The 523,227-nt window shown below is 42.6% G+C and overlaps 4 protein-coding genes, 1 long non-coding RNA gene, 3 other non-coding genes and 2 pseudogenes across 21 annotated transcripts; 5 read left to right on the top strand and 5 right to left on the bottom strand.

The window, feature by feature from the left end:
• The first annotated feature begins 101,960 nt into the window (after positions 1-101,960).
• Positions 101,961-102,067, top strand: LOC118143911 (U6 spliceosomal RNA). Its single transcript, XR_004728396.2, has one exon. It is a non-coding gene; the product is annotated as a U6 spliceosomal RNA (small nuclear RNA).
• Positions 102,068-139,743: 37,676 nt separating this feature from the next.
• On the top strand, positions 139,744-262,927 carry TRIM24 (tripartite motif containing 24). Of its 6 annotated transcripts, none has more exons than XM_035254649.3 (19): positions 139,744-140,402; positions 193,736-193,854; positions 206,185-206,332; positions 209,883-210,015; positions 217,021-217,137; positions 220,386-220,500; positions 223,609-223,755; positions 234,550-234,667; positions 237,941-238,107; positions 244,052-244,225; positions 247,789-247,962; positions 250,735-250,870; positions 253,915-253,987; positions 254,943-255,111; positions 256,640-256,968; positions 257,990-258,122; positions 259,199-259,273; positions 260,881-261,030; positions 262,121-262,927. In XM_035254649.3, the coding sequence occupies exons 1-19, from the start codon at positions 140,039-140,041 to the stop codon at positions 262,328-262,330; spliced, it is 3,051 nt and encodes a 1,016-aa protein (XP_035110540.3). In that variant the 5' UTR covers positions 139,744-140,038; the 3' UTR covers positions 262,331-262,927. The 6 variants fall into 6 exon arrangements, 4 of the variants coding, with proteins under 4 accessions (XP_035110540.3, XP_002807106.4, XP_078198241.1 ...); XM_002807060.7 differs by having other exon boundaries at positions 237,941-238,209; XM_078342115.1 differs by having other exon boundaries at positions 140,024-140,792.
• Positions 168,950-169,053, bottom strand: LOC118144015 (small nucleolar RNA U13). The gene has a single exon (XR_004728484.2). It is a non-coding gene; the product is annotated as a small nucleolar RNA U13 (small nucleolar RNA).
• Positions 199,039-200,849, bottom strand: LOC108592940 (cyclin-dependent kinases regulatory subunit 1 pseudogene; annotated as a pseudogene). The gene has a single exon (XR_013523769.1). The product of XR_013523769.1 is annotated as a cyclin-dependent kinases regulatory subunit 1 pseudogene (transcript).
• An 8,333-nt stretch (positions 262,928-271,260) lies between the features above and the next one.
• SVOPL (SVOP like) lies at positions 271,261-399,101 on the bottom strand. Of its 4 annotated transcripts, XM_035254645.3 has the most exons (16): positions 398,918-399,101; positions 381,957-382,072; positions 381,380-381,471; positions 375,913-376,011; positions 364,520-364,591; positions 360,761-360,885; positions 356,297-356,360; positions 342,710-342,835; positions 339,514-339,642; positions 315,204-315,277; positions 313,025-313,230; positions 312,240-312,351; positions 310,857-310,938; positions 305,122-305,211; positions 275,045-275,158; positions 271,261-271,601 (listed from the first exon to the last, which is right to left on the bottom strand). In XM_035254645.3, exons 2-16 carry the CDS (start codon positions 382,036-382,038, stop codon positions 271,590-271,592), a joined length of 1,479 nt encoding a protein of 492 aa, XP_035110536.2. In that variant the 5' UTR covers positions 382,039-382,072; positions 398,918-399,101; the 3' UTR covers positions 271,261-271,589. The 4 variants fall into 4 exon arrangements, with proteins under 4 accessions (XP_035110536.2, XP_035110538.2, XP_078198242.1 ...); XM_035254647.3 differs by lacking the exon at positions 275,045-275,158; XM_078342116.1 differs by lacking the exon at positions 339,514-339,642.
• Positions 309,952-310,077, bottom strand: LOC118143999 (small nucleolar RNA SNORA40). Its single transcript, XR_004728472.2, has one exon. It is a non-coding gene; the product is annotated as a small nucleolar RNA SNORA40 (small nucleolar RNA).
• LOC128928456 (uncharacterized) lies at positions 375,003-381,418 on the top strand. Its single transcript, XR_013523770.1, has 3 exons — positions 375,003-375,077; positions 379,279-379,548; positions 381,340-381,418. It is a non-coding gene; the product is annotated as an uncharacterized LOC128928456 (long non-coding RNA).
• Positions 391,633-392,369, top strand: LOC144578287 (large ribosomal subunit protein uL22 pseudogene; annotated as a pseudogene).
• Positions 399,102-403,288: 4,187 nt separating the features above from the next.
• On the bottom strand, positions 403,289-498,998 carry ATP6V0A4 (ATPase H+ transporting V0 subunit a4). 5 transcript variants are annotated; one of them, XM_035254642.3, is made up of 22 exons: positions 498,851-498,998; positions 486,617-486,698; positions 470,435-470,568; positions 468,467-468,545; positions 468,085-468,179; positions 460,794-460,919; positions 460,235-460,329; positions 457,954-458,080; positions 453,833-453,915; positions 452,772-452,865; positions 450,103-450,315; positions 446,917-447,067; positions 444,597-444,736; positions 441,632-441,789; positions 435,632-435,725; positions 429,974-430,092; positions 426,472-426,688; positions 421,772-421,873; positions 414,720-414,851; positions 410,873-410,990; positions 405,939-406,110; positions 403,366-403,710 (listed from the first exon to the last, which is right to left on the bottom strand). In XM_035254642.3, exons 3-22 carry the CDS (start codon positions 470,549-470,551, stop codon positions 403,617-403,619), a joined length of 2,526 nt encoding a protein of 841 aa, XP_035110533.2. In that variant the 5' UTR covers positions 470,552-470,568; positions 486,617-486,698; positions 498,851-498,998; the 3' UTR covers positions 403,366-403,616. The 5 variants fall into 5 exon arrangements, with proteins under 5 accessions (XP_035110534.2, XP_035110533.2, XP_035110532.2 ...); XM_035254641.3 differs by having other exon boundaries at positions 498,892-498,998; XM_035254644.3 differs by having other exon boundaries at positions 444,597-444,685; positions 498,892-498,998.
• TMEM213 (transmembrane protein 213) lies at positions 498,811-504,221 on the top strand. The gene is made up of 3 exons (XM_054236965.2): positions 498,811-499,003; positions 502,129-502,200; positions 503,943-504,221. The coding sequence occupies exons 1-3, from the start codon at positions 498,922-498,924 to the stop codon at positions 504,110-504,112; spliced, it is 324 nt and encodes a 107-aa protein (XP_054092940.2). The 5' UTR covers positions 498,811-498,921; the 3' UTR covers positions 504,113-504,221.
• The last annotated feature ends 19,006 nt before the right edge of the window (positions 504,222-523,227 follow it).

Below are 523,227 nucleotides of genomic sequence, written 5' to 3'. Positions count from 1 at the left end.
CAAGTCCTCCGTGGCCTTCAGCAATAAAGACCCTGTAATTTGGTCTAGTCTTTGTCTCAGTGATGATTTCGTGCTTGCTAGGTTACATTACTATATGTAAGAAATGCAAAAACTATTAACTAATCACATTCACATTCTGATTTTGCCACAAAATACAATGAGACAGACACTTTCTTGACTTATATTTAAAGATTGCCTTAGGCAAATACTGAGTTTCAGACAGAACTTTTTTTGTATGATGCAACTTGTTAATTTCATTCAGGGAATAAATTATTATTATTATTTTAGACAGCCTCTTGCTTTTTCACCCAGGCTGGAGTGCAGTGGTGTGATCACGGCTCACTGCAGCTTCAACCTCCTGGGCTCGAACAATCTTCTCCCTCACGCTTCTAAGCAGCTGAGACTACAGGTGTATGTCACAATGTCCAGCTAATTTCTTTTTTATTTTTTTATACAGACAAGATCTCATTATGTTGCCTAGGCGGGTCTCAAAGTCCTGGGCTCAAGCAATCCACCCAACTCTGCCTCCCAAAGGGCTGAGATTGCAGAGATGAGCCACTACACCTGGCAGAAATTACTTTGATTAATAAATTGCTAAGACTATTTTCAGGTAAATTTTAATGAACTGAAACGAACTGTTCTCAAAATTAGCTATCTGCCTTACAACTTATTCTTAGTCAAGGGTCTAATAATATATAATCAGACACTCTTTTCTATTTCTTCCTTTTTTTTTTTTTTTTCATTTTTAGACAGGGTTTTGCTGTGTCACCCAGGCTAGAGTGCAGTGGCATGATCATACTTCACTGCAGCCTCAAACTCCTGGGCTGAAACCATCCTCCCACCTCAGCCTCCCAAGTAGCTAGGATGGCTATTCTCTAAACATTTTTTGTAGAGATGGGTCTCACTATGTTGCCCAGGCTGGTCTGAAACTCCTGGTGTCAAGCAATCCTCTCATGTCAGCCTCCCAAATTGTTGGGATTACACTGCACCCAGCTGACATTCTTTTCTTAAATATATAACCACCTATTCCCCTTCTCTGATTTCCTCTATCAAGAGAAAGGCTTCTTCATTTGCACAAGTTTAAAATACAGTTTTGACACATGCTTAGAACAAATTATCTGAAAAGACGTTTCCTGTTTAAGCAACCTGAAAATTTTATTCACATGTTAATAGTTTATAAGTTAAATTTCAAATTGGAACTGTTTGACCTTTTCTTTATCTTTTGAAGTTTACAACTAATCAAATTCATCTTTTGCCTGAATTAAAGCTATCCCCATTCATTTTGACCTCATACTATCCTTGATAACAATCAATATTATAGAAAGAAATTCTGTTCACATATATTGGTGCAATTACTTATATACAAAAGGCCAAGTGGACAAACTTCTTCCCATACTTCCAAAGTCTGATTATGTCTAATTCCAGTTTTTTCACACCAGTATATTTATGTAGTTTTGCTAATATACTGTGTATTTTCCAACAAGACTTTGTACATGATGAATGTACCTCAAAAATAATTCCTACCTAAGTAGGTCAGCATGTAGAATAATTTCTTTTTATTTTTTTTTAAACTGCTAACTGAAATAACTAGAATTATTACAAATTTGGTCCTTCAAAGAAGTCTTTATGTGAACAAGTAATACATTTAAATCTGTGATTGTAAAAGTAAACAAAATGAGACTCAACCACCCTGATAGTGCAGATACAACCTCAGTAAACAGGAGTAAATCATATCTGTCATTTAGATTCTTTGTGATGTAAATGAGGAAATGATCTATTTTAGTCAGTCCATTAGCAGTCAAATCCATTAAATTTGAAGAATTGCAAATCCCTTTACTATCGTAGTTATTCTCCATGCTTGCCTAGATATCTCTGCAAATGCTGCACAGAGAATTAAGTATGGTATTTCTGTGGTACCTACCCAGTACAGAGCAGAACAAAACTTTCCACTCAACAGAGATCTTGTGCCTTAATTGCTGCAGATTGTCTCAGGGGAGCAGTAAATATCTGGGTCAGTGGCATGGGGGTAAAAGAATTTACCAAGACAGTTGTAAATAAAGAAAGGCAGATTTATTAAAGAAAGCATGAAAATACATTGCTGGCCGGGCGCGGTGACTCACGCCTGTAATCCCAGCACTTTGGGAGGCCGAGGCGGGTGGATCACGAGGTCAAGAGATTGAGACCATCCTGGTCAACATGGTGAAACCCCGTCTCTACTAAAAATACAAAAAATTAGCGGGGCATGGTGGCGCGTGCCTGTAGTCCCAGCTACTCAGGAGACTTGAGGCAGGAGAATTGCCTGAACCCAGGAGGCGGAGGTTGTGGTGAGCCAAGATCATGCCATTGCACTCCAGCCTGGGTAACAAGAGCGAAACTCCGTCTCAGAAAAAAAAGAAAATACATTGCAAGGTTGCAATGGGCAGACCAGCCAGAAAGGAGCTGACTATAAGGAAATCAAGGCTTGCTGAGGATTTTATAAAATAGTGCTTATGCTGAAGAGTGCTGCCTGCAGTACTGGTAATGGCAAGGTTGCAGTGAGCTAACTTGCAGGTGTCAGGTGATAGCTGGGCACAGGAAGGTTGTGAATGGTCAGTGCAGGAGGGGTATGTGTCCTGGACTATGAAGAAAGGCAGACTTGTAACTTACATGCTTTCTCTTTTTGCTTTCCCTTGGTTCTGCCAGCCTGACTCCTTTTCCCTAATTAGGAGGACCCCAGACAGACTAAGAACACTTCATAAATGGTTAATGTTCACATCACACTCCTGGGGCATTCTAAACTCAAATCCTTTTCTGTTCTATTCTTTTTGCTTGTTTGTTTTTTGAGACCAAGTCTCTGAGTCTCACTTTGTCACCCAGGCTGAAGTGCAGTGACACAATCAGCTCACTGCAACCTCTGCCTCCCAGGATCAAGCTATCCTCATGCCTTGGCCTCCCAAGTAGCTGGGGTTACAGGTGCACACTACCATGTCTGGCTAATTTTTGTGTTTTTAGTACAGAGAGATTTCTCCATGTTGCCCAGGCTGGTCTCAAACTCCTGGGCTCAAGCAGTCCACCCACCTTGGCCTCCCAAAGTGTTGGGATTACAGACGTGAGCCCCGCACCTGGCCCTATTCTATTCTACTGCTGCTAAACCATATCTCTCAAAATCCATAATTGTGCAGTTAATGTTTTTATATCTAAAAGAGGCTTCTGTATGTTTATCAGTTTTAAATATTATCTTTTTATATTCAGCCGAATTATTTTAATATGAGAATATTTTTTTCTTTTTAACATCTCTTTCTTGAATTAATGAGAATATATTTTTAAGCCACTTTATTGAGGTAAGACTGACATACCAAAAGCTATACATATTTGACATATACAACTTGATAAGTGTGGAGATACGTGTGAATCCATTAATCCATCACAACAGTCTATGCCATGAACCTATTCATCACCTCCAGGAGTTTTCTTCTGCCGTCTTTACAACGCTAAGGTTTAAAGTATTCCTTGGAGATATTATTAGCTTAGTTCCAGATCACTACAAAAAAGCAAATAGCTCAATCAAATAAGTCACATGAATTTTTTAGCTTCTTAATGTGTATAAAAGTTATATTTACACTATACTGAAGTCTATTAAGTGTGTAACAGCATTATGTCTTAAAAATGTGCATACTTTAATTTTACTTTTTTTTTTTTGAGACAGGGTTTCAGTCTATGGCTTAGGCTGGAGTGCAGTGGCACAATCTCAGTTCACTGAAACCGCTACTTCTCGGGCTCATGTGAACAGACAGGCTCATAACCATGCCTGGCTAATTTTTTGTATTTTTTGTAGAGATAGGGTTTTGCCATGTTGCCCAAACTGGTCTAGAACTCCTGGGCTCAATGCTTGATTTTGACTCACTGCAGCTGAGCGATCCTCCTCCCTCAGCCTCCTGAACAGCTGGGATTACAAGTGCACATCACCACGCCTGGCTAATTTTTATATTTTTTGTAGACACAGGGTTTTATCATGTTACCCAGGCTGGCTTTAAACTTTTGAGCTCAAGCAATCCATCCTCCTTAGCCTCCCAAAGTACCGGGATTATAGGCATGAGCCACCATGCCCAACCTAAAAATGCTTCATTACTAGAGAATACTATCATCTAAACCTTCAGCCAGTCTCACCCTTTTTGTTGGTGGAGGGTCTTGCCTTGATGTTGATGGCTGCTGACTGATCGGGCTGGTGGTTGTCAAAGGTTGCGGCGGCTGTGGCGATTCCTTAAAATAAGATGACAATGAAGTTTGCAGCATCAGCTGACTCCCTTTCACCAAAGACTTCCATGTAGCAGGCAGTGACATTGTATCCACAGTAGAACTTCCTTCAAACTTGGAGGCCTTCCTCTCAGATCCTGCCGCTGCTTTATCAACCAGGTTGATGTAACATTCTAAATCCTTTGTTGTCATTTCAGCAATGTCCACAGCATCTTCACCAAGAGGAGATTCCATCTCAAGACACTATTTTTTTCCTTATCCATAAGAAGCAGTTCCTCATCCTTTCCAGTTTCATCATCAGACTGCAGCAATTCAGTCACATCCTCAGGCTCCACTTCGAATTTAGTTCTCTTGCTATTTCCACCTCATCTACACTGACTTACTCCACTGAAGTCTTGAACCTCCCAGAGTCGTCTGTGAGGACTGACATCAACTTGTTCCTATTACTATTGATATTCGGAATCTCCTCCCATGACTCACAAGTGTTATTAATGCCATCTAGAATGGTGAATTCTTTCCAGAAGGTTTTCAATTGACTTTGCCCAGATCCATCAGAGGAATCACTATCTGTGACATCTACAGCCTGATATAACTATTTCTTAAATAGTAAGACTTAAAAGCCTCATAATAGCCCAAGCACATGGTTCACACTTGTAATACCAGCACCTTGGGAGTCTGAGATGGGCAGATTACTTAAGGTCAGGAGTTTGAGACCAACCTGGCCAACATTGTAAAATCCTGTCTCTACTAAAAGTACAAAAATTAGCCAGCCGTGGTGGTGCATGCCTCTAATCCTAGCTACTCAGGAGGCTGAGGCAGGAAAATTGCTTGAACCCAGGAGGCAAAGGTTGCAGTGAGTCAAGATCACACCACTGAACTCCAGCCTGGGCAACAGAGTGAGATTCTATCTCAAAAAAAAAAAAGCCTCAAAATAACTCCTCGATCTTTGGGTTACAGGATGAATGTTGTGTTGTAGATATAAAAACATAAATGTTGTACATCTCCGTCAGAACTCTTGGGTGACCAGGTACATTGTCAATGAGCAGTAAGATTTTTAAAGCCAGCTTTTTTTCTGAGCGGTAGAGGTCTCAACTGTGGGTTTAAAATAGTCAGTAAACCATGATGTAAACACATGTGCAGTCATCCAGGCTTTGTTGTTCCATGTATAGAGCACAGGCAGAGTAGATTTAGCATAATTCTTAAGGGCCATAGCATTTTCAGAATGATCAATAAGCACTGACTTCAACTTAAAGTCACCAGCTGTATTAGCTCCTAGCAAGAGAGCAAGCTCTCCTTTGAAGCTTTGAAGCCAAGCATTGCCTCTCTAGCTATGAAAAAAGTCCTAGCTGGCCTCTTCTTCCAAGAGAAGGCTGTGCTATCTGCCTTGAAAGTCTGTTTAGTGTAGCCACCTTCATCAGTTATCTTAGCTAGATCTTTTGGAAAACCTGCTGCACATCCACATCCGCACCTGCTGCTTCGCCTTGCACTTTTATTTTGTGGAGATTGGCTTCTTTCCTTAAACTTCAAAAACCAACCTTGCTAGCTTCAAACTCTTCCCCAGCAGCTTCTTCATCTCTTTCAGCCTTCATAGGCTTGAAGAGGGTTTCAGCCTTCTTCTGGATTAGATTTTGGCTTAAGGGAACGTTGTGGCTGGTTTGATCTTTCCAGACCAGTCAGACTTTCTCCACATCAGCAATAAGGCTGCTTTGCTTCTGGTCTCACTATATTGCTTAGGCTGGTCTTGAACTCCTGAGCTCAAGTGATCCTCCTGGCCCAGCCTCCCAAAGTGATGGGATTATAGGAATGAGCCACCAAGCCCACCTAGCAATATTTGTCCTTCTGTGTCTGGCTTATTTTATTTAGCATAGTGCCCTACAGGTTCATACTTGTCCCAGATGCAGGATTTTTTTCTTGAGGCTGAATAACAATCCATTGTCTTTATATACCACATTTTCTTTATCTATTCATTTGTCCATAGATATTTTAAGTTGTTTAAATGTTTTTGCTACTATAAATAATGTTGCAACAAACATGGGACTGCTGATATCTCTTCAAGATACTGATTTTGTTTATTTTGGATACATTCCCAGAAGTGGGATTGCTGAACCATCTCTTAGTTCTATTTTTAATTTTTTGAGACTTCCTGTTTTCTATATTGGCTGCATGAATCTACATTCCCACCAGCATTGTAAAAAGTTCCCTTTTCTCCACCTCCTTGGCTATACGCGTGGTATGATTTGGCTGTGTCCCCACCCAAATCTCATCTTGAACTGTAGTTCCCATAATCCTTGTGTGTCACAGGAGGGACCAGGTGGAGATCATTGAATCATGGGAGCAGTTCCCCCATACTGTTCTCTTGATAGTGGGTGAGTTCTCATGAGATCTGATGGTTTTATAAGGGGCTTCTCCCTTTTCTTGGGTCTCATTCTCTCTCCTGCCAGCCTGTAAAGAGGTGCCTTCCAGTGTGATTATAAGTTTCCAGGGGCCTCGCCAGCCATGCTTAACTGTGAGTCAATTACACCTCTTTCCTTTTTAAATTACCCAGTCTGGGGTATTGCTTCATAGCAGCATGAGAACAAACTAATACAACTTGTTATCTCGGTTTTTGTTTTTGTTTTGTTTTGTTCTTTATAATAACCATTCAAACAGTGTGAGATAATATATCATTGTGATTTTGATTTGCATATTACTGATAAATAGTGATGCTGAGTACATTTTCTTACACCTGCTGCCCACTTTATATATATTCTTTGGAGAAATGTCTCTTTAGATCCTTTGCCCATTTAAATCAGTTTATGGATCGGGCGTGGTGGCTCATGTATGTAATCCCAGCACATTGAGAGGCTGAGGTGGGCAGATCACTTGAGGTCAGGAGTTCGAGACCAGCCTGGCTAATATGGTGAAACTGCTAAAAATACAAAACCTAGCCAGGCATGGTGGTATGCACCTGTAATCCCAGCTACTCAGCAGGCTGAGGCAGGAGAATCACTTGAACCTGGGAGGCAGTGATTGCAGTAAGCCGAGATCACACCACTGCACTCCAGTCTGGGCAACAGAGTGAGACTCCATCTAAAAAACTAATAATAATTTAAAAATCAGGTTATGGCTGGATGTGGTAGTTTACATCTGTAATCCCAGCACTTTGGGAAGTCAAGGCTGGAGGATCACTTAAGCCCAGGAGTTCAAGACCAGCCCGGGCAACATGGCAAAACTCTGTCTCTAACAAAAAAATACAAAAATTAGCTGGACAAGGTAGCATGTGCCTATAGTCCCAGCTACTCAGGGGGCTGAGGTTGGAGGATAGCTTGAGACCAGAAGACAGAGGTTGCAGTGAGTTATGATGGCTGGCAGCACTGCACTTTAGCCTGGGTGACAGAGCAAGACCCTGTCTCAATAACTACCTACCTACCTACCTACATATATACATACATACACAAAATCAGTTTGTTTCCTTACCATTAAGTTCTAGGAGTTCTTTCTATATTGTGATCAATAACCTGTTTATGAGGCTGGGCATGTGGCTCACACCTGTAATCCTAGGACTTTGGGAGGCCGAGGCAGGTAGATCACCTAAGGTCAGGAAATCAAGACCAGCCAGGCCAACACGGTGAAGCCCCCATCTCTACTAAAAATAACAAAAATTAGATGGGTGTGGTGGTGGGAGCCTGTAATCACAGCTACTCAGGAGTCTAACCAGGAGAATTACTTGAACCTGGGAGGCAGAGGTTGCAGTGAGCTGAGTTCACGCCATTGCACTCCAGCCTGGGCAAAGAGAGCAAAACTGTCTCAAAAAATATAAACAAATAATGCTTTATCAGATAAGTGGTTGGTTTTCTTTTCATTATCTTGTTTCTTTTGTTGTGGAGAAATTTTTTTGATTTGCTGTAATCCCATTTGTCTAATTTTTCTTTTGTTACCTGTGTTTTGGTTGTTACAACTAATTTATGATTGCCAAGGTCAATGTCAAGAAGATTTTTTCCTACGTTTCTTCTAGGAATTTTATGGTGTCAAGTCTTACATTTAAGTCTTTTTTTTTTTTTAATAAGCAAGGTTTCACTCTGTGGTCCAGGCTGCAGTTCAGTGGCTGGATCATGGCTCACTGCAACCTCAACCTGCCAAGTTCAAGCGATCCTCCCACCTCAGTCTCACAAGTAGCTAGGTCTATAGTCACATGCCACCTTGTCCAGCTAATTTTTATATTTTGTGCAGAAAAAGGGTTTCGCCATGTTGCCAAGACCGGTCTCAAACTCCTAGGCTCAAGCAATCTACCTGCCTTGGCCTCCCAAAGTGCTGAGATTACAGGCATGAGCCACCTGGCCTGTTTAAGTCTTTAATCCTAATTTGTGTATATGGTATAAAATAAGGATCCATTTTCATTCTTTTGCATGTGGATATACAGTTTTCCAGCACCATTTATAGGGAGACTATCCTTTCCCCATTTTGTATTCTTGGCACCTTTATCAAAGATCGATTGACCATATTTGTATGAGTTTACTTTTGGACCATCTATGCTATTCTGTTGGTCTATATGTTTGTTTTTATGCCAGTATCATACTTTTGATTACTGTAACTTTGTAGAGTGTGTGTGTGTGTGTGTGTGTGTGAGAGAGAGAGTGTGTAAAGAGAGGAGCAAGCTCAAAAATGCTTTGGCTATTTGAGGTCCTTTGTGGTTCTATATGAATTTTAGTATTTTGTCTAGTTCTGTGAAAAATGCCATTGAGACTTTGATAGAAATTAAATTGGTAAATCACTTTAGGTAGCATGGCTATTTTAACAATATTATTCTTCCAATCCAAATATACATATGCACACACGTGTGTGTGTGTGTGTGTGTGTGTGTGTGTGTGTGTGTGTGTTTGGCTGTTGTCCTAGATTAGTTAATTTGAGAGAGCAGGTCTTTCTCTGCTGGCTAGAGTGCAGTTGTGTAATCATAGCTCACTATATCGTCACCTTCCTTGGCCCAAGTGATCCTCCTGCCTCAGACTCCTGAGTAGCTGGGATTAAAGGCATAAGCCACTATACCCAGCCTCCAGATTTAGGAAAAATATTAAGTTAGGTTGGTGCGAAAGTAATCACAATTTTTGCCATTAAAAAATGGCATCGCTTCTCGGCCATTTGGCTAAGACCAAGTGTAAAAGTAATGGCAACAATTTAATAACTCACATAATTAAAAGTAATGTCAAAAACCATGATTACTTTTGCACCAAGGAAATAGCACAACAGAAAGATTCACACAGCTCCACATGGTGTTTTAGAATTCATCCCAATTACAGGCTGAGTGACCTAGAGTTAGGCACACCACAAAACCCAAAAGCTTCAGCATTTCCTTAGTGTCGGCATCTACTTCAATGACTTCCTGATCCAGGACTGAGACCTCAGGAGCATAAATACTTCTCTCTCCCCTCCTCCTCCTCCTCCTGCAGCTTGATGGAGATACCTGTGAATCTGGGCCTCTGAATCTGCTTCATCAGATGTGTGATATAGCCTGCTATCTTGCTGCAGAGCTCCTTGCTGGGAGTAATGGTGATCTTCTTGCACACATACTTGTTCATGTAGAAGTCATTGTCCAGGTAGTACTTCTCAATGATGACCCAGGCCACCTTCTTCAGGATTTTAGTGCAAATGTGGCCCCTATTGGCAGGTACTTGATAAAAGAGTGTAATATATTTTGAAATCACAAAGTATCAGCTGGAGTGGCTCACATCTGTGATCCCAGCACTTGGGGAGGCTGAAGCGGGAGGATAGCTTGAGCTTAGGAGTTTGAGACCAGCCTGGGCAACATGGCAAAACCCTGTCTCTACAAAAAAATACAAAAATTAGCACAGCATAGTGGCATGTGCCTAAAGTCCCACCTACTCAGGAGGCTGAGGTAGGAGGATCACTTGAGGCCAGGAGACTGAGGCTGCATTGAGTCATCAATGAGCCACTGCTTTCCAGCCTGGGTGATAGAGTGAGACCCTGTCCTAAAAAAAGGAAAAAAAAAAAGTTTATTCTTAAAGTAATTTGCTTTTTGATGTTATTATAAATGGGATTCTCTTAATTTTCTTTTTGCATAATTCATTGTAATGGGTAGCAGCACAACTGATTTCAACATAAGGAACTTGTATCCTGTAACTTTGTTGCATTTTTTTCTTAGTTCTAATAGTTTTTGTTGAAGTCTATAGGGTTTTCTACATAAAAGATTATGTTATCTGCAAACAGATAATTTAACTTATTTCTTTCTGATTTGAATGATTTATTTATGTATTTATTTGCCTAACTGTTCTATCCAGGACTTCGAGTATCATGTTAAATAGAAGTTGTGATAATGGGCATCTGTGCCTTATTCCAAATCTTAGAGGAAATGCTTTTTCACCATTGAGTGCAATGTTAGCTATGGACTTATCTATTGTGGTTTGTATTACACTAAGTTCCTTCTGTGTCTAATTTGTTGAGAGGTTTTTTTGGTCATGAGAGTTACTGAATTTTTTCTGCATTTGCTCAGATGATTATGTGCTGTTTCTTCTTTGTTCTGTGAATGTGGCATATCACATTGATTGATTTGTATATATTGAACCATCCTTGCTTCCCAGCAATAAATCCTATTTGATCGTGGTGTATAATCTTACTGTCAATCTTCTGCTTACTGACAATCTTATTTATTATTGGTCTGTTTAGGCTATTTCTTCTTCTTCTTCTTCTTTTTTTTTTGAGACGGAGTTTCGCTCTTGTTACGCAGGCTGGAGTGCAATGGCGCAATCTCGGCTCACCGCAACCTCCGCCTCCTAGGTTCAGGCAATTCTCCTGCCTCAGTCTCCTGAGTGGCTGGGATTACAGGCATGCACCACCAAGCCCAGCTAATTTTTTTGTATTTTTAGTAGAGATGGGGTTTCACCATGTTGACCAGGATGGTTACTATCTCTTGACCTGGTGATCCACCTGCCTCGGCCTCCCAAAGTCCTGGGGATTACAGGCTTGAGCCACCACTCCTGGTCACGGCTATTTCTTCTTAATCCATTTTGGTAGTATGTATCCATTTCTTCTAATTCATCCAATTTGTTGCCATATAATTGGTCTTTGTGGTTCCTTATGATTCTTTTTATTTAGAAAAATCTATATTCTGAAAAATTGGGTGGAATAGTCTACATGTCTCTTAGGTCCATTTGGTCTTTATGCTATGTAAGTCTCCTGTTCCTGTATTGATTTTCTTTCTTCTTTTCTTTTTTTTTTTTCTTTTTTGAGATGGAGCTTTGGTCTTGTTGCCCAGGCTGGAGTGCAATGGTGTAATCTTGGCTCACTGCAACCTCTGCCTCCAGGGTTCAAGCAATTCTCCTGCCTCAGCCTCCTGAGTAGCTTGGATTATAGGCATGTGCCACCATGTCCGGCCAATTTTATACTTTTAGTAGAGACAGGATTTCTCCGTGTTGGTTAGTCTGGTCTCAAACTCCCGACCTCAGGTGATCCATCCACCTTGGCCTCTCAGAGTGCTGGGATTACAGGTGTGAGCCACTGTCCTGGCCTCTGTATTGATTTTCTGCCTGGATGATCTGTCTATTGTTGTAAGTAGGATATTTGTGTCTCCTACAATTACTGTATTGCTATTTTCCCTTAAGATCTATCAATTTTTGCTTTATATATTTAGATGGTTTGCTGTTGGGTGCATGTGTATTTATAATTATTTCTTTCTACTGAATTAACCGTTTTATAATTAAATAATTACTTTCTTTATCACTTGTGACAGTCATTTTACTTAGAGTCTATTTTGTATGATGGAAGTACAGCCACCTCTGCTCTCTTTCAGTTACAGTTGTCATGGAATACCTTCTCTCATCCCTCTCTTTTATCCTTGGGTATCCTTAAATCTAAAGTGAAGATCACATTTTCTGTTTTGTAGCTTTCCTGTCTTTATCCTTGTATGTCCTTAAATCTAAAGTGAGGCTCTTGTAGACAGCATATGGTTGGATCATACTTTCTATTCTACTGAGCCACTCTATCTCTTTTCATTGGTTAATTTTTTTTTTTTTTTTTTTTGAGATGGTGTTTTGCTCTTGTTTTCCAGGTTGGAGTGCAATAGTGCAATCTCAGCTCACTGCAACCTCCACCTCCCAGGATTAAGCGATTGTCCTGCCTCAGTCTCCCAAGTAACTGGGATTACAGGTGTATGCCACCATACTCAGCTAATTTTTTTTGTATTTAGTAGAGATGTAGTTTCACCCTGTTGGTCGGGCTGGTCTGGAACTCCTGACCTCAGGTGATCCACTCACCTCAACCTCCCATAGCGCTGGGATTACAGGCATGAGCCACTCCACCCAACTCTCACTGGTTAATCTGTCTACATTTTACTAATTATTGATAGTTGAGGACTTGCTGTTGCTATTTTGTTGTTTTCTATCTTGTAGTTCTCTTGTAGTAATATACTTTGATTCTTTTTATCTTTTTTGTATTTACTGCATGGGTTTGGGGGGGGGTTGGGGTTTATCATAAGGCTTACCTAAAACTTCTTATGATTATACCAGTCTGGCATATTCTATATTTGTCCATTCTTTACCCTTATCAGTGAAATTTATTTTGTATATGTTCATGTTACTTTTGTGAAGGTATCCTCATCTATCGATGGTTGTTAAATTACTGTTTCAATATGAGCGTGAGGGCCAGAAACTCTTATTCTGTCATCTTGCTGATGTCATTCTGAAAATAATATTTAAAATATTTTTAAAATGTATTTATTTATGAGACAGGGGCTGACTCTATCAACCAGGCTGAAGTTCAGTGGCGTAATCACAGCTCACTGCAGCCTTGACCTCCTGAGCTCAAGAGAACCTCCTTCCTCAGACTACCAAGTAGCTAGGACTACAGGCATATACCACCACACCTAGCTAATTTTTTTTTTTAATACAGACAAGATCTTGCTATGTTGTCCATACTGGTCTAGAACTCCTGGGCTCAAGAAACCCTTTCCCCTTGGCCTCCCAAAGTGTTAAGATTACATGTGTGAGCCACTAAGTACATATTTTAAATTCTAACTTTGGGAATCAACATATTCATCTTCTGTTTCAGTTTGATGTCATTCAAATAGTTGATAATCTCATCATTGTTTTTTGTACGCAACAATCTGCTTTAAAAAGGAAATCCCAATTACAAGGCATGGGAAGGATCTCATTTCATCCTAATAAAACTTCTTGGCCAGGTGCGGTGGCTCACACCTGTAATCCCAGCACTTTGGGAAGTCAAGGTGGGTGGATCATGAGGTCAGGAGTTCAAGACCAGCCTGGCCAACACAGTGAAACCCCGTCTCTATTAAAACTACAAAAATTAGCTGGGTGTGGTGGTGCATGCCTTTAGTCCCAACTACTCGGGAGGCTGAGGCAGAAGAATCACTTGAACCAAGGAAGTAGAGGTTGCAGTGAGCTGAGATTGCACCACTGCACTCTAGCTTAGGTAACAGTGTGAGACTTTGTCCCAAAAAAAAAAAACCCTAGGTTGATATCCACTAATCAATAAGTTCTTGGTATTGTTGATCAACCAATTTCTATTCTGCCTAAGTCTATCAGCATTCAAACAGTACTACTCTGGGCCAGGCGCGGTGGCTCAAGCCTGTAATCCCAGCACTTTGGGAGGCTGAGGCGGGTGGATCACGATGTCAAGAGATTGAGACCATCTTGGTCAACATGGTGAAACCCCGTCTCTACTAAAAATACAAAAAATTAGCTGGGCTTGGTGGCGCATGCCTGTAATCCCAGCTACTCAGGAGGCTGAGGCAGGAGAATTGCCTGAACCCAGGAGGCGGAGATTGCAGTGAGCCGAGATCGCGCCATTGCACTCCAGCCTGGGTAACAAGAGTGAAACTCCGTCTCAAAAAAAAAAAAAAAAAAAAAAAAAACAATACTACTCTAAGCATCCACAGGGAAAAGTGGAATGCCTTGTTGTAATCAAGGTAAAGTCCATAAATAAATTCTTCTTCATTTCTCTACAACCATATCAGTAACCTGGTCAATGTAAAGTATTTGATTAGGATGATATATTTTTAAGCATTTTATGTTTGGTCCAAATGAACAACTTTTTTTTGTTTGATAACTTCTTTAATAAGTAGTTGGAAAATCTTATCGGGGTGACTGAAATATGCGGCTTAGTAATATACGATGCACAGAATACATCCTCTTGCTTACGACATTTAAACATTCTCTCGTCTTAGATGTTCTTTCCCATTTCATTTACAACTTTTCTAAGAGGTCAAAATATAATTTATCTGAGTCACATCTTAAAACTCATTTTAGACTATTAAGTTTTTCTCATACAATCTCTTTACAGAGCTTCATTTTCACATTTCTCTTACAAGTTATTCTGCCTTTTAAAATCAATAAATATTCTTTGCAGAAAACAGAAATTGAATTCACATTTCTTTCTATCTACCAACTTTGTCATTAATCTCTTGTGTCATCAACCAATAAAACTAAAAGATAGATTGACTTCTACCTTCATAGTGAAATTTTTTTTTTATCTTAGCATTTATCAAAGCTTCAGAAATCTTTAGGCTTTAAACTTTCTAAGGAGACATGATTTTATTTCTCAGGCAACATACAGTAGCCATGTACTGCTGGTCTTCATGGTAGAATCAGTAACAGATCTGAAACAAATCGTAATAGACTGAAAGTGAGAAGAGATGTGAAGGCTGAAAACAGGTTCTGCCAGTAGGAGATACTGACAGGAGACTGGAGGGCAGAAACTGGGAGGGAGGGAGAAGCTAGAGTCTTTCCCCTGTGTTCCCTCTTCATCCTACAGTGACTCTGGCAGTGAATTTACTTCCTCTGTCTCCAAAATGGCTGCTATGGCTTCAGTTTCTGCAGGATGACCCCAGTCCCTAGTGTAAAAGAAAAATTATACACTGGACACTTGTAAACATGGTAATACATCCAAGGCACAATGGCTCTTGCCTGTAATTCCAGCACTTTGGGAGGCTGAGGCAGGAGGATCCCTTGAACCCAAGAGTTCAACAGCAGCCCTGGTAGCATAGCAAGACTTTGTCTCTACAAAAATTAAAAAATAAAAATAAAAATACTGGGAGCTGTGGCTCATACCTGTAATCCCAGCACTTTGGGAGGTCAAGATGGGTGGATCACAAGGTCAGGAGTTCAAGACCAGCCTGACCAACATGGTGAAACCCCATATCTACTGAAAATATAAAAATTAGCCAGGCATGGTGGTATGTGCCTGTAATCCCACCTACTCAGGAGGCTGAGGCAGGAGAACCACTTGAACCCAGGAGGCAGAGGTTGCAGTGAGCCAAGATTGTACTACTGCACTCCAGCCTGGGCAACAGAGTGAAATGCAGTCTCAAATATTAATTAATTAATTAATTAAAATTAAAATTAGAAAAATTAGCCAGGCATGGTGGCAGGTAACTGTTCTCTCAGCTGCTCAGGAGGCTGAGATAAGGGGATCACTTGAGCCTGGGAGGTTGAGGCTGCAGTGAGCTGACACCACTCCACTGCATTCCAGTCTGGGCGACAGAGTAAGACCCTGTCTCAATAAATAAATATTTGTAAATGATAAGATAGATTTTATTCAAGCTACTGCAGTGGGGGAACAGAGAGCTCAGTAAAGAGCAGAACTCAGTTCTGAATACAGCAAAGCCAGCTGGGAATTTCTAGCCAACCAGATGAGTAAAGAGGCCACTAAATGGAAAATTACTAAGAAGAACTCAATTAGCCATCAAGAGTAGGGAATTCTGTTGAACCCGTTTAACAGGATTTTTACTTAAAGCAGACCAAATATGTAGATCCTGAAAGTGAGGGATGAGGAATTTCATCAGATATCAAAGGGGAAAGGATTCTTGCAAAACTGCCTTAACAAGATGCTTGAAAAACTGGGCTCTGTAGGCCAAGTACATGGAATGCCAAGCTTGAGGCCTAGTTAAGAGGAGAGTTTCCGTAATACTGCCCTTGTTCCTCCAGCACCGGAGTTGTTTATGCTGTTGGTAATTGCTTCACGCTGTTGATAATCTCTGAGTTGCATCAGCAGCCTTTGTTTGGTTTCTCAACTCTTCCGTCATTTGTGTAGTCAATTGCCTGCACTGAATTCATTCTATTGTTTTGCCATTGTTATACTTGTTCATGAAGTATAAAATACATATAGAAGAATACAACATCTTAAGTCTACTGGCCTGGTGCAGTGGCTCACACCTGTAATCCCAGCGCTTGGGAGGCCGAAGAAGAGGATCACCTGAGGACAGGCATTCACGACCAGCGTGGCCAACAGGATGAAACCCGTCTCTACTAAAAATACAAAAATTAGCCAGGCATAGTGGTGGGCACCTGTAATCCCAGCTCCTCGGGAGGCTGAGGCTGGAGAATCACTTGAACCCAGGAGGCAAAAGTTGTAGTGAGCCAAGACTGTGCCACTGCATTCCAGCCTCGGTGACAGAGCAAAACTCTGTCTCAAAAACAAAAACAACAAACAAAAATCTTAAGTCTACAGCTTAATAGGTTTTCACAAAGTGAAAACATGCCCATGCCCATGTAATTACCACATAGATCAAGAACCACAACATTCAGTCAGAAGTTCGGAAGCCAGCTGGGTACAATGGCACATGCCTATAATCCCAGCTACTTCAGAGGCTGAGGTGAAAGAATCACTGAAGCCCAGGAATTCAAGGTCACTGTAACTTGATCATGCCTATGAATAGCCACAGCACTACAGCCTGGGCAACATACTGAGATTAATATACCAGAAACTCCTGGCTTAACTCTTCTACTCCCAACTCTGCTAAGGCTATCCTTCTAAGGTTTTAAATTACTTCACCTAGGTTTATATTTTAGAAAAATACATGTACTTTTTAATGTCTGACTTAAAATTTATTATTGTATGTTTTTGTAGTTTCCTCATTCTAATTGCTGTATATAGTGCACCATTATATGAACCCACCATTTATGCATTCTATGAATCATGACTATTTGAATAGTTTCCAGGTTGAAGTTTGAACAGTGCTGCTTTACACATTCTGTACATTCCATTTGATGAACATAGTATACCTTTCTCTGGGTGTACATATCTAGAAGTGTAACTGCATAGATCTGCATATATGCAAGTTAGTATATACAGCCAGTTTTAACAAAAGGCTTTACCAAATCACACTCCCATCAGCAGTGATAAGAATTACAATTGCGGCCAGGTGCAGTGACTCATGCTTATCATCCTAGCACTTTGGGAGGCCTAGGTGGGCAGATCACTTGAGCCTGGCACATTATTAGAATTTCATTCAGTCATGAATAGGTGCAGTGGCTCATGCCTGTAATCCCAGCACTTTGGGACACCAAGGTGGGAGGATCACTTGAGCCCAGGAGTTCAAGACCAGCCTGGGCAACACAGCAAGATCCTGTCACTATGAAAAATAAAAAATAGCCAGGTTTGGTGGCACACACCTGTGATCCCAGCCACTCAAGAGGCTGAGGTGAGAAGATTGCTTAAGCCTGAGAGATTGAAGCTGCAGTGAGCCGTGATCCGGCACACTCCAGCCTGGGCAACAGAACAAGACCCCGTTTCAAAAATATATATATATATACAGCTGGGCACAGTGGCTCACGCCTGTAATCCCCACACTTTGGGAGGCAGAAACAGGTACATCACCTGAGGACAGTTGACCAGCCTGGCCAACATGGCAAAACCCCATCTCTATTAAAAATACAAAAATTAGCCAGGTGTGATGGCATGTACCTGTAGTCCCAGCTACTTAGAAGCTGAGGCAGGAGAACTGGAACTTTGGGGGCGGAAGTTGCAGTGAGCTGAGATTACGCCACTGCACTCCAGCCTGGGTGACGGAGTGAGACTCCATCTCAAAAATATATACATATTACAAAAGATACAAATGAAGAGACGCATAGGGCAAGGTACAGGGGAAGGGTTCAGAGTTCACTTGCCCTACCCAGGAGTGCCATCCACCAGGAACCACCATGTGTTCAGTTATTCAGAAGCTCCCTGAACCCTGCCCTTTTGGGTTTTTATGAAAGCTTTATTATGTAGACATGATTGATTAAACCATTGGCCATTAGTAATCAACTTAATTTTCTGCCCCCTTCCCTCCCCAGAGTAGGGGGATGGGGTGAAAGTTCCAATGCTCTAATCCTGCCTTAGTGTTTTTGGTAACCAGCCCTCATCCTGAAGCTACCTAGGAATTGCCAGAATTACTCGACTCATTAGCATACAAAAGACATTTATCACAGATTCCAAGGATTTTAGGAGTTGCAGGATAGGAAATGGGTATGTAGACCAAATGTATATTTCACAATGTCACAGTCTACCCCCAGTAATCAAACACAGATCCCTTGCAGCACAAGGATATACAACCCAAAAGACACTGGAACATTATCAGAATCTCATTCAGCCATGAATAGTTAGTGCAGGCCAGATGCAGTGGTTCATGCCTGTAATTCCAGCACTTTGGGATGCCAAGGTGGGAGGATCACTTGAGCCCAAGAGTTCAAGACCAGCCTGGGCAACATAGCAAGACCTCATCTTTACTAAAAATTTAAAAATTAGCCAGGTGTGGTGGTGTACACCTATAGTCCTAGCTACTTCGGAGGCTGAAGTGGGAGGACTGCTTGAGACTGAGAGTTTGATGTTGCCATGAGCCATGATCTCACCACTGCACTCCAGCCCGAGTGACAAAGTAAGACTCTGTCTTGAAAAAAGAAAAGTCCAGTTTGCCATCATATTGTATGAATACATCTCCTAAGCAAGGCCTGGTGTGAGGTCACCGAGGTTTGCAGGTATCCACTGATTTTGTCAAGTTCCAAAAGCAGGAGTGGTCGCAGCAAACATATAGCTTCCCCCTTTCAAGCATCTAGTATAACTGAGCTAAGAGACAATGTCACCTCTCACTCTGAGCCTCTTTCAAGGTATAAACCTGATACTGGATCTCCCTCAATTCTTAAACCATTTATTCATTTATTTACCCTCAGTTCCTATTGTTTCTTCTTTCCATTAATACCTAAACGTTTTCACCTTTGGAAGCTGATGTTACAATTGTTACAATCGATACCAGCTGCTGTGCTGAAAAGACCTCCCACGCAGTTGATTTCCATTCATATAGGGTAAGATGCAGAACTAGCGGGCTGCTGTTAGCACAGTTCGATATAGCTGCATTAACTATATGAAAATTTTTTCTCATTCTTGTCGCCCAGGCAGGAGTGCAATGGCATAATCTCAACTCCCTGCAATCTCTGCCTCCCAGGTACAAGTGATTCTCCTGCCTCAGCCTCTCAAGTAGCTGAGATTACAGGTGTGTGCCACCACACCTGGCTAATTTTTGTATTTTTTGTGCAGACAGGGTTTCACCATGTAGGCCAGGCTGGTCTCGAACTCCTGACCTCAGGTGATCCCCCCCCCCCCACCTGCCTCAGCCTCCCAAATGTGCTGGGATTACAGGTGTGAGCCACCACGTAGGGCCCTAGACAACAAATGTTTTCTTTTTTTATTAACCACTAGACCCTCTGGAAGACAACCAATGTTTGTTATTGTTGTTTTAATAAAGAAAAGGAATTTATTTCCTACAGTTTGGGGGACTGAGAAGTCTAAGTTCTAGGGGCTACATCTGGTGAGAGCCTTCATGCTGGTGGAGATTCTCTGCAGAGTTCTAAGGTGATGCAGGGCATCACGTGGCAGGGGTGCTGAGTATGCTAATGTGTTCGCATCTCTCTTCCTCTTTTTTTTTTTTTTTTTTGACGGAGTCTCACTCTGTCATCCACGTTGGAGTGCAGTGGCGCAATCTCACTGCAACCTCTGCCTCTCGGATTCACGCTATCCTCCTATCTCAGCCTCCTAAGTAGCTGGGACTACAGGTATATACCACCACACCCAGCTAATTTATTTTTTGTATTTGTTTGTAGAGACGAGGTTTTGCCACGTTGTCCAGGCTGGTTTTGAACTCCTGGGCTCAAGCAATCTGCCCACCTCAGCCTCCTAAAATGCTGAGACTACAGGGGTGAACCACGGTGCTCAGACTCTTTTTTATTTAACTTTTAAGTTCAGGGGTACATGTGCAGCTTTGTTATGCAGGTAAACTTGTGTCATAGGGGTTTGTTGGACAGATTATTTCAAAACCCAGGTATTAAGCCTGGTACCCATTAGTTATTTTTCTTGATTCTCTTTCTCTTTCCACCGTCCACCCTCTGATAGGCTTCGGTGCATGTTGACAACCAATGCGTTAATTGCCAACTTGACTTCTCTATCAAACCACTACTCTGAGGAGGATATCCCTGCCCTTTCCTGGGCATTATGTACAATATGTTTTTTGGTATGAAGAAATGATTTTTGGTCATTCAAATCCAGGCAATCTCTTTGGTTCTGTGTTTTTATTATGAATATTATAAAACATATCTACTCACTTCATGTACTCAAGTGTCCACCTCAAGGAAGCCCACAGAGATATGTGCTGTCAGTTCTAGTCACCTTCTAAACCTGGAACCATTAGCTCTTCTAATGGTCATCGATGGGTCCTGCTTAAATGCACTCCTCAAATTTTCATAGGACCATGACCCACATGGGCATTCTTTTAGTAGACCAGGGTTCCATTGCTCTCCTGCCTGACTGTGTGGCCCAGCCACTGGCCAATGCCCATGAGCCAACAAGCCCAAACACAGGAGATTTACCACTGTTCTGTGTTTCAGCCCATCAAGCTGGTCTGTTTTCACCTTCTTTAATCAGAGTGGCATCCTTCCAAATAGGATGTTGCTTATTCACCTTGAAACTGCTGCTGGGCATGGTGGCTCATGCCTGTAATCACAGCATTTTGGGAAGCTGAGGCAGGCAGATCACCTGAGTTTGGGAGATCAAGACCAGCCTGACCAACAGGGAGAAACCCTGTCTCTACTAAAATTATAAAATTAGCTGTGCGTGGTGGCACATGTCTGTAATCCCAGCTACTCTGGAGACTGAGGCAGGAGAGTTGCTTGAACCTTGATATTGGAGGTTATGGTGAGCTGAGATTGTGCCATTACATTCCAACCCGGACAACAAGAGTGAAACTCTGTCGAAAGAAAAGAAAGAGAAAGAAAGAAAGAAAGAAAGAAAGAGAGAAAGAAAGAGAGAGAGAGAGAGAGAGAGAGAGAGAGAGAGAGAGAGAGAGAGAGAGAAAGAGAAAGAAAGAAGAAAGAAAGAAAGAAAGAAAGAAAGAAAGAAAGAAAGAAAGAAAGAAAGAAAGAAAGAAAGAAACTGCCATCCATAAGCCAAGCAGCTCTGTCTCAGTTGGTTAAGAGCTGCTTATAGGGCACTGTAGAATCCAGCAGCTCCTCACCCAGTCCCACAGTTCCAGAGTTAGTCCTAGGGGAAAGAATCTCCCTAATCAGGAGTGTTTCTTACTTGCACTCACCAGATAACATGATCTTATATAAAACACTTATTTTTATTATGGAGGCCTTCTGGACACTGTCATCCCATTAGAGGGTTTCTCAGACATCCTAGACATTATAGCTATTTCAGGTTTCAAGGTCAAATGATGTTCTTCAGTGGCAGGGGTAGCTCCAATTAATGTCCCATAACAAGGTAATAAGGGCACACCAGTAGAAATTCTCTAGTCCAAAGTCCCAGTAATTATTATTGGAAGGCACTCACAGATTTTTCTGTAAGACCCAGTAAATGTTCCACAAAGGATACCAAATGAAGAATTTGCCCAATCAGCACTATAGCTTCTGTTCTGCATTGTGCAGGCCTGAGCATTCTTACTGGTTCCCATTAGTGTTACAGTCTCACCAGTGCACCACAATGTAGCAGTCTCTCATTGTTTGAGGTATCACCTGAAGTTCTTTGTCTCACAACCATGAAAATTAAGGAGCATGGACACCAAGGGTGAAGTTGGAGCAAAAGTTTAAAAGCAAAAGAAGAAACCTCTCCACTGAGGAAAAAGGGCCGAAAAGAGGTCTGCCATTTTTACAGTTGAATGCAAATGCTTTTATTTAAAAAATGAGGGCTGGGTGTCTTATTTGCATAAGCTGCGAATTTCTGGTAGCTCCACCCCATCTCGTAATGCGCACATGAGCCCTTAGCTTGAGTTACTCCATATTGCTTTGTTCCCCTTTACTGCGCATGTGTATGGGGACAGAATTTTCCATTGAGGGCATGTCTGGGCAAGTCAACTGTGTAGCCTTTCTTATCTGGGCAGCTGTGGGCATGTCTTAGGCAAGGCCCTTGTGCAAGTTCCCTTATCTGTGCCTGCAGCTTGGTTTTTCAGGCTGTTCTTTTGTTTGAAAGAATTCAACCTAGGACTCACCCTAACTGGCTGCCTGACCAGTTTCTTCCTTTCTCCTCTCTCATTACTGTATCTATTAATATTGCCTGAAGGGCAGATTTACATGCTTTCTGTCTTACAGTACTAAGTACAAGAAACACTTCCCAGTTAGATACAAAGTCCATCCCCATAATAGAATCAGGTAAAAGAAGTGCATCCACTTCATATGAAGCAATTTCAAATATAACAACTCCCCTATGAACTTTTATGTTAAATCCATTAACCCTTACTTTTCTCACTGTAGCCCCCACTGGATGTTATCAATAGGTTTTGGCTTTAAGATACTAGGTAAGGGAACGTTCCCCAAGGACATAATTTAAAAACAAAATCCTATCAACACTTTCATTCTTACATTCTAATCTCTGTCCCTGGACCATTTTATCCTCTCTCATGCAAAAGACTTTGTGTCTCCTTGAGCCCTTTTATCAAGCTTTATCTTAATTCATTTCCCTAACTATTGCCCTAAGCAATATCAGATCAGAGTTCTCATTGTAATCTCTGCCTTCAGACTCCAAATTTTTCCAAATTGAGGTAAATACAACAAACCTATTTGGAACCCATTAATATTAATATTGTGGTTATTTAAAAAGACAGACAAGGGGAATCCTGTATTGGGAACTCTCAGATGCCCACCTGGCCACTCCCCTTACAGGGACGCAGGTGCCTCTTGACACAGACAGGTCAGTACAAACCCCCAAAACTAGCCCGAAGCAGTGGAACTAGCCTGAAGCTGTTGTTAGGCCATATGAGGTCACCATGGAACCGCAGGTTGGGGCCCACTCAGGCTTCGTAGCTTTCACTGTGGAGCCACAAACTGGATCCTTAGATGCAAGCCTCTAAGGTCCCCACTCACTCACACATGCACACACACATGCACTCAGAGGTTATTACAGTCTTTTTGCATTTTGTAAACAGTTTGAAACCTGAAGAACTTTTTGGCTTCTTTGTAAATGTTTTATATTAGACAGAACCCAGGGACCCTGTCCTCCAGCATGATGGAGTGGTGAAAGAGTCCAGAGGGGTGTCCTCGTCAGGGCTGAACCCCTCTAGATCAGACAGAAGGACAGAACCAGGGACCCTGGATACCCGGAGTCCAGAAACAGAACCAGAACTCTAGACCCCCAGAGTTCAAAGACAGAACCAGGACCAGGGACTCTGGGGCACCCAGAGCCCAAGGTCACAGGAATCACCGTAGTTAATTCCAGCGTCCCGGCAATTGGATGATCCCTGTAACTTCCGGGAATAACCAGGTCAGGCCCGGCTTACCTTCTCCGCAGAGCAGGACTGAGGACTCAGAAGAAAAATTGTGATGGAGCTTGTCGGGAGTTGATCCGCTCTCCTTCAGAAAGGGGTGGCCTACAGGGCCCTGGAACGTCTCAGGTGGCACCTCCCCTATAATCCGCCTCCCAATCTGGTGGGGGCCAGATTGAGTCTGGTCCGCGCACAGTGGCAAATATCTCGCTGGGGCCTACAAATGTAATAACCAAGCGAGTTAGAAGGAATGCGCCACACACCGAGTTCCAAATTAAGAGTCCTTTTATTAGCCAGTGACTGAGAGACGGCTAGTGCTCAAAGTTACCTCGGCCCCAAGGAAGAGGCTTATCTTTTATACCTTGATTTTGGTAGGGGAGGGGCTACCTAGCTGAAGCTGAATTTTACAGAAGCAGGAAAGCAGGTTAGAGGAAGGGGCTTCAGGCACAGGTGGTTGCCATACAATTACCAAGAAGGGGAATGATCAGGCTCCTTCTACACAATGATCAAAGGGAAACTTTTTCTTACAATAGCCGGGGGTGGGGGGTTGGGGGGTATGCCAAGCAGGATGCAGTTACAATGGTTCCAAGTGTTAAGAACAGTAGGCTTCATTGCTTCTGTGTGTGGCATGACCCAGTTATGCATGCAAAGGGGCTGTGGTAGGGAGGGGAAAGCCAGGTTGGAGTTTACAGCTAAGATGGAGTCAGTGATGCTAGCCCAGGGTAGGTTATTACAGTATTAAGACCTCTGTTCTGACCCAGTCTTGTGAGTACCCAGGGAGTTCACCTTGTCTGCTGCCTAAACAGAGCTAATTTGTCAAGACAGGGGAATTACAATAGAGAAAGAGTAATTCACACAGAACTGGCTGTATGAGATCCCAACATTTTATTATTACTCAGGACCCACCCTAACTGACTGCCTGCCTGCTTTTTTTTCCTTTCTCCTCTCTCATTAGTATGTCCTATTAATATTGCTTGAAGGGCAGATTTACACGCCTTCTGTCTTACAATACTAAGTACAAGAAACACTTCCCAGTTAGATACAATGTCCCAATAATACAATCAGGTAAAAGAGGTGCATCAAGTTTTCAAATATAACAACTCCCCTATGAACTTTTTCTCCATTCTTGTACCCCAAAAACCAACACAGAAGACTTCTATAGCCAAATATATGGGTTTTTTTCCCACACTAGCAAGCAATCAGTTCTGCAGTAGATATCAGTTGGGTGTTCTTCAATTCAATTCAATTATGACACTATCTACCTGGAAATAGAGTGAGTGCTCAGTCCCAAAGACCACCCTCCTACTTCCAATGCCAATTGTAAGCACAGGTAGTAACCTGAGCTTCTCATTCACTGGCTATAAATGGGGCTTCACATGCTAGTCTCCTGGGGCTCCATCAATTTTCTAGAGTGGCTCACAGAACTCAAGGAAATATTTATTTACAATACAAAGGATATTGACAAGGATACAGATGAAGAAGTGCATAGGGCAGAGTAGAGGTGAAGAGGCTTTGAGCTTCCATGTCATCCTGGGTTATACCATGCTCCAGGAACCTCCAGATGTGCAGCTATCTGGAAGCTCCCAGAAATTTAGATTTTTTTTTTTTCTTTGAGACATAGTCTCATTCTGTAACCCAGGATGGAGTACAGTGGCACAATCTAAGCTCACTACAATCTCTGCTTCCCATGTTCAAACAATTCTCCACTCTCAGCCTCCCCAGTAGCTGGGACTACAAGCTTGCTCCACCACACCTAGCTAATGTTTGTATTTTTTAGTAGAAATGGAGTTTCACCACGTTGGCCAGGCTGGTCTCAAACTCCTGATCTCAAATGATCCACCCACCTCAGCCTCCTAAAGTTCTTCAATTACAGGCATGAACCACTGCGCCCAGCCAGAAATTGAGATTTTTGATGGAAACTAAAGGTCAAGTTTCAAGATAAAGGAATAAAATAAAAGGATCTTAATCTCCATCTTTTTTACAACATGTTAGAAAAACTGACAATAAGTTCTATAAAATAAGATAATGTCTTAAATAAAAAATCAGTGTGAGATTTTGGTGCCCCTGAAGGTAACTTGTATGTAAAAAAAGATTATTTTAGGGGTCACTTTTGTTTTATAATTCAGTATTAATTTTTATAAAGTTAAAAATTCAAAAACTTTGTTCTTTCTTAGATATAAATTAAATTTGTAAATCCTGTGCTATTTATAAATTCAAAAATTTAACAATTAAGGATTTTTATGCAATTAATATTGTAATAATCTTAACTATCTTCATAGAGTCAATATACTACAATTTGTTAAGTATTTCAATTTTTTAACTAATAAAAACAAGTTTTCCCAAGCACTTCTATAATTTATAAATGTAATGTGTTGGACAGGCCAGTGGCTCATGCCCAAAATCCCAGTATTTTGAGAGGCTGAAGTGGGGGGATCATGAGGTCAGGAGTTCCAGACCAGCCTGGCCAACATGGAGAAAGCCCATCTCTACTAAAAACACAAAAATTAGCCAGGCATGTTGGTGGGAGCCTGTAATCCCAACTACTCAGGAGACTGAGGTAGGAGAATCACTTGAACCTGAAAGATACAGGTTGCAGTGGGCTGAAATCGTGCCATTGCACTCTAGCCTGGGCAACAAGAATAAAACTCCATCTCAAAAAAAAAAAAAAAAATCTAATGTGTTACATTGTTACATGTGTAGAATGTGAATCTTAAATTACATTAAATATAATAAGCAGAAGTTACTCAATTACATTCTTTTTTTTTTTTTTTTGAGACGGAGTTTCCCTCTTTTTACCCAGGCTGAAGTGCAATAGCGCAATCTCAGCTCACCGCAACCTCCGCCTCCTGGGTTCAAGCAATTCTCCTGCCTCAGCCTCCCAAGTAGCTGGGACTACAGGTGTGCACCACCATGCCCAGCTAATTTTTGTATTTTTAGTAGAGACGGGGTTTTACCTTGTTGACCAGGGTGGTCTTGATCTCTTGACCTCATGATCCACCCGGCTCGGCCTCCCAAAGTGCTGGATTATAGGCATGAGCCACCGCGCCCGGCCTACTCAATTACATTCTAAAAAAAAAAAAAATAGAGACAGGCTGGTCTTGAAACTCCTGCATTTACTATGTATCTCAAGCTGATCTTGAACCCCTGGATCAAGGATTCCTCCCACCTCAGCCTCCCAAAGTGCTGGGATTACAGGCATGAGCCACTGCGCCTGGCCTCAATTACACATTTTTAATTGTAATTCCAAGGCTGTGTCAAAATAAATAAAACTTAAAAGTTGTTGGAACTCAAAATGCTTTAAGTCTTTAAAGATATGGAATGTGATGAGTTGAGTAGCATATAGTTGCAACTTCTGTTTCTCGGATTATATATTAACTCTCTCATTGTTCTTGTTCTGTAAATGAGTGGGAGAGACAAGAGACCAGACCTATTCTCCTAATCACTGACCTTTTTTTTATAGATTAACTTCCTCCTTTTTTGTTCTGAGTTTTCTTAACTCAGACCAGATGGCACAAAAGACCCCATGACTATTACATCTTCAGTGTGGAACTTAAATATACTTTTCCTGAAAGAAAAATACCACCTCAACCAATGAGATCATTGTAACTATGCATTAAACCTTATATAGAAAGATGTTGAAATTCTGTTAAACTTCCTTTGTCTATATAAACAACCCCAGACACCTACGCTTCCAAACACATACTTCCATTCTTTGGAATCTGTACTTCCCGGGTGGCTATCCCTCAAGCTTTTTGCTTGAATAAATTCTACATTTAATCACATTTTCTGAATGTTATTTAATGTGGACAGATAATATGACCAATTACCTTCTAAAATGCCAGACAAACATGCATAGGTTATTTCTAAACTTGAAGCCAAAATATTAATTGTATTGGTTTGACTTACTTGCTCTTCTCTGTATTTAATTCTAAGTGGTCGTGGGATTAAGTCAGCACACACTAATAAAATACATTCCGTGTTACCTTCTTGGTTGGCTAAGAATGTATATCAATCATAGATTTAATTGAACATGAGATGCAGAGTTGCAAAGACCAGGGCAAATTTTTGCACAATCTAGAATGCAGTATTGAGTCCTTTGCTATGGTCTCTGAGTCAATAGTCTTAAACGCATGTCATTTAAATGGGGTAGTGTCACAGCTCAGTGTTGTGAAACTTTTTTCTTAGCTAACAGCCAGGTCTTTATCACACGGCCATGAAAAATTAGGCTTGCAGATGATTCTAAGGGTGAGAATAATGGGATTTATCGGAAAAACCCTCTCTTACCATTCCTGTTCAACGTAGTATTGGAAGTTCTAGCCAGAGCAATCAGAGAAGAGAAAGAAATAAAGCACATTCAAGTAGGAAGAGAGGAAGTCGAATTGTCCGTGTTTGCAGATGACATAATTCTATATTTAGAAAACCCCATTGTCTCAGCCCCAAAACTCCTTAAGCTGATAAGCAAATTCAGCAAAGTCTCAGGATACAAAATCAATGTGCAAAATTCACAAGCATGTGTATAACACCAACGGTAGACAAGCAGAAAACCAAATCATGAATAAACTTCCATTCACAATTGCTACAAAGAGAATAAAATACCTAGGAATACAGATATCAGGGGATGTGAAGGACTTCTCCAAGGAGAAATACAAACCACTGCTCAAGAAAATAAGAGAGGACACAAACAAATGGAAAATCTTTCCAGCCCCGTGGATAGAAAGAATCAATATCTTGAAAATGGCCATACTGCCCAAAGTAATTTATAGATTCAATGCCATTCTCATTAAACTACCATTGACATTCTTCACAGAACTAGAAAAAAACTACTTTAAATTTCATATGAAAGCAAAAAAAGAGCGCATATTGCCAAGACAATCCTAAGCAAAAAGAACAAAGCTGGAGACATCATCTACCTGACTTCAAACTATACTACAAATCTACAGTAACCAAAACAGCATGGTACAGGTCCAAAACAGCATGGTACAGGTACCAAAACAGACATATAGACCAATGAACCAAACAGAGACCTCAGAAATAAGACCACACATCTACAAACATCTGATCTTCAACACACCTGACAAAAACAAGTAGTGGGGGAAATATCCCCTATTTAATAAATGGTGCTGGGAAAACTGGCTAGCCATATGCAGAAAACTGAAACTGGACCTCTTCCTTATACCTTATATGAAGATTAACTCAAGATGGATTAAAACTTAAAAGTAAAACCTAATACCATAAAAACCCTAAAAGAAAACCTAGGCAATACCATTCAGGACATAGGCATGGACAAAGACTTCATGCCTATGTCCTTCCTGAAAATGCCAAAAGCAAATGTAATAAAAGCCAAAACTTGACAAATGGGATCTAATTAAGCTAAAGAGCTTCTGCGCAGCAAAGGAGACTATCAACAGAGTGAATAGACAACCCACAGAATGGCAGAAAATGTTTGCAATCTGCCCATCCGGCAAAGATCTAATATCTAGTATCTACAAGGAACTTAAACAAATTTACAAGAAAAAAACAAACAACCCCATCAAAAAGCAGGCAAAGGATATGAACAGACATTTCTCAAAAGAAGACATTTATGCGGCCAACAAACATGAAAAAAAGCTCAGCATCACTGGCCATTAGAGAAATACAAATCAAAACTGCAATGAGATTCCATCTCATGCCAATCAGAATGGCAAAAGTCAAGAAACAATAGATGCTGGTGAGGCTGTGGAGAAATAGAAACACTTTTACACTGTCGGTGGGAATATAAATTAGTTCAACTGTTGTGAAAAACAGTGTGGTGATTCCTCAAGGATCTAGAACCAGAAATACTGTTTGACCCAGCAATCCCATTACTGAGTGTATATCCGAAGGAATATAAATCATTCTACTATAAAGACACATGCACATGTATGTTTATTGCAGCACTATTTACAATAGCAAAGATGTGGAACCAACCCACATGCCCATCAATGATAGACTGGATAAAGAAAATGTGGCACATATACACCATGGGATACTGTGGAGCTGTAAAAGGGAATGAGATCAAGTCCTTTCCAGGGACATGGATGAAGCTAGAAGCCATCATCCTCAGCAAATTAACACAGGAACAGAAAACATAACACTGGCCTGGCGTGGTGGCTCACGCCTATAATCCCAGCACTTTGGGAGCTGAGGCGGGTGGATCACAAGGTCAAGAGATCGAGACCATCCTGGTCAACAAGGTGAAACCCCATCTCTACTAAAAATATAAAAATTAGCTGGGCATGGAGGTGCGCGCCTGTAGCCCCAGCTACTCAGGAGGCTGAGGCAGGAGAATTGCCTGAACCCAGGAGGCAGAGTTGCGGTGAGCCGAGATCGTGCCATTGCACTCCAGTCTGGGTAACAACAGCGAAACTCCGTCTCAAAAAAAAAAGGAAAAAAAAATACTGCCTGTTCTCACTCATAAGTGGGAGTTGAACAACAAGAACATATGGATGCAGGGAGGGAAACATCACACACCAGGACCTGTCAGGGGGTAGAGGGCGAGGGGAGGGAGAGCATTAGGACAAATACCTAATGCATGCAGGCTTAAAACCTAGATGACGGGTTGATAGTGCAGCAAACCACCATGGTACACGTATACCTATGTAACAAACCTGCACGTTCTGCACTTGTATCTCAGAACTTAAAGTCAAAAAATAAAAAAACGCGGAGAGCAGGGGCAACAGGGACTTTCCACAATGCCAGAGTTCCTGCTAGTGTAGGCTTCTCACCTCAAAGATTGAATTCCAGCTTCCACCCAGGAGGCGCCAGGCTCCTCCCTGCTGCAAACATGGTGCAGACTCCTGTGGCTCCAGCCCAGTGCGTATTTCTCTCAGCGCATGCTCCTCCCAGTGCGCAGGTCAGTTGGAGGCTCTGCCAGGGAGCCCTTCCTATCCGGCTGTCTCACCAGGAACCAGCTTCACCTACTTACATTACCTAAAGACCAGCTCAGGCTGGGTGCGATGGCTCACACCTGTAATCCCAGCACTTTGGGAGGCCAAGGCAGGCACATCACTTGAGATCAGGGGTTCAAGACCAGCCTGGCCAAAATAGTGAAACACCGTCTCTACTGAAAATACAAAAATTAGCCAGCTGTGGTGGCACTTGCCTGTAATCCCAGCTACTCAGGAGGCTCGGGCACAAGAATCACTTGAACCCAGGAGGCGGAGTTTGGAGTGAGCCGAGATTGTGCCACTATACTCCAGGCTGGGTGACAGAGCAGGAATCTGTATCAAAAAAGAAAGAAAAAAAAAGATCTCCCACTTTTAAATTTATGTATGTTTCTACTTTGCTTGGTAATATCTATTAACAACTTAATTCTTCAATCCACAAACATATTTTAAGTGATTATCATCTACCAATTAGAAAAAACCAGAACTAAAATGCAATGGCAGTTTAAAATACACCAAGCTCTATGCCAAGAAACGTCTACTTAATCCCAGTTTTATAGATACACACTTTAAAAGATTAATAGTGACAGAGAGAGAACTTATAAGCAGGGGAACTTATAAGTGACAGAGAACTAGTAAGCAGGTGGATCCAGTGCTAACTAATTCCTGAGAATTAGCCGTGGTTACTCTGCCAGGCCCTGCAGAAACTCTGCCATCTTCCTGAGTGGAGGAGTGACCACACTCAACCTGACAGAGGCAACTGCTGGAGAGAAGAAAAGCAGAGGCTCGTTCCTGCTGCAAACTCTTCACTGCCTCTTTCTGGCCCGCACAGTCATCGGCCTGGACACGAAGCTCCTCCCCTGGGCATGAGTGAGCTCTTGGCAAGAGGTGTATGTAGGCCAGACTGCATCATCTGTTGCAGAAAACCCAGAAGTCATTTGTTCCATTGCTCATTCTGTAGTGGAGATTTTAACTCATGTCTGAGTAAACTCGGGTGTCATGTGTCAGCAGCGCAGCCATGGACAGCCTTGGCACATGCACGGGATAGCTTTATATAAATAAAGTCATGCACTGTAACGACTGCATATACAACAGTGGTTCCATGAGATTATACTATCTATATTATATTATATATATATAGCATTATATATATATAGTATATATATATATGTATATATTTGGCAACTCTGTAATACATATTTACTTCTCTATGTTTTACCTTCTCTATGTTTAGATACGTTTAGATACACCAATATTTAACCACTGTATTATAATTGCCACAGTATTCAGTAGAGTAACCTGCTGTACAGGTTTGTAGCCTAGGACCAACAGCCCATACCACACAGCCAAGGTGAATAGTAGGCACTACCATCTAGGTTTGTATACGGGAACTCTATGATGTTTGCACAGCCACAGCCACAAAATCACCTGAGGACACGTATCCCCGACATTAGGCCACCCTTGACTGTACTTTCCTCACATAGTCTTTTCTTTTTTTTTCAAGGAGTTTCGCTCTAGTTGCCCAGGCTGGAATACAACGGCATGATCTTGGCTCACTGCAATCTCTGTCTCCCAGGTTCAAGCGATTCTCCTGCCTCAGCCTCCCAAGTAGCTGGGGTTACAGGCACCTGTCACCAGGCCTGGCTACTTTTTTGTATTTTTAGCAGAGATGGGGTTTCGCCATAGTGGCCAGGCTGATCTCGAACTTCTGACCTCGGGTGATCCACCCACCTTGGCTTCCCAAAGTGCTGGGATTACAGGCATGAGCCACACCACACCTGGGCCTGACATATTCTTAATAGGTAACAGGCAGTGTCAGATGAGCTACAAGGGTGGTTTCCTTCTATGGCCTCTAGAAATACTGTCAACCCTTCACAACTTGCATTGTTTCCTACTGGGCTACACTTGAAAACAATTTTCAGGAGAAGAGGAAGAAACATGAATAAGACATTGTTCCTGCCCTCAAGAAGCTCCTGTTCTAATGCAGCGGGTGAGAGCTGAGATGGACAGCCCATACGAGGTGGTATGTTATGATGGAGGTATAATCAGAGGACAGTGAGAAAACAGAAGAGGTTCTATTAATTGCAAATAGATAGGAGGAGATGACCATTATGAAGGAATGATTATGCAAGAGGTTATAATTGAATAAGATTTGAAAAGCTGTCAGGATTTCCCCAGGAGAGTAGGGGAGGTAGTTTTCCTGGAATTTAATACTGTATGAGCAAATACACAGGCTCCATGAGAAGGCAAAGACTTCCATTCAAGATCATGAGCCCCAAATTTGTAAACTTTAAAATTCTGATCTACTCACAAACAGCAAACCTGCAAGCTGCACTCATCTGCCCCATACACTTCCATCACTTCCTTTCTTATTGGATAGAGACATAATAAAAGATTAACTGCAAGAAAACTAAGCATCTCCAGATTTAGTAAGAGGTGCAATATTACGGCTCTAATACTCGAAATCCACTTAGGAACAGTAAAGATGCAGATGGTCAGAATCTAGTTCTATGTGACTTTTATCAAGAAAAGTGGACCACCAGGCAGCCTGATTAATGCTTAAGTATGGCTATATTTCTGTCTAGAACATAGCACGGAATTCCTGTGGAGGCAGGTTCAATAAGTTGTCTCATTTATTGTAAGTCATGAACTTAACAACCTTTCTAAGATTCACTACCTATTAATGGTCCAATATCTTCTCTTCTTTTTGCTATTAATACCCGCAGTGAAGAGAGTGGGTGGAGACGATAGCAGCGGTGGAGTAGCCGGTTGCCAGAACTTACTGTTATCCTTGTACACATAGGCTGCTCTTCCCAGCAAGAGATGGGGTCAATTTCCCTACCTATAAACTTGGACTGGCTTATTGACTTGCTTTGGCTAACAGAATGTGACGGAAGTGACACCGTTCCAGTTCCAGGCCTGGCCCTTACAAGGCCTAGCAGATTCGGATTTTGCTTTTTTGGAATTCAGTGGCCGTGCTATAAAGAAGCCCAGGCTATCCTTCTGAAGAGAAAGAGCCATTTGGAAATACTTACAGAATGAGAAATCATCACAAGTCAGAGGCCACTTGGAGAAACATTTGAGGGGCTGAAACCCACATTTATTTCCAAGGTCCTAGACATGTAAGACAGGCCTTCCTGAATGTTCTGACCCAGCCCAGATGCTAGCTGAATGCAGCCATAAGAGTAACCCCAACCAAAACCATGTAACCCAGAACTATCCAATGGACTTAAAAAATTGCAAAACATAATCAATTATTGTTGTCTTACGCTTTAGGTGATTTGTTACACAGCAAATAATAATGATAGAGATAACTATTCCAGCCGGGCATGGTGGCTCACGCCCGTAATCCAAGCACTTTGGAGGCCAAGGCAGGCAGATCACCTGAGGTCGGGAGTTCAAGACCAGCCTGACCAACATGGTGAAACCCTGTCTTTAAAAAATAAAATTAAATAAATAAAAAAAAAATAACTATTCCAGAGGGAAAGAAAACTTCTTTGAATAAACCTTTTTTATATATGTGTTAGGTTGTTCAGTGTTGCTATAAAGGAATGCCTGAGGCTGGGTGATTTATAAAGAAAAGAGATTTATTGGGTTCACGGTTCTGCAGGCTATAGAAGAAGCATGGCACTGATGTCTGCATCTGGCGAGGGCCTCCGACTCCTTCCCCTCATGACAAAAGGCAAAGGGGAACAGAGATCACCCAGTGAGAGAGGAAGCAGGGAGGGGAGGTGCCAGGCTCTTTTTTAACAACCAGCTCTCATGGGAATTAACAGAGGGAGCACTCACTCACTACCTGGAGAAAAGCACCAAGCTGCTCATGAGGAATCCACCCTCATGACCCAGACACTTCCCATTAGGCCCCACCTCCAACATCGGGATCAAATTTCAACACAAGGCTTGGAGGGGTCAAATATTTAAACCATAACAATACGGTTTTGACATCTGGAATGCCTAAACATTTTAAGAATCCCAAATCAAATTAAACCGAGAAGACAAAAAAAAAGTCCCTAAAACTGAAAACAAACTAAAGTAAATAATCCTGACAGTGAAATTGCTAAAAAAGAAAAAGAATTTTAAGAAATCTTAAAACTCAGTTCTTAGGCCACATATCCATAGTGCGATTTAAGATCAAAAGGATTGCACAGAGGCAGGAATGGTGGCTCATGCCTATAATCCCAGTAATTTTGGAGGCCAGGGCAGGAGGATTGCTCAAGCCCAGGAGTTCAAGATCAGCCTGGGTTGGCCGGGCACGATGGCTCACGCCTGTAGTCCTAGCACTTTGGGAGGCTGAGGTGGGTGGATCGCCTGAGGTTAGGAGTTCAAGACCAGTCTTGCCATCATGGTGAAACCCCATCTTTAAAAAAAAAAAAAGAAAAAAAAAAAAAGACCAGCTTGGGCAACATAGTGAGATTTGGTCTCCACAAAAAAATTTTAAAATTAGCCAAGCATGGTGGCATGCACCTGTAGTCCCAGCTACTTGGGAGGCTGTGGAGGGAAGATCACCTGAGCCCAGGAGGTCGAGGCTGCAGAGAGCTATGATTATTATGCTACTACACTCCAGCCTGGGTGACAGAGCAAGCAAGATACTGTCTCAAAAAGAAGAGGAATTGCAAAGAAACTTTATTCAGTAGTTTTATTGCTAATATTTGTATTGTTAATCTGAAACAACTTTACATATATTGTAGGATAAGCCAAATGCTAACTTTATTTGGTAATAGGATTTTTAATGTAAGAGGGAAGAAATCTATATATAAGTCAAAACCAAAGAAAAATAAAAGTACTAAAATGTACATTTTAGTTACCACTATTATAAATTTATGTTTTAAAAAAAAGTCCTGATTTGGTACTGATTCCATCTGATGTCAGAGACATATTGTTGATCGAAAAAGCAAGGAAGCCTTCAAAGACAAATGAGATATCAAAAGGTCATAAAAAAACAAATGAAGAGAGCTGTCTCTGCTCAAAGTTGAAACAATTTTTGCATGATTCTTGTTAACCTAAAGAAGGAAACTGAGGCAAAATTAAGTAGAGTTAATTTGGGTCAAGGTTAAGAGCTACTAGAACCATTGCCTTGAATATATGCTCCAAGTGGGTTTCCACCTCCTGGGTTTAAGCAATTCTCCTGCCTCAGCCTCCCGAGTAGCTGGGATTACAGGCATACCCCAACACACCCAGCTAATGCATTTTTAGTAGAAACGGGGTTTCTCCATGTTAGTCAGGCTGGTCTCGAACTCCTGACCGCAGGTGATCCTCCTGCCTTGTGCTCCCAAAGTGCCAAGATTACAGGCATGAGTCACTGCACCTGGCCCCAAGTGAGTTTTTAAAGAATACAAAGAAGTTAGGAGGAAATTTCTAAGTTTACCAAGAATTTTCATTGGTTTATTGCAATAACATAAGCTATTGACTGGCTGTGCATTTTCCTTGTGTTATAAATTCCAGAATAATGGGTGAAGGTCATATTGTGCAACTTGTAATAACGTTTTGGGTAGTTTAGCAGCTATCCAGAAACTACAGGGAAAGAAAGAAGAAATAAAATACCTGTAAACAATTGCCCCGGGCATGGGTGCTGGTAACGTGGCTGCAGTCTCATGTCTGTCTGGGCCCGATAAGTGCTGCATACCTCACATTCCTCACTGCTCTGAGCCACTTTGCTTTCTCACTCTAATTGATGGAAATATATAGAGCATGTGAAAAATCTGTAGGTCGATCAACATACTCAAAAAAGAGAGAGCCAAAGTGCAGATTAAACCAAAACAGATCAAATCAAAACAAAACAAACACATAAAAACCTTATTTGGCATCACTGGAGATGGCCATGACATCCACTCTTTATTATAAAAACTAAATAAGCTTAGTAATGAAGGGAAACTTAGTAAGCATTTTGCATTTTTCTTACCTTTTTTTTTTGAGATGGAGTCTCGTGCTCTGTCACCAGCCTGGAGTACAGTGGCGCAACCTCGGTTCACTGCAACCTCCACCTCCCGGGCTCAAGTGATCCTCCTGAGTAGCTGGGACTACAGGCACATGCCACCTGGACTACACCCAAATAATTTTTGTATTTTTAGTAGAGACAGGGTTTCACCATGTTGGCCAGGATGGTTTTGATCCCTTTGACCTCATGATTCACCCACCTCCATCTCCCAAAGTGCTGGGATTACAGGTGTGAGCCACCACACCCAGCCTTTTCTTCTTTTCTTTTTTTTTTTTTTTTTTTTGTGGGGTAGGGAGTGCTGGGGTGGGGTGGTATTTTTTTTTTTTTTTTTTGAGGGAAAAAGAGAAAAAGAAGGGGAAAAAAAGAAAAAGAGGGAAAAAGGAATATTACTTCATTCCTAAAATGGGTTTCAATAATGGCCGATCAATATTTTGAGTGTTTAAAGTGGTTAATGCATATTTTATATGTTTAAAATGGAGACCTCTATTGTGTTTATTTGTTCTGGCTCTGAGTTCAAGTCCTGGATATCGTTATCAATTTGTTGTCTCGTTGAATCTAAATCTCATTATGTGTCTTATGTATCTGGGTGTTAAGATCTCTTATTGTTGCATTAATCCTTTTGCCCTTGTATCCTTGTAGCTTTGAAATCTATTTTATTAAGTGTGAGAATTGCAACTCCTGCTTTTTATTTATTTATTTTTGCTCTTCATTTGGTTGGTGAGTTTTTTTCCATTCCCTTGTTTTAAGTCTTTGTATATCTTTAGATATATCGTTAGATTTTGTGGATAATGTATATTTTGTGTGTTTAAAATGGAGAGCTCTATTGAGTTTATTTGTTCTGGATCTTAGTTCCAGTCCCAGATATCATTATCAATTTTCTGTCTCGTTGAATCTAAATCTCATTATGCGTCTTATGTATCTGGGTGTTAAGATCTCTTATTATTACATTAATCCTTTTACCCTTGTATCCTTGTAGCTTTGAAATCTATTTTGTCAAATGTGAAAATTGCAACTCCTGCTTTTTATTTATTTATTTTTGCTCTCCATTTGGTTGGTACATTTTTTTTTTCCAACCCTTTATTTTGAGTCTATGTATATCTTTGGATATACCGTTAGATTTTTGTCTGTATCTTTTGATTGGGAGATTTGGTCGATTTAAATTTAGGGTTGCTGCCGTTTGATATTAACTGGCTATTTTGTCCTTTCGTTGATAAAAATTCTTCTTTATGTTAATGCTCTTTACTTTTTGGTGTATTTTTAGAAAGGGTCATACTGGTTGTTCCTTTCTGTGTATAATGCTTCTTTTAGAAGTTCTTGTAAAGCAGGCCTGGTGGTAATAAAATCTTTGAGTACTTGCTTGTTCCTAAAAGATTTTATTTTTCCTTCAAATGTAAAGCTTAAATTGGCAGGATATGAAATTCTGGGCTGAAAGTTCTGTTGATTAAGTATATTGAATATTGGCCCCCACTCTCTTCTAGCTTGTAGGGTTTCCGTTGAGAGATCTGCTGTAAGCCTAATAGGCATACCTTTATGGGTAACTTCATCTTTCTCTCTGGCTGCCCTTAATATTTTCTCCTTCGATTCGATCTTGGTGAATCTAATGATTATGTGCCTTGGGGTTGGTCTTCTTGAGGAATATCTTTGTGGTATTCTCTGTATTGCCTGGGGTTGGATAGTGTCCTGCTTTGCTAAATTAGGAAAATTTTCCTGGATAATGTCCTGGAGAGTATTTTCCAGCTTGAATTCATTCTCTCCGTCACATTCAGGTACACCAATCAAGCGTATATTAGGTCTTTTCACATAGTCCCATATTGCTTGGAGACTTTGCTCATTCCTTTTTATCCTTTTTTCTCTATTCTTGTCTTGTTGTTTTGTTTCATTAAGTTGATCTTCGACCTCTGATACCCTTTCTTCTGCTTGATCCATTTGGCTGTTTAAGCTTGTACATATTTCACTAAGTTCTCGTGTTGTATTTTTCAACTCCATAAGTTCATTTGTATTCCTCTCTATATTGTCTATTCTTTTCAACATTTCATCTAACCTTTTTTCCAAGTTCTTAGTTTCTTTACATTGGGTTAGAACAAGTTCCTTTAAATCCCAGAAGTTTCTTATCATCCACCTTTTAAAGCCTACTTCAGATAATGGAACACAGTCCTTTTCCATCAGGGCTTGTTCCGTTACTGATGAGTCCTTTTCCATCAGGGCTTGTTAGGTTGCTGATGAGTCCTTTTCCATCAGGGCTTGTTAGGTTGCTGATGAGTCCTTTTCCATCAGGGCTTGTTAGGTTGCTGATGAGTCCTTTTCCATCAGGGCTTGTTCCGTTGCTGATGGGTTCTGATTTTGAGTATACTTGGCCTTCTTAGGCTGTTTTTTTCCCTTCATTGTAGATGAACCGCCTTTCTAATTAGGTTTCTGAGTCGACGTCCAACTTATTGATTCCCAGTGCTGGGATCCGAGCAACCCACTGTGGCAGCCTAAATAGCAGCAATAAGACTGATGGTGCTCTTCTGCCCGGGAATCTCTGGTCTGGCTTCCCTCTTGAGTCCGCAACAAGCGGCTCTGACTTCCCGGAGCTCCAAACTCCGGTCAGTAGGGGAAGCAGTCCCGTTGGCTCTGCATGAAGAGCTGCTGCGCCGAGACGCTGGCAAAACCGCTGTGGCGGCCACAAGAGTTTATTTTCTTTCTTATTTGGATTTGATTTTCAGAATACCCAAAGAGCCCCAGATAATGGAGAAATTAACTCAGAAGGATTCATCATCAATGCTGTTAAATTTAATGAAAGGATAATTTCATAGATCACAATATTGCCCCAATAATTATTTGCCAGTTTCAAGGAAAAGACAACTCCCAATGGAGGAATTGAGCTGTTTCTACGTTAATCCAGTGACTGACTTTAGCACATGGAGAATGCTACCACCTGACATTAGGTGCCTCCTAATACGATACAGCATGAAGTATATGTGAAGTATTCTCACCAAATGTATTTCACATGAAACTATCAAGTCTCTACAACTTTCAGATCTAGCTAGATGTCAGAGTAAAAATTTAAATGATACCATGAGGAAGAAATGGAATCAATCTAGAAGATGGGATAGTCTACAAGACAACTGATTGAGTCTATTTAACAAACGACTGTAATGAAGGAGAGTGGGGGAAATAGGGGGTAGAAGTAAGGAGAACTGTTCTCCTTTAAAGGAAATTTAAGAGACATAGCCAAATGAAATACGTGATCCCTGATTTGTCCTGGTTTTCAAAACACTAAATGGCATCATTCTGATAACTGGGATATGAGGAATGGGAAAGTTCTTCAACGTTTATCTTAGACTACATTATAAGGAGTTACAGTCTTTTGCTCTATGGCCATTATCCACTATTAGCATAAACATATGCCATGTATATATTCTCTAAATCAGCTACCCTGACTCGCTCCAGAGGTGTCTCAACAGAACTGGGCAAGCTCCAAACCCTGGTGCATGCCATTCCTTATTTGGAAACCCTCCTGACCTTCTCCTGACTAGCTTCCTCTTCTTTTTTCTCTTCTTCCTTGTCTTCTTTCCCCCTTATCTATTCAGGAAATTTTCAAGTTTTTAGCCAATCAGGAAAAGCACAGAATGTGAGGTTCTGTTTCAGCCAATGGAAACTGGTCACAGCAGTAGGGCAGTTGCGTCAGGTTATGAAAGTTATAAATGTCCCTGTCTCCTTTGCTCAGGTGTGCTCTCATGGCAAGACTGCCGGCAAGTTGCACCCTTTCTGCAGGAAGTAAACTAGCCTTGCTGAGTGATCCATTTTCTCAGTGTGGATTTTTCCCATTATAAAGCCATTTCCAACATGGGAAAATGTAACTATTGACTAGCTTTTACATTATATTTTTTGTTATTATTATTATTATTTTGAGATGGAGTTTCGCTGTTGTTACCCAGACTGGAGTGCAATGGCACGATCTCGGCTCACCGCAACCTCCACCTCCTGGGTTCAAGCAATTCTCCTGCCTCAGCCTCCCGAGTAGCGGGGACTACAGGCACACACTGCCATGCCCAGCTAATTTTTGTATTTTTAGTAGAGATGGGGTTTCACCTTATTGACCAGGATGGTCTCGATTTCTTGACCTCATGATCCACCTGCCTCAGCTTCCCAAAGTGCTGGGATTATAGGGGTGAGCCACCATGCCCAGCCTTAAGTTATTGTTTTTAAGTGTAACAATGTTACTGTGGTTAAGTAGGAAATGTTCTTTATTAAAAAGATGCCTTGTGAAGCACATAGGGGTGAAATAATATGATGTTTCTATTTTTCTGTAAAATTCTTCAAACAAGTAAATAAATATGGGAAAAAAATTTTTTTTTTTGCTCTGTCTCAAGGCTGGAGAGCAGTGGCACAATCATGTCATGGCTCACTGCAGCCTGGACCTCCCAGGCTCAAGTGATCCTCCTGCCTCAGCCCCCAAGGAACTGTGACCACAGGCACACACCACCATGCCCAGTTAATTTTTATTTATTTTTGTAGAGATGGGGTCTTATTATGTTACCCGGCTTGGTTACTCAGACCCTCCTGCCTCAGCCTCCCAAAGTATTGGGATTGCAGGTATAATCCACCACACCTGGTCAAATTAACAATTCTTAAATCTGCGATGGGCATGTAAGTGTTTATTATAGATGGCAAACTAATTTTAAAGTATGTACGTCATATTATTTGGTAGAAGTAAAGCTTTTTATTTATTTATTTATTTTGATTTGGAGTCTTGCTGTGTTGCCCAGGCTGGAGTGGAGTGGCATGATCTCAGCTCACTGTGACCTCCGCCTCACGGGTTGAAGTGATTCTCCTGCCTCAGCCTCCTCAGTAGCTAGGATTATTGGCCTCCACCACCAAGCCTGACTAATTTTTGTATTTTAGTAAAGATAGGGTTTCACCATCTTGGTCAGGCTGGTCTTGAACCCTGAACCTCAGATGATCCACCCACCTCAGCCTCCCAAAGTGCTGGGATTACAGGTGTGATGCCCAGCCATCATTTTTGACTACTATTTTTTTTTAATTTGGCCTAAATTTATTAACAGCCTGTGGGGGTAAAAAAAAAAAAAAATCTCAGTGTGCAATTTTCAATATTATAGACTTATTTTAAGCCTGGTTTCCATTCCTTCAAGTTTAACAAAATGAGGTGCCTCTAGGATAGTAACAGGTAAGTGAATAGTCACTGATCACTATTAGGCCTTTTAGGTATGATTATTAGTAACTGAGTAAGTGAATCCCTTTAATAAGTAGATTGATTTTTTTTGCAAGTCAGATAATGTCCAATGATTTGCTTAACAAAATTGGAGGACTTAAATGAATTGCCAGCTGATAACTCATTATAAGCAATTTTCAACAAAGATAACTGTGTGGTTTTTGGAAAGTAACTTAGAAAGCATTCAAATAATTCATGGACATTGATATCAGCCCAACTTTCCCATAGAACTGAAGCTTGAGATATTTACATTTGTTTCATTTGTGTTCCTTTCTCAGGAAACCAACCATCAGCCCTCCCAGATAGGATCAAGGAACTGAAACTTTCCAGATCACTGCATTCAAACAATGAGGCACACCTGCTGCCTGTTGACCACTGCCTCTTCCTTATCCCTCCATCCCTAATTCCTGGGTTCAACTGATTCTCTTGCCTCAGCCTCTGAAGTAGCTGGGATTACAGGCATGTGCCACCATGCCTGGCTAATTTTTGTATTTTTAGTAGAGGTGGAGTTTTCCCATGGAGGCCAGGCTGGTCTCAAACTTCTGAACTCAAACTCAGGTGACCTGCCCACCTCAGTCTCCTAAAGTGTCAGGATTCCAGGTGTGAGCCATGCCCGACCATAGTTTGTTTGTTTGTTTGTTTGTTTGTTTTGTAGTAGAGACAGGGTCTATGTCGCCCAGATTGGTCTCAAAGTCCTGGTGTCAAGCCTCATGTACACTCCTGGTGTACAGTATGTAATACATACTGACTGTACTACAGGAATAATTCCATGGCTGCTTCCTGTTGCCATTGTGGTAAGTTCATGTGTTGTGATGATCTACTTAAAACACTGCAGGATGCTAATCATCTCTGTATGAGTAGTTTATCTCTCCAGTAAATTGTGTATCACAGTTAAAAAATGATCTCTTGAAGTTCTTGTGTATTTTCATCTTGTTTAGTGCAATGTCATAAACCTTGAATAACACCATGGGACCCATACAAAATGCCACTGGTAATGCTGGAAGTGATCCTAAAAAGCGGAAAAGAGTCATGACATTATAAGAAAAAGTTAAATTGCCTGATAAGTACCATAGATTGAGGTCCACAACTGTGGTTGCAACCGTTTCAAGATAAATGAATACAGCATAAGGACAATTGTAAAAAAGGAAAAGAAATTCATAAAGCCATTGCTGAAGCTATGCCAGCAAATGCAAAAAAATGTGGTACTTTTTTGAAATACCTTTTGGTTTCATATTGAAAATGCAGCTTTTATGTGTGTGCAAGATTGCTACAAGGCAGGTATAGTTATGGACTTTAATATGATTTAAGAAAAAGCAAAGTCATTATAAAACAACTTAAAGCAAAAGGAAGGTAAAGGATCTAACACTGGAAAATTTAATGCCAGCAAAGGATGGTTTGATAATTTTAGAGAGAGGTTTGGCTCTAAAATGTCAAGATAACAGAAGAAGCAGATTGTGCTAACCAAGAAGCAGCAGACAAGTTCTCAGCTACCTTTAAGAAAATTATTGAGGAGAAAGGATATCTGCCTGAACAGTTTTTTTGTTTTTGAGACAAGGTCTCTTTCTGTTTCCAAGGCTAGAGTGTAGTGGTGTGATCGCAGCTTACTGCAACCTCAAATTCCTGGGCTCAAGCAATCCTCCCACCTCAGCCTCCTGAGTAGCAAGACCACACATGCATACCACCATGCCCAACTAATTTTATTTTATTTATTTTTTTTTTTTGGTAGCAACAGGGTCTTGCTTTGTAGCCCAGGCTGATCTTGAACTCCTGGCTCAAGCAGTCCTTCCTCCTCACCTTCCCAAAGTGCTGGAATTTCAGGCATGAACCATTCTACCCAGCCCTGAACAGATTTTTTTTTTAAATAGAGTCTTACTCGGTTACCCAGGCTAGAGTAGAGTGGCATGATCTGGGCTCACTCCAACCTCCACCTCCTGGATTCAAGCAATTCTCATGTCTTAGCCTTCCAAGTAGCTAGACTACAGACGTGCACTGCCACGCCTGGCTAATTTCTGTATTTTGTAAAGATGGAGTTTTTGTATTTTTGTATTTTGTAGAGATGAGGTTTCTCCATGTTGGCCAGGCTGGTCTTGAACTCCTGACCTTAAGTGATCCACCTTCCTCGGCCTCCCAAACTGCTGGAATTACAGGCATGAGCCACTGCACCCGGTCTCCAAATACTTTTTATATTTTTAAAAGCATTACATGTAAGTAGTTAAAAAAATTCATTCAGCACTAAAAGGCTTCCATCACAAATAGGCATTCCCCTACTTCCTTCCTCCTCTCATCCCGTTCCCCAGAACAAGCCATTCTCAGCTCAACTGATTTTTCTTCAAATACTTATATTCATATTTCGAAATAAAGTACCTATAACCTCTTGAGTCATCTATTTTAAACAATATCTATAACTTCATATTATGGTAAATAAAGATGTTTCTCACTTCTAATTATTCTTTTCCTCCCCCAAGTTAACTTTTTATAATTTTGACCCCCATTTCATTTTTTCCTTATTGTGACTGTGACTGTGTAAATATTGTTCCCTGTCAGTTAGGGATATATTAATATTATATTTTGTATTATTTACTATTTTATCTGGAGTTAATCTGCTACTGTTTTTTGAATATATAAGTCTTCCTATAATTTCCAATAGCTCTGTGACATACTTCCAATATATTTCCCCCATGGTTAAACATATCAGAAAGTTTATCAGTTCTTTTTTTATAAGGTGTACCTCAAATCTAGAAGGATATGCTTCATAGCTACCATGTTAAGATTTCCCTTTCTCAAGTATATTTTTTAATTTTTTTTTTTTTTAAATGCTAGGCACAGTGGCGCATGCCTGTAATCCCAGCACTTTGGGAGGCCAAGGCAGGTGGATCACCTGAGGTCAGGAGTTTCAGATCAGACTGGCCAACATGGCAAAACCCCATCTCTACTAAAAATACAAAAATTAGCCTGGCATAGTGGCAGGCACCTGTAATCCCAGCTACTCAGGAGGCTGAGGCAGGAGAATCACTTGAACCCAGGAGGCAGAGGTTGCAACGAGCCAAGATCACAACACTGCACTCCAGCATGGGCGACAGAGTGAGACTCTATCTTTTAAAAAAAAAACTCTATGTGCCTTTTCTGCACTGAATCTCTTGTTTCTTAGAGCCTATATCTTTTTCATTGATGGTCTTTTGGAGCATCTTTCAGCATTTTCCTTAAAACATTTGCATGAGAGATACCTTTTTTCCCTAATCTTTCTATTTTGAAAATGTTTTTATTCTGTCTTCACACTTCACTGATAGCCTGGAGGGGATATAGAATTCTAAGTTGAAAATAATTTTCACTCAAAATTTTGCAAGCTTTCTATTATCTTCAAGCTTCCACTAGTGTTGTTGAAAAAACTGAGGACATTATAATTCCCATTTCTTTGTAACTGACTTGTCTATTCTCTCCAGAGATTGTTTCTTATTCCCCTCATTGTTTGGGGTAATTCTCTAGATGAACAATTTTGAATAAAGTAGGATGTATGCTGTTCCTATCTTCTCTAGCCAGTTTCTCTTGGCCTCCAGCCTGGGGACTTACGCCAGAGGCCTGAGGACAGCTGTTACCGTAAAATATCTGTACAACAATAGAGTGCAGGGAACACCCATTAGCCTCTGCAACTCTGGATGGCATAAGTTGAAACAAGCCAATATTCTCCCTGTTCCAGTCATCTATTGCTGTGTAACAAACCACCCAGAACTTAGCAGCATAAGGAAATATCTTTTTATTATGTTCATGACTTTGTAGATCAGTAATTCAAGCAGATCAAGTGGGAATAGCTGACCACTGTTCCAGATGACTGGGACCTCAGGTGGCTCAAGTAGCCAGGGAGAACTGAAGTGGGGTCATATGTCTAGGGCTCCAGTTTTTTATTTGTTTTTGTTTTGAGACAAAGTCTTGATCTGTCACCCAGGCTAGAGTAGAATGTCATGGTTTCAGCTCATTGCAACCTCCGCCTCCCAAGTTCAAGTGATTCTCCTGCCTCAGCTTCCTCAGTAGCTGGGACTATAGGCACACACCACCACACCCAGCTAATTTTTGTATTTTTAGTAGAGACTGGGTTTCGCCATGTTGGCCAGGCTAGTCTTGAACTCCTGACCTCAGGTGATCCACCAGCCTTAGCCTCCCAAAGTGCTAGGATTACAGGCATGAGCCACCACGTCCAGCCAAGGGCTCCAGTGTTGACTGTCAACTGGTTTCTCGAGTCTTTTCCACACAATGTCTGCTGAAGCTGAATGACCAGGATGGCTCCTTTGCTCTTATCTCTGGTTAACATGCTGGTGTGGATAGAACAGTAAGGGCATAGAAGGAGCTCTCTCTCCTTGCAGCCTCTCCACATGGCTGGCTTGGGCTTCCTCACAACATGGTGGTCACAGGTAAGACGGACTTCTGCAGTAGCTGGCTTACCCCAAAGCAAGCATTTCAAGATGCCCAGTGAAATGGGCAAACTTATAATCTAGACTTATAAGTCCTAGAATGTCACTTCTGCTACATTTTATTGATTAAGTAAGTCACTAGAGCCAGCCAGATTCAAGGGGTGGGGGACTTAGACTCTACCTCTCAATGAGAGGAAAAGCAAATAATTTATGACCATCTCTAACTGACGATGCTCCCATTCAGCACTGTGAGCATGTTGAAATGTAGAACATAAGTACTACCTGAACAATGAGCCAGAAAAGTATACATTTTGGCTTGAGAAGCATTAGCAGGGAATGTCACAGCAGCAGCCAGAGCAAGGAGACAACAAATGGAGACCATCATATTAGAATTGAGAGAATGTGCCTCTGAGGGCATGCTAGAGAAAACAGAAGCTGGGAGGATTGTGTTCCCAAATACATACTAGGCATACCCTAGAGCACTCCTGAACAGTGGGAGAGAATTTGGAAATTGTTCTCAATCATCAGCAAATAAGAAGGGACTCAGAGAAAATGATACTCTTTTATTATTGAAATGTGATGTCATTTCACACACACAGAGAGAGAGAGAGAGAGAGAGAGAGAGAGAGAGAGAGGTACTGCCAAAGGAATCATCTATTATAACAATAAGACTTTTAAGCCCAGACGACATGATTAAACCTTGTCTCTACAAAAAATACAGAACTTGGCCAGGCATGATGGCATGTGCCTGTAATCCCAGCTACTCGGGAGACTTAAGTGGGAGGATTGCTTGAGCCCAGGAGGTTGAGGCTGCAATGAGTCAAAATTATGCAGCTTAGGTGACAGAGAGAGACCCTGTCTCAAAAAAAACAATTATATATATATGTGTGTGTGTGTGTGTGTATCTCAAAAAAATATATACGTATATATGTATGTGCATCTCATAAATATATATAGATGTATATATTTTAAAGACTTCTACAGTGCCTACATAGCTTTACCAGAGAATACTGTTCCCATCATGAACCATTTCGTCCCTCCATGAGGAACATAAAATTGATGGGTCCCATACTTTGCAATCAATGGATACTAAATAGAGCAGTGAAATAAAAAATTGATGTCTATTTTAACATCATTCATGGGCTGGAGGAGGAATATGTCAATAGCTGTTGCTAATGCAATAAATAGCTCAGAATATAGCAACTGCAGCCATGTAGCTCAATGGCAAAAAATAGAGTGAGCCAAAGGAAAAATTCAGAAAACAATAAATATACCCAGACTGCAAGTGCACAAGGCCAACAAGAATTCATTACCACCACTACTACAAAATAAATCTTTAAACATCTTCCTCACTGGATAGAAAGTGTTCTTTTTTTCCTCAACATCCTACCCCATGAGAGCTGTCTATTGCCTGCTACTCTGTCCCTTCCGCCCCTTCTCCCTCGGAGAAAACTACCTTGGATGAACTAAACCCTTTCACGATTGTCTCATCTTCCTCTCTCAATTTCATCCCCAAAGAACATTTCAGAAGCTGCTGATGTCCCGCAGGCTGTCCTATTCTGATCCCTGTTCAACCATGTTGATACCCCCCAAGCAGCAAATGACAGTGAACTACATAATGTGACATTAAATTTTTCCAGATTATATTTCTCAGAAATATAGCAGGGGGAGGGGCGCTTCTAAATGAAAAGAACTCAACCTCATAAGACATAAACATTTCTGCTTAAGGGAGCTAGATTTTTAGAGCACTAATTAACTCACTTTTTTTTCTTTTCTTTTTTGAGATGGAGTCTCGCTCTGTTGCACAGGCTGGAGTGCAGTGGTGCGATCTCTGCTCACTGCAATCTCCGCCTCCCGGGTTTAAGCAGTTCTCTTCCTCAGCCTCCCAAGTAGCTGTGATTACAAGAACGTGCCACCATGCGTGGCTAATTTTTGTATTTTTAGTAGAGATGGGGTTTCACCATCTTGACCAGGCTGGTCTTGAATTCCTAACCTCGTGATCCACCCATCTTGGCCTCCCAAAGTGCTGGGATTACAGGCGTGAGCCACCGCACCCAGCTAATTTACTCACTTCTAAAGCTTTTTTGTGTGTGTATGTGATAGGGTCTTGTTCTGTCACCCAGGCTGGAGTGCAATGGCATGATCACAGCTCACAGCAGCCTCAGCCCCCCAAATAGTTGGAACTTGAGGTGCACACACCACCATGGCCAGCTAATTATTTTTATTTTTTGTAGATACAGGATCTTTCTATATTGCCCAGGCTGATCTCAAATTTCTGGACTCAAGCAGTCCTACGATCTCAGCCTCCCATAGTGCTGGGATTACAGGCATGAGCCACCATGCCTGGCTTATTTCTAAAACTTTTATTCTTTTATTTTCTAACTTCGTGGAGAAAAAAACCATGTTAGAATAAAGCAAGAACAAAACATGTTTAACTCTCTTAATTCAGGGAAAATGTTAAAAAAAATGTTTCCTTGCTTAATCACTGAGACCTAATTCTCTCCATTCTTATTTGGTTTGTTTGTAAAAGATATGATATATCTTATTAAATAAATATTTCTTGTCAAGCTGTGCACTGATTTTTAAGACATTTTTTCTTCATTTTTAAGTGTTCTAAACTTTGATGACTAATATTTCCGGAGATCTCAAGCCTTATATGAGCAATAATGTTACCAAGTCTCTATTCCATTTTTTTTTTTGATATGGAGTCCCGCTGTCCCAGGCTGGAGCGCGATGGCGCAATCTCGGCTCCCTGCAACCTCCACCTCCCAGGTTCAAGCGATTCTCCTGCCTCAGCCTCCTGAGAAGCTGGTATTACAGGCACATGCCACCATGTCCTGCTAATTTTTGTATTTTTAGTAAGGACGGGTTGTCACCATGTTGGTCAGGCTGGTCTTGAACTCCTGACCTTGTGATCCACCTGCCTCAACCTCCCAAAGTGCTGGGATTACAGGCATGAGCCACCATGCCAAGCCTAAGTCTCTATTTTTAATAATTTTAGGAGAAATACTGCTTATCCAAGGGCCATTCTTCTAGAGACATATGTGCTAAATTGTATTCTGAAGAACACTGCTAAGTGTGACTTGAAAAACAAGTTTGTGAAACACTAAATAAACAGAGTTAAGCAGGTTATTTACTTCAAGACTTATTCAAAACTTTGATATGGGATATTAAAGAAGATTCATGAATCTTCAAATGCGAAGTGTTTCATGCAACTTTTCCAAAATGTAAGAACTTTTATTACAAGCAGCATAAATTGTTACATATTTAATGTTGTTCTGAGTACCTATTGAGAAATGCTAAGTTAGAAACAGCTGAATTCACCTGCTATGGTGGTTCATGCCTGTAATCCCAGCATTTTGGAAGGCTGAGGTGGGTGGATCACCTGAGGTCATAGTTTGAGACCAGCCTGGCCAACATGGTGAAACACCATCTCTACTAAAAATATAAAAATTAGTTGGACATGGTGGTGCGCTCCTGTAGTCCCAGCTACTCGGAAGGCTGGGGCAGGAGAATCGCTTGAACGTAAGAGGCAGAGGTTGCAGTGAGCCAAGATTGTGCCACTGCACTCCAGCCTGGGCGACAGAGTGAGACTCCGTTTCCAAAAATCCATCCAAATGAAAAAATCTCTGGCCACATTAATCCATAAACATAACCCACTAGAACTTACTGATTTTGTCAAGTGATTTCTTTAGAACAAATGTACACAAATTTTATGTTTTCTAAGTAGAGGCTGGTGTGCAGATTACCTGAAGGCTAATCTTTTCTTACTCTCATAATTTAAATGAATACCTGAGGTCTTCACAAAAAAATGATTATGTAAGCTTCATTACTACTTTAAGTTTAATTTTAGCCACAAAACAGACTGAGATGGCAAAAGGGGCTCTCTAAATTTATACATAACCTTTTGGTCCCTAAAGAACTTCAGATCTTTGTTTCAGCAAACTCTGATGAGAATTTTCCCCTATACTTCCTACTAGCATAGCAAAGTATTGCCAGGCCACTCCTAACGATTTCATGTTAAGCAAATACAATGTCAACCTTCCAGCTCTTAGTTTTACTAAGAAATATCCACAAGCAATGAATGAACAGGGTAAGGAAGGAGAGGAGTTCAGGCGTGGTGGCTCACACCTGTAATCCCAGCACTTTGGGAAGCCAAGGTGGGTGGAATGTTTGACCCCAGGAGTTTGAGATCAGCCTGGGCAACATGATGAAACTCCATCTCCATTAAAAAATTAAAAAAAAGAAGGAAGACAGAAGGAGAAAAAAAGCATGGCAGATTGTTTGCAAAATGCCTCAGACTCTCAAGTAGCTGGGATTACAGGTGCGTGCCACCACATGAAGCTGATTTTTGTTGTTGATGTTTGTATTTTTAATAGAGACAGGATTTCACCACGTTGGTCAGGCTGGTCTTGAACTCCTGACCTCAGGTGATCCACCCTCCTCAGCCTCCCAAAGTGCTGGGATTACAGGCGTGAGCCACTGAGCCTGGCCCCTGCCTTCAGTTTTGTGTGCGGCCAACCCTAGACGATGGCCCCAGCTGAGCTGCCAGCTGACCTTAAAGAGCTGCCAGGCCAGTCCAGACCAGAAAACCTCCTAGCCAAACCCACAGAGTCCTGACAAATAACAAGTATTCCTTATTTTAAGCCATTAAGTTTTTGGATGATTTGTTATGCAGCAAAAGCTAATGGATACAAACAATCTAAAAAGATTAGGAAAACAGCATGTCAGATGAAACACAGCAAGAGCAACTCAAGAATAATTCATTTTTTAAAATTTTACATAGGCAAATGACATAAATGAGCTATTGACAAAAAAAGAACTTAACTGTGAGTTTCTTTCTTTCTTTTTTTTTTTTGTTGTTGTTGTTTGTTTTGAGACAGTTTCGCTCTTGTTGCCCAGGCTGGAATGCAATGGCATGATCTCAGCTCACCACAACCTCTGCCTCCTGGGTTCAAGCGATTCTCTTGCCTCAGCCTCCCAAGTAGCTGGGATTATAGGCATGCACTACCATATCCAGCTAATCTTGTATTTTTAGTAGAGATGGAGTTTTTCCATGTTGGTTAGGCTTGTCTCAAACTCCCGACTTCAGATGATCCGCCTGCCTTCACCTCCCAAAGTGTGGGGTTTATAGGCATTAGCCAGCGTGCCAGGCCTTAACTGTGAGTTTCTTAAGAGGAAAAAAAAAAACATATATAATAACATGGGAAAGAGATACTTACAAAGTAGTATATTCAATATAACCTCAATTATCTATAAAGAAAATTGTCTATATTCCCTGAGAAATAACTGACTGGAAAAATACAGAGCCAAGTGTTGACAATAGCTTATGTGTAGGTGGAGTTAAGAGTATCGCAGTAGAAAATTATTTGAGGAAATGTATTCATTCTCTGAAGGCCTCAAAGTTTCTACCTTCAATACTCAGCGGTGACTCTATCTTTGAGTCAGAAATACTGTGCAGAGACTGTTTATGCATACGGATTGTTATGTGTAAAAGAGTAGAAAACTGTGTCAGTCAAAACATAGAGATGATATATGGTACAAATTCAGCTCTGTAACAGACAACGCTAAAATGATTAGAGAAAAACACACTTGCCAAAAAATATAAGCCTGAGTCTAGGACTGAAAATGTGCCAAAAGAGAATATGAGTATAGTGCCAAGTGAAATCTATCTGTCAAGTGTATCCCCTGTCCAGGGAATTGCTCAGATGGATTGGAGATGGAGAAAGACAGGACGGACCTCCATCAACATGAACATCCAATAGCTGCAATGGATAGTGTAGGCTTTCATTCATTGCAGTATACATAAATCACGCTCAATTAAGGAGATTAAAAACAAAATCCTAAAGCATCCCACTTTCTGATTCTGATCAAATGGAACTGCTTCACAGACTGATTTCCCTGCGGATTCTTATGGAATCCTCTTCTAAGGCCAGGAGTGGTGGCTCAGGCATGTAATCTCAGCACTTAGGGAGGCCAAGGCAGTTGGATCACCTGAAGGCAGGAGTTCAAGACCAGCCTGGCCAACATGACGAAAACCCATCTATAAAGACAAAAGATTAGCTGGGCACAGTGGCTCACACCTGTAATCCAAATTACTCGGGAGGCAGAGGCAGGAAAATGACTTGAACCTGAAGGGTGGAGGTTGCAGTGAGCTGAGATCATGCCACTGCACTCCAGCCAGGCGAGACTCTTCCAGCTATACTTATCTGCTATGAAACCATCCACAAGGAAACTTTGAGAAACAAAATAAAATTCAACTAGGCTTGCAGCACAATCAGCAGTAATCATTCAGCCAGCTTGTCCTTTGGCCCACTTCCTTATAGCTAGTTGCTGCTTACTACCCCAGGATAATATAGACCTTGTCACAAGACTCTGTTCCTTTTCTGTTCTATAGATAAAATCTAAGACATTGTGAAGTAAGCTTTCCATTTGAGTTTCTCTTTTAGGTTCTGCTCACTGATAAAACCACTGATGCCAGCTGTTCTGCGGGGCCCAGCAAGCCCTAGGTAGAAACTCACAGAAGACTGCAGTTTCTACCTAGTAATCTCATCCTTCTTACCCTGACCAATCAACAACCCCAATTTTCCAGCCCTTCATCTTCCATGATCCCCTTAAAAACCTTTCCCAGAACTCCTTGGAGAAATGGATTTGAGGCTTCAGGATTCCATCTTTCTCCTCATTCAGTGGCCTTGATTATTAAACTCCTTCTCTGCTGCAAATCCCCCTGTCTCAGTGTATTGGTCTATTGCTACACACAAGCAAACAAATCTGCCAATCCTATAAGACTAGGAGTCTCCAAAAGTCTCTTAGACTCAGCTCTGGGATTTTACCTGGGTGGAGGTGGGTCTCTTTATCTCCCTCATTGATATTCTTTGAATAATTAAAAGTGGGAGAGGGTGTGAATTTAAAAATCTTTGAAAACAACATTATCTTTGCATGATGTGTTTCTCTAAATAGACTTATGGGGTGAATACTGTCTGTTATCTTTTTTTTTTTTGAAATGTAGTTTCACTCTTGTCACCCATGCTAGAGTGCAATGGCACCATCTCAGCTTACCACAAGCTCTGCCTCCTGGGTTCAAGTGATTCTCCTGCCTCAACCCCCCAAGTAGCTGGGATTACAGACATGCACCACATGTCTGGCTAATTTTTGTATTTTTAGTAGAGACAGGGTTTCTCCATGTTAGTTAGGCTGGTCTCGAACTCCCAACCTCAGGTAGTCTGCCTGTCTTGGCCTCCCAAGGTGTTGGTATTACAGGCATGAGCCACTGCACCTGGCTCATTTAGATTCTTAGAGTTTTTGAAATTCAAACTCAACTCTACTAATTTTATCTTCTTTTTTAATGGCAGGTTTTTTTTTTTTAATTTTTTTGAGACAGAGTCTTGCTCTGTCACCAGGCTGGAGTGCAGTGGCACAATCTCGGCTCACTGCAACCTCCGCCTCCTGGGTTCAAGTGATTCTTCCGCCTCAGCCTCCCAGGTAGCTGGGACCACAGGTGTGTGCCACCACGCCTAGCTAATATTTGTATTTTTAGTAGAGATGGCATTTCACCACGTTGGCCGGCATGGTCTCAATCTCTTGACCTCATGATCCACCCACCTCAGCTTCCCAAAGTGCTGGGATTACAGGCGTGAGCCACCGTGCCTGGATTATTTTTATTTTTATTTTTTTTTGAGACAGTATCACTCTGTCACCCAGGCTGGAGTACAGTGGCTGATCTTGGCTCACTTCCACCTCTGCCTCCTGGGTTCAAGTGATTCTTCTGTCTCAGCCTCCTGAGTCGCTGGGACTACAGGTGTGCACAATATCGCCCAGCTAATTTTTGTATGTTTAGTAGAGATGGGGTTTCACCAAGATGGTCAGGCTGGTCTTGAACTCCTGGCCTCAAGTGATCCACCTGCTTCAGCTTCCCAAAGTGCTAGGATTATTGGCATGAGCCACTGCACCTGGCCATCTTCTCTTTTTTAATTTAATCTCTATATAATTATTTTCAAAGAGAGAAAAATTAATGTTTAATTTGCATGTCTTATTAACTATTTTTTTTAATGGCATTTTTTTAAATGGCAAATACACAAATCCCAAGTGGCTGGTTTCCCTGAGTTTTTTTGTCATTGTCGTTTGTGTTTTGTTTTTTTTGTCATTCACCATGAACAGTCATATGAAGTTCCTGAGCTTAAATATTAGATCTAATAATGAAGATAATTTGGCAGTCAGAGTTGCCCAAAGCATGAATTCAATAGGAATGGTCTCGAAGGCACAGATTTCTATCAGTGTATAGATGGCTTATTTCTCTGTTTCTCCCAGCTTTATAGGCCCTGGACAAATGCCTAAAATTTTGTAAACTCCAACAAATAAGAGACAGTGCCTAATATTTCAACAGCAAATGGAAGGACAAAGAAGTATTTCTATTTATGGCTATGAAGGACTATATATAACATATTAAATCTGCATGCTGGCAAAGTAGATGATTGCGGCCAGCTGCATTCCCCAAAGATGGTCACAACGTTATCTCCCATCCTTTGTACTCATCTGTAATGTGGCCTTCACACTCTTCCTATGATGAAATGGGGTCTACTTTCCTCTCCTCCCCTTTAGTCCATGCTGACTTGTGACTCATTGCCTTTCAAGGCTAGATCAGACAAGGCATTGTAGCTTCCACCCTGCTCCCTAGAATACTAGCCCTTGAAATCTGCAACTTCCAGGTAAGCAGTGCAACTACCCTGAAGCCCAGACTAGCCCAACCTATCCTTCTTAATGATATTTCAAAGGAATGGCTCCCAGGTCCTTCAGAAAGACATTACATACACAGTTGAAGAAAATAGGTATACACCTCACTGGGCGTGGTGATTCACGCCTGTAATGCCAGAACTTTGGGAGGCCAAGGTGGGTGGATCATGAGGTCCGGAGTTTGAGACCAGCCCAGCCAAGATGGTGAAACCTCGTCTCTCTAAAAACACAAAACTTAGCTGGGCATGGTGGCGGGTGCCTCCAGCTACTCAGGAGGCTGAGGCAGAAGAACTGCTTGAACCTGGGAGGCGGAGGTTACAGTGAGCCGAGATCGCACTACTGCACTCTGTCCTGGGCAACAGAGCAAGACTATATCAAAAAAAAAAAAAAAAAAAGATATCGACCTTAAAAGGATAGAGAAAGGATTTAGAATTGCAAGATTTCAAAAGTAAATGCTCCAAGACATAGGAGGTCAGGGGGTCTATCATCAGGTTTTAGCTGCAACAAATAGTAAATTCTTTTAGCAACCTTAGGTTTTTACAGGCAGAAATGTAAGGAGCAAGGTGTTTGGGTGCTGGAAGGCCTACTGGAGATTATCTAAGTCTCTTAGTGATGGAGGTTGGATTGAGTGCTTCTCTTATGGAGACTTTTTCACAGCTCTATTTTGTTTTATTTTAGTTTAGTTTATGAGGCAGCATCTTGCTTTGTCACTCAGGCTGGACTGCAGTGGCATAATCATGGCTCACCGCAGACTCCATCTAGGCCTAAGCAATCCTCTCATCTCAGCCTCCCAAGTAGCTAGGACTACAGGCATGTACCACTATGCCTAGCTAATTTTTATTTTTGATTTTATTTTTAGTAGAGATCGGGTCTTGCTATGTTTCCCAGAAACTCCTGAGCTCAAGCAATCCTCCCACCTTGGCCTCCCAAACTCCTAAGATTGTAGCTGTGAGCCAAGTTTGTCAGTTCTCTATTGTTACACAGCAAAAAATAACCAAGAACAGACTTTTTACCTAAAAATGAGTGCTGCTGTATCCAAAACCTAAAACAGGTACCCTTAGTTTTTTGCTTTTTTTCCCCCCCTTTGAGACAGGGTCACCCAGGCTGGAGTACAGTGGCATCATAGCTCACTGTAACCTCCACCTCCCAGTCTCAACGACGCTCCCACCTCAGCTTCCGAGTAGTTGGGATTACAGGCACTTGCCACCATGCCCAGCTAATTTCTTGCATTTTTTGTAGAGATGGGATCTCACTATGTTGCCCAGGCTAGCCTTAGCCTTAAGACTAGGCATCGGGAAGAAGCTAGAAGGACCTTGAGGAGGAGATTAGGGAACCCTGAAAGAGCCTGTTGGAGAGGGTTGATAGCATCAAATGAGGAAAAAGTTACTGAAAGACAAAGGCATCCAGGCGGCGCGGTGGCTCACGCCTGTAATCCCAGCACTTTGGGAGGCTGAGGCAGATGGACCACATGGAGTCAGGAGTTCAAGACCAGCCTGGCCAACATGGTGAAAACCTTCCCTACTAAAAATTAAAAAATTAGCTGGGTGCGGTGACTCACACTTGTAGTCCTAGCTACCTGGAGGGTGAGGTGGGAGAATCGCTTGAATCTGGGAGCCAGAGGAGGTTGCAGTGAGCCGAGATTGTGCCACTGCACTCCAGCCTGGGAGATAGAGCAAGACCATCTCAAAAAAAAAAAAAAAGAAAGAAAGATGAAGGCAAGAAGACACTTATGATGCAGTGGTAGCAGCAAGTTTAGCACACTCTTGCCTACAACGACATGGAAAATAGAAAACCCACCTAATCTACTCAGTGATTCAGTTTAGGAGATTTCCAGGCAGAATACTGAAAACACTGGGTGCCTTCCGCTGGCTGCCTGTAAGATACAGATAAAAAGGGATGAGCTTTAAAGGGGACTTCTCAGATTTTAAAGAAACTGAGAGGAAATATAAAGGATCTAAGACTTGCCGATTTCAGAATAATAATGTCTTACTCTCAGATTTTCAAGATAGCAGAAAATCCTCAAAATATACCATTGCTCAATTGCTTCAACTGAGAATATATAATAATACCTTTGTAATAGAACGTTTCTTTTTTAAGGAGGGTCTCACTCTATCACCAAGACTGAAGTGCAGTGGTGTGATCACAGCTCACTGAAGCCTTGACCTCCTGGGCTTCCAGGGAGCTGGGACAACAGGTGTGCACCACCACACCAGCTAGAATTTTATTTTTATTTTTATTTATTTATTTATTTTGAGACAGAGTCTCACTCTGTTGCCCAGCAATTCTCCTGCCTCAGCCTCCCAAGTAGCTGGGACTACCGGCATGTGTCACTACATCTAGCTAATTTTTTGTATTATTTTCTTTTTTTAATTTTTATTTTATTTATTTATTTGTTTATTTTTAGATGGAGTTTCGCTGTTGTTACCCAGACTGGAGTGCAATGGCACGATCTCGGCTCACCGCAACCTCTGCCTCCTGGGTTCAAGCAATTCTCCTGCCTCAGCCTGCCGAGTAGCTGGGGACTACAGGTGCGCACCACCATGCCCAGCTAATTTTTGTATTTTTGGTAGAGATGGGGTTTCACCTTGTTGACCAGGATGGTCTCGATCTCTCGACCTCGTGATCCACCCGCCTCGGCCTCCCAAAGTGCTGGGATTATAGGAGTGAGCCACCGCGCCCGGCCTATGTCACCTATACAGTAACTATGGAACTATGTTGTATCCATTTTAATTGTTACATTAACCAGATTCTTTGAGGTTTAAGAAAGATTTCATGATGACCCATTAGGCAAGGAGCAATTCTCAAATTCCCAGTTTATTGAGGGAGTCACACACACACATGCACACAGAGTCGAGCATGTGTTCACTGTACTCTTATTATTATGTGTTTTTTTTTTGTTTTGTGTTTTGTTTTGAGATGGAGTTTCACTTTTGTTGCCCAAGCTGAAATGCAATGGCACGATCTCAGCTCACTGCAACCTCCGCTTCCCAGGTTCAAGGGATTCTCGTCCTCCCAAGTAGCTGGGATTACAAGCATGTGCCACCACACCCGGCTAATTTTTGTATTTTTAGTAGACCTGGAGGTTCACCATGTTGGCCAGGCTAGTCTCAAACTCCTGACCTCAGGCAATCCACCCACCTCGGCCTCTCTAACTGCTGGGATTACAGGCATGAGACACCATGCCAGGCCCACAATACACATACTCTATAAAAAGCAGTAGTTAAGGAATAACAAACCATAATGGAGGCCTGGGAGACCAGCCTACTGACATGAAGTTTATTTCAGGTACGAGCTGATAGGGAGCAAAGCTGTTCCTCTCAGAGCAGTAGTTTTGGACAACAGCTGCTAAAATCAGGAGGAGGCTTTCAGAATTCCCGGGGAGGAGATTCCAGAAGCTTCTAGACATTGTTAGTCCCTTACACTTTTATGATTCTCTGCAGATGTGCTCAGTCACGATCTCAGCCACTGGGTCCTCAGTGCCACCGGGCCGCAGCAGGTGCTATTGTCTCACCATAGTCTATCATACATATACTTATCACCTTAAAGAAACAAGGACACAGTGGCTCACAGCATTTTGGGAGGCTGAAGCAGGAGGATTGCTTGAGACTAGGAGTTTAAGACCAGCCTAGGCACCAAAGTAAGACCCCATCTGTACAAAACAAATCAAAGTAGCCAGGCACAGTGGCTCATGCCTGTAATCCCAGCACTTTGGGAGGCCAAGGCAGATGGATCACCTGAGGTCAGGAGTTCGAGACCAGTCTAGCCAACATGGTGAAACCTGTCTCTACTAAAAATACAAAAATTAGCTGGGTGTGGTGGTGCATACCTGTAATCACAGCTACTCAGGAGGCTGAGACAGGAGTATCACTTGAAGTGGAGTGGAACCCAGGAAGTGGAGGTTGCAGTGAGCTGAGATCACACCATTGCACTCCAGCCTGGGCAACAAGAGTGAAATTCCATCTTAAAAAATAATCATCATCATCAAAATAATAGCTAGGCACAGAGGCATGCACCTGTAGTTTCAGCTAATGGGGAGGCTGAGACAGGAGGATGGCTTGAACCCAGCAGTTCGAGGCTACAATGAGCTGAGCCATGATTGCACCACTGCATTCATGGCAATAGAGTGTGATCCCATCTCAAAGAAAAAATAAAGAAACGGCTGGGCGCGGTGGCTCACACCTATAATCCCAGCACTTTGGGAGGCCGAGGCGGGTGGATCACGAGGTCAAGAGATCGAGACCATCCTGGTCAACAAGGTGAAACCCCATCTCTACCAAAAATACAAAAATTAGTTGGGCATGGTGGTGCGCACCTGTAGTCCCAGCTACTCGGGAGGCTGAGGCAGGAGAGTTGCTTGAACCCAGGAGGTGGAGGTCACGGTGAGCCAAGATTGTGCCATTGCATTCTAGTCTGGGTAACAACAGCGAAACTCTGTCTCAAAAAAAGAAAGAAAAGCAATTTACTGTGGTATTAATGCCACCTAATATGAGTAACTCCATTTTGAGACATTAGGATCACAATCATTATTATTTATTAAACTGACTACAAAACATGTAAATATATTCCATTAAACCTGGCCTAAATGTAGCCCGAATTTATCTTCCTTCTTGCCTGATTTCAAAAATGCCTATAGCAACTCCAGTGCTACCAGCATGAGAAGTTGCAGTGAAAACAGAAAATGGTCTCAACATAATGCTGTAAAATTCTACTTTTGCAATTTTTACAAAAATGCAAGACATTAGTAGGACTCCTCGGAGGAATGTGGATAGGTCCTATGCAAATAAAGATCTATAAAGTTTAAAGTAAACCCGTCTGTGTGTGTGTGTTTCTTTTCTTTTATAATTTGAAGGGTTTTGTTATATTTTTAACAACTTCAGTTATGCTATGAATATCATTAAACTCACCTTTCTAAAGAACACAAGAGTTTTTAATACATCTACGAAGTTGTACAACCATCCACCATCTATATTTAGAACATAGAATTCGAGTAATTCTTGTGCCTCAGCTTCCCAACTAGCTGGAATTACAGGCGTGTACACCATGCCCAGCTAATTTTTGTATTTTTAGTAGAGGCTGGGTTTTGCCATGTTGGCCACGCTGGTCTCAAATTCCTGACCTCAAGTGATCTGCCTGCCTTGGCCTCCCAAAGAGCTGGGTTTACAGGTATGAGCCAATGTCCCAGCCTGATGCTGAGCATTTTTATGTACTTTCTTGCCATTTGTATTTCTTCTTTGGTAAAGTATTTAAATCTTTCACTCACTTTTTTGTTGTTGTTTTTTGAGACAGAGTCTTGCCCTGTCTCCCAGTCTGGAGTGCAGTGGCGTGATCACAACTCACTCCGGCCTCCACCTCCCAGGCTCAATCAACTCTCCAGGCTCAGCATCCCAAGTAGCTGAGGCTATGGCATGTGCCACCATGCTCAGCTAATTTTTCTGGTTTTGTAGAGATGGAGTCTCACTGTGTTACTTTGGCTGGTCTTGAACTCCTACACTTAAGCCATTCTCCTGCCTCAGCCTCCCAGAGTGCTGGTATTATAGCTGTGAGCCACTGCTCCCAGGCCGCTCCCTTTGTAGTTGGATTGTTTTATTACTAGTTTATTTTTAGTGCTCACTTTGTAGTTGGATTATTTATTATTTGTTTATTGTTAGTTTTGCTTTTAGTTTATTAGCTGGTGGATCACTTGAGGTCAGGGGTTCAAGATGAGCCTAATAATAAACATTGAACATTTTTTATATAGTCTACATATAAATCTTTTATCAGAAATGTGGTATATGCCAGCCAGTGACTTATTCTTTCATCTTTTTTAACAATGACTTTCAAAGACCTAAAAAGAGTTTGTTTTTAATGAAGTTCAATTTATTATTTTTTTCTTTTAACGTTGTGCTTTTGGGTTCTAAGAAATCTTTGCCTAACCCAAGGTCATGAGGTTTTTCTCCCATTTTTTTTCTTAGAAATTATGGGTTGAGGCCGGGCATGGTGGTTCATACCTATAATCACAGCACTTTGGGAGGCTGAGGCTGGGGGATCACTTGAGGTCAGGAGTTCAAGACCAGCCTGGCCGACATGGTAAAATTCCATCTCTACTAAAAATACAAAAATTAGTCAGGCGTGGTGGCATGTGCCTGTAATCCCAGCTATTTGGGAGACTGAGGCAGGAGAATCACTTGAACCCCAAGACAGAGGTTGTAGTGAGCTCAGATGGCACCACTGTACTCCAACCTGGACAACAAAGTGAGATTCGTCTCAAAACAAAAAAGAAAGAAATTATGGGTTGAGTTCTTGCTTTTGCATATTGTTTCAACACTATTTGTTGAAAAGACTATTATTCCTCCATTAAATTGCCTTACTTAATGGATTCTTTATTCTGTTCCATTGATCTCTTTTGCTGATACCACATTGTCTTGATTACAGGACATTTACAGTAAGTCTTAAAATCAAGTAGTATGAGTTCACCAACTTTGTCTTTCTTTGCAAAATTTTTTTGGCTCTTCTAGTCCATTTGCTTTTTTGAAATCATCCAAATTATTACAGCGAAAGAGATCTGATTGTCATCTTGCCATTAACCTCCAAGCTGTTCTTGTTCATTCCTGGGCATAAGCCAAGGTAACTGTATGAGAAATTTGTTTAGCGTTTAATCTTGCAATGTAGATGATAACAGCTCTTTCACCAAACAAACTCCTTTCTTGCCAGACCACCTTTGAAAGACAAATTAGCCACACGATCAGAAATTATGGTTTACAAGTCATGCATGCAGAGGCCACAAGATACCTAACCTCTTCAATTGCTTCTATGGATAACATCACTATTACAAAAGCTCAGATTGGTGTTCAAGATATTTTTCCTTTCTTTTTTTTTTTTTTTTTTTGGAGACAGGGTCTTACACTGTCACCCAGGCTGAAGTACAATGGTGGAATCATGGCTCACTACAACCTTCAACTACTGACCTTAAGTGATCCTCCTGCCTCAGCCTCCAAAGAGCTGGGATTACAGGAATAAGCCACTGCACCTGGCCTGAAATATTTTTAGACCCTGTCTTATGATGGACCAGCTTATGCCACCCAGACCAGTAATCTGGTGTAAACAGTTCTGCCATCCCACCCAGGAACAGAAGAGAGCAAGAAGAACCCACTTCTATCCACTATGATTTCATCTCAAATCCAACCAATCAGCAATCCCCATTCCCTGGCCACCTGCCCACTAAATTATTATTTTTTTAATCCCCAGTCTCCAAATTTCCAGAAAGGCTAATTTGAATAATAAAACTCTGGTCTCCCTTTTAACCAGCTCTGAATGTATTAAACTCTCTTTCTATTGCAATCCCCCTGTCTCTATGAATTGGCTTTATCTGGGCAGCAGACAAGGAGAACTCATTAGGTAGTTATGCTTTCATATACATTTTAGAATCAATTTGTGAGGTTTTATCAAAAACCTCTGCTGAGATTTTGATGAGGATTTGTCCACGAATAAGTTTGGGAGAAATTGACATCTTTTTTTTTTTTTCTGAGACAGAATCTCACTCTGCCATCCAGGCTTAGAGTGCAGTGGCACAATCTTGGCTCACTGCAACATCCTCTTCCGGGGTTCAAGCAATTCTCATGCCTTGGCCTTCTGAGTAGCTGAGATTACAGGCATGTACCTCAATGCCTGGCTAATTTTTGCATTTTTAGCAGAGACAGGGTTTTGCCATGTTGGCCAGGCTGTTCTCAAACTCCAAATCTCAAGCAATCTTCCTGCCTTGGTCTCTTAAAGTGCTGGGATAACAGGTGTGAGCCACTGTGCCAAGCCCCTCATAGCTTTTTTAATAGACTCTAAGTTTTTCTATGTAGACAATTATGTCATGTACAAATAATGACAGTTTTCTTTCTTTTGCAAATATATGCTTCTATCGGGTGATTGCACTGGCTAAGATCTTCAGTACAATGTTGAATAGAAGTGATGAGAGCTGACATCATTTTCCCTGATTTTTTTTTTTTTGAGACAGAGTCTCACTCTGTCACCCAGGCTGGAGTGCAATGGTGTGTTCTCAGCTCACTGCAACCTCTGCCTCCTGGGTTCAAGCAATTCTCCTGCCTCAGCCTCCCAAGTAGCTGGGATTACAGGTGCACGCCACCACGCCTGGCTACATTTTCCCTGATCTTAACAGGACAATATTTAGTCTTTCATTTTTTTAAGTCTGATATTTTCTGAGGTGTTTCACAGATGTCCTTTATAAAGTTGGGGAAATTCTCCACTATTCTTAGTTTGCTGAGAATGGATATCCAATTTTATCAAATGCTCTTTCTGAGTCTATTGTAATGGTCATATAGTTTTTCTTTTCTTTATTTTATTTATTTATTTTTTGAGACAGAGTCTTGTTCTGTCACCCAGGCTGGAGTGCAATGGTGTGATCTCGGCTCACTACGACCTCTGCTTCTCAGATTCAAGTGATTCTCCCACCTCAGCCTCCTGAGTAGCTGGAATTACAGGCACCCACCACATGCCCTGCTGATTTTTGTAGAAATGGGGTTTCCTATGTTGACCTGGCTGGTCTTGAACTCTTGACCTCAGGTGATCCACCTGCCTTGGCCTCCCAAAATGCTAGGATTACAGGTGTAAGCCACTGCACCCAACCTTCTTTCTCTTTTTTGAGACAGGGTCTCACTCACTCTGTTGCCCAGGCTAGAGTGCCATGGCATAAACACAGCTCACTGCAGCCTCGACCTCCGCAGCTCAGGTGATCCTCCCATTTCATCCCCCTAAATAGCTGGAACCACTGGCATTCATCACCATGCTTGGCTGATTTTTGTATTTTTTGTGCAGATGGGGTTTTGCTATGTTGTCTAACCTGGTCTCGAACTCCTGGGCTCAAGTAATCCACCCACCTTGGCCTCCCAAAGTGCTGGGATTAAAGGCACGAGTCTCTATGCTTGCTCTCATGTAATTTCTCTTTAGTCTGTCAGTACCATGGATTATGTTGTTTGATTTTCAAATACTGAATCCATCCTGCATTCCTTATATAAACTCCGCATTTTCAATTAGCCTTCTGCTGAATCCAATGTACTAATATGTTAAAGATTTATATTCATGAAATATATTGGCCTATGGAGTTTGTTTGCTCGAAAGTTGGTTACAGACATTATGACAGGTCACCATTAAATATATGGGCATTGTGCTCCACAAAGCAGCAGAAGCCAGCCCAGGCCTAACATTTCCCAACCTCCTTTCCTCCCACACCACAGAGGCTCCCAACAGAGATCAGATGGGAAGCCCACTGACACTTGGAAGAACTAAGAAACATTCTTGGTCTTTTGGTCCCCAGCATCTCCCATTCCCACCTAGCAGCCCCAGTAGGACCACCAGGTGTTTCCACCACCACAGATGTCACCAGCAAAGACTGAGGAGAGCCCTGCCAGCACTGGGCAAGCTTATAATTGTGCTATCCTCCCTGTAGTACTGACATCTCCTGTGCCCACCCAGCAACACCAGGACCTGAGAAGTATATTCTGCCTAAGCAGGTGCCCCAGAAGCCCCAGGGGAACCAAGCAGACCAGAATAGCACTATGAGAGCTCTGAAAACTAAATTGTCCTGGGGCCCACAGCCCAAAAACATAAGCTAAGACTCACACATTAAACCTATACAGGTGGCCGGGCGCGGTGGCTCATGCCTATAATCCCAGCACTTTGGGAGGCCGAGGCAGGTGGATCACGAGGTCAAGAGATCGAGACCATCCTGGTCAATGAGGTGAAACCCCATCTCTACTACAAATACAAAAATTAGCTGGGCATGGTGGTGCGCACCTGTAGTCCCAGCTACTTGGGAGGCTGAGGCAGGAGAATTGCTTGAACCCAGAAGGCAGAGGTTGCGGTGAGCCGAGATCATGCCACTGCACTCCAGTCTGGGTAACAAGAACAAAACTCCGTCTTAAAAAAAAAAAAAAAAAAATGCTCTTGCAAGTAATTACAGATTTTCTTGGAAGAAATGAAAAAATAGAAAATTTCAGCAAATAAATATAAGTTTAGATCATTAACATTATAAAACTGAAAAGTATAACAACCAAAATAAAAACTCACTGAATGGGCTCAATCATTGAGTGGAAATGACAGAGAATAGAATCAAAAACTTGAATACAGACCAAAAAAACTTATTTGACCTGAACAACACAGACTTTTTGAAAGTCTAGGGCTAAAGGAAAAAGAACAGATCCTAGAGAACTTTTGGTACAATAACAAAAGTTCTTAGATTATTGTCATTGAAGTCCTAGAAGAGAAAGAGTGGGGGACTGAAACAGTGTGTTGCCACAATGTAGTTACGTATTTACATGTCTCTCTCATGCTGTAATAGCCACTGCACCTTTGTCTTTAGTTTTCACAGGTTTAATATGATATGTCTTGATTTGGATTTCTTTTACTGAGGATTTGTTCAGCTTCTTCAATCTGTAGGCTATGTCTTTTGCTAAATTTGGGAAGTGTTCAGCCACAAGGTTGGGTGTGGTGGCTCACACCTGTAATCCCAGCATTTTAAGAGACCAAGCAAGGTAGGCAGATCACTTGAGGACAGGGGTTTGAGACCAGCCTGGCCAACATGGTGAAACCCCGTTTCTACAAAAAATACAAAAATCAGTTGGGTGTGGTGGCAGGCACCTGTAATCCCAGCTACTCGGTAGGCTGAAACACGAGAATTGCTTGAACCCAGGAGGCAGAGAGACTGCAGTGAGCCAAGACTGCACTACTGCATTCCAGCCTGGGCAACAGAGCAAGACTATATCTCAAAAAAAAAAGGGTCAACAGCATATATAAATAGAGAAAAGAAAAATTACTCAACATATGGCTTGGAGACAATGTCTTTCCACTTGGAATAGCAAACTTTGGTCTCTACTTCACTCACCTGTTAATGGGTATATACAGATTTTTTGTTATTAAAATGTTCTAATAAATTCTCCACTCTCTTTGGGCATGAAAGTCACTTGAACCAGAAGTTTAAGATCAGCCTGGTCAACATAGCAAGCCCCCGATTCTACAAAAAATAAAAATATTAGCTGGGCATGGCAGTGCACACCTGTAGTTCCAGCTAATTGGGAGGCTGAAATGGGAGGATCACTTGAGCCATAGAGGTCAAGACTTCAGTAAACCATGACTGTACCCCCGCACTTCAGCCTGGGCAAAGTTTATCATAGTGCTAATTATAATTTTAGATTATTTTTAAAGCCTAATTGTCCATCAATAGGAAATCAATAGAACTATTATTCATTCCAAAACTAAATTCTTGACCAGCCATTTTTTTTTTAAGATGGGGTTTCACCATGATGGCCAGGCTAGTCTTGAACTTCTGACCTCAGGTGATCCATCCACCTTGGCCTCCCAAAGTGCTAGGATTACAGGCGTGAGCCACTGTGCCCGGTTGACCAGCCATTTTTAAAACAAGGATACATACCTGTATTAGTGATATGAACAGAGCTCTATGTTGTATTGTTAGGTTAAAACGCAGGATATATCACTCCAGTATATACAAATAAGCATTTTTATACATACATATACGTCCTATAGCTAGAAAAATAGGACAATCAAGATTAAATATATAAAATATTCTGGCAAAAAAAAAATTAAACCTCAACTCAGTCAAACCTTTAGATCTAACTTCCAGTTTTACCAGAAATTTAAGAGCAAATGGAGCATGATAAATGATACCATCTAAATTCAGAGTGTAGAAAATTCAATAACTAAATGGAATTGTTATAAAAGGGATGAAAGATCTGTTTTTTTTTTTTAAATTAAAAGAAATTTGTGAGATAAATCAACCAAATGCAGTGTACAAACCTGTTTGGATTGTGATTCAAACATTGGAACACAGGCTGGGTGCAGTGGCTGATGCCTATAATCCCAATACTTTGGAAGGCTGGGGTGGATGAATCATCTGACGTCAGGGGTTTGTAACCAGGCTGATTAACATACAGAAACCCAGTCTCTAATAAAAATACAAAATTAGCTGGGTACAATGGTGCATGCCTGTAGTCCCAGCTGCTTGGGAGACTGAGGCAGGAGAATTGCTTGAATCCAGAAGGCAGAGGTTACAGAGAGCTGAGATCATGCTATTACACTCCAGCCTGGGCAAGAAGAGTGAAACTTCATCTCAAAAACAAACAAAAACATTGGAACATAGGCTGGGTATTAGAGGATATTAAGGAATTAACACTTTTTTGGAGTCAGATGTGATGATTTTTTTTTTTAATTTTATTTATTTTAAAAAATATTAAAAATTTCTTTCTTTTTAACTTTTTTTTTTTTTTAAAGATTGGGTTTTACCATGATGGCCAGGCTGGTCTTGAACCCCTGATCTCAGGTGATCCACCTACCTCAGCCTCCCAAAGTGCTAGGATTACAGGCGTGAGCCACTGCACCTGGCCTGATGATTTTTTTTAATGTCCTTATCCACTGGAGTACATACAGAGGAATTTATGGGTGAAATGCTGCAATTTAATATAAAATAAGCAAAGAAAGAAAGTAGAGGCGTATGTTGGTTCATTTTCATGCTGGTGATAAAGACATACCTGAGACTGGGCAATTTACAAATGAGAAAGGCTAATTGGACTTAACAGTTCCACGTGGCTGAAGAGGCCTCACAGTCATGGCAGAAGGTAAAAGGCACATCTCATATGGCAGCAGACAAGAGAGTTCATGCAGGGAAACTCCTGTTTTTTAAAACCATCAAATCTGGTGAGACTTATTCACTATCACAAAAACAGCATGGGAAAGACCTGCCCCCAAAATTCAATTACATTCTACCAGGTCCCTCCCATGACACATGGGAACTGTGGGAATTACAAGTTTATATTTGGGTGGGGACACACCCAAACCATATTAAGAATTATACATCAAAAAAAGATTTTTAAAAATTGATACTTTTTGTAAACAGATGGTGGCTACATAGTTGTGTGCTGTGTTATTCCCTCCACTTTAAAATATACTTAAGATTTCTATAATAAGAAGCTTTATTAAAGATATAAATAATTGGAAAAAATCCAACAGCATATTTACAAGTAATCTCTATGTGCTGAGATTGGGAATGATCTACTTCTTTAATTTTTGTGTGGCTGGATTAATCAGATGATCCTTTTTTTTTTTTTTTTTGAGATGGAGTTTCGCTCTTGTTACCCAGGCTGGAGTGCAATGGCGCAATCTTGGCTCACCGCAACCTCCGCCTCCTGGGTTCAGGCAATTCTCCTGCCTCAGCCTCCTGAGTAGCTGGGATTACAGGCACGCGCCACCATGCCCAGCTAATTTTTTTTATTTTTAGTAGAGATGGGGTTTCACCATGTCGACCAGGATGGTCTCGATCTCTTGACCTCGTGATCCACCTGCCTTGGCCTCCCAAAGCGCTGGGATTACAGGCTTGAGCCACCGCGCCCGGCCTCTTTTTTTTTTTGAGATGGAGTCTCACTCTGTTACCCAGGCTGGAATGCAATGGCACAACCTCAACTCACTGCAACCTCCACCTGCCAGGTTCAAGCAATTCTCCTGCCTCAGCCTCCTGTGTAGCTGAGATTACAGGCATGCACCACCATGCCCAGCTAATTTTTGTAATTTTAGTAGGGATGAGGTTTCGCCATGTTGGCCAGGCTGGTTTCGAACTCCAGACCCCAGGTGAGTCAAAACTGGCCTCAGCCTCCTAAAGTGCTGGGATTACAGGTGTAAGCCACTGCACCAGGCCTGCCAGATGATTCTTTAATTAAAATATTTGTAGAGCTTTCAGCTTTTGGCTCAGAGGAGGCCAACGTGCAACTTCTTCGGTTGTCCCGAATCCGGGTGCATCGGACACCAGCCACCTCCACCAAGCTGCCGAAGAAATAGAAAAAAAAAATTTGTATAAAAAAATGTAAAGTTGAATTTTCTCTTTAAATCTAATTTTCTGACCCAATCTTTTATCAGTCCACTATGCTAGCTCGCTCACTCCCACACCAACTATATTTTTACCTTACTAATCTCCATTCTTCAAACCCTACTATCTCATACATCCCAGCTGTGGTCACTTCCCTCTCAATCCAGATAACATTTAATATTTGGTGCATCAATTGCTCATGCAGGATATCAGCAACTTTGTTCTTCTGTCCCAGCCAACTGGCAAAACCTCAACCACTGGATCAACCAGACTAGCTGCCTTCTCAATACCAAAACTGCTGAACATTCACTTTCTGGATTTATGGTGTCTAACCTCAAGTGGGCTCAGAAAATATACTAGGAAGTTCTTTATGCAGGTCTCCTTCCCATTTTTCACAGTGACTTTTACACACAGGTTCATCTGCAGAGAGCAAGCCAACAGAGAAAACTGCTCCAGTTACTGCCCCTAACCTATAATCCTAATCTGCAAATTTTAGTTCATTTTGTGCTGCTACAACAAAATACAATACCTGAGACTGGGTGATTTGTAAAGAATAGAGCGAGGCGCAGTGGCTCACGTCTGTAATCCCAGCACTTTGGAAGGCCGAGGCAGGCAAATCACTAACTCAGGAGTTAGAGACCAGCCTGGCTAATATGGTGAAACCCCATCTGTTCTAAAAAAAAAAGAAAAGAAAATACAAAAATGAGCCAGTCATGGTGCATGCCTGTAGTCCCAGCTACTCAGGAGGCTGAGGGAGAATTGCTTGGAGCTGGGAGGCGGAGATTGCAGTTAGCCGAGATGGCGCCACTGCACTCCAACCTGGGTTAGAGCAAGACTCCATCTCAAAATTTAAAAAAAAATAAAAAAATAAAGAATAGAAAGTTATCGTCTTACAGTTCTGGAGACAGAGAAGTTCAAGGTCGAGGCACCAGCAAGTTTACTCTCTGGCGAGGGCTGCTCTCTGCTTCCAACATGGTGCCATGTTGCTCCATCCAGAGGAGGGAAGTGCTGTGTCCTCACAAGGCAGAAGGCAGAAGCGCTAAAGAGCGAGAAGCTGCCTGAAGCTGCATTTATAAGGGCATTAATTCCATTCATGGGGCAGGAATGGCTTTAAGGCCTAATCACCTCTTAAAAGCCCCATTTTTGGCGGAGCACAATGGCTCACACCTGTAATGCTAACATTTTGGGAGGCTGAGGCAAGTGGATCACCTGTTGAAGACCAGCCTGGCCAACATGGATAAACCCCGACTCCACTAAAAGTCCATAATTAGCTGGGCATGGTGGCACATGCCTGTAATCCCAGTTATTTGGGAGGCTGAGGCAGAGGAATCACTTGAACCCAGGAGGTGGAGGTTGCAGTGAATTGAGATCACCCCACTGCACTCCAGCCTGGGTTTCAGAGCAAGATTCTGTCTCAAAAAAAAAATTATATAGGCAAGAAACTCATTAATTATTTGATCTGTATTTTTATAATTGGTGTGTATACATCACTACACTGTCCACAACTCTTGTCTGCACATTATAGAAAACTTAACTAGTGTGGGACACTCACATAGGAGTGACTTAGACAAATGAAGTTGTTGGTTTTTTTTCATATAAGGAGATTGTAGATAGGGAATACTGGCATCAAGGTCCAGGCCAATGTTCTGAGATACTTTTTGCATATACTTCATGACTAAAAACAGCTGCCAGAGCTCCAGACATTAAGTCTGCTTTCAAGAGAGGAAAAAACAAAAACAAACAAAACCCAGAAGACGTGGTATTGGCCACATCTGTCTCTTTCATGAGAAAAGAAAAGGCTTTCCCACTATGCACCAACAGTCTTCTGTTTATGTACCAGCAGCCAGAATTGCCTACAAATAAGATTAAGAATGTCAGTAAGGCCAGGCACCGTGACTCACGCCTGTAATCCTAGCACTTTGGGAGGCCGAGGTGGGTGGATCACCTGAAGTCAGGAGTTCAAGACCAGCCTGGCCAACATGGTGAAACCCCATCTCTACTACTAAAAATACAAAAATTAGCCAGGAGTGGTGGCACATGCCTGTAATCCCAGCTACTCTGGAGACTGAGGCAGAAGAATCTCTGGAACCCAGGAGATGGAGGTTGCAGCAAGCTGACATCGTACCACTATACTCTAGCCTAGGAGATACAGTGAGATCCATCTTAAAAAAAAAAAAAAAAGAAAGAAAGATCAGTATTTTTGACGTTCCCAGTCTCTGTGGTAAAGACCACCATGAACTGTGTCTACCACAAAATTGCAGGTGAAATCAACCCTAAACCGTGTGTTCCTTAGAGAATGAAGCTGGGACACTCACAGAGGAGGAAACAATCTGGCATCATTTTCTTTTGTAGTCTTATGCTTAAACTCTACTAGTACTTAAAGCATCTGTTCACGTTTTATTTTATTTGTATACATTTTTTGCCTTTTTGTTTTGTTTTGGTTTTTGTTTCTGAGATAAAGTCTCATTCTGTCGCCCAAGTAGGAGTACAGTGGCAAGATCTCGGTTCACTGCAGCCTGATCTCCTGGGCTCAAGAGATCCACTTAAGCCTCCCAAGTATCCAGGACTACAGGCATGTACCACCACACTCAGCTAATTTTTATTTTTTGTAGAAACAAGGTCTTAGTATGTTGCCCCGGAGGCTGGTCTTGAACTCTTGAGTTTTACCGATATTCCCGCCTCAGCCTCCCAAAGTGGTAAGATTACAGTGATGAGTCACTTCACCTGGTCTATTTTTTTTTGAGAGATGAAGTCTCTCTCTGTTGCCTGGTGTAGTCTCAAACTCCTGACCTCAAGCAATCCTCCTGCCTTGGCCTCCCAAACTACTAGGATTACAGGTGCTAGCCACCTTGTCTGGCCTGATTTCTTTAGAGATGTAGTTCATTTTAATTTTTACTAGGAGGTCAGACACAGTGGCTCATGCCTGTAATCCCAGCACTTTGGGAGGCCAAGGCAGATGGATCACTTGAAGTCAGAAGTTCAAGACCAGCCTGGCCAACAGGATGAAACCCTCTCTCTACTAAAAATACAAAAATTAACTGGGTGTGGTGGTGCAGGCCTGTAATCACAGCTACTCAGGAGGTAAAGCAGGAGAATCGCTTGAACCCAGGAGGTGAAGTTTGCAGTGAACTGAGATCAAGCCACCATACTCCAGCCTGGGTGACAGAGCAAGACTGTCTCAAACAATAATAATAATAAAATAAATTTTACTAGAAGGAAGCTAATACAATTAAGGGCAAGTTTAATCTGTTGGACAAAGATTCTGGGTTCAGCACCACATATTCCTGTCACATCACGGAACTGCTCCTCTTTGGAGCCCTGTGGCAAAATCCAAATATTATGTTTCATAATAAATCTTTTTAAAATAAAATTTATAAAAACAAGAAAGACTGGCCAGGCGGGGTGGCTCACGCCTGTAATCCCAGAACTTTGGGAGGCCGAGGCAGGTGGATCACGAGGTCAAGAGATCGAGACCATCCTGGTCAACATGGTGAAACCCCGTCTCTACTAAAAATACAAAAATTAGCTGGGCATGGTGGTGTGTGCCTGTAATCCCAGCTACTCAGGAGGCTGAGGCAGGAGAATTGCCTGAACCCAGGAGGCGGAGGTTTCGGTGAGCCGAGATCATGCCATTGTACTCCAGCCTGGGAAACAAGAAGGAAACTCTGTCTCAAAAAAAAAAAACAAGACTATAATGATAGAAGGTTAGAAGGTTAGGATAGTGTAATAACAAGATACAGCTTCCCATAATTAATTCAGATAGTAAAATTTGTTAATAATTTTAAAGAAAAACTACAGAAATGGGAAACAGTGATCAAAGTGGTCATTATTTTAGACCAATATTCATTTATCATATTTTTAGTAATAATGAATACCATAATATATTTTAGTAATAACAAAAATACCATCATCGTAAGATATTCTTTCTCTCTTCCCACTTTCATGAACTAATTATGCAAACAAGCTGTGAGAGCTCCATATCCAACACTTCCATTTTCTTTAACTTTCTTGTTTTTGTCTACGGTGTGACTGTATTTGGCATTTAGATTCTCACATGACATCACATAACAAAATCAATTCCAGATGGAATAAAAACGAATGAATAGAATGTATTATAAAGAATAGTAATTTAGGCCAGGTGTGGTGGCTCACACCTGTAATCCCAACACTCTGGGAGGCTGAGGTGATGGGATCTCTTGAGCTCAGGAGTTTGAGACCAGCCTGGGCAACATGGCGAAACCCCGTCTCTACCGAAAACACAAAAAATTAGCTGGGCATAGTGGCATGTGCCTGTAATCCCAGCTACTTGGGAGGCTGAGATGGGAGGATCACTTGAGCCTGGGAGGCAGAGGTTGCAGTGAGACAAGATTGCACCACTGCACTCCAGCCTGGGTGAGAGTGAGACCCTGTCTGAGAAAAAGAGAAGAACAGTAATTTAAAAGGCTCAGTTCTGATGTGTGAATAAACAAACAGACTAGTGGGACAAAATTAAAACTATAGAAGGAGATCCAAATGTATGTGGGAAGTTAGTAGAGGATAAATGCAATATACAAAAACAGTAGGGAAAAAATTGATTAGTGATCAGTGGTGTTGGGAGGCTGGGAAGCCATCTGGAAAGAAATGAACTTGGCTCCCTTCCTTTTATTCCTTTTGCCAAAATAAACATCACATGACTCAGACTTTTAAATGTAAAAATAGTAGACAAAAACATAAATTAATTATGGTATGTGTCTAAATAAGGTACAAATCCCAGAAACTATAAAGAAAAAAATTTGGCCAGTCATGGTGGTTCACAACTGTAATCCCAGCACTTTGGAAGGCCAAGGTGGGTGGATCACTCGAGGTCAGGAGTTTGAGAACAGCCTGGCCAACATGACAAAACCCTATTTCTACTAAAAATACAAAAATTAGCCGGGCATGGTGGTGGACACCTGTAATCCCAGCTATTTGGGAGACTGAGACAAGAGAATCACTTGAGCCCAAGAGGTGGAGGTTGCAGTGAGCAGAGATCACACCATTGCATACTCCAGGCTGAGTGACAGAGAGACATACCATCTCAAAAAAAAATAACAATAATAAGACACATAGGCAGAGTACTAATTTTCTTGAAATACAGAAAATTGTGGCTTATGCCTGTAATCTCAGCACTTTGGGAGGCCGAGGCGGGTGGATCACCTGAGGTCAGGAGTTCAAGACCAGCCTGGCCAACATGGTGAAACCCTGTCTTCAAAAAAAAAAAAAGAAAGAAATACAGAGATTCTTAGTAAACAATTGCTTTGACTCAGCAATTCCAATTCTGAAAATTTAACCATTGATATTTCTGCCTGTGTACGCTGACATATTTACAAAACTGTTCATTTCAGCATTATATGAAGCATAGTAGACTAGAGGCGTCGCTGTTTATCATCCTGAGTATTCGGTAGAAAATTGCACAGCTATTTTTTTAAATGGGCTACATATACACATACTAATCTAAAAAGGTATCACAGATACACCAGTAAGTAAAAGAGAAAAAGAGCAGAAGCAAGTTTGAAATGGGTTATAATTGCTTAAAGCCTGTGTGGGTATGAATTGAAAATTTTGACAGAACAGACTCATTTGTATGTCTGGAGATCTGGGTTAGGATGTACAATTTGACTTTTTTTCATAAGCCTGTAATATATGTGCATGTATTTCTGTTCGACTAAAACAAAATTTATATACAAAAAATATATGAATACTTGCCACATTTCTAAAGGGGAAGAATTCTAAGAGTAAAGGCAACAAAAACAACCAGGAGGGAAAAAATTTATCAATCTGACGACATTAAATTAAAACACCTAGGCCAGGTTCAGTGGTTCACACCTATCACGTCAACACTTTGGGAGGCCAAGATGGGAGGATCACTTGAACCCAAGAGTGAGTTCAAGACCAGCCTGGGCAGCATAGAAAGACCCCATCTCTCCAATTTTTTTTTTTTTTAAGACAGGGTTTCACCATGTTGGCCAGGCTGGTCTTGAACTCCTGACCTCAGGTGATCCGCCTGCCTCGGCCTCCCAAAGTGCTGAGATTACAGGCATGAGCCACCACGCCCAGCCTACAATTTTTTTTTTTTTAATTAGCTGCACATGGTGGTGTGCACTGATAGTTTCAGCTACTCAGGAGGCTAAGATGGGAGGATCATTTGAGCCCAGGAGACTGATGTTACAGTGAGCTATATTCACACCACTGCACTCCAGCTTGAGCAACAGAGTGAGACCCTGTCACAATAAATAAACAAACAAACAACAAATAAATAAAAAATGTGGCCGGGCATGGTGATTTATGCCTGTAATCCCAGGACTTTTTTCGAGGCTATAGGGATGGATTGCTTGATCTCAAGAGTTGGAGATGAGCCTGGGCAACATGCCAAAGCCCTGTTTCTACAAAAAAAAAATACAAAAATTAGCTGGGCATGGTAGCACTTGACTGTAGTCCCAGCTTCTCGGGGGGCTGAGGCTGGGGGATGGCTGGAGCCTGGGAGGCAGAGGCTGCAGTGAGCCGAGATTGTACCACTGCACTGCAACCTGGATGACAGAGCCAGATCTTGTCTCAAAAACAAAACAAAACAAAAAAAGAAGTTAAAACATCTAAGCTAGCACAGTGACTCAGGCCTACAGACCCAGCTACTTGGGAGGCTGAGGCAGGAGGATCACTTAGGAGTTCAAGGCTGTAGTGTGTGATAAATGCACCTATGAATAGCCACTGTACTCTAGGCTGGGCAACAACAACAACAAAAAACTATTGGAGCCTTAAAAGAAATGTTGATGTGTAGTAAGGCCAGTTCTTACAGAGGTTGAGGTGGGTGGATTACCTGAGGTCAAGAGTTCAAGACTAGCCTGGCCAACATGGTGAAACCCCATCTCTACTAAAAATACAAAATTAGCCAGGCGTGGTGGCACATGCCTGCAATCCCAGCTACTCAGGAGGCTGTGGAAGGAGAATCACTTGAACCCGGGAGGCAAACATTGCAGTGAGCTGAGATCCCGCCATGGCACTCCAGGCTGGGCAACAAGAGCAAAGCTCTGTCCTAAAAGAGAGGGAGAGGGAGAGGAAGGGGGAGGGGAAAGGGAGAGGGGAGGGGGAGGGGGGAGGGGGAGGGGGAGGGGGGAGGGAGGGAGAGGGAGAGAGAGAGAAAGAGCAAGAGAGAGAGAAAGTCATGTTGCTGAGGCTGGTCTCAAACTCTTGGGCTCAAGCAATCCTCCTGGGATTACAGGTATGAGCCACAGCACCTGGCCTACTGTTCTCAATTTATTATTTATTTATTTATTTTTGAGATGGAGTTTTGCTCTGTCACCCAGGCTGGAGTGCAATGGCATGATCTTGGCTCACCGTAACCTCCACCTCCCAAGTTCAAGCAATTCTCCTACCTCAGCCTCCCAGGTAGCTGGGATTATAGGCATCTGCTACCACACCCAGCTAATTTTGTGTTTTCAGTTTCACCATGTTGGCCAGGCTGGTCTTGAACTCCTGACCTCAAGTGACCTGCCCACCTCAGCCTCCCAAAGTGCTGGGATTACAGGAGTGAGCCACCATGCCTAGCCTGTTCTCAATATTATTTAGCAGAGAGAAGGGTATATGCTTTGCTCTACAATTATTTAGTTCTGGGATAAGAAGTATGTTTGGTACCAGAGTTGTTTAACTTGGGGCAAAGAAAATAGTACTGTTTAATAAAGAGACAGGGAGAAATGTGGATTTCAGTTCTCACATCAAAAGCCTCAAATGTTTCTTTCTTTTTAAAAAAGAGTATGTTTTTGTAATTTATTTTTATAGAGAAATAAAAAGAAAAAATTATAAAAATAAAATATCCCTTAAATATCCCTCATATTATAGAGTAGGATAAAGTTTACATACCCTCGGCCCAGGTTTTATCTAAATCACTTAGTTACCTAACATGAGATAATGGACCTTCTTTTGGGATTTCATACCAATGATGTAATCCATGAGTTGAATTTTTTCAAATGAATAAAGAGTAATATTCTCCATATTCAAAATATTTATTACAATATTGCATTGTATACTTTCTAATATTTCTAGCCAGCCAGAGGGATGATATTCAACATATTTTAATAAGCAACAGTGCGTATGAACAAGCAGAATGTAAATGGGCTGAAACAAAACCAGTTTTAATACACTACCATACACCAGAAAAATGTCAACCTGGCCAGGCGCAGTGGCTCACACCTGTAATCCTAGCACTTTGGGAGGCCGAGGTGGGTGGATCACCTGAGGTCAGGAGTTCAAAACCAGCCTGGCCATCATGGTGAAACCCCATCCTTAAAAAAAAAAAAAGAAAGAAAGAAAAATGTCAGCCCAACTATTGCACAAGCAGGCATCAAATCTATAAATGAATGAGAAAGAAGACCTCACCTCCCACTATAGAATTGCAGTGAGTACAATGCAACAAAAATTTATTTCTCACTAATACTACACTTCTATTTTTTTCAATTTTATTTATTTTTTTGAGACAGAATTTTTCTCTGACATCCAGGCTGGAGTGCAGTGGTGTGATCTCAGTTCACTGCAACCTCCGCCTCCCAAGTTCAAGATATTCTCCTGTCTCAGCCACCCAAGTAGCTGAGACTACAGATGTGCACCACCACACCCAGCTAATTTTTGTATTTTCAGTAGAGACAGGGTTTCACCATGTTGGCCAAGCTGGTCTCGAACTCCTAACCTCAGGGTACCTGCCTGCCTTGGCCTCCCAAAGTGCTGGGATTACAGGCATGAGCCACCACACTCAGCCACTAGTGCTACACTTCTACTAAGAGTTTATGGGGCTCTGCTGTGTCACTCAGAACCCACACTGACAGAGCAGCCATTACCTGGAATAATGCCAATCACTGTGCAAAAATGAGACAAAGCCCTTGAGGTTCTCACATTAGCAATTACAGATCACTTCTGCTCACAACTCATTTTTCAGAACTAATATTTAGACCCAACACAATCACAAGGGGCCAGCAAGCACAATTTTATATACCTGAGAGGGGTTAACAAAACATGTACTTAATGGCAGTAGTGACTACCACAGGATACCTATAATTGTCTGATGAGTTCTTCCTGCCTGCTGCACAGACAAAACCAATTCACTGATACACTGTGGTATTGCAGTAAAGAAAATGTAATTAACACAAGGCCAGCCAAACAGTAGGATGAGAATTCTATTACTCTTACCAGCCTCCTGGAGAACTCAGAGGCTAGGGTTTTTATGGATAATTTGGAAGCCAGAGGGTTAGGGAATGGATGCTGCTGATAGGTTGGGGATGGAATTATACAGCTGTGGAAGAAATCCTTGTGAGCTCATCCATCATGGGTCTCAATGGGGTTAGTCAGTGGCCAGAATGCAAAAGTCTCAGAAACATTTCAAAAAACCAATCTTAGGTTCTCCAATCCTGATGGTATCTACAGGAGCAATTGGGCAAGTCACAAATCTTGTGACTCCCAGCCCCATGACTACTGAGCTAGTAAAAGATTATAGAAACTATGCTTATCTTGTCAGAATTCAGGCCCTTCTCATAATCCTAATCTTGTGGCTTTCATTAGTTTTACAAAGGCAGTTTGATTTTGGGAAGAGACATTAAAGCAAAGATGTTTGCTTTAAGGTTAAACTATAAACTAAATTCCTCCCAAAGTTAGCTTGGCCTACACCCAAAAATGATCAAAGACAGCTTGGAGGTCAGAAGCAAAATGGAGTCAACCAGGTCAGATGTCTTGCTGTGATAATTTTGCAAAGGCAGTTTCAGCATTACTGCCAATCCTTTAGGCTAGAAAAGGGAGTTAGAGAATTCAATATAGTTATCTCTATAGTATTATTTATCTGCTTCTCTTTATATGGGGGTGGGGGTCCAGGGAAGAAAGGTAGTAATGATTGACTTTGCTATTAGAATTTTTAAATAAAAAGAACAAATCTGAATCTCAAAGAGGGTTGAGGAACAAGTGCAGTCAACTTTGGATAATGGTTTAATATTTAGTTTAAAAATACTGTTGAAAAATCCTCATGACTCGTGTACTTCCATGAATTCTAAATTGTTTTTTGTACTATTTTATAAAATGAATCAATTAATGCAGTGCTTGGCAAGAAAATAGAATCAATCTGTTATTTGGTCAAGAATTCCTTCTCAACAAAGAGCGCAAGGCAGGCAAATCAGGCACAGAAAAGCGTTATTTAATATCAATAAGTCAGTCCAGGCATAGCGGCTCATTTGCCTGTACCCCAAGCACATTGAGAGGCCAAGGTGGGTAGACCACTTGACATCAGGCGTTCAAGATCAGCCTGACCAACATGGTCAACCCTGTCTTCACTAAAAATACAAAAATTAGCCAGGCATGGTGGCCCAAGCCTATAGTCCCAGCTATTCTGGGACTGAGGATGAGGCAGGAGAATTGCTCAAACCCAGGAGCTGCAAGTTGCTGAGCTGCGATCACACCACTGCACTCCAGCCTGGGCAACAGAGCAAGACTAAGTTCCCAAAAATCAAACCAAAACATAACAAATGAATCAATTGAGTCAATGAATGGAATAGAACTAATACTCACACTGGCTGGTTAGAATAGAAGACCCTGAAGAAAATAAACGCAAGAGGAAGTTAGATTGAGTGAGATCGGTCCACAAGGAGCATTACCAGAGAGTGCCTTCCTTTCTTGTGCATCATGCTTTATTCTAGGCTCCTTTCACCTCTTCCTGGGATTATCACAAAATATTTCTAGTCACTGCATTTGTCTTCAATCTGCTTATTTAAATGTCTTCTAATAGTCTTAGGGCAATGTATTCCTCAAATGTCACTTTTTTTTTTTAATTATTATTTTTTAAAGATGGGGTTTTACCATGTTGGTCGGGCTGGTCTTGAACTCCCGACCTCAGGTGATCTGCCCGCCTTGGCCAGCCAGCACGAGACACCACACCCAGCCAAATGTCACTTTCATTATATGAATCTACAATTATAATCTGCGTTCATCACTTCAGTCTTTTGAAAGCCCTATGCATTTAGCATCATACTATCATTTACTTGGAATTTTCCAAGTTAGTTAAGGCTATTATGAGGGATAATATCACAAATATTTTCTAAAAGGAGAAATAGGCTGGATACTGTGGCTCATGTCTTTAACCCCAGCATTTTGGGAGGCAAAGGCAGAAGGATCCACTGAGGACATGAGTTCAATACCAGCCTTGGCAGTATAGCACCAGGCACAGTGATTCCTACCTATATTCCCAGTACTTTGGAAGGCTGAAGCAGGTGGATCACTTGAAGTCAGGAGTTCAAGACCAGCCTTACCAACATGGTAAAATCCCGTCTCCACTAAAAATACAAAAATTAGCCAGGCATGGTGGTGCATGCCTGTAATCCCAGCTACTCAGGGAGGCTGAGGCAGGAGAATCACTTGAACCCAGGAGGCAGACATTGCAGCGAGCCAAGATTGCGCCACTGCACTCCAGCCTGGGCAACAAGAGCGAGACTCTGTCTCAAAACAAAGAAACAAACAAACATTAGCCAGGCATGGCGGCACACTTCTGTAGTCCTAGCTATGCAGGCTGAGGTGGGAGTATTGGTTGAGCCTGGGAGTTTGAGGCAACAGTGAGCTATGATTGTACCACTGTACTCTAGCCTGGGCAGCAAAGTGAGAACCTGTCTCTAAAAAAAAATTTTTTTTCAGATGGAGTCTCTGTTTCCCAGGCTAAAGTGCAGTGGTGTGATTTTGGCTCATTACAACCTCCACCTCCTGGGTTCCAGTGATTCTCCTGCCTCAGCCTCCTGAGCAACGGGGATTATAGGCACACAGCCCCATGCCTGACTAATTTTTGCATTTTTAATAGAGATGGAATTTCACCATATTGGCCACGCTGGTCTCAAACTCTTAACCTCAGGTGACCTGCCTGCGTTGGCTTCCCAGAGTGGTAGAATTACAGGTGTGAGCCAACCTGCCCAGCCCCTGCCTACCAACTTTTTTTAATTAGCCAGGCTGAGCACTATGTCTCAGTCCTGTAATCCCAGAACTTTGGGAGGCCAAGGCAGGAGGATAGCTTGAGATTAAGACCAGCCCAGACAATATAGGGAGACCCTGTTTCTACAAATTTTTTTTTTTTTTTTGAGATGGAGTCTAGCTCTGTTGCCCAGGCTGGAGTGCAGTGGCACAATCTCTATTTGCTGCAACCTCCACCTCCCAGGTTCAAGCAATTCTCCCTAAGCCTCCCAAGTAGCTGGGATTACAGGCACCCACCACCACACCCAGCTAGTTTTTGTATTTTTAGTAGAAACAGGGTTTCACTGTCTTGGCTAGGCTGGTCTTGAACTCTTGACCTCGTGTTAACCATGTGTATCATTTCTGTGTTGGGAACATTTGATAGCCATCTTATAGCTATTTGAAACTATATGACACGTTATTGTTAACTGTGTAGCAACAAAAACTGAGTATAGTTTCAAATAGCTTCAAAAATCTAAAGATAACATCTTTTAGAGTTCCGCGGGCCCCAGCCTTTCCACCACGGTCTCCATTGGAAAGCAGCAGCCGTGGCTCTTCACTACCCTATGGCCGTAGGCCTCAACAAGGGCCACAAGGTAACGTGAGCAAGCCCAGCTGACCAAACACACCAAGATCGTGCGGGACATGACCTGGGAGTGACGCTTCGCCCTGTACGACCAGCATGCCATGGAGTTACTGAAGGTCTCCAAGGACAAATGGGCCATCAAGTTCATCAAGAAAAGGGTGGGGAGGAGCTGAGCAATGTCCTGGCTGCCATGAGGAAAGCTGCTGCCAAGAAAGACTGAGCTCCCTCTCCCTGAAAGACTGAGCTCCCTCTCCCTCAAATAAAGAACAGCTTGACCCACCCACCCCCCAAAAAAGATAACATCTTTTATTTATTTATTGAGAGATGGGGTCTCGCTTTGTCGCTCAGGCTGTAGTGCAGTGGCACGATCTCAGCTCACTGCAACCTCTGCCTTCCAGGTTCAAGTGATTTCCCTGCCTCAGCCTCCCAACGTTGTTGTTAATTACAGTCATTCTATAGTGATTTAGAACATGATCTACACTTTTTTCATTTTTTTAGAGACAGGTTCTCACTTTGCTGTCCAGGCTGGAGTGCAGTGGTGCAATCACAGCTTGCTGTCACCTCAACCTCCCCAGCTCAAGCAATCCTCCCACTTCAGCCCCCTGCATAGGACTACAGGAGTGTGCCAGCATCCCTGGCTAATTTTTTTTTTCTTTTTTTCAGACAGAGTCTTGCTCTGTCACCCAGGCTGGACTGCAGTCATGTGATCTCAGCTCACTGCAACCTCCACCTCCAGGGTTCGAGCGATTCTCCTGCCTCAGCCTCTTGAGTAGCTGGGATTACAGGCATGTGCCACCACGCCCAGCTAATTTTTGTATTTTTAGTAGAGATGGGGTTTCTCTGTGTTGGTTTCACCAGTAAATGAACTGCACAGGCAAGAAGGTAATAGTAGCTTAAAGCAATAGCCAAGGAAGTTCACGTCACAAAATGTTTGATTCCCTGTGAAATCTAAAGATAACATCTTAACATTTGTCACTGAGTTGTTTCACCTGGTGAAACCCTAGTCTCAAACTCCTGACCTTGTGATCTGCCCACTTCGGCCTCCCAAAGTGCTGGGATTACAGGCAGGAGCCACTGCACCAGGCCAAGATAACATCTTGACATTTGTCATTGAATTATTTTTCAGAAACCCAGACCCCCATCGAGTAGAAAATGCTTCGGCTGGCACATAGACCTCAGATAAGGGGGAACTGAGGACTGAACTCTGATAGTCATTCTTCATTCTGCACTTCTTCCTGAGGGACCTGGAGGAAGTCAAACCTACAGGCCACATCTGAGATTCTTTTCTGTGAACCCCAAGCCTTTAGACAAAGCTTCCCTTCCTTCCTTCCTTAACCAGTTGCAAATTGAACAATCTTAACTATGTATTACATAGTTTCAAATAGCTCTAAGGAGGCTATTGAATGTTCCCAACACAGAAATGATACAGGTTTGAGATGATGGCTATGCTAATTACCCGGAGCTGGTCACTACACATTATACATATCAAAACATCACTAGGTACTCCATGAATATGTACAATTATTGCCAATTGTTTTAAATGGAGGGGGGATAGGAAATAATGGCTATCATCAACAAGACAAAAGATAACAAGTGTTGAAGAGAATGTGGAGAAAAGGGAACCCTTACACACTGCTGGTGGGAATGTAAATTAGTATAGCCATTATGGAAATCCATATGGAAGCTCTTCCAAAAATTAAAAATAAAACTACCATATGATCTAGCAATCCCTCTATTGGTATATATCCAAAGGAAATGAAATCAGGATGCTGAAGAGAGACCTGCGCTCTCACGTTTGTTGCAGCATAATTCACAGTAGCCAAGATAAGTAATCAACCTAAGTTTCCAGCAACAGACAAATGGATAAAGAAAATGTGGTATGTATACATGATGGAGTACAATTCAGCTATAAAAAGGAATGAAATCCTGTCATCTTAGATGACTTGGATGAACCTGGAGAGCTTATGTTGAGTGAAATAAGCCAGGCACAGAAAGATAAATACCATATGATCTCACTCACATGTGAAATCTAAAAAGTCATTCTCACAGAAGTAGAGAATACAGCAGTGTTTGCCAAAGACTAGGGAAGGGAGGCGCTGGGGAGAGGCAGAATGAGATGAAGCAGGGACTCTTCTTAGGGGCCTGTTGGACACCCCCAAATATGGAAATAAAGGAAAATCTTGAGTTCCTTCAAGGGAAACTCCAGACACCCAGCCAGCCTTGAGAAGTAAATGAACTGGACAAGCAAGAAGGTAATAGTAGCTTAAAGCAAGAGCCAAAGAAGTTCAAGTCACAAAATGTTTGATTCCCTGTAAAATCTAAAGATAACATCTTAACACTTGTCAGTGAGTTGTTTTTCAGAAACCCAGACCCCCACCAAATAGAAAATGCTGTCCGATGGCACATAGACCTCAGATAAGAGGGAACTGAGGACTGAACTCTAATAGCCATTCTTTGTTTTGAACTTTTGAACTTCTTTCTGAGAGGGACCTGGAGGAAGTCAAACCCACAGGCCACATCTAAGATTCTTTTCTGTGGACCTCAAGCCTTTAGACAAAGCTTCCCTTCCTTTCTTAACCAGTTGCAAATTGAACAATCCTTGAATCTACCGATGACCTGTAAGTATCCCCCTTCCACCCCTGCAGTATGGTTTAGGTCTGTGTCCCCAACCAAATCTCATGTCAAATTGTAATGCCCGTAATCCTAGCACTTTGGGAGGCTGAGGCAGGCGGATCACACGGTGAGGAGACCAGCCTGGCCAAGGTAGTGGAAAATACAAAATGTTTTAATTTTATTATTTAGTCTCTACTAAAAATACAAAAATTAGCTGGGTGTAGTAGCACATGCCTGTAGTCCCAGCTACTTGGGAGGCTGAGGCAGGAGAATCACCTGAACCCAAGAGGTGGAGGTTACAGTGAGCCAAGACCATGCCATTACACTCCAGCCTGAGTGGCAGAGAGACTCCTTCGGGGGCAGGGGGAAATAAAGTAAAAAATAAAGTAAAAAAAATCCCGGTGTTAGAGATGGGATCTGGTGGGAGGGGATGGGATCATGGGGGCAGATTTCCCCTTTAGTGCTGTTCTTATTGTCAGGCCTCCAGGTGCAAGCCCGGACCCAGAAAGTCTAGAGTCCTGCCTGCCTCGGCAGATCACTGTGGCTCACCCGACCCTGACATCTTAACTGTTGTTATGATAATGTAAATACTCCTCACCCCACCCTGACATCTTAAATGCTCTTACTCCTCACCCCACCGTCATCTTAAATGCTTTTACTCCTCACCCCGCCCGCCACTATAACTGAATTTATGTATATTCCTTGCCTCTTCCCCCACCACTGTAACTGATCTTACTCTGTAACACCCCTGCCCTCTCCCCCAGAAATTTGCCCCAGTCTATAAAACCAACTCCTATCCCACTGCCCTTCGCTAACACCCTTTTTGGCCTTAGCTCACCTGCACCCAGGTGAATAAACAGCCATGTTGCTCACACAAAGCCTTTTTGGAGGGGGTCTCTTCATTCAAAGCGAGCGTTTTAACACTTAATGATAGTGACTGAGTTATCACGAGATCTGGTTGTTTAAAAGGATGCAGCACCTCCTCCACCCGCTTCCTCCAGCTCCGGCCATGTGAAGACATGCTGCCTGCTTCCCCTTTACCTTTGCCATGATTCCAAGTTTCCTGAGGCCTCCCCAGCCATGCTGCCTGTGCAGCCTGCAGAACTGTGAGCCAATGAAACCTCTTTTCTTCATAAATTAACCCAGGTACTTTTTTTTTTTTTTTGAGACGGACTTTTGATCTTATTACCCAAGCTGGAGTGCAAAGGCACGATCTCGGCTCACCGCAATCTCCGCCTCCTGGGTTCAGGCAATTCTCCTGCCTCAGCCTCCCGAGTAGCTGGGACTACAGGTGTGCACCACCATGCCCAGCTAATTTTTGTATTTTTAGTAGAGACGGGATTTCACCATGTTGACCAGGTTGGTCTTGATCTCTTGACCTCATGATCCACCCACCTCGGCCTCCCAAAGTGCTGGGATTATAGGCATGAGCCACTGCGCCGGCCAACCCAGGTACTTCTTTATAGCTGAGCAACAACAGACTAATACACCCGCCTTTAGTCTATCCCACCACTTTAGGCCAAACCAAAGTATAACCTCCATGCATTGATTTCTAATTTTGCCTATAACTTCTGCTTTCCTGAACTATACTCCATCATTAAAAACTCTTTCGCATACACCCAGCACGGTGGCTCATCCCTGTAATCCCAGCCCTTTGGTAGGCTGAGGCAAGTGGATCACCTGAGGTCAGGAGTTTCAGATCAGACCAACCTGACCAATATAGCGAAATTCTGTCTCTATTAAAAATACAAAAATTAGCTGGGCATGGTGCCATGTGCTTGTAATCTTAACTAATTGGGAGGCTGAGGCAGGAGAATCGCTTGAACCTGGGAGGCAGAGGTTGCAGTAAGCAAGATGCTGTCACTGTACTCCAGCCTGGATGACAGAGCAAGACTCTGTCTCAAACAAAACCCTTGCGGGTTTTGTAAGCCTTTGGGGAGGCCAGGCCTTAAACCTGAGCTGCCTGATTCTCTTTGTTTGGTGCCCTGCAAATAAATGCCCTCCTTTCTCCCACTGCAAAACCTCAGTGTGGATGTTTGGCCTTAGCACACCCAGCAAGCAGACCCCAATTCGGTTCAGTAACACAAAGAGAATGGGCAACAGCAGGAAGTTGTAATCAGGAAGAAAAGGTTATGGTGTCCTGCACAGTGTTGTGACTATACTTATCAATAATGTATTGCATATTTCAAAATAGCTGGAAGAGAGAATTTTGAATGTTCTCACTACAAAGAAATGCTAATATCTAATGTGAGAGATATGCTTAATTACTGTGATGTGATCATTACGCAATGTATGTGTGTGAGTGTATATATATGAAACAAAACATCACATTGTACTACACAGATATGTAGTTATTATATGTAAATTAAAAATGTTTTGAATAAAATGGAAATATAAAATTTATCCACAGTTATATTATTTCTATAGAAACATTCTTTTTCTTCTTTTTTTTTTTTTTTTTGAGACAGGGTCTCACTCTGTCGCCCAGAATGGAATGCAGTGGTGTAATCCTAGCTCACTTACGCGACTTCCCAGGCTCAAACAATCCTCCCACCTCAGTCTCTCAAGTAGCTGGGACCACAGGTGCCCACACCTGGCTATTTTTTTTTTCCTTATAGAGATGGGGTTTCACCATGTTGCCCAGGCTGGTTTTGAACTCCTGAGCTCAAGCAACCCACCCGCCTAAGCCTCCCGAAGTGCTGGGATTATAGGTGTGAGCCACCATGCCCAGCCATGAACAATTCTTGAACAAGGCACTTAATCTCTCAAAACTTAAATTTTTTTTTTTTTTTTTTGAGACGGAGTTTCACTCTTGTTACCCAGGCTGGAGTGCAATGGCGCAATATGGGCTCACCACAACCTCTGCCTCCTGGGTTCAGGCAATTCTCCTGCCTCAGCCTCCTGAGTAGCTGGGATTACAGGCACGCACCACCATGCCCAGCTGATTTTTTCTATTCTTAGTAGAGACGGGGTTTCACCATGTTGACCAGGATGGTCTCGATCTCCTGATCTCGTGATCCACCCGCCTCAGCTTCCCAAAGTGCTGGGAAAACTTAAATTTTTTTTAAAAAAATTAAATATCTTTTATTTTTAATTTTTTCACCAAAGAAATAACTTTCTTATTTCTTTAGAGACATGGTCTTCCTATGTCGCCTAAGCTGGTATGAAACTTGTGGGCTCAAGTGCTCCTCCTACCTCAGCCTAACAAAATGCTGGAATTACAGGCATGGGCCACTGTGCCTGGCCAAAACATTAATTTTTAAAAATCTGGTTCGAGTCCCAGAAGAGTTGCTAAAAAAAATCAAACGAACAAAAATCTATAAAAGGTAAGCAAAAATTTTTTTCCTGAGAATTAAATTCATAAAAAGCATTTAGTAAAGTGCCAGGTGTACAGTAAGTGCCCCACAAAAGTTTATTTATTTATGAAAAAATTGATAATCCTCTCTACAAAAAATAAATTTAATTAGCCAGGCATGGAGGCACATGCCTATAGTGCTAGCTACTTGGGAGGCTGAAGTGGGAGAATCAATTGAACTCAGGAGGTTGAGGCTGCAGTGAGCCGTGATCTCACCACTGCACTCCAGCCTGGGCAACAGAGTAAGACCCTGTCTCAGAAAAAATTACCAGGCTGGGCACAGTGGCTCACGCCCATAATCCTAGCACTTTGGGAGTCTGAGGCAGGTGGATCACAAGGTCAGGAGTTTGAGATCAGCCAGGCCAATATGGTGAAATCCCATCTCTACTAAAAATACAAAAAATTAGCCAGGCATGGTAGCAGGAGCCTGTAATCCTAGCTACTTGGGAGACGGAGGCAGGAGAATCTCTTGAACAGGGAGGCGGATGTTTCAGTAAGCTGAGATTGTGTCACTGCACTCCAGCCTGGGCAACAGAGCAAGACTCGCTCTCAAAAAAAAAAAAAAAATTAATTGGGGCTGGGCGCGGTGGCTCACGCCTGTAATCCCAGCACTTTGGGAGGCAGGTGGATCACGAGGTCAAGAGATTGAGACCATCCTGGTCAACATGGTGAAACCCCGTCTCTACTAAAAATAGAAAAAATTAGCTGGGCATGGTGGTGTGCGCCTATAATCCCAGCTACTCAGGAGGCTGAGGCAGGAGAATTGCCTGAACCCGGGAGGCGGAGGTTGCGGTGAGCCGAGATTGCGCCATTGCACTCCAGCCTGGGTAACAAGAGTGAAACTCCGTCTCAAAAAAAAAAAAAAAAAATCAATTAAAAAAAAATATAACCGACTAACATCTGCATAAATATTTAAATAATTTGAGAATAAAACTTAAGAAAAAATAAATATCAAATAATTTTCTTAACTCTTAAACTGCCTAATCTAATGACATTGTAAGGCCAAGGAAAAAACTGATTTTGCTCCCGATTCTTATTCCCATTAAATGAGGTCTATCTGCAAATGAAGGTGAAAGTTCCTCTTGAACTGCACATTCCAACAGTTGAATGTGAACGTCAAGTTGAACCTTATACGTGATTGTGCTTCACCTCAGGTTGTTCCCTTCCAATCAATGTTCTGCCCGTTTTCCTTCCTTTTGCACTTAAACACTTTTTAGCACCATATAGCTTCCTGGCTCCAAATTAAACTCTTAAATCGCCGTTTAAAAACTGCTGTTTCTTAGAGCCAAGCAAAAGGCGAGTATATTACAAAAGGAAAAGATCACAGCTATACCCAGCCTAGGTCTACAACCTATGATTGTCTGCTTTCAATCCTGAAAAGGTTGTCCTGGCAACCGGCTTTACTAACTTGCTCTATTTCTCTCTCCTCAAGCCTTTGAAGTGAGCCCCTCCTCCTTCCCAGCCTTTGAAGTGATTCTGAATAGAATACTAAAGATTACCTATTAACTGGCCTAGCAGATTTTGATCACCCCAGAAAAACCTGGGGCACTTTCTTAAGCCACAGTCACAGCGCAATCACAGGGCTTCATGTGATTACAGCCCAACCTGCTAGTGTAATTATTAATAACTAATCAACCAAATAATATTTCTTGAACATTTCATCTAACCTGGGTACTTTGATGGGTTCTACAAAGATAAGAGAGAAATGCAATCTCTGACCTCCAAGGTAATAGCCGCAGCCACACGTGGCTATCAAGCATTTCAGATGTGACTGGTCCAAAGTGAGATGTACCATAATGAAAAACATGCATTGGAGCCAGATGCAGTGGGATCTGTCTGTAGTCCAAGCTACTGGGGAGTCTGAGGCAGGAGGATTGATTGAGTTCAAGAGCTGGAGATCAGCCTGGGCGACACAGTGGACCCCCTGTCTGAAAAAAAAAAAATTAATTTAGAAAAGAAACTTAGCTGGGCATGGTGGTACATGGCTATAGTTCCAGCTACTCAGGAGGTTAAGGCAGAATATTGCTTGAGCCGAGGAGTTTGAGGCTGCAGTGAGCTATGATCATGCCACTGCATTCCAGCCTGGGTAAAAATGAGACCCTATCAGTGGGGTATTGTGGCTCACATCTGTAATTTTAGCACTTTCGGAGGCCAAGGTTGGTGGATCATTTGAGATCAGGAATTTGAGACCAGCCTAGCCAGCATGGAATCACCCTGTCTCTACTAAAAATACAAAAATAAGCCCGGTGTGGTGGTAAGCATGTAGTCCCAGCTAATTGGGAAGCTGAGGCAGGAGAATCACCACTTGATTGCAATGAGCCAAGATTTCACCACTGCACTCCAACCCAGGCAACAGGGCAAGACTCCGTCTCCAAAAAGAAAAAAAAAAAAGATATGCATCTCAATACTATTTATAACACATAACTAAAATGTTCCACAGGAGTGGAATTAGTTATTCTGTTCTGTATTTAGACCAAGTTGGATGAAGAAGTGCGGTGATTACTCCCAGTCTTTCATGCCTTATAATGAGGAATTCATGTGTTTTTTGTTTTTCATTCTTCTCACTGTTGATTAAATCATGTCATGAAGTTGTTGTGTGTCTAGTTGGGTTTTTACTACTTGCTTATTTAGGAAAGTTTCCGGGGGATGTGTCTTGAGAGTTGGCACATATGGGAAGGGCTTTCTGTTGCTTTTACATATAAACTGAGCAGGAAAGAGAATTCCGTTTTGAAAATATTTTCATGTCTTCAAACATTGCTTGAGAAATCTCAGTGCAGTCTGATGGATTTCTCTGTTAGATGACTTCTGCCTGCCTGTATGTGGAATTTTTTTCTTTTTCTTTCAGTAAGTTTAATTGAGATAGAAAGCAAACAAAGAGCTAAAGAAAAAATTTCCCAAGGTTGGCATCCAACAGAATTTTCACTCCCTGATAAGCTCCTTCTAGGAATAAATTAGCATTTCTGATAAAATGTTTAATTCTAAAAAAAAAAAAATGGAATTAAAGACATCTGAGAATCTAGGTAGTCATCCAATCAGTTACCAGTGAATACAGGTGTTTTTCATTTTTGAGACGGTCTCACTCTGTCACCCACACTGCAATGCAGTGGCTCGATCTCGGCTTACTGCATCCTCTGCCTCCCAGGTTCAAGCAATTCTGCCTCCACCTCTCAAGTAACTGGGATTACAGGTGCATGGCACCACGACTGGCTAATTTTTATATTTTCAGTAGAGACGGGGGTTTCACTATGTTGGCCAGGCTGGTCCCGAACTCCTGGCCTCAAGTGATCTGCCTGCCTCAGCCTCCCAAAGTGCTGAGATTGCAGGTGTGAGCCTCCTCACCTGGCCTGAATACAGGTATTCTAGTAATCTTAAACTGGGCATGTTTACGTAATATCTAATCCAAGTATTAGATTATTGATTATTATCTTTTTCTTTTCTAGAGTTAGATGGCTGTAAAAAATTGCCAAAAGCGGCTGGGTGTAGTGGTTCATGCCTGTAATCCCAGCACTTTGTGAATCACCTGAAGCCAGGAGTTCAAGACCAGCCTGGCCAACATGGTGAAACCCCATATCTACTAAAAATACAAAAAATTAGCCAGGAGTGTTGGTGGGTGCCTATAATACCAGCTACTTTGGAGGCTGAGGCAGGAGAATTGCTTGAACATGGAAGGTGGAGGCTGCAGTGAGCCAAGATTATGTCATCACATTCCAGCTTGGGCAACAGTGTGAAACTCCATCTCAACAACAAAGAAACAAACAAAACAAAGACAAAAGCAATCCTAAACAAAACCAATAATTAAAGGGGAAAAATACAAAACAAATTGTGTTGAAATTTTTTCTTATTCTGAGAAAACAAGTTAATAAATCCAAAAGCTTATAATTTGGAGGAAAAACAAAGCTTTAATACCTAAATTTCTCCAAAGTTAATGAAAATAGAACTTGCCAGAAAGGAGTATACAGCAAGAGTCCCAAATGTGCTCTACATCCAAAAATCGCAGTGCTAGGAATCTATGCTAAGAAAATGATCAACAGTATTAAAAAGATTGATGTATAAAATATCATCTCAGCCAGGCACGGTGGCTCACACCTGTAATTCCAGCATGTTGGGAGGCCGGGGTGGGTGGATCACTTGAAGTCAGGGGTTTGAGAGCAGCATGACCAATACAGCAACCCCATCTCTGCTAAAAAATATAAAAATTAGCTGGGTGTAGTGGTGCACACCTGTAATCCCAGCTATTTGGGAGACTGAGGCAAAAGAATTGCTTGAGCCCAGGAGACAGAGGTTGCAGTGAGCTGAGATCACACCACTGTACTCCAGCCTGGGCAACAGGGCAAGATTCCATCTCAAAAAAAAAGAAAAAAAGATACACATTTCAATACTATTTATAATACGTAATGAAAATGTGGAGACAACTAAAATGTTCCACAGGAGTAGAATTAATTTATTTACCTCATGAAATATATAGTTTTTCCAGAAGCAGTTTTGCTCTTGTCACCCAGGCTGGAGTAGTGTAGTGGTGCTATCTCAGCTCATTGCAACCTCTACCTCCTGGCTTCAAGTGATTCTCCTGCCTCAGCCTCCCAAGTACCTGAGATTACAGGCACTCACAACCACATCCAGCTAACTTTTTTGTATTTTTACCAGAGACGGGGGTTTCACCATGTTAGCCAGGCTGGTCTCGAACTCCTGACATCAGGTTATCTGCCCACCTCAGCCTCCCAAATTGTTGGGATTACAGGCATGAGCCACCGCACCTGGCCTCCCATGAATATTTTTTAAATATCTATTGTGTGTTGGGGAATATTGAGTATGGAGATGACAGGTAATTTCTGGTAAATGCATGTATCAGCGTATAATGTAGAAGCTGATTTACCAGTTTACCAACATATATTTAAAATGAATCAGTTTCATTCCCTAAAAATTCTACTTTAAGAAATATACTTTAGGCAGGACATGGTGGCTCATGCTTGTAATCCCAGCACTTTGGGAAGCCGAGGAGGGGGATCATGAAGTCAGGAGTTCGAGACCAGCCTGGCCAACATGGTGAAACCCCGTCTCTACTAAAGATACAAAAATTAGCTGGTCGTGGTGGCCCACGCCTGTAGTCCCAGCTACTCAGGAGGCCAAGGCAAGAAAATAGCTTGAACCCAGAGGTTTCAGTGAACCAATATTGCTCCACTGCACTCCAGCCTGGGTGACAGAGCGAGACTCCATCTAAAAGAAAGAAAGAGGCCAGGCGCGGTGGCTCACACCTCTAATCCCAGCACTTTGGGAGGCCAAGGCAGGTAGATCACGAGGTCAAGAGATCGAGACCATCCTGGTCAACATGGTAAAACCCTGTCTCTACTAAAAATACAAAAAATTAGCTGGGCATGGTGGCACGTGCCTGTAATCCCAGCTACTCAGGAGGCTGAGGCAGGAGAATTGCCTGAACCCAGGAGGCGGAGGTTGCGGTGAGATGAGATCGCGCTATTGCACTCCAGCCTGGGTAACAAGAGCAAAACTCCATCTCAAAAAAAAAGAAAGAAAGAAAGAAAGAAAAAGTTAATCCACAGATTGGGAGAATATATTTGTAAATCACATATCTGCTAAGGACTTCATATACAGACTACATAAAAGAAATTTTATGATTCAATAATAAAAAGACAATCCAATTTAAAAATGGGCAAAGGATCTAAAAGACATTTTTCTAAGGAAATGGCCAATAAGCACATGAAAAGATATTTAATACCATTAGCCATCAGGAAATTGCAAATCAAAACCACAATGAGATGCTACTTCACACCCACTAGGAAAGATGGCCTATAATAAAAAAGACAAATAGTAGCAAGTGTTGGAGAGGATATGAAGAATTTCCCATTGCTGGTGGGATGTTTTGGAAAATAGTCTGGCAATTCCTCAAAACCATAAACATAAACTTACCATAGGACCACACAATTCTACTGTTAAGTAGAGACCCAAGATAACTAAGAATGTATATCCACACAAAACCTGTATACAAATGTTCATAGCAGCAATGTTAATGACAGCAGAAAATGAAACAGCCTAAATGGGCATCACCTGGTGAACAGATAAGTGAAATGTGGTCTATCCATATAATCAAAAATTATTTGACAACAAAAAGAAATGAAGTACTACCAATATGTGCTACATGGATGAACCGTGAAAACATCAAATGCTAAGTAAAAGAAACCACCCCAAAGTTCAACCCTCCTTCCCCAGAATTCAAACCGTATTATATATTTTTGAAACTGCACCTTGAGCCAGGCACGGTGGCTCACGCCTGTAATCCAAGCACTTTGGAGGCCAAGGCAGGCAGATCACCCGAGGTCAAGAGTTTAAGACTAGCCTGACCAACACGGTGAAAACCCATCTTGAAAAAAAAGAAGCCAGTCACGTAAGATTGCATATTGTAAGATTCCATCTATATGAAATGTTCAGAATACGCAAATCTATAGGGACAAAAAATAAATTAGTGACAGTCTTGGGGTGGTGGGACTGGAGGCAAATAGAATGACTGCTGAAGTGTGTGGGGTTTCTTTTGGGTTTGATAAAAAGTTTCTAAACTTAAAGTGTTGTTGCACAACTCTGTAAATACACTAAAAATTTTTGAATTGTATATTTTAAATGGGTAAATTGTATGGTATGTGAATTTCATCTGACTAAAGCTATTAAAATGTAATCAAGGTATTTCTAAAAATGAGTGAAAACCAATTGCCATTCTGTTCTCAGCAATCATCTAAAACAGTGTCTTAGTCCATTTGTGCTGCAATTACAAAATACCTGAGCCTGGGTAATTTAGAAAGAACATAAATTTATTCCTTATAGTTTCAGAGGCTGGGAAGTCCAAGATCAGGGTGCTGGCAAGTTCAGTGTCTAGTGATGGCCCAGTCTCCATTTCCAAGATGGAACCTTAAATGCTGTGTCCTCGCATGGCAGAAGGGAGGGTGAGTCAAAGGCCTACATTGTTACCTCTAGTCCTTTTTAAAGGTTGTTAAGGCCACAAGCAGTGGCTCATGCCTGTAATCTCAGCACTTTGGGAGGCCGAGATGGGTGGATCACGAGGTCAGAAGATTGAAACCATCCTGGCTAACACGGTGAAACCCCATCTCTATTAAAAATACAAAAAAATTAGACAGGCGTGGCGGTGTGTGCCTTTAGACCCAGCTACTTGGGAGGCTGAGACAGGAGAATCACTTGAACCCAGGAGGTGGAGGTTGTAATGAGCTGAGATCACATCACTGCACTCCAGCCTGGGTGACAAAGCAAGACTCCATCTCCAAAAATAAATAAATAAATATAATAACTGTTGTTAATCTCACTCATGAAGGCTCGAGAACAGCCTGGACAACATAATGAAACCCCATCTCTACAAAACTTAAACAACAAAAAAATATTAGCCAGGCATGATGGTGTGTGCTTGTAGTCCTAACTACTCAGGAGGCTGAGGTGAGAGGATCGTTTGAAACCAGCAGTCCAGGGGGTGATTCAAGATGGCGCTGTAGGAGCAGCTCAGGATTGCAGCTACCAGTGAAAGCGCAGAGGGTGAGTGGACGCCACATTTCCAGCCGGATCTTTATTGCCCACAGACCAGGAGATTCCCAGCCGGAAAAGCCCCGAGTCACCAGCATGGCTGTTTTGGCTGGCGCGGCTGTTTCGGCCGGTGCCGCAGTGCAGCAGCTCTCCGTACAAAATACACTGGTCTGGTTGCCCTGTTAAACTGGCAATTGGAGATCTGGGAAGGCAGATTAGCCCATTCATCTGATTAAACGGGACTGAAACATAAAGCCAGGCCAGGAGATTCCCAGGCAGCAACATTGTTTCAGCCAGCACAGTGGGTCGCTGCACAGGAAATCACACAGATCCCAGCGCTCTTTCAGCAGGTGACTGGAACACCTGGGAGAGAGTCAACCATTTAACTTAAAAAAAAAAAGGGCTCTGAGGCAGGGAGTCAGGTGATCAGGCTCAGTGGGTCCCACGCCCACAAAAACAAACAAATAAACAAAAAACAGCAATTGGAAATGCTCGGTGTTGAGAGTTTCACAGCAAGCACAGCTAAAACCAGGACAGCCCAGCTCTGTAGGGGAGGGGTGTCTGCCATACCGAGGCACTCCACCCCTACAGAGGTAGTCTGCCATTGCTGATGCAGCCTGCCATTGCTGAGGCAACCTGCTGTAACAAAGAGAGTCCGCCATTACAGAGGCGGGCCAACATTGCCAAGGCAGTTCTAACCACACCCATACAAACAGGACTGCAGGGAAATACACACAGCAGCAGGGCGGAACACACAAAACCTCTGCAAAGCTTCAGCAAAGCCTCTGCAGGCAGTGACTAGGCTGCCTCCTTGCTGGGCAGGACAGCCCTGAAAAAAAAAAAAAAAAGGCAGCAACGTAATGGATACTCATAATTAAAGCCCTAACTCCCCAGGACAGAGCACCTGGGGAAAAAAAGGAGGTTTATGAGTTCTGCTGCAGCAGACTTAAACATACCTACCTAGCAGCTCTGAATGAACAACGGAGCTCACAGCTCAGCACTTGAGCTCCTATAAAGAACAGACTATCTCCTCAAGCAGCTCCCTGACCCCTGTATATCCAAAGAGTCACCTCACAAAGGACTGATCAGACTGACATTTGGTGGGCATCATTCTGGGACAAAGATAGCAGAAGAAGAAACTGGTAGCAACCCTTACTGTTCTGCAGCTGCTGCAGGTGACCCCCAGGCAAGCAGGGCCTGGAATGGACCTCAGCAGTCCTAAAGCAGATGGGCCACACTATTAGAAGGAAAACTAAGAAACAGAAATAACTTCACCATCAACAACCTGGACGTCCACTCAGAGACCCAATCTGAAAATCAGCAACTACACAGACGACAGGTGGATAAATTCACAAAGATGGGAAGAAACCAGCGCAAAAAGGAGGAAAACACCCAAAACCAGAACACCTCACCTCCTACAAGGGATCACAACTCCTCACCAGCAAGGGAACAAAGCTGGATGGAGAATGAGTGTGATGAAATGACGGAATCAGACTTTAAAAGGTGGATAATGAGAAACTTCCGTGAGCTAAAAGAACATGTTCTAACTCAATGCAAAGAAACTAAGAACCTTGAAAAAAGATTTGATGAAATGATAACAAGAATGGACAACTTAGAGAGGAGTATGAGTGAATTGATAGAGCTGAAAAACACAACATGAGAACTTTGCAAAGCATGCACAAGTTTCAACAGCCAAATTAACCAAGCAGAAAAAAGGATATCAGAGGTCGAAGATCAACTCAATGAAATAAAATGAGAAGGCAAGATTAGAGAAAAAAGCACAAAAAGGAATAAACAAAGTCTGCAAGAAATGTGGGACTATGTGAAGAGACCTAATCTACATTTGATAGGTGTACCTGAATGTGATGAAGAGAATGAATTCAAGCTGGAAAATACTCTTCAGGATATTATCCAGGAAAACTTCCCCAACCTAGCAAGGCAGGCCAATATTCAAGTCCAGGAAATACAGAGAACACCACAAAGATATTCCTCAAGAAGAGCATCCCCAAGGCACATAATCGTCAGATTCACCAGGGTTGAAATGAAAGAGAAAATGCTATGAGCAGCCAGAGAGAAAGGTCGGGTTACCCACAAAGGGAAGCCCAACAGACTCACAGCAGATCTCTCGGCAGAAACACTATAAGCCAGAAGAGAGTGGGGGCCAACATTCAACATCCTTAAAGAAAATAACTTTCAACCCAGAATTTAATATCCAGCCAAACCGAGGTTCATAAGTGAAGGAAAAATAAAATCCTTCACGAACAAGCAAGTACTCATCTATTTTGTCACCACCAGGCCTGCTTTACAAGAGCTCCTGAAAGAGGCACTACACATAGAAAGGAATAACCAGTACCAGCCACTCCAAAAACATATCAAATGCTAAAAAGCATCAACAAAATGAAGAATCTGCATCAACTAATGAGCAAAACAGCCAGCTAGAATCAAAATGGCAGTATCAAATGCACACATAACGATATTAACCCTAAATGTAAATGGGCTAAATGCACCAATCGAAAGACACAGACTGGCAAATTGGATAAAAAACCAAAACCCATTGGTGTGCTGTATCCAGGAAACCCATCTCACATGCAAGGATACACAAAGGCTCAAAATAAAGGGATGGGGGAAGATTTACCAAGCAAATGGAGAGCAAAAAAAAGCAGGAGATGCAATTTTTGTCTCTGATAAAATAGACTTTAAAGCAACAAAGATCAAAAGAGACAAAGAAGGACATTACATAATGGTAAAAAGATCAATACAACAAGAAGAGCTAATGATCCTAAATATATACGGACCCAATACAAGAGCACCCAGATAAATAAGGCAAGTTCTTAATGACTTACAAAGAGACTTAGACTCCCACACAATAATAGTGGGAGACTTTAACACTCCACTGTCAATATTAGACAGATCGACCAGACAGAATATTAACAAGCATATCCAGAACTTGAACTCAGACCTGGAACAAGCAAACTGGATAGACGTTTACAGAACTCTCCACCACAAGTCCACAGAATATACATTCTTCTCAGCACCACATCACACCTACTTGAAAATTGACCACATAATTGGAAGTAAATCACTCCTCAGCAAATGCAGTACAACTGAAATCATAACAAACAGTCTCTCAGACCACAGTGCAATAAGTTAGAACTCAGAATTCAGAAACTAGCTCAGAACCACACAGCCTCATGGAAACTGAACTGGCTCTTGAATGTTGATTGGATAAACAATGAAATGAAGGCAGAAATAAAGAAGTTCTTCGAAACCAATGAGAACGAAGACACAACATACCAGAATCTCTGGGACACATTTAAAGCAGTCTCTAGAGGAAAATATATAGCAATAAGTGCCCACATGAGAACAGTGGAGAGATCCAAAATTGACACCCTATTGTCAAAATTGAAAGAGCTAGAGAAGCAAGATAAAAAAACTCAAAACCTAGCAGAAGACAAGAAATAACTAAGCTCAGAGCAAAACTGAAGGAGATAGAAACACGAAAAACCCTTCAAAAAATGCAAGAGCTGGTTTTTTGAAAAGATCAACAAAATAGACAGACCACTAGCCAGACTGATAAAAAAGAAGGAAGAATAACCAAATAGATGCAATAAAAAATGATAAAGGGGAAATCACAGATTCCACAGAAATTCAAACCATCATCAGAGAATATTACAAACAACTCTATGCACATAAACTAGTAAACCTAGAAGAAATGGATAAATTCCTGGACACTTGTGTCCTCCCAAGCCTAAACCAGAAAGAAGTTGAAACTATGAATAGACCAATAACAAGATCTGAAGTTGAGGCAACAATTAAGAGCCTACCACACAAAAAAAGCCAGGTCCAGATGGGTTCACAGCCAAATTCTACCAGACACACAAAGAGGAACTGTTACCATTCCTTCTGAAACTATTCCAAATAATCCAGAAAAAGGGAATCCTTCCCAAATCATTTTGTGAGACCAACATCATCCTGATACCAAAACCTGGCAGAGACCCAACAAGAAAAGAAAACTTCAGGCCAATATCCATGATGAATATAGATGCAAAAATCTTCAATAAAATACTGGCAAGCCGATTGCAACAGCACATCAAAAAGCTTATCCATCATGATCAAGTAGGATTCATCCCGGGTATGCAAAGCTGGTTCAACATACGCAAGTCTATAAACATAATTCACCACATAAACAGAACCATAAACAAAAACCACATGATTATCTCAATTGACGCAGAGAAGGCCTTTGACAAAATTCAACAGCCCTTTATGCTAAAAACCCTTAATAAACTCGGTATTGACAGGACGTATCATAAAATAATAAAAGCTATTTATGACAAACCAACAGCCAATATCATACTGAATGCGCAAAAACTGGAAGCATTCCCTTTGAAATCTGGCACTACACAACGATGCCCTCTCTCATCACTCCTATTCAATATAGTACTAGAATTTCTAGCCAGAGCAATCAGGCAAGAAAAAGAAATAAAGGGTATTCAAATAGGAAAGGAGGAAGCCAAATTGTTTCTATTTGCAGACAACATGACAGTATATCTAGAAGACCCTATTGTCTCAGCCCCAAAACTCCTGAAACTGATAAGCAACTTCAGCAAAGTCTCAGGATACAAAATCAATGTGCAAAAATCACAAGCATTCCTATACACCAATAACAGACTTAGAGAGCCAAATTAAGAACGAACTGCCATTCACAGTTGCTACAAATAGAATAAAATACCTAGGAATACAACTAACAAGGAACGTAAAGGACCTCTTCAAGGAGAACTACAAACCACTGCGCAACGAAATAAGAGAGGATACAAACAGATGGAGAAACATTCCATGTTCATGGTTAGGAAGAATCAATATCGTGAAAATGGCCACACTGCCCAAAGTAATTTACAGATTCAGTGCTATCTCCATCAAGCTACCAATGACCTTCTTCACAGAACTGGAAAAAACCACCTTAAACTTCACATGGAACCAAAAGAGAGCCCACATAGCCAAGTCAATTCTAAGCAAAAAGAACACAGCGGGAGGCATCACACTACTGAACTTCAAACTATATTACAAGGCTACAGTGATCAAAACAGCATGGTACTGGTACCAAAACAGAAATATAGACAAATGGAACAGAACAGAGGCATCAGAGGCAACACAACATATCTACAACCATACAATCTTGGATAAACCTGACAAAAACAAGCAATGGGGAAAGGATTCCCTGTTTAATAAATGGTGTTGGGAAAACTGGCTAGCCACATGCAGAAAGCAGAAACTGGACCCCTTCCTGACACCTTACACTAAAATTAACTCCAGATGGATTAAAGACTTAAACATAAGACCTGGCACCATAAAAACCCTAGAAGAAAATCTAGGCAAAACCATCCAGGACATAGGAGTAGGCAAGGACTTCATGAACAAAACACCAAAAGCATTGGCAACAAAAGCCAAAATAGACAAATGGGACCTAATCAAACTCCACAGCTTCTGCACGGCAAAAAAAAAAGTGATTAGAGTGAATCGGCAACCAACAGAATGGGAAAAAATATTTGCAGTTTACCCATCTGACAAAGGGCTGATATCCAGAATTTACAAAGAACTCAAACAGATTTACAAGAAAAAAAACAAACAAGCCCATTCAAAAATGGGCAAAAGATATGAACAGTCACTTTACAAAAGAAGACATACATGAGGCCAACAAACGTATGAAAAAATGCTCATCATCACTGGTCATCAGAGAAATGCAAATCAAAACTACATTGAGATACCATCTCACGCCAGTTAGAATGGTGATCAGTAAAAAATCTGGAGACAGCAGATGCTGGAGAGGATGTGGAGAAATAGGAACACTTTTACACTGCTGGTGGGAGTGTAAATTAGTTCAACCATTGTGGAAGACAGTATGGTGATTCCTCAAGGACCTAGAAATAGAAATTCCATTTGACCCAGCAATCCCGTTACTGGGTATATATCCAAAGGACTATAAATCGTTCTACTATAAGGACACATGCACACGAATGTTCATTGCAGCACTGTTTACAATAGCAAAACCTGAAACCAACCCAAATGCCCATCAATGATAGACTGGACTGGGAAAATGTGGCACATATGCACCATGGAATATTATGCAGCAATCAAAAATGATGAGTTTGTGTACTTTGTAGGGACATAAATATATCTGGAGAACATCATTCTCAGCAAACTGACACAAGAACAGAAGATCAAATACCACATGTTCTCATTCATAGGCGGGTGATGAACAATGAGAACACATGGACACAGGGAGGGGAGCAGTACACACTGGGGTCTATTGGGGGGAATAGGGGAGGGACAGAGGTGGGGAGTTGGGGAGGGATAGCATGGGGAGAAATGCCAGATGTGGGTGAAGGGGAGGAAGGCAGCAAATCACACTGCCCCGTGTGTACCTATGCAAGTATCTTGCATGTTCTGCACATGTACCCCAAAACCTAAAATGCAATTATAAAAAAAGAAAGAAAGAAAAGAAAACAGCAGTCCGAGGCTGCAGTGAGCTATGATCACACTACTGCACTCCAGCCTGGGTGACTTAATCCCCCCTCCAAAAGATCTCTTAATCTTCTCACATTGGAGATTAAGTTTCAATATGTGATTTTTTTTTTTTTTATTACTAGGATGGAGTTCAATAGCATGATTATAGCTCATTGTACCCTCTAGCTCCTGAGCTCAAGCGATCCTCCTGCCTTAGCCTCTCAAGTAGCTGAGACTACAGGCACATGCAACCACACCCAGCTAATTTTAATTTTTTTGTGTGAGATGGGGTCTCTCTGTGTTACCTAAGCTGCTCTTGAACTCTTGGCTTCAATCGATCCTCCTGCCTTGGTCGCCCAAAGTGCTGGTATTACATGTGTGAGCCACTGCTCCCAGCCCACATGAATTTTGCAGGACACATTACAAACCATAGCAAATAGGGGCTTGGCAAATTGACAAATTTTATTCATTTTTCGATATCAAAAATACAAACTCGATGGAGCCTTAGTAGCCTTCTCTATTCCATGCTTTATTACCTATTAATCAAACTTGGCATTCAAGACATATTGTTTTGCCGTTCCAGCTACACATTCTTAAATATACTAAAAAATAAAAAACGGTGCTCTCTTTGGCAGCGCATATACTAAAACTGGAATGATACAGAGAAGATTAGCATGGCCCCTGAGCAAGGATGACATGCAAATTCGTGAAGGGTTCCATTTTTTTTTTTGAGACAGAGTTTCGCTGTGGTTACCCAGACTGGAGTGCAATGGCAGGATCTCGGCTTATGGCAACCTCCACCTTCTGGGTTCAAGCCATTCTCCTGCCTCAGCCTCCAGAGTAGCTGGGACTACAGGCGGGCACCACCATGCCCAGCTAATTTTTGTATCTTTAGTAGAGACGGGGTTTCACCTTGTTGACCAGGTTGATCCTTGTTGACCAGGTTGATCCTCGTGACCTCGTGATCCATCCGCCTCGGCCTCCCAAAGTGCTGGGATTATAGGCGTGAGCCACCGCGCCCGGCTGTGTTCCATATTTTTAATAAAATAAAAAAATAAATAACGGTTAGAAAGCAATATGGGAAAATGTTCACAGCGATAGTCTCTCTGGATGATGGGACTTTTTTGTTGTTGTTAGTAATTTTTTTCTTTCTTTTTTTTTTTGATTTTTCTTTCTTTTTTATCAAAACCATTTTTTTTAAGTTGCATTTTAGGTTTTGGGGTACATGTGAAGAACATGCAAGATTGTTGCATAGGTACACACGTGGCAGTGTGATTTGCTGCCATGATGGGACTTTTTTTTTTTAATTATTATTATTTTTTTTTGAGACGGAGTTTCACTGTTGTTACCCAGACTGGAGTGCAATGCATGATCTCGGCTCACCGCAACCTCCGCCTTCTGGGTTCAAGCAATTCTCCTGCCTCAGCCTCCCGAGTAGCTGGGACTACAGGCGCACACCACCATGCCCAGCTAATTTTTGTATTTTTAGTAGAGACGGGGTTTCACCTTGTTGACCAGGATGGTCTCGATCTCTTGACCTCGTAATCCACCCGCCTCGGCCTCCCAAAGTGCTGGGATTATAGATGTGAGCCACTGCACCCGGCCTCATGATGGGACTTTTATCCAGAACTTTCCTAACTTATGAGCAGCATGTATTTGTCTACAATCGGTAAAAAACATTATCTTTAAAATTACAAAAGAATTCCTATCTAACTGGGGAGCAGGGTGGTAGTAGTGATTAACCAATATTCATAATGTTTTATCCCTTGGGTCCTAGGGGCCTAAAATAAGAAAAAATGACCTAATGAATATTTTAAACTCTTAAATAAAATTATTATAAAATTTCAAAATTTTATAATAGGAGATAGAAGAATTTGTCATCACTTTCTGGGGAACAGTATTCTGTATCTGTGAAATCCACAGAGCAATCTTTTTGTTTTTTCTTTCAGACAGAGTCTCACTCTGTCACCCACGCTGGGAGTGCAGTGGCATGATCGTAGCTCACTGCAGCCTCGGACTCGTGGGTTCAAGCGATCCTCCCACCTCAGTCTCCTGAGCAGCAAGGACTACAGGCACACGCCACCATGCCTGGCTAAATTTTTAAACCTTTTTTGTGGAGACAGGGTTTCACCATGTTGCCCAGGCTGCTCTAGAGCTCTTGGTCTAAAGCAGTCTTCCTGCCTCGGCCTCCCAAATCGCTGGGATTAGAGGCATATAATCTCATTTCTCAACAGATCAATCTTCTTTCTCAACATTGCTATCACAACTATTGAACCTAGCCATCAGGATAGGCAATATTGGGCTGAAGCAATCCAGAATATGCCACATGCCACTCTGGCATAAGGAGTATTAATTTGTGCTAAAAGCAATTGAGAATTAACGAATTCAGGAAGAGTTCTTTGTTCTCCCCCATCTGCCTAAAAGCACGCCATAAATTCTTTTTTCTTTTTTTGAGATGGAGTTTCGCTCTTGTTACCCAGGCTGGAGTGCAATGGTGTGATCTTGGCTCACCGCAACCTCTGCCTCCTGGGTTCAAGCAATTCTCCTGCCTCAGCCTCCCGAGTAGCTGGGACTACAGGCATGTGCCACCGTGCACAGCTAATTTTTGTATTTTCAGTAGAGACTGGGTTTCACCATGTTGACCAGGATGGTCTTGATCTCCTGACCTCGTGATCCACCCACCTCGGCCTCCCAAAGTGCTGAGATTATAGGCCTGAGCCACTGCACCTGGCCTCTTTTTTTTTTTTTTCACCTGGGTGCAGGTGGGCTAAGGCCAAAAAGGGCATTGGCCTAAATTTTTCTTTAATGAAGGTGTCACAGACACACACACACACACACACACACACACACACACACACACACAATTTTCCCTAACCCTTCAACCAGACCAGGAAGAGAAGAGCCACTCTTATCCTCAAGATGCGGAGTTGACACCAAGATGAGTTTGCATAATCAGGTCTTACTGAAGTAGGCCTTACCTTCCATTAGTGCTCCCATATGTTTCCTAGTCTTCTCACCGCAAATGATCATCCTTTAAGCCGAAGCCTAAACTTTCTTTCCACTGTTAAAAGGGTATATGAGTCCCTGAGTCTAATCTCTTTGAGTTTCACTTCTTTTCTCTGAACTCATGTACACATAAATACAGATTGTGTTTTCTCCCGTTAATCTGTCTTTTGTTAGCTTAATTCATCTGCCCTCAGCTACAGAAATTAAGAAGATAGCGGCAAAACTTTTTTCTCCCTTACATTCTTGATTTTTAAATAATCTTTACATAAAAATGTTTTAGGATCTAAACATTTATTAATATGTTTTTATTGCTTTTATTTGTCAAGTATTAGGTAAAATTTATTAGGTTTTTATGTATTCCTTTTCTCCCTCAACTAGAATCCCAGCTTGAGGGAAAGACTATGTCATAATATAATGAGTGTTCAAATTCCCCTAAAACAGACTTTTTTGAGGAAAGGGGAAAATAGTCCTTTACATAGTGAAGGTAATCAATAAGCAGTTTTTAGATCTCTCTATTACAAAACATTTTTTGGCAATAAAGAAGCAGGCATCGTTTTTTGTTGTGGTGGTGGTTTCCTTTTTAGATGAAGTTTCGCTCTTGTTGCCCAGGCTGGAATGCAATGGCATGATCTCAGCTCACTGCAACCTCTCCCTCTCGGGTTCAAGCAATTCTCCTGCCTCAGCCTCTGGAGTACCTGGGACTACGGGCATGTGCCATCATGCCCAGATAATTTTCTTCTTTTTTTTTTTTTAGTAGAGATAGGGCTTCTCCATGTTGGTCAGGCTGGTCTCAAACTCCCAGTTTCAGGTGATCCGCCCACCTCAGCCTCCCAAAGTGCTGGGATTACAGGCATGAGCCACTGCGCCCAGCCTAAAAGCATGCATTGTTCATTGCTTTACAAAAAGGTCTCCAACAACTACTTTGTGCTTAGCTACTAATTTATAGCTCATTTTATTCTATGCCAAATCACCATGTTTACAAATCATCCTTTGGTTTTTATAGCCTATTTTATAGTTACCTTTAAAATTTTGGTCTTTTATAAAAGTCATCCTATATTCTAAAAACAAAAATGACTTATGTTTGAGTTATAAATGTGTCTTAATTTATGAAAAGTCTTTCTTGCATCTTATCTTTCCATATTATATTTACTCAAGCTTGGATTTGAATAGATTATTATGATTTCTTTCTTTAGCAGAATTTTGCAGCTATTAAAATTAAAAAGCAAACTTTCATTTTGAAATTAAACATTGATCTTATGGAATGTATTTAATAGTAATCAAATGTCTGTAAGCAAATGTTCTCATAATTAAAGTCTGCTCTTCTAAATCTTAACTGTTCTTGGGCAATCTCCACCACTGATGAAAAAGATTACATTTCATTCTGTCTTCACATTCCTTGATTATTGGATGAGTTAAAGGGTACATACATGTAAAGTAGTCCTACATTCTCTATGACTAGACTGAGTTGAAAGACTCTTTCATGTTTCATGTAAATATCAGAACCAAATAAGATGGAACTTTTTTTTAATCACCTCCTTTGTTGTTTCTTTCCTTCCTTTCCTCACCCCCACCAGTCTATCCCCAGCCATCTCTTCTTTCAAACTATCATCAGATCGAGCGTCAATCATATAACTTTCCTGCATACAAGATCTTAATGGTTCATCCATTGCCTGAATAAAGCCTAACGTCAATACTAAAAGGAGACATGGTGAAGAAGAGAGTATTGACTATTGCCTGGCTTGTCCAGGTGACATTTGCCTTGTTGAAGTCACCGTTTTTGTGGTAGGTCTTCATTTGAATTATGTTTGTCAATTTGCTAAGCACACAGGCTCTCACTAAAGTAACAGAAGACTTGACATGTAAACAATACTGCTATGGTCTGAATATTTGTGTCCCCCAAAATTCATGTGTTGGAATCCAACCTTCAAGGTGATGTTATTAAAAGGAAGGGCTTCTTAAGAGTGATTGTCAGGAGGGCAGAGCCCTCATGAATAGAATTAATGCCCTTATATAAAAGAGGCCTAAGGAAGCTCGGTTCTTTCTACCATGTGAGGATGCCACCATGATAAAAAACAAACATTCATGAGAAAGCTGGCCTTCGTCACACACAGAACCTGCCAGTGCCTCGATCTTGGACTTCCCAGACTCTAGAACTGTGAGAAATAAATTTCATTGCTTATAACCCACCCAGTTTTAAGGTATTTTGTTACACCAGCCTGAACAGACTAAGACAAACACCAATATATTTAGCTACAATAAGAAATTTGGCCAGGCACGGTGGCTCATGCTGGAAATACCAGCACTTTGGGTGGTCAAGGTGAGACGACCCTTTGAGCCCAGTTTGAGGAGACTAGCCTGGGCAGCATGAGGAAGGGAAGGGGAAGGGGAAAGAGAAAAGGAAGGGGAAGGGCAAGGGGAAGGAGAAAAGGAAGGGGAAGGGTAAGGAGAAAGGGAAGGGGAAGGGGAAGGAGAAAGGGAAGGGGAAGGGGTAGGGGAAGGGAATGGGAAGGGGAAGGAGAAAAGGGAAGGGGAAGGGGTAGGGGAAGGGAAGGGGAAGGGGTAGGGGAAGGGAAGGGGAAGGAGAAAAGGGAAGGGGAAGGGGTAGGGAAAGAGAAGGAGAAAGGGGAGGGGAAGAGGTAGGGGAAGGGCAGGGGAAGGGGTAGGGGAAGGGCAGGGGAAGGGGTAGGGGAAGGAAAGGGGAAGGGGAAGGGAAAGGAGAAAGGGAAGGGGAAGGGGAAGGGAAAGGGGAAAGAGAAAAGGAAGGGGAAGGGGAAGGAGAAAGGGAAGGGGTAGGGGAAGGGAAGAGAAAGGGGAAGGAGAAAGGGAAGGGGAAGGGAAAGGGGAAGGAGAAAGGGAAAGGGTAGGGGAAGGTGAATGGGAAGGGGAAGGAGAAAGGGAAGGAGAAGGAGAAAGGGAAGGGGAAGGAGAAAGGGAAGGGGAAGGGGAAGGGGAAGGGAAAGGGGTAGGGGAAGGGAATTAACTGGCAAAATAACTAGCTATTCTGACCACCTCAATTCTGTATTCTTTTTTTTTTTTTTTTTGAAACACAGTCTCACTCTGTCACCCAGGCTGGAGTGCAACCTTCTGAGTAGCTGGGATTACAGGTACCCACCACCACTCCCAGTTAATTTTTGTATTTTTAGTAGAGTCAGGGTTTCTCCGTGTTAGCCAGGCTGTTCTCAAACTCCTGACCTCAGGTGATCCACCCTCCTTGGCCTCCCAAAGTGCTGGGATTACAGGTATGAGCCACCATGCCCGGTCCAATTCTGAATCCTTAGAAATGTGTGAAAAGCTACATTATAACTGAAATTATGTGTGCTTAAAATCAGGGCAAGCAATGTGTTTTAAGTACAGGATAGCATTAGGCTTGATACTTCAGCAACAGATTTATAGAGCATGTTGAGTCTTTAAACAGAGTATCCAAAATATTCTTTAAAAAAAAAAAAAATGTTTATGGCCGGGTGCGGTGGCTCACACCTATAATCCCAGCACTTTGGGAGGCCAAGGTGGGTGGATCACGAGGTCAAGAGATCGAGACCATCCTGGTCAACATGGTGAAACCCCGTCTCTACTAAAAATACAAAAAAAATTAGCTGGGCATGGTGGCGCGTGCCTGTAATCCCAGCTACTCAGGAGGCTGAGGCAGGAGAATTCCCTGAACCCAGGAGGCGGAGGTTGCGGTGAGCCGAGATCACGCCATTGCACTCCAGCCTGGGTAACAAGAGCAAAGCTCCATCTCAAAAAAAAAAAAAAAAAAATGTTTATTTGAGACAGGATTTCACTCTGTCACCCAGGCAGGAGTACAGTGGCACAATCACAGATCACTGTAGCCTCCACCTCCCAGGCTCAAGCAATCCTCCCACTTCAGCCTTTCATGGTGCTGGAACTACAGTCTTACACAACCAGCCTTTTGTATTTTTTGTGGAGACAGAGTTCTGCCATGTTGCCCAGGCTGGTCTCAACTACCTGAGCTAAAGCAATTCTCCTGCCTTCGCCTCCCAACGTGCTGGGATTTCAGGTGCGAGCCACCATGCCAAGCCTTTGTTTAAAAATTATTAAGAATTTTGAAGGGGAGTAGGGGGTTAGGAAAAAAAAAGAATTTTGACATTGACAGCAGAGCTCAGGGCCCTGGGTGACGGGTAACACACTTGTAAAGTCAGCCTAAATATAAAATAATGCAAACTAACCCACCATATAAACCCAGCTCGCGCTGTCTTTCTATAAATAAAGTTTTATTGGAATGCAACCATGCTCATTGGTTTCATCTATGGCTGTTTTTGTTCTACAAGAGGAGAGTTCTCCATATTTGCAACAGAGATTGTAAGGCCCACAAAGGCTAAATTTTTACTATCTGGCCCTTTATAAAAGTTTGTTGCCACCTGCTATAGTGTATAATCTGTCAATTCTTGCCCCGTACTTGCTATTGTAAATGAGCACTCAGCCATCTACAATGTGCTCCACTCTTCTCCTTGGAGACCATGTATAGTCCCCCTGGAGTCTGCAGCTACAAATCAGAAGAATTTGGATACTGCTGACCTGCTCACAGACTGAAATGCCAAGAATTTCTGTGGCACTGTAGGAGAGCAATAACTATGAATTCTCATGGGGAACCCTGCGAAACTATATGATATCTTCTACCCAAATCTCTTGTATACCTGAGGTTTCTCACTACGGCTACTGCAAAACAACATACAGCTGTCAACTCAGTCAGCAACTTCCTGGAGTCTTACGTTCCCTTCATAAAGGATAGAGCTCAAGAATTGCTCTTGTTTGACTGGCTATTAATAAAATCTCAACTGGGCATGGTGACTCACACCTGTAACCCCAGCACTTTGGGAGGCCAAAGTGGTCAGGAGTTCGAGACCAACTTGACCACAGTGGAGAAACCCTATCTCTACTAAAAATACAATTTTTTTTTTGAGATGGAGTTTCGCTCTTGTTACCCAGGCTGAAGTGCAATGGTGCGATCTCGGCTCACCGCAACCCCCGCCTCCTGGGTTCAGGCAATTCTCCTGCCTCAGCCTACTGAGTAGCTGGGATTACAGGCACGAGCCACCATGCCCAAGTAATTTTTTTTTTTTTTTGGTATTTTTAGTAGAGACGGGGTTTCACCATGTTGACCAGGATGGTCTCGATCTCTTGACCTCGTGATCCACCCACCTTGGCCTCCCAAAGTGCTGCGATTACAAGCTTGAGCCACCCAGCCCAGCCTAAAAATACAAAATTAACCTAGCTACTCAGAAGACTGAGGCAGAAGAATCACTTGAACTTGGTAGGCAGAGGTTGTAGTGAGCCGAGAGCACGCATTATGCTCCAGCCTGAGCAACAAAAGTGAAACTCCATCTCAAAAAATAAATAAATGAATAATAAAAAAATAAAATCTCTAGCTCCATGTCTGGCACTTCCACCTCCCACCTAAATTCCCCTAAACCAGGTGCCCATGTGCTATGGTTTGAATGTCTGTCCCCTCCAAAACTCATGTTGAAATGTAATTACCATTGCGACAATATCAAGATGGGACCTTTTATTTTATTTTTATTTTTATTTTTTGTAGACATAGAGTCTCACTCTGTCACCTGGGTTGGAGTGCAGTAGCACAATCGTGGTTCACTGCAGCCTCAACATAGGCCCAAGAGATCCTCCTGCCTCAGCCTCCTGAAGAAGTGGGACTTTTTTTTTTTTTTTTTGAGACGGAGTTTTGCTCTTGTCAGCCAGGCTGGAGCGCAATGGTGTGATCTCGGCTCACTGCAACCTCTGCCTCCTGAGTTTAGGCAATTCTCCTGCCTCAGCCTCCCGAGTAGCTGGGACTACAGGCATGCGCCACTGTGCCCAGCTAATTTCTTGTATTTTTAGTAGAAACGGGGTGTCATCATGTTGACCAGAATGGTCTCGATCTCTTGACCTCATGATCCACCCGTCTCAGCCTCCCAAAGTGCTGGGATTACAGACATGAGCCACCGCGCCCGGCTGAAGTGGGACCTTTTAGAAGTAGGCCATGAGGGTTCTGCCTTCCTGAATGGATTAATGCCATTATCTCAAGAGAGGGCTTGTTATGGCAGGAATGGGCTCATTATAAAAGGGCACGTTCAGTCCCCATTCTTTCCCTCTTGCCCTGTTTCCTCTGTCATATGATGATGTAGCAAGAAGACCCTCACCAGATGCCAACCCCTTGATATTGAACTTTCCAGCTTCCCAAACTATAAGCCAATAAATTTCTGTGTATTATAAGTTACCAAGTCTCAGATATTCTGTTATCACAGCACAAAACACTATATAACCTTAATACCTGGGCTAGGTCCTATTAGGACTTTAAGGATCTAAGAGTTTACCCTGAAGACTAACTATCTAGTCAGCCTGCTAGTTTCATGGATGCTGGTAGAAGACATGAGACATCTGGGTCAGAAATAAAGGACAGCTTATTACTCACAGCAATAGCAATAGCCAAAGTAACAGCATTCGGCACCAGTTCCCCATGCTTCAGTTTCCACAGGGTGACACAAGGGCTAGTTGATGTCCACGCAGGCAGTGAGTTCTGCTGCAGGAAAAGCAGCTTGAGCTTGGAAAAAGAATCCTGTTATAATGGGCTATAGCACACTTGCCCATAGCCCTAGAAGGCAAGATTATTTTACTTGTTCTTTTGCTATGAAGAGACACACAATCTCTAACCTTCAAGACAGTTTGCTATATAAATGTCCTCTAAAGATAGATGGGAACAAAGGGCAGTCAGTGCCCTGGTTGCAAAATGTGCAGAAATGCAAGAAATTATTGGAGAATTGTCTCTCCACAGCCTCCATTTGGACTTGGTCCTTTATGGGGACTCTTCCCTCCCACTCCTGTAGCTATAAGCGAGCCCCATTTTTCCTATGAACAAGTTGGATTTTTGCTAATGACTTCTCCCGGGTTCGATTCCTTCTTTTCTAGTTTGTAGATTTATACCTGCCACTTTAGAGAAATACACCCTACCCATTGTAGAAATACACCCTACCCAACCCAACATATAACTAAGTGGTCTCTCATGTTTTGTGACTTTTTTTTTTTTTTTTTGAGACCGAGTTTTTCTGCTCTTGTTACCCAGGCTGGAGTGCAATGGCATGATCTCGGCTCACCGCAACCTCCACCTCCCAGGTTCAGGCAATTCTCCTGCCTCAGCCTCCTGAGTAGCTGGGATTACAGGCACGCGCCACCATGCCCAGCTAATTTTTTCTATTTTTAGTAGAGATGGGGTTTCACCATGTTGACCAGGATGGTCTCGATCTCTTGACCTCGTGATCCACCCGCCTTGGCCTCCCAAAGTGCTGGGATTACAGGCGTGAGCCACCGCGCCCGGCTTTGTGACTTTTCAAGTAGAATTTTATAAATTGTTTATAGCCATACAATTTAAGTATCACAATATATTTAACACACTTAGTCGTTTCCTCCTCCCAACCATTCATTATGTTCTTCCCAAATTCGGAAAGCTGTGTGTGTGCATAACACTACAAAAACATATATGATATTAAACTCAACTGCCATCACACGTAAATGTTAGAGATTATTACTGGAATCACGTTTAGGATGCACCATGTAAGGAGTCTATTGTGCCAGTGAGAGACTAAACATGAGTGGATAAAATGGAAAAGGAAGATAATCAGGAACTCATTCCAAACAAAAACATCATCCAGAGGAAACAGGATAAGCCTGTCCAGACACTGGAAACTATCATGAGGAAGGAAAAGCGATTCTCAGAACAGATGGGCGGAAACTGAGCAACTAACAGAGGTGGAGCCATGTTTATTTGAGGAAGTGTTTTCTGAGATTTGGGGGCTGAACAGAATCTGTACTTATTCCCCATGGCTCCTGGATCTATAATGATTCTATATACAGATATTTAACTGGCATGCATGAGCTTCTGTAAATGATCAAACTATTTCTAAAACCTGTAAGTCTCTGTCAGTTGTAACTTCCTGTCTTTTGAAAAATAGATGTATGTTTTTATTTGAATGGATGCTAACTTGATTAATTCATTTTCTAAATATTTGAATTTCTAGAGAACTGTGAATGTTTATGGAGATGATTGAAAAGGATATCAATTGGTTCTATCCTTCTGGGAAAAATGGAAAAAAAAAGAAAAGAAAAGGATATTAAAACCAGGTCTATCCCAGACAATATAGGATAGATGGTTATGGGGCATTAAAAAGAACTGTTAAGCCTGCAATCCAGCATCTTTTTGTCTGCTGTATTTTTTAAAAGCTTGCAGAGTAAGGCATCTGTTCTTGTTTCATCTCTTCTGATACAACTAAATTCCTTCAAACACATACAATTAAAAAATAATCCACTCTAGAGTAAATTGTATGTCTATGTGAATAAAAATGCAACCCCTTGCATATGAGTTTTATGTTTCCCAGCTGTCCATGAGATTATTATGTACCATATATTACATACTCTGTATTCTGCATTCCTTTGTAGCTACAAATGAAAAGATTTAGACATTTAAAAAATTTCTTATTGAAGTAAAGCCCTCACTAATTATTCATCAGCGATAAAGACTTTATAATTGTTCAATATTTTGAAGCATTTATGCACATAAACGAATCCTCATTTTAATAGTTTATTCATCTAACTGCTTTCATAAAGATAGAGTACCTCTTTTTTTCATACTCTAAACATCAAATGCAATCTTTTCAAAACAACTAGAATCATTGATTTTGAGAGCTGAAATATATTTCATTTTCTCAAGGTAAATAAAAAAACTGAGTCTCAGTGATTGCCTAAGAATCCTATTCCTACAAGATCTGCCCAGCTAGAAGTACACTGAAACCACTTTTGAAACCCTTAAGAATCCATGCTCTTTCTATAACATGCAGATTTTTCTCTTCGCAATTCTCGTAGGGAATTGATTCTGAATTTATTCAGTTTTGTAGTGCTCAGATAGATGTTTCTATATCTCTTATAACATGACCAGTGGGTATTTCTTTTTTTATTCTTTAGTTATCTAGGATTTTATTCTGTATTACTATTCCAGATGAATATTTTAAATCCTTCATTTATTCTTGTAATAAAAGGTAGGCTTTTCTTTGGGGGCAAGTCCATTTTTAAGCTAAACTAAGGAAAACTGAAACTCCAAACTGAACATAAATTAAAATTTAAATTTAACCATGTTGTGATGCCAATGAACCGCTGATGGTTCTTAAAGTCTTCACAGAGGCTGCCAGGAAAACGTCACAGGGAATGAATCTTATGACTTCTGACTACAATGTCCCTACCTAGGGTGCTTCTGTAATGTTTGTGAGACTGAAATACTTAGAAATGTTCACCTGGCCACACTTTACCTTATTTTCTCTATCTCTTTTTTTTTTTTTTTTTTTTGAGATGGAGATTCGCTCTTGTCTCTTCTTGCCCAGGCTGGGGTGCAGTGGCTCACTGCAACCTCTGCCTCAAAGGCTCGAATGATTCTCCTGCCTCAGCCTCCCAAGTAGCTGGGATCACAGGCACCCGCCACCAGCCTGGCTAATTTTGTATTTTTGGTAGAGACAGGTTTTACCATGTTGGTCAAACTGGTCTCAAACTCCCGACCTCAGGTGATCTACCCACCTTGGTCTCCCAAAGTGCTGAAATTACAGGCATAAGCCACAGTGTCCAGATTATTTTATCTTATTTTCATCTTGTGCTATCCTACCCTGTGTTAGTCTGACAGACTCCATTTTGCTTAGAGCCAGACAGACTCTTAACCTCTGCCTCACCCCTCCCGCCATTTCTCCCTTGAGTGCATATCTGGGTCATGCTACTGTGCTGAGTCATGCTGTGCTTGGAACTGTAGAGGCATATAACTACTGTAACCATATCCTGCTTGGCAAGCCCACTTGCTATTGTGAATATCCTCTTGATTGATTGCTTATTCTTTTCTTTTTTTTTTTTTGAGACGGAGTTTTTCACTCTTGTTACCCAGGCTGGAGTGCAATGGTGCGATCTCAGCTCACCACAACCTCCGCCTCCTGGGTTCAGGCAATTCTCCTGCCTCAGCCTCCTGAGCAGCTGGGATTACAGGCACGCGTCACCATGCCCAGCTAATTTTTTGTATTTTTAGTAAAGACAGGGTTTCACCATGTTGACCAGGATGGTTTCGATCTCTTGACCTCGTGATCCACCCGCCTCGGCCTCCCAAAGTGCTGGGATTACAGGCTTGGGCCACCGTGCTCAGCCTGCTTATTCTTTTCAAATACTCAATAACTCATTTGGAGGTCTCCTGAGTTCTAATTCTGCCATTGTTTCAGCTTCAAACTCACCAGTATCCCGGGCCAGGCGCGGTGGCTCAAGCCTGTAATCCCCGCACTTTGGGAGGCTGAGGCGGGTGGATCACGAGGTCAAGAGATCGAAACCATCCTGGTCAACATGGTGAAACCCCGTCTCTACTAAAAATACAAAAAATTAGCTGGGAGCGGTGGCGCATGCCTGTAATCTCAGCTACTCAGGAGGCTGAGGTAGGAGAATTGACTGAACCCAGGAGGCTGAGGTTGCGGTGAGCCGAAATGGCGGCGCCATTGCACTCCAGCCTGGGTAACAAGAGCGAAACTCCGTCTCAAAAAAAAAAAAAAAAAAAAAAAAAAATCACCAGTATCTCTAAGTGAATCTTGTCAGAATTACTGCACTGAAATTTGGAAGAGAATCTGGTTGCACTGATCTTAGAGAAGTGATTTTTAATTTCCTGCTGAAGTGGTCCATTTCTTGATCATCTTTCTTGGCCATTTCTTTTGTCAATCGGCCCATTGTAATCTGACATATTACTGTGTTTCTCATCTAGTATGCTTCCCTCTAGAGGTCCAGCTTCAGAGCGCTGACCTAACTGATACTGTCACTCTTCTAATAAGTTTGTTTGCTTGTTTGTTTATTGGAGACAGAGTCTCAGTCCATTACCCAGGCTGGAATGCAATGGTGCCATCTTGGCTCACTGAAACCTCTGCTCCTGGGTTCAAGTGATTCTCATGCCTCAGCCTCCTGAGTAGCTGGGATTACAGGCGTGCACCACATACCTAGCTAATTTTTTGTATTTTTAGCAGAAACAAGGTTTTGTCATGTTGGCCTGGCTGGTCTCAAACTCCCAGCCTCAAGTGATCCACCTGTCTTGGCCTCTGAAAGTGCTAGGATTACAGGTATGAGCCACTGCACCTGGCCCAATTTTTTTCTTAATGAATCGAAAGCTCTCATTAGTTGGACGTGGTGGCACATGCCTGTAGTTCCTGCTACGAGGGAGACGGAGGCAGGATAATTGCTTGAACCTGGGAGGCAAAGGTTGCCGTGAGTTGAGATTGCGCCACTGTACTTCAGCCTGGTGACAGCAAGAGTCCATCTCAAAAAAAAAAGAAAAGGAATTGAAAGTTCTTTTACTATTGTTTTTTATGTTAATGGTATTAGTCTTACCAAGTTAGAGCTCACTGAGAAAGCCAACTCACAACCCACATGTCATCCCATGTGCTACTTAATGAATTTAGTGTCACCAAATTAACTGGCATGTTAACTTCTCTCTGGGTTACACTCTGCTTGTGACTTTCATTACACCTATCATCATCCTGACTACAGGGCTTACCTTCTTCCAAGTTAACTCTCTAGAGTAAGAATGCTCAAAAGCCTTTCTCTGGTTTCCCTCAGATGGAATTAAGACCAAAAAAAAATTTTTTTAATTTTTTTAAGAGATGGGGTTTTTCCATGTTGGTCAGGCTGGTCTCAAACTCCTGACCTTAGGTGATCCACCCACCTCAGCCTCCTAAGGTGTTGGGATTACAGGCATGAGCCACCACGCCAGGCCAAAACAGACCAAAAATTTTTTAAATACTTAATCGAATGATAAAACAGAAATGCATATACAATACAAGGCTTATCCGTTGTCTGGCTCACAAAGAAGAGATACCACACCTTGCAAGACAGGGTTTCATGTTCCTTTTATATCCAGTCTGAGAAATTTCCATCCTCTCTAAGTGAATAGCATTAAATGGTCTTAAAATAGCCTCTCATATACAAAGTGAGTTTGCCCATAGTAATCCTCCAGTAGTGTACTATTCTAATATAATAATCATGTACCAGAATGACCCACAAAGGGTAAGAGGAAGGAACAAAGAGTTTTTCCTTCACTGTGCACATCTTGAGTCAAAAGAACAACAGGCCAAGACAGCATCTACTGCACAATGCACAGAGACCTTGCTTTCTGTGGGGTTGAAATCACTGACATTTCTACCACATAGTAGGGAAACAAGGGTTGTGGAGAAGCAGCTGGTGCAGAGGAAACAGAACACAGTGGAGCATTACATGCTCTGGATTCTACTAATGGTTCTTCCAATTTTTCAACTAGAGCTCTTTGTCCTTCAAAAAGTGAACTTTCCTGAATCTCAGTTTCCTTACCTAAAGAGTAAGCATACTTTCGAATTCGAGTCACTGCACCAAAAAAAAAAAAAAAAAGGAAGCATACTAATATTTACACTACTTATCTCTCAACGTTGTTCAAATAATTGTTAGGGCAACAATTTATTCTAAGCAGAGTCTTCAATCTTGCTCAAGGGAACCTGAAGAAAGTTCATAGACCTCTTTCATAGACACTTTTTCTGATATGCATGGATAGCTAGTTAACATTTTTCGACTAAGTACAAGGAAAACTATCGGGATACAGGTTATTGGGCTCCTCATGTGCAAGTTACTCTACAAAACTGTGTGTGAAGATCTAAGAACTCATGAAGAACCCTATTATAAGATATTTTATTGTGGTTAAATTTTATACAAAATTAGAAAGGTAGTATAATTGAAAGTGGCCCGGGCAGGGCACAGTGGCTCATGCCTGTAATCCTAGCACTTTGGGAGGTCGAGGTGGGCAGATCACAAGGTCAGGAGTTCAAGACCAGCCTGGCCAATATGGTGAAACCCCATCTTTACTAAAAATATAAAAAATTAGCTGGGCATGGTGACATGTGCCTGTAGTTCCAGCTACTCAGGAGGCTGAGGCAGGAGGTGGAGGTTGAAGTGAGCCAAGATCGTGCCACTATACTCCAGCCTGGGTGATGGAGCAAGACTTAGTCTCAAAAACAAAACAAAACAAAACAAACTGATCCAGTTTTCCCATAGAACCAAAGCTTGAGAAACTTACACTTGTCTTAACTGAGTTCTTTTCTCAGGAAACTCTCAGCTTCTCAGAGAGGATCAAGGAACTGAAAATTTCCAGATTGCCACACCAAGACAATGAGACACACCTGCTACCTGTTAGACAACTCCTCTTCCTCACCTTCCCAATTCCTATTTTCCTTCCCCACTAAATAAACCTCAAACTTTAGTTGGTTAGGAGATGGATTTGAGGCTTCTCCCCCATTTCTAGATTGATGTCACCCAAGATAAAGCCTTTCTTCCTGTCAATACTTGTTGTCTCAGGGATTGGCTTTCTGTGAGGTGAACAACCAGACCTATGTGAAACCCCTGACATTCAGCAACATGACAGCCTCTACTGGTCACCTTGCTTCAGAGGTTATCAACATACAACCAATACTATTAATGTACACTCTTATCTATTCCACCTCCCCAAGTGGATTCTTTTAAACCAAATTCCAAATTTCACCTACAGATTGTGTAGGAGATTAGAACATGCCACATTTAAATAGGCTAGTCTGGCATAAAGATTATTTTGAGCTGGTGGCAGTTGAGGAAGAACAAACACAGGAAGAGCTCTCTGCCATCACATGTGCCTGAAAACAGATCATAAAATCCTCCTGTGAAGGGCCCCACACCACCCACCCACTTCCCATAACAGGAAGGGAATAAGTACCTTAACATGTGAGACAAGAAGTCACAAGAGAGAGCCTTCACAAACCTCACTACCTTTACCTACCATTTGTTTACCCATGTAATTGCCTTCCTATAATGTGCCACCCTTTGAAGTGCAAAGACCCTTTCCTTTGATTTGTCACTTCTCTTCAAATGTGTTCTTTTTTGCCTGAATGGTATAAGAGCCTCGAGCTTGGTTATTTCTTTGGAGGTTTTCTCTTCCCTCCGTGAAGCACTTCCCATCCCCACCATGGAAAACTTTTAACATCTAATCCATTTGTGTGTGACTTTTCTCATGTCGATCTTTCTGATGTAAGTTTATTTTGAAAATCAAGCCAGAGACCTAAAAAGATAGAGGAAAATTTTCCTTCCCAATAGATACTTGAGTTTGTACTTCTAAGATGTTCTCTCCCTCTCTCTATTTAACATAACAAAAAAAAACTAACAGACAAACATGGTTCACATCTATAATCCCAGTACTTTGGGAGGCCAAGGTAGGAGGATCTCTTGAGCCCAAGAGTTCAAGACTAGCCTGGGCAATAAACTGAGACCATATCGCTACACCAAAAAAAAAAAATTATGTATATATATATATATATATGGACAAACACATGTATACATATATATATATATATATATGGACACACACATGTATACATATATGAGATTAATAATACTTCCTTAATACCATTAAATATCCAGCCAGTGTTCAAAGCTCCTCTACCATTTCATAAATGTTTCATTTTTACAATTGTTTTTTCCAATCAGCACCCAGACAAGATTTTCCCATTGCATTTGTTTGATATGTTTCTTGTTTTTTTGAGACAGAGTCTCACTCTGTCACCAGGTTAGAGTACAGTGGCACGATCTCAGCTCATTGCAGCCTCCCACTCCTGGGTTCAAGTGATTCTCCTGCCTTAGCCTTCTGAGTAGCTGGGACTACAGGCACGCACCATAAATGCTTAGCAAATTCTTGTATTTTTAGTAGAGATGGGGTTTCACCATGTTGGCCAGGATGGTCTCGGTCTCTTGACCTCATGATCCACCCGCCTCTCTCTCTCTCTCTCTCTCAAGAGACCTGTTCATCCAACTCCTGAGATCTTATCAGAAAACTGCTGGTCACTAGCTTCAGGTGCTTTCTATATATTGGGAGCCTGTCTTTCCCTGGCACCAGCTGTAACCAATTATTATCTTAGCTAGCTGCTTTAACAACCGCCTGACCATCCCCTGAAGTTTTTACAACATTCCTGGGAAGAGTGGGGCCCTCTCTGCCCTGCTCATGTCTGCCTAGCTGTCTACGCTAACAAAAGGATAGGAAAGGCACTGGTTTTTCCTATGTCAGAATAAAAATCTATCTGAAAATTGTTTGAAACATTTTCTTAGAAATGCTGGATACTTCACAGAAGTAGGTTGAATTACATCATATAAGAAAAGCTCAAGGCCAGGTGTGGTAGTTCATGCCTGTAATCCCAGCACTTTGGGAGGCCAAGGCGGTTGGATCACCCGAAGTCAGGAGTTTGAGACCAGCTTGGCCAACATGATGAAACCCCATCTCTATTAAAAAAAAAAAAATACAAAAATTATCCTGGCATGGTGATGCGTGCCTACAGTCCCAGATACTCGGGAGGCTGAGGCAGGAGAATCGCTTGAACCTGGGAGGCGGAGGTTGTAGTGAGCCAAGATTGCACCACAGCACTCCAGCCTGGGTGACAGTGAGACTTTGTCTTCAAAAGAAAAGCTCACACCTGTAACCCCAGCACTTCGGGAGGCCAAAATGGGCAAATCACTTGAGCCCAGGAGTTGGAGACCAGCCTGGGTAATGTGGCAAGACCTCCTCTTTTTAAAAATAAGTAAATAAATAAGCAAGAGTTCTGCTCTAAACCCCAAATGTGAGACAATGTTACTTCTCAGGTTATTTTGCAAATTAATTAAAGAGCTATAAAATATTTATACGTATTATAATTAGGAATTGTCCGAAAGTAAGGAGTGAGAAGCAAGATAGAACTAATGAATACATTTTGGGGATGAGACACAGAATCCATTTTTTCATCCAGCATTTGGACTAAAGCTTTGGCTCCCCACTTCCTTCCTTTTTATTGACATATTGATTTATTTAAAAATACTTCAGGGTTTTTTGTTTTGCTTTGTTTTGAGATGGAGTTTTGCTCTTGTTGCCCAGGCTGGAGTACAACGGTATGATTTCAGCTCACCGCAACCTCTGCCTCCTGTGTTCAAGCGATTCTCCTGCCTCAGCCTCCCAAGTATCTAGGATTACAGGCACCTGCCACCACACTTGGCTAATTCTGTATTTTTAGTAGAGATGGAGTTTCTCCATGTTGGTCAGGCTGGTCTCAAACTCCTGACCTCAGATGATCTGCCTGCCTTGGCCTCCCAAAGTGCTGGGATCACAGACATGAGCCACCATGCCCATCCAGTACTTCAGTATTTAAGAGCAGTTTTAGATTCACAGCAAAATTGGTGAAAGTTTCAGAGAATATACTCCCTACCCCAACACATAGCTTCCCCGCATATCAACATCCCATACCATCATGGTACATTTGATGAACTTACATTGAAACGTCATTATCACCCAAAGTTTGTAGTTTATATTATAGTTCATTCTTTTTTGCTTTGACTTTTGATTTATTAAAATATTTTGCTTGATTTATAAAAAAACCTGTTTATTGGAAAAGCAGAAAAATGCATAGAAAAAAACACAATCACCTGTATCTCATTCAGCTAAAATCCACAGAAACATTTTATACACATACCTAGAGATGTATACACTTCTAGGTCTTTCTTTCCTTCCTTGCTTCCCTCCGTTGTTGTTGTTGTTGTTGTTCTTCTTCTTCTTCTTTTCATAAGTTCGTTCTTCCCCTGTTTATCTGAGACATATCCTATATTGTCCAATTTTGTGTCCTATATATTCTATATTGTGTTCCAACAGGAGAGTTCTTAAAGACTATATAGCATTTCAATACATAGATACAACAATGTATTTAAGCAAATTCTCAGTACTGGCTTATAGGTTGTTTCTAGCTTTTTGGCTATTGTGACTATCACTGTAATTTTTTAAAAACCCTCTATACATGCCATTATTTATATTTGTGCATACTTCTTCCCCAAAACAAAATCCTTACAGTAGAATTTTGGGTCAAATATCTAAAGTAATTAAGAGTTTTGCTACACCTTTCAAAATGAACTAACTTGTACTCCCGCTTGTGCACTAACACTTTTATAATATTATGCTTTTATAAAAAATAATAGGCGGGCCAGGCACTCATGGCTCACACCTGTGATCCCAGCATTTTGGGAGGCCAAGGTGAGCAGATCACTTGAGACCCATAGTTCGAGACTAACCTAGCCAACATGGTGAGATTCTGCCTTTACAAAAATGCAACAATTAGCCAGGCATGTGGTGCACGCCTGTAATCCCAGCTACTCGGGAGGCTGAAGCAAGAGAATCTCTTGAACCCGGAAAGCAGAGGTTTCAGTGAGCCTAGACTGCACCACTGCACTCCAGCCTGAGCAACAGATCAAGACTCTATCTCAAATAAAACAAAACAAAATGTAATAGGAGGCAGTAACTACCAGTCATGCAGCTAATGGCTTCTAGAGGGGCTAAATGGATGTCACTTTCCATTTCCAAGGAATGGGTGTTCACCAGTGGAAGGGACAAACTGGATTCATTCATTGTATAATGAAGAAAGTATATTTATACATACTTGACGCTGTAAAAACTTCTGAAATCAACAATTCCAGTAGAAAGCAAGGCTTCAAATGGCACATTTTACTATCAAATCTCATCTGGAATGATTCAACTCAAATATTTATGAGCAATGAATAATGAATGGAGTGTAATAACTAGTTATTTCTCTCAATGATTGATACTTAATATGAAAGAAGAAAAATATGTTCAAGAGGTAAAGTGTGATTGGACCTCATATCTCAATATGAATTTTGCCTCTTATGGAATATGCTGTGGGAAATCATGGTTTTAAAATAACTTCAGGGAGGAAGGAGAGAGAAGATAAGAAAAAATACTTACTGGGTACAATGTTTAGTGCCCAGGTGATGAAATAACCTGTGCACCAAACCCCTATGACACGAATTTACCTATATAACAGACTGCCTGAAAGTACCCCTGAACCTGAGCAATAAACAAACAAACTTATCTTTTTACTTTGAGGGAGAAGCGGTATTGCGGAAGGAGTTTGAAGTAATAAAAACATTTATTTTATTTTAATAAAACAGAGTCTTGGCTGGGTGCAATGCTCATGCCTGTAATCCTAGAAATTTGGGAGGCTGAGGCTGGTGGATCATGAGGTCAGGAGTTCAAGACCAGCCTGGCAAGATGGTGAAACCCTGTTTCTCCTAAAAATACAAAAATTAGGGCCACGCGCACTGGCTCACGCCTGTAATCCCAGCACTTTGGGAGGCCGAGGTGGTGGATCACGAGGTCAAGAGATTGAGACTCTCCTGGTCAACATGGTGAAACCCCGTCTCTACTAAAAATACAAATAATTAGCTGGGCATGGTGGCGTGTGCCTGTAATCCCAGCTACTCAGGAGGCTGAGGCAGGAGAATTGCCTGAACCCAGGAGGCAGAGATTGCGGTGAGCCGAGATCACGCCATTGCACTCCAGCCTGGGTAACAAGAGCAAAACTCCGTTCCCCCGCCCCCCACCAAAAAATAGAAAAATTAGCTGGGCGTGGTGGCAGGCACCTGTAATCTTAGCTACTCGGGCTGAGGCAGGAGAACTGCTTGAACCCAGGGGGCAGAGTTTGCAGTGAGCAGAGATTGCACCACTGCACTCCAGCATGGGTGAAAGGATGAGACTCCATCTGAAAAAATGAAAATTAAAATTAAGAAACAGAGTCTTGCCATGTTGCCCACTCTGGTCTTGAACTCCTGGGCTCAAGTCATCCTCCTTCCTCAGCCTCCCAAAGTGCTGGGATTATAGGCCTGAGCAACTGTGCCTAGCCAATGAAAATATTTTTGAAGAGATTTTCAAAGATAGGTGATTATGCAAAGTACAGCAACTACCAACATGTAGCCATTGAGCTCCTACCATGTTCACCGCCCTGTGAGAGGCTGGTGGGTATACTAAGCTGAGGAGACTCACACGGTCACCTTAGCAGTCTAATGAGGAGACCATCGATCACAATACAATGTAAGCTCAGGAGACTCACCTGGTCACCCTAGCAGTCTAATGAGGAGACCATCGATCACAATACAATGTAAGCTCAGGAGACTCACCTGGTCACCCTAGCAGTCTAATGAGGAGACCATCGATCACAATACAATGTAAGCTCAGGAGACTCACCTGGTCACCCTAGCAGTCTAATGAGGAGACCATCGATCACAATACAATGTAAGCTCAGGAGACTCACCTGGTCACCCTAGCATTCTAATGAGGAGACCATCCATCACAATACAATGTAAGCTCAGGAGACTCACCTGGTCACCCTAGCAGTCTAATGAGGAGACCATCCATCACAATAGAATGTAAGCTGAGGAGACTCACCTGGTCATCCCAGCAGTCTAATGAGGAGACCATCCATCACAATAGAATGTAAGCTGAGGAGACTCACCTGGTCACCCTAGCAGTCTAATGAGGAGACCATCGATCACAGTACAATGTAAGCTCAGGAGACTCACACGGTCATCCTAGCAGTCTAATGAGGAGACCATGGATCACAATACAATGTAAGTTACACTGGAGTTCTTAAAAGGAGAACTCCAATTCTTTTGGAAGTCAAGTTAGGAGAGGGGGTGAGACTACTTAAGAAGCATTTTACAACTTTGATATGGTTTGACTGTGCAGTCACCCAAATCTCATCTTTACTGGTAGTTCCCATAATCCCCACATGTTTTGGGGGGCACCAGGTGGAGATAATTGAATCAAGGGGGCAGTTTCCCCTATTCCGTTCTCCTGATAGTGAGTTCTCATGAGATCTGATATCTTTATAAAGGACTTCCTCCTTCACTGGGCACTCATCCTTCTTCTTGCTGATGCGATGTGAAGAAGGGCATTTGCTTCCCCTTCCAACGTGATTGTAAGTTTCCTGAGGCCTCCCATCCATGCAGCACTGTGAGTCAAATAAACCTCTTTCCTTTATAAATTAGCCAGTCTCAGGTATGTCTTTATTAGCAGTGGGAGAATGGACTAATACAAACTTCTACTACATCTAGTTATTAAAGTCTGTAACAGGCAATGCTTTACTCTGACTACAACATTAAAAATATGGCAGTTGGGCACAGTGGTGCATGCCTGTAATCCCAACACTTTGGGAGGCTGAGGTAGGAGGATTGCTTGAAACTAGGAGCTCAAGACCAGACTGGGAAGCATAGTGAGACCTTGTATGTACATTTCTACAAAACATAAACAAAATTAGCCCGATGTGGTGATCCATGCTTGTAGTCTCAGCTCCTTTGGAGACTGAGTGGAAGGATTGCTTGAGCCTGAGAGGTCCATGCTGTAGTGAGCTGTGATCACACCACTGCACTCCAGCCTGAGCAACAGAGTGAGACGCTGTCTCAAAAAAAAAAAAAAAAAAAAAATATATATATATATATATATATATATATATATATATATATATATATGGAGAGAGAGAGAGAGAGAGTGAGAGAGGTAGCAGAGAAGCAGAGTGCAGTCCTGTGCACCTGTAATCCTGGCTACTTGGAAGACTGAAGCAAGAGGATTGCTTGATCACAGGAGCTTGAGACAAGTCTGAGCAACATATTGAGACCCCCTCCCCCTCAAATATATGTAAACTGTTACATTTATACAGCAAAAAGACAGGCTAAAGAGGCGTAGAAATACATATGGTTATAGTCTTGCCAATGCACCACAATGTAGCAGTCTCTCCTTGTAAGGTATCACCTGGAGTTCTTTGTCTCACAAGCACGAGAATTAAGGAGCGTGGACACAAAGGGTAGGGTTGGAGCAAAAGTTTAACGAGCAAAAGAAGGCTCTCTGCAGTGGAGAGGGAGCCCAAAGGAAGACTGTCGTTTTTATAGTTGAGTGCAAAGGCTTTTATAAGAAACTGATGCCAGGGGCAGTGGCTCACGCCTATAATCCCAGCACTTGGGAGGCTAAGGTGGGTGGATCATGAGGTCAAGAGATCGAGACCATCCTGGTCAACAAAGTGAAACCCCGTCTCTACTAAAAATACAAAAAAATTAGCTGGGCATGGTGGCCCACGCCTGTAGTCCCAGCTACTCAGGAGGCTGAGGCAGGAGAATTGCCTGAACTCAGGAGGCGGAGGTTGCGGTGAGCTGAGATCGCGCCATTGCACCCCAGCCTGGGTAACAAGAGCAAAACTCGATCTCAAAAAAAAAAAGAAAAGAAAAGAAACTGATGAGGGCAGGGCATCTCATATGCATAAGATACTAATTTTTGGTTAGCTCCACCCCATTATCCTAATGCACATGTGGGCCCTTAGCTTGAGTTACTCCATATTGCTTTGTTCCCCTTACTGTGCAAGTGTCAGTGGACAGAATTTTCCATTGCAGGCATGTCTGGGCAAGTCAGCTATGTAGCCTTTTTTATCTGTGTGACTGTGAGCATGTCTTAGGCACCCCGCGCCCCGCCCCCCAACATCTGTGCCTGCAGCTTGATTTTTCAGACTGTTCTTTTGTTTGAAAGAATTCAGGCCGGGCGTGGTGGCTCACGCCTTTAATCCCAGCACTTTGGGAGGCTGAGGCGGGTAGATCACGAGGTCAAGAGATCAAGACCATCCTGGTCAACAAGGTGAAACCCTGTCTCTACTAAAAATACAAAAATTAGCTGGGCATGGTGATGTGCACCTGTAGTCCCAGCTACTGGGGAGGCTGAGGCAGGAGAATTGCTTGAACCCAGGAGGCAGAGCTTGCTGTGAGCCGAGATAGTGAGCGCCATTGCACTCCAGTCTGGGTAACAACAGCGAGACTCCGTCTCAGAAAGAAAGAAAGAAAGAAAAAAGAAAGAAAGAAAGAAAGAAAGAAAGAAAGAAAGAAAAAAGAAAGAAAGAAAGAAAGAAAGAAAGAAAGAAAGAAAGAAAGAAAGAAAGAAAGAAAGAAAGAATTCAGCTGAGGACCCAACCTAACTGCCTGCCTGACTGGTTTCTTCCTTTCTCTTCTCTCAATATAATCATAAAGCTATGCACTGGTGTTATCTTTTTAAAAATCATTTGAATAATACAGAAAAATGTTCGGGATTGGTAATGATTTTTCCTCATAATTCTGAAGGCTTTTCCCCATTGTCTCTAGCTTTCTGTGCGGCTGTTGAGAAATTTGATTCCATTCTGATTCTTAGTTCTGTATCTATGACCTGGTTTCTTTGTTTTTCCTTCCTTTAGAAGCTTTTAGGATTGCCCAAGCATGTTGGCTTGTGCATGTAACCTTGGTACTTAGGGAGGCGAAGACAAGAGGAGTGCTTCAGCCCTGGAGTTTGAGGTTGCAGTGAGCTATGATCGTGCCACTGCACTCCAGCCTGGGTGACAGAGTAAGACCCTAAGTCACGACACCAAAGAAAATAAAAATTTAAAAAATAAATTAAAAGATCCTGCCTAACCTGTCTCTTAAAAACAAACAAACAAACAAACAAAAACCAGGCATGGTGTCACACATCTGTGGTCCCAGCTACTTGGAAGGCTGAGGTGGGAGGATGGCGGAGGTTGCGGTGAGCCGAGATCGCGCCATTGCACTCCAGCCTGGGTAACAAGAGCGAGACTCCGTCTCAAAAAAAAAAAAAAAAAAAAAATGCTTGATGATTTCAGGATAAAATTTTAAGACATCAGACTTAATTTTTTGGTTTTTATTATTCTTAACACACAGCAACTATTCGACTTACCTTTTACCATAATGGCCAAAATGCTCCTTTTCTAACTCCTTTTTAAAAAAAAGAAATAATAATAATGACTTTTCATTATTCAAAAAAATACTAACTAAATATCCTATGAGAATATTTTGACCTCATGGATTCAAAGTCCCACTCACCGATTACCTTGGCATGACAGTTTCTAGTGAGAGAATATCATGTGCAGTGCATTCAAATTGTATGCTATGTTTGACTTTTATCTCTGTTTCTATGCATTAAGTGATAGAGATTCTTCAAGCTATTTTAAGGTGTTACTGTGTTTAGCCTTCATTTGTTTTAAAGGGTTTTTTGTGTGTGTTACAGTTTTATTTTAAAAACAGTTCAAGTGCAAAATAGCTATGAATCTCCAAAAGGTAAAAGTATTGGTGGAAAAAAAAATGGTCCAGAAAGAAGAAAACTAACCATTGAACTAAGATGGATGCAATAAAGAAAATAAAAAGAGAATAAGAATAGGGTACATTGAATGTTTTTAAGGAAGAGCTCACTGTATGGTGTATGACAGTTTTTGGAAATTATAAGAAGTTAAAGAAAAATTCTGGGCCTGGCACAGAACCTTACAATGCGCCTGTAATCCCAGCATTTTGGGAAGCCAAAGTGACAAGACTGTCTGATCCCAAAAGTTGGAGAACAGCCTGGGCAACATGGTGAAACCCCATCTCTACAAATAATAATAATAATAATAATAATATGAAAATTAGCTGGGTGTAGTGGTACATGCCTGTGGTCCCAGTTACTCAGGTGGGAGGGTCACCTATGGCAGGGGAGGTTAAGGCTACGGTGAGACATTATTCACACCATTGTACCCCAACCTGGGTGACAGAGCGAGACAGTATCTCAAAGAAAAAAAAAAGGAGAGAGAAAAGGAGGGAGGAAGGAAAAAGGAAAGGGGAGGGGAGAAAAGGGGAGGGTTCTGAATTGGTTATATGTTGTGGGAAATTGATCATATCCACAAAAGAGCTCTCTCTAGTTTCAATCTGAACAAAGAGGATTTATTACCAAGTTCACTTGACTCTAATCTTTGTTGTTATTGTTGTTATCAAAGTCTGGAATAGTCACTCTTGTGTTTTTTTTTTTTTTTTTTTTTTTTTTTTTGAGACGGAGTTTCACTCTTGTTACCCAGTCTGGAATGCAATGGCACGATCTTGGCTCACCGCAACCTCCACCTTCTGGGTTCAAGCAATTCTCCTGCCTCAGCCTCCCGAGTAGCTGGGACTACAGGCACTCACCACCATGCACAGCTAATTTTTGTATTTTTAGTAGAGACGGGGTTTCACCTTGTTGACCAGGATGGTCTCAATCTCTTGACCTCATGATTCACCCGCCTCGGCCTCCCAAAGTGCTGGGATTATAGGCATGAACCACCGCGCCCGGCCTTATTCACTCTTGTTAAATGATGTGCTGTCAATGATCCAGTCTATGTCATATAGTATGATCAGTGCAAGGCAGGAAAATAGCATCTGGAAGCAGGAAATATAAGGCTGATTCACACTTCAGCCATGACAGTCTCCATAGAGCATATGCTGAGTAAATGACTTGTCATTCTCTTCATTACATAGGGCAAACTCCAAGTACAAGGTCTTTAAACTCCAAAAGTTCTGTAACAGGGCCCTTGAGCCCCATGCTTGGGCCCGCTCCCACAATGTGGAGTGTACTTTCTTTTTTCTATTTTTTTTGAGACGGAGTCCTGTTCTGTCACCTAGGCTGGAGTGCAATCGCCCGACCTCTGCTCACTGCAAACTCCAACTCCTGGGTTCAAGCGATTCTCTTGCCTCAGCCTCCAGAGTAGCTTGGATTACAGGCGACTGCCACAATGCCTGGCTAATTTTCTTTTTGCATTTTTAATAGAGACAGGGTTTCACCCTGTTGGCCAGGCTGGTCTTGAACTGCTGACCTCAGGTGATCCATCCGCCTTGGCCTCCCAAAGTGCTGGGGTTGTAGACATGAGCCACTGTGCCCAGCCCTGGAATGTACTTTCATATTCAGCAAATCCCTTCATTCCTTCCTTGCTTCATTTGTGCTTTTTGTTCAGTTCTTTCCTCCAGACTCCAAGAACCTGGACACCCTCCACTGGTGACAAGTGTAGTGCTTTGGGCAGTTTTTTCTCCAGCATGAAGGGATGACCAGGTCTGAATATCATTTCATCAATGTTTAGTGTGACTGATTTGCTGTGAGTAACCACAGAATAAATGATTTCATTACAGACAAGGCCCAAGAGTAAGCAGAAGCAATTTCAGGGCTGAGTGCAGTGGCTCACGCCTGTAACCCCAGCACTTTGGGAGGCCAAGGCAGGAAGATTACCTGAGGTTACGAGTTCAAGACCAGCCTGGCCAACGTGGCAAAACCCCATCTTTACTAAAAATACAAAAATTAGCCAGGTGTGGTGGTGGGTGCTTGTAATCCCAGCTACTTGGGAGGCTTGAGGCGGGAGAATCACTTGAACCCGGGAGATGCAGGTTGCAGTGAGCTGAGATCACGCCACTGTACTCCAGCCTAGGAGACAAAGTGAGACTCCATTGCAAAAAAAAAAAAAAATTAAATTAAGAAAAAGAAGTAATTACGTGGGGCAGTCAGACTCTAGGAAACAAATGTTTCCCTACATGAGAGTCTCAAGGGAAGAATATTATGATACACAATTCTACCTGCATTCAGACAAATGTTATAGAACCCTGAAGAGCACTTCAGTCTTTAGACCACAGCTTCACTTTAGAAAGTGTCTTCATTTCGCATTTGCATAACTAAAGCAAAATGCAAATGTGAGAATGGGTTCTTAGAGCTCTGAGATGGTTGATCTCCATGTAGATCAAGGCATTCCTTCTAGGAGGCCAAGAATTATTTGCATATTTTAAATGACAATTGTTTTCTGTTTCAGTGTCTGTGCCCCGTGGAGCCCACCCTCTACACATCAAAACCAACTCTTTCTCTTCTTAATACCAAGCCAAGGTTTGGGGCTGCATCCTTGGCACGAGAATACAAAGAGAAATCAACACAAATGCTATCCCTGGGAAGCCCATACTTGCATTGGGGAGACAGATACAATTGTATATACAATTAACTATAATAAAAATGATTCAAAATGGAGCTACAACCTAATTCTATAGGTCCTCTTAGGTAGAATTGATGGTGATGCCCCAGACTAGTGATATAAAGATCATCATGAGTTAATTTTTTTTTTAACTTTTTGAGATGGAGTCTCACTCTGTTACCCAGGCTGGAGTGCAATGGCACGGGCTTGGCTCACTGCAACCTCTACCTCCAGAGTTCAAATGAGTCTCCTGCCTCAGCCTCCCAAGTAGCTGGGATTACAGGCACCCGCCACCACGCCCAGCTAATTTTTGTATGTTAGTAGAGACAGGGTTTCGCTATGTTGGCCAGGCTGGTCTTGAACTCCTGACCTCATGATTTGCCTGCCTCAGCCTCCCAAAGTGCTGGCATTGCAGGCATGAACCACCAGGCATACAGCCATGAGTTAATTTTTTTAGCAACCATGCCACCTGCCATGACTGCTTTCTCAATAGTATACACATATTCAGTGAACAGGGTATGCCTGTATACACTTGGAATTTTGCATTAAGTCCATGTCTTTCTTTTTTTCTTTTTTTTTTTGAGATGGAGTTTCACTGTTGTTACCCAGACTGGAGTGCAATGGCACGATCTCGGCTCACCGCAACCTCTGCCTCCTGGGTTCAGGCAATTCTCCTGCCTCAGCCTCCAGAGTAGCTGGGACTACAGGCGCGCACCACCATGCCCAGCTAATTTTTGTATTTTTAGTAGAGACGGGGTTTCACCTTGTTGACCAGGATGGTCTCGATCTCTTGACCTCATGATCCACCCGCCTCAGCCTCCCAAAGTGCTGGGATTATAGGCGTGAGCCACCACGCCCAGCTAAGTCCATGTATTTCTATTCAAAAATTTATAATTTCATTTAAAAAAAAATCACAATTAGGTTTTTTTAATATAACTTGATAAATTGATTGCCAAGTATATTTGGAATAGTAAACATTCAAGAATAGTCTAAATCTGAAAAGAGAAATAAAACAGAGTAGACTTATTCTCTCAGACTGAAATACTATATAATAAAGATGTATAACTTAAAAGTGTAGTTAAGAATAGACAAATCAATAAAGGCAGACCCACGCATATATGGAAATTTTATATAAGCTACGGGTAGCATTTTAACCTAGAAACAGATGAGCCATTTAATGAATGTAGGTGATACCACTGGTCATCTATAGGAAAGCAAGAATTAACTTGGTTTTCCTTCCATTCCCTGCCTCTAGAAATAATAGAATGTCCATGTCACAGAGTTGTTACTATCTTACATGGTTGTGCAAAATAATAAAATATATTTATGTGTAAAAAATATGGACGGATCTTCAGACCATAAAGTAAAAAGAGTAGGTCACAGAAAAGTATATACAGCACAATCCTATTGTGTGTGTGTGTGTATGTGTGTGTGTGTGTGTGTGTGGAGGTTGAGGAGACAAACCCCAAGCTGCAAGTGCACGTGTGTATATGAATACATATGCAGAGAAAAACAACCTGGAAGTATGTGCAACAACTGTTTCCATGGTTACGAGGAGGAGAATAAGAGCTGGGTAGAGCTGTGGGAGCCATTATTCTTTTTGTATGTTTGGTTTTTTTTCTGAGACAAAGTTTCTCTCTCGTTGCCCCAGCTGCAGTGCAATGGCACAATCTCGGCTCACTGCAACCTTCGCCTCCCAGGTTCAAGCAATTCTCCTGCCTCAGCCTCCTGAGTAGCTGGGATTACAGGCATGCATCATCATGCCCAGCTAATTTTTGTGTTTTTTTAGTAGAGACAGGATTTCCCCATGTTGGTCAGGCTGGTCTTGAACTCTTGAACTTGTGATCTGCCCACTTGGCCTACCAAAGTGTTAGGATTACAGACATTAGCCATTGGGCCTGGCTCCAGCTAATTTTTGTATTTTTAGTAGAAACAGGGTTTCACCATGATAGCCAGGCTGGTCTCAAACTCCTGACCTTAGGTGATCCACCCACCTTGGCTTCCCAAAGAGCTAGGATTATAGGTGTGAGCCACCGTGCCCAGCTGGGAGCCATTATTCTTTATTCCAAGCTTTCATAGTGGCTTAATTTAAAAATAAATAATACTATCAAACAGTCACATGGAAAATATTATATAAATTGTAAATCACTAAAATTATGTGGTTATTTAATAAATCAATCTTTCTTTTTTTTTTTGAAATGGAAGTTCACTCTTGTTGCCCAGGTTGGAGTGTAGTGGTGTGATCTCGGCTCTCTGCCCCTCCCAGGTTCAAGCAATTCTCCTGCCTCAGCCTCCAAAGTAACTGGGATAACAGTCATACACCACCACGCCCAGCTAATTTTTGTATTTTTAGTAGGTTTTACCATGTTGGTCAGGCTGGTCTCAAACTCCTGACCTCAGGTCATCCGCCCGCCTTGGTCTCCCAAAGTGCTGGGATTACAGGTACGAGCCACTGGGCCCGGCCAGAGGTTTTTTTTTTTTTTTTAAATTTAAAAATGTTTTTCCGGCTGGGTGTGGTGGCTAACACCTGTAATCCTAGCACTTTGGGAGACCAAGGTGGGTGGATCACCTGAGGTCAGGAGTTCAAGATCAGCCTGGCCACCATTGTGAAACCCCATCTTTAAAAAAAAAAGTTTTTCCTTTCTTCTTTCTGAAAATCTTGGCTTTCCAGGGTAAAAAATGTTTTTCTTAAAGACGCAGGTTTTGCTATGTTGCCTAGACTGGTCAAAGACTACTGGGCTCAAGGGATCCTCCCACATCAGCACACAGGTACCTGCCTTTCAACTTGCTTTTTGGGAAATTTTTCTACCTCCCGGTGTTGGACTGGGGCAGTGGTTCTCAAAATGTGGTCTGAGAAACCCTAAAGGTCCCTGGTGCAATTTCAGGAGGTCTGTGAAGTCAAAACTATTTTTGAAATAATATTGATATGTTATCTGTGTTTTCCTCCCATTCTTTCATGAGTTTACAGGAGATTTTCCAGGAAAGAAAGAGGGCCATGAAGTTAATGAGATAGATGGGGCTAGGGGAAGTAGCAAGACTCTTCACTGTCTAGCTTTCTTCTTGTATTTTAATCTTTAAACCATAAGAATGTATTACCTATTAAAATATACACATTAGAAGATCTTACAGGTGAATCCTTATATAATCTCTGGATATGGGAGGTCTTTTGGTTGCTTTGAGTGATGGAGAAGTGGAGCTGTGGCTCCACCCAGGGCCATGTTATATGACAGAGAAATAAACTTGCTGTTATTGGAGCCACTGAAATTGTCATATCAGCCTAACTCATGACTAAACTAATATAGGCTTCAATGTCATCTCCTCCTCCTCCTCCTCCTCCTCCTCCTCCTCGTCCTCGTCCTCCTCCTCCTCCTCCTCGTCCTCGTCCTCCTCCTCCTCTTCCACTTCGAGAGAGAAAGAGAGAGAGTCTCACTCTGTGGCCCACGTTGGAGTGAGATAGTGCAATCTTGGCTCACTGCAACCTCCAACTCCCGAGTTCAAGTGATTCTTGTGACTCAGCCTCACGAGTAACTGGGACTATAGGTGTGTGCCACCACACCTGGCTAATTTTGGTATTTTTAGTAGAGACAGGGTTTCGCCATGCTGGCCAGGCTGGTCTTGAACTCCTGGCCTCAGGTGATCCACCTGTCTTGGCCTCCCAAAGTGCTGGATTACAGGCATGAGCCACTGCACCAACCAAATGTCTCTTGATACAGCTCCCTGCCCGCCCTCCACCAATTATGTTATTATAGAAAAGTAAATAAGCATTCAAATAGATTTTATAAATCTATAGATGTCCATATGTATTATTGGGTGCCTTCATCTACCTGAGGTGCAATAACAAAGTACCATAGACTGGGTGGCTTGAAACAACAGAAATTTATTTCTCACTGTTCTGAAAGCTGGAAACTCCCAGGTTCTAGCCGATTCCATTCCTGGGGAAGACACTTTCTGGCGTTCAGACAGCTGTCTTCTCCCTAGGTTCTTACATGGCTATTTATTTATTTACTTATTTGGTGTGTGCCTGTGGAAGACAGACCATAGCTTTCGTTCTCTTCTTTTTTTTTTTGAGATGGAGTTTCACTCTTGTTACCCAGACTGGAGTGCAATGGCGCTATCTCGGCTCACCGCGACCTCCGCCTCCTGGGTTCAGGCAATTCTCCTGCCTCAGCCTCCCGAGTAGCTCGGACTACAGGCACGCACCACCATGCCCAGCTAATTTTAATATTTTTAGTAGAGACGGGGTTTCACCATGTTGACCAGGATTGTCTCGATCTCTTGACCTCGTGATCCACCCACCTCAGCCTCCCAAAGTGCTGGGATTATAGGCGTGAGCCACCGCGCCCGGACCCCTCGTTCTCTTCTTATGAGGACATCAATTCTACTGGATTAGGGCTTGTGATAAAATAAATATATATTTGATCTGTGTCCCAGTTTCTGACACAGAGCCCCTAAACTTGTAATTTCCTGAGTGATAAGGGTGCTTGGAGTATCTTTTGTTCTAATATTTGGTCTTTGACCCTGGTTGCAGATACAAGAACTTCTAAAACTGTGGGAATTTCCTCGGGGATGGGGTGAGAGCAGTGCCTTTTATTATTCATAATAAGCACCTTTTAACCATAGAGGATTTGTGGGAATGAAGTGACTTGTGGGATGGAATCTGGTTACCAGAAAGACCAACACTTGGCTGGGTACAGTGGCTCATGCCTATAGTCTCAGCACTTTGGGAGGTTGAGGCGGGTGGATCATGAGGTCAGGAGTTCAAGACCAGCCTTGGCCAAGATGGTGAAACCCCGTCTTTAGTAAAAATAAAAAATTAGCTGGGCGTGGTGGTGGACGCTTGTATTCCCAACTACTTGGGAGGCTGAGGCAGAGAATTGCTTGAATGCAGAAGGCAGAGGTTGCAGTGAGCTGAGATTGCACTCCAACCTTGGCAACAGAGCGAGACTCTGTCTCAAAAAAAAAAAAAACAGATTGACATTTGACTGGGATGGTTGGAACTTTCAGCCCCACCCCCCAGCCTCTGAGAAGGGGAGGGGGCTGGAGATTGACCTAATCACTACTAACAATTTAATCAGTTATGCCTATGTAGCGAAGCCTGCATAAAAACCCTAAACGATGGAGTTTGGAGGGCTTCCAGGTTGATGAGCACATGGAGGTTGGGGGAAAGTGGTGCCCTCAGAAGGGCATACAAACTCTCTGTACCTCCTCCCCACCTCTATCCCTTACCCTACACAGGGCATCTCTTCCATTTGGCTGTTCCTGAGTTTCATTCTTTATAATAAACCAATACAAATAAGTAAAGTACATTCCTGAGTTCTACGAAATGTTCTAGCAAATTATCAAACCTGAGTAAGGGGTTGTGAGAGCCCCCGATTTGTAACCAAGTTGGCTGGAGGCACTAGGGGCCAGGGACTTGCAATTGGCATCTAAAGTGGGAGGCAGGCTGGGTGCAATGGCCTCTTATCCCAATTCTTTGGGGGGCTGAAGCAGGAGGATGGCTTGACGCCAGGAGTTCAAGACCAGTCTAGGAAACAGTGAGAGCCTATCTCATTAAAAATAAAGAAAAAATAAAGTGAGGGGCAGTCTTTTCAGACTGAACCTTTAGTCTGTAGATTCTGATGTCAACTCTGGATAGTTAATGCCAGAACTGAATTGAGTCTTTGGACATCTAGTTGGTGTTTGCAGAAAACTTGAGAATTCCTTGGTGTGGAAAACCCATACATCTGGTAGCCAAAGTGTTCTGAATATAGGAAAAAAAGTGGTTTCCTTTTACAGCCCCACTCTGATGACCTCATTTAACTTTATTCCTAAAGACCCAAATACAGTTGCATTGGGAGTTAGGGCTTCTATATATAAATTTGATAGTGGTGGGTGGGGAAGTGGGCACAATTCAGTCCAAACCTTTTGGTTAAAAGCTTACTAAAATTATTTGTATTATAATTTCAAGGATGTATTGCAGGTATATCTGTATAGAGTATATTTACATAGATTCTAAAAAGATGCTCCCTTGGCTGGGCGAGGTGGCTCATGCCCAGCAGTTTGGGAGGCCGAGGCAGACAGATCACCTGAGGTCAGGAGTTCTAGACCAGCCTGGCCAACATGGCAAAAAAACACATCTACTAAAAAAAATTACAAGAATTAGCTGGCAGGGTGCGGTGGCTTATGCCTGTAATCCCAGCACTTTGGGAGGCCGAGGCAGACAGATCACAGGGTCAGGAGTTTGAGACCAGCCTGGCCAACATTACAAAATCCCATCTCTACTAAAAATAGAAAAAATTAGCCAGGCATGGTGGTGGGCACCTGCGATCTCAGGTAGTCGGAAGGCTGAAGCAGCCACCTCACCCAGCCTCAAAAATGATTTTCTTAAGCTTCCCTGGAAGTTCTAGAATTTCCACCCACGAGCATTTTTTGAGGGGTGGGATGAGAAATCTCACTAGCATCTAATGCTTTTATTCTCCTTGCTGAAGTCCTTCTCTTCGAGTCCAGACGGTTTTGATCTCCTCCCTCACAGGTGGTGGTAGTGGTGCAGTTAAGGAACAGCATGTCATCCAATTAGGCAGAAGCATAGGATGGATATGGGAAAGCAGAGACATCAGGCAGGAAGATCAGATGGTAATAAAATTGTGGAGAGCTTTGGATGCAGTGGAGAGTCACAGAAAATTATGAGACAAGAGAGGAACATAGGTTGAGAGCTATAATTAAGGAAGAATAATCTATTGGTAGTGTGGATCTTTCTGAAATATATTTGAACACACTTTGTAGGGCAACAATATCCAAATAAAGAAATTATATGATTAAAAAAATAGGCTAGGCATGGTGGCTCATGCCTATAATCCCAGCACTTTGGGAGGCCCAGGCGGGGTGGATCATGAGGTCAAGAGATCGAGACCATCCTGGTCAACATGGTGAAACCCCCGTCTCTACTAAAAATACAAAAAATGAGCTGGGCATGGTGGCGTGTGCCTGTAATCCCAGCTACTCAGGAGGCTAAGGCAGGAGAATTGTTTGAACCCAGGAGGTGGAGGTTGCGGTGAGCCGAGATTATGCCATCGCACTCCAGTCTGGGTAACAACAGCAAAACTCCATCTCAAAAAACAAATAAACAAACAAAAAAAAGACGTGGTGGCTCATGCCCGTAATCCAAGCACTTTGGAGGCCAAGGTGGGCGGAGCACCTGAGGTTGGGAGTTCAAGACCAGCCTGACCAACATGGTGAAACCCCTACTTAAAAAAAAAAATAATAATAATAATAATAAATTCATTTTCTGGACTTGAAGTCCCATATACGTGAACAAAGTACAAGGTACAATTGTTTTACTCATGTGAAATTAGAAGGCTAAAACGATGGAAGATAATTTCCTGTAAATCCATGATGATTTGAAAAACTTCAACCTAGTGGCTTTGATCAAATTACATGGAATTGTTTCAAAATTAGTGTATTCAATTTTACCTCTTAGTTTTCCTTCTCTATCACCACTATCTGAGGAATAAGAGGGACTTACCTTTAGTAGGCTTGAATCCTGTATACCACCTAAGTAATGAAGTTTTAGCATATTAAGGGAGTTGATTTTGAATGCAAAATTAGCATATTAAGGCAGTTGATTTTGAATGCAAAATTTCCATTCCTAGCATGTGATTTTCAAGGTGCAGTTTCTTTTTTCTTTTATTTTCTTTTACTTTTTTTGAGATGGACTTTCGATGTTGTTACCCAGACTGGAGTGCAATGGCACAATCTCGGCTCACCGCAACTTCCACCTTCTGGGTTCAAGCAATTCTCCTGTTTCAGCCTCCTGAGATGCTGGGACTACAGGCGCGCCCCATCATGCCCAGCTAATTTTTATATTTTTTTAGTAGAGACAGGGTTTCACCTTGTTGACCAGGATGGTCTTTATCTCTTGACCTCGTGATCAACCCGCCTCGGCCTCCCAAAGTGCTGGGATTATAGGCGTGAGCCACGGAGCCCGGCGATTTTTTTTTTTTTTAATAAAGACGGGGTTTCACCATGTTGGTCAGGCTGGCCTTGAACTCCCGACCTCAGGTGATCCACCGGCCTTGGCCTCCAAAGTGCTTGGATTACAGGCGTGAGCCACCGCGCCCGGCTCAAGGTGCAGTTCCAAAAATATACAAAACGGTTTCAATTCTGGGGAAGGAGGGTTGAACTTTGGGGTGGTTGTTTTAGGGGATAACAGTTAAGTCTGAATTTTGAAGGAACTAAAACAAAGGGAACAGAGTGTGCAAAGCAGAGTGGCCTTAACATTGCTGCAGCACGAAGCATGAGAGTAGCGGCGACTTCAGCTTGGGAGGCATATACCACCGAATCATGGAGGGATTTGTGAATGGGTGGACATGTGGGATAGACTTCTGTTTCTGGACCCACCTAGGTCAGAATCACTTGAGATGCTGTCAAAATTGAATAACCAAATAACCGAGGTGGACCAATCACCTGCTTTTCATTAAGCTTCTCAAGTGATTCTTATGCAAACTAGGTTTAAGAGCTACTTCCGTGCAAACAAACAAACAAACAAAAAAACCCCAAAATCAAGCTTAAACTAGAACCAATGTGAGGGGTGGGGAAAGAGCCGTTGAAGGCATGTGATTAAGGAAAAGAACCTCTCACTTGAGGCCTACGGAGACTGTGTTTAAGAGAAGGAAGGTTAGACTCCCTAGACCTCCCCCATTGCCATCCTACAGTCTCCAGGAAAATTGTGATTTTAGCAAAGCCTTTTATGACCCATCACATCCTCCTCTAAAGTCCAGTACCACTTCATTCGTTTTGAGAAAAGATATTTATATGCACTTTTTAAAGTTAGTGTGTACAAAAGCTTGTTTTTTCCACTCCGTTTCTATTCAGGGTCCTTAAAAGCTGCGCCATTTTTTGAATGAAAAATGTGCGTAACTTCTGATGTCACTGTAGAGAGGTAAGGGAGAAAATAAGAATCTTGAAGTTATTTATTATTTGGGCATAAGTATTGACGTTTATTTTTACTTAATGACGCTATATTTATGCAATAAAAACATTTCCCAATTTTTATTAATTCCTGGGAAAAGGAACCACTTTTGTTCACCTAAAAAGCAAATCACTGGCTTTAAAAATTAATTTCACCTTTTTCATTGGGGAAACAGTTTAAAAATTTCCAACTTGCACTAGAACTTCCCCCCTTATTCTTAATGCTCATTCATTCTAAAGACGAGTAAAACTAGGTTGCAAAATCCATGCTGCCTCTAGACTACCTCTTGCACACAGTATTTTAAAAAATTCTTCTCTTGTTTGCTCTTCGGTACCTCCACTCCTTCCTCCTGTGACCCTCCCACCCTATTTACTCCTCCTACAAGACCCGGTCTCCAGTATTAAAACTAGTTTTCCAAGCAGTTATTTAATTAACGGCATGGAGTAGACAAGCGGGGTCCCACCCCGTAGGAGGAGCTAACACCGCGGACCGAATCAGGGGTCTGGTCGTTAACAAACGAACCCTTAATCTTTTCAGAGGAGGAAACACACACAAAGGCCCAATCAGAGGCCTCGGTTCCAGGAGCCCGGAGAGGGCGGGGCTGGGCAAGCACCTCCCACTTCCCAACCTCCCGCCTGCTCCAGCAGGCCCCGCCCTCTCGCCAGGCACGGCCGCTATTGGGCGGCGCGCTCCTCGCCGAAGACTCAGTTGCTGGGAGAGGGAGGGCGGGGGCGGGGCCTGAGGTGGGCCGGGGGATGAAGAGAAAGGCGGGGAGGCGAGGGCGGGCTGGGCGGATTCGACGAGCGCCGCGGCGGTTGGCGAAGCGGCCGGGGTGCAGCCTCCCCGGTGCGAGGAACGGTCTCCGCTGACAGATCCCCTTCTTCCGGCCGCGCCACTCGGGAGGCGGATCCCGGGGGCCTGAGGAGGCTTCCCCCGCCCGCCTTGCTCTCACCTCCTTCGCTGGCGCTGCCGCGGGTCCACCGAGCGGCCTCTGAGGAGCAGCCGCAGGAGGAGGAGGAGGTCGTCGGGGGCGGCGGGCGGAGACCGTGCTCTCGCTTCCCCGGCGGCGGCGGGGGCAGGACAATGGAGGTGGCGGTGGAGAAGGCGGCGGCAGCGGCGGCGGCGGCCTCAGCGGCGGCCTCTGGGGGGCCCTCAGCCGCCCCGAGCGGGGAGAACGAGGCCGAGAGTCGGCAGGGCCCGGACTCGGAGCGCGGCGGCGAGGCGGCCCGGCTCAACCTGTTGGACACTTGCGCCGTGTGCCACCAGAACATCCAGAGCCGGGCGCCCAAGCTGCTGCCCTGCCTGCACTCTTTCTGCCAGCGCTGCCTGCCCGCGCCCCAGCGGTATCTCATGCTGCCCGCGCCCATGCTGGGCTCGGCGGAGACCCCGCCGCCCGTTCCTGCCCCGGGCTCGCCGGTCAGCGGCTCGTCGCCGTTCGCCACCCAAGGTGAGAACCGGCCGCGGCCGCGGGGGAGCCTGGGGAAGGGGCTGGAAGGGGGCGGGCGCCCTTGTGCGGCGCGACCCGCTGTCACGTCGCCGCCGCCCGGGGAGCGCGGCGGGGGAGGGGCGAGCAGGAGGGTCTGTGCTGGCGACGGTGACATGGAGGGCCCGCGCTCTGCGGCGTGCCGCGCTCGGCCAACAACTTCCCCGGGCCCTGTGGACTTGGTTGCGCCGCCGCCGCCGCGGCTGCTCCGCGTTCTCTGGAGCCGAGCGGCCGGTGCCGCCCGCACTTTCGCAGACCTCTGTCCGAGTCTCCTGCAGCCAGAATCTCGGGTTCTTTGCCGGCTGCAGCCAGTTAACTGCCACCCGCCAGCTGCCTCCGCTAAGCTTTGTGCAGGTCCATATGATCCTGATCATCTCGTCTATATCCACGTTATTTGAGCTGGAGGGGGGAAGGGAGGGATGAAGATGAAGTGATGGTGACTTTCTTTGATGATTGCAGATAGGATGTCATTTATTTGTCTTGCATGTTTGGGGCTCTACCTTAATGAGTTTCCAGTTCTCTCCTCTCTCCTCTGCTGGGGACAAAGGAACCAGGAGACGTTGTTTTGTTTTGTTTGTCTCTTTCAAAGGTTTTATTTTGAGACAGTAAAGAGAACTAGTACAAAATGATTTGGAGGGCAGGGTTTTCTGGTATTTTATAGACAAAGCTGGAAGTTACTGTTCTCTTTGTGCTGTTTTTTGCTGTAAAATGAGACTTTTGACAGGTAGTTCTCATTGCTAACGTTAACAGGTTTGAAACATTTAAAGTAAGTTTAAGTAAGTACAGTTTCGGGTAGAACACTTGCAGGTTTTTTTAAATTTTATTATTTCAAATGTTTGAGCACCTCCTTTTAAAAAATAGTGTAACTGGAAAAACATTTTTAATACTTTACAGAGGGAATCGTTGATTTAGTTTGAAATAAAATGCTAATTAAGTAATTACACTAGGTCAAGGGGTGTATGAAATGGATACTTTAAATAGATTGTAGCCTGCGACTCATTTATTTAACTGCATGTTACCAGCCGTAACCACTTACAGGAGACAATTTTCCATAGGTCTCCGTTTCTTCGCTCTTGGCAGGGAGATACTGACTGCCTTTTGTTTCTATTTTTTCATGGATAGTCTCTAAAGAGCAGCCTTGTAAGATACACTGTCTTCCACCAGAGCAAACGGCAGGGTAATAAGGTTAATGTCTCCCCCTGGAGCAAAAGGGTAGGCATGCTTACTGCCCATTTTAAAAGATTAGGGTTCCCTAAGCTTACGGTTCCTCTCCTGTAGAGAAGGAACTGCCTGGATAGATGTCAACTGGCTCTCTTAACTTTGCCCAATAGGAACCTGGAGTTTTCAGAACTAGTGCAAAAATCTTGATGTTTTGGCTTATGCTGTTCCTGTGAGTTAAAAAAAACTGCCCTTTGTCTCAGACCCTTGAGTGTCTTCTGTCACCCTCCATGAAACTGGTAAGGTTATTTTTTGGCTTGCAAGTTGGACATATTCTCAGATCGTTCACACTGTTTTGCTCTGAAGAGGTCCACGACTGGAAAGTTTGTACAGGTGAAAACTTAAATCTTAATTCTTACTTCTTAGACGTATTTTAAGATTTCTTTTTTTTGAGACAATCTTGCTTTGTCACTCAGGCTGGAGTACAGTGGTGCGCGTGATCTCAGCTCACTACAACCTCCCCATCCGGGTTCAAACTATTCTTGTCTCTCAGCTGGGCACCACCACACCCAGCTAATTTGTGCATTTTTAGTAGAGAAGGAGTTTTGCCATTTTGGCCAGGTTGGTGTCGAACTCCTGACCTCAGGTGATCTGCCTGCCTCGGCCTCCCAAAGTGTTGTGATTACAGGAGTGAGCCACCCTGTCTGGCCTCTTCTATTTATATTTTAAATGGTTAAACAGGCTAGTAGCCAATTAAGATCTGAACTGTGCATAGATTATAGAATTTTGATGTATTGTTTGCATCATGGCCATGACATGTGCACTTGAATTAATGAGAACATGGGTCATAAAGTTCTCATTCTAAATTCTGAGACAGGTTTGGGATTCCATATTTCTCAAAATGTTGTATGTAATTACAATCCGAGTTTTTTTTTTTTTAATTTTTATGCTGTATTGTAAGCAAGAGTTAAAAGAAAACATTCAAATTGGAAGATGTTTTTGTTTTTACACTAAAGAAAAAGGTTTTAACAAATTATACTTAAAAATACACCTCTAAAAGGATTAGTAAATTAAAAATGCTATCCTGAGTCTTAGGGATGGGTATTTTCTCCCTTTCTCTCTCCTTGTTTTTATACTTACTTGTTTTAATATTAGCTGAAGCAAAAGTTTAGACATTTCTTAATGAAGTAACAGGTTCATTTGATCAAATCAGTTCTACATTTTCCTAATAAATTGTGAGTACAAGCATCATGAGTCAAGTAATATTTATTTATTTATTTATTTTTTTGAGACGGAGTTTCACTCTTATTACCCAGGCTGGAGTGCAATGGCACAATCTTGGCTCACCGCAACCTCCGTCTCCTGGATTCAATCAATTCTCCTACCTCAGCCTCCCAAGTAGCTGGGACTAGAGGCTGCGCCACCATGCCCAGCTAAGTTTTTTATATTTTTAGTAGAGACGAGGTTTCACCGTGTTGATCAGGATGGTCTCGATCTCTTGACCTCATGATCCACCCGCCTCTGACTCCCAAAGTGCTGGGATTACAAGTGTGAGCCACCGCGCCCGGCCGAGTAATATTTATTACACAAGGGTAAGCAGGTAGTTGGGATGGAGAACTGTGAGCATTGGGGTAAAATGATAGGAAATGGTGGGGAGTGCAAGCAGGAGGCAGACTCTGCTTAGCTATAGCAGTTTGTCATGTGGGTGCAGGGCAAGTATTAAAGAATCTTTTATTTAATGCAAAGTCTGAATCTGGATTTTTGAACAAAGTTTTTCTAGTGTTAGACATTGTCAGGTAATTAAAAATGTGTGAATATTTATACACATAAATATGTATGCACACAATTACTTTATGGGCCCATGGCCAAACAATAGGTTATGAGGCCAAATATGTTATAGTTCATATACTTTGTAGATTTCAAAAACTGGAGATTTTCAAACGTTAACACTACTAGAATCACCTAAAAAAAATTTAGATTTTGGCTGGGCGCAGTGGCTCACATCTGTAATCCCAGCACTTTGGGAGGCCACGGCAGGCAGATCACAAGGTCAGGAGTTGGAGACCAGCCTGACCAACATGGTGAAACCCCGTTCTACTGAAAATACAAAAATTAGCCATGTGCAATGATGCACGCCTGTAATCCCAGCTACTTGGGAGGCGGAGGCAGGAGAATCGCTTGAAACCTGGGAGGTGGAGGTTGCAGTGAGCCAAGATCGTGCCACTGTACTCCAGCCTGGGCAACAGAGTGAGACATCTCAAAAAAAAAAAAGTTAGATATTTAGGTTTCTCCCTCCTGAAATGCTGATTCTACCTAATCTGGCATAGTTTCGGAATTCTAGAGTACAATATGGTTATACTCCAGAGTTGTTTCTTTAATGCAAGCAGTATTCTAAAACAGTTTCTGATCTAGTTTCCCTTTCTATAAAATACTTTTTCATGCTTTGTTATCCTAAATTAATTACATTTGAAAAAAGTCCTTCCTAATACATTTTTCTTACAAAAGTAAACATAATGTTTGAACTGTTTTAAAGGAGAAGTAAAATGAAGCAAATAACAGCAGAAAGTTATAATTTATAAATGCTCAGACAAAATATCCCTAGCCACCAAGTCCCCATTGAGAACATTTGTTTAAAATCTTGGTTTTACTGTCCTTTTTTGTCAGCCCACATGTTGGATGGGATGAGGGTAAATGACTACAAGCTAAAGTTGGATGACTTCTTCAGTCTTGACTGTCATTTTCTTAGTATGCAGTTGTATCTAAGAAAGGGGCAAAACTTCAGGAAATGGATTTTCTTTTACGTACATTAAGAAAACAGACTGATCTTAGAGAAATGTTAGGACATTGTGTAGTATTTTGTGTTGTTAATGTACTGTTCAGCTCACGAGTAGCAAACTCTGAGAGTTTGAGAGCATTTTTTCTCTCCATACCTAAAAGACAATATTGAAGAGTTATTTTTAACATACTGAGAACATAGTTGTGAAAGGTATCAAATTATTTGGCTAGAGAGGGTAATATATAAGACTAAATCCCCCGGCCGGGCGTGGTGGCTCACGCCTATAATAATCCAAGCCTTTGGAGGCCAAGGCGGGTAGATCACCTGAGGTCAGGAGTTCAAGACCAGCCTGACCAACATGGTGAAACTCAATCTCTACTAAAAATGAAAAAATTAGCTGGATGCAGTGGCAGGTGCCTGTAATCCCAGGTACTCAGGAGGCTGAGGCAGGAGAATGACTTGAATCTGGGAGGTTGAGGTTGCAGTGAGCTGAGATTGCGCCACTGTGCTCCAACCTGGGCGACGGTGAGACTATGTCTAAAAAAAAAAAAAAAAGGTCTATGTAATCTGTCAGTTCTATACATAGTTTATTCACCTGTTGGTAGAAATCAATATTTTTTTTAGTTTGGGGCTATTACGAATAAAACTTAGAGGTATTTGTAGAAAAGTCTTAATGTGGATACACTGTCATTTGCCTGAGTAAATACTTGGAGTTTATTGTTATTATGATAAATGTATGTTTACACTGGTGTACTGCTTTATACTCCCTCTAGCAGTTTCCTCCAAAGTTGGTTCACACTCTCCCCAATTTAGGTATTGTCAGTCTTTTAAACTTCTTTTGTTGTTTGAGTTAGTCTCATACTGTTGCCCAGGCTGGAGTGCAATGGTGCCATCTTGGCTCACTGCAACCTCAGCCTCCCAGGTTCAAGCGATTCTCTTGCCTCAGCCTACAACAATTTTTTTGCCTACCCCGAGTTTACTAAGATTTTCTTCACTTTTGAATCCAGCGTTTTTATAGTTTTAGCTTTAAAATATGAACCCATAATCTGTTTTGTGAGTTATTTTTTTGTGTGAGGTTGAGGTTCATGTTTTTTTTAAACTATATGTTAAAGCACCATTTATTGAACAGAGTAATTTTTCATTATGTTATTTTGGCATTTGTATGACTTGTATATACAAATGCCAAAATAATACATAATTTTATACAAAAATCAACCATCTGTGTGTGGTCTGTTCTTTATTGATTTGTCCATTCAGCTAATACATAATGTTTTTTGATTACAGTACTCTGCTCAGCAAATTTTGAAATATGACAGTTTGTTCTTTTTTTCAAAATGATTTTGATTCTCCGAAGTCATTTGCATTTCTTTATACATATTAGAATCGGCTTTTCAGTTTCTACACAAAAATCTGTCATGGTTTTGATTGGAATTGCATTGAATCTAGATATCAATTTGGGTAAGGGGAAAATGTTTTTAACTATTGATTCTTCCAATTGGTGAATATGTTTTATCTCTTATTTAGATAATTTAAATTCTCAGCACGGTTTTATGGTTTTCATTTTAGCAGTCTTGTACGATTTTTGTTTAGATAGTATAAAAAATATTTTATAATGTTAAATGATTGTGTGCGCACGCACACGTGCATATTTATATATATATGTATATATATATTTGTTTTTTTTTTCTTTTTTTGAGACAGAGTCTTGCTCTGTCACCAGCCTGGAGTGCTTTGGTGTGATCTCTGCTCACTGCAATCTCTGCCTTCCATGTTCAAGCGATTCCTCTGCCTCAGCCTCCCAAGTTGCTGGGACTACAGGTGCGCACCACCATGCCCAGCTATTTTTTTTTGTATTTTAGTTGACACAGGGTTTCAGCTTGTTTGCCAGGGTGGTCTCCATCTCCTGATCTTGTGATCTGCCCACCTCGGCCTCCTAAAGTGTTGGGAGTATAGGCGTGAGCCACTGCACCTGGATGATATTTTTAAATTTTTCATTTTAAATTGTTGGTAGTATATTGAAATATGATTATTGGCTGCATCACATTATCTTGATATATTCAATCATTAAATATAGTAGGTTTTTGTTTTGACGATTCCTTAGCATTTTCTAGGTAGTTTACAGGGAGATAGTTTTACTTCTTTCTTTCTGTTCTTCATAATTTATGTCTTCTTACTGCATTAGCAAGGACTCCAATACAATATTGACTAGAAATTGAATTTCAGTGTTAAATGAGAGAGGATTTCCTTGCTTTATTCCTCATCTTAGGAGGAAAACAATTGTTCACCATTAATATGTTAGCTGTTTTCTCCCGTTATCCAAATGAAGAAGTTCTCTTCTGTTTTTAATATGCTGAGAATTTTTATTAAGACTGGGTGATGAATTTTGCCAAGTACTTTTCCTGTGTCTGTTGAAATGGTGCAATTTGTCTCCTTGTTTTGTTGTGTGTGAATTACATTGGTTTTTAGATGTTAAACCAATCCTGCATTCTTGAGATATACCTCACTTGCTTTTGCTATAGGTATTTTGAAGCTTTGATGAATTGCCTGCCCTTTTTTAAGGTGAAATGTTCTTTGTTTCCTATAATGGTTTGTTATGGTTTACTTTGTTATTGATGGCATTTTTTTTCATCTGTTCAAATGGTATATTTTTCCCATGCATTAACTTCTAACTTTTTTAAGTGTCTCTTGTATATAGCATATAGTTGTCTTGGTTTTTTATCCCAGCTTTTAATTTTTCCTTGTTTTAAATCCATTTGTATTTTGCATAATTGCTGGTATGTCAGGGTTATAAGACTGGCATCTTTTTATTTTCTCTTTGTTTCTGCTTGGCCTCCAGTATTTTTGCTCTTCTCTCAATCCCTTAGCAGCTACTCTCTGGTAAACTTCTCATGGACTTGTTCTGCACATGTGTAGTAGCCTTCAGCCAAGGACTTGACAAAACCCTTACATAGACTACTGGCACCCTTCCCCTGTTCAGCTCCCTTCTCCCAAGTGATTTGCCCTATATATTCCATCTGGTTCACAATCCCTGAATCTCTCTGGCTCCTTTGCTGTGTTCTGCGTTGGCTGTAGCTCCACTGAACCATGATCACACAATAGTCCTCAGTTAGAGAATCAAGATTTAGGGGGCTCACCTGAGCTTCTCTTTCCTCAGGGATCACAGTATTGCCTTTTCTCTTGCCTCAAGGATTACAGCATTGCCTTTTGTCGATTGTCTGAAAAGTTGTCTCATGTATTTGTCCTGGTTATGTACGGTAATTAATGGCAGGAAAGCTTGTCTTACTATTAGTTACTCTATCCTGCTGGAAAGTTGACGTGTGAAGAATGCTTTTTAATTTCATTGTACCTTTTTTATATACCCAAATGTGGGTAATTTGTAAACTTTCATTCTTAGGTCTCTAGGTTTCTCTTTTTAATTTTTTTTTTTTTGAGACGGGTTTTCACCATGTTGGCCAGGATGGTCTCCATCTCTTGACCTCGTGATCTGCCTGCCTCGGCCTCCCAAAGTGCTGGGATTACAGGCATGAGCCACCACACCCGGCCCTCTTTTTAATTTTTCTTCAAGAAGTTAAACTATCACCTAGATGCACAAGTTTCTCAAATTTCTTTGTGTAATGTAACCTTGACCTCTTTTGTTTTTTTTGCTTTTCCATTTTCTTAACAGTATCTTTGAAAAAGCAGAAATTTTTATTTTGATTAACTTCAATTTATCAGTTTTTTATGTTTTTTATGTTCTATTGAAAAATCTTTTTCTACCCCAACTTTATGAATATATTTTCCCATGCTTTTCTACTGGAGGTTTAATAGTTTACAACAATCTATGATCAATTTCAAGTTAGTTTTTATATTTTGTATGAGGTATGGGTCAAGATTCATTTTTTATTTCATTTTTGCCAATGGAGATATAGTTGTTCCAGCACCATTAATTGAAAAGAGTATCCTTTCTCTATTGAATTACCTTGGTGTTTGTTGAAAATATATTGTCCTTAGAAGTGTAGACCTAATTCTGAAGTCTATTTTTTCTACAACTCTAAATGTCTATTCTTTTTTTTTTTTTTTTTTTTTTTTTTTAAAGAAAGAAAGAGAAAGAGAAAAGGGGGAGAGAGGACGGGAGTCTTGCTCTATTGCCTGGGCTGGAATGCAATCTAGAAATAGGTATTAAAAACTTCTTTTATGCTGATGATTGTGCTTAACAGCGGAGACAGGAAGGAATAAGGAAAGAAAATAACAAACAGCCAACCAATATTTCGTTTAAATCTGTGAAATGCTGTGCAAGTGCTGAAGCGTGATTTGCTTCCATTTATGTGGTCACTTTCAAAATAAGTGTAATGTGATACTAAAAAAAAATGTATGTTCTGTGGACCTGGGGTGAAGAATACTATAAATATTCACTGAGTTTACTTGTTCCAGGTCTGAGTTCAAATCATAAATGTCTCTGTTAATTTTCTCTCATTGATCCGTCGAATATTAACAATGTGGTGTCAAATTCTCCCGCCATTAGTGTGGGAGTCCAAGTCTCTTTATAAGTCATTGAAAACTTGTCATATATCTGGGTGCCCCTATATTGGGTACATATATATTTATGATCATTGACTCCTGTTGTTGCATTGATCTTTTTATCATTATGTAATGTCCTTCTTTGTTTCTTTTAGTCTTGGTTACTATTGTAGTCTATTTTGTCAGAGATGAAAGTTACAACTCCTGTTTTTTTTGTTTGTTTGTTTGTTTGTTTTTTCTTTCCTCTCCATTTGATTGGTGAGTCTTCCTCCAACCTTTTGTTTTGAGTCTTTGTTGTCCTTGCTTATGAGATGGATCTGGATACAGAGTGCCGATGTGTTTTGACTTTTTAATTCAGTTTGTGTGTGTGTGTCTTTGATTGGGGCGTTTAATCCATTTAAATTCAGGATTAATATTAATATTTGTGAGTATTGTGATAATATTTTAATGTTGTCATTTAATGCTGGCTGGCTATTTTGCCCATTAGTTGATATAAATACTTCATTATGGAGATACTCTTTATCTTTTGGTAAGTTTTTGGGATGACTGATAGTGGTTGTTCCTTTCTGTGTGTAGTGTTTCTTTCAGAAGCTCTTGTAAAGCAGGCCTGGTGGTGATGAAATCTCTGAGTGCTTGCTTGTTCGTGAAAAATTTTATTTTTCCTTCATTATAAAGCTTAGTTTGGCTGGATATGAGATTCTGGGTTGAAAATCCTTTTCTTTGAGGATATTGAATATTAACCCCCACTCTATTCTAGCTTGTAGGGTTTCTGCTGAGAGATCTGCTGTAAGTCTGATAGGCTTCCCTTTATGGGTAACTTGACCTTTCTCTCTAGCTGCCCTTAGAATTTTCTTTTATTTCAACCCTGGTGAATCTAACAATTATGTGTCTTGGGGTTGCTCTACTTGAGGAATATCTTTGTGGTGTTCTCTGTATTACCTGGAAATGAGTATTGTCCCACCTTTCTAGGTTAGGGAAGTTTTCCTGAGTAATATCCTGAAGAATACTTTCCAGCTTGGATTCATTTTCTTCATGACATTCAGGTGCACCTATCAAACGTAAATTAGGTCTTTTCACATAGTCCCATATTTCTTGGAGACTTTGCTCATTCCTTTTTACTTTTTCTTCTCTAATCTTGTCTTCTCGTTTCATTTCATTAAGTTGGTCTTCGACTTCTGATATCCTTTCTTCTGATTGATCAATTCGAGTGTTAAAACCTGTGCATACTTCTCGGAGTTCTCATATAGTATTCTTCAGTTCCATTAATTCACTTATATTCCTCTAAATTGTCTATTCTCGTTAGGATTTCGTCAAATCTTTTTTCAAAGTTCTTAGTTTCTTTACATTGGGCCAGAACATATTCTTTTAACTCACAGAAGTTTCTTATTATCCATCTTCTGAAGCCTAATTCTGTTATTGGAATGCACTCATTTTCCATCAGGCCTTGTTCTCCTGTTGATGAGGAACTGTGATCCTCTGTAGAGGGAGAGGCATTCTGACTTTGAGTATTCACAGCCTTTTTACGCTGGTTTCTTCCCATCATTGTAAATTTATCCACCTGTCGTCTTTGTACTTACCAACTTTTGAATTAGGTCTCTTAGTGGACGTCCAACTTGTTAATTCCCGGGGCCGAAATGTGAGCAACCCACTGCGCTGGCTAAAACAGCGGCATCAAGATTCTTGATGCTTTTCTGTCCGGGAGTCTCCCGTCTGACTTCCCTTCTGAATCCCTTCTTCAATCAGCTCCAAACGTCGGCCAAAAGGGGAACCAGTCGCGTTTACTCTGCACCAAGAACTGCCGTGCCGGGGCACCGGCAAAACCGCAGAGCCGGCTACAAGAGTCGCGCTAGCGACCGGTGGGGCTCCTCCGCTGGGAATCTCCTGGTCCTTGTGCAAGAAAAATTCCTCTGAAAGTGTGGCGTCCTCTCATTCTCTGCGCTTTCTTTCACTGGGAGCTACAAGCCTGAGCTGCTAGTGGTCAGCCATCTTGGATCTCTCTCTACCTTGACCTCTTAATTTCTTTTTTTTTTTTTGAAACCGTGTCTTATGCAGTGGGGATCTTGGCTCACTACAACCTCCACCAATCAGGTTCAAGCAATTCTCTTGCCTCAGCTAATCCCTGAGTAGCTGGGATTATAGGCACATGCTACCACACCTTGCTAATTTTTTTGTATTTTTAGTAGAAACAGGGTTTTATCCTGTTGGCCAGGTTGGTCTCGAGCTGCTGACCTCAGTTGATCACTCACCTCTGCCTTCCAAAGTGCAGGGATTACAGGTGTGAGCTGCCATGCGTGGTCCCCTTTCTCAATTTTACTCCTGCATTTTGAACACATGCTTAAACCAGTAGTCTCCAAAATAGCATGACTGAATGCCATTATATTTTATTCTACAATGCCATTATAATTTATTCACTATGTCTGGTGAGTGATGTTATGTGCTATGTGATGTTAAGGAATTTTAATACGGGACAATGGTCATGTGGGAAAGGTCTAGATCGTTGTTTCATGGGGAAAATATACCATATTATGCGGTAAAATATCCACTAACACGAAGGAAGACATTAGAACTTCTTTTCAGAAATGGAGCTTTAAAGTACTTGATATGTAGTTTGTCACAGTCACATGAATAAGTATGTTAAGTGATTACATTTCACATATGCTGTATGGAGTATCCAGAGAGAAGGAATTAAGGCTGCCTCAAGCCCAAATGGTATTTGTGTGAGTTGGAGAAAAGAGTCCTCTTGACATATATGGGACCAAAGGTTGTGTGCCTTAGGAACTGGAATGTTGACCCACATTTGCCTGTAAGTCCCCCTTTCTCCACAAGTCAGGCAGTCCTTTGTACTGTATAACTACACAGCTGCCTTAGAGGCAATGGGATTTCGATACTGCAGATTCTGTTGTTTCTTTTTCCCTCATACACATTGTAACATAATTTTTATTTTATTTTGAGACAAAGTCTCGCTCTGTTACCAGGCTGGAGTGCAGTGGCGCAATCTCGACTCACTGCAACCTCCATCTCCTGCGTTCAAGCAGGTGAGACACCGTGCCCAGCCTTTGTAACATAATTTATATGTACTTGTATAAGTAGGTTTATGGGTTTTAATATCTGTTTTTAACCAAATGGCTGTCAAAACATAGATTATAGGTCAGGGCGCAGTGGCTGACGCCTCTAATCCCAGCATTTTGGGAAGCCGAGGTGGACAGATCATGAGGTCAGGAGTTTGAGACCAGCCTGGCTAACAGGGTGAAACCCTGTCTCTACTAAAAATACAAAACTTAGCTGGGCGTGGTGGTGTGTGCCTGGAATCCCAGCTACTTGGGAGGCTGAGGCAGGAGAATTGCTTGAACCTGGGAGGCGGAGGTTGCAGTGAGCTGAGACCATGCCACTGCACTCCAGCCTGGGTGACAGAATGAGACCCCCTCTCAAAAAAACAACAAACAACAACAAAAATAGAAGATTGTGGTAGGCCATTACCAGGCCTCTGGCATAAAACCCTTAATCTCATTTCCTAGGGAAGTCCCATATGGAGGCTGCTCACAAAAGCCCCTTAAGTTCAGCAGTTTGGGAAGTCCCGAAGTTGTAGGATATAGGACACATGTATAATAAGCATAAAAAGTGATCCTCAGTTTCAATTAACAACATAGAGACGGTTCCATTTAAGTCTGTAACTTCACCAGTTTTGAGTAGATGGATGTATCCCTGTCATTCTTGGGATTTGAGTATGCAGTTAGCTGACAAAGAGATGAGCTGGCAAGGAGATCCCTGTCCTATAGAAAGCTGTAGCTGTTATTGTCTCGTTTTGTGTTTCATTTTATCAGGTGTGTGGATTTGATGGAGCATTAATTTTTCACCAGCTTTAAATTATTTGAATCTTTGAAGTCTTATTTTCAGTTATGATAAGGATAGTATTCCTTTGCAAGTACGATAGCATTAAAGTGGCAGTGCTGGCACTTTATAGGCTCTTGCCAGTTTTATTGTAAAGTTAACAACTGATTATCTAACTACATCTAACAAGAAGTTGGCCTAAAAGTTCAAAATTAACAAGAATACTTTTTGAAATTGACTGACATCTCCATTACAAATGATGGACCATGCTTTAACTGTATACTTAAAGCATTAGTTGACAGTAGTGTGAAGCTATCTTGATTAGCGAGACATTTAAAAATATTTACTTCATCTTGATTTTATTCCTTGTATGTTTTATGCATATATGATTTATTATGTATAGGATATACTAGTACTATGGGATATGTATAATACATATTCAAATATTTTTGTCTAAAATGACAAACTATTATCTGAATTGCCTGAGTATTTTTGCTTTTGAACTAGTCTTTTTTTTTTTTTAATTGCATTTTAGGTTTTGGGGTACATGTGATGTGCAGAACATGCAAGATAGTTGCATAGGTACACACGTGGCAGTGTGATTTGCTACCTTCCTCCCCTTCACCCACATCTGGCATTTCTCCCCATGCTATCCCTCCCCAACTCCCCACCTCTGTCCCTCCCCTATTCCCCCCAATAGACCCCAGTGTGTACTGCTCCCCTCCCTGTGTCCATGTGTTCTCATTGTTCATCACTCGCCTATGAGTGAGAACATGAGATATTTCATTTTTTGTTCTTGTGTCAGTTTGCTGAGAATGATGTTCTCCAGATTCATCCATGTCCCTACAAAGGACACGAACTCATTGTTTTTGATTGCTGCATAATATTCCATGGTGTATATGTGCCACATTTTCCCAGTCCAGTCTATCATCGATGGACATTTGGGTTGGTTCCAGGTCTTTGCTATTATAAACAGTGCTGCAATGAACATTCATGTGCATGTGTCCTTATAGTAGAACGATTTATAGTAGACCGATTTATAGTCCTTTGGATATATACCCAGTAATAGGATTGCTGGGTCAAGTGGAATTTCTATTTCTAGGTCCTTGAGGAATCGCCACACTGTCTTCCACAATGGTTGAACTAATTTATACTCCCACCAGCAGTGTAAAAGTGTTCCTATTTCTCCACATCCTCTCCAGCATCTACTCTTTCCAGATTTTCTAATGAACGCCATTCTAACTGGTGTGAGATGGTATCTCAATGTAGTTTTGATTTGCATTTCTCTAATGACCAGTGATGATGAGCATTTTTTCATGTTTGTTGGCCTCATGTATGTCTTCTTTTGTAAAGTGTCTGTTCATATCCTTTGCCCATTTTTGAATGGGCTTGTTTTTTTTTTTTTTCTTATAAATCTGTTTTAGTTCTTTGTAAATTCTGGATATCAGCGCTTTGTCAGATGGGTAGACTGCAAACATTTTTTCCCATTCTGTTGGTTGCCGATTCACTCTAGTGACTGTTTCTTTTGCTGTGCAGAAGCTTGGAGTTTGATTAGGTCTCATTTGTCTATTTTGGCTTTTGTTGCCAATGCTTTTGGTGTTTTGGTCATGAAGTCCTTGCCTACTCCTATGTCCTGGATGGTTTTGCCTAGATTTTCTTTTAGGGTTTTTATGGTGCCAGGTCTTATGTTTAAGTCTTTAATCCATCTGGAGTTAATTTTAGTGTAAGGTGTCAGGAAGGGGTCCAGTTTCTGCTTTCTGCACATAGCTAGCCAGTTTTCCCAACACCATTTATTAAACAGGGAATCCTTTCCCCATTGCTTGTTTTTGTCAGGTTTATCCAAGATTGTATGGTTGTAGATATGTTGTGTTGCTTCCGATGCCTCTGTTCTGTTCCATTGGTCTATATATATCTCTGTTTTGGTACCAGTACCATGCTGTTTTGATTACTGTAGCCTTGTAGTATAGTTTGAAGTTCGGTAGTGTGATGCCTCCTGCTGTGTTCTTTTTGCTTAGAATTGACTTGGCTATGTGGGCTCTCTTTTGGTTCCATGTGAAGTTTAAGGTGGTTTTTTCCAGTTCTGTGAAGAAGGTCATTGGTAGCTTAATGGGGATAGCGTTGAATCTGTAAATTACTTTGGGCAATGTGGCCATTTTCACGATATTGATTCTTCCTAACCATGAACATGGAATGTTTCTCCATCTGTTGAGCTTATTTTTTTCGTTGAGCAGTGGTTTGTAGTTCTCCTTGAAGAGGTCCTTTACGTTCCTTGTTAGTTGTATTCCTAGGTATTTTATTCTCTTTGTAGCAATTGTGAATGGCAGATTGTTCTTGATTTGGCTCTCTTTAAGTCTGTTATTGGTGTATAGGAATGCTTGTGATTTTTGCACACTGATTTTGTGTCCTGAGACTTTGCTGAAGTTGCTTATCAGTTTCAGGAGTTTTTGGGCTGAGATGATGGGGTCTTCTAGATATACTGTCATGTCGTCTGCAAATAGAGACAATTTGGCTTCTTCCCTTCCTATTTGAATACCCTTTATTTCTTTTTCTTGGCTGATTGCTCTGGCTAGAACTTCCAGTACTGTATTGAATAGGAGTGGTGAGAGAGGGCATCCTTGTCTAGTGCCAGATTTCAAAGGGAATGTTTCCAGTTTTTCCCATTCAGTATGATATTGGCTGTTGGTTTGTCGTAAATAGCTTTTATTATTTTGAGATATGTTCCGTCAATACTGAGTTTATTGAGGGTTTTTAGCATAAAGGGCTGTTGAATTTTGTCAAAGGCCTTCTCTGCGTCAATTGAGATAACATGTGGTTTTTGTTTTTGGTTCTGTTTATGTGGTGAATTACATTGATAGACTTGCGTATGTTGAACCAGCCTTGCATCCCCAGGATGAATCCTACTTGATCATGGTGGATAAGCTTTTTGATGTGCTGTTGCAATCGGCTTGCCAGTATTTTATTGAAGATTTTTGCGTCTATGTTCATCATGGATATTGGCCTGAAGTTTTCTTTTCTTGTTGAGTGTCTGCCGGGTTTTGGTATCAGGATGATATTGGTCTCATAAAATGATTTCGAAAGGATTCCCTCTTTTTGGATTATTTGGAATAGTTTCAGAAGGAATGGTAACAGTTCCTCTTTGTGTGTCTGGTAGAATTTGGCTGTGAACCCATCTGGACCTGGGCTTTTTTTGTGTGGTGGGCTCTTAATTGTTGCCTCAACTTCAGACCTTATTATTAGTCTGTTCATAGTTTCGGCTTCCTCCTGGTTTAGGCTTGGGAGGACACAAGTGTCCAGGAATTTATCCATTTCTTCTAGGTTTACTAGTTTATGTGCATAGAGTTGTTTGTAATATTCTCTGATAATGGTTTGAATTTCTGTGGAATCTGTGGTGATTTCTCCTTTATCATTTTTTATTGCATCTATTGGGTTATTCTCTCTTCTTTTTTATCAATCTGGCTAGTGGTCTGTCTATTTTGTTGATCTTTTCAAAAAACCAGCTCTTGCATTTTTTGAAGGGTTTTTCGTGTTTCTATCTCCTTCAGTTCTGCTCTGAGCTTAGTTATTTCTTGTCTTCTGCTAGGTTTTGTGTTTTTTTTTATCTTGCTCCTCTAGCTCTTTCAATTTTGAAAATAGGGTGTCAATTTTGGATCTCTCCACTGTTCTCATGTGGGCACTTATTGCTATATATTTTCCTCCTGAGACTGCTTTAAATGTGTCTCAGAGATTCTGGTATGTTGTGTCTTCGTTCTCATTGGTTTCGAAGAACTTCTTTATTTCTGCCTTCATTTCATTGTTTATCCAATCAACATTCAAGAGCCAGTTCAGTTTCCATGAGGCTGTGTGGTTCTGAGTTAGTTTCTGAATTCTGAGTTCTAACTTATTGCACTGTGGTCTGAGAGACTGTTTGTTATGATTTCAGTTGTATTGCATTTGCTGAGGAGTGCTTTACTTCCAATTATGTGGTCAGTTTTCGAGTAGGTGTGATGTGGTGCTCAGAAGAATGTATATTCCGCGGATTTGGGGTAGAAACTTCTGTGAATGTCTATCAGGTTTGCTTGTTCCAGGTCTGAGTTCAAGTCCTGGATATCCTTGTTAATTTTCTGTCTGGTTGATCTGTCTAATATTGACAGTGGAGTGTTAAAGTCTCCCACTATTATTGTGTGGGAGTCTAAGTCTCTTTGTAAGTCATTAGGAACTTGCCTTATATATCTGGGTGCTCCTGTATTGGGTCCATATATATTTAGGATCGTTAGCTCTTCTTGTTGTAGCGATCCTTTTACCATTATGTAATGTCCTTCTTTGTCTCTTTTGATCTTCGTTGCTTTAAAGTCTATTTTATCAGATATGAGAATTGCAACTCCTGCTTTTTTTTTTGCTCTCCATTTGCTTGGTAAATCTTCCTCCATCCCTTTTTTTTGAGCCTTTGTGTATTCTTGCATGTGAGATGGGTTTCCTGGATACAGCACACCGATGGGTTTTGGTTTTTTATCCAATTTGCCAGTCTGTGTCTTTTGATTGGTGCATTTAGCCCGTTTACATTTAGGGTTAATATCATTATGTGTGAATTTGATACTGCCATTTTGATTCTAGCTGGCTGTTTTGCTCATTAGTTGATGCAGATTCTTCATTTTGTTGATGCTTTTTAGCATTTGATATGTTTTTGGAGTGGCTGGTACTGGTTGTTCTTTCTATGTGTAGTGCCTCTTTCAGGAGCTCTTGTAAAGCAGGCCTGGTGGTGACAAAATCTCTGAGTTCTTGCTTGTTCGCAAAGGATTTTATTTTTCCTTCACTTATGAAGCTCAGTTTGGCTGGATATGAAATTCTGGGTTGAAAGTTATTTTCTTTAAGGATGTTGAATATTGGCTCCCACTCTCTTCTGGCTTGTGTTTCTGCCGAGAGATCTGCTGTGAGTCTGATTCCCTTTGTGGGTAACCCGACCTTTCTCTCTGGCTGCCCTTAGCATTTTCTCCTTCATTTCAACCCTGGTGAATCTGACGATTATGTGCCTTGGGGATGCTCTTCTTGAGGAATATCTTTGTGGTGGTCTCTGTATTTCCTGGATTTGAATATGGGCCTGCCTTGCTAGGTTGGGGTGAACCAGTCTTTCAAAAACCTTTTTTTCTTTGAGACAGAATTTTGCTCTTGTTACCCAGACTGGTGTGCAATGGCGTGATCTTGGCTCACCACAACCTCCGCCTCCTGGGTTCAAGCAATTCTCCTGTTTCAGCCTCTCGAGTAGCTGGGACTACAGGCGCGCACCACCATGCCCAGCTAATTTTTTGTAATTTTAGTAGAGACGGGGTTTCACCTTGTTGACTAGGATGGTCTCGATCTCTTGACCTCGTGATCCACCCACCTCAGCCTCCCAAAGTGCTTGGATTATAGGCGTGAGCCACTGCGCCTGGCCAAATGCCCTATCATCTTATATTATGAAACCACCTTATTTCTCTAAGGACTTTCTTCTGATTTTTTTTCTAGTATAAATAATCTTAGGTTGTCATCTCACAATACATTTTTATTTTGTATTTATTTATTTATTTTGAGGCAGAGTCTCACTCTGTCATCCAGGCTGGAATGCAGTGGTACAATTTTGGCTCACTGCAACCTCTGCCTCCTAGGTTTAAGTGATTCTTGTGCCTCAGCTTCCCCAACAGCTGGGATTGCAGGGGCACACCACAGACTCAGGTCATTTTTGTATTTTTAGTAGAGATGGGGTTTCACCATGCTGGCCAGGCTGATCTCGAACTGCTGACCTCAGGTGATCCCCTTACCTTGGCTTCCCAAAGTGCTGGGATTACAGGTGTCAGCCACCACACTTGGCCTAGTATAATAAATTTAAAAGAAAAATGTCTTCTATAGGAGTTAGGAATCCTGACTACCAGAAGATATTTTATTTTGATTATGAGTGAAGAGTCTCCTGGCATGTCTTAGCAAAGGCAGCAGTGTTTTACAGGGTCATGCTCCTTCTGCAAGGTCAAGTAAGAGAAGACCGAAAAGAAAAAAAAAACCAACCATGGATAAACATATAGGTTGAGAGATAGTGGAAGCCAGATTAGGTTAAACAATGGGAGGGAGATGAAGAGACACAATTGGAAAGTTTAGACAACTCTGAAGTGGGGAGGAAGGGGATAAGGCAGTACTTAAGGGGAGAAAAAACAATATGAAGTTGAGGAAGATTTCTTATTTTCTTTTTTTATAAATCAGAGATACTTAAGCACTTTATTTTTATTCATTTATTTTTTTTGAGATAGAGTTTCACTGTTATTACCCAGACTGGAGTGCAATGGCATGATCTCGGCTCACCGCAACCAAACAATTCTCCTGCTTCAGCCTCCCGAGTAGTTGGGACTACAGGCGCGCACCACCATGCCCAGCTAATTTTTGTATTTTTAGTAGAGATGGGGTTTCACCTTGTTGACCAGGATGGTCTCGATCTCTTGACCTCGTGATTCACCCGCCTTGGACTCCCAAAGTGCTGGGATTATAGGTGTGAGCCACTGCGCCTGGCTTGGCTTAAGCACTTTAAATGGACATAGAAAGGATCCACAAGAACTATTGAATGTAATAATAAAAATTTGTACATGTGTGAGGCTTCTGAGAAGGCAGGCATTGATCTAAGGCATGGGTAGAGATTGGTGACTTTGGATAGGAGACATACTTTCTTGAAAAGAGGAGAGAAGGTAAGAATAGGTGTTAAATAGAGGTTTGTGTGTCTTCAAAATGGATGGAATTTCTGTATTCTGAGCCGTGCGCTGATTTCTCCCTTAAATAGAAAGTGAGGTCATCTACTGAGAGTTGAGAGGGTAACAGGAGTCAAACAAGGTTGAGAAGGGAGTTTTGAAGTTGACCAATAAAATGTAGTGTTAGTGCAGGTTGTGTTAAGACTTGTTTGCTGCTAGATACCATGAATTAATAGTGATACCTGTCTGTCTTACAGTGCTATCTAGCATCTTTTTGAAGCAGGGTATTTTAGGGCAGTGCTACTCAAGTGATGGTCCATGAACTGAAACAAGGGTCTGAAATAAGATTAGGAGCTTGCTACAGAATGTTAACCAGTGTACTGTTTCCTTCATCCAGCTGAACCAAATGTCAGCTGAACTAAATGATTTTGATTCGTTTACATTGTGACACAAGCTTTAAAATTTTTTTTTTTTTTACAGAGATGGGGCCTCACTTTGCTAGTCTGGTTGAACTCTTAGACTCAAGCAGTCCTTCTGCCTTAGCCTCCCGTTCGATCCCTTGCAGTGGTTAATAATTCCTTATGTTGACTGAGTGCAGTGGCTCACGCCTGTAATCCCAACACTTTGGGAGGCTGAGGTGGGCAGATCACCAAGAGACCAGACTGGCCAATGTGGTGAAATCCTATCTCTACAAAAAATACAAAAATTAGCCAGGTGTGGTGGCACACGCCTGTCGTCCCAGCTACTCAGGAGTCTGAGATAGGAGAGTCACTTGAACCCAGGAGGCAGAGGCTCCAATGAGCTGAGATCACGCCACTGCACTCCAGCCTGCCTGGGCAATAGAGTGAGACTCTGTCTCAAAAAAAAAAGATAATAATAACTCCTTATGTTAAACTTTATTTCAAATTAATGTGTGGTTTCTCTCTACTGTATCCAGACTGATGCATCATTTTGGGCAAAAGTGATTTGTCTTTTTCAGTGCTTTACATTTTAGGAAACACATTGTTACTCTGTCCCCTTGTTAGTGTTGGCTTTGATCACTTGTTTAAGGTGGTGAGACTGCCGGATTTCTTCAGTCTAAAGATATCTCCTCCCCTCCTTTTCAAATTAACAAATATCCTTTTAGTAGATACTTTGGAATCTGCATGAATATTTGGTTCCCAAAAAACTTAGGTTGACATCCACTGATTCTTGCCTTTATCAGTTATTACTGTGATAGTACAAAATGATGTTTCTGTCATTCTATGCTTACTAGTTGATAGTCTGCTGTATGGATAACCATTTCTTTTTCCATTTATCTATCGTGGGCTTATGAAATATTTTAGTATGTTATAACCATTTCTTCTTTTGATAGTCAAATTGCCCTAATTTGGACAATAGAAACCTCTAAAAGTTGACGGTCATGGCTCACTAGTGATCCTCCCACTTGAGCCTCTCAAGTAGCTGGGACCACAGGCACGTACCACCAAACCCGGCTAATTTTAATTTTTATTGTGGAGACATGGTCTTCCTACATTTCTCAGTCTGGTCTCAAACTCCTGAGCTCAAGCGATCCTCCTTCCTTAGCCTCCCAAAGTGCTAGGATTACAGGCATGAGCCACGGCACCCAATTGAGCACTTTCTTATTTCCTGGCAAAACAAGGATTTCTAGATTTATCTTGTGCTTTTTCTATGCCAGCTCTCTAAGGAGCCCCATTTCCTTATTTTGGTGAAATCCAGTTTACCTTTTATGGATTATTCTTTTGTGCCATATTTAAGAAATACTTCTTTAACACAGGTATTTTCTCCTCTGGTTTCTTCTTGGAAGTACCATAGTTTTGAGGTTTATGTTTAGATCTATGGTCCATTTTGAGTTAATGTTGGCATGTGGTATGAGATATGGATCCAGTTCATTTTATATTTGGATATGCAGTTTTTCTAGCAACATTGAAAGGACTGTTCTTTCTCCTGCATTGTCTTTGTCAAAAATCAATTGTCCATGCACGTCTGTGTTTATTTCTGGACTCTCTTCTGTTCCATTGGTCTTTTTGTATATCTTTACACTAATATCATGCTGTTGTGTCTGTATTAAAGCCAAGAGATCTTATGTCATCAGGAAAACAGTTCTGCAGGGAATCCTGTTTCTAGCTGTAGAATGAAATTTAATGACAGAGAAAAGGGGTGACAAAGTAGTATGTACTTGTTCCTTCCCCAACAATGTAGAGATAATAAGTTATTCAGGAGCATAAGGAATAAAATTTATGTGAATACTTCCTGAGGAAGCTGTTAGAGAATTAAGTTTCACACAACCAAGAAATGGTTTAATAGGCTCATTGATTGATTGCCTTATAAAACTTAACCAGGGCATAAAGGGATATTATTATTTTAAATAAATGCTGTGTGATATTGTGTGGGGATGGTGAGGGGGGAAGGATGGAACTAATTTCTATGTTGCTCATACTAGGGAATAAAAAGACAGTGTCTAACAAAGAGAGGACTTAAGGAAGGATATTATATAAAGCTAACCATTTGGGCAAAAGCCCAAACCTTTCTAGATAACAATAGAAGTATTGGCAGGGGGAGGGAGGAGGTGGAGAGGTGCAGAAAGGAGAGCTAAAGAAACAAATGCAATGAAATAACTTATATATTCTCAGTGACAGAATTGAGACTACATAGAGATCTTAGTAAATAATAGGCTTAACTGGCCTATTAAGAGAAAAAATAGTTTTAGGTTAACATAGCAAAATCCAACTCTGTGATTTTGCTTTCTTGCTGTTGTTTTGAGACTGAGTCTTAATCTGTCACCTGGGCTAGAGTGCAGTGTTGTGATCTCACTGCAACCTACAGGGTTCAGGCGATTCTCCTGCCTCAGCCTCCCAAGCAGCTAGGACTACAAGCACAATGCACCATACCCAGCTAATTTTTGGTATTATTGGTAGAGATGATGTTTTGCCATGTTGGCCAGGTTGGTCTTGAACTCTTGACATCAAGTGGTCCACCTGCCTCAGCATCCTAAAGTGATGTGATTACAGGTGTAAGCCATTGCACCCAGCCCAAATCTGTGTTTTATGTAATAGATATATCTGCAAAACCAAAAAACTCAAAGATTAAGAGGTTGGGCAAAGATATGCCAGGCAAATATAATAAAAAGGAGCTATTATAGTTATTTTACACAAGGTAAAAGGCCAGAGATCATTAAGGAGGTAGGACACATTATAATGCTATAAGCTGCAGTCCATAATGAAGATATGTTATATTGGGTACATGGATATTTATGACAGCTTTCATAAAAATAAATAATAAATAGCCGGGCGTGGTGGCTCAAGCCTGTAATCCCAGCACTTTGGGAGGCTGAGGCAGGTGGATCACGAGGTCGGGAGATCGAGACCATCCTGGTCAACATGGTGAAACCCTGTCTCTACTAAAAATACAAAAAATTAGCTGGGCATGGTGGCGCGTGCCTGTAATCCCAGCTACTCAGGAGGCTGAGGCAGGAGAATTGCCTGAACCCAGGGGGCGGAGGTTGCGGTGAGCCGAGATCGTGCCATTGCACTCCAGCCTGGGTAACAAGAGCGAAACTCCGTCTCAAAAAAATAAATAAATAAATAAATAATAAAAAACTTCAGATGAGTCGTTGAGAATTAGGAACATATAAATAATAAAAGACCTAAAATCCATCTCAGTTCAAGGTAGATCAAGGGAACAAAAACTTTTAGGCTACTGAGGCCCTAAATAACAGAATTGAAAGGTAGATCTTAGGGTTATCTATTGCGTGTAAGAGATTATAAATTTTTGTAAATGCACATGGGATGCTCATGAAAAATGATATTGAGGTACAAAGAAAACTCTTTAAATTTTCCCCCAAAATAGGTACAGCATTGTACTTTGGCATTATACTTTTTGGGTGAAACTGGGGAAAGGAAGATAATCCATTATATTGCTGGTGGGAATGAAGGATGCAAACTGGAAGGGAATTTGGCAATATCTAGCAAAATGCAAATGCATTTCCTCATTGACCTGGCAACCTCCACTTCTAGAAATATATCTCAGAGATACAGATGCAAAAGAATAAAGTGAAGTGTGCACAGAATTATTTGTAGCACTGTTGATAATAATGAAAGATTGATATGACCAGCAGTAAATGACTGGTGGAATAAACTATGGTATATATTACTTTGCAGATGTGAAAAAGGAATGAAAAAGAAATATACTTACTGCTGTGGAGTGAATTCCATGATGTATTGTTAAGTAGAAATGAGGTGAAGAAGAATGTGTATTATCTGCTGTGTGTGTGTGTGTGTGTGTGTGTGTGTGTGAGAGTGTGTATGTTTCTTAGCTCTATCCACTGAAAGGATCTAAAGCAACAGTATTTCTGTGACAATAAGAAGAAGAAAGAGAAAATAGTGCTTATATTTATAAATAAACAATAGAGGCTGGGCATGGTGGCTCTCACCTAGAATCCCACACCTTGGGAGGCTGAGGCAGGAGAATTGCTTGAACCCAGAAGGCAGAGGTTGCAGTGAGCAGAGATCCAGGTTCAGCCTGGGAGACAGAGAGAGACTCCATCTCAAACAAACAATGGAAGAATAAGTACCTAAAAATGGCTGCTAGTGGGGGAAGAAAAAATTGGGAAGGAATTAGAGAAGAAAATTAGATCTGTAAATGTAATCAGTTCACAGTAATGACTTTAGTTACATAAAATATTTACATAGTTCCAAACAAATAAAAACATATGTAACTCCCCTGCTTCCCCAGCAAACAAAAACAAATGAACATTGTTCTGTATCAACCAGATAGTTTTACCTACATAGTAAAGGATTTTTGAAACTGGTTTTTCAATCACAATATTGATTGTGCATACCTAGTATGCTATATTATAAGCACAAAAAAGCTTATATTGCATTCAGTGGTATGTTCTTAATGGTATGTTGGTATTTTGAAACTATTCAGATTTCACGTGAGGTAAAACAAATAGATACTTGTGGCAATATCATTAGGCATAGGAATTCCCAGGATAATGATGAAGGAAAGTTCCTGCTTGTAGCAGGCTTGAAAAGGTTTGGAGCTGGAAGAAGGACTTCAGATTTCGAAGGAGGATACATCTGAGGGCACAAATGTAAAACTCTTTGATTAGCTGATATATTCGAACATATTGAAAAGGATTTGCAGTTCTGTTGGAAAGTGATAAATACTTAAAAACTAAGCAGATTTTTAATGTAGGCAACTGTTAAATTTGAGAATGAACTTGCTTGAGAAAGGAAATAGTGTACTATGCTCTGCAGCTCAGTTGTGAATATTATTAAATGTTCATAATATATAAATATATATTTGTTTCATTTATCAAATTTCCAACTAAATTTATAAATTTGTTGGAAAACTAAGATAAATGTCAGGAGGATAAGGAGGGAAAGAGATTTTTGGCATGGGTGCTTGCCTACATTTTCCACTGTAAGGCTGGGCATGTAATTCTTGTGTTTTATAAATCTTGGAATGTTATAATTTAAAAAGATAATGTTATATTTAAAAGTTTACGTATTAGTATAAAGTAAACTGAGTATATTTATTAATATTATAGGCCAGGGTAAATTATTTTAGTCTGGGCATGGTGGTCCATGCCTGTAATCCCAGCACTCTGGGAGGCTGAGGCAGGAGGATCACTTGAGGCTAGGAGTTCAAGACCAGTCTGAGCAGCATAGTAAAAACCCTGTCTTTTTATTTTTATTTTTTATTTTTTTGAGGCAGGGTCTTGCTCTGTCCAGGCTATAGAGTGCAGTAGTACAAACACATGTCACTTCAGCCTTTATCTCCTGGGCTCAAGTAATCCTGCCTCTTGAGTAGCTGGGACTACAGGTGCATGCCACCACACCCAGATAGCTTTTGCTTGTTTTGGAACTCATGGATTCATGAATAGGCAGTATCAGTTGAGCAAGCAGCTCAGTGCTCCATAGAAGGGGCAGGAGTGGGAAACTTGTATAAGGTGTTCTTGGCATCAAGACAATGGGAAGTACCTAGTTAGAGGCTAGTTGGCAGTTTCTGATTCATATAGTCACAAGAGGTTAGCTGTTGGTTTCTGAAGAAGTTTGGTATCTTTTTGCTTAAGTAGGAACCCAAGGTGCTATGGATGTCTCAGCATAGTGGCCTCTCAATTAATAATAATGGTGATGATGATTTTGAGATGGAGTCTTGCTCTGTCGCCAGGCTGGAGTGCAGTGGCGCAACCTCAGCTCACTGCAACCTCCGCCTCCTAGGTTCAAGTGATTCTCCTGCCTTAGCCTCTGGAGCAGCTGGGACTATAGGCATGTACCACCATGCCCAGCTAATTTTTATGTTTTTAGTAGAGATGGGGTTTCACCATGTTGGCCAGGATGTTCCTGATTTCTTGACCTCATGATCCGCCCACCTCAGCTTCCCAAAGTGCTGAGATTATAGGTGTGAGCCAGTCTCCAGCTGCCAATTAATTAATTATTTTAATAGAGATTAAAAAGACTAAAAGTTAAGGCTCCATCCTTGACTTTTTTTTAAAAAAAACTAACATTCCTTTAATAAATTGTGTTATTTCTCTGTTCTACATCTCAGAGCTCTGTTGTCTTCTTTTTGTCTTCTTAGTTCAAGCCATCTTTATTTCCTAAGGTCATTTCAGCTGCTTCCTAATTGTTCCTCCTGTCTCTGAGGGTGTCTTCTCATTTTTGTTGAAGAGGTCTCTCCGCCATGAACTGAAAACTCAGGATGCTCAAGCATTTAAAAAAGTGTGAGGGAAACACATGTACAATTAACACATTAAGTGAATAATTATGTAACCACCACTTAGGTCAAGAAACACACATTGCCATTACCCCCAGAAGTTTCTGGTCTGCTATATTTTTATCTTTTTCCTTCTCCCTTAGAAGGTAACCATTTGCCCAATGTGTGTGTGTGTGTGTGTGTGTGCGCGCGCGCGCGCGCGCACGGACGCGTGCGTGTCTCAGGGTCTTGCTCTGTCACCTAGGCTAGAGTGTAGTGCTGCAATCATGGCTCACTGCAGCTTTTACCTCCTGGGTTCAAGTACTCCTCCAGCCATACCCTCCTGAGTAAGCTGGGACTATAGGCATGTGCCACCATGCCTGAATATTCAAGTTTAAAAAAATTTTTTTCGTAGTGACAATGTCTCCCTGTATTTCCCAGGCTGGTCTTGAACCCCTGAACTCAAACAGTCCTACCACCTTAGTCTCCCAGTGCTGGGATTACAAGTGTGAGGTACTGCACTTGGCCTGCTCTACTTTTTTTTTTTTTTTTTTTTTTTTAATTTTTTATTGCATTTTAGGTTTTGGGGTACATGAGCAGAACATGCAAGACGGTTGCGTAGGTACACATATGGCAGTGTGTTTTGCTTCCTTTCTCCCCTTCACCCACATTTGGCATTTCTCCCTAGGCTATCCCTCCCCTGCTCCACTTTTATGTTAACAGTTCCTTCATTTACTTTATGGCAAATGCTTTAACTTAGCTTTGTCTGTTTTGGGACTTTGTTTGAAAGGAATGGTGCTGGTATATTTTATTTCTTCCTGTCTTCATTTAACGTTGAAGGGGTCATCCATGTTGTTGCATATAGCTATAGTTTATTCATTTTTAATGCTGTAAATACATTGCGCAAATATACCACAGTTTTTCCATTCCGTTGTTGCTGTGTATTGGAAATGTTGCTTGTTTTTGGCTTTTTTTTTTTAAACAATGAAGCTACTGACATTCTTGTTAATATATCCTGCTATTCATGTATGTGAGTCCTGAGGTTTTGGTGTTATTTTAATTTTATTTTTATTAATACACTCTAAAGCAGAATTCCTGATCATAAGAGAAGGTGAACGTTCAAGTTAACTTTTACCATCTCTCATATACCCACCAGCAGTTCATTTATGTTCCTGTTGACTGAGATGTAGATGCTCACTAACATTTTGTGTTATCAGTCTTTTTATCTTTCGGCAATCTTGTGGGTGTTTCCTGTTAATTTATTGGGATCTGAGAAGCTTTTCCTAAGTACCAGTTAAGTTGAGCAATTTTCATATTCATCATTTGGATTTTAGCTATTGTGAAGTACTTGTTCGAGTCTCTCCTATTTTGTCTTTTTGTTGGGTTAAACTTTTTTTTTCCTTTTTCATGTTTTAAAGAGTTATTTTTTTATGAGACTTGGTCTTGCTATGTTGTCCAGGCTGGTCTCAAAACTCCTGGGCTCAAGCAATCCTTCTGCCTCAGCCTCCCAAATAGCTGGGATGACAAGTATGCACCACCATGTCTGGCTATTTTAATTTTAATAGAAGTTATTTTATATTCTCGCTATTCTTCCATTCCATTTGCCATTTTTATAGGGTCCTTTTTATGAATCTTTGTGATAAGCACTCTTTTTTTTTTTTTTTGAGACGGAGTTTCGCTGTTGTTACCCAGGCTGGAGTGCAATGACGTGATCTCGGCTCACCGCAACCTCCACTTTCTGGGTTCAAGCAATTCTCCTGCCTCAGCCTCCCGAGTAACTGGGACTACAGGTGCACACCACCATGCCCAGCTAACTTTTGTATTTTTAGTAGCGACGAGGTTTCACCTTGTTGACCAGGATGGTCTCGATCTTTTGATCTCGTGATCCACCTGCCTCAGCCTCCCAAAGTGCTGGGATTATAGGCGTGAGCCACTGCGCCCGGCCAGCACTCTTGTTTTAAGACCCTACAGCACTGGGTGCTATAGCTCACATCTGTAACCCCAGTACTTGAGGAGGCTGAGGTGGGAGGATCGCTTGGGTCCAGGAGTTTGAGACCAGCCTGGGAAACATAGGGAGAACTTGTCTCAACAACAACAACAAAACAGCCAGGCATGGTGGCACAAGCCTGTGATCCCAATACTTGGGAGGCTAATGTGGGAAGATTGCTTGGACCCAGGAGTTGGGGCTGAAGTGAGCCTTGATCTTAGCACTCCAGCCTGAGTAATGGAGCAAGACCCTGCCTCCAAAAAAGAAAAGGAAAAACAAAAAGAAAATATTTTCTTTTAAAAGCTCTGTAGTTTGCCCTTCACATTTGGATTTTTGTTTCATCTGCAGTTGATTTATATATATATGGTGAGTTTGCAGTCCAGTTTCACAGCATTTCCCAGTGCTCTACACCACTGTGCCTATAAATTATTTATGCATGAGTCTGTTTCTTTCTTAGCAGCTGATTTCTCTTTCTCAGGCAGTTTTGATCTATTAATCTATTTGTTACTACCTGCACCAGTACCACACTTTTTTTTCCTTTTAGAGAAAGGGTCTTGCTATGTTGCCCAGTTTGGTCTTGTACTCCTGACCTCAAGCAGTCCTCCAGCCTCAGTCTTGGGATTACAGGCATGAGCCACTGCCTGGCCCACATTCTCTTTACAATAGTTTTTGATAACTGGTAAAGCAAGTCCTTATGTTTTCCCTCACCACTACATGTAATTATTTTTCAGAAGTTTCTAATTATTTTTTTTGGTATTCAAATTATTACATAAGGATTCACCTATTGGATTTCACAGAAAATGTGATAGGATATTAATTGGGATTATGAAAAATTGATAAATCAATGTGGGGAAAATATCTCTTATTTTGCTTTTTTTTTCTTTCAAGTCTGATGGGTAGCTTGCTGGCATCCTAACAAAGTTTGAGGGAGACACATCGCACACATGTGCCTGAAAACCTGATCATCATGCTTATGAACTACAAAGGGATCTTATTATGCTTTCTTTAGCGATTTGTTAAGTATATTTATTCCCATTGGGATTTTCCATGTCTTCTCTTAAGGTTTTTCTAGGTACTTTATAGGTACTACTGTAAATGGTAATCTACTTCATTCTACCTTTTTGTTCCTGGTAAAATGAATACAAATGTGTGGGGTTTTTTTTCCTTTTTATTAATTTTTGTAGAGATAGTGTCTCACTATGTTGCCCAGGTGGGTCTTGAACTCCTGGACTCAAGTGGTCCTCTCACTTTGGCCTCCCAAAGTGCTGACAGCTTTTGGCCACCATTTCTGGCCCAAATATATATTGTTTTTTTTTTTTTTTTTTTTTTTTTTTTTTTGAGACAGAGTTTTGCTCTTGTTACCCAGGCTGGAGTGCAATGGTGCGATCTCGGCTCACCGAAACTTCTGCCTCCTGGGTTCAGGCCTCCTGAGTAGCTGGGATTACAGGCACACGCCACCATGCCCAGCTAATTTTTTTTGTATTTTTAGTAGAGATGGGGTTTCACCGTGTTGACCATGATGGTCTCGATCTCTTGATCTCGTGATCCACCCGCCTCGGCCTCCCAAAGTGCTGGGATTACAGGCTTGAGCCACCGTGCCCAGCCTTATTTTGTTTCTTAATTTGTTTTTGTTTTTGTTTTTGAGCCACAGTCTTGCTCTGTCATCCAGGCTGGAATGCAGTGGCACAATCACAGCTCACGGCAGGCTCAACTTCCTGGGTTCAGTGATCTTCTCACCTCAGCCTCTCAAATAGCTGAGACTACAGGCATGCACCACTATGTTCAGCTAATTTTTGCACATTGTTGTAGAGGTGGGGTCTCACTCTGTTCCCCAGGCCGGTCTGAAATCCCTACACTCCTCTGGCCTTGGCCTCCCAAAGTGCTGGGATTCTAGGCATTAGTCAGTGGGCCTGGCCCCAAATGTCTTAAATTTTTTTTTTTTCAATAATTTTTGTTGAATCTTTCTAGTTCTAGTAATTTCTCTGTAGCTTTGTTTGGCTTCTCTTAAATGTAATCATGTCATCTGTGAATAATGACAATGTTTATTTTATTATTTTCAATTTTTATGCCTTTTCTTTTTCTTGCTTTATCATGCTGGCTAAACTCTCCATTGCTGAATAAAAGTCAAGCCAGTGGATATTTTTATTTTATTTCTGATCTCAGAAAGGAAGCTTCAACATTATGCCATTAAATGGGAAGTTTGCCATAGGATTTTATACAGATATTTTATAAGCGTATAGATATTCCCTTTGGTGAGGGAGGGATTCCTGCCCTAGGGTTATGAGGTTGGCCCGATACATAACATCTGAGACTGGACAGAGGAAATTGACAGCAGTTTGTTAGTCACATAGACTTATATAGCCCTGGGAAAGACAATACATTGACAGGCAGGGCCATGTGATGGTTGCACTTGGGACAGAGTAAACATGGACTGTGGAAGGTAGTGTTTTATGTAGTATCATAAAAGTGGGATGCCCCTGGTTCCCACAGGAGGATGTGATTGGCTTGTGTGAATAATTCTGTAGACTGGCAAGGAACTGAAACTCAATATTTAAGCATAAGCAGAAATTGTGCCTGGTCACTTTAATAAAGTATTTGGTTAAGGGACCTTATGTATGGAAGTAGAATGGGGAGAACTTGTGATTAGGCTATTTAAGGTCCTCCCAATTTTACCAGAACCAATGCAGTACATAATATCGAACCTCAGTTCTAGGCCATATACTCCCCCCATTTATTTCCTGGTATTTACAGAGGGTGTGTGTCTGTCTGTGTGTGTGTCTATGTGTCATCTTTTTGATCATGAATAGATTTTTTTTTTTTTTTAAGACAATTTTGCTCTTGTTGCCCAGGCTGGAGTGTAAGGGCATGATCTCAGCTCACTGCAACCTCCAACTCCCTGCTTCAAGTAATTCTCCTGCCTCAGCCTCCTGAGTTGCTAGGATTACAGGCATGTGCCACCATGCCCAGCTAATTTTTGTATTTTTAGTAGAGATGGGGTTTCACTATGTTGGTCAGACTGGTCTGGCACTCCACCTACCTCGGCCTCCCAAAGTGCTGGGATTACACTTTCGGAGGCTGACCACCATGCCTACCCTTAGATTTTTTTTAAATATACTTTTTCTTATTTATCTAGTGAAAGCATAATTCCTTTAATCTGTTAGGTGTTGAGTTCTAAGAATTGATTTTCTAATAGTAAAATAACCTTACTTTCCTAGGCAGAAGTCTGCTTAGTGATGGTATATTATACTTTTCACATGCTGTAGTATGTGGTTTGCTAATACTTTGTTTTATTGCTTTTGTGTTTATGAATTACCTTGGCCTGTGGTTTTTCTTTGTAATACTGCCCTTGCGAGTTTTCTTGTAGAGTTAGGCGAACCTCATAAAATGGATTACAGAGTGCTACTTATTTCCCTGAAGGAATTTGTGCAATATTGGAATTAAAGTATATTTCTTGAATATATGGTACCAGTCAGGGACTGGGCTTTTCTTTGTGGGAAGATTTAAACTCTGGATTCAATTTTCTTAAAGGTTTATTTATAGGACTCTTCCACTTGATAGACTTAGGTAGACAGTTTCTTTTTTTCTAGGAATCTGTACATTTTCAATTTTATTGATATAGGTAGTTGATAATAACCTCTTGGAAATTGTCTGTGTCATCTAAAGTTATGGAATTTTCTTTTTCATTCCTGGTGCTGATTTTATAGCTTCTCTATTTCTCTTTCCTCAATATGGATTTTCAATTTTATTGGTTTATTTGAAAAAAAATTAATAATTTTATTTTATTAATTTTATTCTATTTGAGCATATTTTACTTTGCCTTATCAATGTTCTGAATACTTTATTGTGGTAAAATATACATAACAAAATTTGATACTTTAATCATTCAAATACATAATTCTGTAGCATTAAGAACATTCATTGTTTTCTGTAACCTTCACTACTATTTCCAGAATTTTTTCATCATCCTGAGCAGAACTTCTTTACCCATTAAGCAAGAACTACTCCCTATTGCCCCTTCCTCCTGGTCCCTAGTAACCCCTTTCCTACTTTCACAAATAGAACATTTTATTTGCCACAATTTGAAAACAGATTATTGGACTGGTGGTTCATATCCATCAGGTCATTGAACTTTAGCACTGATCTCATCCCCAGTGGCTTTCCCAGAACGACTACCTTCACCATGAAGCTCCAATGAATTTTCCCAGTTCAAATCTGGGCTTCTTCCGCATTTTTACTTTTCTACTAAAGCCATCATGGAGAGGATAGATTGGCAAGCCTTTTCTATGTCTTTTCCAATGCTATCCAGAATCAATGTATTGACCACTTCTTTCAGGTGATTTGTCTGCACCTCTCAGGTCATGATTTCCAGCATCTTCCTCTGGATTTGGCAGACCAGTTGGTGCTGAGCATAAGAGATCTTCTGTATCTGATTGTTGGTTTTTTAGTACAACCAACACAGAACAGATGAAGCAAATAACCATCAGTAGTAGTCTTGATGTCGACCTGAGCTTTAATCATGGTCTGCCATTTTTTGACCATGGAACACATTTTGTCAAGAGGTAAGACCCATGCCATGAAAGTTAGGCAGTTTTTGCCCTGAACATCTTCAGTAATCAGCTTAAATTTTCTAAATGCAATTTCATCATTCTGCAAGTCAACAAGACTCACTTCAAACACGTGACCCTTGAGACGATCAGATGCAATTTTTGTTTCTTGGGTTCTGGTGACTAGTGTCTTTCCAATATTTCTTAGATTGGACATAGCAGAAGCTTTCATATCATACCTATCTTTCTAAGAAAATGGATCAACCACCTTCTTGGCTCCCTTTGCTACCTTTGGTAAGGTGCTTGTTCTTGACAACCACTGTTGCGCTGCTCCTCTTTCCTTCTGTCCTTGTGAATTTGCCTATTCTAGAACCTCATGCAAATAGAATTATACAATATTTGTTTTTTTCTGGTCTGACTTATTTCCTTTAGCATAATATTTTCAAGTTTTATCCATAGCTTAGTGTTGGAAACAAGTTTTCAGTGCTGCAAAACAAATAGCACTCAAACATAAATTTTCTCAGCAAGGCAAATTTATTTCTATAGAAGAGTGTGTCTGGTGGATGGAGCAATGGCAAGAGCATACTGGACAAGGGAGGGGAAGAAGGTCCTGTACCTGATGTAGTTAGTCCCTACTGCTGTATCTTTCCCCTATTGGCTAGGGTTGGACACCACAGTCTTAGTTAATTCTGATAGACTATTTTAAAGAGCCAGGTACGTTATGATCCAGAGAGGCTGGGTGAGTAGTTTTGGTGGGAAGGATGGTTACAGAGCAGGTGACAAAGGATGACTAAGGACAAAGCAGGTGATAGAGGTTAGGAGGGGGTTGTTTACTGAAACCAGGGGCAAGGAGACGTAAGTAAAGAACAAGGAAATTAAACTTTAAAATGGTGAACTAAGAATAGGGAAGCTGAACATACCGACATTGGTTCTTTGAAGCGCAATTTACTGTATCCCACAGTAGCATATATCAGACTTCACTTCTTATGGGTAAATAATACTCCATTGTAAGGGTACAGCACATTTTATTTATACATTGATCTTTTAATGAATATTTATGTTGCCCACTCTTTAGCTATTATGAATAATACTGCTATGAACGTTGGTGTACAAGTGTCCGTTTGTCCCTGTTTTCAGTTATTTTGGGGTGTATAGGTGTAGAATGGCTGTTAGCTTTTTGGTGAACTACCAAACTGTTTACCACAGCAGCTCTGCCATTTTGCATTCCATCAGCAATGTACAAGAGTTCTAATTACACCACATCCTGGACAATATTTATTTTTCCTTTTATTTATTTAATTTTTTGGATGAAAGCCATTGCTAGTGGGTGTGAAGTTATAATCTCATTGCGGTTTTGATTTGCATTTCCCAAATGATGTTGAAAATCATTTAATGTGCTTGTTGGTTTTTTTTTTTTTTTTTTAATCTTCTTTGGAGAAATGTTGGATAGACACACCTATAATCTCAATTCTTTGGGAATTTGAGGTGGGAGGATCACTTGAGCCCAGGAGTTTGAGACCAACACAGGGAGACTCTGTCTCCACAGAAATAAAATTTAAAAAAATTTAGGCAGGCATGGTGATACATGCCTGTAGTCCCAGCTACTCAGGAGGCTGAGGCAGGAGGAACTCTTGAGCCCAGGAGGTGGGGGCTAAAGTGAGAGGTGATTGATTGTACCCCTGCCCTCCAGCCTGGGCAACAGGATGAAACCCTGTCTCAAACAAAAAGAGTAGAAATGTCTATTGAAGTTCTTTACCTATTTTTGAATTTTTGTTAAGTTGTAAAAGTATGTATTCTGGATACTAAGGTGCTTTATAAGAGACAAGATTTGCAAATATTTTCTCCCTTTCTGTGTGTTGTCTTTTTACCCTCTTGATAATGTCCTTTGATATACTGTAGTTTTGATTTTGGTTAAGAGGGCATCCTAAAAAGTAGCAGAGTAGGAATCTCTACAGGTTAATTCTTACATTGAAACAACCAGTAAACTGGAAAAAATGACCAGAATCAACTTTCAGATTGTGGAGCTAGGGGAGTGCTTGATGACGGGAAAGGCTGGTGCTCTGGGGAAAATCGCAAATGGACTGTACTAACCATCAATAAGCAAAAATAAGCCACCCCTTAGAAGTTGGAAAATTACTGAGTTTATCCTGCTTGGAGCTTATTGAGCGTCTTACATGTATGGATTCATGTTCTTCATCAAATTTGGGAACTTTTTAGGTATTAATAATTCCACTTTTTTTTTTTTTTTGCCTCTTTCTCTTCTAGGACTTGTTCGATGGTGTTCCACAGGTGCCTTAGGTTCTGTTCTTTTTTTATTTTTTCATTCTAATCTTCAGACTGGATAATTTCAATTGTTCTATCTTCATGTTTGCTGATTGTTCTGTCTGCTCAAATCTGCCCTTGCACTGCTGTATGATTTCTTTGGTTTTAGCTCTTGGGCTTTTCAGCTTCTTTTTGGTTCTTTTCTATAATGTATGTCTCTTTACTGACATTCCCGGTTTGTTCATACACTCTTCTGATGTCCTTTAACTCTTTGTGCATAGTTTCTTTTATTTCACTGAGCATATTTGAGACAGTTGACTTAACATCCTTGACTAGTAGTTTGACTGTCTGGGCTGTCCCAGGGATAGTTTACTGTCAAATTATTTTTTTTCTGTCAGCCAGCCAGTCAATTTGTGTATTACAATGTGGTGGTAACTCAAAAACATATTGTCCTTCTACTCGGATTTATTTTGTTGTTTATTGAGGTCTAAAGTTGTCTATTTGTATAGTGACTTTTCCAAATGATTTTGGCAAAGTCTGTGTTCGTTATTATGTGGGTTATTGAAGTTTCTGTCCCATTAACTCTGTATCTACTTTCAGCCTCTCAGATATTTTTAAATGTCTAGATTCTTAAAAACTAGTGTGTGTTCCTTTTAAATGTTCTGATAGATGTCACCAGAGAAGCCACCATAAACCTAAGGGGATCAGATATAGCCAACCATCTCTGCTGATCCTCAGGGAACTGCCATACCAATTAAATCACACCCCAGAATTTTAGAGCACAAAGTCCTTACTGTTCACTATAGCAACAGTGAGCCACTCTAGGAATGCTGTCCCTGTGTTGCAGCAGGACTATGGAAGGAGTCATGGTAGCTGGTTCATACGCACCACTCTCTTACCAAAGATAGTCACCTTGATAATACCAATAATTTTATCACAGCTGTCTAAAATATGTATTATTTCCCAATAGTCTAATATAAGTCCATCTTCCATTTTTTCCCCCTTTCCCGGAAATGCCCTTTATATCTGTTTATTATTGTTATTATTTTTAAAATAGAGACAGGATCTCCCTATGTTGCCCAGGCTGGTCTTGAACACCTGGCCTCAAGTGACCCTCCCACTTTGGCCTCCCAAAATGTTAGGATTACAGGCATGAACCACCATACCTGGCCATGTTTCTCTTAATCTGGAATTACTTCTATGATTAATATGAGTGGTGGCTCATACCTGTGATCCTAGCACTTTGGGAGGAGGAACACTTGATGGCAAGGGTTGAAAACTAACCTGGGCAATATAGCAAGACCCCATCTGTATTTTAAAAAGGAAAATAAAATGAAACAACAACAAAAAGAAAGATGTTAAACCTCACGATACAGAGTATATCAGCTATCAGGCAAAAATCCAAATGTTTGTTAAAATACTCTATTTGAGACTTTGAGAAACTGGATATTGTTACACATTTCCAACGAGAGTGCATTTGGAGGTTTCTAACAAAATTGCAGATCCTTTTATCCTTTGACCCACAAACCCACTTCTAAGAATCTATTTTAAGGGTACATCTGCCACTAGTAAAGTGATATGTAGACAGAGTTATTCATTGAGTCATCACTGTAATAACAAAAGATGGGAAATAAGTTGTAAAAAAGGACTGGTTGAGATACATACAATGTGGGGGGAAAAACGAATGCAGGTAGATCTGTGGTCACTGTTAAGGAGTGATCACCAGGATGTATTGTTAAGTAGAAAACAAAAACAAGCTGCAGTACAGTGTTTTTTGGAAAAAACTTCTAGGAAAAGAAAAAGGAAAAAGATACTGGATGGATACTAGAAAACACGGCTTAATAAAAATGATTATTTATAGGGCAGGTCAAGTAGGGCAAATGGAATTGAGTGATATAGGTGGAAGAGACGGTGGGGCTAGGGGAGGGATAGCATTAGGAGAAATAACTAATGTAGATGACTGGTTGATGGGTTCAGCAAACCACCATGGCACATGTATACTTAGGTAACAAACCTGCATGTTCTGCACGTGTATCTCAGAACTTAAAGTATAATAATGAAATTAAAAATAAAATGAATAATAGTGTCCTGTGAGAAATCCAATTATGTTATAATTTATATTATTTGATAAATACAGTGAAAGTATCATAAAAAGACTCACACTCTTTTGACTATAAAGAAAAAAGATGGAAGAGAGATTTGCTATACTTTTTTTTTTTTAGATGGAGTCTTGCTCTGTTGCCCAGGCTGGAGTGCAGTGGCACGATCTTGGCTCACTGCAACCTCTGCCTCCCTGGTTCAAGCAATTCTCCTGCCTCAGCCTCCCAAGTAGCTGGGACTATGGGCACCTACCACCACACCCAGCTAATTTTTTGTGTTTTTAGTAGAGACAGGGTTTCACCATGTTAGCTAGGATGATCTCGATCTCCTGACCCGTGATACACCTGCCTCGGTCTCCCGAAGTGTTGGTATTACGGGCGTGAGCCACTGCACCCAGCCTGCTATACTTTGTAATACAGTTTTTGACTTTTGAACCCACGTAAATGTTTTACATATTCAAAAATAATTTTATATCAAAACAAAAAGTAAACTCTAAAAGTAGTGAACCTACAAAATGTATCAAACTGGCAACGCAGCAGCATATATTGGCATTTTATTATTGATTCTGACAGTCTGTTTCAACTAATACATCTTAATCTTTAACAGTACTTCTGGATTTAGGATTCTGTTTAGGCAATTTTTTGCACTTGGAAGACAGCCTACTACTGTCTTTGGAACGTTTTAGCTGACGAGAAGTAGGACAACAGCCCTACTTTTGTCTTTTTTCATGATAATTCATCCTTTTTTCTTTGTATTTAAGACTTCTCTTTGTCTTTGATTTCTGCAGTTTTAGGATGGTATATTTATTTTCTTCATTTAAAAAAAAATAGGGATGGAGTCTTACTCTGTTTTCCAGGCTGGTCTCAAACTCCTGGCCTCAAGTAATCCTCTTGCTTCATCCTCCCAAAATGTTGGGATTACAGACATGAGCCACCATGTCCAGTCTAGTGTGATATATTTGGATGTTAGTTTCTTTTTATTCTACTTGGGAGTCACTGGACTTGGGAAACTTAATAGAATCTGTTACTTCATTTCAACAAAATTCTTGCCCATTTTATTTTCTCTCAGTCCATCCTTTTGAGACTCTGATTAAATAATTGTTATACAATCTATGTATATGTCTATTTCTGGGCTCTGTTCTTTTCCATTGTTTATATATATTTCTCTCCTCTCGAATACCACCCTATTTGATTACAGTAGCTCTGCCCATAGTATCTTGAAATCAGATAGCATAAGTCCTCCAAATTTGGTATTTTTTCAATTGTTATTGCAATTCTCTGTCTTTTGCATTTTCATTAAATTTTAGGATCAATGTGTCAGTTTCTACAATCACATCACCTGTGAATATAATTTTACTTCTTCCTTTCCAATCTGGATTTATTTTCTTTATTGTGCCCTTTTGCACTCGCTAAAAGAGTTCTAAATAGAAGTGGTAAGAATGGACATCCTTGCCTTCTTCCCAGTCACAGCAGAAAGCATTCTGTGTTTCATCATTAAATACATATCAGCTATAGGTTTTTCAGAGATTTTCTTTATCAGGTTGAGGAAGTTTCCATCTGTTCTTAGGTTGCTGAAAATTTGTTATGGATAGGTGAACCTTTCAGATTTTTTTTTTCCTTTTTCTTTTTTTGAGACGGAGTTTCGCTCTTGTTGTCCAGGCTGCATGGAGTGCAATGTCGTGATCTAGCCTCTGTGTGATCTAGCCTCACTGCAACCTCTGCCTCCTGGGTTCAAGTGATTCTGCTGTCTCATCCTCCTGAGTATCTGGGATTACAGGCATGTGCCACCATGCCCGGCTAAATTTGTATTTTTAGTAGAGATGGGGTTTCACCCTTTCAGGCTGGTCTCGAACTCCTGACCTCAGGTGATCCACCCACCTTCACCTCCCAAAGTGCTGGGATTACAGACGTGAGCCACTGAGCCTGGTTCCTTTTTCTTTTTTAATTGTATTTTCTTTTAGTAGAAATGAGATCATGCTGTGTTGCCCAGGCTGGTCTTGAACTCCTGACCTCTAGTCATCTTCCTACCTCAGCCTCGCAAAGCATTGGATTACAGACATGAGGCACTCTGCCCATCAAAATTTTCAGATTTTTTTTTTCCAGATATACTAAGATGATCAAATATGGCTTTTCTCCCTTATTTTGTTAACATAGTGAATTATTTGAATGCTCAACCAACCTTGTATTTCTGGAATAAACTCTACTTAATTATGATGTATATATATTTTTATGTATTTTTGTGTTTGATTTCCTGATGTTAATGATTTTTTGTTAATTTTTGTTCATGAAAGAGATTGGTCTATAATTTCTTGCCTTGTAATGGCTGATTTTAGAATCAGGGTAATATTGGCCTCAGAAAATAAGGTTGGGATTATCTATTTTCTGAAACAGTTTGTTTAGGGATGGTATTAATCTTCTTTAAATGTTAAATAGAATTCACCAGTGGAACCCTTTGGATCTAGACTTCCTTTGTGGGAAAGGTTTCTGTTTGGTGTTTGCTTTGGATTTTTTGTAGAAAAGGGGTTTTGCCATGTTCCCCAGGGTGATCTTGAAATCTTGGGCTCATCCTCCCACCTCGGCCTACCAAAATGCTGGTATTACAGGTATGAGCTACCAAACCTGGCCCATGAGAAGGTTTTCAGTTACAAATTCAATTTTTTTTTTTTTTTTTTTTTTTTGAGATGGAGTCTTGCACTATCGCCCAGGCTGGAGTGCAGTGGTGCAATCTCTGCTCACTGCAACTTCCACCTCCCAGGTTCAAGCGATTCTTCTGCCTCAGCCTCCCGAGTAGCTGGGATTACAGGCACCCACCACCACGCCCAGCTAATATTTTGTATTAAGTAGAGACTGGGTTTCACCACATAGGTCAGGCTGTCCAGGCTGGTTCTTGAACTTCTGAGGTCAAATGATCTGCCTGCCTCAGCCTTCCAAAGTGCTGGGACTATAGGCTTGAGCCACTGTGTCTGGCCTTATGTAGTTTTTTAAATTTTTATTTTCACTTATTTATTTTTTGAGACAGCGTCTTACACTGTCACCCAGGCCAGCTTGTAGTGGTGCAATCTCAGCTCACTGCAACCTCCACCTCCCGGGCTCAAGACACCTTCCCACCTCAGCCTCTTGATCCTGTCATTAAACTAACTTGAGTAACTGGGACCACAGTCACATGCCACCATGCCAGTCTAAATTTTGTTTTTTTAATACTATTTTTTAATTTTTTGAGACAGAGTCTTACTCTGTCACCCAGGCTGGAGTGTAGTGGTGCAATCTTGGCTCACTGCAACCTGTCCCTCCCAGATTCAAGGGATCCTCCTGCCTCAGCCTCCTGAGTAGCTGGGATTACAGGTGCCCACCATCACAACAGGTTGATTTTTTAATTTTTAGTACAGTTGGGGCTTCACGATGTTGAACAGGCTGGTCTTGAACTCTTGAGCTCAAGCAGTCCTACCACCTCGACTTCCCAAAGTGCTGGGGTTACAGGCTTGGTCTCTGTGCCCGGCCCCTTGTATGGGTTTAGTTATAAATTTATACACATTTTGTTTTCCTGTATATGTTCTATCTTGGTGAATATCCATGCATACTTAAAGAATGTGCTTTCTCTATCATTTTTTCTTTTTTGAGATGGAGTTTTGTTCAGGCTGGAATGCAGTGGTGTGCAATCTTGTGGTGCAACCTCTGCTTCCTGAGTTAAAGCGCTTCTCCTGCCTCAGCCTTCTAAGTAGCTGGGATTACAAGCATGTGCCACCATGCCTGGCTAATTTGTATTTTTAGTAGAGATGGGGTTTCACCATGTTGGCCAGGCTGGTCTTCAACTCCTGACCTCAGGTGATCCACCTGCCTCAGACTCCCAAAGTGCTGGGATTACAGGCTTAAGCCACTACACCTGGCCTGCTCACATCGTTTTTTCAGTGTCATTTGGATCAGGTTTGATTCTTTTGTTCAGGTCTTCTTCATGCTTACTGATTTTTCTGTCTCCTGCTCTATTGATTTCTGAATGGGCAGAGTTGAAATAAACAAATGTAATGTAGATTTGTCTTTTTGTTTGTTTGTTTGCTCATATTATGAAGGATGTTCACTGTGTATGGGTTACCATTTTAGCCCACTATATCTTGGGCAGCATTTTTACTACTTGCCTGAGTCCAGTGAGTCAAAACATTTATAACCACAACAAGTTACGTGAAGCCCAGTTTTATTACCCACAGATAGGCAGCAAGGGAGAGGAGAAGCCTAGCATTCATTGCAAATCAGTCCCTCAAGGCTTGGGAAAGCTGCTCAGAGTGGGTGGTCTCTTGTCTGTGGCCCATAGCTGAGGGCCCAGGAAAGAAGGTTTTATGTCCCAGGGGTACCGTGATTCATCGGTCTAAAGCATTGAAGGACATCCTGTTTGAGGGTGGAGGAAATGACAGGAACAGAAACTGAGGCTCTTCCAACCAGCTCCTCTTTGTCTCAGGATGCTTCATTCTCAGCATGTTATACAGTTAAACAAAGATGTGGGGCGGGGCAGGGAACTGGCTTGATTCAAGGCTACCTGGAGAACTGCCCTGTACATAACATATGCTTATTGTTTGAATGTGTATCTGTTAGCATCCTGGTTTTTTTTTTTTTCTTCCCTTAACCGCTATATATTTGAAGTAGATTTCTTGTAGATAGTACTTATTCTTTTTTGTTGTTGTTATTTATGTATGTGAGGTTCAGTATCATTAGTGGTATTAACAGGACCACGGACGACACTATTTTGCATTATATATATCCTCTTCCTTGTCTGCTGTGGATGTTGGAATAAAGTTGCTTTGCTAGTGGTGATCCATCTCATGACCCTGTCATTACTCACTTGTGTTGTGATCTACAGTGTGTAATAAGAGACTTTAAGTACACATACGTCTCTTGTGGAGCTAGGCAATCAAAGAAGTGCTAGCCATTCCTAGCCCACAATGTCGAAACATAAGCCCTGCATTATGCTTAGGTTTAGAAACTAAAACTTCACAGAAAGGAGATAACAAATCATATTCACATCTCAAAACCCAAAAGCTTGAAACATTTCATTTGTAGAAAAAAGGAATAAGAGGCCAGGTGTGGTGGGTTATGCCTGTAATTCCAGCAGTCTGGGAGGCTGAGACAGGTGGATTGCTTGAGTCCAGGAATTTGAGACTATCCTGAACAACATAGTGAAATCCTGACTAAAATGCAAAAAATTAAGTGTGTATGGTGGCACAGGCCTGTAGTCCCAGCTACACAGGAGGCTGAGGTAGGAGAATCACCTGATGCTGAGAGGTTGAGGCTGCAATGAGCCAAGATCATGCCACCGTACTCCAGCCTGGGCAACCAGAGTGAGACCCTGGCTTAAAAAAAAAAGCCGGTGGGGAGCTGGGAATAAGGCCAGGCACCATGGCTTATGCCTGTAATCCCAGCACTTTAGGAAGCTGAGGCAGGAGGATCCTTTGAGACAAGCCTGGGCAATATAGTGAGACCCTGTCTGTTCACAAAAAAATAAAATTATGCAGGCATGGTGGTGTATGTCTGTAGCTGAGGCGGGAGGATTGCATGAGCCCGGGAGGTTGAGACTGTACTGAGCCAAGATTATGCTATTGCACTCTAGCCTCGGTGACAGAACAAGACTGTCTCAAAAAAAAAAAAAAAAGAATAAAATCAGAATCTAGTAGGTTCATTTTAAGTTCGCTTACTTTTGTAAGTGTATAATTTATGGGCTATCGTGTCAGTCATGTTTTTGTTTTTTTGAGGCAGGGTCTCACCTATTGCCCAGGCTGGAGAGTGCAGTGGTGCAATCTTGTCTCACTGATGCCTCAACCTCCCAGGCTTAGGTGGTTCTTCCACCTCAAGCCTACTGAGTAGCTGAGACTACAGGTTCATGCCACCACACCTGACTACTTTAAATTTTTTGTAGAGACAGGGTTTTGCCATGTTGCCCAGGCTAGTCTCAAACTCCTGAACTGAAGCAATTCACCTGCCTTGGCCTCCCAAAGTGCTGGGACTACAGGCATGAACCACCACACCTGCCCCTGTCAGTCATGTTTTTTGACTGCAGTTATCTAGACATGTTTCATGATTTCAGCAAACACAGTCAATTAGATTTAGATGGGTAATGAGCATTAAACCTAAACAGCTCTTTAAAATGCAAAAAATATGACACTGGAAGTGTTAGTTGCTCCAACTTAATTAATAAACAGGTAGTTTCATTGTTCAGCTTGTTTTCTGCACATATTCTTATCTGTTTGTATTGTCAAAGCGAAGCAATTTATAGAAACTATACTGGCTCATTTGTTTTAATATTTCTCTTTGAAGTTGACTCTCTGTCTGCCTTTGTGATTTCATATTTTTTCTTATAAAAAGGAGAGTTGGGCCGGGCGTGGTGGCTCACGCCTGTAATCCAAACACTTTGGAGGCCAAGGCGGGCGGATCAACTGAGGTCGGAGTTCAAGACCAGCCTGACTGACATAGTGAAACTCCATCTTAAAAAAAAAAAAAGGAAAATTGATTTATGTTTCCTTGGTATTCTACTCTTGCTGGGATAGTGTGTCAAAAGAGTCACTTCCTTCATCCGGACATTGAGATACCATTGTCCATTGATCTCTTAGTGTCATTAGGCAATTTTGCAGTCTAAATGTCATAGGGTGTACTTACACAAGCCTTTGCAGTATAGCCTACTATACATCAAGTGAATATGTACAGCCTGTTGCTCCTAGGGTACAAATGTGTACAGCATGTTACTGTACTGAATCCTGTACTAGTCATCTGTAACACAGTGGTATGTGTATATCTAAATATATCTAAAACCTAGAAAAATACAGTATAAAAAATTCTTTTAAAAAAAGGGTACACCTGTATAGAGAGCACTTATCATGAGTGGTGGTTGCAGGACTGGAAGTTGCTCTGGGTGAGTCAGGTAGTGAGTGATGAGTGCATTTGAAGGTGGCCTAGAACATTACTCTATACTTTTATATGACTGACAGCTCAGTATGCTTGTTTATACCACTATCACCCTAAACACGAGTAATACATTGCACCTCAGTATTATCTATATTACCACAGCTTTCACTAGGTGATAGGAATTTTTCAGCTCCATTATAATTTTTTTTTTTTTTTTTTTTTTTTTTTTTTTGAGACAGTCTCTGTTGTCCATGCTGGAGTACGGTGGCGTGATCTTGGCTCATTGCAGTTGCCACCTCCTGGGTTCAAGCAGTTCTCCTGCTTCAGCCTCCCAGCTACTCAGGAGGCTGAAGCAGGAGAACTTCATGCCCTGCCTTCAGCTCCATTATAATTTTATGGTAGCACTGACACAAATGCGATCCATTGTTAGTTAAAAACTGTTATGCAATGGCCAGCTTCAGTGGCTCACACCTGTAATCCTAGCACTTTGGGAAGGTGAGGTGGGCAGATCACGAAGTCAGGAGATTGAGAGCATCCTGGCTAACATGGTGAAACCCCGTCTCCGCTAATAATTCAAAACATTAGCCAGGCTTGGTGGCATGTGCCTATAGTCCCAGCTATTTGGGAGGCTGAGGCAGGAGAATCGCTTGAACCTGGGGAAGCAGTGGTTGCAGTGAGCCAAGATCACGCCACCTGTACTCCAGCCTGGGTGACAGAGTGAGACTTTATCTCAAAAGAAAAAAAAAACAAATACAAAAAATGTTATGCAGCTCGTGATTGTGTTTACTGTGTAATACGTAGTGCTTTGTTTTTCTGTTACTGAAAAAAGATACACCTGAGGCTTAGGAATGAAGTTCTGGTAGAGATGTAAATTTGAGATTTACTAACATTTGGTCTCAATTGTTCCTTATTAGGTAGAGGTACATCCATGACTCAGAATTTATTTGTAGCCTTAGCGATCATACTTGGAGAGAATCAATGTAGATGAGATTGTGCTGGTCCTCATCTACCTGATTTAGCAAGAGCCAGCTATTGTCATCTGATTTTAGTTGGATAGTACAGGGCTTACTGCCTAGGTTAACCAGGTACCATCTTAGGTTAGACCTATTCTGTACATTTACTGATGTAATCCTTACAACAGTAGTGCCTCAGAGTTGTTCTAATGGAAGTGGAATATTGAGCACAATAACTAGAACACAGCAAGTTCTCAATAGGATAACCATCATCATGATTACCATGTATTACGGTTTCACAGAAGACAAAACAGAGGCTCAGAAAGATTGTTTAGGAGTTACAGAGCAGTCAGTGAGAAGGGCTAATCTAGGTCTTGTACAGCTTTAAAGTCCATGCTGTATCTCCATTTAAATACTTACTATGTAGAGTGTGCACATGACATGGCATTAGTGGTTGTGAGACCATGGACCAGTCATAGCACTCAGTTTTCTCATCTGTAAAATAGGGGTAACATTTAAAGCACTAGAATTAGGTTTTGAGAATTACTAGACCTCAGGCTCTATTCTAACCCTAGAAGGTAGCCAGTGGGTCTTAGACTGGGCCTGAGGCCTCATTTGTACCACCCATGTCCACCTCCTCTTAGGCATTAGAAACTGGTTCGGGAAAAATAGGTTTTGAAGGTATTAATAGTATTGGAGAGGAGCTGCTTCCTCTTTTCTCCTTTCTCGGCATAGCCACTGTCAGAATTTTGTGTTAATCATTCCCTAGCTTTTCTTTATAGTTCTCTGTTTGTTTGTTTGGAGATGGAGTTTTGCTTTGTCTCCCAGCTGGAGTGCAGTGGCGCGATCTCCGCTCACTGCAACCTCTACCTCCCGGGTTCAAGTGATTCTCCTACCTCAGCCTCCCGGGTAGCTGGGACTACAGGCACCCACCATCACGCCTGGCTATTTTTTTTTTTTTTTTTTGTATTTTTAGTAGAGAGGGGGTTTCACCATGTTAGCCAGGATGATCCTGATCTGCTGACCTCATGATTCACCCACCTAAGCCTCCCAAAGTGTTGGGATTACAGGTGTGAGCCACTGTGCCTGGCCCTTCTTTATAGTTTTATCAGCTATGTGCACTTTCTTATACAATATTTCATTTGGATTTTACCATTTTTGAACTTTAATGGAATATAGTCTGTATTCTGAAATTTACATTTATTTAACATTTTGGAGGATTCAGTCACATTGATATGTATAGTTTAATGCATTCATTTCTTTGCTGTGTACTATTTCATTATTTGAATATGCCATAATATTTTGTTTCTAATGTTCAAGGAATTGTGGATCACAGGGTAGGTGGCTGGTCATGTTGGCTCATGCCTATAATCCCATCCATTTGGGAGGCCATGGTGGGAGGATCACTTAAGGCCCAGAGTTTGAAACCAGCCTGGGCAACATAGTGAAACATTGTCTCCAAAATTACAAATTATATATATATATATATATATATATATATATATATATTTTTTTTTTTTTTTAATTAGCTGGACTTGGTGGCATGTGCCTGTAGTCCCAGCCATACTCAGTAGGTTGAGGTAAGAGGATCCCTTGAGCCCAGGATTTCACGGCTGCAGTGAGTCATGATTATTCCACTATACTCCAGCCTGAGTGACAGAGTGAGAAATTGCCTCTAAAAAAATAAAAAATAAAAGGGTTTTTCCTTTATTCATTCAATAGATATCTCTTGAGCACTGTATGTGCCAAGTACTAAAGAGATATTATCCCTGACCTCATGGAGTTTACCTTCTGTTTGAGACAAGCAGTGAACATAAATAAATGAAATAGAAGGATGGTAAATGCCAGAAAGAAAAGAACTAGAATAGGATATGGGGGATCAGGTTTGTAGGAAGGTGCATGTTCTGTGTAGACTTCATCAAAGGTGATATTTGGAAACAAACAAGGAGGTTATGCACCATTTTAAAATACTGCCTAACCAAAGGAAATGGATATCCGTGGCCATTAAGCACATAGTGATATATGATTAAAGTAAAAATGTCTATCCTTCTTAGAGAATTATTTTTTAGTTCTACACATTTTCTATAAGGATATATAGCCTAGATGCTGTTTTCTACTGATTTGTGTAAAGAAGCTACAATGTGCTCAGATTTGGAGGAATAGAAATTACACAAATTTTACAGGTAAGAAAGTACTATTAGGTTAGCATTTATTCAGATTTAAATTCCTTTAGGTCAAATTCATAATTATACACCAATAGAATTCATTCCTGTCAGACATGATGGGATGTATTAACCTGTAGTTTTCTAAGACACTTTTTGTAGAGTACAGCAGTACACAGTACATGGAGTCTGGGGTTGGTTATAGGTTCAGATCTCAGCGTCACTAATGTGTGACCTTGGTCACACACACACACACACATACACACACACACCCAGGCTGGAGTGCAGTGGCGCAAAGTCGGCTCACTGCAGCCTCCACCTTCGCCTCTCAGGTTCAAGCGATTCTCCTGACTCAGCTTCCTGAGTGGCTGGGATTGCAGGTGCCCTCCATCATGCCTGGCTAATTTCTGTATTTTTTTTTTTTTTTGTGAGATGGAGTTTCACTCTTGTTACCCAGGCTGGAGTGCAATGGAATGATCTCGGCTCACCGCAACCTCTGCTTCCTGGGTTCAGGCAATTCTCCTGCCTCAGCCTCCCGAGCAGCTGGGATTACAGGCACGCACCACCATGCCCAGCTAATTTTTTGTATTTTTAGTAGAGATGGGGTTTCACCATGTTGAACAAGATGGTCTCGATCTCTTGATCTTGTGATCCACCCGCCTCGGCCTCCCAAAGAGCTGGGATTACAGGCGTGAGCCACCGCGCCCGGTAATTTTTGTATTTTTAGTAGAGACAAAGTTTTTACCATGTTGCTCAGGCTGATCTCGAACTCCTGATCTCAGGTGATCGTCCACCTTGCCCTGTCAGAGTGCTGGGATTACAGGCATGAGCCACTGCGCCCAGCTGAAAATCTTTTTTCCCCTTTTCTCTTTTTCTTTTTTTTTTCCCCCTCTCCTGATAACTCACAGAACATTAACTTTGTATCTTAAAATAATTATACATTCAATGGGAAGTTGCAGAGAAGTCCCATGGATCCAGTTGTACCAATGATTATGGTTTACATTACTGTAGTACAATATCAGAACCAGGAAACTGACATTGGTTCATCAGTGTGTATAGTTCTATGCTACTTAATCACATGTGTAGATTTGTATAACTACCATCACAGTGAAGATACAGAACATTACTACAAAAAGTTCTCCTGGCAGGGCATGGTGGGTTATACCTGTAATCCCAGAACTTGGGAGGCTGAGGCAGGAGGGTCATTTGAGGCCAGGAGTTTGTGACCAACCTGGCCAACATAGCAAGACCCCATTTCTAAAAAAAAAAAAAAAAAAAAAAAAAAAAAAATCAGCTAGGTGTGTTGGTGCGTGCCTGTATTCCCAGTACTTTGAACCCAAGAGTTGGAGACAGCAGTGAGCTAAGATCACGTTACTGCATTCTAGCCTGGATGATAGAGCGAGACCGTGTCTCAAAAAAAAAAAAGTTCTTCTTCATGCTGCCCCTTTATAGTCACACCCACCCTCATCCTCAACCCCTGGTTTCAGAGAAACAATCTGTTTTCTGTCTCTATAATCTTGTCATCTTGAGAATGATACATAAATGAAATCATTCATAGTGACCTTTTGAAATCGGCTTTTTTTCCACTCAGAATGATGCCCTTAAGATCCACCCAGTTTGTTGTATGTGTCAATGGTTCCTTTTTATTGCTAACTAGTATTCTGTGATATGGATATATACCAAGTGTATTTAACCTTTTTTCTTTTCAAGGCAGGATCTCGCTCTGTCTCCCAGGCTGGAGTGCAGTGGTGCAATCACATCTCACTACAGCCTCGGATGCCCTGGGCTCGGATGATTGTCCCACCTCAGCATCTGTGTTAGTTGGAACTACAGGTGCATGCTACTGCAGCTTGCTAAGCTTTTAAAAAAATTTTGTAGAGATGGGGGTTTCACTGTGTCGCCCCAGGGTGGCCTTGTACTCGGGCTTAAGCAGTCCTCCTACTTTGGCCTCCCAAAACTCCAGGATTACAGGTATAAGCCACTGTGCCTGGCCAATGATTAATGTATTTGAGAAGATTTTGGCTCTTCTTGGCTCTTATGAATAAAGCTGCCACAGATGTTTAATTTTTTGTATGGACTTAAGTTTATTTCACTGGGATGCCTAGAAGTGAGATTGCCAAGTCATATGACAAACACGTTTGATTTTTAAGGAAACTCTCAAACTGTCCCAGAGTGGCTGTACCATTTTATATTCCTTACTTTGAATGTGCATATGTCTTCATCTATGAAATAACTCTTTATGTCTGTTGCCCATTTTCAATTGTTTTTTGCTGTTGCATTTTGAGAATTCTTTGTGTATTATAGTTATGAATCCTTTGTCAGATGTGTGGTTTGCAAATATTTTTCTCCCAGACTTTTCATCCTTTCACAGTCTTTCTCCAGAGCAAAAATTTTAAAATTTGTGAAGTCAGATTCATCGAGATCTTTCTTTTATGGATTGCTTTTGGTATCATGTCTAAGAATTCCTCACTGAGTCCTAAGTCCTTAAGATATTCTCCTAATGTGTTCTTGTAAAAGTTTTATAGTTTTATGTTTTACATTAAAATTTCCCACTTCATTTTGAATTACTTTTTATGTAAAATACAAAGTTTAGGTTAAGATTACTTTTTTTTTTTTTTGCCTTTGTGTATCTGGATATCTAGTTGTTCCAGCACAATTTGTTGAAAAGTCTGTTTTTATTCCATTGAATTGCTTCCATACCTTAAACAAAAATCTGTTTGGCTTACTTGTGTATTTCTGGGTTCTGTTCCCCGCCCCCCTCATCTGTGTGACAGTTCTTCACCCGTTACCACTGTCTCCGTGACTTTATCTCTAGAAATTATAAAATTGTGCATAGAGATTCTTCTCAGTTCTTTTTCAAAATTGATTTAGCCATTCTAGTTCCTTTGCCTTGCCATGTAAAATCTTTGAATAATCTTTTTTGAGACAGAGTTTTGCTATTGTTGCTCAGGCTGGAGTGCAATTGCATGAGCCACCTAGGTTCAGGCAATTTTCCTGCCTCAGCCTCCCTAGTAGCTGGAATTATAGGTGTCTGCCACCACGCCCAGCTAATTTTTGTATTTTTAGTAGAGATGGGGTTTCGCCATGTTGGCCAGGCTGGTCTCCAAACTCCTGACCTCTGGTGATCCACCTGCCTTGGCTTCCCAAAGTGCTGGGATTACAGGCATCATCCACCGTGCCCAGCCATAATCTGGTCTCTATCTGTAAAAAAAAATCTTGCTGGGATTTTGATAGGAACACATTAGCCTATAGGTCAGTTTGTAGAGAATTGACATCTTTACTATCTTGAGTCTATGAACACATTATATCTCTCTAGGAATTTAAGTCTTCTTCAGTTTATCTTACCAGCATTTTGTGTTTATTAGCATAAATATGCTATTGTGTTTCTGTCAATCAGTTGACTCTACTTATGGGTCTTTCAGGTTCTCTATTCTGTTTTATTCAACTAGGTGTCTGTGATTTCTGTAGCTTATATAATAAGCTTATCGTATAAATAAAGCTTATTTAATAAGTCTGTAAATTGAGTAGCGTGATTCCTCCACTGTATTCTTCTTTTACAATAGTGATTTAGCTGTTACACTGCATTCGCATTTCTACATAAATATTAAAATAATCCTACACTGAGTATCCTAATCCACATTTCTTTGGTTATTTAGAACTTCTATGATTTCTTTCATCAGCATTTTATAGTTTTCAGTATACAAAACTTCTGCATGTTTTGTTAGGTTTACGCCTATTTCATTTTGCTTAGAACCATTTGATTTCCATATAGTTATAGGGCTATTCAGATTATCCTTTTAATACTGGGTAAGTCGGTAGTTTTCTGCTTTTTAAGGAATTGGTCAGCTCCCATCAATTTGATTTCACACTCAAGTTGTCAAGTTAGTGCGTGCATGTTCTTAAGTATCTCTTATTCTTTTTAATCTCTGCACGGTTGGTGGTATCATGAAATGAAAAAATGGTGTCCCCCTTTTCAATCCTCATTTTGGCAAGTTGTGTCTTCTTTTTCTTTGTCAGTCTTGCAGGGAGGTTTGTTAATTTTATGACCTTTTCAAATAACCAGCTTTTTATTTCATTGACTTTTCTCTATTTTTAAGCTGTCAATTTCATTGACTTCTACACTTAGAATTTTCTACCTCCATTGACACCAGGAGGAGAGAGCTTCCTCCTTACTGGTGAATGCGGGTACAAGTTTAGGTTCCTATCAGGTCTTTATTGACTACCTCCCTGACCGGGAAGGACATGAATGCCTATTCACTGCTTCTTATGTATTGTCTATTGACACTTTGGGGAATGAGGCCCTGGCTTCTCTGACACCACTGAACAGTGGGTAGTTGGGACACCTAGTTTCAGCTAGGCCTTCTACTGGGCCTTTGCTGGTGAAAAGAGGGGCATTTTTTTCCTGTAATGTTTGGTGGAAGTAGAACCCTTATTTTCTAAAATCTTTCTGCCCCTTTGCTGTTTCTTTGGGCAGAGAGAGCAAGCCTTTGTGGGTTTTCTTTGTTTACCCCTCTTGGTGTTTCTGTGTTACTGGCTTTATGAGCACCCATTTTGGAATATATGAGACAAAAAGAACACCCAGTAAACTAACCACTATGTGTATTCTTGGGTCCTGAATTGGTAGTCTCTACCTTTCACAGTTGTCTTGTTTTATATAGAATGTCTAAAGTCCTTAGCTGTATGTAGCTGAAGGCATAATGAAAATTAGATTTACTTCATCTTTCCCTTTCTGAAATGTATTGTAATATCTTTCCAGATTTCAAATATTAATTCTTTGCCAGTACCGTGTGTTTAGATAGCTCTTCCAACTTGGGGCTTGTCTTCTCACTTTGTTCATGGTAATATTTTCACCAGTTGTAGTTCTGTAACAAAGATGAATATATTAATATTTTCCTTATAGCTCTTGCTATTTTTTCTTGCTTAAAAATTGATTCCAATAAATTTGTACTCCAAGGTCACAAATACATTCTCTCACATTTTCTTGTGAAAGTTTTTTTTTAAGAATATTGCTCTGTCGTCCAGGCTGTAATGCAGTGGTGCAGTCTCTGCTCACTGCAACCTCCACCTCCTGGGTTCAAGCGATTCTCCTGCCTCAGCCTCCTGAGTAGCTGGGATTACAGTTGTGCACCACCACACCCAGCTAATTTTTGTATTTTTCGTAGAGACGGGGTTTTACCATGTTGATCAGATTGGTCTCGAACTCCTGACCTTGTAATCTGCCTGTCTGGGCCCCCCAAAGTGCTGAGATTACAGGCATGAGCCACCACGCCCGGCCTTTGAAAGTTTTATAGTTTTTAATCTATTCAAAATAGTAATTTTTTTGAATCAGATAAAGTAGGGATCTAATTTCATTTCCCACCCCCCAATAGTTGTTCAGCAACATGAAAAGTTCATCCCTTTTCCCACTGATTTCTAGTGAGACATCTGATATATATAAAGTATACATTTATGTAAGCCTTACAAATATCACACCATTTTAATTGTTATAGCTTTATAGTAGGTTTTGTTATTTGGTAGGCATGTCCCCACAGCTTGTCAAAATTCTATTGAAATCTCTGTTGGGATTGTTACTAGAGCTGCATTGCATCTATAGACATGTTTGTGGGAGCATTGTCATCTTTACCATCATGGACATGCTTTCTTCGTGATTTAGATATTTTTTAATGTTTTTAAATATAGCCGAATATTTTTCTGCACGATGACCTTCACAGTCTTTTGAAATTTATTTCTAAGTACTTAATATATTTTTGTTGCTATTGTAAAACTTTTTTTAATTAAATTTTTATTTGTTGTTTCTATATACAAATGAAATTGGCCTTTGGATTACTTTGTATTTGTTCTTATGCATTTCATTAACAAATATATCTGGGAACCTTATTGCAGTCTTCCTTAGTATAAATTATACAGCATCAAGTTTATATTAGAGTTTTAACTCATTTGGTATTTTTTTTTATTGTTTACCAAGCACTATGAAAGACTATTCTTTTTTGTTCAAAGGAATGCATTTGTTAAAAGGAAATGGTATTTCATAATGTCTGCGAAGATTTCAAACAAAAGGAACATGTCTCTTTTCTGCTTCCAGAAATCCTAATTTTGTAAGTCTAGAGAAAACCTTAGCTCCTTGTTTTGTTTCTTTTTTTTTTTTTTGAGGAAGCTCTGTAGCCCAGGCTAGAGTGCATTGGTGTGATCTCTGCTCACTGCAACCTCTGCTTCCCGGGTCCTGGTTCAAGCAATTCTCCTGCCTCAACCTCCCGAGTAGCTGGAATCACAGGTGCGCACCACCATGCCCGGCTAACTTTTGTATTTTTAGTAGAGATGGGGTTTCACCAGCCAGGCTGGTCTTGAACTCCTGATCTTGCGATCTGCCCGCCTCAGCCTCCCAAAGTGCTGGGATTACAGGCATGAGTCACCGCACCCGGCCACCTCCTTGTTCTTTTAAAAATCTCCCATGTGGTCTGTACGTTTCTGTTAGAAAACCACTGCTAGAGAGGTTGCTAAATAGTAAAAGCATTTAGCCCATGGTATGTTGGGGAAGGGAGGCATTTCATTTAAAATTTTGAAGAAGTTATGCATCATTTAATATTTCATGTGTGATGTATAGATAAAATTAGTATATTTACATAAACAGTTGTCTTTTATTAAGTGACAGCAGGTATGAATTTAAAAAGAATGGACATTGAAAAACAACAGTTACAGTTTGAATGAGATATATTGGTTGAGTACTTAGTATATTTGCATTAAAATTTAGGACATAATTTTGTCTTTCCCAGTTGGAGTCATTCGATGCCCAGTTTGCAGCCAAGAATGTGCAGAAAGACACATCATAGATAACTTTTTTGTGAAGGACACTACTGAGGTTCCCAGCAGTACAGTAGAAAAGTCAAATCAGGTAAGTGTATTACATCTTGAACCTTTTGCCAACTTTTTAAAAATTGAGATTGGGTCTTGCTTTGTCACCCAGGCTGGAGTGCAGCTGTGTGACCTCTGCTTCCTGGGTTTAAGTGATTTTCTCATCTTAGCCTCGAGAGTATCTGGGATTACGGGCATACGCCACCACACCCAGCTAATTTTTGTATTTTTACTAGAGATGGGGTTTCACCATGTTGGCCAGGCTGGTCTTGAACTCCTGACCTCGAGTGATCCACCTGCCTTGGCCTCCCAAAGTGCTGGGATTACAGTTGTGAGCCACCACACCTGGCCTCTTTTGTCAACTATTGATGGGGTAACAAAATGCTGGAGGTCTCTAAAGTAAAAGGAATAAAACATTAGATAATCTATAAAATTATGTAATATTTTAAAAGATATATAAAGAATAATGAATAATTCACCTTAAGAAATAAAACAGTGTCAGTGCAGAAGCTCTTGATTGCATTACCCACATTCCAATCTCCTCCAGAGAAACCATTGTTTTATATTTGATATTATTTCATTTCTTTGAACTTTTACTAGGTATTGACAATTAGATTTTTATTTAAAGCTCAGCTCTCACTTTTTTTCTATTTTAATGATAAGCTCTATAATGATACATATGAAAGACACCATGTCTTTGATCAGTAAGGTTTTTACATTTTTAAGAAAGCCTTCTTTTCTACATGGTATTACTTTGAAAGCTTCATTTGTGTTTTGGGGTTTGTTGTTGTTGTTGTTGTTGGAGAGACAGAGTCTCACTCTGTTGCCCAGTCTGAAGTGCAGTAACGTAGTCATAGCTCACTGCAGTCTTCAGCTCCTGGGCTCCAGTGATTCTCACACTTTAGCCTCCTGAGTCACTGGAACTACAGGCTCATGCTGCCATGCCCAGCTAACTAATGCCTCATTTGGTAGCATTGTCCAAGGTGCTGGATTTAGAGATCCAGTGGTGTTTTTCTTTTCTTTTCTTTTTTTTGAGATGGAGTTTCGCTCTCGTTACCCAAGCTGGAGTGCAATGGCGCAATCTAGGCTCACCGCAACCTCCGCCTCCTGGGTTCAGGCAATTCTCCTGCCTCAGCCTCCCGAGTAGCTGGGATTACAGGCGCGCACCACCATGCCCAGCTAATTTTTTGTATTTTGAGTAGAGACGGGGTTTCACCATGTTGACCAGGATGGGCTCGATCTCTTGACCTCGTGATCCACCTGCCTCGGCCTCCCAAAGTGCTGGGATTACAGGCGTGAGCCACCGCGCCCATCCATGTGTTTTTCTTTTCTTTCTGACTTCTATAACCCATATATAGAACATTTCTGTTGGCTTCTTATATCTAGATGTCAGATCTATCATGCATAATCTATAGTGCTCCAGTGGGGATTAGCCATGTTGAGATTAATTCTACAGCTTGTGCTAAGTATAGTGTATTAGTCTGCTTTTGGATCGTGATTCATTGACGATTCCTCTAGGCAGTTCCCTTAATTTGGAATGGAAGATCTGGGAAAGAACTAAATTTGGTTAGGAAAAAGTGATTATTAGCTATGTTTATCAGGACTCTTTAGTAATCACATGGTTAATTTCTGTACTTTTTGTTGAATTTTCAGTTTTCTGTTCGTTGGGAGAACTGCATGAATTTAAGGTTCACTTTGAATGAACATAGCCACTACTGACTAAAATACATGTTTTTTGTAGTTTGGAAAATATCCACAATTCTTCCTGATTTGAACCTTATCAAAGGCCAAAACAGCTTGCTGCAGGAGATAAACTTTCTAATTGTTTAATTGTGAAACCACCCTTAAAGAAAGAAACATAATTATTTATGTGGGCTACAGTGTTGAGCTCTTAAGTCCTCTGAAAGTTCTCTTTTGAATACAAATGATTTTGTTTCTGCCTTCCATCACTTTGCTTTACATATGATTGTAGCTATGCTATTCATTAGATTCATAGTAGTACATGTGCATGCTTAATCCAGAAAACTCAAAACTACAGTAGCGTAAGTAATCCTCAAATGTAAAGTAGCATAAATAAATGTCAACCAGAGAGAATATTTATATGACATGAAATGATAACAGGACATGAGAGTTAAAGGGATTCTAATCCAAAGGACAAGTTTAAGAGGCTGCTTTATACCTCCTTATGATCAATTAGTTGTCAGTACATTTATGTTTATTTAGTCTGCTTCTGTCACAGAAACATAGTAGGAAGAAGTTAAACTAGAGATGGAGTCCAATATACATACTATATGTTGATACTGGGCATGCATGGGTTGGGGTATGAAATGTGGTATGAGAATAGGGTGCTGCTGGAGGCATTTGGTGAGGATGGAGACTGGAGAGGTTATATGGAGGATGAATTGGAAGCAGGCAGTACTTAGCAAGAGGTAGTGAGAGCTGAATTAGCATGGTAACAATAAGGAAAGGAAGTTACCACCCACTGAGAACTTGATAATCCTGACTGGGTGTGGAAGCTGAGAGATGTTTTACTGCCTGGATGGTGCCTTTCACGGAGACCATGATAAAGAGGGTGGGAGGTAGGTAGAGGTAATAAATCGGTTTTGGATGTGACTGAGTTTGCATTGCCTATGAGATTGTAAACTAGAGGTGTCATCCATGGCTAGAGTGGAGCTTTGAAGAGAGTTCATAGCTAGAGATTTTGAAAAGTTTTAAAACTTCTATCTTTGTTGTTCAAGCATTACCAAAGAAACAATTGACATAACAAACTTCCAAGACCCATCGCTTAGATCAGTAGTCATCAACTCTTGTTTTGTGCATACCCTGATACTACATCCCCAGCCACTAGTTTACATTGATGTTAATTCCAGCCATTATTATAATTTCATCTCTAACTTTTTTTTTTTTTTGAGATGGGAGTTTTGCTCTTGTTGCCCAGGCTGGAGTGCAATGGCGAGGTCTTGGGCTCACTGCAACCTCTGCGTCCTGGGTTCAAGTGATTGATTCTCTTGCCTCAGCCTCCTAAGTAGCTGGGGTTACAGGCTCCCATTACCACACCTGGCTAGTTTTTGTATTTTTAGTAGAGACAGAGTTTCACCATGTTTCCCAAACTGGTCACCAACTCCTGACTTCAGGTGATCTACCCACCTTAGCCTCCCAAAGTGCTGGGATTAGAGGATGAGCCACCGTGCCCAGCCTCATCTGCAAATATTTTGGTATGTACTTCAATAAAATATTTTTTCTGTAAACATAACCACCATATCAGTTTCCTATATAAAAAATAAAAGAACCAGCCTGGGCAACATGGTGAAACCGTGTCTGAATGAATGAATGGATGGATAAACCAGAAAGAAAAGCAAGCATATAGGCTGGTGGTGTGCACCTGTAGTCCCAGCTAGTTAGGAGGCGAGGTTGGAGGATCACCTGTGCTCAAGGAGATGGAGGCTGTAGGGAGCCGTAATCATGCCACTGCACTCCAGCCTGGGTGACAGAGTGAGAGCCTATCTCCAAAAAAAAAAAAAAAATTTAATGCTTAGTGATCTTTTAATATTACCAAATATCTAAGCAGTAATCAAATGGTTCTAATTATTATAGGGTTTTTTTAAAACAATGGTTTGTTTCTATAAGGATCTAACAATGGTTTGTTTCTATAAGGATCTAACACAGTACATTTGGTTGATTTGTCTCAAACCTATCTTTTAATTAATCTCAAGTTACCCCTTTGCTTCTCTTGCTTTTCTTTTCTTCCTTTTTAACATTTTTGCTGCATAAACTGGGTTGCATGTTCAATAGAGTTAGCTTTATTCTGAATTTTGCTGATAATTTCCATAAAGTCATATAACATGCTGATTCTATAGTTTGTGAAATTTTGAATAAAAATACAGTGGCTTGTTTAGGTTCTGGTTCCGTTAGAGGAAAAGGGTAAGAATACTTTGATTGGTATGTCCACATCAGGAGGCATATGGTGTCTGGGTTTGTCTTTCTTTTTTTCTGATGTTAATGGCCATTGATGACCACTGCTGAGATCCCATATGTTTCATTAGGGGTTTGAAAAATAGTGACATTTTAATTTTATTATTCCTCTTTATTTCTTAACTGGAATAGAAAGCAAAAGCTTCCGACATCAATTTTTTGATTACTCTGAACTATAGTTCATCCAGGAAAGGTAAGTTCAATTTTGATTCCTTCTCTCTAGTTGCCAATTTTTAGAGCAGTGAGTTAATTTCTTAGCATTCTTCAGAAGGTGACTAATTGGGGGTGGTGAGGGGAGAGAGAGAGAGATTTTGTGTGTCTGTGTGGGTCCCCCTCTGTTTGAGTCTGCAGTAGTCATTACTATCTCCCTTGCTTTTTTTTTTTTTGACATTTTCTATTCTAGACCTTGAAGCAGCCATTTCTTCTAGGTGCTTTGATTCCTTTTTGTGGGAAATGATGTTTGGAGACCACAGTATGGTATGATGGGTGCTTATCATCACTGAGTTGGTCACCTACATAGGCCTTCAGGGCCTAACAGACTTTATTTCTAAAAGAAAATATAAGTATATATTGATATTTTAAAATCAAATTTAGAATCATAGAGTTTTGCTTTTTTGATTTTATATTTGTATCTCTTTTATACTAGAAATATTGGTTCTTTATTTTTTTTTTTTCCCCACTTTGTCACGCAGGCTGGAGTGTAGTGGCTTGATCGCGGCTCACTGTAACCTCAGCCTCCCTGGTAGTTGGAATTACAGGTGGCCACCTCCATGCCTGGCTAATTTTTGTATTTTTAGTACTGGCAGGTTTTTACCATGTTAGCCAGGCTGGTTTCGAACTCCTAACCGCAAATTATCCGCCCTCCTCAGCCTCCCAAAGTGGTGGGATTACAGGTGTGAGCTACTGCGAAATGTTGGTTATTAATTGCAGTCATGTAATTTATTTTCTCTAGGAAAAAAGTTTATGTTTATGTATATGTGTAACATGGCCGGGCATGGTGGCTCATGCCTGTTATCCCAGCACTTTGGGAGGCCGAGGTGGGCGGGTCACTTGAGATGAGGAGTTCCTAACCAGCCTGGCCAACATGGTGAAACCCTGTCTCTATTAAAAATGCAAAAATTAGCCAGGCATGGTGGTGCACACTTGTGGTCTCATCCGCTCCGGGGCTGAGGGAGGAGAATAACGTGAACCTAGGAGGTGGAGGTTGCAGTGAGCCGAGATTGTGCCACCACACTCCAGCCTGGGCAACAGAGTGAGATTCCATCTCAAAAAAAAAGCATACACACACACACGTACGTTTGTGTGTGTATATATGTATATATACACACATACCTGTGTATATATACATATGTATATGCATATACATATATATGTATGTGATATATAGTACATGCATAATATTTATTACATGTATAATATATAATCTGGGTCAATCAAGAATCTTTTTCTTTTTTAAGATTATAAAAACTTCCTCTTTAATCAAGGTTTATAGCATGAACAGATTTCTTGAATAAAATGGAAAGTTTCCAGTACACTGAAACACAAATCCACAAGTCACCATACATACAACACCTGGCAGAAAAAAACAAAAACAAGTTTATACAATCCCTATAACAGCCATGTTCTTAATCTCAGATGCTTCCTCCATCTGCCAAGTGTGTTTTGGATACACAGCACACTGTGGCTTCTGGGGGTCACACTCAGCTGAGGCTGTGGGTCCACAGAGCACTCATCAGACTGGGCTATGGTGGCGGTGGCTCTACTCAAGAAGCAAAGCAGTTACCAGCACATTCAAACAGTGTATTGAACATCTTTTAAATCTCAAAGTGAGAAACAAGAAGGCAACACAATAATGTCATCAGAAAGATGTTAGGAAGTAAGGACGGCTGTGTAAAGCTTGAGGCTGAAAAGTGGCTTGCTAGCTTCATTTCTTCGACTTCTTGGGTAGTGGGCGCCGGAACAGTAAGATGTGAGGTTCTGATTCATGGATCATATAATGGACCCAACTCTGACTCTGTTGAACGCCAAGATTCCTCCATTCAGATTCAGACATCAAATGGGTTTTAGGGACCAGCTTGGCTACGTCGTTGGACAGCATGACATGCTGATACTCAAACTCCTCGTCATCATATTTGTCCGAATAGTAAATTTGTTTGTTCAGCATGATCGCTTCGTCTGCTAGCCTTCAGCCCCCAAGAATCATTTTAATTCTTTATAATTATAAGGCTGGGCACAGTGGCTTATGCCTGTAATCCCAACACTTTGGGAGGCTGAAGCGGACAGATCACAAGGTCAGGAGTTCAAGACCAGCCTGGCCGATACGGTGAAACCCCTTCTCTACTAAAAATACAAAATTACCTGGTCGTAATGGCACATGCCTGTAATCCCGGCTACTCAGGAGGCTGAGGAAGGAGAATTGCTTGAATGTGGCAGGTGGAAGTTGCAATGAGCTAAGATTGTGCCACTGCACTCCAGTCTGGACAACAGAGGGAGACTCCGTCTCAATAAAATAAAATACAATAAGGAATTGTAAACTAGATACAAGGTTTTCTGAAAAGACACAAATAAATTCTTAAAGTATCACAGAGGTAGCAACTTTGAGAAGCATCTGAAGGAACAAATGCAAAAGGTTGGAATTATTAAAAGGTAAAAAGCTCAGGAAGGGCCTCATGGAACTTAAAGCTCAGGAAGTGTAACTTGGCTGGTGATGGAGTCTTGGTGTTTGGCTTGGGACTCAGACTTCTGACAGGCAGAAGTATTGGTGCTGGCATTTCTGAAGCGGATTATAGTAAAGCTGGTTCTACAAATACTGGAAAAACTGCAAACTAGCTAGCTCATTGTAGGAAGGAACTCCTGCAGCTGGAATGAAGCAGCATTAATTGGAGTGATGCTCACAGAAATTGCATGCAGACAGGAAGAAAAGAGGAAGCTAACTATGAGAATCAACTGCCTTCTTCTGGCATTGCATTCTCCCTGCAGCACTATCCATTGTTAGATAAAAATGTGAAACCAGCTTGTACAGCATAAATGTGGCTTGCGGAATAAGAGTTTATAGTAGAGTGGTGTTGGAGCTGAAAAAAGAAGTTGTAGAATGTTTGTATCAAAACACATAGCAAAAAAGACAGCAGTTATTAAATTAAAAAAATTTTTTTTTGGAGAGACGGAGTCACCCCAGCTGGAGTGCAGTGGCACAATCTCGGCTTACTGCAACCTACACCTCCAGGATTCAAGCAATTCTCCTGCCTTAGCCTCTTGAGTAGCTGGGACTACAGGCACATGCCGCCACTCCCAGCTAATTTTTTGTATTTTAGTAGAGATGGGGTTTCACTGTGTTGCCTGGGCTGGTCTTGAACTCCTGAGTTCAGGCAATTCACCTGCCTTGGCTTCCCAAAGTGCTAGGATTACAGGGGTGAGCGACTGCGCCCAGCCAGTCAAATCATGTTTTAAAGTTTACCTGAAATAAATAAATCTTCTCTGTGTGGTTAAGCCACCCACTTGATTAGGCAGGTTCATTTATTAAATTGTACCTTTGTCATTTAGGAATTTAAATTTTTAAAATTTTATATAACTACATATAAAACATTCATGTTGTTTGAAAATCGATAAATTTCATACCTGTTTTGTCTATCCATCTGCCTTATTTCTTTCCAACCTTATGTAACTATTTAAATGTCCTTTATGGTTTATCCTTCCTTTTTAAATATTATGTTAATATACAATTTAAAAAACAAGTCATCCCACTCCATCCCATCCGTATTAGTCTGTTTTTGCATTGCTATAAAGAAATACCCGAGACTGGGTAATTTATAAAGAAAGCACGATGCTGGCATCTGCTCAGCTTCTGGGGAGGCCTCAGGGTTGGAGGTGCCACACACTTTTTTCTTTTTATTTTCTTTCTTTCTTTCTTTCTTTTTGTTTTTTAGATGGAGTTTTGCTCTTAATTGTCAAAGCTGGAGTGCAATGGTGCGATCTCAGCTCACTGCAACCTCCGCCTCCTGAGTTCAAGCAATTCTACCTCAGCTTCCTGAGTAGCTAGGATTACAAGCATGCCCCACCACATCCAGCTAATTTTCTTTGTATTTTTAGTAGAAACAGGGTTTTACCATGTTAGCCAGGCTGGTCTCGAACTCCTGACCTCAGGTGATCCACCCACCTCGGCCTCCCAAAGTGCCGGGATTACAGGCATGGGCCACTGCATCCAGCTGTGCCACATAGTTTTAAATGAACACATCTCATGTGAACTCATTATCATGAGAACAGCACCAAGGGGGAAATCCACCCGCATGATTCAGTCACCTCCCATCAGGTCCTGCCTCCAACATTGGGGATTGCAGTTCTACATGAAATTTGGTCAGGGACGGCAGATCCAAACCATATTGTTCCACCCTGGCTCCTCCCAAATCTAATGTCCTTCTCACATTTCAAAACTCAATCATGCCTTCCCAAAAGTTCCTCAGAGTCTTAACCATTTTAGCATTTTAACTCAAAAGGCCTAAGTCTCATATTTGAGATGAGAAGGACAAGGCAAGTCCCTTCTGCCTATGACCCTGTAAAGTCAAAAACATGTTAGTTACTTCCAAAATACAATGTGGGTACAGGCATTGGGTAAATACTCCCATTCCAAAATGGAGAAATTGGCCAAAAGAAAGGGGCTGTGGGCCTTGCGCAAGTCCAAAACCCAGCACTAGTCATTAAATCTTAAGGCTCCAAAATAATCTCCTTTGACTTTACATCTCTCATCCAGGACCCACTGGTACAAGGGGTGGGCTCCCAGAGCCTTGGGCAGCTATACCTACTTCTGTGGCTTTGCAGGTTCAGCCCCTGCAGCTGCTCTCATGAGCTTCTCTCATGGGTGCCTGTGACTTTTACAGGCTGAAGGTGCAAGCTGCTGGTGGATCTACCGTTCTGGGATCTGGAGGACAGTGGCACTCTCCCATATGGGAGAGCCCCAGTGGGGACTCTGTGTGGGTACTCCAGCCCCACATTTCTCCTCTGCGTTGCCCAAGTAGTTGTTCTCCATGAAGTCTCTGCCCCTGCAGCAGGCTTCTGCTTGGACATCCATGCAGGCTTTCCCATAAATCCTCTGAAATCTAGGCAGAGGCTCCCAAGTGTCATCTCTTGCGTTCTGTGTACCTGCAGTCTTTAACAGCATGTGGAAGCTGCCAAGGCTTATGCCTTGCATCCTGTGAAGCAGCAGTGTGAGCTGTATCTGGGCCTCTTTGAGCCATGGCTGGAGCTAGAGAGGTTGGGACACAGGGGGCAGTGTCCTGAGCCTGGGCTGGCCTGGTCCATAAAACCATTCAATCCTCTTAGGCCTCCGGTCCTGTAACAGGAGTGGGCTCAGAATGTCTCTGAAATGCCTTCAAGTCCTTCCCCTATCCCCAATTTCTGCAGCCTGCTTGAATTCCTCCCCTAAAAATGGGCTTTTCTTTTCTACCACATGACCAGGCTGCAAATTTTCCAAACTTTTATGCTATGTTTCCCTTTGAAATATTTAAGTTCCAACTTTAGGTCATTTCTTTGCTCATGCATGTGAGCATAGGTTGTTAGAAGCACCTAGATGACATCTTGAACACTTTGCTGCTTAGAAATTTAATCCACCAGATATTCTGAATCATCTGTCAAATTCAGAGTTCCACAGATCCCTAGAGCAGGGGCACAGTCCAGCCAAGCTCTTTGCCAAGGTAAAACAGAAGTGACCTTTGCTCTGTTTCCCAATAAGTTTATTTCCATCTGAGACTCCTCAGCCTGGACCTCATTGTCCAAATTACTTTAAGTATTTTGGTCACAACAATTTACCAAATCTCTAGGAAGTTCCAAAATTTCCCTCACCTTCCTGCCTTCTTCTGTGCCCTCCAAACCATTTGAAATTCTGCCCACTACCCAGTTCCAGAGCTGCTTCCACATTTTCAGGTATCTGGTATTTTTTTTGGAGATGGAGTCTTGCTCTGTCACCCAGACTGGAGTGCAATGGCTCACTGCAGCTTCCACCTCTCAGCTTCAAGCTATTCTCCTGCCTCAGCCTCCACAGTAACTGGGATTATAGGCACGCACCACTATGCCCAGCTAATTTTTGTATTTTTAGTAGAGACGGGGTTTCACCATGTTGGTCAGGCTGGTCTTGAACTCCTGACCTCATGATCCGCCTGCCTTTGCCTCCCAAAGTGCTGGGATTACAGGGATGAGCCACCGTGGCCGGCCTTTTAGGTATCTTTATAGCTGTACCCCACTCCTTGGTACCAATTTTCTGTATTAGTCCAGTCTCATATTGCTATAAAGAAATATCTGAGACTGGGTAACTTATAAAGAAAAGAGGTGTAGGCCAGGTGCAGTGGCTCACACTTGTAATCCCAGCACTTTAGGAAACCGAGGTGGTTGGATCACGATGTGTTAGGAGTTTGAGATCAGCCTGACCAACATGGAGAAACTTGATCTCTACTAAAAATAAAAAAGTTAGTCAGGCATTATGGCGGGCGCCTGTAATCCCACCTACTCAGGAGGCTGAGGCAGGAAAATCACTTAAACCCAGGAGGCAGAGGTTGTGGTGAGCCGTGATCGTTCACTGCACTCCAGTTTGGGCAACAGAGCGAGATTCCATCTCAAAAAAAAAAAAAAGGTTTAATTGGCTCATGGTTCTGCAGGCTGTACAGGAAACATGATGCTGGCATCTGCTCAGCTTACAATCATGGCAGTGGGTGAAGAAGAAGCAGGCTCATCCACATGGCAGGAGCAGGAGCAAAAGAGAGCTGGGAGGCACTACACATTTAACCAGGTCTCAGGAGAATTCACTATCATGAGAAGAGCACCAAGGAGGAAATCCACCCATCTCCCAGCAGGCTCCAGCTCCAACATTAGGGATTACAATTCAGCAATTTGGGCAGGCACACAGATCCAAACCATATCACCATCTTTCTTGAATAAGCAGTAGCATATCACACACACACACACACACACACACACTCACACATTTCCTGTTTTGTTTCACTTTGTACTAGCAATCTGTCCTAAATGGTGTAAATAGAAAGTACTTATTTCTTCTTATAGCTTACGATGGAGATTAAATTTTGGATTACATCCTTTTAGAGATACTATGTGAGGCTAAGGAAGTAGATGAGATTTGTTCTTATAATCTAACATAAACTACAGAATCAGAGGATGAAGGGTGGGATCCACAGGGAAAATCAGGGAGATAGGAGGATTGGCAGGTAGTAAGGAATTCACGTGGCTTCTAGGAAGCAGGATTCAGTGGTATAGAGTGATGTTAGAATGATTCAAGATAAGTGCAGAGAAAAGGTAGATTTTGGTTTATGAACATAATCAGGTATTTGGCTTGTGTCAACCACTGAAGTGGAAGTTTACTGTCAAGCCTCTTCTCATCTCCATATACCACTTCCAGCAACCCTCACCAAAGCCACTGAAAAATCCTCCTAGCTTGTCATTATACAAACACTTGCTCCTTTTCTAATTTGTTCTCCACATTGCAGCCATTGTGACATAAAAATGGAAATCTGGCTGTGTCATTTTCTTAAAAGCTTTTAATAGATGTCTTTGGACAAAGACCAAAATTGCCTTGTGACTGCTTGATCTGGCCCCTGACCATCTTGTCCTAGCTTTTCTTGCCCGTCTTCTTGATTGCACCACTTCAGTCACATTGCCTTCTTTCAGTTCTTTGAACCTTCTTGCTCTTCTTGCCTGGGACTTTTGTACATGCTGTTGTCTCTTCCTAGAAGTAAAAGCCTTCACTGGGTAATCCCTCCTCATGCTTTCCCCAGCCTTCCAACCCCACTAAAATGAGATTCATTCTTCATTATATGCTCATATTGCTTTCCATATATTTCCTTTATAGTGCTTCTCAGTTTGTAGTTATATATTGATCAGTTTGCAGTTATATGTTGATATGCTTATTCTAATAATGTACATCTGCCTCACATTTAATCTTCACAACTACTCAGTAATGTCTGTACTATTAAAGTAGTAATAATAATCATCACAGCTACTCAGTAATATCCTCATATTAAAGATGAGTACTCTATGTAACCTGCCCAAAACCACTGAGCTCTAGTAAGTGAGGGAACTGTGATTTGAACCTGCACTATCTACAAGACTGTAGTTATCATAAAGGCCTGGACCATGTTTGCTTTTCCTGACTGTTTATTCTCACACTTAGCATAATGTTTGGGAAATAAACACCTAGCTAAAATATTTGGGATACTGAATTAAGGAGAAAATGTGCTTATATTCTTATCTCTTCATGGTATGTTAATTTCATATGTGTGTAATGTAACACACACTGTCAGTTCAAAATTTCCAAACCCTGTTAGGAAATAACTGATTTAGCCCAGTATAGTTGCTTTTCATTTTGTCAAAAATTCACGTGCCATGGTTCTTTTCTTGTCAGGTGTGCACAAGCTGTGAGGACAACGCAGAAGCTAATGGCTTTTGTGTAGAGTGTGTTGAATGGCTCTGCAAGACATGTATCAGAGCTCATCAGAGGGTAAAGTTCACAAAAGACCACACTGTCAGACAGAAAGAGGAAGTATCTCCAGGTAATAAATGAGTTCTTTTTATTTTTTTTCTTCTGTCTTTCCCCTTGTCTTTTCTTCCTTCCTGTATTGACTTGTTTTGACACATTTGTTTTGTTAAGTATTAAATGTACTCTTGATTAAGAGAGGCTTATATTATAATTGAAATTTAAGTGCTTACAAATGTTGGCAAGTGTGAATAGATGTAGAACCCTGTTTTACATTCATACTGCCTGTCTTTCTGCTTCTATAAATGTCTTCATTTGGTGTGAATATAGAACAAATGGAGAAAAAATTTGCTTTTTATTTTTCTTCTCTCTAAGGTAACAACAAGGAGTGGGCTCAAATATTTTACAACTCTTTTTGCTTTTGACATTCTTGTAATAAACCTGCTTTTTGAAATTTGTCTGATATATGGATAGCCAGAGAGGCTTTTTTATGTAATTATTATTTTTGGTTTTATTGTTTTGTTTTTAATGCAGTTCAATAATACATTTTTTTAGTTTGGTAAAATACGTGCAACATAAAATTTGTCATTTTAACTTTTTAAGTGTATAATTCAGTGGCATTTATTACATTTACACATTGTGCAACCATCATTACTATTTTCAGAACTTTTTCATCACCCCAGTCAGCGTCTTTTTTTGTACCCTTTAATAACTCCAATTTTCTTCCCCTAGCTCCTGGTAAATTCTACCCTATTTTCTTTTTTTTAAATGGAGTCTTACTCTGTCACCTAGGCTGGCTGTAGTGTAGTGGCACAATCTCAGCTCACTACAACCTCTGCACATGGGTTTATGCAATTCTCCTGCCTGTAGCTGGGATTACAGGCATGCACCACCACTTCTGTCTAAGTTTTGTATTTTTAGTAGACACGGTGTTTTACCATGTTGGCCAGACTGATCTCGAACTCCTGACTTCAAGTGATCTGCCAGCCTTGGCCTTCTAAAATGCTGGGATTACAAGCATATGGTCACTGCGCTCAGCCTTTATTTTCTGTCTCTATAAATGTGCTTGTTCTAGATATTTCACCCAAGTGGAATCATACAGTATGATGTCCTTTGATACCTAACTTATTTTACTTAGCATAATATTTTAAGAATTTACTCATGTAATAGCCTGTATCAAAATGTAGCAAAACTTCTTTTTTTCTTTGCTTGTTTGAGAGTAGTGAAAGATTTGGTGTAATCCCAGCACTTTGGGAAGCTAAAGTGGGATGATTGCTTCAGCCCAAGAGTTCTAGACCAGCCTTGGCAACATGATGAAACGTTATCTACAAAAAAATCAGAAAATTCACTGGGCATGGTAGTACATGCTTGTAATCGCAACAACCTGGGAGGTGAGATGGTAGAAGGATTGCTTGAGCCAGGGAGCTTGAGGCTGCAGGGAGCTGTGATCATTGTCATTGCACTCCACCTGGGTGACAGTGTGAGACCCTGTCTCAAAAAAAAAAAGAAAAGAAAAGTAAAAAGATTGAACCATCTTTGCATTGCTGGAGTTAATTCTATTTCATCTTGATGTGTTGTGCTTTGAATATTCTTACAATATATATATTGCCAGTTTTCTCTCTCTGGTTATTTTTATTTTTGTTCTACATTGTACATGTTTACATATTTCTGTCTTCAGAAGTAGCTCTTGAATTTGTCTGTTTTATATTTTTTAGTTCATTAATTTTATCTGTAATTCCTCTCAGGTTACCTTAGGTTTGAGGTTTTTTTTTTTTTTTTTTTTTTACTGAGACAGACTCTCACTTCAAGACTGAGGCCAGAGTGCAGTGGTGCAGTCTCGGCTCACTGCAACGTCGACTTTCCGTATTCAAGCAATTCTCCTGCTTTGGCCTCCCGAGTGTCTGGGATTACATGCCTGTGCCACCATGCCTGGCTAATTTTTGTATTTTTAGTAGAGACGGGGTTTCACCATGTTGGCCAGGTTGGTCTCGAACTCCTAACCTCAAGTGATCCACCCGCCTCAGGCTCCCAAAGTGCTGAGCCACCACGCCTGGTATAGGCCAGCATACTGCTGGCCAAACAAAACCTACTGGCAGTCTGCATATAGATCAGTTGCGTCAGTTTTGGCCCTGTTGACATTTTGAGCTAGATTCTTTTTTGTTGGGGATTGATCTGTGCATTATAAAAATTCTTTTTTGTTGGGGATTGATCTGTGCATTATAAAAAGAAATGCAAATGACTGATAACTGAACGTTGATTCATCTCAGTGATTAAAGAAATGCATTCTAAGATAGTGAAGTACATACTTTACTATCTTGCATTTATTAAATTGTCAAAGATGAAAATTTAGAGAGTTCCCCCCTATTAATATGGTTAATAGCCACTCAATACTGGTCGGAGTACAGATTGGCACAATTATTTATTATTTTTCTATTTGAATTACCCTTTGACGTAACAATTCTACTACTAAGAATTTATCTTATGGAAACATTTAAATGATTTATAATTTTCATGTTTATTTCAGCACTATTTGCAATATTGAAAAATGAATAACTTATAAATATCCTTTGTAAGTGGTATACCGGTATAACTGTTTTATGAAATACTATATAGTTAATAAGAATGAGGTGGATATATTTTACTAATACAGAAAGGTATCTAAGGTAGAGTTAAGTGAGAAAAAAATCTCGACAATATATGTACTACCATTTATTGTTTTATAAAATGTAGCACTATACTATATGTACTTCCATATTTAGAAAAACTAGAGTAATACATACCATGTTATTAAGATTAATTATCTCTGGAGGTAGGATTATTTCTGTAATGTTTGTATTTTGCCTTTAATTATTAGTAAGATAACTGAGGTTTACTATTTAATTATATTTATTCATATTCTGATTTTTCCACTTAACATTATGATGTAAACATTTTCCAGTTTTATCCCCACACTAGAAAACTAGAGCGTAATAATGAAAACATTATTTCTGTATTGATGGGTATCCTCTGTTAGGATTTTTACAAGAGTGGGTTAATAATTTATTTGACTACTACTTTTAGACATTTGTAATATATTTTCTTTCTTCCTCCCTCTCTTTCCATCTCTTTCTCTGCCTCTCTGTCTCTATCTGTGAGGTCATGCAGTGTTCCTAGACTGGACTCAAAAACCGCTTGGGCTCAAGCAAGCGATTCTCTCAGTCCAGCTTCCTGACTAGCTGAGTCTACAGGCGTAGGCCACTGTGCCCGGCTTGATTTTCCTAATTGCGTTTTCAAAAATTCTCCTCTCATATTTGGAATAGAAGACGTCCTGGTGGTTCATATTCACCAGGGCTGTCTTCTTCAGACTTTTTAATGCAGTAAAACATATTTTTAACTACACGTAGTTCTTTCGTTTACTTCTGAATTAATTTTAATTTCTACTTGAAAAATGAAAAGGTTAATTTTTCTGAAATGCTGACACGATATGTGATATCTTAATATCTAATTCTTAGTGAAAGTTACGGCAATAGTATAGGTGAAGCTGTAGTGTTTATATCAATAGATGTGAATTCAAATGGGCAATCTGATAATTATTTACTATTCAATTATGTTAATTTTCTTCTCTTTTTCTCCCATTGTTTCTGCAGAGGCAGTTGGTGTCACTAGCCAGCGACCAGTGTTTTGTCCTTTTCATAAAAAGGAGCAGTTGAAGCTGTACTGTGAGACATGTGACAAACTGACATGTCGGGACTGTCAGTTATTAGAACATAAAGAGCATAGGTACCAGCATCTTTGGTTATATAGATTTGTGTATAGATGCATATAGAGCTTTAGAGGACTAAAGGACTGCTGCCACCCTGGTCAAATGGCAGTCTGCAAATAGAGGTTTGTTTGGCCAGCAATATGCTGGCCCATACCAGGGTTTGTCAATTTTGACACTACTGACATTTTGGGCTAGATAGTTATTGTTGGGGACTGATCTGTGTATTATATGGTGGTTAGCATGCTTGACCTCTACCAACTAGATGCCAGTAGTAACCCTCTAACCCTCCCTAGTTGTGACAACTAAAATATAGCTCCAGACATTGGCAACGGCCTAAGGAGAAAAATCATCCTGAGTTGAGGACACTGGCTAACACACTGTTTTAAAATATATAGAACTAGTTGCCAGCATTGCAAAATGAGGAGATTTTTACATTTTTTAAAATATCTAGATCTCTGGATTTTCTAGCCCTGAGTCTGTATACTTTCATGTCAACATTTGAGACATGCCTTTTCCAGTTCATTATAGTTCCTAGCAAAGCTTACTTTTATTTATTTTTTTTAATTAATTTTTTTTTCTTTTTAGAGATGGGGTTTCACCATGTTGCCCAGGCTGGTCTTGAACTCCTGACGTCAGGTGATCCACCCTCCTCAGCCTCCCAAAGTGCTGGGATTACAAGCATGAGCCATTGTGCCCAGAAAATGTTCTGATCTTTGTTTTATTTTATATTTTATTTTATTTTATTTTTTGAGACACAGTCTCGCTCTGTCACCCAGGCTGGAGTGCAGTGGCACGATCTCAGCTCACTGCAACCTCTGCCTCCAAGGATCAAGTGATTCTCCTGTCTCAGTCTCCCAAGTAGCTGGGATTACAGTCACCCACCACACCATGCCTGGCTAAATTTTTGTATTTTAGTAGGGACGGGGTTTTACCATGTTATTCAGCCTGGTCTTAAACTCGTGATGTCAAGTGATCCTCCCGCGTTGGCCTCCTAAGGTGCTGGGATTACAGGCGTGAGCCACTGTGCCCAGCATAAAGCTTACTTTTAAATCTGATCACAATAGACATTCAGGTCAGCAACAGGTAATTTAGATGGTAAGATTCAGATTGATACAAATATAATTGCTTATGATGGTCTAGGCTCCTGATAATGGCAGACTAGATAATTTGGACCAACAGTTAGAATGACTAGAAAACTTGGACAGAATACAGAAATTGTCTATATGAAATGCTAGAACTAATAAAATAGTAAAGCAGTATTGGACAGTATTGGGTTGGAGTGGGGACAAAGAATGATAGGAGCTTTTTTCTCCCCTTGAGGTATTTCTAGAGATTGAGGAGAACTTTTATTAGCCTCACAGGGCTGAGAAGTCCTAGCTTAGACTATAAGGATCATGCATGGTGAATGCTGCTGCTTGTCTTGAGTTGGGACCCTAAAAGTCTACACTATTACAGTAAAGGTAATTAGCTAGTAAGTAGTTCCTCACAGGGACTAAAGCTCCGCACCTAAAATTGGATTAAAGTGAAATCATATCTGGTTTCTCAAGTTTCCTGTTAGAATCAAATGTAAATCCCTACCAGAAAGACAAAGAAAACATCCTAGGTCTCTAACTTATTCGGTAATGAAGTTTGCAAAAGCGATATTCACAGAATTAGAATAACCAGGTTTGTTAGGAGATTAGACAATGTGAACATAGTGAGACCCATCTCTACAGAAAATTAAATTAGTCAGGCACAGTGATGTGTGCTTGTATTCCTACCTACTTGGGAGACTGAGGCGGGAGGATTGCTTGAGCCCAGGAGTTCAAGGCTGCAGTGATAGCACCACTGCATTCTAGTCCAGGTGACAGAATGAGATCCTGTGTCTTAAAGAAGAAAGAAAAACAAAAAACCCTGAAAATTACAGTAACTAAAATTAACTCAGTAGAAGGGTTTAAGAACAGATTTGGCTTAGCATGAAATGAGAATTAATGAGCTAGAAGAAAACTAAGAAAATATCCATAAAGAAGCATGATAAACAAGGGAGGATGAAAAGTAGAAGAGACATGGATGTAATTACAGTCCAAGAAGAATGGAAAGTACAGAAAAGGGGAAGGAAGCAATAGTTGAAGACAGAATATAATAGCTGAGAACTTTCAGAAGCTGATGAAAGACATTAAGCCCATATTTAAGAAGTTGCACAATCCCCTACCAGGATAATTAAGAAAATAATATTTTTGAAGTACAAAAATAAAGTAACTTTCAAATCTAAAATTCTGTACCCAGTAAGCATATGTATATTTTTTGAGATGTAGTCTCATTCGTTGCCCAGGCTGGAGTGCAATGGTGTGATCTCGGCTTGCTGCAGCCTCCGCCTCTCGGATTCAAATGATTCTCCTGCTTCAGCCTCCTGAGTAGCTGGGATTACATGCGTGCGCCACCATGCTTGGCTAATTTTTATATTTTTAGTAAAGACGGGATTTCACCATGTTGGCCAGGCTGGTCTCAAATTCCTGAACTCAGGTGATCCGCCCACCTTGGCCTCCCAAAGTGCTGGGATTACAGGCATGAGCTACCACTCCTGGCCCGCATATTCTTTATTTTTTTTGAGACCGAGTATCACTGTTGTTACCCAGACTGGAGTGCAATGGCACGATCTTGGCTCACCGCAACCTCCTCCTTCTGGGTTCAAGCAATTCTCCTGCCTCAGCCTCCCAAGTAGCTGGGACTACAGGCGCACACCACCATGCCCAGCTAGTTTTCGTATTTTTAGTAGAGATGGGGTTTCACCTTGTTGACCAGGATGGTCTTGATCTCTTGACCTTGTGATCCACCCGCCTCAGCCTCCCAAAGTGCTGGGATTATAGGCGTGAGCCACCGCACCCAGCCCCGCATATTCTTTAAATATGAAGGTAGATAAAAACGCTTCAGACAAAATAAACTGGGAAAGCATATCCCTGGTAAAGTCTCACTTAAAGTACCTTTTAGCAGGAGAAAAACAGATAAAGGATTACAGAGCAATTAAAATAATAGGTATGAGTAAATCTAAATGAATGTTGACTTAGGAAACAACAATATCTTGTTGGTGTGCTGTGTGTAAATGTATACCACATAGCAGCAAATATGCTAAAAGGTTATGGAATTTATGTTCTAAGGTCCATGCATGGGAGAGCATGAAAAGTATAGATATTAAATGATGACATGTAAAAATTTGTTTTTGTAATGTCTAGAGTAGTCACTAAAAGAATAGTAAGAATATACAGTTACCAAGGTGTGGGCAGTTGTGGGAATGTGGAATAATCAGTATAAACAAAGGTCAAAAAGTGAGAAAAAGAAATAAACAACAGATGGAATGTAATGAGGCCTTGGTAAGTTGATAGATCTACAAACATACCATAATTATACTAAATGGAAACAGACAAAATGTTCCAAATTATAAGACAGGTTTCGGACTGGATAAGAAGGAAAACACAAAAATGTGCTATTTTCTTTTTGTGAGATATATCTAAAAACTGAATATATAAAAGAGTTAATGGGAAGAGACACGCCATATAAATACTAACCAAAGGCAAGATTGCATAGTATACAAAATCCATTACTTGGAGGAAAGAGGGAAACTTTGTAAGGATGAAAAGGCTCTCTTCATCTTAAAAGATATGCATTGTAAATTTATACAGATTATAAATTTACCAATAAAGAACTTCAAACTAATAGAAAAGTCCATAGGCATAGTGGAGTTGCCACTTTATGCAATATTTGAAGCCGAGCAGTGTGGCAGGCACCTACCTAGCTACTCAGGAAACTGAGGTGGAAGTAAGACCTATCTGTAATAAATAAAGAACAAAACAAGCAGACGAAAAAATCAGTAAAGATAGAGAAATAAGGGTCGGGCGTGGTGCCTCACGCCTGTAATCCCAGCTACTCAGGAGGCTGAGGTAGGAGAATGGCCTGAACCTGGGAGGCGGAGGTTGCAGTGAGCCAAGATCACATCATTGCACTCCAGCATGAGTGACAAAGAACGAAACTCCGTCTCAAAAAAAAAAAAAAAGATTTAATAACATAGCGTAGTGTTTTATGGACATTATGGAACACTGTACCCCAAAATACACATTCTTTACAAGCATACAATAAGATAGTTTTAACTGACCATATGCTAAAGTCTTAAATTTGAAAAGATTGAAAGATACCGTATATTTGGAAATGAAACTTGTGATAACTAAGTGTACTGATGCACAATCCTGGAATTATATCCTAGATTAAAGAACCAAGTTATTTAGAAGACATTATTTAGACAAATGATATAATTAAAAAACATGGTCTATAGGTTAAAGTATTGTAAAAAGATTACAGATTTAACTTTGAAATTATTTAAAAATAATCAGTTAAATACATCTAAATAATCAAGAAGAAATTTCAAGAGATAGTAGAAAACATTTGATATGAATAATAGTGAAGATATCAATCAAGCCTTGAGGTTTTTCTTTTTAATAACTAAAGCCATATTTGGAAGACAATTTATATTATTAAAGGCATTTGTATTATGTAAAGGATAAAGTCAATTCACTAAACATTTATTGCAGTTTAGGAAGAGTAGCAAATTAAACCCAAAGCAAGTGGGTTTTAAAAGAAACATAATAGGCTGGGCGTGGTAGCTCATGCCAGTAATCCCAGCACTTTGGGAGGCCGAGGTGGGTGGATCATGAGGTCAAGAGATCGAGACCATTCTGGTCATGATGAAACCCTGTCTCTACTAAAAATACAAAAATTAGCCGGGTGTGGTGGCATGCGCCTGTAGTCCCAATTACTCAGAAGGCTGAGGTGGAAGAATTGCTTGAACCCATGAGGCAGAGATTGCAGTGAGCTGAGATTACGTCACTGCACTCCATCTGGTGACAGAGCAAGACTCCGTCTCACAAAAAAAAAAGAAACATAATAAAGACAAGAGTAGAAATAGTCAAAGCTAAAGGACTAGAAAAATCAGCAGTTCTCTGTATGAGTGATTGAGAGAGCAGGCCCAAATAACCACTGCCAGGAGTAGGAAGGTGGCATTACTCCATATTTTAAATGCATTTTCAAAGATAAAAAGGATATCTCTAAATAATAAGAAAATATGTACATGATATGGGAAAACTCTTAGAAAATGCAGCTTTTTCCAAAACTTATGCAAAATAAAGTAGAAAATCAGAATAGTCTTTTAATGTTCATTCATAATTTAAAACCTTATCACAAAGAAAATTACACATACAGGCCAGGTGCAGTGGCTGTAATCCCAGCACATTGGGAGGCCAAGGTGGACGTGAGGTTGGGAGTTTGAGACCAGCCTGACCAACAAGGAGAAACTCTATCTGTACTAACAATACAAAAGTAGCCGGGCTGTTGGCACATCCCTGTAATCCCAGCTACCCTGGAGGCTGAGGTAGGAGAATTGCTTGAACCTGGGAGGTGGAGGTTGCGGTAAGCTGAGATTGCATCATTGCACTCCAGCCTGGGCAACAAGAGCGAAACTCCGTCTCAAAAAAAAAAATGGGGGGCGGGGGGGTGGAATTACACATACAAATGACACTGATGAATGCACCACATAGTTAAGGTAACAGTAGTCCCTTTCTTATACAGACTTGTCCAGAGAATGGCAAAAAACTGAATTTATTCCAACTTGTTATATGAAGCCAGCATAACCTTTACACCAAAAACTGACAATGAATAGAAGTAGAAAATTACAGATCAGTCTTATCCACGAAATGAGTGTAAAAATTCCAAGAAGCAGAAAATAAGAAAACAGATGATTTGAGAGGAGGGGAAGACTTGCCTTAAATCTCATAGTATTGTCATTTTGGGACAGTTGTTATCAAACCAATTTGGCCTCATTTTAGGGATACAAAATTCATTTAACATGTCAAAATCATTGATGCTAAAATCTTTCATGTCATGTTAAAAGAATAAAGGAAAAAGTATATGATTATCTCAATAGAATTGGTAGAAACGTTCCATAAAAATGAAAAATACATTCAAGATGCAACATCTTAGCAAACTAGGAATAAAAGGGAATTTCCTAAACCTGATAAAGATTATTTGTGGAAAGTAGAAAACATACTTAATGTTGGAATATTGAAAGTCTTTGCATTGAGATTAGGAACAACATAAGGGTGACCATTTCATGTAACCTTATATCAAATAAGTGTAGTAAAGAAAAAGTTTACTAAGATAAAAAAAACTTGTTGCCTATAAAAGCAGTTGAAATGTTGTTATTAACAGATGTGATTATACACAAAGAAAATGCCAATATAATTATTAACTGAGTATCCCCTTTTTCTAATTCTGGCAACCTTACTTAATTAGATGTAAACATTTAAAAATCACATGTAAAATATGTTAATTTAGAAATATTATATTTTGTGCATTTTATAGAAAAATTTAAATAAAACTCTTTATGTATCTTCTGTATCATTGCCTGTCTGTCTTCCTAGAGCTTCTCTTCAGTCATCAAACATAGTCTGGCAAAGTAAATCATCTTTCCTCACTTTGAAATTATAAACTTTTTAAAGTGCTCTATCTTATTATACTATTGCTCAAAGTTTTATCTCAAGGCATAACATCAGGAATTTTGCCCTTCACTCCCTGTATTTATTCTGATTTATCTTTGTGTCCCCCAGAACATAACTACCTATTATTTAAAAGTGGTCTTTTAAAACGTTTATTTACAGCAGGCTTACATAATTAAGAAATTATAAATAGTTAATAAATCTGATTATGTATCATTGACTGTTTTTTTGCCAATTCCACCAAGTGAAAGCGAACTCTGTAAGCTTATAAAACTGAATGTTGGATGCATGTGGTTCTCAAGCTTCAAAATATTTACATGTCCATAATCTTTCTTGAGGAATAATTTAAGAGGTGGGGAAAACTTGCCTTATTAGGGATATATTTGGTGTTTTAAAAGATTATTACGTGAATTCTTTTTATTATATTTTTATCAGTCATTTCTTTATTCTTGGACTTTTTCTCATTTTATATTTTTGAGTGAAATAATTTGCTTATTTCTTCAGATATCAATTTATAGAAGAAGCTTTTCAGAATCAGAAAGTGATCATAGATACACTAATCACCAAACTGATGGAAAAAACAAAATACATAAAATTCACAGGAAATCAAATCCAAAACAGGTAATTTTATCATATTATGTAATCGTTTTAATATAACTTGTTATTCGCTTTTAGAACAGACCATTTTCCTTAACTCACAGTTAAGTAGTAAATTTTCAGATGACTGCAATAACACGTTCATAAGACTTTCCCAGAAACTTGGTTGGAAAGCATTCTTTTCTGCTGTAAAATTTCAAAACTAATATGATAATAAACTACACTTAGAATTATAATAGCTCATTTATTTAGTAGGTATTGATAACTTGTTATCACTTATTTTCCAATGTTAAAGAAATCCCAAGATTTAAATGCAAAATGGACCATTTTTTGCCAGTAATGTAAATATTCAAACACTTGAATGAACCCTTAATTGTTATTTTAAGGTTTGCTAAAATTTGAGATGCCTTCCTTATGCTGTAATTTTTTTTTTTTTTTTTTAACTGCAAAGTGGTAGAATTTTTAAGACACCAGGAGACAGGGATTGTTAAACTGTTCACACACCTTTTACTCCTTGTCTGATAAAATGCTTAAACAATTCATTGTTATGCCTTTTATCCTGGTAAGGAAATCATCACCTGTCCGAAGTTTCATATCTTAGACATCAATGATTGGGCCATTTAGGGCACATACTGATACTTAATTTACACACCTATGAAATCCCATGACCTACTGTTTTACACACAAAAGTAATGTTGCTGCCTAAAGAAGTCAAGGAATGTTTATTAGAATGTGCTGGAGCAAAAGACCTCACAGAGAATTTAAATGTTCCTTGTATAAATTGTGTCAGCCTTTAAGGAAATCATCATAATCTGTTACTGTCATTTTGGAACATAGCTGGGGGTGGAACATTTGGGAATTTTTTAAAGGTAATTAATTCCCTGTATTACTTGATTTCCTTAAAAGAGATTTTTAAACATAATAATAATAATTATTATTATTATTTGAGATGGAGTTTCACTCTTGTTGCTCAGGCTAGAGTGCAATGGCATGATCTTGGCTCACCGCAACCTCCACCTCCCAGGTTCAAGCAATTCGCCTGCCTCAGCCTCCCGAGTAGCTGGGATTACAGGCATGTGCCACCAGGCCCAGCTAATTTTGTATATTTAGTAGAGATGGGGTTTCTCCATGTTGGTCGGGCTGGTCTTAAACTTCTGATCTCAGGTGATCCATCCACCTCAGCCTCCCAAAGTACTGTGATTGCAGGCGTGAGCCACTGCGCCTGGCTTTTAAACATAGTTTTTACCATTTCTTGATGCCCCAGCATCATTATTATATCTATTTATTATTGTGTTATGTGTCTTTTAGTTTTTCTCATTCTTCCTTATCAGCTCTCATTTGTTTTTACCCCCCCTCTTTTTTTTTTTTTTTTTTTTTTGAGAGACAGAGTCTCTCTCTGTCACCCAGGCTGGAGTGCAGTGATGCAGTGTTGGCTCATTACAACCTCTGCCTCCTGGGTTCAAGCAATTAATCTTCCTTAGCCTCCTGGGTAGCTGGGATTACAGGTGCCCACCACCATGCCCAGCTATTTTTTGTATTTTTAGTAGAGATGGGGTTTCACCATGTTGGCGTAACTACTGACCTCAGGTGATAGGCCACCTCTGCCTCCCAAAGCCCTGGGATTACAGACATGAGCCACTATTGCCAGGCCCTGTTTTTACTTTTCTTTTTGACACAACTATAGTTAATGAAATACTATTTCCTTTATTTACCATATTCTAATTAGAATAGTATATTTTCCCAAGTAGAATAATTTGTGGGTTTAACATTTTTTGATTTTGAGTAATTGGAAATTTGTAATGAATAGTCATCAAATGAATGAAGAGAGATAAATGTAGGCATTTCTACCATTTAGTGGCAAAAGGTAGCAATTGTATAATAATTAATTTTAAATTAAAGATCTGCCCTTAATGAAATTTATCCCTTTGACTTTTTTCTTACTCTTTTACTGAGTATATGGTTTGAGTTATGGTCAGTTTGCTTTTTTTTCTTTTTTGTATGTCCATTTCTTCCACTATCATTTTTCGGAAAAGTTATTTTATTTCTCTGTTGAATTGTTTTTCAACACCTTTATAGACCATGTATGTGTGGGATTATTAATCTGCTCCATTGTGTTTTTCTCTTTGCCAGTACTCCACTTCCATGATCTTGATCATTGTAGCTTTTTATAGTAACTTAAAATCAGATAATGTTCTTCAAATTTGTTCTTTTATCTTTTATTTTTGTAAAGTGATTTGTGCTTTTCTTCTTCTACAAAATAATAACATTGTTTAGAACACTTTTGATTTCTGAATTGAGGCAAAAATCAAAGAATCTTTCTTAAGTGCAAATTGCTTATATATCTGTATAGTCTATCTGATTATAAAAGGGTTACATTTTATGCGTTTACCTCCATGGCACTGTTTTTCCCTTATTCATCCTATTCTAGCATCATGAATATTTAAATGAGTTTTTTGAAATTGATTTCTTCACGGGCTCCTCTGGTTCCCTGAATCCTGTAGTAACATTGATATCAAACAGTTGTCTTTTCCAGCAGGAAATAAAGTCTCTGCCATTTTGGTCTTAAGTTTTGGAGGGTAACTATGGGAGAAGCTTACAGAAGAAATGAAGCTTTTAATTTAATCTCACAAAGTTTGGTGGATGCTCTGTTATTTTTGATAAGATATTCTGGTGTGGACCGTATGTTTTTCTTTCTGTAAGAAAAGTATGTAGTTGATGAAACATAGTTATTTGGCTGCTAATCTTTTGAAGAATGGGTTTAAGTAGCAAACTACTATTTTTGTCTTTTTCTATTTAGGTGTATGAATTCTGCAGCAGTTAAGATTACTAAGAAAAGAGTATCACATATACACTTTTCTAGCTTTTGGTTGCAATTAATATAGTAGACCTTGTTCAGAATCATGGTTTATAAATCCTCTTTAGTCCACCTCCACGTCCCCCCCATCCTTTTAGGTAGAGCATTGATTTTCCCAGGTATCACAATAATTTTTCCAAACCATACTTTCTTAAAACGTACTCATTCTTTCTTCTAACTCTATATATTTTTTAAGATTTAACGTTCAAGACTTAATTTTAAGATTGAGTGGTGATATCTTTTAGAAGAATTATATTTCTGCTGTCTCATCTTCAAGACAGTCACCTTAAACTGAAGGACTCAAATAGCAGAGCTTCTAAGGGCTGAAAACATTTTGATCTAATTTAGACATTAAAACATCAATTTAAAATAATATACAAAAAATCTGCCTTATGTTTTTCCCCCTTTTAATTTTCAGAATTATTGAAGTAAATCAAAATCAAAAGCAGGTGGAACAGGATATTAAAGTTGCTATATTTACATTGATGGTAGAAATAAATAAAAAAGGAAAAGCTCTACTGCATCAGTTAGAGGTAAGTGATTGCCTATGGGATAGTATCTTATATTGATTCAACATAGTATTTTCTTGGATAACATTGAAAGGTCAAATTGTGCCCCCCCCAAAAAAAAACACACAAACAAAAAAATAGTATTTCCTAACATACTGTGAATTAGAAATCATAGTGCTTTTTATATAATTATTTCATTTGTGATCTAATAATTTTTTTGCCCACTCCCAAATTTTCCTTTGCTGGGTTTTATATTGTAGCTGACAGTTTATAGCTTAGTAATATGCTATAAATGTCTGATGACTGATAGCACAAATTGTAATGCCTTGCTTATAGGAGGATCTCTGAATATTAAATAGATCTTTACATCACCAAAGGGGTTTAGTGGAACAAAATTTTCTAGACAGATACACTGTTAGATTTAGTTCTCAAATATATATATTTAACCCTGTGAGAAGTTAGGTAAAAGAATATGGCTAGTCCTGCCGTCAACATGTTATAATTCTAATTGCGAAAGCAGCATTTAGAGAGACATGCTCAAGGCACTTAGATGTTTCTCACTGCAGATAAAAAGAAATTACTATCTTCCTCAGCTTTTTAAAACTCACGAAGGTCAAGATCCAAAGTTGGTGTTTGACTTTATATAACATGAGGTTCTAACACCTACATGGTACATTAATGTGTAATATTAATTGTGTGATCTTTAGATATTCCTTTAGTATATTGACATAGAAAGAAAGAATATTGATACAGTAAAGCATTAAAAAAAAGAATCCTAATGCTTGAAAATTTGGGGAAAAATAAGACTTCTAGAAATAATATAGGTTATCCTCTTTATGTCATAGTTGACCAAATTTTAAGGTTTCTGTCAGAAAGTTCTGTCCCTTCTGAGAAAGCGTGATCATTCCTGTGTATTATCATCAGCTATACTGGAAACAAAGACTAATATAATTCTCTGTTGTTTTGGAAACGTAGTTATTTAGTGAGGAAGTATTCTGGGCAGGAAGAATCAGACCCCATTTATAGTGACTATTTGTTCAGTATCTGTGTCTTTAAAAAAATATTAATTCAAGTAGAATTTCAGTTTCCAAAACTGTTTAAAATCAAATATCACTTTGATTTGCTTTCCCAGAGATTAGTACTGCATACATTACTATTTCTGTGTTTTCAAACCTGACGGTACATCAGAATCACTTGAAGAGCTTTACAAAGAAGATTACCAGACTCATGAATCTGTAAGAATGAACCTGGTTCATTCAGGTTAATTCTTAAAATTTAAAAAAAAATTTTTTTGAGACAGGGTCTCACTCTTTTCCAGGTGGAAGTGCTATAACATGAATCACAGCTCACCATGGCCTCTACCTCCTGTGCTCAAGTGATCCTCTCATCTCAGTCTCTCTAGTAAATAGGAGTACAAATGCATGCCACCATGCCTGGCTATTTTTTTTTATTTTAAGAGATACGGTTTTGACACGTTGGCTAAGGCTAGTCTTGAACTCCTGGGCTCAGGCAGTCTGTCCGCCTCTGCCTCCCAAAGTATTGAGATTACAGGTGTGAGCTACCCCACCTCACCTTTTTTTTTTTTTTTGAGTCAGTGCCTTACTTTGTTGTCCAAGCTTGAATGCAGTAGTGATGTATTCACTGCAGCCTTTACCTCCCTGGTTCAAGTAATCTTCCCACCTCAGCCTCCTAAGTAGCTATGCAACCACACTTAACTAATTTTTTATTTTTATAGAGATGAAGTCTCACTCTAGTGAATTTTCTTATTTTACTTTTTAGAGACAAGGTCTCAGTCTGTCACCCAGGCTCAAGTGCAGTGGTATGGCGTTGGCCCACTGCAGCCTCAAACTCCCAGGAAACTGGGACTACAAGCAATCCTCATGACAGAGCCTCCTGAGAAGCTGGGACTACAAGGCACGTGCCGCTGCTCCTGGCTAATTTTTTTTTTTTTTTTTAAGAGATATGGTCTTGCTGTGTTGCCCAGGCTGGTTGGAGTCCCTTTTAAAGGCAAATAAACATAACCCCTTTTATCTGTTAAGACTCGTAAGAAATAGAAATTAGCATAGAAGACCAAAAAACCAGGGCTTCTAATTCTTAATTCTCGAACTTCTCAAAAGTAAATGGAATTTCCATTCCTACTAGAATGTTTCCAGAGAAACACTTAATAAATTTTTACAGAGGTCAAAAATAGTCTAATAGGCAAATTACTGTCTCTAACTTAAATTAGATATGGCAGAGCCATTGGCCGTTGTCAGTACTTCAAATAGACAACTGCAATTTCCCTCTTAATTCAGTGTAGTTCATGTGTATTTTCCAAATCTGGAACTGACTGGGGCCATAATCTGGGTCCACTTTTTATTGAGAATATGTAAGTCCATGTAGTAGTATAGCAATTTTACTTTTTCTTGCTAGGTATAGGATGAGGCTTTTGGATAGGAACCTTTAAAATAACCCAAGTTCGGTGTGCTGTACTTTTGATTATCCTGTCTTCTGTAAGGAAAGTACGTACATAACTCTCCTTAGCGAAATCTATATTCTTTAATGTAGCTTTTCTTAGAGTGCATTGGCACAGTCATTCAGTTCATCTGTTGGCTCCCATGTTAATTCTCAATAGACAGAAATAATATGCTTTTAAAAAAATTACCACATACAGAGGATAAGTGTCATCTACAACACACCATGACCGTGTTTTGCACAAACTACTTGCAATTGCAGCTATTAAGTAGAGTCTCTGAAAGGTTAAATTATATGATTGATTAAATTATATGATCGAGTTACTTTACTAGTTTGCTGGACAGTACATCTTTCTTATTTGTGAGTGTTGAATTTCATAGGCGTTTATTGTATTATAGCTAATCCATCTTTTTTGTGTATTGTAAGATGCTTGAACAGACTTAATTCCCAGAATATTGAAAACCTGATCCAGGGCCTTCAGGAGTGAGGGGTCACATTTGTGGTGCAGCTTTTGCTATAGTGAAAGTGATCCTTTGTAACAAGGAAAACACGAAGAGTATTTTTAGTTGCAATAAATTTAGTACTTAGAGATTGTAGTTATTCTAATTTGTTTACCTGGAAATGACCATTAAAGTGTATGTTATATGCTGATACTAATTTTGAAATTATTGTTTTCAGAGCCTTGCAAAGGACCATCGCATGAAACTTATGCAACAACAACAGGAAGTGGCTGGACTTTCTAAACAATTGGAGCATGTCATGCATTTTTCTAAATGGGCAGTTTCCAGTGGCAGTAGTACAGCATTACTTTATAGCAAACGACTGGTAAGATAAAAGTATGCTATTTAATATACTGTGAAAATGCACAGTAATTGGAATGCTTAAAATTTATTCTGCTTATGCATAAATGCTTTTTACTTATTTCTAATATTTATCAAAATATTTTGGATTAAAAAAATATTTTTACCTGGCATAATTCAGTTTTAATCTTATCATGAATTTCTTTTTTGTTCTTTCCAACTATTCACGTCTTCATAGCAACTGAACTTAATACCAAATATAAGAATGATCGTGAACATTTTCTGATTACCTGTGGTGTCCCAGGTCCTAATTGTAAGCATTTCCCATATAATGTTTAAACTTTTATCTCATTCTTATGAGATACACCTATTTACCCCCCATTCTACAAATTATGAAACTAAGGCATGTGATTATATAACATGCCTAACATCACACAGTAACAGGAGTAGCCAGGGTTTATATGATCTCAGACATGACCTGAGCCTGTGTTCTTGTCGGTGCTACACGGCAGTCTGTCCTGCTGGATATTTTTGCAACAGAAAAATAGCTCTGTGATTTGGTGAACCATTTGACATTGGTCTAGAATCTTGCTACTTAACGTATGATTACCACATCCACATCACTTGAGGATTCTGATCAGAAGGGCTGTGATGGGGCTTGTGAATTTCTAACATACTTGCAGGTGATGCTGATGCTACTTGGTTTGTGGGCTGTGCTTTGAGTAGCAAAGGTATAAAAGATATTTAGTTACATTCTTAAAAATTCCTGCTTTACCTTCATTTTATTACAGATTGAGCAGAGATTTATACTCAGAGAAGTATAGTATAAATTGTAGGGTCAGTTCCAGACTATTGCAATAAAGCAAATATCAATAAGCCAAGCAATACACTTCTTTAAAAGTTTTCCAGTGCATATAAGAGTTTTGACTATAAATACTGTAATCTAATAGTGCAGTATTATGTTTTAAAAAACAATGTATATACTTTGATTAAAGAATACTTTATTGCTAAAAATGTTAATCATCTGAGCCTACAAGAGTCATAATCTTTTTGCTGGTGGAGAAGTTGATGGCCACTGGGGTTGTGGTTGCTGAAGGTTGGGATAGTTGTGGCAATATCTTAAAATAAGATGACAATGAAGTTTGCATTGACTGACTGTTTTCTAATGAAAGATTTCTCCCTAGTATACAATGATAATTTGATAGCATTTTACCTACAAAGATCTTCTTTCAGAATTGGAGTTAGTCCTCTCAAAGCCTGTAGCTGCTGTATCACCTAAGTTTATGGAATATTCTAAATTCTTTATTGTCATCTCAACAATGATCACAGCATTTTCACCAGGAGTAATTTCTATCTCAGGAAACCACTTTTTTGTGCTCATCCATAAGAAGCAACTGTTCATCCATTCAAGTTTGATCATAAGATTACAGCAATTCAGTCAAATCTTCAGGCTCTACTTCTAATTGCAGTTCTCTTGTTTCTACCACATCTGTAGTTCCTTCTCCACTGAAGTCTTGAATTACTCCAGGTCATCCCTAAAGGTTGGAATCAACTTATTCCTAACTCCTGTTAATGTTGATATTTTTATCTTCTCCCATGAATCATTAAGGTTCTTAAAGGCAACTAGAATAATGAATCCTTTCTAGAAGTTTTTTATTTTATTTAGCCCAGATCCATCAGAGGAATCACGATGTATGGCGGCTATTATAGTAGCCTTATGTTTTCTGGGTTTTTTTCTTTTTCTTTTTTTGAGATGCAGTCTCACTCTGTTGCTTAGGTTGGAGTGCAGTGGCATGATCTCAGCTCACTGCAACCTCTAGCTCCCAGGTTCAAGCAATTCTCCTGCCTCAGCCTCCCAATAGCAGGGACTACAGGCATGTGCCACTATGCCCAGCTAAGTTTCCTATTTTTTGTTGAGACGGGTTGCTATGTTTTCCAGACTGGTCTTGAACTGCTGATCTCAAGTGATCCACCTGCCTCAGCCTCCCAAAATGCTGAGATTACAGCATGAGCCACGTAATGTATTTATTAAATAAGACTTGAGGACATGCACCTATAATACCAACACTGAGAAGCCGAGTGTATGTTGTAAGATGCTTGAACAGACTTAACTCCCAGATTATGTAAAACCTGATCCGGGGCCTTCACAGGTAGGAGAATCACTTGAGGCTTGGAGTTCAAGACCACCCTGGGCCACAGGGTAAGACCCTGTTGCTACCAAAAGAAAAAAATAAAGACATAAGAATCAGAATAACTTCTTGATTCATGGGCTGCAGAATGAATGTTGTGTTAGTGGGCATGAAAATAACCTTAATCTCCTTATATATTTCTATGAGAGCTCTTGGGCGACCAGTTATATTTGTCAGTGAGCAGTAATATTTTAAAATCCTTTATTTTCTGAGCAGTGGGTCTCAAAAGTGGGCCTAAAGTATTTACCAAAATATACTGTAAGTAGACATGCTGTCATCCAGGCTTTGTTTTCACTTATAGAACACAAAAGCAGAGTAGATTTAGCATAATTCTTAAGGGCTCTAGGATATTTGGAATGGTCAATGAGCATTGGCTTCAACTTCAGGTCACCAGATGCATTAGTCCCTAATAAGAGTCAGTCTGTCCTTTGAGGATTTGAAGCCATGCATTGTCTTCTCTCTGAAATTTCTAGATGGCATCGTCTTCCAATAGAAGTCTGAGCAATCTACACTGAAAATGGGTTGTTTAGCGTGCCACCTTCATCAATAATCTTAGCTAGGTCTTACAATTAACTTACTGCAGCTTCTACATCAGTACTTGGTGCCTCACCTTGTACTTTTATATTGTGGAAACTGCAGAATGGATGGTTTCTTTCCATAAATCTCATGGACCAACCTCTGCCACCTTAAAACTTTCTTTTGCAGCTTTCTAACGTCTTGCAGCCTTTATTGAATTAAAGAGTTTTAGGACCTGTCTCTGAATTAGATCTTGGGTTACGGGAATGTCATAACTGGTTTTATCCTCTATCAAGACTGTGCAACTTTCTTCCTGTCAGCAATAAGGCTTCTTGGCATTCTCATCATTCATATGTTCACTGGAGTAACACTTTGGATTTCCTTCAAGAATTTTTCCTTTACATTTGCAACTTGGCTAACTAGTGCAAGAGGCCTAGCTTTTAGTCTGTCTCACCTTGAAACTTGCTTTCCTGAGTAAGCTTACTCATTTCTTAAGTTTTGATTAGTGAGAGTCATGCAACTCTTCCTTTCACTTGAACACTTAGCAACTATTGTAGGGTTATTAATTGGCCTAGTTTCAATATTGTTATGTCTGAGACTAAGGAGTCCTGAGGAGAGGAAGAAAGAATAGCTAAATTGGAGCAATCAGGATACACTATTTATCAATTATGTTTGCTCTTACATGGTCGTGGTTTGTGGTGTCCCCAGTCATAGTATTAACATCAAAGACCACAGATCACCATAACAGATTATTGTTAAGAATTACCAAAATGTGACAGAGACAGAAAGTGAGCGTGTGCTGTTGAAAAAATGGTTCTGATTTTCTCAACGTGGTGTTGTCACACACCTTAAATTTGTAAAATTCATGGTAAAATTCATTTATGAAGCACAGTAAAGCAAAGCTCAGTAAAACAAGGTATGCTTGTATTGTTCCCTCCAAATCAAGTTTTCTGTCACCTATTCCAAAAAATCGAAGTCCAGAAATTTTCTATACAATTTTAAAATAAGGAGATGTGATTCTGGATAAACATTGTAAAATAACTTCAAATATTGAATGACATCAGAGTTCTATGACTGTTCTTAATCATGAATTGCATTTAATTCTTAGGATTTGTTTTCCTTTCACAATTATCAGTGATACAGTCTCCATCCAGAGTCTTATTTTTTCATTAGTCTTAATGAAAACATCTGTGTACTATATACCTTCTGTTCTCTGTTACCTACATTTTTCTGAAAGTCAAATAGAAAAGGGATAGAGGGAATAGAGAATTGAATTTTTCAACTTAACCCATCATGAATATTCTTATGTGTATGTTATACAGATTATTCACACAATCAGATGAGCATTCTGTCAATCTCCTTATCAATTAAAAAAAATTTTTTTTCATTCTGTGCTGAGTTTGTTTGATTGCATTATGGAAAAAATAAAAATTGGAGATAGGATAAATTAATTTACACAATGATCTGTTGAAATAGGAATGAAAGAGATAGTCATCTATATGATACATAGAAAATAGGAACAGTGAATCATATAGTACCAGTATTAACCATATTCTTGGTTAACTAAACTTTAAAAATCCTGTGGAACCCAAGTGAGCATTGATGCATTTCTGTAGCAGCTGTAGATAATAAAGTAATTTGCCTGTAATGCATGCAGAGCTGAGGTTCCTGATTATTTTTAAACATTTAGAAGGATTTTCTAACTTCAGAAAAAGTGAAAATCATTATTTTGTATAATTTTGTTCTTCAGAGTTCTGCTTTATAAATATAGCCTTGTTTACTCAGGTTATCCTTTAAATGATGGATTTTATATGCTTTAAAAAAATAAAATGAAATGCCTTCAGGCCTGAAACCTCAAGCTTGGCTTGCTATTTTTAAAAATTTATTTATATTTTATTATATATTTAAAGTATACAACATGATATCCATCACCCTACATAGTTACCTTGTATCTGTGTGTATGGTAAGAACACCTAAAATCTATAACAAATTTTTGATATACATTACAATATTATGAAAGTTTTTGTTGTTGTTGTTCTTTTGTTTTTGTTTTTTCCTGAGACAGGGTCTCTGTCTATACAGGCTAGGGTGCACTGGCATGATTGTAGCTCACTGCAGCCTCAAACTCCTAGGCTCAAGCGAGCCTTTTGCCTCAGTCCCCCAGGTAGATGGGACTACACATGCATGCCACCATGCCTAGATTTTTTTTTTTTTTTTTTTTTTTTTTTTTTATAAAGACAAGGTCTTGCTCTGTCACCCCACTTGATCTGGAACTCCAGGTGTGAGCCACCACATCTGGTTGGCCTTACAAGGTTATTAACTATAGTTCTTACACTGTACATTACATCTCAATGTTTATTTATTCTACCTACCTGCAAATGTGTACCCTTTGACTTACTTCTCTACATTTCCTACCCACCTAGCCCCTGGTAACCCCCATTCCACTTTGTCTTCAACTTCTAAAAATGATCCATGTATAAGAGAAATTATATAGTATTTTTGTTTCTGGGTCTGGCTTATTTCACTTATAGTGAGCTCAAGTTTCTGTTACCACAAATAGCAGGATTTCTTTCCTTTTTTAAGGTTGAATAATATTCTGTTGTATATATCTAACACAATTTATCCATGTATCATTGGATACAGGTTGTTTTTCTATCTTGGCTATTGTGAATAATGCTGCAATGACATGGGAGTGCAGATATCTCTACAAGATCCTATTTCATTTCCTTTAGTTATACCCAGCAGAGAGATGGCTGGACCTACAGTAGTCCTGTTTTTAATTATTTGAAGAACCTCCATACTGTTATTCATAGTGGTTGTACCAATCTGCATTTCCACCTAAAGTGTACAAAGGGTTCCCTTTTTTCCACACCCAGCCCAACACTTGTCTTGTTTTTTGATATTAGCTGGATCCTAACAGGTATGAGGTGATAGCTCATTGTGGTTTTGATTTGCATCTTCCTATTGATTAGTGCTGTGGAGCACTTTTTTATATGCCTATTGGACATTTTTATGTCTTCTTTAGAAAAATAGAAATTCAAAGTCTTTGCCCATTTAAAAATTATGTTTATTTGGGTTTTTGCTATTGAGTTGCATGAGTTTCTTACATAAGTTGAGCATCCCAACTGAAATCTGAAATTCTCCAAAATTCAAAACTTTTTGAGCACCATATGATACCATAAGTGGGAAATTATACACTTAATTGAACACAACTTGGATTCATGCACAAAATTGTTAAAAATACTGTATAAAATTGCTTTCAGGCTATGTATATTGGGTATATGAAACATAAATAAACTTCATGTTTAGACTTGGTCCCTATCCTCAAGATAGCGAATTATCATTATACATAATACATAAAATGTGTGTGTGTGTGTGGGTGTGTGTGTGTGTATCTATCTATATATTAACATTAAAAACTATCAAGAATCTTACTGACTTGACCTCTCTTCCTGGCATGGAGGCATCAGCATGGTGACTGTGAGGTCATTGGATATTGGAGAGGGTTGGGGAATCACAGTAGGCATGAAGCTAATAGCCACAGATGTGAAGTGGGAGGGAAGAATACAGAGGTGTTCAGAAGAATTAGCCAGTGTGATTTGGATCTTGGTTACATTGAGTAAATAAGTAAATGAATTGAATAAGTAAATAAATATATTGAAGGTAATGGCAGCCAAGTTTCTAGAGAAGGTATTTAGAAAGAAGTTAGGCGAGGAAGGGCCCAAAGATGTGTTGGATTGGTATTAGGAGTACAAGTATGAACTTAGAGTTTTATTTTTATTCTTGGACTCAGATCTAGAAATAGTTACAGATGTATATGTATCCATCTATATGTGCATATGTATTCATTGTGGTGTGCTGCATCCCAATAGCACTGAGCCCACTTCTTCCAGATCTTGGTTTCAAAATACCAGGGAAAGAGGGGAAAAGTAAAAGGTGTGCCCAGAACATAATGTTATACCATAAAACTACTGAAATGCTCAGATGATAATGGGGACATGTCAAAGGAAACAGGATTCAGTGTAAAAGGGCTCCCAAATTTTGGTTTTGGAAAACCAAAAACAAATTTGAGGATCAAGTCACTATAATAAATTATAACACACTGAATTAAATAAGAATACATGAGTTTATAATAATATAAATCAGTAAACGGTAGGTTATTTGGGGGAGAAGTTGATAACAAAACAAAAAGTTATGTATGGTTGTAGAAAGAGTAATGGGTATAAACAGGAGCACATTTGGTTACTATCATAGAGGTAATTTGGGAGGACTAGTCAGTGGCTGCAAATATGCTGGGTAGAGGATTGATGGGAAACAGAGTATTAGTAAAATCTTAGAATACCTGTTCAACTTTAAGGTTAAGAAATTGAGTAGCAGAATTACAGATCAAGACTAATATCACCAGTGGTAGGACAAGTTGACATCCTACGTTTCCTGGCACATCATCATTTGTGTGTGGTATTCTTGACAAGAATACTGTAAATAAGTCTGATCAGGAGGAAATATCACCCAGGTTAAAAGTCATCCTACAGATTGTAAGGCATAAAATCTTCAAAACACATCAGGGACATGAACGAAAGAGAAAGTCTGAGCAATTTAAAAATGAGGCAACTAAGCAACTTGTATTCCTTGATAGCATCGTGGAAAAGACTGCTGAAACTGTTGGCATTTAGATGAAGTATTTAAACTGGATGGCTGTGTTGCAACAATTGGTTTATGAATTTGGAGTCTGGGATTTAGTTATATTTGTTTTAGGATATCCATACTGTAGTATTTAGGGGAGACAGGACCTCATGCCTGTAGCTTGCTCTCCAAAGTTTGGAAAAAGACTAATGTGTGTAGGAGCAGCTGGGTTAGCACTGCAGCAAATGTGGTCATAAGTTAACACTCGGGGAATTTGGGTGAAAGAAATGTAGGCTGGGCCCCTCCCTCCCCTCTTTTTTGAAATGGAGTTTCGCTCTTGTTGCCCAGGCTGGAGTGCAGTAGCGCCATCTTGGCTCACCGCAACCTCTACCTTCTGGGTTCAAGTGATTCTCCTGCCTCAGCCTCCCAAGTAGCTGAGATGACAGACATGTGCCATCATGCCCGCTAATTTTGTATTTTTAGTAGAGACAGGGTTTCACCGTGTTGGCCAGGCTGGTCTCAAACTCCTGACCTTGTGATCCACTCACCTTGGTTTCCCAAGGTGAGTCACCCCACCCAGCCTATACATATGTTTTAAACATGGAGCCATTGGTATTTGCTGACAGGTTGAATACAGGGTGTGATAAAAAGGAACCAAGGACTTCTAAGTTGTAGGAAAAAAATAGTATTGCCAGTAATTGAGATGGGGAGGATTATAGGAAGAGTACACCTGAGGATAAAAAGTATAGTCGCGTGTTGCTTGATGACAGGGCTGTATTCTGAGAAATAGTGATTTTTGGCATTGTGTGTCATCATAGGATGTACTTAACACACACCTAGATGGTACCCTATTGCTCCTAGGCTACCAGTCTGTACAGCATATTACTGTACTGAATACTCTAGGCAGTTGTAACATAATGGTGTTTGTGTATTTAAACATAGAAAAGGTACAGTCAAAATACAATACAAAGGATTAAAAAATGTTATACCATGGAGGTTGCAGTGAGCTGAGCTGAGATTGTACCACTCCACTCCACCCTGGATGACAGAGTGAGACTCAAAAACAACAAAAACAGTACACCTGTAGGGCATTTACCATGAATGGAGCTTGCAGGACTGGAAGTTGCTCTAGTGAGCAAGTGAATGGAATGGTGAGTGATTGTGAAGGCGTAGGACGTTACTTTACACTACTGGGTACTTTATAAGCACCATACATTTAGACTACATTAAGCTTATTTGAAAATATTTTTTCTTCAATAATAACTTCAGCTTTAAAATTAAAAAATAAACTTTAATTTTTTAAATGCTTTGACTTTTGTCAGAGTCAAGCTACTGTTATTTTAAGCTAATAACACTTAGCTTAAAACACAAACACATTGTACACATACTTTCTTTCCTTATATCTTTGTATTTATTTACTTTAAAACTTTTTGTTAAAAATCAAGACACAAACACACACATTAGCCTAGGCCTACCCAAGGTTCGTGTTATTAATACCAGTCTTACACCTCCACATCTTGTCTTACTGCAAAGTCTTCAGAGGCATAAACATGCATTCAGTTCTCATCTCCTACTATAATAATCTTTTTTCTGAGACCATCTCTTGAAAGACTTGGCTGAGGCAGTCACTTTTTTTAGTAAGTAGTAGGAGTACACTCTAAAATAATGAGAAAAAGAGTAGTATAGTAAATACATAAACCAATAACATAGTCATTTATTATCATTATGTGAGTGGCAGCACAGTAGGTTTGTTTATACCAGCATCACCATAAACACAAGTAATGCCTGGTGCTGTGATATTACAACAGCTCCAACATCATTAGGTAATGGGAATTTTTCAGCTTCATTTTAATTTATGGGACTACTGCTGTACATGTGGTACATTGTTGACTGAAACACTGCTATGTGGTGCATGACTACATATGGATATAGGGGAAGAGTGGTCAAAAAACTGAGGCCTGGGCATTCCAGCACATAGCAGTGTGGGAGAGAAGAAAACACCCACAGTGGAGTCTGAGATTGTGCATTGCGAACAAGCAGAAGAATCCCTGCCCTTACTGGAGAGTTTAAAAACAGTTCGGCACTGGAATCTAAATCTATTCTCAGTGGCTCCAAAGGGTAGCAGCTAGTGAAACAAGGGAAAACCATGGGATTATAGTGTGCTGGAAGCCAAATGAAAAAAATGTTTCCATGAAGGCAGACTGACCACCTGTGTGAAAAACTGCTACAAACCTAAACATAATGGTCTCAGGAAAGAATGGGTAGGGAAGGATCAGAGACAGTAGGACCTAGATGAGACTTGTAGAGTTTTGCTTTAAAAGAAATGGGGTAGTTGATGGTAGGAGAAAAGGAGTCAAGAGTTTTGTTTTTCCCTGCAAAAACTTAAAGCGTATTTATATGTTGATGGGTGTGATCCAGTAAAATGGGAAAATTACTGGGTAGGCAAGACAGAGTGGGCTCTACTGCACAAGTGGAAGGCTGGCTTTAACTAGAAACATGGACATTTCATCATCCATTGTAAAAGGAGGGGATACTGACTGAAAAGTGGCAGAAGTTTGTGGAAGATCTTTGATTATTGCTAATTTTCAGTGAAATGCTAAGCAAATACATCAGCTAAGATTAAGAATGGGGGAGGAAATACTGGAGATTAGAAAAGAGAAAAGAAATTAGGACATAGTTACTTAGGAAAGTTAGGGAAGTGAATGGACTAGAGAAATGTCATATGATAGCTAGTCAGCCTTAATGGTCTAGCTGAAATAAGTGGTCAAGTGTTTGAAGTGAGATCAGTTCAGTGATACTCAGGCAGAAGGTGGGATTTAACCAGGGTAGGTTGTTGTATATAGGGGAAACGTTGAGGAGAGTGAAGTGAGCATACGTAATTGAGTGAGTTGACAAGATATATATGTAGGAAATTATTATTGGCATTGAAGCTGGATAATGAGGAACTGATGAGATATGTATGCAAGGAAATTATTGCTGGAATCAAAGCTGGATAATGAACTGAGGGATAGAGGCAAGGGTAAAGTGAATGAAAGGATGGATAGGTTTGTAGGATTATTGGTATTTGGGCACTAGAGGAAGTGAAAGAAGAATCATTTGGGTTGGATATTGAAATCATCCAAAATTGCGACAGGACTTATATTGGAGATGGTGATAGTGAACCAAGAACTAAAATCTTCAAGAACTGAGGGAGAATGACTAGATCCCCACTGATGATTAAGATATGTTAACAATTTTTATTTTACAAATATTTAAGTTAGTGCTTCTACAAAGTTTTATTAATAATTCAAAAAACTGACTTCAACCTGTCACTTCAAAATAGGTTTAATAGTACAGCTGAGTTACGCCTCAAAACTTTTTAACATGCTTTGGACCTATATATGATTATTTATTGTGTATAGATGTACATATCAGAGATTGCTTTTAGGTATTTACTGGACACTTAATAAATTATTTTCCTAATATTTGGTTGTCTCTCCTTTTTCTTCTAGATTACATACCGGTTGCGGCACCTCCTTCGTGCAAGATGTGATGCGTCCCCAGTGACCAACAACACCATCCAGTTTCACTGTGATCCTAGTTTCTGGGCTCAAAATATTATCAACTTAGGTAGGCCATTACATACATTTCTTAAAGTACTCTTTGTTTGTAGAACTCGCCATGATTATGACATGTTACTGAAAATATGGTCTCTTAGGCTGGGCACAGTGGCTTACATCTGTAATCCCAGCACTCTGGGATCACTCAAGGATCACCTGAACCCAGGAGTTCAAGATCAGCCTGGGCAACACAGGGAGAGCCCATTTCCACATAAGATACCTAAGTTAGCCAAGGGTAGTGGCACATGCTTGTAGTCCCAGCTACTTAGAAGGCTGTCACTGGAGGATTAAAGAAAATGAATTTTCTCACATTCAAAATGCTTTGATTATTTTGTTTTAAAAAGGCATGCTGTTTTTGATAGTATTGTATGTATATGGTGACACATACACATGAATATAAACACATACATGTACAGATAAGAAAACATTCCATAACATTGAATTACAGGGTTGCTAGACTTAGGGATTTAGGTGTCCTGTCCTGTTACCTCAAACTGCCCCCCCCCCCAATCTGGTTTGTTCTGTTTGTTAGCTCTAAATTTATCAGAATGAGTTAACTTGACTTGTCATTGATAAAGGGTTTTTGATATCTAGAAAGTTTTATTTTAAACTACTTTATTTTTATTGGCTTATCTTTAGAACCATTCAGTAGGAACCTAATGGTTCAATCCTTTATCTTGCTTAGGGAAGACTTAATTTTAATTTTCTTCTTTTCCCTGATCAGGTAATAGTTATGTAAATATCTTACTAACTGAAGTATAACACACATACTGACAAGTACCCAAATCTTAAACAGTTAAGTACTGCATAATGATGTCTCAATCAATTAACTGCATCTATGACTTATAAATACTGAGGGTTTTTTACTATATCTTTTTATGTTTAGATACACAGATACTTACCATTGTGTTACAATACAATTGCCTACACTATTGTCTAGATAATTCAGTACAGTTATGTGCTATACAGGTTTGTAGCCGAGATTCTGCCTAGCAATAAGCTATGCCATATAACCTAGGTGTGTAGTAGGTTATACAGTATACTTTTACATAAGTAAACTGCTGTTTGTCTAAAGACAAAATTGCCTAAATGACACATTTCTGAGAACGTATCCCCATCCTTTAGCAACCCATTCTCTGTTCATCAGCAACCAATATTACCTTTGATGATTTCTTTTTTGGGCTGGGGGGAGCTTATTGTGTTTGTTTCAGAATCATCAAAGATGGTTTCTCATCTCCAGTGCTAGATTCTGGGTAAGAAAAGAAAATGACTGGAGAAATAGCCCATACTCACTAGGAAAGGAGGAAATAGGCAATCTTACCCATGTAAGGGAAGAACAAAAAGAATCCTGGAAGCAAAGGTGATAAGGAGACCCTTGCAGACTACTTTAGATACAGACATATGTATATTGATACATAGCAGGAAACTGGAATTATACACACTCATTTTACCAAAAAGAAGCATCTTTAGCATACAAAACGTGTATAAGTAACTCTTGTTGCCACACTTGACTCTGTCACCACGCATTCATCTGTACTCAGAACCCATCACAAGGTACAAACACACAAGTTGGTCATATATGGAGGGATGTATATACTTACATCACAATAGGCAAACACACTCACATATAGACATAAGTATATTTAAGAATTATATTTAAAGCTATACACACATAACTGGTTGTAGTTTCAGATAAACCTACTTTAGCCAAAACAAAAACAGGATCTTCCAGTCTAATAGTTTGTGAAACTGATAACAATAAAGTTAAACAATATATTTTACTGGATTTCTCCTGTCATTTACAGCACTGTAAATTCATGTACAATATGTAAATCTCTAAAGAAGGAGACAAGTTTTCTAAACTTGTTACCCATGGCTTTGAGAAACAGAGAAGAGTGATAGGGAGCAATATTGATCTAGATGAGTATTTTGTTACTGTCTTGAGTGACTTTGGATAAGTTTTAAGGTCTCTCTAAACCTGAGATCCCTTATATGTAACAGAGAATGATATTGTTTCTTTTAAATATATACATGTACCTACCTGTCATAGTGAATTACACACAGTAAACATTTAATGAATAACTATTTTTAGAATGCAATTTGCTTAGTAAATCATAAACATTTGAGTCTCTACTGTTGAAATCAAGCTTGGATCTGACTTTTCAAAGGCACCATTAAACTCTTAAAACTAGTTTTTAAGCCAGTCAACATATTCTGTATCAAAAAGTTAACATAATACGTATGGATTGTAAAGGTATAGGAAACTTGAGAGAACACAACTTGTTAATAATAAAGATTTAGAAATACTTTATGGGATTGTTTTTAGAGCCAGTCTCAGATTTACTTGTTTTGATATATGACAGCAGTTCTCAAAGTATAGTCTGATACTCTTCCAGGGGACACCTGCAAGGCCACCCTTTTCCATCTGCATGTCTGAATGAGTGTTGTGCCAGACCTCTGGCACATGTTCGGTAGGGATAGTGCCATGTTTGAGAGGCCCAAGAAGAGACCTTGAGCCAGTAAACAAGATACAGGGTTTATTGAGGGAACTTACATACAGGATAGTCCAGTGACAGTGGTCTGGATGGGAGAACCACCAGCAAGTAGTTTCAATAGCATTTAGCACTCTCTCCCTAGCAACCTCCATGTGGCAACCTTCATTTAACACAAAATAAAAGGCCTCCATCCCCGATATGGCCTGGATTCCGCAGGCTGGGCTGGGAATTCAGATATTCTTCATTGATAAAGAATGAATCTCCGCATTGGCAAATCCTGGGTTCCTTAGCTCGGAACTCCAAACACACATTCTTCTTAGGCCGCAAAGAGTCACTCTCAAGGTACTTAAGGTACTGTTGTCAGGTGCTGTCTGCCATACAGTGAGACTGAAATTTTTTTCATATATTTTAACCTAACAATATATTATGATAGTGCAGAAACAGATAATGAGATTTCAGCTATTAAGCCAGACAAAGAGATTTTTTCAAATATCAAACAATGACACTGTTTACCAAATTTTTTATAATAGAGTTTTATAAAAACATGTTATGGTTTTATTATTTTTAAATGAATTAATAATTTTAAAAATTATTTTTATTTCTAATATAAATTTTAGTGATTAGAATTTAAATGAACAAAAGCTGTTTGGGGATATATATTTCAGAGTGTAAAAGGGCTCATGAGACCAGAGAATTCCTTGACAATTCTGCAAAAATAGCCTTACAAAATGTGATATTTCACCACCTATCTGAAAAACTTTTTCCCTTAACCTTTTCTTTTTAATCAGGTTCTTTAGTAATCGAGGATAAAGAGAGCCAGCCACAAATGCCTAAGCAGAATCCTGTCGTGGAACAGAATTCACAGCCACCAAGTGGTTTATCATCAAACCAGTTATCCAAGTTTCCAACACAGATCAGCCTAGCTCAATTACGGCTCCAGCATATGCAGCAACAGGTAATGGCTCAGAGGCAACAGGTGCAACGGAGGCCAGCACCTGTGGGTTTACCAAACCCTAGAATGCAGGGGCCCATCCAGCAACCTTCCATCTCTCATCAGGTAAATTTGGAAGCAGGCCTGTCCTCACTTAGATAATTATAGTATAATTGTGCTGAGCAGCTCAAAATAATAAAGACATCCATTTTCCATCATCTAAATATCTGCATTTATAAAAATTTATCACAATAAGGATCCCTGACTTAATGCCTAGTTTTTATCCCTACTTAAAAAGAATTAAATGATTTAGCTGATAAATCTATTTTCATCTACCTACGCTTCATCGTCTTCAAATTAAAGCAGAGGATAAATGTTTATATTCCTAAATAACCCAAGCCCTGTGATTGATGGGAAAAGCTGTGTACCTGTAATTCCTATATTAGTGCTTCAGAATGATGACTACATTAAGAATCTGTCCTCTGTGAGGATGCAGTGTTTAGAAAACCACATTACATCTTAGAAACTAGGGCAGAATGAAATAGAAAAGGGAAAAAGTGTGGTTAATTATAATCTACCTTTTTCAAACTTTATTTCTGAGCAAATATACTATTTACCATTTTAATTTTTACTGCGATATTTTTTTGTAGTGGGGAGAGGGGCAAAGTCTGACTCTGTCACTCAGGTGGGAGTGCAGTGGCACGATCTCAGCTCACTACAACTTCTGCCTCCCGGGTTGAAGCAATTCTCATGCCTTAGCCTCCTCTGAGTAGCTGGGATTACAGGTGTGCACCACCATGCCTGGCTAATTTTTATATTTGTAGTATGTTGGTCAGGCTGGTCTCAAACTCCTGACCTTAAGTGACTAGCCCGTCTCAGCCTCCCAAAGTGCTGGGATTACAAGGATGAACCACTGTGCCTGGCCTCAGTCCAGTTTTTGAAGATAAAATGTATATATATATTTTTTTTGTTTGTTTTTAAAAGACAGGGTTTCATCATGTTGACCAGGCTGGTCTTGAATTCCTGACCTCAGGTGATCCGCCCGACTTGGCCTCCAAAAGTGCTGAGATTACAGGCGTGAGCCACTGCACCCTGCCCTTTTTTTGTTTCGTTTTGTTTTATTTTGTTAGTTTAACTCAGGTTACATGTGGGCAGACTTAGATTTAATACAAGTTTAGTAAGGAATTTAAAGTCTAATTTATAAAATTTGTGTGTTGTTTCAGTTACATCATTTATTTATATACTCTTTTTTTTTTTTTTTTTTTTTTTTCCTTTTGAGGTGGAGTTTTGCTCTTGCTGCCCAGGCTGGAGTGCAGTGATGCCATCTCGGCTCACCACAGCCTCTGCCTCCCAGGTTCAAGCGATTCTCCTGCCTCAGCCTCCTGAGTAGCTGGGATTACAGGCATGTGCCACACCCAGCTAATTTTGTATTTTTCGTGGACGGGGTTTCTCCACATTGGTCAGGCTGGTCTTGAACTCCCAACCTCAGGTGATCTGCCCGCCTCAGCCTCCCAAAGTGCTGGGATTACAGGCATGAGCCACCATGCCCGGCTGTGTATATTCTTTTTCTGCAAAGAATTTGAAGTGATTTACAGTATAGGATACAAATGAAATTAAGCAGAGTTTACTAAAAGAGTCAAAGTATGCAGACATAGGCTAAGAATTCTCATACTGAAAAAGACAACTCAGCTCAGAACGTCCTGCCAACCAAAGCAAAAAGGAAACAAGAATAATAAAATGAAAACATACCAATTAATTAGGGAGAGAAAGTTTTAATAGTATTTTGCTAGCACTAAGAGGAATGGTTCTTTATGAAAAAGCAATTAAATGGCATAATGCAATTTTTTTGGTAGAAATTTAAAAAAATAGAAATGGTCTTTCTTTATATGGGACTCATACTTTAATCCTCAGTAAAAGTTGTGGGCATTTGTAGATCCAGAATGTGTTACATGGTGTATGTAAAGGTCTGAGGTAATGTATTTGAGGTTTATAATGATTTGACTAATAATCCTAATAATTGGACTAAGAAGGTATGTAAAATCCAAGGGAATATTAGCATGGCTGTTTAAAACTTCGTTTCAAGCCATAGTCTTAAAAAAATTAAGTAGCAAGCAATGTAAAAGATCTTTGAGTGTTCCATGGGAAGATAATTTTATACTTTATATACTAGGAGTATATCTAGCAGAGTAGAAATTTTGTTAAGAAAATTGAAGGCAGAATGACATATTTTAGATAGACTGCAAAGATGCCTAAAATTTTTCTGAAGCTAGATAATGGAAATGAGAAAATATTAGAATGCCCAGTGCTAAGCACTTGCAAGTATTAATATTTACCTTCTAAATATTTAGTAGTTGATTGATAAAAGGAATGAACCCATCATTTGAATTCATTGCCTTTTCACTAAGAAGTCAAGATCCGGCTGGGCACGGTGGCTCATGCCTATAATCCCAGGACTTTGGGAGACTTGAGGTTGAGGATCACTTGGCTCCAGGAGTTGGAGACCAGCCTAGGCAACATAGGGAGACCCCTCCCCCCATCCCCATCTCAGAAAAAATTAGCTAGGTGAGGTGGTAGCACATGCTTGTAGTTCCAGCTATCTTGTAGGACTGAGATAAGAGGGATTGCTTGAGCCTGGCAGGTCAAGGCTGCAGTGAACCATGATCCAGCCCAGTGAGAGAGCAAAACGCTGTCTTAAAAAAATTAACTGAGGCAGTTAGTAGACATTATATGAAAATAGTTATATAAGCAGTGACAAAAGGAAGTGACTTGAGCCTTTAGCCTGATTTTCTCAGAAATTTTCTTTTGATCTTATTTCAGTCTCTATAATTTAGTGCTATCATCTGTACAGTCTCTATTATATAACCTAATTTTCACATTTAGAACAAAGTACTCTTCGCATACTGCAGTTTTTATATCACATACTATTCTTTTTCTGTTGGTTTTTGAAAATTTCCTGCAGTTTCTTTCACATTCTCATCACTTTTCTTTTTTTTTTTGAGATGGAGTCTCGCTCTGACACCCAGGCTTGAGTGCAGTGGTGAAATTTTGGCTCACTGCAACCTCTGCCTCCCGGGTTTCAAGTGATTCTCCTGCCTCAGCCTCCTGAGTAGCTGGGATTACAGGTGCCTGCCAGCATGCCTAATTTTTTTTGTTTGTTTTGTATTTTTAGTTAGTAGAGATGGGGTTTCACTATATTGGCCAGGCTAGTCTCAAACGCCTGATCTTGTGAGCCACTGCCCCTAGCCTCTCATCACTCATTATTATCTATTCTCTGCCAAATGCCCATTCATACTTCTTCACTATTTGGTGTTCCTCTTCTGTAAATTTGTATATTGCCCTGGTTGAGTTTTCTACCAGCTTATTTGTAAGTACATATGGAAAAATACCTGTCTAGGCATAGCCATACAGCAGGTGTGTCTGTGTAACTATGAGCATATGCAGTTTATACTCTGCATCTGTCCATATATACAGGTAAACTGAAAAGAACTGTTTCTAAAAATCACTTACATGACAGTTCTCTATTCTTCCTCTGAAGATTAACCATGTCATCTGCATAGTTAAAAGAGTTGGGTGCTAATAAAAGTAGAATAGTGGTATAACTAAGTGAGGCAAACTCAATAGACGTACATTTCTGTTTATTTGGCTCTATAGAGTATATTCCATTAAACTCCAATGGATCTAAATTTGTGATAGAACACTGTCACATATATAATATATTTTGTTATTTCTTTAGGTTTTTAACTGTTTCCTAATTTTATTTTTTAAGTTGCTTCCCCTGTCACAGGATTCTTAGACATTAACACAACCATAACAGTTTAGGAGAGTAGGGGAAAAATCACCTTACATCTTACCAGACCATAAGCATCTTGATGGCATGGTTGACATCTTACATACTATAGCACATTGCACTGGCATTAAGTGACATTTCTTGGTTGTCAATATGTAAACATTAGTCTGGATGAAGGTGGTAGAAGACTTAAAAGACTTCTATGATTACCTTTATTCTCCCTTAAGGACCATTTTGGGTTAAGAAAATATTTTTTTTTACTCTTTACCTACAGAATTCCACTTGTTTAAAATCGGCATCTAAATCTGTTTTTCACTGGGTCTGTAATTGCTGGCTACTCTTGAAAGTTAATGAGAAGTAAACTCAGTGCAAAGTAATTTTTAAGAGAGAAGCATTGACCCAGGAGAGGATAGTAAATTCCAAAAATGGGAGGAAGAACAAGAATAATAAAGCAGATTGGAATATACTTTATAGCTGCCTGCCTTCACAGTGTCAAAGTTTCAGGGGTTGCTGCTTCAACCTTAAAGATTACCTGTTTATTTGTCCCCCTCTGAATGTAGGGGGAAATAGGCTTCTCTTTGAGAAGTTGTGATCATACAGTTAAGATATGCTAAAAAGAATATTTATTTTGCAATACATTTCCACTGTAGAAAGAATCAGTCAAAAGGAGACTGGCATATAAGGCTACCTTTTTCTACTAGGACTGATCTCAATTTCCAGAGCTAGTATTTATGAGCCCAGAGAGTAGGCTTGCTTTTCTAGCCCTTACCTTGTTTCTGATTCCTTCACCCAGCCTTCTGTAATCAACCAGGGTTGTTCTTAAAGAGTGTTTTTGAAGATATGTTTTCTGGCCATGCGTGGTGGCTCATGCCTGTAATCCCAGTGTGAGGGGGATTGGGAGGTCTAGATGGGCGGATCACTTGAGGTCAGTAGTTCAAGACCCTGTCTCTACCAAAAGTGCAAAAATTAGCCAGGCATAGTGGGCATGTCTATAATTCCAGCTACTTGGGAGTCAGAGACAGGAGAATCGCTTAACTGAGGAGGTGGAAGTTTCAGTAAGCCAAGATGGGAGCATGACTCTGTCTCAAAAAAAAAAACCAGAAAATGTGTTTTCTTCTAAGGAGACTCATCCTCTTACATTGTAATTATTCAGTATCTTAACATGATTTGGTAATGATATGGCAGACTAGATTTTTTTTAAGAGAGACGGGGTTTTACTGTGTTAGCCAGGATGGTCTCAAACTCCTGACCTCATGATCTGCCCACCTCGGCTTTCCAAAGTGCCTGGATTTCAGGCGTGATCCACCGCACGTGGCCACAGACTAGATTTTTATTAAAGCCTGGGTGTGATGCCTGATATTATTAGCTATGTGACTTTTTTCAAATTATCTATGTTTTCAGTTAGTTTCCTAATTTGCAAAGCAAAGGTAATTATACTTACTTCATAAGGCTCAATGACATAATAATATGTGAAATGCCTGGCAGGCTCAATAAGATCTAAAGCTTCTTAAGTTTCATTAACATCAACTATTTTCATTATTAACGATTTGTTCATTTTTGAGTAGACATGTTAAGCCAGACTACTTGTTCAGATCCCAGCTTCATGCCTTACTGTCTGTTAATCTTGGACAAGTGACTAAATTTTCTGTACTTTATTATAGTTTTCTTATCTTTAAAATAGAAATAACCTGTGCTTCAAATATTGGTGTTATGATTAAATTAGTGGATACATGTGAGGCACTTAAAGCAGTAGCTGGCACTTAATAACTTCTCAGTAAATGTTAGCAGTTATAATTCTGCCATCACTTTTTTTTTTTTTTTTTGAGGTTTCAAGAGTATAGTTCTTTGTGAAAGATAATCATGAAGGACTTAGAAGGATACCAAAGTTATATTTTACCTACTTCCCAACATGGCCTAGGTCCAATTCTGGTACAGCCTACTTACAAACTCTAGGTGGCAATCCCGCTCCAAAGGTTCTTTCCTAATGAGATTATTTTTAAAAAGTTGTTTACACAAATTCTGAAAGTCTGCCCATCCCCTACTCCTCATTCCCTTGTAATCTTGGTAATTCATTGATCTGTGGCAGAGTTCTGTGTTTCTGTAAAAGTTTTATAAGATAGAGATTTATCATTTGTTTTTCAGAAGATTGTTACTAAATCAGTTTAATTTGTTTTTTTCTAGCAACCCCCTCCACGTTTGATAAACTTTCAGAATCATAGCCCCAAACCCAATGGACCTGTTCTTCCGCCTCATCCTCAACAACTGAGATATCCACCAAACCAGAATATACCACGACAAGCAATAAAGCCCAACCCCCTACAAATGGCTTTCTTGGCTCAACAAGCCATAAAACAGGTATATATCTACTTCCTTTTCTCAGTTGCTTATTCTGCTACTTTTTACTTTGAAATCACATTGAATTTATAGGTTAAGCAACAGGTTATAAAGAGCCAAGAGCAAGCTTTCATTTTCATATATTAAATAAATGTGAATTGCAAAGTTTGATGCTTCATCAATAAGAGAAATCAAACCACTTATGAAGAAGTGATGGTCCAATATAAACAATGAGCCATAGGTATTAATTATGTATGGATAACTTTTAGGTGAGTATATTAAATTCCCTGAGATAAAAGTGTTCTAACAAATATAAGTTATATTCTACAAAATAGGACAATAAATGAATCCTTGAAGTGTCTCAAGAAGATTTCTTGGAAACAAACTTAGTTATGGCACAATTTCAAGAGGCAGTACATATATATCTGATAAAGTTTAATATTTAGGCCAGGCACAGTAGCTCAGACCTGTAATCCCAGCGGATGGAGTGCCTGAGGTTAGGAGTTCAAGACTAGTCTGGCCAACATGGTGAAACCCTGTCTCTACTTAAAATACAAAAACAAAAATTAGCTGGGCATGGTGGCTCACACCTGCAATCCCAGCTACTCAGGACGCTGAGGCACAGGAATTGCTTGAACTAGAGAGGCGGAGATTGTAGTGAGCTGAGATTGTGCCATTGCACTCCAACCTGGGTGACAGAGTGAAAATTCATCTCCAAAAAAAGAGAAATTAATATATATTAACATAATACAGCTTATTATTTATATTCTTTTTGTTTGTTTGTTTGAAATGGAGTTTTGCTCTGTCACTCAGGCTAGAGTACAGTGGCATGATCTCAGCTCACTGCAACCTCCACCTCTCGGGTTCAAGCGATTTTCCTGCCTCAGCCTCCAGAGTAGCTGGGATTACAGGCACCCAATACCACTCCTGGCTAATTTTTCTTTCTTTCTTCTTCATTTTTTCTTTTGAGATGGAGTTTCGCTCTTGTTACCCAGGCTGGAGTGCAATGGCGCGATCTTGGCTCACCGCAACCTCCGTCTCCTGGGTTCAGGCAGTTCTCCTGCCTCAGCCTCCTGAGTAGCTGGGATTACAGGCATGCGCCACCATGCCCAGCTAATTTTTTATATTTTTAGTAGAGATGGGGTTTCACCATGTTGACCAGGATGGTCTCGATCTCTTGACCTCGTGATCCACCCGCCTCAGCTTCCCAAAGTGCTGGGATTACAGGCATGAGCCACGGCGCCCAGCCTAATTTTTCTATTTTTAGTATACATGGGGTTTCACTATGTTGGCCAGATTGGTCTCAAATTCCTGGCCTCAAGTGATCTGCCTGCCTCAGCCTCCCAAAGTGCTGGGATTACAGGCGTAAGCCACCGTACCCAGCCATATTATTTATATTCTTAATGTCTTCGGGTAAAAATATTTTCTGTGTTTTACATTATCTTAAAGTAAAAGTTATCACAGTGTTTGTCTTCTAAAAAGCTTCTGTTGTCACAGGAGCTCCTGTCCAGCTGATTGTAGACTGATTTTGTTTTTTTCCTGCAAGACCAAAATAAAGATGATGCAATTTTCATAATTCTATAACATTCATTTTAATAAAATCATTTAAATATTTTATTATAAAAGTATGCATACTTGGTGTCTATACATAAGTTTATATAATCAATTTGGCTTTGCTGTATCATCACTAAATTTTCTTAATATTTTAATTATTTTAAATAAAATTCATACTTAATTCATCATGAGAAGGAAATTAAAAAGGACCCAAGCTTCACTTTGGCCTTAAATTCTACTTATTTTCATAATAATTTTGCGACTTTTTACATTTCACTTGCCTCAGCTATAAAATGAGTGTCTTGCCAATTATGCTGAGAATTTATTCTTAAGTATGTACAAGCACCTAACACATATTCCATACTCAAGCGTTTACTTTATCTCTTCCCTATTTATTATATTTTAATGAGTAGATACTCTAAACATGGTTTTTAAAATGGCTGTTGACCAAAAATGTAAACCTGAATGAATAAGTAAGTGAACAAGCCAGGAAAGAATCTAGTAGAAAATTGGTTTTAAGTGGTAAATGAGTTTAACAAATTAGAATGCACTCATACAGTGGAATACTTTTCAGATATTAAGAAAATCAATCATCTAGATAGGATTTTCTGAGTATATTATGTGAGGAAAAACATGTAGAATTTTTGTGAGGCATTATCTTAATTGTTTGTATTTATTTTCCTCCAGTCTCATCATGTACATAGAAAACAAACCTGAAAAGATCCACCAACTGATTGTTCTTGGTAGAGAAGGAGGATGTGGCGGGTATGGGGTGGGGAATTTGAGGAAGGAGTAGGTTGTAAGAGGACGTTCATACGTAACTTCATATGCTTCTGTATGTAGTTTTTACAATGGAATACATAAATTAGGTTTTTCAAAATTAAAATGCTTTCAGACACTGTCTCTCTATATAGCGCTGTTCGTTTATGAATGACCATGTTTGGAAAATACAGCATCTTGCAGTACCGCTTAGTTACTTTCCTTCTCCCAGCATGAAAATGTTCAAACATAACAAAAATTGAAAGAATTATATAGGAAACATTTGTTCTAATTTTGTTCTGCTTGCCTTATTGCATATTTATTCCTTTGTCTATTCATCAAGTCCTCCTATTTTTCTTTTTTTTTTTTTTTGGTTTTATTTATTTATTTTTTCATTTTTTTGAGGTGGAGTCTTGCTCTTTGTAGCCCAGGCAGGAGTGCACTGGTGCAATCTTGGCTCACTGCAACCTCTGCCTCTTGGGTTCCAGTGATTCTCCTGCCACAGCCTCCTGAGTAGCTGGGATTACAGATGCCCACCACCACAATGACTAATTTTGTATTTTTAGTAGAGATGGAGTTCATCATGTTGGCCAGGCTGGTCTTGACCTCCTGACCTCAAGTGACCTGCCCACCTCAGCCTCCCAAAGTGCTGGGATTATAGGTGCGAGCCACCACACCTGGCCCGTCATATTTTTCAATAGGTTTTGAAGTAAATTGCAGACAGCAGCATGCCGGTCATCATCTTAGTTAATATGTTTATCTCAGCATGACTGAGAGTACTTTCCTCAGATATTTATCGAGGTCTAATTATGTTCATATATGAGAAAGAGGAATATAAAATCCTGAAAGTACTGGTCTGTAGCTTATTATTTTCAAGTGTTTCAGATAGGGATAGAAGAAATGTATGTTTTCAACCCTCCATCTTTACCTTGTAGTTGCTCTGTATATATTTACTTTTTTTTTTTTCCAGTATGTATAAACCTGTCAAGATTGTGTACTGTGATTTTCTGGTATATACTACATGTTGTCTTCCAGTAAAAATCAGTGCTTTTTACTGTTTTTTGTTTGGGTTTTTTTGTTTTTGTTTTTACAGGATTAATGAAAATTATACATACTTATGCAGTCTCCCTGTCCCATTCTCCTTCTTTTCATTAAATGTAAAATGTAAATTACAGTTGCACTCTTCTACTTCATTTTGTATGTGTATGATTAGATGTTGTATTTTTATAAGCTTGTTGATAGCCTTTTTTCTTCCCTTCTTGTTTCTGTAGTGGCAGATCAGCAGTGGACAGGGTGCCCCATCAACTACCAACAGCACATCCTCTACTCCTTCCAGCCCCACGATTACTAGTGCAGCAGGATATGATGGAAAGGCTTTTGGTTCACCTATGATCGATTTAAGCTCACCAGTGGGAGGTTCTTATAATCTTCCCTCTCTTCCAGATGTAAGTAGACACAAAATTTATACTAATCTCTATTGAAAATTGTCGGCCGGGTGCAGTGACTCACCCCTGTAATCCCAGCACTTCGGGGGAGGCCAAGGCAGACAGATAACTGGAGGTCAGGAGTTTGAGACCAGGCTGGCCAACATGGCGAAACCCCAATCTCTACCAAAAAATACAAAAATTAACCAAGCATGGTGGCACGTGCCTGTAATCCCAGCTATATGGGAGGCTGAGGCAGGAGAATCACTTGAACCTGGGAGGCAGAGGCTGTGGTGAGCTGATATCATGCCACTGCACTCCAGCCTGACCAACAGAGCGAGACCCTGTCTCACGAAAGACAGAAAGAAAATTGTCAGTCAATTTGGATGTAGTAGAGGGCATGAATTTGTTAGATTATAGTTTGTTTTTACAAGTTAATTTTAATCCTTTAGAATATTACAACAGTAGTAAAAATAAAAAGGTTATGAACATTGGACACATAACCTAATGTCTTTCAAGGCACCAGAGTTAAAGGTGTTTGTAAATGAATGATTATGATGATGGATCATGGAATCTAAGCTGGGAAAGAAGAAGAGAAAGGACATGGAAAGATACTCTGGAAAGTTGAATGGCTGGACATCAGAAGAGATGAAGACAAGTTTAGTAATAGAAATCCTGTTAGATCATACTGACAAGTGCAAAATTACCTCTGGTTTATATTATATGTAAATTAAACTCTCTCTCCAAACTCTTTGTCAGTATGACTTTTTATTTATTATATTTTTTAATGATATTTATTTTTAATAGAGATGGGGGCTTCCTATGTTAACCCAGGCTGGTGTTGATCTCACGGGCTGAAGCGATCCTCCTGCCTTGGCCTCCTAAATTGCTGGGATTAGAGGCATGAGCCACTACACCCAGCCAGTATGACTTTTCCACAGGCAGAAATTACTATATTCTGTAGACACATCTCCATGTATAAGCTGATTCTGTGTTTGGTCCTTTTTTAATGTTAGGTTAGATAACCCACTGTCGTGCACATATACATACACAACCTAACACATTAAGAAGCTTTTAAATATCTTGTATTCTTTACTCGGATCAAATTACCTATTAGATTGTGAAAAGAACGTTATTTTCATTATTTAATTTGCTTTTCAAATTAGATCAAATAATATTTCCTAATAGTTGCATTGTTAATCTTACCAGAATCATTCCATTTTTTAAATAGTTTTGTATACTTTAAATGAGTACATGTATTTTTTCATGCATGGATGCTACATAGGAAAACTTACAACTAATCCCCATAGTTTTATTTGGCTTTTAGGATTATTCCACAATGTAAACAACTTCCCTTGTATTAAGTTCTCACAAATTTAGTTATTCTAGTACATTTTGTACTCTGAGAAATACTGGCCATGTATTGCAGAAGAATATTTAAACAAAAATGACCCTGTGTATTAACCATCTGCCCTGATTTCCCCTGCCCCCATCAAAGAGAACCCACAGAAAGTAAAATATTCCTGCTTTTTCCTCTGCAGTCCTCATAGAGGTGAACCTTTTTATTACCTGAAATTCCTCCTTTGGATTACAGAATAAACTGAAATGAGTGACCATTTTCTGATTTCTTCCAAAGATGTTTCATAACTAGTACCATTCTATGTGCATATGCAAGAAATTAATTCATTATATACAAACTATGTTAAAGAATTGAACTGGATTTTAAGCACAAAAACATTGGTGGGAAATTTGGTCTTCGTAGGCATGAAATAATTTTAGTGTCTAACGTGTTAAACTCTTATTAGGGATTTGTAAGTATTTTAGCCTGGCAATGAATTAGGAAAAGCAGTGTTATTTGTATTCCTATTACATTAAAGCAAGAATCTCTTCTTTTTTTGAGATGGAGTCTCACTTCCGTCATGCAGGCTGGAATGCAGTGGTGTCATCTCGGCTCACTGCAACTTCCACCTCGCAGCTTGAAGCAATTCTCCTTCCTCAGCCTCCCGAGTAGCTGAGATTATAGGTGTGTGCCACCACACCCAGCTAATTTTTATATTTTTAGTAGAGACAAGATTTTGCCTTGTTGACCATGCTGGTCTCAAACTCCGGACCTCAGGTGATCCACCTGCCTCAGCCTCCCAAAGTGCTAGGATTACAGGTGTGAACCACTGCGCCCAGTGTAAAGCAAGAATCTGTAGGTTTCACCTTTTCTCCTACAAAACAGCAGTAATGTATTTAATGATACATTACTGTTGAGGATAGTGCTATAGATACATGGACTTCATCTATCTAGCACATACCCAGAGCAGAGCATCAGTTTGTGTAAGTATCCCTTTCAGAGGGTCCACTAAGTCCTATCTGTGTGAGGCTAGATTCAAAACCGTACACCACAATAGATTGAATGCTGTTTAGGGAGACATTAAAGAAATTTGCAAGAAATGTGAAATTGTGATAGTCTTCTCACCAAGTTTGTGTTTTTCATATAGCATCCTTTTGTTATTTTTAAATGAAGAATTTTTTTTTCAATTTTTAAGAATGTGAATGACCTGATACTCCTTTTGGCTCTTGTTTCTGAAATAGTATCCTCAATATTTTACTAAGGTAAAATACTAAGATAGTGAAAACCTTTATTCAGCATTGTTTATGGGGAAAATGTTTGTTAGAACTTCTCAAATGTGGTATTTATTTTTTGTTGTTTCATAATATTCAAGTTATTGAAGTTTTCTTATAAATTTAAAAGTAGTTTTTAACTTGCGAAGTCAGAATGCCTGAAATAATTTCTTTTCTTGTAAGATTGACTGTTCAAGTACTATTATGCTGGACAGTATTGTGAGGAAAGATACTAATATAGATCATGGCCAGCCAAGACCACCCTCAAACAGAACGGTCCAGTCACCAAATTCATCAGTGCCATCTCCAGGCCTAGCAGGTAAAGTGGGCTTCTTTTGATTTTTGTGAAAGGTTTTCTAGTTATCACTTTACTTGGAGTAAAAAAATCACCCCTCTTCTCCTTTTTTGTTTGATGCTTAATCTGAGTTTTTCCACTATTTAATATTAGTATGCTTTCAAAGTAAACAAAGGTTAAATTTCTTTATCGTTTCATTCTTTCTTTCAAGTCACAGTCTCGCTCTGTTGCCCAGGCTTGAGTGCAGTGGTGTGATCATGTCACTGCAGACTCACTCCCACCTCAGCCTCCTGAGTAACTGGGACTCCTTACAGATGTGCTGCTCTACCACACGTGGCTGTTTTGTTTTTTTGGTAGAGACAGTCTTGAACTTCTGGCCTTAAGTGATCCTTCTGCCTTGGCCTCCCAGAGCTTTGGGATTAGGCATGAGCCATCACACCAGGCCTTCTTTATTTTTTTCAATTTCAACACAACTTCCAGCCATTATAGTACTTCCAGGGGGGAAATCAGTATTATATTCTCTCTTATTGATAAGTTGCCTGTGATGTGGTCTTTAAGATGCAATTTGCCTAGGATCAAAATTTATTAGTGACAATAAGTAGAGTTATCACTCTTTTGGTGATTTGTTTGGTGTTTAATTTCGTTTGTGAATCTTAACATACCTACTCATTTTCTCTGAGAGGAAAACTGTAATATTACTTCTGAGGACTTAGGTACCTTAAACCAAAATATGAAAAGAAGACAATTTCTAAAGTAACTCACCAGTCACATGAACACAATTTAAATGGGAGTGCCTATTTTAAACAAACTTAGGACAATATGGCAGATAAACTGTTTATCATATGACAAGTTTATATAAATAAGGAACATTTGTGGTATTGCCAAAGGACATGATGAGTAATTCCCTAAAGAGGAAATACATATAGCCAATATAGCAGATGAGACAAAAAAATGTCATTCTTACTAGTGATCATAAGAAAAATCCAAACAAGATATAATTTCTAAGTTACTGAATTAGTTAAGATTTAAATAATAAAAGTAGTCACTGAAAATGTAATAAGAGGTACTCTCATACATAGGTGGGATGCGTATGACTTGTCAGAACATTTCTGGAAAGCATCATAAGCAGTGTTACTAACATTTACATTTACCCAGTATTGGACTGTGAGCCAGACTGGGCAAAGTACCTTATATATGTATTACCTAGTAGGATATTTGCTTTAAGGGTCTTAGAAAATGTATGTACGCTTGAACACAGTAATTCCATTTTAATACTCCAATTATAAGGAAATAATTAGAAACTGGATAGGCAGAACATATTTATTAATACTTATATTATTATTTACTAAAGCATTATTATTCCAGTTTCCATTTCCCAGTACTATAATCAAGGCAGGCAGCTTCCAAATAATGGACAAATTACTTTTTGAAAGGAATCTTAAAATTAGTCAACACAGTTGCTCTTCAACTATTTCAGAGTTTTGCAAATGTCATGTTTTTTCTGATTGGCTCCTGGTTTCAGCAAACCTAATTGAAACCTAATTGGGTTGGTATGTGAACTGCATCTCAACCCCTCCCCCTTATGTTCCCAGGAATGAGCGTAGTACTAATAAAGCTTCGTTGTTTTCCTTTTTTTTTAAAAAAGGGCATTATTTGCGGTAGTTAAAATTTTGAAGCAATGACCTAAATATAAGAGAATGATAAATTAGAATGTGCTCACTTTGAATAGCTATTAATTAGCTATTCAAACAGTGCTTATATAGAGTTTTTAATGGCATGCTCATGGTATACTGTTTAGTGAAAACAACCATATAAAAGATATAAAAGTATGTTAAAACTGGAAAGATATATATGAACCTTACCAGTGTTTATATATGGATGTAGAAGTTATGGGCTGCTTGAATGTTATATCTTTATAAAAAGTTTTCAGCTATTCTAAAATGAAGCATGTATTCTTGTATTATCAGAAGATTATAAATAACCATTGTTCTGATTGATTTTGAGGCAAGGTCTCACTCTGTCACCCAGGGTGCAGCAATCATGGTTCACTGCAGCCTCAAACTCGGGCTCTAGTGATCCTCCTGCCTTACCATTCCCAGTAACTAGGACTACCGGCATGTGCTACCAGGCCTGGCTAAATTTATTTTATTTTAGTTTTTTTGTAGAGACAGGTCTTCGTTGTCCAGGACTTTTGTTTTATTTTTAAATGAAATTCTCCAGAGTTTACAAACAAATGAAATGGAATTTTTTTCTCTTCATTTTATCAACTATATCCTGTTGTTCATCAGACCCTTTAGAACTTTTGTCACTTTGAATTTTTTTTCTACTTCCCACGTGCATTGCATTCCTACTGCTACCGTTTAGTTTGGGCCTTCATCAATTCAAATCAAAATTATTTGCAGCAGGTTTTGTTTTCTTCTTTCTTGACTGCTTTTCATTAGATTTTCCTTGTTCTAATCTACAGTACCACCAGAGCATGGCTTCTTTATCATCATTTTTAGGGCAGTAGTCCAGAATCTCTCTTTTGATTATCGCCTCAAGTCTCAACCCATTGATCTGACTTTGTGTCTTCCATTAGTTGGTCTCATTTTTGTTTACATGGTTTTCTTTTTTGAACTCCTTTTTCTATCAACCTGTACCATCTTCTGTTGTCTTCTGTAGCTTTCGCTGGCACTGGGGTCTCACTAAGGTCTTACCCCTGTTACTCTAACACAGAAAGACTTGGCAGTGTTTGGAGACATTTTTTATTGTCACACCCCAAGCTGGGAAGTATAGAGAGATGCCACTGGTATCTAATAATTGGTGGAGGCCAGGGATGTTACCAAATATTCTATAATGCACAGACATTCCTCCACAGCAAGGAATTATCTGGCCCAAGAGTCAGTAGCACAGAGGTTGAAAAACCCTGCCAGTATAACAGGCTGTAACAGACTACTGAAAATTCAGCAATTACTGTTTCATAGCATTTCATTATGGTTCCTAGTTTCAATATAGTGCTAAGTTAAAACATTCAAGGACTTCAGTGCATAATTATTCATTTGTTTCATGTCTGATTTCCCCCTCCTCAGGACCTGTTACTATGACTAGTGTACACCCCCCAATACGTTCACCGAGTGCCTCCAGCGTTGGAAGCCGAGGAAGGTAAACTGACTAAACCATATTTTCTAGTACATAAAATCTCTAACTAGATTTCTCTTGCCAGTGTTCAGCATGTTTTGATACTCAATATATTCTGAACAATTTCTTCTATTTTTAATTAAAATTTTAATAACTTATACTTTAATAAATTAGTTAAGAAATTAAAGTACAAATTTACCTTTGAAGATAGAAGAATACTTGTTGAAAATAAGAAATGTCTGATTCACATAATAGCAAGGAAAACATAAAAATGAATAGGTATAACAGTACATTATATGGAAACACAAACTTAGGGACAATATACAGTTTTATGCTAATTTGATCTCTAATGATGAAAAATTGATTCTACTCTAAAATAAATAAATGTACAGTTATTGAAATTCTATTTTAAGCAACTGCTCTCCCTTCCCTGCATTATGCCTGAAAATTCCTCCTAGTTAGTAAACCCAATTCTTACTTTCTTAATCATGTGGCAAAATTGTTTCAGGGAGAAAAATTTGCCTTTAATCCCATGAGAACATAGTGAATATCTGTAAAAGGTTTTTGTCCTACTACCTTCTTTAAATAGCATTGTTTAAATAAATGATTATTTCATTGTCTTTAGACACTGACAAAATGTTAATGTGAGCCTAGAGTTTACTTTGTTACTGACTAGAGAAGGAAATGCCAGTTCTAAGATACTAAATCTGGTTGCCTCATTGTAAAGCCTCGGTTTTTAAAAAAATTTAGGTTTATTGAAATATCTTTCCAGATGTTTAACTATTTAAATAGGTAATATATAAAACATTTTTATCATAAATGAAACTCACAGCAGTTACATTTGTTATGTAGCATTAGTTGCTGATGTAGTTAGTGTTGTGAAAATACAGTATTATTTTAGAAAGTTGTTGTTATACCTTTTTATGAGGTATTTAGCTTCACATTCTTAGATGGTTTTTCTTCTCTCTCATACTTATAGCTCTGGCTCTTCCAGCAAACCAGCAGGAGCTGATTCTACACACAAAGTCCCAGTGGTAATGTTGGAGCCAATTCGAATAAAACAAGAAAACAGTGGACCACCTGAAAATTATGATTTCCCTGTTGTTATAGTGAAGCAAGAATCAGATGAAGAATCCAGGCCTCAAAATGTAATTATATGAAGGCTTGCAATACTATTCCTATGTATGGTGGGCAGGGTGAGAGAAACTTTTAAATAGCTTTTAGGAGGGTTTTTTTTTTGTAATGTTATATTAATCTCTCAATAAATTAAAAAGCAAAGATGGAAAAACAAAGGTTTTTTAAAATCTGAGGCTCAAATATGGAACCTGGAAAGTTGAAAATGAGATATTCTCTATCCAGAGTTTTATACCCAGGCAAATTATTAATCAGACATGAAAATACATTTTTGTTCAATTTCTTAAAATAATTCTTCTGTACTCATTTTCACGAAGATAATGATCATATGAATCATCAAAAATAGAGTAAAACAAGAAAGAGGAAGACATAAGATCCCCAAAATGGAATCTGACACAGAAGAAAAGTACAGCCCCCAGTACAGCAGCAGCAGCTTGTGCAGCACAGGCTGTAGCAGGAAGACTTAGGGTTCAAAGGGATGTATCTAAAGGAAGAAGAATACTTCAGCAGTATTGAGATTCTCCTATTGCAGATTGTGAGAATGACATAGAAATAAGTACCTAGAAAAACAAGCAACTGAAAAAATACGGTAATTACTGAGTCTTAGTAAAAACAAGAAGTTTACCAAAAAAAAAAAAAAAGAAATGTCATAGTACATTTTTGGGGTCTGCAGTGAACAATATTTACATAGTCATAATGATATAAACAAACACCAAAGTACAAATGTAACTAAAACTGTGGCACAATCAGGATATAACCTGAATATGCATTTAACCAAAAATTGTGATTTTCAGAATACTTAACCAGTACAGACAAATATTGGTCAGTTGGAATAGATACTGGCAATAAACAGTTATACTGGCACCTACCAACTAAAAATCAATGCTTAATAAAAATGACGTTAAAAAGATGGGGTGAATGGTGGTGTTGGCTTTGGGTATGTATAAATGGAAGGAGAACGGGGCTGGAGAATCAGGATGTAAAAACCTAATCTCTTGATCTTCTACTAATAAGGATTATAGATGTATTGCAATTCTTAACATTCATATGATTTAGAAATATGGAGGTAAATGGCAGAAGAAAAAGCTAGATTTGAAAATAGTACTTCAAAGGAATGAATGCTTTAACTATATCTACATTTATTACTTTGAAATTTTTGAAAACATATTTGAAGGAGATAATTTTTGTTACTGATTTGAAATTCTTGCCAACCTGAGCTCCAACAGAAAATTTAGATTCATCTTACAATTTTTCTATCTTAGGTATAATTTGAATGAACAGTTCCAGTGAAGTATATTTATAGGTCATGTGGTTGATTTTTCCACCCTACCCACCCATTTTCTAATTTCTGTAGCCATCAGCAGACTGTTTTTTTTTATATTTTGATATTTTTTAGTAGAGGTCCATGTCTTCTATACCAGTTAGCAGTAAACATATACTATTCTCATTAAGATTCTTTTGAAGCAGCCAGGTGCTCATTACAGAGTGGTTTATAATTCAGAATTGCAGTAGTGATAAAAAAAATTTTTAAATCTATTGCAGGCCAATTATCCAAGAAGCATACTCACCTCCCTGCTCTTAAATAGCAGTCAGAGCTCTACTTCTGAGGAGACTGTGCTAAGATCAGATGCCCCTGATAGTACAGGAGATCAACCTGGACTTCAGCAGGAGAATTCCTCGAATGGAAAGTCTGAGTGGCTGGATCCTTCCCAGAAGTCACCCCTTCACGTTGGAGAGACAAGGAAAGAGGATGACCCAAATGAGGACTGGTGTGCAGTTTGTCAAAACGGAGGGGAACTCCTGTGCTGTGAAAAGTGCCCCAAAGTATTCCATCTTTCTTGTCATGTGCCCACACTGACAAATTTTCCAAGGTAGGATAGTACTTCCTTCCCACATTGTTTTACTATAAACTTTTGAAGATTATTTTAACAGAAAGCCTCTGTAAAAACATAAATTCCACTTGGCACAAATGTATATTCCAAAATCCAAATGAATAATCTAGAGTTTCCTATACCCTACCTACCACTTATTCCTTGTGCTTCTCTCCAAAACCTAATCATTCAGCCTGAGCAACATAGGGAGACCCTGTCTCTACAAATAACTTAAAAACTTAGCCAGGTGTGGTAGTGCATGTCTGTAGTCCCAGCTGCTCAGGAGGCTGAGGTGGAAGGATTGGTTGAGCCTGGGAGGTTGAGGCTGCAGTAAGCTGTGATTGCACCATTGCACTCCAGACTGGGCAACAGAGCAAGACCCTCTCCTTAGTCAATATAAGAAAAGAAAAACAGGCCCTTTAAATTATCACAGGGGGTCACCATAAGGAATAATGTCTTTATGCATAACAGCTACCACAGTTTATTACATATTTTTGCCAGGCATTAAAATATCATTCATAAGTAATTCAAGTAAATTCTCAAACCCTGTGTGATGATCATGATCATCAGCATGACCAAGATGGTTAAGAGCCATTGGGTTGATCTCAGTTCTTTGAAGGCTGTACTTTTGAAAATTTAATTCTATAAACTTAGAGTAACAAGAACAGTACAAAGAGCTTTGCTGATTCCTGAATCCTTTGGGGGGACAAATTCAATTATGCCCTAGATATGTGAGCCCTAGATTAATGTGTTAATTTATTTAGGCACTTTTTTCCATATATGTATCTCATGCCTTCTTAACTAGATTTTGATATTAACTTAGAGCCTTGCATTATATTTCTGCTGTTTCCTTTCAGCACGGTGCAGTATACCTAGTAGGTCTGTGGTAAATGCTCATGATTAAAATTCATGCCAAATAAACAACTCTGTATCATAGATATAATGGAGGAGGTGGGAAAGGGAAATAGTGAAGAGAGGAAATGATGCATTAGGAATTCAAAAGTACATTGTCCCCCAACAGTGGAGAGTGGATTTGCACTTTCTGCCGAGACTTATCTAAACCAGAAGTTGAATATGATTGTGATGCTCCCAGTCACAACTCAGAAAAAAGGAAAACTGAAGGCCTTGTTAAATTAACACCTATAGATAAAAGGGTAAGTCTTCGAGCATTTCCAACCTAAAGTGTTAGACAGTTTTTTTGGTAAGATGCATTATTGTATTGTAGTGCAATATTTTACTGTGGTGCCTTTCATCAAAGAGGTGTATTATCTATCCAATCAGATTTTATACTGATCCTCTTATTTAGGTGTATTTTTTTTCACAAAGGTACATGAATCTTAAAGACAAACTTTCTTTAAATTAAAAAAAAATCATAGAATTATGCATGTATTTTATAGAAGCTTATTATACCTGAAGATGATGGAACATGTACCTTGACTTTTAAATTTAATCTACCTTAAGTAAATTTCTATTTTGTTTTATTTCTACCATAAATAAGTTTTTTCCTCAGAATTGCCACCAAGGCGCTGGGTTTTTTCTTCACTCTTCCTGGAAATAATTCCTTATTTTTAACTGAATGGGACTAGGTTTATGCATCAAAGCCACCTGATATATTTAACTGTAAATAACATTGACAGCTACCCAGTCAACACTTTGTTACCAAAGAAACTCCTTTGCTAAATTATTGAGTAGAATAATAGTATGGGAGTTGTTGTGCAAGAGGGCACATACCCATTCACTGCCAGTACTACTCAGTGTTTACTGGGATAAATTCATAAGCAGGGAAGTATGAATAGCAGAGCACATGGTTGGACCTTCTACATGCAAGAGGTGCCTTAAGTCTAGATGCACATTGAGAAGGCTCCACCTCCGGTTCTCCTAAGAGACATAGGTTCTTCCTTTATTGACTATTAGTAATTTATAATAGACTGGGGCAATAAGTATAAATTTATTGTTAGACAACTTCAAATGGGTTTATAGTGATACTGTCTTAGTACATTTAATTATAGAGACTGATAGAGACTGTCAAGTATCACGTACACCCTAAATTATCAAGTAGTACAGTTCAGTTAATGACTGGGAAAGAGAAGAAAACTCCAAGAATCAATAATTTTGTATTCATCAGATTTTTTTAGTCTGACACTTTGGGACCTCTGAGATTATTTAAAATTATTATTTAAAATAATCTGTGAATTGTTTTATAATTATCTCAATTTTTATTTTTGCTTAGAAGTGTGAGCGCCTACTTTTATTTCTTTACTGCCATGAAATGAGCCTGGCTTTTCAAGACCCTGTTCCTCTAACTGTAAGTATTAATGTCAATTTGTGCATGTTTACACAGTAGAATGCTTTCTCTGGAATTTTGTTAATGTGAATCTAGTTTAAATGCCATTTTTCAGTACTTTAGTAAGTGGCCCAAAACTTGTGTTCCTTTCTCAGAAATTCTTTCTTCTTATTTTACTTACTTACTATTCTCTGGGATGTTTGGGATGATTTATGTTAATTGTATCTCAGGAGTTTTAGGCATGTTTCCAAAGTTGTTGGAAAAATAACTTTGTTTGAAATAAAGACATCTCTCCCAGCAAAATTTTCTTTATTTTTATTTATAGGTCCAGACTTCAAAAATACAAAAAAGTTGAGGAAGGGTGTGTATGTGTGTGCATGCACTATTGACTTCAAACTTTCATGATAATGAAAGTTTGATGTGACTTTAACAGAAATTTTAGAGTACTGGAAAGGGCCTGGTACCTGCCTGCCCGTCCCCCCCACCAAAAAAATTCTATAATGCCTGAAATTCCTTTTAAAATTTAGTAAATTTGTTCTACAGTTTGGTAAATTTCAAAAATTAATCCCAAGTTAGATGAAGAAAACCAGCTTAGTAAATAAATTCAGCTGATAAATAGCTTCTTTCTTAAGAACAGATTTTGAGAACTGGCTATAGGAAATAAATATTTTCAGGGAGAAGGATCTTTTGTACCCAAGAGAGGCTTGTAACAACAGTACCAACTTGAGAATGTAACCTTGAATTGTGCTTTTTATTATCCTGGATTACATTTATGTTATTAATATCAATAGCAAAGTAGCCCCCTTTTTCTTAATAAATATCTCATTTAATCTCTATAAAATATTGTGCATTTGGTAGGATTATCCCTATTTGGAATATGAAGAAACTAAGGTTCAGCAAGGTTAAGTAACTTACCAGGATCATGATACTGAGCAGCAGAGCTGGGGATTAAACCCAGATCCAAAGTCCTTCCTCTTTACCACTTGCTATATATAGTACATGCAGCAAAAACATGTCAGATTCTACTAGAAATGATACTCTTTCTAGTAATTGCTTTTTATTTAATAATGAACAAGGAAAACCTAGATGATTTAAGAGAGAATATGTGAAGACAAGTTTTTTCATTAAAATAATTGGGGCTTGGCACAGTGGCTTATGCCTGTAATCCCAGCACTTTGGGAGGCCAAGGCAGGCAGGTTGCTTGAACCCAGGAGTTTGAGACCTGCCTGGGCAACATGACAAAATTCTGTCTCTACAAGAAAAAATTAGCCTGGTATGTTAGTGTATGCCTGTAACATGGGAGGCTGAGGTGAAAGGTTGCTTGAGCCCAGAAGGCAAAGTTTTTAGTGAGCTGAGATTGTGCCACTGTACTCCAGCCTGGCTGACAGAGACCCTGTCTCAAATATAATTGGTTAAACCTTTTGGGAAAAAGTCACACGAACCTTTACCATTGTGTGGAAGGTGCAGTGCACACTTGTAAACACTGTTAAATGTGTTTCTTTACTAATGACAAATAGCACAGAGAAGAGCAATGAGAACATTCCAAATAAGTACATCTTATGGAATGTATTTAGGACAGTGTAGAATTCAGCTATTTTATTATAGCATCTCATCTTTTTTTTTGAAAGGTGCCTGATTATTATAAAATAATTAAAAATCCGATGGATTTGTCAACCATCAAGAAGAGACTACAAGAAGATTATTCCATGTACTCAAAACCTGAAGATTTTGTAGCTGATTTTAGATTGATCTTTCAAAACTGTGCTGAATTCAATGAGGTGAGGTTGGAGGAGGGGAGGGAATGGGATGGGGCAGGAAGGAATAGCAGTGTGAAAATCATTTTACACTAAACACCTTGTCAACCTACAAGGATACCAAGAGGTCTATGTTAAAATAAATTTCTAATATTTCAGGTCAGGGAATGCAGGAGAGAATTCAGATGACTCTACCCACATTTATATTCAAAGGGTTATTAGATGGTGATTGAAATGCAAATCACAGCCTATAATTGAAAGACAAAATATTTTTCTCTGACCTAGAAACATTTATCATTCCCACCTTTATTTCTTGTTTGTTTTTTTTTGTTTTTGTTTTTGTTTTTTTTGAGACGGAGTTTCGCTCTTGTTACCCAGGCTGGAGTGCAATGGCGTGATCTCAGCTCACCGCAACCTCCACCTCCTGGGTTCAGGCAATTCTCCTGCCTCAGCCTCCTGAGTAGCTGGGATTGCAGGCACGCGCCACCATGCCCAGCTAGTTTTTTGTATTTTTAGTAGAGATGGGGTTTCACCATGTTGACCAGGATAATTTCTCGATCTCTTGACCTCGTGATCCACCCACCTCGGCCTCCCAAAGTGCTGGGATCACAGGCGTGAGCCACCGCACCCAGCCTATTTCTTATTTTTTATGTTGATCTTGAAATACTAAGGATGTGGTCCAAATAGCTGTAATTTAAAACTTTCTCATCTGTCAATTCATCTAAACATCTGTCAGAACACTTTTGCTGCTGGTGGTTTGTTGTTTGTTACTCATTCTAAGTACTACATATGTCATTTAGTTTGTTCTAGAAATACCTGGTTCATGATCCTATGGTTATGGCATCTTAACTGATCTATCTTTGGGAATACAGTCCTACCATTACCACCTTGTTTTAGAATAAGCCAGATAAGTCAGTCTTTTATTTACTTTTCTTCATCTTTTATTTTAGCCCACCTTCTGTAGACTTTGTCTAGTCCTAGACTATTTAGTTCAATGACTATGCATTTCAAATGAGCTATGCTTTTCAAAACAGCTCATTAATATGTACAATCTTAGAAGTCAAAAGTGTGATTTATTCCTTGTTTTACTCATATTTTTATTTTTACCTAACAGCCTGATTCAGAAGTAGCTAATGCTGGTATAAAACTTGAAAATTATTTTGAAGAACTTCTAAAGAACCTCTATCCAGAAAAAAGGTTTCCTAAACCAGAATTCAGGAATGAATCAGAAGATAATAAATACAGTGATGATTCAGATGATGACTTTGTACAGCCCCGAAAGAAACGCCTCAAAAGCATTGAAGAACGCCAGTTGCTTAAATAACATGCAGCACCACTGGCTTGTGCTGGTTTTTAGATTTTGTTTTCAATAAACATTTGTCAGTAATTTAACATCACTACAAAACTCTGATCTCTGTTTTGGCCATTTACTAGACTTTGATTTCCTTAATAACCCATTTTTGTTAACCTCTTATCACTAAGAAAGAAAAAGAATAAAGAAGGAAATGAATGGAAGAACGAACATGGAGGGAAGGCAGAAAGGATGGAAGAAGGAAGCATTGAATATGAAGACATTCTTCCCACTTCTTGGATTTTTAAACTACAATCTGGAGTGATGGCTACTGTAGAAAGGAAATAGACTTTGTATGAACTCTTAAGTTGAAAAGTATATGTGGTTTGGATGTGTGCGCTAATTCAGTTTTAGAAATACCACTACCCGTGAAGTACATGGCCTGACCTTATGGGTTAGGCATAGTATACTGAAGAACAGTACTCCACAAACATGGGTGGTAACAAGAGTTCCATCCCAGGAGGCCAACCGGTGCAACAGAAGGGTAGATTAGATGCTATTAAGAAGGCACCTAATAGTACATTACGATGTAAGAGGGCAACTGTATTAAAGAAAAATCAGGAAAACAAACGTTTGATGTTTTTGTTTTTGTCTATAGAGATATTGGTATATCAGGTTTTTAAGGCCATTTTTCATATATTTCTAGATCTAGATTTTCAACTTCTTCCACTGAGGGAAGTATACATGTTTGGTTTTGCTGTGTGTCTATGTGTGGTTTAACTATACAGGTGATCCTTTTACAACAGCCTCCTTGTTTGCAGTATAGCTTTTAGTGGAACTACCCAAAATATAAATACAGCAGTGTGCACTGTATTTGATGTGAGGTCTCTTCATCATATACCCTACTGGGCATTAAATATAAGTTCCTCTAAAAGGGACTCGTTTTTGTGGTTTTCATCTGTCTATAATTTAGAATGAAAATGCGTTGTGGGATTTTGGGAACAGGCAGTTGGGGGAAATAGTGAATTTTTTTTTCCTGAAGCATCTATCAATCATGTTTTTCTTTCAAGAGTCAGATCACCACATTTAGTCTTTGATCTGACTTAATTCGGATTTTCCTGATAGAGAAATAAAAGACCTGTATTCTGAGGGCAAGCATATTCTTCATGGGCCAGACCTAGCCAGTTCAACTGATAAAACTTTATTCCTTTTACTTGTTCATTGTTTTTTTTAGGATCAGATGAAATGTCAAAGAAACGAGATTAAGATAGAAAATTGCTGTGCCATACACGAATCCAGCATTTGACAAAACACCTATTTTTAGTTCACCAAAGTTAATCTTCCTTTATAAAACATGAACTGGAGTAAATTTGTCTCCTTAGGATGATAGAATAAAAAGAGCTGACTTGAAAGAAGGCTATTAATTTGCATTATCTCACCCCTTATAAATTCAGCATAGACGACTTGGTTTTATCTACATGGCTTTACTTAAAGTGGAAAGTATTCTGTGGCTAATTCATTGGGTTTTCAGGTATTGCTAAAGATAAAATACAAAAAGAAAATAACTTGTTAGCAATAGCTTCCCATTTTTTACGTATAGGTCTTAATCATAATATGTCAATTATATATTGTTAAAAAGTTCTAATCACTTTTCCAGATGTGTGTTACATGGTAATGTTTGTCACTGTTTTAAAAGAGGCATTTGACATTTGTTCTCCCAAGAGTGTTGGAATGGATTTTGGTAACTGTGCATACACCTTTTGTCTTTCTTTGCGCTAGTATTTTATTTTTAGCACAGCAGCTGTGGAGCTTTTGCTAATAAGTTATTGGTATCTTATCATCTGACAATTTGTTCTTCCATACTTGTCTCCCGAGTTAAAACAGCAATGCAGATAAATTATTTTGAGAATCATCACAAAGGGAGTTAGAACTTGTGAGAGTAAAACTATAATGTCCTAGTGAACCCCAAACTGTCACTATTATATTCAGTGCCATATTTACCTTTTAAAACAGTATTTGTTTCTCCCTAACAATCTTTGGCTGAATAAAAGGCAAAACCATCTTTGGTCATACATAATTATATTCAAAGTAAAGGTTTTGGGGCCAGATGCAGTGGCTCACACCTGTAATCCCACCAGCACTTTGGGAGGCCAAGGTGGGTGGATCACAAGGTCAGGAGTTTGAGACCAGCCTGGCCAACATGGTGAAATACCATCTCTACTACAAATATAAAAATTAGCCAGCATGGTGGTGCCTACCTGTAATCCCAGCTACACAGAAGGCTAAAGCAGGAGAATCACTTGACCCCGGAGGCGGAGGTTGCAGTGTGCCAAGATCTCACCATCATACTCCAGCCTGAGCGACAGAGACTTGGTCTCAAAAAAAAAAAAAAAAAAAAAAAAGTAAAGGTCTTCGGTTTCTCTCTGTAAATAGCCCTTGTGTAATGGTCTTTAGATTACTATCCGTTGACTTTATTACAAGTACCTGTGTGCCCAGGTGGATCTTATCCTTAAATTCTATTCGAATAGAAGTAAACCATCAAATGAGCCTAACTATAACCCACGCTCATTTATCAAGCACCCCCAAAAGTTCAGTGTGATTTAAGTAAATCTGACCTGAACTTGTACACTCTAGTGTGTATCTTTGACCATAAACTCTGGGAGATTTTCCTCTGGATTTGAGACCAGGAGCCCAGTGGGCCCCTATTGCTGAACGTTACCACACCTTTGGCTAGGGCTTATGGATGAGCAGACCACATGGGAGCTAGGATTTACTCAGTTCCACCTCACTGATAGTTTTTCTAGGTGCCAAGCAACTGACTTTCCTGCAAGAAGGAAACCCAGGTGTTCGACCAGTGACACAAGGCCATAGCAAAATGAACAGACATAGACCATATTGAATACAGACTACATTTTAGATCAGTATCTGGCATTGCAATCATTTTTTCTTTTGAATTAATATGCCCTGCTTGTCTTTTCTGAATGGAAGGGTAGGAAAGTGGAAGGTACTAAAAGAAAAGGAAAATGTGGCCGGGCATGGTGGCTCTTGCCTGTAATCCAAGCACTTTGGAGGTCAAGGTGGGTGGATCACTTGAAGTTGGGAGTTCAAGACCAGCCTGACCAACATGGTGAAACCCCGTCCTTAAAAAAAAAAAGGAAAGGAAAGTCCTCTTATCGTGGTAGTTTTACTTTCTTTTCTAAGCTAAATAACCGGCTTTACTACTACATTTTACTACCACACAGTAGTACAGATGTAGTAGAACTTGGTTAGCAATGCTTTCAAAAAGGTTACCTCCATAGTCAAAAGGGTGAGTATACAGCTGATTGCTTCATTTATGAAACTGCATTTCAATATCCTATGCTGATACTGTGCTTAGACACATACATTTGAGTTCCAAAGAGAAACAGTGAAAACAGGAACTCCTCCTTTTGCTGAGCTCTGGTCCAAATTCATGTGAATCCCAAAAGTCAGTTGCTGCATATAAACAAAAGGGTTTAGGTTTAAATTGAAGATCTAATCATTTTATGGTTTATATGTATTCGTTATGAGAGAAATTGAGTGATCTGATTGGCCATTAAAATTACCATGCCAGCCACGGTAGCTCACATCTGTAATCTCAGCACTTTGGGAGGCCGAGGCAGATGGACCACCTGAGGTCAGGAGTTCAAGACCAGCCTGGCCAACATGGTGAAAATCCATCTAAACGAAAAATACCAAAAAAAAAAAAAAAATGGCTGGATGTGGTGGCGGGCACCTGTAATCCCAGCTACTTTGGGAGGCTGAGGCAGGAGAATTGCTTGAACCTGGAAGGCGGAGGTTGCAGTGAGTCAAGATCGCACCATTGCACTCCAGCCTGGGCGACAAGGGCAAAACTGTCCCAAAACATATGGTGACCGTGAGTTCAGCCATTTAATTTCTTATTGAAATTGAGCTCTTCCTTTTAAATAACCATGTACATATTTTAAAAAGTATTTTATAGCCCTACATAAATTAATAGTCAATGTTTTTATAAACATTATTGCATATTCATCTTGGATGTGAATTTACTGTCATAATTCATATACTGGTGTCATGTTTCTGAGTGAGAATAATGCTAGCCAATCAGATCACAGATTTTTCTCCATGGAGGTTTTACCTATTGTGAAGGACATCTGAAGCAGTAGTCTTTTTGTTTTTAATTTTTGGGGGCAGATTGGCGCTTTGGTTTTAATAAAAATTAACTGATCGATTTTTACTGTGACTATTTTACCACAAGGATTTTTTAAAGGAAAAATTACTGAATGTTACTTCTGCAGAGTTCTAACTACTTGAGTCTCCATTACTACCTCCATCGTTCCTCCAGCTGTGACATGGATGCAAACAGGGGCAAGCTACCAGTCCATAAATAGCTGCAACAGGAAAACAGTTTTAAAAATTCTAACAGATGTATTTCACCAGCCTTAAAAGATTTAACAAAAAAAGGTCTGACAGAAAGGAAAGCCAGTGGCAAATATCTTGGATTATTCTGCCTCACACCAGCCACTCCCAGAGTAGGAGAATCAAAGATGCCATGAGAACTTCTACTTGTCTGGAACTTATTTGGGGAAGTGGGAAAGACACGGAGTAGGGACTTTAGGAAGTCATTTAAAAATTTTAGCTATGTTAATTCCACTTATAAAGTTTGAAAGGTTTTGATTCTTGTAATTTCTGAGAATTACTTTTTCCTTTTTTTCTTTTTCTTTTTTTTTTTTTTTGTTTTTTGAGACAGAGTCTCGTTCTGTCACCAGGCTCCAGGCTGCAGGCTGGAGTGCATGGTGCAATCTCAGCTCACTGCAACCTCCGTCTCCCAGGTTCAAGCAATTCTGCCTCAGCCTCCTAAGTAGCTAGGACTACAGACGCGCACCACCACACCCAGCTAATTTTTTATATTTTTACTAGAGACGGATTTCACTACGTTGGCCAGGATGGTCTTGATCTCTTGACCTGGTGATCTGCCACCTCAGCCTCCCAAAGTGCTGGGAGTACTATTTTTTAAGTTTACTACTGGATGTTTTAACAGATCCTGTATGGGGCCAACCTATTTGCTTCCTTAATTTTCAATTGGAATACTTAAGTCCTAATTTGAGTCCTAAAAAATCTTTCCTTGTTAGTTGCAGGTTAAACATTCAATAAAATTATTTTCCCATGTTTTCACATGTGGTATGGAAGAAAGGCTGTTTTAACACATTCCCTGCAAGATACTTGGGAATGTGGATTCTTTGCCTATGTACTAATGCTTTTAACCCCAAGACAACTGAGACAGAAAATTCAGTCAGGAATCTTTCCATTGCAAATGACTGAAGCCCCATTGCCATTTCTTTGGGGGAGAGGGTAGAATACACAGATCAACCTAGTTAAGCACTCCTTGCCTTTGAAATGAAAATGTGCTGACCTGAGAAGTGGCATTTCCCTGAAGAAAAATCAGGTTGCTCTCTTTCTTTTTCTAGACAGGGTTTCCCTCTGGCACCCAGGCAGGAGTCCAGTGGCACCATCACTGCTCATTGCAGCCTCAGTCTCCTGGGTTCAAGCAATCCTCCTACCTCAGCCTCCCAAAGTGCTGGAATTACAGGCATGAGCCACTGCACTCAACCCAAGGTGTTCTTAGCAAGAAAGAACAACAAACTAGGCCAAGTGCCAGATTTTGACAGTGATGCTGGTTATCTGACTGGTCCTATTAGGGATTCACTAATAAGAATCTATGTTAAGGACGGGCGCGGTGGCTCACACCTATAATCCCAGCACTGGGAGGCCGAGGTGGGTGGATCACGAGGTCAAGAGATCGAGACCATCCTGGTCAACAAGGTGAAACCCGTCTCTACTAAAAAAATACAAAAATTAGCTGGGCATGGTGGTGCACGCCTGTAGTCTTGGCTACTTGGAAGGCTGAGGCAGGAGAATTGCTTGAACCCAGGAGGCGGAGGTTGCGGTGAGCTGAGATCGTGCCATTGCACTCCAGCCTGGGTAACAAGAGCGAAACTCCGTCTCAAAAAAAAAAAAAAAAAAAAGTTAAGAAAACCCCAAGTACAAGCCAAGGGTAGTGGCTCATGCCTGTAATCCCAGCACTTTGGGAGGCCGGGCAGGTGGATGACAAGGCCAGGGTTTTGAGACTAATCTGGCCAACATAGTAAAACCTCGTCTCTACTAAAAATAAAAAAAATTAGCCGGGTGTGGCTGTAATCCCAGCTACTCCGGAGGCTGAAGCAGGAGAATCGCATGAACCCAGGAGGTGGACATTGCAGTAAGCCAAGATAGTGCCATTGCACTCCAGCCTGGGCAACAGTACAAGACTCCATCTCAAAAAAAAAAAAAAAGAAAACCCAAAGCACAAAAAGTTCAAAATATTTTGGCATTCATATTATAAAAGTAGTTTTTGCCACTATAGAGACTCTACAAGGCTGAACAGCAATTAAGAGGGAAAACATAAATGCATAGACCACAGTTGCTTTCATTCTACAGCACACAAAACCTTAAGAGTACAATGTGCACAGGTGTGATGCCTTGCATGGAGTGGTTTCAAAACAAATAGCATGTAAGTAGAGGCATACCACAGAGATTGCGGCTTCAGTTCCATACCACTGTAATAAAGTGAATATCAAAATGGTCACAAATAGTTTGGTTCCCCAGTGATTTAGAAGTTATGTTTATACTGCAGCCTATTAAGTGTGCAATAGCATTATATCTAAAAAATGTACATACCTTAACTTTCACCAGAGAGCTTCTCACGTATCTTACTTTTGAAGTAATTCATTACTGAATAGTGCGAATGATCATCTAAGTCTTCAGCGGGTCAATCTTTTGCTGATGGAGAGTCTAGCCTCAGTATTGATGGCTGCTGACTGTTCAGAGTGGCAGTTGCTGAAGGCTGGGTGGCTGTGGCAATTTCTTAATGAAGTTTCCTGCATCAATTGACTCTTACTTTCATGAAAGATTTATCTGTAGCACATGATGCTGTTTGATAGCATTTGACCTACAGTAGAATAAATGTCTTTCAGAATTAGAGTCCATCTTCTCAAACTCTGCTACTGCTTTATCAACTAAGTTCACATAATATTCTAAATCCTTTGTTGTAATTTCAACAATGGTCACAGCAATTTCACCAGCAGTAGACACTACTTCAAGAAACCACTTTCTTTACTCACCCACAAGAAGCAAGTCCTCATCTGTTCAAGTTTGAGATTACAGCAATTCAGTCACATCTTCAGGCTCCACTTCTAGTTCTCTTGGTGTTTCCATCATATCTGTAGCACCTTTCTTCACGGAAGTCTTTCTCATTCCTGAGTTATTCTGACTGCTAACCATGTATCACAAATGTTCTTAATGGCATCTACAATGGCAAATTGTTTCCAGAAGGTTTTCTATTTACTTTGCCCAGATTCATCAGAGGAATCACTATCAGTGTCAGCTATAGCTTTATGAAATGTATTTCTTAATAAGACTTGAAAGGCAAAATTACTTCTTGATCTATGGTCTGCATAGTGGCTATTTTGTTAACAAGCATTAAATTATTGAGATCTTAGGTGACTAGGTACATTGTCAGTGAGGAGTAACGTTTCAGATGAAGTCTTTTTTTTTTTTTTTCCAGTGGTAGGTCTCAACAATGGGCTTAAAAAATTAACCATCCCATAATCAGATAATTCTGTCATCTAAGCATTGCTCTATTTATAAAGTAAAAGAGTAGATTTAGTGTAATACTTAAGAGCCCTAGAATTTTCACAACAGTCAATGAGTGTTGGCTTCACCTATTGCATTAATCCCCAAAGAATAGAGCCTATTCTTTGAAGCCAGGCATTGACTTACAACTATAAAGTCCTAGTTGGCTTCTTCCAAACAAAGTCTGTTTCATCTACATGAAAATCTGTTGTTTAGTGTAACTACCATCAGTGATTTTAGCTAAATCTGAATAAGTTGCTGCTGTGTCTCCATTAGTTGCCGCTTCACCTTGCACTTGCCTTCATAGAGAGGTAGGGTCCTGCTCTATATTAGGTTTTGGCTTAAGGGAATGTTGTGGATAGTTTGATCTATCCAGACCAAACTTTCTCCACATTAGCAATAAGGCTGTTGTGCTTTCTTCTTATTTGTGTGTTTACTAAAGTAGGCCCCTTCAAGAACTTTGTCTGCGCATTCAAGACTTAGCTGTTTGGCATAAGAGGCCTAGCTTTGAGCCTGTCTTAGCTTTCAACATGCCTTCCTCACTGAGCTTAATCATTTCTAGCTTTTGATTTAAAATGGAAAATGTGCGAGCCTTCCTTTCCTTGAACATTTACAGGCTATTGTAGGGTTATTTGGCCTAATTTCAATATTACTGAGTCTCAGGGGATAGGAAGGGCTAAGGAAAAGGAGAGAGAAGGGGGAACATCCAGTAGGCAAAGCAATCCGAACACACATCTAGCGATTAAGTTTGCCTTCTTACATGAGTGTGGTTAGTGGCACTCCCAAAACAATAGTAGCATCAAAGATCACCAATCACCATAACAGATTACCAAAATATGACAGACAAAGTGAGTACGTGCTGTTTCTAACAGTGCAGTATATAGAAGCACAATAAAATATGGCATGCCTGTAATTACATGATGTAGGAAATCTTGCTGCATTCATTAATCTCTATCACAAGATTCAAAGATTCCCCCTATAAAAAAAATAAAATTAGAGGTTGGGAATGTAAGGGGGGAAATAGTTTATTCCCTGCTTCTTGGTGATTATGTGTAATACTCATTCTAATTTAAGCATTTTATGAATAGGCAATTTTTATCAAACTATGGAGGAAATAAGTTACATAGGCTAATTTTAATTTGAACTTGGTGGCTATTCTAATTGTTTTGAAAGATTTAATGATGGGAAGTCGGTGGGGAAAAGAAAAGACTTAATGATATTATCCCAGGTTCTTGCCTTCGCTACAAAACTTCAGTCCAAGTTTAGCTACAGACCTCATGGGAGAATATCAAATATAAGTTTATAATTTAGTATTTATTCATATAAAGGTTTACAGACTTGATTTCAAGGAAAAAAAGCCATCTTCTCCCCACCATCTCCTTCTCACACCCCTTTCAAAGCTTAATTTTATAAAAGTACCTTATATATTGTCTCTCAAGGAAGAGATCAATATCCAGTTACCCACCCCACTCCCATAAATGCCTTATTTAAAAAAAAAAAGAAAAATCATAATCACTTTATTACCGATTAGCATACAGAAGTAAAACCAAGTTTTAAGTAATGTACCACAGTTCTGAAGATGGAAGTCATTTTTCTCGTCTGGTAGACATAGCTTTGCAGGTCTTCATTCAATTTGCTGGAAGAAAGTTATTTAATAGATCAGTAATGGGCTTTTTAAAAATAGACCATATATATATATATATACACACACACACACACATCTGTATATATACACACACGTGTATATACATACATATATATATACAAATATACATATATACAAATATGTATATATATATATAAAAATACATACATACATATATATATATATATTTTTTTTTTTTTTGGTAGATACAGGGTTTCACCATATTGCCCATGCTGGTCTTGAACTCCTGACCTCAGGTGATTCACCTGCCTCATCCTCCCAAAGTGCTGGGATTACAGACATGAGCCACTGCACCTGGCCAATATTCTCTTTCTAGATGGTGTTTTCGGATTTTTAGTTTACCAGACTCATCGAATCACAGTTTGGTAGGGAAGCTGTAACACAGAATCAACACCACTTGAAAACTATTGGCCAGGCTGGTTCATCCACATTATTAGGGTGCTGTGTTTGTGTGTTGTTGGAAGGAAGTTCACATTTTTGGCATGTCCTTACAAACATTTCTAGAAGATGTATTGGTGTCAGGTGGTTTCATGTGGTAACCACTTGCAACACTGAAGTAGGGGTGGGGGTATGGGTGTGTGTTTTAAGATTTGCTCATAGACATGTAGCCAGTTAGTGGCAATCAACAAGGGATACAAGCCCAGACAACTGTATTGAACCTACTTGTTTGCTTAAAAGGCTGGCAACAATCTTGCAGAATCATTTCACCATAGTGCTAAAATCAAGTCCCAGTCAACAGAAGACAAAAGTCTTTTAGGTGGATATGACTTGAATAGGAGATTCTCAGACACCTTAGATGGTGAGTCAGGTTTCTTTTTATATGTATTGTTATTTGCAAAATTAAGTGATGCTAAATTCCTGTTCCCTTAGTGTTACAGTCTGGTTTAAATGCCAGCCCCACTACAATACTAGCGTGCTCCTTTATACAAGTTACTCGACTTGTGCCTTAGTTTTCTCATTTGTATAGAGGCTCTGATCATCTTTTTGCTTATTAAAAAGAAGCATATCAATTATCTAAGACTCTGGCTTTAAGCATTCAATGAATGAATCACCTTTCTGAGTAAGGAACTTAAAGCCCTAAATTTACAATTATATAGTAGATCATCTAATCTGATTTAAATGCATTGTTACCTTACAGATAAACTAGGCTTAAAGATAGACGAACTAGGCCGGGCTCGGTGGCCTACATCTGTAACCCCAGCAGTTTGGGAGGCCAAGGTAGGTAGATCACTTGAGGTCAGAAGTTCGAGACCGGCTTGGCCAACATGGTGTCAATACTAAAAATACAAATATTAGCCAGACGTGGTGGTGGTATAGCTATGACTACAAAGATTTCTCGGGCCGGGCGCGGTGGCTCAAGCCTGTAATCCCAGCACTTTGGGAGGCCGAGGCAGGTGGATCACGAGGTCAACAGATCGAGACCATCCTGGTCAACATGGTGAAACCCCGTCTCTACTAAAAATACAAAAAATTAGCTGCGTATGATGGCACATGCCTGTAATCCCAGCTACTCAGGAGGCTGAGGCAGGAGAATTGCTTGAACCCAGGAGGCGGAGGAACGGTGAGCCGAGATCGCGCCATTACACTCCAGCCTGGGTAACAAGGGCGAAACTCCGTCTCAAAAAAAAAAAAAAAAAAAAAAAAAAAGATTTCTCCTACTAGGTTAATAGTTGGGGGTGAGGCAAGATAATAAGGTTATTTATCTTAATGACAGCTACTCGGCAGGCTGAGGCAGGAGAATCACTTGAATCCAGGAGGCAGAGGTTGCAGTGAGCTGAGGTTGTGCCACTGCACTCCAGCCTTGGCCACAGAGTTAGACTGTTACAACAAAGGAAAAAAGACTAAGCCTTTAATACTCAGTAGTGCCTCCCTTGTGTCTACTCAGAGAAACAAAACATATCAGTACCAAAACAAGTAGGAATGCATATAAGGTTTACTATGAGTAGGACATGGCAGACAGGACAAGTCACATTCAGCCACAGAAGCATCATGACTCTACGGCCTCAAGGAGAGATGGCAGCTCAGGGTCAACTAAACTATGTGACCAGTCGCCTAACCCAACCATTCTCCCCCTTCCCCATAAGCACACACACATGCCCTTGTATGCCAGCTACAAGCTTTGTGTTGAAGGCAGGAAAACGTCATACCCACCATCTGTACTTGGATGTGACCATCCTTCACTGAATCCAACCATAAGGGTAGGGGTAGGAGAGGCCCTCTCTTCAACCTTGAGCCTGGAAGCATGCCTTATACTTTTGAGGGGTATTTCTTCTTTTTAATGTACTTTGCAAAATAGAGTGAGCATTCAGTGCTGCTGTTAGTATTGGATGGTGACTGGTGCAGCATTGGAGCTTCTGACTCAGTTCTTCCCACAGGGACCAGAGGTAAATGAAGCTGGGCCAACACTGAAACCACGTGGTCCCAAGGGCAACACAAACAGCTGTTGCAGCTCTGCCAGCCACTTACAGCTCTGCAGCAAGGCTTACATCCAGAAAGAAAAGTGGGAAGGGGCCAGGCGCGGTGGCTCATGCCTGTAATCCCAGCACTTTAGGAGGCCAAGGCGGGTGGATCACGAGGTCAAGAGATCGAGACCATCCTGGCCAACATGGTGAAACCCCGTATCTACTAAAAATACAAAAATTAGCTGGGCATGGTGGCATGCACCTGTGGTCCCAGCTGCTTGGGAGGCTGAGGCGGAAGAATCACTTGAACCCAGGAGGTGGAAGTTGCAGTGAGCCAAGATTGTGCCACTGCACTCCAGCCTGGTGACAGAATAAGACTCAGTCTTAAAAAAAAAAAAAAAAAAAAAGTGGGAAGGGTAGAATCCTGAGGCCTCAACAACTGTCATTAGAAAAAGAAGTTATTGCTGGGCACAGTGGCTCACGCCTGTAATCCCAGCACTTTGGGAGGCCGAGGTGGGTGGATCCCAAGGTCAGGAGTTCCAGACCAGCCTGGCCAACATGGTGAAACCCCATCTCTACTAAAATACAAAAAATCAGCCGGGCATAGTGGTGTACACCTGTAGTCCCAGCTACTTGGAGGCTGAGGCAGGAGAATTACTTGAACCCAGGAGGCGGAGGTTGCGGTGAGCCGAGATCGAGCCACTGCACTCTAGCCTGGTGACAGAGTGAGACTTCGTCTCAAAAAACAAAAATTCTTGTTATCCAAACTACAACTTTACAGAAAGAAATTTGATATAAATTGTTAGTATTTTAACTAAAGTGATGCTCAAAGCTATGTGTGGAGAAAACTGCAGCCTCAGTTTTTCTATGGAAAGCTGCTAAACATACACTGTGTTGAACACAAACATGGATATCACGTCTGCTAAAAAGAAGGATGCCCACATACCACATTCATTTCCTCTGGGCAAAAGCAGTAGTCGGAAGGACTTCAGAGTTCCCTGCATCACTCACCTGTAAGGCCCGTCCTTTGGTCTCAATGGGGAGAGTAAATGCAGAAATGGCACATATAACACAGACAGATGAGAAAAGACACAGGGCCCCCAATATTGATGCACTCATAAGAACCTGCAAGTTACAAAAGAATTACTCAATTTGTTGTGCTCCAGTCACTTTGAAACTCTTCTTTATGTGAAAAGGAAAATACAGATTCACTTCACTAAGATGGTCCTTTGCAGCCATTCTGCAGGTTGTACCTTCCTGATAATTGATTTATCTGAGCCAATCTGGTGTAGTCATTTTGTGGGATTAGTTCAAGAGCAGGGACTTGGCCGGGCATGGTGGCTCATGCCTGTAATCCCAGCACTTTGGGAGGCCAAGGTGGGTGGATCCCAAGGTCAGGAGTTCTAGACCAGCCTGACCAACATGGAGAAACCCCATCTCTACTAATAATACAGAATTGGCTGGGTGTGGTGGCACATGCCTATAATCCCAGCTGCTTGGGAGGCTGAGGCAGGAGAATTGCTTGAACCCGGGAGGCGGAGGTTGCGGTGAGCTGAGATGGCACCATTGCACTCCAGAGTGAAACTCCATCTCAAAAGCAACAAGAGCAAAACTCCATCTCAAAAAAAAAAGAAAGAAAGAAAAGAAAAAAAGGGCAGGGACTGCATTCATACGCACTGGCCAGATAAGACCTCTCTTGGCACCTGCCTGTCAGGCATCTCCAGAGCTAGGTTTTGGTATCTGGAGAAGATGGGGATGTGCCCATTTTCCCAACCCCTCTCTCATACCAATTCAGCTTGTTTAACTTCTAACTCTCACATCATGCTGTATCCTCTCTCTGCTAAATATCCCTTTCCCTTTAGTCCAGACAGCATAAAACAGGCAAAAGTTCTTTTTGGAAGAGATGTTATGTCAGCATCTCTGAAAGAGTCACTCATGTCTTTCCTCCAGTTATGGAGTTGGGTGACAAACACTGTGCAACACCAAAACTCTCTGGTGCCCATTTTTCCACAATAAGTGGTTTCTGTGTATCTGTGTACATTCTTTGGCCTGGACCTTTCCACTCAGATACTGACTAATTCACACACTCCGTCTCATACTTCAGTCTCTCTTGGTCTGTGCTCTTGATAGTTCTCCACTAATCTCATGACAATAGAGCATGAAGAGGTTAACCAACAGCAAAGCTCTCTAGAATCACAGAATAACGTATTATAATTAAGAAAGGCCTAGAAACTATCTGGCTTAATACAGTTTCTTCCCTTTACAGGTGAGTCTAGACTAAGTGACTAGTCTCAGTAACTACTTGTCTAAAACCAGATACAGATCCCGACGCACAGCCTAGTGTTACCACCACCACTTAGATTCCCTTATGATACACAATTTGGGAGCCTACCTCCTGTGTTTCAGGGCTGCTGGCTTCCAAAACACTAAATAATTCCACTCACCATGCAAACAGAACCCACAATATTAACCTCACTCATTATTTTGCAATTGACCTAGCAAGTGATAGGTACTATGCTGATTTTCACTCCCAAAATAATTACAATATTCCCTAAACAGGAGTTTGTACACCGCGTGTGTGTGTGTGTATGTGTGTGTGTGTGTGTGTTTACTGCTGGAAGTCTGGGAAGCAAGCTTAGAAAAGGGATAGAAAGCAAAAGGCCAGGCAGTCTGAACTCAGATCAGATCATGCCATAATCAGGCATGTGTCTAGATTCTGTCATTATTGCTATTTCTATTACTAGACACCAAAATTCTTGCCACCGCAGCATGAATCCTAAACTATCCCTACTTTACATCCTTTACACCACATTTAAAGTCCTGGGTGGTGTGAGACCATGATGGACTGAGTTTAGGTCGCATAACTGTGCTCCATCAGCCAGGGTCAGGGAGAGTAACTGCCTAGGCTTTCTGGCTTCCCTGAAGCTTCATAACAAGACTCAACAATCCAGTAGATGTTACTGATATTTTTTCCTATAAATTCTATCTAAGTTTACTAAAGTCAGTTTCTGTTGTTTATAAGCAAGAACTCTGAGTAATACCTGATTATAAGATTATAAAAATCATCTTGGAATTTTGTTAAAATGCAGATTTTCAGAGACCACTCCAGATTTACTGTATTAAAAGGAAAGAGATCTGTTGTTAATTTCTTCTTCTAGAAAGCAGCCCAGATGAGGGATAGAGACATTACATAATGACAAAAAGGTCAGTCCACCAAGAAGCTATACTAAAGGTTATACATCAAACAAAAGAGCTTCCAAATACATTCCACAGTTTCAGCACCTGAGTTAAAAATTAACGTAATAAAATTATTTCCTCCAACCTGAGCCTTGAAATACCCAAGAACCTAAATATTCAGGTAAAAAAGGCAGTCTTTTCTCTTAATATGTCCCTCGCTGATGCAATCATGAAGAATATGAAGGCCACAGTTTGTAAACAGACATAAAGAAGTACAGCTCACTCTTTCACATGGCTGGACCCAAATGTACCCATCTCTAGCAACATTAATGTTAGAGAAAATTAATGTTAATTTTCTAACAGCAAACCTGTTAGAAATAAAAGGAAAAAGACATCCACAAATAGTTGGAGGCTTTAATAGTCCTGCCTCAACAATTGATGGAACTATTAGACAGCAAATCAGCATAGAACTTTTCAACACCATCAGGCAAGGAGACCTAACTGACGTCACCCAATAACAGCAAAATACATCTTCTGTTCACGTGCCCACCTAACATTCACCAAGATAAGCCATATCCAGGGCCATAAAACAAACCTCAACAGATTTAAAATAATTGAAATCATCATGTGTGTTCTTGTCCCAAAAGGATGTCTGGCTAAGAACAGCTAACAGCAAAATCTCCAAACACTTCTATGTAATCCATTCACCAAAGAAGTCTCAAGAAAAACTAAAAATACACGGAATGGAATGAAAACACAACATACTAAATTTACAAGACACAGCTAATAGGAACAAAAATAGAATACTCAGGCATAAACTTCACGAGAAATGTATAAGAAAATTGTAACTGTACTAAGCACACGAAAAATCTATTTCAGTTCTTAGGAAAATATAATCTTGTAAAATTACAATCTTCTCCAAAACAATCTGTAATTCTAATAGAAATTAACATCCCAGCAGGATCTTGAGAAAAAATTAAATCTAAGGTTGACTTGGTCAGGCAGAGTAGCTCACAACTGCAGTCCCAGATACTTGGGAGGTTAAGGCAGGAGGATCACTTAAGGTCAGGAGTTAGAGGCCGCAGTGTTCTGTAATTAACCTGAGAATAGCTACTATTATTGTACTCCAACCCGAGCAACATAGCAAGAAAAACTAATAAGAGATATAGAAATGTCAAAAGACAAATTACAACAACATTTTAAAGTAAACTGGATTCTTTATGTAGTAAAGCTAATTAGAAAGAATTAATATGTAAGAAAAGTTAGGCAACTTCTGAAACGTGGGGGCGGAGGGAGTCAGAGAGGTTACTGGTCTTGGAGGAATTAACACTGTAATCATTAGCAGTGTAGTGTTGGTGCTGGAATAAAGAGATCAGTAAAGCAACGAGTCACAAAATAGATCCAAACATCTATGGACATTTGGTTTATTCTAACAGGGACATGTTTAATCATTAGAGGAAGACGGACAAGGATGACTGATGGCCTCGGAATAACTAGCTGGGCATTTTGTGGCTTTTTAGAGCTAGATCCAAGCCAGGCACAGTGACTCAAGCCTGTAATCCCAGCACTTTGGGAGGCTGAGGCAGGCAGATCACAAGATCAGGAGTTTGAGACCAGCCTGACCAACATGGTGAAACCCTGTCTCTACTAAAAATACAAAAATTAGGTGGGTGTGGTGGCAGGTATCTGTTGTAATCACAGCTACTCAGGAGGCTGAGGCAGGAGAATTGCTTGAACCCAGGAGGCAGAGGTTGCAGTGAGCCAAGATCATGCCATTGCACTCCAGCCTGGGTGACAGCGCGAGACTCCAACTCAAAAAAAAAAAAAAAAAAAAAAAAAGAGAGAGAGAGAGAGAGAGCACGCTAGATCCTTACTTCAGGCCTTATGCATAAATTATGAAAAAAATCAATGTAATGTGTTAGATGGAACACTGAAAGCCTCTGAACTTTTGATGTTTTATAAATATTTGCAGAAATAGGAGTGAACAAGGGATAAAGGCCATTTAAACATGACCGAAAACAAAGACCATCCGTGAAAATAATCGGTAAATTGACTCCATACAAATTTAATATTTTGTTTGCCAAAAAACTTGATAGTAAAACCAAAATATAAACAGTATAAAAACATCTGTAGTACGACAGTACATGGCTAATATCCTGTAGAAAAATTGGAAATCACATAAATAAAAAAATTCGTAAAATAGGAAAAGATAGTAAATGAAAGCTGCTCAACATTATTGATAATGAACAAAGTGCAAATTAAGACAAGATAGAATTTATTGCTCACCAGATTGAAAAAGGTTTAAAAACCTGCGATCCCCGGCTGGGTGCAGTGGTTCACACCTGTAACTGTTGAAATTGGGAGGCCAAGGTGGGAGGAGCCCTAGCCAGAGCCCAGGAGTTCAAGACCAGCCTGGGCAACACAGGGAGACCCTGTCTCTACAAATAATAATAAAAAAATTAGCCACAGAGGCACATGCCTTGTAGTCCCAGCTACTCAGAAGGCTGAGGTGGAAGGATCGCCAGAGCCCAGGAGTTTGAGGCTGCAATGAGCCATGATTGTGCAGTTGCACTCCAGCCTGGGTGACAGAGTGAGACACTGTCTCAAAAGAAAAGACTGCTATCCCTTTTGGTGATGACGAAGAGAAATGGATACTTGCTTAACAATGTGTTTATCGACCTGAATAGACATTTCTCCAAAGAAGGCATACAAATGGCCAGGAGGTATACAAAAATGTGCTCAACCTCACTGATCATCAGGAAAATGAAAATCAAAACCACAGAGATATATCCTCACATGTGGTGAGATATCACGTGTTTATCAAAATGATGAAATAAGTTTTGTCGAGAATGTAGAGAAAGGAAACCCACTGTCAGTGGGAATGTAGATTGGTGAAGCCACTATGGAACATACTATGATATTCCTAAAGAAATTAAAAATAGTACTACCAGATGAATCAGCAATCCCTCTGCTGGATATACACCCTAAGAAAAGAAAATTGCCACCTTGTAAAGATATCTGCATTCCCTCTGCAAATGCTCATTGGAGCATTATTCACATTAGCCAAAATATGGAAACGACCAAAGTGTCCACCAAACGGTGAATAAACTGTGCTCTATACAGACAATGAAAGACTAGGTGGCCTTAAAACAGAAGGAAATGCCATTTGCAACAACATGAATGAAGCTAGAGGACATTATGCTAAAATGATAATAAGCCAGGCACAAAAAGACAAATACTGCATGATCTCTCTTATACATCTAAAAAAGAAAAAAAAATCAGATACATTGAAGAAAATGATGATTACCAGGAGTAGGGGGAAATGAAAAGATATAGGGGAGAAACAAAGAATGCAATTATAATAAATTTTTATAATGAGAAGTGAATACATTTTTAAAAATATAAAACAGAATTTGATAAGATTGGTCATCTACTTTTAAATGTACACTCTTTGGACCTAGAAATAATTCAATAGACTTTTTCCACAGAATCCTGCTTTTCCCTCCAACATGCTCCTGTGTCACTGCCTTACTTCCCACATGTCTCTGTCCTACTGCAGAAACTCTCTCTAACCACATCACTAGCTCCTTCCCATTTTATGTTTTGACAGCGTTAATCATACCTGACATATTACTTGACTGTTCATCCCTTGTCTGTTCTCCACTGATAGGTAACTTCCAAGAATCTGAGACCTTGACTACTTTAGAGTGTCTGGAACATTAAAAGGCTCAATAACTGTATGTTAAATGATTAAAACAGTTGCACACAAGCTGGGCATGGTAGTGCATGCTTATGGTCTCAGATATTTGAAGCCCGAGGCAGGAGGATCACTTGAGCCCAAAGTTTGAGGCTACGGTGAGCCATGACCACTCCTCTGAATAGCCTTGGCAGCCTGGGCAACAAAGCAAGATGCTGTACCTTGAAAAAAATAAATAGTTGCATGTGGACAAAGGTGTATTATGCATAATGGTCAGTTTCCCATTGCTTGTAAATAGCAGAAAAAAAATAAAACAGAAACAATGTATTTATTGACAAGGTGATGGCTATGTAATTATGATGCATCCATGCCACAGAAATCTATGCACCTACTTAAAAGAATGAGGGTAATCTACATGTACTGACATAAGATTAGTGAGAAAAGGCAACTGCAATATATATATGTAGATGTGTGTGTCTATACAGAGACATCTACATACTCACACAGATGTAGCTATACACTATAAAGAGATGCCTGACTCCATCTGATGTTTGCTCATGGCCTTTAAGCCTCACCCCTCCCCCTGCTTCCTTTTGTGTCCCACATCTGGACAAGCTTATGAGAAAGCTTGAGTGCTCCTTCCTTAGGTGCCACCAGGAGATTTAAACCACAAAAGCCCCTGCCCTTGCATAGGGGCCCTCACCACGGTTCTACCGCTAACTATAGTAAACGTTCAGGCCAGTCACCTTCCCTTGCTCTCTTGGGGTATTTCTGACCTGCTTGAGAGGTCTATCCTACTCTCCCAGGACCTCCAGTTTGTAACAAGTTAAGAAACTGTTTTATACCCTCTTGGTGTGTATGTGTGTGGCAGCATCAGTTTCAACACCTGGACCAAACTTTGAAAAGGATGCTATCCATCTGCCTCTGCAGGTAGCCGTAACATAGATCCAGAGATATATCTAGATAGATCTACAGACACTCATGGAGGTAAATATATCTACAGATACATAAGCATCTACATATAATTCATGTAACACATAAACACGTTACACAAGCATCTATATATCATACATATAACATGTATATAAAACACCTATCTATATAAACATCCACATCCACATATATAGAAATATGACTGGAACACACACAGACACATCCAGAGGGACAAAATATATGTATACAAAAGCATCTGGAAGAATATACCCAGAACTATGAACAGCGATTATCTCTGGTAATGAATTACAGGTACCTTTCCCTTTCTTATAACTTACAGGTCACATTTGACAGTTTAGAAATAAGCAGGCTTCCAAATTAATCCATTTTGGGGAGGTCTTCTGATCTGATGGTGACATTCTGTCTCCAAGTCAAGTATCTTACGGTAAACTTTTCATGTTGTTGATGTACTGATCAATGTAAAACCTGCTGACACTGAATAGGGTGCAGATTTATTTAACGATTAGCTAAAGCAGGCCAAGTGTGGTGGCTCACGCCTGTAATCCCAGAACTTTGGGAGGCCAAGACAGGTGGATCAATTCAGACCAGGAGTTCAAGACCAGCTTTGCCAACATGGTGAAGCCCCTTCTTTACTAACAATAAAAAATTTGCTGGGCATGGCAGCACGCACCTGTGGTCTCGGCTACCTGGGAGGCTGAGGCACAAGAATTGCTTGAACCCAGGAGGTGGAGGGTGCAGTGAGCCAAGATTGCACTACTGCACTTCAGCCTTGGTGATGGAGTGAGACTGTCCAAAAAAAAAAAATGATTAGCTAAAGCATGAAATCTGACTGACTGTCTTGCACAGACAGACCTTTGTAACCTTTGTTATAATCTGCAGCTAATGATCGTAACCTCTGTATTACACCCTCCAATGAAAAGAGAACAACTCTGACACAAAGACTTCTTTCTTTTAAACTTTCCTATTAAAAACTTTTCTCCTTGTGACAGATTCCAGCTTTGCGGTCATCACATTTGGCTTTCAATAAACTTTTACAAAATTATTTCTATCTCAAAAACCTTAATTTCTTTATTCTTTTTTTTTCTTTGTGACAGGGTCTCACTCTGTTGCCCAGGCTGAGTGTAGTCGTACAGTCACGACTCACTGCAGCCTCGACCTTCTGGGCTCAAGCGATCCTCTCTCCTCAGCCTCCCAAGTAGCTAGGACTACAGGCATGCGCCACCATGCCCAGCTAATTTTTTTATTTGTTGTAGATATGGGGTCCCACTATGTTGCTCAGGCTGGTCTCTAACTCCTAGGATCAAGCAATCCTCCCACCTCGACCTCCTGAAGCACTGGGAGTACAGGTGTGAGCCACCATGCCTGGTCACCAGCCTTAATTTTGATGATATCCAGTTACATACTTCTATGCCTGAAGCTTTGTAACAAGCATACTTTTATACTAAGAAAAAAATGTAAATGATTATAAACTTTGTTAATATATAATATGTTAATATACAGATCTGGGTGCAGTGGCTCATGCCTGTAATCCCAGCACTTTGGGAAGCTGAGGTGAGAGGATCACCTGAAGTCAGAAGTTCGAGACCAGCCTGGCTAACATGGTGAAACCCCGTCTCTACTAAAAATAGAAAAACAGCCAGGCATGGTGGTGGGATCCTGTAATCCCAGAGCTACTTGGGAGGCTGAGGCAGGAGGATTACTTGAACCCAGGAGGCGGAGGTTTGCAGAGAGCCTAGATCATGACATTACACTCCAGCCTGGGTGATGGAGCAAAACTTCGTCTCAAAAACAAAAGAAAAAATATATATTAATATAAAAGAAATAATGAAAACAACTACTCTTCCAATTCAAGTTAAAGTTAATAAACCTAAGAAGTTAGTGCAACAGAAAATAAAAGGCTAAATGAATACAAAAAATAGAAATAAGTAAGGCTAATAAATTAATGCACGAAGTATTTTATTTTAGGAAAAAAAAATAAACCTAGTTAGAAATAAAGTAGAAAATCATGGCATTAAGGATGTGAAAGAAGGTTGGGTGTAGTGACACACGCCTGTAATCCTGGCACTTTGGGAGGCTGAGATGGGAGGATCACCTGAGGCCAGGAGTTCAAGACCAGCCTGGACAAAACAAAAAAAAAGGGGCAGGCACAGTGGTTCACACCTGTAATCTCTAATCTCAACACTTTGGGAGGCTGAGGCGGTCAGATCACAAGATCAGGAGATCGAGACCATCCTGGCCAACATGGTGAAACTTTGTCTCTACTAAAATACAAAAAATTAGCCAGGCATAGTGGTGGGCACCTGTAATCCCAGTTACTCAGGAGGCTAAGGCAGGAGAATCGCTTGAACCCAGGAGGCAGAGGTTAGAGTGAGCCGGGGTCCCACCACTGTACTCCAGCCTGGGCAACAGAGTAAGACTCTGTATCCAAAAAAAAAAAAAAAAATTCTACGGCGGACTTGCCTTAACTGTCTGCTTAACTGTTTTCTTGTTTGTTTTTTCCCATTCTCCTCTCTGAATACAAGAAGTGATATGAAGGAAAAGCACAAAGTGTCAGGAGCTCACAGCAGGGAGGCCAGACTTGGGTTGGGAGAGAGACTTCAGTTTAATTTCAAACATGCTAGATTTAAGATGCTTTTGAGACATCCACGTGAAAATGCTGGGCAGGTCATCAGGTAGATGAATCTGAAGTATGGAAGCAAGGCCTTGTCTAGAGCTGGAAGTGTGGGACTCATGAGTAAATCACTGGTAACTGCAGTCATAAAGGATGATATCCTCTCAATCGAGAGTAAAATAAACGGTAAGGGTCTCATATTGAGCAATAAAAAATCCACAACAAAAGATAGAGGAAGATCAGTCACAAAGAGATGGGGAAGCAGCAGCCACAGAGGTCGGAGGAAACCCACGAGTGCAAGTGATGGAAGCCACCAGAAGAGAACACAGGATGCCAGAGCGAGGGCACGGCAGTCCTTAACTGGGGTGAAAGGTCAGCTGAGAGGAGGGATTAAAACAACCTTTGAACCTCGAGACACAGAGGTCCCTCGAGACCTTACCAAGAATAATTTTGGTGAGTAGAGATGGCTGCATCCAGCTTGGAGGAGAAGGAATGACTGAAGAGGGAAGGGAACCCTTTAAAGGAGTTTAGCTGGAAAGAGGAGAAAAGCGATTGTGAACGAGGTTGATTTTGCAGCTTGGAAGCTGTGGAATCTGAAGCACATTAAATGCTGATTGGAAGCATTCAGCATGAAGGGATAGATAGAAATCACAGAAGGCCTACAATTATAAACCTGAAAAGCTCAAGAGACTCAAATGAGAAAGCATGAGGAATGCATTCAGTAAGCTGGCTGTTTAAAAATCAATAAAAAAAAATCAATAGCCTTCTAAATACAGATAGCTATTTGGAATGTTCAAATAGAAGTTATAATGAAAGAAAATAATCCATACCCAATGACAGCAAAATGCCACGAGATGCCTAGAAATAAACATAACAAGACACGCAGGATCCTCTGAAGAAAACAAGAAAATCCCAGCAAGGGCCGTGGGAGGAAAACGCAATAAAGGGCGAGAGAAACCTTAAGAAAAAAGAGTCAGTTTTTCCTCAGTTAGCCCAGATGTTTTCACACGTTAACAATTAAAATGTTAATAGGATTTGGGCAGAATGTTACTAAGTGATTCTGAAAAAGAGCAATGGAGTGGGTTAACAGCCAGTTTTTAAAATGTGCTATAAATCTCACTAGAATAATAAAGAGAACATGTCAGTGACAAAAGCAGACAGATCAATGAACTAAAATAGTGAGCTCGAAATAGACCAATTGTGGGAACATAAGCAAACAGACAATTCTAACCTATGAATAAAAAATGGATTTTTAATACATCGTGTTGGGACAACCGGCTTGCCGAGGGGGAAACTGCACAGCTGTTTCTGGCATTGGACCTCACGCCTCAATAGATGCCAATGGCCTGGAAGAGGGCACAGCAGGGATTTCTGGGTCAGAATCTGGGATGCATCCACTGTGTGAAATCTGAGTAAGTTGACCACTTATGATGTGGGCACTTCTACGTGTATGTTATACTTCAATCAAAAGGGTACACTCCCCTCTTGCCCTCTCAAAAAAGTAAATGCCATAGAAGGCCTAGAAGAAAAGAGGTGTATATTTTTATAATCCTAATGGCAGACTCCAGAAATACAGAGGGAAACACTGATACATTTGACTGCCTATGAACCCTGCACAGAAAAAGAAGAACATGAACAAGAATGAAAGACAAATGAGACCAGGTGCGGTGGCTCACGCCTGTAATCCCAGCACTTTGGGAGGCCAAGGTGGGTGGATCACGAGGTCAAGAGATGGAGACCATCCTGGCTAACATGGTGAAACCCCATCTCTACTAAAAATACAAAAAAAAAAGGCCAGGTGCAGTGGCTCAAGCCTGTAATCCCAGCACTTTGGGAGGCCAAGGTGGGTGGATCACGAGGTCAAGAGATGGAGACCATCCTGGCTAACATGGTGAAACCCCATCTCTACTAAAAATACAAAAAAAAGGCCAGGTGCAGTGGCTCAAGCCTGTAATCCCAGCACTTTGGGAGGCCGAGGCAGGTGGATCACGAGGTCAAGAGATCAAGACCGTCCTGGCCAACATGGTGAAACCCCGTCTCTATTAAAAATACAAAAATTAGCTGGGCATGGTGGTGCGAGCCTGTAGTCCCAGCTACTCAGAAGGCTGAGGCAGGAGAATTGCTTGAACCCGGGAGGCAGAGGTTGCAGTGAGTCAAGATTGTGCCACTGCACTCCAGCTTGGCGCCTGGTGACAGAGTGAGACTCCGTCTCAAAAAAAAAAAAATACAAAAAAAAATTAGCTGGGTGTGGTGGCAGGTGCCTGTAGTCCCAGGTACTCGGGAGACTGAGGCAGGAGAATTGCTTGAACCCAGGAGGCAGAAGTTGCAGTGAGCCAAGATCGCACCACTGCACTCCAGCCTGGTGACAGAGAAAGACTCCATTTCAAAAAAAAAAAAGAGACAAATGAAAAATCTCTGCAACATAATCGCCAAATGCGGAATATTTGTAATATATCAGAAAAATTGCTAAAAATCCTTTATGTATACATACTGACACACATACGTACACACGCATTTATGAGAGACTCTTACCGATCCATGTTTTAAAGACTGAATTGAAAAATGGGCAAGTACCTGATGGGCAAGCTAAAAAAAGATAAATTACCCAATTACAATATGAATAAGAACATTCAGTACCATTCCTAATAAAAGAAACACTAATTACAACCATAAAGAGGTATCATTTATTGCCAGTGAGACTGGCAAAGATGAAAGACTAACATCTGTGGCAGACATGTGACTCAGCAAGGCTCTCAGGCATTGGTACAAATTCCCCCAAGAGGACTTGAGCACAACGTGCCAAAATGGAAGCAAGCAGATGCCTTCACCGACCAATCCAGCTTCCAGGGATTCACCCTAAGGAGATAACTGCACAACTGGATGAAAATGTAAGCACAGCTGGGCACTGTGGTTCACGCCTGTAATCCTGGCACTTTGGGAGCCAAAGTAGGCGGATTGCTTGAGCCCAGGAGCTCAAGCCCAGCCTCCAACCTGGGCAACATGGCAAGACTCCATCTCTAAAAAAAAAAAAAAAAAAATGTGCTCAGTGTGGTAATGAGCACTCAGGAGGCTGAGATAGGAGGATGATCACATGAGCCCAGGAAGTCGAGGTGGCAATAAACTGTGATGGCACTACTGCCTGCCAGCCTGGGTAACAGAGTGAGAACGTGCCTCAAAACAAAACAAAAAAATGAATAAAAGCAAGCACAAGGATGCTCATTACTGGTTTTTTGTTTTTGAGATGGAGTCTTGCTCTGCTGCCAAGGCTGGAGTGCAGTGACACCATCTCAGCTCACTGCAACCTCCACCTCCCAGGTTCAAGCAGTTCTCCTTCAGCCTCTGGAGTAGCTGGGACTACAGGCACCTGCCATCACACTTGGGTAATTTTTGCTTGTTCAGTAGAGACGGGGTTTTGCCATTTTGGCCAGGTGGGTCTCAAACTCCTGACCTCAAGTGATCCACCCACCTGGGCCTCCTAAAACACTGGAATTACAGATGTGAGCCACCATGTTGTTTATATTAAAAATATTCTGAAATAGTCGAGATGTTCAATACAGAACTAAGTAACTGAAAAGTAACTTTTGGGATATACATACAATGAAATATTTTCAGCTTAATGTTTGTGTTTTATATTTACGGACATGAAAAATGTCTGCAATGTAAGAACAAAAGATCCTTTTCTTACCTTTCCTTCCTATGTTTCCTTTGCTTTCTCCCCTCCCTTTCCCCTGACCATACATTAAAAAAAAAAAAGAGAGAGAGAGAGAACAAAAGAGCAGGCTATAAAAAGTATTGCATATGAACTACGATATGTGAGTGAAATTTACACTTTTTTTCATTTGAACCTCCATCATTAACAATGTATATGTGTATTTATACACACACATACATAGAAAAATATATTTTGAAAACCTCATTAAAATATTTTTATTTGTTATCATTAAATGGTGAAATATTAGTAAAGTTTCAATTCTACTTTGCAGGTTTTTGTGTTTTCCGGATGGAAGAAAAAAATCACTTGTGGTCAAAATTGCCCTTGCAAATCTCTTAAATCACTCAAAATACAACACACACAAACATATTCATAAATCAGAGACTAAGATCCTCTCCTTGACCAGACCCCAGCCCAGCTCCTACGAGCCCTCTTCCCCACTAGGCCTCCACCTTGACCTGACACTTGAACAAACACTAAGGTAGTTTCTAAGAGCTCAAGGACACACCCCCATGAGGCTCCACCCACCCTCGAAGGACCTGCCTGAGAAAACTCAAAGCTGCCCAAAGAATCTGTTTGTTCTAGCTGACACCTGAAGATGGGGCCCCCATCTCCCAGCCTTGGAGGAGTCCAACTTTCAAGAGTGCCACTTAGCAAATCCAGGTGGGATTTACACAGACTGACACCCCCTTGCAGGTGTCTGTAACTGTTTACTTCACCGACCCTGCTCAAGCCCCTGCTGCCCTCCTTAGACTACCTGCCACTGTCCCTGTGAAACACCCAGTCACCTCCGTACAAACGGAGGTTGAGCTCAGCTCACCATGGACTCTTCTCTTTTGCAATAGTTATTACTGACCAAAACCTGTGCTAGGAACAGTGGTTCATGCCTGTAATCCCAGCACTTTTGGAGGCCAAGGTGGGTAGATCACTTGAGGTTTAGGAGTTCAAGACCAGCCTCCCCAACATGGCAAAACCTCGTCTCTACTAAAAATACAAAAATTAGCCAGGCATGGCGGTGTATGCCTATACTCCCAGCTACTCCAGGGGCTGAGGCATGAGAATAGCTTGAACCCAGGAGGCAGAGGTTGCACTGAGCAAAGATTGTGCCATCACACTCCAGCCTAGGTGAGAGAGCAAGACTCTGTCTCAATAAATCCCTGATCCCCCAAAAGAAACAAAAAAACCCAAACCAATCCTCACCCCTTTAACTAGCTCCCAGCTCTGTTTATCTTTGACAATGTACAATATCTCAGTAAGTTCACTGCTTATTGGAAATAACTTATGAAAAGATTAAATGGGGAACGATTCAAGATGGCCGATCGCTAACATCTTGGGATTGTAGCTCTTAGTGAAAGCGCAGAGAACGAGAGGATGCCACACTTTCAGACAAATGTTGGTCGCTCAGGGAGCAGAAGATTCCAAGTGGAGGAGCCACATGGGTCGCCAGCGTGACTCTTGTGGCCAGCACAGCAGTTTTGCCGGCACCTCAGCACGGCAGCTCTTGGTGCAGAGTAAACGGGACTGGTTCCCCTTCTGACTGACGTTTGGGGCTCCGGGAAGGCAGACTCGCCTATTACGGACTCAAGAAGGAAGCCAGACTGGAGATTCCCGGGCAGAAAAGCACCATCAGCCTTAACACTGCTGTTTTGGCCAGCACAGTGGGTTGCTCATATTTCGGCTCTGGGAATTAACAACTTGGACGTCCACTCAGAGACCTGATTTGAAAGTTGGTAATTACAAAGACGACAGGTGGATAAATTTACAATGATGGGAAGAAACCAGCGTAAAAAGGCTGAGAATACGCAAAATCAGAATGCCTCTCCCTCTAAAGAGGATCACAGTTCCACATTAACAAGGGAACAAGGCTTGATGGAGAACGAGTGCATCCCATTAACAGAATCAGGCTTCAGAAGATGGATAATAAGAAACTTCTGAGTTAAAAGAACATGTTGTAGCCAAACGTAAAGAAACTAAGAACTTTGAAAAAATATTTGACGAAATCCTAATGAGAATAGACAACTTAGAGAGGAATATAAGTGAATTAATGGAACTGAAGAATACAATACAGGAACTCCAAGAAGTATGCACAGGTTTAAACACTCTAATTGTTCAAGCAGAAGAAAGGATATCAGAGGTCGAAGACTGACTTAATGAAATAAAACGAGAAGACAAGATTAGAGAAAAAAGGATAAAAAGGAATGAGCAAAGTCTCCAAGAAATGTGGGACTATGTGAAAAGACCAAATTTACATTTGATAGGTGTACCTGAATACGACGAAGAGAATGAATCCAAGCTGGAAAATATTCTTCAGGATATTATTCAGGAAAATTTTCCTAAACTAGCAAAACAGGACAATATTCAGTCCCAGGTAATACAGAGACCACCACAAAGATATTCCTCAAGAAGAGCAACCCCAAGGCACATAATCGTTAGATTCACCAGGGTTGAAACGAAGGAGAAAATACTAAGGGCAGCCAGAGAGAAAGGTCAGGTTACCCACAAAGGCAAGCCTATTAGACTTAACAGCAGATCTCTCAACAGAAACTCTACAAGCCAGAAGAGAGTGGGGGCCGATATTCAACATCCTCAAAGAACAGAACTTTCAGCCCAGAATTTCATATCCAGCCAAACTAAGCTTCACAACTGAAGGAAAAATAAAATCTTTTATGAGCAAGCAAGTACTCAGAGATTTTATTACCACCAGGCCTGCTTTACAAGAGCTTCTGAAAGAAGCATTACACACAGAAAGAAACAACCAGTATCAGCCCTTCTAAAAATATACCAAAAAGTAAGGAGCACCAACATAAAGAAGAATTTACATCAACGAATGGATAAAACAGTCAGTTAACATCAAATGGCAGTAATCCTAAATTTAAATCGACTAAATCCCCCAATCAAAAGATACAGCAAAAACCCAACGGTATGCTACATCCAGACCCATTTCACATGCAAGGATACACAAAGACTCAAAACAAAGGGATGGAGAAAGATTTACCAACCAAATGGAGAGCAAAAATAAATAAATAAAAAGCAGGAGTTGCAATTCTCGTATCTGATAAAACAGGTTTTAAAGCAACAAAGATATAGTGGTAAAAGGATCAATGCAACAAGAGCAAATGATCCTAACACCCAGACACATACAGACTTAGACTCAATGAGACAGAAAATTAATAAGGATATCAAGGACTCGAACTCAGATCTGGAACAAGTAAACTTAATATTTATAGAGCTCTCCACTTTAAATACACAAAATATACATTCTTGTCAATACCACATCACATCTACTCATAGGTTTAAATGAAATATTCATTAGCCATTATTAATACCTATTTTTTTTTAGAATAAAGCAACATTTCCGTTCTCTCTCCCTCTTTTTCTTCCTCTTTCTTCCTCTCCTTCACTCCTTTTCTTTCCTTCTCTCAAAAAAAGAAGAAAAGAAATCAACTTGTAGACCTCTAGATCCAGGTTGGCAATGTCTCTCTCATTGCCTGATTCCCTTCCCTCCCTCCTCTCCCTCCCTCCCTCCCTCCCTCCCTCCCTCCCTTCCTTTCCTCCCTTCCTGCCTTCCTCCCTTCCTACAAAAATAAAAAATAAAAATAAAAATAAAAAAAAGAAAAGATTAAATGGATGTATTTTGATTCCCATTAACTTGTGAAATACTTTGCCGTCTTATGTGCTGATTGTTTCCTGTGCTTCAAGAGAACATCAGGCATTTAAATAGGACAAAAAGATCATTGTTCAGGTGTGATCATTAAATTAGGGTTTGTGACCCTTGAAAGGTAAGAGTTTCTCTTTCATCCTCATCCAAGGCAGACTTCTTTTCTGTGCAGAAACAAAATTTTTTGTTTTTGTTTTTGAGACAGAGTCTCACTCTGTTGCCCAGGCTGGAGTACAGTGGTGTCATTTTGGCTCACTGCAAACTCCAACTCCCTGGTTCTAAGGGATTCTCCTAACTAAGCCTCCTGAGTAACTAGGATTACAGGCACATGTCACCACACCTGGCTAATTTTGTATTTTTAGTAGGGACTGGGTTTCACCATCTTGGCCAGGCTGGTCTCGAACTCCTGACCTCAAGTGATCTACCAGTCTCTGCCTCCCAAGGTGCTGGGATTATAGGCATGAGCCACCACACCTGGACAGAAATTTACATTTTTTACGCAGTCAGGTTTCCCATCTTTTCCTGTATCTTTATAGTATACTAGGAAAGGGTTTTCCAGAATTCTGAAATCTTTCCTCTCACAGCAGTAGTACATGGCAATGTGAAATGAGAATTGTCTTATAAGCTTGCTCTGCCCTTTCCCTCCTCCAATTTATTCCCTGCAAACAATCAGAGTGAGCTTTGTATTATTATTTTCTTTGAGACAGACTCTTACTTTGTCACCCAGGCTAGAGTACAGTGGCAAAATCCTGGCTCACCGCAACCTCCACCTCCAGGGTTCAAGCCATTCTCCTGCCTCAGCCCCCAAGTAGCTTGGAACTACAGATGCATGCCACCATGCCTGGCTAATGTTTGTGTTTTTAGTAGAGATGGGGTTTCACCGTATTGGCCAGGCTGGTCTCGAATTCCTGACCTCAGGCCTCCCAAAGTGCTGGGATTACAGCCATGAGCCACCGTGCCTGGCCAGTGATTATCTTCTTAAAAAAACAAAACTGATCATATCATCCTCACCTGCTTAAAACCCTACTTTTTTCCCCCACTCTCTTAAGATAAAAATCTAAAGTCCTCAATATGCCTGGAAGGCACACTCCGTCCCTTCACTTCTCCCCATTCGGCTCCCCATGGCTATTCCTGGAACACATTGATGTGGCCCTCAAACCAGAGGTCATTCTACTTGAAATGCTCTTTCTCTTTACACAGCTGCCAACTTCTCATACTTCAGATCTCCACTCCAATGTCACCTTCCCAGAGAGACATTGCCTAAAAAAGTCTGTCATCCCTTTTACTCATTGCCATGTTACCTCCAAAGCACTAATCACAATCTGGAGTTATTTTAATTGAACTGCATTATTGATAAAGTACTCAACTTGAATGTAAGTCTCTTGAGGGCAGGAAACTTGTGGTGGTATACAGTCAAAATGTTCAACAACAGGTTCTCAAAAAACCCACAGCCCTGATGTACATCATTTGTCAATTTCCACAGTGTACTCACTACCACCATGTCTAATTTCCAACAATGTGACATTAACCAGTTGCAAATTTTCCAGAAAATTTAACAAGTGGCTTTCAAAAGCCAGTCCAGGCCAGCTCCAGCACACCACTGGCATCTCATCTGGCTCATTGATTACTGCAAAGAAATAGAACTAGGAAAATGGCAGGCACAGAGGACAAGTTCCATAAACGTGTTGAACATTCAGTTCAGATAAAATAATTCTTGATTCTATTCTAACAAATAGACCACAGCTAACCGGGTCTCTTAGTGTTTTCTGGGACTACATACTCATGACTCAAACTATATGAGAAATCCCCTGAAACTTGCAGAGAACTCCAGAAAGAACCTGCTCAACGGTCACCAAAACAGGACCCTGAATTAAGGATCTTTCCTTCCTCCTAACGGAGTCTCCATTTGTCTAACTTGCTTTCTTCTGAAACCTGAAAGGCTGAATGATTTCAGTTAGAAAAAGCAGAGAAGACAAGTAAATATATCAAGGGAGTTTGTAGGAGGCTAGGAAAAAAGCTAGTTCAACTGAATTTTGGCAGTATTTGAACTTTTTTTTTTTTTTTTTTGAGACAGAGTCTCGCTCTGTTGCCCAGGCTGGAGTGCAATGGCGCGATCTCAGCTCACTGCAACCTCTGCCTTCTGGGTTCAAACGATTCTCCCACCTCAGCCTCTTGAGTAGCTGGGATTTGCAGGCATGTGCAACCACACCTGGCTAATTTTTGTATTTTTAGTAGAGATGGGGACTCACCATATTGGCCAGGCTGGTCTCAAACTCCTGACCTCCAGTGATCCACCTGTCTTAGCCTCTCCAGGTGCTGAGATTACAGGTGTGAGCCACCACATCCGGCCACCATTTGAACTTTGAAGGTGTGGTGAAGTTGAAGGGACGAGACTGGAGATTGGGGATAACAGCTATGCGACTGATGACAACAGAAGTGAGTCAGGTAAAGCGGCTGCTTAAAAGTTTTGCTCCAGTCGCAAATGGGCTTTTCCAGTGACATCTCTTTGAGGAGCTTTTATAAAGACTTTACAGGCTTTTCAATGCTTCTTTTGAATGCTACACCATCTCCTTTGATTAGACACTACGTGAAGTGTGGCCACAAGGGAGAGGTCTTGGTTTCACTACCCAAATCACAGCCACACACCGTGGGGCTGTAAGGGTCTGTGCTGCAAACCTAGGGTGAACCCCAAAGCCATGGATGTGCGGAAAGGACTTTAACCGTCCATTCACATATCACTGAACCAAGGGATGCCTGGTGTTAAGGACTGGATGCTTCTGTCCCTCCAAAATTCATGGGTGGAATCTTCAATATCACTTGTGGATGTGGGGCCTTTGGGGGTAATTAGGTCATGAGGGTGCAGTACTCATGAATGGAAGCAGTGCCCTTAAAAAGGGATCACAAGGCTGGGTGCAGTGGCTCACACCCGTAATCCCAGCACTTTGGGAGGCCAAGGAGGGTGGATCATGAGGTCAGAAGTTCAAGAACAGCCTGGCCAACATGGTGAAACCCCAGCTCTACTAAAAGTACAAAAATTAGCCAGGCATGATAGTGAACACCTGTAGTCCCAGCTACTCAGGAGGCTGAGGGAGAAGAACTGCTTGAATCCAGGAGGCAGAGGTTGCAGCGAGCCGAGATTGTGCCACTGCACTCCAGCATGGGTAACAGAGTAAGACTTTGGGGAAAAAGAAACAAAAAAGATCACAGATGTACCGCTCACTTTGAGAAAGAAATTTTTTTTTTAATAAAATAAAAGAGAGCAGGGAAAACTCTTTCCCTTCTTTCTGGATGGGAGGACATGACTAGAAGGCAGCTGTCTGCAAGCTGAGAGCCCTCACTAGAACCCAAAGATACCAGTGCCTGATCTTGAACTTCAAGCCTCCAGTACGATGAGAAAGATGTTTGTTTTTCTGAGCCACCCAGTCTGTGGTACATGTTATAGCAGCCTGAACTAAGACACCTGGCTTGGGCTACAGTGACCGATCTCTTGAAGTTGCTCAGAATGAGTGGGGAGACAGCCCCTGACCTGCTGGCAGAGGCCTTGCACTAGTCCCTTCTGTATTTTAGTGAGTCTTTAATACTTTCATTGCAAAATTTCCCTTTATTGTTTTCTGGGACTACATACTCATGACTACTATTATTTTTTTACTATCATTAGTTTCTAACAACTAAATGTCTTAAAATGTGTTCTTATTTAAAGTACTTGGGTGGGTGGATTATTACTAATTAATTTATTAGTTTATTTAGCTTGCTCTGTTTCCCAGGCTAGAGTGCAGTGGTGCAAACACAGGTCACTGCAGCCTTGAACTCCCAGGCTGAACCAATTCTCATGCCTCAGCCCCCCAAGTAGCTGGGACTAAAGGTGCATGCCATTATGACTGAAAGAAACATTCCTTTATTTATTTATTTATTTTTTTAGACAGAGTCTTGCTCTGTAGCCCAGGCTGGAGTGCAGTGCACAATCTTGGTTCAGCAATCTCAGTGCAATCTCCGCCTCCTGGGTTCAAGTGATTCTCATCCCTCAGCCTCCAGAGTAGCTGGGATTACAGGCATGAGCCACTGTGCCCGGCTGACCTTACCTTTTTTTTTTTTTTTTTTGAGACAGAGTTTCGCTCCTTATCCAGGCTGGAGTGCAATAGCGCGATCTCGGCTCACCGCAACCTCCGCCTCCTGGGTTCAGGCAATTCTCCTGCCTCAGCTTCCTGAGTAGCTGGGATTACAGGCAGGCGCCACCATGCCCAGCTAATTTTTTTTGTATTTTTAGTAGAGACGGGGTTTCACCATGTTGACCAGGATGGTCTCGATCTGTTGAACTCGTGATCCACCCGCCTTGGCCTCCCAAAGTGCTGGGATTACAGGCTTGAGCCACCGCGCCCGGCTGACCTTATCTTTAAGAAAAAAAAAAAAAAAAAGGAAGTAGGTAACTGATCCCCAATCTTCAAAATGGGGATCTAAGAATCTTTTTGTTATTGAAGATCCAAGATGGCTGATTAGACACAACTCCAGGGCACAACACCCAGTGAGAGAGATGCAGAAATCCAGAGATCTCCTAGCTCCAACTGAGGTACCAGGTGCATTTTAACAGGTCTGGTCCGATGGTGAGCAAAGCCCACTCAGGGCAGACCGAGGCGGGGAAGGGTGCTGCTTCACCCAGAAAGTGCAACTGACCAGCGAGTTGGAGGCTCCCCCTCTTGCACTCCAGTCCAGATATAGTGCTTCCCCTAAAGCCTCAGCAATACACAGAACAGGGGATCTTTGCCAGTCAAGTGCTGGGAATTACAAGCGTAGAGTTAAATAAGAACCTGCAGACATAGCTATCACCCCCTCCCCTCAACCAGAGAGAGGGGAAGCTGAAAGGGGGAGACGGCAGGCCGGGCTGGGTGCAGCTGGGCGGGTCCCTACCCTCCCCTACAAACCCCAGAGAGCTGAAGCTCTGACTCTGGTGGGTTGCGCAGCCAGTGCCATAGTCTGAGATTAACCCTGAATGATCCAGCCCAGGGGAGGAAGGGCACAACCCACCACTACAGGGGTGCGACTGGGCTATATGTTTTAACAAAAAACACAGGAAGCCTACATAGCAACGGGACGGTCTTCTTGACAACCCAGCAGCGCCTACAGGTCAGAGGAAGAGAGGGCCTAATCTCCCAGTATAAATAAAAAAGGCACAGGAAGCTTCCCTAGTAACTTGAAGGAGTCCCTAGAAACCCAGTAGCGCCTCCACAGGCAGACAGGTGACCTCATCAAGCAGCTCCCTGACACCACAGCCAGGTAAATCCACAAAGATGGGGAAAAACCAGCACAAAAAAGATGAAACCATCAAAGACCAGAAAACCTCTTCTCCTTCAAGGGATCACAACTCCTCAACATCACAGCATCACAACTCCTCAACATCACAGTATCACAACTCCTCAACAACACAGGATCACAGCTTGACTGAGGAGTGCGACGAATTGACAGAAACAGGCTGCAGTAGGTGGATAATAACAAACTTCTCTGAGCTAAAGGAATGCGTTCTAACTCAATGCAATGAAACCAAAAACCTTGAAAAAAGGTTAGACGAAATGCTAACTAGAATAACCAGCTTAGAGAAGAACGTAAATGACTTGATGGAGCTGAAAAACACAGCATGAGAACTTCATGAAGCAAACACAAGTTTTAATAGCAAAATCGATCAAGTAGAAGAAAGGATATCAGAGATTGAAGACCAACTCAATGAAATAAAAAGGGAAGGCAAGACAAGAGAGAAAACAGTGAAAAGAAATGAACAAAGCCTCCAAGAAATATGGGATTATATGAAAAGACCTAATCTACACTTGATCGGTGTACCTGAATATGATGGGGAGAATGAATCCAAGCTGGAAAACATGTTCCAGGATATTATCCAGGAGAACTTCTCAAGCCTAGCAAGGCAGTCCAAATTTCAAATTCAAGAAATACACAGAACTCCCCAGAGATATTCCTCAAGAAGAGCAACCCCAAGGTACATAATCATCATATTCACCAGAGTTGAAATGAAGGAGAAAATGCTAAGGGCAGCCAGAGAGAAGGTCAGATCACCCACAAAGAGAAGCCCATCAGACTCACAGCAGATCTCTCAGCAGAAACCCTACAAGCCAGAAGAGAGTGGGGGTCAACATTCAACATCCTTAAAGAAAAGAACTTTCAACCCAGAATCTCATATCCAGCCAAACTAAGCTTCGTAAGTAAAGGAGAAATAAAATCCTTTATGGACAAGCAATTATTGAGAGATTTTTGTCACCACCAGACCTGCCCTACAAGAGCTCCTGAAAGAAACACTAAGCCTGGAAAGGAACAAGTACCAGCCACTGCAAAAGCAAACCAGTGGCAAAGACCAAAAATGCAATGAAGAAAATGAGGCAACTAATGGGAAAGAAAACCAGTCAGTAACAAAATGGCAGAATCAAATCCACACATAACAATATTAACATTGAATGTAAATGGCCTAAACGCCCCAATCAAAAGACACAGACTGGCAAACTGGATACAAAGTCAGAACCCATCGGTGTGCTGTATTCAGGAAACCCACCTCACATGCAAAGACTCATACAGACTCAAAATAAAGGGATGGAAGAAGATTGACCAAGCAAATGGAGAACAAATAAAAGCAGGAGTTGCAATTCTTGTCTCTGATAAAATGGACTTCAAACCAACAAAGATCAAAAGAGACAAAGATGGACACTACATAATGGTAAAAGGATCAATCCAACAGAAGGAGTTAACTATCCTAAATACATACGCCCCCCAACAAAGGAGCACCCAGATACATAAAGCAAGTTCTTAATGACCTAAAATGAGATTTAGACTCCCACACAATAATAGTGGGAGATTTCAACACTCCCCTGCCAATATTACGCAGATCGAGACAGAAAATTAACAAGGATATCCAGGACTTGAATGCAGAGCTGGACCAAGTGGGCCTAATATACATATACAGAATGCTCCACCCCAGATCCACAGAAAATACATTTTTCTCAGCACCACATTGCACTTACTCTAAAATTGACCACATCATTGGAAGCAAATCACTCCTCAACAAATGCAAAAGAACAGAAATCATAACAAACAGTCTATCAGACCACAGCGCAGTCAGACTAGGACTCAGGATCAAGAAACACACGCAAACTTGCACAACCACTTGGAAACTGAGCAACTTGCTTCTGAGTCTCAACTGGATAAACAATGAAATGAAGGCAGAAATAAAGATGTTCTTCAAAACCAACCAGAATGAAGACACAACTTACCAGAATCTCTGGGACACCTTTAAAGCAGAGTCGAGAGGGAAATTCATAGCAATAAATGCCCACCAGGGAAGAAAGGAAAGATCTAAATCAATACCCTATCATCAAAATTGAAAGAGCTAGAGAAGCAAGATCAAAAAAACTCAAAAGCTAGCAGAAGACAAGAAATAACTAAGATCAGAGCCAAACTGAAGCAGATAGACACACAAAAATCCCTTCAAAAAAAATCACTAAATCCATGAGCTGGTTTTTTGAAAAGATCAACAAAATAGACCACTAGCCAGATTAATAAAACAGAAAAGGGAGAAAAATCAAATAGATGCAATAAAAAAGGATAAAGGGGATATCACCACTGATTCCACAGAAATACAAACTACCATCAGAGATTGCTACAAACAGCTCTACCCACATAAACCAGTAAACCAGGAAGAAATGGATAAATTCCAAGACACTTGTACTCTACCAGGACTAAACCAGGAGGAAGTTGAAACCCTGAATAGACCAATAACAAGGGCTGAACTAGAGACAGCAATCAATAGCCTACCAACCAAAAAAAGTCCAGGTCCATAAGGGTTCACAGCTGAATTCTACTAGATGTACAAAGAGGAGCCGGTTCCATTCCTTCTGAAACTGTATCAAACAATACAAAAGGAGGGAATCCTCCCTAACTCATTTTATGAGACCAACATCATCCTGATACCAAAACCGGGCAGAGATTCAACTAAAAAGGAAAACTTCAGGCCAATATCCATGATGAACATCGACACAAAAATCTTCAATAAAATACTGGCAAACAGATTGCAATAGCACATCAAGAAGCTTATCCATCATGACCAAGTAGGCTTCATCCCGGGGATGCAAGGCTGGTTCAACATACACAAATCCATAAATGTAATCCATCACATAAATGGAACCAAAGACAAAAACCACATGATTATCTCAATAGAGGCAGAGAAGGCCTTCAATAAAATTCAGTAGCCCTTCATGCTAAAAACTCTCAATAAACTAGGTATTGACAGAACATATCATAAAATGATAAAAGCTACATACAACAAACCTAAAGCCAATATCATACTGAATGGGCAAAAGCTGGAAGAATTCCCTTTGAAATCTGGCACTGAACAAGGATGCCTTCTCTCACCACTCCTATTCAATATGGTATTGGAAGTTCTAGCCAGAGCAATCAGGCAAGAAAAAGAAATAAAGGGTATTCAAATAGGAAAAGAGGAAGTCAAATTATGTCTATTTGCAGATGACATGATTGTATATCTAGAAGACCCCATTGTCTCAGCCCAAAAGCTTCTCAAACTGGTAAGTAACTTCAGCAAACTCTCAGGATACAAAATCAGCGTGCAGAAATCACAAGCATTCTTATATACCAATAATAGACAAACAGCCAAATCAAGAGTGAACTCCCATTAACAATTGCTACAAAGAGAATAAAATACCTAGGAATACAACAAAGGATGTAAAGGACCTCTTCAAGGAGAACTACAAACGACTGCTCAATGAAATAAGAGAGGACACAAGCAGATGGAGAAACATTCCATGCTCATGGTTAGGAAGAATCAATATCGTGAAAATGTCTATACTGCCAAAGTAATCTATAGATTCAATGCTATCCCCATCAAGCTACCAATAACCTTCTTCACAGAACTGGAAAAAAACACTTTTAAATTTCATATGGAATCATAAAAGACCCCGCATAGCCAAGACAATCCTAAGCAAAAAGAACAAAGCTGGAGAGATCACACTGCCAGACTTCAAACTATACTACAAGGCTACAGTAATCAAAACAGCATGGTACAGGTACCAAAACAGAGACATAGACCAATGGAACAGAATGGAGACCCCAGAAGAAACACCACACATCTACAACCATCTGAGCTTTGGCAAACCTGGCAAAAACAAGCAATGGGGAAAGGATTCCATGTTTAATGGTGTTGGGAAAACTGGCTAGCAATGTGCAGAAAGCAGAAACTGGACCCCTGCCTGTCACCTTACACTAAAATTAACTCTAGATGGATCAAAGATTTAAACGTAAAACCTAACACCATAAAAATACTAGAAGAAAATGTAGGCAAAACCATCCAGGACATAGGCATAGACAAGGACTTCATGACGAAAACACCAAACACAATGGCAATAAGCCAAGATAGACAAATGGGATCTAATTAAACTCCAGAGCATCTGTACAGCAAAAGAAACCATCATTAAGAGTAAATCGGCAACCAACAGAATGGGAAAAAATTTTTGCAATCTACCCATCAGACAAAGGGCTAATAGCCAGAATCTACAAAGAACTAAAACAGATATACAAGAAAATATCAAACAACACCATTCAAAAGTGTGCAAAGGATATGAACAGACACTATTCAAAAGAGGACATATATGAGGCCAACAAACATATGAAAAAACGCTCATCATTACTGGTCGTTAGAGAAATGCAAATCAAAACTACATTGAGATACCATCTCATGCCAGTTAGAATGGTGATCATTAAAAAGTCTGGAGATAGCAGATGCTGGAGAGGATGTGGAGAAATAGGAACACTTTTACACAGTTGATGGGAGTGTAAATTAGTTCAACCATGGTGGAAGACAGTGTGGCGATTTCTCACAGATCTAGAAATAGAAATTCTATTTGACCCAGCAATCCCATTACTGGGTATATACCCAAAGAACTATAAATCATTCTACTATAAAGACACATGCCCACGTATGCTCATTGCAGCCTTGTGTACAATAGCAAAGACCTGGAACCAACCCAAATGCCCATCAATGATAGACTGGAGAAAGAAAATGTGGTACATATACACCATGGAATACTATGCAGCCATAAAAAACGATGAGTTCGTGTCCTTTCTAGGGACTTGGATGAATCTGGAAACCATCATTCTCAGCAAACTGACACAAGAACAGAAAGCCAAACACCGCACGTTCTCACTCATAGGTGGGTGTTGAACAATGAGAACACGCGGACTCAGGGAGAGAAGCAGCACACACTGGGGACAGTTGGAGGGGGTTGGAGAGAGACAGCAGGGGGAGGGATAACATGGGGAGAAATGCCAGATATAGTATGCACCTAAAGTAAAATAAATAAATATTTTTTTTTTAAAAAGCATCTTTCTGTTATCAAGTTACCCAAATAATTCTGAGAAGCACTAAAGTTTGAGAACTATCTTTAAGGGAAGTCTGACTAATCAGCTCATGACGGTCACACCAAACTCCCCTGTCTACTTGAAGCAGCTCGGCCAATCCTAAACCGAGGCAAGTATCCTTGGAGCTGGCACAAAGCTTCCCAGATTCGAAAGCTCCCCAATCCAAACCTGCTGAAGAAAGCAGAGCGTCTCGATTCCACCGTGATTGCTATAACAACACTCTTCAAAGTTCAATTACTGAGAAGCAACCACTGGAATAGCCTTTCACCTTGATCAGTATTGATCATCATGGTCATATTAGCTAACATTTACCGAGTGCTTACTCTATGTCAAACACTGGGTTGATTGATTTACATGTATTCATCTCATTTCATCCTTAGAGCAAAACTCTGTAGTGGGTGCTATTATTTATCTCCACTTTAGAAATGAGGGTAGCAGACTGGGTGTGGTGGCTCACACCTGTAATCCCAGCACTTTGGGAGGCTGAGGTGGGCAGATCACCTGAGGTCAGGACTTTGAGACCAGCCTGGCCAAAATGGTGAAACCCCATCTCTACTAAAATTACAAAAAATTAGCAGGGCATGGTGGCGGGCACCTGTAATCCCAGCTACTCAGAAGGCTGAGACAGGAGAATTGCTTGAACCCAGAAAGCAGAGGTTGCAGTGAGCCAAGATCATGCCACTGCACTCTCTCCTGGGAGACAGAGCAAGACCCCGTCTCAAAAAAAGAAGGAAAGAAAAGAAGAGAAAAGAGAAAAAGAAAAGAAGGTAACAGAGAAAGAGAACTAAGAATCAATTACAAAGAGGTGAGAATCCAGCCTGGCTACAGGATGCTGAGCAGAGCAGGGCCTGGTGGCCCCAGGAGACCTGGTTCCAGCTGGGTTCTTTCCTAATGCACAAACCCATCAACAGCAGTGTAGCCTCTGGGATAAATACCCACACATGCCCAGGGAAAACGTTCCAGGTAGCCAAGAACTCGATTCCTAATGAAAGCTTGGAAAATGAACTATGTCTCAGTCCAGTCATCCAGAAATAGGGTTAATATTTCACTCCAGGCAGGGTGCAGCGGCTCATGCCTGTAATCCCAGCACTTTGGAAGGACAAGGCAGGAGGATGGCTTAAACCCAGGAGTTAGAGACCAGCCTAAGCGACATAGTGAGACTCCACCTGGGGGCACTGAGGCTGCAGGGAGCCATGATTGTGCCACTACACCCCAGCCTGGGCAACCGAGCGAGACCCTGCCTCTGGAAAAAAACAATGACAACTTTTTTTCATCACTAGGTTCTTCTCTGAAAATGACAAAATAAGTATGAAGAAATTTTGAAAAGTAAAAGCAACAGACACAAGCCATCCCCGTTTTTCTTTAAGATAGGTGGGGATTAGCTTGGTTTCTCAGATGTTTAAAAAAAAAAGATGAAGCAAAAAAGACTAGTGGGGAAAACATTCCCAAGAAAGTTAAAAAAAAAAAAAAAATCGTGGTAGCAAAATCTCTGTGTGAAATTGTAGGAAATAAACATTCAAGTCTACTCAGCCCAACCCAACTCATGTTCTCTGCAATTTCACCTCCCCCAGCTGCATTTACACATAACGCTGACTGTGAAACACAGCTGAGTTAGCTCAAGCATGGACAACTGCCAAGACCTGGGCCAATGGGGGTCTCTATCTAGGGATTCAGAGAGAACTAATCAGTGTCTTCCGAGGCCAGAGCAAAGGGTATGTGTTTGGGATTCCTGGAGTGCCAGGTTCACTGGCACTCAACACCCTGGTTCTCAGGGAGGGGGAAAGCTTGCATGCTCGGGTGGAAATGGGCACCAGACAGAGGAAGAGGGGCCCTGTGAGACCTCTACTCCTGAATCAGGACCTCCCCAGGCTCAGCCTCATTCCTGCCTTATTTTCTATAGCTGGGTCACGTGGATTTCTGTTTCTCTTTTTTTTTTTTTTTGAGATGGAGTCTTGATCTGTCACCTGCCTGGAGTGCAATGGCATGATCTCAGCTCATGGCAACCTCTTCCTCCTGGGTTCAAGTGATTCTCCTGCCTCAGCCTCCTGAGTAGCTGGGATTATAGGTGCATGCCACCACACCTGGCTAATTTTTGTATTTTTAGTAGAGACGGGGTTTCGCCATGTTGGCTAGGCTGGTCTCGAACTCCTGACCTCAGGTGATCTGCCCACCTCAGCCTCCCAAAGTGCTGAGATTACAGGCATGAGCCGCCATGCCAGCCTGGATTTTTTTTTTTTTTTTTTTTTTTTTTGCAGCAAAAAAAAAAAAAAAAAAAAAGACTGACTAATGCAAAATGGCAAGCTCCATAGACCTCTGAGGAACCATGACCCTGAGGGTCACCATAGCTGCCTCTGTTGTTTCTCCCAAACAAGCCTCCATCCACAGCTCCAAGTCACCCCTGGATTTTATCCCAGCCTAAGCCTGGCTCACCTGTGCCCAGCGCCACCTCCCCGCACCTCAGTTGAACCTGCCCGCACACTTGGGCTCTGTTTTTCAGTTGCCACCTGGACAATGGACCAGACAACAATTCTAACTCAGGGTTGGAGCCCCTGTCATTCAGCTGCCCAAGCTTCTCGTGTTGTCCATTGTTTTCTATCTTCCCCCAGTAATACCCAGTTTAAAACCGAGCAAACCCTGAATGCAATGCAGTGCATACTACTGACGGAAGCCTGGAAGACTGGTAGCAGTCACGTGGCTTCTCTCTCTACCTGAATCCACCAAACAGCGGGGAAACAGCACCTCCGCAAAATTCACAAAGTCAATAAAAATCCTTGGTTACACCTTTCATCTGAAGGACCCTGGGGTTCCTCCTTCCCCACCTCTCTCAGACTCACTCTTCCTACAGAGTCCTTGGCCATACCTGGGATATAAATGGCGCTACCATTGCACCAATGCGACACAGGGAGCCGCTGGTTCCCATCCCCAAAGCACGCATCGTGGTGGGGTAGACCTGCAGGGAGAGGCATAGAAAGCACCAGTCAGTTTCTGTCTGTCTGTCTGTCTGTCTGTCCTTCCCCGAGCCCTCCTCTTCCCCCCTCCATCCCCAGGCCAGGCTTTGGAATACACAGAATGCCAAACACAGTTACAAAACATAAAACAGAAGGTGTTCACTTTCTCACGCACACAACTTTCAATTTTTGGGATAATATCAGCAAAAAATAAACACTTCAAAATTATCCTTTAAATGAGCAAATTCCAAAGCCGGGTGAGGTGGCTCATGCCTGTAATCCCAGCACTTTGGGAGGCCAAGGCGGCACATCATCTGAGGTCGGTAGTTTGAGACCAGCCTAACCAACATGAAAGAAATCCGTCTGTACTAAACATACAAAATTACCCAGGCACGGGCATGCATGCCTGTAATCCCAGCCACTCGGGAGGCTGAGGCAGGAGAATCGCTTGAACCCGGGAGGTGGAGGTTGCAGTGAGCCGATATCATTGCACTCCAGCCTGGGCAGCAAGAGTGAAACTTACTCTCAAAAAATAAAATAAAATAAAAAATAAAAATGAGCAAATTCCAAAAATGTGTTTCACTGAATATTCCAAATATAATTTTAGAAAGACTTCAGAACTATAAATATACAAAAGTGATTCTCCTGAAAGGAAAGAAAATGCTCCCCAGAGATCTAATGAAGTCTTCAAACACAGCTAAGAGAATTGATTAGAAGGCTCAGCACTCGCCACACCATTCCCTGTGTTCTTATTTTTATTTATTTTCTTTTTTTAAATAGAGATGGGATCTTGCCATGTTGGCCGGGCTGGTCTTGAGTGTCTGGCCTCAAACAAACCTCCTACCTCAACCACGCAAAGTGCTGGGATTAGAGGCATGAGCCACCACATCTGGTCCCTGTGTTTTTGTTAAATTCCCTAGCCTCTTTGCTGTCGCAGAATCTGATAGCAGATTCTACTTTCTTTATTTTTAACATTTTTATTTATTTATTTAGAGATGGAGTCTCACTGTCGCCCAGGCTGGAGTACAACGGTGCGATCTTGGCTCACTGCAACATCTGCCTTCTGGGTTCAAGTGATTCACCTGCCTCAGCCTCCCAGGTAGCTGGGATTATAGGTGTGCACCACCACACCCAGCTAATTTTTGTATTTTTAGTTGGGGGGGGCTGTCTCACATGTTGGCCAGTTTGGTCTCGAACTCCTGACCTCAGGTAATCCACCCTCCTTGGCCTCCCAAAGGGCTGGGATTACAGGTGTGAGCCACCACACCCAGCCCTTTTTAACATTTTATTAAATTTTTATTTATTTATTTTTTTTTTGAGACGGAGTTTCGCTCATTACCCAGGCTGGAGTGCAATGGCGAGATCTCGGCTCACCGCAACCTCCGCCTCCTGGGTTCAGGCAATTCTCCTGCCTCAGCCTCCTGAGTATCTGGGATTACAGGCACACCCCACCGTGCCCAGCTAATTTTTTGTAATTTTTAGTAGAGACGGGGTTTCACCATGTTGACCAGGATGGTCTCGATCTGTTGACCTCGTGATCCGCCCGCCTCAGCCTCCCTTAGTGCTGGGATTACAGGCTTGAGCCACTGCGCCCGGCCTTATTTTTATTTTAATAGAGATGAGGTCTCACTATGTTGCCCAGGCTGGTATCAAACTTCCAAGCTCAAGCAACCTTCCTGCCTCAGCCTCCCAAAGTGCGGGGATTACAGGCCTGAGCTACCACACCCAGCCATATTCTACTTTCTTGCTGCAACTTTTCTATTTTTATAGTAAAACCTAATAATTCTTCATTCTTAATTGGTTCTTCATTGATTCAGAATTCTTAAAGAACGAGAACTTTAATAAGTCAGCAAGTATTATTGAATACATAGGGTTCTATGAAGAATACTTTCTAGGAAAGAACTGTTTCTCGAAATGTTGGAACATTTTCTTAGTGCTATAAAATACTGATAAAACTGTTTCATCAACTCTCTAAGGCAAAGCATGTAGCATCCTTTAGTTGGCCACATCTTTGCCACCATCTGTCAAATGCAAAAAGCAAGATGCTTTCCCGCCTCACAGGACACAGCTATATTTACAGGAGAAGGCCTGGGGGTGGAATATCTTTATGGAAGCTTTATTATTTTCTGAAAAATGAGGTTGCTATGACTGATGAATTCACGTGATGGTTTCTTTGCTATAATACTGATAAAGTCCTTTGTTCACATTTTGAGTCATCTGGAAGACAGAATAACAGAAAACTATCATTTTTAGTTACACTTCTGATTTTTTTTTAATCAATATAGGCCGGGCGCAGAGGCTCATGACTGTAATCCCAGCACTAAGGCAGGTCTAGGTGGGTGGGTCACGAGGTCAGGAGATCGAGACCATCCTGGCCAACATGGTCAAACCCCGTCACTACTAAACATATTAATATTAGCTGGGCACAGTGGTACATGTCTGTAGTCCTAGTTACTTAGGAGGCTGAGGCAGGAGAATCACTTGAACTGGGATGTGGAGGTTGCAGTGAGCCAAGGTCGTGCCACTGCACTCCAGCCAGGGTGACAGAGCAAGACTCCATTTCAAAAACACAAAAAAGAAATCAATATAAAAAATAAAATACTTAGAAATGACCCTCAAAACGAGCAAATTCCCAAAATAAATGTTTGACGGTACATTCCAAATGCAATTCTAGAAGTATGCCATGTTACACATAGGCTTTTTGGTTCATAAAATTACAAAATAACTTTAAACTTTAGATTTGTTTTATTATGCAATTTTTTAACTACGCAAAATTATTTAAAGTCAGTAATTTTTTTTTTTTTGAGACAGTTTCTCTGTCACCAGGCTGGATGCAGTGGTACAATTTCAACTCACTGCAACCTTAGCCTCCCAGGTTCAAGGGATTCTCCTGCCTCAGCCTCTCAAGTAACTGGGATTACAGGTGCCTACCACCATGCCCGGCTAACTTTTTGTATTTTTAGCAGAGATGAATTTTCATCATATTGGCCAGGCTGGTCTCAAACTCCTGACCTCAAGTGATCTGCCTGTCTCGGCCTCCCAAAGTGCTGGGATTACAGGCATGAGCCACCACACCCAGTCAATTTTTATTCAAGGAATTTCATATTGTAATTCCTTCCAAGGTTCAAAGTCACCTTGGTTACCCTACAGAGCGGGAATAAAATTTATCATCAAATGAATTATCTTCAAGTTAGCCCTTCTTAATAGAACTGATGTTTAGGCCGGGCGCGGTGGCTCACGCCTGTAATCCCAGCACTTAGGGAGGCCGGGGTGGGTGGATCACGAGATCAAGAGATCGAGACCGTCCTGGTCAACATGGTGAAACCCCGTCTCTACTAAAAATACAAAAAATTAGCTGGGCATGGTGGCGCGTGCCTGTAATCCCAGCTACTCAGGAGGCTGAGGCAGAAGAATTGCCTGAACCCAGGAGGCGGAGGCTGCAGTGAGTCGAGATCGCGCCATTGCACTCCAGCCTGGGTAACAAGAGCGAAACTCCGTCTCAAAAAAAAAAAAAAAAAAAGAACTGATGTTTAATGCAGTTGTCCTCATAGCCCATAATTCTTTTATTTTGGCTTCTTTAGTCTCCTTTTAATATGGATATAGTGATGAAGACTTCAAAATTCACCAAGAATCTTTGGGATCTAACTTCTTCAACCAACTTACTTTAGGGTCATTTTTGGAGTTGGTGGATCTGCCTCTTTCTCTGTTTGATGCCCTCTGTAAACATGAGTGAGTGAGTTCAAGTCCTATTCATCCCTAAGCTATCACAGTCAAGAACAGTACGGACCCGCGGAATATGTCAGCACCTTAAACCCCAGATATCATGTGCTCAAGATAAAAGCCATTAAAACAAAAAGTCATCCTGATATATCAAGCCAACATCAAACTGGAATACAAAATTGATATAGACGAGATTCTCCTCATACCTTATGCTTTTAAATTCTCTATTCTACAGTCCAAAAATCAATTTATTTTTTTCCTCACTCTGTCGCCAGGCTGGAGTGCAGTGGTATGATTTGCACTCCTGGGTTCAAATAATTCTCCTGCCTCAGTCTCCCAAGTAGCTGGGTAAGGAGAAATTCATATCAAATAAACTTCGGGTGTCTTTTTAACAGACTCTTTAGAAAATCATCAAAAGTCAACAGAAACCAGGGATGCATTACCTTTGGATGGACACCCGAAGGGGCTCATCTTACACACCCTGTTGGAAGGTATTCCTCAGTCTTCCAAGTAGCTATTTTTTTTGTATTTTAGTAGAGACGGGGTTTCACCATGTTGGCCAGGATGGTCTTGAACTCCTGACCTCGTGATCAGCCTGCCTTGGCCTCCTAGAGTGCGGGGATTACAGGCATAAGCCATGATGCTGGGCCCTTTTTTTTTTTTTTTTTTTTTTTTTAAATTTAGAGACAGGGTCTTTGCTGCCCAGGCTGGAGTACAGTAGCACCATCAGAACTCACCACAGCCTCCAACTCCTGGGCTCAAGCAATCCTCCCGCCTCAGCCTCCCCTTCCTAAGTAGTTACAACTACAGGTGCATGCACCTATCTCTGGCTAATTTTTAAATTTTGTGGAGATGGGGTCTTGCTTTCTTGGCCAGGCTGGTCTTGAACTCCTAGCTTCCAGTGATTCTCCCATCTCAGCCTCCCACAAGTTAGGGATCGCAGGCATGAGCCACTGCACCTAGACTGGAATCACCCGATGGTTATCAATACTCCGATCACGTTTAAGTGTCTCAGGTATCACAATACCCCTTTCTTATTTGTAGCAAAACTTACACTGAACAATGAGTTCTGGATTGCAAAAGAGGATTTATTTTTTGCACCTGTCTATAAGTCAACTTTAGATTTTGTTAATGGAACTAAAAGTATTATGTATAATTCAAATATCACCTCGTTTTCTATTTTTATCTCTGTGTGGGAAAAAAAGTACTTTTCTCTGCGGGTTTAATGGTTTCTGACATCCTGAATCTTCCATCACAATAGACTTCCCCATTTCCTGCCATGAACACGAGGGCAGCTTTATCAGTATCTAAAGCACTATTTCCTGTAGCTCAATGAATGACAAAACTAGTGAAAATACTGTTAAGTTCCCTATTCAAATACTCTTTCATTTCTAAGAATATTAGTTCTTTAAAGTGGGAGGTTTATGAGGAAACACTCCAGCTACCTCAGGCAGTACCTTGCATGAAGATGTACTAATTCAATAAATTAACTAAGAATAAATCAAGATTAGATTCAAGTTTAAGCTACATGCAGCAAATAACAGATGGAGGGAAAGGGATCTTCCAAAAGAGTAACAGTGAAAAATGTATTCTAATTTCAAAAAGAGAGAAAAGAAATTCGACATTTGACAGCTACCTATTCTAAGCCTAGTGTGCTAAGCCTACTGCGAGGGCAATGAGGTGTTTTTTACATGTGTGCTATTTAAAGAAAGGAGGAAGATGCTATCTTCCAGAGACTGGCTTTCAATAGACTGAATGGGTAAGGGGAAATTCACATCAAATAAACTTCTGGTGTCTTTTTTAACAGACTGTCTTTAGAAAATCATCAAAAGTCAACAGAAACCAGGGATGCATTACCTTTGGATGGACACCCGAAGGGGCTCACCTTACACACCCCGTTGGAAGCTAGCCCTGCATGGAAACTCACCTCAGCTGTGTAAATGTAGATGGTGTTGAAGTTTGCCGCCACCAGAGCCCTCAGCAGGAAGAGGAAGCCAATCAGGCCGGCACTAGAAAACAGGAAGCGGAGAGAAATTATAAAAGGCAGCATGGAGAACCACCTCCCGTGGCCCAGCTCCAAGGGCACTGTGGATGCAAAGACACACCCACAGATAACTCAGAACCCAAGTAGGGTACTGCTTCTCAGCTGGCCTGATTGTGGGGTCCTTAAGCAAACCTCCTTCCAATCTTACTCCCCATCACCCTCTCCATTTCCCCAGAGCTGCCAATCACCCTGGCCCCTCACACTGGCACACCTGCTGGGCGCAGTGGCTCATACCTGTAATCCCTGCACTTTGGGAAGCCAAGGCGGACAGATTGCTTGAGGCCAGGAGTTCAAGACCAGCCTAGGCAACATAGTAAAACTGTCTCTGTCTCTCTTTTTTTTTTTTTTTTTTTTTTTTGAGACAGAGTCTGGCTCTGTCATCCAGCCTGGGATGCAGTGGCACAATCATAGCTCACTGCAGCCTCAGCCTCCCAGGCTCAAGTGATCCTCCCACCTCAGCCTCCTGGGTAGCTGGGACTATAGGCACACACAACCACACTTGGTTCATTTTTGTATTTTTTGTAGAGATGAAGTTTTGCCATGTTGTCCAAGTGATCCACCTACCTCAGCCTCCCCAAGTGGTGGGATTATTCGTATGAGCCACCAAACCTTTTTTTAATTGGCCCGGTATGGTGGTGTGTGCCTGCAGCCCTCGCTATTCAAGAGGCTGAGGCAGAAAGACAGCTTGAGCCCAGGAGTTGGAGCCTGCAGTGAGTTGAGACCACACCACTGCACTCCAACCTCAGTGACAAAGTGAGAGACCCTGTCTTAAAGGGGGGGAAAAAGAGCATACCCACTGCTACCATCCCCTGGAAAATAGTACAGACAACCTGTAGAATAAATGATACATATCAGAGCTCAGGCCAGTCCAAGACTGCAAATTAAGAGTGAAATGAGCAGAAGGCGCATGTAAGCACGTTGTCTGTATTACAAAACTTTCCTGGCATTGGTTCAAATAATGTGATAAACAACCAGAGTCCCAATTCTCCAGGAAGCATTACATAACAATCCTCAATATTTCAGTGAGTAAAGTGAGCAAAACATCATTGGCACCCATACTCCTGCGACAGCTGGAGGAAAATGGGGTCCGTAAAAATAGGGAAGGGGAGTAGCAGGGACCAGGCAAGACCATTCTAGTAGAACAGGCAGCCCATTCTCTACTCTCCCGGGTGAAAGGGACTTGTCCCTGAAACTACCGAACACCATGGGTCAGGAGACTATTTAGAAACCACTGCACAAAACTTGAAGCAACCAAATAGCAAATACCTTGATGTGCAAATGTTGAGGAGAAGGAAAAATAAAGCCGTGCATCCCATGGTAATGGAAAGGCTCAGCCGTCTTCCCAGGAAATTGATGCCCAGGATATTTAAAGGATTCACTAGAAAGCAAACAGTAAAGACAATTTCTGGGACCTGGGAAGGCAAGTGGCATATTGCAACACTGGCACGGACTCATCCTTGACATTTCAGAAAGAAGCAACTTCATCCAAACCTCACGAGTATTCCAGCCAAAATCCAGTCACTTGATCATCAATTTCAAGACTCTTTTAATATACTTTACCCACGTGGGTCCAGGAATGATAAGTGCTGGTGCCCACGATACTTATTATATCGTGCAGGTCTATTGTAGATTGTCAGCTTGCTAGGCCAGCATTTTAAATGTTTTATATGTTTTCATCAAATTGAAGGTGCCATTGATTTTTTTTCATCAGCTCAATTTAACATTCAGCCATTGATTTTTAAGTACCATCATTTTATGTCTACTAAAATAGAAATAATGCTGTCAATTGCAATCCAATAAGCCATTGTAAGCCACATTCCCATTCCAGAGATGTTAAAATGTGAGGAGGGGAAAACACCTTAGGATTGATAGAATACAGCACTTCAAAGCTCCAGACTTCTCTTGCCAACACCAATCCAAACTGGAAATTTTTCAGCACCATTTGGTGACTTGCTCAGTTCTGTTAGGCAGGACCCATGTTACAGGGTCACACTTCTCTCCACTGAGACTCAACTGCACGAAGGCTACCCTACATGCAGAGGGACACTTACGAGCAATTTCACCAACAGTGCTGATGATCATGGTCCGATAGTCAGAGGGTGCAAACATATGGCAGTGGCAAGGGCTCTGGCTCTCCTCTGAGTCCCCCTGAGTCACAACCACCTCAGAGTCCGACTTTGAACCACAGACCAGGTCCCGCTCCAGCAGTTCAGCACTGGCCAAGATAACCCCATAGTAGGCAAAGGAGATTCCAAGCCTAGAAGTGAGAAAAGAACGTCACTAGCAAACGCTGACACCAGACCTGAAGGATAAGCGGGGAGGGAATACCAAGTGAAAGGCGCAGAATGTAGAAATGCAAAGGAAGGAAGCCAGGCTGCCACACAGACCATTCGTGGAAGTGCCTCTTACACATCATACAGATGTACACATGCCTGTTGGGTGTAAACCTAGGAGCGGAATTGCTGGGCCATAGGATACACATGCTTCCAGCTGTAATAGATACCTCCTGTGTTCCAAAGCGACTGTACTAATTTGAACTCCAGTCAGTTATGTATGAAAGTTCCAGTTACTTTGCATCCTTCTCAACCCTTGGTATTATCAGTCTTTCATTTTAGCCATTCTTGTGAACTGGTGGATTTGTAGTGGTAGCTGGTTGGGTTTTAATTTGTATTTCCCTGGGGACTTTAAGGTTAAGCATGTTTTGATGTGTTTCTCTGGTATACATTTTCAGTGAAGTGCCTGTTCAAGACTCTTGCCTGTTTCTAAACTGGGCTGTTGGCCGGACATGGTGGTTCATGCCTGTCATTCCAGCACTTTAGGAGGCCGAGTCAGGAAGACTGCTTGGGGCCAGGAGTTTGAGACCAGTCTGGGCAACAAAGCAAGACCCATCTCTACGAATGCAAAATAAAATAAAATAAATTTTAAAACTTTAATAATTTTTTTAAACTTAAAAAATTTTTCAAAAATAAACTGGTCGTCTATTTTTTCTTGTTGAAAAAATTATAATATATGTGTGTATATATATGTGTGTGTGTATATGCTTTGTTGGAAATATACATTGCAAATTTTTTCTCCCAATGGGTAAGCTTATTTTTCAGGCTCTTCAGGATTTGTTTTTTAATTTTTTTTTTTTAAGCAGAGTCTCATTCTGTTGCCCAGGCTTGAGGGCTGGAGTGCAGTGGCATGATCTTGGCTCACTGCAACTTCCACCTCCTGGGTTCAAGCAATTCTTCTGCCCCAGCCTCCCGAGTAGCTGGGATAACAGGCGTCCACCACCATGCCAGGCTAATTTTTTTCTATTTTTAGTAGAGACAGGGTTTGCCATGTTGGCCAGGCTGGTCTCAAACTCCTGACCTCAGGTGATCTTCCCAACTTGGCCTCCCAAAGTGCTGGGATTACAGGCATGAGCCATCGCACCCAGCCTTCTTGATGATATCTTATGACACAATTCCTAAGTTCCTAATTTAAAGTACCAAAACTCATCTATCTTTTCAGTTATAGTCAGCATGTTTTAGTCCTATTTAGATCATCTTTGCAGGCCAGGCGTAGTGGCTTATGCCTCTAATCCCAGCACTTGGGAGGCTGAGGTGGGCGGATCACCTGAGGTAAGGAGTTTGAGACCAGCCTGACCAACATGGAGAAACCCCATCTCTACTAAAAAATACAAAATTAGCCAGGTGTGGTGGCTCATGCCTGTAGTCCCAGCTACTCGGGAGGCTGAGGCAGTAGAATTGCTTGACCCCAGGAGGCAGAGGTTGCAGTGAGCCGAGATCACACCGTTGCACTCCAGGCTGGGCAATATGAGCAAAACTCGGTCTCAAAAAAAAAAAGAAAATTTGCTTACTAAAATCATGCTGTAGATAAATGAATCACAGAGGGTACCATGAGTCTATGCCATTGAACTTGATTGGTGACTTCAAAGGACCAGTTTCTGTCCTGTGGTGAGGAAAACAACTAGGCTGCAAAAGTTAGGAAATGAGCTCATATGCTCATAAGAGAAATTTTAAAACTAGTTGAAGACAATCAGAGATTTTTCCTCTATCTGCCTGTGTATCTATTTACTGATTTATTTAGCAGTGGCAGTGTTTGTAGAAAGACAAGACATTGCTGGATGTGATATTTGGAGTTGGTCATGTTTTTCTCCCCAGTGGCACTCAGATAGATTTACTTAAATAGGCTTCCTCCCAATGCCTCTATTTAAAACTAGTTTTGAAATCATTACACTCTTACCATATGACCCAGATCTGTAATGTGGTCCGTAAATATTTAGCATCCAATAGGTCTGCAAACCTTCCTCTTTTTTCCTGGGGTAATGAAAAGAGGGAGACAGAATATACTCAGCAGGTTAAGGATGAACGAAGGTGTTTTCACTGTTTTAGTTCATAGAAGATGAGAATCATGCTGGAGCACGGTGGTGTGGGATACCCACTCAGCTCCTATGAGTACAGCTGACACAAACCCAGAGATCGTTGTTTTTAACACATTTGTCACAGTCAATCTGTCTTTTGGCTTTTTCTTATCATTGGCAAGTACCAAAACTCACTGAACTTGAGATGCTAACCTTTTGCTCTTACTCTGCTCCCCAGCACTGGCGCAGAGGTGGGGAGGGTAGGAGGGAACATGAAAGTAACTGTGAAACTGATAGGAGGTTCATCTAAAATTAGCATTAAAGCAAAAACTCTTGTATAAAAAAAAAAAGTATGGCCGGGCATGGTGGCTCAAGCCTGTAATCCCAGCACTTTGGGAGGCTGAGGTGGGCGGATCACGAGGTCAAGAGCTCAAGACCATCCTGGCCAACATGGTGAAACCCCACCTACTAAAAATACAAAAATTAGCTGGGCGTTGTGGCGTGTGCCTGTAGTCCCAGCTACTTGGGAGGCTGAGGCAGGAGAATTGCTTGAACCCGGGGGGCGGAGGTTGCAGTGAGCCAAGATTATGTCACTGCACTCCAGCCTGGCGCCTGGCGACAAAGTGAGACTGTCTCAAAAAAAAAAAAAAAAAAAGTATGAGCTGGGCATGGTGGATCACATCTGTAATCCCAGCACTTTGGGATGCTGAGGCATGCGGATCACCTGAGGTTGGGAGTTTGAGACTAGCCTGACCAACATGGAGAAACTGTCTCTACTAAAAATACAAAATTAGCTGGGTGTGGTGGTGCATGCCTGTAATCCCAGCTACTCGGGAGACTGAAGCAGGAGAATTGCTTGAACCTGGTGAGCCGAGATTGGGCCATTGCACGCCAGCCTGGGCCACAAAGAATGAAACTTCATTTCCAAAAAAGAGAATGAGATTTGTTAGGAAAACAATGGCTAAAGTTGAAAGAGGAGAGAATGCCTAATTTCTGTCCCTAAGAGGTATAGTTAGCAGAAGTTCCTGTCCATAGCACTTATTCAGTACCTTTGGATAAACAATTAAGGCTGAGTTACATGACGCTGCAGGAATGGATTTTTATGTAAAGCGAAGAATGCTTCAGACGAGGGCATGCCGTTGAAAACCAGCAGCTCTTTTCTCAGAAACAGACCTGGGGTTACAGGCTCTTTCTAGAGACACCGGGAGGGTGATCCTGGATGTCCTGGATTTCGTTGTCACAGATAGTTGGAGTTTGAAGGGTACTTAGAGACCTCTTGCTCCAATGGTTAATTTTTCATTTTTGTGGGGCACATAGGAGGTATGTCTATTTATGGGGCACAGGAGAGGTTTCAATATATCTCATGAAATAAGCACATCCTGGAAAATGGATACCCATCCCCTCAAGCATTTATCCTTCGAGCTACAAACAATCCAATTATACTCCAAGTTATTCTGAAGTGTACAATTATTAACTATAGTCACTGTTTTACTATCAACTAGTATTATTCTATTTTTGTGGGGGGGGTACTCATTAACCAGCCCCATAACCCACCCCATTCTTTCACTAATCTTCCCAATCTGACCAAGACTGTGGTGTATATACACATATACACCACACGTTCCTGCCTCTAGTCTCAGCTGACGTCTTCTCAGGCCTACAGTGCCCTTTTTTTTTTTTTTTTGGAGACAGTGTCTTGCTCTGTCACCCAGGCTGGAATGCAATGGCACGATCTTGGCTCACTGTAACCTTCACCTCTCAGGTTCAAGTGATTCTGCTGCCTCAGCCACCAGAGCAGCTGGGATTACAAGCATGCACCACCTCAACCGGCTAATTTTTGTAAATTTTAAGAGAGACCAGGTTTCACCATGTTGCCCAGGCTGGTCTTGAACTCCTGACTTCAGCTGATCCACCCGCCTTGGCCTCCAAAATGTTGGGATCACAGGCGTGAGCCATCACTCTCAGCAGGCTCACCCTCCTTCGAATGCTCAATTTATGTCCTATTTATCCCCCAAAGTGGCTCAAACTGCCATGGCTCAGTCCCTTCTGCTCTGATCACACACACACCCACAAACACACATCCCTCTGTACCACTCACCTGGTTCTAAGCCTCTGGGCTCTGTTCTGTTATTGATTCCTTCATATGTGATGTTCATTTCACTACCCAGATTGTAAGACTATAACCAGACTGAAGGCAGGGTCCACTGCCCGTAGCTCTGGGCCTTGCTCAAAAGATGACTATGGATGGCTGGGCTCCGTGGCTCATGCCTGGAATGCCAGCACTTTGGGAGGCTGAGGTGGGTGGATCACCTGAGGTCAGGGATTCAAGACCAGCCTGGTGAACACGGCAAAACTCCTTCTCTACTAAAAATACAAAACATTTTTCCAGGCGTGGTATCACACACCTGTAATCCCAGCTGCTTGGGAGGCTGAGGCAGGAGAATCGCTTGAACCTGGGAGGTGGGCATTGCAGTGAACAGACATCACGCTGCTGCACTCAGCCTGGGTGACAAGGGCAAGATTCTGTCTTAAAAATACAATGAGATGACTGTGGAGGATATCACTTAATGGGCATGACGGATGGAAGCCACAAGCTGAAGGCTTGAGAAGAAAAGCAGGGAGGAGGCGGAAGAGGGGACAGAAGGAGGGAAGAGGGAAGTTGAAGACAGGGGATGGAGAAGGTGGAGGGAGAGGTGAGGTAGGAGAGGAAAAGCAAAGGAAGTAGGATGAGGAGGGAGGAGGCAGGAATGGAAAGGGAGGCTGAAAAATGTACAGGGATGATGGGGGATGGGGGAGGGGGGTGAGGGGTGGGGGGTGCGGGATCATGGAGGGAGGGTGAAAGAGGGAGGGAAAAGGAAGAGGAAAGAGGAGAGAGAACTCATTTCTGACCTCAGTGCTCCTCAGTCCTGGAGTTGGAACTACTGCAATCCAATTCACAAAGCACATGCCAAAAATAGTTGTACTCAGCTATCTTAGAATCTTACAGCTATGCGTGGTTTTGAGTTAATTATCTCTGCTAAGACTTGTTCTTTTTGCAACTATTTTGTTTACACTATTGACAATCACAATTTTACAGCTACCTAAAGATTATGTGCTTATCCCTCTAACCGTAATATTTTCCTTCTTTTAATCATAGTTGCCTAGCAACCAGTTCATCCTCCCACCCTGCTTTGCGCGGTAAGATGTGATTGTCAGTATCTCGGTAGGAAGGCAGAAGTGAGCTGATGCCGCAATAAGAGCTTTCTGAACTCCCAACCCATGACAGTGCATTTCCAACATTTAGAAAATAAACTAGAATAATGGAATCATTCTGCATCCTTTGGAAGGAAGTTTGGGTTTCTTGTTTGATACAGTTTGGATATCTGTCCCCTCCAAGTCTCATGATAAAATGTGATCCCCATTGTGGGTGGTGGATCTTTATGGGAGGTGTTCAGGTCATGGGGGTGGATCCCTCATGAAGGAATTGGTGCCCTCCCTGCAGTAATGAGTGACTTCTCACTCTACCAGTTCACGTGACAGCTGGTTTAAAAGAGCCTGGCACCTCTCTTGCTCCCTCTCTTGCCATGTGACAGGCCTGCTCCCTGTTCACTTTCTGTCATGAATAGAAGCTTCCTGAGGCCTCACCAGAAGCCAAGAGATGCTGATGCCATGCTTGTACAGTCTGCAGAACCATGAGCCCAAATGAACCTCTTAACAGTCACCCAGTCTCAGGTATTCCTTTATAATAATGCAAAATAAACAGACACATTGCTCCACAATTATAACAGGTTTTGAGAGACATATAATAATGGGGGAACCGAGTACAGTGGCTTACACCTGTAATCCCAGCACTTTGGGAGGCCGAGGCGGGCAGATCACAAGGTCAAGAGATCGAGATCATCCTGGCCAACATGGTGAAACCCTGTCTCTACTAAAAATATAAAAATTAGCTGAGTGTTGTAGTGTGTGCCTGTAGTCCCAGCTACTTGGGAGGCTGAGACAAGAGAATCTCTTGAACCCAGGAGGAGAAGGTTGCAGTGAGCCGATATTGCACCATTGCACTCCAGACTGGTGACAGAATGAGCCGTGTCTCAAAAAAAATAGTAGTAATAAAAAATAATGGGGGAAAATACTCCACAGAAGAAAGTGAGAATATCTTACCAAAATACAATGATGATTATGGGGAAGTTTGGCATACAGAATGCTCATAATATTTGCATTACTAGGGCACACAAGCCACCTCACACTTAAAATGCAGGCCAGGTGGCAGTGGGATTCAAGGCCTTTGTCGTCAGTGATGTCCTCAGCAACCAATCAGGAACACCCAGGGAAGCCCACCTCTTGCCTGTGTGTAGGACACTTGGACATCACTTGTCCTGCAGTGGCTACAGAATCCTGAGATTGCAAAGATTCAGGGTGTGGGCAGTGAGGGACTATGATAACTTCTCTTCCCAGGTCCACAAGGGGCACGATTTCAAAGTCAAGAACTTCCCAGAGTTGGACCTCCATCCACCTTCCCATCCAGAAATCTAGAGTTCTTCCTCTAACTTTCCCACACACAGGCTAGGTAAAATGATAAACGTGCTTCTTTGTTTAAAAAAGACAGCCAAAAGCTCCAAGGGAGGCAGATTTGATTGTGGGCCAGGCAACCAATCCAATATCAGAGTCGAAGATCAACTCCAGAGAAAGTTTGGAAAAGCTCCTCTCACTGGAGGAGAACTTGAATGGGGCAGGAGTAACTCCGAGGTTAAATTCCCCCTACTCCCTTACCTATACCAATTTCCCTCTCAGGGATCCTTCTCTCTCTCTCTCTCATTCTGTGTGTGTGTGTGTGTGTGTGTGTGTGTGTGTGTGTGTGTGTGTGTATGAATGAATGAAAAACTGAGCCAGGCATGGTGGCACACGCCTGCAGTTCCAGCTATTCTGGAGGCTGAGGTGGGAGGATTGCCTGAGCCCAGGAGTTCAAGGCCAGCCTGGGAAACACATCAAAACCCTGTCTCTACAAAAAACTGTACACAATTAGCCAGGCATGGTGGCACACACCTGTAGTTCTAGCTACTCAGGAGGCTGAAGAGGAAGGATCACTTGAGCCCAGGAGGTTGAGGCTTGCAGTGAGCCAAGATCGCACCACTGCACTGCAGTCTGGGTGACAGAGCAAGATCCTGTACCAGAAATTTTAAAAAAGGTTAATACAGTAAATTTTTGGTTATGTGTATTTTGCCACAATAAAAAGAAAGACTGGAAAGGGGAAAACAAAATTGGTTGGAGGAGGAAAATGAGGAGTTCTGTTTTATTTTACTTTCTATAGATGGGGGTGGGGTCTTGCCGTATTACCCAGGCTGGTCTTGAACTCCTGGCCTCAAGCAACCTACCTGCTTCAGCCTCCCAAAATAAATGGGATTACAGGCACAAACCACCACACTCAGCCAGGAGTTTTGTTTTAAACTTGATCATCAATTTGAGATTTATATGCCTGTCGATTCCAAGAATAAATTTCTACAGAGAGAGAAAGACGGGGAGCTGGGATGCAGGCAGGAGCCAGGAATGAATACGTGGAGATGGCGAAGTCCTGCAGTTAGCTTAGATAGTACGCATGCCCAAATGTACCCAATACTCACATTAAAGATACTTCTTGGGCCGGGCACGGTGGCTCATGCCTGTAATCCTAACTCTTTGGGAGGCCGAGGCAAGTGAATCACCTGAGATTGGGAGTTCAAGACCAGCCTGACCAACACTGAAAAACCCTGTCTCTGTTAAAAATTAGCGGATGTGGTGGCACACGCTGTAATCCCAGCTACTTGGTAGGTTGAGGCAGGAGAATCGCTTGAACCTGGGAGGCAGTTGCGGTGAGCCAAGATCACACCATTGCACTCCAGCCCGGGCAACAAGAGTGAAACTGTTTTCAAAAAAAAACGAAAGAGAGAAAAGGAAAAAAAGATGCTTCTTGCTGTTCTCCAGAGAAATGGCTTCTTCAACCAATTCACAAGGAATTCATCGAACATCAAGAAACTGATATTTGCTGTTGTTAAGAGGGTTATAAAGCTCTAAGAATGTTTCAGGGAACAAGTACAAAAATAAGCCACACAACATAGAAAATAAAATGAATGAATCTGATAGAAAAATAATTTTTAAAATTCCATTAACAAAATAATTTTTAAAACAAAGTGGAAAAGAATACATTTCACAAGAAATGTGCAGTACTGACATAAGCAGCTATAAAATGTTGCTGAGAAAAATAAGAATTTAATAAACGGGGAAATATGCTTGAAGCGGGACAAGAATACTCAGTATTATAAAGATACTGATTCTCGATTCAGGGGGAGGACTCAAGATGGCACTGTGAGAACAACCCGGGATTGGAGCTCTCCTTGAATCCACGGAGAGGTGAGTCGGAGCTGCATTTCCAGACTGATCTTTGTTGCCCACAGAACGGGGAAATTCCCAAGTATAAAGGAGACACGGGACGCCAGGCAGTACCTCTGCCTGGCGAAGCCGGCAGCCGGGGTGGCGGCAGCTGGCCCTACCCAGCGCTTCCCACAGGGTGCACTTGTCCGGGTGCCCTGTTGAACCGGCAACCTGAGACTTGAGAGGGCTGGACTTGAGACTGAATGAGACTTGGACAGTGGGCCAGCCCAGGGGATTGCAGGGACAGAGCGTCTGGGGTAGCCCAGCGGGACGAACAAAACCGCGATTTCAAACAATCCCCGTGCAGACGGTCCGAGACGCTCTGTGGGGGAGGGCATCCACCATTACTGAGGCAACCCACCCCAACTGAGATACATGCCCACTGCTGACACAGCCAGCCATTGCCGAGGCAACCCGTCCCTACTGAGATACACACCCACTGCTGACACAGTCTGCCATTGCCGAGGCAACCCGCTACAACAGAGAGACTCCACTGCAGGGCATGGCAGAGACCACAGCAGAACAGCAGAGCCTGCAGCAACAGGGCGAACCACACAACAGCAGAGCGGAGCCTCGGCAGGCAAACAGTGGCTAGTCTGCCTCCTAGCTGGGCAGGACACCTCAACCGACATACAAAAATAAAGCCCGAACCCCCCAACACAGAGCATTTGAGAAAAAAAGGGGTTTTTTAATGAGCTCTGTTGCAGCAGAATCAAACATAGCAGCCTAACAGCCCTGAATGAACAACAGAGCGCACAGCTCAGCAATTGAGCTCCTATAAAGTACAGACTGTCTCCTCAAGCAGCTCCCTGACCCCTCTATATCCAAAAGACTGACATTTGGCAGGCATCATCCTGGGACAAAGATAGCAGAAAAAGAAACCGGTAGCATCCCTCACTGTGCCACAGCTGCTAGAGGTGCACCCCAGACAAGCAGGGCCTGGAGTGGACCTCAGCAGTCGTACAGTGAAGGGGCTAGACTAGTAGAAGGAAAACCAAGTAACAGAAATACTTCATCATCAACAATCTGGGTGTCCACTCAGAGACCCAAACAAAAAGTCAGCAACTACGCAGACGACAAGCGGATAAATCCACAAAGATGGGAAGAAACCAGCGAAAAAAGGAGGAAAACACCCGAAACCAGAACACCTCACCTCCTAGAAAGGACCAAAACTCCTCACCAGCAAGGGAACAAAGCTGGACGGAGAATGACTGTGACGAAATGACGGAATTAGACTTCAGAAGGTGGATAATGAGAAACTTTTGTGAGCTAAAAGAGCATGTATTAAATCAATGCAAAGAAACTAAGGAACTTGAAAAAAGATACGTGGAAATGATAACAAGAATGGATAAATTAGAGAGGAATATGAATGAATTAAAGGAGCTGAAAAACACAATACGAGAACTTCGCGAAGCATGCACAAGTTTCAATAGCTGAATTGACGAAGCAGAATAAAGAATATCTGAAGTCGAAGACCAACTCAATGAAATAAAATGAGAAACCAAGATTAGAGAAAAAAGCGCAAAAAGGAATGAACAAAGTCTCCAAGAAATGTGGGACTATGTGAAAAGACCTAACCTACGTTTGATAGGTGTACCAGAAGGGGATGAAGAGAATGAATCCAAGCTGGAAAATACTCTTCAGGACATCATCCAGGAAAATTTCCCCCACCTAGCAAGACAGGCCAACACTCAAATGCAGGAAATACAGAGAACACCACAAAGATATTCTGCAAGAAGAGCAACCCCAAGGCACATAATCGTCAGAGGTTGAAATAAAGGAGAAAATACTAAGGGCAGCCAGAGAGAAAGGTCGGGTCACCCACAAAGGGAAGCCCATCAGACTCACAGCAGATCTCTCGGCAGAAACACTACAAGCCAGAAGAGAGTGGGGGCCAATATTCAACATTCTTAAAGAAAAGAACTTTCAACCCAGAATTTCATATCCAGCCAAACTGAGCTTCAGAAGTGAAGGAAAAATAAAATCCTTTGCGAACAAGCAAGTACTCAGAGATTTTGTCACCACCAGGCCTGCTTTACAAGAGCTCCTAAAAGAGGCACTACACATAGAAAGGAACAACCAGTACCAGCCATTCCAAAATCACACTAAATGCTAAAGAACATCAACATAATGAAGAATCTACAACAACTAACAGGCAAAACAGCCACTTAGCATCAAAATGGCAGTATCAAATTGACACATAACAATATTAACCCTAAATGTAAATGGACTAAATGCACCAATCAAAAGACACAGACTGGCAAATTGGATAAAAATCCAAACCCCATCAGTGTGCTGTATCCAGGAAACCCATCTCACATGCAAGGATACACAAAGGCTCAAAATAAAGGGATGGAGGAAGATTTACCAAGCTAATGGAAAGCAAAAAAAAAAAAAAGCAGGAGTTGCAATTCTCATCTCTGATAAAATAGACTTTAAAGCAACAAAGATCAAAAGAGACAAAGAAGGCCATAACATAATGGTAAAAGGATCGATACAACAAGAAGAGCTAACGATCCTGAACATATATGGACCCAATGCAGGAGCACCCGGATACATAAGGCAAGTTCTTAATGACTTACAAAGAGACTTAGACTCCCACACAGTAATAGTGGGAGACTTTAACACTCCACTGTCAATATTAGACAGATCAACCAGACAGAAAATCAACAAGGATATCCAGGGCTTGAACTTGGACATGGAGCAAGCAAACCTGATAGACATTTACAGAACTCTCCACCCCAAATCCACAGAATACACATTCTTCTCAGCACCACATCACACCTACTCTAAAATTGACCACATAATTGGAAGTAAAGCACTGCTCAACAAATGCAAAACAACTTATATCATAACTAACAGCCTCTCAGACCATAGTGCAATCAAGTTAGAACTCAGAATACAGAAACCAACCCAGAACCGCACAGCTTCATGGAAACTGAACAACTGGCTCCTGAATGTTGACTGGGTAAACAAAGAAATGAAGACAGAAATAAAGAAGTTCTTCGAAACCAATGAGAACGAAGACACAACATGCCAGAACCTCTGGGACACATTTAAAGCAGTCTCTAGAGGAAAGTATATAGCAATAAGTGCCCATATGAGGAGAATGGAGAGATCCAAAATTGACACCCTATCGTCAAAATTGAAAGAGCTAGAGGAGCAAGATCAAAAAAACTCAAAACCCAGCAGAAGACAAGAAATAACTAAGATCAGAGCTGAACTGAAGGAGATTGAGACACGAAAAACCCTTCAAAAAAATCAATAAATCTAAGAGCTGGTTTTTTGAAAAGATCAACAAAATAGACCACTAGCCAGATTGATTAAAAATAAAAGCGAGAACAACCAAATAGATGCAATAAAAAATGATAAAGGGGAAATCACCACAGATTCCACAGAAATTCAGACCATCATCAGAGAATATTACAAACAACTCTATGCACATAAACTAGTAAACCTGGAAGAAATGGACAAACTCCTGGACTCCTGTGTCCTCCCAAGCCTAAACCAGGAGGAAGCTGAAACTATGAATAGACCAATAACAAGGTCAGAAGTCGAGGCAGCAATTAAGAGCCTACCACACAAAAAAAGCCCAGGTCCAGACGGATTCACAGCCGAATTCTACCAGACACACAAAGAGGAGCTGGTACCATTCCTTCTAAAACTATTTCAAACAATCCAAAAAGAGGGAAGCCTTCCCAAATCATTTTATGAGACCAACATCATTCTGATACCAAAACCCGGCAGAGACCCAACAAGAAAAGAAAACTTCAGGCCAATATCCATGATGAACATAGATGCAAAAATCTTCAATAAAATATTGGCAAGCCAATTGCAACAGCAAATCAAAAAACTTATTCATCATGATCAAGTAGGATTCATCCCGGGGATGCAAGGCTGGTTCAACATACGTAAGTCTATCAACGTAATTCACCACATAAACAGAACCAAGGACAAAAACCACGATTATCTCAATTGATGCAGAGAAGGCATTTGACAAAATTCAACAGCCCTTTATGCTAAAAACCCTCAATAAACTCGGTATCGATGGAACGTATCTCAAAGTAATAAAAGCTATTTATGACAAACCAACAGCCAATATCATAGTGAATGGACAAAAACTGGAAGCATTCCCTTTGAAATCTGGCATTAGACAAGGATGCCCTCTTTCACCACTCCTATTCAATATAGTACTGGAAGTTCTAGCCAGAGCAATCAGGCAAGAAAAAGAAATAAAGGGTATTCAAATAGGAAAGGTGGAAGCCAAATTGTCTCTATTTGCAGATGACATGATAGTATACCTAGAAGACCCCATCGCCTCAGCCCAAAAACTCCTGAAACTGATAAGCAACTTCAGCAAAGTCTCAGGATATAAAATCAATGTGCAAAAATCACAAGCATTCGTCTACACCAATAACAGACTTAAAGAAAGCCAAATCAAGAACGAACTGCCATTCACAATTGCTACAAAAAGAATAAAATACCTTGGAATACAACTCACAAGGAACGTAAGGGACCTCTTCAAGGAGAACTACAAACCACTGCTCAATGAAATCAGAGAGGACACAAACAGATGGAGAAACATTCCATGTTCATGGTTAGGAAGAATTAATATCGTGAAAATGGCTATACTGCCCAAAGTAATTTACAGAATCAACACTATCCCCATCAAGCTACCATTGACTTTCTTCACCGAACTGGAAAAAACGACCATGAACTTCATATGGAACCAAAAGAGAGCCCGCATAGCCAAGTCAATTCTAAGCAAAAAGAACACAGCGGGGGGCATCACACTACCGGATTTCAAACTATACTACAAGGCTACAGTAATCAAAACAGCATGGTACTGGTACCAAAACAGAGATATAGACCAATGGAACAAAACAGAGGCACCGGAGGCAACACAACATATCTACAACTATACAATCTTTGATAAACCTGACAAAAATAAGCAATGGGGAAAGGATTCCCTGTTTAACAAATGGTGTTGGGAAAACTGGCTAGCCATGTGCAGAAAGCAGAAACTGGACCCCTTCCTGACACCTTACACTGAAATTAACTCCAGATGGATTAAAGACTTAAACATAAGACCTGGCACGACAAAAACCCTAGAAGGAAATCTAGGCAAAACTATCCAGGACATAGGAGTAGGCAAGGACTTCATGAACAAAACACCAAAAGCATTGGCAACAAAAGCCAAAATAGACAAATGGGACCTAACGAAACTCCACAGCTTCTGCACGGCAAAAGAAACAGTCACTAGAGTGAATTGGCAACCAACAGAATGGGAAAAAACATTTGCAGTTTACCCATCTGACAAAGGGCTGATATCCAGAATTTACAAAGAACTCAAACAGATTTACAGGAAAAAAACAAACAAGCCCATTCAAAAGTGGGCAAAGGATATGAACAGGCACTTTACGAAAGAAGACATATATGAGGCCAACAATCATATGAAAAAATGCTCATCGTCACTGGTCATCAGAGAGATGCAAATCAAAACCACATTGAGATACCATCTCACGCCAGTTAGAATGGCGATCATTAAAAAATCTGGAGACAACAGATGCTGGAGAGGATGTGGAGAAAAAGGAACACTTTTACACTGTTGGTGGGAGTGTAAATTAGTTCAACTATTGTGGAAGACAGTGTGGCGATTCCTCAAGGCCTTAGAAATAGAAATTCCATTTGACCCAGCAATCCCATTACTGGGTATATATCCAAAAGACTATAAATCGTTCTACTATAAGGACACATGTACACGAATGTTCATTGCAGCACTGTTTACAATAGCAAAGACCTGGAATCAACCTAAATGCCCATTGATAATAGACTGGATTGGAAAAATGTGGCACATATACACCATGGAATATTATGCAGCAATCAGAAATGATGAGTTTGTGTCGTTTGTAGGGACATGGATGAATCTGGAGAACGTCATCCTCAGCAAACTGAAACAAGAACAGAAAATGAAACACCGCATATTCTCACTCATAGGCGGGTGATGAAAAATGAGAACACATGGACACAGAAAGGGGAGTACTAAACACTGGGATCTATTGGGGGGAAAAGGGGAGGGCCAGTGGGAGGGGGAGGTGGGGAGGGATAGCCTGGGGAGAAATGCCAAATGTGGGTGAAGGGGAGAAGGAAAGCAAAGCACACTGCCATGTGTGTACCTACGCAACTGTCTTGCATGCTCTGCTCATGTACCCCAAAACCTAAAATCCAATAAAAAATTAAAAAAAAAAAAAAAAGAAAGAAAAGATACTGATTCTCTCTACATTCTTAGCCTATAATGTCAACAAAAACTCAAACTCTCATAGGATTTAAAAAAAATACTGTTTCATTGTATTGTCCAGGCTGGAATGCAGTGGTAAAATCTCACCTCACTGCAACCTCCACCTCCTGGGTTCAAGTGATTCTCCTGCCTCAGCCTCCCAAGTGGCTGGGATTACAGGCATCCACCACCAAGCCCAGCTAATTTCTGTATCTTTAGTAGAGATGGGGTTTCAGCATGTTGGCCAGGCTGGTCTCGAACTCTTGACCTCAGGTGATCTACCCACCTCAGCCTCCCAAGTGGCTGGGATTACAGGCATCCACCACCAAGCCCAGCTAATTTTTGTATCTTTAGTAGAGATGGGGTTTCAGCATGTTGGCCAGGCTGGTCTCAAACTCTTGACCTCAGGTGATCTACCCACCTCAGCCTCCTAAACTACTGGGATTACAGGTGTAAGCCACAGTGCCCGGTCAGATTTTTTTTTTTTTTTTTTTTTTTTTTTAGGGGAAGCTGTGAGTAGATCTTAATAAAGTGGCTCCAAAATTTTTCTAGAAAAATAAGCCTGAAAAAATAGTTTGGAAAACACTGAAAAGGATGTTTGGTCAGGGGAACTTACCCTATCAGAAACGAAAAGTATATTATAAAATACTATAATTAAAACAGTGCCATAACATACCATTAATGGACCTGTCTATCCTTTTCTCAACAACTTGAAATGCTCTCTTTATCATATAATAAACCCCTATACATACTTGAATCTACAAATCTATCATTAGAACAAATTATTCAAAATAGATCCAACTAGATAATGGATAGATTATTAAAAAAAATATACATCACAGCCTGGGTGTGGTGGTTCTTGCCTGTAATCTCAGCACTTTGGCAAGCCAAGGTGAGTGTATCACTTGAGGCCAGGAACCGAAATCCTGCCACTGCACTCTAGCCTGGGTGACAGAGTGAGACGCCGTCTCAAATACACACACACACATACACGCACGCACACACACATCAGAGCAACTGGTTAGTCATGTGGATATAACAAAGCTAAATCTGTTCCATGTTTCTTGTACCCAATTAAACCCACAAAGATCTAACATTTAAATATTAAGAATAAAACCAAATTGGCCGGACACAATGGCTCACGCCTGTAATCCCAGAGGCTAAGGTGGGTGGATCACTTGAGGACAGGAGTTCGAGACCAACCTGGCTAGCATGGTGAAACCCTGTCTCTACTAAAAATACAAAAAATTAGCTAGGCATATATGGTGGCAGGCACCTGTAATCCCAGCTACTTTGGAGGGTGAGGCACAAGAATCACTTGAACCTCCTCCCAGGAGGCGGAAGTGGTAGTGAGCTGAGATCATACCACTGCACTCCAGCCTGGGCAATAGACTGAGCCTCTGTCTCAAAAATTAAAAACAAAACAAATTGGCCGGGCCAAGTGGCTCACAACTAATCCCAGCACTTTGTGAGGCCGATGCAGGTGGATCACTTGAGGTCAGGAGTTTGAGACCAGCCTGGCCAATGTGGTAAAACACCATCTCTACTAAAATACAAAAATTAGCTGAGTGTGGTGGCCCATTCCTGTAATCGCAGCTGCTTGGGAGGCTGAGGCAGGAGAATTGCTTGGACCCAGGAGAGGGGAGGTTTCACTGAGCCAAGATGGCGCCACAGCACTCCAGCCTGGGCAGCAGAGTGAGACTCCATCTCAAAAAAGAAAAAAAAAAAAGAATAAAGCCAAATTAACAAAATAGAAAGGAGAGAGATGCCAAAAAAAAAACATTAGTGATAAAAACTAAGTTCAAATATCAATAAAAAAGACAGCACTAAAAATGCTATGAAATCTAAATACTGGCTCCAAAATAAAGACAATTTAAGGAAAGCTATAAACAAAGTATAACTGAAATACTGGGCAAACGATTTGGAAGACGATAATTGGCAAACTCATATTTAAGGTCCTTGTATCCTCTAGCTTGGGAAGTCAAGACTGCAGTGAACTATGATTGTAGCACTGCATCCCAGGGGACAGAGGCTGCAGTCAATGGAGACTGTGGCACTGCACTCCAGCCTGGGTGACAGGGTGACACCCCATCACAGAAAAATAAAAAAATAAACAAGTTCGGGAAAAGGGGGAACGATCCAAGATGGCCGATCGCTAACATCCCGGGATTGCAGCCCTCAGGGAAGGCGTGGAGAACTAGAGGACGCCACACTTTCAAATTCTGGTCGCTCACGGAGCAGAAGATCCCCCAGTGGAGGAATCACACGGGTCGCCAGCGCCACTCTCGTGGCTGGTGTAGCGGTTCTGCCGTCACCTTGGCGCAGCAGCTCTCTGAGCAGAGTAAACAGGTTCGGAGGACCCGCACGGGTCCCCAGCAGGACACCGGAGCCGGGCGCAGCGGCTGCTACGGCACCTCGGCGCGGCAGCGCTCGGCACAGAGTAAATGGGACCGCTTCCCCTTCTCAGGGAGGTTTGGAGCCCCGGGAAGGCAGAGTCGCCTACTACGGACACAAGAAGGAAGCCAGACAGGAGAATCCTGGGCAGAAAAGCACTATCAGTTTTAACGCTGCTGCTCTGGCCCTGGGAACTAACAACCTGGACATCCACTCGAGAGCTAATCTGAAAGTTGGTAATTTCAAAGATGACAGGAGGATAAATTTACAATGACGGGAAGAAACCAGCGTAAAAAAGCTGAGAATACTCAAAGTCAGAACGCCTCTCCCTCTAAAGATGATCACAGTTCCACATCAACAATGGAACAAGGCTTGACGGAGAACGAGTGCATCCTGATGACAGAATCACTCTTCAAGGAATGGATAATAACAAACTTCGGTGAGATAAAAGACCATGTTGTAGCCCAACGTAAAGAAACTAGGAACTTTGAAAAAAGGTTTGATGAAATCCTATTGAGAATAGACAACTTAGAGAGGAGTATGAGTGAATTAATGGAACTGAAGAATACTATACAGGAACTCCGAGAAGTATGCACAGGTTTAAACACTCGAATTGTTCAAGCCGAAGAAGGGATATCAGAGGTCAAAGTCCAACTTAATGAAATAAAACGTGAAGAAAAGATTAGAGAAAAAAGGATAAAAAGGAATGAGCAAAGTCTCCAAGAAATGTGGGACTATGTGAAAAGACCAAATTTACATTTGATAGGTGTACCTGAATGTGACGGAGAGAATGAATCCAAGCTGGAAAATACCCTTCAGGATATTATTCAGGAAAATTTTCCTAAACTAGCAAAGCAGGTCAACATTCAACCCCAGGTAATACAGAGAATACCACAAAGATATTCCTCAAGAAGAGCAACCCCAAGGCACATAATCGTTAGATTCACCAGGGTTGAAACGAAGGAGAAAATACTAAGGGCAGCCAGAGAGAAAGGTCAGGTTACCCACAAAGGCAAGACTATCAGACTTACAGCAGATCTCTCAGCAGAAACCCTACAAGCCAGAAGAGAGTGGGGGCCAATATTCAACATCCTCAAAGAACAGAACCTTCAGCCCAGAATTTCATATCCAGCCAAACTAAGCTTCACAACTGAAGGAAAAATAAAATCTTTTATGAACAAGCAAGAACTCAGAGATTTTATTACCACCAGGCCTGCTTTACAAGAGCTTCTGAAAGAAGCATTACACACAGAAAGAAACAACCAATATTAGCCTTTCTAAAAATACACCAAAAAGTAAAGAGCACCAACATAAAGAAGAATTTACACCAACGAATGGATAAAACAGCCAGTCAACATCAAATGGCAGTAACCCTAAATTTAAATTGACTAAATCCCCCAATCAAAAGACACAGCCAAAACCCAATGGCATGTTACATCCAGACCTGTTTCACATGCAAGGATACACAAAGACTCAAAACAAAGGGATGGAGAAAGATTTACCAACCAAATGGAGAGCAAAAATAAGTAATAAATAAATAAAAAGCAGGAGTTGCAATTCTCGTATCGGATAAAATAGATTTTAAAGCAACAAAGATATAGTGGTAAAAGGATCAATGCAACAACAAGAGCTAACGATCCTAACACCCAGACAGGAGACTTAGATTCAATGAGACAGAAAATTAATAAGGATATCAAGGACTCGAACTCAGATCCGGAACAAGTAAACTTAATAAATATTTATAGAGCTCTCCACTTCAAATACACAAAATATACATTCTTGTCAATACCACATCACACCTACCCATAAGCTTAAATGAAACATTGATTGGCCATCATTAATACCCAATTTTTTTCAAAATAAAGCAGTATTTCCATTTACTCTCCCTCTTTCTCTTCTTCTTTCTTCCTCTCCTTTACTTATTTTTTTCTTTCCTTCTCTCAAAAAAAAAGAAATCAACTTGTATACCTCTAGATCCAGGTCAGCAATGTGTCTCTCATTGCTTGATTTCCTTCCTTCCCTTCCCTCCTTCTCTCCCTCCCTCCCTCCCCGCTTCCTCCCTTCCTTCCTTCCTTCCTTCCTCCCTACTGTCCTTCTTCCCTCCCTTCCTGCCTTCCTCCCCCAACCCAAAAAAATAAATAAAAAAATAAAAAATAAAAAAAATAAAAATAAACAAGTTCGGTTAAAGAAAAAAAAAAAAATAGTGTGGCTCACGCCTGTAATCCCAGCACTTTGGGAGGCCAAGGCGGGTGGATCATGAGGTCAAGAGATCGAGACCATCCTGGTCAACATGGTGAAACCCTGTCTCTACTAAAAACAAAATACAAACAATCAGCTGGGCATGGTGGCGCATCCTGTAATTCCAGCTACTCAGGAGGCTGAGGCAGGAGAATTGCCTGAACCCAGGAGGCGGAGGTTGCGGTGAGCTGAGATTGCGCCATTGCACTCCAGCCTGGGTAACAAGAGTGAAACTCCGTCTCAAAAAAAAAAAAAAAAAAAAAAAAAGAGAAAAAAGAATTTAAGGTCCAAAGCCATATAAATGAGAGAGGAGAAAGAGAAAACCAGCAGATAAAGGTAGCAAATAGTAGTAAATACTGTAAATGTGTGTTTTCAATAGTTAAAGTTACCTCTAGAATAAAAGAAAGTGCATCAATTCCAAGTCACTAAAAGGAAATGCAGCAAAGGGAAATGCCAACGCAATTTGATAGAAGTTAGTCAGTAAGAAAAGGAAAGACCTCATTCTAAAGAAACACAAAATATTTTCCTGCAACTGTGCACACACGTAATACAAAATAAATAACAGGCCGGACTCAGTGGCTCATGCCTGTAATCCCAGTACTTTGGTAGGCCAAGGGAGGTGGATCACCTGAGGTCAGGAGTTCGAGACCAGCCTGGCCAACATGGTGAAACCGCACCTCTACTAAAATAAAAATATAAAAATTAACTGGGCATGGTGGTGCATGCCTGTAGCCCCAGCTACTCAAGGGGCTGAGGCAAGAGAATTGCTTGAACCCAAGAAGCAAACGTTGCAGTGAGCTGAGATCCTGCTACTGCACTCCAGCCTGGTGCCTGGCTATTGAGTGAGACTGTCTCAAAATAAATAAATAAGGCCGGTCGCGGTGGCTCACGCCTGTAATCCCAGCACTTTGGGAGGCTGAAGCAGGTGGATCATGAGGTCAAGAGATTGAGACCATGCTGGTCAACATGGTGCAACCCCATCTCTACTAAAAACAAAATACAAAAAATCAGCTGGGCATGGTGGCACATCCTGTAATCCCAGCTATTCAGGAGGTTGAGGCAGGAGAATTGCCTGAACCCAGGAGGCGGAGGTTGCGGTGAGCTGAGATCGCGCCATTGCACTCCAGCCTGGGTGACAAGAGTGAAACTCCATCTTAATAAATAAATAAATAATAAATGACAGGAGCCCAAATATGCCAGGATGTAAGTGGATCCAACTCATTATTAAAGACAGAATATTGGCTGGGTACAGTGGCTCATGCCTGTAATCCCAGCACTTTGGGAGGCTGTGGTGGGTGGACCACTTGAGGTCAGTTCGAGACCAGCCTGGCCAACATTGTAAACCCTGTCGCCACTAAGAAAACAAAAATTATCTGGGCATGGTGGCAGGTGCCTTAAATCCCAGCTACTTGTGGAACTGAGGCAGGAATCCCACCTAAACCCAGGGCACAGAGGTTGCAGTGAGCAGAGTCTGTGCCACTGCACTCCAACCTGGGCAACAGGATGAGACTCTGTCTCAAAAACAAAAGAAAGAAAACAAAGGAAAAAGAAGGGGGAAAAAATCAACTGTAGCTTTACAAGAAATACTTTTTTTTGAGAGAGTCTCATTCTGTTGTCCTGGCTACTAGAATACAGGGTCCAGTACAGCAGTACAATCACAGCTCACCGCAGCCTCGACCTCCTGAGCTCAATCAATCCTCCTGCCTCAACCTCCAAAGTTATTAGTTGGGACTACAGGTGTGGACCTCTATGGCTGCACGTCTGGCTTTTTTTTTGTACAGAGAGGTCTCGTGTTTTGGGGGATTTTTGTTTCGTTTTGTTTCTGAGATGAACTCTTGCTCTGTCACCAGGCTGGACTGTAGCGATGCAATCTCAGTTTACTGCAACCTCCACCTCCCGGGTTCAAATGATCCTCCTGCCTCAGCCTCTCAAGTAGCTGGGACTACAGGCTCGTGCCACCACTCCCAGCTAAATACAACAATTAGCTGGGCATGGTGGCACATGCCTGTAGTCCCAGTCGTAGAGACAGGGTTTCACCATGTTGGCCAGGCTGGTTTCGATCTCTTGACCTCGTGATATGCCTGCCTTAGCCTCCAAAAGTGCTGGGATTCCAGGCGTGAGCCACTGTGCCTGGCTGGGTCTTGTTTTAATGCCCAGGCTGGTCTTGAAATCTTGGGCTCAAGTGATCTCCTCTCAGCCTCCCAAAGTGCTGGGATTACAGGCATGAGCTATCACACCCTGACTCAAGAAATACATTTAAAGTGAAGCAATACAGAAAGGTTGAAAATAGTTGCAAAAGATGCACACAGAAGACACTAACCAAAACTACTTTCAGTATGTTAATATCTGAGAAAATAGAATTTGAGGACCTTCATTCTCAATGACAATATATTTTTTTAAATTTTTAAACAGGTTAATGCAGCCACAAAAATAAAAAAGAATGAAAATATGTCCTTTACAGCAGCATGTAATGGATACAGCTGAAGTTCATTATCCTAAGAAAATTAATGTGGAAGGCCAGGGGCGGTGGCTCACACCTGTCCCAGCACTTTGGGAGGCTGAGTTGGGCATATCATGACGTCAAGAGATCGAGACCATCCTGGCTAGCATGGTGAAACCCTGTCTCTACTAAAAGTACAAAAATTAGCTGGGCATGCATGCCTGCAGTCCCAGCTACTCAGGAGGATGAGGCAGGAGAATTGCTTGAACCCAGGAGGCAGAGGTTGCAGTGAGCCGAGATCATGCCATTGCACTCCAGCCTGGCCCCTGGTGACAGAGCAAGATTCTGGGAAGGAAGAAGGAAGAAGGAAGAAGGAAGAAGGAAGAAGGAAGAAGGAAGAAGGAAGAAGGAAGGAAGGGAGGGAGGGAAGGAAGGAAGGAAGGAAGGAAGGAAGGAAGGAAGGAAGGAAGGAAGGAAGGAAGGAAGAAAGGAAGGAGCCGGGCACGGTGGCTCAAGCCTGTAATCCCAGCACTTTGGGAGGCCGAGGCGGGTGAATCACGAGGTCAAGAGATGGAGACCATCCTGGTCAACATGGTGAAACCCCGTCTCTACTAAAAATACAAAAAATTAGCTGGGCATGGTGGCGCGTGCCTATAATCCCAGCTACTCAGGAGGCTGAGGCAGGAGAATTGCTTGAACCCAGGAGACGGAGGTTGCGGTGAGCCAAGATCGCGCCATTGCACTCCAACCTGGGTAACAAGAGCGAAACTCCATCTCAAAAAAAGGAAAGAAAGAAAAAAAAGAAAAAAGGAAGGAAGAATGAAAGAAAGAAAGAAAGAAAAATTAATGTGGGAACAGAAAGCCAAATGCCCTATGTTCTCACTTTTAAGTGGGAGCTCAACATTGGGTACTCATGGACACAAAGAGGACAGCAACAGACACTGGGGACTCCTAGAGCAGGGAGGGAAGGGGCAAGGGCTGAAAAACTAACTACTGGGTACTATGCCCACTGCCTGGATGACGGGATCAATCACACCCCAAACCTCAGCAGCATGCAACAGACCCACATAACAAGCCTGCACACATATCCCCTGAATCTAAAATAAGCATGGTGGGGTGCAGTGGTTCACACCTGTAATCCCATCACTTTGGGAGGCCAAGGAGGGAGGATCGATTGCTTGACCCCAGGGGTTCAAGATTGGCCTGGGCAACAAAGCAAGACCCCATCTTTACAAGAAATTTAAAAATTAGAACACATTTGTGCTCCTAGCTACTCTGGAGGCTGAGGTGGGAGGACTGAGCCTGGGAGGTCAAGGCTCTGACTGCACTGAGCTCTGACTGCACCACTGCACTCCAGCCTGGGTGACAGAGTGAGACCCCATCACAAAAAAAGTAAGTTGAAATTTTTTTTAAAAAAGAAAACTTAAGCTCAGTTTAAACAAACAACAAAAAAGGTCCAAATCCATATAAAGAAATACTTCAAGTAATAAGACTAATGCATGAACAAAAATCAATCATATGCTAGAATGCAATGAAAAGACAGCCTTGGCTGGGTGTGGTGGCTCACACCTGTAATCCTAGCACTTTGGGAGGCTGAGGCAGGGGGCTCACTTGAGGTCAGGAGTTCAGGACCAGCCTGGCCAACACAGCAAAATCCTATCTCTACTAGAAACACAAATATTAGCTAGGCATGGTGGCAGGTGCCTGTAAATTGTGGAAGGCTGGAGGGAGGGGGACCCTTGCTCTCTAGTTCTGTCCTAGAGGCGGGGCAATGGCCGGGAATGATGTGAGGCTACCTCCATTCTCACTGTGACCCATGGGACCCTAGTGAGTTACCTGTATTTTTTTTTTTTAATTTTTGAGACGGAGTTTCGCCCTTGTTGCCCAGGCTGGAGGGCAGTGGCGCAATCTCAGCTCACCACAATTTCCGCTTCTCAGGTGCCTGTAATCCCAGCTACTCAGGAGGCTGAGGCAGGAGAATCGCCAACCCGGGAGGCAGAGGTTACAGTGAGATGAGATTACACCACTGCACTCCAGCCTGGTGACAGAGAAAGACTCCATCTCAAAAAAATAAAAATTAAAAAAAAAAAAAAGGATGTAGCAAAATTAGGTTCCCTGTGCAATGTTGGCGGGAATGTAAAATGGTTCAGCTGCTCTGGAAAACAGTGTAATGACCCCTCACAAAAATTAAACACAGAATTATCACAGGATCCAGCAATTCCACATTTGGGTATATATCCAAAAGAATTGAAAGTGAGGCCGGGTACGGTGGCTCACGCCTGTAATCCCAGCACTTTGAGAGGTCGAGGCCTGTTGATCATGAGGTCAGGAGATCGAGACCTTCCTGGCTAACAGGGTGAAACCCCGTCTCTCCTAAAAATACAACAAGTAGCCAAGCGCAGTATCTGTAGTCTCAGCTACTCGGGAGACTGAGGCAGGAGAATCGCTTGAAGCTGGGAGATGGAGGTTGCAGTGAGCTGAGATTGCATCACTGCTGGGGTGACAAAGCAAGATTCTGCCTCAAAAAAAAAAAAAAAAAAAAAAAAAGAATTGAAAGTGAGGCCTTGAAGAGCTATCCAGTCACGCATGTTCATAGCAACATCAGCCATAATAGCTGAACCAAAGTATTCATCAACAAACGGAAAATATGCTTTATTCATACAACGAGGTATTATCCAGCCTCGGCAAGGAATAAAATTCTGACCTGTGCCACATGGATGAACCTTCAGGACGTTATGCTAGATGAAATGAACCAGTCACAAAAAGACAAACACTGTGTGATTCTACATATGAAGGATCTCGAGTAGTCAATTTTATAGAGACAAAAATCAGGATGGTGGTTTTAAAGGGTGTGGGAGGGTGAACAGAAAGCTTGTTTAATGGGTATAGAATTTCAGTTTTGTAAGACAAAAAACGTTCTGGAAATGGATGGAGGTTATTGTTTCATAACAATACAAATGTACTTAATATCGCTGAACTATACATTTAAAAACAGTTAAGATAGCACATTTTATGTCATGTATATTTTACCACAAGTTAGACTCACCTGTAATCCCAGCATTTTGGGAGGCTGAGGCGGGAGGCTCATGAGGTCAAGAGATCGAGACCATCATGGCCAACATGGTGAAACCCTGTCTCTACTAAAAATACAAAAAATTAGCTGGGTGTGGTGGTGTGTGCCTGTAGTCCCAGCTACCTGGGAGGCTGAGGCAGGAGAATTGCTTGAACCCAGGAGGTGGAGGTTGCAGTGAGCCGAGATCATCACGCCACTGAACTCCGGCTTGGGCGACAGAGTGAGACTCCATCTCCAAAAACAACAACAACAACAAAAATGAAAAAGGAACTGTCTGTTCAACAATGTCTCACTATCTTCCAACCCCTCCAAACAGGTATCAGGTCAAACTACTGTAGAGACAAATTTTACTAAATGTTCAAGGAGGTTAACACCTATCTTACAGAAACTGTTTCAGAGATATGAAAAAAGTCATGTAATGAGGTTTATAACATTCATAACAGCCGGGCGTGGTGGCTCACGCCTGTAATCCAAGCACTTTGGAGGCCAAGGAGGGCGGATCACCTGAGGTCGGGAGTTCAGGACCAGATTGACCAACATGGTAAAACCCCGTCTTAAAAAAAAAAAGTAAAAAATTAAAAAAAAAAAAAAGGAATATAGACAACGAAATTTTCAAAAATAAACAAAAAAGCAAAAGGCTGAGGCAAGAGAATTGCTTGAACCCAGGAGGCGGAGGGTGCGTGAGCTGAGATCATGCCATTGCACTCCAGTCTGGGTAACAACGGCAAAACTCCATCTAAAAAAAAAAAAAAAATTCATAACAAAATAAAACCAGGCCAGTACAAAAAAGAAAACAACCTTCCATCTACTGACAAAGATGCCAAATCACGTGAACAGCTCTGCAAGGTGGGTGTTATTGTTTCCATTTTATTGATAAAAAAAGCAAAGCTAGGACCAGGTGCAGTGGCTCATGCCTATAATCCTGACACTTTGGGAGGCCAAGGCAGATGGATCACCTGAGGTCGGGCGTTTGAGACCAGCCTGACCAAGATGGAGAAATCCATCTCTACTAAAAATACAAAATCAGCCTGGCATGGTGGTGCATGCCTGAGATCCCAGCTACTCGGGAGGCAGAGGCAGGAGAATCACTTGAACCCAGGAGGCAGAAATTGCGGTGAGCTGAGATTGAGCTACTACACTCCAGCCTGGGCAACAAGGATGAAACTCCATCTCAAAAAGAAAAAAAGAAAAGAAAAATATAGGTAACTCACTAGGGTCCCATGGCTCACAGTAAAAATGCAGGTAGCCTCACATCTTTCTCAGCCATTGCCCTGCCTCTAGGACAGGACTAGAGAGCAAGGGTCCCCCTCCCTCCAGCCTTCCACAACTAAGGGGATTTCCCAGTGGCCACTGGTGGTGGGAGAAGACCTTGGGGTCAGCACTCACCAGGATGGGCTCCACCAGCTTCCCCTCCGGCATGACCGCGCGGTTCATCTTGGCAATGTGCTCCAGAGTGGCCAGGGCAGCCGGAGTGTTCCCAGTGGAGACATTGAACCGGGCGGATTCAGGAATAAACTGGGTGGAGATTACCAAGAACATCAGAGTGGCCCCTGCTGTAGAATCCAGGGGTACAGCTGTTATCGCTCTGTACCCGATATAGTCCTAGTTTCCCAAGATAGGAAAAATACGTAACCAGCTTAAAGGCATGCAATGAATGTAGCAGGAATTCCGAGGGATTCAAAGTTGACTTGGAACAAAAAGGGTCACATTCTTCTGATCATAGTCCCTTCCAGGACGACGTAGGCTGATACTCAGCTTTGCACCATTAGGGCCTACACTAGCTGTTAACATAATGATCTTCTCACTTTCAGTTGGTAAACAGCCACTGCCCCAGGCGCCCCTCCCCAGGAACCCCAGCACCTCCCCACCACACAACCACCAAAGGGTGACAGGGGCAGGGGGCTCCAGCACCCACACTGTGGAGCAATCAGTTCTGATTGTCAAGGCCCTCAACCCACCGACTGCGGAATATTTTGAACATCACACACAGAAAACGGTATGGGCTGCCACTGAAGCTGGAGCATCAGCTCTGACCACTCCCCATCTCTCCCACCTCGTGCAACCAAGGCTGTTGGCCCTTCCTCAGAAAAGCTCCTCCAGGGCAGCCCCTGACCCCGAATTCCCATGGCCAGTGAGCAGTTCGGGTCCTGCTCTCAGTTATTGACACTCTGGATTTTCCAGCCTTTATCGTCTTGCCTCATGCCCAGCCTCCACAGCGATATGCCAGCTTCCCAGCACACAACCCCTTCCACAGTCAGAAATCCCTTCCTTCAACATTTTGAGACTAAGTCTCACTCTGCTGCCAAGCTGCAGTGCAGTGGCACCATCTTGGCTCACTGCAACCTCTGACTCCTGGGTTCAAGCAGTTCTCCTGCCTCAGCTTCCCGAGTAGCTGGCATTACAGGCTTGTGCCACATGCCCAGCTATTATTTTTATTTTTAGTAAAGACGAGGTTTCACCATGTTGGTCAGGATGGTCTCAATCTCTTGACCTTGTGATCTGCCTCCCTTGACCTCCCAAAGTGCTGGGACTACAGGCGTGAGCCATCACCGTGCACTGCCAATGCTTTTAATTTTTTTTTTAACAGTCCAGAGATCTTTTTATTTTTTGCACTTAATATGCCATGAATTCATAGGGAGTAGGTTCCAGCAGCTTAGGCTCCCCGCCATGGTTCTCATAAATGAGCCTCTCTGGGTGGAGCAGGGCTGGGGCTTCAGTCAAACTGAGGTACCCTTCCCTTTGGCTTCCTTGTTTTTCTTATCATTTTCTGCACGAGTTTCAGGAAGCTATCTCGGTTCTTAGGGTGCTTAGTGTGCTCAATACACACATGAACTCCCTTGGCACGAATCCTGCCCATAATCTGTTTATGACAAAGCCAACAGCACACTGTGTAATATCATAGACTCTTCCAGTTCCACCATGGTGACACCTGTGGGCATTCCTTTTGAACCACGCCCACTCCCTTCGGAGCCACGATATCATCTTTCTTATAGATTCATAGGTATGTGGCCACAGGAACAACCCCATGTTGTCTGAAAGGCCTGAAGACCTCTCTTCTTTCCTTTTGTGTTGGTCATTTTGATGAATTACTGGAAAATGGCAGTTCTGGTCAAAAAGAAGCCCTTTTTCATTGGTTTTTGAGACAGAGTCTCACTCTGTCACCCAGGCTGGAGTGCAATGACATGGTCTTGGCTAACTGCAACCTCCGCCTCCCAGGTTCAAGTGATTCTCTTGCCTCAGCCTCCCAAGTAGCTGGGACTACAGGTGCCCGCCACCACACCCAGCTAATTTTTGTATTTTTAGTAGAGACAGGGTTTCACTACATTGGCCAGGCTAATCGCGAACTCCTGACCTCGTGATGTGCTCGCCTCACGTTGGCCATGTTGATCTTGAACCCCTGACCCCGTCATCTGCCCACCTCAGCCTCCCAAAGTGCTGGGATATAGGCATGAGCCACTTCACCTGGCCTTGTTTTTTTTAAATTTATTACTATTATTATTATTTTGAGAGACAGGGTGTTGCTCTATCGCCAGGCTGGAAGGCAGTGACTCAATCATAGTTGACTGCAGCCTTGACCTCCCAGGCCCAAGCAACCCTCCCATCTCAGGCTCCTCAGTAGCTGGGACCCCAAGCACAGACCACAACACCCGGCATTTTTTTTTTTTTTGAGACGGAGTCTCGCTCTGTCACCCAGGCTGAATTGCACTGGCATGATCTCGGCTCACTGCAACCCCTGCCTCCTGGGTTTCAAGTAATTCTCTGCCTTAGCCTTCCAAATAGCTGGGATTACAGGTACCTACTACCATACTCAGCTAATTTTTTAAAATATTTTTAGTAGAGATGGAGTTTCACCATCTTGGCCAGGCTGGTCTTGAACTCCTGACCTCGTGATCCGCCTTGGCCTCCTAAAGTTCTGGGATTAGAGGCGTGAGCCACTGCACCCGGCCTAAATTTTTTTCTTTTTAATAGAGATGCCATGTTGCCCAGGCTGGTCTTGAACTCTGGGGTCAAGTGATCTTCCTGCCTCAGTTTTCCAAAGTGCTGGGATTACAGACATGAGCTACCATGTCTGGCCGGCAGAAAGTCTTAGACTACACCAATAGAGGCAGACAATCTGCTCACAGGAAGCAACTGGCTTCCTAAGCTAACTGGTCCCCGAGCACCTGGGGGCCTGTGTGTGATTCTCAGCAATAGCGCACTGCACGGGCCTGGCACAGTGGCTCACGTCTGTAATCCTAGCACTTTGGGAGGCAGAGGCTGGCGGATCACTTGAGGCCAGGAGTTCGGAGCTCAAGATCAGTTTGGCCAACATGGCGAAATCTCATCTCTAAAAATACAAAAATCAGCCAGGCATGGTGGTGCATGTCTGTAATCCCAGCTAATCAGGAGGCTGAGGCAGGAGAATCACCTGGACCTGGGAGGTAAAGGCTGCAGTGAGCCAAGATCACGCCACTGCACTCCAGCCTGCGCAACAGGGTGATACTCTGTCTCGAGAAAAGAAAAAAAAAAGATATTTGTGGGCATGAAAGCCACTAGACCAGCAGGAGGGGAGGACAGGAAGGAGCCACGAGGGCTTCCTCACCTTGAAGGCCATGATGAGGATGATGCCTGGGATGGAGGCCACACGGATGAGCCAGCGCCACCCGATGGTGGGGATGATCACAGAGGCCAGGCCAATGATGAGCAGGGAGCCCGCAAGCCAGAACACCTGGGGAGAGAGAAGTCCAAGATTAAAGTTCTTTGTTTGGGGAAAAATGACAATGAAAAAAAAAAAAGGAAAAAAAAAATTAAAAGAAAAAAGATTAAAATTCCTTCTGTCCAATGTGCTTTACGTATTCTCTTTTGAGAGCCACCTTGTCCAGCATTTTGCCATTGTTTTTTGTTTCTGAGACAGGGTCTCACTCTCTCACCCATGCTAGAGTGCAGTGGTGCATAGCACACTGCACCCTCAACCTCCTGTGCACAAGTGACCCTCCACCTTAGCTCCCATGGAGCTGGGACTACAAGCATGCACCACCACCCCAGCTCATTTTTTTAATTTTTTGTGGAGACAGGGTTTCATCACATTGCCCAGGCTGGTCTCGAACTCCTGAGCTCAAACAGTCTGCCTGCCTCAGCCTCCCAAAGTGCTAGAACTCTAGGCGTGAGCCACAGCGCCCAACCTTGCCCTTATTAAAGGGTGAGGTGAGAGAGTCTTTGAGAACCACATAACTCAGGTTCTACTCCCATCACTACCTTGAATGACCTGGGTGACCCAGACAACTCACTTCACTTCTCTATGGCTCAGTTTTTGTCTGTAAGTGGGAGACTAAGCTGGGGAGAGAGTCAACGATACCACTAAACTTTTTTTTTTTTTTTGAGACAGGGTCTCGCCCTGTCACCCAGGCTGGAGTGCAATGGCACGATCTCGGCTCACTGCAACCTCCACCTCCCAAGCTCAAGTGATCCTCCCACCTCATCCTCCCAAGTAGCTGGGATTACAGGCAGGTGCTACCACGTCAGGCTAATTCTTGTATTCTTCGTAAAGACAGGGTTTTGCCCTATTGCCCAGGCTGGTCTCAAACTCCTGGGCTCAAACAATCCACCATAGTCGGCCTTCCAAAGTGCTGGGACTGTAGGTGTGAGTCACTGCACCTAGCATGTATCACTATAAAAAAAAGAAAAAAAAACAGGCCAGGCACAGTGGCTCATGCCTGTAATGCCAGCACTTTGGGAGGCCGAGATGGGTGGATCACAAGGTCAGGAGTTCGAAACCAGCCTGGCCAAGCTGGTGAAACCCTGTTTCTACTAAAAATACAAAAATGAACTGGGCATGTTGGCATACGCCTGTAATCCCAGCTACTTGGGAAGCTGAGGCAGAAGAATCACTTGCACCCGGGAAGCGGAGGTAGCAATGAGCCAAGATCATGCCACTGAAATCCAGCCTGAGTGACAGAGCGAGACTTTGTCCTCAAAACAAAACAAAACAAAACTGAGACCCCCTGACATCTCGTTGACTTTTTTGGCCAGATAATACACTCACTGGGTCATAACTCAAAAGGCACGTAGGAGACGACTGAAAAAATCCCTTTTCTCGAAGTTCTCTGCCAATCCCTCCCGAGTAGCTGGGATTACAGGCGTATGCCAGCATGCCCAATTAATTTTTGTATTTTTAGTAGAGACAGGGTTTCACCACCTTGGCCAGGCTGGTTTCTATTCTCAGAAGGAACCAATATTACATTTCTTCTGTATCCTTCCCAAGCTGTTCTAAGCAAGCTAACAGGAAATTTTTTGTTTTTCTTTTATCACAGATGGTACCATGGTATACATACTGTTCCATGTTCTGTTTCTTTTGTTTGTTTGTTTAGACGGAGTCTCACTTTGTTGCCAAGGCTGGAATGCAAAGGTGCGATCTTGGCTCCCTGCAACCTCCACCTTCCAAACTCAAGCATAATCCCTCTGGCCTCTGCCTACAGAGTAGTTGGGATTACAGGCGCATGCCAGCATGCCCAGCTAACTTTTTTATTTTTAGTAGAGAAGGGGTTTAACCATGTTAGCCAGGCTGGTCTCGAACTCCAGACCTAAAGTGATCTGCCCACCTTGGCCTCCCAAAGTGCTGCAATTACAGGTGTGCGCCACACGCTTTGCTTTTTATACTTAAAAATATCTCTCAGGCAAGGCACGGTGGCTCACACCTATAATCCCAGCACTTTGGGAAGCCCAGGCAGGAAGATCACTTGAGCCTAGAAATTCAAGACCAGCCTGGGCAATACAGCAAGACCATATCTAAAAAAAACTTTTAATTAGGCAGGTGTAGTACCACACACCTGTAGTCCCAGCTACTCAGGAGGCTGAGAAAGAGGGATCACTTGAGCCTGGGTGGTTGAGGCTGCTGTGAGCTGTGATCACACCACTGCACTCAAACCTGGGCGACAGAGTGAGACTCAGGGTCAAAAAAATAAGAAAAAAAATATATCTTAGAGATTACTTTATATCAGGAAATAACATGGAGAACACCATGGCCAGGCCCCACCAGTCAGATTAAAACAACTCTAGGCCTTAGGTTGAGCATTACTTCACCGTCTGAAGTTGGGGAGTAAACAGTAACTCCATTCACCTCACAGAGATGGAGAGAAGATGCAGAAGACTCTTTGGGGAAATTGTGGGGTGACTTTTTTTTTTGGAGACAGGGTCTCACTCTGTCACCCAGGCTGGAGTGCAATGAGGTGATCTCGGCTCACTGCAACCTCCACCTCCTGGGTTCAAGCAATTCTCACGCCTCGGCCTCCCAAGTAGTTGGGATTACAGGCGCACACCATCACACTCAGCTAATTTTTTTGTATTTTTAGTCGAGACAGGGTTTCGCCATGTTGGCTAGGCTGGTCTCCAGCTCCTAACCTCAAATGATCCGCCCTCCTTGGCCTCCCAAAGTGCTGGGATTATAGGCATGAGCCCCTGCACCTGACCTGGGGTGACTATTTCATCACTAAAGAACTATATTACCAACAAAAACAAGATTATTTCAGAAAGCGAGAAGGGCTGGAAAGAAACCAGAAAAATGTGATAGAGTGGGATGTGAGTCATTGGAAAACACTGCTGGAGAGGCAGTGAGTAACCAGCTGAGTAACAAGGCCACGGCAGTAGACCAGATCAGCGACTGAAATGGATTTTAGTAGTAAATGGTGAAAAAAAAGGTGTTTTGTTTTGTTTTAAGACAGGGTTTCACCATGTTGGTCAGGCTGGTCTCGAACCCCCGACCTCAGGTGATCTGCCCGCCTTGGCCTCCAAAGTGCTTGGATTACAAGTGTAAGCCACCATGCCTGGCCAAAGTTTTATTTTTAATTGACACATTTTTGACACATTAATTGTACAAAAATTTTTTAACTGATGGATTAATGTCTTGGAGATAAACGTGATAGGTTCCAGTGCAGTGGCTCATGCCTGTAATCCCAACACTTTGGGAGGCTGAGGCAGGTGGATTACAAGGTCACGAGTTCGAGACCAGCCTGGCCAATATGGTAAAACCCCATCTCTATTGAAAATACAAAAATTTAGCTGGGCGTGGTGGCACGTGCATGTAGTCCCAGCTACTCGGGAGGCTGAGGCAAAAGAATCACTTGAAACCGGGAAGCAGGTCCAATAATAGGGGGTGAGTTAATAGGGCTGGTGATTAGGGATGAAGGACAGGGAGGGTCCAAGATCACTGAGGAGAAAGTGTTGGCTCTTAACTGAGATTGGAAACAGAGAAAAGAGGCTTAAGGGGAAGAAGAGGAGATTAGGTCAAGTATCTTGTACTGAGGGGCCTGTAAGGCATTCCAGTGACTATCATGTTATTGGCTGCCTGGGTCTGAAGGCTAAGGAGGTGCTCTGGGTTCTAGATAGAGATTTTGGAGCCAGTGTGGTGGCTCACGCCTATCATCCCAACACTTCAGGAGGCTGAGGTGGGAGGATCACTTGAAGCCAGGAGTTTGAGACTAGCCTGGGCAACAAAGCAAGACCCCATCTCCATGAAAAGAAATTTAAAATTTGCTAGGTACCATGACATGCATGTGTAGTTCCAGCTACTCAGGAGGCTGAGGCAGAAGGATCACTTGAGCCCAGGAGTCCAGGAGGCTGCAGGGGGCTGTGATTGTAATAACCTAGCTTGTGTTAACCTAACTGACTCCATCTCAGTAGCAAGCTCCAGCGTAGCTTCTCCCTCTCTGCCATAGCCCCCACAGGTGCATAGCTGGTCACGCTGCACTTAGAAGCTTTGAACTGCTGAGAGTGGCTCACACTGTTCCCAGCACCTATAACCACTGTAACCACTTCCTGCTTGGCAAGTCTACCTGCTATTGTGAATACCTTCCTTGGTGATTGATTGTATGGAAAGCTCCCCCTGCTACCCATCTTGATGACTGTATGAAAATACCCTTAGCAACCAACAACCCTGGCAACCTCCTGCCCCCTGGTTACCAGCTTCCTTATCTAACTTGCTTGTTCTGCTTCTGTAAAGTTCCACTTCAGCTGGGCTCCCCCTCCCCTACCTAAATCAAGGTATAAAAGATAATCAAGCCCCTTCCTCGGGGCCGAGAGAATTTTGAGTGTTAGCTGCCTCTCGGTCACTGGCTAATAAATAAAGGACTCCTAATTTGGAACTCAGAGCATGGCACATTCCTCCTGACTCGCGTGGATACAACACGATCACACCAATACACTCCAGCCTCCCTCTCTCTCTCTCTCTCTCTCTCTCTCTCTCTCTCTATATATATATATATATATATATATATATATATATACACATACACACACACACACACACACACACATATACACATACACACACACATACACATACATACATACACACATATATATAGTGTGTGTATATACATACATACATACTTTTATGTATTTTATACATACATATATATATATATTATACATATACATATATATTTTTGAGTCTCACTCTGTCACCCAGGCTGGAGTGCAGTGGTGCAATCTTGGCTCGCTGCAGTCTCCGCCTCCCAGGTTCAGGCGATTCTACTGCCTCAGCCTCCTGAGTAGCTGGGATTATGTGCGCCTACCACCAGGCCCAGCTAATTTTTGTATTTTTAGGAAAAAAAAGACAGGGATTTCTCCATGTGGGCCAGGGTGGTCTCCAACTCCTGACCTTAGGTGATCCACCTGTCTTGGCTTCCCAAAAGGCTGGGGTTACAGGCAGGAGCTGGCCCAGTATTGGAGCATATTAGATGACCTAGGAGACATGGAAAATAAGACCAGCAAGGAAGAGACATAACCGGGAAGCATGGCAAGGTAGGAGGCGCAGATGGAAGAGAAAATGTCCATCGGAGAGCCTGAGTAGAAGCACACTCAGTCAGTAACACGGCAGGTGGAAGAGAAAACGTCCATAGGAGAGCCCATGTAGGAGTATGCTCAGTAACACTGCAGGTGGAAGAGAAAACGTCCATAGGAGAGCCCAAGTAGGAGTATGCTCAGTAACACTGCAGGTGGAAGAGAAAACGTCCATAGGAGAGCCCGAGTAGGAGCACGCTCAGTAACACCGCAGGTGGAAGAGAAAACGTCCATAGGAGAGCCCAAGTAGGAGTATGCTCAGTCAGTAACACCGCAGGTGGAAGAGAAAACGTCCATAGGAGAGCCCGAGTAGGAGCACGCTCAGTAACACCGCAGGTGGAAGAGAAAACGTCCATAGGAGAGCCCGAGTAGGAGTATGCTCAGTCAGTAACACCGCAGGTGGAAGAGAAAACGTCCATAGGAGAGCCCGAGTAGGAGTATGCTCAGTCAGTAACACCGCAGGTGGAAGAGAAAACGTCCATAGGAGAGCCCAAGTAGGAGTATGCTCAGTAACACTGCAGGTGGAAGAGAAAACGTCCATAGGAGAGCCCGAGTAGGAGCACGCTCAGTAACACTGCAGGTGGAAGAGAAAACGTCCATAGGAGAGCCCGAGTAGGACCACGCTCAGTCAGTAACACCGCAGGTGGAAGAGAAAACGTCCATAGGAGAGCCCGAGTAGGACCACGCTGTCAGTAACACCGCAGGTGGAAGAGAAAACGTCCATAGGAGAGCCCGAGTAGGAGCACGCTCAGTAACACTGCAGGTGGAAGAGAAAACGTCCATAGGAGAGCCCGAGTAGGACCACGCTCAGTCAGTAACACCGCAGGTGGAAGAGAAAACGTCCATAGGAGAGCCCGAGTAGGACCACGCTGTCAGTAACACCGCAGGTGGAAGAGAAAACGTCCATAGGAGAGCCCGAGTAGGAGCACGCTCAGTAACACTGCAGGTGGAAGAGAAAACGTCCATAGGAGAGCCCGAGTAGGAGCACGCTCAGTAACACCGCAGGTGGAAGAGAAAACGTCCATAGGAGAGCCCGAGTAGGACCACGCTGTCAGTAACACCGCAGGTGGAAGAGAAAACGTCCATAGGAGAGCCCGAGTAGGACCACGCTGTCAGTAACACCGCAGGTGGAAGAGAAAACGTCCATAGGAGAGCCCGAGTAGGAGCACGCTCAGTAACACCGCAGGTGGAAGAGAAAACGTCCATAGGAGAGCCCGAGTAGGACCACGCTCAGTCAGTAACACCGCAGGTGGAAGAGAAAACGTCCATAGGAGAGCCTGAGTAGGACCACGCTCAGTCAGTAACACCGCAGGTGGAAGAGAAAACGTCCATAGGAGAGCCTGAGTAGGACCACGCTGTCAGTAACACCGCAGGTGGAAGAGAAAACGTCCATAGGAGAGCCCAAGTAGGAGTACATTCAGTCAGTAACATGGCAGTGGAAGAGAAAACGTCCATAGGAGAGCCTGAGTAGGACCACGCTCAGTCAGTAACACCGCAGGTGGAAGAGAAAACGTCCATAGGAGAGCCCGAGTAGGACCACGCTGTCAGTAACACCGCAGGTGGAAGAGAAAACGTCCATAGGAGAGCCCGAGTAGGACCACGCTCAGTCAGTAACACCGCAGGTGGAAGAGAAAACGTCCATAGGAGAGCCCGAGTAGGACCACGCTGTCAGTAACACCGCAGGTGGAAGAGAAAACGTCCATAGGAGAGCCCGAGTAGGAGCACGCTCAGTAACACCGCAGGTGGAAGAGAAAACGTCCATAGGAGAGCCCGAGTAGGACCACGCTCAGTCAGTAACACCGCAGGTGGAAGAGAAAACGTCCATAGGAGAGCCTAAGTAGGACCACGCTCAGTCAGTAACACCGCAGGTGGAAGAGAAAACGTCCATAGGAGAGCCCGAGTAGGACCACGCTGTCAGTAACACTGCGTGCAAGACCCAAGCACTGAGTATTAGAAGTGTGTGTCTTCAGTTTTTGTGTTTTGACTCAGGGTTTCACTCTGTTGCACAGGCTGGCATACAGTGGCACAGTCATGGCTCACTGCAGCCTCAGTCCCTCAGTCGCCTGAGCTTAAGTGATCCTCCCACCCCCCACCTCAGCCTCCTGAGTAGCTGGGACTACAGGCACACGCCACGACACTCAGCTAATTTTTGTATTTTTTTTTGTAGAGACAGAGTTTCACATTGTTGCCCAGGCTGGTCTCAAACTCCTGGGCTCAAGTGATCTGCCTGCCTTGGCTTCCCAAAGTGTTGGGATTACAGGCATGAGCCACCACACCTGGCTTGTGCCTCTATCTTGACAAAGGTTAGAAGAGAACTGCAGGGATTGAAAAGAATCACTATCTAGTACTTGTTAGATTTTTTTTTTTTTTTTTTTTTTTTTTTGAGACAAAGTCCTGCTCTCATTGCCCAGGCTAGAGTATAATGGCGCAATCTCAGCTTACTGCAACCTCCACCTCCTGGGTTCAAGTGCTTCTCCTGCGTGAGCCTTTCAAGTAGCTGGGATTACAGGCGCCCACCACCACACCTGGCTAATTTTTGTATTTTCAATAGAGATGGGGTTTCACCCTGTTGGCCAGGCTGGTCTCAAACTCCTAATCTTGTGACCCACCCACCTTGGCCTCCCAAAGTGCAGGGATCACAGGCATGAGCCACCGCCCCGGGCCTCTTAGATTCTTTAAAAACATTTGTCAGGCTGGTCATGGTGGCTCAAGCCTGTAATCCCAGCACTTTGGGAGGCCAACGTGGGTGGATAACTTGAGGTCAGGAATTCGAGACCAGTCTGGTCAACATTAGTAGAGACAGGGTTTCACCTGTCTCTACTAAAAATATAAAAAATTACCTGGGCATGGCTGCTCATGCTTGTAGTCCCAGCCACTCCGGAGGCTAAGACAGGAGAATCACTTGAATCCAGGAGGCAGAGATTGCAGTAAGACAAGATCATGCCACTTCACTTCAGCCTGGATGACCGAGGGAGATTTCATCTCAAAAAAAAAAAAAAAAAATTGTCACCAGGCATGGTGGCTTATGCCTGTAATCCTAGCACTTTGGGAGGCCAAGGTGAGTGGATCACCTGAGGTCAGGAGTTCAAGACCACCCTGGCCATCATGGTGAAACCCCATCTTTAAAAAAAAAAAAAAAAAAAAAAGGGAAAAAAAACTGTCACCTATGTTTACTAACAAAATAAATTTGAAAGTATTTTCCTACTGCGTTATTTACTGCCAAATATATAAGGCTTCAGTGGGAAGGGTCATCTTTTTCTGGTTCCTCTGAAAAATCAGGGCTTTATGCAGAGATGGGACAGGGCTCCTAGACTGACCTGTCTTCTGGATTCAAAACCTCCAGTCAATGGCCAGGAGGGGCCTGAGGAGGAAATGGGAACACCTAAAGAGGCAATTTTGGCCCATTCTCCCAGGCATGAACCAATTCTGGACTTTCACCCACCAGGTTCCTTGGAAGGGAGGCAGCGCAGCCTAAAGGGGTAGCAGCCGGGACCTGCCACTGAAGGCTAGGTGGGGAAGAACGTTCATCCTGGATGCATTCCCAGGCTTCTGTCACTCCAGTCAGCCCACTCATTGGACTCTTTGGTTGCTGCATTCTAAATGCTGCTGTTGGGTGATGATAATCCTGGATTCAGAAAACCTTAGAATTGGACCTATGGCTTCAAGCATTCCCAGGGCTCTTTGGTTTGTACCAAATAACAGTGTATCAACTGAAGAACCATCAAGCAGCCGAAAACAAACAGGCACAGGCTCACCTCCTTTTCATTGTGCTTTGCTTGAGTGCACTTTGCAAATATTATAATTTTTTTTTTTTTTTTTTTTGAGACGGAGTCTTGCTCTGTCTCCCAGGCTGGAGTGCAGTGATGCAATGTCGGCTCACTGCAACCTCCACCTCCAGGATTTAAGCGATTCTTTTGCCTCAGCCTCCTGAGCAGCTGGGGCTACAGGCGCTTGCCACCACACCAGGCTAATTTTTGTATTTTTAGCAGACAAGGGGTTTTACCATGTTGGCCGAATTAGTCTCAAACACCTGATCTCAAGTGATCTTCCCACCTCCCAACGTGCTGGGATTACAGGTGAGAGCCACTGTGTCTGGCCTGATTTTTTAATTTTTGTAGACATGGGGTCTCACTGTATTGTCTGGGCCGGTCTCAAACTCCTGGCCTCAAGCAATCCTCCCACCTCGGCCTCCAAAGTGCTGGGATTACGGGTGTGAGCTGCCACACCCAGCCACATCTCTTATTTAAATCTAAAGCTAGAATTGATTAAGCTTCATCAGGAAGGCATGTCGAAAGCTGAGGTAAGCCAAAAGCTAGGCCTCATGCGCAAATAGGCAAGGTGTGAATGCCAAGGAAAAGTTCTTGAAGGAAACGAATTCTAGTGAGCAAAAGTGATGAGAAAGTGGCCTGGGCACAGTTGGCTCACACCTGTAATCCCAGCACTTTGGGAGGCTGAGGTGGGTGGACCATTTGAGGTCAGGAGTTCAAGAGCAGCCAGACCAACATGGTGAAACCCCATCTCTACTAAAAATACAAATAAATGAGCCAGGTGTGGTGGCGCATGCCTGTAATCCCAGCTACTGGGGAGGCTGAGGCAGGAGAATCGCTTGATCTCAGGAGCCGGAGGCTGCAGTGAGCTTAGACCATACCACTGCACTCTAGCCTGGGCAACAGAGACAGACTGTCTCAAAAAAAAAAAAAAAAGTGCAAGGTGAAACAGCAGGTGCTGATGGAGAAACTGCAGCAAGTTATCCAGGAGATCTAGTTAAGATCACCAGTGCAGGGCTACACTCAACAATAGATTTTCAGTGTAGATGAAACAGTCTTCCATTGGAAGAAGATGCCCTGCAGGACTTTCACAGCTACAGAGGAAAAAAAAACCAATGCCCTATTTCACAGCTTCAAAGGACAGGCTGACCTCTTATTAGGGGTTAATGCTCCTGGTGACTTCAAGTTGAAGCCAATGATCATTGACCATTCTGAAAATCCTAGGGCCCTTAACAATTATGCTCAATCTTGGGGTCGGGCCTGGTGGTTCTCACGTGTAATCCCAGCACTTTGGGAGGCTGAGGCCGGCAGATCACTTGAGGTCAGGAGTTCCAGACCAGCCTGGCCAACATGGCAAAACCTCATCTCTACTAAAGAAAAAATGCAGGGCCGGGTGTGGTGGCTCATGTCTGTAATCCCAGCACTTTGGGAGGCCGAGGTGGTCGGATCACGAGGTCAGGAATTTGAAATTAGACTGGCCAACATGGTGAAACCCCATCTCTACTAGAAATACAAAAATTAGCTGGGCATGGTGGTGCACACCTGTAACCCCAGCTACTCAGGAGGCTGAGGCAGAAGAATCGCTTGAACCCAGGAGGTGGAGGTTGCAATGAGTCGAGATCACACCACTGCACTCCAGCCTGGGCAAAAGAGCAAGACTATGTCTCAAAGAAAAAGAAAAAATAGAAAAGTCATCTGGGTGTGGTGGTGAATTCCTATAATCTCAGCCACTTGAGAGGCTGAGGGATAAGAATCTCTTGAACCCAGGAGATGGAGGCTGCAGTGAGCCAAGATCATGCCTCTACAATGCCAGCCTGGGTAATAGAGCAAGACTCTCCCACACAAACAAATAATAAATAAATAAGGATTATGCTAAATCTTGTGCACAAACACAGAGATAGAAGAAACAAGAGCTGGTGTTTCAGTAGAGTGACTATAGTTAGTATTAACTGACTGCACATTTCAAAATAGCTTGAAGAGAACAATTCATAGGTTCCTAATATATAGAAGAGATAAATAAGATGATAGACATCCCAATTACCTTAACTTGATTACATGAATGTATCAAATTATCACACATATACCAAAAATATGTACATCTATGTATCACTAAAATAAAATTTTTAAATGCTGCTAATCTACTCTGTGCTCTAGAAATGGAACACAAAACCTGGATGACAGCATGTCTGTTTACAGCATGGTTTACTGAGTATTTTAAGCCCACTGTTGAGACCTACACCTTGGAAAAAAAGGTTTTTCAAAATACTACTGCTCATCAGATAAGAAGGCTCACATCTGTCACCCCAACACTTTAGGAGGCTGAGGCAGGAGAATAACCAAGAGTTTCAGACCAGCATGGTCAACATATGAGACCACATCTACCTACCTACCTACCTATCTGGCTATCTACTTTTTTTTTTAAGAAATCTGAATTTTTTTAAAGAAATCAGAATGTGCTGGCCACAGTAGCTCACACCTGTAATCTCAACACTTTAGGAGGCTGAGGTGGGCGGATTGCTTGTGCTCAGGAGTTTGAGACCAGCCTAGGCAACATGACAAAACCCCAACTTTACAAAAATTACCTGGCGTGGTGGTGTGTACCTTTAATCCCTATTACTCACGTAGCTGAGGTGGGAGGATCATGTGAGCCTGGGAGGCAGAGGTTGCAGTGAGCTGAGATTGCTCCACTGAACTCCAGCCTAGGCTACAGAGCAAGAATCTGTTTCAAACAAAAAAGAAAAAGAAAGAAAAGAAAAAAAATCAGACCCCGCCGAGCACAGTGGCTCATGCCTATAATCCCAGCACTTTGGGAGGCCAAGGCGGGTGGATCACCTAAGGTCAGGAGTTCAAGACCAACCTGGCCAATATGGTAAAACCTCATCTCTACTACAAATACAAAAAATTAGCTGGGCGTGTGGCAGGCGCCTGTAATCCCAGCTACCCAGGAGACTGTGACAGGAGAATTGCTTGAACCTGGGAGATGGAGATTGCAGTGAGGCAAGATCACGCCACTACACTCCAGCCTGGGCAACAAGAGCGAAACTGGGTCTCAAAATAATAATAATAATAATCAGAGCCTCACTTTTATCCTCTAAGGTGATACAAGCTACACACATACACACACACACACACACACACACACAATACAGTAATATATATGCATATAAATGTATATGTACTATGTATATTACAGTAGTATGTTTACGTAATATACATATATGTATATGCAATATATTAGTGTAATACATATTTTGTATATATTACAAAACATGTATATTTGTTATATTGTATATATTACAAAATATATGTATATATTACACTAATATATTGCATATACATAATTTACATATGTGTATGCAAATACACAACTTACATATATGTATGTGCAATGTATTAGTGTAATATATACATATATTTACATATCCTGACCTCAAAATATATACATGTATTTTGTATATATTTTGTATATATTATACTAATATTTTTACATCATTCACATGAGCATGCAATATATTAGTGTAATATATACATATATTTTTATATAGTGTAATATATACATATATTACTGTAACATTATATATACTGTATAGAATATATACTGTATAGAATTAATATTTATGGATAAGCCACAAAAGTGATTTCTTGAGATGAAATCTACTCCTCGTGAAGAGGCTATGAACATTGTTGAAATGACAACAAAAAATTTAGGATACTCCTAAACTTAGTTGATAAGGCATAACACAGCTTGGGATGATTGACTGCAATTTTGAACTAGGTTCTCTACTGCGGGTTGAATGCTGTCAGACAGCACCACAGCCTACAGAGAAATCTTTAGGGAAAAGAAGAAGTCCATTGATGTGGCAAACTTCATTGTCTTTTTTTCATTATTATTATTATTTTTTTTTAAGACTGAGTGTCACTCTGTCGCCCAGGCTGGAGTACAATGGCATGGTCTCAACTCACTGCAACCTCAGCCTCCTGGGTTCAAGCGATTCTCCTGCCTCAGCCTCCCAAGTAGCTGGGATTACAGGCACCCGCCACCATGCCTGGCTAATTTTTTGCATTTTTAGTAAAGACAGGTTCACTGTGTTGGCCAGGCTGGTCTCAAACATGATCCACCTGCCTTGGCCTCCCAAAGTGCTGGGATTACAGCCAAGAGTCACCGCGCTCGGCCCATTGTTGTCCGTTTTTAAGGAACTGCCACAACCACCGCAATCTTCAGCAACCACCACCCTGCTGAGCCAGCAGCCGTCAACACTGAGGCAAGACCTTCCACCAGCAAAAAGATTATCATTCTCTAAAGGCTCAGCGATCATTAGACTTTATCAGCAACCAAGTATTTTAAAATTAAGGTGTGTACATTGCTTTGTAGACAAGATGCTATTGCACACTTACCAGACTTCAGGATAGTGTAACACTTACAGGCATTGGGAAGCCAAAGTTTGTGTGACTGACTCACTTTATTCTGACACTTGCTGAATTGCAGCGATCTGGGACCAAACCAGCAATATTTCCGAGGTATGCCTGCATATACATCATATCCCATAGGACGCAGAAGGCTAGGTAGAACTCCTATTTTGTCTTACCTGAGACAAGGGTAACATATAGCCTCGGTATTTGGTGGGCAAAAATTCAGTCTTTATGATTAACCTAAACAGGAAGCAGGAAAAAGCACAATTTTGTTTTAAAAACTAAATAATCTTTTTAAAAATAATCAGTTTTTCTTGTCACAGGGATCAAGAATTCAAGAGCATAGAAGTTGACGATGTATCAGAACATAATTGTAAGAGAACAGTAAGAAGTAAACTGACAACTGCTCCTGGGTTTACGTCTTACTCCCAATATTTCAAACTTTGTATCACTTAAGAAATGTAAGCCTTGGCCAGAGGCGGTGGCTCACGCCTGTAATCCCAGCACTTTGGGAGGCCAAGGAAGGTAGATCACCTGAGGTCAGGAGTCCGAGACCAGCCTGGCCAACATGGTGAAACCCTGTCACTACTAAAAACACAAAAATTAGCCGGACATGATGGCATGTGCCTGTAATCCCAGCTACCTAGGATGCTGAGGCAGGAGAATCGCTTGAACCCAGGAGGCAGAGACTACAGTGAGCCGAGATTGCACCACTGCACTCCAAGCTGGGCGACAGAGCAACACTCCCGTTTCAAAAAAAAAAGATAAGAAAAGAAAATATAAGCCTTATCTGTTTTGCCAAGGGAAGCGCTGGCAAAATGTTTCCCCAAGCCTAATTCTCTTATTTCTTTTAGAGACAAAGTGTGGCTGTCTCCCAGGCTGGAGTCCAGTGGTTTGATCACAGCTCACTGCAGCCTCAAATTCCTGGGCTCAAAAGATCCTCTCACCTCAGCATGCCAAGTAGCTGGGATTTTAGGTGCTCACCACCACACCCAACTAATTTAATTTTTTGCAGAGATAGGATCTTGCTACATTGCCAATCCTGACCTCAAGCAACTGTCGCACCTCAGCTTCCCAAAGGGCTGGGATTACGGAGGTGAGCCACTGCACTCAGCCCAATTCCTTTTCTAAAACATATTGGGAAATTAAAACTACACCCAAGAGAAGGTAAATAGTTCTCTCAAGTAATGAGGACAGTCAAGGCACAAGTTTCTAATTTTGTTTGTTTTTTGTTTTGTTTTGTTTTGAGATGGAGTTTCGCTCTTGTTGCTCAGGCTGGAGTGCACAATCTCTACTCGTCGCAACCACCACCTCCAAAGTTCAGGTGATTCTCCTGCCTCAGCCTCCAGAGCAGCTGGGATTACAGGCATCTGCCACCACACCCAGCAAATTGTTGTATTTTTAGTAGAGACGGAGTTTCGCCATGTTGGTCGGGCTGGTTTCGAACTTCTGACCTCGTGATCCACCCACCTCAGCCTCCCAAAGTGCTGGGATTACAGACGTGAGCCACCACGCCCGGCACAAGTTTCTAATTAAGTACATATTTTCTTTGTGACTAAAGAATAGAAAGGTATTCCCTCAGTTTTCTAATTGCTCTTCTCTGTTGCTGTTATTAGCCAGAATTTGGGAGTTTAAACATATTTTTTGAGCTGTTTCCTGGGGAATGGTTTACATTTTTACTTAACTTCTACTCCCTTAGGGCACCAAAGTTTATGCCCCAGGAAAGAACAATTTTTTTCTAACACATGAAGGCAGTAATTAGGTGCTTTGACATCTCTTAATATATCCTAAGAATAACCTGCTCCAAGGCACCCAGAGGAGAATCGCCCTGGGGCCCTGTCAATTCAAGGCATGGGGAGTTCCCACAACTGAGGGTTCCTCCCCATTGTAGACCATATAGGGTAGCTTCTGACATTGCCAGGGAATTTGTAAGCTGCCCTGGCACCAGTGGGAGTGTCTTTTGGCATGCTAATACATTATAATTAGGGTATAATGGGCAGTGAAGACAACCAGAGCTCACCGTGGTCACCATCTTGGGTTTTAGTGGGTTTAGGCCAGGTTTTTTTTTTTTTTTTTTTTAGATGGAGTTTCGCTCTTGTTACCCAGGCTGGAGTGCAATGGCGAGATCTTGGCTCACTGCAACCTCCGCCTCCTGGGTTCAGGCAATTCTCGCGCCTCAGCCTCCCGAGTAGTTGGGATTACAGGCACACGCCACCATGCCCAGCTAATTTTTTTATTTTTATTTTTAGTAGAGACGGGGTTTCACCATGTTGACCAGGATGGTCTCGATCTCGACCTAGTGATCCACCCGCCTCGGCCTCCCAAAGTGCTGGGATTACAGGTGTGAGCCACCGTGCCCGGCCTAGGCCAGTTTCTTTACCACATCTTGTTTTATTATCAGGGTCTCTTTGACCTGTATCTTGTGAAACCAGTTCTGTGGATCTCCTATCTCTTCCTGTGACTACGAATGCCCAGGCTCCCGAGAATGCAGCCCAGCAGGTCTCAGCCTCAGTTTACTCAGCCCCTATTCAAGATGGAGTCACTCTAGTTTGATTGTGTCTGATATATGTCCCCCCTCCCTTTTACAAGACGTGTCTTAAATCACAGGCTCTTACTACTTAAAAGTGGTTACTCCTAAATGTTCCAGGGGCTTATGACCAAACCAAATTCTTCCAACGAATTCAATAAATTATGTTTAGACTGACTTAAATTTTGTTTTCTCTTTTTAGACACAGGGTCTTACTATGTTGCTCAGGCTGGTCTTAAACTCCTGGGCTCAAGGGTTCTGCCTTGGTCTCCCAAGTGCTCGGATTACAGGTGTGAGCCACCGCACACAGCCTGGGTTGACCTTTTTGTTACGTAATATATGGCACTTTTTGTTAGTATTTAGTGTAACAAAATCTTACACATCTAAAAAAACAACAAATAGCCTTATGAACAAAAAAGCTAACATGTGTTTGACCCAGCACTCTGCTAGCCTCACCATCAAGCATCATTTTAAGCAGAAAACATCTCCTACTAGAGCATTAAATAAGCAGCTATCCCTAAAAACCAAACAAAACTCAGACTGAATGTGCACAGTGACGTCTATAAATCTGTAACTTATGAATGCCGTAAACCAAAAAATAAAATTTGAACCCCGCCCCCCTTCACCTCCCAACAACCACCATCTGAATGGATTTCCTCCTCAGCCAGGGCACTCTAAAATTTAACCTGGAAGACTGGCTCAGGCCATGACAGGAAGTGGGGTCGGTCATGCCTCATTATACATGCGCCACCCCCCACCCCAGCATTAACATCAATGCAGACCTTAAGTCTGGTTAAAAACAAACAAACAAACAAACAAAAACATTTACAGCCTATTTCCTCTGAAAACCTTGGCTACCTGGAGGCTTCATCTGCATGATAAAACCTTGGTTGTGGAAACCAGAATGTGTTAACCTGGACATTCTTTTCTACTGATAATAACTCTTTCAACCAATGCCAATCAATCAGCTGGGTGCGGTGACTCATGCCTGTAATCCCAGCACTTTGGGAGGCTGAGGCAGGGGGATCATCTAAGGTCAGGAGTTTGAGACTAGCCTAGCCAACATGGAGAAACCCCATCTCTACTAAAATTACAAAAATTAGCCAGGAGTGGTGGCGCATGCCTGTAATCCCAGCTACTCAGGAGGCTGAGGCAGGAGAGTCACTCGAACCTGGGAATAGGCAGTTGCAGCAAGCTGAGATTGCGCCATTGTACTCCAGCCTGGGCAACAGAGCAAGAATCTATCTTAAAAAAAAAAAAAGAAATAAAAGAATATATTTGCATCTACCTATGATCTGGAAGCCCCCCGCCCCCTTTGAGTTATCCTGCCCTTCCAGAGGTAATTAATGTAAATCTTTTTTTTTTTTTTTTTTTTTTTTGAGACGGAGTTTCGCTCTTGTTACCCAGGCTGGAGTGCAATGGCGCGATCTCGGCTCACCGCAACCTCCACCTCCTGGGTTCAAGCAATTCTCCTGCCTCAGCCTCCCAAGTAGCTGGAACTACAGGCGAGCACCATCATGCCCAGCTAATTTTTTGTATTTTTAGTAGAGAAGGGGTTTCACCATGTTGACCAGGAGGATCTCTTGACCTCGTGATCCACCCGCCTCGGCCTCCCAAAGTGCTGGGATTACAGGCTTGAGCCATCGCACCTGACCTAATCAATGTAAATCTTACATGTATTTTTTTTTTTAATTGCACTTTAGGTTCTGGGGCACAGTGCAGATCATGCAGGATTGTTGCATAGGCACACACGGCAATGTGGTTTGCTGCCTGCATCCCTGTCACCTACATCTGGCATTTCTCCCCTGACCTCCCCACACCCCCGCTGTCCCTCGACTCCATAATCTTACACCTATTAATTGATGTATTACGTCCCCCTAAAACGTATAAAAACAAGCTGTACCCCTACCACCTTGGGCACACGTCGTCAGGACCTCTTGAGGCTGTCCCAGGCACGTCCTTAACGTTGGCAAAATAAGCTTTCTAAATGGACCGAAACCTGTCTCGGGTATACTGGGTTCACAATGTTTTTGGTCTATTAAGTGCAGGGTTCGGATAAGGGCCCGCAGGGGTAGGTGTTTCTGTCTCAGGGTCCTCTGGGTAACACATTTACCCTTGTGAGTGGCCGGACACGCCACAGCCCACCATCGTCCGCAGGAAGACAAACCAGATGTACGAAGGAGCAAACGAGGTCAGCAAGGAGAAATAGGCTCCCCACAGGAACGAGACGAGCAGAATCTGAAGCAACAACAGAACACTGATGACGGGGACCCGCCTCCACGCAGGGAGGGAAGAAGCCCTAACTTCCGAAGGCGATTTTCTGTTTCCCTCCCGACAGTGGCTTCTCTGAGGGGCTCATCTATAGCAAGCCCACGGGTCTCTCTTAATCATCCACCAATACAATCCATGCCATTCTAGTGTCTGAAAGCCCAGACCTTCCAAGTTCAGACCAAAACTACCCGGCTGTGCCCAACTTTATGGGTGGCAGGTCCCTGAACTTGGCAAAAGTTATCAGAAGGCAAAAACGTGTCCTCCCTCCTCACAGGGCTGTTGGGGACACAATGAGGCAGTACATTGGGAGGAGTACCAGGAGCACATGTAAGGTATTTGCTTTTTCCTTAATTATAAGGATTATGTAAATTCATAGATAACAATACAGAAAAGTCGGGCGCAGTGGCTCACGCCTGTAATCCCAGCACTTTGGGAGGCCAAGGCGGGTAGATCACGAGGTCAAGAGATCGAGACCATCCTGGTCAACGTGGTGAAACCCCGTCTCTACTAAAAATACAAAAAATTAGCTGGGCATGGTGGCGCGTGCCTGTAATCCCGGCTACTCAGGAAGCTGAGGCAGGAGAATTGCCTGAACCCAGGAGGCGGAGGTTGCGGTGAGCGGAGATTGCTCCATTGCACTCCAGCCTGGGTAACAAGAGCGAAACTCTGTCTCAAAAAAAAAAAACAGAAAAAAGAAAATTAAACAATCGAAACCACCATTGATTGTCCAACCCAGAGAAAATACTCTTAACACCATTTTATCTTCTGTTTGTAAAACAATGTGTTAATGGCTGCACATATTCCAGTGGAAAGATGTACTTTCACACATGCAAAACATAAGACCTTTCTCTACTGTTGAAGTTAAAGCTGTTTCAGAACTTCTCATTATTAAAGTAAGCTGTGATGGTAACTGTGCTTACGTCATTATGCCCTGACATCTTTAGCAAGCTAGAGTTCTGGAAGACAAATGATCAGGTTAGCAGAATATTTTCAAGGTTCCTGATTCATACTGCCAAGCTCATGGTCAGAAAAATTATATCAATAATAACACCAATAGGGTATGATGAGGGTGTCCACATACTTGCAAGGCATGAAAATGTCCGTTTCCATGGTGCAGGATTCTTTAAGGAACATTTTCCTTACAGATTTGAAAGGAAAAATTATATCCTGCTGCGTATTTTGTTTTTGGTAAATCCTGTTTCATGTTTTTTCAAGGTTGCTTGACCATTTGTATTTCTTTTATAAAATGACTTTTTATGCTTTTTGAGATACTTGTGTTTTCATATTTACAGGAATCTACGATAGTTATTTCATGTCATAGATTAAAACATACAGCCAATTCTATTCATGTTTTCCTTTGAGTTCCCTCCATTTGTGTTTATGCTTAGAGAGAATTTCACCAGAAATCAAGCAAATAGAAAAGACAGAGCTGGGTTTGTCATTAGAAGACATAATTTATGTCTTGATCTTAGTAGGAGACTGAGCAAGGAGCTAGTTCCAAGGCTATACCAACATGAGCAAAATGTGTAGCTGCTATGTTGATACCTGCAAATGTCCACATTCTAATATGTTTTAATTCTGTACATCCATCAACTTGAGAAAGAAAAGCGGCTCAGAGCAGCCTGAGGAATGAGAGGTATGCAGAATTTATCAGATCCAGAGACACGCAGCAGTGAGATGTCAGTCACATTCCTGCACCCATGCCCTGGGTAACTGTCTAAAGGCTTTTTGTTTTTCTTCCCTTCTCTGTAGTTTCCAGACTAGCTGATAAATTACCTAAAATGTTACCAAAAGTTGCTCAACGTGACTCTCATCCATTATCTCTGTGTGTTTAGATTTTGTGATAAAAAGAACAATGAGGGGTAGGGTAAGATAGATTACATTATTTTAATGAACCAGTGTAAATTATTAGTTAACTTATGAAGTGCCCCCAAATTCTTTTCTCCCATCCTTCAAAAAACTCCCTTGTAACTGCTGCTAATTGGAGCATATATTCAGGGCAACTGGACCATATGACTTCTCGGCTGAGATCCTCAACCTTGGTCCAAATAAACTCCCTACTTATATTAATTTTGCCTCTGTTTCTTCCTTTAGGTCAATGTTTCCAGCATAGCTGGCAGGGTTCAGAGCAACATCAGACCCTTACCCCACAATCCCCCAGAGTCTCCTCATGGACTTGCTACACGAACCCACTGTGTTCCCCTAACTCCAGAGGTTTCACTGGGCACAAAAGGGTGAGTCTATCTGAATCTGGACCTCCTTTCCTTTAGGTTGAGGTCTAGGGTTTGGGGGGCTTCTTTTTAAACTCTTTCATTTAAGATCAAGGGCTTCCATTTCTGTCCCTGGACAGGAGATTCAGGCAAATGGTCCCGCAGAGGACTCCTGCTTTCTCCACCTCTGCCTCGTGGCAGCAGGTTGGGCTTATGGTCTTGGCCATCTAGCACTAGTGGTTTTACTTTCTCTTGTTCTGACGTTACATCGCATGCTTTAAAACTTGAATCTGTTTCCTACTGATTGTAACTTGGACTTGTCTTTGCATTTGTGACCAATTCCTGCTAGTTTCAAACAGATGGGTGCACAAGGGTGAGTTCTCTTGCCCCAAAGTTAAGGGATACTGGCTCCCTCTGAATCCAGCTAGTGCTCTGGGGGACTAGAAACTTTTTGGACATTTGTTCATGACATGTAGGTGTCTCCCTGAAAGAAGAACACCTTCTTCCGAGCTTGTAGCTGCAGCAGTGGACTCGTCAGTTAAACGAAAACCAGAGGAAAAAACCTCCCAAGAGAAATAGGGCTGCTGTGAAGGGCAAAAGGGGCCTTTTCCATTTTCCCCTTATTAGACAAGAATGTGTGGATAGAGGGAACAGATGTGTTCCCCCATCGATATGAGAGCCACTGTCCTTAACCCACAGTAAACTGGACATGGTGGGGGCATCTAACCAACCCATGACTACTACTTTTTTTTTTTTTTTTTGAGACGGAGTTTCACTCTTGTTACCCAGGCTGGAGTGCAATGGCGTGATCTCGGCTCACCGCAACCTCCGCCTCCTGGGTTCAGGCAATTCTCCTGCCTCAGCCTCCTGAGTAGCTGGGATTACAGGCATGCGCCACCATGCCCAGCTAATTTTTTGTATTTTTAGTAGAGACGGGGTTTCACCATGTTGACCAGGATAGTCTCGATCTCTTGACCTCGTGATCCACCCGCCTCAGCCTCCCAAAGTGCTGGGATTACAGGCGTGAGCCACCGCGCCCGGCCGCCCATGACTACTTCTAAGTCCCAACATTTAGGAGTTCAGATAGAGCCACTTAGCGGCCTTCATTCCTCTAGTGCTTCTTGGTAGAGATTTCTCGGAACTCTGTAATACCTGCATTTCCTTTCACTGCACACCTGGAATGCAGAGATAAAGTTGTGCCCACAGGTACCCTGAGAAAAATGAGATGTCCAGAAGATAAGCCTGGGACGTTACATCAGGGAGGAAAATAGCCACATTTTCTATCTTGTGTAATGGGAGGGAAATGCCTACTGAAGAGAAATAGCGATAAGGCTGCCCCCAAAAGAATACACAAAAGAAAATTCCCAATGAGACCGTGAGGCCTGACATACCTTCCAGCGGCCGTATCTGTCAGCCAGGAGGCCAAAGAGGATACTGAAGACCATGTAGCCAAAAAACACCATCTGCGGGTGGGAGTGAGACAAAATGGTTCTCCAAGTCGTTTTTAGAAGATGTTACTTCACCCCATTAGCCATTTGCACTAGAGGTAGGCTAGAAATACGTGAGGAATGGGAGTCAATTTAAAGAACAGGGTTTCACAAAGCGCCTTCTTGCTACTGACACACTTCATGTTCAGGATTTTAAAGGCAGGAGTTTATGCTCCCTGTTGGCTGATCACTCCATCGCCTAACGAGGGAGACACCCCTCTCCCCCGCAGGTGGAAACAAGGTCTTCGGAGCTGCTGTCCTGCTGCTACAGGACAGCTTCGGCTCCATTCAGATGTGTACTTGTGAATTTCCACTGTAATTTTTAGAAGTCTCCATTCATGTTCTGCCTCATTCAACACACAAATTGGGACGCCTAGAAGCAGTCTCCCTTTGTTTTGACAAACATTTATTTAAACACCAAATCCAATCACTCATTTAAAAAACTCTTCAGAACAAATATAAGTCCTAAGACAAACCTACTTCTTTTCCTTGCTCGTTCTCACAATGACCTGTCGTTCCCTGGTAAAATTCAAGGACCTGGGATTTGACACCAGGGTGTTATTTATTATAACTCGGCATGAGCTGTCAGCTGCTGCCTGTGCCTCTGAGCTCCTTGTTTTCCTGCCTTCAAGCAGTTCAGGCTTCACTGCAGCCCTGACTGACGGCCTCCAGGGCAATCAAAGGAATGCCGTTAGCTCGCATTTCTGGGGAAAACAAACCAAACCAGAAACGGCTCGCTGTTCTGTTTTTTTTTTTCTCCTTCCCTCACTCTTCAGAGGGAAGACCCAAATGCCTTTCTCCCACATGGAACCATGAAAAATTCATTATACGTATTACTGCACGACAAAAGCCGCGATGGGGCCACGTGCGTGACACTTTCTATGGCGGAAACGGCAGTAGCCTTGTTGGACAGACCGCGCAGACAGAAACCTGTAAGCTCGCGGGGTCTCCGGTTCTCCCTCTCCCTCCTTCCCTCCCTCGCCCCCGAGCCTCAGTGGCACCCCTTCTGGTGCGCCCTCTCCCGCCCGCCCCTGTCCCCGCCCCACTGAGCCCTTCTGCGCTATCCCCCACTCCCCACCCGGAAGAAAACCTTCGCTCGCGCATCCCACCTAGCGTGCACATAACCCTCGAGCGCCCCGATCCTCCATTCCGCACGACCCTGAAGCTCCCATCGGGCGCGCACCTAACCCTCGGGCGCCCCTGATCCTCCATTCTCCACGACCCTGAAGCTCCCATCGGGCGCGCGCCTAACCCTCGAGCGCCCCTGACCTTCCATTCTGCGGGACCCTGACCCCCGCTCCATTTGGGCGCACGTCTAACCCTCGGGCGCCCCTGATCCTCCATTCTACACAACCCTTAAGCTCCCATCCGGCGCGCGCCTAACCCTCGAGCACCCCTGATCTTCCATTCTACACGACCCTGACACCCCCAATCGGGCGCGCGCGCCTAACCCTCGAGCGCCCCTGATCCTCCATTCCACACGACCCTGACCCCCCAACAGAGGTGTACCTAACCCTCCAGCGCCCGGAATCCTTCACCCCTGACCCTCCACGGGACACCCGCTTAATCCTCCAGCACCCCTGATCCTCTATCTGGCGCGTGCCTAACCCTCTGGCACCCCTAATCCTTCAACAGACACGTCCCTGACCCTCTATCGGGTGTGCGCCTAACCCTCCAGCACCCTGTATTCTCCATTCGGGCGCGCCCCTGACCCTCCACCGGACACAGGCCTAATCCTCCAGCACCCCTGATCCTCTATCCGGCATGCGCCTAACCCTCCAGCACCCTGACCCTCCATCGGGCGCGCCCCTAACTCTCCATCGGGCGCATCCTTGACCCTGCACTGGGTGCACACCTAATCCTCCAGCATCCCCAATCCTCCATCAGGTGCACCCTTGCCTCCTAACGCCCCTGATCCTCCATCGGACATGCACATGCCCCTGACCCTCTCTTGTGCGCTTCTCCCCTCCCCCGCATGCTGCTCCGGCTTCCCCCAACTCTTCCTCCTATGCCCCCTCCCCCACACACCCCCTCGACCCTTCCCCCTCAACCCCCCCTGCACTCGACCTTCCCCCTGCTCTCACATCCCGCGCGCTCTACACTTACCCCCACCCTTCCCCCATAAACCCGCGCTCGACCACTCCTCCCCATCCCCCAGCGCTCGACCCCTACTTCCCACACCCCCTCTCCACCCCTACTCCCCCCCACCGCGCTCAACCCCTACTCCCCACCCAGCCCCCCCAACCACCCACCCATTCCCCTCCCCCGCCCATGCTCGACCCCTACTTCCTCCCCCAGCACTCTCGCCACATCCCGAGGGTCAGCTCTTTTCTGCAGGTGCCTGTCTTTAATACGAAACATGACTCATCTGTTTCTGATTTAAGCACCACATAAGGTGTTTTTCAGCCTTAACTCTGACTCACAAAACACAAGAGCCGTCATAGCCTCACAATCCTTCAGTTTCCTCAATTAACAACTGCTCAGAAAACGGGGTTGCGGGGCCCGGGAGACGGTGACAAAGTTACTCATTAGCCTAGCCCTTCCGTTGGCAGAACTGTTCCCAGTAAGCTCAGGAACAGGGCCAGAGTCAGGCGGGCTAAGCCCAGACAGGAGGAGAGGAGGAGCCCAGAGCAGGAAACGGCCTCGCCTGGGGCGAGTTCAGTTGCTTAGAGAGAGGTCTTCGGAGCTGTGATGGCACAGGGAGGGAGACTGCGGACCTGCCAGAAGGAGCCTCTGTAGGTACCTTAGGAAACAACACAAATGCAGCCAATGAAATGTGAGCTGTAAATATCGCATTTACATGTGTATCATGTACTAAAAAAAAAAAAAAAAAAAAAAAACAGGCCAAATGCCTCACCTGGATCTCCAACATTCTCAAGGAACTAAGGTGTGCATATATACAAACCAACCGGGGTGCAGATCCGTTAAAATATAAATATAAATAACCTTATATTTAATAAGGATAGCCGGCGCGGTGGCTCTCGCCTGTAATCCCAGCACTTTGGGAGGCTGAGGCAGGCAGATCACCTGAGGTCACCAGCCTGACCAACATGGAGAAACCCCATCTCTACTAACAATACAAAAAATTAGCTGGGCATGGTGGCGCGTGCCTGTAATCCCGGCTACTTGGGAGGCTGAGGCAGGAGGATTGCCTGAACCCAGGAGGCAGAGGTTGCAGTAAGCCAAGATCATGCCATTACACTCCAGTCTGGGCAACAAAAGCGCAACTCCGTCTCCAAAAAACAAAAAGCAATATAAAGTTACAGAGTCACCCTAAAGATGCAAGGATTGGCATCTTTAGATGCATGGCTTTAGTGAAAGCCGTGAGAACCAAAATGGAGTCAGTTAGGCCACCCTACCTAAATGGGATCATAGGCGACAGAGGAGGGGCTAGGGCAAAAACTGCACCAAGGACTTTGAAAACCACAGCCTTGCAACAAGACCACTGATCCCTTGAGCCCAGGAATTCAAGGCCAGCCTGGGCCAAAAAAAAAAAAGACTGCTTCTGCAAGGACAATATCCAGCCTGTTCAACCTTGAACTGATGCCACTGTTGTTACTGATTCTTGTAGCCAAGGACAAGCATTTCAAAATAACTTACATAGCCTTCCTCATTTTGCCTTTAAAAAACTCTTGCCTTTCCTTGCCTTCCTGGGTACACCTACGGCCAGGCCATGGTTCACCACGGTACAGGAATTCCCAAATTGTAATCCCTATCACTCCTTTGGAGATAAACTCATTTCTCTGGATAACTGCTCTGTTATTTTAGGTTGACACTTTCTAAACTGTAATTGTATTTTATACGTAGGAGAAAATGGAAACCCATTGAGTCACTTTATTACGAGTCTAAGGAAACACCTTGTTTTATTTCTAAAATTTTTCTGTATGATCTGAAACACTAAAATAAACACCCCTTTAGCAACTAAGATGGGCCTTGAGGTTAAGTAACGGAGGCCGCCTGCCTTGGCCTCCCAAAGTGCTGGGATTATAGCCGTGAGCCACCACACCTGGCCACAGAAGTTTAATAAATGATGCAAGAGGTCAACTTCAGTTCCCTACAACAACAGGAGTTTTAACGAGGGAAATGGAATTAAGATAAATATAATGGGAAAATGAGGATGGACATGGTGGCTCATGCCTGTAATCTCAGTATTTTGCGAGGCAGCCTGATCATGAGGTCAAGAGATCAAGACCATCCTGGCCAACATGGTGAAAACCCGTCTCTACTAAAAATACAAAAATTAGGCGTGGTGGTGACCACCTGTAGTCCCAGCTACTCAGGAGGCTAAGACAGGAGAATCACTTGAACTTGACAGGTGGAGGTTGCAGTGAGCTGAGATTGTGCCACTGCAGTCCAGCCTGGTGACAGAGTGAGACTCCATCTCAAAAATAAAATAAAAATAATGGAAAAGGGCCGGGTGCGGTGGCTCACACCTGTAATCCCAGCACTTTGGGAGGCCGAGGCGGGTGGATCACGAGGTCAAGAGATCGAGACCATCCTGGTCAACATAGTGAAACCCCGTCTCTATTAAAAATACAATAAATTAGCTAGGCATGGTGGCGCGTGCCTGTAATCCAATCTACTCAGGAGGCTGAGGCAGGAGAATTGCCTGAACCCAGGAGGCGGAGGTTGCGGTGAGCCGAGATCGCGCCATTGCACTCCAGCCTGGGTAACAAGAGCGAAACTCTGCCTCAAAATAATAATAATAATAGAAAAAATAAAACATCTTGGAACTTCCAAACTCATTATACCAAAGAGGAGGTTAAACCTGAAGATAGTCAGGTAACACTGGCCATCCTTTTCCCCAATGAATAGCTGTTGCTTTACAACCTTAGGTCAAAGCATCATCCATCGGCCAGCCCCTCACCCCACAGAAAATTCTTTGCTGGCCTTGAAACCTTCAAGATCCACATCCTCCTACAAAACAAGGACATGTCTATCTTAACTTAGGTTTTCAATCTAAGTCTAGCTTCTACAACTAACATCTATCTGTTGGATTTCACGCTGATAATGTTGGTGGCAAGCTCATCTTCCCAGGTGCAGAAGATGAGATCATTCTTCCACCTACCCTGAGATGTCTGCATAATTGATGCTTTCCTTACTCCCCTTTTCTTCCAATGTTCACCTCATCTTATATAAACGTAGATTTACTGGGCGCTAATTAAAATCTCACAAAAATATAACCATTTGTCTCATTGGCTGGCTACCCACCGCTTCCTATATACTCTCTGTCCTTTAAAGAAGAATATAGGCTAGGCACAATGGCTCAGGCCTATAATTCCAGCACTTTAGGAGGCCGAGGCAGGTGGATCGAGGTCAGGAGTTCGAGACCAGCCTGGCCGACATGGTGAAACCTCATCTCTACCAAAGCTATAAAAATTAGTTGGGCATGGTGGCGGGCGCCTGTACTTTCAGCTACTCAGGAGGCTGAGGCCTGAGAATCGCTTGAACCCAGGAAGTGGAGGTTGAAGTGAACTGAGATCACACCACTGCACTCCAGCCTGGGCCACAAGAATGAACCTCTGCCTCAAAAAAAAAAAAAAAAAAAAAAAGAATATAAATCTTGAGTCACCCAGAAACCTCTGCTTCAAGCCACAGATGTTTCTGTAACTGGGGTTTTTAAAACCACCACTGCAAAATTGTAACCGAGTCAGGGAAAGCGACCTGACCTGCTGGACTATTACGTTCTTCCCAGTCATGCCCTCAAGCTCTGGCTCAATAAACCTCAGATAAATGAGATTTTTCCCTCAGTGTCTAATTTATGTTAATAAAAATAAGGGCAGATTTTTAGATGTGCTGCTATGATTGGGCATACAACTGGAATCCAAACTGCCTAGCCTCCAAAACACAGAAAAACACAATTGGGCAATACCATCCATTATCTGAGAGAACTAACCAGTTCCTCCAGTGAGGGGGAATTTTCCCTGGTACCCCCTAAAGATTAAAATTCACAGGTAAGATTTAAGGCAGGGAGTGACAGGGAATCCCCTTACCCTGCCACCTTCGGGGGCTACTCCTTTCCTCACAGCCTTGTAAGTTTAGGGGGCAGGAGGAATTCTTCTGGAATTCTCCACCACCAGTTTCAGACTCTATCTTACAGAATTTGTCAAGGCCTCTGCCACCTGACTGCTATCCTCCACCCACCATGGTCTATTTACCTCCCGGACACTCCCTTTGGTGAGGATTTGAGCACCTGGGCTCCTGGTTCTTTCTATTAAGTTGTTGGGGCTCAGAAAGCGATACAACAATGACTGGTACCTTGACATGCAGAGAGGATAGAGGCAGCTGCACAGAATCATCGCCCTCTAACCTTGTCTCACTCCTTCACCCTCAGGCCCAGGGAAGACCCTCTTGGCAATTTCCTTATCTGGTCAAGGAAGCTTTGTTCCAAAAGGAATGCAACTGGGCCAGGGGCAGTGACTCAGTTTGTAATTCCAACACTTTGAGAGGCCTAGGCAGGAGGATCCCTTGAGGCCAGGAGTTAGAGACCAGCCTCTTCAAATTAGCCAGGTGTGGTGACCCACGTCCCAGCTACTCAGGAGGTTGAGGATTATCTATCTATCTATTTATTTATTTATATTATTTTTTGAGATGGAGTTTTGCTCTTGTTGCCCAGGCTGGAGTGCAATGGCACTATCTCAGCTCACCTCGACCTCTGCCTCCCAGGTTCTCAGCCTGCTGAGCAGCTGGGATTATAGGCATGTGCCACCACACCCCGCTAATTTGTATAGTTTTAGATTTCTCCATGTTGGTAAGGCGGGTCTCGAACTCCCCACCTCAGGTGATCTGCCTACCTCGGCCTCCCATAGTGCTGGGATAACAGCTGTAAGCCACTATGCCGGGCAGGTGAGAGGATTCTTTAAACCCAGGAGTTCAAAGCTGTGATGAGCTGTGATCACGTCACCGCATTCTAACCTGGGCAACAGAGGGAGACTCTGTTTCCAAAAACAAACAGAAAAGCAATTGTCCTAAACCCACTCCCTAAGGATCATGTCAAATTACCAAGAAAGATCAGCTACCAAAAAAGAGAAGGGGCTGGGGGTATTACCTTGCCCCAGACTTCCTACCTGGTCATCTGAGGGCAGCTCCCAGAGATCACTTGGAGGATTCATCTGCATAACAACCTTTGTTCCTCTGCAACTCCACCCCTCACCTCCCTGGTCCATCCATTCTCCCTAATGACTTACTGCCCCTCTGAAGAATCTCTGCCCACCATCCTCCTCCCCTGTGAAAAAGGCTGTATATGTTCCTGTATCGCACTGTGTTATTGGTGATCACTCTTGTGATTCCTCCCTGCTATGCCCATCAAAATAAAATTTTGTATGCCTTGTTCCCATGAATCTACCTTCTGTCCATTGATTTTTTAAGGAACCTTTGGAAGGTGAAGAGAAGTCTTCCCTTGGCACCTACAAAGTCCTGTCTTCATTAAAACCAGCTTCAATACCCAAATAAATCAACCTTTCTCTCCTCACCTGCTGGTTGCAAATCTTTGCAAAACTTCTAACAGTGAGCAATTGTGACAGTGAACGAGATCTGACCTAAACAAATTATTTTAGCCTTTAACTTCCAAACTGTCCTTGGTCATTCCTGGGCATGGGCCAAACTAACTTTGGAAGAAATAGTTTAGATGATAATAGCTCTTCCCAAAACTAAAACATCTTTATAGAAGTAATAAAAGGCCACTAGCTTAGGATTATGAGAGGGGCCTGAATTCTGTTAAGATGCAGGCTTAGTTAAAAGATTACCAGCCCCTTTACAACCTTCATTCTGAAAGTCACAAGATTTGCAACTTCCCCAATTACTCCTGTAAAATATCACTACAATATCACTATTGTAGAACCTAAGATTGGCCTCTTGAGACATCTTTTCAGACTTTTGCGTTTTTAATGACAGGATGACTCCACCTGGACCCATGACTTCCTGACTCAACTGGCCCTGTATCCCCCTCCCCAAAAGCAGACTCAGCATACAAGATCCATTTTCTTTTCTTTTCTTTTCTTTTTTGAGACGGAGTTTCGCTCTTGTTACCCAGGCTGGAGTGCAATGGCGCCATCTCGGCTCACCGCCTCCTGGGTTCAGGCAATTCTCCTGCCTCAACCTCCTGAGTAGCTGGGATTACAGGCACCATGCCCAGCTAATTTTTTGTATTTTTAGTAGAGATGGGGTTTCACCATGTTGACCAGGATGGCCGGGCGCAGTGGCTCAAGCCTATAATCCCAGCACTGCTATGATTGCATTCCCAACCAGTCAGCAATAGCCATTCCCTAGCCTCCTGCCCACCAGACTATCGTTAAAAAACCCTTGTCTCCAACTTTTCAGGAAGGCTGACATAAGTAGTAATAAAACTCTGGCCTCTGGTTTAGCCAGCCCTATGTGTATGAAACACTTTATTGCAGTTCCCTGGCTTGAGAAGTTGTCTCTATCTGTGCACCGGGAAAGACGAAGCCGACTGCAGTTATACCCTCACTGGCCTTCTACCCCGCAGCTTCATCTCCTTGGAGTTCTTAGAAAACTGACCGCATCCTTCCTTAAAGCCTTCATGGCGTCCTGAGGGAATGTATTCTCTTACCGGGTCCACAGGGGGGCATAGTTTCTAGGGCAAGAACTTCCCTGTGCCATCTGTCCCCCCTCCCATCTGTCCCCCCTCCCATCTGTCCCCCCTCCCATCTGTCCCCCCTCCCATCTGTCTCCGTCCAGGAGATCTAAGTTTGTTTAAATTTAGCGGGGGTGGGAAGAAACTAACAATCACTCCAGCAGAAGTTCTAAGGAACTCCTTTCATTGGCCACGGGTCTGAGAGAAAGTGGGGTTCCTCCCAGGTTAAAAGTCCTCTTCTTCCACACCCCTTCAGACTCCATGTTTGGATTCCCTTCCACGCACACTCTCATGGAAGCTGTTTTTCTCTACCCTGGATTTTCCCTCTGGAGTCTGTCTTCCCCTCCTAAACTCCATCTCTCTCTGTTCCCTTCCACTTAGTGTGGAGGCTGCTTTCCTCTCCTGGATTCCATCTTTCTGGAGTCTCTCACTCCCTGTGAGAGTTAGCTGTTCCTTTCTCTCTCCTTCTCCTGTTTCCCTCTCTTTAAATAAATCACTTTCTACAAACATTTTTGATACCGGCATTTACTGCTCACTGCGCCGTGGTCCCCTCTCTCATTCTTGAGAGGGCAGGAGACAAAGAACCTGGAAAAACGTCCTCTCAGGGGAGCTGAGGGCACCCTGAACCCCTGTACCCCAATATTACATTCCCACCCTCCAGTGCGGCTTCCAACATGCTTACACATCAGGAGCCTCTTTTAATATTAAAAATAGATTTTGCAAAACTCTGCGATAGAAGGTGTACTTTCATATCCATCTAATTAGAAATATATGACTATAAAGTCAGTATTGCTATTATATTGATTTTCATTACAAAAAAATGGCCATCTGAAAAACTGTCATATGTATTTGTATCACATTTTTGTTTGTTTGCTTTCAGATGGCGTTTCGCTCTTGTTGCCCAGGCTAGAGTGTGGTACGATCTCGGTTCACCACAACCTCTGCCTCCTCCAGGGTTCAATCTATGCTCCTGCCTCAGCCTCCCGAGTAGCTGGAACTACAGGCATGTGCCACCATGTCTGGCTAATTTTATACTTTTAGTAGAGATGGGGCTTCTCCATGTTGGTCAGGCTGGTCTTGAACTTCCAACCTCAAGTGATCCGCCCACATTGGCCTCCCAAAGTGCTGGGATTACAGCTGTGGGCCACTGCTCCCAGCCTTGTGTCACATATTTTGGATGGAAGGCTTATATGTGTTTGGCCCAATGTTGGGGAGCAGTGGCTATAGAATGGAATTTACGCTCAGCAGGTGGGGTGTTTCTGGCCCTGCTCATCTCTGCAGGTTCACCTCTCAGCACTGCCTCTGACTATTTAAACAATGTGATATTGCTTGTAGTCGTCCCAGCAGTCATGCATACAGTGTCCACTGGCACTTAACTGGTACTTAATAAATGCTTTCTGAAAGAATGATACATATCTTCAATTCCATTTTTTTTTTTTTTTTTAAACAGTCTGGCTCTGTTGCCCAGGTTGGAATGCAGTGGCATGATCTCGGCTCATCACAACCTCTGCCTCCTGGGTTCAAGCAATTCTCCTGCCTCAGCCTCCTGAGTAGCTTAGGACTAGAGGTGCGTGCCACCATGCCTTTTTTTTTTTTTTTTTGTATTTTTAGTAGAGACAGGGTTTCACCCTGTTAACCAGGATGGTCTAGATCACCTGATCTCGTGATCTGCCCAGCTCAGCCTCCCAAAGTGCTGAGATTACAGGCATGAGCCACCCACCGTGCCTGGCCTTCAATTCCATTTTCTAGCAAAACCCGATGTGCAACTTATAAGGCTACTGTTTTTTCTTTTTTCAGATGAGTTTCACTCGTCACCCAGGCTAGAGTCCAACGGCATGATCTCGCCTCACTGCAACCTCCTTCTCCCAGGTGCAAGCAATTCTCCTGTCTCAGTCTTCCAAGTGGCAGGGATTACAGGTGCCCACCACCATGCCCAGCTAATTTTTGCATTTTTAATAGAGATGGGGTTTCATCAAGTTGGTCAGGCTGGTCTCAAACTCCTGACCTCAGGTGATCTGCCGGCCTCAGCCTCCCAAAATGCTGGATTACAGGCATGAGCCACCATACCAAGCCCATAAGGCTATTCTTTTTTTCTCTTTTTTTTTTTTTTAGACAGAGTCTCACTCTGTCGCCCAGGCTGGAGTGCAATGGCATGATGTCGGCTCATCACAACCTCTGCCTCCTGGGTTCAAGCAATTCTGCCTCAGCCTCCCGAGTATCTGACTACAGGCATGTGCCACCATGCCCAGCTAATTTCTTGTACTTTTAGTAGAGACGGGTTTCACCATCTTAGCCAAGATGGTCTTGATCTCCTAACCTTGTGATCCGTCTGCCTCAGCCTCCCAAAGTGCTGGGATTACAAGTTTACAAGCATAAGCCACCACGCCTGGCCCGTAAGGCTACTCTTCATGGTCTTTGAGGAAAGTTGAAGGAGTGATCCGATTTAACCTGTGACTAACCCATGACTTAGGGATCACTTTCTGATTTGCATCTCTCATCTGGATAGTAAGGAGTTCAAGTTTACACACACTAGAAAAAGAAAACAAGGCGAGGAAGACATTGAATGAGGGGTTCAGCCTGCAAACCCTTGTTTTGGAAGCCAACATATCAAGGGTTGAGATACCCTTTGGCTCTCAGCCTTTAGGATGGAGGAAAGGAAGCCTAGGCCCTCAAGAACCCAAAAGCACAGGAGGCAGGTACTTACCGTGGTTACTAATGCCACCTGCCAGTTCTCCAGTTGCCACTCACAGCGGATGACAGGAGACACAACAGCTATCAACATGATCTCCATGGCCTCAACCACCTTAAAGAGGAGGGACACAATGCCATGTCTAAGCGCCGGCTTGTCATCACTTCATCCCAGGCCTGCCTGTTCGTCATCCTACCTAGTCCTATCCCCTTCGGCCTTCCCCACTTAGAGAGCACCTATTGTGTACCCACACAGCGCTGCTAGTTGGATAAGGAACTATAGAACTTCAGCTGTCATGGATGTGACCTTTACGGTTTGAACAATTTGAGAGTTCCCAAAGATTTGTGACATGTATTCACTGATGATTTTGCTGAGCAATGCATTTGCATGGTAGCCCTATGAGGGAGCTATGTGAAGGCCACTCCCACTGCTAAGGGGTGAAACCAGCTAACCGGAGGCAGCAGCATCTAACTTTGTTGTTTTGTACTCATGTTCCTGACGGTTGCAGGGCATGTATCTTACAAATGGACTTTTGAGGCAGGGCATGGTGACTCACGCCTGTAATCCAAGCACTTTGGAGGCCAAGGCAGGCAGATCACCTGAGGTTGGGAGTTCAAGACCAGCCTGACCAACATGGTGAAACCCCATCTTTTAAAAAAAAAAAAAAATAGGATTTTTGAGAAAGTCTCTGATCAAGAAGCTGGGACAGTAAGATTCATGAAAGCTAGAAAATAAAGCAATGAGCACAAAATAGTATGAGTTCATCAGCAGGAAAGTGTCTTTAAAAAAATAAAAGACAGGACCTCACTATGTTGCCCAGGCTGGTCTCAAACTCCTAGGCTCAAGTGATCCTTCCACTTTGGCCTCCCAGTGTGCTGGGATTACAGGTATAAGCCACTGAGCTCAGCCCACGAAAATGTCTATTTAGCAAACAGTGTAGCATGTGCTACTAAATCTTTCTTTCAATACAAAGTTAGAGTATCATCCTCAATCCATATCTTGCAATCTGCTATAGGATAGGTTTGTCTCTCAAAGGAAGGAGATGCTAGAAAAGAATTGAAGGAATAATTAGAAACAGACTATGAAAGTTAGGTACAGGATCACGAATGACAACGGAGCTTTTGTGCCTGGTGGAAGGGAAGAAAACGGACACCAGTGACAGGAACAAGGTTATCAGGAGGAGGAAAAGGAAACTAAAGGAGAAAAGGAATTTGTTTGGGACACGTTTTGTTGATAACATTGATAGGATATCTGCATGGGTTATTATAATAATGTTTATACTTATATAACTTGGGGATCTGGGATGAAAAAGGGGGAATTATGTCAGCTCTAGTGTATGGGACTTTGAAGTACACATATTAGAGTGACTGTCTCTCCACGGAGAGCGTTATAGTCATGTCCAGAGTTCAGATGGCCAGCCGGCAAGTTTCAGTTCAAAAAGTGTCGGAAGTAAGAGAATATAATTATCTCAGAAGAGTCTGGCCTGGTGGCTCATGTCTAATCTTAGCACTTTGGAAAGCTGAGGTGGGCTGATCACTTGAGGCCAGGAGTTCAAGACCAGCCTGGCTAACATGGTGAAAGCCCATCGCTACTAAAAATACAAAAATTAGAAGGGCGTGGTGACGAACACCTACTCGAGAGGGTGACAATCACTTGTACCTAGGAGGTGGAGGTTGCAGTGAGCTGAGCTTGTACCACTGCACTCCAGCCTGGGTGACAGAGCAAGACCCTGTATAAAAATAAGGCTAATAATCTCAGAAGAATGTTTGATTTAGTAAACTCATCTTCCTTCAGTAATACAGAACAGCTGGATCCATATTAATCAGGATGCCACTTCTCTAAAGGATTCTAGAAGGAAATAAACTAATACGGAGTAAAACTCTGCCCCATTCTGCTATAGTAGCCTTAGGGGAAATGGACCAGGCAGGGAACCAGGGTGGAGTGCAGAGGAGCTTCAATCTCGACCTCAGAGAAGGTCTTAAAAGCAACCAGTACTGGCCAGGCGAGGTGGTTCACGCCTGTAATCCCAGCACTTTGGGAGGCGGAGGAGGACGGACCACTTGGAGTCAGGAGTTCAAGACCAGCCTGGCCAACATGGTGAAAACCTGTCTCTACTAAAAATATGAAAATTAGCCAGTTGTGGTGGCACACACCTGTAATCCCAGCTACAGGAAGGAGGAAGGAGAATCGCTTGAGCCTGGGAGGTGGAGATTGCAGTGAGCTGAGATCACACTACTGCACTCCAGCCTGGGCAACACAGCTAGACCCCATCTTAAAAAAAAAAAAAAAAAAGGAAAAGAAATAGACTGTTGCCTGAGAACGCAATACTTCTGAAAGATGAGTCAAATTCACATGGCTACCTCCAGATCACATGACCCCCCACCACCTTTTTTCTGTTTTTTGAGACAGTCTTGCTCTGTCACCCAGCCTGGAGTATAGTGGCACAATCTCAGCTCGCTGCAACCTCACCTCCCAGGTTCAAGCAATTCTCCAGTCTCTGCCTCCCAAGAAGCTGGGATTACAAGCACACGCCACCACACCTGGCTGATTTTTTTTTGTATTTTTAGTAGAGATGAGGTTTCCCCATGTTGGTCAAATGGTCTCGAACTCCTGACTTCAGGTTATCTGCCTGCCTCGGCCTCCCAAAGTGCTGAGATTAGAGGCGTGAACCACCACGCCAGGCCCACACAACCCTTTCTTGTAACCTTTACCTGCTTCGGAAGGGTCAGAGCTCTCTAGCATTTTCTCACTTATCTCCCTCCTTTGCATTTTTACCCTCCAGTCCAACACCATTGTTGGGCTGACCCCCTGTCTTTGATTTTCCATTCCGTCTGATTGTCATTATGTATCTGGGCAAGAAATTTTGTTTTGTTCCCGCTGTTCCACCCCCAGATGGAGTCTTGCTCTGTCACCCAGGCTGGAGAGCGGTGGCATGATCTCAGCTCACTGCAACCTCTGCCTCCCAGGTTCAAGCAATTCTCCTGCCTCAGCCTCCCAAGTAGCTGGGATTACAGGTGCGCGCCACCACCTGGCTGAATTTTGTATTTTTAGGAGAGCAGGGGTTTCACCATGTTGGCCAGGCTGGTCTCCAACTCCTGACCTCAAGTGATTTGCCCACCTTGGCCTCCCAAAGTGCTGGGATTACAGGCATGAGCCACCACACCTGGTTCTTAACATTTTCTCACCTTATCTCCTAAAGGAGGAAGCGGGAGTAGTGGCCTGGGCTCTCAGACATCACCACTGCTGTGAAAACCTCTGGGTAAAGCTGTCATTCTTCTTTCCTCAAAATTGCACATGCCTATATCTTAGTCATTTGTGCTGCTATCACAAAATGCCCGAGACCGGGCAATTTATAAGGAATCTAAATGTATTTTCTCACAGTTCTGCAGGCTGGGAGCCGAGATCAAAGTGCCAGCAGGTTCCACTGCCCGGAGAGGGATGCTCCCTCCGCAGCAGAGGAATGACTGAGGTCGCGGGAGAGAAACACAAAGAAGCTGACACTGCTGTTGCGCGAAGCCTCTTTTATAAGGGCCTTGATCCCATTCACGAGGGAGGAGTCCACGTGGTCTCATCACCTCTTAAAGGCCCCACCTCTTAACAATCTCATTGACATCACCTGGGTTTTGGAAGGGACACATTCAAACCCTAATGGTAAATAACAAACCTTCGTCAGTGCCTCTGAAAGGATCTGAAAATGTGTAATTACAGCAGGTGTCTCTGGTGATTCTTCCACACAAAATGTTTGAGAGCCATGTGTTTGATTTTACATAAAATAATACCAGTTTTCTCCTTTCTTCCCAGTACCTCCATTTATATCATTTTTAAAATGAGTATTGAATTCCCAAAACATAGATACAAATGCTCACTTGCTTATACGACACCTGCCAAAGGTGAAGGAAAGTGATTTTTGGATGACCCACCTGTTGGGGTTCCTGCTTTTTCTCATCTCTACCCACCCTTCCTCCCACATCCCCGGACTGGAGAGCCCAGAGCCAGAGGTCAGCAGAAGAGAGACTCTGCGTTCAAGCCTGTTAGTTTTGAAGGCTCACGTCATCTCTGAGGACAGCTCTGATTGTTTTTATCTTGCTCAAATTCCTGTCTAAGGGGCCTGGGGAGTCATGCCCTACAACCCACACATTCTCATCAGATGGGTTTTATTAACTCTAAATATCGTGACTTACTTTCTGATCTGACTCAGGCATAACATTATGTGAAAAAGAAATTAAGTCAAATATTTTACCCCAAGACGTATCTCTTTGCCATATTTTGAAATGGCCCCGCAAAGCTGTTCTTTGTGGGGGAAAATGCGCATCTGTAAAGAATCTTTATTAACATAGCTAGATCATTTTCTTCCAGGCCCTCGCAATCCTGAAGAGATTAACTAAAAGTCTGGCACCTTTTAAAAGTCTGAATAGGAAATAATTGCCATCTATTGTCCCTAAGGGCAGCCACTATAAGACTTCAAAAGAACCTTGGTCTCCACAATCTTTATTTTATTTGATTATTTTTTTTTTTGAGACACAGTCTCGCTCTGTTATTCAGGCTGGAGTGCAGTGGTGCAATCTCAGCTCACTGCAACCTCTGCCTCCTGAGTTCAAGCGATTCTCCTGCTTCAGCCTCCTGAGTAGCTGGGATTACAGGTGCCCGCCACCATGCCCAGCTAATTTTTGTATTTTTTAGTAAAGACAGAGTTTCAGCTGGGTGCAGTGGCTCACGCCTGTAATCTCAGCACTTTGGGAGGCCAAGATGGTTGGATCACGACATCAGGAGTTCCAGACCAGCTTGGCCAACCTGGTGAAACCCCAACTCTACTAAAAATACAAAAGAAAAAAGAAAAAAAAGTAGCCGAGCGTGGTGGCAGGCACCTGTAATCCCAGCTGCTCGGGAGGCTGGGGCAGGAGAATTGCTTGAATGCAGGAGACAGAGGTTGCAGTGAGCTGAGATCATGACATTGCCCTCCATCCTGGGTGACAAGAGTGGGACTCAGTCTAAAACAAAACAAAACAGGGTTTTATCATGATGGCCAGGCTGGTCTCAAACTCCTGACCTCAGGTGATCCACCCACCTCGGCCTCCCTAAGTGCTGGGATTACAGGCATGAGCCACCACGTGCGGCCACAATCTTTTATCTTAACCCAAACATTTCCTTTCTATCGATCCCAGGTCTTTAGACAAACTCAACCAATTGTCAACCAGAAAATATTTAAATTTACCGATAGCCTGGAAGCTTCCCTCTTCCCACTCAGCTGTTTTGAATTAGAATTGTCCTGCCTTTCTAGATTAAACCAATGCATTTCTTAAATGTATTTGATTGATGTCTCCTGCCTCCCTAAACTGCACCCATCCACCGTGGGCACATGTTCTCAGGACCTCTTAAGGGCCATGTCACAGGCCATGATCACTCATATTTGGCTCAGAACAACTCTCTTCAATTATTTTACAGAGTTTGACTCTTTTTGTCCACATCTGCAAGGAGTACTCACCCCAGTGCTGCCCATGATCAGAAAGAGAGCAATGTGGAAACGTCCGAAGCCAATGGTCTCCACTGCGTCTTCCACGGTGAACATCTTTGGCTCTAACAACGAAAGGCAAGTAGAAGAAATAGCTTCTGCAGGGAAGGGAATGCATTGCGACTATCGCTTAGTTTCAGAAAGCCAACCCATTATTATTATTATTATTATTATTATTATTATTATTTTGAGATTGAGTCTTGCTCTGTCACCCAGGCTGAAGTACAGTGGTGGGATCTCGGCTCACTGCAACCTCTGCCTCCCAGGTTCAAGCAATTTTCTGCCTCAGCCTCCTGAGTAGCTGGGCACCCGCCACCACGCCCGGCTAATTTTTGTATTTTTAGTAGAGACGGGGTTTCACCATCTTGGCCAGACTGATCCTGAACTCCTGACAGGTGATCCACCTGCCTTAGCCTTCCAAAGTGCTGGGATTACAGGTGTGAGCCACCGCGCCAAGCCACCAACCCATTATTATAAAAAGTTAATACAAGGGGCCAGTGGTAAGAAGTGAAGCAGCAGGTTGAGCTGGAGACTTCTGTGATAATCTCACCTTTAATCTGTGTCTCTGCAGTCCCCAGGCTCAACTTCCGAAGGCTGAGGATCGTGACGGGCGCTCTTGGCTTGGTTGCCATCTTCTCAATAGCTCAAGTTCCCCAAACAGCTTACCTGGTGGAAGCAAGGGAGGGAAGAAGGAAAGAAATGTAATGGTTATTGGCTACTTAGTATATGCCAGGCACACTACACACACACAATTTCCTGAAGCTCTCACAAAAATCAAATGAGGTATGTATTTTTAATCCTCTTTCACACCTGGCTTCTGGAACCAAGCAACTTATTGCTTTTTTTCCCTGCTACGTTGTATTGATTGATTGATTGATTGAGATGGAGTGTTGCTCTGTCACCCAGGCTGGAGTGCAGTGGTTGCAATCTCGGCTCACTACAACCTCTACGTCCTGGGTTCAACTGATTCTCGTGCCTCAGCCTCTCAAGTAGCTGGGATTGCAGGCACGTGTCACCACGCCCCACTAATTTTCTTATTTTTTTTTTGTAGAGATGGAGTTTCACCATGTTCTCCAGGCTGGTCTTGAACTTCTGACCTCAGTTGATCTGCCCACCTCAGCCTCCAAAAGTGCTGGGATTACAGGCAGGAGCCACCGCACCCAGCCTTCCTACTAATTTTTAGGTATGTGGCTTTGAGAAATTTGCCCTTTGCACACCTCAGTTTTCTCAAATGAATTTCCTAAAATGGGGATGAACTAATCATGGCACCCACCTTTCAAGGTTGTTATGATTATTAAATGGGTTAGTTCACAGAAAGCACGTACCGCATACCTGGCATGAACTGATGTGCTTGATAAATGGAAGCTGTTTCTATGGTTACCGTATATGAGGGATGCATTTGTCTCTAATCATTGTCCTGAGCACTTTACATACATGAATTATCCCCTCTTATCTTCACAGAAGATCTGTGAGGTATTATCATTTATCACTGTGTGGCATGTAAGGAACCTGAGAAAGACAGAGACTAAAATGCTAAATTAGATAATCAAGCTAAATTAAAAGTCCAAATTAGACAATCAGGACTCTGAGGCCAGTAGCTAACCCTGAGTCTGGGGCCAGAGGCAGGTCGTGGCAATTTAACCAATAGCATCCTCTGAGTGGGAGGAAACATGGCTTTGCTACAGGAAAGCAATCGCAATAGCAGCACTTTCCACTCTGGCAGACCCTGTTTCCAGTGTTTTGTGCATGCCATTGTCATTTAATTCTGACAGAAACCCATGAAGTGCTTTTTTTTAAGTTTTATTTATTTTTGGAGACAGAGTCTTGCTCTGTCACCCAGGCTGGAGTGCAGTGGCGCAATCTCTGCCTCCCGGGTTCAAGCGATTCTCCTGCCTCAGCCTCCTGAGTATCTGGGACAACAGGCACTTGCCACTAAGCCCGGCTACGTTTTTGTATTTTTAGTAGAGATGGGGTTTCACCGTGTTAGCCAAGATGGTCTTAATCTCCTGAACTTGTGATCCGCCAGCCTCAGCCTCTCAAGTGCTGGGATTACAGGCGTGAGCCGCCACACCTGGCTGCTGCTTTTTACCTCATCCTTTTGCATTTAACCCTGAAAAGGTTCTTAACTCTAAAAGCCAAAAGAAAACTAAGACAAGGAAAGATGGGTATCAAGTCAGCAGCTTAACCACACAGACTTTTTTTAACATGACTTTAAGACATGATAATTTAATTACACACTCCTCGTGGGATAAACAGAAATCCTAAACTATCCTTCCTAATGATGTTGTTAGTAATATTGGTATCATTGTGTATTAGCACATATTTAGAATAAAGTAATTATGTTAATACTGTTAGGAACCCAGATTTTCATCATTGAGGAAAAACATAAATATAAAATCGAATTTGCTATGTAAAACATTTATAATCCTAATTTTTTTTTTTTGAGACAGAGTCTTGCTCTTTCGCCCAGGCTGGAGTGCAGTGGTGCAATCTTGGCTCACTGCAATCTCTGCCTCCCAGGTTCAAGTGATTCCCCTGCCTCAGCCTCCCACAGAGCTGAGACTACAGGAAGGCACAACCACGCCCAGCTAACTTTTTGTATTTAGTAGAAATGGGGTTTCACCATGTTGGCATGGTTGGTCTCGATATCCTGACTTCGTGATCCACCCGCCTTGACCTCCCAAAGTGCTGGGATTACAGGCGTGAGCCACTGTGCCCAGCCTATAATCCTAATTTTGAACTGGAAATAGAGATATGATATTATCGTATCACATATGTATTATACATATATAATAAATAAATATAAACAAATCCAGGCACCTTAGGTAAATGGCTGATTCTGGCTTGGGGACAGAAAATGTACAAACTGAGCCTGGGGCATCTTGCTGTAGGCTGCATAGTATGGGCAATATCAAAGACCGTGGGGTTGCAATGAAAGGTTACAAAATTAAAATTAAGGGCCAGGCGTGGTAGCTCATCCCTGTAATACCAGCACTTTGGGAGACCGAGAGAGGAGGATCACTTGAGGCCAGGAGTTTGAGACCAGTCTGGACAACACGGTGAAACCCCATCTCTACTAGAATACAAAAATTACCCAGGTGTGGTGTTGCACACCTGTGGTCCCAGCTACTCGGGAGGCTGAGGCACGAGAATTGCTTGAACCCAGGAGGCAGAGGTTGCAGTGAGCCAAGATCGGGCCACTGCACTCCAATCTGGGTGACAGAGTGAGACTCTGTCTCAAAAAAAAAAAAAATTGAAATTGAAAAGGCTCCCACTGGCCAAAGATGGGACAATGTGAACATCAAAATGGCAAATGACTGCAAAGAATTGAAACACATTAAAGTGGTTAAAATCCATGTTTACAGTAATACTAAAGTGAAGACCTCACTGATCACCTCTGGAGAATGGTCAGAAACAAACCCATTCTGAAAACTAGTAAATATCTTGACTTTTGTGTGCAGATTGTACATCAGGGTAGCCAGTTGATGAAAGAGAATTATTTGTGAATAATAAAGCTAACATATGCAGAAAAAGGGATGGAATTCGGGCCGGGCGCCGTGGCTCACGCCTGTAATCCCAGCACTTTGGGAGGCCGAGGAGGGTGGATCACAAGGTCAAGAGATCGAGACCATCCTGGTCAACATGGTAAAACCCCATCTCTACTAAAAATACAAAAAATTAGCTGGGCACAGTGGCGCATGCCTGTAATCCCAGCTACTCAGGAGGCTGAGGCAGGAGAATTGCCTGAACCCAGGAGGCGGAGGTTGCGGTGAGCCGAGATCGTGCCATTGCACTCCAGCCTGGGTAACAAGAGCGAAACTCCGTCTCAAAAATAAAAGGATGAAATTCAATTATCACTGTTTTGTACCTTCTAAAAAATAATGGATCCAGGCAACAATCATCAGTGGCTGATAAACTATTAGATGAAAGGCTGATGGCGAACTTTGCTAGGAGAGGGATACAGCTGATAACACCTGAACCCACTGAAAAATTGTAATGCCATGGAAATAGAGACAGGCTGATTGCATTGGCTCCTAATGAGATGCAACAGGAAGACATATACAACATCACCTGTGATAAAGAGAAGTTGAGGACAGGAGTGGTGGCACGCACCCGTAGTCCCAGTTACTCAGAAGGCTAAGGCGGGGGAATTGCTTGAACCCGGGAGGTGGAGGTCGCAGTGAAATGAGATTGCGCCACTGCACTCCAGCCTGGGTGACAGAGAGACTCCATCTCAAAAAAAAAAAAAAAAAAAGGAATTGAACCTGAATCAAATCAAGAATCTAGCTCTAGCTAGCACTTTACACGGGAAATGAAGAAACGTGTTAAATAACACAATGTGGATGCAACAAGGAAAATGCAGAACGTGGGAAGCTGTGTAAGATAAATGACCCGGTTTCTTCATTACATACATGGAAAGGAGAAAAGAGGAAAGGGGAACCCGTAGACTAAAATCAAACAGACGCAGCAAACCAAAAGTGGATTGTTTGGATGTTCATTCAAACAAATCAACGATTAAAAAATTTTAAATAAAACGACAGTGTGTGGCTGGGTGCAGTGGCTCACGTCTGTAATCCCAGCACTTTGGAAGGCCAAGGCTGGCAGATCACAAGGGCAGGAGTTCCTAACCATCCTGGCCAACATAGTGAAACCCCATCTCTACTAAAAATACAAAAATTAGCCAGGCGTGGTGGCACATGCCTGTAATCCCAACTATGCGGGCGGCTAAGGCAGGAGAATCACTTGAGCCCAGGAGGCAAAGGTTGCAGTGAGCCAAGATCGTGCCACTGCACTCCAGCCTGGGTGACAGAGTAGGACTGTCTCAGTGGGGGTTGGGGGAGAGGGGTGGCAAAGAAACTCCTAGCTGGACAAGGTGGCTCACGCCTGTAATCCCAGTACATGAGAAGCTGAGGAGAGCAGATCACCTGAGGTCAGGAGTTCAAGACCAGCCTGGCCAGCATGATGAAACCCCATCTCTACTAAAAATACAAAAACTAGCAGGACATGATGGTGGGTGCCTGTAATCCCTGCTACTCAAAGGCTAAGATGGGAGAATTGTGTCACTGCACTGCAGCCTGGGCAACAAAGCAAGGTTCCATCTCAAAAAACAAAAACAAAAACAAAAAAACCTCCTGCAACTTGAGCAAAAACCCGAAAAACTCAAATGATGGGCAAAGGACCTGAGTAGACAGTTTTCAAGTGAAGACATCCAAATGGCCGACAGCCAGTACAAGTGGCCAGTGTAAAGGTGTGGGATATCACTAATCCTCAGAAAAATGCAGATGCAAACCACAGTTAGACATTACCTTGTACTCGTTAGGATGGTGATTATCAAAAGAACAAGAGAGTTAACAAGTGTCGTGGGAATGTGGAGAAAAAGGAACCCTTGTACACTGTTGGTGGGAATGTAAATTGGGGCAGCCACTATGGAAAACAGTATTGAACCATCCTCAAACAATTAAAATGGAACCACCAGTATGATCCAACAGCCCCACCTCTGGATGTATCCAAACGGAATTGAAATCTGTTATCCGGAAGAAATATCTGCACTCACGTTCACTGTAGCGTTATTCACAATACTCAGACTTTAAAGCAACCCCAATGTCCGTTAACAGATGTGTGGGAAAAGGAAATTGGGTACCTGTATGCAATGAAATTTTTTTGAGACAGAGTTTCACTCTGGTTGCCCAGGCTGGAGTGCAGTGGTGCTATCTTGGCTCACCGCAACCTCTGCCTCCCGGGTTCAAATGATTCTCCTGCCTCAGCCTCCCAAGTAGCTGGGATTACAGGCATGTGCCACCCTGCCCAGATGGGGTTCCTCCATGTTGGTCAGACTGGTCTCAAACTCCTGACCTCAGGTGATCCGCCTGCCTCGGCCTCCCAAAGTGTTGGGATTACAGGTGTGAGTCACCACGCCTGGCCACAATGGAATATTATTCAGCTTAAAAAAGAGGGAGTTCCTGGCCAGACGTGGTGGCTCACATGTGTAATCCCAGCACTTTGGGAGGCTGAGGCAGCCGGATCACAAGGTCAAGAGTTTGAGACCAGCCTGGCCAATATGGTGAAACTCAGTCTCTGCCAAAAATACAAATAATTAGCTGGGCATGGTGGTGGGCACCTATAGTCCCAGCTACTTGGGAGGCTGAGGCAGGAGAATCACTTAAACCCGGAAGGCAGAGGTTGCAGTGAACTGAGATCGTGCCACTGCACTCCAGCTGGAGTGACAGAGTGAGACTCCATCTCAAAAAAAAAAAGAGGGAGATCCTGCCATCTGCAACACTGTAGATGAACCCAGAGGACGTGATAAAGTTAAAGAAGCCGGGCATGGAGGAGGGAATACTATCATTTACATGATGAATCTAAACTAGCCAGAGTCACAGAAGCCGAGATTGGAATGGTGGATGCCATTCTGAGGCGCTGAAGGGAAGGGGAGATAGGGAGGTATTAGTCAAAGACACAAAATGTTTGCTATACGAGACGAATGTGTCCTGGAGATCTTCCTGTAGTGTTGCGCTTATGGTTAACAATATGGTATTGTGCGCCTAAACTTTTGCCAGGAAGGTAGATCTTCTGATAAGTGTCCTTATCACAAAAATAATAATAGCCAGGTTCAGTGAGGCTGAGGCAGGGGAATCACTTAAACCTGGGAGGCAGAGGTTGCAGTAAGCTGAGATCTCACCACTGCCCTCCAGCTTGGGCAACAGAGCAAGACTCTGTCTCAAAAAAAAATAATAATAATAAATAAAAAGGCTAGAGGAAACTTCTGGAGATAATAGGTTTATGGCATAGATTGTGGTGATGGTTTCACAGTGATACCTGCAAACTCATCAAGTTGTATATATTAAATATGTACCAGCTTTTATGTCGTTGGTTTCTCAATAAAGTGGTTAGAAAAACAAAACAAAACTTAAGCCAAGGTGTACATAAAAATAGCCAGAGAACAGCTGTGTAATAGCACATCAAGGTCATTAATGTTTGCCAAGTGTTGGCTCTGTAGCTCCTATGGAGGATTTCAGAGGAGGATCTGACATACATGTTCCAGCCCTAAGGAGTTTTTTGTTTTTGTTTTTTTCTGGAGACAGAGTTTCACTCTGTTGCCAAGGCTGGAGTGCAATGGCATGATCTCAGCTCACCACGACCTCCGCCTCCCAGGTTCAAGTGATTCTACTGCCTCAGCCTCCCTGCCTCAACACCCACCACCATACCCAGCTAATGTTTGTATTTTCAGTAGAGACAGGGTTTTTCCATGTTGGTCAGGCTGGTCTTGAACTCCCAACCTCAGGTGATATGCCTGCCTTGGCCTCCCAAAGTGTTGGGATTACAGGCATGTGCCACCAATGCCTGGCTAATTTTGTATTTTTAGTAGAAACAGGGTTTCTTCATGTTGGTCAGGCTGGTCTTGAACTTCTGACCTCAGGCGATCCACCCGCCTTGGCTTCCTAAAGTGCTGGGATTACAGGTATGAGCCCCTATAGGAGTTTTTAATCTAGCTAGGGTCACAAAAGATAAACACAATAGACAATTATACGGCAGTGTATATATTCTTTGTTTTCTTAAACACTGTCACAGAGGCATAAATATTCCCAGATGGGGAAGAGATCGATAATGCTCAAAGATAATCCATGAAATCCTCTCTCTCAATGGAGACCATAAAAAGCATGGAAGGTTGTTATTTACACATAGTGGAAAAGGCAAAATAATTGATCTCTCAGTCCATCTGGGAGCCTGAAAGTTTTAAGGAATATAAGAACAGACAATTCTAAAGCTACTGCTCCCTTTTTAGACATTGTTGAAACACTCTTTTGAGGGGTATTCCTTATTTGGAAGCCTTTTTTATTGAGATGGAGTTTCACTCTTATTGCCCAGGCCAGAGTGCAATGGTGTGATCTCGGCTCACTGCAACTTCTGCCTCCTGGGTTCAAGCAATTTTCCTGCCTTCCGAGTCGCTGGGATTGCAGGCATGTGCCACCACGCCTGGCTATTTTGTATTTTTAGTAGAGACGGGGTTTCTCCATGTTGGTCTGGCTGGTCTCCAACTCATGACCTCAGGTGATCCGTCCGCCTCGGCCTCCCAAAGTGCTGGGATTACAGGTGTGAGCCAACATGCCCAGCCTTCTTTCCTTTTTAAAAACTTTTTAACAGCACTTAAAAGTTTGTTTGTTTTTGAGACAGGGTCTCACTCTGTCACCGAGATCTGGCACAATCTCGGCTCACTGCAACCTCTGCCTCTGGGGTTCAAACAATTCTCCTGCCTCAGCCTCCTGAGTATCTGGGATTACAAGCACCCACCACCATGCCCAGCTAATTTTTATATTTTTAGTAGAGACAGGGTTTTGCCATGTTGGTCAGGCTGATCTCAAACTCCTGACTCAGGTGATCTACCAACCTCAGCCTCCCAAAGTGCTGGGATTACAGGCGTGAGCCACTGCACCTGCCCTGACATTTTTTTTTTATTTTTAATTTAATTTTTTATTTTTCGAGGCAGGGTCTTACTCTGTTGCCAAGGCTAGAGTGCTACCACACCTGGCCAAAAAGCAAACAAAAAATTGGACTTAATAAAAATTTAAAACTTTTGTATACCAAAAGACACTATCAAGAAAGTGGAGAAAAAAAAACCGCACAGAATGGAAGAGTGTTTGCAAATTGTATACCTGATAAGAGTGTAGTAACCAGAACATACAAGAAACTCTTATAGCTCAACAATAAAAATACAACCTAATTACTTAAATGGGCAATGATTTTAATAGAGGCATCTACAAAGAAGATATGCAAATGGCCAATGAGCACATGAAAAGAGACTCAACATCATTGGTCATTAGGGAAATGCAAATCAAAACCACAAGATATCACTTCCTACTCTAGGATGCTTAAACAAATTTTTTTGAGATAGAGTTTTGCTCTTGTTGCCCAAGCTGGAGTGCAATGGCGTGTTCCTGGCTCACTGCAACCTCCGCCTCCCAGGTTCAAGCAATTCTCCTGTCTCAGCCTCCCAAGTAGCTGGGGTTACAGGCATGTATTACATCACCATACCCAGCTAAGTTTTGTATTTTTAGTAGAGATGGGTTTTGTCATGTTGGCCAAGCTGGTCTCAAACTCCTGACCTCAAGTGATCCACCCTCCTCGGCCTCCCAAAGTGCTGGGAATACAGGCATGAGCCACCGCGCCCAGCCCAATTTTCTTATTTTTGGTGGAGATAGGGTTTCTTCATGTTGATCAGGCTGATCTCAAACTCTTGACCTCAGGTGGTTCACCCGCCTCGGCCTCCCAAAGTGCTGATGTTATAGGCATGAGCCGCTGCACCCAGCCAGCATCAGTTTTAAAATTTAGTTTAGTTTTTTTGAAATGGGGTTTCGCTCTTCTTGCCCAGTCTGGGGTGCAATGGTGCTATCTCCCTCACTGCAAACTCCACTTCCTGGGTTCAAGCAATTTTTGTGCCTCAATCTCCCGAGTAACTGAAATTACAGGTGCCAGCCACCATGCCCTACGAATTTTTTGTATTTTTAGTAGAGATTGGGTTTGGCCATGTTGGCCAGGCTTGTCTCAAACTCCTGACCTCAGGTGATCCGCCCACCTTGGCCTCCCAAAATGCTGGGATTACAGGTGTGAGCCACCATACCGGGCCAATGCTGAAAAGTTTTAATACTGGTGTCCGTGTGACAAGCCTTAGCGTAATTGCAGGATTGTGTCCAGTGATGTGTCATTTTACAAAGCCCACAATAGATGGCAGATTTCAAATAGGATTTTCTGGGTCACAAATTAATTAGGAAAATAAGGCCAGTCAGCTAATTTTATACTTTTATCAGAGATGGGGGTTTCACCATGTTGGTCAAGCTGGTCTCGAACTCCTGACCTCAGGCAATCCACCTGCGTTGGCCTCCCAAAGTGCTGGGATTACAGGCACAAGCCACCACATCTGGCCGGATCCCTAAAATTAAAAAGGTAGGCAGTATGGTTCTCATACTTTAGAATTTTTTTTTAAAAGGCAGTAGCAAGTGTTAGTAAAGATGTGGGGACATCAGAACCCTGTGTGTTGCTGGTGGGAATGTAAAATCGCAGCCCCTGTAGAAAACAGTTTGTCAGTTCCTCAAAAGGTAAACATAGAGTTACCATATGTCCTGAGCCTCTCCTAGGTATAACCTCAGGAGAATTGAGAACATAATCTAATGAGTTGAATTTTGTACCCTTCAAAATGTGTATGGAGAAGACCTAACCCCTAGGACCTCAGAATGTGGCCTGATTTGGAACTAGGATCATTGCCGATGTGATTTGTTAAGCTGAAGTCAGCTCCTCTTTCCCTAAGCAGCCCGAGATAATCTGTGGAAATGGTTCACTATTCACTCGACCCGGAGAACCCCATAAAATCATACAAATCAAGAGGTTCAAATCACGGTGTTCACTTTAAGAACACTCATGACACTTCCCAGGCCATTGAGGGTATGCAGATACGAAAAGCCACGAAGTATCTGAAAGATGTCACTTTACAGAAACAGTGCGTACCCTTCCGACGTTACAATGGCGGAGTTGGCAGGTGTGCCCTGGCCAAGCAGTGGTCTGGACACAAGGTCGGTGGCCCAAAAAGAGTGCTAAATTTTTGCTGCACATGCTTAAAAATGCAGAGAGCAATGCAGAACTTAAGGAGTTAGATGTAGACTCTCTGGTCATTGAGCAGATACAAATGAACAGAGCGCCTAAGACGCGCCGCCAGACCTGCACAGCTCACGGTCGGATTAACCCACGTGAGCACTCTCCCTGCCACACTGAGATGATCCTTACTGAAATGGAACGCACTGTTCCTAAACCAGAAGAGGAGGTACCCAGAAGGAAAAGATATCCCAGAAGAAACTGAAGAAACAAAAACTTACGACACAAGAGTAAATTCAGCATTAAAATAAATGCAATTAAAAGTAAAAAAAAAAAAAAAAAAAAAAGATGAAGTCATACTGGAGTGGAGTGGGAGTCTTATCCGTTGTAACTGATGTCCTCATAAAACGGGGGACATTTGGACAGAGACAGCACACAGGGAGAATGGCCTGGAAACATGAAGGCAGAGATAGGGGTGATGCATCCACAAGCCAAGGAACCCCAGGGGGTGCCGGCAACCACCAGCAGCTAGGGGAGAGGCATGGATCAGATTCTCCCTCCCAGCCTCAGAAAGAACCCACCCTGCCAACACCTTGGTCTCAGACATCTAGTCTCCAGAATTGTGAAATGATCAATTTCCCTTGTTTAAGCCGCTCAGTGTATGGTACTTTGTGATGGCAGCTCCAGGGAACTAATACACGTGTCCCTGTAAACACTCACATAAATAGCCAAAAGTAGGAATGGTCCAAATGTCCATCATCTGATGAATGGATAAATGAGATGTGGTCCATCCATACAATGGAATATCATTCAGCAATAAGAAGGAATAGAGATCTGATGCCTGCTACAACATGAATGAATCTCAAAAGCATGCCAAGCAAAAGAAGTCAGACACAAAGACCATATATTGTATGATTCCATTTATATGAAATGTCCATTTATATGAAAAGTCACAAAGATAGAAATAGATGAGTTGTTGCTAGGTGCTGGGGGAGGAGGAGAATAGGGAGTGACTGATAATAGGTGTGGGGTTTCTTTGGTAGGTGATAAAAATGGAATTATACAGTGATGATGGTTGTACAACCTTGTGAACATACTAAAGATCACTGAATTGTACCCTTTTCTTTTTTCTGTTTTTTTCTTTCTTTTTTTTTTTTTTTTTTCTTATGGGACAGAGCCTCGCTCTGTTGACCAGGCTGGAGTGCAGTGGCACAATCTCAGCTCACTGCAACCTCTGCCTCCCAAGTTCAAATGATTCTCTTGCCTCAGCCTCCCAAGTAGCTGGAACTACAGTCGTGTACCACCACGCCCAACTAATATTGTTGTATTTTTAGTAGAGACAGGGTTTCACTATGTGTGTCAGGCTAGTCTCGAACTGCTAACCTCAAAAGATCTGCCTGCCTTGGCCTCCCGAAGTGCTGTTCTTAACAGGCATGAGCCACTGCACCCAACCTGAATTGTACTCTTGAAAATGGTGACTTAGATATATGTGGATTATGTCAATTATATGTTTATTCCTTTTTTAAGAACAGAAAAATAAAATAGTAATGCAAGTCACAGAGGCAGACTTAAAAACCAAAAGGAATCTGGCTATTTATGGTATCTGGGAATAAAACGATTCAGTTTGATGGGAAATAATATTTTTAAATCCCAGTGAGTTCATTTTAAGTTCAGTTACAAGTAAAATGCTTAACAATGAGTTCAGTCTTCAGTCAACATTAAATCTCTTCTATCAGTCATGTTTTATGATGTCTCATAACAATCTAAGCATATTTTACAATTTTAACAGTCTCAAAGCTTACATTTTAGAGGGGCAATAAAACCATTTCCATCAAGTCTCGTTTTTCTATATAGAACGGCAAGAAACCTGGAAATCTTCCACTTACTACCGACCAGAACAAGTTTGCGTTTATTTTTATTTTATTTTATTTTTGAGACAGAGTCTCACTCTATCAGCCAGGCTGGAGTGCAATGGTGTGATCTTGGCTCACTGCAACCTCTACCTCCCATGTTCCAGCGATTCTCCTGTCTCAGCCTCCCAAGTAGCTGGGATTACAGGAGTGCACCACCACACCTGGCCAATTTTTGTATTTTTAGTAGAGACAGGGTTTTATCATATTGGCTAGGTTGGTCTTGAACTCCTAACCTCAAGTGATTCACCCACTTCAGCCTCCCTGGGATTATAGGTATGAGCCACCACACTTAGCCCTTTTAAAAAATTTTTTCAAAAATAGAGACAGGGGTCTCACTATGTTGCCCAGGCTGGTCTTGACTTCCTGAGATCAAGCAATCCTTCCATCTCGGTCTTCCAAAGTGCTCATAGGCATGAGCCACTACACCAGGCCCAGAACAAATTTTAATGTGGTATAAGCATGTGTTTTAAACCACTTTGGTGGCTCCATGGCTCATAAACATCCTATATATTTCCTTTCTCTTATCAATAAAGAGAGGTGATTTATCACATAGAGCCTGGCCAAAGTTGTTAACCGTCCAAAATATTTGCTTCACAGTTGCTCTTGAATTAAGCCGGATCCTGTAAAGGCAGATTCACATTTGTTATTTCATTTTCACTTTTATTTAATTTATTGTTTGTTTGTCTATTTGTTTTACAACAGCGTCTCACTCTGTCACCCAGACTGGAGTGCAGTGATGTGATCTCAGCTCACTGCAACCTCCGCCTCTTAGGTTCAGGTGATTCTCCTGCCTCAGCCTACTGAGTAGCTGGGACTATAGGCACGCACCACCACACCTGGCTAATTTTTGTATTTTTAGTAGGGATGGGGTTTCATCATGTTGGCCAGGCTGGTCTTGAACTCCTGACCTGGTGATCTGCCCACCTCAGTCTCCTAAAATGCTGGGATTACAGGCATGAGCCGTCACACCCAGCCAAGTCTCACCATGTTGACTAGGCCGGTCTTAAACTCCTGGGCTCAGGCGATCTTCCTGCCTTAGTCTCCCAAAGTGCTGGGACTTAGAGATGTGAGCCAGCATGCCCAGCCAAGGCCTGTGTTTTTGTATCACATGTCCCACCTGTTCTCCATCACTGGCCATGACTTATTTGGACAGGGATAGGCACTTGACCTGGAGAAGATCAAATGATTGACTGGTCAGAAGTCCACAGGGTAGCCTCGCACAACAGGCTCTCTCTGATGGTGGTGATGGATGTACAATATTGTGAAGGTGCTACATGCCACTGCATTGTTCACTTTAAAATTGTAACAGGCTGGGCGTGGTGGCGCATGCCTGTGATCTCAGCACTTTGGGATGCCAAGGTGGGAGAATTGCTTGAGGTCAGGAGTTTGAGACCAGCCTGGGTAATAGAGCGAGACCCCATCTCTATTATAATAATAATAAACAATAGAAAATTGTTACAATGGTAAATGTGAAGTTATGTGTATTTTACCATAATTTTTAAAAATTAAAAGAACAAGACAAAAATTGCCAAAAAAAAAAATACAGGTACCCAGTAAATGTTGTAGCAGATATAAAGCATAAATTATATGACAAAACTATTAAGATTTTAATAGCCAGTCTGGGCAATATAGTGAGATCTGGTCTCTACAGAAAAGTTCTTTATAAAGTTAGCCCTGTGTGGTGGCCCAGGTCTGTGGCCCAGCTCCTTGTGAGGCTGAGGTGGGAGAATGAAATGAGCCTGACAGGTGGGGGCTGCAGTGAACCGTGATCATGCCACCCACTGCACTCCAGCCTGGGCAACAGAGGCAGATCCTATCTTTATAAAAAAAAAAAGAAGTAGAAGATGAAGAGAACAAGAGGAACGAGAAGGAAGGAAGGGAGGGAGGGAGAGAAGGAAGAAAGTCAGTAGTCATGGTGAAGTCGAGATGAAACTTACTCCATTTCCTCTGTCTGCATTTCCTCATCTGGAAATAAAAATTCTACCTGCTGGTGGGAGAAATTGCTACTGCCCACCCGACATCAGGGCTTCCCTTGTACTTCGCTGGTGGTAGTGGCCATTGAGATGCAGGGGAAGGTTGTCAGGGCTTCAGGAAAATCCCTCTTCCGCCCCTCACCTCTTCCTCACACCCCCTCACTAGACTAGAGGCTGGGTGGCAGCCCTCCGGCTGGCATATCAGGTCATAATGCAAATGGAAAGATGGAAACTTGGGACTAAATCTGGCCAGCATAAGACAGAAACAGCCTGGAAACTGACGACCAGGAGATCTCCAGCAGCCTTGGACTGCTCACCTCCAGACACCATGAACGAATGAAGGAAATACACCTCTTAGGTCTAAGCCACTGTGATTTCTCGTCTCTGTTACTTGCAGTTTTGTGCAATTCTCAACTGATAAACTTTCTCTTAAGTGTATGATGACAATGAAACAAGATGATGATTATAAAATGTGTCAATGCGCCATTGCACCAAAAGTCCTTCGGGTAGTATTGTTTCTTGTCTCTGAGCAAAGCAATCAAATACTTTTTACAACTTCACCATAATCACAAATCATTTATTCAGGGAATATTTTAAAATATCTATAAGCCAGGTGCCGTGGCTCACACCTGTAATCCCAGCACTTTGGGAGGCCCAGGAGTGGGGATCACCTGAGGTCAGGAGTTTGAGACCAGCCTGGCCAACATGGTGAAATCCCTTCTCCACTAAAAATAAAAAAAATTAGCTGGGTGTGGCGTCATGCGCCTGTAGTCCCAGCTACTCAGGAGGCTGAGGCAGGGGAATCACCTGAACCTGGGAGATGAAGGTTGCAGTGAGCTGAGATCGCACCATTGCACTCTAGCCTGGGTGACAAGAGCAAAACTCCATCTCAAAAAATAAAAAACATAATAAAGTATCTACAGAGTTACCAAATATATTTGTCTCCCAAAGGCACTTATTGCTAATGTTCTGCCAATATTAGAACACACTGGGATCAAATGAAAAATTACCCAAAAAAACCTAATTGTTTTCCAAATTAGGTTGATTTTATTTCCCGGGTGAACTTGAGTGGTGTTGGGAAATTGTGATCTCAATGTGCCAATTTCCTACAGGAAAATAAGACCTCAAAACCTCTCCAAAAGTCACTTGATCTTACTTATGAGAGGCACAACAAAATGGATACTTTTCACTCCGAATTCTCCTATGTTTTACATTACAAAATCAATATATTTTGGAGGAAGAAGATTTCAAACTTCAGTCCTCCCAAAGGCACTGTCGACGCAGGGGGTGGGGTGAGGGTGAAGAAAAGGGCTGGCGATGAGGTGTGGCTCACTCAGAGTAGGCCTGGCCCTTGCCCCGCCATGGAACAGCGTTCAGTGCCTGTCAGTTGTGACACCAGTCATCCCAATGCACAGCCCTTGAAGATGGTCAAGGCCGGGTGGGTTCCCAAGGTCAGGAGAATTTACCAAGAGAGGAAAGAAACAAACGTGTAAGTTTACCTGCAACAAAGAAAGTCTTCATTCCCGCCCCATCAGGATAGGATATATTTCCTTTTTTCATTGTTCTTGTTTTTTTGAGACAGAGTTTTTCTCTTGTTGCCTGGTTTGGAGTGCACTGGCGTGATCTTGGCTCACCACAACCTCTGCCTCCCAGGTTCAAGCGATTCTCCTGCCTCAGCCTCCCGAATAGCTGGGATTACAGGCATGTGCCACCACGCCCGGCTAATTTTGTATTTTTAATAGAGACGGGGTTTCTCCATGTTGGTCAGGCTGGTCTGGAACTCCCAACCTCAGGTGATCTGCCCACCTCAGCCTCCCAAAGTGCTGGATTATAGGCGTGAGCCACCACGCCATGCCAGGATATATTTTCAACAGGATTCCTTTGGTAAAGCATGTTGCAGGGCTCAGGGGATGCTACAATCAGGATTGTAGCATTCACATCTGTACCTTATAAAGGGCTTACTCTCCAAGTCATTAAAAAGACACTCAAACACACACTTGAAGTTAGTTAGCATATGTACGAAATGTATTTTCTTAGTAGTTTCTAGAGTTTCAGCCAAAAGCTTCATAAAGGAAGAAGAGAACAAAGAGTTTGAGAGATGGAGATGAGGAACATTATTGAGAGACAGAGCTTCACTCTTGTTGCCCAGGCTGAAGTACAGTGGCGCGATCTCGGTTCACCACAACCTCCGCCTCCCAGATTCAAGCAATTCTCCTGCCTCAGCCTCCCGAGTAGCTGGGATCACAGGCGTGTGCCAGCACGCCCAGCTAATTTTGTATTTTTAGTAGAGATGGGGTTTCTCCATGTTGGTCAGGCTGGTCTCAAACTCCTGACCTCAAGTGATCTGCCTGCCTCGGCTTCCTAAAGTATTGGGCTTATAGGTGTGAGACACTGTGCCTGGCCAAGCTTCAGATTTTAACTCAGAAATGGAACACTGGAAAGGCTGAGTTGACATCCTCTGTTCTTTGGTTCCCTATGTCATTCTAAATCCCTTCTAACCCAGTAAGAGGATGGATGGAGGGATGGATGGAAGGATGGATGGATGGATGGATGGATGGATGGATGGATGGAAGGATGGATGGCAGATGGATGATCAGTTAGACCAACTCAAGAAAATAGGAAATAAGGTGGAAAAGAATGCTTTGCATCCCTAACAATCAGTTCCTAAAAAGCTACAAAGGGAAAGTAATCTATGACCTACCTTCACAAAACCTGGCAAGAAACTGATAAATTGGGAATTTGCCCTGAAACTCAAGGCTCAGATGGCGTTCAAGCTTCATTAAAACAAATTCTAAAGGATGGGTTGACATTTTATTCTATTGTATTTTGTTATACTGATTTTTTTAAAGCTCAAATAATTAGGCCACAGTAGATCTTTTTTAAACTGAATTGTGTGTGTGTGGTGTGTGATGGAATTTGTTTTGCAATATCAAGTGAAATTTTCATGTTCTATTTGCCTTCAGCCACAAACTGTCAGCTCCCACCCCCACCCTCTAAGCAGCAGGAAAAGTCAGCCCAGATCTACGTTGCCGTAAGTTTCTCACCTCTGTATGCTCCTTGGACGGCCTTCCAATTGCAGGCTCTTTTGTTCCCCTCACCGTGGGTAAGTCTTAGGTGGAAGCTGGAGCACTGATGGCTTCTGGGGGTGTCCAGACTTGCGATCCCAAGACACCCGGCCCCCTGCTCTTATCCTCTCCTTTCAGGTCAGGTCTCAGATCCGGATTCTTTAAGGGCCAACTTTGCATTCTGGGCAAGTGAATGACAACTAGGGCACACCCTCTTCTCAACAGCCTGCACCTGATCCCCTTTTAAAGGGGAAATCACATTTCTCGTTAAGACTGAAAGAGGCTGCCGAACCTTGGAGGAAATTACTATGTTGTTCTCAGGACAGCTGGAGGAATTTCTGAAAGAGTAGGTATAGGTAAGGGGCAGAGGGAAGCTTTGCTCTTGCAAACATTTGCTCACAGCCATTGTTTAGAATTAAGGGGCAGGTTCATGCCCATCCTGTCAGCCACATCCTGCAGGGTGGCAGGCGTGCTATAGCCCCTGGTATAGGCCATGGTGCCCGCCACCCTAGAGCTGCCTGTGCTGTACATGCAGCCGCCTCTGCTGTGCCAGGAGTCACTGAGGGCCAGGTGTGAGCCAGTCTTGGGTCAACTCCGTGGGCCTCAGTGTCCCTGCTTCTGTTCATTATTCCTGCACAGACATCAACGTGCCTGACTTCCCTGACTACCGTTACACTGAGATTTTTGATGGGACAAAGTCTTCAAAAGAGGGTGACGAGGCTAAGAAAAGGTTCTCCTGTTTGGTAACTGCAACAGCTGCTGTGGGTGTCGCATCTGCTGCCAAGAATGTCATCTCCCAGCTTATTTCCAGCATCAATGCTTCTGCTGATGAGTTGGCCATGTCGAAAATTAAAATCAAGTTATCTGATATTCCAGAAGACAAGAACATGGCTTTCAGATGGAGAGGCAAACCCATGTGTATGCCATAGAACCAAAAAGGAAACTGACCGAGATGCTGCAGTTGAAGAGTCCCAGTTGAGGGCCCACAGCATGATTTAAGGGCCAGGCGCTGTGGCTCATTCCTGTAATCCCAGCACTTTGGGAGGCCGAGGTGGGTGGATCACTTGAGGTCAGGAGTTTGAGACCAGCCTAGCCAACATGGCGAAACACCATCTCTATTAAAAATACAAAAATTAGCTGGACATGGTGGCATGTGCTCATAATCCCACCTACTCAGGAGGCTGAGGCAGGAGAATCGCTTGAACCCGGGAGGCAGAGGTTGCACTGAGCCAAGGTTGCGCCATTGCACTCCAGCCTGGGAGACAGAGCAAGACTCTGTCTCAGAAAATAAAAAAATAAATTAATTGAACAAAGAAGTAAAGGATGAGTGCAGTGCCTATCAGGATAACCCGTTCGGGTTTCTTTACTCGGCCTTTGCATTCATCCTCTTATGCACCCACAGCGAATGAAGGTTTTGCTGGAGATTATTGCCCTTGCTGTGGATCACACAGATGCATCTGGCGGGATCTGGAAAGGGCCTGCACCTCTTGACCTTGAACCTCCCTCATATGAGTTCACCAGTGATGAAACAGTCACTGTGGGTTAGAGACTGCAACTCAAGTCAAAGGCTTCTTTCAGTCTTTGTGTCACCAGAAAGGAGTTATTGAGAGCAAGCCTTCTGAACTTCAGTTGCTTGATTGGCAATATTTAAGAATTGATAATAATGTGTTTGCAGACATTACCGTGAAGTAAATTGAATTTACTGTTGAATATTTTCAAGCGTTCACTTAATAAAACAACTGTTAAACATTGCTATGCTGTCATACACTTGAAAGGTGCAATGTCTTTTAGGTAATTCTAATTTTTTACTTTAAATTTATTTATTTATTTATTTATTTTGAGAAGGAATCTCACTCTGTCTCCCGGGCTGGAGTGCAGTGGCGTGATCTTGGCTCACTGCAACCTCTGTCTCCCAGGTTCAAGGGATTCCCCAGCCTCAGCCTCCTGAGCAGCTGGAATTACAGGCATGCACCACTATGCCCAGCTAACTTTCATAATTTTAGTAGAGATGGGTTTCACCATGTGGGCCAGGCTGGTCCCAAAATCCTGGCCTCAAGTGATTAACCCACCTCAGCCTCCCAAAGTGCTGGGATTACAAGGATGAGCCACTGTGCCTGGCCTAATTCTAATTTAAAACTTCAGGGTGGTGTTAAAAAAAAAAAAAAGAATTAAGGGTCAAAGGCTGGTGATCCATTTAAGCACAGTGTTCTTGTTAGGTAGTTGTTGAGAAGGACAGTAGTGAGCTGAGAGCCTGAAAATTGTCCAGTGACCATGGCAGCGTGGGATTGGAGGATTTCTTATGCCACCATCTGCATCCTGTCTTATTCTGTTCTTCCAGAGAATCCAGAGAGGCGGAGATCATTATTTCCCTTGGGAAAGAGGGGGTCAACTCCTTTTCTTTCCTGAGGGCACCCACGATAAAGCATCAAAGTTGGAACGCAAACATGTACACCGACCTTAGCTATCATTCTGTTGCTCAGCCTCGTTAAGTTACTACTTACTGAGCATCTAATATGTGCCTTCCACTGTGCTGGACAAGTCATGCCACTGGCATGGAAGGTGACATGGAAGCTTCCTTTTAGGTTTGAGCGATGCCGCTTCCATGAGCACCAGACAGCTCTATGGCACACAGGGCACGTGGGCACTTCAAAAACAGGGTCTCATCCAAAGCATAATTTGGAATTTAATCAGTTCTTTTGGAACTTTATGAACAGTGAAAATTTAGAACTGGCTGGGCACGGTGGCTCACACCTGTAATCCCAGCACTTTGGGAGGCCAAGGTGGGTGAATCACTTGAGGACAGGATTTCAAGACACAAGCCTGGCCAACATGGTGAAACCCCATCTCTACTAAAAGTACAAAAATTAGCTGGGCATGGTGGTGGTTGCCTGTAATCCCAGCTACTCAGGAGGCTGAGGCTGGAGAATTGCTTGAACCCCGGAGGCGGAGGTTGCAGTGAGCTGAGATCACACCACTGCACTCCAGCCTGGCCCAGAGACAGAGTGAGGCCCTGTCTCCAAAAAAAAAAAAAGAAAAGAAAATTTAAAATTAAATACTATTAAGTACTTTGTAAATTGTAAAAACACTACCAAAAAGGTAATTATACTTTTTATCAATATAGTTATTGATTTAAACTATATTGATAAAAAGTATGATAAAGTTTTGCCATAAAGTTACCACATAAAGATAATAATCTATGTGGATAAAGGTTATTCAGACCCATTAGTCAGTGAGGCCAGGTGCTCACACCTGTAACCAAGCACTTTGAGAAGCTGAGGTGGGAGGATTGCTTGAGCCCAGGAATTCAAGACCAGCCTGAGCAACTTAGCGAGAACCCCCCTACCCACAGCACCTCTACAAAACACTAAAAAATATTAGCTGGGCAGGGTGTATGCACCTTTAGTCCCAGTTACTCAGGAGGCTGAGGTGGAAGGAACATTTGAGTCTCGGAGGTTGAGGCTGCAGCGAGCTGTGATCACACCACTTCACTCCAGCCTGGGCAAGAGTGAGATCCTACCTTTCTCTCTCTATATGCAAACATATATATATATCTTATTATATCTTATTGGGCTCTTAGGAGTTTGCTAGTGCAGGTACCTAAGTATTGACTAATGACTTTGGGGCCCACAGAGCCAGAGAGTAACAGGCCAGACCGCCTCGCGCTCTCCCTCCCGGCACACCAATTTCTGAACTTGCCTTCCAGTCTCTATCTCCAGCATAACCTGCATGGACAGAAAACAAATGATATCATGTTACCACACTTGATTTCACAGGATTTCGCAATCCAGAGAGACATGGGGGGAGGCCCTCCCTCCACACAGAGAACATGATCTGTTCTTCCTCAGTGAAAATTCATGAGAAAGTTTCTAAGCTGTAATACTTAGCCCTTGACAAGGGAAAAGGTGTTTGAGGAAGGAGGAAATGAGGAAATGGAATTCGCATGATCCTTCTCTGGGATTAGTGTGTGTGTAGCTCTGTTGTTCTGCTTTGGCCTATAATTGTCGATACTAAATGGTATGGAATAATTTTTTCTTTTTCTTTTTTTGAGACATAGTCTCACTGTCACCCAGGCTGGAGTGAAGTGGTGCAATCTCAGCTCTCTGCAACCTCTGCCCCAGGGGTTGAAGGTATTCTCCTGCCTCAGCCTCTGGAGTAGCTGGGATTACAGGCCCTTGCTGTCACACCCAGCTAATTTTTGTATTTTTAGTAGAGACAGGGTTTCACCATGTTGGCCAGGCTGGTCTCGAACTCCTGACCTTGGATGATCCACCCACCTTGGCCTCCCAAAGTGCTGAGATTAGAGGCGTCAGCCACTGCGCCTGGCCGAATAAAGATATCTTAAGGAAAAAGTGAATGACTCAGATGTTTATTTTCTCAAATATAATATTTAAAATATTGCAAGAAGACATCTGCTTACTATTCTCCCCTCATTTCTCAATTACTTTATTATTTGAGAATTAATACCCCATACAAAGACAAAATAACTTGCCAAAGTCATTCCTCTCTGACATGATTAAGTCATATCCAATCCACAGGCTGATATCCAAATAATACACAGCTTCATGCTTCAGGTGAGCCAAGAACAATCTTTCCATTGAACGCCATGCACGGGCTGATATCAAAGACAAGACTGAACTTTCATTGGCACAGAGACCGCTGCGGGAGGTGTGGCCTCAGCCTACTCCTCAGCTGTGCCATCCAGGATGTGTTTAAAGGAGAATGGAGAGAACTTGTAACCATCCCCGACATAGAACTTGTTCTGGAACTCGACCCTGTTGTCGAGGGGAGGGCGTGGGGTGAGAAAAAGGAGATTGAAACACATCATTCAGAGGCTGGAAGGTGGAGGGAAGGAGGAAGCAGAGCATTTGTAAAATCAAGCACAAGGTCAGAAGGGTTGGCCACAGAAGGCACTCAGGCTGACGGCCGCCATGAGAATCCTGAGGATTTTTTTTTCGTTTTTTTGAGACAGAGTCTTGCTCCATCACCCAGGCTGGAGTGTAGTGGTGCAATCCCGGCTCACTGCAACCTCCACCTCCCAGGTTCAAGAAATTCTCCTGCCTCAACACCTCTCAAGTAGCTGGGACTATAGGTGCATGCCACCATGCCTAGCTAATTTATATATATATATACACACACATATATTTTTTTTTTTTGAGATGGAGTTTCTCTCTTGTCGTCCAGGCTAAAGTGCAATGGTGTGATCTTGGCTCACCTCAACCTCCGCTTCCCACGTTCAAGTGAGTCTCCTGCCTCAGCCTCCCGAGTAGCTGGGATTATAGGCTCCCTCCACCACACCCAGCTAATTTTTGTACTTTTAGTAGAGACAGTGTTTTGCCACGTTGGCCAGGCTGCTCTCAAACTCCTGACCTCAGGTGATTCAGCCGCCTTGGCCTCCTAAAGGGCTGCGATTATAGGCATGAGCCACCATGCCCAGCCTAATTTTTATATTTTTAGTAGAGACAGGGTTTCATCATGTTGGCCAGGCTGGTCTCAAACTCCTGAACTCAAGTGATCCACCCACCTCAGCCTCCCCAAATGGAGGGATTACAGGTGTGAGCCACTGTGCCCAGGCCATGAATCTGAGGATTTTTTAAGACCTTCTCTCACCTGTCTCTGACCACCTTCCTCTTCCCCTCCCCCTCAATTCCTCAGGCCTCTCTGCTTGTGGGCTCATAGCCACAGCGTAACAACTCTTCCCTCATGTGACAGCTTCCCCACCCTCATCACAAGCCAAGATGCCCTCACTGTTCAGCACTACCTAATGCCATTTTCCATTTCCATCTAATTCTAAACTGTGAGACTCACAAAGACCCTGAACCTGTATTTTTTGTAACTTACATAACGTAGTATCATTTATGTTTTATTAAGTTATGGAGTTTGGTTCGTCTCCTCAACGACATGGAGGAAAATGATGACATCACAGAGGCAGGGGAACCTGTGACTCTCCTCACTCAGGACAGGAAGTATAAAGGCTTCCTTATGAACAGTGGCCATAGAGCGAGGAAGAAAACATTAGGGCAAACTGGGTACCATCTGTGCAGCTGAAGGGCATGCACTGCACACTCAGAATTCTTGGTGGAAATGTAACTTGGAAGACAACCAGAGGTCTGAACACATTTCCATATTCATCAACCTAGTCACGACGGCTGATTGTCACTGGATACATCTGTCTGTGTCCAGGGCTTCCTGTGAGCGTCTCCCTCCTGGTGGTACCCTCCTTCTCTTTCCACTTTTGAGACTTTCATACCTTGTTGGTATAAATCCTGCACCCAGCAACAAAAGCCAAACATCCCAGATTTACCAGGCACAGTGGCTCACGCCTGTAATCCCAGCACTTTGGGAGGCTGAGGAGGGTGAATCACTGGAGGCCAGGAGTTCGAGACCAGCCTGGCCAACATGGGAAATCCCATCTCTGCTAAAAATACAAAACTTAGCTGGGCGTGGTGTTGGACGCCTGTAATCCCAGCTACTCAGGAGGCTGAGGCAGGAGGATCGCTTGAACCTGGTAGGTGGAGGTTGTAGTGAGCCAAGATCACACCACTGCACTCCAGCCTGTGCAACAGAGCGAGACCCTGTCTCAAAGAAAAAAAAAAAAAAAAAAAAAAAAACCAAACATCCCAGATTTGCTAAGCATGCCTTCTCTGAGCCTATCTCAGATGTCACCTTACCAATACTTGGAAGTGTCACTTGGTTAAAGCCAATTGTAATAACAAATGAACACTGACCATCTGAAAGGGAAGGAGTAAATGAAAACTAACATTTAGTGTCGATATGAGTGTCTGAATAAGTACGATTGGTGTATATATATATACATACACACATATACACACACATATTACATCATTTAATGTTACACCAACAGATGACTAAACTAAGGCTCCAGAGAGGTATGAAACCTGCTCACGTCACACGCAGGTCAAGATCTGAACCCAGTCGGCTGGCCCCATAGCCCATCCTTTCCCAACACCAGATGGAGCTTCCCCGGGACAACCATCCTTACCAGTGCAGTCGCAGGGCATGCAGAAAAGCAGAGAGGCCCTCCATGATCAGAAGGATGGCTACCGTCAGGACAGCAAAGACGGCAAAAATAATGAAAACCCCGACGATGCCTCCCCAGCCTCGCACGTGAAGGCCGTTGTTCATCACCATGGTCCAGAGCACTTCAGACAGTTCTGCAAGGCGAGAGAAACCACTGTGGCTGTCTTGCAAATGCAGATTATTTATTTTTTCATCTTTTTAATTAAAAATTATATATATATATATATATATTTTTTTTTTTTTTAAACAGAGACAGGGTCTCAATATGTTGCCTAGGATGGTCTCCAACTCCTGGCCTACAGCAATCCTCCTGTTTCAGCCTCCCAAAGTGCTGGGAAATCAGGCAGGAGCCACCACGTCCAGCCCAGATGATGATGATGATGATGATTTGAACAGGTTCTCACTTATCACCCAGGCTGGAATGCAGTAGTGCAATTATGGCTCATTGCAGCCTTGACTTCATGGGCTCCAGTGATCCTCCCACCTTAGCCTCCTAAGTAGCTAGGACCACAAGAATGTGCCACCACTCTGTCAATTTTTTTTTTTTTTTTTTTGAGACAGAGTTTTGTTTTTATCGCCCAGGCTAGAAGAGTACAATGGCGTGATCTCAGCTCACTGCAACCTCCACCTCCCAGGTTTAAGTGATTCTCCCACCTCAGCCTCCTGAGTAGCTGGGATTACAGGCACCCACCACCATGCCTGGCTAATGTTTGTATTTTTAGTAGAGATGGGGTTTCACCCTGTTGGCCAGGCTGGTCTCAAACTCCTGATCTCAGGTGATCCACCCACCTCAACCTCCCAAAGTACTGGGATTACAGGCATGAGCCAATGCGACTGGCCTTGTTAATTTTTTTTAATAGAGAAGGGGTCTTCCTGTTAGCCAGGCTGGTCTTGAGTCTTAAACTCCTGGGCTCAAGTGTTCCTCCCATCTCAGCTGAAATTACAGACGTGAGCCACCACATCCGGCTATAAGTGCAGATTATTTTTACATTATAATCCTAAATCTGTACATCCTATGATTCAACAATTTCACTCCAAGGTGGAGAAGTTGGGCACCTGTGCCCAAACAATTGCACGAGATTGTTTCCAGAAACTTTGTTCCCAAGGGTGGAATTTTCATCAAGAGGAAACCAGACAAATATGTGGAGGCATATTTTTCACCAAGCAAAGCAGGCAAACTATAGCCACTGGTGGCAAAATAAACAAATCCCAGTAACACAGTTCATATGCCAAAAAGCAAAACAATGCAATTCATTAAAGATTGAATGTTTGTGTCTCTCTACAATTTGTATGTTGAAGGCCTAACCCCCAAAATGATGGTATTTGGAGACAGAGCTTTTGGGAGGTGATCTGGGTTAGGTGAGGTCCTGAGGGTGAGGCCCTCATATTGGAATTAGTGCCCTTATAAGAAGAGACACCAGGCAGCTTCCCCTCCATTTCTCTCTGTCTCTGTTTCCCTCTCTCCACCATGTGAGGACACAGGGAGAAGGCCGCCATCTGCAAGCCAGGAGGAGGATCATCACCAGAACCCAACCTTTCTGACTCCCTGATCTGGGGGTTGCAGCCTCCATAACTGTGAGAAAATAACTGTCCACTGCTAAGTCACCCAGCCCAGGGTATTTTATTATGACAGCCTGAGCTAAGACATAATTCTATTCACATAAATTCAAACAGATGCAAAACTACACTAAATTGCTAAGGGATAAAAGCACATTAAAACGTACAAAATTTGTTATTATAGAAGTCAAGAGTGTGGTCAACACCATGTGAAGATACAGGGAGAAAAAGGAATCCTCCTGACTCAGCCTCCCAAGTAGCTGGCACCATAGGACTACACCGGTATGATTTTTTTTTTTTTTGAGACGGAGTCTCACTTTGTAATAACCTACCCTGGGCTAGAATCGTTGACTCCATCTTAGCTGTAAACTCCAACCTGGCTTCCCCCTCCCTCCCACAGTCCCCTTGGGTGCATAACTGGGTCATGCTGCACTTAGAAGCATTGAAGCGTACTGTTCTTAACACTTGTCACCATTGTAACTGCATCCTGCCTGGCATACCTGCCCCCCGCTATTGTAAGAAAAAGTTTCCCTTTGATCACTGTGGAGAAGGAGCCTAATGGCCCCGCTCTTGGACCACCTGTACCCGCAGCCCCTTCCTGTAACCTGCTTTTCTGCTTCTGTAAAATTCCGCTTCAGCTAGGTACTCCCCTCCCCTACCTAAATCAAAGTATAAAAGATAATCAGGCCCCTTCCTCGGGGCTGAGAGAATTTTGAGTGTTAGCTGTCTCTCAGTTGTTGGCTAATTAATAAAGGACTCTTAATCTGGAACTCAGAGTGTGGCACATTCCTTCTAACTCGCTCAGTTACAACAGCTTTGTTGCCAGGCTGGAGTGCAGTGGCGTGATTTCAGCTCACTGCAACCTCTGCCTTCTAGGTTCAAGTGATTCTCCTGCCTCAGCCTCCCAAGTAGCTGGGACTATGTGCTATCACTTTGAGCTTGGCCAGGCTGGCCCCAAACTCCTGACCTTGTAATCTGCCCACCTCGGCCTCAAGTGCTGGGATTACAGGTGTGAGCCACCTCACCCAGCCTTCCCCATTCTTCTACATTACCTCTTTAAGCAACTGTGTCAGTATGGAGTGGAAGCCACGTCCAGCAGGGACTTCCGGAATGACCCAATGGATGAACCAGGCCTGGCAGCCATGAACCATATGGGTTTTCAGGAATGAAATGACCCCCTCAGTGTGCATGGGCTGGACAGAGGACACCCCGACACATAGTGCCAAACTCTGGCCCAGGACCAAGAATACCAAAACTGCTTCTCCTGTCTTATGTAGACTCAGCCCTATTATGACTCAAGTCCTCCAGCTATTGCGGGCCTTGGAGCTGAAGACCAACATCACCACCACTGACTGCACGAAGTGCTGAGATCCACTTTAAGGAACGAAGTGGGTGACAGTCCTGGGATAGCCACTTCACATGAATGCACAACACTGAACAGGAGTCAAGACGTGCTGTGGGTTTCTGTGCTATAGGCACTTGTAGGGCTGAGTGTGTGGGTCTGAGCATTCATGTGCACATGAAAGTGTGTGTGTGTGAGTTTGTGTGAGGAAACGAACACAGCCTGAGCTTTGAAGGTCACACAAATGCTGAGCACTAGAGTCTGGAAAATCAGACATACTTTATTGTTGTTGTTTGAGGTGGAGTCTCGCTCTGTTGCCCAGGCTGGAGTGCAGTGGCGCGATCTCAGCTCTTCACAATTTCCGCCTCCCAGGTTCAAGCAATTCTCCTGCCTCAGCCTCCCAAGCAGCTGGGATTACAGGCATGCGCCACCACACCCGGCTAATTTGTTTGTATTTTTAGTAGAGACAGGGTTTCTCCATGTTGGTCAGTCTGATCTCGAACTCCTGACCTCAGGTGATCCAGCTGCCTTGGCCTCCCAAAGTGCTGGGATTACAGGCGTGAGCCACCATGCCCAGCTGTTGGGGCTCAGATCTTTATCAAAATTATATTTCCAATGTCTGAAATCCCAGCAGTTTGGGAGGCTGAGGTAAGAGGATTCCTTGAGGCCAGGAGTGTGAGATTAACCTGGGAGCATAGTGAGACCTTGTCTCTTTTAGATAGACAGACAGACAGATGATTGATTGATTGACTGATAATAGACAGATACATAGATGATAGATAGACAGATAGATGATATATAGATGATAGATAAATAGATTGACAGACTGATGTATTGATTGATTGATAGATATATAGATAGATAGATAAATTGTATTTCTGGGCCTGGCCCGACTGACCCTGGACTGCTGTGAATTCACAAAGGTGGTGAGCACTTCCTGATGGCCAGCTCAGCGGGCAGCCAACTGACTCCCAGCCATGCTCCTAATCAAAGCAGGCCTTCTCTTACAGGTCAGCACTTTGCAAGATGGCATGGTAGCCCGAAAAACAGGTTCCCCCATCCCCAAAGATGTCCACATCCTAATCCCAATAACCTGTCAAAATGTTACATTACATGGCAACAGCGGCCTTGCAGATAAGATTAAGCTAAGAGTCCTGAGAGGGGCATCATCTGGGATTATCTGGACACTCCCAAGGTCATCACTAGAGTCTTTGTAAGAGGAAGGCAGGAGAGTCGGAGTCAGAGAAAAAGGAGATTTGATGCTGGAAGCAGAGACTGCAGTGATGCAAAGAGGAGCCACAAGCCACAGCCTGTGGGCGGCCTCCAGAAGCTGGAAAGGCCAGGAAACGAATTCTCCCTGCAGCCTCCAGCAGGCCGCCCACGCCCTGATTTTAGGACTCTGGCTTCAAAAACTGGAAGACAACAAATTTGTGTTGTTGGTTTTCTGTGTTTTGTTTTTTTGCTCTGTCGCCCAGGCTGGAGTGTAGTGGTGCAATCTTTGCTCACTGCAACCTCCGCCTCCCAGGTTCAAGCAATTCTCCTGCCTCAGTCTCCCAAGAAGCAGGGGTTACAGGTGCCCGCCACCACGCCTAGCTAATTTTTGTATTTTCAGCAGAGACAGGGTTTCACCATGTTGGCCAGGAAGGTCTGGAACTCCTGGGCTCAAGCGATTCACCTTAACTCTGTCTCCCAAAGTTCTAGGATCACAGGTGTGAGCCACCACACCCGGCCAATTTAAAACCTGTGTTGTTTTAAGCCATGAGGGTTGGTGACAATTTGTTACAGCAGCAGTAGGAGAATATTAATACAGAGAGTGACCACCCCAGCAACGTGCAGCCAGACCCACAGAAAAGGCACCTCTGCCTGGGAAAGAAGAGCCATTCTTTTGGCGAACATCCACAAACAACTCGAGAAGGCTCCTTTACCTCCAAACACATTGCATCTATTTCCCGGGGTGTGGGGGAGAGCTACTGCCCCCTGTTGGGCAGCTCACTCACGTGCATGAGCCAGGCTGAGGGCCCAGAGCCGCAGGTAGGAGGCTGTGTTTGAGATGCAGCCCAGGCAGTACTCGATGGTGTGGATGGCCTGGTGGACAAAGACGTCTCCAAAGTTGAACTGAAAGACAGAATTGTTAACTTTACTTCATTGAGAACTTTCTTTTTTGTTGTTGTTTTCCTTTTTTTTGAGATAGAGTCTCACTCTGTCGCCCAGGCTGGAGTGCAGTGGCACAATCTCAACTCACCGCAACCTCCACCTCCCGGGTTCAAGCAATTCTCCTGCCTCAGCCTCCCGGGTAGCTGGGACTACCGGCACGTGCCACCACGCCAGGCTATCTTTTTATTGTTGTATTTATAGTAGAGATGGGGTTTCACCATGTTAGCAAGGATGGTCTTGATCTCCTGACCTCATGATCTGCCCGCCTTGGCCTCCCAAAGTGCTGGGATTATAAGCGTGAGCCACCATGCCCGGCCCTTCATTGAGAACTTTCTATACAAAAGTTATTAGAAATAATGAGAAGATGAATAAGACATGGGCTTTGCTGTTCAGACACTTTCAGCCTAAGGGAAAAGAAATAGTAACAGACTTGGAGAAACAGAATTATCAGCATGAAGTCGGGTATGTTATGTGTGCATTAACGTCCCCCAGCAATAGCTGAAAATAAGCTCAAAGATGCTGGCGGGGTGGTAAGGGGAGGTGAGGTTTGTGCTGTGCCAGGAAGGCTGGGTAGGGATGTGATCTTGAAGGAGAAGAAATTGTTCCTGAGGAGGAGAAGGATCCCTGGTTGGGAAAAAGCAGGTGGCTGGGAATATCACCAAGTCAAGTTGGAAAGGAAACAATTTGGCGGGGACTGGGAGCTTGGTTAGGTGAGGAACAGAAGACAGTGCTCCTGTGTGGAAGTATCTAGAAATGCAAACTAGGGGTAAAGTGGAAGAAACAACCTGGATGCAATGAGGAGCCACAGAGGCAGACCTGATGGCATCATGGATTAGAGAAGGGACAACCTCAAAGAAAAAAAAAAAAGGACACTTCGGTGATGAGCTCAGTAATACAGAAAAGAGGCGAATAACACAGAATGAAGACAGCCACGGAGACTTCTCCCATCATGCTCTCTGATGTGACAGACAGTTTTTTGGGGGTAGGGCGCAGGGTCTTGCTCTGTCACCCAGGCTGGAGGGCAGTAGCATGCTCATGGCTCACTGCAGCCTTTACCTCCCAGGCTCACTCAGCCTTTACCTCCCACCTGAGCCTCCCGAGTCGCTGGGACTACTCGGCATGCATTACCACACCCAGCTAATTTTTGTATTTTTGTAGAGATGGGATTTCACCATGTTGCCCAGGCTTGTCTGGAACTCCTGGCCTCAAGCAATCTGCCTGCGTTGGCCTCCCAAAGTGCTGGGATTGCAGGCATGAACCAGCATGCCTAGCCATGGGGGACAATTTGACTGGTGCTGTACCTGCCCTCAAGTTGCTCACAGCCTAGTCAAGAAAATATATAGAAGAGCTCCCATGCCACACTCTGGGAAGCACAATGACCAGGGCATGCAGTGGTATCATGGGAACACAGAGAAGGCCCCTTACCCACTCAGGGCCAGGGCGGCCAGGGTTTTGAGTCTCCTAAGCCTGAATAGCTGGAAGAATGGCATTGAGAGAGGTGAGCAGTTGGGTCTCCCATATCCTGAGTTTCAGATGGCAGTGGGCCTCATCCGTAGATGCTCAGCACATGAGAGTACAGGTGGAACTACGGGGGCTCAGAAGGAAAGTCCAGACTGGAAATAGACTCCTGAGACCACATCTGCAGGAGGACAGAGGAGATCAACAAGGGCAAGTTCAAAGAAAGAGGCGCTCCCAGCCTTGGGAAACATCTTCATTCAGAGATAAAGAAACAAGGCCGGGTGCGGTGGCTCACGCCTGTAATCCCAGCACTTTGGGAGGCTGAGGCAGGTGGATCACTTGAGGCCAGGAGTTTGAGACCAGCCTGGCCAATATGCTGAAAGCCTACCTCTACTAAAAATACAAAAATTAGCCGGTCATGGTGGCACTTGGGAAACTGAGGCAGGAGAATCGCTTGAACCTGGGAGGTGGAGGATGGTGCCATTGCACTCCAGCCTGGGCAACAAGAGTGAAACTCCATGTCAAAATATATATATATATATGAAAGAAGCTGGAGCAGTCATACTGCAGTCAAGGATGTCTGCAGAGGGAGACATCCAGTAAGTAAGGAAGGAATGGGGGTGCAGTCACTGATGTCAGAGGTTATGGGGACAAGACAAAAATGAGAGCCTCAATTCAGCAATGAAAGCAGCTGTGAGGAATTGAAGGGACATGGATAGGCAGAGATGGACGGAGTAGGCAGAGTCAAGGTCAAGAAGAACTGTGTAAGAAAGAATTAATCTTGGCCAGATGTGGTGGCTCATGTCTATAATCCCAGCACTTTGGGAGGCCAAGGCAGGAGGATCATTTGAGCCCACGAGTTCAAAACCAACGTGGGCAACAAACTGAGACCCCCATCTTTACCAAAAATTTAAAAAATTAGCCAGGTGTGGTGGCATGCACCTGTGGTCCCAGCTACTCGGGAGGCTGAGGCAAGAGGATCGCTTGGGCTCAAGAGGTCAAGGCTGCTGTGAGCCATGATTGTGCCACTGCATTCCAGCCTCAGCAACAGAGCAAGACCCTGTCTCCAAATAGTAATAACAATAATAATAATTAACCTTCCTGAACAGGACTGGCTTTGTCTTGGCTCCTGGGAGGTAACATTTAAACCGCTGGCATTTCCCACGTGAAAGGCTCTTCGTTATTCATGCCGGGCCCCATGACCACACCTGATTGTTTATGCTAACACAGTGGCTCAAGCTGGGCACCTCATAGTTGAAGTGGGGTCTGGCCACACCAGACCACACACAGCTATCAAGAGAAAACTTTTTAAAATAAGCAATTAACACCACAAATGGAGCCATTTATAGCATCTCTGGCCCTCATGGGAACTCAGTCCCCACTCCCAAATTAGGACAGAGCTCCAGTTAAAGCCTCCAGCCTGGGATTCATAACTGTGTCTGACTTCAGTCAACACATGGGACAGACAGCTGCCTTCATCTGGGAGGATGTGGCACAGGCTCCTGAGGGGCAGTGGCTGTCCTTGTACAGGCAGGGGCAGAGAGGGGTGAGGGAACAAAACCATTTATGAATTCACACAAGAGGCAGATAATGTTATAGAGATCATAGGGGGCCGGGCGCAGTGGCTCACGCCTGTAATCCCAGCACTTTGGGAGGCTGAGGCAGGCAGATCACCTGAGGTCAGAAGTTCAAGACCAGCCTGGCCAACATGGTGAAACCCCATCTCTACTAAAAACAAAAATCAGCTGGGTTTGGTGGCAGGTGCCTGTAATCTCAGCTATTCGGATGCCTGAAGCAGGAGAATCACTTGAGCCTGGGAGGCAGAGGTTGCAGTGAGCAGAGATTGGCTCACTCTAGCCTGGGCAACAGAGCGAGACTCAGTCTCAAAAAAAGATCATAGGGGCATGGTGCTGAGTCAAGGAGGCCTCGGTGACATGCAAGACCTTCTATGTCACTAGATCTGAGGCTGATATTCACCCCACACTTATAGATGTAGCAGTACTTGGACTAAAATATTGAAATGTGCCCAGATTGGCTGATAAATCGCTACGCTGATCCTCTTAGACCAGCTATTAGATTCACTTCCCTGAGACATTCCCAGCCTTTCAGGACTCAGCAGTGACAGGGCTGCTGCCCGGGAGGACCCTCCCTATCCACCCAGCTCTACTGCCTGTGTCTATTCTAGAATGTGTATAAACGGGGGTCTTCCTCTGGGGCTCTCATTCCAGATACCTCCTCCTCCTCATGGTTGTCCTGAGTCCCGTGGGCATCTGCAGAAGTCCTCTGGCCGGAACCGCTGGAACGGCTGAAGCTGTCACCTTCAATGTTCTCAGTGCCATCTTCTTGGATCCTGGATGCCTGCAACTGACAACAAGCAGGGAAATGAGGAATGCACTCAACTCACCCTGAGAATTCTAACAATCCTACACAAATAAAGGGTCTCTCCTCAAATCCTACCTATGTATCAGACACGGTTCTAAACGCTACACTAGCTCATGAAGCCCTCACAACAACCATTTTATGTAAGCACGATTATCACCCTATTTTACAGAGAGGTAAGCTGCCGCACAGAAAGGTTAAGCAATGTGCCCAGTCAGGCACGGTGGCTCGCACCTCTAATTCCAGCACTTTGGGAGGCCGAGGCAGGCAGATCAGTTGAGGTCAGGAGTGCAAGACCAGGGTGGCAAACATGGTGAAACCGTGTCTCTACTAAAAATACAAAAATCAGGCCAGGTGCAGGGGTGCCTGTAATCCTAGCACTTTGGGAGGCCAAGGTGGGTGGATCACCTGAGGTCAGAGGTTTGAGACCAGCCTGGCCAACATAGTGAAACCCTGTCTCTACTAAAAATACAAAAATCAGCTGGGTGTGGTGGTGTGTGCCTGTACTCCCAGCTACCTGGAAGGCTGAGGCAAGAGAATCGCTAGAACCCAGGAGGTAGAGGCTGCAGTGAGCCAAGATCACACCACTGCACTCCAATCTGGGTGACAGAGTGAGACTCCATCTAAAAAATAATAATAATAATAAATTAATTAAAGGTCAGGTGCAGTGGTGAGTGCCTATAATCCCAGTGCTGTGGGAGGCCAAGGTGAGAGGATCACCTGAGGCCATAAGTTCAAGACCAGCCTGTGTAACATAGAGAGATCCCATCTCTATAAAAATGCAAAAAATAAGTCAGGCATGGTGGTGCGTGCCTGTAATCCCAGCTACTCGGGAGGCTGAGGCAGGAGAATGGCTTGAACTTGGGAGATGGAGGTTGCAGTGAGCTGAGATCACACCACTGCTCTCCAGCCTGGGGTAGAGAGTGATACTCTGTCTCAAAAAAATTTAAAAAAAGGAAAATAACTGTACCCAAGGTCACACAGCTGGCAAGGCTGGTGGGTGGCAGAGCCATGATTCAAACCCAGCTGCCTGACTCCAGGGCATGCGCTTTTTCTCCACAATGCTGCAGAGCGTGCCAGATTATGTAGTCTTGACAAAAAAGCAATGCAAATACAAAAGTGCCTTTCCATTGTCAGAAGAAATACACACAGTCATAAGTCATCAGTCATACCTTCCATGTAGCCTTGTGAAATTAACTATAAAAATAGCTTAGGAAAAAATTCGAGGAGAAACAAAATCTAGGCATAGTCACAATTCAACTTGGCCTGGTTTTACCCCTAAATTTGAATGGTATATTTCTTTCAAGTCACCATGAAGCTTACTGTTCCATGTCCAGAGCTTTTCTAGAATGATTTCATGGGAGGGATATTACAAATTAAACATCAACATATCCATCCCCTTCTTTCCTTTTTTTTGGTTTTTTTTTTTTTTTAGAAGGAGTTTTACTACTTCGCCCAGGCTGGAGTGAAGTGGTGCGATCTCAGCTCACTGCAACCTCCATCCCCCAAGTTCAAGTGATTCTCCAGCCTCAGCCTTCCTGAGTAGCTGAGATTATAGGCATACGCCACCATGCCCAGCTAATTTTTGTATTTTTAGTAGAGACGGGGTTTCGCTATGGTGGCCAGGCTGACATTGAACTCCTGACCTCAGGTGATCCACCTGCCTGGGCCTCCCTAAGTGCTGGGATTACAGGTGTGAGCCACCGTGCCCAGCCAGGACCCTCCTTTCTTTAGCAGGTCTGCATTCAACACTTGCAGGGCTCCGGGCAAGGGCAAAGACGGTAGTTCACAGGCCATGTGTTGAAATATTTAAAAGTTATACATCAAGCCAACAAATTCCTAGATACATTATGTTCTATGCTTGAGCCCAGCAGTTCAAGATCAGCCTGGGCAACAAAGGGAGATCCCATCTCTAAAAAAAAATGTAGCCTGGCTTGGGGGTACCCCTGTCCCAGCTACATAGGAGGCGAGGGCAGGAAGATCTCTTGAGCCTGGGAGGCTGAGGCTGAAGTGATCTGTGTTTGCACCACTGCACTCCAACCTGGGCAACCAAGCAAGACTCTGCCTCAAAAAAAAAAAAAGTGTACAGTGGGGAAGGGACCGTTCTCACCGTCTAGCTTAAAAAATAAATTCTTGTAAAAACTGGGAAGTCTGGGCTCAAATTCAGAATTTACGCCACGTCATGGCAGCATGGGAGCTGGCCCAGGACCAGGGATCCTTCTTTTCACCTCTGGTTTCATCCTGTATCATGAGGACCATGTATGTGTACACAGACAACCACATCCAAAATGTCTACGTTCCACCCACATTCCCCACAGACAGCTGTCCCCTGGCTACCTAGGGACTCATGGTGCCCATGCCAGTGGCCTGGTCTGCCCTCAGGAGACTAAGGAACAAGGCCTCTGTAGGACCCAGAAGTTGGCTTAGGTCCATCTAGATAGGGGTTCAGGGTGCCAGGTGCCAAGAGCCGGCTTCCAGGTAAGTCTTTCCCCAAGGCCTTGTGGTTCTTTATCCCACAGGGGAACGTGGCTCAAGTTAACATTTTATTTGTCATCTGGAAATCCTATTTTCTCTCTCCTTCTACTTAAAGAAGAAAATATCAAAGGAAAAATATATTATGGTTTCTCCATTTCCATCCCTCAACTCTAACCCTTTGTGCTCATTATGCTTGAATTAATTAAAATGAACATGAGTAATTCTGTAAAAGTGTGATTGATATTGGACTTGTTGTTTTGTTTTGTTGAGATGGACTTTCGCTTGTTCACCCAGGCTCGAGTGCAATGGCGCTATCTTGGCTCACTGCAACCTCCGCCTCCAGGGTTCAAGCGATTCTCCTGCTTCAGCCTCCCAAGTAGTTAGGATTACAGGTGCACGCCACCATGCCCAGCTAATTTTTGTGTTTTTAGTAGAGACAGGGTTTCACTATGTTGGCCAGGCTGGTCCCAAACTCTTGACCTCAGGTGATCCACCATGTGAGGACCTCCCAAAGTGCTAGAATTACAGGCATGAGCCCCCTCTCCTGGCTGATACCGGACTTGAGAATCCTAGCGACTACCTTCCTTCCAGATAAGAAACACTTGCAGTCCCCCCACTAAAATCTCACAGGGCTTAAGCTGGGTGCCGTATGAAGTAAAACATAGAGCAATCAGTGTAAATAAGCAACTGGCAACTTTCTAAAACCACGTGGCTGGGCACAAGGGTTCGCACTTATAGTCCCAGCACTTTGGGAGGCAAAGGCAGGAGGATCACTTGATCTCAGGAGTTAAAGACCAGCCTGGGCAACATAGCAAGACCTCATCTCTACTGAAAAAAAAAATTTAAAAATAGCCGGGCGTGGTGGTGCAGGCCTGCAGTCCCAGGTACTCAGGAGGCTAAGGTGGGAGGGTTGCTTGAGCCCAGGAGATGAGTCAGCTATGATCGCACCACTGCACCCCAGTCTGGGCAACAGAGCAAGACCCTATTGAAAAATACATACATAAAATTTAAAAAAATTAAAACTTTGGCCAGGCACAGTGGCTCACACCTGTAATCCCAGCACTTTGGGAGGCCGAGGCAGGTGGATCACGAGTTTAAGAGTTCGAGACCAGCCTGGCCAACATGGTGAAACCCCGTCTCTACTAAAAAAAAAAGACAAAAATTAGCTGGGTGTGGTGGCACATGCCTGTAGTCCCAGCTACTGGGGAGGTTGAGGCAGGAGAATCGCTTGAACCTGGGAGGCAGGGGTTGTAGTGAGCCGAGATTGTGCTACTGCACTCCAGCCTGGCAACAAAGAGAGAAACTCCATCTAAAAAAAAAAAATTAAAACCTATGTTCCAAAAGGTATATACAAATATCACTATTTGTAATTTCTAACACTGCAACGTTGGATGAGAGACAGATCCCAAAGAAGACATTTGGATGATTTCATTCACATAAAGTTCAAGAACAGGCAAAATGAACCAACAGTACCAGAGGTCAGGATAATGTTTGCTCTTGGGGTAAGAATGACAGGAAGAAGGCACAAAGGGATTTTTTATTTTTTTGTTTTTTTGAGATGCAGTTTCATTCTTGTCGCCCAGGCTGGAATGCAATGGCAGTGATCGCAGCTCACTGCAACCTCTACCTCTCAGGTTCAAGCGATTCTCCTGCCTCAGCTTCCCAAGTAGTTGGGGTTACAGGCACCCACCACCACGACCAGCTAATTTTTGTATTTTTAGGAGAGACAGGGTTTCATCATGTTGGCCAGGATGGTTTCAAACTCCTGACCTCAGGGGATCCACCCGCCTTAGCCTCCCAAAGTGTTGGGATTACAGGCGTGAGCCACTGTGCCTGGTCAGGACCTTCAGGTTCTAAGGACGACCTGTTTCTCGATTTGAGTGCTGGTGACGTGAACACGTTCACGTTGTCATACTTCACGAATTGCTGTCTTGCTATTCATGCACTTTTCTGTATGTTATTTATTTCGATAACATTTACCATAACAAATGCAAGTGTCAACATGGAAATTTTAAATAGAAACACAATGATTTCACTGTGAACTGAGACGTGGGAATATGAGGGGACCTGGGTTCACAGCAGCAAGACGGAAGGGGAAACAGAATGTGGGGTGCCCAGTGGCTGGCCACAAGGGCTCTTGGAAGGAGATGTGTACTCATTGGCTGCCCACAGGCCATGCCACAGTGGCCCTCTAGTGGAGAGGTTCCCAGGACACATTCTGCAGAACCTAGGGTTATAAGAAAGGCTAATTAATAGACAGGACCCCTGCTCATATCACCTGAAGTCCATCAGAACAAATTGTTTATCTCTATGTATTAGGTCTGTAAGATTTCACAAAGGAGAGGTGGAGAGGGGCAAATAACGCCATTATAGAACCATCTGTTGAATGGAGATGTTTCTAACATGAAAAAGAAACACCAGGACCCTAAGCAGCATCCTGAGGAAACAGTCAACAGCTGTGCATCCCTAGGGCAAGGAGACAGGAGCTTCAGTTACCAGTCAGTTTCAGAACTATCATCCATGAAAGCAGACTAGGAAAACCCTCTCTCTCCCTCCTTCCCTCTGCTTAAGTCATCTGGCGGGGCTAAGGAGAAATCTACCTCTTTGAGATCAGTAACTGTTTAAAGAGCTTGTGTGGTGCAGAGCAAGACAAACTATTATTTTACAGTCCTGGGACTCAGGACAGGCTTCAACAACCCAGCTCTTGGCTTATGGACAGATTTAGATCCTAGAAAAAAAAATTATAGTCACTTGAGGCCATGAGTTCGAGAATAGCTGGGCAGCATAGTGAGATCCCATCTCTACAAAAAAAACAATGCTGAGGCAGGGTGGCATGCCCATAGGCCCAGTTACTTGGGAGGCTGAGGCAGGAGGATGGCTTGAGCCCAGTTGTCAGAGGCTATAGTGAGCTATGATTGTGCCTGTGAAGAGCCACTGCACTCTGGCCTCAGAGACAGATAGAATTTGTCTCCAGAAAAAAACAAAAAAACTTGCATCTACTTCTCCCAACAGGTATTTGTCACCCTCTTTGAAACAGCTGGTCACCTGTCTGGACAATCATCCACCTCAACAGCCCTCAACCACCTTGATCTTTCGCCAGTTAGCCAAACAATAACCAAGTCTTCCTTGCTTGGCCTTCCTCTTTATGAAAATCTCACATAGATCATATTTCAGCTAAGCTTTGGAACTAGTTCAGACTGGCAAGAAATAAGGAGACAGTGGGAGGAGAGGCAGGTGACAGAGAAACAGGGCGTCACATAGGGACAAACTTCCTCAACTCAAGTCTCGTCATGTCTAAGTCCCTGACTCTGCCACCCTCCAGGTCAATATCCAACAAAGATCTTAGAAAAACGGAATTGAATCTGAACACATCTACAACCGTTTAAAACATACACGGTCTCAGCACATTCCACTTAACCGTTTGTACTAACAGAGGAAAGCAGAGAATGACCATCTCAAATCGTCTGCGTGTTGTAGCTAGAGGCTGATGTCCTCTGGAAGGTTAATCTTCCTAAATCCTGTTTGGTTCAGCATGATATTAAACTTTGCTTCACCCCCTGAGTACATCTGAGGCTCAGGGGCAGTTAAGACAAAAAGAGAAAGTGTGCTCAATCTGGTACTTGGCAACAGGAAAAAAATCACAAATAAACAAGAACTGACCTAATTCAATTTGTTTACTCTTCTAATTCTCCGACACAATCTGTAACAATAAAGTCTCATAACCTTAGAATATTAATGAAAAACAACTTTTAATATTTGTTTTACAAGTAAAACTATAATAAAATATTATGTATTACTAATAAAACCACCGCATTCAGATCCTTATAAATCATTAACTACCACTAGACTCAGCACACATACACCCTGAACAAAGTCTTCAAGACATAAGATATATATATTTTTTTTGAGATGGAGTTTTGCCTTTTCGCCCAGGCTGGAGTGAAGTGGTGCAATCTTGGATCACTGAAACCTCTGCCACTGCCGCCCCTGCTCCCGGGGTTCAAGTGATTCTCCTGCCTCAGCCTTGTGATTAGCTGGGACTACAGGTGTAGTCCATACCTCGCTAATTTTTGTATTTTTAGTAGAGACAGGGTTTCACCATGTAGGCCAGGCTGGTCTTGAACTCCTGACCTCAGGTGATCCAGCTGCCTCAGCCTCTCAAAGGGCTAGGATTACAGGTGTGGGCCATTGTGCACAGCTAAGACATAAAGTTTAAACATGCTTGCCCTTAATAGAGCATCTTGCTGGAAATAAGAGGACCCAGTGGAAAAGTCTAGCTCCAGAGAAGGAAACATACACCAGGCAGGTCAGTTCCTCAACGCCATTCTTTGGCTCTGGCAGCCCAGCATTCTCTCTAAACCCCAGATTTTTCTTTCCAGAAACCCACATTCCTATGCAAAGTTGGGTGAACTGAAACAAACAGCCCTTACCTGGGATTTCTGAAGACTGGCTCTAAGAATGAATGGCTTAATCAGAAGCATCCACGGCACAGAGATCAAAGCCATAACCACGAAGAAACTTTGGACTTCTTGCTGCAAGACCAAAATGGTGAGATCCCATCATTTTCACACGACAGAACAGCATGTCTTACATGAAAAGTGACCTCACTACCGGTCACTTCACTAGCACTTTATTTTGAGAGATCTAAAACACTTCAGTGAATCCATTCACCTTCATATCTGGCACACTCCCCTTGCAGATGGAGAAATATCGGTCCAGTGTGTCCAATGCTCGACACGGTGGATGCTGGAAACTCACTCTCTGTATTCCTCATCTCTGAGTAGCTGCTGTACCATATGTAACCAGTCTTTTGAACAAGAAGTACATGTAATAAGGGCACCCCGTGTCTTCAACTCTGTTCCGTGGGGCTCTTTTTCACCTGGGTCTGGATGAAAACTATGGCAGGCCTCATAACTTCACCAGTCACTCAGTGGTACTCAAAAGTCCTTGGGTCGCTTTAAGTCACAAACATTATTCAATTGGTAATTTTTTTTCTTTTTTCAAACAGAGTCTCACTCTATCGCCCAGGCTAGAGTACAGTGGTGCAATCTTGGCTCACTGCTACCTACACCTCCTGGGTTCAAGCGATTCTTCTGCCTCAGCCTCCCGAGTAGCTGGGATTACAGGCGCCTGGCACCACACCCAGCTAATTTTTGTATTTTTAGTAGAGACGGGGTTTCACTGTGTTGGCCAGGCTGTTCTTGAACTCCTGACCCCCTGATCCACCCGCCTCAGTCTCCCAAAGTGCTGGGATTACAATCGTGACACCACGCCCAGCCTCAACTGGTAATTTTCTATTTTAAGTCCTAGACAATTATCTGAGCTCTCTTGCTCCTATCTCTTAAAAAAAAAAAAAAAAATGAAGTTCCTCACAATCGATACCTGACTTTCATCCCTTCAATGTGGGTGGTTACCCAACAGGCTCCGGGATACCCACTTTGAACTCACTCTCGGTCTCTCTCGCCTTCCCTTTGGAGAGAGGCATCTGCAGTGTTCAGGCCTCTGCTGAAAGCCTGGAAGAGTCCCTGTTATCTTCCTGCTCCAGATCGCCTTTCACATCTTCATGCTGCTGCCTCCTTTTCCATACACACCCCACTGACCAGTTTAGAGGAGTGACTCACAGCTGCTATGGGCAAAAGAATCAGGAGGCTCAAGGGCTCGGTCAGAGCGGCTGAGAAGGACTGAGAGCACGGTGCTCGAAGGAAATAGAAAAACGTTTCTTGAGCCTTCATGTTCCTCCAAGCGTTCTGACCAAGGGGGCAGTAAATGCTAGGAGATGAAATTATCCCAATTGTAACAAAATTTACCCTGATAATAGTGGGAGCACTATTTGTTTCACCTTCCCCCTCACTCCACTTTCAAATGTCCAAAAGAGGAAGGGAGACCATGAGAACCCAGCCTGAACTTGCCCACCCTGGTACATGCATGCGATGCTGTCTCGTGGCCCTTTGTCCGTTTTCACACAACAGCATTTCCCCCCGATGATGAACCATGCAATGGGGTGTGTGTGTGTGTGTGTGTGTGTGTGTGTGTGTGTGTAGCTATCCTCTGATATTCAAAGACAGGCAGGACAATGTTGGAATGGGACTTTTTTTTCCTTTTGAGATGGAGTTTTGCTCTTGTTGCCCAGGCTAGAGTACAGTAGTGAAATCTCAGCTCTCCAGAACCTCCACCTCCAGAGTTCAAGTGATTCTCCTGCCTCAGCCTGCTGAGTAGTTGGGATTATAGGCATGCACTACCACACCTGGCTAATTTTGTATTTTTAGTAGAGACTGGGTTTCTCCATGTTGGCCAGGCTGGTCTCAAACTCCTGACCTCAGGTGATCCACCCGCCTCAGCTTCCCAAAGTACCGGGCTTATAGGCAGGATCCACCTCTCCCGGCCTGGGAAGGGACTTTGTTAACTTGTATTGTGTCTTCCAGCTGCGTAACTCCAACATGAAGGTATGAAAACTTCAAACTGTATCAAGATTATTAATCTTTATACTAGAGTGTGGGGAAACCAGCCAACTCCACATAATGCATTTGAGGAGAAAAAGCCTGGAAAAGCCATGCACTCCCTGTGCAACGCTCAGCGCACATTCCAGACTAAGCGAGGACTTCAGCCTCAACGAAAGTGGTTAGTACACGGACTATTTTGGTGAATCTGAGTTCTCTGCCTTAAAATAGAAGAATTATTTGGGAAATCCAAACAAACATTCGTTTAGATCTAGCACTGAGTAGATGAACCTTCAAAATGCATTCAGTTCATGCCAACATGCTGGGTATGGCTCACGGTTACCATCTATGGAGAACAAAATGGTGCCCAATGGTCATCGGTCATGTGCCTGTTTCTTCTGATTCTTCTTTTCTTTTTTTTTTTTGAGACCAGTCTCGCTCTGTCACTCAGGCTGGAGTGCAATGACGTCATCTTGCCTCACGGCATCCTCTGCCTCCTGGGTTCAAGTGATTCTCCTGCTTCAGCCTCCCAAGTAGCTAGGATTACAGGTGCACATCACCACGCTCAGCTATTTTTTTGTATTTTTAGTAAAAATGGGGTTTCACTATGTTGGTCAGGCTGGTCTTGAACTTCTGACCTAGTGTTCCACCCACCTCAGCCTCCCAAAGTGCTCAGACTATAGGCATGAGCCACCTTGCCTGGCCTCTGATTCTTATCTAAACTCATTCCTTATGAAAACCCAATTAGAAGGCATTTTTTCTTCTTCTTATTGATGCTTGGTTAGGGAAAGAGAACACAACTAGGAATCAAACCCATGAGAAGGGGCGTGGCCATAGAAGCATGACATTAAAAGGGACATCCAAGGAGCAATCGCCGGCAGACAACCTTCACACTGAAGGGCAGCTGGCCTTGTGGAACAAGCCATAGGGCTCCATCCAGAGGAATCAGGAGCTATAGAAATGGGTCTTTTTTAGTGAAAAATCTACCCTCAGATAATATGATCAGGTTAATCACTGGGAGAGGCCCACGGGGAAAAGCTACTGTTACTTATGTTATCAAAGAATTACACACTGAGTTATTTTTCTATCCCACTCCAATAGGATTTTTATACCTTTTAAAAATAAAATATTGGCGGCCGGGTGCGGTGGCTCAAGCCTGTAATCCCAGCACTTTGGGAGGCCGAGGAGGGTGGATCACGAGGTCAACAGATTGAGACCATCCTGGTCAACATGGTGAAACCCCGTCTCTACTAAAAATTACAAAAAATTAGCTGGGCACGGTGGCGCATGCCTGTAATCCCAGCTACTCAGGAGGCTGAGGCAGGAGAATTGCCTGAACCCAGGAGGCGGCGGTTGCGGTGAGCCGAGATCGCGCCATTGCACTCCAGCCTGGGTAACAAGAGCGAAACTCCGTCTCAAAAAAAAAAATAAATAAATAAAATAAAATATTGGCTGGGCGTGATGGCTTATACCTATAATCCCATCACTTTGGGAGGCCGAGGTGGGTGGATTACCTGAGGTCAGGAGTTCAACACTAGCTGGCCAACATGATGAAACTATATCTCTACCAAAAATGCAAAAATTATCTGGGCCTGGTGGTTGGTGCCTGTAATCCCAGCTGCCTGGGAGGCTGAGGCAGGAGAATCTCTTGAACCCAGGAGGCGGAGGTTGCAGTGAGCCAACATTATGCCACTGCACTCCAGCCTGGGTGACAGACTGAGATTTCATCTCCAAAAATAAAAAAGAATAATAAATAAATAAATAAATAAAATATTAACTTGATAACAAGGCTAAGAGAAATGGAAGAAATCAGAGTGGCAATAAGGTGCAGCATTGGGATGAACTATCTCTGCAAGAGGAGCAAAAACTAAGAAACAGCAGCTCCCACCAGCTTTGGAAACTCACAGAAGAGCAACAGTTCAATTCGTAGTTTTCCAGAAACAATCTATCCATGTGAATACAGGGCTTTCTCTTCTTGATTCTGTTTCAATTATTATTCTTGATAATTTAGCCAGAGTTCACTCTTTGAATAAAAGATTATTAAGTATTAAGGTGCCATATAGAACGTTTTACAGTTGCAAGTCCATCGTGTGAAGAGTTTTTTTTCTTTCTTTCTTCATAGCCCATGTACAAGACAATCTTCAACTTCTCTGCAATAATCCCTCTCATGTATTACCCCAATAAGAACTGCCGGAGCCACACCATAGTCTGCAGTGCTTGTGCCTTCATTTAATAAGACTCTCTTGAAATGTAACGGATGTAACACCCTTCACTGGATGCCAAGATGACTCAGTTTTACAAATAAGTACTCTTTGCAATACTCAAGAGCAGGAGAGAGGCCAGGTGCAGCGGCTCATGCCTGTAGTCCCAGCACTTTGGGAGGCCAAGGTGGGTGGATCACTTAGGTCAGAAGCTGGAGACCAGCCTGGCCAACATGATGAGACCCTTTCTCTATTAAAAATACAAAAATTAGCCAAGCATGGTGGCACACACCTGTAATCCCAGCTACTCAGGAAGCTGAGGCAGGAGAATCACTTGAACCCGGGAGGCAGAGGTTGCAGTGAGCTGAGATGGCGCTACTGCACTCCAGCCTGGGTGAGAGCAAGACTCTGTCTCAAAAAAATTAAAAAAGAGTAGGAGAGAAATTTTACATAATCAAGTAAATAAAAGAAGACTTTAAAAAGCAGGAATACCTGATATTTGTAGAGGGGTGCATTAGAAGAGTCACTGTAGTTAAACAGAAACATGTTGATGAAGTGGATGAGGATGCTGGGGGCATGCTGAGACACGTAGACGTCAAAGCAGCACCATTTGAAAATGATCATGAAAACCAGGTATCCAAACAGACACAGGATAAAAATCATCTCAGGAATAAATTGCAGAATGATGTTGAGAGTTCTTCTGAAGTATCTGGGGGTGGAAAACACACATATACACGAGATAGAATATCAAGGGAACATTAGGACTTCATTATTCTCTCAAAGCACAAAATGCTTTTTTTTTTTTTTTTTGCAATGGAGCCCCACATACCCCAGCAAACAGCATTCCTGAATTGATGCATAGAAAGAATACAAAAAGGAAATACTGTGCTTTTGCACAAAAGAGTCAGAGAGAACTACGTTCTAGAAGTAACATCTAAAGCAAAGGTCATGCCCACACAGAGAGGCTGGTGATCTGACCACAGCTTCGCATGAAGACCTAGCTCACAGTTGCACATTTAAAGCCAAGAGGATAGAGAATGGGGACTTGGAAGCTTTTTCCTAAGAATGCTCTAAGATAGGGCTCGGCAAACTCTGGCCCACAAGCCTATTGAGCCTAACACCTGATTCTGTACAGCCTGGAAGTTAAGAATGGTTTCTACATTCTTAAATTGCTGAGGTAAAAACCCAAAAGAAGTCAGGCATGGTGGCTCCAGCCTGTAATCCCAGCACTTGGGGAGGCTGAGGCAGGTGGATCACGAGGTCAGGAGTTCAAGACCAGCCCGGCCAACTTGGTGAAACCCTGTCTGTACTAAAAATACAAAAAAATTACACAGCCATGGTGGCGTGCACCTGCAATCCCAGCCACTCAGGAGGCTGAGGTAGGAAAACTGCTTGAACCCGGGAAGTGGAGATCGCAGTGAACCGGGATCGCGCCACTGCACTCCAGCCTGGGCAACGGAGTGAGACCCCATCTCAAAAAAAAAAAAAAAAAAAACCCAAAAGAATATTTTGTAATACATGAAAATTACATAAACATCACATTTCAGTGTTCACAGATTAAATGTTCTTGGTGCACAGTCACGTTCACTTGTTTACATATTGCCTATGGCTGCACTCCTACTGCGACAGCAGAGCCAAGCGCACAGTGACGCACTCAGTAAATTACATGAGATGCTCAACTATTATATTTTTATTTATTTATTTATTTATTTATTTATTTATTTATTTATTTATTTTGAGACGGAGTTTCGCTCCTGTTACCCAGGCTGGAGTGCAATGGTGCGATCTCGGCTCACTGCAACCTCCGCCTCCTGGGTTCAGGCAATTCCCCTGCCTCAGCCTCCTGAGTAGCTGGGATTATAGGCACGTGCCACCATGCCCAGCTAATTTTTTGCATTTTTATTAGAGACAGGGTTTCACCATGATGGCCAGACTGGTCTTGAACTCCTGACCTCAGGTGATCCACCCACCTTGGCCTCCCAAAGTGCTAGGATTACAGGTGTGAGCCACCGCACCCGGCCCAGATGTTCAACTATTATAAAACAGGCTTTGTGTTTGTTGATTTCACCCAGCAGTGTGTTCATTTAAGTGTTCTGGTAACATTTTAAGGTAGTCTAGGCTAAGCTATAATGTTTGGTAGATAAGTGCATTAAACGCATTTTCAGGTCAGGCGTGGTGGATCACGTCTACAATCCTAGCAGTTTGGGAGGCAGAGGCAGGTGGATCACTTGAAGTCAGGAGTTCAAGACCAGCCTGGCCAGTATGAGGAAACCCCATCTCTCCTAAAAACACAAAAATTTGCCGGGCGTGGTGGCGCACACCTGTAGTCCCAGCTACTCGAGAGACTGAGGAAGGAGAATCACTTGAGCCCAAGAAGCAGAGGTTGCAGTGAGCTAAGATTGCACCATTGGACTCTAGCCTGGGAGACAAGAGAGAGACTCCATCTCAAAAAAAAAAAAAAAAGAAAGAATGAAATTGATGTGTAACTCACCCCCTCCTTCTGCTGTGAGAACTGACAAATATGACAGGTGCAGAGCCTTGGGGGGCCCATGATGGACATGTGTCATGGTCTTAAACTAATGAAATTTGGAGGCTGTTTGTTCAATAGCCTAACCCATTCTTAGTATGTATTTCTGTTCTGTAAAAATAATCATCTCAGAGACATTAAGCAATGACTGACTCTATGATCACGCAGCTACTAAGACTTAAACTTCTGATTCCAAACACTTCACATTTCTGTGGCGCCATGGTGTCCCCTCACTGCTCACCTCCATAGAGGTGGGATCTCAGCAGCGCCTACAAGTCAACAGCCATGTTCACAAAAGGCACATTTTGTGAAAGGCACATTTGAAGTTGTTTGCAAACATTTATACCTTTGGCATAAATAAGCTTAAGATGTTTTCCAATGATGGATCTTGATAGAAGGAAAGGAACAGACCTGGCAACATCAACAGCCAAAGAAGTGAGAGAAAGGCTGCTGCCAGCAGGAAGAAATGTTACTGAGTGGAAGGCAGGACCTGAGGGCATCATGGCCAAAATTCACATGTATTCTTCTTGGCCCATTTGGTGGGATCTGAGCTTGGAGATAGCACCAATCAAGGCCTTTCAGGTTGGGGAGAACACAAGATGCTGTGAGATTTCCAGTCTTTTTTTTTTTTTTTTTTTTTTGAGATGGAGTCTCACTCTGTCGCCTAGGCTAGAGTGCAATGATGTGATCTCAACTCACTGCAAGCTCTGCCTCCCAAGTTCAAGTGATTCTCCTGCCTCAGCCTCCCAAGTAGCTGGGACTACAGGTGCCTACCACCATCCCTGCTAAATGTTGTATTTTTAGTACAGACTGGGTTTCATCATGTTGGCTAGGATGGTCTCAATTTTTGACCTCCTGATCTACCCACCTCGGCCTCCCGAAGTGCTGGAATTACAGGCATGAGCCACTGTACCTGGCCTTTTTTTTGAGATGAAGTCTTACCCCATCAACCAGGCTGGAGTGCAATGATGCGATCTCAGCTCACTGCAATCTCTGCCTCCCAGGTTCAATCAATTCTCCTGCCTCAGCCTCCAGAGTGGCTGGGATTATAGGCGCCCACCACCACATCTGGCTAATTTTTGTACTTTTAATAGAGATGAGGTTTCACCATGTTGGCCAGGCTGTTCTTGAACTCCTGTCCTCAGGCGATCCACCCGTCAGCCTCCCAAAGTGCTGGGATTACAGGCATGAGCCACTGTGCCCAGCTTCCAGTGTTTTTTTGAACCCTCAAATATTTCTTGGGCCAGAGGAGCACTTACCTTGGAGAGACTCTGCTCAGGAGAAACAGAGGTGCTGCCGTTTCCAGCCAACCAGCTTGTCTTGGCTCAAGCCAAGATGCATAGGAAAGTGTCCCTTACAGGTAGAAAACTTACACAGAGAGATGCAGGTCCCAAGCGAGTAGTTCTGTCACCATTCATCATCAGTGTGATCAGACAGAACAGGCAGAGAGTGAATCAGGAAACTTACATGTGGTTGAAAAGGCTGAGGATGACACCGAAAACCATCTGGACGATTCCCAGGACCACTGACATCTTCATTTTATAGGAGTTCAAAAATGTGAGTTTGTTTGACGCCAAGTTCCAGATCTGGATGGGAAATGGGACCAAAAAAAAAAAAAACCCCACGTGAGAGAGTCTCAGAAGTTCGACTGGAGTTGAGGGCCACAGCACAGCTCTCCCTGAGCAAATCGCTCTGGGAACTGCACTTCCCACTCAATATATGCATTTTGGTCTCCAAAAAGGAAAAAAGGATGAAGCCCTTTATAAATGCAACTTTAATGACAAAAATAACAGGATCCTTACTGCTAGTACCAAATTGCTGGAGAAAAACGGGAAAAAAACCCTATGTGAAAAGATAATTTGGGAGGCCAAGGCGGATGGATCAGTTAAAGTCAGGAGTTCAAGACCAGACTGGTCAACAGGGTGAAACCCCGTCTCTACTAAACACACAAAAATTAGCTGGACGTGGTGGCACATGCCTGTAATCCCAACTACTCAGGGGACTGAGGCAGGAGAATCACTTGAACCTGGAAGGTGGAGATTGCAGTGAGCCAAGATCACACCACTGCATTCCAGTCTAAGCGACAGAGCAAGACTTGGGCTCAGAAAAGGAAAGATAATCTATACCATAATGCAAAGCTCTCAAACTTGCCTCAGTTCCCTTCATCATGGCCTAGAGGTCACTGGCACATGGACGTATCCAATCCTTTTAAATAATACCACCTCTTACTCTGAAAGTCTATAGTGCTTCACATTACAAAGCATTCCCCAGGCCCTTCTCAAGAAGCCACTCCTGTAACCAATCTTTGTAATCACAATGGGTCAGATGCAGTTCCTGCCTTCTACACAGCCCCTGTTTTAAACAGCACCGCCAGGTGGGGATCGTGTGTACCTGTCCTGTTCCCAAACAATACCGATGATACTGACATGAGGAGAAAGCACACTGGGTGGTCATGCAGGGGGCAGGTGGGTGGAGGGGGTGGTTGGGATCTCATGCTGGCTAACGACCAGAGTCGCTAATATTCCTCTTCCCCATTTAAATCTCAGCAGCCGCATGGTCTCCACTTTTACTCCGTGGAAATGGTTCCAAGTCCTTGCTCCTGCCCCTGTCCCACCTGAACTTGAGCTACATCCCAGATTGTCTTCAGGCTTCCTCTGGGACATGTCAAAGGTGACAAGGGTACAATGTCATTCTCACCTTTGCTCCTAAATGACTTCCTCCTCCAAACTTCTTTGCTTCTGTTAAGGGGCCAGCATCCAATCAGACACAACCTCAAACACAATCATCTTGCTCCCTCCATCACACACACACACATGCTCACACGGTTGGGTGCTAATTTGCACTGATTGATTCTTCCTTTGCAATGTCCTGAGCTAGGCTGGAGGGGCACCCACTGAGGAGGCAGTGAGGGCAGGTCTGCTAGGACACTTTAGACCCAGCCAAATCTGACACATTAAAAATATTGGCCAGGGGCAGCAGCTCACGGTTGTAATCCCACCACTTTGGGACGCTAAGACGGCAAGATCACTTGACGTTAGGAGTTTAAGACCAGCCTGGCTACAAACTGAGACCCTGTCTCTACAAAAACTTTTTTTTTGGAGACAGAGTCTTGCTCTGTCACCCAGGCTGAAGTGCAGTGGCACGATCTCAGCTCACTGCAACCTCCACCTCCCAGGATCAAGCGATTCTCCTGCCTAAGCCTCCTGAGTAGGTGGGACTACAGGTGTGTACCACCATGCCAGGCTACTTTTTGTATTTTTAGTAGAGATGGGGTTTCACCATATCAGCCAGACTGGTCTCAAACTCCTGACCTCGCAGCCTGAGCCTCTCAAAGTGCTGGGATTATAGGCATGAGCCAACGCGCTCAGCCTCTACAGAAACTTTTTTAAAAAATTAGCCCAGCAAGGAGTGGCATGTGCCTGTAGTCCCAGCTGCTTGGGAGGCTGAAGCAGGAAGACTGAGCCCAGGAGGTCAAAGCTTCAGTGAGCTATAATCATGCCACTGTATTACAGCCTGGGCAACAGAGCAAGACCCTATCTCTAGATAAATAAATATAAATGAAATTTTAAAATGTTAATAGTTAAGTACCAAGCACATACTAAGCAATTTAGATATGTGTATCTCATTTAATTCCACTGAAAACTTTATGAGATACAGGTATTGTCATTTTATAGATAAGGTAATTTATTATAACCTCAGGAAGATTAAAGTTACTTACACACCTAGGAAGAAATGACATAAGAGTAACTAAAATTCAGGGAGCATTTACCACATTTGTGCATCAGACTCTGCTCTGGGGGGTTTACATGTAAAAATAGTTTCTTTCACTGAGCAGTCCCAGGAGTTAGTGCTATAATGTATTTATTTATTTTGAGATGGAGTTTCGCTCTTGTCGCCCAGGCTGGAGTACAATGGTGCAATCTCAGCTCACTGCAACATCTGCCTCCCAGGTTCAAGTGATTCTCCTGCCTCAGCCTCTGAGTAGCTGGGTTTACAGGTACCTGCCACCATGTCTGGCTAATTTTGTATTTTTAGTAGAGACGGGGTTTCACCCTGTTGGCCAGGCTGGTCTTGAACTCCTGACCGCAGGTGATCCGCCGGCCTTGGCCTCCCAAAGTGCTAGGATTACAGGTGTGAGCCACCCCACCTGGCCTAGGGCTGTCATTATATGCATTTTATAGGTGAGGAAACAAACATAGAGATGTTAACATGCTCAAATTCACAGAGCAAGTAAATAGAAAAGCAAAGATTTAACACAGGCAGCCTGATTCCTGTGCGAAGAGCTCAGACTCGACCATTTTATTATGTTCATTTGTCATAAAATTTGCCAAAACACCTGAGGCCAGCTATGATGGAGGCCAAATATTTTGTGATTAGATTCACAAATAGATGCCAAATGCAGTCAGTAAATGCACTGTAGAAATCTGTGTTATGTAAAAGATAAGCCCTTATTAATATATATATGATACAAGTACTAATATAGGCACAGACATTGATATGGTTTGGCTGTGTCCATCCAAATCTCATCTTGAATTGTAGCTCCCATAATTCCCATGTGTTGTGGGAGGGACCTGGTGGGAGATAATTGAATCACAGGGGTGGTTTCCCCCATACTGTTCTTGTAGGAGTGAATAAGCCTCATGAGAACCAATGATTTTATAAGGGGAAACCCCTTTCACTTGGTTCTCATTTTCTCTCTTGCCTGCAGCCATGTAAGATGTGCCTTTCACCTGCGCCATGATTGTGTGGCCTCCCTACACAATCTTTTTCTTTATAAATTACCCAGTCTTGGGGATGTCTTTATCACCAGCATGAAAATGGACCAAGACAGACATGTTCTGTTAAAGTGGTTACCTCTGAGGAATAGGACTACAGGAACCAGAGAAGTAGGAAAGGAAAGGCAACTTCTGCTTTGCTTTTCTTTTTTTGAGACAGAGACTCTCTGTGTCACCCAGGCTGGAGGGCAGTGGTTCAATCTCAGCTTACTGCAACCTCTGCCTCCCAGATTCAAGTACTTCCTCAGCCTCCTGTGTAACTGAGATCACAGGCATATACTACCATGCCTGGCTCATTTTGGTATTTTTACTTTCTTTTTTTGAGATGGGTTCTCACTCTGGTTGCCCGTGCTGGAGTACAGTAGGGTGATCTCGGCTCACTGCAACCTCCACCTCCTGGGTTAAAGCAATTCTCCTGCCTCAGCCTCCCAAGTTGCCGGGATTACTGGCGTGTGCCACTGTGTCCAGCTAATTTCTGTATTTTTAGTGGAGGCAAGGTTTCACCAGGTTGGTCAACCTGGTCTTGAACTCCTGACCTCAAGTGATCCATCTGTCTTGGCCTCCCAAAGTGCTTGGATTACAGGTCAAGCCAACTCCAGCTTTTCGTTATATAATATTTTGTGTTATATAGATTTTTTTTTATCATATATATGTATTATTTTAGGATAGAAAGACCAGAGTTTTCAAAATTCTAAATGTTACTAAGAACAAATTTCATTATTTTCAATATCCCACATTCTCTTTCACCCTGATGTATTTTCTTTCTTTTCTAACTTGTGGGCAGATGACAAAATTGCATGCCGAGCAGAAACTCAGGATCACTCAGCTCTGCAATATGAAATACTGTAGCCCCATGCTGCCTGAGGAGCAGAAATGGATAGGCAGGATTTGAATTAACTGTGGGCCACGGAGGGGAGAGACAAGACTATTGGAGCAATGAGATTCCAAAAAAAGGAAGATCAACTAGACCCTAAGATCATCCCCTCTAGATTCCTTCTCCACCTGCTTACTAAACCTGAAATCCTTTGACCACAACAAAGTCCTGCGGGCCACAAAAGTAATTCAAATTAGTTTTTGACACTTTCCAACTTACAAACCAGCCCTCAAGGACTTGACCACTTTTGATAAAACTTAGAATGCAAGTGTGCCTGGATGGCAAGTATAAACAAATCTCTGGCAAAGTTTCTGTTTTCATAAAGGCGGGGAGGCAGGAGACAGCAGGATGACCCAGGAAGACTTAAGAGGAGGTGATCTGTAAGACAAGAGAGACTAGAGAACCAATTTTAGGGCTAGTACTATTTACTCCCAACTTTCAGCAACACAAAGTGAGGTCTCAGGTTCTCTCGTACAAAGAAGAGAGCTTAGAAGAAACATTTACGGACATTTGCCAAGTTCAGTTTTAGTTCAGTTCATGCTCATTTGGAGCATAAGGCCGCCACCTGGTGGCAGCATGCCCTGGGCCAATAGAAATATACGGCTTTACATGAATGGGCATGTGTTATGGCTCCTCAAAACCCCTTTACATCTACAGGCTTTGAGGAAGTATCCTTTTGCTTAGCTGGATTCTAGTTGACTGAGATATATATAACAAACAAATAAAATAAAGCAAATACCCCTAAAAAGTGTCAATTCTATGCAGTAAAACAAAAGGCCAGGCGCAGTGGCTCATGCCTGTAATCCCAGCACTCTGGGAGGTGGATCACAAGATCTGGAGTTCAAGACCAGCCTGGCCAACATAGTAAAGCCCCATCTCTACTAAAAATACAAAAAATTAGCCAGGTGTGGTGGTGGGCACCTGTAGTCCCAGCTACTTGGGAGGCTGAGGCAGGAGAATTGCTGGAACCCGGGAGGTGGAGGCTGCAGTGAGCTGAGATCATGCCATTGCACTCCAGCCTGGGCGACAGTATGAGACTTTGTCTCAAAAACAAAACAAACATAAAAGCAAATCTACACTTTTTTAGAAAAAAGGGAAATGTTTCCCACTGCAAGAAAATATCAAGCAGAGAACTTGAACTTGATTAGGATGCTAAATAGCTTATCTAATATGCATACTTCCCAAGCAATCAAGTACCTTTTAAAGAAGCAATTATTAACCATCAGGGATGTAATTGATGGAGAAAGAGGCAGATGTTTGGGGAACTGTATGGAAAATGGGGCCGGGTAGAGGGTGCAGATAGAATATTTATTTGAATCTGGCTCTGTGCGTCACAAAAACCTCAGCAAAAGTTATTTTATCTCAACACAAGTTTGTTGATTTGACAGGCTTTGCTGGCCTTCTCTTCTCTATCCAGAGGTCTCTTCCACAAAACAGTTGACATAGTAAATATTTAACCCAAGACGACATCCTTACCGGATCAATCCCAAATGGGTATGGATTTCCAGAATACACTCCTGGTATGGCTGGGTCCAGCTGCAGATACTGATTTTCCTCCATTACATGAGTACTTTAGAGAGAGGGAGGGAGAAAAACAAACAATGAGCAATCAGAGGCAGAAAAAAAATGCTACAGAACCACCAGTCATGGACTTGCCCATTGAAGCCCCACTTCTGATGCAACTCATCAATTTGGTTGATTCAGTATCTTCTATGCATCAAGTATTGTCCTAAGCACTGAGGAGACAGAAATTACCATCTGGCCCCTAAGGAGTTTACAGCCTGAGCTTCCAAAGAGATCTCAGCCTGATGTGCTATAATAAAGAAAATCAGGGCCGGGAGCAATGGTTTACACTCCTAATCCCAGCAGTTTGGGAGACTGAGGCGGGAGGATCCCTTAAGCCCAGGAGTTCGAGACCAGCAGGGTGTGGTGGCACATGCCTTTCATTCCAGCCACTTGGGAGGCTGAGGCGGGAGGATTGCTTGAGCCCGGGAGGTCAAGGCTGCAATGAGCCATGATCGCACCACTGCACTCCAGCCTGGGCAACAGAGTGAGACTCTGTTGAAAGGAAAAAAAGAGGGGGAAGGGGGAGAAGGGAGAGGAGGGAAATGGGAAAGAGAAAGGGAAGGAAAAGAGAAAGGAAAAGGAAGGGAAATCAGGACTCATACACCATCAGAAATAAGGTAGAAGGCAGGGATTCTGGGAGCATGAAGGAAAGAAACCCCAACCCACGGACATGCGTGCGAAGTCTCCCCTGGGAACATGGGGGCTGTTTCTGAAGCATAGATTGGTGTTTTACATATACACCTCAACTGCTATGAAACTTACCTCTAAAAATGTAGCCCAGAGACTGTCTTTAAATCTGTTTCCCTTTTCACCCAGAAGCATGCATGTGAATGGGAGAAATTTCCTTTTTTTTTTTTTTGAGACATAGTTTCGCTCTTGTTGCTCAGGCTGCAGTGCAATGGCGCGATCTCGGCTCACTGCAACCTCCACCCCCTGCCCCCCACCTCACACCCCAGGTTCAAGCAATTCTGCTGCCTCAGCCTACTGAGTAGCTGGGATTACAGGCATGCACCACCACACCTGGCCAATTTTTGTGTTTTTAATAGAGATGTGGTTCACCATGTTGGTGGTCAGGCTGGTCTTGAACTCCTGACCTCAAGTGATCCACCCACCCCAGCCTCCCAAAGTGCTGGGATTACAGGTGTAAGCCACTGCGCCCAGCCCAGAAATTTCTTACTCTCTACCTTTGCAAGCCTTAAGAGGATGAGAATATTGAGTTAATTTTTTTTTAAATAACCTGCATCTGTGGAAGGGTCCAAGGAATGAGCATTTGAAATGATGAAGAACAGGCCTGGCGTGGTGGCTCACACCTGTAATCCCAGCACTTTGGGAGGCTGAGGTGAGTGGATCACTTGAGGTCAGGAGTTCGAGACCAGCCTGGCCAACATGGCAAAACCCCATCTCTACTAAAAATACAAAAATTAGCTGGGCACAGTGGCACATGCCTGTAATCCCAGCTACTCGGGAGGCTGTGGCAGGAGAATCACTTGAAACCAGGAGGTAGAGGTTGCAGTGAGCCAAGATCAAACCACTGCACTCCAGCCTGGGTGACAGAGTGAGACTCCATCTCCAAACAATAAAATAAAACAGAATTTAAAATAGAATGAAATGATGAAGAACAGACAGTGGACAGTCTTGCCAGGCTACCTAGAAATACAGTCCATCAGCTGAGCACAGTGGCTCATGCCTGTCATTGCAGCACTTTGGGAGGTCGATGAGGGCGGATCTCTTCAGAGCAAAACTCTGTCTCAAAAAAAAGAAACACATTCCCTCCCTTCTGCAGTGAGGCACTGGAGCCTTAGGTAGCAGCTGAGGGAATCGGGAAGCCTGCCCTACTGTCCTGGCCTTCCGTATACAGTGGCAGCAGCTGACTGTGACTTACTCTCCCAGTCACAACCCCCGTCCTAATGGCATGTGTCAGTGCAGATGGCTGGATTTCCACAGCAGAGAAGTGTTTGTGTAGTCACAATGAGAAAAGTCACCCCAGACAGGAGGGAACTGGCCTGGCACCCATGGCTAAGCCATCATGTCTCCTGCTGAGCATCAACAGCTTCACAGAACACCACCGTCGGACAGGGCCACCTGGTGACTCCAACAGAGCAAGAAAATACAAGATCATTCCACAATCACACCCGAATACAGGCAGAAAGAAGAACACGGTCCAAATCACAAAAATGACCCAGCATCCCTGAATCCTAACACAGGCCAAATGCTCTAAGCCCTTTCTAACACCCTCCTAACAGCGATGGTTTTCCCAGTGGTGCACCTTCTCCCTCGTTGAGTCAATACACCCAACTCTGGTGACTGCAGGAATGTTTTTGGTGGCCTTTCAACCATCAAGGAAGCAGGCTCAAAACCCAGGTTGCAGCTGGTGACCAGAATCAGCTCACTGTGTACTTCAGCTGTCATTTTCTTCTGCCACACTGATAATCAGGTTCTTCTTTACACTACTGACCCTTCACATGTGCCTGAGCCTTGCTCCAATTCAAGACCAAAGAGTCCTGAACTGGGGAAGAAGTCATTTGCAGGTGCAGAAGAGAAAAACATTCACAGCAGCCAGGCAAGGTGGTTCACGCCTGTAATCCCAGCACTTTGGGAGGCCGAGGCAGGTGGATCATTTGAGGTCGGGAGTTTGAGACCAGCCTGACCAACATGGAAAAACCCTACTAAAAAAACAAAATTGGCTGGGTGTGGTGGTACATGCCTGATTTGTAATCCTAGCTACTTGGGAGGCTGAGGCAGGAGAATTGTTTGAACCCAGGAGGCGAAGGTTGCAATGAGCCAAGATCATGTCGTTGCACTCCAGCCTGGGCGACAGAGCAAAACTCTGTCTAAAAAAACATAAACAAAACAAAAGAACAACATTCATACCCATGTCTGCCGAATGAAAACAGGACAGTTAACTTGGGCCTTTCACAGTCACACTCCAGGGGAAATGGAATTTCCTGTTGGTAGTCTGGGGAAATTATGCAGATTTAACATGTTTCAAAACTCATCTCAGTCAGGCACAGTAGCTCACACCTGTAATTCGAACACTTTAGGATGCCAAGGCGGGTGGCTCACCTGAGGCCAGGAGTTCAAGACCAGCCTGGCCAACATGGTGAAACCCTGTCTCTATTAAAAATACAAAAATTAGTTGGGCGTGGTGGCACACACCTGTAATCCCAGGCTGAGACAGGAGAACTGCGAGAACCCAGGAGGCTGAGGTTGCAGTGAGCCAAGATTGCACCACTGCACTCCAGCCTGGGCCACAGAATGGACTCCATCTCAAAATAAAAAATAAAACTCATCTCTATACTTATGACTTTAAATCTAAAGAGCAGAACTAAGTGTAAGAATGTATGTGTTTGTTTGTTTAAGACAGGGTCTTACTGTATGGCCCAGGCTAGGGTATAGTGGTGCCAACATGGCTCATTGCACCCTCAACCTCCCAGGCTCAAATGATCTGCCTGCCTCAGCCTCCCGAGTAGCTGGAACCACAGGCACATGCCACTGAGCCCAGCTAATTTTTTTTTTATTTTATTTTATATAGAGAAACAGGACCTCCCTATATTGCCCAGGCTGGTCTTGAACTCCCAAGCTCAAGCAATCCTCCCACTTTGGCCTCCCAAAGTTCTGGGATTACAGGTGTGAGCCACTGTGCTCGACCTAATTTGTTTTTACATTTATGGAAATTTTGTTTTGTTTCTTGGGGCATCTCTTTAGAATACTAATTGCAAAGCAAAAAAAAAAAAATCAAAACCACACAGATACAGCTGTCTGTATGTCATTCTGGAAAACATTTTATCCTTTATTTTTCTGTGTTTATTTAAGGTGGGGAATCCCATCTCTACTTCAGGGAACTTAGTCCTGGCAGAGAAATGAGAAGGGACTGAATTAGAATCTCCATGCCCCACAATGAAGATTGCTACGGTCTCTTGGAGGCTCTCTGTGCCAACATCAAGACCCTCAAATGCCCTCAGGAAAGCTCTGTCAAAAGAAAACCAGGATTGGGCCGGGCACGGTGGCTGACGCCTGCAATCCCAGCCCTTTGGGAGGTCAAGGTGGGTGGATCACAAGGTCAGACCTGGCCAAAGCAGTAAAACCCCGTCTTTACTAAATATACAAAAATTAGCCAGATGTAGTGGCATGCACCTGTAGCCCCAGGTATTCAGTAGGCTAAGCCAGGAGAATTGCTTGAACCTGGAAGACAGAGGTTGCAGCAAGCCGAGATCGCCGCGCTCCAGCCTGGGCAACAGAGCAAGACTCTGTCTCAAAAAAAAAAAAAAAAAAAAAAAACCAACAACCCAGGATTGAATCTTTTCTAACTGAAAAACTCTTGGGTGGAATTGATTGTTCTTTCTGTCCCCCATTTATGACGTTCACGACAGATTTTGGTGAGCAAGTAAAACCCGTAAGGTTCCTTCATTGGGAGAGGAAGAACGGGAAAAGAGACTGTGAACAGTCTACCCAGCTCAGCCTTCTCTTTTGCTCGTCTTTTCTCATCTGTTCAAATCGAAGTTCCAGAATGAGGCAGGGAAATCTTAAGCTGACCCAAAGAAGCCGGGCAGAGATACATGTTAGGAAATATCACCAATGACATGTCAGTTTAACAAATTAGCCCTAAGGTACTATGGGACTCTCGGGTATGTGATGCCCATAGCCTAAGAATCTCCCCAAAATCACAAGGCTGTCGCGATTTCTATTTGTTGACTTAACAGTCCCCTATCCTCCAGAGTCCCCTGTTCTCCCCAGTTCATTAAACTGACCTACCTCTCAAACTCTAAAATCTTCCTCCCTCCCCATACAAGTCTCCATTCCTGAAAGGCTGTGCTTCCATTCTAAAGACTGAGTGTCTGCTGAACTGTATAAAATAACTGTGGAATGCACAGGGGAAGCGTGGACCGCGGGGATCTAGAGAGCTTCCAGGCCTCTCTATCCTACAGTCCCCAAGCCCCCACTCTGCCAGCCACAGGACAAATACAGAGAGATGGCATTGCATCTCATTTGCCAACCCTTTCCTCATTTGCATTTTTTTTTTTTTTTGTTTTTGAGACAGAGTCTTGCTCTGTTGCCCAGGCTGAAGTGCAATGGCACGAACTTGGCTCACTGCAACCTTCAGCTCCCGGGTTTAAGTGATTCTCATGCCTCAGCCTCCTGAATAGCTGGGATTATAGGCACGCACCATCATGCATGGCTAATTTTTGTATTCTGAGTAGACACGGGGTTTCACCATGTTAGCCAGAGTGGTCTTGAACTCCTGACCTCAAGTGACGCTCCTGCCTTGGCCTCCCAAAGTGCTGGGATTACAGATGTGAGCCACTGCGCCCAGCCTCTCATTTGCTTTTGCTTGAGACAGCATCTTGCTGTGTTGCCCAGGCTGGAGTGCAATGGTGTGATCGTAGCTCACACAGTCTCAACCTCCAGGGCCCAAGCCAGCCTCTTCCCTCAGCCTCCCAGATAGCTAGGACTACAGGCCAACACACTTGGCTAATTTATTTTTTTCTTTTCTTTATTTATTTATTTTGGAGACAGAGTCTCACTCTGTTGCCGAGGCTGGAGTGCAGTGGCACAATCTCAGCTCACTGCAACCTCTGCCTTCCAGGTTCAAATGATTCTCCTGCCTCAGCCTCCTGAGTAGCTGGGATTCCAGGTTCCCCTCCCACCACACCTAGCTAATTTTTGTATTTTAAGTGAAGACGGGATTCACCATGATGGCCAGGCTGGTCTCAAACTCCTGACATCTAGTGATCCAACTGCCTCGATCCCCAAAGTGCTCTGATTACAGGCGTGAGCCACCGCACCTGGCCTATCTGTTGAATTTTCAGGTGCACCTGAGTTGAGCTAGGGGTAGACTCTCCCTACCATGAAAACAGCCACTGAGGCCACCTGGCTGGCCAGCAAGTGTGCCATCTCTGTCCATCAACTCACTTCCAGGTGGCATTTCTGAACATGGGTTGGACACTCCAAGAAGAGCCAAAGATGTTCAGGGACTTGGAGAAGCAGTCATTGTAGATCAAGCCCGTGTAGATGGAGAAGATGCCCATCAGGAGAATCAGATAGCGCCCGTGGAAGAAGGTGTTCCAAATCTGGCCTCAGAGAGACAGAGAGGATGATTGTCAGTGGGCTCTGAACCAGACCCCGGAGGGAAGCGTGCCACAGGATGTCTCCAGCTTCACTGGCACAGGCACCCTTGGGGTGGGCCACATAACACAGCAAACATCAGTCATCCAGATAGGAAGAACACAGCATCCTGGTTTTTGGAACATATAGGTGCACCAAAAAATCCTAGACTGGTATTTGTTATCATGGAAATAAAAACTATATAGGCAAAAATTTGCCAGGTGTGGTGGTGTACCCCTGTAATCTCAGCTACTCAGGAGGCTGAGGCAGAAGAATCACTTGAATCTGGGAGGTAGAGGCTGCAGTGAGCCGAGATCGTACCACTGCACCCCAGCCTGGGTGACACAGCAAGACTTTGTCTCAAAAAAAAAAAAAAAAGGCCAGGCATGGTGGCTCACACCTGTAATCCCAATACTTTGGACATTGGGAGGCCGAGGCAGGCAGATCACCTGAGGTCAGGAGTTTGAGACCAGCCTGGCCAACATGGTGAAATCCCGTTGCTACTAAAAATTAGCCAGATATGGTGGTGTGCACATTAGTTCCAGTTACTTGGAAGACTGAGGCAGAAGAATCACTTGAACCCGGGAGGCAAAGGTGTTGCAGTGAGCCGAGATCGCCCCACTGCACTCCAGCCTGGGTGACAGAGCGAGACTCCATCTCAAAAAAATAAAAACATAAACCTCAGCTCCTTCCATTGCACCTGCATCAGAAAATAAACTAAGTGCAAGCATGGCCTCATCTGCTTCGGAAGGGACCTGAAAGTAGGTGGCTTTGTCTCAAGTGCTTCCAGGAGACAGCACTGAACTGGTCTCTCATGGCTGTTACATTTATGACAAGTTAGATCTACACTCATTTTGTGTCTTGTCACTGTAAAGTTGAGTCCCTGTCTGTCTATGTCTGCTGAGAAGCATAAAGTGCTTTCTCATAATACTGAATGATGTGTGTGAATCATTCCAAGCAGTGCTGAAGGGTAACTCTGAAACTCAAAATGTTTACCACAGAAAACTACATCTGTTAAGCTTGGCATGGAAAACTATATTGGTGACAGGTAGATTCTGCCCACTAACCTCGACATCGCTAACCTAGCTGTAATTAATTCAACCTGTAATCAAACATTGCAGATATTCTTTTTTTTTTTTGAGACAGAATCTTGCTCTGTCACCCAGGCTAGAGTGCAGTGGCATGATCTTGGCTCACTGCAACCTCCACCTCCTGGGTTCAAGCGATTCTCCAGCCTCAGCCTCCTGAGTAACAGAAACTACAGGTGCATGCCTGGCTAATTTTTGTATTTTTAGTAGAGATGGGATTTCACTATGTTGGTGAGGTTGGTCTCCAACTCCTGACCTCAGGTGATCCGCCCACCTTAGCCTCCCAAAGTGCTGGGATTACAGGCGTGAGTCACGTGCCTGGCCTGCAGATATTGTTAATATCAGAGCACAGCTACAGCATGTTTCCCCTTTTTAAAATGTATTACCATGAACTTAAAGTGATTAACTTGTATTAACTGTTGAACTTTTTTTTTTTTTGACACAGAGTCTCGCTCTGTGACCCAGGCTGGACTGCAATGGCGAGATCTCAGTTTACTGCAACCTCCACCTTTCGGATTTAAGAGATTCTCCTGCCTCCACCTCCTAAGTAGCTGGGACTACTGGTACCTACCACTACGTCTGGCTAATTTTTGTATTTTTAATAGAGAGGGGGTTTCACCATGTTGGCCAGGTTGGTCTCGAACTCCTGATCTCAAATGACCCACCCACTGTGGCCTCCCAAAGTGCTGGGATTACAGGCATAAGCCACTGCATCCACCCAGCTAATAAACTGTGAACCAATGCACCCTCTTGAGTCGTCCCAGCCTTCACAGCACTCTGCGAAGGGACCTCGCAAAAGGTGGAGAAAATTGAAGCTAAGAGTGGGGAAACGACAGGCAGGGTTTCTCAGTGTTCAAAAGAACCCTGGTCCCAGGCTGCTCTGCCAGGAAAAAGTACTCATGATATTTTAAGTAAAAACAATACAAATACTGTGTACTACTTGATGCCAGTTTTTGAAAAATTGGTGTATAAGCACAAAAAAAATGGAAAGATACCAAAAAACATTCACTGTGATTTTTCTCTATGTCACTAGATGGTTGCATTTTTCTAATTTTTACAATGATTATGAATTGCTGGGGTTTGTTTGTTTGTTTTTTGAGACGAAGTCTTGTTCTATCACCTGGGCTAGAGAGCAACGGCACAATCTCGGCTCACTGCAATCTCTGCCTCCCGGGTTCAAGTGATTCTCCTGCCTCAGCCTCCCGAGTAGCTAGGATTACAGGCATGGGCCACCACACCCACCTAATTTTTGTGTGTGTGTTTTTAGTGGAGACGGGTTTCACGATGTTGGTCAGGCTGATCTTGAACTCCTGACCTCGTGATCTCCCCCCCACCACCGCACCCCAGCCTTCTAAAGTACTGGGATTACAGGTGTGAGCCACCGCACTCGGCTATATTGCTTTTATAATCAGAGAAAAAAATCAGGGTTAGAAAACATACATAATGAAAAAGAAAAATTGATGCATTATCAAGTCAGGAACAAAAACCCAAAAATGCTGAAAGAACAGCACCAAATCATCCAAAGGAATTACCTTTGGCCAAAAGTTTTAAGTTAATTTTGGCTCTTTTTTCCTTTCCTTCTTTCCCTTGTTTTTCATAAAAACGTGTTATTTCTATGGTGAAAACCACAAACAGATTTTCCTATTCTGAAAATGAATGGGGCAAAACAGTCCATGGATACTCACCTCATTGTCTGTCTTCTGGGAGAGCAAGTGTCTCTCGTTCAGAACCATCCAAAGCGCGGCCAGGAGCATCACAGTTCCGTGACCACAGTCTCCAAACATCACAGCAAACAGGAAGGGGAAAGTGATAATGGTGTAGGGGGCTGTGGAGGAAAGACGCACACACCTGAGCCCCAGAGCGGTTCCCTGCCACAGCTGCACAATCTGCATACTGGTTTCCTTTAGACTTTCCGCTTGCCTTTTCTCACCCGCCCGACCCTGCCACTTGCTTAGCTGCCATATAAATGAGCACATCAGTTTCTAAGCATTCTTTGTTTGTTTGTTTTTTGAGACGGAGTTTCGCTGTTGTTACCCAGACTGGAGTGCAATGGCACGATCTCGGCTCACCGCAACCTCTGCCTTCTGGGTTCAAGCAATTCTCCTGCCTCAGCCTCCCAAGTAGCTGAGACTACAGGTGCACACCACCATGCCCAGTTAATTTTTGTATTTTTAGTAGATGGGGTTTCACCTTGTTGACCAGGATGGTCTCGATCTCTTGACCTCGTGATCCACCCACCTCGGCCTCCCAAAGTGCTGGGATTATAGGTGTGAGCCACCGCGCCCGGCCAGCATTCTTTTTTTAAAATTTTTTTTTGATACAGGGTCTCACTCTGTCACCCAGGCTGGAGTGCAGTGGCACGATCATGGCTCACTACAACCTCCACCTCCTGGGCTCAAAAAATCCTCCTACCTCAGCCTCTTGAGCAGCTGGAACTATAAGTGTGTGCCAGCATGCCTACCTAATTTTTTAAATTTTTTGTAGAGATGATGTCTCACTATATTACCCAGGCTGGTCTTGAACTCCTGGTTGCAAACAATCTTCCCACCTCGGCCTCCCAGAATGTTGGGATTACAGGCATGAGCCACCATGCCCAGTCCACGAGTAGGTAATCTTAGTCCCCACTCTACAGATGTGCTGAGGCGTAGAGAGGCTAAGTGACTTGTCAAAAATCACAAAGTCTTGCCAGGCGCAGTGGCTCATGCCTATAATCCCAGCACTTTGGAAGGCCAAGGCAGGTGGATCACCGAGGTCAGGAGTTCGAGACCAGCCTGGCCAACATGGAGAAACCCCCTCTCTACTAAAAATACAAAAAACTTAGCCAGGCATGGTGGTGCATGCCTGTAATCCCAGCTACTGGGGAGGCTGAGGCAAGAGAATCACTTGAACCTGGGAGGCTGAGGTTGCAGTGAGCCAAGATCATGCCATTGCACTCCAACCTGGGCAACAGAGTGAAACTCGGTCTCAAAAAAAAAAAAAAAAAACAATTACAAAGTCAAAAAAACTTGTCAAGTTTGACAGACTCAAGATCATTTCCTCTTTGTAGGTGCTTTTTATACTCTTCCCCACACCCATCTTTTGCCTGCTTCTCCAACATTCACATGCACCGCACACCACCAGCAGTTTGCTCACAGGGAGCCTCAACCCAGGAGGCTCCTGCATTACAGGTCACAGATTAGACTGGGTCTCAGGCTGGAGAAGAACAGTGCCATGCACTGCTTGGATAAAGGGTATCTAGTCCACCCTTTTGTTTTATTTTATCTATTTTTTGAGATAGGATCTTACTCTGTCGCCCAGGCTGGAGTACAGTGGCATGATCTCAGCTCACTGCAACCTCCACCTCCTGGGTTCAAGTGATTCTCCTGCCTCATCTTCCTGAATAGCTGGGATTACAGGTGCCTGCCACTGTGCTCTGCTAATTTTTGTATGTTTAGTAGAAACAGGGTTTTGCCATGTTGGTCAGGCTAGTCTCGAACTCCTGACCTCAAGTGATCCACTGCCTCGGTCTCCCAGAGTGCTGGGATTACAGATGTGAGCCACTATGCCCAGCCCACTCCCTTATTTTATTAACCAAGCTTGCAAGATCCCACAGCTTAGGACACCAAGAATCGAGTCTTCTAAGTTCTGTGTGCTTGTGTCTTTCCCACACAATAGCTACAACAGTGAAGATGCCAAGATGAGGCCCTCACTGAATTAGTGAAGGAAACAATCACTGACCCTAGCAGCCTGAGGTTGTAGTTTAAGGGTGAACAGGTGAAGACAAAGAACAACTCTTTCACCAATCTCATTTATAGACAACACTCCAGGGTATTAGGAAACCGAGCAGGATTTAGGAATCCTTTCACTTGCCCCTACTATCCTACTTCTTCCTCCGATTCCCACAGCTACTAACCTAGCCCCAACCCTCACAGTCTTAACAGGTTCACCTCCTCAGTCACTCAGGGGTACATCTTACCCAGTTTCCACTTTCAAGCCGCCCAGTTGTGCAATTTACCAGATCTTTACCTGGGTTTATCTCCCGGTAGCTGCCGACGCCATATGCATCGACGATGTTCTGGAAGCCGGCTGTGAATTTATTGGTCCTGTTAAACGTGGGCGGGGCGGTTTTAGATTGCACTGTGGTCATGATGGGGGCCATGGAAGAGCCACTCAGTTCCTGCAAAAAAATAAAAAGGCAACAAACACGTAAGAAGAGTCTTGGGCTGGGTGTCACACACACAAGGTCACAGTCCCAGCTCCTGTTGTCTCTCACTGAGTAAACTTGGGGCAATCTCTGGATCTCTCTGAGACTCACGACCTCATCTGTAGAGAGTTAATACCTTCCCAATACTTATCCAATCCACCTCACAGGAGGGCTGTCAAGAGAATAGAGAGTCTCTGGAGTCTCTGACGATCTCCCCTTTCTGGCTCCTGTAAATGCAAATGTTATGACTCGTGGCCCTCTATGCTTCCCCTCTCTCTGCTTTCTCAATTCATCCTTCTCTTCCAAATGGCCTTGACCCTTCCCCAGTTTTTTCCTAAGTGCCTGCTCAGACTTCCAGACTCCAACGCGTCACCAACACCACAAAATCCAGAAGCCTAATCCTGCATCCATCAACTTGCCCCAAAGCCAGGTCCCTTCCTGGGTAAGAACAGCACCATGTTCTTCCTCCTTCAGCAGAGCCTCCATTCTCCCATACCCCTAAAACCTTAGAATCATGGATGTGTCCGCTCTCTGGTTTCAGTCAGTCGATTTCCCACCAAGGCTTGCTAATCCTCCCTTCAGAATCCTTCCTCCCATTCCCACAGCTATTACCCTAGCTCCAAGCCTCAGCCTCTCCAACAGCCTCTCCTGTCTCAGCTTATCTAACAACCAGATTGCTTAAGCACTCTTTTAAAGCAAACAAAAAAGAACTATTTTACTCATGTTACGCTTCTGCTTTAAAATCTTTAAAGGCTGCCTATCCCGTAAAGAATGGAAACAAAACTCTTTAGTCTTCTGATCAGGACTACTTAACAATATTGCCTTAATCCCCCATTACCGCCTTCAGCCCTCCCCATACGTCCCCATGGAAACTGGCCATGTCTACACTACACACCTCTCTTCTCCACTCACTCTAGTCTTTTTTTTTTTTTTTTTTTTCTGAGACAGGGTCTCACTCTGTTGCCCAGGCTAGAGTGCAGTGGCACAATCACAGCTCACTGCAGCCTTGACCTCCTGGGCTCAAGCGATCCTCCTGCCTCAGCCTCCTGAGTAGCGGGGACTACAGCCATGCATCGTTATGTTGCACAGGCTGGTCTTGAACTCCTGGGCTCAAACGATCCTCCCACCTCAGCCTCCCAGAGTGCTGGGATTACAGGGTGAGCCACTGCATCTGTTCTACTTACTTGAGTCTTTTTGTTTTCTGGGGATTTTTTTTGAGACAAAGTTTCGCTCTTGTTGCCCAGGCTGGAATGCAATGGGGTGATTTCAGCTCACCACAACCTCCTCCTCCCAGGTTCAAGTGATTCTCCTGCCTCAGCCTCCCGGGTATCTGGGATTACAGGCATGCGCCACCACACCCGGCTAATTTTGTATTTTTAGTTGAGATGGGGTTTCTCCACGTTAGTCAAGCTGGTCTCAAACTCCCAACCTCAGGTGATCTGCCCGCCTCAGCCTCCCAAAGTGCTGGGATTACAGGCGTGTGCCAGTGTACCCCGCCTCCACTTACTCGAATCTTAACAATTCCTAGTGCTCCCTGTCCAGGAACCATACAGCAACCGCACACCCAGTAGCACTTGCCATCTGCATACCCAGTGGGACCTGACCCCAGCTGGACGAGTGCTCACGGTCCCAGCTTCAATCCTCCGCTGCCTTCAGGAGGCCCTGCTCCACCCCACCTCCCTCCACCTGCCCCCTGACCAGCCTTCCACCGTTGCGTGCATGCACCCCTTCCTCAGGGATGCACCCCTGCCCTACTCAGCTAGGTTGAAATGCTTTTTAAGTGCCCCATTTAGGTGGATTTTGGACCACAATGTGGGAACATGGGAGAGTATAAAGAACGGTTTCTGTATTCAAATCCTGCCTGCTGGCTATAGGACTGTGGTCAGGTTACTTCTACATTCTGTGCCTGAATTTCTTTATCTGTACAAAGGAGATAAAGAAAGTTCCCACCTTCTAATCCATTCCTATGGCAAGGCCTTTACCTTCAGACCCCTCTGCCTGAAAACCCTTCCTCCTGCCCCCAATTTTCCCATGGCATCAATGCCACCTACTCAGAAGGGGCCACTTTAGATACCATGAGATCCCCTGCCTTCACCAGATACGTCTCCTAGCAGGGCAGGCTTCCCACCCAGCTAGTTCCCCGTCTGCTGAACCAGCTGCATACCACCCAGTCCTCAATCTATCAGTTTCACTCCTGCCACCCTGTGAAATGATTCAAACAAGCTCATCACATCCTCCTGCAGGAACCAAAGGTCACCTCACTCTCTCACTACAGAGCTGCCTCTGCCAGTTCACCTGGCTCCCAAGCGCCATTCCCAAGGGCAAGCCCTGTGTGGCCCTGCATGGCGTGCGGTGTCCTTCACCCCTGGGCTCTGAGTATGAGTGACTAAACACAGTAATCCCAGATACTCCAGAGGCTAAGGCAGGAGAATCACTTGAACCCAGGAGGTGGAGGTTACAGTGAGCCGAGACCATGCCGCTGCACTCCAGCCTGGGTGACACAGTGAGATTCCGTCTCAAAAAAAATAAAAAAGCTCAATATATACTCACAAAAGTTCAAAAAATGGTGAACAACTGTCAAACACTGAGAAAACAAGGGAATTTCTTTTTTTTTGAGATGGAGTCTTGCTCTGTCACCCAGGCTGGTGTGCAGTGGCAGGACCTCGGCTCACTGCAACCTCCACCTCCTGGGTTCAAGCGATTCTCCTGTCTCAGCCTCCTGAGTAGCTGGGACTACAGGCACGCACCACCACAGCTGGCTAATTTTTCATATTTTTAGTAGAGATGGGATTTCACCATGCTGACCAGGATGGTCTCTATCTCCTGACCTTGTGATCGCTTCTTTTATGTCCTCAAGTTGGGTTGAGAACTGAAGACACAATGATGAAGAAATCAATCCTACCACCAAGTCACTTGGGAATTTCACGTGACCCGTGACGCCGACACCCTCTGAGAGCCCAGCAGAGGGAATGACTCATTGGACCCGCCCAGCTTCACCTGCCACGAACCATGCCTTGCTCCAGCGCCCTCTTGATACGTGTGGCATCTGCCACCGGGAACCAGATCTCGGCGATGACACACTGCTGGGTGACGTCGATGTTGCACATGTTGAGGATGTGGTAGACGGCCTTCATCTTCTGCACCTTGATGAGCCAGGAGTGCCAGTTGGCGGCCGCTTCCTGCAGCAGGCACTGGCGGTGAGACTCTGTTTGTGTTATGACCTATATGAAAAACAACGCACAGGACACATGGAACATTCCTAGAGCTGTTCACAGCAGGCTCCTTTGACCTGTGGCTCTCACTTGACCTCAGGATAACTCTCCTGAGCACCTTTATCTCCCCTACCAGAGGCTCAAACCCTTAGTCAGAGATTGTATCTTCCTTCTCCTCTAAATTCCTCACAGTCCTATTGTTATGGGTTGAATTGTCAAAATAAAAGTAGGTGGAAGTCCTAAACTCTGATACCTGCGAATGTGACCTTTTTGGAAAGAGGGTCTTTGCAGATGGAATCAGGCTAAGATGAGGTCATACTGGATTCCAATGGGCCCTAATCCCATATGACCACTGTCCTGATAAGAACACCGGGAAGAATAGCATGTGACAACGGAGGCAGAGATGGAAGGAGGCGCCTGCAAGCCAAGGGATGCTGAGGATGGCCCGAAGCACCAGAGCTGGGAGAGGCAAGGAGGGAGCTCCCTTCATGTCTTTGGAGGGAGCATGGCCCTGCTGACACCTTGATTTCAGACCTCTGGCCTCCAGGACCCCGAGAGAATAACTCCCTATTGTCTTAAGCCACCCAACTTGCAGTAATTTCTTACAGCAACCCTAAGAGATTACTACCTCTACCACATCCCTTTATATACATAATCCCTCCAATAAATGACAAGTGAATGAACGAAGGAAGGAAGGAATGGATAATTTGGCCCACACAGAATTTATTTAATGGAAATTGTTTTTATGTTTTGATGATATAACAAACAGGGTAATCTGTTTCAGTACATGTGGCCTCTGTAAGAGACACAGGGCAAGAGACACGTTGTGGCTCTAAGATTAATGAGAGCCATCTGGCCCACTGAAGCATCTCACAAGCCCAGTACTACCTGTCATTTAGCAGCATAATGCCACCTGGCCTGGGGATTTCCAGGAGACAAGACCACCTCAGCACAGATGTGACTTTCAGAAGCCAAATGCCTCAGCATCAGATAGTGTCTAAGATTCATCATTGGCAGAGACTGAACCAAAGGAGAGAAGCTGTCCCTGCAGAAGCCACTCAGCTGGGATCACCTGAACCCACCACACAGCAGCTACCAAGTCATACTAAATCTAAGCATACGTTTAGCAGAATTTCGTTTCTATTCTCCTCACGAAGTTTTCATAAAATCAAGCATGGAGTATTGGGGGAAAAGGATTTCAAAGATAATGGCTTCAGGGGAAACAGTCTTCCTGACAAGTGACAAAGAAGGAATAGAGAGGATTAAAAAATTAAACACAGATTTTTCTGGAAAACCCTCCGTGCTAGCTTAAGAGTTTTGAAAGATACACACACCTAGTTTCTTAACATATTTGTCGAGCATCTAAAACTGTGTTGACTTCTGCCATAGCCACATGCAGCCACTAAATTTTATTTATTTTATTTTGAGATGGAGTCTCGCTTTGTTGCACAGGCTGGAGTGCAATGGCGCAAGTGGCTCACTGCAACCGTTGCCTCTCGGGTTCAAGCAATTCTCCTGCGTCAGCCTCCCTAGTAGCTGGGACTAGACTACAGGTGTCTGTCACCACGCCTGGCTAATGTTTTTATTTTTAGTAGAGATGGCATTTCACCATGTTGGCCAGGCTGGTCTTGAACTCCTGACCTCAAGTGATCCACCCACCTCAGCCTCCCAAAGTGCTGGGATTATAAGCATAAGCCACCACACCCAGCCCTAAAATGTAAATTGAATTAAAATTAAATAAAAATAAAAACTCAATGACTTAGTGGCACTAGCCATGTTTCAAGGGCTCAGTAGCCACATGTGGCTCGTGACTGCAACATTGGACAGCACAGGCCACGTGACCCTCTCATCACAACCGAAAGTTCTATTGCACTCTAGCACTGATGAGAACTTTCCAGCTGAGGGAGCCCCAGCTTTTTTCAGCGATCACTTTCAAAGCTGCTGTGATTGAAGAGTGTTCTGATCATAAATGTGTTGAGTGTCACCCTGGATGGTGATAGACTTTACAAAGGAATTGAGTTTGGGATGAATGAACATTCACACAGTGAAACTAAACTCACTGTTTTTACAGAATTAATCAGTCAGCTTAAACAGTGGGGCAATTCAGTGGGAAAATAATCAGTCAAACTGGTCGTTCAACTTAATTGCTGGGTAGTAGTACCATAGATTTGTTCTAGGCTGAGGCTGGAAATAAAGGGAGGCTTTTATCAGATCGAGTGGCCACCCAAAGGCTGACTAGGGCTGTGGTCAATTCTGAGCCTGGGCAAAATATTCTTAAGCTGTACCATCATCCCCTCTAGCTCATCTAACAGTTTCCCAGTTGTGAAACCTTCCACAGCCACAGCCAGAAGGCATAGCCAGCATTCCAGCCAAACGCCCAGAGAGAGCCGCAGGGTGAAGGGCTTGTATGGAAACAGCAGAGGCGGCAGCCCCCTTCGGACCAGGAGCCTGAACCCTTCACTCACGGTGATTAAATCTTCCAGCCTCACATTGACGCTCTCCAACATCTCTCTGCGCTCCACAGCAGGCTCCGGGCAAGGGTAGACTGTGGCTCGAAACCTGTGTTTAATATATTCCAAGGAACACAGGTGGGTTCTCGCTACAGAGCATTCTGCACCCCCTCTTCTGCTAAGACATCACTTGCTGATTTTGGTTAGAGGGCCAGCCTATCCTAGAATAACTGCATCTTTGGCCACTGGAAAAGGAGTCCCAGTCTTAAGTGTTTCCGGTACATCACTTGTGCTGTGAATTGAGACTGCAGTTCTGTTATATGAATGAGCTTCATTCAAACCATTAGATCTGCGAGTTGTCAGGTAAATAAGACTGCAGGCTGGACTTGCCTCTTCCTTTTAGCATCTATTAATGTATTAATATCCTCTGCGCTGAGCCACTTCTGCTTCTATGGAGCTACACGGAACATGATTCCATAAAATCAGAAGAAACTCAGCCACGCACTTGGCTTACTCTTCAGCAGCTGAGGAAGAGTCTAAGATGGAATAAACCACAAGGGGGACCGTGTCCACTTGTAGTCACCCTCACATTTTGCACATTCAAGTTCTCCCTATTCATATTCTTGCAACTGTTACAAGTCCGCTGGGGCTGACTTTTTTTTTTTTTCCGAGACGAAGTTTCGCTCTTGTTACCCAGGCTGGAGTGCAATGGTGCAGATCTCGGCTCACCGCAACCTCCGCCTCCTGGGTTCAGGCAATTCTCCTGCCTCAGCCTCCTGAGTAGCTGGGATTACAGGCACGCGCCACCATGCCCAGCTAATTTTTTGTATTTTTAGTAGAGACGGGGTTTCACCATGTTGACCAAGATGGTCTCGATCTCTTGACCTCGTGATCCACCCGCCTCGGCCTCCCAAAGTGCTGGGATTACAGGCTTGAGCCATCGCGCCCAGCCTTGGGGCTGACTTTTAGGTGAGAAAGTTACTGACCTCTAGAAGCCACAGACATGGGCGTTTGCCATTGCACATCTCTTTACTCGGCCCAAATCCCTGAAGAAAGAGCCATTCACTCCCGCTTACCCATCACAGATCTTCTTGATTTTCTGCCTGAGCTGCTCTCCTTGATAAAATATAATGAATATGTTCTTCTGAATTTCTTCTTTCTGGAAAATCAGAATAAGTTAAAAAAAAGAGGGGGGTTCTTTCTGGTTAAAACATAATAGAGAGAAATGTAACGTCCTGTTTTTAGGCTTACAAAACTCATAAATTTAAAATTGGGAAACTAACTTTCCCCAGTTCATCTAAGTTCATGGCTCACAGTTGAGAGCAAGGCGGTCCAGAACTTCACAGAGGCTGATGCAGCCTTTAGGTGAGAGGCTCCCTGTTCCCGATGCTGGTTGGACCACAGCCAGAACTTATATTCAGCTCTAAGCCCCGCACTTAAGAGATGTGAAAATAAACCAGAAAACATTCAGAAGAGAATATTGCAAGGCTTGAAGTGAAGCTGGCTGGCTGATACACTGGCTCACCGGAGTGAATTAACACACAACACTGACATTTTGGGGATGAGTAGGTGTTTGATATTTAACAATGGTAAAGCCGTGCCCACGTTTTGACTCGTACATACAGTTGCTCAGATTTTTTGACTCACAGTTGCTTGTGTGTCATAAGATTGCTGCTTGCATCACACCTGCCAAGTCCAAGTTGGACAATTCACAAGAAAGGAAGATGTGTTCCACAGGCATACATGCAAATGTTTAACTCTTACTGTAAGCAGAGAAATATGAACCGAAACAATGCATTCTTTCACTCTTATTTAGTTTGAGGAGGTAAAGGTAAAATTACAAAACCCAGGCCAGGTGCAGTAGCTCACACCTGTAATCCCAGCATTTTAGGAGGCTGAGGTGGGTGGATCACTTGAGCCCGGGAGTTCAAGACCAGCTTGGGCAACATGGTAAAACCCATCTCTGCAAAAAATACAAAAATTAGCTGAGTGTGGTGGTGCACACCTGTGGTCCCAGCTACCAGGGAGGCTAAGATGGGAGGATTGCTTGAGCCCAGAAAGTCAAGGCTGCAGTGAGTACATCACTGTACTCCAGCTTGGGTGACAGAGTGAGATCCTATCTCAAAAAAACAAAAACAAAACCCATTGCTGGAAAAGTTATGACAAATCCAATAGACTCATCACATACTACTCAAGGCAGTAGAATCAGAAAAATCACTGAAAGGCCATTTGTCAGGAGCCATCGGGTGTCATTAAAACGCACACACCCTTTAAGCCAGCAATCCTATTTTCCTTGAATTTGTTTATTATGGAAGTAACTCAAAAGCAAATAAAAATCCACATGCATAAAGATGCTCATAATGGTGTCTACATTCTGGAGAAAATTAGAAATAAGGTTAATATCCAAAATACATGGTTAATATCACAGCAACTCAGTGGAAACATGAGGCATCCCTTAAAATACTTAAATCGCTTAAAAATGAATCCTCTCTTTAACAGCTGCCTACGGGAGCAGTAGGGGTGTTTCAGGAATTTCAGAGCTGCTGCATTACATCATTTCCAAACGGTTTCTTTCTTTCTTTCTTTGAGACGGAGTTTCACTCTTATTGCCCGGGCTGGAGTGCAGTGGCATGAACTTGGCTCACTGCAACCTCTGCCTCTTGCGTTCAAGTGATTTTCCTGCCTCAGCCTCCCAAGTAGCTGGGATTACAGGCATGAGCCACCGCACCTGGTTAATTTTGTATTTTTAGTAGAGACAGGGTTTCACCATGTTGGTCAGGCTGGTCTTGAACTCCCAACCTTCGGTAATCCGCCCACCTGGCCTCCCAAAGTGCTGGGATTACAGGCGTGAGCCACTACATATGGACCCAAAAGGTTTCTTTGCCCGTGGAGTCTACCCTGGTCCTTCTCTGAATCTCTTGGGTTTTCTTTCCTTCTGATCCACCAGAATCAGGAATCCATTCTAATCTCATGATTTCCGTTTGGTGACCTTCAGCATCCATGCTCATCCTTTTCTAGATGCTTATGCTTTCTCTCTCACCATGACTGTTACATGTCAGAACAGGATTATGAGCAGTGATAATTCAATGTCAAATTTAAAAAATAATCTTTACAATACATGCATAGTATTATGGGGAGGGATCTCATATTAGGTAAAACAAAGAGGGAAAACAATTTCCATGTATATACAATCATATAAAATTATACCTATCCATGGCCATGGAGAAAAATAGTACTAGAGCCAAAATAAAAATAAAGACATTAAATTGATGATGGGGTTTCTCTTTTTTTCCCAATCTTTTTTTATTTTAAATTTCATTTATTTTAAAGTTGTTTTTCATCAAAATGAGTTTTGTTGTTTTTCATTAATTTTTTTTAGGCCAGGTGTTGTGGCTCATGCCTGTAATCCCAGCACTTTGTGAGGCCAAGTGGAGCATGAGGTCAGAAGTTCAAGACCAGCCTGGCCAACATAGTGAAACCCCATCTTTACTAAAAATACAAAAATTAGCTGGGTGCAGTGGCACGCACCTGTACTCCCAGCTACTTGGGAGGCTGAGGCAGGAGAATTGCTTGAACCTGGGAGGCAGAGGTTGCAATGAGCCGAGATCATGCCACTGCACTCCAGCCTGGGCAACAGAGCAAGACTGTCTCAAAAAAAAAAAAAAAATTTAATTTTTTTAGCCTTTAATCTGAAAAAGATTATAGACACTCAGAAATAAGCCTAGTTTCTTGGAATTAAAGAGTAAGTGGATTAAATACGAACTGGAAGGTGAGACAGCAATACCCAGAATTCACAGCAACAACTGTATGGCACTCTCGAAGCCTTGTTGCTTGAAGTGTGGAATCTATTGGCAAATATATCATCAGCGTTCTCTGAGAGTTGCAAGAACTGCAGAGTCTCAGGCCCCACACAGACCCACTCAATCAGAATTTGCTTTTTTTTTTTTTGAGGGAGTCTCACTCTGTCGCTCAGGCTGGAGTACAGTAGTATGATCTCGGCTGACCGCAACCTACATGTCTCAATTCAAGCGATTCTGCTGCCTCCGCCGCCCAAGTAGCTGGGACTACAGGTGTGCGCCACCACACCCAGCTAATTTTTGCATTTTTAGTAGAGAGAGGGTTTCACCATGTTGGCCAGGATGGTCTTGAACTCCTGACCTCAGGTGATCCACCCACCTCAGCCTCCCAAAATGCTGGGATTACAGGCACAAGCCACTGCATCTGGCCTTTTTTTTTTTTGAGAGAGGGTCTCACTCTGTTGGCTAGGCTGGAGTGTATTGGAGTGATCATCACTCACTACAGCCTTGACCTCCTGGGCTCAAGCTGTCCTCCCACCTCAGCCTCCTAAGTAGCTAGAACTAGAGGTGTATGTCACCATACCCGGTTAACTTTTTACATTTTTTTGTAGAGATGGTGTCTTGCTATGTCGCCCAGGCTGGTCTCAACCCCCTGACCTCAAATGATCCTCCTGCCTCGGCCTCCCAAAGTGCTGTGATTACAGGCAGGTACCACCATGCGTGGCCTGGAATTTTTGCATTTTAACAAGATCTGCAGGTGACCTCTATGCTGGCATGCACACTGAAGCTTGAGAGGCTGACCTCAATCAGTTCTCAGATCTTTAAGACACAGCTGCCACCTGGGATAGTACTAGCATAACTAAGATCTAGAGAAAAGTATAGCTATGTCTCTGGGAAGAATGAACCAATAATAAGGTATTGACAAGAATCAATATATATTATTTGAGATGGAGCCTTGCTCCCATCGCGCAGAGGCTGGAGTGCAGTGGCACAATGTCGGCTCACTGCAACCTCCACCTCCCAGATTCAAGCGATTCTCTTGTCTCAGCCTCCTGAGTAGTTGGGATTACAGGTGTGCACCACCATGCCTGGCTAATTTTTGTATTTTTAGTAGAGATGGGGTTTCACCATGTTGGCCAGGCTGGTCTCAAACTCCTGACCTCAGGTGATCCACCCACCTTGGTCTCCCAAAGTGCTACAATTACAGGCATGAACCACTGCGCCCAGCTAAAATATATATTTTTTAAAAGGAACAAAGTAAAAGGAAAGAAAAGAAAGGAGAAAGAAAGAAAATAGATATTAGTCTCATCAAACTAAAGACTCCATGTTTTGGGAGAACAGTGCTTCTAGTGAGGGCTACGGAAGCCTCAGAGAAAGTTCTCGCAGCCTGAGGTTCCTACCGTGACAGGATCCTCCAGAGGGGTGTCCATCTCACTGAACTTCAAGAAGACGTTTCCTCGGCAAACTCGCCACAGCAACCTCTCAAAGGAAGCCATCCTCTCCCTGTTGATCACACCGGCTATGAACCTAGGCAGCCAGAAGGGAAGGCATTCCTGAGATACAGGGATTGGGGTGCAGAGAGAAGGCCCTGCAGGATGTGAAGACGGACCATGAAAGGACGGGCCATTCAGTCTGTGAGCAGAGGGACCCCGACACAGTTCTACCCACAGGGCTCCCAAGGCCACCCTGCATCCAGCCCCGACTTGCCCCATGTCCCTTTGACCTTTTGTTTTCTTTGATACCTTGAAATTTCCTTAATCATTCCAATACTATGTCTTCACTAATTGCAGCTGAGAATATGATAGACCAGCCAGGCATGGTGGCTCACACCAGTCATCCTAGCACTTTGGGAGGCCATGGTGGGCAGATCACCCAAGATCAGGAGTTTGAGACTAGCCTGGCCAACATGGTGAAACCCTGTCTTTACTAAAAACACAAAATTAGCCAGGCATGGTGGTGAGCGCCTGAAATCCCAGCTACTCAGGAGGCTGAGACAGGACAATCGCTTGAACCCGTGAGGTGGAGATTGCAGTGAGCCAAGATTGTGCCATGGCACTCCAGGTTGGGCAAAAGAACAAAACTCCGTCTCAGAAGAAAAAGAATATGATAGACCATTCATGGCTAATGGCAACAAACATTCAACAGTGGTCTCTATGCATTTTTCCAAAAATATTTTAATCTAAGAGGGAAACATACACTGATGTCTAGATGTCTGTTTTTCCCGTTATCCAGTTATATAGCTAACTGCTGACCCAAACTGCTCATGTGAGCCAGTGACTTTCACCGGCTTATTACTTTAAATGTACATTGATCCTGCTTTACCTTCTGATCAAATATTTTCAATAAACATTATTTTTATTTTTAATTCAAATTTAATTGCCTGGTGCCTCAAATATCAGGCCCTCAAATATCTATTGAATAAATATCATAAATCCCAAACTCACAACTTTCAGAAACGCTTTCAAATGCATCAATTTCACTTAGACACTGAACAAAAGTCCACCATTTTGAATCACCACATCATTTTCATGGCTATCACACATCATATTACAGCTTCTTGGAAATGACTGCATAACTATCCCAATTCTTTTTTTTTAATTATTAAAAAAAATTTTTGTAGACACAGAGTCTTGCTATTTTGTCCAGGCTGGTCTCAGACTCCTGACCTCAAGTGGTCCTCCGGCCTCAGCTTCCCAAAGTGCTGGGATTACAGGCATGAGCCACCACATCTGGCCTCCATTTCTAATTACATTTAAAAATGTATCCCAGGCAACACAGTGAGGCCTCATCTCTACTAAACATTTTTTAAAAAGTAGCCTGGCATCGTGGTGAGTGCCTGTGGTCCAGCTACTCATGAGGCTGAGACAGGAAGATCACTTGAGCCTGGGAGGTCAAGGCTGCAGTGGGCTATGATGGCATCTCTACACTCCAAACTGGGCAACAGAGCAAGACTCCATGTCAAAAATAAAATAAAATAAAAATTCAAACTCCAAATGCATTTTATTATCAAAGTAATATTTTATTTTATTTTATTTTCTTAAGCTGGAGTCTCACTCTGTCACCCAGGTTGGAGTGCAGCGGCACAATCTTGGCTCACTGCAACCTCTGCCTTCTGGGTTCAAGCAATTCTCCTGCCTCAGGAGAATTGAGTAACTGGGATTACAAGCGCATGTGACCATGCCCGGCTAATTTTGTATTTTTAGTAGAAATGGGTTTCACCATGTTAGCCAGGTTGGTCTCAAACTTCTGACCTCAATCGATCCACCCACCTCAGCCTCCTAATATGCTGGGATTACAGGTAAAAGCCACCACATGGCTCCCAAAATCGTATTTTAAAGAGAAAGGAAAAACATATGTCCCCATAGCCTTGTTCCAACACCAGGGAAGAGTTGTGATAACCATCTCAACAGTGGGCCCCACAGCTTCCCATGTGGGGGCAATATAAACATTTCAGTCTTCAGGCTCAAGAAGGCTAGCATCACCACTAACAAGAAACTAACACCATTTCCGACTCCACCAACCTAGTAAGTTACATGTGGGTCTATTTCTCAGCAAAGGCTTTGCATCCATGGGAAACAGTCCCCAGTCCAGCGGCTATTTGTTCCCCCATTCATTCACTCACTCACTCAGAAATCACACGCCAGGACCAGGGACCCATCTACACAGACGAGTTACACTAACCCCAACTTTCCAGTCATATATGCAGGCACTGCTTTCAACTCCAGGAGGCCGGAAGTGTCCTCAGTAAAGAAATCATCAGCTAAATTGGTTTCCGTCTGAAAGTCAAAGCACTATGATTTTCATTTAAATATATTTAGGCAGACTCAAAAGGCACGCACACCTCAAGATTTCATCTGGTTTTAGTGAAGCATTAATTTTCCACAAAATGTTAACAGAAGTCAGAAAACAGAGTGCTCCTGGCCTGATCAAAAAGATCCCTGATCTCGTCCTGCCAAAACCCTAAAACTTCTCAAACCAACTGCTAGGCTTAGTTCTGACTTCCCTTTCTGCCCGAGCCATTTTAAGCACATACATCTTACTGAGCACCATTATATTTCTGCCTTCAATTCAACCAGCACTACAATTATTCCACCCAAAATACTCTCCCGCCCTTACCAATAGCCCAGCCACGGAACAGAAACAGAGAGATTTACTCAGATCCCAGGCCAGCCAGTTTCCAAAATGGAAATCTGAGGTTCTGAGGAACAGCCCCTTTAGTAAATCATCCCCACATGACCACCTCGAAGAAGTCCTGGGTTTTCTTCAGGAGGTATTTCAGTTCCGTCAGTTCTAGGAAGCTTTTCTTCAAAGCCTGCTGGTTCTGGTTGGCTTCCTGTAACTCTCCTTCTAGTTTTTCTAGAACAGTCTGTGCCGGAAGGAAAAAGAAGGTAAGCCAGCAGAAAATACTATGACATTCCTAACATACATTACCCACAACAGATGACTTAAAAAAAATCAAAGGAATCAGCACATAACATGATTGTAGACCCTAACACACACACACACACACACACACACACGTGTGAGCTTTCTTAGGAATTCCATCACCATATGAGAAGATTAGGAAGTACTTGGAGGAGTGGATGGCCACTTCATGGAGAAGTCAAGACATTTTGGCAAATCACGCCTCTCCTCATTTAAAACACTAGGCCAGCCCAGGCACAGTGGCTCACGTCCGTAATCTCAGCACTTTGGGAGGCTGAGGTGCACAGATCATTTGAGGTCAGAAGTCGAGACCAGCCTGGCCAACGTGATGAAACCCCATCTCTACTAAAAATAGAAAAATCAGCCAGGCATGGTGGCATGCGCCTGTAGTCCCAGCTACTCAGGAGGCTGAGGCAGGAGAATTGCTTGAACCCGGGAGGCAGAGGCTGCAGTGAGCTGAGACTGTACCACTGCACTCCAGCTTGGGCAATAGAGCAAGACTTCATCTCAAATAATAATAAATATAAATATAAAAATAACTTCAGAAACAAAAACCAATATGGAGTCTTAAAATAGAAACTGAGGGGCCAGGCGTGGGGGTTCAGCCTTCAATCCCAGCACTTTGGGAGGCTGAGGCAAATGGATCACTTGAGGTTAGGAGTTCAAGACCAACCTGGCCAACATGGTAAAACCCTGTCTCTTAAAAATACAGAAATTAGTCAGGCAGTGGTACATGCCTATAGTCCCAGCTACTCAGGGAGCTGAGGCAGGGAATTGCTTGAATCTGGGAGGCAAAGGTTACAGTAAGTAGAGATTGTGCCACTGCACTCCAGCCTAGGCAACAAAGCTTTTTTTGAGACTCTGTCTCAAAAATAAAAAATAAAAATAAAAATAAAGATATATATATAGGCCGGGCGTGGTGGCTCATGCCTGTAATCCCAGCACTTTGGGAGGCCGAGGCAGGTGGATCACGAGGTCAAGAGATCGAGATCACCCTGGTCAATATGGTGAAACCCTGTCTCTACTAAAAATACAAAAATTAGCTGGGCATGGGGGTGCGTGCCTGTAGTCCCAGCTACTCAGGAGGCTGAGGGAGGAGAATTGCCTGAACCCAGGAGGCAGAGGTTGCAGTGAGCCGAGATAGCGCCATTGCACTCCAGCCTGGGCAACAAGAGCGAAACTCTGTCTCAAAAAAAAAAAAAAAAAAAAAAAAATATATATATATATATATATATATATAACATATATATATATATAACATATATATATATAAAACATATATGAAATGATAAAGTAGCAAGTTGCAGAAGAATAAACAATATAGTTTCATTTAGAGAAAAATTTTTAATGTATAAAGCTATACCATGTTATTCAGAAAAATAAATGTGTAATAAAACTACAAAGAAATAAAGAAAAATACAAAAAATAGGATAATGATGATCTCGAAGGGAAGAGGGGAAAGGAGATGAAGGAGGGTGAGGAAGGGCACCCAGGTTTTCCTGAGAGTCCCTGTGGGTACTGTTATCTTACACAGGGCAACAGACACATGGTATTCGCTGATCCTTACTTCTTATACCTTACAGGTATAAAAAGAATAAAAATTCTACTAATTTCTTTGGGAGGCTGAGATGGGTGGATCACGAGGTCAGGAATTCAAGACCAGCCTGACCAACATGGTGAAAGCCCGTCTCTACTAAAAATACAAAAATTAGCTGAACGTACTGGTACACGCCTATAATCCCAGTCACTCGGGAGGGTGAAGCAGGAGAATCGCTTGAACCTGGGAGGTGGAGGTTGCAGTGAGCCAAGACCATGCCACTGCACTCCAGCCCGGGTGACAGAGCAAGACTCCATCTCAAAAAAAAAAAAAAATCCTACTAATTCAATGTAATGTTTAATAGAAACAATAACAAATCCACACTGAAACACACAGGACTGAAACTGTAGAACTGTGGTACCCGAGCGAGTCAAGGAAGGCGCCACACTCTGAGATTGAATTATGAGTCCTTTATTATGCCGGTGACCAAGAGGTGGCTATCGCCCAAAATTCTCTTGGCCCCTAAGAAAAAGATGGTCTTTTATACCCTAGTTTTGAAGCGGGGCGGGGGGGGAGATCTTAGCTGAAGCAAATTTTTCACAAAAGCAAAGTAAGCAAAAAAGTTAAAAGATAAACTGGTACATGAGACAGTGCCAGGTGCGAGGGGTAAACCTGTCATGAAAGACACAGAACTTATAGATAATGGGGGCTCTGGGGGCTCGACAGCTCGTGCATTCCCAGGCCCTGCTGGTACCACTTAACTCGGCCTCCTGTCAACAAATGCATTCCTGGAGGTGCCCGGTGCCAGCCTGCCCCAGCTACATGCTACATTACATACTTAATGGGGGAAAATAACTAAAATGAAGAAGTAAGATGGAGTCTGTCCGGCTCAAGGAGCTAACACGAAGCCTGGACAGCTTTTAGTCTGAGAAAGAGAGAGTTCGTTTTAGCTGGCAGAACGCAGGTTCTCACAGAACAAAGACATAACCTTAAAGGGAAAAAGGACACACATCCACAAAGGGGTGATCATTGAACCAGCATCAAATACCATGAGAAAAATCGAGTGACTGTGTGCCTTGAGGTGTCAAGCGTAACTGTCATCTGTAGCTTGCACACCAAGGGGTAGTGGAGAAGGGCTGGCAGGTATTTCAGAAAGACAGGAAAGGGAAGGGAAGTAAGAAACAAAAGGAATGATAACCCAAAAGCCAGTGATTCAGCAATCACAATAGATGGAAATGGAGTAAGGTCACCTCTCAAAGAGATCATCACACCAGATAGTTTTTAGTCCATCTAAGACACTGTTAACAAGAGTTTTTTTGTTTTTTGGTGTTGGTTTTTTTTTTTCAGACAAAGTCTCTGTCACCCAGACTAGAGTGCCGTGGTGCAATCTTGGCTCACTGCAACCTCTGCACCGCGGGTTCAAGTGATTATCCTGCCTCAGCCTCCCAAGTAGCTGGGATTACAGGTGTGCATCACCAGGCCCAGCTAACTTTTTTGTATTTTTTAGTAGAGATGGAGTTTCACCATGTTGGTGCATTTCAAGGCCAGGCTGGTCTTGAAATTCTGACCTCAAGAGACCCACTGGCCTCAGCCTCCCAAAGTGCTGGGATTACAGGCGTGAGCCACCACACCTGGCATAAAGAGATTTTTTAAATAACAATAAAAAATGATAATCTTGTAAATGTTAGCTCCCCCTGAAATGCTTAGGAATAGACAAAATTGAATTACTATGGAAAATTTCAAACACACACTAGCAGAGCAAATCCCATCCACCCATCATTCAGCTTCAGTTACACTCCATTCCCTCCCCTAACAGAGCCAGCCATTATCCTGAATTTTGAACACTGAATATAGTGACACAAGGTTGGGGGGAAAAGTAAATCTCCATTTCCTAATCATTTCCTCTCTCCACTTAATGATACCAAAAAATAATGCTGCCATTATCATACATAATGGATATGTAATCATATAAAAATATACCTGCTTGAGAATAACACCTGAAAACAAGGAAAAGTCAGGGCAGTTTCTGCTGGGAAGTTTTTCCTTTCTGCTGAATTAGTATTTCCTCTAGGACTGTTATAAAAGGCTCTTTAGAAACTGACAAGGCAGGGACCCAGAGCCATTGGTGTACTCTTGCCAAAGGATTCGACTCTCTAGCAATGCTGGGGAAACACAGCCAACTGCAGGACTAGTCATGTCAATCAACCAACAAATCAATTGCAGTGAACAATGAATGGTAAAAGATATTACTCTCCGAATTTTATGCTGGTGTGTTTTGTTTTTGTTTTGAGACAAGGTCTCACTCTGTTGCCCAGGCTGGGTGCAGTGGTGTTAATACAGCTTACTGCAGCCTGAAACTTCTGTTAGCCAATATCCTGCCTCAGCCCCCCAAGTAGCTAGGACCACAGGTACACACGACCACATCCAGCTAATGTTTTACAATTTTTTGTAGAGACAGAGTCTCACTATGCTGGGCAGACCGGCCTTAAACTCCTGAGCTCAAGCAATCCTCCCATCTTGGCCTTCCCAAATCTTGGGATAACAGGCATGAGCCACCATGCCCAGCCCTGGTGCTGTTTTAATTTCATTTTTACAGCAAATCACATTCAGAAGAATAACACTAAGGAAAGACTTGTGCACACATCTGATTGCCCTTTATCCAACTATTCCTACAATCTGTAGGGCTTTAACACCTTAAAATATCATGCTAGATTTTTTTTTCTTTTTTGAGACACAGTCCCGCTCTGTCACCCAGGCTGGAGTTCAGTGGGGTGATCTCAGTTCGCTGCAACCTCCACTTCCTGGGTTCAAACAATTCTCCTGCCTCAGCATCCCAAGTAGCTGGGATTACAGGCATGAGTTACCACACCTGGCTAATTGTTTTTTTTTTTTTGTATTTTCAGTAGAGAGAGGGTTTCACCATATTGGTCAGGCTGGTCTTGAAACTCCTGACCTCAAGCAATATACCTGCCTCAGCTTCCCAAAGTGCTGGGATTACAGGCATGAGCCACTAAGCCTGGCCTATTATGCTAGATATTTTTAAAATCTAAGATACACCTTTACCAAAGAGATAAAAAATAAATAATAGCCAGGTGAGGTGGTTCACACCTGTAATCCCAGCACTTTGGGAGGCCGAGGTGGGTGGATCACCTGAGGTTAGAAGTTACCAGCCTGGCCAACGGCAAAACCCCATCTCTACTAAGAGTACAAAACATTAGCTGGGCATGGTGGTGCATGCCTGTAATCCCAGTTACTCAGGAGGCTGAAGCAGGAGAATCACTTGAACCCCACGGGGCAGAGGTTGCAGTGAGCCGAGATTGTGCCACTGCACTCCAGCCTGGGTGACAGAGCAGGACTCCGTCTCAAAAAAAAAGAAGAAGATAAACGATAAAGACCAAAACAATGAATTTCACAAAAAAGTAAAAAATAAAGAGGGCCATTCAATCAAATTTTAGCTCCCCCCAGCCAAAAAAGCTTATTAGTTATTATTCAGTCAAAATGGAATCTTTTAAACTCAAAGTGGCAAAACCTGAAAATGTGTGCCTTGGCATAGTTGAAATCAGCCAGAACTAAACCCAGTTGGATGAATTACTTTTTTAAGGTACTATAGCCAACTCAATTTGAAAACAAAAGCACTTGTTACCTGCTTAACAAAATCAAGACAGGCTCTATGCTCATCAAGTTTCAGTGTAGTATCAGAGAAGAATATCCACAATCATTTGTAAAGGCGATTAAAATATTCCTCCCTTTTCCAACTACTTGTCTGTGTAAGGCTGGATTATCTTCCTCTACTTCAATAAAAACAACATATCACCAACAGATTTAAAGTAGAAGCAGGTGTCAGAAACCAGTGCCTATTAGCCAAGCACTTAAAAAATTCACAACAACTTTCCCTTCTCAGGAAAGTGTTTTTTGTCTTGGAAAAGAGTCGTTTTTCATTTAAAACATGTTAGCATGTAATGAGATCTTATTGTTATTTTCAATTGAATTAATACACAAATATTTAACATACTTTTCCATTTTAATTTGTAATACAGTAAAAATCAATAAATAGGCCAGGCACGGTGGCTCACGTCTGTAATCCCAGCACTTTGGGAGGCTGAGGCAGTAGGATCACCTGAGGTCAGAAGTTCAAGACCAGCCTGGACAACATGGTGAAACCCTATCTCTACTAAAAATACAGAAATTATTGGGTGTGGTGGCATGTGCCCGTAATCCTGGCTATCTGGGAGGCTAAGGCAGGAGAATCACTTCAGCCTGGGAGGCAGAGGTTGCAGTAAGCTGAGATCACACCACTGCACTCCAGCCTGGGCAACACAGCAAGACTCCATCTCAAAAGAAATATGACAAGGTCCAAAATATTTTCTAGAAGATGACAATCTAATATTTTTATGTGAGTATCAAAATTTATACTACTGATGGCTTTAAATTTTTTAAGAATTTGAAGTTATCTTCAAAGAAAAAAAAATCCCAGCCAGAGAAAAGGCTCAGCTCAGTGAAGCCTTGCCTACCTGCCCATACCCTGAATGAGCTGTTCCACCACTGAGGATAAAATAGCTGCTTTTTAAATTAAGCTTCCCGGGGTCCTCCATGGTCTGGCTCTGCCTACCTCTTTACTTCCTCTCCCAGCCCTGCCCCTCATTCCTGTCCCCACCATCTGCTCTAAAAGCCCTTAGAGGGCATGGCCATGTTTATTTCTGTCTAAGGTACCTTGCACATGGCAGGTATTCGGTGTTTTTTGTTTGTTTGTTTTTTTAGACAGAGTCTCTCTCTGTCACCCAGGCTGGAATGCAGTGGCGCGATCTCAGCTCACTGCAACCTCTGCCTCCTTGATTCAAGTGATTTTTGTGCCTCAGCCTCCCAAGTAGCTGGGATTACAGGCACCTGCCACCATGCCCGGCTAATTTTTATACATTTAGTAGAGATGGGATTTCACCATGTTGGCCAGGCAGGTCTGGAACTCCTGACCTCGTGATCTGCCCGCCTCGGCCTCCTAAAGTGGTGGGATTACAGAAATGAGCCACCATGCCCAGCCAGTATTCAGTGTTTTATAAAAGACAGAGGGGAAGGAAACAGAGAAGGAAAGGAAAGAGGGAGAGCCCCATCAGTTGAAATGTCCTTGAAAATGGCAGTCTTCTCCCAGTTGACCTACAGAAGCCAGTCAGAGGAGCGGCCTCCATCTAGAATGGGTCCAACCCATCAGCTGCTTCCCCAGACAGAGAATGAGAAAATATCCATTATGTCCACACTCAGCCGGATCAGCAGGACCCTGCAGACGACCCCACTGCCTGTGAATCATAAGCCCACAAAAGCAATCACTCCTCAAAGTGGGCTAAGCTTCCCTCAGGATATGCTGAGAAACGAAAACAGCTCTCTCCAGACCTAAAACTACACACTGGGATTTTCCTGGGGCTATAACCCTGAGAAGGGGATGGCCATGCAAGCCTGCCGCCTCCGCGCCTTCAGCAAACCAGGCACGGGACCTGCAAGCAGCTCTCTGAGTTTTCGAGGAGACAGGCTTCATGACTGTCCTTAGCTTGGGAGGCCAGCAAAGTGCAGAAGAACTTACCTCCAGGGTGATCATTTCCCGTGGGAGCGGGGTCAGTGGACATTTCTCAGGCAACTGAACTGCAATCTCATTTTGCATCTCATCTTCCAGAAAACCTGAGGAATGAAAACCCACCAGAAACCGCAAGGTGACTGCGTCTCCTCATGACTAAGAAACGAGGTCAAGCAAGATGTGTGCCTTTTGCTCACCTCAGCTGCCTGAATTGTCCGAGGAGCTGCCACAGCTGCTGGATCCCACCCCCATTCTCCCCCATTCCCTCTAGGTGGGCCCCCAGAACCACCTCAAAAAGTATTGCAAATAGGGACACATTTGTTAACGTGCAAACTCTTGACCCCCTTGCCAGTTCACATCTGAACAGTAAGTTAAAAAAAAATTGGCTTACGGAGGATTCTCTCCAGTGAGTCACACCTTCTGACTTCATTCACAAATTTCCTTTGAAAGCTGTTCACACTCATATTTAACTAGGGGAGAAAAATCACAAGACACATTAGGAGCAACAGCTGCCAATATGTTCCTTTTGGTTTGTTTCTTGTTTTTTTTTTTGTTTTCTTTTGAGAATTTCACTCCTGTCACCCAGGCTGGAGTGCAGTAGTGCGATCTCGGCTCACAGCAGCTTCCACCTCCTGGGTTCAAGCGATTCTCCTCCCAAATAGCTGAGATTACATGCACCCACCACCACGCCCGGCTAATTTTTATATTTTTAGTAGAGATGGGGTTTCACCATGTTGGCCAGGCTGGTCTCAAGCTACCGATCTCAGGTGATCCGCCCACCTCAGCCTCCCAAAATGCTGGGATTACAGGCATGAGCCACCGCACCCAGCCCCCTTTTGGCTATTGTATTATCTTTTTAATGCTAGAGAAATTGCTGGAATTATTTTAGGAATACATACTTCCATGCACAAGACAGGTGAGTTACAGGCAAAACACACCTTGGTGTTTTTACACTCAATCGCCCAAATGCTTTGGCTTTCACCCTACCGTTTCTAAAAGAAACAAAGTCCTGGCCAGGTGCAGTGGCTCATGCCTGTAATCCCAACACTTTGGGAGGTGGAGGCTGGTGGATTGCTTGAGCCCAGGAGTTCGAGACCAACCTGGGCAACATAGCGAGTCCCTGTCTCTATAAAAAATTGCAAAATTAACCGAGCGTGGTAGCACGCACTTGTAGTCCCAGCTACTCAGGGGGCTGAGGCAGGAGGATGGCTTGAGCCTGGGAGATTGAGGCTGCAATGAGCTGTGATTTCGCCACTGCACTCTAGCCTGGGAGACAGAGCAAGATGCTGTCTCAAAAAAAAGAAAAATTGGACTTAATCAAAATTTAAAATTTTTGTGCATCCAAGGACACTATCAAGAAAGTGAAAAAATTCCACAGCATGGGAGAAAGTCATATATCTGTCATTTTCAAATCATGTATCTTTCAAATCATATATCTGTCAAAGGAAGGAGGGAGGGAGGGAAGGAAGGAAGGAAGGAAGGAAGGAAGGAAGGAAGGAAGGAAGGAAGGAAGGAAGGAAGGAAGGACCTCCCTTATCTAAGTTTACCTTATTTCTCTGGCTTGGCTATCTAAATGAGCCTGAAAATCCTCAGTGGGGTCATGAAAATGACCGGGCCTTGAAGACTACATAGCTCCATGTAACATATCACAGTCATCAACAAAACTTCAACTCTCAGCTCAGCTCAATAAATGTTATTGAGGACCTGCCTCATATGAGGTCCTGCGTGAAGAACTAGAGACGTGAAGAACAAGATATGATCCTTCCCTGCAGGAGCTTAGCTCTGATCTCGACCTTAGTGAAGAAGTAAAGAAAGACTGATTTTCTAAATTAGACTAAGAGCTTGGTGAGGATCTAAACCGCCCCTGGGAAATGATACTCCAAAGTCATAATCAAGACACCCCAACCCTAGAATATCACTCTGGACCTCAACCCTGGGTATTACAACCAACTTTGGACTCCAGAATGCTTTGTCCCCCACCTGTCGAGTCAGGAAAAATAGTTTTTATGGTTAGAATGAGGTTTGGTAATCTACATACTCATTGGCTATATTCAATGTTTGAAGATGCTACGCAAGAAAAAAAAATTCAATGACATCTAGCATGTAGTGATTGCGTTAGAGCTCCAAGACATTCCTATAGAGGAGACAGGCACGGAGGGAGGAGTAACACATTTTTTAATGACTTGCCTGGTCGTGACAAATCCCAGCAAGAAGCACTAGAACTACAGAATTTCATCAATTTCAGCTCACGGCTCCTCTCCCTACAAAATGGCTACTGTTCACCACAAAGAAGTGTTGTGTATGAGTTATCTACTCCCGCCCCTGCCTTCCTCTTATCTCCAAAGAACTCAGTACCTACATCTTTGAACTGAACCAATCCCAGCTCTCCGAGCTCAGCCACACAGCAATATGCAGCTTCCACCTGGAGAAACAGTTGTGACAAACACATCTCCTCGCTTCGAAACACAGATGACATCTTGGCCCAGCCTCGGTCTATAGGAGAAAAAGATATTAACATTTAAGGTAATAAATGTGTGAAAACCTTAGGACAAATTTTTTTTTAGACGGAATTTCGCTCTTGTTGCCCAGGCTGGAATGCAATGGCGTGATCTCCGCTCACTGTAAACTCTGCCTCCCAGATTCTCCTGCCTCAGCCTCCTGAGTAGCTGGGATTACAGGCATGCACCACCACACCAGCTAATTTTGCATTTTTAGTAGAGACAGGGTTTCTCCATGTTGGTCAGGCTGGTTTAGAACTCTTGACCTCAGGTGATCCTCTCACCTCAGCCTCCCAAGGTGCTGAGATTACAGGCATGAGCCACCACACCCAGCCTGGATGAAATGTTTAATTTAAGATAAATTAAAATCTAACTGGAAAAATAAATGCATTAGCAATCACTCATGATTTGAGGAAACTTGGTTTTTTTTTTTTTTTTTTGAGACAGGGTCTCACTCTGTTGCCCAGGGCTGAAGTGCAGTGGTGCAATTTTGGCTCACTGCAGCCTCAACCTCCCACCCATCTCAGCCTCCTGAGTAGCTGGGACTATAGGTACATACCACCATGCCTGGCTATCCTGATTCTAAAAATATAAACAAAAACAAGATAGCACTTTATGCCCTCCATCAGACTGGCAAAATATTATACTTTATTTTCGAAACAGAGTCTTGCTCTGTCACCCAGGCTGGAGTGCAGTGGCACAAACACAACTCACTATAGCCTCAACCTCCTGGGCTCAAGAGATCCTCCTACCTCAGCCTTCTATGTAACTGGGACTAAGGGTGTGCACGACCACATCTGGCTAATGTTTTAATGGTTTTTGTTGAGATGGAATCTTGCTGTGTTGCCCAGACTGGTATTGAACTCCTGGACTCAAGTCGTCCTCCTACCCTGGTCTCCCAAAATGCTGGGATTACAGGCTGAGCCACTGCACGCGGCTGGCAAAATATTTTGAAATATGACTAAAGACTCGAGTTGTAGAAAGTATGAGAAAACAGGCCCTTTCATACACTAGAATGTCACTCTGGAACTCAATCCTGGGTATCCAACCAACTCTGGATTCTGGATTCTGGAATACTTTGTCCTCAATTTGCCTAGTCAGGAAAAATAGTTTTTGTCATCAGAACAAGGCTTGGTTAATCCATATGCCCATTGGGTCTATCCAATGTTAAAGTGTAAATTCACTGTAGCTTTTTCAGAGAACAATTTATCAGTCTATCAAATCTTATATGCCTCATACCCACAAATCAAGATTTCCACTGCTATTTATCCAGATAGACCTGGATATGCAGGGAGAGACAGATGAACGAGGATGTTTCTCATAACATTGTATGTAATAATTATAATAACTAGATGTAACCTAGATATCCATCAATAGCAGAATTATTAAATAGAGCCCTGCGCAGTCAGCAGGAATAAATCTGTATGTCTTATATATGGAAGAAGGACACCCACGGGTGGGTGGGGAGGGGAATGCTGTGAGTTAGGTTAGCCAAAACTGACCTGCAAGATATAGTTCCACATACAGTCTTAAGTGCATATTGACACTGCTGATTAAAAAAAAAAAAAAAAAAAAAACAACTAAGACTTATGCTCCTGAAAGGGGAATCTCAAACATATAGACTGAAATAGATTAAAACATCCAGCATGCTCTAACAGATGGCACACCCAGAGTTTAACTGGGAAACTGGGAGATGATCTCCAAGCCAGTGCCACCAGCCTGTACACAGCGTACACAGCCAGGAAACCCAGCCCCGGTGCGTCAGAGGCCTCCCGACAGCAATCAATGCATTCCACACCCTGGGGTGTAACAGTTTCTCACTCCTGAACATTTCTCCGTTCCTTAATAGACCATCAAAGTCATGCTGCCCGTCGGACTGTCTCTAGTGTCACTTGGGTGACAGGCGGCAGGGAAGGGCACCTCCCAGGGGTTGGAAGGAAGTGAAGCTCTTCCCAATGGCTCAGTTGAATGCCATATGAGAGCCAAGGGCAGAAGGAGGGTACAGAAGCTATTCCCAAAGATCCTGATGGCTTCCTGCTGCCAAACCACACTGTTTCCCCCCAAGTCAACCTTCTGGAAGAACTTCCACACCTCCAGAGTAGATTTAATTTGATCACGTACAGAGTATCTCCTGAGCCGATCCATTGTCCCGGTTCCCCACAGAACCAACTCTAACGTCGTCAAGCTGGTCAGCCAAAGGCTGCAGGACCTGGCCTCCTCTGTGTTCTCCTCCAGCTTTGGCCTCTCCAGGGACCCCGCGTTCCTCCCCAGCTCCCACTCCCTTCAGGACCTTTGCCCAGGCTTTCCCTGGGTTTGGAACCTCAACCTCATCCTCTCCACTGTCCATCCCACGCCCCGCATGACCCTGTCACTCCTCCAGTCTCCATGTAAGGATCTTCTTCCTCCACAAGCCTTCCCTGGCACCCCCAGCATCCCCAAGGAGCTCAGCCCCCTCCTACATGCTCCCAGAAGAGCAGTCATTTGCAATCGCTTGTTTAACTCCCTGGATTCTCCACACACAAACCAGTGAAGTCCATGAGGCTAGAAGCATGCCCTGCTTCCACTCCCATACCGGTCTAGGTCAACAGGACCACAAACTGGGTGCTCCAGAAGCATTATCCCATGTGTGGACCAGAGGATAAACAACATCCCTCAAGAAGTGCATGGTTTGGCCCCGTATTTGTACCTTTTGACTTCGAGATGAATTCAAAGCTTTCCTACTGCTCTGTCTAGTAACTACAGCCAAGAGAACATAGACCAGAGACCCCAGGCATTCGCTTCATGCAGATCAAAAGCACAGCATCAATACCCTTCTTACCCCAGCTTCCTCCAGGCCAGTCCTGGGTGGGGGTCTCGGGTAGACAGTGGTTTCCCCGACCTGATGTACGGAGCAGGGAGCCACAAGCCTGGCGGCCCTACGGGCTTGCCAGCAGTCCTGGGCGGAGCTGCAGCCGGTGAATCCACAGGTGGCCTCCCCGCAGCGCCCCTCCCGGCTCCTTCTCCTCCCAGGCTCCCAAAGAGCCAGGAGGCGGCTCTGTTGTATCAACACGGACCTGTTGTGGGTGAGGACAAACCTGCCCCACCGGCCAGCCCGCTCAGCCCCCGCCCCCCTGTGCCCTCTGCCATGACCTTAAGTCCTCAGCAGGAAGTATTCATTTGTTTTCTAATGAAAGTAACTTGCCCCTCAGGAAGCTGAGGGTTGAGGACAAGATTCTTGGAGGCTTTAGGACCCCAGCAAACCAAAACATCCCTTTAACTTGTAAAAACAAAATAACGTTTAAAAATAGTTTTGGGGGCTGAGGCCTCGGTGGCTCACGCGGGTAATTCCAGCACTTTAGGAGGCTGAGGCGGGTGGATCATTTGAGGTCGGTTGTTTGAGACTAACCTGGCCAACATGGTGAAATCCTGTCTCTACTAAAGATACAAAAAGAAATGAGCAGAGAGCGGTGGCGTGCGCCTGTAATCCCAGCTACTCAGGAGGCTGAGGCAGACGAATCGCTTGAACCCAGGAGGCGGAGGTTGCAGTGAGCCTAGATCACTGCACTCCAGCCCGGGCGACAGAGCCAGGCTCCATCTCAAAAATAAAAACAATACAAAATGAAAAAATAAAAATAGTTTTGGAAAACAGAAAAATCACACCATCCTATCAACAACTATTGACTAAAACATTCTACTTTCAAAGAAAAACAGAAGACTCCTTATGAAATGCCCAATGGCTAAAATTCAGCTTCAGCTGTGGCCCAGGTAAAAAGAGAGAGAAGCAAATGTGATATGTGTCCTTTTCCTTTGGAGGGGGTCTTGTCTTTTCCTACTATTTGACAGAGGGTGGGCAGGGCAGAACAAGCCAATTAGATTGTCTCTCTTGCCCAGGGGTGGGGCGGCTGCAACAGCCACTTGCATCTTTTTGAATGAGCTTTGCTTCTCCAGAGCGATGGCACAGATCCCCTGCAGGGATTCTCCCCTGCACCCCTCCCAGGGGGGCCTTAGAAGGTACCCCGGAATGAGTGAGGGGTGTGCTTTTTGTTTTTTTAACTTTTTAGTATGGAAGCATTAAAACACCTGCAAAAGTACAGAAAATACTTTTGTCCCCCATGTCCTCCTCACTCGGCCACAGCAGTTAGTGAGTGTTCTCTCATCCACACCCCACCCACTTCCCCTACCCACCTCTGATTATTTGGAAGCAAATCCCACACATATTATTTCTTTCAAAAATATTTCAGCATGTATCTCTAAAAGATAAGGATTCTTTAATACACACACACACACACACATAAAATACCAGTCACTCCTAAAATTCAATAATTCTTAAATTTGCCTTAATATCAAATATCCCATCAGGATTCCAATTTCCTAGATTGTCTGAGATTTGCATTTTTTTTAAGAGACAGGGTCTTGCTCTGTTGTCCAGGCTGGAGTACAGTGACATAAACACCGCTCACTGCAGCCTAAACCTCCTGGGCTCAAGCTATCCTCCCACCTCAGCCTCTTGAGTGGCTAGGACTAGGACTACAGGTGTGCATCACTATGCTTGACTAATTTTTTTATTTTTATTTTTATAAAATATTACAACATAAAGACAGGGATCACTATGTTGCCCAGACTGGTCTCCAACTCCTGGCCTCAGTAATCCTCCCACCTCCGACACCCGAAGTGCTGGGATTAGAGGTGTGAACCTTGCCTGGCCAAGATCTGCATTTTTAATAAGCTCCTCAGCTGATACTTGTACATGATCATATTAGAACCATTGTTTAGAGAACACAGAGTGAGAAATCAAACTTTAGCTTGGGAAGCAGCTGGGTGTAGGCGGTTTGGGAAAATCAGCTAAGGAGATGCAGCAATTGTGAACCTGGGCACTGGAGCCCCAGGCCTCTGAGGGAGCAGGTGTTCTGAACTGAAGCCCCAGAGGAAGGGAGCTGCTTGGGTTTGAGAGGCAGAGCTGCCCCACCCATCCAGCCAGGGCAGATCTGCCCGAGAATCCAGACTCTCCTGGATGGCGTTCCAAAGGCTGAACTCAAGATTTGCAAAGGAAAGCAGGAAGATAAGAACCGAAAACTGCAAAAAGGCATTATCAGTGTTCACTCTACCTCTCCCTTCATTTGAGCTCTGGAGGCACTAGGAGCCCTGGCCTCAATTCAGGCCTCCCTCCCCTCTCCACTTCCCCCGCCCACCCTTATCCTGCTCTTCCCCAAGGTGGTCATTTGCGGTGTCTCCCAGCCAGTGGGTGGGGCAGTAGTTTTTAAACGTCTGGATGCCCAGAAACCACCCAGGGACATAAGGGAAAAAGAGTACATCCTAATGGTTAAGAGCAGAGGCTCCCGGCGGGACAGCCAGAGTCAGGATCCCAGCTCTGCCATTTACCATGCACGACCTCGGGAAAGCTATTTAACCCCAGGGCCTCAGTGACTTTATCTGAAAAATAGAAGAGGCTTACTTAGAAAGTAGACATATAGTGGGATGTGGTGGCTGACGCCTGTAATACCAGCAATTTAGGAACCCAAGGCATGAGGATGACTTTGAGGCAGGAGTTCGAGACCAGCGTGGTGAACATGGTAAAACCCCCATCCCCTTCTCTATTAATAATATAAAATTAGCCAGGCGTGGTGGTACACACCCTGTAGTCCCAGCTACTCAGGAAGCTGAGGCATGAGAATCGCTTGAACCCAGGAGGTGGAAGTTGCTGTGAGCCGAGATCACACCACAGTACTCCAGCCTGGGAGTCTCACACAGTGAGACTCCATCTCAAAAAAAACAAAAAAGAAGTATGTGCTTGGGATATCAGACTAGGAGGCTGAGGCCACAGCACATGAAGTCTGCAAGACATGTGAAGTCTGCTGGGCCAATTAGAAATTTGGCTTTTATTATAATAGCATTGGGAATCCCTTGGAAAATTTTAAGCAAGGGAATGGCATCACCTGGTTCACATTTTTAAATACATTACTTTGCGCCAGGTGTGGAGTGGTTTACACCTGTAATCCCAGCACATTGGGAGGCCGAGTTGGGCAGATCATGAGACCATCCTGGCCAACATGGTGAAACCCCAACACTACTAAAAATATAAAAATTAGCCAGGCATGGTGGCGCGCACCTGTAGTCCCAGCTACTCGGGGAGCTGAGATAGGAGAATCACTTAAAGCCAGGAAGCAGAGGTTACAGTGAGCTGAGATTACACCATTTCACTGTAGTCTGGGGACAGAGCGAGACTCTATGTCTCAAAAAAAAAAAAAATTACTTTGGCTTCTGCATCTGGAAAAATGGAGTAGAAATACTTTTTTTTCCAAGTCAGTAAAAATAAAAACCCTGTAAAGTATATGCACAGCAAACATAAGCAGACTATGAAAGATGGACAGAAGATAAAATGTTGTTCAAGATGCAAGGAACAACACGAGGTTGAGTTCTCTGGGTTTTCTTGTTGCTTCCTACAGATTGAGCCGAGGCGGGCAGATTACCTGAGGTCAGGAGTTCAAGACAAGCCTGGCCAACATGGTGAAACACCGTCTCTATTAAAAATAGAAAAAGATTTAGCAGAGCATGGTGGTGAGTGCCTGTAATCCCAGCTATGCAGGAGGCTGAGGCAGATGAATCACTTGAACCGGGAGGAGAAGTTTGCAGTGAACCGAGATCACGCCACTGCACTCCAGCCTAGGCGACAAAGCAAGACTCTGTCTCAAAAAAAAAAAAAGGACATACATGACTTCTGTGTTTAGACTTGGGTCCCATCCCCACGACATCTCACATCTCATTACATATATATGCAAATATTCCAAATCTGAAAAAATCTAAAACACTTCTGGTCTGAGCATTTCAGATAAGGGATAGATAATCAACCTGTATATTCCAGACTCAGTGAGGCGGAAGCCAGTAACGTGTGCAGAGAAAAGTTCCAAAGAAAGCCCGCTCACTCTAGCAAAAAGACCAGGAAAGGCGCAGCCTACCAAGAAAGAAAACTTTCAGAGAATCACCACTTGAATCCAGCTAAACGCCACCCCATTGCCAGCAAAGCCCAAGTGGGGAGCCTGGCCTTTCAGGCTGAGTGGGGAGCTGAATCTCAGCCCCACTCTGTGGTAACAAGGCTCCCTTGTTCACCCCTGTTGGGGGTGTCAGAAGAAACCTAATCAGAACTGTTACCCCACCCATTGATATAAGCTCCCCTCCCCATCACTGGTGGTGAACATTACATGCGGAGCAGTAACGAGGCATCACTGCTCCTCTAGCCCAGGTGGTATCAGCAGAGATCTGGTGAATAGAATAAAGTGGGAGAAACACTCTACCAACTTCAAGGCTTACTGTAAGCACCAGTAATCAATACTGTAGTATTGGGCCAGGTGCAATGTGTGGCACCTGTAATCCCAGCATTTTGGGAGGCCAAAACAGGTGGATTACTTAAGCCCAAGAGTTTGAGTTCTACGAATAATAATAATAAAGATATTAGCCAGGTTTGTGGTGTGTGCCTGTGATTCCAGCTACTTGGGAGGCCAACCTGGGAGGAGTACCTGAGCCTGGGGAGGTCGAGGCTGAAGTGGCCCACGATCATGCCACTGCACTCAGCCAGGGTGACAAAGTGAGACTGTCTAAAAAAAAAACTAAGGCGAGCTCAGGGAGGACAGAAACCTCCTGTGGAGCAGAAGGGCAAAAGCTTGCCTGATCTTGATTTTCAGTACGAATACAAACCGTGAAAGCGGGGCCTCACGATCCTTCTGACCTTTTGGGTTTTAAGCAAGAGGTGTCATAAATTTTATCTTTTTTCTTTTAAATTAAAAATAATAATATTTAAAAAAACAGATTGTGGTATTGGTGGAAGGACAGACACATAGATGGAATATTTTCGTTACTCAGTCTACCAGTTCAAATGCTAATCTATTCGAGAAATAGCCTCACTGGCACACCCAGAAACAATGTTTTACCGGCTATGTGGGCATCACTTAGCTCACTCAAGCTGACCATAAAAATAACCATCCCAAGTCCAGCCCTTGTCAACTTGGCACCTATACGCAACTCTTTTTTTTTTTTTTTTTTTGAGATGGAGTCTCAGTCTGTCACCCAGGCTGGGGTGCAGTGGCGAGATCTCAGCTCACTGCAACCTCCGCCTCCAGGGTTCAAGTGATTCTCCTGCCTTGGCCTCTGAGTAGCTGGGATTACAGAAATGCATTATCACACCTGGCTAATTTTTTTGTATTTTTAGTAGAGACGGGGTTTCACTGTGTTAGGATGGTCTTGATCTCCTAACCTCGTGATCTACCCAATCCCAAAGTGCTGGGATTACAGGCGCACCTGGCCCTACACAAGTCTTAAAAACATTTAATTTCCAAATAAAGGCAATGATAGGGTTATAATTCCACCCATAATATGACTGAAACTGCACTAATCTCTTCCCCAGAAGAGGCGGTAAACTCCTTGAGTGGTGTTTATTCTTCTCCTGTACCCCATAATTTCATTGCTATGATGTAAAATTAACAATACTTAAATACTGATATGAAATCAATACACCTTATGTTTCACGATAAGGGGGAAAGAGAGAAAAGAAAACAAATATTTGCTTAATATGTGTATACATATGCACAAATGTGTTCATAAAAAATAAGGGAAAAGGCCAGGCGCGGTGGCTCACAGCTGCAATCCCAGCACTTTGGGAGGCCGAGGTGGATCACCTGAGGTCAAGAGTTCCAGACTAGTTCTGGCCAACATGGTGAAGCCCTGTCTCTAAAATAAAAAAATATATAATAAAAAGGGAAAAGATTCTGATTGACGATGATAGTCTTTGTTTCTGGAACTGGCGATGTGGTTGTATACAGTTTTTATGGCTACCTGTACTACAGAATATCCATTCAATATTCCCTTTACCTTCAACAAGCACCTCAGCTGGTCATGGTTCTTTTTTTTTTTTTTAGCCTGTTGCCCAGGCTAAAGTGCAGTGGCGTGATCTCAGCTCACTGCAACCTCCCCCTGAGTAGCTGGGATTACAAGCACCTGCCACCATGCCTGGCTAATTTTTTTGGTGTTTTTAGTAGAGACGGGGTTTCACCATGTTGGTCAGGCTGGTCTCAAACTCCTGACCTCGTGATCCACCTGCCTTGACCTCCCAAAGTACTGGGATTACAGGTGTGAGCCACTGTGGCCGGGCCTGGTCACGGTTCTTTACCGGGTGGAGTGACCCGAACTTTCATTCCTGAAGAGTGTGGGCCATTTGTAGCCCTGCCTGGCCGGTGTTGTTGCAGTTTCCCATTGACCTTAATTAAAGAGCAGGGTCACACTAAGAGATGCAGTAAGGCAGCAGTCCCCAACCTTTTCAGTGCCAGGGACCTATTCTGTGGAAGACAATTTTTCCACAGATAGCTGGTGGGGGATTGTTTTGGGATGAAACTGTTCCATCTCAGATCACCGGGCATCAGATTCGTAAGCAACACGCAACCTAGATTCCTCTCATACACAGTTAACAATGGGGTTCACGCTCCTATGAGGATCTAATGCCACTGCTGATCTAACAGGAGGTGGAGGCTCACGTGGTAATGCTCACTCACCTCTGCTACGTGGCCCAGTTCCTAACAGGCCATGGATTGGTACCAGTCCATGGACCCCCAGTACCATAGCTGACCAATCGCCCCAGGGAATAGTGCCATCTTGAGGGCTCAGTGTTGGTCTCTGCTGCTGGCAGATTGGGCACCCAGCAGGGGCCGTAGCCAGGTTGGCCTTGGCGAGTGGAAGTCCATGTTGCTGAGCCCATGAGCACCTCCATCCCTACCACCATGGCCACTTTGTTCATGAGCGCATTGGGCAATGTCAGGGATGGCTGGGGAAAGAGAGTTTCAGACCAGCCTGGGCAACATAGTGAGACCTCATCTCTATGAAAGTCTGGGCGTGGTGGTGCATGCCTGTGGTTCCAGGTACTTGGAAGCTGAGGTAAGAGGATCACTTGATCCCAGGAGGTCAAGACTGCGATGAGCTGAGATCACGTCACTGCACTCCAGTGTGGCGTGACTGGACTTTGTCTCAAAAAAGCCAGGCTTTGTCTCAAAAAGAAAAAATAAAAATAACAATAAAAAAATTTCACTGAGAAGGCCCATAAATTTTTGTCTAATTTATTCCTCTGAATCCAAATGTCTTATTGATAAGTCTATGACAGTCGTTATTCTTGCTCACTAGGTCCAATCAGTATATTGTCATCAGCGTAATAGAACACTGATATTTTATGAACCAGATGAGAGAGAGATGATAGAGATCCTTGCAGACTAACTGACGGCACAAGGCTGGAGAGTCAATGTTCCCTGAGGTAGCACAGTGAAGGTATATTGCTGGTCTTGCCAGCTTCTGCTGGTCCTATCGACAGGTATGGAGAAAAAGGGATATGTGATACAAAATCTAAACTAGTTCCAAGAAGCCTTTTTTGTTGTTGATTCTTTCAAATTTTCTTTATTTCTTTTTGTTTGTTGGTTTTTTGAGACAAGTCTCTCTTTTGTCCCCAGGCTGGAGTGCAGTGGTGCGATCTTGGCTCACTGCAGCCTCCGCCTCCTGGGTTCAAGCGATTTTCTGCCTCAGCCTCCTGAGTAGCTGGAATTATAAGCACCGGCCACTACGCCCAGCAATTTTTTTTTGTATCTTTAGTAGAGACGAGGTTTCACCATCTTGGCTAGGCTGGTCTTGAACTCTTGACCTTGTAATCCACTCACCTCAGCCTCCCAAAGTGCTGTGATTACAGGCATCAGCCACTGCGCCCAGTCTCCTTCAGATTTTCTATATAGGCAATGAAGTCATCTGTGAATAAAATTTTATATCTTCCTTCCTAATCAGCATGGTTTTCATTCCTTTTTCTTATGGCATTAGTTAGGACTCCAGTATTATGTGAAATGGAGTGGCGAGGGAGAATGTCCTTGCCTTGTTCTTAATCTTCTCAGCAATTGTTTTTAAGAAATTTTCCCTCTCTCTCTCTCTCTCTTTTTTTTTTTTTTTTTTTTTTTTGTAGAATTGGGATCTCACAATGTTGCCAAGGCTTGTCTCAAACTCCTGGCCTCAAGCAATTCTCCCACCTTGGCCTTCCAAAGTACTGGGATTACAGGCATGAGCCACTGAGACTGGACTCCAATAATTTTTTTTTTTTTTTTTTTTTGAGACGAAGTTTTGCTCTTGTTACCCAGGCTGGAGTGCAATGGCTAGATCTCGGCTCACCGCAACCTCCGCCTCCTGGGTTCAGGCAATTCTCCTGCCTCAGCCTCCTAAGTAGCTGGGATTCCAGGCACAGGCCACCATGCCCAGCTAATTTTTTGTATTTTTAGTAGAGACAGGGTTTCACCATGTTGACCAGGATGGTCTCGATCTCTTGACCTCGTAATCCACCTGCCTCAGCCTCCCAAAGTGCTGGGATTACAGGCTTGAGCCACCGTGCCCCGCTCCAATAATTTTTAACAGTGTCAGGCCAGGTGCAGTGGCTCACGCCTGTAATCCCAGTACTTTGGGAGGCTGAGGCAGGTGGATCACGAGGTCAGAGGTTCGAGACCAGCCTGGCCAACATTGTGAAACCCTATCTCCAAAAAAAAAAAAAAAAAAAAAAAAACAGTGTAAAGAGGACCTGAGACCAAAACACTGAACAACCACTAGCCTGAGGAGCAGAATGGGTGTATGAGTTTTCTAGGACTGTGGTAGCAGAGTGCCATAAACCAGGTGGCTTACCTGACAGAAATGTATTGCTCAGCCCTGAAAGTTGGAAGTCTGAAATCAAGATGGCAGGCAGGGTTGGTTCCCTCTGAGGGGTGTGAGGAAGAACCTTCCATGTCTCTTGCCTGGCTGTTGCTGGTTGCTGGCAATCTTTGGCATTCCTTGGCTTGCAGAAGCATCACTCCAAACTACGCCTTCACCTTCACATGAGTGTATCTGTGTCCAAATCCCTTTTTATAAGGACACCAGTCATATTGGATCAGAGGCCCACCCAACTCTGGTATAGTCTCATTTTAACTAATTACCTCCACCAAGACCCTGTTTCCAAAGATGGCCACATTCTCAGTTCCTCAGGGTTCGAACTTCGACATATGAATGGAACAGGGTGGCACACTTCAGCCCATAGCTAGGGAGAGGCAATGGAGGTCCAAGCCTGAATACAGAGAAATTCCAGGATTTCAAGGCTGCTCAGAGGAGATGTGGGCAATAGCAAAGTCCCTTTTTAAAGTTTATTTTCTTGCTAAAGAATAAATTATAAGTATGCTAATAACTCTTTGTCAAACCCTATCCTGCGTAGTTGTTAGACATGCCATGTTTACAGGCGCATAGTAGATTCTATGTTATTGTACTTTAACCAAGATATGTGTGCTGGACGTGCTCACAGGCATGTCCCAGCTCTCCACTGCTTTTACCTGTTTAGAAAAGTTTTAAGTTATTAGCCAATCGGGTTTTAGTTTAGATTGTGAGGTCTGGCTCCAGTCAATGAAGACCAGACACAGCAGTAGGGACCACTCCAAATGCGTAAGGGATAAATTTGTGTATTTCTTTGTTTGTTGTACTCTTGTGGCATGATGGCTAGCAAGGGTACCCTTCCTGCAGTTCAGGAAGTAAAAATTCGTTTGCTGAAAGATCCTTTGTCCCAGTGCTAATTTTTCTTTGCGGCACCAACCATCTATTTCCAACAGGAGACAAACAAGAAACAGAGGGAGGAGGATGATCAGAAGAATGAGAACTCAAAAGAAGAAAATGTCTCAAGAATCAAGGAGTGTTCATGAAGGGGAGAGCTGAGAAGGATCTGGAGGTTACTGGGGACCCCATGGATCCACTTCAATGGAGTGAAATGGGCAGGATTCAAAGTAGGAACTGGGGAGTCAAAGTCAGTGGCGGGTGAAGAAAAGATGGGCACAGAAATTGGCCAGGCATGGTGGCTCACACCTGTAATCCCAGCATCTTGGGAGGCCAGAGCGAGAGGACCACTTGAGGTCAGAAGTTCAAAACCAGTCTGGCCAACATAGTGAAACCCCACCTCTACTAAAAATACAAAAATTGGCCAGGTGTGGTGGTGCACTCCTGTAATCCCAGCTACTCAGAAGGCTGAGGCAGTAGAATTGCTTGAACCCAAGAGGCAGAGGCTTCAGTGAGCCAAGATCACGCCACTGTACTCCAGCCTGGGCAACAGAGTTAGACTGTCAAAAATAAATAAATAAAAAGATGGGCACAGAAATCAACCTGACCCAAAGTTGATTGGGTCAACTTTCTTTCAAACAACTTTCTTTCAAAAACACCAACTGTGAAGAGACAGGAGGGAGCAGGGCAGCAGCTGAAGACAAAATGAAGCATCAGGAGAGGGTTTTATTTATCTTTTTCAAAAGAAGAGACAGTTGATAACTTCCCCTCCCCAAATTCTGTGAGTTCTAGTTGGGAAATACATCTAGAAAATGGGAACCACGGCTGGGTATGATGGCTCACCCTATAACCCCAGCACTATGGGAGACTGAGGTGGGAGTACTGCTTGAGGCCAGGAGATCGAGACCAGTCTGGGCAACACAGCAAAACCCTGTCTCAATTAAAAAATTTTTTGAAATTTAAAATTTAAACAATGGGGCCAGGTACATGGCTCATGTCTGTAATTCCATCACTCTAGGAGGCTAAAGCAGGAGGATTGCTTGAGCCCAGGAGTTTGAGACCAGCCTGGGCAGCAGAGTAAGAGCCCCTCTCTACAAAAAAATTTAAAAATTAGCTGGACATAATGGTGCACACCTGAAGCCCCAGCTCTCAGGAGGCTGAGGCGGGAGAATCACTTGAGCTCGGGAGTGCAAGGCTGCAGTGAGCCATGATTGTACCACTGCACTTCAGCCAAGGTGACAGAGTGAGACCTTGTCTCAAAAAAGTAACTTTTTTCCTGGGCACGCCTACTTTTTCTGACTCATGATGTACACTTGAGACAATCTCTTTGAACCATGACATCTTTGACATTTTATTAAGTTTCCTGTCTGAGCTCAATTTTTCTCTGTGCAACATTGCATCGCATTGCTGATTCATGGAAAATTGAAACAGGCCAAGCATTAGCAAACATAGTCCGATTTGTCCAAAACCAGAGGCAACTTTCTTTTTATTTTTCTGAGATAGAGTCTCGTTCTTGTCACCCAGGCTGGAGTGTAATGGCACAATCTCAGCTCACTGCCACCTCCTGGGTTCAAGCAATTCTCCTGCCTCAGCCTCCCGAGTAGCTGCAATCACAGGCCTACACCACCATGCCTGGGTAATTTTGTACTTTTAGTAGAGACGGGGTTTCACTATGTTGCCCAGGCTGGTCTTGAACCCCCGACCTCAGGTGATCCGCCTGCCTCAGCCTCCCAAAAGGCTGGGATTACAAGAGTGAACCACCGCGCTCGGCCCAGAGTAAACTTTCTAAGCTCCTTATGTAAACCTCAAGAGTAAAGGAAGAAGGAAAGGAGGAAAGAAGAAACAAACATAGCTCTGGCCCCCCCGAAAGGGTGTCCATTGACAGGTGGGATACAGATGATTTCGTTCAATACACTCTTGCAGAAAAGTAAGGCACAGTGAGGATAAGTGACTTGCCCAAAGCCACATAATACAGTCATATTTCTCTAATTGTGTCATTGAAAGTCGTCCTCCTACGAATCCTTAAAGAGAATATTTGTATATACTCTCAAAGTCAACTCAATCAATACTTTGAAGGAAAATAATATTTCAATTCAGCATTAGGTTTTGAGAGAAACAACTTTCTTAGGGCAGAAGTGATCCTCTATATTATCCAAATGAACACTGCTTTGGACATTTGGTGTTTCATGCCACTGTTACCATTCTTTAGACAAGGCTGGGGCACACTGCCAGTTCCAAATGCTTTACACTTGGCCTCAAAGGTCCCTGGCAAGGCACTTTCATGCCCTGAGGACTTTCTACAAAATGGCTTTTGAGGGTGAAGAGATGAGCGTTCCACTTACATTCCTTTAAAGTGGGCATTCCTTTAGACACAGGGCTTCCTGTGTTCGCATCCTTGTAACCAGGATTAGGAAGCCATTGTGCATGATTACGTGTTCAGCTGTACAAGATCAATTTACAAGAGGATGACAAAGGATAAATGGAGAGCCAGCTAAAATATTTGCAAGAAATTTAATCCAAAAATAATAATCTAGCTGGAAAAGTGACAATATGACTTTTCTAAAAACAGCATCTAATTTTTCGGAACTGAATTCTCACCAGATCGCCTTCATTCAAATAATTGATTTTATCACCCACTCAAGTTGAATACTTTTTTTTTGAGACAGAGTCTCGCTCTGTCACCCAGGCTGTAGTGCAGTGGCGTGATCTCAGCTGACTGCAACCTCTACCTCCTGGGTTCAATCAAGTGATTCTCCTGCCTCAGCCTCTGGAGTAACTGGGACTACAGGTGTGCGCCACCACATCCAGCTAATTTTTTATATTTTTGGTAGAGACAGGGTTTCACCATGTTGGCCAGGCTGGTCTTGAACTCCTGACCTCAAGCAATTTACCTGCCTCAGCCTCCCAGGCTGCTGGGATTACAGGTATGAGCCACCGAGCCTAGCCAAACTGAATACTCCTTCATCTTTGGCCAGGCACTGACTCCACCACCCACCATCCATTAAAATATGCACTCAGACAAAGTGCTTGAGACAGAAAAGAATGATTTGAGGTTGCTTAGAAAAGCGGGCATGACATTCAACTTCCTCTATTGTATGCGCGCACGCACACACACACACATGTGCAATTGAATGCAATTCATTGATAGTAAGGTCCAAGAGGTCATGAATCAGCACACTGAGATCAAATCTATGATGCTGGAACCAGGATCATCCGACCCATGCACATTTCCTCCTGGCCATGACCTTTTCCAAAAAGGTGTCTCAGTGCTCACTGGTGCCATCCAATGTCAGTGGGGCCCTCCCTGCTGTTCTACCCTTTCTGTCCTCTAGATCGCATCCTAGGACACAGAGCCCTCCCAGTGGCTCTCAGACAGCTCCGTTTTCTTCCACCCTCTACTCCCGACTCCCCTCAGCACACGACCACCTCATTCCTTAGAAGATCCTCCTCCACCACGGAGCCCTCCAGCTTTCCTCTTCTCCACCTCAGCTTACCTTGGCTGTGTCTCTTTCTCTTCTTCTCTTCAGAACAAAGCTTATTCACATTCCTTTCACTCCTGTCTTCACCTGCCAGTCACTGAGGAAATGGAAATGAGATTTAGTAAAATGAAGTCTTATCATAGAAAGAATAGAACAGGCTGGGCTCGATGGCTCATGCCTGTAATCCCAACACTGTGGGAGGCCAAGGTGGGAGGATTGCTTAAGACCAGGGGTCTGAAACCACCATCGGCAACACAGCAAGACTCTGTCTCTACAAGAAACAAACTTAGCTGGGCTCATGGCGTGCACCATAGTTCCAGCTACTCAGGAGGCTGAGGTGGGAGGAACATTTGAGCTGGGGAGGTCGAGGCTGCAGTGAATGAAGATTACACCAGTGCTCTCCAGCTTGGGTGACAGAGTGAGACCTTTTCTCAGAAAAAAAAAAAAAAAAAAAAGAGAGAGAGAGAGAGATAACAGAACGCCCTGAAGTTTATCATGGGTGGATTTCTTACCTATAGCCTAAGGTTTAGAGAGTGAGAAAGAAGAGAGAGAGAGAGAGATGGAGTCTCACTATGTTGCCCAGGCTGGTCTCAAACTCCTGGGTTCAAGCACTCTTCCCACCTAGGCCTCCTGAAGTGTGGGGATTACAGGCATGAGCCACCATATCCAGCCCTAGCCTAAATTTTTCACTTGAGATTACCTCCCCAGTTATTTGCATTTTCTATAATTATATTTACACTCAATTACACAAGTATGTTTCATACCGTGATTTCCACCTCCACTTTTTAAAAAAGAAGAAAAGAATTTAAATGTAGTAGTTTGTTTCTCTTCTTTCTTCACTTAATATCCTGCATTGACTACAGAGTCATAGAAATCTACCATTGGAAGAAACTTAGGGATCATCTCATTCAGCCTCCTCACTTTAGAGATGAGAAAACAGAACTCCAGGGAGCAGATGCAATTTGCTCAAGGTCCCGCAGCTAATTGGTGGCAGAGCCAGAAGCAGAATCCAGGACTCTGCATTTCAGGGTCTTTTCATGCTATCACTATAGCTTTTCAGTTGTTTCTCACAGTACTTAACACGCCCGTGTGTTAGGAACTATACATAGCAATCCCCTTCTGGGCAGCATGTATCCCATCTGCAGAGTCCTGTGGGCCCCAGAGAAAAGTCATCTCACAAAGGATGGAAGGCATAATTCCCCCAGATTTTCCCCCTTGTGTTCCCCTCCTAGAATGTCGCATCAACGCCAAGTTTACATGACTTCTCCAAGGTCACGCTAGGCATGGTGGTGCATACCTGTAGCCCCAGCTACTCAGGAGGCTGAGGTGAGAGGATCACTTAAGCCCAGGAGTTTGAGGCCATAATAAACAGTGATTGCACCTGCGAATAGCCACTGTACTCCAACCTGGGCAACAGAGAAAGACCCTGTCTCTAAATAAATAAATAAACAAAATGAAACATATGGACAAAGCATTTTCAAAGAAAAGAAAAAAGAGGTCAGGCACGGTGACTCACACCTGTAACCCCAGCATTTCCAGAGGCCAAGACAGGAGGATTGCTTGAGCCCAGGAGTTTGAGACTAGCCTGGGCAACAGAGCAAGACACTGTCTCTACTAAAAATAAAAAAATTAGCTGGGTGTGGTGGTGCATGTCTGTAGTCCCAGCTACTCAAGAGGCTGAGGCAGGAGGATGGTTTGAGCCCCAGGAGGTGGAGGCTTCAGTGAGCTGTGATTGCACCACTACACTCCAGCCTGGCAGATACAGTGAGACTCTGTCTAAAAAAAAAGGAAAAAGAAAAAAATAGAAGGAAAGACAATGAAGGAAAGTTTTAGAAGAGGCCAAGAAACACAGTGGGAGAGAGGTCTTTGGATGTTGGGAAGACGAGGCCAAACTTGACTATCTGGTTCCTTTCAGTTTTATGTGAACAAAACTGGAAAAGAAAAATTGGCAGAATGTTTGTCACAAACCTGCAGCTTATTTCCAAAAAACCTTAGCTTAAAGTTACTCTTTAAGAACACACATCTCTGTTTATTAAACAAAAGATGAATCTAACCACAGGCTCAGCTTGTTGTGCCAACAACAGAAATATTTTGCACAAATGATAAGACTAATTGTAGGGAACCAGAAATTGCCAATCATAGAGTTGAGAGCAGAAAAGACCTCCCTTCCAATTGTGTATTAACTTCACCTTAAAATGTCCTTACCTGATTGATGCCAGTAACTCACAAACTTTTCTACCCGAGCTATCCCACAGAAGAACGGGCTGTCTTAAAAATTAGTGAGAAACTGGTCACCTGAGGCATTTAAGCAGAAGTTGAACAAACAACCTTAAGAAGCAGGACAGGTCAAAGGCAGCTGTACAAAACTCTGTAACATCCTACCTTCTTTACAGGAAGGTGATATGGTTTGGCTGTATCCCCACCCAATCTCATCTTGAATCGTAGCTTTCATAATTCCCACTTGTCATGGGAGGGACCCAGTGAGAGGTAATTGAATCATGGTGGTGGGTCTTTCCCGTGCTGTTCTCCTGGTAGGATATGAGTCTCAGAGACCTGATGGTTTTATAAATGGGAGTTCCGCAGCACAAGCTGTCTTGCCTGCCTCCATGTAAGATGTGCTTTTGCTTCTCCTTTGCCTTCTGCCATGATCTTTCCATGTGGAACTGTGAGTTCATTAAACTTGTTTCCTTTACAAATTACCCAGTCTCGAGTATGTCTTTATTAGCAGCCTGAGAACAGATTAATACAGAGGGCATCCTTCCGAGGTTAAAGATTGGCCCAGATGGTCTCTAAGGTCATTTTCCAAAATTGAGATTGTAACTGCAACTCTGGGTTATATCCTATGTCTTCTTTCTAGTCTTCTTTGTGTCCTGACCATTCCTGGATATGTCTGTACATTCCATTGTGGCCGTGAGCAGTCCAAGAGCAGAGGCTGTGATAGGCAGTAATCTGTACCGTGTGAAACTTAAAACGTAACATTTTCTTTTTTTGGTCTTTTTTTTGAGACAGTCTCACTCCATTGCCCAGGCTGGAGTGCAGTGACACAATCTCGGCTCACTGCAACCTCTGCCTCCTGGGTTCAAGTGATTCTTCTGCCTCAGCCTCCTGAGTAACTGGGATTCCAGGCACACACCACCACACACAGCTAATCTTTGTATTTTTAGTAGAGATGGGGTTTCACCATATTGGGCAGGCTGGTCTTGAATTCCTGACCTCAAGTGATACACCCACCTTGGCCTCCCAAAGTGCTAGGATTATAAGGGTGAGCCACTGTGCCTGGCTAGCTTCTTTTTTTTTTTAATGGAAAAGAAGATTCCCTGATATTGAAAATTTTTCCCAGGTAATGAGACAGATACATAAAATGTGGTCTATCTGTTTCATTGTCACTATATTGCTTTCCTGTGAAATACTTGTTAAAAATGTATTAACCTAGGCCAAGCACAGTGGCTCACGCCTGTAATCGCAGCACTTTGGGAGGCTGAGGCAGGTGGATCACCTGAAGTCAGGAGTACGAGATCAGCCTGGCCAACATGGTGAAAACCTGTCTCTACAAAAATACAAAAATTAGCCGGGTATGATGGCGGGTGATTGTAAACCCACCTACTCAGGAGGTTGAGGCATCAGAATCACTTGAACCTGGGAGGCAGATGTTGCAGTGAGCCAAGTTCACATCATTGCACTCCGGCCTGGGTGACAGAGCAAGACTCTGTCTCAAAAAAAAAAAAAAAAAGAGAAGAATTAACTTGATTTCATTTCTTGATCATAAGAACAATATACATTATTCATTATTTAAAAATGAAAACACAAAAAAGTATTAAAAAGAAAATTGAAACCACCCAAAATTGTACATCCTAGATATGGCCACTACTGACATTTTGAGAGGATTCATTCCAAACATTTTTCATTGTATACGTGCATATTCTACAAAACTGGAATTATTTTGATACGTAGATTTATATCCTGATTTTTCTGTTTTGTATAATATGGCAAATGTTCTCCCAAATAATTAAATGTTACCCAAGAATTTTTTGTTGTTGTTGTTGCTGTTGTTTTTCTGAGATGGAGTCTCGCTCTGTAACCCAGGCTGGAAAGCAGAGGTATGATCTTGGCTCACTGCAACCTCTGCCTCTTGGGTTCAAGTGATTCTCCTGCCTCAGCCTCTTGAGTAGCTGGAATTACAGGCACACACCACCAGTCCTGGTTAGCTTTTGTATTTTTAGTAGAGATGGGGTTTTGCCATCTTGGCTAGGCTAGTCTCGAACTCCTGACCTCAGGTGATCAGCCCATCCTGGCCTTCCAAAGTGCTGGGATTACAGGCGTGACACCATATCCGGCCCCAAAAACTGTTTTAATAGCTACTCTTTATTTTATATAAGATGCTTCCAAGCTTTCACTTTTACAAACAATGTAATATTGAGATGGAGAACCTTGGATATGCATTTTGTGCTTATTTCTGGCTATCTCCTCGGGGATAAAATTTCTAAAGGGCTACATGATAGAAGGAAAGGTACCCAAAATAAACTGACACAAATCATCTCAATTCCTGACACTGGAATGACATGATAGTAGATTTCTGTTGCTCCCAAGCACTTGATTAAAGCAACAAAATAAAAAATCACGTCTACAGGAAGAGAGCATTTTCCTAGGTCTCAAGTTATTTCTATAAACAATTGTGTGTAATTGCCATTTTGCACACAATAAAAAAAAACCAGGTATGCAAAGAAACATGACCACATGATTGAAAACAAAATAAATAATAGACAATGGAAATGAACTCATGGGAGAAAACTGGAAAGACGGAGGCTATCAGACACAGATTTTAAAGGAATTCTATCCCCTCTACTGATGAAGATGAAAAACAGGACTGAATAGCCTGGCAGAGAAAAAATATAAAAAAGAACACAATGGAAATTCTGGAACTAAAACTAAGATAATCAAAAGTAAGAACCCAGTGGGTAGTTATAAAAGGGGATTAGACGCAGATGACAAGAGATTTAATAAAAGATAGGGCAGAAGACAATATCCAGAGTAAAGCACAGGAAAACAAAAAGATAAAGAATAAAGAAGGGGCTGGGTACAGTGGCTCATGCCTGTAATCTCAGCACTTTGGGAGGCTGAGAGGGGCAGATCACCTGAAGTCAGGAGTTCAAGACCAGCCTGGCCAACATAGTGGAACCCCATCTCTACTAAAAATACAAAAAATTAGCTGGGTGTGGTGGCAAGCATCTGTAATCCCAGCTACTCGGGAGGCTGCAGGAGAAGAATCACTTGAACCCAGGAGGTTGGGGTTGCAGTGAGCCAAGATTGCACCACTGCATGCCAGCCTGGGCAAGAAGAGTGAAACTCTGTTTCAAAAAAGAAAAAAGAATAAAAAAGAAGGTAAGAGAATTAGAGAATATAGTAGAAAGAGCAAACCTATGTGTAATCAGTTCACAAAAAGAGAGAAGAGAATGGGTTCACAAGTAGTATTTGACAGCTGAGAAGTTTTCAAAACTTATGAATAACATCAAGCTCCATATCCAATTGCCTACAAAGCCAAACAGGACCAAAAAAAGGAATCTATACCTGGGCACATCAGAGGAAACTGCCAAAAACCAAAGGCAAAGTACCCCGAGGCAGGTGGATCACGAGGTCAAGAGATCGAGACCATCTTGGTCAACATGGTGAAACCCCGTCTCTACTAAAAATACAAAAAAAAAAAAAAAATTAGCTGGGCATGATGGCGCGTGCCTGTAATCCCAGCTACTCAGGAGGCTGAGGTAGGAGAATTGCCTGAACCCAGGAGGCGGAGGAACGGTGAGCCAAGATCGTGCCATTGCACTCCAGCCTGGGTAACAAAAGTGAAACTCCGTCTCAAAAAAAAAAAAAACAACCGAAGAGATAAAAGAGACAGGTTATCTGCAAGGGAACCCCCGTGAGGTAGACAGAAACAATGGTAGTCAAAAGAAATAAAAGGTTACCTTTAAAGCACTGAAAGAAAATATCTGCCAACTTTAAATTTTGTACCCAGTGAAGGTATTTTCCAAGAATGAATGAAGAATAAAAACACATCCGGACAAACAAAAACAGCGCGTTAATCGTTCCAATGAGGGAATCCTAAATGGTATTCTTCAAAGAGAAGGAAAATGATTGCAGATGGAAGATCAGACATGCAGAAATATATCAAGAACAATAAACTGATAAATATGTAAATAAATTTAATACATTTCACACATATATTCACTTGGAAAATAATAATAAAGACTTATTGGGTTAAAACATATGCAAATAACATATATGACTATGATGGTATGAGAATCAGGAATAGATAAACAGAGTTAATGTTCTGAGGACTTCATATTATCTGTGAAGATGGTAAGAGAGTCACTTAATATTAGACTCTGATATGTTAAGAATGCACTTGTGAGAACGTATATTCAGGGTAACTTGGATCTATGCTCCTGGGTTCCAGAATAAAATAATCTTTACAAACAACAGAAAAGGAATGCACATTGTAATCTCTACAAAATGGAATAACAAAAAAGCTCCAACCAAAAGTAGTGAAAAAAAAGAAACGTAAGCTGGACGGGAAGAGTACAGCGCATTTGGTAAGATGACAGATAGATTTGTTTGTTTGTTTTTAAGTTTTAGAGACAGGGTCTCATTCTGTCACCCCATCATGGCTGCCTGCCAACTTGGGCTCAAGCAATACTCCTAGCTAAGCCTCCTGAGTAGCCGGGACCACAGGCTTGCATCACTGCACTCAGCTAGTTTTTTTGTTGTTGTTGTTTCTGTTTTTTGTAGCAACGGCATCTCGCTATGTTCCCCAGGCTGATCTCACACTCCTGGGCTCAAGAAATCCTCCCACCTTGACCTCCCAAAGAGTTGGGATGACAGGTATAAGTCACCCGCCCAGTCAGTAGAAGGACAGATTTAAACCTAATCACGTCAGTAAATATATCAAATGTAAATAGATTAAGTGGCCAAATTGAAGACAAAAATTGTCAGACTGGATTTTTTAAAAAATTTCAACACTGTATTTTCTTAGAAGGTACGTATCTGAAACATAGCATGGGGTTTTAGAAAAGTTGAAGTTAATATGATGGCAAAATGATTTAGCTTGCCTCTGGTAGCTCTGGCAATATCAGACAAAGTAAAGTTCATGGCAAAAAGCATTACTAGAGATAAAGAACGTTCTGGGCAGGTGGATCATACCTATAATCCCAGCACTTTGGGAGAGCGAGACAGGGTGAATCACCTGAGGTTAGGAGTTCAAGATCACCCTGACCAACATGGTGAAACCTCTGTCTCTACTAAAAATACAAAAATTAGCCGGGTGTGGTGGCTCGTGACTGTAATCCCAGCTATTTGGGAGGCTGAGATGGGAGAATCACTTGAACCTGGGAGGCAGAGGTTGCAGTGAGCCGAGATCGCGCCACTGCACTCCAGCTGGTGACAGAGTGAGACTCCATCTCAAAATAAAGAGATGAGGGATATTACAAAATGATTTTTTAAATAAGGTTCAATTTGCCGGAAGGTGTCAAAATTCTGTATTTGTTTGTACCTCAATTACAACCTCAAATATTTAATGCAAAAGCTGACAAAACTACAGGGAAGAAAGAAACCCACAATCACCTCAGTATTCAACAGAATAATCAGACCACATTTTTAAAAGACAGGAAAAAGTGTAGACGTTCTGAACCACACCATTAGTACCCTTGATCTAATGGAGTTGCCTAGAACACTGAGCCCACAACTGCATGGCACATTCAAGAACCACAAAAATTGGTCCAATGGTGTCTTTTAAAGAATATCAAAAAATAGAAAGCATCCAAGTATATTCACAGATCACAATTAAGCTAACAATTAAGCTAAAAATCAATAACAAAAAAAAAAAGATATGAGAAAACCTCCATATGTTTGGAAATTAAGAAATATACTTCAGAGAAGATGGAAGGGATAGGATACAGGACCCGGGTGGAAGGTTGCTTTTGCCAAGAGGAAGAACCCCCTTTCGTTAACCTCGGATTGTCTGGGCCATAGTTGTACCTCCTCCCAGTGCAATTTTGAACAAGCTGAATTAATCATCCTGGGAAGTGTCCAGAAATGATTCCAACTGGTGGACTCCAGGCCTTCCTTGCTGACTCTGTTGCTTTCATCAACTCTATGGCAGGATCTTAACAGCTGTAGTTCTCACGTTTTCCTAAAAGGAAACTTCTTCTTGCCAAGTTACAGACCCATCGCGGAGGGGCAAGGAGTGAGGTTAACTCCTCCACAAACTAAGTGCAACTCAGGTCCATGTCTAGATGTTTCGGTGCCACAAGCACCCAGAGCCTGATATTATTTTGTAGAAATGAATCCTGACAGAGCCAGGAGCAAGAAGAGCCATCAACTCCATCTCTACGAGGCAGCTGCAGCTTGGCAGGCACAGGCTCGGTTAGGGCCACAATTCTCTGAATGGATTTTGGGTTAATTGGAGATGAAAGACCCAAGTTCAAGGCCAGAGGTCTTTTTCCGAGATGGACAGGGGGCAAAGGGGCTTATCAGAATCATAAGAGAAGCTTCTTTACAGTATAACATTCTTCCCAAAGGCAGGGGCCATTCCAGCCCACAGACTGCAGGTTTTCCATCTTTTAACACTGGAAACTCTCTGCCCACTTCTTTTCTCTTTCACATGAAATTTGGGATAACAGGTGAAACTGGAACCAGTGAGAACCCTGGAATCCCGCTCTCTTGGCCACCCCCTCTCCAACCACCGCCGTAGCCTGGCCACAGACATTTCAGCCTGAACTTTTCGGAGAGTATGTGTAATCAAATACCCATCTCAACCATTAAAAACAAAAAAAGTCTTGAGAAAGTCTAGCTTTGAGGAAGGCAACTTCCTGGTACGTCCTCCAAAGTAAACCTGATGCAAAATGTATGAGTGAGGAAACGCTAAAAACAGCGAATACTGGTGACACTCAGAAAGTAAAAAGTGGCCACACACACACAGCCCTTTCTTTGGGGTCAACAGTTATCAGCGGCCAGTCCAGCCCCCCATATTTTGTTTTGTTTTGTTTTATTTTTGAGATGAAGTCTCGCTCTATTTCCCAGGCTAGAGTGCAGTGTCGCAATCATGGTTCACTGCAACCTCCACCTCCCAGGCTCAAGTGATTCTTCTGCCTCAGCCTCCCAAGTAGCTGGGATGACAGGCACGAGCCACCACACCTGGCTAGTATTTTTGTGTTTCTTTTTAGTAGAAACAGGTTTGCACCATGTTGACCAGGCTGATCTCAAACTCCCGACCTCGAGTGATCCGCCCGCCTCAGCTTCCCAAAGTTCTGGGATAAGCATGAGCCACCGACAGCCCCAGCCTATCCTACTTTGGAATAACAAAGTTCTTCCATCTGTAGATAGGAGACTGTTTGTCCTAGAAACAGATCATCTAAAACAGTCACATAACATCACATAGCAATGATAAAATAGGGAGGGAGGGACAACACATTATCCCCCTCCTCCACATTCACTGCTTCCCAGAAAAGCTTCCCTGATAGGACTTGATAGGACCATCTCAGCTTAGGTTGCAGATGCTGTTCAATCCACCATACGGCAACCCCAGACAGGCCATCTTACCTATCTCTATGCCCCAGGTTCCGGTCCCATAGGCGGGACCGTGTCAAACACATCAAAACGCACCCAACAACCCACATGACATCGTTTCTGCAAAAACATTTCAAATGAACTATATAACTTTGCTTTTGAAACAATTATTCATTTTGCCCAGTTTTTTGTTGTTCAAATTTTTATTTGTTTGGGGACAGGGTCTCCCTCTGTCACCCAGGCTGGAGTGCAGTGGTGCCATCTCAGCACACTGCAGCCTCGACCTCCTGGGCTCAAGTGATCCTCCCACCTCGGCCTCCCAAAATACTGGGATGACAGCCGTATGCCAATAAGCCTGGTCTGTTGTTCAAATTTTGGATCCCAGAACATTTTCTCAGGTCTCAAATATTTTGAGATCCTTGAAAATCTTGGAGATTCCATGTACTGCTGTTATCCCCAGTACCCACTGGATAAATCAGCCCTGCCCTGTGAATCTCCCCACAGGGTTTACTTGTGAAGAAAACATCAAGGACAGAGTTTGTTCTATTAAGCAGTGTCCTCTCTGTAGGGACCTTGAGTTCCTTGAGCACAAGGGCTGTGTGGTCTTTCTCACCCCCAGGTCCCCCCACCAAGAACCTGGCATGCAGCCGCTACTTGGAAACTGTTTAATGTTCAACTAGTGGTCATGCCTAAACTGGACCTGTACGCTCTGCCTGAAACCTTCCTAAAACACTTTGGCCCCGTCCCCAAATCCGGGAACACAAGCCACCACTATTTTATATCTTTGAGCAAGTTAGAAAAAACATGCCTCCCCTGGGCTATTACACTCCAATAGAAAATCCTTCCTTGGGGCGTACTCTCGCCTTCCATGTCTTTCCACAGAGCTGGAGTCTACCCCTCACCCTTACCAGACCCAGACATGTGCAGAAACACATCCACACGTGGCAGGCTGAGCACACAGACAGTTCCTCGCCTTTATTTGTGCTATTTATTTGACTTGAAAAGCCCATCAACTCTAATCTGCACATACAAATTTCAACACCCAGTCCGAACGTCACTTTCTCTGGGAATCCTTCCCCTTCACCTCTCAGGCAGATTTCACAGCTTCTGCCTTTTTATTCCCATCGCGGTGAAAGGCACCCCTATTTGAATCTTGCCAGACTGCATCAGATTTCTTTCTTCCAGGTTTGGCCGCTGCTGAACTGTGCTCTCAAGGGGAAGAGCTGCATCTTGGTCATCTCAGTCTCCAATGCCCAGGATGAGACTTTTTTTTTTTTTAAGATGGAGTTTCACTCTTGTTGCCCAAGCTGGAGTGCAATGAATGACACGATCTTGGTTCACTGCAACCTCAGTCTCCCACGTTCAAGCGATTCTCCTGCCTCAGCCGCCTGAGTAGCTGGGATTACAGGTGTATACTATCACACCCAGCTAATCTTTTTTGTATTTTTAGTAGAAACAGGGTTTCACCATGTTGGCCAGGCTGGTCTTGAACGCCTGACACCATGATCTGCCCACCTCAGCCTCTCAAAGAGCTGGGATTAGAGGCGTGAGCCACCGCACCTGGCCAAGACCTTGTATGTACATGGCGGGTATTCAATAAATGTTTTAGACTGAATGCAGAGCTCTAGTCAAGTTACTACTCAGCTCAAAATCTCTACAGAACCTTCCCTTTTGATTCCTGACTTTGTTTCAAACTTCTCTACCAGGCACGCAGAAGCTCAGCCCATGGCTCTCGTCTGCTCGCCTCCCCACCTCACCCAAGCTTCTGGGTGCTGTGGTCACAGCGGACCTCTGACACCTCCTTACCTCCGGGCCTTTGCTCATCTTCCCCTCTTCCCCTGTCAAAATTCTAGCCATCCTTCAAGGCCCCAGTCAAATGCTTTTTTTTTTTTTTTTTTTTTGGTGGAGACAGATGTTGCCCAGGCTGGAGTGCAGTGGCATGATCTCGGCTTACTGCAAACTCTGTCTTCCAGGTTCCAGCGATTTGACTAGCTGGGACTACAGGCATGCACCACACCTGGCTAATTTTTGTATTTTTATTAGAGACGGGGTTTCACCATGTTGGCCAGGCTGGTCTCGAACTCCTGACTTCACGTGATCTACCCACCTCAGCCTCCCAAAGTGCTGGGATAACAGGCGTGAGCCACCATGCCCACCCTCAAATTCCACTTTCCTCTTGAAGCGTCCCATCAGCAGATGCGGCCTCCACTGTTGAAACCCACAGTGCTTTATCATTCCCAAGCCATTCCTCAAACCCTGCTCTGAGGTTGAATCATGCGTGTTTGTAATGAAAGCACTTGGAGAGCAGGCATCTCCCGACTTTAGCAGAGTGCAATCAATGCCCAGTGTGGCTGCTCAGTGAATAGTGGACCAAATGGAATCGGGCATCCAAGCTACACCTGCGGATGGGAGCGGCAGCCAGCTCATCCCCAGGAACCAGCATGGCACAGATATCTCTTGTCCTCTTCTTTTTTCTCAATAAGGACAAAATCTGTGCTCAGGGGAGAAGGGCATAGCTTGCCCCTCCCTTCCCTCCTCAGCCAACAGTTTGACTTCCCTTCTAGAGAGGTGAGAGAAGGTGTGACAGGCCGTTTCCTTTGCTCCACCCCATCGCGTTTTCCCCAAACACCCAGCACAAGTTCACCTCTGGCAGAGCTGCCTTCCAGCTCCTGCAGGTCGGACTTGGCTCACCTGCACCCGGGACTCCGCACACCTCCGCGGGACCGGCTCACCTGCACCCGGCGCTCGGCACCGCCTCCAGCATGCAGCGCCTCACCGCTGCCACCAGGGCCGCCCTGATCCTTGGCCTGGCCTTAGCCTCCTTCCCCTCGGCTTGCTCGGCAGGTAGCGTTGTGAGCTTTATTTGTGGCCAGCTGGGAAGGGGGAGGGAAGGAGGGAAGAGAGGTGGGAGGGAAGGAAGGGGAGGAGGAGGATTCCTTGGCCAGGCTTGGTCCCGTACAAAGGAAGGAGGAAACAGCACTTTCTCATCTGGAGGATTAGGCAGAGGGTGGGAGGTGGGCCTCGAGGAGCCGGGAGGCGGGGGTAGGTCTTAGGTTTGCCTAAGACTGAGATCAGATACTTAATTCCTCAGCTGGGGCAGGAGCAGCCACCTCCGTTGGCCTTGGCCACAAAGAAAGGGAAAAGTTTTTTGCTGTAGTGTCACCTATCAGGAAACCAAAATGACATCTCTTGGCTCGCTGTGTCCCAAAGGCTCCTTCTCAGCCTTCCCCAGGCTGCTGTGCTTTGCAGTCCTCCCTGTGCACATTTGTGTCTGACCTTCCCTTTCCGAAATCCTCCATCCCTCCCTGCTCCCGGTACTTTCTCTGTGACTCACAAAACCTGACGGCCACAGGGCTGCCATTCGCCGTTTCCCACCCTCCTGCCTCCCCGGGGTGCTGGAAATGCTGGGTTATTTACCCATTTTCCTACAGAGGCTGGAAGGCTGATCTGTCCCCGGCTCTGTCCTTCCCAGCCAGGCTCTGCAGCTCATGGTAGAGGGACCTTGGTTATCATCTCATGCTCCTGGCGTTGATCTTGTCCTCAGCTACTTCAGAACACTGCAACACTCTCTATGCCCTGCAAGACTCCCCTTCTCAAAACCAACCCTGCCCCGCAAAGTCCTGTATCTGCACCTGTCATCCTCAGACTCTCTTCTGTCACCACGGCCAGGGGTGTTGGCATGGACGTTCAAGACGTGCACACTTGAGCCACTGAGCCTGAACTCAACCCCAGTGTCCGTGACTCACTTGCTATGCGACCTCCAGCAGATTACCTCTCTGTGCCCAGTTTCCTCCTTTATCTCATGGGGACAATCACAGTGCTTGTTTACAGGGCTGTTGTCAAGAGGAATTGACATAATTGCATGTAAAGAACCTAGAAATAGCTCATAGAACACACATAGTGGATGTCAGCAACTGTGGTGAACACGTTGGTTTTATTTTCCAACTTCACCCCTCCCCAAATAAGAGCGCTGAGTTTCTTTCCACTTACCCTGACAGTGCCTCGCTTACGATAGGAGCTCAAAAACAAAAGCCAAGTTTAACTGCACTGAATTGGGCCTTCCCAGCAGCTTTTCCTGTACCAAGTGGGGCCAGTCCCTGCCTCACTTCTGGCTCTGTTTATAAGGGAGGAGGGTGATGTCTAAATTCTTAGGAATTTTCACCATTTCCTTTGAACCAGAGAAAATTGCTGATCTTGAACAATTTTGACCTATAACAACGGCAATTTCATGAGCTTGAACCTAATCCCGGCATTCGGCTAACTAGGTTTTTCCCACTCACTTTGGAAGAGGACACCTCCATTCTAGGTGTAGAGGTGAGATGAAAGTCAGGTCCGAGGGAGTCATTTGAGTCAGAAGGAAAATTAGAATGGCGAGGAATCAGCTTCTCCAAAACAAATAAAGAGCAGGCTCAAAGCCATTTCGCTGTAAATAATTCACAGTACCAGATTGCATCGAGGCCATTACTATACTTTAAGCAGGACATTGGAGTGGCTTGGGGGTTGGGTGGCATAAAATTAGTCTCAGCAGCAATTTCATGGCTTTAGCTAAACTGCAGGTTTCTTAACTCGTCCGGCTGTGTGACAACAAGCACCTTCGAAGGACATACTGACTCACAGTCAGGGGAGCCTTGAGAGTTTCCACACCCACCACCTTTTTTTTTTTTCTTTTTGTATTCCCAAAGAAGCAGACTGAAGAGCAATATAATTTCTAGGAAGGTTCGTCCCATCCATTTCTTGGTTCCCATCTACCTAGCTCAGCATTCGCACTGACTAATAATAGAACTTCTCCTGAGGGTGGAAATGTCTCATGTCTGAGTTGTGCTATCAGTATGGTAGCCACTAGTCACACGCACTGATGGAACCCTTGGCATGTGTCTAATGTAACCAAGAAGCTGAGTTTTTTTACTGAATTTAATTTTAATAACTTTGAACAACCACAAGTGGCTAGTGGCTGTTGTATTGAATAGTATGGATTTAGAGGTCATTCCTCTCCTAATTGTCAGTTATGGACGGGAACCTGGATGCCTTAGATCTCCAACCCAGTCCCATACCCCAAGCCAATAGGACTTTAAGAATTCAGGCTAAAGTCCTTTTTATCTTTCCACTCCTTGCTCATGAATCAATCTATGCGTTGCATATTCTGGCGATCTCTGGGCTTGCGTGTATGTTTATTTATTTATTTTTTTGACAGCCATCATTCTGGAGGGTGGAAGTCCAAGATCAAAGTGTTGGAGGGTTTGATTTCTTCTGACACCTCCCTCCTTGGGTTGCAGATAGATACCTTCTCAATGTGTCCTCACGTGGACTTTTCTCTGTGCATGTGCGATGCTGATGTCTCTTCCACTTTTTTTTTTTTTTGAGACAGAGTTTTGCTCATGTCGCCCAGGCTGGAGTGCAATGATGCAATCTCAGCTCACTGCAACCTCTGCCTCCCGGGTTCAAGTGATTCTCCTGCCTCAGCCTCTCAAGTAGCTGGAATACAGGATGCACCACCACGCCTGGCTACTTTTTGTATTTTTAGTAGAGACGGGGTTTCACCACATTGGCCAGGCTGTTCTTGAACTCCTGACCTCAGGTGACCTGCTCACCTCAGCCTCCCAAAATACTGGGATTACAGGCATGAGCCACCATACCTGGCCTCTTCCACTTCTTATAAGGACACCTGCCATATTGGATTAGGGCCCACCCATAGGACCTCACTTAAGCTTAACTACCTCTCCGAAGGTCCCATCTCCAAATACAATCACATTGTGGGTTAGAACTTCAACATATGAATCTGGAGAGAAGGGAACATCATTCAGCCTGTAACAGGGAGTTAGCTTTGTTGTGTAAAGCCTCAATATGCCCACGCTGGAGCTTTTATAATACTTTCATAATGCTCACTACTGATTTCCAAAAAAGATTTCAAAATCTATGCCTAGGAATGGCTTTTGCTAGTGCCTGAGACTATCTCCTGTCTTTTCTTCCAGAAGCGAGTGGCAGCAACAGCTCAGCTTCGACCGCCCACCGCCCAGACCCGGGGGCTCTGGAACAGTGCCTCAGTAAGCTTCTCCTACTGACCACTCTAACCCTAGAACTGGCCCTCGGCCTGGGAGGGAAACAAAGACCTCCCCACTTTCCGTTGATTGATGCCAAGTGGCCAAGGGCCTTCCTGGCCTTCCTGTGCACCAGTGTGGTTTGTCCCAGAACTATTTGCACAACAGGTCTAAAATGCTTTCTTGGCTCTGATCCCCATCTGGGTGCATGATCTTTGGCACAGATGGCTTTAATGACCCATCCCAGGTCAGCAGCTAAAAACGACCTAGGTTCAAATGCTTGAAGAAATTTGGAGGTGGAAAGGCCATAAAAAAATCATCGAGTCCAACTTCTACCCAATGCAAGGGCTTGGTTTTGGTACCCTTGGCGTACATATTTCTTCTTCTTTTGTGCATGTTCTTCCTCTTCATGTACTTCTAGCCACAGGGAGTGCAGTAATTCATAGACCAACCACTATTATGCATGTCTAGCTAATAGAAAGTTTTGCTGCTGGGCACGGCAGTTCACGCCTGTAATCCCAGCACTTTGGGAAGCCAAAGCAGGTAGATCATCTAGGGTCAAGAGTTTGAGACCAGCCTGCCCAATATGGTGAAACCCCATCTCTACTAAAAATACCAAAAAATTATCTGGGTGTGGTGGCGTGTGCCTGTCTCCTGGTAGCACCAGCTACTAGGGAGGCTGAGACAGGAGAATTGCCTGAACCTGGGAGGTGGAGGTTGTGGTGAGCCGAGTTCACACCACTGCACTCCAGCCTGGGCGACAGAGTGAGACTCCATCTCAAAAAAAAAGAGGCCAGGCGCAGTGGCTCACGCCTATAATTCCAGCACTTTGGGAGGCTGAGAAGGGTGGATCATGAGGTTGAGGTCGAGATTGAGACCATCCTGGCCAACATGGTGAAACCCCGTCTCTACTAAAAATACAAAAATCAGCTGGGCATGGTGGCACACACCTGTATACAGTCCCAGCTACTCGGGAGGCTGAGGCAGGAGAATTGCTTGAACCCAAAGTGAAACTCCGTCTCAAAAAAAAAAAAAGTTTTGCTTTTTTTTTGTCCGGTTCCCTTTATCCTGCTTTCATTGGATGAAGGAATGCATTAACTTCTGGGCACTTAAAAGGATAGGCTGGGCATGGTGGCTGACGCCTGTAATCCCAGCACTTTGGGAGGCCGAGGTGGGTGGATCACTTGAGGTCAGGAGTTTAAGACCAGCCTGGCCAACACGGTGAAACCCCGTCTCTACTAAAAATACAAAAAATTAGCCAGGCGTCGGGGGCTGCTGCCTGTAATCTCAGCTACTCGGGAGGCAGGAGAATCGCTTGAACCAAGGAGGCGGAGGTTGCAGTGAACTGAGATCATGCCATTGTACTCCAGCCTGGGTGACAGAGTGAGACTCTGTCTCAAAAAGAAAAAGACAAAAAAGGAAGGGTGATAGGGAATAACACATAAAGGTTAAGACTATGGCTTTGGAGTCTTGCAGACTTGGGTTTGAGTTCTCCTTCTGCCATCTTGTGACTTCAGCCAAGTTACAGCCTTAGTTTCTTCATATGAAACAAGAATAAAAATCGCACCTGTCACTTTGTGAGGAAGGTATGAGCTAACGCGTAAAAGCACTCAGCACAGTGCACGGCAGGTAGGAGGCCCTCAGCAGTGTCTGCTACCGTGTCAACTGCTCTGTGAATATTCCCAATAGAGAAGCCTGGGCGGGGCTGGCGGTGCCTGCAGTCATCCTTACTCTCCCTTCCCCACCAGACGTGGACTTCTGCCCACAGGCAGCCCGGTGCTGCCACGCAGGGGTGGACGAGTACGGCTGGATCGCGGCGGCGGTTGGCTGGAGCCTCTGGTTCCTCACTCTCATCCTGCTCTGTGTGGACAAACTGATGAAGCTGACTCCAGATGAGCCCAAGGACTTGGAAGCGTGAAACGCAGGCTCGGTGCACAAAACGGTGATCGCCACCAATCTTGGGCTAATGGGGGAGGGGAGTAGGGCTAACATCGTTTCTACTATTTAAAAGTCATTTTCACCTTTAAGCTTCAGTTACTTTTACAAGGGAAAGAAGAAAGAGTAGGAGAACCACGTAAGGCAAGCCGATGCTGCCCTCGCACCTCGCTCCCAAGGGCCTCTGGGGCTTCTGTGCCCAGATGGCTCCTTCTTAATATCGTCCCTCTGGAAATTACTGTGTTTTAGCCTTTCTTCTAGGCACCAAGGGAGGTGCACAAGAAACATAAGACTTAGTCTCATCGTCAACATGTTCAGAAACACACACATAACCTTCTCACCAAAACCGGGTCATCGGCTTCTGTCCCTGGCTTGAGTCCAGGGCTTAACTGTCATTTCAGAACGTGAGAACTGGTCAGATACGGTGGCTCACGCCTATAATCCCAGCACTTTGGGAGGCCGAGGCAGGTGGATCACTCAAGGTCAGGAGTTTGAGACCAATTTGGCCAACATGGTGAAATCCCATCTCTACTAATAATACAAAAATTAGTCAGGCATGGTGGTGCATGCCTGGAATCCTAGCTACTTGGGAGGCTGAGGTGGGAGAATCGCTTGACCTGGGAGGCGGAAGTTGCAGTGAGCCGAGATCACGCCATTGCACTCTAGCCTGGTGACAGAGAGAGACGCTGTATCAAAAAATAAATAAATAAGGCCGGACACAGTGGCTCACGCCTATAATCCCAGCACTTTGGGAGGCCAAGGCAGATGGATCACGAGGTCGAGATCGAGACCATCCTGGTCAACAAGGTGAAACCCCATCTCTACTAAAAATACAAAAAAATTAGCTGGGCATGGTGGTGCGTGACTGTAATCCCAGCTACTCAGGAGGGTGAGGCAGGAGAATTGCTTGAATCCAGGAGGCGGAGGTTGTGGTGAGCCAAGATCGTGCCATTGCGCTCCAGCCTGGTGACAGAGCAAGACTCTATCTAAAAAAATGTGAGGATCGGTCAGGCATGGTGGCTTATTCCTGTAATCCCAGCACTTTGGGAGACTGAGACAGGAGGATCACTTTGGCCCAGGAATTTGCAACCAGACTGGGCAAGATGGTGAGACTTTGTCTCTATTAAAAAATTTTAAAAGTTAAAAATAAAAATGTGAGAATCCCCTTGACACTCCCACCATCTTCACCCCCACCTCAGGTCCTTCTCCAGCTTTCCTTCTGGCTTCCTCCTGCCTTCCATGGCTCTCCTACCCACCCATCCTCCCCGCCAGCGCCCTAGTTCTGGCCTTCACCGCCTTTCCCTAGACCACATCAGGGGTATTGCATTCTGTCCTCATGGCCTTGAGGTTCTTCCTCCCCAGCTCACCATTCCCCATAGGCAGCTACCAGGATAGGCACTGTCACCGTCTGCTGACAACAGTCAGTAGCTCCTAAGGACTAAAACTCCTCGGCCCGGCATTCAGGTCTTTGTAGGACTCCAGCTGTCTTCCAGCACATCTGGGAATAAGGACTCTGATTGGCCCACTCCTCATTCTGGTGTCTTCAGCTTCTCTGCTGTCACTTCCTTGCTAGGATGGCTGCCTCCCAATGCCACCTCGAGAATCAAGGACATTCCTCCAAGCCCAGCTCGAAAGCTTGATCTGCCTGGAGCCTTCCTGGTCATCCTTGGGTGGCCTGGAGCTGGTGCTCTTACAGCACTTCTGCTCTGCCTGACATGTGAATGGGTCTCTCTATAGTTTATGCTTCTTCACACCTCTGGGGCATAGTACACTATTCAGGTTTGTCCAACGAGTGCATGGGAGAAGGAATGAATGAACAAAAGAGTCTTTGCTCTAGATGACTTAAGATCCCCTTCTGCATTAGGAGCCTCCATTTTTCTCCAGATGGTTGAAATAACCAGCCTCTGAAGGAGCCAGTGGTTTGGTCACTGCTCTCTCAGCAAATTACAGTCATTGTCACTTAGCATGGAGAGTGGACATTGCACATCACCGTGAACTCTTGCAGAGGAGAGGAAGGCAGCTTTCTCAGAAGAAAAAAAGGTTAAAATGACTCATTATGAAGCAATTTCTGCCCTCTGTGAGAAAACATGTATTTAGATCCGATAAACTCTAAATAGTCAAAATACAAAAAAGAAAAATGAAAGGCCTCTGAAACAGAAACAATCTCTCTAAGAGGCAAATGACTCAGAACTGCTCAATTGCTCTTTCAGAATATCTAAGTAAATTTCCCTGACAACAGGAACTGAAGAGATTGCCTGGTTCATCTTGTAGTCTTCCAAAAAAAAAAAAACAGATAATTTCTGAATCTCGGATGTTGAATCAGTACAATGGGATGAATTTCTTGTTCCAAAGTGTTAAATGATGATGTATATAGAGGTGTCTGAGCCTGGGCAACATAGTGAGACCCTGTCTCTACAAAAAAATAAAAACATTAGCCAGGCGTGCTGGTGTACACCAAGAGTCCCAGCTACTCAGGAGGCTGAGGTAGGAGGATCACTTGAGCTAGGGAGTTCAAGGGTGCAGTGAACCATGTTTGTTCCACTGCACTCCAGCCTGGGCGACACAGTGAGACCCTGTCTGAGAAACAAAAGTGTCTGCATAATACCTGGTGCATTTTGTGGATATACCATATGAGTATATGTTCCATGTTTTTAGAAATTCAAAGGAAGAATTTCCACAATATGTGATGGTTTATTTCCCAAGAGATGAAAAGATTCCTTAAGGAGCATGCTTTAACACCTGCAAACATTTAAAAAATATAACAGTGTGTGGCATAGTGGTGAGAGTTATCTTTTTGAAAAGGGAAATTAAGATTTATTTCTGGTCAATGCGAACAAAAATAAGTCACTTTATCTCACTAGGCACCAATTTTATAAGTGAAAAATAGAAGATTTGTACCAAATGAGCAGTTTCAAGCTGAGCTGCAAAAGTTTATGGGACCATTTCAGTCACTTCATGGGATCGGGGTGGGCATGGGGCCCACAGTTCTTCCAACCCAAAGCCGCTTGGCTCTTGTGACATACATTAAACCTTGTGGTAGGTTTTTTTTTTTCCTGCTTTATTAAGTGAAGGGTCAGGGCACCAGTTGGTGTCTGAGATGCTCGCCAGTCTGGGGAACCCTGTAGATTCTTAGACTACCTTGAAGTGAAGTATATGGAGTCTCTGCCATCTCACATTAAAATGTAGGCATTTTGTCAATTGCTTTTCTTTCATCTGCACAGGAGGAAGGGTAGAATGAACCAATACACCCACTCTTTTCCTTGAGACTGTAAAGAAAAATGGTTATAGAGTCTGATGCTTCTACTTCCAAGATGCTACCTCTCAGATTTAGCCTCAACAGGAAATGTCTTGATTATAGCGGACCAGATCTTTATCTGTCAATAAGTTAAAAAAGATCATCTGGGCTGGATGTGGTGGCTCATTGCCTGTAATTCCAGCACTTTGGGAGGCCAAGATGGGAGGATTGCTTGAGCTCAGGAATTTGAGACCAGCCTGGGAACATGGCAAAACCCCATCTCTACAGAAAATACAAAAAAAAAAATTATCTGAGCCTGATGGCACATGCCTGTAGTCCCAGCTACTTGGGAGGCTGAGGTGGGAGGATTATTTGAACCCAGGAGGTTGAGCCTGCAGTGAGCTATGATCTTGCCACTGCACACCTGCCTGGGTGAGAGTGAGATCTTGTCTCAAAAAGAAAAAGAAAAAAAAATGAAGAAAATTTGAGAGGAAAAGCAGCATCAACCTCCAGGGTTCTAATAAAACTTTCTAACTTAAAGCAACGAGACTTGCCTAACGGTAGATGAACTTTTCATTTTAAAACTTTGCCTTTGGCAGTGGACGCTGTCCTCAACACAGCTACAGTTTATGTACACAGAGTCCACATGATACGGGGCATATCTATCAAAATGTCATATGTAGAAATAAAGTATTAAATATTAGGGTGTGGCATAATTATCTGTCTTTAAAAATCACCATTTAGTGGCTAGGTGCGGTGGCTCACGCCTGTAATCCCAGCACTTTGGGAGGCTGAGGCAGGTGGATCACCTGAGGTCAGGAGTTTGAGACCAGCCTGGCCAACACGGTGAAATCCCATCTCTACCAAAAATACAAAAATGTAGCCAGATGTGGTGGTAGGTGCCTGTAATCCCATCTACCTGGGAGGCTGAGACAGGAGAATCGCTTGAACCTGGGAGGCAGAGGTTGCATGAGCCAAGATCAGGACACTGCATGCACTCCAGCCCGGGCAAGAGAGCAAGACTGTGTCTCGAAAAAATTAATTAATTAAATAAAATAAAAATCATTTAAAAATCAATTCTCTTTTATATGCATGACACCTAAGGCAAACAAAACAAATATGCAATTTTTTATTAACAATTAAATGTTTCAGCATGCAAGGTTAATCAGCTAGACCCAGTGATACACATCTGTGGTCTCAGCTACTGTGGAAACTGAGGAGGGAGGATGGCTTGGGGCCAGCGATTAATTGCTTCAAGGGTGCAGTGCCCAGTGAACGTGCCTGTGAATAGCCACTGCACTCCAGCCTGGGCAACACAGCAAGACATTGTCTCTAAAACAAATGAAGCGAAACAGAAAAGCATTAATCAAAAGCAAGTCTCGGGACAGCTTAGGCTTCATCTTAGTCAGTTTGGACTGCTATAACAAATGGTCATAGACTGGGTGGCTTCTAAACCACAGACATCTGTTTCTCATGGTTCTGGAGGCTGGAAGTCTGAAATCAGGGTGCCAGCCTGGTTGGTTTCTGAGGAGGGTCCACTTCTTGGTTCATGGACAGCGGGCTTCTCATTGCATCCTCACATGGTGGAAAGAGGGCAAAGGAGTTCTCTGGAGCCCCTTCTATAAGGGCACTAATCCCAGTTGTGAGGGCTCTACCCTCATGACCTGATCACCTCCTAAAAGCCCCACCTCCAAATACCATCACCTTGGGCACTAGGATTTAACATGAATTTTAGGGGGACATAAGTATTCAGTCTATGGGAGGCCTCATTTCACAAAAATACACAGAAGCATGTTTTTAAACTTGGGGAAATATTAGTCTAGATGCTTTTGATGAAGAAACTGCTCTGTCTGAACCCCGGCATCTGTTTTGAAGTCAGGTATCTATGGGGGATCTTCCTCGCCATGTGGTAGGAGTGCCCATAAACACCCTCAGCCTGGCATCTGCTTCCAGCCTTACCTGGCTCCAGCCCCTCCCCCTCACTTCTTGGAGAGTGATCTAATACATAAATAAGCGGTCAAATAACCCCCCTTCAAAATCCTTCTGTGGCTCTGCACAGCTGACGGAATAGGATTTTTACTCAGGTTGAGCCAAAGGAGCTCTGTAATTGGATCTCCAGACATATTTCTAGCTTTACCTCTTGCATATCATTCATGCAAACTGGGTTGGAAAAGATTTCCATTCTCTAAACACTCTATCCTCCTGGCCTTCATTTTTGCTGTTCGTATGGCCTGGACCCTGTGTACCCTTCCCTAGAAGCAGATCTGCTGTGAACCTACGGAAGGTTAAACTTCAGGCCCCCTTACTTGAATGAGCCCCTCCGAGGCCCTCAGTCTAATACTGTATTCAATTTTGCATTTTTTAAAGACAATCTCTCCTTAATTGTCTACATTTAAGGTCCCATGAACGTGGTGCTGCCCTTGCTTCCCCTCCTCCTCTCTCTCTCCTCCCTCTCTCTCTCTCTCTCTCTCTCTCCTCTCTCTCTCTCCTTGAGCAAACTGTAGCCAGGCATTTTTTTGAGCCCTCTTCTCAACTAGACCTTAACCTTGGCTTATAAAAACTACAGATCCTCAGCATAAATGATTTCATCCACGCTCTTCCCCTCACATTTAAAGACCTAACCAAACACTAATACAGCCTCTAACAGTTCCGGGCCGCATCCCTAGGATGAGCAGGAGGTGGAGACCCTGCCTGGGAGATGCAGCTGGAGGTGAGTGATGCCAGGCCAGGTTCCAGGCACATCATGTGCATGGCACAAAGGTGCTGTACCCATCCAAACAGAGCTAACCTATGTGAGAGTTGGTGGGGGAGGGGGCAGGGGGGGAAATCCAGGACTCTCATCCAAGTCCTGGGGCAGCAGGAAGCCCCCTCCCAGTAAACCCCTCTCATAAACCCACGCCGCACATACACACATACACACACACCCCAGCGCTTTGTCTTGGCCATGCTCTGGGGATCCCTGAGCTCACTTCCCCTCCCTGCCCACAACCTATAGCCAGTTCCACCCCTGCCTGAGTCAGGACAGCAGCAGGGAGTGCAATGTCAAGTGCATGAGGGGAAGGTGTACTTGGCTTCAGGATGCATGGGAATGTAAAACTCAAGCACGCAAGGCAACCATGCTGCTGCCCGCTGGGATCCAGAAAGCCCTCCAACAGAAGCCCATGTTGTTCATAACACACTCAGTTTCCTTAAGGAAGAGGCACCCTTTAAAATGTGCATAGCAGTTCCTAAGAGCTGCTAAAACCTAAGGAAAAAGGAAACTGCACGTAAGATCTAACACTACAGCTACTCAGGAGGCTGAGGCAGGAGAATTGCCTGAACCCAGGAGGCTGAGGTTGCGGTGAGCCGAGATCGCACCATTGCACTCCAGCCTGGGTAACAAGAGTGAAACTCCGTCTCAAAAAAAAAAAAAAGATCTAACACTAGCTATGTGTGGTGGCTCACGCCTATAATCCCAGCACTTTGGGATGTCGAGGCGGGTGAATCACCTGAGGTCAGGAGTTCAAGACGGTGAAAATGGTGAAACCCCATCTCTACTAAAAATACAAAAATTAGCTGAGCATGGTGATGCACATCTGTAATCCCAGCTACTCAGGAGACTGAGGCAGAAGAATCGCTTGAACCCAGGAGGTGGAGGTTGCAGTGAGCTGAGATCATGCCAGTGCACTACAGCCTAGGTGACAGAGCAAGCCTACGTCTCAAAAAAAAAAAAAAAAAGGAGTAACACTCGGCTTCCATTACATGCTTAACTGGTACAAAGCACACTTGCTACATGGCATATTTGCATATGTGTTGTTCAAATTGTGATAAAAACAAAGACTCAAGTTTTAAAAAGTTGATTGCAACCCATAATCAATCTCAGGGCCAGATTGATCAAGAGCCATTGATGAAGGAGCCTAGTACGGATGACAATCCCATCCCACAGGCTGCAAATGAGGAGTTTCAGTTTCCCATCCTGAGTGCAACTGATGTGAAATTGCACTTCATGTGCAATTTCAGTGTACATAGCAGCACATTTCTCTTTCCTACTAACACAGATAGGACCAAAGCGCAATTCTCACATTTCTTTCATGACATGTTCATTTCTATCAAGAAAAAATAAGAACCAATATGGTCATTTAAAAACAAGCAAATTTCTCTTTTCATTGGTTGAGCAAGTGGCTTCTTTCCTAAATTGGTATTATTATAAACAATATATGAAGTACAGAGAATAATTAAATTATCAAGCCATGAAAAGACATGGAGAGCCAGGCTCAGTGGCTCACACCTGTAATCCCAGCACTTTGGGAAGCTGAGGTGGGAAGATAGCTTGAACCCGGGAGTTTGAGACCACCCCAGGCAACATAGCAAGACCCCCCCACCATTTCTATGAAAAAAAGGAAAAATCAGCCAGGCATGGAGGTACATGCCCATAGTCATGCCTGCAGTCCCAGCTACTCAGGAGGCTGAGGCAGGAGGATCCCTTCAGCCTGGGAGGTTGAGGCTGCAGTGAGCTGCGTTTGTACCCCTGGACTCTAGCATGAGTAATAGAATGAGACTCAGTCTCAAAAAAAAAGACATGGAGGATATTTATTTGCATATTACTGAGTGAACAAAAGTCAATCTGCAAAGCCTCCATACTGAATGATTCCAACTCTAAGACATCCTGGAAAAGGAAAAACTATGGAGTCAGTAAAAAGATCAGTGGCTACCAGGGGTTTGTGGGGAGGGAGGGATGAATAAGCAGAGCACAGAGGATTTCTAGGGCAGCAGAACTACTCAGATATTATAATGCGGGGTACATGTCCTACATTTGCCCAAACCCACACATACAGCACCAAGAGTGAACTCTAATGCAAACTCTGGACTGTGGATGATACTAATGTGGCAATGCAGGCTCATCAGCTGCGACAAATGTGCCAGGCTGGTGGGGGGTGTGGACAGTGAGGAGCTGTGCCTTGGCAACAGGGGATAGATGAGAACTCTGTACTTTCTGCTCAGTTCTGCTGTGAACCTAAAACTGCTCTAAATATAGAGTCTATTTAAAAAAAAAAAAACTGTTAAGAGCATCTCAGAATCTTAGTACCCACTCTAGAAAAGGGTGATATTTATGCATCAAATCCCTTATATTTAAAACAACAACAACAAAACGTACTTGTAGAAGGATAATTTCTGTATCTTACGTACTAAGAGCAAACTTTAACGCCTAAATTCATTTATCAAGTCCCTTTGTAGAATCACAATCAATTAGAAGTGGCTCATTTACTCTTAAGAAAACCATTCTCATCTATTCTGGAAAAAGATATGACATGCAGCCAAATGACATTCCAGCCCCAGCCTCCCAAAGTGCTGGGATTACAGGTGTGAGCCACCACGCCCAGATCTTTAAAATGACTTAACCATTAAAAATAGTTTTCATAGACTTGATACATCACTGTAACAGCTAAATTTTCCCAGAGACAAATGAAACCTCCCATAGTCTCCCAGCATCTGCAGTCTGCTTCCAGGGATGGCAGCTTTCCAATCCATCTCTGGATGAAGACCACATGAAAGACAGCCAAATCACAGGCGCAAACAAACCTCTCACCTCCCAACTTCCTGAGGGCAAGGGCAGGTGACTCCCTTTGAAAAGCCCTGGGGTGGGGAGGTAGGTGAGGGGGTGCTGGCCAGGGGTCATTTGCATAAGATCTGCATGATGGGATGAATTTGCATGTAAGGCAAATCAGACCTTAATGATTATCTAACGGTGATGACATTTTAATTTTTTACCCAGAGATGTTCAGCTGAACATTTCATGTTGGTCACATAATTTATTTTTTACTTGTATCTATGGCTTTCCATGAAACCCAAGGAGATAATAGGAGTTGGTCAAAGTCACATCAGGTTAAGCAGCTCAGCATGGATATTTTTTAAAGTAGCTGATCCTCTCCAGGCTAGAAATTCTCTGCTTTAAACCCTCATCCGCAAGACTGCTTTAGATACTGGGACAATACAGTGAGTCACAGAATCTGAGTTGAAAGTAACATTAGAAGTCAAGTTCCATCTTCTCTTCTCTCTCTGTGTGTGTCTCTCTCTCTCTGACTCACTCTCTCTCTCTCTCTCGCGCGCGCGCTCTCTCTCTCTCTCTCTCTCTCTCACACACACACACACACACACACACACACACATTTAGCCACACCTCAAGAAAGATGGTCTGTCTCTATTTGGTAACCAGTGAATGATAGTCAACACATTATAAAGGAGTCTCTTAAAATCCTATATACTGAAACTGTGCACATCTTATGACCTAATTTTAATAATTTGCCTAATAGAAAAATAATTCAAAGGAAAAAAAAAGCTAAAAGCTAGGGAGATAATCTGGAAAAATAATAGTTGTTTCTAATAATTTGCTATTCTAGATCATGTAATATATTGGGAAAAGAAATTAAATATCAAATAATAAGGTAATGGCAAAAATAGTATTACTTGGGATATTATACAGCTACAAATGATAACTATGAAAACTCATTAGAATTTTTTAATTGGCCAAATTATAAAATGCTAAAAAGTATATGCATGTAGTCCTAAAGCTGGTAAAGGTACAATTAGATGTATTGTCAAACATGAACATTAGGGATATATATATTTTTTTAGGGAAATAAGTTTAACCAGGATTTCTGAAATATAATTGATATTTTGGAATAAAATCCTTTCAATCTATTCAGGCCATCTGCTTCAGTAATTTACCTCCAGGAATTTATTCTAAAGAAATAATATGACACTGGCCAGGCACCATGGCTCATGCCTATAATCCCAGCACTTTGGGAGGCCAAGGCCTGCGGATCACCTGAGGTCAGGAGTTTGAGACCACACTGACCAACATGGAGAAACTCCGTCTCTACTGAAAATACAAAATTAGCTGGGCATGGTGGTACATGCCTGCAATCCCAGCTACTCGGGAGGCTGATGCAGGAGAATTGCTTAAACCCAGGAGGTGGAGGTTGTGGTGAGCCAAGACTGCACCATTGCACTCCAGCCTGGGCAACAAGAGGGAAACTCTGTCTAAAAAAAAAAAAGAAATAGTATGAGACCTAGACAATTTATACAGAGATACAGAGATAGCACACCATTATTTATAATAGCAAAACATTAAAAACAACCATATGTTTAACATTAGGGGAACAATTATGGTAGATCTATCCAAAGAAATGTTACACAGAAAAAAATATATAAATCTGTATCTTTAGGTACACATATGCACGCCTCATTCTATTGTACTTTGCTTCAATGCACTTCATAGATATTGTAGTTTTCTACAAATTGAAGATTTCTGGACAGACATTACACTTTTTTTACAAATTGAAGATTTGTGGCAGCCCTGTAGAGCACATTGGCGCCATTTTTTCAACAGCACATGCTCCTGGGTCTCTGTGCCACATTTTGGTAATCTTGCAACATTTCCAACTTTTTCATTATTATTACATCTGTCATGGTGACCTCTTACGAGTGATCTTTGATATTACTACTGTAATCATTTGTAACCACAAACCTCACCCATATAAGACAATGAACTGAATTGATAAACTTTGCGTGTGTTCTCACTGCTCTACTAACTGGCCATTCCCCCATCTCTCTCCGTCTTTTGGGGCCTCCCTATTCCTGAGACACAACAATATTCAAATTAGGCCAGTTAACAGCCCTACAATGGCCTCTAAGTGCTCACGTGAAAGGAAGAGTCCTATGTCCTTCATTCTAAAGCAAAAGCTAGAAATGATTAAGCTTGGTGAGGAAGACATGTCAAAAGCTGAGACAGGCCCAAACTTGGGCCTCTTGTGCCAAATAGATGGCCAAGTTATGAATGTAAAGAAAAAGTTCTTGAACGGGATGAAAAGGACTGCCTCAGTGCACACACAAAGGATGAGAAAGTGGAACAGCCTATTGCTCATATGGAGAAAGTCTGAGTGGTCTGAATAGAAGATCAATCTGGCCACAACATTCCTTTCAGCCAAAGCCCAATCCAGAGCAAAGCTCTAACTCTCTTCAATTCTATGAAGGCTGAGAGAGGTGAGGAAGCTGAAGAAGAAAAGGTTGAAGCTAGCAGAGGTTGGTTCATGAGGTTTAAGGAAAGAAACTGTCTCTATAACATAAAAGTGCATAAAAGTAAAGCAGCAAGTGCTGATTTAGAAGCTGCAGCGAGTTCACCATAACCTCTAATTAAGAAAACTGATGAAGATGAAATCTATAAAGAACAGATTTTCAGTGTAGCTAAACAGCCTTCCACTGAAGAAGATGCCATCTAGTACTTTCATAGCAAGAGAGGAGAAGGAGCAGTCAATGTCTGGCTTCAAAGCTTCAAAGGACAGGCTGACTCTCTTGTTAGGGGAGAATGCAGCTGGTGAGTTCAAGTTGAAGCCAGTGCTCACTGAGTATTCTGAAAATCCTGTGGCCCTTAAGAATTATGCTACATCTGCTCTGCCTGTGCTCTATAAATGGAACAACAAAGTCTGGATGACAGCACATCTCTTATAGCATGGTTTAAAGAATATTTTAAGCCTACTGTCGAGACCTACTGCTCAAGAAAAAAGATCCTTTTAAAGTATTACTGCTCATAGACAGTGCTACTAGTCACCCAAGAGCTCTGATGGAGATGTACAAAGAGATTAATGTTGTTTTCATATGTAACACAATATCCATTCTGTAGCCCAGGAATCAAGGAGTCATTTTGACTTTCAAGTCTTATTAGGAAATACATTTCGGGCCAGACACAGTGGTTCATTCCTGTAATCCCAACACTTTGGGAAGCCGAGGCAGCTGGATTGCTTGAGCTCAAAAGTTTGAGACCAGCCTGGGCAACACGGGAAAACCCCGTCTCTACACTAATTCCAAAAAAATTAGCTGGGTGTGGTTGCACGCTCCTGTAGTTCCAGCTGCTGGGAAGGCTGAGGTGGGAGGATTGCTTGAGCCTGGGAGCTGGAGGTTGCAGTAAGTACCAATCACACCACTGCACTCCAGCTTGGGTGACAGAATGAGACCCTGTCTCAAAAAAAAAAATACATTTCATAAGGCTATACCTGCTATAGATAGTGATTCCCCTGATAGATCTGGGCAAAGTCAATTGAAACCCTTCTGGAAATGATTCCTGACTCTAGTTGCCATTAAGAACATTCACAATTCATGGGAGGAGGTCACAATATCAACATTAATAGGGGTTTAGAAGAATTGATTCCAGTCCTCATGGATGAGGAGTTCAGGACTTTGGTGGAGGAAGTCACTGCAGATGGGGTAGAATTAGCAAGAGCATGAGCAGTGGAGTCCACAGATGTGACTGAATTGCTCCAATCTCATGCTCAAACCTGAACAGTTGCGGAGTTCTTATGAATGAATAAAGAAAGACAGTGGTTTTTGTTGAGTTGGAATCTAGTCCTGATGAAGATGCTGTGAACATCGTTGAAATGACAACAAAGGATGCAGAAGATGTAGAATATCCCATAAGCCTGGTTGATAAAGCATTTGGCAGAGCTTGGGAGGACTGACTCCAATTTTGGAGGAAGTTCTGTGGGTCAAATGCTATCAAACAGCATCACATGCCGCAGAGAAACCTTCCATCAAGAAAGAAGCCATTTGTGGGAAGTAGAAACATTCCTTTTTAAAGTTTCCTTTCTTGTTAGAGAATAAGTATGTTAATAACTTTGTTAAGCCCTGTCCTATGGAGCTGTTAGACATGCCGTGCTTACAGGTAAGTAGTTCATTCTATGTCCTTGTACTTTAGCCAAGATATCTGTGCTGGATGTGCCCACAGGCACGTCCCGGCTCTCCATTGCTTTTACTTGTTTAGAAAAGTTTTAAGTTGTTTTAGTTTAGATTGTGAGGTCTGGCTCCAACCAACAGAGATCAGACACAGCAGTGAGGACAACCCCAAATGCGTAAGAGACAAATTCGTGTGTGTTTCTTTATTCATTGTACTCTCATGGCAAGATGGCTAGTGACAGTACCCTTCCTGCAGGCCAGGAAGTAAAAATGGCGTTGCTGAAAGATCCTTTGTCTCAGTACTAATTTTTCTTTGTGGCACCAAGCATCTATTTCCAACATCTATTTTCAACACCACTGATGTGACAAAGTTTATCTTAAGAAATTGTGCATTTTAAGAAGTCGTGCATTTTAAGAAATTGTCACAGCCACCCCAACCTTCATCAACCACCAACCTGATCAGTCAGCAGCCATCCACAGGGAGGCAAGACGCTCCACTGGCAAAAAGATTATGACTTGCTAAAGGCTCAGAGAATTGTTAGCATTTTCAACAACAAAGTATTTTTAAATTACAGCATGTGCACTTTTTAAAAAAACCTTAGTATTGCATACCTAATAAGCTACAGCATAGTGTACATAAAGCTTCTGTATACAGTGTAAAATCACAAAGTTCATGATTTGCTTTACTGCAGTGGTCTGGAACCAAATCTGCAGTATCTCCAATGTATATCTGGACTTAAACTAATGCATATTTTCAAGATACTGATGGAACAAGAAACAACTTCCAGGCACTCAGAAACAACTTCCCGAGTTTTCCAAATAGGTTCTGTGTTTTACACTTCTGTAAAGCTACACTTTGGCACAAGTACAACAAATAATAATTCAGCTACACAAATGTGGTTTAACTAGGTTTGTGGCTATAATTTTTCAAGTCTTTAGCAGTAGAGAAATCAAACTTACCCACCTCCATTTATTCCAGGATGGGCGTGGCAAGGAAAGTGCAACAGTTCTGTAGAGGAAGCAAGTTACTTAATAGGGCATCATCCAATGAGAATTTCTCATTAATTACCTAACTCAGAAGCTGAACAAAAGGAGCTCTGTTCTTATTATTCTTTTCTTTATACTTTAAGCTCTGCTTGGCAGCTGCAAAGAGGAAGAGGAGAGAGAGAGACAAGAAATGCCAATTATGGCTCAAATCCATACTTATTTATTTGTTTATTTGAGACGGGGTTTCACCCTTGTTGCCCAGGCTGGGGTGCATTGGCACAATCACTTTGTATACTTTTTCAAAAAACAGAATAGTATTGCATTCTGCACTACTGTACTCACTGCAACCTCTGCCTCCCAGGTTCAAGCCATTCTCCTGCCTCAGCCTCCCAAGTAGCTGGGATTACAGGCATATGCCACCACACCCGGCTAATTTTGTATTTTTAGTAGAGACAGGGTTTCTCCATATTGCTCAGGCTGGTCTTGAACTCCCAACCTCAGGTGATCCACCTGCCTCAGCCTCCCAAAGTGCTGGGATTACAGGCGTGAGCCATCATGCCCAGCTATATTCATTTAAACTCAGGGTTCAGGGTGTGAGTGTGGGACCAGCCTGCCCTTTCTTGTAAGTCTTAGCTGTTTCTAGAAACTCCTTGCTCTTCTATCATTTGCATTTCCATTTGGACCATATAAAATCTTGTAGGGTAATAAGTTCTACCAGTTAGTTTCCACTATTTTTGTTGTTTTCCATCTAAAGTTAGGTTAAAACATAATATAAAGTTAATTAAAACTGTTATAATTATTTCTTCAGCTATGTGTAAAATATTAAAATATCTGACCATTGTGTGTATTGTGTTTTTTAAAGATTTCTTTTCTGGCCGGGTGCAGTGTGACTCACGCCTGCAATCCCAACACTTTGGGAGGCTGAGGTGGGTGGACTGCTTGAGACTAGGAGTTCGAGATCAGCCCACCAACATGGTGAAACCCCATCTCTACTAAAAATACAAAAATTAGCTGGGAGTGGTGGCGGGCACCTGTAATCCCAGTTACTTGGGAGGCTGAGGCAGGAGAATTGTTTGAACCCGGGAGGCAGAGGTGGCAGTGAGCTGAGATAGACACCAGCCCACCAACATGGTGAAACCCTGACTCTACCTAAAATACAAAAATTAGCCAGGTGTGGTGGTGTACACCTGTAGTCCCATCTATTTGGGAGGCTGAGGCATGAGAATAGCTTGAACCTGGGAGGCAGAGGTTGCAGTGAGCTGAGATTGCATCACTGCACTTCAGCCTGGGGAACAGGGCAAGACTCTTACTCAAAAAAACAAAACAAAAAAAGAGTCCTTTTCTTCTGAGAACTTATTTTTGGTTTTGGCAAATTTGCTTAGACCTTTATGTAATATCCTGTTCTTTGTTCTCTTTAACCTCTTTAAACATCCAACATTATTTATCTCTTTCATACTGGCCTATTTTCTTGAATTTTTAGATTTAAATTATCCTTTTGGTTGATCCCATGAGCTCTCCTTCTTGAAGGCTTATTTTCTGCCAAGACTTGCAATTGTTAACTGTGGTTTCAAAGTTAGCAGCTTGCCCTGAGAAGTGCTGCAGTCACTGGGTTGTGGACGCACAGGCCAGGATTATATTAGCCTCTGCAGAAGGTCTGTGGCCTTTCATCTGTGCCAGATTCCTGTTTATATAAATATATATAATAATTGGTGATTTTTTTTTGAGATGGAGTCTCGCTCTGTCACCCAGGCCGGAATGCAGTGGCGTGATGCAACCTCCGCCTCCTGGGTTTCAAGTGATTCTCCTGCCTCAGCCTCTTGAGTAGCTGGGATTACAGGCATGTGCCACCACGCCGGGCTAATTTTTGTAATTTTAGTAGAGAGGGGGTTTCACCAAGTTGACCAGGTTGGTCTTGAACTCCTGATCTTGTAATCCACTCGCCTCAGCCTCCCAAAGTGCTGGGATTAGAGGCATAAACCACCACACCCAGCTCATGTTTATAATTTTAAATACTTTTAGATTTAGAAAAAAAGATGCAAAAGTGATTTAGAGGGTTTCAGGATACGTTTTTACATAGGTTCCTCTAACATTAAAATCTCAATAACCATAATAAAGTTAGCAAAACCAATGCATTGATCTTTGCACAATACTGTTAACTATAGACTTTATTTGGGTTTCACGTTTCCCCACTAAAGTTCTCTTTTGTAACTGCTGTCATTCCAAGATCCTATCCGGGATTCTGCGTCATTTCGTTGTTTATATTCCACTGTGTTTTGAGTTCCTTTCCTTTTCTGAGTTCCGTTTTTGGGTTTTGTTTTGTTTTGAGACAGAGTTGCACTTTGTTGCCCAGGCTGGAGTGCAGTGGCACAATCTTGGCGCCCTGCAACCTCCGCCTCCTGGGTTCAAGCAATTCTCCTGCCTCAGCCTCCCAAGTAGCTGGGATTAAAGGTGCCCACCACCACGCACAGCTAATTTCTTTTTTTTGTACTTTTATTAGAGATGGGGTTTCGCCATGTTGGCCAGGCTGGTCTCAAACTCCTGGCCTCAAGTGATCCACTCACCTCGGCCTCCCAGAGTGCTGGAATGACAGGTATGAATCACGATGCCCATCACCATTTCTAAGTTTCAAGGGATTCTTATTGTCTTGGGTTTTGTAAACAACTCCAGGTTTACCCTATTCCCTTCCAAGTCTGTGTGGACTTTGGTCTTCTCCTCTTTCTAAATTGTATGGTACTAATCTTTTAATTCTAAGCTGAATCTGCTCTTAGGGGATCCATCCATTTGCTAAGGGGGTAGCCATCAAATTAAACGGAGTAGAAAGGCAAACAAGAGTGAAAACAAGTCTGCAAATTCCACACACCGAATAGAATACCTTCAATTGAATTCTGTGGATGATGAAAGTGAGTCAGGAAAATGGGGTCTGGAGATACAGAACGTAAGGCCGAGTCACCCTTCAGCTATGACAGGACAGATCTTCTCCACAGGGTATAGGCCGAGTAAATGACCGCGTGACTTTACTTAATCCTCTTCATTTACACAGGGCGTACACCAATACACCAAGTAACCAATGGAAACCCCTAGAGAGTGTTTAAACCCCCACAAATTCTGTAATGGGGCCCTTGAGCCCCTATGCTCAGGCCCGCTTCCACACTGTGGGGTGAATTTTCATTTTCTACATATTTCTTCATTCTTTCCTCGCTTTGTGAGTTTTGTCCAATTCTTCGTTCAAGACGCCAAGAACCTGGACACCCTCCACCAGTAACAAAAGTACTAGATGTTCTCACCAGAGACACAAAATTAGAGAACGGAAAGATCATCTCATCCAATGTCTCACATTTTACAAACAAGAAAACGATCATGTTGCAAAGGAAATCAACAGAAAATATCACTTTGACACCAATTCATAGCATTTATTGACATTTCCATTTAAAATGCTAGGAAAGCTGTATAAACTGTAAACATGGAAACCAAATACTTGCATAAATTATTTCAAAAACTCTACAGCACATTAGAAAACAGTGCAGCTATTGAAGGATAGAAACATAACTGACAAATAGAAGGGCGGGGTCGATTGTTAAACCGTATACCCATACTGAGATTTAAGTGCCTGTTTGAGACCAGCAAACTATGATTGTCAAGTTTAAGTTGCAATATTGACGCCACAGGTGGCCTCAATTTGCTCTGCACATTTTCGTGCATGAACGCTCATAGTCTTGGAATGAGTGTGCAGGGAGAGCCAGGAAAACATGGACCTTGACAAAGGAGGGGGAGACAAGTCGGCACGCCAGGGAAACTGCCGAGCAACCTTTCCTGTTCACGCTAGCGCAGGCTCCATGCGTCCCAGAGATGCTCTGGAGGAGGGCACAGTTGCAGGTGTTTCTACTCCCCTTCTCTGAAACGAGTCCTCTGGTACTTAGAGCAACTAAATGAATGAGTGGAGCCTCAATTCCTCTAGTACCTCCCTCTTCTCTCCCCACATTTGCAGGAGGCACAGTACAGGGTATGTGACTTGAACTTGGCTCTGTACTGTTCCCAACTTGTCACTTAGGGAGTCAAGTTATGAATACTTGAAATCTGGCAAGTACTAGAAACACTATTGCTGATGCTTCAAGTAGCCCAGAAACACAGTTCTATGTATTCAGGGACTGCAAGAGTCTCAAATCACTCAAAATTTCACCTCTGTCCCTTTTACCTATTCACTTTTTTTTTTTTTTTTTTTTTCAGAGATGGGACATCACCCTGTAGCCCAGTCAGGGGTGCAGTGACATGATCATAGCTCACTGCAGCCTCCAACTCCTTGGCTCAAGCAATTCTCCAGTCTTAGCCTTTTGAGTAGCTGTGACTACTGGCACATGCCACCATGCCCAGGTAATTTTTAAATTTTTTGTAGAGATGGGGTCTCACTATGTTGCCCAAGCTGGTTTCAAACTCCTGGCCTCAAGCGATCCTCCTGTCTCAGCCTCCCAAAATGTCGAGATTAGAGGGGTGAGCCACCATGCCCAGACTACTCACTGTTTTTTAGAAATGTGAAGTGACCCCTGAAAGACCTGGAGGAAGGAAAAGCAAGGATCCTGGATAATTCTCTACCCTGTGGGAAGCTGTTTTAACTATAGTGCATTAAGACATTCATTGCTTGTCACTTTCTCACTGGCTCCTAACTTTATTTCATGTTTCCAAAGGCATTTAATATTCTTTTCCTAAATTTCAATGCTGCTGTGTTTTAAGATAAATTATCAAGTCTACTGTCACACACACAAGCATGAACTTAGCAATGTACCATGATGTTGCAATTTTCAAGTCATCTTCATAGTGAAGAAAGTAGTCCTTATTTCAACACTGACCATCACCTCCAAGAATATCAAAAGAAACCTGAAGTGCACACACTCCTTGTTCACTAGATAACAAGCGTTAAGTCCATTACATTTTATGTTACAGCAGCTGCTCATAGAAACCCTGTTAGAAGGTGTTAACATGTTAAATGTAAAAGTGAAGTTCAACTGACTATGCCATAGAAATGTGTTTTGTGTTCACATGCTGTCTGCTGGTGCAGAAGTGAACTTTCTCCTGCTCCTGGCCAGGGCAAATGTGGATAAGCAGGCTCTGCGACTGGTGTTGGAGCCTTGCTCCGGAGGTAGAAATGATGACAGTGAAAACTCCACTAAAGTTAGTGT

This window comes from Callithrix jacchus, chromosome 11, assembly GCF_049354715.1.
Source record: "Callithrix jacchus isolate 240 chromosome 11, calJac240_pri, whole genome shotgun sequence".
Classification (NCBI taxonomy): domain Eukaryota; kingdom Metazoa; phylum Chordata; class Mammalia; order Primates; family Cebidae; genus Callithrix; species Callithrix jacchus.
This window is presented reverse-complemented; position numbering and strand designations above follow the sequence as displayed.

Coding starts and splice junctions, on each gene's coding strand:
- TRIM24 (XM_035254651.3), top strand. CDS start 140,039: ATGGAGGTGGCGGTGGAGAAGGCGGCGGCAGCGGCGGCGGCGGCCTCA. Junction 210,016..217,020: donor TTAGAACATAAAGAGCATAG/GTACCAGCATCT, acceptor TTATTTCTTCAG/ATATCAATTTATAGAAGAAG. Junction 247,963..250,734: donor ATCTTCCCTCTCTTCCAGAT/GTAAGTAGACAC, acceptor TTTTCTTGTAAG/ATTGACTGTTCAAGTACTAT.
- SVOPL (XM_035254645.3), bottom strand. CDS start 382,038: ATGGCAACCAAGCCAAGAGCGCCCGTCACGATCCTCAGCCTTCGGAAG. Junction 360,886..364,519: donor ACAGATACGGCCGCTGGAAG/GTATGTCAGGCC, acceptor TTGTTGCTTCAG/ATTCTGCTCGTCTCGTTCCT. Junction 356,361..360,760: donor GTGTCCGGCCACTCACAAGG/GTAAATGTGTTA, acceptor CTTCCTGTTTAG/GTTAATCATAAAGACTGAAT.
- TMEM213 (XM_054236965.2), top strand. CDS start 498,922: ATGCAGCGCCTCACCGCTGCCACCAGGGCCGCCCTGATCCTTGGCCTG. Junction 499,004..502,128: donor CCCCTCGGCTTGCTCGGCAG/GTAGCGTTGTGA, acceptor CTTTTCTTCCAG/AAGCGAGTGGCAGCAACAGC. Junction 502,201..503,942: donor GGCTCTGGAACAGTGCCTCA/GTAAGCTTCTCC, acceptor CTTCCCCACCAG/ACGTGGACTTCTGCCCACAG.
- ATP6V0A4 (XM_035254642.3), bottom strand. CDS start 470,551: ATGTCATCTGTGTTTCGAAGCGAGGAGATGTGTTTGTCACAACTGTTT. Junction 453,916..457,953: donor CTCTGGAGGATCCTGTCACG/GTAGGAACCTCA, acceptor CTGATTTTCCAG/AAAGAAGAAATTCAGAAGAA. Junction 447,068..450,102: donor GGGCGCTGGAGCAAGGCATG/GTTCGTGGCAGG, acceptor ATTTTTTTGCAG/GAACTGAGTGGCTCTTCCAT.